The sequence below is a fragment of the Balaenoptera musculus genome, chromosome 9 (genome assembly GCF_009873245.2).
Source record: "Balaenoptera musculus isolate JJ_BM4_2016_0621 chromosome 9, mBalMus1.pri.v3, whole genome shotgun sequence".
Taxonomy (NCBI): Eukaryota; Metazoa; Chordata; class Mammalia; order Artiodactyla; family Balaenopteridae; genus Balaenoptera; species Balaenoptera musculus.
Window position 1 is genome coordinate 44,579,574 of NC_045793.1, and position 554,873 is coordinate 45,134,446.

The following is a 554,873-nucleotide window of genomic DNA, read 5'->3' on the forward strand; positions in this document are numbered from 1 at the left end:
ATATTATAGAACTAAACTTCACTAAATGGCAAGTGAATGGAGTCTGGGCTTAATTAGTATTCTGTCCTAAGTTAGAAGACAAAGTTTCTAGATTTTTTGTTTACATGAAAGGATTTGGTACCAACTGTTCCCCATATTCAGATGATCTTAATGTTCTTGGGATGTCAGGCACGAAGAAATGAGAATTTACAGGTGATGCCATGAACTTTTCTCTCTGGAACTGGTACCAGATGGAACAAGTACTGATTACTATGGCCAGTTAAACAGAATTTAAGTTAATAGCACTTTAAACCTCTTCACTCTAACTAATCGGATGATCCTGGAGCCAATGAAGGGGATGTGGCCTTCTTAAATTTGATAGCAAATTGGGGATGTAATATTTATGTGGCTTGCAGTCAACTCTGAATATGGCTAAAATCTCACTAGCTGTTCTGCTGAGGAATAGATTCCAGGAATTTCGCTACCGGCCACTGCTCCTCCTCACCCAGTGTCATGAGAGGAAGGCGCAGAGCAAAAGGCTGTAGCACTAGACGAGCATGTTCTGTGGTGCCCGGTACTGGAAGTGTAAGTGTGGTGGAGATAAAACACAGTTTGAAACATACGAAATCTGATGTTCTGAATATCAGACATCTAAAAGTGTAAGGGAAAGATTCCAGTTTCACAGACACCAAGTCAAAGTGGAAGTTCTTGCCTTTCAGGAATATTTGATACTTCAAAGTACACAATTACAAACCTATCATATACAATAACATTCTTTGTCATATAACTCCTATATAAAATCAAAAAACTTATTCTGCTATCAACAAGAAAATCATAACAAAAACACTTTAAAGTCATACCAAGATTAGTTCATTAAGACGAGATGATAAATTTCAAATAGAGGTAATTATATAGGCTCTTGGAGTGCTTAATAATCTATCTAATGAAGAAGAGTGAATCATATGAAGACATTAGAAAGATATTTAAATATCTTCCTGCTTTCACATAAAATACTGATGGTGATGAAGATAACTTCAATGAGGACATTGATGACAAACTGGCTAATGACAGTTGTCAGTTCCATGGCTATTTAAAATTTATCACTGGACTTCCCTGGTGGCACAGTGGTTAAGAATCTGCCTGCCAAAGCAGGGGACACGGGTTCGATCCCTGGTCGGGGAAAATCCCACATGCACAGAGCAACTAAGCCCATGCGCTATAACTACTGAGTCTGCGTGCTGCAACTACTGAAGCCCCCGCGCCTAGAGCCTGTGCTCCGCAACAAGAGAAGCCATCGCAATGAGAAGCCCGCGCACCACAATGAAGAGTAGCCCCCTCTCGCCACAACTAGAGAAAGCCCATGCGCAGCAACGAAGACCCAATGCAGCCAAAAATAAATAAATTAATTAATTAATTTTAAAAAAATTGCTGTCTCTGAAACCACTAAAAAAAAAGTTAAAAAAAATGATAAAATTTATCACTGAACAATAAAATTTGAAATGCTCTGAAATCTTATACTGCAGATATGAAAGAAGGTTGATAAAGTTTCCCTAAATATGATAACAATCCTAAAAACTAACACATTACTAATAATAAGTTGTAAAGCAGAAAGAAACCCTTGCAAACTATTAGTAACTTTTTAAAAATATTTGCTCAATAATGCCAGAGGAAAATTGAATTATCTTTCAATTCATGCTACAGAAAATGAAATTATAAAATTGTTGTTAATGGAAGAGGTGAATAAAGAATGTCAAAAATATGCAGAAGTATTAAAAAAGCACTATCTAGCAGTCAGTAGTATAAATATGTTATTTTTATGGATTTTGTGACATTTGTGGCAATTACTGACTTTTTACAAACATGTAATATGTTGCTATTCTTTCTTGACTCTAACTAAATATACACTTTTATACCTAATGTTGTACTAAAATTTTTATTCTTTTTCTTTAAAAGTGCTCCAAAATTTATAAGCTTCAAACACTCACAAAACCTGAACCCTGTGTTCAAATTAATGTCACCTAAGCACTCATAGAAAAAAATGTCCTGAGCTATTAAATTTTTCAGAATCATACCTCTCTTTAAAGCCAACTTTAAGTAAACACAGTTGGAGAGTCATATCAGCCTCTTCTTAGCACAATCTGCAAAAATAAATTTGGAAAGTAAGATCACAGCCAGTATTCTAAATCATTGATTGCTCCATTTATCTATGGCTTGTTGACTGCTTTTAGGTTAGTTGATTTATTGATACAACAAATATTTACTAAACAGTAGAAAGAATCTAAGAACTGCTGTGTCCAAGGAATGTGCACATCTATTCTAGCAGGAAAGGAAAATCCAACTTGTGAAATACAGTAAGTGAGAGAGGTCGTTAGAGGGGCATGGAGTTCACAACGTTCTCGTGAGGGAAATGTGACTGCCAGCAATGGCGGTTAGGAAAGTCTTGAGAGGTGCCAATATTGATTTATTCACCTCCCCCCAGCCCCATTACAGAAGTGATTTAAGGGGCTTACAAGGTCCTGTCAATACAACAAAAGAGAATACATTTAAAAGTGGAGTGAAATAAAAAGACAGAAAAGGAGGAGAATATAATAAGGAGCCAGCAAATGGGACTAAAAGCTGTGATGCACAATGCTCTGCCCACTTGCCCCTAGAGGGCCTCAAATGTGGCTCTTGGCATCCAGATGAGGAGATAATTTATTCAGACCAAGCCCTGAAGGAAGGGTTGGGATCTAGGTTGAATATAATTAAAATGAAATGATGGCGAGCCTGAGAATTAGTGGTTTTGCAACTTTTTTTCCACATCAGCCTGAACAGAGACCCTCTCTCCAGCCCAGAGATTAGGCACTGGGGGACGTGATCACTCTAACAGCCATCTTACTCTAATTAGGCTTTGGCAATATTGCTGTACTGTAAGTTATACCTTTTGAAGTCCAAATCAACAAAACTCTTAACACATGCGATGTCCACATAGCTTCCATAATTTACCTACAAAAATAGAAAAATAACACCAGCTAATTCAATGCTTCATACACAGAAAGACTATAGAAAAGGCAGCATCTGTTATAATCTAAACAGCCTTGTGTTGCTCTTTCAGAATCCTCTTAATATTATTTTCATATTTAATTGACACATTTGCTTTTTTGCATCAGATGACGTTAAGGACATGAAGAGAAACTGTAATTTTCAATACAATTCTATGTTCATATTACTGCTATAAATTATAATAATCATGCTATTTTGATGAAAATACATTACACTCTGGACTTTTCTGAACTACTAGAGCTCATTGTCCAAGCAGATTATTCTCTAAAACTCACGCTGTTAATATAGAAAATGCTAATCAGCAAGAGTACATTTCTAATTATTATTTATATCACTAAAACTGATACATTCTAAGATGGGATCTGTTCTCTTATTACAAGAGCAATAAATATTTATTAAAAAAACACTGAAAATATAGATAGCGAGAAGAAGAAAATAAAAGATCCTAATATGCAACCAAGGCTGAAAACCACCAGCTTGAGTCTCTCTCCCATCAACCCTCCCCTCACAGGCTCCCTGACTATTGTGGACACACCTTTAATATCTGAACAGAAGGCCATGGACGACATTGTTGGCACACAAAGAGGACATTGCTGCTGTGGCAGGTGACCACTGACAATCCTGTGCTTATACAATGCTTTTTAGGGGGTTAAACACTCCTCACATATATTTTGTTTTGATTCTTTCGCTCGTCTTTACCTGCATTTTTATGTGACAGGGAATTGTGTACATTGTGACACAGACTACCAACTAGTCAGAGACAGATATTTTAAGAAAACACAGAGGTCTCTTGGTTTAGCAACTTTTAGGCCAGAGAATATTTTTTCTAATTAATGGAATTTTAGAAAAGCCATTCATAACACAATCTGATGTTCCTCAACTTGAGGGAACCCTTGCACTCCAGATGTACCTGACCTGTGGAAATACCAAGCCAGTCCCTTGAGAGGCTGGGGTACCAAACAGCTTAGAGAACTGGGGGATTGAGGTACAGAACTTTATCACTGACTCATCTCTCTTACGTCTGTACACATAGATATAAATGGGCCCCACGTGCCCAACCTGAGCCCAACCTGTGTTCACATGGGATGGGGACACATCTGGCCACGTCTGGAGGGCATGGTGTGGGCAAGGCTATTTACAAGAGTGCTAAGGAAACTTTCGGAATGCCAATCATCCTAAAGGAGAGCCCATGATGGAGGAGGGGCAAGGATCAGAAGGGAGTGGTATTTTGAAAGCTGTGGAGTGTCTATCACTTGGGTCATTCTCCACAGGCGGAAGGAAGAAACTGGGTAAAACCTAGGAGACATTTCGTGTAAAGCTCTTTGAGATATGAAAGCAGAAGAGAACATAGCTCTGTGGCTCACAGAACCCAGTGCACCAGAGTAGAGGATATGATTGAAGCTGCCATAGCACAGAACACAACAGCCTGAGCACGACCGCAGACTGGCACAGAGAAGAAACAGGAAAGGACATTAGACAGACCACCCAGGTTGGACACCAAAAGCAGAAACTACAAAGAAAGGGGTTAATAGATTTGGCTACTTAAAATGTAGAAATTTTCTATTAAAAAAAAAAAACACACTCAGAAACAAAATTAAAAGACAAGTGAAAAATTGAGAACAATGTTTATATCATACTCAGTCAACCAAAGATTAAAATCATTTCCACATAAAAGGCTATTATAAATTAATAAGGAGATAATTATCACCACCACCAAAAAAAAGGAAAAGAAGAGTAGGAACAGGGAATTCACCAAAGGAGAAATACAAATGGCAAAAAAAAGTAAATTTTTTAAATGTGCAAACACCCTAGAAATCAAAGAAATGTAGCTATCTTGGACTATAAGCCCTCGGTTTTAAAATGTACATCTTACCAATAATCGATACATTTGGGTGTGTATTTGGGCTTTTGGAATCAGCTTGGATTAAAATCCCAGTTCTGCTACATATTAACTGTGGGATACTGGCAAATTATTTAGACTCTGTAAATCTCAGTACTCTCATTTGTAAAACAGAGATAACAACATTCTCTACATCACAGTAATGTCATGAAGAGTGAACGAAATCATGCATACAAAGTACCAGCACATAGTAAGAATTTAATAAATGTTTGCTATTTTATTAGTACTTATCCTGATATATTGGGTAATAATGAAACCATTGGGCTAATCAGAAACCTGGATCATCTTCCTTCTTCCAGATTTGTGAGTTACACCAAGATTATGTACACACACACACATACACACACACGCACAAAAGACATAATGGACAATCGTTATTAAAGACTGAAATATTGGTCTCAAAATAATAGGAATAGTTAAGAATTATTTGGGTCTTGATTTTTAAACAGCCACTCTAAAAGATAACATAATTCTTGGCTCCATTATTTTTCTGCTAGTAGAAACACTTTAAACAGTTTTTGTGTTTTTAAATCATGAGGCTAAAATCAGGAGTAGAAGATATGTACAACTTAAATTCAGGAAATTCTTTAACAAAAGGTACATTTATGTCATTAATCAAATCATTTTTATCATTTTAGAACTTATATTTTAAATTTGATAATGTTTAAAAGGTTAATTAAGGATGGACCTAGAGAATATAATGCTTAGTGAAATAAGTCAGACAGAGAAAGACAAATACTATATGACATCACTTATATATGGAATCTAAAAAATAATACCGATGAATCTATATATAAAACATAAACAGACTCACAGACATAGAAAACAAACTTACGGTTACCAAACGGGAGGGGGTAACAAACTAGGAATATGGGATTAACATATACAAACTACTATACATAAAATAGATATGCAACAAGGATTTACTGTATAGCACAGGGAATTATACTCAATATTTTGTCATAACCTATAATGGAATTAATTTGCAAAAAAAACCCCCAAATCACTATGCTGTACACCTGAAACTAACAAAGTATTGTAAATTAAGTATATTTCAATTTTAAAAAGTTTAATTAGTAACTTCTTTCCTTTTGGCAGCTAGTAAAATACAAATAGTAATAAATTGGAAACATTTTAAAATATTTATATGTATGATGTATGCATATAGAGTTCTGTATTCAAATGATCCAAATAAAAAAATAAAGTTATTTGGTCAAGTAATTTTGCTAATAGGCTTAAGATACTGATAATGATTTCTAGGAAAACTTCTTGCAAATATACTTCTTAACATTAAAAACTCTCAGTATAAGATGTAATTGTAGCAGCAAAAGTCACCTTAAACTCCCAAATCAGAGATAGGAAGCCTTTTGAGTTTACATTGGTAAACACTCCCTCATGGAATAGAGAAATAGTGGAGGCCATTAAAAAAAAGGAAACAATGGAGGAGAGATTTGAAAGAGATAGAAATCACTGTACTCATGCACATTTAAAGTAACCTTTACAAATCAAATGATATGCTTCAGTTTTATATCACAGGAAATAAAGGGAGAGAATCAAAAAGTGAAGGGAAAGAACTGGGGGGAATAGAGGAAGGGAAAGACTGATCAAGGCTGATGAACATAGAAACAAGAGAGAAAAAGAAATTGAGTTAAAGAAAGGCAGACAGGACACGACAAACAGGACATGACTCAAAAAAAAAAAAGAGAAAGAAAGGAGAACAGAGATGAGCACATGGACACATGCACTCCATGGAAAAAATATCCATGGGAACCAAATACCAAAAAAAAAAGAAAAAAAGACACAACCCAGAAACACTCTTTAAAGAAGGAATATACTTCTCTTCTAACCTTTCTTCAATGAAGCTGTTAAAGATGATCAGAAGTGTTGTGGTTTTGCATCTTTAGGCATACACAGAGCCAAGACATCTTTTACTGGTCCCCACAGGCTGGGTAACATTAACCTAATGGTTGATTCTGGCCCAAAGGCTAGAAGTTGTCCACTCCCATACTTGACAATGAAAACTACTTAATCTTCTGCTGCGTCTCCTAAAAAAGAATGCTATAAATAATAAATAATACATCCTCTGCAATTTTTTTGACATTTCACTTATAGAAAAACCGCGAGCCACTTTCTCCTTTGTACTGACTGAGGCATTCCAAAACTGGCATAGACATATTTTATTTAAATAAATCAGTCTTTCAACTGTAATTTTAACTCAAAATTGGCAAAATCTCCTTTATTTCTTGCATATGAAAACCTTACCTTTTAATTATAATAAAGCGTGAATCCTTCTATAACCTGGATTTTTAAAAGGTATCTCCCATTGGGGTAATGAAAGAGGATGTTAATGTACTAGCTTCCTTGAAAATATTTTAACATTTTCATACAATACTAGAAAACTCACCTTTTCCCACTTTTAGCCTAATAGTAGTTTCTTGTATTTATAAAATAACCACATTCAAGTCTTACAGTGGAGAAGCAACATTTTTAGTTCCGTTCAATTTCTTCACTTTAAATAAATAAAGAAATCAACTATATAACCCTCTGATTATAAATCAAATCCAAGATATTGTTTGACAATGAGATGCTTTTATTAAACTTGATACATTTAATATATAAGAATTCTGTGAAAAAATTGGGGTATCAAGTAGGATCTGGGTCTTTGCATTACAAAGTCTGCCCCCAAAAGATGTCATCTCACTATATCCTGTGGCTGAAAGCATACAGATGACCAAAAAGCAGCAACATCCTTTCCTGGTAAGACAAGTTCAACTGACTTGCCCATAGCATTACAAGTCCTCCTAGAAAAATTAAAAGTCCCCATCCCCATCTCTACCTATTGTTATCTCCTGGCAGGTGAGCTGTATGAAGCACCTTCATCTGTGCTTGGCATGAGGTCCACACATGATCAGCCTTGGGAAGGCCATCTTCCCCTCAACCAGACAACTCTACTTCAACTATTCTGAAACTCCTTGGAGGGGTGAAACTTCTGGAAAAATGAAAGAGAGCAAGAGAGAGAAAAGGTCTGAATATTGAAAGGAATACACAAATGATCAAATTCAGCTGCACCAATGCCAAGGGGAAGGATGGGTAAGTTAGAAAACAAGCAATTTTGCAAAATGCTTTCTGGTATGACAAAACCTGACCAGTGTCTCACTGTTCCTGACATACCATTTGTGAAGTCCCCCCATTCTCTTACCAGGCATGGGCGACTCCACGATGAGGTGTTTGTGGTTGGTAAACAGGTCAGTGGAGTCTTGTTCTACTGATCTTTCCTCTAGGTCTGATTCAGGGATCGTAGCACAGCCACCTAGTTGAAAAATACAAACAATATTTTAAGCAATGTGTAGAAAAATCTACCTCTCCATACGGCAACCTCAGCTTAAGAACGTACCAGTCATGAAGATAATAAATAAAGAGACAACAATCTTCAGGAGTAGACCAAAAAAGAATAATCTTAAATGTTTCTCTTTTGGTGAAAATGCCGGGAATGAGTCATTGCCGTTAAAGACATACCGATGAGCACTTAGCAACAGCAGCAATGGTGTTGTCTTCAAATTTAACCCTTTTAAAGTCAGAAAGCACAAAATCTATAGCATATGTGATATCCATACTATAATGGTACCTCAGCAGAAATTCCCTTTAATACCAGAGCATCAGAAACTATAAAAGGAACAAAGCACATCGACTGTGAGGGAAAGAAAACTTCCCTGAACAAAGAGGAAGGCCACTGGTGTTCTGAGTTGGTGACTATGGTGGTATTTCTCAGGAATTTGATTCTATTCCTGAATCCCAACACCTTACAGCACAGACACAAACACTTCATAATTCACAGCAAAGCCATGAATGCATTGTGGAAGCTTTCAATTCCAAGTCAATTCCAAGGCGACTTGAGGATAAGCTGGGACCACTGCACTTTTAAAATATTAGGTATAAGTCATTTGATTTTATCCACCAAAATATTGTATGGAGAACTCATGCTGAGAATTTCCTGACTACATCTGCAACTTGATTTGACTAATTTGACTAATTTTCTGGAAATGTACTAACATGCTGTATACTGTACCCATTTTTTCCCAAAGCCATTCTTCTTGTAAATGAAGTGTGATTTTTCCTTTTCTGAGGCTTCTCATACACTGAGTCCAAAGCCTCCATATTCAAGTTTGGCTTTATGTGTGAGGGGATTTATAAAGAGAGGGTATCAGCAGCACTGATGTGTAAACCACGTCATTCAAATGAGAGTGAAGTCAAGATCCCAGGTCTGAAGGAAAGTATACCTTACCATCCATCCCTCTGTATCAGCTCTGAAAAAGAAATCGGTGTTGAGGGAAACTTGAGAGACAAGGATTTCCACACTCATAAAATAAGAATTAGAGGTAGCCTCAGAGGTTCCCCAAACAGGAAATGTTAGAATTATCCACCAATGCAATGGATCTTGCCTGGCTTTATCTTAAAATAGCTAGGGCCCCCATCCAGAAGGAGAACCAGGCTTATTTTTAATCTCTTTCCAAAGACTGTAGATCATGGTAACAATAACTATCATTATTACATACCTTCTCAATGCTGAAAACTCTGCCCATATCATCTCATTTAGTTCCTACAAACCACACCCTGAAATAGATGTTATTATTCTGCTTTTACAGATAGGAAGACTGAGGTTTCAGGAGATCAGTACATCATTTCCTGGAAATGTTCTAACATGCTGTACACTGTACTTTTTTTCCCAAAGCCATTCTTCTTGTTAATTCTTTGCCAAGGTCACACAGCTCCTAAGGAGTAAGACAGAGCTCACACCCAAGCGTGACAACTCCCAAAATCTGTGTTATCTAACCATTTACTATATGGCTCCCAGTTGCAGCATCAACCAAAGAGATACCTGGCTGCAGGTCTTGGGTGTCAGCAGGTTTTATCTCACCTGATGATCTACCAGGTGTGGTTGCGAGGAGCACTGCTTAGAGTATTGTGAGGCCAGAGACAGGCTCAGAGATGCCAGGACTTTGGAGAAGCCCAAGAAACAGCACCCTTCTTCTCCTCCTGGACTCTCACCCAACTGAGAAAAAAGGAATAGAGTATGCAGAGGTGAGGAAGGGGTACCTCTGTAAGATTAATAACAGGGAAGAACAGAAAGAAGGGAGTGCTCCCGGCAAAACAGAACCCTGATCCCAAGAAAAAAGGCCGAAGAATGGCTTTCTAGACTCATAAATCAGATTAAGTCATTTCTCCATCCCCAAGGCAGAGGGAGGGAGGAAGCAGGATGAGGGCAGGAATGTTGTACTGATGCAGCTACCTTTGCACACAAGGAAACTTCAAGACTGGGGAAGAAGTGTCTCCAGCCAACAGATGGGAGAGAGTGCAGTGATCGGACAGCAGTGCTGCCATGCGTGGAGAGAGGCAGGTCTCCTCTGATTAATCAGTGTCTACCATTTATTCCAGCTGGCTCAATAGTGAGGCAAGTGAGAAGGATGAAGACTTCAAAAGCACTAGTTCTTCAATCAGGTGGGCACAAAAAGGAAAAGTCACTTGCTGTAGACTATCTTGTAGACTATACATTACATAAATTACAATGTATGTAATTTCCTCTCTTGTCCTTGGCACAAAAGTTTTGCCTTGTCCAAAGTACAGAGATGACGAATTTCTCAAATCCCACTGCAGGGCTGACCAGTCACTTGCCTAGGAATGCTACCCTCTTTTCTTTGGATACCTCCATGCGGCCAGACTGACCAACCATGTGCCCAGAAGTTCTGCCACTTTAAGCTTGGAAGGAACAATAGGATGTGAGATCTGGCATCCTAACCAATGGGAAATGGGGGAAGGGAAGGAGCCTTGCAGAAAATTCCCCTCCTGCCTCTCTCCCTGGATCGACTCTGAATTATTATTTCTTTTTGGTCAACCTCCAGAAAAGTGCTGTGTGCTGAGTAGATGCACCTGCTGGGACTCTTCCTGGCTCTTTGAGAGAAGTGGTCACCAGCGAAGGATGCATCACTTTGTATTACTTCACGTATTTCCTTGACTTGCTTCCCTTTTTCCTCATCCTCCCTTCCTTGAGTTGGCCAAATAAACTGCCACTTTAATTCCTGCCTCAGGCTCTGTTTTCTTGCAAAAATCATTGACATGGGAAGTAGTACTAAAAAGCAGGCCTTCAAGATGGAATTTTGAGGTTAGATCGCCCACCTATCTGTAAGAAATAGGGGTTCCATGGCTGCGTGTAAACAGACTGGGAATAACTTCTGTTATGCAATTACTTAAGCTTTCACCCATGGTTAACTGGGATGATGTGCATGTAGAGGTCAAGCCCAGGAGATCAAGTAGCTGTGGCATGGCAACATTTATAATTATAAGGATTCCAGAGTAGGGTGGCTGCTTCTGATAACTAGATACCTTGCAAAAAGAAAACGGCAAGTTCAGTGCAGCTAGCAGGCAACAGAAGGCAAATGCGATCTCAGGCCCCACCCACACCTACTGAATAAGAAGGGCAAATGGGCATATCTGATGAGATTTTTGCTAGGAAAAAAATATTTGTTAAAAATTTCAAAGTAAAAACAAACAAACAAGCAAAAATTTCAGAGTAAACAGTAAAAGGAGAGAAATAAAATATAAAATTTCCAAACTAACAGAGACCTTCTGAAGCCCATTGTAGCAATGCTTCTCAAAAGGACCAGCCTTAAAATTTCCAATCTATCTAAACCAATACTTTTGTCACATATAATAAAAATGAATAAAAGGAATTACTAGAAAAATAAAATGAACAATATACAGGCCCTTATCTTTTAGATTCAATCATTGTAAAAAGTACACTGTCAATTGCTACAAGTTTCTGAACACTTATTCTCAGTTTCAAGTAACAGACAGTTTGCAGACAGATGCTAGTCTTCTATTCACACTTTGAACAGCACTGATTTCAAGATATGGTCTACATTAATTAATATGATACATGGAATTATAGTTAAAAATAATAATTGAGCCAACTCCTAATTATCAGAAGTTCAAATAGCCAGTAAACTCATTCTGGCAACAGCAGGGGCTTCTCACAACTTATGTACCTCCCTTCTACTCCAATATCTGTCTGGCAGCTCCCTCCTTGCATAATGTCCAGAACAGCCCCCCTCTCCCCACCAATATGGGATGTCCAGGCACTCCTTTGTCCACTGCTGGTACAATTATGGAGATCCACTTCTATCCCTGTGCTCTCGTGTAAAAAGAAGTTTCATTAAGGAACCTGGGATCCCGAGTCAGAACTCTGGGGGCATTTTCATAAGGAACAATGTTATAAGTGGTGGCTTCATTTTAGAGTCCTATTACAATTAAATGCTTAAAACGCTTTTCTGGAGTAATCTGGAACCCTAACCCCTGCAGGTGAAATTTGAAAACATGAAGCATGTATCACAAATTGCAAACAGTATCTATAGCACTTGGAACAAGACAGTTTCTAAATTGGAGATTACACCCGTGATGTTTAAGAGGATGTTTCTGAGACATTTCACTATGCTCCCTCTTCCTCTGAATTGTTACCAATCAAATTATGTGCATGACCATTTGTGTTAACTAAACTTGGCTGTAAAAATTTGTTTCTTTGCAAATTAGTAGCACATTAATATATATAGCAATCCTCCAATATATAAAATACATAAACAATGACAAGTATAGCACAGGGAACTATATTCAATATCTTGTAATAACCTATAATGGAAAAGAATCTGAAAAAGAATAGATATATATATGTATATGTATAACTGAATCATTTTGCTATACATCTGAAACACTGTAAATCCACTATACTTAAATTTAAACATTTTTAAAGAAAATTTTTCTGGCTACAATCCTCATGTAGCCAGAAAATTATTTAAGTAGAAAATCTTACCAAAAATTCTGAACAATAGGAGATTACCCTATATTTATAAAGATAATTCAACTCTAGGGTTTTGTTTTGTTTTGTTTTATGGATTACAAGCTATCCTTAAACCTGTTTCTGCATTCAAAAGCAAATTATAAAATTGTTGAAACTTCCTCCTCACCAGGTGGAACATATTTTATCAACAAGGGAATTACACTAAGGAAATTCTACCCACTGTCAGAAAAACAAACAAACAAACAAACAAAAACAACAATAAAAAAGAGCTCAGGGACTTCCCTGGTGGTCCAGTGGTAGAGAATCTGCCCTCCAATGCAGGGGATGCGGGTTCGATCCCTGGTCAGGGAACTAAGATCCCACATGCCGCGGGGCAACTAAGCCTGCAGCCATAACTACTGAGCTCTCGAGCCTCAACTAGAGAGCCTGCATGCTGGAAACTACACAGCCCACGCGCCCTGGAGCCTACACACCATAACTAGAGAAGAGAAATCCCGCACTCCACAACTAGAGAGAAGCCCGCACGCCACAATGAAGAGCCCGCGCTCCGCAACGAAAGATCCTGCCTGCCACAACTAAGACCCAACGCAGCCAAAAATAAATAACTAAATAATAAATAAGTCTTAAAAAAAAAAAAAAAACAGAGCTCAGCTCCTCTCTGTAGGTTGCTATAGCATGAACTATAAAAGTTATAGAGTTGAAAGGTCAAGATAGGAGGCCAAGCAGAAACAAATGTAACTGTCTAGAATACTAGAGATCAAAATCAGAATGCAGGGTAAGCACTGGTATTCTGGAAAACATGTAACCAGCTGGCTTTCAAGGAAAAAAGGTAAAGCCCTAATCTGTAGTGTTTGCCCATTTCTTTGGTATAAATACTCCTACCATGGCCAGTTTCAAGCAACCAACGTGACATCACCAAACGTGGAGCTTGGCAGAGATGTGTAAGAGGACACCATGAGATAGCACTTTCACCATTCAGATTCCGTAGACATAAATAATCTCAAGAGCATAGAGAATAGTAAAGTGTAGTAATCAAATAACTAGTGAAGAGTTTTGAGGTGTATTATCTTTGTTCTTAATACAATTTATTTGGTTATAAGTTTACATAATTTAATTTTTAATAATGGCTGAATTTGTTAACTGGCTCACAGAATTCCTAAAAATTCAATGATTGGTCCTCACCAGCCAGTGTGAGCCAGCTCTAGCACTGAATGCGGGCTTATTTGTAGGGAATTTAACAAAGCCTCGATTCAAACCACAACTCAGCATTTATGAGCCAAGTGACCTTCCTGAGCAAATTATTTCACTTTAATGAGCCTCAGTTTCCTTATCTATAAACAGAGACTATGGCAGCCCTACTTCATAAGGAAGAAATTGATGAGCATGTATAAGTGCTTGGCACATTGAAAAACACATTAAGTTCTGACTATTTACTCTCATGTCAAAGTTAGGAACACTAAAAGAAGAGTAGAGTGAATAGGCCAAGACGGAAGTCCCTAAAGTTGGGAGTCTGAAGGGGTAGGATTCACACAGCTGATACACCCATGGGGCCAAAAGACACAGCTCTGCAGCAAAAAAAAGAAAGTGTTCAGACACCTTAAACATGTGGCCACCTCTGAAGCTGACTACTCTATTTACTCACGCTACTTGATCTGCTGAGCTCTATTTGATAGATACTTGATTCTAACCCAGATGAATTCTGGTGGCCTAGCTTACCTGCCTCACCATCTGCCTTGTAACTCAAGTAGCCTAAACCGGGGGTTGGCCAGATAGTACATATTTTTTAAGCTCTGTGGGCCATCTGGTCTCTGATGCAACTGCTCAGTTTTGCCATTGTAGTGCAAAAGCAGCCAAGGACAAAATGTAAACATGAATGAGCATTAGTTGTGTTCCAATAAAACTTTATTTACTTAAACAGTCAGATCTGGCCCATTGGCTGTAGTTTGCCAACGCCTGGCCTAATACAAGGCTCACAGAAAGCTGCTCTTCAACTGCATCCTAATTCTAAAGGTTCCTAGAGGCATTTAACACTGCCAGATCATCTCATAGTATTACTATAATAATAGCAATAAGGAAGAGGAAGAGGAGGAGGAGTAATAGTAGCAGTTATTTAAAAGAATATTATTTGCCCTACTGCTACAAATGCTCTTTTTGTTTGGGCAGTGATAAGCTTTTTAAAAAAAAAAAATAGACTAATTTTTAGAACATTTTTAGATGTACAGAAAAATTTAGTAAATGGTACAGAGAATTCCCATATATTCTCCACACAGTTTCTCCTACTGTTAACATATTGCATTAGCATGGTACATTTTATCAATGAACAAATATTGATACATTATTAGTAGCTAAAATCTATAGCCTATTCAGATTTCCTTAGTTTTTACCTAACATCCTTTTCTGTCTCGGGATCCCATCTAGAATACCCCATGACATTAGTTGCTGCATCTCCTTTGGCTCTTCTTGGTGGTGACAGTTTCTCAGACCTTCCTTACTTTTGATGGCCTTGAAGTTTTGAGGAGTATTGGTCAAGCATATTGCAGAATGCCCTTCTACTGGAACTTGTTTAATATTTTTCTCATGACTAGATTGGGGAAAAATTTTAAAGACAGTTTCTTTTCATAAATTCTTAGAGTTTCCCATATTTTAGGATTGTCTCCAGTTGTTCTTCTTTTCCTCTATCAAAAGTGAAAGCCAGGTGGGCAGTGAATGGGGAGGCCACTGAAGGCAAAGGAGGCCAACAGCAAGGCTGGACTTAGACTGTGAAGTCCTCAGGAGTGGGTCAGTCTGGGTCTAGCTGCTGGACGCAGGCAGGTTATCAGTTGCCCCAACTGTAAAGAGAGGGTCTTAATGAGGCCTACTGTGAGGATTATGTGAGACCGTGTACACTGAACACAGTGCTCAGCACAAAGTACATTTTACCGTCTCTGTTTTCTACAAATTTTCTTGGCATAGATACACTTTCCACACCGTATCTGTGGAATCAAAGAACTTTAGCTGTTAGTGCAACCACCTTCATTTAGGAGACATCAGAACAGAGGCTCAGAGAGGGTAGCGGATGCCCCTCATATCCTAAAGCCGATTCCTGGTTCTCCTGCTTCCTAAACCATTGGAGCTTTCTCAAGAATACCTTTTTTCCCGTCAAGATCTCAGTGGATTTGCTTGTGAGTTGGCTGTCCTAACCAGTACTTCCTTTCAGTGATACAGAAAACCCAGAAGGTTGGCAAGCTGTTCTTCGGGTATATTTTAGGACTTGGCGGATTTATATTCTTGCAACAGAGACCTTTGCAATCAACTGAGTGTATGGGTGCAAATGTTCCATTCCTTCAGGGAGGAAAAGTTTTTTTTCTTCTTTTTTCTTCATATATTTAAAAGCAATCAAACAAGGAGACACTTTGAGAATCACAAATGACCACAGACCATGCTCTGACTTGCCAGCCAAAGAATCTTCTGTTCACATGCTTGAATTGCCACTAAGAATTTAAAACAGCAGAAACCTCAAAAATATACACCAGTGACATTTTTCTTTTAATCAAGATTTACTTGATGGATAAAGTGTTTTTGAGGTTAACATTCAGATTTCATTTCAAAGGTTTATAATTCACGTGAAGTGTGGCGAATGGGTGCTTTGAAAAGAATATTTCACTATCTTAAATATGAAAAGCTTCCCTAAGATACTATGAGTAGTTAAAAAATTCTCCGAAAATATATTCATTTGGAATAGTTTTACTCTTTATCCTTTCTCAGTCTCCCTCTCCCTCTCCCTCTCTCTGTAAATGTGCACATACAACCACACATAGGCATTAAAGATACGTATAAGAGTTTTCCTGATAATTCTCCTCTACTCTGTTCATTCTTCTATTTTCTTAAAATATATTTTTTTAGCCCAAGGAGAATGTAAGCTATAGAAAGCCAAGAATCCTACTGTATGTTTGTGTAGCAATTTTAACCAAGTATTTACAAATCTTTTGACAAAATGGAAGAATGGAAGGAAGAGGGGTGGGTAAAAGAGAGAAGGAGATAGAGGATGAAAAGGAAAAGTGGGGAGGGGAGGATGAATTATCAACATATTCCATTTTTCTGTGTACACTTCTACAGACGATATTTGGGGTGACTTACTGAAGGTATAGATGATAAAATATTAAAGAATAAAAAATACAATAGCAGTTAGAAAAATTTAATGCAGAGTAGGAGGTATAGCTAGGAAAAATTGTGTCAGATAAAGACTTACGCAAGGGCTGCCATGGAGAGAAACAGCAAAAGGCTTGGAGGAAAAGTGGGGCTGCACTTCCCCTCTTAATTCTCCACTGACTTCTCTCTTCCACACTGGACTTCAAAGGGCCCAGTCCATCTTGTACTTGGACTTAACATTTCCTTAAGAGCACACCATAATTGGTAAAGCTATGCTTGTTGGAAATTTTTTGACTAATGATGTGTGTGTGTGTGTATGTGTGTGTGTGTGTGTGTGTGTGCATGACTCTGTTCTGTGCTTACAGGCCATTTTAGAAAGCCAAGACTTCTGTGAAATTGGGTTTACCAAGGTGCTTACTAAGCAGATGCTCCAGAAAACTACACATATAGGAGATTGTTAAAAATACAACAGTCAGACCTTGTCAAAGCACATCTTGGAAATAAAGCCCTCAAGAATGTAATGTATCACTGAATGAGTTCTTATCACAGTGTGGCAAATCAGGTTGATATCATATGGTGCCACTGCTTCTCTGAAGGAGGAACTGGAGAGCATATGTCAATATCTTTCTCATCTCCCCTTCCATTCTGCCTTTTACTTTGTTGTAATGTAGAGGCATCTCACACTTAACCTGGTACAGTTTTACAGTTTCAAACTCAGGAAAACAGAAGAAAACAATGCCTTTCTATATAGTCTTAGGTTTCCAGTTCCAACATATGATATTTGTTTTTCTATGTTTCTTTTAAATCCACTTGATAACTTTTCTTTCTCCCTATATTTGCAGATGACATGCTGACTGCTAGACAGTAGCTCATCTACTAGCAACAGAGATAATAATGGTTAACCACTGAGAGGCAGGTGAAGTTCACTGTAATGTGTGTCCAACATGATGCCTGTGGAATGTTTGGGATTTCATTTCCACTGCCTAATAATAAACTTTGATCCCCCCACATCCGGTAAGAACTTAAAATGTGTTCAGGACTATGCACGTATACCTATGTTTGAAAATATTTCCATTTCACACCTCACAGCAGAGACCAAGTTTGTGAATAAAAGGAAGTCTAATATATTTTAAGAGGTCTAGCATGTGTCTCAACAAGTTTTAAAAATCCCATAAAGACTGAATACTAAGTCCCTTGGGGTATAAGGGCTCCAGTCAGAGAATCTGGATTTAAGAGGGTAGGGTCCTCCTGGCATTAAGATGTTTCCACAACTTGAATAATGATAGGTGTCCAAGTATTCTTTTAGCTGGACCACCACTTAGAATTTAGGTCCACTTAGTACAAAGGATTAAGAAATACAGGAACATAGCCATTTTCATCCATTGATAATTATGTAAAGAGAATATACCAAGCAGAAAAAAGTCTTATTTACAAAAAAGCAAGCACAGTCCATAAATCCTAAAGATTGGAACAGATCCAGGTTAAGAAGTTCACCAGATGTCAGTCTGTAAACAGGGCTTCATAAAGTGAATTCCCCAATTAATTGTTGGTAAGAGTGATCTCTGTACTATGTTAGTGCATTATGATCCCCTACCATATGTAGGTGAATTGTCTGGTCCTATAGGTCATTAGTCAGTTATGATACAACAGAACTCAGGGGAAAGAAGTGGGGTAAGCACAATTTTTTTCTGATACAGAGAGAAGATCCCATAAAATTACTGCTCAGGAACTCGGAGCTTTCTTCACTGAAGGACATGAGAACTCTCCCATTTATTTGCATTACATCTGTTTTTCTAACACATTTAGTTCTTAACCTGGAGTACTTGGAAAGACACACACCAGTAAAAACATAAACATGGAAGTTAAAAAAAAATAAAACTACTCACTATTTTGTTAAAGTCTCCAATCGCAATGTTTTCCCACATGTTAACAAGGCCATTAAATCCTCCAAACAGGAATACAAAAGTATTACCCAGCCATTGTGAGAAGGTGAGGAAGAAGAGAAAGTTAATACTTGCTTTTCCTTGCCAGCTGATCAATGTCTAGAGCACTCTCCAAGGAAATGCAAGATCTATTGTCTTTCAACTAGATCTTTTCTATACTGATAAGTATAGCACCTTCTTGTTCAAAAAGAAGATGATTGTGGTATTTAATTTCCATTTTGTTTCTAAATCCTAAGGCAACCCAAGGTACAACTGGAAAGACACATGATTTTAAGACATTTCCATTTCAAATGGTTTCCTAAGTCCCTCTTCAGAGACCAACTCTCTCTCAAAAGTATACATGCACAAATAAAACATTATAGCTACAGTTGAGGAGGAAAGGAAGCCAATAGTTCTGTAATTATAATTACTAAAAAAGTGAAAGAGTAAGAGCATAACTCTACTTTGCCTGGACACCACATAATAAGAGATCCAGTGTTCTTCACAGCTTCCCTCTTGCATCAAGTGGTTATTAATTCCTCAGTGATCCTGGCAACATTTCTTCAACTTGAGTTTCTTTCCACAACCCAATTAAAAGCCATCATCTTGACCAAATTGTGTTGTTTTTAATAATGACAGAGTTTAGGTGGTGATTTTGAAACTGAGAGTTCTGCTGGGCCACTTCAGTTATAAACAGGTTGAGGGAAAAGAGTGAAGAACACAACATCTCTGGAGAGCACCTGTTTCACCATATTCGTTCACAAATGAGGAAACTGAACAAGCACTCAGGACTCGTTCCTAAACAACTCTGTTATCTAATGATATATTTCTACAATAGTCCATTAAACAATGTCATATTTTGCAGAAAAGGGAAATGTACACAAGATGATAACCAGCCCATGGATAGTGGAAAGGGACATCCAAAATGGGACATGGCAAGTATCATTATGTCTGGAGCAAAGTCACATAAGTCTGGGCCTTAGTTTCCTTTTTTCTAAATTCAGAAAATATAGCATTTACTTTATGAGAGGCGAAGATTAAATTGGTCAGTGCTTGTAATACAGTTATCACAGAGCCTGGCACAGAGTACGCCCCCAATAAATGTTGGGCTATTATTTTCAGTACTAACCTCCAACATACATTAGTCATTACGTTACAGCCAATTACACATGAAACTACAAGCCATGAGCACGGCATGAATTTATATTTGATGCTGTAAAGAATGCTCAGGTAAACCCAGAAGATGGGGTAGGCAGACCAGTGGTGGAATGTTTCTAGCTGGACCCAGTGGTCAAAGCCAAAATTGTCAACCAGGCATTAAAATAATTCACTTGAAAAACAGTGCACACATTCTTTATAGGATGAAATCACTGATAATCTACTATCCTAGATAACCACTATTCTGAGATCAAAACAGGAATTTTAAAAGGGCTCCAATGATGATGATGATGATGATCAGGGGTGCATAATCACATTCATTATTTTCTATTTACCAGCAGTGCCATTACTACTGAGAAACACAAACCCACAAGATAATATGACATAAATGGATGAAACATTAAGATAAAAGGGTAAAACAGTGGTAGCTTTGCTTTCTCATGGGAAATTGAAATGGCCAGCAGATGAACCTTAAAAGAGGAAGTCTGCTGACCTAGTGTTACTAAACATAGGAGGCAGCCAAGGAGCGGAGGAATAAAGCAATGTATTTAAATGTATGCCTTGAAGGAAGCAAACACCAATTATTTTTATATGATTTTAATTCTCCTAGTGAATATTTTATGGGTGCTGGCAAGTCCTTCTGGAAAAGGAAGGGATTATTAATGAAGGATTCAGTGGCAATTGCCTCCCAGTGCTCTAAGAACTAACACTTAACAAAAGGTCATTTAGTTCATACTTCATCTCTAAAGCTACAGAAATTTTAAGAATCCTTAAAAAAACAGTATAGTGTTATATTCACATATACAGTCCTTTTTATTTTAATTTCCAGATTGTTCTATAGCCTGCATGATAAACAAATAAGCTTCCCACAGGAAAATAAACAGATAGAGGAAAATAGTTAATTTTTTTTCTTTTTCATGCAAAGAGTGGATGCTTAATATATACTTGTTGATTTGGAAAGGAATTCATGAAATTTGAGGAAATACATAGGAAATACAGTCTTTAAAAAAGTTATCTTTGAAGAATGCTCTACCACATCATTCCAATATTACGTGCTGGTGACAGTCCACTAATGTACAGGCCAGTAAATCTGGGGAAATGCCCCATCAGCTCCTGTATTCTATCTTGTTTCTCAAAAAACTCAGCCCATCAACTCTAGAAAATTCTCATATTATGTAAAATGAAATCTCTCTAGCTAACATCTTGCTCTTAAAATTCTCCAGGTGCTTCAAGAGCATGGACTCTGGAGCTAGACTGTCAGAATTTTAATCCCAGCCCCACCATTACTTTTTTTCTTTTAACTGGTAACTTGATCTTTCTCTGCCTCAGTTTCCTTATTTGTAAAATGCAGATGATAACTGTACCTAGCTCATAGGATAATTGTAAAGATTAAATGAGTTAATTTATATGAAGCACTTCAAATAATGCCTGGTTCATAGCAAGTGATACATTAAGTGTTATAATAATAAGTATTACTATTATTCTCGTCATCTTTGCCTTATGTTGCCAAAATTCCCACACCTAAGCCTGAGGTTCTCATGTAAGCTGAAGGAAAGGAGGGTGGTGAATTTTCAGAAGGCAGAGAGCAGCAGCTACAGCTGCCTGACCTCCAGGAAATACGAACTGTCGTGTTAGCTAGTCAAGGAAAACCTTAACTGGTTGTCTGGCCTAGCAAAAAAATAAAAAAAACAGTAGCCAGTAGGAAATAACAGCTTGATAAAGAAAGAACAAGGACTGGGGTCTAGATAAATAATAAAGGGCAACAATAAACATCAAATCAGGAATAATTTACTGTCTCTTGACCCCCACTTTTCCTGCATCTTCTTCCATTTCTTTACTCCTCTTGGCAGCAAAACTTCTCCAAAGAACTGTCTGTATTTGCTATTTTTAATTCTCTTCCTTTCTCTTGTACATCCATTCCAGTCTAGACCTGGCCTCTACTACTCCACAAACAGTTGCTTTATTCAAGATCACTAGTGACCTCCACGTTGCTAAATCTATAGTTTTCAGCCCTCAACTTACTTGACCCATTAGCATTTGACACAGCTGATCGTTCCACCACCTTTTAAAACTCTTTCTTCACCTGACTTCCAGGATGCCACATTCTACTGATTTTCCTCTTACCTCACTGTATGCTCCTTCTCAGCATCCTTTGCTGGTTCCCCCTCTTCTCCCAAACTCCTAAAATTCTGACTCTCCCAGCACTTGGTCTTTGATTCTCATCTCTTTTCTAAAATCACTCCCTTGGTGGCCTTATCCAGTCTCATGGCTTTAAATAACACTTTCGTGCTGACAACTCCTAATTTTATAACTCCAGCCCAGATTTCTCTCCTGAACTTCAGACTTGTATATCCAACTACTTAGTCAATATCTCTACTTGGACATCTTATAGCATCTCAAACTCAACATATCCCAAACTGTACTCCTGATCTTCCCCACAAACCTGTTCCATCCCACAGCCTTTCTCATCTCAACTTCATCCTTCCTGTGGTTCAAGCCAAAACTCTTGAGGTTGTTCTGGATTCTCTTCTTCCTTTCACACAACATGGCCACTCTGTTAGGAATTCTGTTGTCTTTACATTTAAAATGTATCCAGAATCAGATCACTTCTCACCACCTTCAGCACTACTACCACTTTGGTGCAATCCACCATCATCTCTTACCTGAACTATTGCTAAATTACTTACCTGAGTAACCTTCAAACTGACTGCCCACCTCTACCTTTGACCACCCACCCCCCATAGTCTATGCACAATACAGCAGGCAGGGATCCTTTTAAAATGTAAGATTATATTCCTTTCTTCAAAATGGTCCTCCCCACTTCACCCAGAAAAAAGCAAAAGTCAGCCAAAAGGCTGTACATGATCTCACCCCTCTGACCTCATCTCCTACCACTTACTACTGGCCTCACTACTGGCCTCCTTGATGTCCTTGGAACATGCCAGGCTCATTCTCCTTACCTGGGACACATCTCTCTGATCTCTGCATGGATAAATCCCTCACTTCTTTAAGTCTTTGTTCAAAAGTTGCCTTCTCAACAAAGCCTACCGTCAACCCAATTTAAAATTACAATCTTGTAACTGCCTCTTTTCTGACATTTCTTTTTCCATAGTACTTATCACCTTTTAACACTAACACTTGTTATTTTCTAACATACTATGTAGTTTACTTCTTTATCATGCTATTTTTTATCGTCTCCCCCGCTAGAATGAGAGTTCCAAAATTTCGGGGATCTTTGTCTATTTTGTTTGTTGCTGTATCCCAAGCCCTGGAATAGTTCCTGGCACACAGTAGGCACACAATAATTACTGGTTGCCTTGAGTGAATGAATTTAGGCTAAGGGATTAGGAAGAAGAAATGGAAACCAAAATTCATTCTATTTTTTACATAATATTATCTACGTTTTCCACTGGGAGGTTGGAAAATAATTACAGCAGAATGTAGTATAGTACCTCTTATTCCCATGGCCCAGCACACGTGGTTGCTCTGTGGATCAAAAAAGCTTCTCAAAAAGTTCTTTGTGTTAATTAATACACATCTTTAAGAAATGAATCTTCCTGGATGATAACACATGGAGAATCTGTGAGACTGAGTAGGTACGACAACAAAATGTTCAGCCCAGAAAAGAAATAAGATCCCAGTAGTAATTTCTGTGGGAGCTAAAGTTAAAAAGAAGTAACAGAACACTTGTAATTCTATTTCTTGATAACAGTCATTTGTGGATGAAGGAACTGCAAAGGAAGGTACAAAGACATCTGTCTGCTTGGGAAATTTCTCAAAACAAATGAAAAAGGATCTATCTTATTTCCACTGGGGCATCAAGTTATGGTCTGGAACAGTTTATTATTCCCAGGCTACTTCAAATCTAAACGTGTTTTTAAAAGCAAGCCCAATGAAAGATTAGATAAACAACTGGACAATGTTTTTTACACTCTGGTAACATAAACATTTCAAATTCCTCCCTAACTCTTGACTAGCATAAATCTCTAATTCCAGAGAAGGTAAAATATCCTCAAAGTTTAAACATTACTTTGAATTATTCACATTTACCTCCATTTCCATCTTATACTTTCTTGGCAATAAAAAGCCAGGTTTCGTCCAAACTATGGTAGGATGACTCTCTTCCAATTGTAAAACAACTTGGACTAACCCCAGCTCTGCTTTCTTTGAAGATAGAATAAGCAGCCCCTCCCAACAGTTTCTTTTCTCTTCTTTCTTACCTCCTATACATCCTGTACTGCCCTTTTTCAAACCAAACCTTTAAAAAACACAGAGGGAAAATGTGAAGCTGTCTGCCTATAACTGAGCTATGAAAACAATTTTTAAATGGTGTCAAACACAAAAGAGATAGGTTGAAAGAGTCAGTAAGGCAAGAAAACATCAGGGTGAGGAGAGCTCTCTCTGGCTGAGAAAGGGAGACATAGAGTAAGACCTATCTAAGAGAAGAAGCTCTGTGGAAATGCCGCAGGGGATAAAAGGAAGGGAGGGAGAGAATGGAGGAAAACAAAGGTGTGAAAATGCAGAGGGAATGAGGATAACCAGCCCACAGTACAACCCACATGTCAGAAGACTTAGGAATAAAAGGGGGTGGCTAGGAGAGAAAAGAAAATACTAGGCTGATAGAGCTGTTCTGTTTGCATCATGTTCCACAGTCTGTGAAACCTTCTCACTTGACCTTGGTCCTCACGACAACTTTGAGTGGAGAGTAGGTAAAAATCTGCACGCCCAGACTCCAGGAAAACCGCCCACTCAGCTCCTGGGCAAGTCACTTAATAATTCTGAATCTCTATTTCCTCATTTGCAAAGTGGGAATAATATCTTCCTAACAAATGATTATGAGGAGTAAATGAGATATTACATAAAGCATCAAAGTCCTGCTCGATAATTGGTAGCACATTGTGATAGAGAGCAAGACAGAAGGCAGAAATTGAGGGAGCTCCTAAGAAGGTACAGACAGAAATGTGCAGTACAAACAATGCAGACAACTGAAGATCCAGACTTCGGGTTCTGAGGGGTGAAAACTAGATGCAATTTTTGTATAAGAATATGGAAAGGAGGACCATGCCGCATGAAGGGACAGGATTAGGGGCTTATTTATGATAGTTGAATAATTACATTAGTACCATTTTTAATTACTTTTTATGTGCTAGTCATAGTGCTCCTTACTTTATATGTTTGCTCATTTTACAGCTGCCTAAAATGGTAGTTACTAGTGTCTCATTTCACAGGTGATGAACTAGACTCTAAAAAGTTTAAGTGACTTGCTCAAAGTCATGCGCATAGTGAATGAGAGAATCTTTTATGTGCTGACTCCAAAATCCAGTCTTAAACCATTCCAGAATCTTGTTTCTCCCTGATAGAAAGAAAAGGCACACAGCAATGGGATTGTGAATTACTGTTTAAAGAATAAGAGTTTTAGATTGGCAAAAACGGGATCATGGTGTGTACCTCATACCCTCGACATCTGATCCCTCCCAATCTCATGCTCAAAAGAAAAGTGAAAGGATTTGGAAAAGTGACTGAGGTTTCATCTCAGCAAAAAAGAAATCAGCATAGAAGTAACTAAAAGAGCCACCAGTAAAGACAGATACTTAGACGTCTAAAAAGATCCTTAGACTATTTAAAAAGAATTCAGAATTGATGATGCATCTATAGAATATAATTACAAAGGAGAGGAAGTGGCTCAGTAGAGTAGATAGGACTTACAACTAGAAAGAAGTGAAATAGTAAAGTGGAAGATAATGCCTTTTCAACAACACCGAGGAAAAGACAAAGCAGTCTTCTAAAAGTTGGGATATTAAAATGAGTTCATAGAGGAAATTTTTTAACTACAACAAAAGTAAAGAAAATGATTAAAAGAATGATCATAGGGAAAGAAATTAAGTCTTTCTCAGGATGCTGCACAGTGGTAGAACATTTGACATTAACACGAAGATCTGTTTTCCAAAGTTAGCAGAACTGTGCTCAAAAACTTCACAAAGTCCTGAGTGCAAACTCACGCAGAAGAAAACCTCAAGGGCAATCTCATGCACTATATATATGCAAAAATTCAAATTAAGACATTAGCAAATCAGTATGATATATTTAAAAAGCAACAATAAAGAAAAATATATTCCAGGAATGCAAAAGGATTCAATTAATGTTAATTCTTCAAAACGTTATATCAAAAAGAAATCTCAACAGAGGGTAATAATATTCATCACGCACTTCTGATTTAAAAAAAAAATCACCTAGTGAACTAGGAATAACTATCTGAAATTAATAGGCAACATTATGAATAAAGCAGATAAAAACATTCACGTTAGTCACGGTAAAGATGAGGATCCTGGCCACTTATCACTACTATTATTTAACATTATTCTAGAAATTCAAGGCAATATAATAAGATAAGAAAACAGGAAGAAATGTATATGTTAGAAAAATGATTAAATGATTACATTTCCAGATAATATGACTGTACACTTAAAAAATTTCTAAGAATATGAAAGAAAACTATATTTGAATAGGTTGAAGATTTGATCATGTCCCTCTGCATTAACAGCATTTAGTTAGAAAATATAATGGAGGAATTCTTATACTCAAAAGGATACTAACTAAATTTTTTAAAAAAACAGTAAAGATAAAATAACTAGGGAAAAAAAATGCCAAAGCTTATAGGTATAGAACTAAATATTTATAGACAACCATAAAAGATTTGAACAGATGGACAAAAATATAGCAAGATTCAGCATAAAAATGGTGTCAACTGTCTACAAATTGACTTTGAATCTTAATGCAATTTCACTCTAAATCTCAAAGGAGTGTTTTAACTTGAAAATATGATGCTAAAGTGCATAACAAAGAATAAATGGTTGAGAAGAACCAGGAAATAATAAATAATGAATTGAGGAATTTGTTCCACCAATTTTAAAGGCTATTATACAGTAATGATAATTACAACAGCATTACTATCAATGTCAGAATAGATGGAGAGGAAAATGGAATAGCACAGAAATACCAGGGATAGTCCCACGTATATAAAAATATTTAGTATATTTTACAAGTGTATTTCAGATTAGTGGGAAATGATGTATTATCCAATAAAATATGCTGGAATATGCGGTAAAAATTTTTTAAAAACCTCAAGTTAGATAGGTTTTTAAAAGTCCAATAAATTTCAGATGACTAAAAGAGCTCAATGTAAAATGCAAGAAGAAAAAAGTAAGAAAAAACATATTTGGAATCAATACAGAAAAAAATAAATAGATTTGACTACCTAAAGGAAGTCATGTTAAAAAAATACAAACAAACAAATTACCTTAAGCAAAATTCAAAACAACCAAAACCCCAGAAAAAAATATTTATAACATATATTAAAGAAAAGGAGTTAATTTCCTTTAGATACAAAGTGCTCTTCAAATCAATAATAAAAGGTGATATTTTGATTTACAGAAACATGGGAAAGCATGAAGAATAATTCACAGAAGGAAAAATATAAAAGACTAATAAACAATAGGAATAGTGCACATTATCACAAAATTACGACAATAGAAAATCAAACGGCTAAAAATATTTTTTAAATACAATCTTAATAAAACCACAGATGCACAATTAAAATTCCAGTTTCCACTTCTGATATCAACAAAGATGAAAAAGAATGATAATCATTGATGTCAAGGAGGTAGCAAAAAGTCACAGATGAACTTTTAAATCAAGAAGCACTTACTTGGGAGCAAGCTGGAAGCAGAAGCAGGTTTTTCAACTCTAGGTCCTTACTCTAAGGCAATAATCAAAGATGCATATAATATCCTCATGCAGATGTATAACACAGAAGTATTTATAATAATTTAAAAATAAAACTGTCTAAATGTCCAACAATCAGGGTTACAGCATCTGTATACTCCTGTTACATATCTCTCACTCTAGAGATCTTGCAGGTAGTTTCCTGAACAAGCTCTGGTTTTCCACACTCATTTACTCTTATTTAAATTATGTCCTCTGCCAGGAATGTCCTCCCCTAATTTCCTTTAAATTCATGTTCCTCATGAATCAGTTTAAAAAATAATAATGACAGCTATGGTAATAATTATAGCAATAGTAATAGTGACAACAATGGCTAACATTTATCAAGTGCTTTTAAGAGGCAATTGCTATTCTAAGTGAGTTACATATGATAACATTTAATCCTGGTAACAACCCAACAAGGTAATGCTTTTATTATTTCGACTTCACAGAGGAGAAAATTGAGGCATACAGGGGTTAAATCATTTACCCAAGGTCGCACATCTAGTTAGTGCTAGGCATCCAACCAAAAGTGTGCCTCTAAGTCTATGTTAGCATTTGGCCTCTCCAGGCCACCTCTTCTGTAAAATTTCCCTCTGCCCCAATCCCAGAGTCAGGCCCTAGCTCTCAACCCCACTACATGTCCCCTATATATTCTCTAGAGAGCACTTCCCACATGGTTTGACATCTTTATTAGTGCATCTCATGCACCAGACTCAGGATTTTATCTTACTCTGGTTTGTGTCTCCCACGATTAAGCACAATTACTAGAACAACGATTACTTTCTGTACATGTTTACCCAATAAATAAATAAATACAAAATACATGCATAAAAAAGTAGAAAAACTGAATATCAAGGATCAAAGGAGGGGCTTCCCTGGTGACGCAGTGGTTAAGAATCTGCCTGCCAATGCAGGGGACACCAATTTAACCCCTGGTCCAGGAAGATCCCGCATGCCACGGAGCAACTAAGCCAGTGCGCCACAACTACTGAGCCTGAGCTCTAGAGCCCATGAGCCACAACTACTGAGCCCACATGCCACAACTACTGAAGCCTGTGCACCTAGAGCCCGTGCTCTGCAGCAAGAGAAGCCACCACCACAAAGAGAAGCCCGCGCACCACAATGAAGACTAGCCCTCGCTCACCGCAACTAGAGAAAGCCCGCGCAGCAATGAAGACCCAACGCAGCCAAAAATAAATAAATAAATAGATTAATTAATTTTAAAAAAAGGGATCAAAGGAAAGAAATCTATATAGAGAGGGAATCAAGGACCAAGGATAGATGAATAGAGATTACCTATCTATCTATCTATCTAGATTACCTATCTATCCATCTATCTATCAAATGTGTGCTGATGCCATACTATCAACCAAATGACTAAACCAAAAACAAAAAGAGGGAGAGAGGGAGGAGGAAAAGAAGTTAACACAGAGCATTTTACTACTTGTCGGACACTGTGCTAAATGCTTTTGTGTAATATATGTCACTTGAATAGCCAAAAAGGATATTTCCTTACTGGAGAGTCTGAACAAATAATCACAATGTTCCACAAAGGCTGGGAGAAAAACTGTCCAGAGAGTAACAAAAAAAGAGAGAAATATGAAAAGGAAAAATAAGAGTACATTAACCTAGTAAGAAATTGACAGTGAATATTTCTGGAAATTGTGTGTGTGTGTGCGTGTGTTTAAATTCATGTGGGCAAAAAACAACTGAAACAGTATATGCTATGTATATTATGGCTTTTATTTTCTAAAAACCCTATAAGGATAAAATGGGATCATATAAATGATTTTGGAAAGGTTAGAATATCACTTAAACATTAGTGACTGTCATCATTCTGGAGCCAGTACAGGCTTTTGCCCCCAAACTCCAAGATAAACCCTCCTGGCAGGTGATACTTCTCAGAACTTTCATGAAAACAAAACCAGTCATTTATCGGCTGGGCTCTGTTTGTTACTACTGAGGGCTGTTCAGGTAAGTAGATCTAGCAAAAGTCTCTGAGTAAGTTACAACAATTGGTTCTTTATTTGATGTCTATTTGTCAGGGAAAGATACAGCTAGATGGGCCGTAAAACAAACCTCTGTTTTTACAGGAACAAGGCAAGGTTGAGGTAAAGTGGCATTTTATGCACAAGAAAATGGGCTTAATGTGTCCTGGCCATAATGTTTATAAAAATAAATTAAAAACTCAAGACATACAGTGAACTTCCATTTTGCCAATGAGAAGAACTTACTATCATTTAATTCTACCAGCAAAACTACTTTTTTTTTTAAACTAATATGCTTTACAGTCTTTCCCCCAAATATGAGTACAAAAGATCTTGGCCCAAAATGGTCATTTTAGAATTAAAGAAATGATCCTTCTTATAGACACAACTTTCAATAAATGGTAGATAAACATTTTCTCTGAAGGCCATGGTCAATGACTAGTTTTAGGTATAAAACCACTTGGTATGGCTACTCGTCAATACTAAAAAAACAAAAAACAAAAAAACAAACAAACAAAATTTTTACTTTTCCCAAAGGTTCTATCCTGAATGATACGGGTTACAATGCAGAGGGAGTGAAACCTCTAACCCTCCAAGTTACTGAATCATGGGTCTCAGTGATATTCATGGAAACCCTCAGCCTATAAAGCTGAAAATGTCCAAAATTATCTTAGCATCCTGGTTGAATTCATCTCCCTATATGTTTGAATTGGAATGATTTCTGTTGTACCTCTTTCAGCTATTTCTAGAAGAGACAAATGAATAACCCCCATCTGCCAGTCTGATGTAAAAACTTTCCCTTAAATGAAATTATCCTTTAACAACTTCCCAGGACACTCTCTGTTTCAGTCTCTTGTGACATTCTTCTGTGTTTTCTCTGGTCTCTTATCAGCAGCATATGGGTATCTATCACTTAAAAAAGAAAAACAAAGTTTCATCTGGGAACATAATGAATAGCAATCATTTTGGATACAAAAAAGCAGTTGTACTTTTTGATTACTGTACAACTGCAGTTCCACCTACTTCCATGAACTTAACTTCAAAAGTGCCTACAATTATATTATGTGGGTGCTAAACACACAAGTTTAAAAATTGTCAATTTCTCAATTAATGTATGATATCACTTATATGTGGAATCTAAAAAATACAACAAACTAGTGAATATAACAAAAAGAAGCAGACTCACAGATATAGAGAACAAACTAGTGGTTACCAGTGGGGAGAGGGAAGGGGGAGGGGCCATATAGGGGTCAGGGATTAAGAGGTACAAACCATTATGTATAAAATAAACTACAAGGATATATTGTACAACACAGGGAATATAGCCAATATTTTATAATAACTATAAATGGAGTATAACCCTTAAAAATTGTGAATCACTATATTGTACACCTGTTAAGTTATATAATATTGTACATCAACTATACTTCAATTTAAAAAATTGTCAGTTTTGGGCAATGCCACATGATTAGCTTTCTGTTCTCAAGTGATCATCCAGTAGACCTGTCATCAACCGACCACATTACCTGGATGAACGGAGCTCCATAAAGAAAACCATCTAGCGTGCTGATAAGAGCTCAGTGCTGCAGCTGGACTCATGGGGCTTCAGTTCCAGCTCCACAGTTGTATGATCTTAGTCAAGAAATCTAATCAATGGAAGCCTCTGTTTAGTAATCTAAAAAGTGGGGGAATAACAGTATCTACCTTGGAATTTTTGAAAAGATTAAATGAGACAATCTCCATAAAAATATGTCATGCATACAAATATGGCCAATAAATGTTAGCAACTCTTATTTTTATCATAAATAAATTAGTTACAAACAGATGATAATTAAATAAAAACTTTTTACTTAATTGCTGCATTTTTGGTGTCCCAATTTTGAGTACTGACACACAAAAGAATGTTCTTTATTAAGAATACACCAGCTATGAAACAAACACTACAGACTAACTTTTTTGGTTGTTGTTCTGTCCCAAATGAATGAAATTCATCCAGTTGAACATAAACTGCTTAGTTGTCACATTTTAAACAAACATTTGCCTTAGACTTAGAATGAAGAGGTTGAGGGAATTGGGTAATTCTCTATCTGTCTTGAAGAGCTTGGCTGACATTTTATTATATATTTTTTAACCACCATCAAGGGTACTGGGCAGCTCACTAACACTCTGTTGAAAAGGATTCTGAAGTCTGGTTGTTATCCAGGTCATCTCATAATTTAACTTCTCTTCACCCAATCATTAAAATGTCAGGTAATATCCCAGCCACTGTTGAAACTCTTTTATGTTTGAGGCTCGAACTGATGGAAAACAAATCTTAATGCCTCAGGACAGGCTGGGTCCAAACCTTCCAAAGAGTGTAATAAATATATTCAAACTCTTAAGAATTTAGAAAATAAATTTCTCTTGCATGACACAAATAAATAAGACCAATTTGAGATGGTGAATAGCTTGGTGACTTGGCCACGTTAGGAATAAGACAAACATACTGCCCTGTTCCATCTCAGAGAGAACAGCGTCTTTGTCCTGGCTCCTTTTCAGCTCATAATGAAGTGTTTCAGAGGACGAAGTAGTTAGTCTTTGGAGGCCCCTGAAGGACAGGATAAGTTCCAAGCCAAATACCGAAAAGGATGGTGCCCCCCAAATTTCCCATTTTTATTAGAGATTTCAAGTAGGAATACCCAACAATAAGATTTTTCAAGCTGTTAGAACTTAGGGCCAAAGAGCGAGCTTGAGCCTTCTGAACATGGAGAAATAGCACGTCAGACCAGTGGGAAAGCAGAGTCTGCAAGACGAGACAGTCTAAAGCTGGGCTGAATTCTCCCCTTTGAACACTGAGGATTTTCATGTTCTGGTACTTTTAATGCATACTTCCTTCAGGCTTTACTCCAGTGCTTCATACTAGATCTTGCTTTTTCTTTGCTGAGTATATTCTGAAGCCAGATGGAAGACTACACCATTTCCCTTTGTCCCAGATGTAGGAAATATGAAAGCTTATACACTGATATGGAATAGATTTTAACAGCTCATGAATCTCAGAACATGGCTGTGATGAGTCCTTCCTAAAAGGCAATGCAACATAAAACAGAAATTCCTACCCGAAACCCGTATAACATTTTGTTGCAGGCTGTAGCACAAGAGATTGTGCAAGGTAAGTAGTAACACACTCTACTTCCTATGTGATTTCTGGTTTGTCTTCTATTACTTGCCAAAACTAGGCTACAATTCTTTAGCAGAGTTCTCCACAAAAAAAGAGAAACATGCAGAGAAGTGCAAAAATGGTTTTAAAGGGCCAGCACAAGCAGATGAGTGACTACCTGTGAAAGAAAGAAGCAATCCCTGACACTGCCTTGCTTCACACCAGGCCATAGCTAAACAATTATTGTTACTGTTGGGATCTGGAAGACAACTTGTTTGAGAGCCTTCTGAAATTTATTTGATGTATCTATCCAACTTTAGGTTTTTAAAAAAATTTTACCCCAAATTCCAGCACAACTTTCCATGAATTTTAAATACACTTGTAAAAATATCCTAAATATTTGTATATAAATGGGACTATCCCTAGTATTTCTGTGTTATTCTAGTGGCGGGGCATGGTAGGGGAGAACAGGCATCAGAGCCAGGAGGCCAGCTTACTCATCTCCTACCAGCTCTGCCCCACCACTGGCTCTGCAACCTCAGGAAAATTGCTTGAAACCTCTAAGCCTTAGTTTTCTCTATATAGTGGTGGTAATAGCTTCCCTTCTTATTTCAGGGTTGATGTGAAAATGAAACATCATAACTTATGTGAAAACACCATAATAATACAAAATTATTACAAATAATGACAATTAAAACATGATAGGGGAAAGATATGCCAGAATCAAGCTTTTACCCTTCTTAGAAAGGGGACATTTCTCTAAGGCTTTCAACCTACTGAGGAACTGTTTCATGCAAGGTGATGGAATCCAGGCATGATTCCTTCCTTCTAAAAAGTCAAAAGGAAGACTGAGCCAACAGAGAGCATGTAGCATCAATTCTTCTCTGTCCTCCTCTACTTGGGAGAGGTTGGAATATCTATTTTTTTAATCATTTCATTTTTTTAAAAAGACAAATATTTACCAGCCTAAAGTCCTGGAGTTCAGAGTGGTTAATCATCCTATCGCCAGCCCTGTTCAAGACAGATAAGGTTACATAAAAGGAGAAGCCAGATAAGCACCTCACTTTTGAATAGAGATCGTTTCTTTTTAATTAAGAGTAAGAAGCTAACCCAAGCTGTAACTTCAAGAAATGGGGTTTAAAGCCTGCACATTTTAAATCTGAAAATAACAATCAGTTAACTACCATAAGAAAAGAAAAAAAAAAAAGGCTTAAAAATGCCCTTTCAATTTTTCTTTTTAAATAGTCTTTCCACCTCCTCCAAAATATAACCTCTTCTAAAACTATATATTCTCTGTGATTCCCAGTACGGTAGATATGCTTATTTTTCCTATATCAGAAATTACTAGGATTACCTGTGTGATCCCAGAGGATCCCTGGCTCTGTCACCAAAGATGGCAGGAAAAGAATAACAGATATCAGGCAAACATCTTCCTGCCTGTGCTGCCAGGATCTTATCATACAATTAGTAGACTGGACTTCTGAACAAGTATGTGACCTTGAATGAGTTCTTTCAGTTCTCTGGTTCTTGTTTTCTTCTCTGAAATTGTGCCTAACTCATTGGGTGGTTAAAAGAATAAAGGCTTTAATATATGTAACGTGCTTAGAAAAGCGTCTGGCACATAGTAAGCACTACATAGGTATGTGTTGCATACCATTGACACAGGTTTGGTAAGAAGGGGAAAGGTTGCAGCAAAAACTAACTTAAAGATTAGATTCAAACTAAGCTCTTTAGCTTCTTCTTATAATTATTATTTGAGTTTTAAAATAATGAAACTATGTAACTGTAGAAGAAAATATAAAATATAATAACTTCCTCTATAACCCGGGATTGGAGGAAATTTTCCCAATTATGACTCAAATTCCAAAAGGAATATGCCAAAAAATAAGAAAAATTAAATGATCATTTCAAAGATACATAAGATACATTTAATATTAAACATCTATTCATGATTTAAAAAAGAAAACTTTTAGCAAACTAGAAATAGAAGGAACTTTCCTTAATCTGATAGGAAGAATATTTTATGCTTTCCAGTTGCCCTTCCATTTTCCTCTTTCTTTTTCTCTTCTCTCTTTTTAGGCTATTTGTCTCTTTCTCTTTCTGCTTTTTTCCCTATTCTTTTAGTGGTTTTCCTAAAAATTATAAAATACAAACCTAACTTGTAAAAGTCAAAAGTTAATCAGTATTCCAATAGCTTTACCCTAAGTGTATTTGTTTCTTTTTCAGTACAGATCCTAGATCATGTTTATAGCTCTTATTTACAAAATATTTTACTTTTAATAATTTTAGACTTACAAAAAACTTGAAAAATAGTATGAGTTCCCATATACCCTTTACCTATATAACATCTTACAGAACCAGGGTACAATTATCAAAACCAGGAAATTAACATTGGTATAATAATACTAGCTAGTTAACCTACAGACTTTATTCAAATTTCACCAGTTTTTCCGCTAGCACCCCGTTTCTTTTCCAAGATCCAATCTGGAATTCCAGATTGTATTTAGTTGTTAAATCTCCTTAGTCTCCTCTAATCTATAAGAGTTCCTCAGTATTTCATGACCTTGATGCTTTTGAGACAAACTGATGAGTTATCTTCCGAAAAGGTTTTCAGTTTGGGTTTGTCTGATGCTTTCTCATGATTATATAGAGGATGTGTGTTTTTGTCAAGAATACCAGAGAAGAGGTAGCTTCATCCACCAGAGGGCAGAAAGCAGAAGCAAGAAGAACTACAATCCTGCAGCCTGTGGAACGAAAACCACAATCACAGAAAGATAGACAAAATGAAAAGGCAGAGGACTATGTTCCAGATGAAGGTACAAGATAAAACCCCAGAAAAACAACTAAATGAAGTGGAGATAGGCAACCTTCCAGAAAAAGAATTCAGAATAATGATAGTAAAGATGATCCAGGACCCTGGAAAAAGAATGGGGGCAAAGATCAAGAAGATGCAAGAAATGTTTAACAAAGGCCTAGAACAATTAAAGAACAAACAAACAGAGATGAACAATACAGTAAGTGAAATGAAAAATACACTAGAAGGAATCAATAGCAGAATAACTGAGGCAGAAGAAAGAATAAGTGACCTGGAAGACACAATGGTGGAAATCACTGCCGTGGAACAGAATAAAGAAAAAAGAATGAAAAGAAATGAAGACAGCCTAAGACACCTCTGGGACAACATTAAACACACCAACATTTGCATTATAGGGGTCCCAGAAGGAGAAGAGAGAAAGGACCCAAGAAAATATTTGAAGATATTATAGTTGAAAATTTCCCCTGACATGGGAAAAGAAATAGCCAGTCAAGTCCAGGAAGCACAGAGAGTCCCAGGCAGAATAAACCCAAGGAGAAACATGCTGAGACACAGAGCAATCAAACTGACAAAAATTAAAGACAAAGAAAAATTATTAAAAGCAACAAGGGAAAAATGACAAATAACATACAAGGGAACTCCCATAAGGTTAACAGCTGATTTCTCAGCAGAAACTCTGCAAGTCAGAAGGGAGTGGCATGATATATGTAAAGTGATGAAAGGGAAGAACCTACAACCAAGAGTACTCTACCCAGCAAGGATCTCATTCAGATTCGATGGAGAAATCAAAAGCTTTACAGACAAGCAAAAGTTAAGAGAATTCAGCACCACCAAACCAGCTCTACAACAAATGCTAAAGGAATTTCTCTAAGTGGGAAACACAAGAGAAGAAAAGCACCTACAAAAACAAACCCAAAACAATTAAGAAAATGGTAATAGGAACATACATATTGATATTTACCTTAAGTGTGAATGTATTAAATACTACAACCAAAAGACACAGACTGTATCAATGGACACAGAAACAAGATCCGTATATATGCTGCCTACAAGAGACCCAATTCAGACCTAGGGACACATACAGACTGAAAGTGAGGGGATGGAAAAAGATATTCCATGCAAATGGAATCAAAAGAAAGCTGGATTGGCAATACTCATATCAGATAAAATAGACTTTAAAATAAAGAATGTCACAAGAGACAAGGAAGGACACTACATAATGATCAAGGGATCAATCCAAGAAGAAGATATAACAATTATAAATATATATGCACCCAACATAGAAGCACCTCAATACATAAGGCAAATGCTAACAGCTATAAAAGAGAAAATCGACAGTAACACAATGAAAGTGGGGGACTTTAATGCCTCACTTACACAAAACGACAGATCATCCAGACAGAAAATTAATAAGGAAACACAAGCTTTAAATGACACAATAGACCAGATAGATTTAATTGATATTTATAGGACACTCCATCCGAAAACAGCAGATTACACTTCATTCCCAAGTGCTCATGGAATATTCTCCAGGATAGATCACACTTTGGGCCACAAATCAAGCCTCGGTAAATTTAAGAAAATTGAAATCGTATCAGCCATCTTTCCCAACCACAACATTACGAAATTAGAAATAAGTTACAGGAAAAAGAAATGTTAAAAACACAAACAAATGGAGGCTGAACAATACGTTACTAAATAACCAAGAGATCACTGAAGAAATCAAACAGGAAATCAAAAAGTATCTAGAGACAAATGACAATGAAAACATGATGATCCAAAACCTATGGGATGCAGCAAAAGCAGTTCTAAGAGGGACGTTTACAGCAGTAAAATCCTACCTCAAGAAACAAGAACTATCTCAAATAAACAACCTAACCTTACAGCTAAAGGAACTAGAGAAAGAAGAACAAACAAAACCCAAATTTAGTAGAAGGAAAGAAATCATAAATATCAGAGCAGAAATAAATGAAATAGAAACAAAGAAAACAATAGCAAAGATCAATAAAACTAAAAGCCGGTTCTTTGAGAAGATAAACAAAATTGATAAACCATTAGCCAGACTCATCAAGAAAAAGAGGGAGAGGACTCAAATCAATAAAATTAGAAATGAAAAAGGAGTAGTTACAATGGATACCGCAGAAATACAAAGCATCGTCAGAGACTACTACAAGCAACTGTATGCCAATAAAATGGACAACCTGGAAGAAATGGACAAATTCTTGGAAAGGTCTAACCTTCCAAGGCTGAACCAGGAAGAAATAGAAAATATGAACAGACCAATCACAAGTAATGACATTGAAATTGTGATGAAAAAATCTTCCAACAAACAAAAGTCCAGGACCAGATGGCTTCACAGGTGAATTCTATCAAATATTTAGAGAAGAGCTAACACCCGTCCTTCTCAAACTCTTGCAAAGGAAGGAACACTCCCAAACTCATTCTACGAGGCCACCATCACCCTGATACCAAAACCAGACAAAGATACTACAGAAAAAGAAAATTACAGACCGATATCACTGATGAATATAGATGTAAAAATCCTCAACAAAATACTAGCAAACAGAATCCAACAACACATTAAAAGGATCATAAACCATGATCAAATAGGATTTATCTCAGGGATGCAAGGATTCTTCAATATATGCAAATCAATCAATGTGATACACCATATTAACAAATTGAAGAATAAAAACCATATGATCATCTCAGTAGATGCAGAAAAAGCTTTTGACAAATTTCAACACCAATTTATGATAAAAACTCTCCAGAAAGTGTGCACAGAGGGAAACTACCTCAACATAATACAGGCCATATATGACAAACACACAGCAAATATCTTTCTAAATGGTGAAAAACTGAAAGCATTTCCTCTAAGATCAGGAAGAAGACAAGGATATCCACTCTTGCCACTATTATTCAGCGTAGTTTTAGAAGTCCTAGCCACAGCAATCACAGAAGAAAAAGAAATAAAAGGAATACGAATTGGAAAAGAAGTAAATCTGTCACTGTTTGCACATGACATGATACTATATATAGAAAATCCTAAAGATGCCACCAGAAAAAAATATAGAGAGACTGCCATCAGTATCTCTATTACTAGAGATAATCAATGAATTTGGAAAAGTTGCAGGATACAAAATTAATGCACAGAAATCTCCTGTATTCCTATACACTAACAACGGAAGATCAGAAAGAGAAATTAAGGCAACAATCCCATTCACCATTGCAACAAAAAGAATAAAATACCTAGGAATAAACCTACCTGAGGAAGTAAAAAACCTGTACTCAGAAAACTATAAGACACTGATGAAAGAAATCAAAGATGACACAAACAGATGGAGAGATATACCCTGTTCTTGGAAGAATCAATATTGTGAAAATGACTATACTACCCAAAGCAATCTACACATTCAATGCAATCCCTATCAAATTACCAATGGCATTTTTTACAGAACAAGAACAAAAAATCTTAAAATATTTATGGAGACACAAAAGACCCCAAATAGCCAAAGCAATCTTGAGAAAAAAAGACACGGAGCTGGAGGAATCATACCCCCTGACTTCAGACTATACTACAAAACTATAGTAATCAAGACAGTAGGGTACTGGCACAAAAACAGAAATATATATCAATGGAATAGGATAGAAAGCACAGAGATAAACCCACACACCTATGGTCAACTAATCTGTGACAAAGGAGGCAAGGATATACAATGAAAAAAAGACAGTCTCTTCAATAAGTGGTGCTGGGAAAACTGGACAGCTACATGTAAAAGACTGAAATGAGAACATTCCCTAACACCATACACAAAAATAAACTCAAAATGGATTAAAGATCTAAATGTAAGACAGGACACTATAAAACTCTTAGAGGGAAACACAGGAAGAACACTCTTTGACATAAATCACAGCAAGATATTTCTTGACCCACCTCCTAGAGAAATGGAAATAAAAACAAAAATAAACAAATGGAACCTAATGAAACTTAAAGCTTTTGCACAGCAAAGGAAACTGTAAACAAGACGAAAAGACAACCCTCAGAATGGGAGAAAATATTTGCAAACAAATCAACGGACAAAGGATTAACCTCCAAAATATATAAACAGCTCATGCAGCTCCATATTAAAAAAACAAACAACCCAATGAAAAAATGGGCAGAAGACCTAAATAGACACTTCTCCAAAGAATTCATATAGATGGCCAAGAGGCACATGTAAAGCTGTTCAACATCACTAATTATTAGAGAAATGCAAATCAAAACTACAATGTGGTATCACCTCACACTGGTTAGAATGGGCATCATCAGAGAATCTACAAACAATAAATGCTGGAGAGGGTGTGGAGAAAAGGGAAACCTTTTGCACTGTTGGTGGGAATGTAAACTGATACAGCACTATGGAGAACAGTATGGAGGTTCCTTAAAAAACTAAAAATAGAATTACCTAATGACCCAGCAATCCCACTACTGGGCATATACCCAGAGAAAACCATAATTCAAAAAGACACATGCACCCCAATGTTCATTGCAGCACTATTTACAATAGCCAGGTCATGGAAGCAACCTAAATGCCCATCGACAGATGAATGGATAAAGAAGATGTGGCACACATATACAATGGACTATTACTCAGCCACAGAAAGGAACAAAATTGGGTCATTTGTAGAGACATGGATGGACCTAGAGACTGTCATACAGAGTGAAGCAAGTCAAAAAGAGAAAAACAAATATCGTATACTAATGCATATATGTGGAATCTAGAAAAATGGTACAGATGAATCAGTTTGCAAGGCAGAAATAGAGACATAGATATAGAGAACAAACATATGGACACCAAGAGGAGAAAGTGGCGGAGGGATGAATTGGGAGATCGGGATTTACGTATATACACTAAATGTATAAAACAGATAACTAATAAGAACCTGCTGTATAGCACAGGGGACTCCACTTTGTTGTACAGTAGAAAATAACACAACATTGTAAAACAACTGTATCTCCCCCCCAAAAAAAATACCAGAGAAGTGATACTTGTGCGCTTCTCAGTGCCTCATACTGGGCATACATGACGTTGATAGATCTTACTCCAAGTGGTATTAACTGTGATCATTTGGTTAAGGTGGTATCTACCAGCTTTCCCTGCCGTAAAGTGATACTTTCCCCTTTCGAGTTAATAAATACACTGCGGGGGATACTTGGAGACTATGCAAATATCCTATTTCTCCTCAAACTTTCTCCCATTGATGTTAGCAACCACTGGTGGATCTCACCTGAAATAATTATTATTGTGGTGTCTGTCTAATGGTGATTTTGTACTTCCCTCACTCCTTCTACATTTATTAAATGGAATTATACTATAAGGAAGATCTGTCCCTCCTCCTCCATTTATTTATTCAATTATTTATTTATGTCAATATGAGTCCATGGACATTTATTTTATTCAGTGGGTTATAATCCAACACTATCATTATTTATTTTGTTGCTCAGAATTGTTCCAGCTTTGGCTGTTGGGAGCTCCTTGAGGCTGGCTTCTCTGTCTTTTGAACATGTTTTCAGGCTTACTGTCATAATAAGATGCTCCAGGCTCATCGTGTGTTTTCTTGCCTCTGGTCTGGAATCAACTACTTTCCCAAGGAGCATTGGTTCCTTTTTTGGTTGTTATTCAAGTTTTAAAATTTCTAATTCTTTTTTCTTCTAGATGAAAAGGCTATTGCTGTTTATTTTTAAGGTAAAGATCCCTTGCATTTGGATGTCCTTTGAATCTTGAGAAATGCTTTTCCACACACAGTACAATATTTATGATAGAGAAAGTAAGAAAAGCAGAATATACCACTACTTTTAAAAATAAGCATGCATTACCCATATAATTAGCCTTGTTCCTTTTATTAAAGATGGTAACCAAAACTTGGGCACTAGGAATGCTTACTCCTGTCAGTATGTCATTGCTTCTAGGCCTTCTCAGCAAACAGAGCAAGGGAATATTATGCATACTCACCACATGCACACACACACACACACACACACCTATTTTACTTTTGTATCCATGTTTCTGTGTGTGTGTGTGTGTGTGTGTGTATATAATATATATATATATATATATATATATATATATATATATATATATATATAAACAGATATATAGTAAAAAACCATGAGTTCATACTACTACCTATGCTTTCAGTCCGATACTACAGGGTTCCCCCTTCCATAATTCTAACCTCTTTGTTTAACATAAAGCAGTTTCAAAACTGACAACCCACACCTGTACAAGAAACACTAACTTGATTACCGTATTTTCCCTTAGCTTCACAATATCCAGTCAAAATACTGTTTTCCAGAATTACCCAGGTTAGTGTTTCTCTTTCCCACTCTCTTCACTGTGGATATGTTATTAATTCACAATAAAGTTAGACTCACCTGTTATATTTTGTATTATATTTTGGATTCCCCCACATCCTGGTTTTATTTACCTATTTATTTTTGGAGAGGGAGTATGCAAAAGACTACTGTGGTTCCAGGAGTCAAGGTTATATTCAAAGGAGTTCTTGGAAAAGAATTGTTCCCTCCTCATCTCTGCTATCATGTTCCCAGGTCCCCACTTCTTTCCACCCCTCTCCCATTTACTCCCTATAGGTAACCAATCTCTTTAGTTCTTGGTTTATCCTTCCTGTACTTGTTTTGCACGAATAAGCAGACACATGTATATTATCTTATATACCTTCCTTCTTACCTTAAGGGACGATTACTGTAATACTATTCTGTATTTCACCTTTTTAATTAACCATATACACTGTTCAAAATGTTTTGAAGTTAAGTTCTCATATAAAATTAGAAGAGAGATTCTGAAACTGAGGGAATATGTGACACATGATGACATTGGCAAAACCACCATGGAAACAGTAAGGAAAAGTCACAATAATTCATTTACACACTCAATTCAAGAAATACTTTTCAAGCATACACTATATTCCAGGAACCAGAAGTTTCAACATCTTTAACCATAAGGAATTTACAGCCTGGAGGGGAAAGTTGAGAGTAAAAAGACAATTCTAATACATTGGGGTAAGTGCTATGATAGGGGTACTTTATAGGGGTATATAGGAGAAACACAAAACCTTGATTTGGTGAATGGGAGGAAGGAAGTGGAGATGTCAGAGCTTCTGGAGGAGATACCATGCAAGCCGAAATGTGAAGGTCAATTAGGAATTGGCTGGGCAAAAGTAGTAAGGTAGGAAGAGGCAGGGACTGCAAAGACAAGGCCTTGTCCAAATGTTTAAAGAGAAAATCCAGTTTGTTCATGTCATGGAGTGGGAGAAAAGACTAGAAAAAAAGGCAATGATGAGATTATGAGGTGATGAAGGGCCTCTTACCATGGTGAGGAATTTGGATTTAATCCTAGAAACAGTGGGAGCCACAGAGGTTAAGATTTAAGTCAAGGGGGTTCTTTATACATGGTGTGAAATGCAGAAAATGTATTGAAGAAGAAAGAGTAGCGGAAAAGAGAACAGGCTGCTGCAACAAAACAAATGTAGCTATAGTGGTGGCCTGGAGTAAGCTGGTGGCAGTGGAAGTAGAAATGGTTTGAGTGAGATTTTATGCATTAAACGGATTCTAGCTTGGGCAGCTAAATGGCAGTATTAATCCTGAGATACGAAAATACAAAGAGAAGTAGGCTTGGGGTGGAGCAGGATGTAGAAGACGATGACTTTAGTTTCTGAAAATGTTGAGCTTAAGGTGCATATGCCACCCTTAAGTGAAGAAGGCCAATAAGTGGTTGGATGTATGAATCTAGAGCTTGGGAGAATGTGGTGAGGATACAAATCTGGAAGTCATCAGAGTATGGAAAGTAATGACAGAAATTAAAGTCAACCAGTAAGTGAGAAGAGAGCCAAGCACAGAACCTGAAGGATATCAACTTTTTAGGTTAAGCAGAGGAAGAGGGACCCACAAAGAAGGCTGAGAAGGAGCAGCCAATGAGATGAGACAACCAGCAAAGAGTAGTATCATGGAACTTGGGGGAAAGAATTACTTCAAGGAGGAAGGAACAGCCAGCAGCACCAGATGCTGCTCAAGGTTGAGGAAGATAACAAGGGAGATGATTTCAGAAAAGTCTGACTTTGAAAGAAGGAGAAGGAAATGGCAACAGCTATTGAGAGTCCTGGGATCCAGGGAAATGTTCGTAATATTAAATGTATGTACTTACAACAGAAAAAAGGGAGAGACTCAGCTGAGTTTGAATGCTGCTGGGACAAGGAATGAATTAATATAGTTTCAGGTCAAATAAAGAGCACTGTATCATCAGATGGAAAGAAAAAGAATAAAGATGAGGTCTTAGGTAGGCTCATCCTAAGTGCTTAATAGAGAACCAACTGGATCTGATTAGGGATCCCTTTAGTAACATGCATCTAATTAAATCTACATCAGGCTTCCATTCTGAAGGGGAACAGAACCTGAGTACCATTCCTGTCTCCTTTTCCTTTTATAGCCCTCACTATCCCAGTGAACCACCACCTGGAAGGAACTTACAACCTGGGGAAATTAAGCTCCTCATATGGTTATTTTTCTTATGTTCTTAAATTGTAGCTGTTTATACTCTTAACATAAAGGATCTAATACTTGTTCTTGTAATTTTCTTTGGAAAAATGTCTCTAATTTGTCAAATGTACATTCTTCTTCAATGAAATTTTAAGCCAATTTAGAATCTTTCATTTGAAAGTTTTGTCTTTATATTAATAACATATGTATTTTATAACTTTTGGCAAAAAATATACTGTATACATACAGTAATGACTCACTAATTCACCTTGTTTAAAAAAGGACTGCTTTCTGATAATAACCAGAGCTATCAAAATAGCAAGCAAGTGTTTAAATGTGAAAGACACTAATTCTTTTCTCTCTACCTTCCAAATCATAGATATTATTTCGAAACAAACAAAACAACAGAGCACCTCCTCTCTAATTTTTAGGTGAGGGGGTCCTTATTAGAAATATTTGGCTCTCTTTATTAAATGGGAACTTTAAGGCGGATGTTGCTCTCAGAATTTACTCTCTTCCAGGAAATAACTTACAATCAGAATATATATATATATATATACCTGTGTAAATTATAGATATATAATACATATATAGAGACATACACATACATATATATTGCAATATAAGATCTCTCAAAATTAGCAAAAGTGCAGACATCTTTTTCAAGATACATTACTGACATTACTGCTTTTCTGTAGCATTTCTTCATCACTAATCTAACATTATGCCAACACCTTAACGATAATGAGAACTAATCTTTCTCATCAGAATGTATCAATGTTGTGTATATATACATGAATGGGTGAAGCATAAAGTGGAGTCTGTGACCCATAGGCAGAAATCAACAGAATCTATGTCTAAAGGAAACAAACCTAAATAGACATTTGGAGATAAAACTGGTCCAGATGTTATCTGCAGACCACACTCCCTGTACTTTTTTCCAATAATAAATAAATGATCCAAATAAGATCCTGGGACACAGTCCCTTCCACTTCCCACCTTGTGCCTGTATAAACAAATGCTTTGTAACTGCTGTCTAAGAAGTGTTCTGATTTATTTATAGCTATATTTTAGAGTTATACTTACAACAGATGCTTCATCTGAGGAGCTGATAGCCTTAATGCTTTGTATTGATCTGGGCTCTGCTTTTGACCCTACTTGGATGCTGGTTGCTACGCCAGTCTCCAAGTCAGCCCTGAGGATGGGCTGCTAAAACTTCAGGAATGACATGCATGTCTTTCTCCTTCACTGGCAAGAGAATACTCACAATATGGCACCTCTGGACTAAATATAGAATTTAAAACAGTCTCTGCTATCTTCATGTATCATGAAAAAAACCAAAAAAAACAGGGGATCAAGAGAAAGAACAGAAGAAAGTAAACTGTTGCATAGCATCATTTTGTTGACTGTGATGGACTTAGTAAGGAGGAAGTCATTAAGTGGTACTGATGCATCTTCTGACAGCTCACCAAGGTCTTAGTTGGTAAATAGGTACTAGCTTATTTCTCTTTAAGTCATATTTTCCTGAAACTCTACTAGGCAACTTATGTGACAAGACCAGGCTTCCTCTTACCAAGTAGGCAAACACAGTGGGTCAGAAATGACTCAAAGTTAGAGACCCTAGAAAGTAGGGCAAGTGGCAAAAACAGAGGTAGTTCTATATGGAACTATCTCAAATACTGTAGGAAGGGCAGAGGGCAAGAGGATTTACTGAGTATCTACTATGAGCCAGATACTAGGTTAAGGTACTTTATGTATGTTATCTTTTTGATATTTCAATATCTTTGCAAATTAGGCATTATAGTCATCATTTTAGAAATGACACTGGAGTAAATGATATAAAATTACTAGTTAGAATCTGGATTGAAGCAGGTCCTCCCCATACTAACCTTTAAGCTATTTTCACTTCCCCATGTAGCCTCACCCATCACAAGATGCAAATATTTCCTTCTGATGTTATATCTACACTGCAGGTCTGCAGCCAGACATTCCTAAGTGTTAGTTCCAAAAAATCAATACAAATCATTCTTTACCTCAAAAAGAGAGATTATCTACCAGCAGTGAGTTCAGTTTTTGGAGAAACAGGCTGGATCTGCTTTCAATCTCAAATGCCTGGTAAGGCAACACAGAAATATTTGTGAGATTGTTATTCTCATCATAGTACGAACACACACTACATTTTCACCTCTTTTCCAGAAGAAATTGATCAGGACTTTAAAGTAACAGCCAAGAATTTCTTTATGTACTCTTCCATGGCAGTTTTTCGCACATCTGACGCAAAAAGGAATAAATCATTTTCCATCATAATAATAATAAAAGAAAAAATCATCATGAGTTGAGCATTTCCCACGCGCCAATCCTGCGCTGTCTTCCATGCATTATTGCCATCGGTCCTCGCAATGCTACCATTGTATCAGTTAAGGAGACAGAGGCTCAGAAGGGTTAAGTTACTTGCTCAAAATCACATGGCAAGTTCAGTGGTAGATTAGAATACAAATCCATGTCGGCCTGCCTCTATCTATCATGCTCCAAAAACACATCACCTCCAACAAATTATATGTTGCTTGCCTTATATTAAAATGCCTTCCAGTATTAAAATGTAAGAGGTATTATAGATGAGAGTTACAAATATGATGACACAGGGGCATAGGGTAAATAGTGTAAGAATAGAACCATAGCAGGTAAGTTACATTATAGTAATGTTACCAAAATGCAAATAAAAGAAATCTCTCTCTCTCTCTCTCTCTCTCTCTGTCTCACTCCCTCCTTCTCTCCCCCGTCCCCTTCCCCTCCTCATTTGCCAGTAAAACAGAGAGGAGACAACTTAAAAGAACACAATCTTTATCTTTAAAGTAAAACGCAGTAATATAATGAAATATATTTTTAAATTAATGAATTCCAGGCAAGATTTTTTTAATCTTTCAAAGCTGAAATGAATAAAGCATAAGTTCCAGTCAGTATTTGGTCTTATTGGCAACAACATACTGAGATCTGAAGTTTTAGGCTAGCTTCTTTCTCAGACACTCCAAACATGTAACAAGGCCCACCATAAACAATGTTCAAAGAAGTCCTTACTTCACATCTCATGACTCTACTTTAGCACCAAATGCAGATTGGCACAGATATTATATTGCACTCCTACTCAAGACATACCTTCCCTTCACCATCATTTACAGTATGCACTGCAGCTAAACTGACCCATACGTGCAACTCAATAGGCACAGAGGATTGAGTTATTCACATGAGAATCAATTTTACACTAAACTAAAATTAAAAGTTTCTTTTAAAGAGCTGGATAAGAGGCCAAAAGTACACACCATTTCTTTGAAGCATAAGCACCACACTGTCTCCTTTCTAAGACAGAGAGTTGTTGTAAAACAGGCTGTAAAAATGTTATCAAAATTCAATTTTCTAATCAATGTCTTGATTTCAAATCAGAATAATGTCAGAACTGGCTCAAATAGAATGATTTTTTTCCACGTAGACTTCACTTCCTGTGTTTGTGGGGACTGTAAATTCTTTTAAAAGCAGTCTCTTAGGATAATAGTCATAGGATGACAATGAATTAAAAGGAAACAACTATTACTAATCCCAACAATAAATCCATTTTTAGATTTCAGGTTCCAGTGGTCTTTACCTTGGCTTAAAATTGAAGTAAAATGTATAGATGCCTTAAAACCTGGGAGCTTAAATCTAGGTATCTATATATATATCCTTGCAAATTATTTTATCATAGATCTGAACTTGCCATTTTGACACTATAGATGACACAGCACATCTGGAGTACTGTTTTGACAGTATTTCTGATTTACACATCTAAGACCCATTGCAACTGTCTAGGCCTTACCAATGTAAATCAAAAAATACACTCCATAATAATCATCACACTTTTACTCATGCTCTCCATTGCATCAACAATATGGCATCAAAATGGGCATATTTTTGGTTGTGTAAAAAATATTAAGAATATCTCCTGAGCTTCCCTGGTGGCGCAGTGGTTGAGAATCTGCCTGCCAGTGCCGGGGACACGGGTTCGAGCCCTGGTCTGGGAGGATCCCACATGCCGCGGAGCAACTGGGCCTGTGAGCCACAATTGCTGAGCCTGCGCGTCTGGAGCCTGTGCTCCGCAACAAGAGAGGCCGCGATAGTGAGAAGCCCGCGCACCGCGATGAAGAGTGGCCCCCACTCACCGCAACTGGAGAAAGCCCTCACACAGAAACGAAGGCCCAACACAGCCAAAAATAAAAATAATAAATAAATAATAAACTAAAAAATTTTTAAAAAAATTATCACCAAAACTAGAACTGCATCTAATTTAAAAAAAAAAAAAAAAAAGAATATCTCCTTTCTCATTTCTATGGCTCCTATCACTAAGTTTCCAAGACATAAGGCTTTTTAAGTTTTTGTAGGTGAGATGTTTCAAGTTTAGTTTAGGATTCAAGACTGTGCCTTATAATAGGGCACACACTTGATTTAGTGGAAGCCAATTAATTTAATTTGAGGGGAAGATGGCATTCCATCCTGTCTGCAGACAGAAACTTTGGTCAAATGGTACCTTTTCAGAGAAGCAAGAGAAAGGAATATTTCATTTCCTTTTGAGTATTTGTAGTTAATTTTAAGTAGTCCTAAGTAACAAACAGACATGCACATTTAAAAAGAAATCTCACCTTAAGGAATCCTCCAAAAGTGATTACTAATAATGTTTGAAATCCTCTATTGAATACTACAGAGACTTAATATTCAGTCCACCAGCCATGCACACCAATTTATTCCTTTGATTTTCAAGGGTAAATTTAAGGGCCAATTAGATATTCATTGAAATGCCCTGTATGGCACTGCTACATAGAAGACAGAGTATCATTAATATAATCTTCAATTAATACAAGAAAACATAATACTGTTTATATGTCTACTTTGAATTTGAAGTTACTTTGAAGTTACAGTAATTTCAGTGACATCTCTATTTACAGTCAAGGATTATTCCTGAAGGCTCAGACTATGTAGAATTGTTAAGCGGTCAAATTAATAACACCCATCTTTCTACAAAGCATAGGCAGTTGCTGTTCATATGTCTATGAGGAGTCACTGAATTAATAGTACAGCCATCAACAGAAACTCTTATCATATTTATATTATAAACTTGAGTCACTGTTCTTATTCTAGAATTTTATACTTTTTTTTTTTTTTTTACTAAGAGATCTTACCATGATATTTTTCGGTTAGAGGATCACAAATTAAAGCATTTTTTCCTGCTTCACTTGACCACATCTGTGTTTTCTTCCTGCTCTGCTTCCTCTTCTCTCGTCTTGCTGTTTAATTTAACTTCATCCTCATTCACACCTATCATTATCTCCTTTCTAATTTTTAGGGAGAAGTTCCTATTTTTAGGAGGAAGATACAACTGTATTTTTATGTTCCAGCTAATCTTCCTTTTCATATTATTCCCAAGTTGTTATCTCAGATTCCCAAAAAGATCAGTGTTCCATGAGCTGGAAATTTGTAGCTTCTGCCAATGCTAATGCCTACTTAGCCATTTCCTCTTCCCTCTATCCCCTGAGCTATTCTGGCAGAGCAGCAAGTAGACCTGGGACCCAGAAACACTGTAGTTGTGACCACATGAAATGTATTCATGAAGAGGGAAGAAATAAGACAAGAAAAACATTTCACCCCTAGGTATGGAAATCAGGGAGGGAGGGTACTGGACAATGGTAGCAGATCTCTTGAAGAGATGAAGAATTTCATAACTGTAAAGCACTTTACAATGGTGTCCATTGATTCTTTTTCAATGTGTTAAGTGGCTTACTAAGGTTATACAGATTGGTAGACTGAAAAAATAAGCTGTAGGATTAAAATGACAGAACTGAAATGTATGGTGCCTGATACTTGGTGCAATAAGAACAACAAAACTTTTAAAAGGAAGAGTCTCCAAGAAAGGCAAAAGGAGAAAAAGGGCAAAACTCAGTCCATTTAGCACTAGAAAGAGCTGCCTGGAGGAAGTCAGACATCTTCAATTACAAATAGGGGTGGGTGGGTACTTGTGAGTTATTTTTTTATTTCCACTGAAGCCAGGACAAAAGGAAATGAGTTTAAATTGCAACAGGAGGGGTTAAGGTTAGACATTAAGGGAAAAAAACCTTCCTGATGAGAAGACTGGTGAGATAATGGATTACATAATTGAGAGGGCTGTGGAAGCCTATCCCTGGAGATACTTAAGAATAAACATCCAAAAGAAAAAAGAAAAAGAAAAAGAATAAAGATCTATCTTTCTGGGGTAGTTTTAGATACACAATAGCCTGGAGTATTAGAATGGAGACTTTTAGATGTATCTTCCAGCCCTAAAATACTATTGCTTTATTTAATGAGACAGACTGTTCAGTGGTACATGCACTGAAACTACAATGAAGAGGGGAGGGGAAGCACGCAACAGCACTCTTATTTTGACTTTGCTTGAATAAAAGCAATTCTCGGAGCACCTGAATCAAAGCCTATACCCAGGTGTGGCTAATCTCATAATAGTTAATGAATGAGTCTCATGAGGATTTCCAGAGTTACAGCAAGTTTGGACCATGCTCCTTCATTAAGTAATGGGATTGTAAAAATGTCTTCATTTAGAAAGGAAAGCAGTCAAATTGTAATGTGATGAGGAGACTGAAGTAAGTCTGGTTATCTTGTTACTACCAAGAATAATCCAGTATGATACCTAGCCCAGTTTGCAGAAAAGCCAGTTGTTCTACAGCATTTCAAGGCCAAGAAAGAGATATACTCCATACAGCAATTCATCCAGCACCAAGAGTATACCACATGCAAATTCTGTGCTAACAGCTAGGGGTACCAAGGGCAGGAAACACATCCTTTATCCTCAAGGAGCCCACAGCAGGGTTGGGTTAGGGGATACCGATCTCTATAATACAATGCAATCCCATATAGGGTGCAATGGGCAAATGGGGGTAGAGCCATGACTCAGGGAGAGAAGGATATTAGGAGTAGGGGGAGAGGAAGGAATGGTCTCAGACAATATCTGAGTTGCAAAAGATCACATGAGTCAGTCAGCTGGAATAGGCAAAATGGGAATCCGAGGAAGAGAAGCTGTATGCCTGGGGACAATGGAGACCTGAAGAGAAGGAAAAACGCTTCCTTCCGGGAGCTTGTGGGTAGGTCAGAATGGCAGCTGCATAAGTGGCAAGTATGAGTGAAGGGGCTGGAGACACAGAGGCCAGATCATTATGGGACTCATGAGTCATGGCAGATAACTGGGAGTTTATTGTGAAGGTAATCGGGACTTCAACTCTGAAGGGACATCATCAGATCATATGTGTCTACGTGGGTTGCATAAGACATGTAAATTCAGCTAGCAGCGTATTGGGCTGAAATTCCTCAGTACCTGGATAGTGGATAGTGGTTGGGTCAGGTGAGCATTCAATTACCAGACTGGTAAGTCTTCCATGCCCAAGCCACAATATTATTTTTTATTGGGTTAAGCTGCTATCTAAAGCATCAGTCAGGCAAGCCTGCTGGCTCATCCTGCCTCTATGCCCGATAGCTAGATGATGAAGTCATGATACTGTGGGCAATTCTTGGCATTTATTTCTTAAAGAAAAACACACACACACACATGGTTGGCTAACTCCATTCTTAAAGAGCAGCATATATCACTTGTACCCTCCTGACACCAAGAATTAAAAAAAGAAAATGTCAACAGTTACAGAGTTCTACTTTATCATCATCAAATATCCTGTGGTTTTAAAGCAATTATTATTGTGCTTTACCCATCAGCTATGCAATGTTTATTCCTGGTCTCCTATGGACACAAAAATGTTTAGGAAATCAACTACGAAGATAAGTGTGGCCATTGGGGACAATTCTCTTGCTGACGATCATTTTCACCAAAAGCAGGGAGCAGTGTTATGAATCATCTGTGACCACTTATGCTCAAGCTGAATACATTAAAATTTAATGGTTTCAACACAAGAAGCCAGTCGTAAGTCTGCACATCAAGGCACTAATGTGTTGGGCCTAACTGTACTTAGATGAAGTAAGTCAGGAATGCATGGCAGCCAACTATATTTTGCTGTAAAATGAAAATTATGAATCTCTAATCACAAGCGAGGATTCTTTTTTTACAATTCATTATTCATGATTTAATTCACTTTAAATTATTCATTTTCTCAAATGTTATTGCTACAGCCTTTTAAACTTTTCTACTCCTCCACTTTCAAGTGATAAGTGCCTGACAACTGAGTGGTCTCAGGCCTTTGAATATAATAAAGTACTTTTTCAACATGCTGCTGGGTTCTGCTCAAAACCATTCCAGATTATGAATGCACGTTGGCTAGTCAAGGTTAGGATTGCCACCTTTCATTTGGTCTAAGAGAAAACAGGTTCATAAAAATGTCCTATTTCAAGGATTGTCATTTCTAATAAAACCTAAACTTTGAAACAAGGCCTCCTCTAAGATCTGGACCCTACCCACTTTACCAATCCCATCTCCTGTCATTCTCCCCAGTCACCTTGGCCTTCTTTCCTACTTGCTTTGAATCCTTCGCATTTCCTATTCTCTCTCTCTGGGATGTCTACCGCTTCCCCTACTCTCAGTCCCTACCCCACCAACGGCATCTTCATACAGATGGCTCCTTCCCATATTCCCAGTCTCACTGCAGATGACCCTTCTTCAGGAAGGCTTCCTCAATACCTCCTCCTCCCTCTGCTGGTTACTCTTTACCACACTACCCTGCTTATTGCCTTCATATTATTTATTACAGTTTATAATTATCTTTTTTTGTTTGTGTATTGCCTTCCTTCCCCACTGGCATGGATGTTTTATTAGGGCAGAGCATTCATCTATTTTGTTCACCGCTATACACCTAGACTCTAGTAATGGTAATAGGCACATAATGAGTACTCAATAAAGATTTATAAAATAAATGAATTTTTAATTCCAAGAGATAATGATTAAAGTATATTTTAACCTGAAATCACCTCTTCAATTAAAGAAGTACAATTTATCCCCAATTCTCCTCACATCTTTCTATGAACAGACTTTATGGGCCATCAAAGTGCTCTGCCCAAGCAATCAGCAGAGTCACAAGCCATAACCTAGAACTTGGGACTGTTGTTCATAGAGGGTTGTATCACAGGCTCACAGAGAGAGGGATACTGAGATCCTAACAGTTAGAGGTAGAGAAAAAGCAACTGAGCTTCAGAGACATTGAGTGAAAAACCATCTGCCTGTCTTTCAGCATACTGCACTCCATGGAGGATCCCCACCACCCTAGCCAACAGGAGGATCTTTGGAAAGAAGAGAGCCCGGAAGCAGCCTGGAGCACTATCAACTTGGACCAACTCCTTAGAAATGCCACAAATCTGTGGGTAGCTTGGTTTCAGACTGAATCCTCCTCTTGGATAAAGAAAGAAGACAGACACACTTTGCCCAGGATCACCCCTCATCAGCTGTCATGGTCCACCATCACTGCCTTCCTGGTTAGAGTCTCCTCTGAAAAAAATCATTAACCAGACCATTTTGTGTAAAGGACTTATGCTAAATGCAAAAGGAAAGGAACTAAAGAGGTCAAGTTAACAAACAGTAAGTCTGTGAGTTACTGCAATATATTTTCACAATAAAAATCAAAGTCTGACTGGTACCTTTGAGCATTTTATGCTTTCTCAAATTAAGTGATGTTTCTGGCTAGCACACAATGTGTAACTACAATAAGGAAACCTTAGATTCAGATACTAAACATGAATTCACGCTGATGGCCTTTTAAGTAATTCAAAAAGCTATTCAAATGGAAACTGAGTGTATAATTTCTAGACATTCTTGGCAAAGGCAAATGAAAAAAGGTAAAAGATCTTCAGATAAGCGGTCCAATTAAGCACCTTGGGATTATTGAGAGATGATTTTACAAGTATTCAAGACAGGATTATTATGGTATTTTTTTTTTAGTAATAGTAAGTTTTTTCATGACACGTCTTTGAAATATTATTATTGGCATTTGTAGGAGACCTGAAGCCAGGAAGAAGAAAGGTAACTTGTCTTGTTAGAAAATCCATGCCTGAAATGATAAAGGCTCGGAAAAGGGGGATTAAGTAAATATTTGCTAAATAGCTGATGAGCCAGATAAAGACTAGAGAAATATAAAAGATTAAGTTTCAACTCCCAGTTCCACACACAACCCTTTAGATTCGGCTGGTTTTCTTTCAGATAGTCTTGTACTTCTCATTACTTATTAAAACAAGATTTCTGAATGCCAACTGAAGTCATTCAAATTGCCCTTTTGTACCTTAGGTGGCTAACGGAGCAATATAATTTACAGAGGATACATTATGTAAGACCTTACAATGGTTCTGTGATGTTCTCAGATGCCCACCAAGGACTCCAGCAAATTGACACCTCTAATGTCATTTTCCTGGCATCCTGAGACGTGTTTAATGCCAGGTCTTCAAATGTGAATAGCTCATATGTCATCTCACTATGCCACCTGGCCCCAGACCAGCACACCTTTAAAATAGATTTATTTAGGCTATAAACTTACAGGACAGTACCTCTGTCTTCAAATATATTACATTTAAAGAGCTGGGAAAATAAAACCCCAACTTTCCAATGCTGAAGTCTCTGAGGCCAATTTGAAGTAGGAAGGGGTTATCAAATTCTATAACAGACACAAATTTAGATGATGTTTGGTAATGTATTAAAGAAATAACTCACAAAAAGCAAAATATAAGACTGGCAAAACTCAAGGGTTCACCATCCTTGTCTTTTACTTGAAGTTCAGTTAATACTACTCAACACAGTAAGTAGTAGGGGTTTCACATCTTTAATTTGAAAGTAGTTCCAGATAGGGAACAAATTCCACTAGAATGTCAGAGTATATAATTCACTTTATGTCAATAAACTCATTCATTCCTGTTGCCCTGGAAGACATTTGTTATCTAATGAATCTTTGTAGATTATTAATTAACCCATAAGAAATTAGCCTTATTTTAAGAAAATCCCATAGTAACATTGGGGATTCAAATACGTACTACTACATAACATCATACTTTGCCAAGTGTTGTCAACTGTATAAACAAAAATAGTAATCATGTACTCTCTGCCCACATGGAGTTTGTGTTCTAAATTAGAATGATATACAGCATATTAGAGAACCAGACAGTGTAATAAGAAGTGCCAGTGGGAAGTATTGACAGTAAGTACTGGGCTGAAGCATATGAAATTGCTAACATTATTTAATCTATAGGAGTTAGAATAATTAGCAAAGGATAGAATATTCAGGGAAGGCTTCCTGCAGGAAAAGCAGACATGAGATAAGCACTCAAATTAATTTGGATATAATTGAACTCATGACCTGTCTCCTTCAACCTTCGTTGTCTTCCAAAGATACCTTCTTGATGAATGGAGCACCAGCCAACTAGAACAAGCAATCCAGGAGCCCTCCCCAATACTTCTCTTTTCCACTCAACCCTTATCTCCAATCAATTAATAAAGTCTGCTGATTTTCTCTCCTGCAAAAGTTCTCATACCTATCTGCTCCTCTTGATTTCCACTACTACTTCCCAAGTCTGAGCCTCTATCATCTTTTGCCTCATAGTATGTACCTCATTTTGTAACTGGATATCTGTATGATTATTTCATTAATTGACAAAATAGACTCCGTAATGGTAGAGACCATGTCTGTTTTGTTCACCATCAATTTTCCACTGCCTGCAACAGTACCCGGAACATAAAGAAGGAATAAGTAAAGAAACTGGCCTAACTGGAGCTAAGGGTTCAGGATAAAGAGGAGTGAAAGAAGTGACGATTAAGCCAGATTATGAAGGGCCTGAACCTAATCAAGAAACTTGGTACTGTTCTATTAGGAATGGGGTTGATACTGTGTACTTCTGAAGAAATAACAAGATGGGGACAAAGTACTGATTTGTTTGATACAATGCTTAAACTCTCTATTTCTATAAACTGAAAAAAAAATAAAATTTATTTCCATTAATGATAAGGAATAAATATACAAAAGAAGAAATGTTACAAAATATATTAGAACCTTAGGTAAAAGTCTGTCAGCTCCCACCTCTGCCCTCATCTTGCTCCATCTCAGCAGCATGTGACAATGCTGACCTTGGAAATTCTCCCCTCTCTTGGCTTCCATGTGGCTCCTTTCTCACAGTTTTCGTCTTACTCATTCCTTGGCTACTTCTCCTCAATTTCCGATGTTGGTTCTTGCCCTTCCTGACCTCGAGATGCTGGAAGGCCTCAAGATTTAGACGAGGCCTCCCTTCTGTTTTCTCTCTCCATACAAGTGAGCCCATCCAGCTTCAAATACCATACAGAGGCTGCCGCCTCCCGACAGTCTCTCTGCTGCCCCGGCTTCTCTCCTGAGATCCAGACCACTCAACATTTACGACTGGGTGCCCACTAGGCCTCACAGGGGGAAAAGGCCCAAAACTGAGTCTTTTATTCTGTCCTCCCCATCATCCACATTCACACACACACACTGGTCTTCCCCCACATTCCCCATTTCACCAACAGCATTACTGTCTACCTTGTTACTAAATCCAACATTCCAGGAGTCATCTCTGCTTCCTCCCTCATCTCACCCCTTACATGCAATCCATCACCACGTTCTACATATCCTAGCCTCTAAAATATGCCATTGCCACAACTCCAGTCATCGTCATCTCTTGCCTACACTTCTACAATAGTCTCTCTAGTTCTCCCCCTGCTTCCATTCCAGCTGTTTTCCAAATCATTCCAGACACAGTAGCCATAGTAATTCTTAAAAACATAGATCTGATCATATAATTTCCCTGCTTAAAACCATTTGATGGCTTCCCACTACTCATAGGATAACATCTAAATTCCTTACCATAAATGTAAGGAATACTCCATGATGTGGCTCTCCCTGCCACACTTCCTCATTAAGATCAAGCCATCAAGTATCTTTTGAATACACTAAGCCCTTTCTCATCTCCAGCCCTTTAAATTCTCTTTTCTCCAGCTTTATTAAGGTATAATTAAATAAAGTTGTAAGAGATTTAAACTGTACATGTGATGATTTGATATATAATATGTTGTGAAATGATTCCCCTCAATGAGTTAATCAACACATTCATCAGTTCACATAATTTACCTATGTGTGTTGTGTGTGTGTGTGTGTGTGTGTGTGTGTGTGAACATTTAAGTTCTACTCCCTTAGCAAATCCAGGCCTTTGAATCCTATTTGTTCAGCCTGGAATGCCGCTCCCCTAGTTCTTTCACATCACGGAAGCCTTCCCCAATCACCCTGTCTAAAGAAGCCCCCACTGGCAACTCTCAACTTCTTATCTGTTTCACCGCACATAATACAACCTGCAACTCTTCTGTTTATTATCTGGCTCCTCCACCAGAATGTAAGCTCTCATGAGGGTGGAAATGGTGTCTCTCTTCTTAATCAGTATATTCCAATGCCCAGTACAGTGCCTGGAACATGATGGTATTTTTTTTTAAATTTTTGTTAAATGAACAAAAAATAGTCCTATTTCATGAAGAAAACTCCTTTCCCCCTTTCAAAAATTTTACATGTGCAAATTATACTTCTAATATTGTTCCCTATACCAAAGATGAATTGTTTACAGATACTGCTATTAGCTTCATCCCACATTTATATTTAAGAGACCACAATATAATTGGTATAATTTATAAGTCTGGAGGAGAAGAAAAAGAAGATAGTCAATGTAACGTAACAGAGGAAAACTGAGCAAAGTTTAGAAATGAGAAAGCAACACCAGAAAATAAAAGGCAGATGGTTCAAGTGAGATGAATATGGGGCTACAAGGTCCCTGAGGAAACAAGAATACAGGAGAGGAGGCAATTCATCCATTAACTGTCTTTGGGATACTCATTACATGGCAGGCGCTGAGCTGAGCAGTATACGGTAGTGAATAACACAGACATTGTTTCTCTCCTCATGAAACTTATAGTATAGTGGGGAAAATATTAAATAAACCCATAATGAACATATAATTTTGAACTATGCTTTATGCTCTAAAGAAACAGTCCAAGAGGCCATGTGTGAGAATAACAAGGGTCATAGAAAAACTCTTACAGGAAAGTGACCTGTAAGTTGAGACCTGAGGATGGATATAAATTAGCTGGTGAGCATGAGTATCTGTGGTGGGTGAAAATTTGGGGGTAAATAGAGGACAGTATTCAAGACAAAGGGACCAGCATATGCAAAGACCTGAGGCAAGGAAAAGTTTGATCAGTGGAACTGAAAGGAGACTTGTGGGCCTAAAGCAGAGAGGGCAAGAGGAATTGTGGGGGAATTGCTGGTAGAGGACTGGATGGAGAGAGAGAAAGGAAGCAGAGTCCTGTAGGCCAAAGTAAGAAGTCTGAGTTTAATCCTAAAATCAAGTGTGTCTTCTTCTGAGAAAGAACAGAAAGACAAACAATGAATAAAATTACAAAAGAAATTCTGAAGTAAACTGATGGGAAGCAGAGTTTGCTTTGACAGTCTTGATCTTCATGGTATAGCAGGAGGATGTCTTCTGCTCAGTTTGGAGAAGAGGTGGGATCTTGAGTAAAATGACAAGGATTAACTTCTGTTGAAAATAAGGCGGGAAATCAATCAAAAACAAGTAAATAGCATTCTAATTAGCAGGGGAGGGTCCAGGTGAAGTTACACAGCATGAAAGAAGATAGAAGCAGTTGGGTCAGTTTTATGATTAATATTAGCAACTACTTCCAGTCCCAGAGCAGATCCAAGGAAAGCCAAAGATTTACTCAGGCTGGAAACTGATAAGGAAACTAGGTTAGAAATCCACGGGGTTCCACAAGGCAGAGCAAAAAGGGAGTGGAGGAGCAGATGGAGGTGGAGTGGGTGTGTTGGAAGGCAGGGGTACAGAGGAATAGAGAACTGAGTGATGTGAAATCAGAAAAGGGAGGAGATAATGTTCAGGTAAATGGTTCAATTCAAATCAGTCTCACAAGGATGTGCTGAGCACCTTCTGTGTAGATTCTAGAGTTTGGAAATGAATGACAGTCTCTGCCCTCAGAGATGTCATCTTCTAGAAAGCTGATGTCAACAGAGAGTAGACAATAATGACTGATGATATAACACAAAAATAAGAATAAACTCAAAGATATGATGAAAATAATATGAAAATTGTTTTTATGGTACAAGGTGTTTTAATGATCACTACAGATATTTTATCAAATTTATTAGGAAAATTTCTCAAGAATTACTTTGATCTAAAAAAGAATATATATATATATACACATATATATATATATATATATATATATATATATATATAAAACTGAATCACCGTGCTGTACACCTGAAACTAACACAACATTGTAAATCAACCATATTTCAAAAAAATTTTATTTTATAAAGAATTACTTTGGCTTCTTTTTCTGGAAATTGAAACACATTCTTTCATCAGAAAACTCTGAAAATTATAGTGCCCGAATAATAGTAATAGTAATAAACTAAATTATATAACTAAACACAGAATTATTTTAACTAGTCACACAAAGAATCTGTCTCAAATAATAAAATATACCATCCTTCCATTTCACTAAATGAAGGAAAAGAGAAAGAAGCTTTAGTCATAAGAAAGACACGGGCACAAATGGTTTATAACTGGCACTCTTTCCCCTTACTCTGACTTATTTTGCTGCTTGGCATTTTCATTGTCTAAAATTTGGTTTTCTGTATATTGACTGCCCGATGCCAGAATGTTAGCTCCATGAGGGCAGGAATTGTTTGTCTGGTTTATCACTGTGCCTCTAGTACCTAGAACAGTGCCTGAAACATAGTAAGTAAGAACTCAACAACAATTTCACTTTGGGGTCTCAATCTTGGCTTGTTATATGATGTGTTTTTTAATGGAAATGATGGATGAAGTACATAATTTATAAATTTATAAAGTGTATAAATTATCAGTGATTTTCCATGAGTTAACATGTTAAGTTTTAAAAATTATAGCACTCATGTTTTATCTAATTTTGAAAGGAGAGATTATTTTTTTAATCTCTTAAAAAAATAAAAACAGGGCTTCCCTGGTGGAGCAGTAGTTAAGAATCCGCCTGCCAGTGCAGGCGACATGGGTTCAAGCCCTGGTCTGGGAAGATCCCACATGCTGCAGAGCAACTAAGCCCGTGCACCACAACTACTGAGCCTGCGCTCTAGAGCCCACAAGCTACAACCATTGAGCCTGCGAGCCACAACTACTGAGCCCACGTGCCACAACTACTGGAGCCCGCACGCCTAGAGCCCATGCTCTGCAACAAGAGAAGCCACCTCAGTGAGAAGCCAACATACCGCAACAAAGAGTAGCCCCCACTCACCGCAACTAGAGAAAGCCCGGACACAGCAGCGAAGACCCAACGCAGCCAAAAATAAATAAATAAAATAATTACTTAATTTATAAAAATAATAATAATAATAAATAAATAAATAATAAAAACAGATAACAACATCAGGTAACTTATCTGCATAAGTATACTGACTAAATGTCCCAGTGACAAAGTGTGCTGCATCGAACTTTATTTTTTCATTGAAACTCACCAGACTTCACACCAGGACCCTTGGTATCTGCCATGGCACTGGCTTATAACTAGAATACTAGTAAGTTGGAGCCCTGCACCCCTTGCCACACTACTCACTAGTACAATGTATTTGCTTCTCGTTTTATGGTTACAGTCACTTCCAAGTCTACTTTTTACCAAAAAAAGTAAAAGCCAAAAATATCTTAAAACAACCAATATGCAAATACCTGTACCAAATAAAAATCATCCTATTGGTATTAGCATAAATCACAGCTCCTGAAGCTAGAGAGTGACATCACTTTATTTTTCAGTAACATTTTCCATATGGCATGGAGTATGACTCAGAAAGTAGACGTGAAAGAAATTACAAAACTTCTAACTAACCAAAATGTTTATTTTTAAATAAAAAATTAAACATTTTAAAAACAAAAAGCTACATTTTAAAAAACATACAGAGTTGAGACATATCGTACAGAGGAATACAACTAAAGGTGCTTTACTTTTCAGAATCAGATTATATGCTCCGAGAACCACCAGCTATAATAGTTTTTCATTTTAATTTTAAATTGTATAAGAAATAACCACATTACACATAAATCAGAAGGGGCTAATTATTCCAACAATTTATTTGAATAAATACAATAAAAAAAATTTATTTTAAGTTTAGTAGGAAAAGTTTTTTTTAAAGGCCGGCAGCTTAGACCAGACTTCATTCAGCAGTTCAAACTGCAAGAACATCACCTTTCCCTGTGGGGGTCTGTGCGGTGTCAGAAGCAGAATGCCATTCTGAGCTTAGGCCAGGTATTTTGACCAAAACTAAAAATGACTAAGCCACAGGAGGAGGCCAGATCGCTGGGTCTGCCCCATCTATCTGTGGATTTTCTCATTATGCATATATTTTAAGTGAAAATAAAGTGATATAAAATAAGTTTTAATGACTGTCTCACATAAGTAACTGGTTGGTGAGTTGCTTTTAAGCACTTGAAATACTTTATCCAGGCACCCTAAAATCTAAAGGAAAATGAAAATAAATACAACTTTAATAATATTCCTGAACTTACACTGAAAGCAGAGAATTTATTGTTGAAGATCAAATTCCTCAGAGAGGCAGCAGGTATTGGGAGTAAAAGTTGAAGGGAAGAAAAAAGGATGTGTATTTACTACAACTTTGAGGTGAACCAGTAAAACCTTACTGTTGAAGGCAAACCCACTGAGATAGCAGAAGTTCGGGCAGGGGTAGAAGTCGAGGGGAAGAAAACTAGAAAAAAATTTTACAAATTGAATTTGTAGAAATCCCTTCAAACCAACAGTGGCTGGAATAAATACAAATTTTTTCATCCTCCCATTTGAAGATAAAACAGTCCCAAATGTCAATCGAATATGTGAGAAAAGTTATTTTTGATATCATACAAAGCCTCAGAGATAAATATCTTCCTCATGGATGCTCCAGTGTTACAAAGATACTCTTTCTTTTGGCCAATCTATGTAACTTTTAAGGATATTGAAAATTACACAGAGTTAGGTTTTCTATTATAATATTTCATATGAGAATAGTCCAAAGAAAAGACAGCTCACATTTACAGCTGGATGACGGTAAAAATGTACATTTTATATATTTGTTCATACGACGCGACTAAAGAAACAGAAATAGTGATGCACTTTAAAAGTTATTTAATTCATCCCCCCTACTTTCAGGCAGGGTTTTCCCCAAAGTATCTTTAGACTGTTGACTATCTGTATTAGTTTAAACATCTGTAGAGAAGGAAATTCCTCATCAAACTCCCCTGGTATTCTATTCCTGTATTAACAGCCCTACTTCCAAGAAACTGGGCTTTGGTCATCACATTCTAATTAGTTACCAGCCAGCTTGTCTATCAACAAGTATTTGCTAAGTACACACAGGGAGAATGTTATTCTATTAGGTCTTTGATGATAGGCCTTCCCAGATAGTTACTCCTAATTGCTTCTCCTCTCAAATACAACCATAATCCTGGATTCAAATGCTCTTCCACTAACCTTTATTCATCCCAGTATGGACTCCCTATTACAATGGATAATTACGAGCATCCTATTAAAAACTGAATGCTTTCTTTACTTATAACAATATAGTTTGATTTTCAAAACAATTTTGAAACAGTGTGTTATTTCAAAACAAGGTGGTGCTATCTCAATATTTCAAGTGAGGAAACTATGGCTCCCGAAGAATAAGTAGCTGCACAATTGCTAAATGGTTGAGCTTGTCCTTCCCACAGCAGCTACTGCAAATCAACCTTAATTTACCACCTCACCATTCACCCCTTCTTGCTCACAGATTATTATAAAACTTTATTTCTCCAAAGCTCATGTGGCTGGACTTCATTAAACTTTCTTTTCTTTAAATCTCCCTACACTTCCAATTTATACCTGGGTTCTCATTTTTTTCTCTTCTCAAATACTAACTCTTTTCAGTTTACCTGTATTCTAGACTATTCCTCTGCCTCCTCAAACCTTCCCATTTAACATGAATGTTGGATTTTAGCACTCTCATCTTGCCACCACCCCCTGACCTTCAAACATCTCGAAATATCTTTTCTAAAGAGAAGAAAAAGAAAAGAAATAAAAATCTTGATCATAGCCTACTTACTTCTTTTTCTATCTGCCTTCCTAAACTGTTCCATCCAGTTACAGAAGGATCTTTCCTTGACCTTCTTCTGTCCTTTATAGTACTGACACAACCTCTTCTGGGAATTCCTTGAAATTCACTTCCTCCCTGTAGAATCCACCTCTTGTCTGGCTCTGCAGATAAGTCCCAAATCCAGTGTTCCCCAGCTTCTGCCTTCACTACCAGAGGGTTCATCCAATTGCAAAGTTGCAATGATGACCTCTAAGCTGAGGATACTAAAATCTACTTTCAAGCTTTAATCTTTCCCTTCAACTCAAATCCCTCAGATCCAGCTATTGACATATTTCTTTTCTTGGATGCATCTTAATCATCTCAAGCTCACTGTATTTGAAATGAAGCACATTATTCATAACAAAATTACAAACTTAATCATTTCCATCAATGGCAACTAAAAAACTTGATGAACTATCTATAGTCTTCCCTATTCTTCATACTTCTCTCTATCCTGCATACCACCATCAGATTAGTATTTCTAAAACACTGGGAATTATTTTTGTTTTGTTTTGTTTTTTAAACCATTTTTTAAATTGAACAAAACACTGTTTTTTCATAAATCACTTATAGCTTAAGAATCTATAATAGCTTCCATCACCATTTGCATCATGCTCAATCTCTTTTATCCAGCTTTTCAAGTTCCTATATCAAAAGATGCTTACTGATCTACCAAACTGGATTTCTAATCTGAAACTTAACCAGTTTACTTACAGACCCATACCTCCTTGCTTAGATCACCAACTCTATCTATAATATCTGCCACTATCCTTTCTAAAAGTCTAAAATTCACACTTACTTCAAGACTTAGCCTCTTTCGAAACAGCTCCACTGATTCATTCTATAATATAAGGTAAACCAAGGTCAGTTTCCTATTTTTGATACTATACTACAGTCTATGAAATATCACCATTATGGAAAGCTGGATGAAGGGTACATGGTATTCTATGTAGTATTTTTGCATCTTCCTGTGAGTCTGTAATTATTTCAAAATAAGAAGTTTAAAAAATATATGATGGGCATCAACTATATATATACCAGGCATAAGTAGGATGCTGTGTTCACAAAAAAGAATACAATATATCAATATATTGAGTCTTTCATGCACTCACTTTCTATTTGGAGGTATTATGGACTGACTTATGTCCTCCCCAAAATTCACAGGTTGAAGCCCTAACCCCCAATATGACTGTATTTGGAGATAGGGCTTTTAAAGAGGTAATTAAGGTTAAATGAGGTCATGAGGGTGAGGCCCCAACCCAAAAGTACTAGTATCCTTATAAGAGGAGGAAGACATACCAGGAGTGTGCATGCACAGAGAAAAAGGCCATGTGAGGACACAGAGGGAAGGTGGCCATCTGCAAGCCAAGGAGAAAAACCTCAGGAGAAACCAAACCTATGAGCACCTTGATTTTGGACTTCCAGCCTCCAAAACTGTGAGAAAATAAATTTCTGTTGTTTAGGCCACCCAGCCTGTGGTATTTTGTTATTAGTTTGCCCTAGCAAACTAATACAGTGGTAAGGGATGAAGTAAAAATATTAAACAATGGTACCCTACAATAAGTACTGTAAGAGCCATATGACTAGAGACCAGGGAAGCACAGAGAGGAACTAGTAGTGCCAGGAAGGCCAACGAATGCTTTGTGGAATATCATTTCTTCTGGGTCTTCAGAAATTAGTGGTAATTTTACCACCAGCTAAAGACTGACTCTCTAAGTCAAAGAAACTATTTAAAAGTATAGAAGCTTACAAAGCATTGTGTATATGGAAAATACTGAGAAATTCAGTATTAGTAAAGGATTTTAAGGAAGAAAGTACAGAATATAAGGGTAGAAGGATAATGTGGGTCTATTTAGTAAGGAGCATTGTATTTCAGGCTTAGAACTTTTGATTTAATGTGGTAGGTAACACCTGTTGAATATTTTCAAGCAGAGAAGTAACATACCCAGATCCCTATTTTTCCAAAGAAACTCATATTCATGGAAAAGTATAAATTCATTATGGATGTATACAGATTTAGCTACAAGAAAGGAAAATCCATACCATTAGCCATCACTATGCACTTCCCCATGCCCACCTCACCCCCAGGCCTAGGCAACCACTAATATACTTTCTATCTCTATGAATTTGCCTATTCTGAACATTTTATATGAATGGAATCATATAATATATGGTCTTTTGGACTGGCTTCTTTTACTCGGCATAATGTTTTCAAGGTTCATCCATGTTGTAGTTCTTTTTATTGCTAAAGAATATTCTACTGTATGGATATACTATATTTATTTATCCATTCATCATTTGAGGAATATTTGGATTGTTTCCACTTTTTGATTATAATGTTGATATGAACATTCATAAGTTGTTTGTTTTTGATGGTAGTACTAAAAATAAAAGAGGATTTTTAATACAAGAAGACTACTGGTAGGTCATTTTAGTAGTCTGAATAGGAGATAAGAGCATTAGTAATGTAATGGCAATGTGGAGAGTGAAAAGAGATATATTTGGGAGGTGCTACCATCAGGTTTTGGTGACTGAACATGGAGAGGAAAGGAAACAGACTCAAGATTGTTTCTGAGGACACTGGCCTGGGCGTTGGGTAATATCATCGACTGAGATCAGGCGCACCGTAGGAGATGAGTTTCACTCAGGCATGTAGAATTGGAGAGGACTGTGGGGTACTGATGGAGACATGTGAAACCTGGAAGACGCCAGACAGAAAGGTACAAATTTAGAAGCACGTGGAATTCAGGCAGTAGTTGGATCAGATTGTCCAGGAGACCATAAAGATGGAACACCAATAGTCAAGAGACAAAAAGGAACAAGAAGGCACAAAGCAGACTGGAAAAGACAAGCCTGAGGGGGCCAGGAACAGTTTCCAACAGTAAAAGAGAAGCCAAGGAATGAAAACGTTCTAAGAAGGAAATGGTCTCACTGAAAAAGGCTGCAGAGCAGTCAAGGGGGTTGTAGGCAAAGTGCTCACCCAATTTAGCAATTATGAAGCCACTTGGGAAAAGGTTAAAAAAGTGCTCAGAGATCAATAACTTGCATGATTTGGCCTACTTTCGGAGAGGAGAGGCAGAGGTAGGAAGGAGGCAGAATCCATAAACTAGCTGCACAAAGTCCTGCAAAGTACCTGGGTTTGCTTATCAGAACTGAAATACAGACAAGCCCCATAAACACAGGTCATTGCCCGTGAATAACATAAAAGTCATTAATTTCCTGATTTATGAAACCAATCCTTGTTTTTTCCTTACCACCATTTCTGATACAACTATAGTCATTTTATTGTTGGCATTTTCTATCACAGTCTCTTTTTACAAAAGTTATATACGTTATTTGTAGGAAAATGTACACATTATATGGAAGGGAAATAGCAGGAGGACACTCAGACACCACCTATAACTGTGGCACCTAGGATAATTATCATTAACACACACCTCGGTTTATATGCTTCTGGACCAGATTGTGAGACTGAAGCTCTGTCTTTTGCTTTCTGCCTTTGCTGACTTACTTAGAAAGACCTATCCTGCACCTCCATACCTATGTATCTACCTCTATTTCATTCTGTGTTTTTGTGTTTCCTTTTTTTTTTTACATTTATATCTCTTATCCATCTGAAATGTATCGTGGCACACAGAATGGGTTAGGGAATCTAACTATTTTTTCTCCAAATAGTTGGCCTGTTCCCAGCAACATTTTTCAATTAATTCACCTTGTCCTCTCTCCATTGCTTTGAAATGCCACATTAGCACATGAGATCAGAATTCAGGCTAGCACCTTCTAAATTCTTACATACATAATTTGGGGGAGGGGGGGATTCTCCTACTTATAGATGTTCTAATTATCCCAATTGTACTCATAAAAAAGCAAAAGCATAATACAAAGATATTCACTCAAAAACTAATTGGCCACTTATAAACTTAGTCTCTACTCCAGTATCTTTCCACATTTAACACTAGAGGAATCCCCATCTGCTATCAACTTTTTGTATTGGTTCATCTCTCACCAACTGTTGGAAACTGTTGCAAATACAGCATAAATGGGTTGCAGAGGGAAATTACAAATCTTGCAAATGATGCAAGATGCAATGCAGTTAAAGTGTTATTAGAGAACTGCTTGTATCACATGCAAGGACAGTACCCGGAGAAAATCTGGCAACTGAGGACAGGAATAAAGACGCAGATGTACAGAATGGACTTGAGGACACAGGGAGGGGGAAGGGTAAGCTGGGACGAAGTAAGAGAGTGGCATGGACATATATACACTACCAAATATAAAATAGATAGCTAGTGGGAAGCAGCCACATAGCACAGGGAGATCATCTCCGTGCTTTGTGACCACCTAGAGAGGTGGGATAGGGAGGTTGGGAGGGAGACACAAGAGGGAGGAGATATGAGGATATATGTATATATAGCTGATTCACTTTGTTATACAGCAGAAACTAACACACCATTGTAGAGCAATTATACTCCAAAAAAGATTGTTTAAAAAAAAAAAAAAAAAAAAGAAAATCTGGCAATTGTCCAGTAACAACAAAGAGAAGAAAATTGGCTAGAATGATGACATGATAGATGTTTCTGAAGAAAATGGTTTGCATATCAAAGAAAGACCCCTAGGAAAATGGATAATGCCTTGGAATATTTTTTCCTAAAAATTACCTTCTTTGTGAAGGTGCTAGTTAGGCCAAATTTGAGTGTCCATCATCATACCAGAAACAAAGCAAAAACAAAAACCTCACGCAATTCCTTCATTGCTGTATCTAAGAATTGGCACAAAATTGCAGGCATAACATAAATTTTGGCAAATATATGATAAACTTACTGTTAATTTTAATTTTACTCTTTTTCAAACAAATCTTTTGCTTTCCTAATGAAAACAATGAAATGTTGGTTCCAGTTTCAGGTGGTCTTTTTCTGATACCAATTAGTCTCGAACCTTCCATACTTTAATCAATCTAGCAATCTAAGGTAAACCTCAGCCTCAAGCACCTGCAGGGATGCAGCAAGTAACAAACAGGTATGATTAAACCAGCTAGGCAACTAAAGGCATTCACATTCAGATTTTTTTTTAAACACTACCCTGGTGGCCCTCTGTAACTCTTGTTCTAAGGGTAGAATACATACCACTGAGATTAGAAAAAAGACATTTAATGAAAATGCAATATTCCCCAGCTGAAAGATGTGAATACAGAGGTACAGATAAGAAAAATACAAGTTTGATGGTTCTGTAATAAAAAGAATACCCAATAAAGATTAGGCTAAATCCTGATAGAGAAACTGAAGGTTGATAAAGGCAAGCAGGAGAAATGTGAGGCAAAGAAGTCCATAAGGTAATTCCCAGTGGGAAATATTTTCAAATTCTGGACACCAGGGAGGATGTTGTCATGATGGCCTTTACTGGAGCAAAGAAAGGGCACATCCAAGGTGCTGGGTTCATAAAATCATGAGGCTAGAGAAGACAAAGTTTTTTATTCTGAGATTCATCTGCAATTTAATAGGGAACATGGTAAAATTACACACACCCCTGCCTTTTAATATCAACCACTAAGTCACTTCATCTTCCTAGGGCCTTCGTTACCTCAGCTATTAAGAGAGGGAAGTAAACCAGATGATTTCTGAGTTCCTGCCCAGCTATTAAAAAAAGATCATGTCTGTGAAAAATGCTTGTATGCTTATGTGTTCAGTAATCTACTCCTTTCTAATATGCCACTTTACCTTCACATATTCTGAAACAACTACTATAGCTAAACATCATAAATTTCACAACTACTGGTTTGAAGCAGAAATAATCTCTGTAATAATGGTACCATGTCACCTATTGAGATAATAAAAATTAAGCACAAAGCAAATACAGGGTAAATCCTTATTATATTCCTCATAGCAAAGAAAAGAGACTGTGTGAAATTTCTGCCCTTTTCCTCCCAAAATCCTAGGCCAATTTAAGTGAAAACAAGGCCAGATCAAGAATAGCTCACACAGGAGGAGGTTCTGGCTAGAAATATATTTGTACCGTGTGGTCTGTGTGGTCTAGAGGGAAGCACAGTGGGCTACAAGATTTGGATTCTAGACCTAACCCTTCCAGTAACCATGTAACTCTGGGAAAGATATTTAGCTTTCCTTAACTCCATTTCTATTTGTAAAACAGCAATAATTCTACATGTTTCTTCTACCTCAAAAACGTGTTAAGAACGGAAATGAGTATGTGGAAAATCTGAGCTCTATGGAGGAAAGGTATTATAGGCAATAATGGAGCATGGTAATGACGAAGAGCACTGAGTTAACAAATTTTAAGAACTCGCTATCATGATTGGATATGGCGGGGGGAGGGACAGTCACTCAACTAAAGTCAAAAAGTGGGTCATCATTAAGTAAAAGCAATCAATTATGACCGCAACAAATACGCACAGCCTCAATCTCTCCAACGGGATGAACTCGGCTAGACTAGCGTGACAGGCACACACCTGGCTTCCAGATTCCTGGTTTGTGAACAAACACATTTTCCACCTTCCTTCATTTCTCCCTCCCTTCCTTCTCTTCCTCCTTTCCTCTGCCTCTTCCTTCCAAACATTCAGAAATTTTACATCAAGGGTTTCTAAGGACACAGCCCTGAGGTTGCTTCCAAATCTAGTTATTTAAACAAATGTCTAAAGTTCTATAATCAATAAGTGTGACTAAAGAAGCATCGTTTCTCTCCAGGTGTCCAGGTGTTTGCTCACAGCAATGCCACCGGACTCCTAGTGGCTCTTCCCAAAGAGGCTCCAACAAGGATGTGGGGAAGAGAAGGCAGGGCTACCGAGGCCTGCACTGACAAACACACCAGCCAATCAGGGGGTCAGTCCATCTCTTTTTAAACTTTCCCTTTTATGTATTTGGCCTTCTCCCTCAAGCCTCCTTTGTTTCTCCAATTGGCAAGAAAGGAGGGAGAGCCATATACTGATTGCTGATTATAGTGAACATTTTTCATTTACTATCTCATTAAGCCTACATATTTATTTCTTAGGAAAATCATCCTAACAGTGGACAGAGATGGATGAATTGAGGCCCAAGGACCAGTTAGGAGGACGTTAACAAGGGCAAGATGAAGAAGACCTAAATTAAGACAAACTATTAGAACTGTTTCTATGTAGGAAGGCAATTCTATTCTGAGATGCCATATTAGAAATATTATTTTGGAATGAAAGTTAGGTTCTGCCTGTGTATGATTAAGGCAAAAAATCTTCAAACCATAGAATACAGAATCCCATGGTCCCAAGCCGGCCATTCTCTCCACCCCAAATTTATAAGGTGAATTATGCATACATCTGTACAATGGTAATAATTATAGTTTGAATTTTTTGAGTGTATCTCTGTTCCAAGAATTGTGCTAGGTGCTTTACAAACATATAATGCCCTGGCAACAAGGAAGGCATTATTATGCCCACTTTGAAAGGAGGAACTAGACTCTGGAAAGTTAACAAACATATCCAGGTCATATGAGCAGTAACATCAGCATGGGGGGGGGCGGGCGGTAAGTGTACGAAACGCATGTAAGGAGGAAGATGAAAAACTCCACACCACTTCCCATACTATGGTCCTTGCTTTAGGAGGAAATAGATGCTACCGCTGCTGCATTTAATAAATTCATTTACTTATGCTCCTTGCTGCTGCCATAAAGAGAGACACTAAGTAGAGCTAAGCGGGACTTGGGAGCTGCGGCCTCTAAAGGACCGAATGCAGCGCTATTGACGGCTCAGCCCCTCTGACTGCGGGAAGGGCTGACTTGGATGCCCATGGTCATCACTGACTGCCCAGGTCTGGGCAACCTGGATCTCTCTCCCCCTGGCACATAGAGGGCTCAGCCCTGAAGCCTGCTCATGTCTCCTGATCTCCAGTCTTTTTCTTTGTCTCTTCCCCCGTATTCTGGTGACCACAACCAGGAAAACAGCAGAAGGGATGGGACTCATCTGGACTATATTAGCTGCTTGTATTATGCTATTTACATTTATGAAATACGGTATCGTGAGATCACATTTAGTAAAATTTTCCTTAAAAATAGTTTTATTCTCTAATCCACTTTTTATTGGTTAGAAGCAAAACAAAATGGATCATATATTTAAAAGCAGAGGGAAGAAAAAAGACATACCATTCTAGAAATGTCTAGCAAGCAAATACCCCAAGAATATTTATCCAAGTGGTTACCCTGGGATATCTGAGGGGAAACGTGAAAGCAATTTTCTTGGCTATCATCACTTTAATATGAAATGTAAACCCCAAGTACAACCACAGGCACATTCCTTTAATTTGGCCAAAGTACAGTTGTGTTTTGGGAGCATGAATGGAGCTCTTACCTGGCATGACCATGGTCTGCGGAGCCGCTGCGTCAGTACTTAGGCAGAGACGTCCACCTTTGGCTAATCGATCGCACAGCAAGGTGATATGTTTCTTCAATCGGCTTGTGTCTTTGGGTATGCTCAACTGGCTGCTGAGGTTCAAAGCCTGCTCCTTGGAACTCTTCGATAGGCAGGTCTTCAAAAGGTGGGAAATAGCAGCATCCACCGTTTCTTCCCAGCCCTGGATGCAAAAGCCAGTTTGGAATTATGCATAGATTGACAAATGAGCAAGTAAGCACTTACTGTTAATCAAGTTATAAGATTATGAGTGTCTTTATGTCCCAGTGTTGGGGACTTGTTAAGAGCTTGGTGTCTGGAATATTCCAGACCAGTCTGGTTTTAAATTCTAGCTCTGTCAGTTATTTGACTTTGAGCACATTACTTAATTCCTCTTAGCCTCATCCTCACCTACAAATGAGGATACTAATAATATGTATCTCCAAGGGTGGGGGTGATTAAATGAGATGGTTATATGAGAAGCTTTATAGGCCCTGTGCCAGGCATGATAATCATCATCATCTCAGGTGTACGCACGTTTGATGATCCAGAGAGTGAAGCCCTAGGATTATAGTTCATTCTGCTGCTGAAGGAGAACCAGCCAGGACAGGACAAGGGGAGACTGGGGGAAACCGGAATGGAGAGAAAACCCTGATGTCTCTCCCAGCTATTGGTCCCACAGCCTTGGGTTTGCAGGCCAAAACCAGAGGAGCTTTGTCAAGAGGGATTTTGGGAGATACAAGCCTATCCAGTCCCACTCCCGTGCCCAGGTGACAAAAAAGTGACACGAAGTGAGGAAGTGAGCCGTTTACCCCCATTTGCTGGGAACAGTGTGGCTGGGCTGCAGTGAAGACCATGAGGAGTGCAGTGCCACCTTGGCACCCTGCAAGCTGTAATTCTAGGGATATCTATGGCGGGCAGGGACTGCGGTGTCATCACAGAGGATTGGCATGAGGAAGTACCACCCTCAGGTGGGTTCAGATAACAACAGAATGAGAAGCGGGAGGGGTCAGCTTATGCTCTCCCATCGGACATCCGCAGGGGGCCCCAGAGATAACTGGATATGATTTTCGGGGGGTCTGGAGGTCTTAAGCAGCAAAATAGAGAAGTGTGAATGAAATCTGGGTATTATTGCCAATGTGATTGCATTTGTACCCAGACGCTGGTGAGACCTAGAACACCACAGGCTTGACAATCAAGTGAAATTATAAAGGATGATACTGAATGACTATCCTCATAGAATACTGCAGAATAGACCAAGCCCCTCACATAAGGGGTGAGAAACCTGAGACTCAGAGAGGAGTCCCTGGGTGACTTCACTGTTGGTACCACTCTATCCTCAACCTTATCAGTTGAGCCACCTTTCATGTATGCAAATCGGATTACATTATTCCTAAACTTCAACTCCTAAAGCCAAATGCTCAGTTTAGCATATAAAGCACTTTCTGCTCCAGCTCCTGCTCCATTTTATTCTCTCCCTGTCCATCTGCACCCCCACTCTCACCCTGGCCTCTACACATGCTCGGCCCTCCTGCTGCAATGCCCTATCTCTACTTGTTACCTGGCCAACTACTACTTACGACTCAGCTCAGGCACTGCCATCCAAGCATCGCATTCGTGGGCCCTCTCCGGGACTCTGAGCCCTCACACACCCACATCCATCACTGTACTCCTCACCCTGTGCAGTGGCCACTGTCTGCATGCCTGGTTTCTCCAGTGCCTGGAGGTCTCCGCACCCCTAGCACTGTGCTTCGTCAAGAAATGTGTTTGCTGGACAGAGAGATGGTGAACTAGGACCTTAGCATTGGGATGACTTTGGAGATCTTTAGTCCAGTCTCATGGGACGTTCCCTGGAATACAGTAGCAACCATCTGCCTAGGTATGGTTGTCCCCAAGATCCAAAATTACTACTTTTGGGGGCAGTTCACTCCTTTCAGGGACATATGTAACCAGCAGAAAGCTATTCCTAAACTGAGCAAAAATCTGCCCCGTTGGCCCTTATTCTATCCTCCAGCGCCATGGAGAATAAATCTAACCTCTCTTCTACATGACAGCCCTTTATATCTGTGAAGACAGCAATTCTGTACCCTCTCCTCCAGAATAAACATCCTCAGTTCCTCCAGCTCTTCCTTATATAAACATGGTTTCAAGTTTTCTCTCCATCCTGACCACTTGTCTTTGAATGAGCTCCAATTTTAAACACTTAAACATTTATACAGCTAACTAGAGAACCCCAAACTGACCCCAAGACACCAGGCTGGGGATGGGAGTGCAGGGTGGAAAGAGCCGCCACCCATTTACTGGGAGTTCTCACTGCCAGCCTGGCCTCTGGTTGCCTCTGCTCTCTTGGCAGCTGCACCACACTCCTGATTCACAACGAGCAAACAGATGATTAAGCCTCAGGCCTTTTCCACACTCACCACACATCTTCCTTGTAGGCTTAAGCAGCTGGTTCTTTAGAGCAAAGTGCAGACTCTGTATATATCCACTAGAGAACTTCCCGCTGATTGCCAACATCAGGATTTTTTACTCTATTGACCCATTATAGATGGCAAATTAGGAAACAAATTAATTATTTTTAAATGAGATGTCAAAGGCTATAAAAACAGCTTCCTATCCCAAACCACTAAAGAATAATAAACTGCTGGTTACTACAAAGACATCTCTATACAAATATCAAAATGTAAACTAGACAAATATTTAAAATTGAATTGTATTTCAATAATAATGGGAAGAGGTAAATTAAGACAAAATAGTAACCCAAATGTCATTGGAGAGGACATATTTTCAAGTTGTTTTTGAAGGCACTGATGATGACCTCTGGAGTATAAGAAGGAAAAATCCTTTGTATATAATTTGGCATTTGTGTGTTCTGTGGTCATTTCAGCATTAAAACAGTTCCTACTATTTTATAGACTATTCATCTAAGCAAACTACTGTTTTCATAAGTAGGTTACAGTAACATATTAGATAATTTAAGTAGATATGGCATTTGGTTAATATAGAGGTACTACAGAATTTCCTTTTCTACTGCCAACTTGCAGATCAAGTCAAAAACCATGTCATGTTTAGGTATTTGGCATGGATATTTCTTTAATATAATGAGGCATGATGCCAATACTTCAAAAATATTGTTACTGAAATACAGGGTTATTATCTGGAGGGCCTGAATTGCTACATAAACTCAAATATGATAATAAAAAGGAATGTTTATGAGACAAAAGAAGAGCCTTAAAAATGCAATGTGATAATCCACTGATCAACCATGTAGCATACTTACCTGATAAAATGTGAAACAAAACTATGTGGAAATCTAGAATCTCAAGTATGAGAAGTACATTAAAGATAAGCTACTTTAACCACCTTTTTGGTGTTTGAATCCATTACCTTTATTTACAGCCCTTAAATTGATAAGTCCAATATTCAGTTTTAATGTCTAAACACACACACACACACACACACACACACCACATGCACATACCTGACCTTTATCCTTTAAAGTTGAACACCAATTGTACTAATAATTGAACATCAGTTGATGTTTATCATTTGAACATCAATTACCTCTCCTAATTGCAAGAGTGAAAGAAAATCTTAATTTTGGTAAAATGGTGCTACAAAACATCTGGAAGGGAAGAAACTACTAAGCAAGTGCTCTTTGGTGATAGTTGAAATGACTTTAGTTCTCAAATCCATAGCCTAACTCTTAAAGTCCCAGTTAACCCATGTATGGCTTTTAGAAAACAACAGTAGGTGTGAAGTTACAGCTATAAATGTGTGACTAAATCCATAAATAAATTTAAATGTACATGTTACTCTGTTTTATCTTCTTCCTGGCCCTTGTCAGTACTAGAAATTAATTTATTTACTGGGCTTTTTTGTGCTTACTATATCTAGTCTAGTATTGACGATTGGGGTTTTGCTTTGTTCCCAAGGTCTAGGCTCTACCCCATGTGGTAACTTAACTTTTGTCTTAGTCCTTCTACCTGACCCCTACGTTGGGAGCCTGCTTAAAGGGTCACTCCTTAAAGGACTGGGCTGCCTTGCTCCCGTCAAATCCCTTCCAAGAAACTAGACCTAAGGCTGTAGCCCTGCTGCCTGACTTCAGTGCCAAGCTGCCTGCTGTGTGCGTTCCCCAATATGGCTTTTCATGTTTCACCTGCCTGTGTGGAGGCTCCTATATGCCATGCTGGTCCCAGATGCCTCTCTGTACCAGTGTGATGCCCCATTTCTAGGAGGAAGCTTTTCAAATTCAAGGCCTCAGCCTCTGCTAGCCTGTTCCTCCTCCTGCCTGAAGTCAACCGAGCTGTGCTTTTTGCTATCCAGAGACCACACAGCCATGGCTGAGTTTCTGACTTCCCTGCTCTACATACCCTGCTAGTCTCCACTGGTCATTGTGCCCAAAAACCAGTATAAGCAAGTGGCTTTTCAGAAACGGTAAGACGCAGAAAGTTTGACTAAGTTTGTCAAGTTAATTTCCTAGGGTATCAATCAAAGTAACCAAAGAAAAAAATAAACTAAAAGAGTATTCTCATGCCACCTGCAAATTAAAACAGCCGAGTTGAAGATAACTGCCCCAAGGCTTCTGGATTTTGACTTAACCTCATTCACCTCAACAGCCTCTTTCCTGTATGACCTTAGATAAATCACTTAATCACTAATCAGGGTATATCTAAGGTCTCCATAAAACAGGAATAACACTATTTGCCAAGCCAATTTTACATGAATGGTAAGGCACTCAAATCTTAAGCAGAAGATACTATGGCATAAGCATGTATATTCAATCCTACTTTTTTTTAAATCAGAAAATACAAATACACAATTGGAATCCAATGTGAAGAGTAATATCTTTAAACTCTTATTCAAACAAATTATAAACTTCTGGGCCTTCCCTGGTGGCACAGTGGTTGAGAATCTGCCTGCCAATGCAGGGGACACAGGTTCGAGTCCTGGTCTGGGAAGATCCCACATGCCACGGAGCAACTAGGCCCGTGAGCCACAACTACTGAGCCTGCGTGTCTTGAGCCTGTGCTCCGCAACAAGAGAGGTCGCGATAGTGAGAGGCCCGCGCACCGCGATGAGGAGTGGCCCCCGCTCGCCGCAACTAGAGAAAGCCCTCGCACAGAAACGAAGATCCAACACAGCCAGAAATAATTAAATAAATAATAAAATAAATTTATAAAAAAATTATAAACTTCTGCAAACTTATGTTTATAACAGAAACACTACCACATCCGCAACTATAGTAGTATAGGGGAAAACCACACAATGCCATGGTAGGATTTGTTACCAAATGTACACACAGTTAACTCTAAGGGAGAGAGGAAAGGTTAAAAAAAAAAAAAAAAGAAATCTGTGTAAAGGAACAAATGGAGATTGTGTACCCACATCCCAGGTTTCAGTTGAGGAGAGAAGACTCTCAGAAATGGCCCGTCTTACATTATACATTTGAAGGTAAAATGACCTTTACATCGTATTCATTTATTTGAAAAAAAAGTTGTATTAAAGAGAAATAAATTTCCTCTTGAATAGATGTAAAGGATTCACAATTAAAAGTCTTTGGTATTTATGACTGATCTTATGATTACTACTACTTTGTATTGTATCATATTATAATTAGCCAAGATAAGGAAAAATAATCAAATGAAGGGTCACTGTAAACCTAGGTACAAATAAAACTTATTTCTTTAGTTGTAAATTATATATTTTGGAAGATATAAGAATTTTTCCAGATTTATCTAGGTTCAGATTATTTCTAAAGACTAGATTTTATTCAGTGAATCTTCCTTCATGCAAAGGAGGGCTTGAAATGTTGAGCTATTTACCTTTGAAGAGTAAAACAACTCTTTGAACCTGAAACAAAATAAAATAAAATTTAAAAATGAAACCAAGCTATATGGCCTACATGGCATCTTAATGAGTTTAAAATTATGTTCAGTGGTTTTTATAAAATAAAACATTGAAAAAAATCAGCTTAAACTTTTTCAACCCATCACTAATAAAATGAAGCACTCCCCAATATCATCATCTTTTAATCTTAAACTGAAGTGATTTATTGGACTTCAGTATTGTCATGATTCAAAAGCTGTAAAAATCTCATTCAGATTTTAACCAAAAGTAGAACAGGGTGCCAGCCTTATCAACACAGCATTGTGAAAAACAAAGCACATTGCTTCCTATTGGATGAAAATCTAAAACCTTTTTGAGAAACAGAAGCTAAGCAATCTTCATGGAGTTTAGCAGCAGTACAAGCAGAAAACATAAGGTTGCTTCCAATCAACCTACTCTGATACTTTTTTTAAGTTATGTTTTGCTAAGAAATTTGCATTTGACCTGTACTCCCATTCTGACCCCAAAGATTTAGACAGAGGAAGGAACACAAGTAGATTACCTGAATTATCATGAAACCTGATCCTGGATAGCCGTATTCAATTTTAAAACAAAACAAAACATTAATGATGTCCCACCTAGCCAATCAGTTTTTAAAAAATAAATTTATTTATTTTTGGCTGCATTGGGTCTTCGTTGCTGTGAGCGGGCTTTCTCTAGTTGCGGCAAGCGGGGGCTACTCTTCATTGCAGTGCACGGGCTTCTATTGAGGTGGCTTCTCTTTGTTGCAGAGAGCATGGGCTCTAGGCACACGGGCTTCAGTAGTTGTGGCTCGTGGGCTCTAGAGTGCAGGCTCAGTAGTTGTGGCACACGGGCTTATTGCTCCATGGCATGTGGGATCTTCCCGGATCAGGGCTCAAACGTGTGTCCCCTGTACTGGCAGGCGGATTCTTAACCACTGCGCCACAAGGGAAGTCCCTAGCCAACCATTTTGACTAAGCATTAAAGTCTGCTTCAGGCAAAAGCTTCCAGTCACATGCACTATTCAGAAACAACTTACAAAAGTATTAAGACTGGAAAATAAAATTGATAATGAATATTCCAAGGGAAACCTGCTTCTGGTGATGGTAGATTAGATCATTTGGACCAATTATCTCACTGAGAATAACTAGAAAAAACATATACAAAAATCACTTCTTTGAAGTTATAGAAAAGCTAACAAGATAGTAGTTACCAGGTCAAGATCCAGGGGACAAGGGAAGCCCAGGAAAGCGAGTCCTGAATTTGTGGCTGCTTTTTCCCCTGAGGTCATTAGTTACCTGGCCTAACATGCAGCTTTGGTCCTTCACTTATTCACCATCTCAGGCTATGACTTATGCTTGCTTATGTATTTCCATGTAAGAGGCAGCATGGGTCATGAGAAGGGCACTGGGTTAGAAGTCGGAAGACCTAGGCTAAAATGTGGCACCTTTCCTTATAAGCTGTATGTCTCTGGGAAAATTATTTTAGGTCTCTGGGTCTCAGTTTCCTCATCAGTTAAAAATCAGAAAAATAATTTCCTTTGCCAGGTGCTTTTAGATTTAATGAGACATATTTAGCAATTGTAGTTACTTAATTCCATGCTATTATTCTTACTTCTGGGAGTTGTCTCTAAAAGTTGATCTTTTGGGGGCTGGTTCTTGTGAATAATAATGACACTAGAAATAACAACAAGAGCAAAAACTATTTAGGACCTCTTATGTACTAGAAAGTATGCTAAGAAATTTACAAATATTATTTGTAAATAATTATCTTGTTAAATTGGTATTGTAACTTCCAACTAAGGTGCTAGATGCAAAGTATTTTACCACAAATGACACAATTATTAAAAGTAAGAGCTGTAATGGGATTCAGGACTGTATGGCTCTAAATTCCATGCTCTTGGTCACTAAACTACAGACCACTTTTTTCCCATTTCATCATGTGTGCCTTTCAATCTATTTTCATCAGATCACCTTAGGCAGAAAATATCATATGAGGTCTTCCCCCAGAAAATTTATGGTCACAATTAACATATTCATGGAATCAAAATTCAAATCAGCTTCTTCATCCAAGTGAATAATCTGTATACAATTAAATAAGATTTTACTGCATAATCAAAAAGCACTATGATTTGTGCCAGTTTGGATGGGTCAAAGCTTTTAGGACCTGCATAGACTACTGTAACTAACATCTAGGAATGGCCTTGGGACACCACATCCCCTGAAAACATAACAATGGTCAGACTTGACTCTGATGAGTCTGAGTTACGTGCTCATTTCAAGGACTCATTACTGAGAATACTTGGAGAGCCCATTCTTATTATGGAATCAAAAGATTCATGGGGTCACAGACTCCCCAAATACCCATATATCTGACAGAGTCTGGGGAAAATCTTACTGAAGCTAGGACAAGAGAAGAGCCATGTAAATAAACTGAAGGCATCAACTCCTCCCTAACAACGCTGTGTTCTTAAAAATCTCAAAGAATAGGAAATAACCAAATTCAAGAAAAAATGTCCCAATACACATGAAACCACTGATTTAAGTGTAAAGCACTTTTCTTTAGGATCCCTTTCTTTCTGTGTCTCTCTCTTCCTTTTAATTAGTTTGTATTTTTTAGGACCACCCAGAAGCTTCACTATTTTAAGATTCGCCTACCTACTTCTTTCTTGGTCAAAGCCACCGGTGGATCTGAAACAGCTATAGGAAGGTCCAAATACTAGATTTCTATTTCTATCTTCCTTCAAATAGAATTCAAGTCCGAAGAAAAAAATACAGAAAATGGGATCTGAAGTGACTGACTGTACACCATTCAATGTTCATGTCATTTTTCACAGCAATCAAGCTAAGATAACAGCAACACAGCAGCACAAATCTCAAAGTTAAATAGTAATTGTCTACATAATGAGGTACCTTCCCGTCAACTTTGTGAAAAAATCAATTATATAGTTTGAGTTCTTTTTAGTGTTATGTGAAGCAAACAAGTAGATTAAATTTGTTAGCATTTTCTAATATAGAATCCAGCACGGGTACACATAATACACAATATAAATTATACTTATCCTTGTTAAAGTAGTCATATTGGAGAAGAATAAAACTTCCGTATGATCACCTTGTCAAAAGTTCCCCCATTGAGTCAGGTTTCTCATTTTTGTGAAGCTCCTTAGCTTGGGTTCAAATCTCGCCTCTGCTATGTTCTAGCTATATGACCTTGGGCATATTTCCTCATTTGTAAATTGGAAGTAATAGTTGTGAAGCAAGGATGTGGATGCAAGTAGTTTATCTGACAGCTGATCCAAGAGGTGCTGGTGGGAAGTGAGTAAGTGAGAGGGGGAAGGGGGAGAAGACAATAAACTGCTGGGCTGTGAGCAGTTACCGCTGTAGGTAACTGGTGCAATCCTGCTGGACTACTCTGGGAGGTGGTGTGTAATGTACCTTGGACTTTGCCAACTGGAGGGATGAGGGAGCTGGGGTATTAATGTACCAACCCCTGTCAGTCATTGATCAAACCTGTGGCTGCACAGCCTCTGCCAAACAGGGAGAATCCCCAGGCAGCAAAACGGCAGGTGTCCAGCATGTAGAAGCTTTCAGGAATGGCAGGAGGTGGAGAGACATGGGTGAAGCACAAACAGCATCCAGCACAGAGTGAGGATTAAATGGGGTAATGTATGCAGAGTCCTTGGCCAATGCGTAGTACTTAATAACGCTCAATAAGTTAGTTTTCTTACATTTCTTTGAATTGGGGGAGGCAGGCCTATATCTTCTGTGTGTGTATGAATGTGTATGTGTGTGTGTGTATTTAATTTCTCTCCTTATTTCTCTACAAAACAGGGATGTCTTCTAATTAGTGAAGTTTATTGGATGTGGTTCTGAGATTGCTAAAAATTATATAGAGATGCTTATGACTTTGAATTTACAGCCAATGGGTTAGAAAATAACTAACCACTGCAACTGATCACTGACATTAAACCACAGAAATTAGATTTCATAGGAAACTGGCAAGTTTCACCACTTTAAATGCAGAAAGTGAAGCATATTCCTGCTCACAATATCAGTGATTTCATCCGCATCGTCTCATTCACTGTGGTGGGAGAGAAGACCTGTGTTCCTGCAGTCTTCATAAATGACATATCAGTGAAATCAAAGCTTAGATTTCATAATCATGTTATGCAATCTGCCAAATTAGGAGTGATAGCAACCTTCATTACTTCTCACAGTTTATTTGCAGCTTTCTCTTCAAAATGCAACAACTGGTAAGATCTTTCCTACTTATATGAAATCTGCTTCTGGTTCAGGATGCCTGCTCCAAGATGGAACACCAAGGCATTGCCCTTTCCTATAACTTCCTGTCCCCGATTCAAACCACTCACAAATTTCCTGTTAATAAAAAATGACTGTAATTAAAATCTTTTACTCTGTGCCTACAATTATGTTCCATCAATTCCAGAGCAATTTTTTCACATTTTAACATCTCTGAAATAGATTGTGTCAATTTCGGCGGCGTCTGACAACCACTGGCTTCCAGACACCAGTCACGCTATTGCTGTCAGTGCCTGTGTATGCGCAGTCTTTGTCTTAGCTGTTCATATTTTGTCACTTCAACTGATGGATGTGCAATGGCCATACTTTCCTGTCAAACTGATTATCATTTAAAATATCAAAATTATACTATGATTCATCATTGAACAAAAAAGTTGTGTGCACGGAAAGGCATGGGAATAGAACAGTTGGAAGTATAAATTTGAAATTAGTGAAGCAAATATTCATGACAGAAGAATGACAGCAATTCCATATGTTCTTGCAAAGCAAAAGCGAAGTGCCTTCCAGGATGTAAAATAAGAAGATACAGATAGGAGAAATGTATTATGTTTTGTTACTGAGATACATGCGCACAGATTACTATCCTCTGTCAAACAATACAACTGAAGTAAGAGAAATTGCCAAGTCTCTGGGATAGATGTGGTTTGATTAATTAATGTATCACACAGGACTATTGTTAAAGCAGTAAACATCAATTTGCCTAAAATCTCTTGCTAACTATGGATAGAAGCTTCTTGCACCAATATATGATTCAACTGAAGGAAAAAAATGAAGCTTTGAGCTCAGTCAAAATGGAAAATTTTTAGAATGGATATTAGGGACTCAGAAAAAAGTCATGAAGGCAACAGTGGCACACTCTTAAGGTTGTGTCAAAATGCTCTTCATGGCACACAGGACAATGCTGTGTGTAAAAACACGGATAGGGATCACCTGTAGTTGAAAGGTGACTTAAGAGAATCAAACTTTGAATGTGAAGAAGTTTCAGGAATACCTTAACCAATTTATGCTGCTTTCCTCTTACTGAGGCTCAAGAGTAAGATGTGATAAAATGTATGTCTAAATAAGTCTAAAATCTCTTTCAATAATTATCTAAAATTTTAAGTGATAAAGAACACTATGTCATAGTTTAATTGGCAGTGTTTGTTTTTTTTTTCTAAGCGGTCCATAAAATAATGCTGTCACTTACAATGGATGGCATTCCATTATTGAAATAGTAGTAACAAGAGCTAGTAATTCTTGGAGACTGTATATGCCCAGCACCACGTTTAGCACTTTATGTACATTTCCTCAATTAGTCCTCCTATGACCCTTAAGAGGTTTATAAAAGGTGTCCTTAACATCTGCACATCTTTGACAAGTAGTTTCCAAATGAGTTCACACGAGTAATATTGTTTTAAAATAAGGTTTAGCACTTCTGTGGTAGTATTAATAATAGCAGTAGTAGTAGTAGTAGTAGTAGTAGTAGTAGTAGTAGTAGTAGTGGTGGTGGTGGTGGTGGTGGTGGTAGTGGTAGTGGTAGTGGTAGTAGTGGTATTCTGGTCTTCCAGTTGACATAGATAACTAAACATCAAAACCCTGAATCTAAAAATGATGGTGAAGACACCCAAAGGAGGCTCAGTATATGGTCTAGTTCACTGAGACCAAACGAGCAATGTAACTTTCTTACTTTGTGTAGGAAATAGAATTTGGATAAGTATTATTGAAGAAGAAAAACCTTATTTTATACATATTTTTATTCAATATTTATTGTGTTTCAGTAAATCATGAATAGTAGACCATAGCCAAACCTAAGGAAAGCCAGATTACGTGGTTAAAAAAAAAAAAAAAAAAATACATAGTAGAGGAAAGGATATATCTGAAATGTAAAGAGAAATTCCATGTGTACAGCTCCTCAGATCCTGACATGGCCTTTCTCCCGACCTAACTGTGTGAAGGGCAGTGAGTTTCTGGCTCTGAGCACCTCTGAACTGGCAGATTCCTCACTCGGCACGAACTGTGTTTTCCAACAAACTCTGGGCATGTCTTCATGAGAAAGGCATTGGGGAGCCAAGTTCACTCACTTTCTTTATGTCATGTTCTTCCTCTGTACCATTTATTTACTGGTTCAGTAGGAATATAAAGCAAAGGTAAGGTAAAATCAAAGCTGGATGGCCACTCTCAACTTTCTTCGAAGCAGAACCAGTCCTTGGGGTCTGGTCTCGTTCACCAATGTACAGATAAGGAAACCAATGCTTAAAGAGTTCTGTAATTTGCCTAAGGATGCCCAGCTAGTTAAGTATTTGCTCTAAAAGGGATGTGAACCCCGGTCTGACATAATATTCTATTCAACTGATATACCACCATTTGTATTTTCCAACTATTAGCATTTAGGTTGCTTGTGGTATTTCATAATTATAAATATAAACATTATGGTACCAAATGGATTTTAGTTTACTACTTTCAGTGCATTAACTTAGATTACTGGTGCCCAAGTGTTGGATTAGTTTTATGACCCACATTTTCCTAGAGGACTCTCTGGAAAGACTATATCAGAAATAGCTGGGTGTGTCTATTTCACTACATGTCTGTTAGTAGTATTTATTACCAAATTTGACTAAATCAATAAAGGTGAAGTGTACCTAATAGCTGTTTACACTTGCATATATTCATCACTGGTAAGACTGAAAATTTTTATGTTAACTGATTTGAATTACAGGATATGTGAATGAATATATGTATAAATATTTATGTGTGATGGTCTGGCTATCAGTTTACCTATATCTTTTACCATCTGTACAGGAAAGATCAAGTTTTCTCTTATAGAATGCCCCCAAAATTTGAGGTTGCTTGCCAAAAAAAAAAGGAGTAATTCAAAATGGAAATAGATTGCTTCCTTTTTTAAAAATGACTTTTAAAAAGCTACACAGTTGTTGGAGGACAATCTGTAATTGTGTGAAACATTATGAAAGTAAATGGGGTATCAAGCAATCCACAGATCTTATATCCGACTATATGCTTAATTTAAGCTTTAATTCTGTGGGGATATGAAAGAATCTGTCCTTAAATTAGAATACAAGACAAGCACATAGACAATTTTAGAGTATAAAATGAGAGCTAAATTATGTCATACCCCCAAGTGAAATTCACAAGAGAATGAAAGCCAGAATAAATAGGAAGGAAATGAAAATTGATCTGCCTCTTAAAGAGGGTAGATAGAAGGGTAAAGAGAGGACACTATTTTAGGTGAGGGAAAAAAGCTCTATTAGCCCTGCTTGATGGAAAGAAGTTGCATATCCATGGAAAGTCAGCTTTCCCAGAACAAAGTGGGGAAGCTGGGAAGTCGCAGAAAAGGAGTTTCAGAAAGAAGATATAGTGGAGCCAAGTGACTGAAAGTCCTGAATGCCTGGCACTGGAATCCAAACTCGACCAGGGGCAAAGAGAGCCATGGAAAGTATGTAAGCAGATGTGTGACAGGAGAGCAGTGGGCTGAGTCTTGCAGAGATGTGCAGGGCAAAACGTGGGTAGAAAGGCTACTTCAAATGCCACCACAGAAAGCCAGGTAGAATAACAAGGACGCAAGCCAAGGGGGGTTCCCAGAAACATTTCCAAATGAACAACCACCAGCTAGGGTGACTGACTAAACCTGGAGGTGCAGCTCTGCATGTGGTTACAGCGAAGAGGGAGCACCGGTTTTAGAGGAAAGAGTCACCAATTTCCAGGTGTACATTTGTAAAAGAATGCAACGTCCCAGAAATGGCAAAATCATCTCTTTGTAATTAGTAGACTCAAATTAGGCACAGTAAAGGTATTTTAAGGAAACTGAACTAAGTAAATACACTTCCAGCCAGGAATCAAATTGGTAAGCATTATAAGGATGGCGATGATCATTATTTTCCTCACTGTGGTAGCGTGATTTTTACTTATTTTACTTATTTATAATTAAATCACACCTTATTTCACAAAGGATCTCACATACAGTGAGAGTGGAGCTTCAAATAATCAATTCTTTGTTCATTTACTTAGTCTCTTTATTCTTAAATGCATGAATAATACTAAATGCGTCCGTTAAAGCGCTGTTTCATATTTGATATACATAAGGAAAGATTAAAAAATTACACGTCACCACCTGTAAATGTATTCTACTTGGCTCCTATTCTGATGTATTTCAACTATTTCAATTTTTAAAACTGCAAGCAGGTCATCAGAAAAGCTCTGAGATACATTATATTCAACTCTAGTCAAGTATTACATTACATAACACCAGTTGCACCTAACTAGCAACAACACAGAGTATGTGGTCATTATGAACATAAAACTAATTCTTTCATGTTTATCTTGCTGGCTAAGATCATGGGAATTACCAAAATATTTACTTTCTGCACTATGTTCCCATAGACAGTTATAATTGCGATGATACTTTAGCAGTCATAAAGGCAGGCTTGATACTGACACCAGACTTCCTCCTTTTGTTTGCCTTTTAAGAAAAGGTCATTAATAATAGTAATGATTAGCCATCTCAGTCATCACTCAATCCAGACAGGCAGCACAATGGCCCTTGCATCAAATCTGACCTGTGACGTAGAAGTCTTTAAGCCTTGTAAGTGAGTCTTGATAAGTCCCTCCACACAATAGGATTTCCTATTATAAACATCTGTTTTCTCACATGAACCATGTTGAAAATGTTAAAAATAAGTTTCTCTTTCCATATCAGTTTGTAAAAGGAATAATCAATCAAAAAGTAAGGCTGAAGGTCCAAATCTCCTTCCCCCACTGATGTAAATTTCCATCTTAACTTTCCCAGGGGATTTTAAAGTTCAGTACTAGGGAAGGTAACTATTAAACCCCTAAAGGACACAATAAAGCTTTTCTTTTTTCAAATAGCAGATAACAGCTACTAAAGATATTCAATGCACTTGAAAGAAAAGAAAAAGGCAAGATGCTATGCAACGTGCCAATATTCCTTCCAACTCTAGGATTGTATGTAATCAGGTCCCCAAACCAGTGCATTGTTGCTCTTTTCTTTAGAGATTCCTCTGGAATCAGGTGGAACACATGAACATTTAGAGCAGAAGAAGTTTGAGACAGCCATTTGGAAATACCAGCACTGCTTCTCCTTATTTTCCTGCCATCTGCGGGACTTCATCGTACAGAATCTTAGTCATCTAAGCTGTTTACTAGGAAAATAAGAAGCAGATCTGTATAGAGATTAGGAAGGGCAAAAAGGATTCATCCACGTACCAACTCCAAGGGACAGTAACTACCTAGAGTGCTGTATTCAAAAGGATTCTGAGGCCATGGTGTCAGCTCAACAGGAAAGAGTCTATGATGATTATAACGTCTACCAAGGCCATATGAAGGGGGAGTAGCAGCCCCTGTGCCAGATTCTTGCCTCTCCTTTATGCAGATGCACACATCTCCCTAGAGAAGTTTCTTGTTCCTGGGAGAATATATGGTTATTGTGAAAATGACCAGGCTGATCCCAGAACACCAGAAATAAGGGCTGCTAATGCAAACACCATGGCATCATTTAATGTCAGTATCCTACCCTGCTTTCACTAATTTGTTAAAATGTGCTTAAGTTATTAACTCAACTGAAAAAACCCTTTCTCTCTTAATGACTGATAGTGTTATGCAACAGAAACTTCTGCAATGATGGAATATTCTGTATCTATACTGTCCAATGTGGTAGCCACTCACCACATGCGGCTATTGAGCAGTTGAAATACAGCTAGTGTGGCTGAGAAACTGAAATTTTAATTTTATCTCATTTTAATTTACTTAAATATCAATTTAAATAGCTACATGTGACAAGTGGCTACCATATTAGATAGCCAATATGTTTACAACTGAATATGACTAGAATATGTTTGCTTGTAATGTTGAAGTAAATCCCCAAAGGATGGGTACCAAGTCTATTCGGTTTATTGAGGTATGCTAAGTGCCTAGAACACTGCCTGAAACATAGCAGGTGCTCAATAAATATTCATTGAATGAAAAAATGGATAATAAATGAACTGGATAAAAGATTTTTCCTCTTAGGCCAATCCCGAGGTATGTGTAGTTTTGCAGCTTTTGGCTTCTATACAGCATAATGAGGGGGAGATGTGTGTAATATCACAATTAAATACTCTCTCAGGCTCAAACCAGTAACACATTGACCTAAGTAGACTTACTTAGGTAAGTCTAAGGAGACTGTATTTTCCATAGAGCTTCAAGTGGATAGAGGGTCAGCAGAGGCGTATTTAAATTCTGCACTGAGGATCCAAATACTCTGAAATATCCTCAGAAAAGTAAGAAAATTCATTTTAGAGTTTCCCTAACAGGTACTTTGATAGAACATTATTTTAGGTAAAACTTCTCCAGCATCACAGGAAGACAATAGGGATAATACTATATTATCAAATCCACCGATAGAACTATGTTTATGACCTCTTTTTGGAGACGCCAAATAAAACATTTAACGTTTTTCTTAAAGTGATAGGGAGTATCCCTACAAAAACACATTTGGTATATATAACTTTCAGCAACTTAAAAAATCACATATAATAGTCAGCAACACCAGCATTTATTTGCCTTCCAAAAGTACTGAGAAGTGGCAAAAATGGAAAAGTGTTACTAAAGAGACAGATCTAAGAAAACACTGATGAATTCTGTTCCAAATGGGACGGTATTTTTTTTAATACTGATAATATAGTGTGAAGAACACTACCTTTCATTAGCAATAATGAATTCTAAACATTTTTGCTTTGTGAAACCGAGGCTATTAAGAAGAAAATATTCCAGAGTTGACTATGGTATTTAGCCTGTCTTGTGACACATGCCATCTAAATAACAATACAACAAACCATTATGCAGTGCTGTTTGAACCGTAAATAAAACATCTTCTGAGCACTTTCTCTTACCTCTCAATACTGTGGGGACATCTGACCTTGAACTGAGAGTCTCTTCTGAAAATGTTGCCCACATGTCTAAAGTTCTCCCTCTCACAATGTATTCTGCCATCCACCCTCAACCAAACCGTCTAAATTACATTCAAATTTTTGTGGTATCATAATAACTTCAATATGGGATATATTTCAACATTCTGGTCAGAGACTCCTTTCTTCCCCACCTCACCCTCCTTCCAAGTTATTTCAGGTTTGCATATTTCATTTTCACATCTCAGCGGGATACCCATCACATAACATTTATTTGTGAGGTCTAAAGGCATAATGTGGAGGATTGTGAACCAGCATGTCAAAACCACATACTGCATGAGTACGTCTTAAAGAATGAAAAAGGATTCCTTTTTTTCTCAAGATATATAAGCTGTCTCAATAGTATAAGTCCAAAGTGAATACCACAACCTAATTAAAGATGAAGAGTATAACAAGCAGTATTAAAATGTCTTTTTTGATTCATTCTTCTCCAAGTTATGTTTTTATCAAATGTCCTGTCTCATTAATGACTTCGATAGACATAACAAGTATACACACCTTCTAATCTCACCAAATTCAGAAGAGAGTTGAAGTAATTTTTTCTTACATGATTTGGGAGGTATGACAGTAGAGAATACAGAGGCAGGGTAGAAAGGAGCTCTGAGAAGATGCTAAGTCCATTCACCTGCCTACAGGGATGAGCATACTTACACACTCCTGGCGAATGAAGCTGTTTTTAAAGATCTCTGGAGTCAGAAATACCACAGTCTCTCTTGGGACTCAATTCCTACATTTGAGAATGTTTATTTCTAGGAAATTCTTCCTTTGGGTCTAAGCATGCTTCAGGGCCAGCTTCAGAAGCATGCAAGCTGTGTAATTGCACAGGGCCCTGTGCTCAGTTTAGTGCTTTGTTGTCATCATCTTGAAATTCTTAATAATTTAATCTTTGAATTTGTGTTTTGTAAGTGAAGTCTGATAAGACAATGAAGCACGTGTGAGAGGGGAAAATATGTGCAATATGCATGCCTCCTCTCTCCTTTCCCCCCATTCACATACAGCCCCATAGCTCAGAATTCCCGTGGCCCCAGGATGAGTGGGAGTTCACAGAGACTCAGAGTAAGCAGGAGGAAGGCCTATCCTGTCTAGACTGATTAAGCAACGGAACTGACAGCCCTGAGAGGCTTTTCGTTTGAACCAGAACTTGTTTTGAATTAAGAAAGAAGGCAATAGATTCAAAGAAACAGGAATGACTAAGGAAACCCACTACACTCCTGTTACTTCCCTGTATTAACCAACCACTTACACTGAAAATGATAACATAGAAAGAAAGGGCAATAGAGTGACACAGAGCTCCTTTCCCTTCAGTCCTTCCTTACTCAGCAGGAAGCTGAAGGTAGAGAGTGTTGGTAGATGTGCACTGGTTAAGAAGTGAAATAAAGACAGTTAAGTTTTGTGCAGCAATTCTGCAGTTCCATGAGAACAAGATGCATATGAGCTACAAAATACAAGTTGCATATATTGTATATATTGTATAATTGTGGCAATTCTTTAAATTTTTCTTTATTTAGAACTACATAAATAAATAGCAAACAAAAATACCACGATGAGAGAGAGACTACAGAAACTAAAAAGCTATGTGTTTAGTACCTGTTTTAACAGCACTTCAGCATTTTTTCCTACTTTTTTGAACAAGGGATCTGCATTTTCATTTTGCACTCAACCTCGTAAATTATACAGCTGGCCCTGCCCTGCTTCCTCATGCTCCAGACTCGATCCACTGCATCTGTTCTGCCAAGTCACCTCTTGTTAGCTTCCACCCTTATCTCCATTCATTCACCCCAACAAATATCAACTGCGCTATGGTCAGTCATTGTGCCAGGCACTGAGAATATAAAAATGAGTAAGATATAATTCCTGCCCTCAAGTGTAGTTGAGGAGACAAATCACCATGAAAAGGTAGTAATATCTACCTTGCATGGCTTTAGTGAGGACTATAAATAATACACATAAAGTAGACAAACCACTACTAATGATGATTAGCACTCTATCCAATTATCTCATTTAATTCTTATTACAATTTAGTGGACAGCTAACGTAATTGTTTCCATTTTAGAGCTACAGAAGCAGAGATTTAGATCAGCTAAGGAACTTGACCAGAAGGACTTTGCTGGAACCAGCACCTCAAGCCACCCAAGTCTTTTTGACTACTAAATCTGAGTTCATAGTGATAGTGATAGTTAATATTCTTATTAATAAAATCTTATACAGATGGCCAAGAAGCACATGAAAAGCTGCTCAACATCACTAATTATTAGAGAAATGCAAACCAAAACTACAGTGAGGTATCACCTCACACCAGTTAGAATGGGCATCATAAGAAAATCTACAAACAACAAATGCTGGAGAGGGTGTGGAGAAAAGGGAACCCTCTTGCACTGTTGGTGGGAATGTAAACTGATACAGTCACCATGGAGAACAGTATGGAGGTTCTTTAAAAAACTAAAAATAGAATTACCATATGATCCAGCAATCCCACTACTGGGCATATACCCAGAGAAAACCATAATTCAAAAAGACACATGCACCCCAATGTTCATTGCAGCACTATTTACTATAGCCAGGTCATGGAAGCAACCTAAGTGTCCATCGACAGACGAATGGATAAAGAAGATGTGGTACATATATACAATGGAATATTACTCAGCCATAAAAAGGAACGAAATTGGGTCATTTGTAGAGACCTGGATGGATCTAGAGACTGTGATACAGAGTGAAGTAAGTCAGAAAGAGAAAAACAAATATTGTATATTAATGCATATATGTGGAACCTAGAAAAATGGTACAGATGAACCGGTTTGCAGGGCAGAAATTGAGACACAGATGTAGAGAACAAACGTATGGACACCAAGGGGGGAAAGTGGTGGGGGGTGAAGGTGGTGGTGTGATGAATTGGGAGATTGGGATTGACATGTATACACTGATGTGTATAAAACTGATGACTAATAAGAACCTGCTGTATAAAAAAATAAATAAAATAAAATTCAAAAAAAATATATATATAATCTTGACCATTCTATTCTTTATTTTCTATTATTACAGTGTACATTTCTAGCTTCTCAAAGGTCGATTTTAGCTGTAATTTTATCAATCTAAAAATAATGTATACTCTAAAATTTTTCTGATTTATTTTTACAGTTTTGTTAAGGATATAAAATATAGCTTGATTTTTTTTTTTATTCTGACAACCCTTTGACCCAACTGTAGAAAATTAGATTCAACTGACAAAGCTTGTGATTTTCAAAATCATGTTCATGACTTTGTTGCTAAAATACCATATACAGGTTAAAAACATGTCTTTGGAAGCAGACAGACTTTGGTCCAAATTCTGGCTCTACCACCCACTAATTTCAGAAAGGTACTTAACTCTCAAAGCCTAAATTTTCCCATATGTAAAATAGGGATGAAAACAATACCTTAACTATATTATAGGTCCTTGTTTAAGATTAAATGAGATAATCCTTGTGAAACACTTCAAAGAAAACATGGTACCTAGTTAACACCCCAAAATTTTAGTTTTAGTACTATTATCTTTAGTACCATGTTTTCACATCTGTGTTTAAAAATGGATCTGAAATGACTTTTTTGTTGAAACAGTTTCCTCCAATACAAAAATATAAGTTCAAGCATCTCTGATTTCAAAGAAGTATATTATTTCTTTGTAAATAAAAGCATGCATTAACGGCACCTGGTAGTCACATACCTCAATGATTCAAAGCATCTAAGATGTTTATTTATATCGTCCTTCACCAAAAACTCCAAATGCATACCCCCATTTTTTCCCTTTTTGTTCTAAACTGCCTATTCAAAGGATCAAGAGTAAAAGAGTTTATAAACTACATATAAAGAATTACATAAATGTAACAAAATATCCCTGTCATTCAGCAAGGCTACCTCAGTTCTCTCTAACCCTTGAAGTGACACTTAAATTTAAGAATGTTGAGCAAATTAAAATGGCTGAACTGTTTTCTCTCGTGGAAAAGGAAAGGATTAGATAATCTGAAGGTTTACTGCCATCACCCTGGCGGTCAAATGACTGTTTCCCTGGCTTCTAAGTGATTGAAGAGTATATAAAAAATAGACTGGATACCACATAAAAATGGACTATATACCTATTTTTTTAAATAGCTGTAGAAAAAAAAAAAAGGCCTTTACTTGACATTTTTATTATGGTTTGAAGAAAAGGAAAACAGGATTTGGGTAAAAAAACAAAACAAAACCAAGCTTTCATTTGATACCTTAGAAAACATGATAGCCATGTGATATCTTCCTAAAACCACAACCTTTTTCAATAACGGTGGCTGTTACCACTGCAGGCTTGTGGGTCCTTACCAGTTCTTGAGTGTCCTGCTGCAGTGGCAGAAATGCTGCTTCCAGGATAGCAATCTGGTCGGCGCTAAGCTTCTGCCACAGCCCGATCAGCAGAATCACCAAATGGGTGGCACTTTTCAGCCTGGTGAATGACTGGAACAGATTGTCTTGGTTTTCCTCTACTGCATCTGCTAGAGCGATTACCTGCAGAAATTACAAACTTCAGTTAGGGATAATTTCACAATTCTTGAGCCCTCAACAAATTACATTTGGCACACTCTTGTTTTTCTTTAAAACAACTTCATGAACTTTGTCTTCCACAAACACAAGCTATGTTGAGTAATAAAAGAGTTATCATTCATCTGTTCGCTTCCTTCTTTAAAAAAAAAATACCCAAAGTAATTCCAAATCCATATGGCCAAGAGATGAAAATATCCACGAAATCAGCTTAATGGGGACATTGTTCAGTGTCTGCTTCACCATCGATTCACCTTCTACAATATATGATAATATAAGTAACCTCTAATACAGTTATTACGGTCATCATTACCAGTCACAGAGATTGATCAATTTAAAATATTCTTGATCAATTTAAAAAATTCTTATCAAAGTAACTGCATTTACCTTGGAATTTCAAATAACTTCATAATACCCTTTTCAGAAAATAACTGTCTTCCTCTGACTATTACTTTTTACGTGGTATTGGAATATCCAATATTTCTTTACTATATTTAAAAGGTAGATAATGTTCAAACATTTGACTAATCAAGCAATGTCATTTTTAAAATTATTTATTTATTTATTTATGGCTGTGTTGGGTCTTCATTTCTGTGCGAGGGCTTTCTCTAGTTGTGGCAAGCGGGGGCCACTCTTCATCGCGGTGCGCAGGCCTCTCACTATCGCGGCCTCTCTTGTGTGGAGCACAGGCTCCAGACGCGCAGGCTCAGTAGTTGTGGCTCACGGGCCTAGTTGCTCCGCGGCATGTGGGATCTTCCCAGACCAGGGCACGAACCCGTGTCCCCTGCATTGGCAGGCAGATTCTCAACCACTGCGCCACCAGGGAAGCCCAAGCAATGTCATTTTTAACACAAATGTCAGGCACCAGCCCACAGGGACCTGAAAGAAAAAAATGTTCAGGGTGTGTTAGCTTTACAATGCCTAATCTACTTAGGATAAAACTGGCAGGAGTGAGTAGAATTGGCTTTTTTTTTTTTTTTTTTTTTTTCCATCCTCTTGAATAATCCTGTGGAAAAAAGAACTAAAGTAACAATTGGATAGAACATTGAAGACAGCCCATTGGTGTTCTACTTTATTTTAATGTCTTGGTGAACTTTGTGCTCCTTAAAAGTAATGAACTGATTGGCCCAGAGGCTCAAGGCACCTGACAGCCCCCAGAACTGGAATAGCGAAAGCCGGGGCAATGTAAGCTCCTTTCTACAAGTCCCCACCAGCTTGAGGGCCTAGAGCTCAGGTGAGTTTCAGAAGCCTAGTGCAGATGATCCATTTGGTGATATTTCACGGCTTACTGACACTGGCCCAAAGGGCCTATTAAAAAATCATCAGTCAAACAAGTATAGTCTGCAGCTGTGTGGTCTCCCAAATTCCATGTAGGAGAAGGGCTGTAAGGGGACAGTCCTCAGAGTATCTGGGAGACACTGGAAAAGAGATGTAGGTTAGAGAAAGACAAAGCACCTGAAGGCCCTTGCCTGACAATGCCTAGCAAACCAGGATTCCTTGCCACTTGCAGGAGTTATGAAAGGCAATTACAATTCACATTCAGCTCTAGAGGGAGCCCTGGGCGTTGGGACCAAGGTAAGCGTTAACAATAAAGCACACTGCTTACTGAGTGCCTACTACTGTGTTACTTTTCATTTGCATTCAAGGGTACATGATACCCTGTAGCCCATGAGGATCTTATAATTTGTTGGACAGGAAACATACATACACAACCAATTAGTGGAAAGAAGCATTACTGTAATAACGTCCTTATTGTGCAGCACAGAAAGTAAGTGTGAAAGAAGCTAGCTAAGGGGCAGATTACTATGGGCCAGCGTTAATATCCCTGGGGCCTCTTTTACTCAAATGAGGCTTGGAACTCATCCCTTCCCCATTACTTCAAGAAGTCCCCTCGAAGAGATGGAGAAGTCACTTTCCTTAAACCAAAACACCTGGAATCATCTGCTTCCCCAACCCTCACCATGATTACAACTGACTCCTGTTAAAAATCTAAGTTTAATTTCATTTTCTTCCTGTGAATGTTATCAATTAAGCCTCACTGTGGGGGCCATCACATTATGACACAGATGCTTATTGTCAGTAAGTCCAAATCATACAAAGACCAAGGTGATAAACACCTCCTGAATGCCAGAGATGTGCAAGAATTTGCAGGAAGCACTACAGGGAATTCAATGGCAACAGAGATAACCTCCACCTTCAAAGAGTTTATAACGGAGAAAGGAAAATAGGTCAAGGAGGCAAACACTGACAATATAGGGAAGACCCTATAGACTACTAAGGAGGAGAATACCACTAACATTATGATCATTATGTTAATAATAATAATCCCTACAATTAATTGAGCATGAACTGTATGCCAAGCAATCTGCTCTGTGCCATACAGGTATCAGTGCGTTCAATCCTCACGCCTCCACTGAGACTTAGTTGGCAAGATCTCTGTTTTATAGATGAGGTCTCTGAGGCTCAGCAGATGTAAGGAATGTGCCCAGTACTGTACATAGGGTGTGCCAACTGTGTCTGTGCTTAGAAGTGCTCCATGCTTGGTTTAAGGCCCTGTTGTGTCTGTCTTGAAAGTCTTCATAACTTTATTTTTGAATTTGTGCTTTGTAAGTGAAGTCTATAGGATAATGGACCATGCACATGATCAGAGGAGATATGCTTATTAACTCAGAGAGTTAAATGCTCTTACATTTGCATTTAAAACTGGCATTGCACAATATAAAGATTAATCATAGAATTCATGCTAACAATTTAAAATTTTAATTTTTCCTTACTTGAAATAACATTAAATAGGAAATAAAAGCACCACCAGAAGCTGTGAAAGAGAGACCACTGAAGAAAGGAAAGAACTTTATATTTTAGTAGCTGTTTCAATAGCACTTTCTTCTACCTTTTAACAAGGGCCCTGCATTTTCATTTTGCACTGGGAACTGCAAATTAAGTAGCCAGTTTGACCATCACCTAGTAATGAGAAACCAGGATTCGACTTGGAGTCTATCACTCTGAAGTCTGCATGAGACCTGAAGCACCTTATAGGTTCGGAGAAGGGCCTAACTACTAGTGAGTGTGGAGGGCCTTGGGAAGGAAAAGGTGGAAGAAGCAGCAGTGGCCACTGGACCAGGCTCAGCCAGCTCCTACCAGCTCAGGAGAAAGGACTGATTATTCAGTTTTCAGGAATTTTCTGAGCCAGTTGTTAAACATGGCCATTGCTAAAAATTAAATTATGTAAACTTAAAAATAAGTTACATGAAAACAAAAGTAATAAATACTCAAAACATATTACTTCCTAATTATTTTACTGTTATCTAGGCCCTTGAGGTTATTTATGCCTGTTGCATCTGTATGTTGGCAACACTCTGCAATGGTGAGCTACTGCCCATTTCTTCCCAACTCCACATTCAGTGACCTCATGCTAGAAGCTTGAAATCAGCCATGGTGGAGGTATTTACAACATGCAAATCAACAAATGTTATAAAGTTAGGCTTCCCACCCACCCTGCTCCTCCCAAATAGCCAGTTGGTAAATATTTACCAGCATGCCACTGAGAAGAGGTACCTGAAATTTGTCCTCAAGAACAGATATTGGGTAAGGGGGCTTTAAAAGTGAAGGACACAACCTGAGCAAGTGCATTAAAGCGCAAATGTAGAGGCTGCTTGTTCAGGAAGGAGCAAATATTCCAGTTTGGGAAGAGCATTTGATGAGACAAAAAAGGTCACCTGGGCAACCGTTGTAGAGGAACCAAAATGTCAAGGTGAAGAGTGTGCAGGTACTGGAGAGCCACAGAGTATTCTGAGTATGGGCGTTATCTGATGGAGGCTGTGCTCTAAGTAGCCATCGGATCACAGCAAACATTTAGAGCATTTGCTGGGACTTAAGTGAGGCTTTTATGCACGTTCCTCACTATCAAGGGAAAATTCTTACTAAGTGTAACAGCATGTCAGTTCGTGGACCCACCCAACTTGCTAAACACAGCTGTGGTGGAAGAATGACTTCTCAGGGAGACAGCAGCCCAAGCCACAGGATCTTTCCTGAGCAAGACCCAAAATACATCAATCCTGGAGAAGCATCGTTTCTCTAAGTTTCAGTCTCGCTGGATATATTTCTGTGCCATTGTGGAAAGAGTCTGCTATCCCCAAATGGTCACAGAAATTGGAAAGAAATGGGATAAACAATTCCTTATGTAAATTACCCCCAAGGAAAATCTTCCTGACCTACTGGCCAGCATGAAATACTAAACAGATCTCCATGTTCTCAATTTAGTTTTACACGTAATAGCCAAGTTTACTTTGTTCTCCACAAGAGCCAAATGAATTTAGCAGAATTAACATAGTAAAAAGGGATGGAAAAACTAGACCCATCAAGATTTAGATCTGTCTGACCAGGGCCTAGAGGATCTCACAGCTCACCTGGAACTGAGAAATGAGGCCAACCAGCTGCTAGGGCTTACATTTGAGGGACAATGATTTTTCAGTGCTCATCACTGGCTGTACAAGATGTGTGTTCCCTGGTGTTCAACAGAACTACAGAAAGGGAGAGGTTTAGGAAAAAATAAATGCTAACGATTTCAAGCACAATGTGTTGATGGCCTTTGTTTTGCTTTTTCAAATTGAAGGATTCCAAATAAAATGGAGACCCCAAAGGACATCTCTATCCAACTGCCATATCAATTGATGCCAAAGTAATGAGGCAGAGGCCCAGGGAGCTGCTTGCAGGAAAACGCTCAACTCATAAAGTGAGTGTGAAATTAATCCCAAATACTTCCAGCTGCCAAGATAGGCTCTAAAATTGGTTACAGAAAAGCAGCAACAGCAAAGTAGACATGAATCATACTATGTGAACACAGACATGTCCAATTTCTTCACCTAAACTTACCATCGAATCTGGCTCCCAATCTCATGTATGGCATACAGAACCCCACTACATTGCTGTTTAGCTGTCATTTACTGAGCCCTGACTGTGGGCCAGGCACTGGGCTAGTGCTGTTATACTCAGGTTATCACTTGGTCCTCATGATACCCTCTGAGATGAAAATCGTTGATCACCTTGGCTCCCACTTCCAGATGAGGAAACAGAAGCTTAGAGCTCTGATGAGCTTAATGCTCAAATGATGAGCACACTGCCTGTGGTAATGAACTAGGGCAGGGAAGGACCGGGATTTTAATCCTGTCTTCTGATTCCCCATTGGGTGCCCTTTTTTCTCACTGATACACAAACGTATACAGTTGGCTCCATAAAGTAATCCAGTGGATTTTTATCTTGATAATCAAACAAAAACACTGAGGAAAAACACTACTAATATATTGTAGCAATAACAGGTATATGTGCTTTAGTTAAGTTTTCCCATTGTTGGGGCTTTTAACATAGGTTGAAATTTCCAGGTTGGTTTCTGCCCAAAGTTACAGTATAAAGGAAATTAGTTCATAATTTGTAAAGGATGGGAAGTTAACATAGTAAGTTTTTTTCTCTTAACAAAGGGAATTTAATTATGTTCTATATAACTCAAAATTATGAAGACTAGAAAACAGCTATTTCCTAGGCCTGCTCCTTTAGTGAAGCTACTTTTTTAAAAGGAATGATTGATTTATTTTCTATAAATCATAGAGTACAATGTTTTCCGTGGTCTGAGCAAGTTGATGGTATATAACAATAATTGTTAACATTGTCTTAGGGCTTTCTAGGAGCCAGGCACTGTGCTAACGTCCTTACAGGGATTCTCTCATTTCACTCTCAAAACAATTCTATGAGGTAGATAACTAGTACTGCCTCCATTTAAAAAATAAGGAAACAGAATTACAGAAAGGGTCAAGCAGTTAGTAAGTTACAGAGCCAGAATTCACACCCAAGCAATCTGACCCAAGAAACATCACCAAGCAACATTGCCTGCATTAATTTTCTGCCTGCACATCAGTTTCATCATAGGCAATATGTGGAACAAATTCTATCAAAAGTTTCCCAATGGGAGGTTTCAGCTTTGCTGATGTTCCAATACCCCATATGAATTAAGATAGGTTTATTTTAACAAAAGGTCAGCATGGATGAACGAGTTAGGAAAATGGAGTTCCTATGATACAGATGAGTTTATATATCCCCCAGGACAGAATGTAATAGGCTGTGCTGGAACAGGCAATGGCCTGGGAGCCAAGAAGACAGAGATTCTAGTCCTGGCTTCCCTACTAAACAACTTTAGGTCAGAGTTCAGTGTACTTCCCTTTTCAGGGCTCTAGTTTCATCACCTTTAAAATGTAGGGGTGGGAAATATGATCTCTAACAACCATCATAGCTGTGTCAGATGCAAAAACTTTTAAATTACTTTTGTATGATTTATTTTGAACTATCCATGCTCCTTCCCCATCTATCCATCCATTTCTTCCCCTCTATTTGTACACATACTGAGTTTCTCATTTAATGTTTGTTGATTTGCAGCTTTTATCTATATAATACCGGTAAGAATGTTTTTCTTTGACTAATTCATAGGATTATGAGAATTAAATTAGAGAAGTAAAAAGATGAACAATACCAAGTGTTGGCAAGGATGTGGAGAAATGGGAACACTCATACCTTGCTAGTGGAAATATGGTATGGTCACTCTGGAAAACAATCTGGCAGTTCCTCAAAAAGTTAAACATTGAGTTAACATATGACCCAGAAATTCCACTTCTAGGTTTATGCCCGAGAGAAATGAAAATATATATCCACTAAAAAACTTGTTCAAAAATGTTTACGGAAGCATTATTTATAATAGCCCGAAAGTAGAAACAACTCAAATGTTCATCAACTGATGAATGGATAAATTAAATGTGGCATATCCGTATAATGGAATATTCTTCAGCCATAAAAGAAATGGAGTACTTACACATGCTACTACATGGATAAACCTTAAAAATATTATGCTAAGTTAAAGAAGCTGGTCACAAAAAGTCTTTTTTGTGACTGTCTTGTATTATTCATGCTGTATTATTCCATTTATATGAAATGTCCAGAATGGGCAAATCTATAAACATAGTAAGCATGTGGTGATTACTTAGGGCTGGGGTGGGTGGTAGACAGGAGGAAATGGAAAGCGACTGCTAATGGGTGTGGAGTTTCTTTTAGGGAGGATGAAAATGTTCTAAATAGATTGTGGTGATGGTTGCATAACCCTGTGAATATGCTAAAAATCATTAAGTTGTCCACTTTAAACGGGTAAATTGTATGTATGTAAATTATATCTCAATAAAGCTGTTAAAAATAATAATAGAAGTTAAAAGTACTATGAAAGCATAATTCATAAAAGGCAGATAAATTAACACAAATAAAGGCACTTTTATTTAAGAAACAATTTTGATATATTAATGGCTATATCAAATTGCAACTGGGGCTTAATGACATTCTAGATGATGGAATGATCATGTGACTTTGAAGTCTATTAGATCTAAATCTGAATGCTGGTAATGCTTGCTTACTAGCTGTACAACCTCTGGCTAGTTACTTTACCTCTCTCAGACTCAGTTTTCTCACCTGTAAAACAACACTCCTGGTTACTGTTTCTTAATATTTCCTATAGTTGAAGGCTTATTTCAGTTTAGTAACACCTGGTAAATTCTACTTTTTCTGTTAGACTAACAATGACATTGAAAAAGGAAGACGTTTCTCCTGGTACTTGAGGCACACTACCAACTACTGCCCCCTAAGGCGATGCAGGAGAGCTGATAACTCTGCAGTGCTCCCTGGCCCTCTCTGTGTGGTCACTCATTGGGACAGTGCTCATTCTGTAGCCAAGTTTAATCCAGTTTCAAAGTAAAATGTCATGAGACCCTGTTTCAATATATTACTACAGGCTATGTAAGTTACATGTATTGGATTCCCTTTTCGACTTCGTTAGCAATTCTATTAAAACACACACGCACAGACACACAACTTTGCCTGCTATGACTTGTGCTCTAGAAATCCTCTGAGGCTTGTTAATCAGGGAGCTAGACATTGTTTGATTTTCCTTTGTACCTTAGTGAAAATGCTAGAAAATTTGGTGATGTGAATAAAATGTTTATGAAGTTACACCCAACATGCCCTCAATTTTCCAGTACTCAGTACACAGTGGGTGTCCCATAGTGCTGGTTGAACTGATGAACCTCAAAGTCAGTCTGCCCAAAAATCCAGCACAACTAGGAGCCATACTAAACTACTTCTTAAATCCTGGACACAATCAGATACTGTCAGGCTCCCAATTTGAATGGAACTCAAGGGATGTCACATGGAAACAACTGACCTACCTCAATATATCTGTCATGTACTTTAAAAAAAATACCTCCAATTCACCTTTAGCCACAGCTGTCTAACGCCAAGCTACAGACAGCTCTAATGACTGCTGAAATTAATTTATTCTTCACATGGCTGCCCTTTGGTTAGAAAGACACTTTAAATCTGGGGGAGACTTGGAAGCAGGCAAGAAATAGGACATGCTTCCTACTCAACCATGTTATTTGTCATGGCATTTGCTGCGGACTCCAACATGGCAAAGGCCTTGCAATGAGGAAGAAGAAAAAGTTTACCAGGTCTAAACTTTTACTTTGGCTGAAAAGATCCAATTTGTATCCAAAAGAATTATTCTTTTACCAAAAAACAGTGAAATAAGGTTCAAAATGAAAAGAGAAAGGGCACAGAGATGATTTAAATGCCAGATGAGCATATAAGAAGTGTTTCATTATCTATGTGCTGAACCTTTAGCTAGATAAAAGAGAACTTTGGGTTTTTACTTCAGAGGCATAGCAAGAATCTAATTCTTAGGTACTTTGCTACTATGTTATTTTGTATAAATAGGATAGGGGACTGGATTACATTCTATTGTACCTCACATGAAGTAAAAAACCTAAGATATCCCTATAACATGCATTTAGCTGAAACTTCTAAACCAAACCCAGGATTAGCATACATTTTTAACCATGCTCAACCTTGGGGTAGCTATTAAAACAACAGAGAAAGTGTACCCATTCAGTAAAAAACTTCAGTTGCACAAGTTATTTATCTTCATAAAAAGAGACCTGCTAATTGCCTAAATCACCTGATGCTTTGCAACAGCAAGATATGATCTTTGTGACTCTTTGAAGCCCTGATGGTTTTTCTGGTCTAGGATTATAATTTTCCTTGACACCAATCTACACTTGCCAAACGCCTTGAGAATTCATATAAAACTGGTTTTAGAAAAACAAATTACTCCTGAGAAATTTCTTTATACTATATACTGTAGAACCCTCTTTTTTTTCTTTTTTAATGTTCTGCCCAGAAGAATATAAAAGGTAGGCAGTGCTGGAATATAGACTTTGGCTGGGACTTTTAAAATATATACCATTGATACATAAAAATGTTAAATGAAAAAGACAATAAATCATTTATAAGTGACACAGAGACAAATTTTGCTATTTCTGCAAAGTTTATTCACCAAATAGACATGTAACTTAACCAGCTGAAGGGAAACTAACTCCAGTGCTTGGCTAATATAGTGCCAAAAATACAACTGGTCTCAAATCTGATTACTGTTCTTACCACTGCCCCCCAACACCAGGTGACCAAATTTTCACCACTTTCCATAAAATTATCTACTTATAGCCAAGTGAAACTCCGATTTGAAAAAAAAATAATTAATGGACTCAAGTTGTAAACAGAAGAATGAATGCTCTCCGGACCACCGTTGCTCATTGAACAGATCGCTGTTAAAGCTGGAACCTATGGCTGGCAATGTCAAAGCTCATTTTACAAACCCTGGAGAATGCCACAGTTATCACTGTCCAAAAACAACCACCACGAGGTCTGACCTGAATAGCTTCTAAGTTTAGAATGTTTCAGGCCACATTCTTACATGTAGCCACCCACACAGCCTTGAGTGCCATCTCCAATGAGGGGAAATGATGAATAGATGGGCAGTTGGCAGGTGTCCTAAGACCATGCCTTAGCAAATGCTAAGACACATTATTAAGTGTGATCAATTAAGGCACGCTGATGATCCACTCGAAGGCAAAAAGAGAGATTGGAGACCCCAACGGTGCCAGCGATGCTACTGATCATTTCCTTGGTTCCAGAATTTGAGAGGTGAGCGTGACATGTTCACAGAAAAGTGAAACTGTTGAGTTTTTCCTTTATATGAATCTTCTTTTTAAACATCTGCTTTTTCAAAGAGTCTGTTTCTCTTGAACACCTGTGAATTTTAATCATTTTTGCTTTTTTTAGATAAAATACATAGTTATACCACTACTATCTGGTAGTACTTTGGCAAGACATGTAGAGGACTATATGGCTCAGACAACATGGAAATAATACAAAAGGCAATAAATGGAGCTTCCTGGTTTCATGTGAAGTGAAACTAAGATAAACTATGGGCATCTCTACAATCATAGGCTGTAGGGACATTACAATTGCAAGTGGCTTTGTTGAAGACATGTTGTGCCAGATTTCTACAGTTCTGTAAACTCCTCCAGGTCAGAGACTATTTTATTGTTTGCTGTACCCTTCCCATAGTCTCTGGCTCACAGCATGTTTGCTGTACTGAAGTAAATTAAAAAGCCTAATAACTCAGTAGCAGAGTGTCCATTAAGATGCCAATTTACAGGAGCACTACTTGGGCAATGGAAGTCCATCCCTACATTCCAGGTGAACAAGACCAGAACCTACCATTTTTTAAAAGTTTTTATAGGCTATGTTACTTATTGGGTCTACCATAGATAGTAAATAACTAGGGTCTAAATTCATGCCTTCCACAGGTAGTATTACAATGAATTACTAAATTCATTCAAGTCTTTGCTGCTAAGTTTATGTGGTGAGTGTTATAAAGTCTGTAATTTAACTTTAAAATACATCATCATAGACAAGGTCATATGATGAAAGCATGTGAATCAGCTTAAGCTACACTCTAGAGCAGAGCTTCTCAGCCTCCTCATTAATGACATTTGGGGCCAGATGATTCTTTGATATGGGGAGCTGTCCCGGGCACTGCTGCAAGTTTAGCGGCATCCCTGGACTCTACACACTAGAGGGTGTCAATAGCACCCTCCCCCTAGTTGTAACAACCAAAAATGTCTCCAGACATTGCCAAATGTCTCCTTGGGGGCAAAATCATAGTAGTTGAGAATTGCTGCTCTAGAGTCTGCATTTGTGCTCAAAACAGCCATTCCAATCAGAAGCAAAGCTCACAAGCCAGAGGGGTCTACCACAAACACTTAAGCTATTGGTGTCTCTAGTAACACTGGAGACTTTCTAATTACCATAAATGAACGTCAGAAATGAGTTCTGATTGGTGCAGAGGTTTGATAATTAGCATTATGGGTGCTAGAAATAGATTCATTGACAAAATTAATGGTATTTAAGATAAGTAAATAAGCTGAATATTTTTACACTCATACTCTTCTTTGCTTGAACAGAATATAAGAATCCAGGAAGACCCTGAAGGGATATGGTCCAAGTCTTGAGCCTAAGTGATCCTTTGTCTTGTCTTTGGAGCAGAAAATTTCTAGCTATCTGATGCTCAGTATGAGGATAAATGGATCTTGCTTTGGATTACTGTCCTATCTGCCTCAAGTGAACCTTTCCAGGAAGGTGATGTTCTAGTATCTGAAAGACATAGAGATGAGCCTTCCCCAAGCCTAGAGTATGAATGGTTCCATGCTTATGTGTTTATTTAATAAATGTCTTCATATGTGGCAAAATTTTACGTGAGACTTACTTTCACTATAACGAGGAAGAAAGGTTGTGGGGAAATAGCTCATTCTTATTCATCTCAAGTATTTTGATGGCTATCATTACTTACTGAAAAGAATTTAAGAGTTATGCATGACCAAATTGGCAAAGGTAATGCGCAATGTCAAGTCTGTGCTAAGTGATGAGGATATATGTGACTTAACAGCTGCCTGCAAAGAACAGTTTAGCAATAAAAACAAATATATTAATAAAAACAACAGCTGCTGCTTACTGTGTGTTCACTATGTGCCAGGCACAATCCTGAGAACTCCATGTATATTACTCCTAAACCTTTCAACAACCCCTCTGGGTAATTATTATCTTTGACTGATGAAGGAAACACGGTTCAGAGAAGTTAAACAACTTGTTCAAAATCACACAGCAGTTTCTATATTCAAACCAGGACTAAAACCTCCAAAGCCCAACTGTTTCCCAGCATACCACACTGTGCCCATAGACACACACACACACACACACACACACACACACACACACACACACACACACACACACCCCTATGCTATGTAAGTGGTATACAAATGATTATTGGGTTAATATGAGAAAAATCTATAAACAACCCCTCCCCACCAAGGAGGGTGACTTTCTGGGGATGAAGGGCCCACAGATTCCTTTGCCCTTCTTTTAAACAAATCCACATTTGAACGTTTGAATGACTTTGGCTCAGAAAAGCATTCATGAGTCCTGAACATCACTCCTTACTGTATTGCATCTACATCTCTGTTTCCTGCCTGGCCCTGTAGTCATATGAGTTTGTAATCCCTGCAATAATCACAAACTTTTCAAACATAACACAACTACAACAGGTATGACAAAGTAGAAATCAGCTGCACCACAAATGAATAAACCTGAATCTGGGCTCTTGTCCTGTCCCACCCCTCACTGTGGTTTGACCCTAAGAGAGGCCCGTAATCTCTTTAAGCTTCAGTTTTCTCCTCTGTGAAAGAGAGGCATTTGCTGTAAAGATCGAATGAGATACAACATAAATGTGTTTGTCACGACACCTAGCACACAGTAAGTACTCAATAGAGCTTAGAAGTATTAATATTATTATTATTCGTTGTTCCCTGGCTAAACATCTGATCAACATATTTTTTATTAAAACAAAACAAAAAAAGGTCCCTCTAAGTCCAACATATTTTTTCTTCCTTCTAAGTAGCTGAAATAGACTATACATGGAAGACAGTATCTGATGAGACAGGTATGGGTTACAAGCTAGTTTTAAAAATAACTCACTTTCTAGTTTACTTAGCTAAACCAAACAGGTGTCAGAGGTTAAATCAGAATCCTCCAATAGAGTCCATTTACCAGAAATCTGAATCCATTTTCAGAGAATAAGAGAAAAAGATTATCATCACACCAGTAACTGATTCACACAGACACTTTTTGTTTAAATTCTTGGAATTAATATCCAAAAATGTGATAACAAGCTGAATTTGGGTAAAATAACAGATATCACACCAAATCATCCAGAGAAGAAACTTTTAATCTGGGGATAGAATGCCATCTTGGCACTTTCGGGGCATGCATGAGTGATGGGAAAGATTACAGTTTGGCTTGGGAACCCTCAGGAAATAGTTCTTTGTTTCAGTTCTCTAGTGTTTTATCCTGCAGCCATCATTTTAAGTCTCCTAAGAACACCTTAGAAAAGTAGAGTTTAGTAATCTTTAAAACTATATGATTTGATGATTAAAAAACAGTTTTACGAAAGATTATACACATTACTGGGGAACTGCTCACCACAAAACTTCCAGGATGTCAGAAATCCATTCTGGCAGGAATCTGAGAATGAGAGGCTGACCAGTCACATCTTAGTTTACTGATATGTAGGATAGTTAGATTGTTTCTCTTGTTTTATAACAACTTTTGCTTGAACAGAGATAGGAGCAATAGAAAGGTTTTGGTTTTTAATACTACTTTGACAAGGTATTAAATATCCAAGTTTTCCTTCCACTTACTGAAGAAAAACTCAGCGGCAACTTTAGCAACAAAGAGTTAGAATCAGATTCATTTTTAAAAAGAGGGGGGTGGGTTAGGACCAAATCTCTAGACCAGTCTTCTACTAGTTGACTCTTCTCCCAATCAAATTTAATTTCTTTCAAGAAGAGAAATCTTTTGGGTTTTTTAAAAATATTTATTTATTTATTTGGCTGCACTGGGTCTTTAGTTGCAGCACATGGGATCTTTGTTGCAGATCTTTTTTTTTTTTTTTTTTAGTTGTGGCATGTGGGATCTTTGGTTGTGGCATGTGGGATGCAGGATCTAGTTTCCTGACTAGGGATCAAACCTGGGCCCCCTGAATTGGGAGCACAGGGTCTTAACCGCTGGACCACCAGGGAAGTCCCAAGAACAGAAATCTTAACTAGGAATATCCACAAGGTTTTCTGTAATGTTCTAGACCAAAGGTTTTTCAATAGTTTGTCACTATGGGAATTTCAATTGGTTATTTTGATTTAAAGAAGTCTATCCTGAGTGTTATAAGGTATCTCAGATATGCTAACCACTCACATATATTATCAATTAGTAGTGATGTTCTGCTAAAAACCAAGCAAACTCCATTCCCTAATATGAAACTACTTATCTAGAGGTCTGATAAATTCCTTTCCTCTGACGAGAAATAAACTCTAATATTAATGAGACCAAGAGGAGAAGAATTTAGCAATAACAGAATCAAAATTGGAGGGCTACATCATAAGACACTTACTATATCACCCAACAGTGATTTGTTTACGTCTCCATTCCCTAGATATGTTCTTCAAGACCAAGGACTACATCCTTATTTAAAGCTCATGACACTGTAAATATTCAACACATTCATGTGAATTCAACTGAATTGAATTTGAAAAGACTTTCAAAATCATCTAGTTTAAGCCCCTTATTTTTTATATATATAAAAAATGCTAAAGCCCAGAGAGGTTCAGTGACTTGCCTAAAATCACATAGAAGGTTAGTACTAGAACCAGGGCACATTCACATCCTGCCTTAAGGATTTTAGTTACACTGTCTCATTAACTATTCACAACAAGCTTTCAAATCAAGTGGAGTAAGCACCTATATCCTCATTTTATTAGGAAAAACTGCAAAATGCCAAGGTCACATGGCAGGTTTAAAAGTGTATTAAACTCAGAACTCCATGCCTTAGCTTTTACTCTTAAGCCACAGAGGATTTAAAACATGCCACTCTTTACCTACAAGGAACAAGCTAGGAAGGGGAAGTGAAATTAGTCCAAGTGCTCAAGAAAATGGGATGGCACAAAAGGGGGAAACATAGATGTTGCATAAAAAGAAATTGATATAAGGGGCACAGGTGCAGTTGGCTGGAGGAAGGAGGAAATCTTGAAGCTGGTCTCTCCATAAAACAGGATCATAGTCTGGCTTTGTTTTGACTTTCTATTTTCCCAGAAATTTAGTAATTTTCTTCACTGTCACAGTTTTATAATTTTTATAGCTGATCTCATGTACAGTTTACAGTCTATCACATCTCTGACATTGATGATTATTTTCCCTGTGATCACTAGGCTGTGATATTGGGACATTAAGTTGAGATGTTTTCTTTATAGGAGAACCTGAGCCTCTACCTTAACCCTTTCTCAGGCTGGGCATAAGGTGTTTCCTAACAGTTGAGAACAACACAATTCATAAAGGGCAGAGACCAAGACATATAACCTGGCCATTCTGGCCAGAGTTACTGGGATGAAGGAGATCAAAATGTGGGCGCGTGGAATAAAAGAGGAAAAGAAATAGCCCAGACCACTTCTTCCAGAAGCAAAAACCTGTCTCAAGATTGCTTGATGTGACAGAAAGAACACAGGCCTTCGACTTAACAGTCTGGGTCCCAGTTTTGCTGTTTAGCTCAGGCAAGTCATTCTATTTTTCTCGACGATTCTCATTTTCCTAATGTAAAAAGTAGCAAAGTAATACTAACTTGCCTCACAGAGTTATTATAAGGGCCAATTAAAACAATGTATGTAATAGCTTTTAGTAAACTGTGAGATACAATATAAATGTTAGCTGTCACTACACTAGAAGAATAAGGAACTTAACAGCTCCAAATATTCTTAATTAATATTCTCCAAACTGAGGTCTATATTCAACTAATTTACAAGAAAAGAATATAAAATCAGTATCTGGAAATATATAGCATCTATAAATAATATCTGGAAATAATAGCATCTGGAACAGATTACTGTTTAAGAAATGGGGATACCAATGAATTACAATGAATCTTTGGCATCTGTCCTTAAACAAAGAATACTATTTAAGAGTAAAGATTTGCCAGATTATACAGGAGTAGAGGGGACATTCAATAGCCACAGGTGAGGATCAAAGGATTTTCAATATCAAAAAATTTTATAGAAAGATCTTTTGCTTTCTGTAACACTGGCATTGAATTTCAATATCTAAAATAAAATATAGTCATTGGCTTGGGACATTCACATGATGAAGACATCAGGTAAGAAACAACCCAACAAATCACAAACTCAATCTGTACTCAATAAAACACATTACTAGCTAAGACAATGAATCATGTCTTCTTGGTTGGTGAGTTAGGCAAGGATCCCTGAACATGTAAAAATATGAAATCACACAATATTGGAGGAGTTTATTCACTTTAAAGAAATGATTCTTAACAGAATCCCTTTTATGTTCAGCAACTCTCTAAGTACACTAAAAATAGAATTTGATTTAAACAAATTTCATTTCTTTACAGGTTTTTCTCAGGAGCACACTGTCATGCAGCTGAATAGGAGATTCTCTGACCGTGGCTCCCTCACTCCAGCACTTCCTTTCCCAGGGGCTCTCTCTGGGGCTGCCCCAGCACATACATCCATGAGGAGACCATTTACAGCCCACCTGAATATTATGAATTTGAGGTGCTGTGACAGTACCTTTATTCCAAGGTTGCTCCTGATTTTAAGCTAAAAAATGATTTAGCCTAGATGATTTAGACTGAGAAAAAAAGAAACTCTGCCCCAGACTCAACTTTGGCAGAGAGTCTTGAACAGCAAGGTTAAATTATGTCCCTGAATTTTGGAGAAGACAGAGACTACTTTGGTTGTTCCCCCACCATACCCCCCCCCCGAAAGAGCATAAAAAAGATTAATTTCTAAAGTTAGGAAATCAGGCTTCAACCCACCATTGTGAGGTCATAAGAATTACACCCAACTATTCATGAATCATCAGGCACTGGATTCAATCAGTGAATGAATTCATCTTTTTTCCAGTGGCTATCTCCACTGCAGCAAAGAACTGGCAAAAATGAACAATTTGGGTAAAGTGAATCAATGGCCTTCTTAAGGTTCACACCTAATCAACTGTTTAATTTTGGATTTGAATGTATTCAACTAATTTGACCATATCTTCCCACTCATGTCAAGGTTGTTATTCTCTATATCACACCATGTCCACCTTATAAAGACTGAGGAGAAAAACTCCTCTTAGACCTTCGTATTAGGAAAGTAAATCTGCTATTGAAAAACCAAACAATAACAAAAATAAACAAGCAGTCAAAAAACTAAAACAAGGAAAAAGTGTTCTCTGTTTGTTTTAAACATTAAGAATCTTTTAAGTGGTTGTGATCTCAACTTTGTATTGTTTAGAGATAAGTCAAATCTGTGGTCCATGTCTAGCAATGAAGGAATATTTTTTATACATTTCCATGCAGATTGTTTGAGACTTGTTGAGAAATCTACCTTGATTTAACGTACTTTTCTCTAGATTTTCCTGGGTACTACTGGGCTGACTCTACTAATTAACAACATCTTCTTGCTGAATTTAATTTAAGTGGCTTATACCAGGCTGAGCACAATAAAAATAGTCTCAATAGCTCAATTAACATTAGCAAATATTTAACTCTCAGCCCAATAAGTCTCATTTCAGAATTTTTTCTCTATATCACCTTAATATTAAGGCCAGTAATGTTGATCATTTACTATGTGCCTGACACTTTGCCTCAAAAAGAAGGTTCTTGTCTTTAAGTTTAAAGGCGATACTCAGTAAAAGTTTAAGTTGAGATCAAATTAGCATCTATTAAACCAAAGGAAATATCACAGGGTACTGAATTCAGTGGTAAACTTCAAAGTGTTTCCTAGGAATGATCTTGATGAGCTTAATAAATGAAGCCTGGAGTTCTTAGTAAAGACTCACTGAAGGTTGGAGAACCTAAATTAGTTCTGTCAAAGAAGACTGGAGGTAAGGTAAATATGCCAGTGAAGGCACAGAGGTGACTCTGTTTTCATAGGCCAATGACACCATGTTTTCGTACACTAATGAAGACAGCCATGGGAAAAAAGCAAAAGTTATAAGATAGAAAGTCCTGGAAAATTCAATTATAGAAGGATATAATGAATCAAATCAAATATTTGAGCTTGGTGACTCCAAAGGCCAAGTGCCGAGTTTTTCCATCTTGGGCCAGGTCAATACAGAGTGTAACTACTTCTCTTCATAGAATGTAAGGATTTTCTGCTCAAGGCCAAGGACCAAATTATTTTAAGACAGGCTATCAAACATTTCAGTCTATGTTTAAGCTATTTCACAGAAGAAAATAAAGGTGTTTATTCTTCATTTAGAATTCATGACTTATTCAAGCTATGAGATTAAAATGTAAAACTGCCCCTTCCCTTGATTTCAATCCAGAATCTGGCTTACTAATCCACCCTTAAATAGGGATAAATAACATACTTTTATCCAAAGGAAATGAATAAATCTCATTTCCATTCCAGAACAGCCCAGACACAAAAATGGTAAAGTGTGTATGGCCCAAACAAGAGGGTCTTAACCTTTGAAAGCCACTGAAGCACTAATGCTTTAAATCCCAACATTTCTGTCAAAGTCTATAGAACCTGGAAAGATACAGGTTTAATACCATGTAATTTCAACTGAACTGGAAATAATGTGGTTTCCAACATAGTTTCAGGAGACAAATTTAAGGCTGACTAACTCTTAAATTGAAAGAAACATTTTCTAAAATTAGTAATTAGAGGAGGGAAAAGACCAGTATAATTAGAAGCTCTAAAACTTACTACTAAACATAATATTATTTCCAGGATATCGCTTTTGTCTCAATTATACAATTGTATTTTCTATTTTGAGCCATTCTTCATGGCATCTCATCTATGTTATTGGTTAAACTTTAAAAATAGGCCACCATGGCTTTTGAAAACAAAGCCCTTTTTTATCAGGATTAAAAAAGAAGAAAGAGTTACAACCAAAGGAGGGCCAATCACAATGGGATACAGGAGCATCAGTGATAGACTTTTTCTCCCATCCAAGGCAACACAGTAGGCCACCAACAGGAAGAACCTCCCGTTGCCATTCAGTAAGCACTGGAACATAACTGGAAGTTTCTCCATTTCCCTAATTCTTAATTCCTCAGTCTCTAAAATGAGGATAAATCATATCTGTCCATTCTATTCAAGAAAATATGAGAATTGAGAAGACATTTGTTTTTTCAAGAATGCTGAATTCTGTGGTAGAAAAATCACAATTTACTACCAGCCTCTGCTTACTCCAGTCTTTTCTTTACCTGATCTAGTTCACTACTAGCTACTACTCCAGCTGCTGCTTCATGTATTTACATAATCGTTCAAGATATTAACATTAATAAGCCAATTTTCCAATGAAAAGTGTCCCAACCTACAGGGTGCACATCCTTCCCAATTTTGGTATTAACCATGCCAACTGGCTCAAAACCTCAACATCATATTTAACTCACAATTCCTCCTTGATCCGCTTTATTAAGTAAGACCCCCCAAGTCCTTTCAATTCTGCCTTCAAAACATCTCCCCATATTTATTTCCTCCTCCCCACCCCAACCATCATTATCCTCCTCAAATCACCTCTAAGTTACTGAAAGAGACTTCAGCTAAATTGGAAAAGCAGGAAAAAGTTCACTCAGATTACACTACCTACAGAGAGCCATTATTAATATTTTGGGAAACATCTTTTCAGACAATTCTTTCTAAGACTAGCTACACATATATAGATATATACACAAGTTCACATGAATGGGATCATATTTTAGATGTTTGCTTAATTAAATCAACATTATACAATAAATATCATACTATATAATTTAATTCTAAAATATCATTTTCTGTATTTGTATTTCCTAACTGATCTGTTCGTATCCTCATTTTATAAAGAAAGAAATACATGTTGAAGTTGGAGATCTTGCCCATGCTATGGAGTAATTTAATAACAATATTTAGTCTTCCCAATCTTGCCAGTTACTTGTTACTCTTGTTACTCTCCTATATCAGCCTCTTCATCACAAGTAATTTGGTCCAGTCATCATCTCCCAGACTCCTCAAGGATTTCCATGACCATACATTAACTTCTACCCTTCTGTCTGACTCTAAGTCCTTCTTATGTCCTCTCAAATGTGTGCCCTTCCCTCAAAATTAAACGCAAGTATCACCTTCATTTATACATTCATTCAACATATATTTACTATGCGTCTACTATGCCCCAGTGCTAAAGATACAGAGGTGAACAATGAACCCATCAGCCCTGCCCCTAAGCAATCTACCCACTAATGGCCAAGAAAGACAACTAACAAATTGATAACACAAAATGTGATAAACATTAGGTCAAGGTACATGACAGAGAACTTTGCGGCACCCATCATAAAAATCTCCTCTGAGAAGCTTTGACAAGACGTCCTAGCCCATAATGTCTCCTCCCAGATCAGAATTCCTCTGCCACTTATTTATTACCCATGCTATTCATTTTGAAACTTAGTCTATGCTCTCTTATACTGTAATTTACCTTTGGGGGTACAAAGGTCTTTCTCCATTTAAACAGTCAATTCCTTACAACTAAAGAACTTGCTTTATCCTTCTTTTGTGTTCCTAGAAATTAGTACAGAGCCCTGTACAAAATTAGTAAGTAATAGTGTATTGTTATTGCTGCTGCTAATGCTGCGAGATAAGAATTTGGCTGTGACTAGTAATTGCATGCTCCTAATAAGAATTTAGAAGAATTTTTTTAATTTACATCTATTCCTCTTATTTCTAAGTTGTTTCTAGAGTTCAGAGTTTAGGTAACTCTCTACTGAGACTTTCCTCTCTGAGCATTACCACAGGAAAACAATGCTGTGACTCCTCCTGAGCTGAGCCATGTAGGGCTAAAAGTCAACAAGCTTGGCACCCAATGGTCTGAAATCCTTCAAAAAAGACACAACTGCTTGCTACATTGTATAGCCATACCCTGAACCCAGCCTGATTGCTTTGCTTGATAACATTGATTTCAGGAATGTCAGTTATTAGTAAATGGACAGTAAAGTAATATTATCACTCAAGAATAAATTATGTTTGGGGAAACAAGAACACCATATTTAAATAGGTCCAAAAACCACTAATATCAACTTTGCTTCTCTTGCCTATTTGGAAGAACAATCTACTTTCACTGTTTTACAGACTTGTTAAGATTGTCTAAATGAAGGTTTACAAACAGTTATAAAAGCAAAGTATGTGGCTCTAATGAATCATGTTCTGATTTATGTAGAATGAAAAGAAAAGTAAAACAAACAACAAACCTGGAATCATCTCTCAAATTAAAAAAAATTACAAATAAATTGCTAACAAATCTTCCTGATTGTTTTGACTAAAATCAAAGCTTCCCATAAGAACACCTTTTATTCTGAGGCAAAATTACATTTAATGTACTTTTTTGTGTTTCCCTTGATAAACATTTGAAATTCTTACTCTTTTTCAGTTAAATACGTAGTTCTAACTCTATTGCACCTTGCATCAGTTTTTATATTCTATATAATAGAATTCTATAGATATTCTATAAGAAGTGTAAGAATTACCATGACTGTGCCAATCCCACAATCAGAAAACTACAGTGGCTCCCAGCTGCTTCCCAAATGAATAACAAAATTATAAAGACTGACATTTTCCTAAAAATCCTAACTTTTCATTTGGACTAGAGGTTTGTAACTTGGGCCCAAGAATGGGTTTCAGGGGTCGGTAAATATCCTGAAATTGTAAGTAACATTTTAGATGTTTTTATGTATTTTTCTGGAGGAAAGAGCCCAAAGCTTTCAGAGTCCCATTGGAGTCTCTGACCTCAAAAAAGGTTCACAGGTATCGTAATTTTAATATTCTACTTTCATCACCTCCATCATATTTAATGGCCCACATCCATTATTATTTCACAGATCTGGAATTTCTAGCAGAGTCAAGTAAACCTACCTGCTGCTTGAAGCAAGGGACATATGATTTCCTTCACTTAAAATGCACTCACACTCACAAAGCTCTCTTTGAGATTCTCTCTTCTACCACTCCCCTACCAGGTCTCCCCGACCCAATTCACCCTGATGTATCAGTGTTACCAATCTTCAACTGTTGACAGGTGGCACAGCTAACTAACTAGTTAAGGACAACTAGCCAGTCTGCTTGAACTAATGTGGGCAAATGTGTTCACAGGGATTTTTCTATGCCACATTCCCTGGGTAAACATGTTATAAGGACTTTCCATACAAGTGTTGAAATAAAACAAATAACTTTAGTGATAAAAACTGTAAGCATCTGAAGCTGGAATAATAGGATATTTTAAGGCAAGTTGAGTCTTACATCACACTTTATGTCACATCACATCAGCGTGCAGCTCCAGCTCTTATGGGATGATCTTTACTTACAAAATGAATCCCAATAATAATTTCTTTAAATTTACACAATAGCAATTAATGTTAAAATTCATAAATAATATGTGCAATCTTGAAGAAAAGAAGGAAGTGATGCTTTTCTCTCTTTGTTATCACTTCAGTTTTACTTTGGGGTAAGATACTTGACAAATCTAACAAGCAACCCAACTACTTTTAGGAACTTAGCAGAAAATAAGAGACAAATAAAACAAATTTTCACATCTCACACCAAATGTTTCCAACTTCTTGGATCTCTTATGAGAAATTTAGGGCTAATGAGTAAATGAATAGTAGTGCAATCCATAGAAAAGTCAAACCATTGAGTTAGAAGAACTTTCTTTTTAAATGAGCATTTTAATAATTAACAAGTCATGATTAATATTTCCTGGCTTTTTTTTCACATCGCTCAGAAGACTTCTCTCTTCTTCCAGAAAACAAACAAATAAAAACAAAACACAACACATTCTGTAAGTTTCAATTGATATTCTTTCTATTCCTGACCTATTAGCTCTTGTGTTTGCACAACTTGTAGAGACCACACAAACTTTAATGAATTAGCTAAGGCTCTTCTAGAAGCCCACTGCTTACATTCAATGATTAAAATGCCCATGGTCAATAATATATCTATGGTGAACAACCTAATGTATACTTGCTTATTCACAGAGCTTTAGGACATTGTGTGAATAACAGAACTGCCATGGGTCAATTAAACCAATGTAATCAGGAGAATCTTATCTTACTCTTCTTAAAATTGAAGTCCTGACATTCACAAAAGCTTTTTTTAAGTAATAATCTCTATTATGAGATATTAAGGTGTGGGTATGTATATTAATTTATACATGCTTTAAAGCAGTCAGACTTACAGTAAGCAAATTAGGAGGAAAAAGGAGGTATTTCAGGGAGCATACTTTCGAATGCACTTTTCTCTCTGATACACACTTTCATCCTTATTCCATGTAGAAACTTATTTTTAGGGCCTAAAATTTTTCTCCATAGGGACAGGCTGACTCAATCAGTTATGGCTCGGGTAAGTTAACAATAGTGATGATGACGGCTCATATTTATTGGGTGCTTATTATATGCCAAGCACTTCTCAAAGTGTTTTTGGTGTATTACTCAATCCTCCCAACAATCTCTTTGAGACCTAATATGTACCATTATTATCACCAATTCATGGTCAAGAAAACTGAGGTAGTGAGAAGTTAGATCATTTGCTTAAAGCCACAATGCTAGGAAGGGGTATGGCCCACTTGAACCTGGGCAGTTCAACTTTAGAACTAGTGTTCTTTGTCTCTAGGCTATAAAGGGTCCCCATTATAGTGAACTTGTTAACTTCCTTTTTCTGTTTTTATAAGAATCTGAAACTAACAGCTATCAAGGTTACACATTAGCATATGGGTTATTATTGACAGTTCTAATAGATATTTTATTTGTACAAAATCTCATGCAGAGATTTAAATTTTTTAGGTCTGTATGACAAGACAGTTGTGGTTGGGCTTTGCATCAGTATGAGTTTAATCGAGAAAACAGAAACCACTTCCAGTATTTACAGTTCAAGGATTTTGATATAGGGTTTAATAGGTATGGAGGAGCTAGAAGCCAGGCAGGGGTTGGGTGGTGAGGTAACCTGGAGATTAGCAGCAGTAGTAAGCTACTACCATCTACCTCACAGGCTGGAAGGATAATGAAAAGGAACAGAGATATCAGAGACCAGGGATCCAGGATCACCAATGTCAGGTTTGTTCAGAGAGAGCTGGAGCCCTTGAGGAAATGCAGCCACTAATGAGATGCTGCTCAAAGCAAATAAGGAAGGAAACATTGACATCAAAATTCATGCTGCCTTCAGGTCTCCTACCAGTACCTCCCAGCTTACATGGATCCTGAGAGATGTGGCCCACAACCCTCTATGACACAGACCTGAACTGGAAAAGGGTGAGGAATGGCTCAGTAACCACACAGGTTTCCACCATGCTTTATTACCTACATAAATAGTCAAAGTTCTAGCCCAAATACTATCCAAGAATAAATACTTCCTAAGCAAAAGTCCCATAAATTTACCAAAAACAGGTGTTTCACATTTTAACTATAAAAAATAGAAAGTAGGGCTTCCCTGGTGGCACAGTGGTTGAGAATCTGCCTGCCAGTGCAGGGGACACGGGTTCGAGCCCTGGTCTGGGAAGATCCCACATGCCGCAGAGCAACTGGGCCCGTGAGTCACAACTACTGAGCCTGCGCGTCTGGAGCCTGTTCTCCGCAGCAAGAGAGGCCGCGATAGTGAGAGGCCCATGCACCGCGATGAAGAGTGGCCCCCGCTTGCCACAACTAGAGAAAGCCCTCTCACAGAAACGAAGACCCAACACAACCATAAATAAATAATAAAAATAGCTTTACCTTTAAAAAAAAAAAAAAGTCTGTTAATGATCTTTTGAAAAAGTCAACAAAATTTTATAAATATGACATTAACTCTTTTACAGACTTTGCATGAAAAAAATCCTATAAGAACAAAATATAGGGCTTCCCTGGTGGCGCAGTGGTTGAGAGTCTGCCTGCTAATGCAGGGGACATGGGTTCGAGCCCTGGTCTGGGAAGATCCCACATGCCGCGGAGCAACTGGGCCCGTGGGCCACAACTACTGAGCCTGCACGTCTGGAGCCTGTGCTCCGCAACAAGAGAGGCCGCGATAGTGAGAGGCCCGTGCACCGCGATGAAGAGTGGCCCCCGCTTGCCGCAACTAGAGAAAGCCCTAGCACAGAAATGAAGACCCAACATAGCAATCAATCAATCAATAAAATAAATAAATCTTTAAAAAAAAAAAAAAAGAACAAAATATAGATGTCACCTTTAACTAAGGCTTTACTTAACAGAATGTTTTACATATTATTTGTCCACCCCTCTGTATTTATTGTCAAACTCTCTGTAAAATTCCTTCAATTTTGCAGTCAATATTATGCTCAAGAAAAATCTTAGAAAATGGGTATTCTTGTTCCATTTTCTGGACTGTTTTGGTCAGTGAGGTCTTTTTTCTCAGGAGCTCTGATGTGATCAGCAGTAGACACTGTTGGTTGCCTATCCAACAGAATCATTCCTCTCCCTTTTTTCCTCGCAGAATAGTGACACTGCTCCCCAAAATGCTACAAGGAAAGATGAACCTATTCCCAGATCCAGGGGGTAGATCTGAATAGTGTAAGTCTAACGGGGAGGGAGAAGCAGAGATTCTGTCCCCTAGGGAACATTTGGCAATGTTTCAAGCACTTCTGGTCATTGTACTAAAGGAGGAGCAAAGAGGCTACTGGCATCTAGTGAATAGAGGCCAGAGATGCTGCTAAACATCCTACAATGTACAGGACAGTTCCCACACACATGACAAAGAAGTATCTAGAAACCCTGGTCTATTATTGAACCAGCATCAACTCGATCTTGAACACAGTATCAACTGGGAACTTGTTAGAAATGCAAATTCTCTGACTCTAACCCAAATCTGCTAAATCAGAAATTCTGAGTGTGGGACCTTATATTTTAACAAGCTCCCAGTTGATTCTGATACATGCTAATGTTTTGGAGTCACCGGTCTAAGGCTCCAGGAGCTGTCCATCTATGGTCCATAGGCCTGCCACCTATTTCTGTAAATTAAGTTTTATTGAAACTCACCCACACCCATTTATTTACTTTTTGTCTATTATTGTTACAATAGCAGAGTAGAATAGTTATGACAGAGACCAGATGAGCGGCAAAGCCCTTTACAAAAAAGTTTGCCAACCCCTGAAAGCCAGTCATGGTAATTTTATTGTTCTTGCCAGTTATTGGTTTAGGAATGGACTGCTCGGGAAGGCATAAGATCATTAGGATGGGAGAAGAATATTGCTAGACATAACGGTGGATCATTAGGGAAAACATTCTTTATTTCTAAGGAGGAGACAGAAAAGGATGTCCTCTTTTTTCCTCTGGATATTATATTGTCTGGATGTGATAGCTAGAACTACAGTAGCAACCTTGCAACCAAGGCTAGGGAAAGAATAATACTCCAAAGATAGGGGAAGTAAGAGAGGGAAAACAACCTGATTTCTGTATGTTAAAATTTTTTTCCACAGTGAGGATGTATTACATGAGTAATAAGAAAAAAATTAAAATTGAGAGGCAAGAAGACTTGATAAGAAGCGAAAAAAAAAGGCTGAACCCAAATAACCACAGGAGTTTTTAATTACCTTAAGTCTATATTTTAGTGTACGTATGTTTGGGTCCCTAATGCATATAAATTCTAAAGTAGAACAATTCTGGTTTGAAGCAAATTAAACTTCCCCCAACAACGACAGTGAAGAGTAACTATTTCCTTTTTCCATCGCAACTGGAGCAATTTAAACCAGCAGAGGCCACGTTTGCAGAGATATAATCAAAGGCTTACCACAGGCAGCACACGGCACCAGCTCCTGCTGCTTGCAATCTTTTCTCCAAAAATCAGCAGCAACTAAAGAGACCACAACTTGGATTTTAATCAGTTCGAATTTGTGATGCACCAAACCCAAACGGATATTTAAAACCTTCAAAGTGTAAGGAACCTCATTTTCCACAGTATGTATTGTAGCCCAGCACATATTTACATAATATATAATGCACCTGGCATTGTGTTAGGTTCTAGAGACACAAAAGCAAATAAGACATGATCCCCTGCCTTCGAGGAGCTTTCCATCTGGTGGGGAAAATGATAAATATACATAGAGAATTATAAGACAAGGAATCACAGAACAGGAGTTTACAGTGTCATGGAAACACATAGGAGGAGCAGATACTCTAGTCAGAATCAAAGTCATGAGTGAGAAAACATTATGGAAAGTGCAATTTACCACACAAACACAAAAATTTTAGAAGCTGCTATTTGGAAAACTATTATTTTTAAATGTTGCATACAGAAGACTGGGAAGCTTGTATCATAAATTAATTTGAATGTAGTTACTTAAAACACATTAGCGTGTAGGCAGTATTTTTTTATTTCAAAGCACTGTTCTTCCTAAAAGGTCACTATACTTGGTGATTTGTCTTCATTAATTCCTCAATATAAACCTGGTAGGGGAAGACATCCTCTTTCAAGACTGACAAGATGGTCTCGATTTCATGAAGGAGAAAGTCTTCCCAAGTACAAAAAAGGGTCCATCCCAGAGCTGGAGCTCAGCAGGACCATCCAGGTCCACACGGCCAAACTAGAGCCTGGGGTTAGATAGAGTCCAAAACCCTGTGGAACCGGGAATTAGATCAATACCCAATCAAGTCACCATGAAGAAGAGGTCTGGAATGAATCATTTCATTACAAGTTGGCCCAAGTGGAAAGGCAATTTGTTATGTGGTTATGATCACTGACGCTGTTGACAATGTTTATCATGTGGTGAGTTCCACAAAAAATAAAGTTTATACATTCACCAGAAGAGAAAAACAAGGGTGATTAAAAGGATGGAGCTAATGCTACTGTATGTTAGGACGCAAAGAGCCACAGGATAAAAAGAGGCCATTTGGCCCAAATAGCTCACACAACTAACTATGCCCTTAACTTCAACTATAAACTCTGATGGTCAGTGTATCCTGCAATTATCTCTTTGCTAAAGAACTTCTGAAGCAGCTAACTAATGCCACACCTGCTAGGGATAGTCTGTTCATAAGTACTAGCCAGCCCGCATGTTGTTTAACATCATGCCCTCATCTTATTAGATCTGAGAGGTCACCTAGCTTCAAGCTTACTTATTACATTTGGCCCACTTGCTAGAATTAGATCCAGAATCTTCTCTGAGAGATATTTTCTCAAGTATTACATAAGAAATCAGTGCTACATTTTTCCTGGAAAATGATCCTCTTTATGAATTTTGCTTTGCTATTATCCACTCTAAATATCAAAAAATAAATAAAATCCTCCATGATCGAGGTCTAGGCCTTCATCCAAGATTCTCATCTACTCCTCATCTATTTCTTTTCTTTCAAAATTTAATAAACTCACCTGAACATCTTCACAGTGCTTGAGATATGCCTATTGCCTCTGAAGGAATAAAAATACCATTTCTCTGCACAAGTCATTACTTATCATTGAGCAATCACTCCTACACCCTCTTGCTTACTTCACTAATTCTCAGTCGGTACCTACAGAAAGATGAGATGAATAAATGTCTCTCTGGAAGTTACTCTGTGAGCCAAAAGGCATTAGAGAGAAAATGGGTTTTTGTCCTAAGAAATGACGAGGAGAACATCTCTGGGAGTAGATGATTTTAGGCACTTGTGGTCAGAGGCAATTCAGTCAGACGGAAGTCCTCAACCTGAGCCACCATTACCAGCCTGCTCTACCAGCTGTGCAGAACCCTGGGTTCCCAGAAAACCAACTTTGCTGACCTAGTAGCAGCTCCTGGTTTTGAAAATTCCACTTTAACTGGAAATTTTCTAAAACAGTTCTGTAATTCTGGTTTGCTGACAACCAACATTTGCAAATTTGGCAAGAAATCCCTCTCGCCCCAGCTGCCTCTGATTTCCTGTCCCTGGGCACAGCCTCCAGCTTGGCTGTTGGGCTCTACGTGGCTAGCACTGCCATGGCCTCTGGCAATGAGGTGTAGTAGAAAGCACAGTGGATGGAAGGTAAGGAGACCTGGGACCAGTCCTGATTCTGTTACTAATGAGAATGCCCTTAAATTTCCTGGACATTGATTTCTGCACCCCTAAGCTCCCTTCCAGCTCCAGTCAGACAGTTATTCCACAGCAGTTAATAGGCACCTATTATGGGCTAGATGTGTAACAAGGGGTATAAGTCACAACCCCCACCCTCCAGGAGTTCACAGTGGAACAATTCTTTAATTCTATACACAGCCAACTTGTCATCTTTTATGCTAAAAAAGAAATACTGCTGATAAATCCAAAATCAATTCCAACATCTCACTTTAGCCAACTCTTTTAAACTTTCTTCTCCATCAACTTCTGTACAAGCAAATAGGTGATGATTTTAGAATAAATGAAAGATCATCACTTCATCGTTCTTCCTTTGTCCCACTAGGATTGTCCACTTAAAAGTCAAGTGAAAGAATGAAACAGGAGAAACAAGAAGCTTGGATAAGTCAGCAATTAGATAATAAGCCACTGCAACAACAAAAAGTCACCTGAATTGATGCTAAAGAAAAACATACTTCTTTACTGATATCAGCTAAAAATCTCACATTATTCCACATGTGAAGATGTCAAATTGAAAACTGGTTAATAAATAATGCTCAGGATGACAACCTATACCAGTATGTGGCATGATGACATTATAGAATCTTCTAAGACTCATCACCATCTATTTCTCAGCTGATTCCTATTTGTCCCCTCTTTTGAAAAGTGTACTCAAAATTCAACATCTCCTGACCCCAGGGTATCCTCCCCCTTCAATTTCATTCTGTATGTCCATTTAGCTGCTCAGATCTTCAGAGCAACAGAGTTGGTCCAAGGATTTTCTTGCATCCTTCATATGTTGCTTGTTGGAACAGCCTTCCACAACTGTTAATCTGAACGTGATTTCTCTTCTACAATAGAATTTTTAATTCTTCAGCGGTAGTATCTTATCATAGCTCAGGGTGAGTAGGCACTCACTGCTATTTTCTGCCTCCCTTGGCTTTCCATCTTCCAAGGCCTGTTATGCTGAGATAGAAGTCCAGTACCACTCTGAAAAGAGGGAATTCATCACCGAGCTTTGGCATCATACATCTCCATAGAGGGAAAAAGCTTGCTATTTCCATGGAAAACTAGAAATGATCTACAGGAGAATAATAAATAAATTAATAACAAAGGGGAAGAAATGGAATTTACATTAGGAGGTCAGGGAGAGAGCCTGAATATCACTAGAAAAGGAATATTTTTTTAGAAGGTTTGGCCATTATAAAAAACCTAGGTTCTAATTTTCTACTATAGAAATAATTAGTTGTTTGACCTGTAGCAAATCATTTATCTGAGAAAAAGTATGCTGGTATTCACTGTTTACAGACATTTAGGAAGCTAATACTAAAATAAATGTGAAATTCTGGGGGGAAAATCATGTAATTCTATACTGTTATGAAAAAGCAAAGTAACACCACAGTTTGGTTTAGCAAAATAAGCATTTCTTGAGGGCGCCATGGCCCCTGGCATTGTGCTAGGTAGGCCCTCAGTTCCAAGGATGAATAAGATGTAGCCTCTGAACCTCAAGGAGCATACGTTCTTTTTTCTTTTTCTTTTTTTTTTTTTTTTGGCTGCGTTGGGTCTTCGTTGCTGCGCACGGGCTTTTCTCTAGTTGTGGTGAGCGGCGGCTACCCTTCCTTGCGGTGTGCAGGCTTCTCATTGCGGTGGCTTCCCTTGTTGCGAAGCACAGGCTCTAGGCGCGCAGGCTCAGTAGTTGTGGCTCGAGGGCTCTAGAACGCAGGCTCAGTAGTTGTGGCTCACGGGCTTAGTTGCTCCACAGCATGTGGGATCTTCCCGGACCAGGAATCAAACCCGTGTTCCCTGCATTGGCAGGCAGATTCTTAACCACTGTGCCACCAGGGAAGCCCCAAGGAGCTTACATTCTAATTCCAAGCTCACAAAGGCTCTCTCAGAACTAATCCAATCTAACACATGGACATCTGCTAGTTATAGTAATTAAAACAAAGGTTCCTTAAATGTGCTCACAAGTATATACTCTTGAGAAAAAGAAGATATTATTGTAAGAAAATCAAGACAACATAGCCAGCTGGTTTGTTCAAGGGCACACAATGAGGAAAAATGGAAGCAAAGTCAAACCTTAAGGCACTTTGAGTTACAAACCAGGGTTACGTGCTTTCTGGGACCACTGAGGTCTAAGCAGCTTTTCTTTTCTTTATTCTTTTTTAACAGCTGGGAAAGTTGTGGGGTAAGGTGCTTGGTCCAAAGAAGTTATTCTTTTGGCTTTGCTTAGTTTTGCAAAAATAAAAAGGGTTTCAAATAGACTTCACATTTTTCGTAGTTCATTTAACCCTCCAGATATTTTCCCATTTTGTCAACTGTTTCATTTTGCATCTTAGCTGAGAAAACATCTTCCCCCTCTTAGTAATTTCTCTATTATTCCCCATCTAATTTAGTAATGATATTCCTCCTGTCTGTAAAGAGATAGGAGCTTTGTGATATGTGATACACTACATATCAAAGTTATTTAGCCAAATAAAATTGATGTTGATTGGAAAGCAGGCTTTAAAATATAGTCCAAGATCTTGTTATACAAAAATGTGCAGGGATGTCTGCACACACTGACTCCACTGACCACTCCACAGGTCTGTACCAAATGGAATGCAACATAAGATAGACTGCCCTTGTCTGAGATTCTGTAAACTGTAACTCATATTGTTTTTCTTCTGTAGCTAAGAGGAGAAACGTGTACTAAGATAGTTTTGAAAAGAATGCATTCACCAGTCCCTCTATTTTGACTCAGATTCCACCAATTAATCACTAGAAGGGGTGTTGACCAATCTGACACTACTTACCAATGCACAGTTAATCTACTCCTCTGTGATAAGTGGTTATTAGTACAACCTCCAAAAGAGTGGTTTCTAAATTTAGATCAGAAATGAAGAATTTATCACTGTTTGATGGGGTCTGCCTTCATAGTGAAATGAATCTATTAGAACAGTTTTCAAAAAGTACTGAAAGATATCTGGGCTTGAAACAACTTGAGTCAACTCACTATGTCTGCACTGCCCCCGTTAATGCTAAGAGTCTTTTTTTTTCTTTCCTGCAACACCTAGCTATTTTATCCACTCCCTGACCGCCCTCTTTTCAACTTCCTCTTCCCACTATTTTCTATAACATCAGAGTGAAAAAACACATGCATCTTCCTGTAGCTACATTTTTCCCTAAAAATGAATAATCACTTGAACACTTAGATCTCAGACTATTATGTCTTAAGGTTTGATCAATTATCAGCAAAGTAATGGACGAAATCTTTTTCAAGGTGACCATGTATTCTTCAGCCAGGGATTTGGACAACTCAGTGAGGTAATTACATATTTAGATTTCAGCCTCAGGACTGGTTTGCTTCCTCCCTCCCATTAACAGAAGCTGTCATATTTTCTCTTTTCAACCACTGTTTCACCTAGGTACACTGACTACTCAGAATCTATTAGAGTTTCTGCACATTAAAAGATCCACATCATTTATTATCTTTCAGCACAAGAAATATCTATTTATTCATTGCTGATTCTGGTTTTTCAATGTAATTTCTATCACCTAAGGATGATACAATGTTATGTGCAATGTGTTTTCTGTTGTTTGTTTGTATGTATGCAAAAGAACCCCCAAAATCGAAGTCCAGCTTAATATCTTGAACAGATTAAATTCATTCTGTTGACTGAACTACCTTTCATTGCTAAAATAATGGAGAATAGAGCAGATTTCCTGGCAGCTGGGCCTAAATTTAGGATCTACAGGAGATGAATAGATTTGGGAAGAGGATAGCTTTGGGGATTAAACATGGTGAGTCTAGTCTAGGACAGAATTTTCAATGTGATCCAAAAATTTAAAGAGTCATAATAGTGGTTCAGGATGGGAGAAAGAGCTGTAGTATCATAAAGTCCACAGCTATTGTTCTGTGTCAATAGAAGTCAGATATCTCAAAATGGCTAAAGGTTATATTAAATTCCTACAGACTTAACACTGGTATAATTTGATGCAACTTAGATGGCAAAAGGCTGCTAATGGATTCTGTTACCCATGTGGCCTGTAATAAGTTCAAAGAAACCAGTAAAATGTCTTCAGCCAGTATAATAAATGATCAATATTTTAGCAAAAATGAAGACAGACAAGAGTCATGATTAAAAGTGAAAGAAACAAAAAAGGAGAGAAGATAAATTCTGAGTGAAGAATTTGGCTTCTAAACCACTACTCCAGCAAGATCCTTTCATTTATGTAGGAAAATTCCATTATAAACTCTAAGACAGAAGATTAACACATTATATCAAGAGTACTAATAGTTATAAGACAATTACAAAAGTGGGGTTGGGCTAGGGGTTTGTTCCACAGCACAACTGGATCAGTGATAAAGAAGGACATTTGAAAAAGAAAGGGTCACACAAAGGGGCCAAAATGCAAAAAATATACAGATGAATGGGTAGACTTACTCGTGTAAACTAGGAATAGGAAAACAAGAATGAATTAAAGTTAATGATCTTGTCCAGCCCCAAAGAAGATACAAGGGAAATTTAACACAGAATCTGGGCTCTCTAATGATTTTTAAATAGAGCTGGAAGGTGATAAAAACACAGAAGACGGTATATCATTCTGGATCTAGTAAACAAACTGGAATGTAAGGCAGTGTTTTGCTGTTCAAGTCACTAAGCCAGCAGACAACCTAGAGATATGCATAGAATGCTCCCTGGAAAACCATCTTGTCAGAATCAAGCCCCTCCCATCCCTCCACCCCCATCTCTAAGGATGCATGTAGCAAATGTCTTTAGGCCATCTTCAATCACAGCTTCCACCTCTACTAAAAAGGTAACCATATTCTCTTAATTGAATAGTTGTTATTCATTAGTTTCATAATGAGGAGTTCAGTTGTCATAATAAGGGAGAGAGAGTAAGGGGCTGGGTGGAGGTGTCCTGATATCTGGGAAGCTGTACCAGAGGAGCTCAGCTGATACCCTCCACCCCAAGCTTTCCACACTAAAGCAGAGAATCTGATAGGCCCATGTCCAAGACATATCCCCTGGGCCAAGTTTGTGCCCACTGGGCTTGGATGCCTGCTTGTATGTCTTTTCCGACTTATATTTGATCAACACGTGACATTGTCCCATTTCTTCCTGGTTATAAAATTACTCTTTCTCTTCTTTAACTGCTATTTATCCTTCTTTTTTAGTCTTTTTTTTTTTTTTAATTTTTAAGGATGTCAAATGTGATGTCATGATTCTTATTCTTCTACCTAGTAATCAATTAGTGTCTTTCATGACAATGATTATTCCTAATAAAACAATCTTTCTTGATTTATTTTTGTAGTTCATCAAATATAGTAAGAAATGAAATTGTTATTCTCATTGCTAGAAGGGGTATTTAGTGAAAGCATTATTTTCACTGCTAGAAAGGGTATTCTTTAAAGTTACTACTCCAGTTAACAGTAAGCAACAAAGCAGGGAAAAGTAATAATAACAATATTGATAGCAGCTAACGTTTATTGAGCATTTAGTATGTACCATGTACTAAATGTGAGTTTCTTTTTTTTAAAGGAAGGACTTTTAAAATATATATATATATTTATTTATTTGACTGCATCAGGTCTTAGTCGCAGCATGCAGGACCTTCGTTGTGGTGCGCGGGCCTCTCTACAGTTGTAGTGTGCGGGCTCTAGAGCACACAGGCTTAGTTGCCCCACAGCATGTGGGATCTTAGTTCCCCGACCAGGGATGGAACCTGCGTCCCCTGCATTGGAAGGCGGATTCTTAACCACTGGACCACCAGGGAAGTCCCGAGGTGAGGTTCTTATTACCCCATTTTACATATGAGGAAACTGAGATACAGCAGTAACGAGCTCAGGAATACAAAGCTAATGAGGGCCAGAATTCAAATCCAGATAGGTCCCAGAAAGAGATTTATAATTCAAAACGTCATTTTGGATGGAGTAAGAGTATCCTGAAATTAACTAATGTTTATAGAGTGTTCATTTTATCTTTTCAAAATGAGACAGCCAAAAAAGGAATTATCCTTCACTTTGTTAACGGAAGTACTTTTAAGACAATAGCATTCATGTTTCCCCCTGCTGGCCTTCCTCTGCAAGTGCACTGTTCACATGTTCAGGGTCTATTCCACCTCACCCACACCCCACCGTGAGAACTGCACTGGGAATGGTTTTCATAAGGATCATAAAATGAATATGCTTCATGGAAGCATTAATGGTAAAAAGTTGAAGAAACCAGAACCATTCATACTTTTTTTTTTTTAATGTATGAATACAGAGTTAGCCTTTCTGGTACCAAAAGTATTACCTCTGAAGCAAAATTACAGGCAATAACCACAGATCTCCATCTCTACATGGAGCTGCCACCAAGTAACGAAGAAACAAAAGCTCTGGCTTTTATGGAAGAACTGGCTTTTGCCAGCTCTAAAAGAACAACATAATTAAAAATTATAAAGTCTGACCAACTGACACATACCATCCGTCTCAGTGACAGCTGGGATTGGCAGAGATAAGTGATAGTCAGAATAAGTTTCTAAGCCTCAGGTTCCTCACCTGTAAAACACGTTCATAACAGCTATGTAATGGGCTCATTAAGAGAATTAAATAAAATTAAACAAGAACTGGTGAATATGCTTTATAATATTAAATATTATCAAATATATAATATAAAAACTGAGAATGAAAACACTAGCACTCCACATTCATGATCTATCAGAACAATCTGAAAGATATTAATATACCTCCTGTATTCCAATGTGGAAAAAAATTATCAAACAGATGTTATTATATTTTCAATCAGATCGTCTAAATGGAGACCTTTAAAAAGTTCTGGGGAAAAAATGAAGTTCAAGAAAAATATTCCTCACTCCCCCCACAAAAACTCTACAGAATTATAAAGAAATTTTTTCGTTTTATATCTATTGCATTTTATTATTCCCATTCTATCTACTATGAAAGAAACATATTCCTATTTTACAGAAGAGGAAACTGAGTCAGGGAGTAAGTGGAAAAGCAGGAAATAATTCTCAATCTTCCAATCTACACCTCTTATCTTTTTACATAATCCCAGGCTGTCTAAAGAATAGTCCCCTCATTGTCATGGGTTCATTTTTGTTTTATCTTGACCTAGTTTTTCTGATAATGATGTCTGTGTCTAGGTAAACAAAGCTAAAGTCATGTTTTCAATTATTTTAGGTTTATACGCAATTCTATTAGCCAAAGCAGATAGCCACATTTATAGACTGAGTCCCATGAGACATTATACAAATTTGGATATATTATACATGGAATATAATTTTAATTTAACAAAACAACAAGAATTGTCATTTAAAAACATGAAACATATTTAAACATCACCACATCTAAAAATACTTGAGAATATTATGCCATAAGATTTGTCAACTTATTGAACAACAAACAATTTAAAAGTTTTCAGATACCCATATAAAATATAAATGTCAACTCTGGGTTTATAGGGAGATGAAATTTTTAATTTTAAGTTTAATCTCTACAAAAGTGAATCGAGCACCTTTATATTTGTATAATATTTGATGGGTCTCATTCTATATAAATTAGGCTCTTCTGCTTTGGCTAACAGAATAGCTTAAAAGCCTAAAATACTTGAAAACCATTATTTTAACTTTGTTTATATCTGGCTGTAATAGCCCCATTTTACTAGCTGAAGCTTGTTCCAGTGTAGAGGAATTTGATTAACTTTACTTCAAATAAAAATAAAAGATTAAGAGCAATGGTAAGAGCACATCACAGCTCCCAGAAATACTATGTAAACTCACAGTCTAGAGTCTCAGAATTTTTAGAACTGGAAGGGATCATTATAACAAGGAAAACTTTGGAACCCATTTCACCCACTGCTCCAAACAACACTATTTTTTTCTCTCACAAGGTCCCTAACTGAAACTGGATCTACAGAGGAAGATAGAGGCAGCTCCATGTCAGAAAGTTAATCTAAAAACTCCCTTTGCTATTTCACTTCTGAATATACAATGCCAGCACAATTGGTTGAAAAGGGAAAATCTAAGCCTTTGCACATCTGTGTTTTGGTCTATATGACTCCAAGCAACCAGTTTGGTTTGGTTTTGTTGATTAATTGATTGACTGTTCAGCTGAACAACATAGCCTCTGGCCAGCGACAACTAAACACAAAGGAAGCCTGGGCACACTACTCCCTTTAAGAAATATTGGCAAATCCAGACAAACTACAAATCCATTATTCCTTATGCAGACCCTCAAGCTCCCCAGGCCTGGGGATGGCCCAGGCCTCCTATTTTGCACATCACACATAAGCATACCCCCTTCTATCTCCCATTTTCTCCTGGCTTGCCCTTACATTTCTAAATCCCAAGAAGGTTTAAATGCAAAATGACTTTGTAGTTGATCTACTCACTCAGACTTTCTTTAAATGTTTCCTAATTAAAAAAACATTTTTTAGAAAGTGGACAGAGCATGGGCTTCGTGGGTGTTTGTTGAATCAAATCCACAGAGCAATTCCACTGTGCAAGAAGAGCTGCCATTCCAGACATGTCCTTTCACTTTTCCTGGGTAACTTCATTCTGACTTGTTCCAGGTAATATCTTCATTTGTGTGGAATAGGTTTTAAAGAACTCACTTGGAATCCTTAAATGTTTTTCCATAGGTATGTGCCTAAGCACAGATTTTTTCTAAAGTTTAGTTAAAGACAAAAGAACTCACCATCACTTTTCTGTCACTGCCAGAAATAATGTGAACAGTACTTTAAGCTTTCATAGTTTCAAATTGAACTACTCCAATTTTCCAAGTCAATATACGGTAATAATTTGTACTGTCAGCCCACAGTGTTTTCAGATAAGTGTAGCCATCCATAGGAGATATTTTTGTTACCTAATAATTGTGGCAACTTGGAGTTGAATTTACTATGTGCCATCTTCCAGTGCCCTGAGGGAAACTACATATATTACTTCATTTCCTACAATGACATTCTATTTCTTGTCAAAAAATTTTACATATTTCCTTAATTAAGGAAATGATTGCAAGAAAATATTTGACTGACTTCAAATGTAAATGCAAAACACATCTGGGATATAAAAGCCAGTTATGGATATAAATTTGGAATATTTTATTTATTTAATAGAATAAAAGTATTTCTCAATAAGAGAAGCAAACAACTAAAACCAAGTATTAATCCCAATAAAATGTTCTTGTGTAATCAAACTAGTTAACATTTTAAATTTAGATTGACTTCTATTACTTAACAATTAACCTAGTGTATGTATCTCAAGGAAAAACTACATATCTTCATGTTTGAATATCATAAAAATACCAGAGAAATAAAATTAAAATGACCTTTGATATAGGAAGAATTAGCTTCAGAAAACTGCCGTTCATCACCATGTAGAAAATATTTATGTTATACATTAGAGTTGGTGTGCTCATTCATTCAATAAATATTTATTATGTGGAAGAGACAGTGTTGGGTGCTGGCAGTATTCCCATGAACCAGACAGACGTGCTTCCTGCATTCATGGAGTCTCCTGTCTGGAGAATTTACCATCAATTCAGTTCAGCAAGTATTTATCAAGCATCTGTAATAAACCAGTACTGTTCTGACTCATTTAAGGGTATGAGAGAGCTAACATAGGATCCCTGGCTCCCTTTCTGTGTCTTCAGAAATAAAAAGCTCATATAAATGAAGTGCTTAGAAAACAATATAAACTATTAGTTGCCAGTAATAAAGACCATGGAATGTACACACTATTTCTGAATCCACTTGGTAAAAAACATACACTGTATGAAGCTACAAGAGTCCAAAGCAAAATAATATCTTTTTAGGCAAATCTTTAAAATTCTAGCCAATATGGCAAAGAAGAAAAAATTAGCATTCTATTTCATGGATACATCTTAAAATGCAGATCTCTTTTTATTCTATTCAAAGTAAACAAAATATTTATTGTCTCCTTAAATATATAAAAGGTCATTGAACACCCAGTATAATTCTTGTTTGTTTTTGTTTTGCTTTTTATCAAGTCACATGGAAAGCAGATTCTGTGTTTGGACATTTAAATTGGCTTACCCTAAGCTCAGGGGAGAGCTAGCTAATTGTCTTAGAGCAGAAGACTAGAAATTAAAAGCCTTGAATCTTTTTCTGAGAGTCTTACAAACTCTCCTGAGAGGAACATGGGAATTATCCAAAGATTTTTTTTAAGTAGCTTTGGAAAAAGCAGTGGATATGTTAATTTACTTTTTAATAACAAAATCAAAGCACTGAAGAGAGTATACTTCCAAATAGAGTATTTTGATTTAGATAACAGACATAAAGAATATTTTTAAAAATCATTCCACTACTGTGGAAAACAGTCTGATGGTTCCTCAAAAGTTAAACACAGAATTACTATATGATCCCATAATCCCACTCCTAGATATATGCCCCAAAGAACTGAAAACAGGTACTGAAACAAGTACATATACATACATGTTCACAGCAGCACTCTTCAGAATAGCCAAAAGGTTAAAAACAACCCGTGTCCATTAACAAATGAATGGATAAACAAATTGATACACCCACACAATGGAATATTACTCATAAAAAGGAACAAAGTACTAATACATGCTACAATGTGAATGAACCTCCAAAATATTATGCTAAGTGAAAGAAGCCAGACACAAAATGTCACATATTGTATGATCACATTTATATGAGATATCCAGAATAGATAAATCCACAGAGACTGAACTCAGATTAGCGGTTACCAGGAGCTAGGGGGAAGGTAAAATGAAAGAAATGCCTTAATGGGTAAGGGGTTTTACTTTGGAGTGATAGAAATTTGGGGGCATTAGATAGCAATGATAGTTAAACAACATTCTGAATGTACTAAATCCCAATGAATTGTTCACTTTAAAATGGTTAATTTTATATTGTGTGAATTTCATCTCAAATCATTCTTTAACAATGCTATATCACCAAAATTTCTGATAACACTGAGGACAATATTGTTTGGAAAAATACAGATATTGACAACTCTAAGTTTAAAAGTGATCCCAAACAGACCCTGAATGTGAAAAAGTTTTAAAAATATCTTAAACAATTTATTTTGTTTACATTTTTCTTTATATGTACACTGAAGTGTGAAAAAAATCATTGCATTGTTTTGTTTTACTTGTATGTGGAATGTTTTAAAAGTCAGTGATGACACTTAAAGAGAAAACCCTGACAAGTTATGTAGATCAATCATGCGTATAGAAGACAGTTTTTTAAAATAAGCAAAGCAGTTAAAGGTAAAGCCAGGAAATTTTGGAAATCATCTTAGGAGAATTTAAACCTTAAATTTCCACAGAGATATGAACACTGACTAACGAAAGACTAAAGACTATCAAATAAATTTAACTTAATCATAACAGAACTCTTATAGCAAGGTTCACCATTATGCAGATTCTTACACACTTCAGAACAAATTATCCGTATGTAGACAGGGCAGGACTAAGCACCTTCCAACCTCCTATTTCATAGGAGGCTATGAAATAAAACTATATGTGGTAAGTGTTCAATAACAAAAGTTGACTTAAAGCAACAGATGCCATCATTATGTTATAAAAGAAGAAATATACTTTATAAATCACATTATTAGAGCTTTTATTTTTTATAAAACTGTCATTTCAAATTTCAGTATTACCTGGGTAATTTGAATGTTCTACATAAGCTCAAACAGTGGAAAAAAAAATTTTTAAGAAAAGTATTTTTAAAGTACACTCATGCATATGGTAAAGAACAAGGTTTAAAAAATGAATGAATGAACCAATGAATAAACCAAGTTTAGATTATGGAGTTTAAAACCCCGCTGCCAACGAGCACACTCAGCACCCAGGCTGTGGTTTCTAATACTACTACTGTCCAATAAAAGAACACGGCCTCCTTGGAGAAACAACTGATTCTAGGGCTAGGGTAGGAAATACACAAGATGAGCCTGGAACATCTTCCAGTGTCGGGAAGTAAGGCAGTGCTGAAAACAAAAACAAAAACAGCTCAATGCCTTTATTATCTGGACCGGGATATTTTGAATATTTGCTTGCACAAACTGGCTATGAATTTGCAGAGACAGGCCAGTTCTTTCAAAAGCCCTTTAATTTCTTCATCTAGAGCAGAGTTTCTCATTGTCAGCACTATTGACATCTTGGGCCCGTGCTTCTCTGGGGGACTGCCCTGCACACTGAAGGAAGTTTAGCAGCATCCCTGGCCTCTACTCACTAGATGACAATAGCATTATCCCCTCCTCCCCAACTGTGACAATCAAAAATGTGCCACCAGTCAGAATGGTCATCATCAAAAAATCTACAAAGAATAAATCTGGAGAGGGTGTGGAGAAAAGAGACCCCTCTTGCACTGTTGGTGGGAATGTAAATTGATACAGCCACTATGGAGAACAGTATGGAGGTTCCTTAAAAAACTAAAAATAGAACTACCATACAACACAGCAATCCCACTACTGGGCATATACCCTGAGAAAACCATAATTCAAAAAGAGTCATGTACCAAAATGTTCATTGCAGCTCTATTTACAATAGCTAGGGCATGGAAGCAACCTAAGTGTCCATCAACAGATGAATGGATAAAGAAGATGTGGCACATATATACAATGGACTATTACTCAGCCACAAAAAGAAACGAAATTGAGTTATTTGTAGTGAGGTGGATGGACCTAGAGTCTGTCATACAGAGTGAAGTAAGTCAGAAAGAGTAAAACACATACTGTATGCTAACACATATATATAGAATCTGAAAAAAAAAAATGGTTCTGAAGAACCTAGGGGCAGGACAGGAATAAAGACACAGACCTACTAGAGAATGGACTTGAGGACACGGGGAGGAGGAAGGGTAAGCTGGGACAAAGTGAGAGAGTGCCTTGGACATATATACACTACCAAACGTAAAATAGATAGCTAGTGGGAAGCAGCCACATAGCACAGGGAGATCAGCTCGGTGGTTTGTGACCACCTAGAGGGGTGGGATAAGGAGGGTGGGAGGGAGACGCAAGAGGGAAGAGATATGGGGATATATGTATATGTATAGCTGATTCACTCTGTTATACAGCAGAGACTAACACACCATTGTAAAGCAATTATATTCCAATATAGATGTTAAAAAAAAAAATGTGCCAAATGTCTTGGGGTGGGAAGGGAGCAAAATCTCCTCCCCACATTGAGAACCATGCTCTAGAGAAACTTTCAAAATGATGAACTAAATAAAACTTGATAGTTAAACACACTGATCAAATAATGCTGTGAAATTCTGGCTGGTGTGAAGAGCCAATATAGCAACAAGAAGAGGGATCTTGGGGGAAAGGAGTTTGTTTTTTCTTCTTTAACATTTCTCCTCTTCTTTCCCCCTCAGCAGTCAGCAGCAAGGCCTTTTTAATGACTATTTTAGTGCTATACTCCTGATCCCCTAACTTCATTCCCACTGCTGCTAAAAAGCTTCATGGCAGAAAAGAGAAAAGCCCTAGTGCTTGACACACTTCACGAAAGCTGTCTTTCAAAGACACTGGGTTGAAGAGCAATTTAATTAAGAACAGGGACAACAGCCTTTCGGTTAAACTCAGAAACACCAAATAAGGAGGGTGTTACAGTTAGTGGAATCCCATCTCTTCCGCTGCTAGCGAAAGCTCACTGAACTCAGAGCACTAAAATTGCCATAACATATTCAGGGTGTGAAATTGAGAAATGTTCAACTATTCCAGTGAATCACTCTTCCATAACATTTGCAAAGAAGTGCAAGTATACTCCCCTTGGGCAAACACCTGTTTATGAACAAGAACATGTCATTAACAGAGACCAGTTTCTTTTACACCCTGTGCCAAATTCAGTGTAACTCATTTGGCTTCTGTCAGAATTGGATTTTTAATCCTGTATTCTAGACAATTAGCTACAAGCCTTAGCTTCTTGTTACTTATTCTAGCCTAAAAGAAGGATTTTTCACAAAGAGAAATGGGTGCAGAATAGTTAATATGAACATTTTCTCCAAAATGATAAGCTAATTCCACAAATTCTTAAACTGGACTTGAACCTTAAGGGCAAATCTAATTATATATCGACGTTAGGTGCTCTCAAGGAAGAAACTTATGAATCAAATGAATAAACAGGTACACTGGCATAATGTTCTGAGAGCTATCTTTTCAAAATGTAAAAGAAGTTTCTTTCATTTCTTCTCTCATTCAGAAAATCAACTTTACAGATGTGTTCCATTTACCCATTCCTCAGCTGAGTTCTAAATTCCTTCTTAGATAAAGAGTGACATAAACAGAATAGCCAAAACCAGACATTTTCTATAACAAGTACGATCCAAAAAAAAAGAAAAAAAGCACAGATTCATCCAGGCCAGACAACTGTCCCTTTTACAGAGTGCACCTGAAAGCCTGTTTAAATTGTCTTGTGCTGAACTCGAGGGAGAACTAGCTAATTGTCTTACAGCAAAAGACTAGAAATTAAAAGCTTTGAATCTTCTGATTCTGCCGCTTGCTGTGTTATTTTGACAAGTTACTTAACCTCTCTGGACTTTTATTGATCTATAAATGGCAACTATTTGGCAAATGATAGGGTAATTTATGGAAGGGACACTTTAAGAGCATTGGCTAAAAGTTGTCAAATCAAACTTAAATTGTATTTTTAAACCCTAAATCGAGATACTGGGGTCTTTAAATAACACTCTTTTCAGACACAATTTCACTCGAGTTTTTCCATAGATAAATCTTTTACATTTCCAGACAAATTAATCTTGAGTTCAAAATTATCAGCTCGCTAAGAAGAATGCAAAAGATTTTCCTAAGATACATGTTTTCTGTGTATTCTGTGAAACATTTTAATTACAAAAATTACATCTTATTCTATCAACAAATAAGTTTCAGAAGGCATCTGATCTTGCAACTTCCTTGGTGGCACAGTGGTTAAGAATCCACCTGCCAATGCAGGGGACACAGGTTCGAGCCCTGGTCCGGGAAGATCCCACAAGCCACGGAGCAACTAAGCCCATGTGCCACAACAACTGAGTCTGTGCTCTAGAGCCCAAGAGCCACAACTACTGAGCCCACGTGCCACAGCTACTGAAGCCCACGTGCCTAGAGCCCGTGCTCCGCAACAAGAGAAGCCACCACAATGAGAAGCCCACGCACCGCCACGAAGATTAAACCGTGCTCGCCGCAACTAGAGAAAGCGCGTGCCCAGCAATGAAGCAAAAATAAATAATAAGTTAAAAAAAAAAAAAAAGAAGCATCTGATCTCATAATGTATGGAAATGAGTATCATGACATCTCTCATTGATTAACTATAGTGGACAGGTTTATTAAAACAATAACATTAGCCAAGATTCATGAATCCTTATTCTTTGGTCCAGAGAAAGTCTTAAAATGTTATCCTCAGGGCAAGCCAAAGAAAGGCCCTGAAATCTGCCCTACCGCATTTCTCAAAGTGTATCAGTAATAAGAGACTAGTTTTGTGGAGGTAAAAACTCCTCTGAGCAAGCATAGGCTAATTTATTTCATTCTTGACCTTCCTCTTGTACCTTAGGAAAATATGTGGCCTCTTGCCAATAACTCTCAGAATTACAAAGCTAACTGCTTCTGTGACTCATTAATCAGTGTGTTCCATGGATGTTCCAGAAAGATGACCCTCTGTGTAAACAATGTCTGAGGAGGCCCACAGAAGCCAGAGAAGAGGGCAAAAGGATAAATCCTAATCTATCTCCCAAAAGACTAGTTTTAAAATAGTTCTGGAGTGCACCTATGCCTCCCTCTTAGGGGCTACATACACACATTCTCCACCACGCACCATGGAGACCAAGTCTCGGCCCTACTTATGAGTCACCCTACTAATTAACAATGTGACTTGTTTGTTCTACAAACATATTTTATTAAGAAAAACCATCTCATAATCAAAATCAGTTCTAAAGATAATTGGTATTCCTTCTATTTATGGCCTATTTGTTCTATTTAAAAACTTGAACTTTTTGAATGATGTTACATCTTGCCACTTCTTTAAAGCTCCAACTGACACTGCAGGAAATGCAGGGACATTATTTAGTGGGAACCGACATTCACGGCTTTGTTCTTTATGATAGCAATCCTAAACTTTCCATTTTATCTGGAAGAGGCATTTATTTACCCAAACCTAAGATACAGAAAACAACTTGTTCAGGGGGAGAGAAAAAACACAAGGGAAATCCTGGTTCTCACTTGAGCTTTGCTTTTTTAACTCTAAAAAAACAGTCATAAAACCCACCTAGAACAAAGTAAAAGAGTCTTCCAATTACAACTTAAAAATGACTCTTCATATTAGACTAATATAAATTGGTACAGCACATGTTTAAGAAGAAAGATTCTGAAGTGAAGACACCATCTTATTTCGTTATCTATCTTTTCTTTCATTCAAAATTACAGCAATACAGCTATCACTGTGAAAATGATGTTTTCTTAATTAAATGCATATTTTTCCTTTAACATGGAATTAATTCCAGTACCTACATTCAAATTCAAAGTCTGTGAGAAAATTGAAGTTACCTAATAGTTTAAAGGATTTAACTTAGAACTTAAATTTTTTAAAATACCACCCCTAAATCAGTTCCAAGATACTTAGTCGCCTTCTCTCTGTGTACTATAACTAAAATATTTGTTATTTCTATGATTAAACAAAAATTGTTTACCAAAGAACACTAACATTACATAAACACATCTTGGATTAATGGTGTGTATGTGTGTGTGTGTGTGTTTGATCCCATTCTTCTGCTTTGATGGTGAATTATTCCCCAGCACAATAATTTCATTATCTCCACATATTCCAAATATTTCTGAAATTGCTTATTAAATATATAAAAGGCAGATATATTGACTTAATAGTACTAATTAAACAAATGATTTCTTTTTTAATATTGTAACAAAATATGTTGAGCCAAATATGCAACTGCTTATCACTAACAGCTCTGTTAAAACGGAATAAAAGGTTTTTCTTACAATCCCCTGTGATTCTCATCTTGGTTAGCTGGAGTCCCATTCAGATACTGCCTTTCTTGAAAAAGTCCACATCCCGGTTACCATACCACACGGGGATGTTTTTTCACCATTGACAGTTTTCTACAGTCTCAAATGCCATGGGAACCTGTTAATTATCATTATGGGGATAATTCTGCTTTAATAAAGTCAAGGAAAAACAAGAGTAACTTTGTCACACTGCCTTGAGTAGAGGTGGGACATGAAGGCAACACTTTTAAGTACAATAAAAGAACAGGGCTAATTTGTCAAAACTTTCTTTCTGGTTTAATACACTGAATTTCTTTGAAGTCTGAACAAATTATCTGGTCAGCAGTAGATTTCACCTGGAAAATTTTACCTGAAAAATTATAGAGGGCAGTAGTGGCCTAGAACCTCTACCTTATTTCATCAGAAACGCAGAGGTTACGAGGAGCTTCAAGATGGCGGAAGAGTAACTTACGGAGATCACCTTCCTCCCCACAAACACATCAGAAATACCTCTACACATGGAACTGCTCCTATAGAACACCCACTGAACGCTGGCGGAAGACCTCAGACTTCCCAAAAGTCAAGAAACTCCCCACGTACCTGGGTAGGGCAAAAGAAAAAAGAAAAAACAGAGACAAAGAATAGGGACGGGACCTGCACCAGTGGGAGGGAGCTGTGAAGGAGGAAGGGTTTCCACACACTAGGAAGCCCCTTCGCAGGTGGAGAATGCGGGGGGCAGAGGGGGGGAGCTTCGGAGCCACGGAGGAGAGCGCAGCCACAGGGGTGTGGAGGGCAAAGCGGAGAGATTCCCGCACAGAGGCTCGGTGCCGAGCAGCACTCACCAGTCCGAGACGCTTGTCTGCTCACCGGCTGGGGCGGGCGGGGCCTGGGAGCTGAGGCTCCGGCTTCGGAGGTCGGATCCCAGGGAGACGACTGGGGTTGGCGGCATGAACGTAGCCTGAAGGGGTTAGTGCATCACAGCTAGCCGGGAGGGAGTCCGGGAAAAAGTCTGGAGCTGCCAAAGAGGCAAGAGACTTTATCTTGCCTCTTTGTTTCCTGGTGCGCGAGGAAAGGGGATTAAGAGCGCCGCTTAAAGGAGCTCCAGAGACGGGCGCGAGCCGCAGCTATCAGCACGGACCCCAGAGACGGGCAGGAGACGCTAAGGCTGCTGCTGCCGCCACCAAGAAGCCTGTGTGCGAGCACAGGTCACTCTCCACACCGCCCCTCCCGGGAGCGTGTGCAGCCCGCCACTGCCAGGGTCCCATGATCCAGGCACAACTTCCCCGGGAGAACGCATGGCGCGCCTCAGGCTGGTGCAACGTCACGCCGGCCTCTGCCGCGCAGGCTCGCCCCGCCTCCTCTGTACCCCTCCCTCCCCCGGCGTGAGTGAGCCAGAGCCCCCGAGCCCCTGAAGCAGCTGCTCCTTTAACCCCGTTCTGTCTGAGCGAAGAACAGACGCCCTCAGGCGACCTACATGCAGAGGCGGGTCCAAATCCAAAGCTGAACCCCGGAAGCTGTGCGAACGAAGAAGAGAAAGGGAACTTTCTCCCAGCAGCCTCAGGAGCAGCGGATTAAATCTCCACAATCAACTTGATGTACCCTGCATCTGTGGAATACCTGAATAGACAACGGGATCATCCCAAATTGAGGAGGTGGACTTTGGGAGCAATGATATAAATATTTTTTCCCCTTTTTCTCTTTTTGTGAGTGTGTATGTGTATGCTTCTGTGTGTGATTGTGTCTTTATAGCTTTGCTTTTACCATTTGTCCTAGGGTTCTGTCTGTTTTCTTTTTTTTAATTACTTAAAAGAATTTTTTTCTTAATAATTATTTTTTATTTTAATAACTTTATTTTATTTTACTTTATTTTATTTTATCTTCTTTCTTTCTTTCTTTTCTCCCTTTTATTCTGAGCTGTGTGGAGGACAGGCTCTTGGTGCTCCAGCCAGGCATCAGCGCTGTGCCACTGAGGTGGGAGAGCCAAGTTGAGGACACTGGCCCACAAGAGACCTCCCAGCTCCACGTAATATCAAATGGTGAAAATCTCCCAGATAGCTCCATCTCAATGCCAAGACCCAGCTCCACTCAACGACCAGCAAGCTACAGTGCTGGACACCCTATGCAAAACAACTACCAAGACAGGAACACAACCCCATCCATGAGCACAGAGGCTGCCTAAAATCATAATAAGGCCACAGACACCCAAAAAAACACCACCAGACGTGGACCTGCCCACCAGAAAGACAAGATCCAGCCTCATCCACAAAAACACAGGCACTAGTCCCCTCCACCAGGAAGCTTACACAACCCACTGAACCAAACTTAGTCACTGGGGACAGACAACAAAAACAATGGGAACTACGAACCTGCAGCCTGCGAAAGGAGACCCCAAACACAGTAAGTTAAGCAAAATGAGAAGACAGAGAAACACACAGCAGATGAAGGAGCAAGGCAAAAACCCACCAGACCTAACAAATGAAGAGGAAATAGGCAGTCTACCTGAAGAAGAATTCAGAATAATGATAGTAAAGATGATCCAAAATCTTGGAAACAGAATAGAGAAAATACAAGAAACGTTTAACAAGGACCTAGAAGAACTAAAGAGCAAACGGAGATGAACAACACAATAAATGAAATTAAAAATTCTCTAGAAGGGATCAATAGCAGAATAACTGAGGCAGAAGAACGGATAAGTGACCTGGAAGATAAAATAGTGGAAATAACTACTGCAGAGGAGAATAAAGAAAAAAGAATGAAAAGAATTGAAGACAGTCCCAGAGACCTCTGGGACAACATTAAATGCACCAACATTCAAATTATAGGGGTCCCAGAAGAAGAAGAGAAAAAAAAAGGGACTGAGAAAATATTTGAAGAGATTATAGTTGAAAACTTCCCTAATATGGGAAAGGAATAGTTAATCAAGTCCAGGAAGCACAGAGAGTCCCATACAGAATAAATCCAAGGAGAAACACACCAAGACACATATTAATCAAACTATCAAAAATTAAATACAAAGAACAAATATTAAAAGCAGCAAGGGAAAAACAACAAGTAACACATAAGGGAATCCCCATAAGGTTAACAGCTGATCTTTCAGCAGAAACTCTGCAACCCAGAAGGGAGTGGCAGGACATATTTAAAGTCATGGAAGGGAAAAACCTACAACCAAGATTACTCTACCCAGCAAGGATCTCATTCAGATTTGACAGAGAAATTTATAGCTCTAGAGACAAGCAAAAGCTAAGAGAATTCAGCACCACCAAACCAGCTTTACAACAAATGCTAAAGGAACTTCTCTAGGCAGGAAACACAAGAGAAGGAAAAGACCTACAATAATAAACCCAAAACAATTAAGAAAATGGTGATAGGAACATACAAATCGATAATTACCTTAAATGTAAATGGATTAAATGCTCCAACCAAAAGACACAGACTGGCTGAATGGATACAAAAACAAGACCTGTATATATGCTGTCTACAAGAGACCAACTTCAGACCTAGGGACACATACAGACTGAAAGTGAGGGGATGGAAAAAGATATTCCATGCAAATGGAAATCAAAAGAAAGCTGGAGTAGCAATTCTCATATCAGACAAAATAGACTTTAAAGCAAAGACTATTACAAGAGACAAAGAAGGACACTACATAATGATCAAGGGATCAATCCAAGAAGAAGATATAACAATTGTAAATATTTATGCACCCAACATAGGAGCACCTCAATACATAAGGCAAATACTAAAAGCCATAAAAGGGGAAATCGACAGCAACACAATCATAGTAGGGGACTTTAACACCCCACTTTCACCAATGGACAGACCATCCAAAATGAAAATAAATAAGGAAACACGAGCTTTAAATGATACATTAAACAAGATGGACTTAATTGATATTTATAGGACATTCCATCCAAAAACAACAGAATACACATTCTTCTCAAGTGCTCATGGAACATTCTCCACGATAGATCATATCTTGGGTCACAAATCAAGCCTTGGTAAATTTAAGAAAACTGAAATCATATCAAGTATCTTTTCCGACCACAAAGCTATGAGACTAGATATCAATTACAGGAAAAAATCTGTAAGAAATACAAACACATGGAGGCTAAACAACACACTACTTAATACCCAAGAGATCACTGAAGAAATCAAACAAGAAATCAAAAAATACCTAGAAACAAATGACAATGTAAACACAACAACCCAAAACCTATGGGATGCAGCAAAAGGAGTTCTAAGAAGGAAGTTTATAGCAATACAATCCTACCTTAAGAAACAAGAAATCTCTCAAATAAACAACCTAACCTTACACCTAAAGCAATTAGATAAAGAAGAAGAAAAAAACCCCAAGTTAGCAGAAGGAAAGAAATCATAAAGTTCAGATCATAAATAAATGAAAAAAAAATGAAGAAATGGATAGCAAAAATAAATAAAACTAAAAGCTGGTTTGTTGAGAAGATAAACAAAATTGATAAACCATTAGCCAGACTTATCAAGAAAAAAAGGGAGAAGACTCAAATCAATAGAATTAGAAATGAAAAAGGAGAAGTAACAACTGACACTGCAGAAATATAAAGGATCATGAGAGAATACTACAAGCAACTATATGCCAATAAAATGGACAACCTGGAAGAAATGGACAGATTCTTAGAAATGCACAACCTCCCGAGACGGAACCAGGAAGAAATAGAAAACATGAACAGACCAATCACAAGCACTGAAATTGAAACTGTGATTAAAAATCTTCCAACAAACAAAAGCCCAGGACCACATGGCTTCACAGGCGAATTCTATCAAACATTTAGAGAAGAGCTAACCCCTATCCTCCTCAAACTCTTCCAAAATACAGCAGAGGGAGGAACACTCCCAAACTCATTCTACAAGGCCACCATCACCCTGATACCAAAACCAGACAAAGATGTCACAAAGAAAGAAAACTACAGGCCAATATCACTGATGAACATAGATGCAAAAATCCTCAACAAAATACTAGCAAACAGAATCCAACAGCACATTAAAAGGATCATACACTATGATCAAGTGGGGTTTATCCCAGGAGTGCAAGGATTCTTCAATATATGTAAATCAATGTGATACACCATATTAAGAAATTGAAGGAGAAAAACCATATGATCATCTCAATAGATGCAGAGAAAGCTTTCGAAAGAATTCAACACCTATTTATGATAAAATCCCTCCAGAAAGTAGGCATAGAGGGAACTTTCCTCAACATAATAAAGGCCATAGATGACAAACCCACAGCCAACATCATCCTCAATGGTGAAAAACTGAAACCATTTCCAGTAAGATCAGGAACAAGACAAGGTTGCCCACTCTCACCACTATTATTCAACATAGTTTTGGAATTTTTAGCCACAGCAATCAGAGAAGAAAAAGAAATAAAAGGAATCCAAATTGGAAAAGAAGTAAAGCTGTCACTGTTTGCAGATGACATGATACTATACATAGAGAATCCTAAAGATGCTACCAGAAAACTAGTAGAGCTAATCAATGAATTTGGTAAAGTAGCAGGATACAAAATTAATGCACAGAAATCTCTTGCATTCCTATACACTAATGATGAAAAATCTGAAAGTGAAATTAAGAAAACACTCCCATTTACCATTGAAACAAAAAGAATAAAATATCTAGGAATAAACCTACCTAAGGAGACAAAATACCTATATGCAGAAAATTATAAGACACTGATGAAAGAAACTAAAGATGATACAAATAGATGGAGAGATATAACATGTTGTTGGATTGGAAGAATCAACATTGTGAAAATGACTCTAGTACCCAAAGCAATCTACAGATTCAATGCAATCCCTATCAAACTACCACTGGCATTTTTCACAGAACTAGAACAAAAAATTTCACAATTTGTATGGAAACACAAGAGACCCCGAATAGCAAAAGCAATCTTGAGAAAGAATAACGGAGCTGGAGGAATCAGGCTCCCTGACTTCAGACTATACTACAAAGGTACAGTAATCAAGACAGTATGGTACTGGCACAAAAACAGAAATATAGATCAATGGAACAGGATAGAAAGCCCAGAGATAAGCCCACGCACATATGGTCACCTTATCTTTGATAAAGGAGGCAAGAATATACAGTGGAGAAAAGACAGCCTCTTCAATAAGTGGTGCTGGGAAAACTGGACAGCTACAAGTAAAAGAATGAAATTAGAACACTCCCTAACACCATACACAAAAGTAAGCTCAAAATGGATTAAAAATCTAAATGTAAGGCCAGACACCATCAAACTCTTAGAGGGAAACATAGGCAGAACACTCTATGACATAAATCACAGCAAGATCCTTTTTGACCCACGTCCTGGGTGGGTCAAATGGAAATAAAATGGAAATGGAAATAAAAACAAAAATAAACAAATGGGACCTAATGAGACTTAAAAGCTTTTGCACAGCAAAGGAAACCTTAACAAGACAAAAAGACAACACTCAAATGGGAGAAAATATTTGCAAATGAAGCAACTGACAACAGATTAATCTCCAAAACATACAAGCAACTCATGCAGCTCAATATCAAAAAACAAACAACCCAATCCAAAAATGGGCAGAAGACCTAAATAGACATTTCTCCAAAGAAGATATACAGATTGCCAACAAACACATGAAAGAATGCTCAACATCAGTAATCATTAGAGAAATGCAAATCAAAACTACACACCGGTCAGAATGGCCATCATCAAAAAATCTACAAACAATAAATGCTGGAGAGGGTGTGGAGAAAAGGGAACCCTCTTGCACTGTTGGTGGGAATGTAAATTGATACAGCCACTCTGGAGAACAGTATGGAGGTTCCTTAAAAAACTAAAAATTGAACTACCATATGACCCAGCAATCCCACTACTGGACATATACCCTGAGAATACCATAATTCAACAAGAGTCATGTACCAAAATGTTCATTGCAGCTCTATTTACAATAGCCAGGACATGGAAGCAACCTAAGTGTCCATGAACAGATGAATGGATAAAGAAGATGTGGCACATATATACAATGGAATATTACTCAGCCATAAAAAGGAATGAAACTGAGTTATTTGTAGTGAGGTGGATGGACCTAGAGACTGTCATACAGAGTGCAGGAGGGTACTTCCCTGGCGGTCCAGTGGTTAAGACTTCGCCTTCCTAGGGGCAAGACGGGAATAAAGATGCAGACCTACTAGACAATGGACTTGAGGATATGGGGAGTGGGAAGGGTAAGCTGGGACAAAGTGAGAGAGTGGCATGGACATATATACACTACCAAACGTAAAACAGATAGCTAGTGGGAAGCAGCCGCAAAGCACAGGGAGATCAGCTCGGTGCTTTGTGACCACCTAGAGGGGTGGGATAGGGAGGGTGGGAGGGATGGCGATGCACGAGGGAAGAGATATGGGGACATATGTATCTGTATAACTGATTCACTTTGTTATAAAGCAGAAACTGACACACCAATGTAAAGCAATTATACTCTAATAAAGATGTTTAAAAATAAAATAAATAAATAAAAAAAAAAGAAACGCAGAGGTTTCCTGAGAGTCGAGGCTATGCTGCTGTGTATTTTATGTTCCCTCCCATTATATCCATCAACAGCGCCAAAGGCACCACCAACTATATTTTAAAGAGAAAGTGATGTTTGAAGAGGTGAAGCAACTTACTTGTCCAAGGTCTTCCCATTAGTGAGAATCAGAGCCAGGAAACACTTGTGTACTGGGATACTTAATGACACTAAATGGACCTGGCATTTGGTGAGTATTTGGCATACCTCATCTCACTTAACCTTCACAACTCGATTAACTGGATATTACATGCATTGTCCCACTTTACAAAAGAAAACTGAGTCTCAGGGGAATTGTTACTTGCCTGTGGTGTCATAGCTCATCAGAGTTGCCCTTATACCAGGAAGGTGAGCCTTTACCCTGGGTACTGGGCTTTGAAAGGCCAGAGTGGGGCCCTCCTTTCTATACTTCTCTCCAAGGATACAATAGGGTATAAGGCCAAGGGTATGTATCAACCAAGAGTCACATGTTTGTTTTTTCTTTAATAAATTTGTTTATTTATTTTCATTTTTGTCTGTGTTGGGTCTTTGTTGCTGCACACAGGCTTTCTCTAGTTGCAGCAAGCGGAGGCTACTCTTCGTTGCGGTGTGCAGGCTTCTCACTGTGGTGGCTTCTCTTGCTGTGGAGCACAGGCTCTAGGCACACTGGCTTCAGTAGTTGTGGCATGCGGGCTCAGTAGTTGTGGCTCACGGGCTCCAGAGTGCAGGCTCAGTCGTTGTGGTGTACGGGCTTAGTTGCTCCGTGCCGTGTGGGATCTTCTCGGACCAGGGCTCAAACCCGTGTCTCCTGCATCGGCAGGCAGATTCTTAACCACTGCGCCACCAGGGAAGCCCTCTAGACATGTTTTGATTAGTTCAGAATTCCCTGCCCAAACTGCCCCAAGCTCACCTCCAGGGCCTCTTTCCCAAATCCTTCCCAGGGTTGACTGTATAGCAGATATCACATGGCCACACGCCTAGGCCCAAGGTAGACAAGGGGTGGCCTTCTGAGTGTGAAAGACACAGCCTGGACTATGGGCTGGCATGTCAACACTTTACAGTGTAGGATAAGAGGCAGGGAGGCTACGGACACAGACAGCAGACCTAGGTTCTACTCACCTTGTGTAACCATGTTCTAGGGCAGAACTCTGAAATATCCAGGAATTCAAATTCAAACATGACTTTCCAGGTCACTATAAAGGTAAATTTGTCAGGGTAGGAGAAATTGGCTTGATTTATAACTTTTTTAAATGTTTTGACATACGGTATGTGAGCCATCATTTGTATTCTTCCCTCAGGGCCCACAAATGTTAGGCAGGGGCCTGCAGCTAGTAAATGATGGAGCTGAAACTTGGGAACAAGTCCTGTTTGACTCTAGAAAGAATACTGTGTTATCCTCAACACCTATCCACCCACAGCGTAGCAGCCCTTGTGATTTAGGTGGTTTGACTCCAGCTCTAGAGGTAAATCATGATTTGTCTAAACCAATCATGATAATCCCATTCCTCTTGGCAATGACTGATTCAGGCACCTGGACTAAGCTACTCAATATTTAACATTCCTCCAGAATCACAGATTGCTTCCAAAATGATTAGATGACCCAATATAGACCAGAGAGACAGAAGGAAAAGTCTGCTGGATGCTTCGTAAGTCTCCAGATGTCCCGTGTCCAGCACTACTGTGGACATCTCACCATTACCAGCCTGAGGATGAAACCAAAACACAGAGGAACGCAAAACCAAGTGCGTCACAAGAAAACAGAATGGAAGCCACTGGATAGACAACCCTGAATCCTCTGGACTTTCAGTTATATGGACCCACACGTTGCCTTATTGGTTAAGCCAGTCTGAGTTGGGTTTCAATTACAGCCAAAAGCATCCCTTAACTGGTAGATCTCAAAGCTCATGCTCTTGACCACTCTACAATACTAATTCCCAGGCAGAGCAAGGAGGAAGGGCTCAGGGGCAACCCTTACCCTCAGTGAAGAGCCAAAAGGCTCCTAAGTCCTGCTTAAATCCAGAGTAACATGTATTTAGATCTAGGCTGGCACTGTCAGCCCAGCAAGGGTCACTTAGCCCCTTCTTCCCTTTAGCTCAGCTGCTTTTGTGAGTGGAGTCAGAGGATGTAAATCCTCTGGAACATTACATCATCTGAAAAGCATGTCTTGCTAATGGCACTGCCATTCTTACTCCAGAACTACCGAGATCTAGCCTGCTTTCCAGCACTTTAAATGTTCATATGGAACATCAGGGATTTTTATATAGGCTGAGGGTCTGCAGAGCCATCAGTAAAAAAGGCACTATTTTGATGAAAAACCTTTCTAAATTGTGCTCCAACCCCACTGCCTTCTTAAATGGAGTGCATTTCACATAATTTAATCTTTTCCTGATGACTCAAAGAAGTCCCTATTATGAATATCAACTGCTGTATTCAGCTGTACATTTATTCAGCTGGAAGAAATTATGGAGAGGTGGAAAGCTCTTTTGATCCTATACTACATGAGTATAACTATTGAACAATTGTTGCTCTTATATCTAATTTTATAGTGTCTGTCCTCTTTCTTCCAATCACACAATCAGTTGTTACTTCCCACTGTTGCTAGAGTGTCTTCCTACAATGACTCTCTTACCTTCATAACTTATTACATTTACTCTACTGTCTTTTTGAAATACATGAAACATTAAAAATGTATTGTTTTAAATAATATTTAATAATAAATATCGTTTACTGAGCACTTAGTGTGTTCCATGAATCATATTCAGAGTTTTGTGTCCATTATCTCATTTAACACACAAACAATCTTATAAGGAAAATACTACCCCCACTAGAGAAATGAGAACACTGAGGCACCAGTGAGCTGGGTAAATTTTCCGAGGTTAGACATTGATTCAAATACAGGTTAGTCTGACTATAGAGTCACTGCTCTATAGTGACTGCTCTATACCCTGACCCTTTGCTGCCTTCATAACAGCAAATGAGAGACTATATACCAGAGCCCTTAAAGTGGAAAACTGCCATGACAAAGGGAAGGCACTCAGACTACATCTCAATCTGAAAAACCAACCCCAGTCTAAGAGAATGTGTGTCAGACACCAGAAAAGCTAGGAAACAAGAGAGAGAGGCCTGAGCTGGGGAAATATCCAAAGGTCTGAGCAGAGCTGAAATCAGGACATTTGGGGGCCAAAGAAACAGTCTGGCACTGGCACACACACCGATCAGAGCAAGTCCTTGTTTTCCCGCATGGTGAGCAATGTTGCAGCTATCACGTCTAACAGAGGCAGAAATCTGGCAGCCAGGAATCGGTGTGATGGAACATCAAAGAAGGCATGAGGCCTTCCACTTCCATCTCACTAGCCAGACCTGTGGAACATGTCCACTCTGAGCTGAAAGAGAGACTAGAAAATGGAGGGGCTTTTAACTAGGTACCAATAAAACTTTGCCCACCCACTCCTTTCCCCAACCCCCAAATAAAATTGGAGTTCTACTAGTAATAAAAGGGGTGCTAGGGCTTCCCCGGTGGCGCAGTGGTTGAGAATCTGCCTGCCAATGCAAGGGACACGGGTTCGAGCCCTGGTCTGGGAAGATCCCACATGCCACGGAGCAACTAGGCCTGTGTGCCACAACTACTGAGCCTGCGCGTCTGGAGCTTGTGCTCCGCAACAAGAGAGGCCGCGACAGTGAGAGGCCCACGCACCGCGATGAAGAGTGGCCCCCACTCGCCGCAACTAGAGAAAGCCCTCGCACAGAAATGAAGACCCAACACAGCCAAAAATAAATAAATAAATTAACTAATTAAAAAAAAAAGAAGTAGCTTCATCTATCATTTATAAAAAAAAAAAAAAGGGGGTGCTAGACACCATGTAGGCAACCTGAGGTCCCTGAACAACATATACCCACCTTTCTTTCTTCATTAAAATCAACTATGATTCTCTAATTTTTTTTGAAACTTCCAAAAATAACGTATCTATTGTATCTAGGGCAAAAGCGATCCAAAGTCAGCATTAGTTTAAAACTCACAGAAATTCTCTAATAGACACATGACCCACAGTGGCCATATCAGACTGGCTGCTAATCATTCAGCTGACATCAAAAAAATATTTAACAGATCAACGGTACATTTATGTAAAACAACACTAAATATATCTAGTGGCAAGTTAAGGAAAACATTATAGGAAAGCCTTTTGGTGAGCAATTAGATGACTAGCCTTCTAACAAGCACCCAAATCAGATCTAAATTTTCTAGATGCAAATTTTAGAAAATGTCAGGACAATACTCAAAGTCAACTCAAGCCATGACTACTGAAAATGTATTTTATTTGTTATTATTATTTACTTCATTAAGTACTGAAAATGCTAATTGTAATGAGGTTTCTCCTCTGAAATACCAGGTCTGACTGGACTATCTTCCTCTGAAGTCTGTTCCTTCATGAAGGCCCACCATGACTGCTTCCCTGCAGCTTCAGTAATTAATTGTGGATCTCAGGCCTCTCATCGTAATATCAGTCTGTGGTCATCTGGCCTAGTAGTGAAGGGAGAAAACTGCCAAATAGGAATAAAGTGAAATATTCTGGTTTGTCTCTTGCACATCTTTAGCAATCTTTGTTTTTCTTTTCCTTCCTCCATGATAATGTGTAAGAAACACAATCCTAAAGATACTTGCATGGTTTGGGGATGGATGCTCCTAAGGTTTGATCCTGGCTTTTGATAATATGACATGCTTCTTTGCTTATCTTATAAATTCATTGGATTCTTTACTGCCCATGTTTGGATTTTTTTTTCCCCCTAAACTAGTAAGCAGTCTTCCCTTGAGAGCAGGGATTGCCACCTTTGGCCTAATATAGGATGAAATGAGTCCCACAGTCAACTCAGACTAAATCTGTTCTCCACATGTTCGGGCCTTGTCTGGATGCCAGCTGGAAGACCTCTGCTGTGCTCAACACCAGATCCTATCTGGGGATTGGTGTGCTTCACACCAAGGGAATGGAAAGGCAAGCAATCCAAGTCTTCTCTCTAGTATTGCTCACCACTCACCTCAATAGCATGAGAGGAAGTGGCTGATCCTGGAAAATGTGGTATCATCTTTTTGATGGGATAGGAGAAATACAAGGCAATGAAGAAGGCAGGAATTAAGCCACCTTCTCAGTTAATCATTTTCTGCCTTTTCTTGGCCAACCCCACATTTCCACCTCCAATAAAGCTTAAATGAAGACCTTAATATTCCTTTAGATAGGCTGTTTATCAAATATGATTGTGCTACTGAGTGGGTACTCGATACTTGACATTTGCCCAGTTTTAGATTTGATATAATGATAGTTATGACACCTAACGTTGTAAGGGAATTTTGAGCTCTTTCAAGAAAATAGCTTTAACACTTAATTTCATTATTAATTATTAATACTAGTTAATTAAATATTAATACTTAAATATTAACATAATATTTAATATCCAGATATTAACCAACTGGCAACACTGTGGACTCAGAATTGTACCCTAATAGCAGACATAGGAAGACAGGAACTTATGGCTCATGTGAATTATTCTCTTGCTCACAAGGACTGCATTTTTAGGGCTTCCTTTATTCCCTTATAAAGCATTGTGACTTTGTCTCTATCATAAAGTGATTTGTTGTTGTTGTTGTCGCTGCTGTTTTCATCTCAAGCAACTATATCCTAGGAGACCCACTCCCACATCGAATAAATTTAAATTTGAGGTGGTAAGTCTTAATGTATTATTTGAAAGAATAATGATACAATTCTACATTATCTGCTTAAAAAAATATATTAATACCATTTAGAGAGGTTAAAATAGTTTCACAAAGAGAGGAACAATTTGATAAACAGAGAACCTTCCAATTATATGACAACAACTCAAACTTTTTATGCCTCAGCTTCTCAACCTGGTCACAGAGGTCTTATAACAAAATTTAACTATACATCAACATGTAAGCAGTTTACTAAGTAAATACTTACCATGGTATACAAGCATTTCTGACATAAATACAATATTTGTGTTTCTACAAAACATCACATTCTGAAAAACTGCCTAATGAAAATAACAAGGCTATGGCAGGCAGTGGGTGGTAGGGGGTGGAGGATTATGGGCAGACCTCTCGAAAAGTATACAGTTCTGTAATCAGAGTACTAACTAAAATAATAATAGTGTTAATAGTAATATCATCACAGTTCAATATTTACTAGCCTTTGGATCCAGCAATTGATCAGTCAGTGCTTTACAGCCTTAAAACCCAGACTCATGCTTCCTCCTACAAAATATAGGTCCTTATATGGATTCATTTCCAATAGAGATCAGATTCACCAAAATTCAAAATCTGACCTAGTGGATCTGCCCTAGCATATAGCCTTGCTCCTCTTCTCCTCTTCCCTCCTTCCACTCACTTCCCCCCAACACACACACACACAATTTATTTAAACACAGGGAAAGATGCAGTCTACACTCTCAGCTTCCCCACATAACTAAAAACTGTGGAAAATGCAGCAGTTCTTAAATCAACTAAACCAGCCACTATTTGCCCTAAAGCAAGAGTCTTCTGCAAGATTTTCAACTTGTATCTTAAGGTCTTCATGTACTGAAAAGGCTTTGTCTTTAGTTGTGAGAGATTTTAAAGTATGTTGTAGGAGAATAGACTACACTGGGCATCTACTCTCTACCATTTACAGACTCTAAAGCATAGACTAGAATTCTTTTAATAAAAAGGCAGTTAGCTTGACCTCCCATCATGCGATGTTCTGGGCTCTTACTTAAGATCACTAAGCCTCAACCCTGGCATAAATCCAAGCCAGCACTCATTTAATACACGTGTTCTTGGAGCCAAGACATCTGTGTGTTATAATGACATGCAAGTTATGAAGGAGTGTTTATATCTTACTTTAGTATAATGCGAACATTCAGCTGTTGCAAATCAGCTTTCTATAATGAGTAGTCCTTACTTAAAGGATTTATTATATTTCCTATTAAAGTCCTTAGCAGTGTACAACAAATTTATAAGACCTGATTAAGCTGTTTATTACTACAACTCCAGAAGTGCTATGAAGATAAGATAGCAGCTAAACATGTTGAAAAATAGGAGAAACTTTTTAAAATCTTCATAATATAAAATAACTATCATATTAGACCACTTTCAAATAACTTACTTCATTTTTATCCCCTTGAATAATAGAGTCATTGTTCTCTAAAACTGACAATGAAAAAAGAAAAACCGTTTGGGTAGAATAGAATGATCCTCCTGCTATTAGAAGCTATCAAGATGTAGACTGGTTTGGATTTGGGCAGGCACCACCCTAAGCCCCCATCCAAAGGCAGCAACAGTGGTAGCCATGTCTATTCAGTGGTCCTAGTGAAATACAGATGTGCAGGGTCATATCCTGACCCAATGCATTGCACCATGATATCACCCTTCAAAAGGACAAACTGAAATCCTGGCCAGGGTTGCCTTAGGGGGAAAGAAGAGGAGAGGAATTATCTTCAAACCTGAGGAGGCAATGGGAAAGGTCATTTCAGAGGTCAGAGGACCAACTCAAACAGCTCAATTCAAACACCTTCTCTAATTTTTTAACTACTTCTGCTTTTGGTGAGCATGGTTTGAACCCTTTGTTTTGGTAACTCATAAACCTCTGCTGATGACTTCTTTTCTCAGGCATTCACTTTGTTGCCCTAAACTAGTCTCAAGTAAAACCCCTTTTAAAAAGTTATAATCCATGTTCATAAAGAAGAGGTCTGGTGTCATACGTACCCCATTTTGGCTTGATCAATAGATCAATGCTTGCTAACAGGACTGTAAGAAAATGCCTCCAATGTGGACTCCTTAAAGGTCAAAATGGAGAGTCAACAAGTTATTTTCAATATTTTTTTAAATGATGAAACGTGCGTGTTTATGTATAATATGGTTTCCAAAGTGGAGTAAAATATTAAGTCTCTTTGTAGCGATACAAATTATTTCACACTGGTCAAAAAACTTTTATATGTCATTCTATGTGGTATTCGTAAAAATGACTTAATATCCTTGGGAGACAAACAATATTTAAGGCATGGAGTCCAAAGGTAAGGATAATATATGGGTTCCCAGAATGGAAGTGAGGGGCCTGGAAGACAGGATATCTGGATTTAAGAGAAATCAGTGACAAAACTACTCTTCTACTAGCCAAAACTCAAATTATGCAAGGATGAAATTTTCCATTTTTCTTTTTATGAACCAGCAGATATAATGACAAGCAACTCTCATTTCCCACCTCCACCTTTTTATCAAACCAAAATCAAGTAATTCTGGTGAACAGTTACAGACTGAAAGGTTTGGTTATTAAAGCATTTGGCTCAAGACAAAGTCCAGTTTTACCAAAATCATGCTCCAATTCATAAACACTTGATAATACTGCCAGTTCTTCCATGGAGTGGTCATAATTTTCCACAGAAATGAGTATATGATCTACCCATTTACGCATATACAAGGTGTGACAATATAATAAGGAGACCAATTCCATTAGCCAGTCATGAAAACCAATTCCATTAACTTTTCATACATGACATATAAGATGCCAAAAACACTTTATATTTATTTCCAACAGACTTCCTTAGTTTTCAAATCTATTTCTTAGGAAAGTTTTTTTATTTCTGCCTATATTTACATAGTGTAAAAATTGGACAAGGACCAATCCAGGTGCAAGTAGCTTATAACTCTAACCAGACCTAGGTTAACTATAGAAATCTGATAAACATCAAGCTAACCAGACAAATATAAGTGATCATGTCATCTTTAATGCATACCTTCTTTGAGGGACAATAATTCTCAAATTTGGTGTATATACATTGGAGCTTCCCATCATTGCTGTTGATTTGTGAGGTGCTAATCACCCTTTCCTTCCCACCCAAGAGAAAGTAATAATTTTTCAGTAAAAATGGACTCACTTCCCTTTTAATCAATTGTAATACTTTAGCTTGTGATTTTAAAAAAACTTTCTAAAATTATTAACTTTCACCCCTTCTAATTCCACCACAAATAATATTATTAATTTGGTAAAATGTTTCCAAAGTACTTCAAACACATGCCACTGATACTTTCTTGAAAATGCATTTCAGTTTTTAAAAGTTCATACTTGTATTCTACATATAGCTTACACGCCACAAACCACATTGCTCTTTTTCTATGTTTTATATTACAGCCTGAATTATGCAAACTGTTGTTATCTTAATCTCTTTCCTGTTCTTTGACGAACTTAATACAATAATTAGTATCAAGGGCTTTTAGACCAAGAGTTCATGGATTCAACTGTCAAACTGACTGAATGTGAAATTTTCTTAGAAGTATATGCCAGGGATGATTGAAAACATTCCTATAATTGACGGGCAATTTTTATGCATTGAGTTGAGATAACCATTAAAGGAATGCCTTTAACACATCTTAAACTTTCTGAGCTCTGCAAAAGATGAGTCGAAGTCCTCATAATGGATTCTTAGGAAACAAAACAAATCAAAAAGGTAATGAAATAAAACAAAAGTCATCAAAGCGCACGTTAGTTCCAATTAAAAGGGATCATAACCATGTGAACACTAACTTCCTGGTATAATAGAGATCTTAGATATATAAATGCAAAAAAAAGTGGGTGTTCAAGCTTCAGTCTTTACTAACAAGAATACTCAAGATGTCAAAAAGAACATACTAAAGAAATATATATATTTTATGCAGTAATAATCCAAAATATCATTAAATGACTAATTATTAAGTTTCCACAAGCTGTTACTGGGGTTCTCATTTTATGAATAGACACATTAAAGCATTGTTACTCCATCATAAATTCTTTGAAAAAATCAATCTGCTATCCTGCCTCAGTTTGTACCCTGCTCCCTCTGAACCCTTGTGCATATGAGTTTCCAGGATTTGAAAGGTCTTTCCCTTCTTTTTGGCAATCTACAGCTCATCCTTTCCTCAAAACCAAGCTCAAGAACCCACCAAATAGGGGGCATTCCTGGATTAACTCCACTCCAAATACTTTGATGATTTTTTCACTTTGTTTTCCATTAAAATTAGATGTTTTACCTATACTATGATAATCTATATCCATTTGATTATTTCTTTCATACGTAGTAATTTTTCCATTTAAATATTTTTTCTGCTTTTATTATTTTGTTGAAGCATAATTACATGCAAAAATATACAAATTTTAAGTGTTGAGTTCAATAAGTTTTGACAAATGTATATACCTGTATAACCAATACCTTACTCAAGATACGGAAATACGCAAGAGGGAAGAGATAGGGGGATATATTTATATGTATAGCTGATTCACTTTGTTACAAAGCAGAAACTAACACACCATTGTAAAGCAATTATACTCCAATAAAGATGTAAAAAAAAAAAAAAGATATGGAAATAGAACTAGAAAGTTGCCTCATTCCCTTTTCCAGTTAATTCCTTTCCCTCCATGAAAGCAACCATTCTTCTGATTTCTGTTCCTGTAGATCATGTCCATTTATTGAATTATAAGTTATGTCACTGTCATATGGGTATATACCATTCCATAGTTCCTTTGATGCTGCTAATATATTTTTATTGTTCAAATTTCATTTATGTCTCTGGCTCCCAAATTTTTATCCTTTAGAGTCAAGTCTGTTTATTGATCTCCTGGTCTAACACGTTGCCTATTTGAACAAAAGAGGTACTAACACAAAAGGTCACACTTCTTGCTTAGGTAGCACAGGTAGCCTGGTCTTTGAGAACACTACTGAACTATTTTAAACTACATAAAAATTAAGCCTTAAAACCTTAACCCTTATATTTCCATGGCAACTAACATACATTGTCTCAGTCAATCTTCAACAGCCTTTCAAAATAGGCAGGGGTCAGTGGTATTCTCAATTTATAGATAAGGAGGAGAATAAAATAGTACATGACTTGCTCAAAATCACCCTACAAATTATCTGGTGTCACCAGCATTAGAAATTTTTCTTTCATTCCACTAACTCAGGCTGCATATATATTGATACAAAGAAAGGGCTAACTTATGTTCAAAATTCAATTACCTTGTTTATTCTCTGAAAATTCATATGTTGCTCACTTTTTCCAATCTCCAGCATAGTACTGAGTACTATTAAAGCCCAAAGATATTGCTGTATCCAAAGTCATCTTCCTTCTTTCTCACGTACGTAGACAAAAAAACACTAGACCGCCAGATTTGGATGGTTTTACTTTATTGTACTTCTCTTTGACATATCTTGGGTTCACATGAGCTTGGCCTACCTTATCTAAATGTGCACTGATGGATCCTGGAATTTTTCCATATTCAAGAATTTCCAATGACTCTTTAACATCAATTAACATAATATTTTGTAATTCAGTAGGCTTTTAGGTTCTTGATAAATACTTCCTTGGGAAGGAAATGCTGAAATTCTGGCAGTTTCTCTTTATTGATATCAAATTCTTGACCATGGCATCCAAAGACTGGAGGACAGGCCCCCAAAACTAAGAACTGTGGCCCACAACCCTGCATGCACCACGTAGTAGCATCCCCACTAGTACCATCCTATATTTAGTGACTTTTATGTGTTAAAAGGGATGCCCCCAGCTGCAATTCATCTATGGATAAATAATCTACCCTTTCTTTATGAAACAAAGGCCACCAAAAATAGGGATGAAAGTCTATGTTGAGCTATGAGCACACTGACATCATGTATTGACAAAGCCAAAAAAGGTCAAGAGAATGTTAAGCATCATTAAGAAGAATACTGATGACACTAATATCTTATATTTGTAAGGTACTACATAATTTGCAATGCACTTTAAAACATACCACAAAACTATATGAGATAAGTTTTATTATTTCTATCCTTCGATGGATGAAACTGTGGCTTAGAGATACTAAGAGCCTTTTCCAAAATTACATAGCTAGAAAACTGCCATTCCTAAATTCCAAACCTTTTTACATTATACTACCAGAAAACATTTTCTGATTGCATATCAAATTTCCCCTGGTATACCACGTACTGTTCTAGACAAACACCTCATGCAAAACCTAACTGCTAAGGTTGACCTTACTTGCTTTGCCCACCTCGCAGCCAGTTCCTTGTGCCCTACTCTAGGTATCAGAAAAGACTAGAGGGGAAGGTGCTCCCTTAAGAATCAATAAGAAAGAGGAAAAGTGGGTGTGGGTACAGCCTTACAAAGACAGAAATGTTTCAGTCTGGAATAATGAAGGCTGGGAAGGAAAATTAGAAATCTATGAAATCATGGATGGCACAGGAAAGATAATAGTATTTTTTCCCCAAAATAATACTGTAAAGGGCATTCTTTAAAACTCAGATAAGTTTATTTGATATAAGCAAAACATAGTAAGAGCTCACACAGGCAGTCACTCAAAAATCAAAACACTCCACTCCAGGGCATTCCAAGAGAAAGTTCTTGTAAGAAATGAATGTATTAAAAAAGAATGAAACAAAAACATGTATGGCAGAGCCATATGAGTGGTAGTAAGAAAAGGTGAAACTGATCTTTCCAGCTGGCCCAGGGAAGACAACTAGGGCCATGCCTAGCATGCCCCTCAAACCTGAGCTGGCCTCAGGCTTTAGAACTGGATGAGCCATAAAGCTTGCTCAACAATGTAGGCATTCTGACTGTTTGTAAATCAGCTTGAAGCTTGAAAGTTCTGTATTCATTATCAGTAGCCTATCTACCAAAGTACCAGTAGAGTGCTCCAAACCCTATAAGTACCTACCAAAGGTTATGAACTAAGGTCAAAAGGGTCTTCTTCCGGAGCTCTAGACATCATAACTCAATGAGTTGAATGTCCCAACTAAAGTAGAGAATAGCAGTGTATGAGAAAATTTACCAGCTTTGGGAAGTGAATATCCTGTATAAGATCTGATTCCTGGCTCATTTTCTAGGCTCATCTATATTAACCTTCCTGATTTCTCATCCCATCCACACCCCTGTCTTGGAACTGCAGAAATAACAAACTGCATATAGGTCCCTGAATACGAAATGCTATTTCAGAACCCCATGCCTTTCCACATACTATACCACTTTTCCAAAACCAGCTTAAAGGGCACCTATTCCAAACAGCCCTCCCTGACCTTCCCTCAGAAAATTAATTCTCCACTGTGCTCTTTCTTCCTTTCCTTTTAGTATGAAATAGCTAAAACATACAAGGTGGTATAGGAAATAATATAACAAATACGCAGCATTTAAAGTCTTACATGATCCCCCCAAAATAAATAAATAAATAAACAAACAAATGTCTTACATGATCCCATATTTGCCATAGATTTTAAGAAATTAAACATTTAGATACAGCCAAAGCCCCTCTGGGCCTTGCTCCCATCATATTACCCTCTCTTCCCCTGGAGGTAACCAGTATCCTGAATACAGTGTTTGCATATTTTACTATGTATGTATACCTAAACAATACATTCTGCATGTTGTTTAACTTTGACATCACACCATAGGTGGTTATTGTTTCTCAACATTGTATTTTTTAGATTGTTTTAAATGTTGACAGATGTAGCCCTGGTTAATTCATTTTAAGTGCTCTCCAAATATTGTACCAATTTGTACTCCTACTAGTAGCATATGGTAGGTTCTCATGGTTCCATGTACTTGCCAATACTTTATCCTAACAGACATTTTAATATTTTTTTCAGTTTGATATGTGTGAAATGGAATTTCACTGTGGTTTTAGTTTACATTCCTTTGATTATTACCAAGGCTAAGCATTTTTAATATGTTTTTTGGCTATTTACATTTCTTCTTTGAGAATTTCCTTCACATACCCAATTTTCTTCACATTGCCCATTTTTCCACTGGGTTTGTTTTTCTTATTTATATGTAGTCCTTTACATACTCCTTTGTTGGTAGAATGAACTAAAAACATTTTGTCTTAATTTCGTTTATAGTTTCTTTTTTTGTACAAAAGTTCTATATTTTAACGTAGTCAAACTTATCAATCTCTTCTTTTAAGGACTGTGCTTTTTGTAGCTTCTTTAGGAAATTCTTCCCTACCCTGACGTTATAAAAATATGCTTTTGTATTCTCGTAAAAGCCATACCTTTCACATTTAGGTATTTAATTCACTTAGAATTTATTTTTGTTTTTGGTGTGAGGTGAGGATCCAACTGTATTTTTTATACAGTAAGTCCCCTACATACGAACCTTCAAGCTGCAAACTTTCAAAGATGCGAACATGTTCACTCTATGCCAGCCCCTGTATGCCAGCTGTTGTTCGGTACTACTATACTTTTCAAGGTACTGTAAGATTAAAAATGTGTTCTTTGCTTTTTGTTTGTTTTTTATGTATTATTTGTGTGAAAAGTATTATAAATCTATTACAGTATAGTACTATATAGCTGACTGTGTTAGTTGGGTACCTAGGCTAACTTTGTTGGACTTATGAACAAATTGGACTTACAAACATGCTCTCGGAATGGAACTCATTCATATGTAGGGGACTTACTGTATATAGATAGCCAATCAGTTTAGTTCTATGGTATTTTAAAAAAGCAAAACAACACAAAACTTTTATTGTGGCCCTATCACAAGGTATTTCAAAGTACTTTTTGTTTTGTTTTGTTTTGTTTTGCCAGTGGATTAGAATTGCTAAAGAAGAGAGCCTGTGTCTTTTTCATTTCTGTATTTTAGAACCTAACACCATGCCTAGCAAAAATACTGAATATATTATTTGTTAAAGCACAAAAGCTGTTCCCAAAGATACACTGAAAACACATGAACACCATTATCTAAGAAGCTCTTACTTCTTGTGCATAGTAATCCTCAATATAAATCAGTGTTTCTAGCTAAACAATTAATGTAAAATTCAAAAGGATTTTCCCAAAGAAATTGGAAGTAAGTCTTATGGATATCACTCTGACTTTTCTCTGAAATTCAGAAATTAAAACTATAGTTTAACAAACATTCATGTATATCCACTAAAAATTCCCTGGAGTTAACCTGATATAGTACTAGGCTTTGTTCGATGAATACTCTCAAACCACTGTTTGGAAGAGGAGTGGTATGGGAGCTGAGAGGTCAGCGGCGTGGCCTTTCACAACAGGGCGAGCCTTGCTCTGACATTAAAGAGGGTAATTCCAAGGCAAGTTTCAATTTATCCTAACTCAATTTACAACAGAGATGACGTTGAATTGGGGGGTTTCTAATTATCCTTCTAGAAGGATTAAATGTTTGAGATGGGCCTGAAGATTGCGATAAACAGAGATGGATTCTAGAAGGCTGGTCCAACTGACACTTAAAAGCTGAAGGCTGTTTCTTTATTTAATTCCTGATACTTTGCTGTTGTTGTTGCTTACAAATACAGTATGTTTTCACTTACATGTGGAATCTAAAAAACAAAACAAATGAACAAATGTAGCAAAACAGAAACAGATTCACAGACACAGAGAACAAAGTGGTGGCTGCCAGAAGTAAGGGGCATAAGAGAAGGGGCAAAATGGGTGAAGGGGAATTACCAGTCTTAAGTTAAATAAGTCACAGGGCTATATACAGCACAGGGAACATAATCAATAGCTTTATAATAACTTTGTATGATGTGTAATCTATAAAAATATGGAATCATTATGTTATATACCTGAAACTAATATAATATTATGTCAATTATACTTCCATTTTTAAAATAACAGTTAAAATAAATAATTCCTGGTACTTTGAATCATCTATTAAAATTTCCTCACTCTTGTACAAATGTAACCACCAAAATTCATGTTAAATAAATCATGTCACAGTTCCAAGTCAAGTTACACAAAAATGACCTTGGACTGCTAATGCTTTATAACTTGAGTGTTTTATATAATGTTTCATGGTTAAGTCATTTCAAGATCATTTGGAAAAAATTTATCTGGAGCTTATTTACAATGGGGACAATTACTAACACTTGGGGATATCACTGAAGAAGACAGGCCCCCTCCCCTCAAACGCTCACAACGTTTTTAAAACAGATGTGTTATCAAGTGATTGCAATGCAATGTCATAAATGCTACAGTCAAGGTGGATCAATGGCAAATGGGAGTCAACAGTGGACTGGAGTGTTAAATAATATCAGGAGATCTAATGCCTTTGGTTTGGACTTAAAAAACCAAATATTTTTTAAAAACCAAATATTTTTATTCATTATTTCCAGTATGAGAGTGTGAGATTATAAATTACGTGATTACAAGTGTCAATTATACAACACTTAAGAAAATAACTTTCTGAGTAATGATCATCTGAAGTTAGATGTTAGATGATTCAAAGTGGTACACTGACCAAAGGAATATTACAACAATCAGTAATGATAACAAAGAAAAAAATTTAACTAATGGGCATCTTTCTTCAAGTACACTATAACATACTTATTCCATGCATGCAAAAATATGATCTAAGTTCACATCCAGTGATAGCAGTGGTCATATATTTTTGTTACAGGGTTCCCACATCTCCAAGATTCAGGAAAGAGTTAAGCAGCAGAAAGGTAGTAGGTGATGGCAAACCAACAATTCTTGCTCAAATCAAGCAGTCCCAAATTGTAGTGGCTCTAGCCTCAGTGTAGCAATCTGCTTGGAAGTTAGGGGGCTGACTGGTCTTGAAGCTGAATTTGCATGGCACTTTCCATTAAAAAAACCTGCAAGTATGTTATCTCTCCATATCAAAGAATTGGGGAAGGCTACACTGAAGGTCATGGGGGGACTAAAGCCACCTGCCCAAGTGAACACGTTGTGCCACCTCTGGCCCCAAAAAATGCCCTGATAACTCAGCACAGAACGCTTGCTTCAATGTGATGAGTGGCCAAATCATACTGACAATTCTGAGCACTTAAGTTTCTACATATCAGAAACACAAGGGACCAAACACTCAGTGTCACAAGAGAACACACTAAATCCTCTTGGAACCAATTTAATGATTTTCATGGAAAATATGTCTCCATAGTGAACATCTACTGCTATTTAGTGAATAACATATTCATAATTATGATTCCTGCAAATTGGGCAAATTAGTACCAAGAGAGTTGCAAATACAGAATGTTGCCAACCCACACACTAAGTTAGGCATTTAATTCAGTATCTATTGATGCATCTGTATTGTAGAGAAAGGAAAAAAAGATTTTTGATGGTATTACTTTTCTGAGTGCTGCAGGCTGCGAGCTTAATGGTTTGGCGCCTTTCAACACAGTTCTTGGTCTAGCCCTAACCTTCCACATATTTTACATATAAGGACTAGAAAGGGACAAACTTTTATTAAGGATCTCCTACAAATGGGGCATTTCACTCATTATTCCCTTAAATATTTGAGGCAATGTCATCCCTCATTAACAGAGGAGAAAACTGGGGCTTAGAAAGTATCTAGAACTTGAAAAGCATCATATAGCTAGTAAACGTTACAGATAAAATATTTGAATGACTCCAAGTATCTTGATAATTCCAGTGTTTCCTTCCCTTCACCATCAATAAGATGGTGATCTTATTGCAGGACCCAAAGAGAGATATTCAAGTAGAAAGAGCAGTAAAATGCACTATTTATATTATACCAAAAATGCAGTATTTATATTATGCCCATGTTTTAGGGTTACTTTTTAATCAAAACAGTGTTCCCACCAGCTTGGACAGAGGAATAGAAATCATTATTCATTTTACATAGTCTTTACAGAGGATGTGAGATTTCCTAATATTCTTTAAAATGTCTTGTGATAGAAGGCTAAAATTAGTAACACAGACACAACACTCTAATTAAAATATTTCCTTTGAACTTAGTGTTTTCTGTGTATTTTATAAGGTCAAAGCCACTTATTATTTTAAACTCATAAAAAATTATGTCATGACCATCACTGTACATTCTAGATTCCCATTACTTAAGATTCAATAAGTTAATGAGCAGATATATTATATCAAATGTAACCTGTTTTGATAAAGTACCTAGACTTTCTACTAATTTAGACATATTTATAATTAAAAAACTAGGTCACTAAATGGTTCTAGGAACTAGGTAAAATCACAGGTAAAACACAATAAAAGCTCAGTTATTATTCATGAAGCAGTAGATAGTAGCTCTCACTTTTCCACAGCAGACAGTAGAACTGTTGTTATCTCTCTGAATGCTCAGACCCATGCCATATTTCTGTTCATACATTTAGCTACAGAATCGAACAATTTAAGTCATCAAAAATTACATGCTAAGGAAAGATGGTCCATCAAGACATCAGGCAGCTTTTAGCATTAGGAAGCTATCCAAGGAGTTGCCTTAGTTATTTTAGCAATCTAATAATGTCCTAATGTATCTACTAAAGTGAATATATTACTAAAAAGACAGAGATATATAACATTACACCAAAAATGACTATAACAACATAAGTTAAAACCAGATGATTACATTTTTTGACCAGAAGATAATGGTTCAGTGTTTGGGGAAAGTTGTTTGGCAATATGTATCAAGAGCTTTTTAAATGTTTATATTCTTTGGCCCAATAATTTCACTTCTAGAAATCTATTCGAAGGAAATAATCAGAGATATGACCAAAGATTTATGAACAAGGATGTGCATTACTACTGATAGAAATAAAACTATGGAAAAATATAAATGCTTGAAAATTAATAATGTTTGAAAATGATACAACAATATGAACCATTACAAATACATCAAAAATCAAGTTTTCCAGAATGTTTATTACATATAATAGTAAAGGAAAAAATCAGTATTCAAAACTGTATATATAACATGAACTTAACTTTTATTTGTGGTTTTTTTGTTTTGTTTTGGTTTGGTTTGGGTGTTTTTGGCCACACGTTGCGGCATGCGGGATCTTAGTTTCCCGACCAGGGATAGAACCTGTGCCCCTTGCAATGGAAGCATGGAGTCTTAACCACTGGACAACCAGGGAAGTCCAACATGAACTTAACTTAAAAAAAAAAAAGAGAGAGAGTAGAAGGCACAGTATTGGATCAAGACGTGAATAGGGTGATGAAATTATGGATGACTTTATTTTCCTCCTTAATATGTTTCCAAATTTTCCACATTTGGTACAATGATTACTTGTAAACTAAAAAATTATTTAAGAGGGCACATTTACATCAGCCTCATCTTAGCTTCTTATATCATTTCAATTAGAACCAACAAAATAAAACGGTCTACTATACAAAAGGAGTCTCTTCTATGAATGTGAAACAAATGCAAAATGGAACAAGCTGATCCAAAGAGCTCTTGACGTAATTGTATCTCTTTAGACTGAATACTAATGCTGATAGCACTAATGGAATGAAACCAGAATGGCATGAATAATACATTACTTGCACCAATCAATGCTACAATGCTACAAGATGATGGAAAATAAATACTCAGAGTAAAAACAGAGGAAGAAATTTCAAATGCAAGTACAGTATAGCAATCCATCCAATATCTCTGTTGGATCAGGTTATGGGAGAATTGATGCAACTCTGCCGAAGGAATGCAAAATCGATTAACAACTGTTGCTATCTCACTGCCAAATTGTGCTGTACCAATGATGTATCAGAGGAAAGACATTACACAGATGACTGTCACTGAATGTAAATTATTGATTAATATACAATGTGTTTTCACGTAACTATCAGTACTCATCAATAAAAGACTTGTCTTAATGCTAGGAAATGCAAAATTTTAATTGCTTATCTCTGTAATTAGTATAAAACTATATGCTATGTATTAAAACAAAGAACAGAAATAAAACAGATACAAAAGAGTTAATTGTAGCACACATTATCCATATTCCTAAGTCAAGGGTCTTCTAGCCTGTAGCACTGGAGGAAATGATTCACAGCTTTCAGTCTCCTTGGTAAAGTGGCTAGGTGATTAATGAAACATGCCTCAAGGAATACATAAGCCCTCTCTTTTTCACATGTATGTCAGTTCCTTTTCAACTGAGGGTCTGAATTATAGAATGGATCAGTGCCTTAAGAGAGAGTGAAGGATAGAGGATCCTAGCAGGTAAATGGCTCCTCAACTCTAAAATCCTACAGGGGAAACTCATAGAGCATAATATTCCACATGTGATACAAATGGGGGGAAATCGCTTGGAAAAAAGGAAAAGCATGTTTATCATAAAAATTTGTTTAGACATTAATAATAACTCTCCTATATACCTAATTTTTAAAAATTACATAGTTTTTACTTCAAGTCATCCTCTATTTCGAAAAATAAAATATACAAATTTGATTTTCCGAGAGCATTTTTCTGTTAAAACAAGAAAGAAAAGAAGCAAAGCTACCTTAGTTTAATACTTTAGCATAATGGCCAAAAAGAACACCTTGAATCTGATGATATCAGCTAGTTTTTCATGGAACCCTCTAGGTTTATCATGAAAGAAACATAACATTTATAAAATCACATCATAATGGAATTATACTGCAAAATAAAGATTTTTGAGAATAATTTAAGAAAAAATTCCTGGCACAAGTGTTGGACAAACTGGAATGAGTTTCTTGGGAATATTATAAAATATTTTTTCTTTGGTTATTTTTACAAGAACAAATGTAATATAAGGGGCTTTCTGGTTGACATGGTAGCTAGCACACAGTACTTGATTTGCTCTTTTCTCCTATTTCAACATTAATCCTCTTGAAATCAAACAAAAAAAGGCTCAGTTACAAAGCGTTGCAAAGTAAAAATATTTGTCAACTATCCACCAGCATCAGGAGTAACTTCTACTAACCATGTGACTCTGGCTCTGAACAGGAAAGTCAGGTTAAGCAGAGAGAGTTGGACCTTCAAAAAATATTTCCACCAAAATCCAGATCTATCCCTTGCCTGTGTAGGTTTACCTATGCAAAATTCTAAAGACCACATGGTCTGATCAGCTTATAAAACAACTAAATATTAGGAAAACTGTATGTTTTTAAATCTTGCTATTTGGGAAGTAAAATCACTCTCCTAAAAAGCTACTGGACAACTACTGTGTCAAAGGGAAATAAAAATTTAAATTATAGAGTATTTGTAAAAATATAAAAATAATAATGGTAAGCACCCATTGGTCAACAATCTACCATCCAGGTACTATATGCTATGAACTCTACAGACAAAATTTAATTACTTATTTTAGTAAATCTGAAAGCTAAGTATTAACAGTCCCATTTCATAGTAGCATAAAGTGAGACTCAAGATTATGAAATAAGTGACAAGATCCTAATAAAGGTCCAGCTGCCTCCTAAGCCTATGGTATTTTCACCAAGCCATACTGCATCATCACTACACTTAAATGTGTATGTTGGCAAAGCTGTACTCAAAGACAAATTCATAGCCTTACATGCTTTCAGTGTTCTAAAAGAATTAAAATAAATGTTGCAAGCATTCAAGTAAGAAGTTTGAAAAAGGAACAAAGCAAACCACAGTAGGCAGGAAAAGGGGGATTAAGAGATTCAAACATAATGAATTAGAGTAAGTTTGATAAATAAATAATAGAGACAGTTCTGGTTGAATTTTTTTAAATCCCAAGGCAAAACTACTCAAAACAGTGGGGAAGTGACGGCAACACAAAATTAAGAAAGAAAAGGAGATATAATAACAAATAAGAGTAGAAATACACACATACCAATGGATTCCAAAATGTGCTTCTAAAGGTCTATAGAAAGTTAATAGATGCTCCACAAAAAAAAAAAAAAAAAAAGACATTTGTTGTCTAAATGTGGGAAATGCTAGGCTAAAGAAAGTGAACAAGTTATTTGTTCACACGCATTTCTCTTAGTCTAACATGCTAAAGTGTATGGTTAATCACCAAAAGATACATTATTTGATAGTGGGATCATTTCACAGAATATACTCTTTCAAAAATACTTCAGTATAAAAAAAAATGCACAAAATGTATATACAAAGCTAGCCTAACCCTGACATCAAAAAAATCTAACAAGTAGTGCCATAGAGAAAAATCAATTGAAACCCACTGTAATATCCTGTAGAGGCTAATTAAACAACTATGTATAAGCCACAACAAGAAAACTACCATAGTTATTATAGATCTGTATATTAAATACTATTCTCTCTTTAACTCCCACTGAAAATGATGTCAAGGAAAGCAAAGTTTAAGTATTTTATCCTTTGTCAGTTGACATTGGGAGGACAAGATAGAGTTGCAATTTTCCATCCTCAGCTACATTTCATTTAGATTAGGAACGTGGACCCTATAAAGCCAAGTCAATCATTTTCCTCAGTTTGAGGGAGTGGAGAAAGAGAGAGGAAAGTAATTCTCTCCTGTTTTGTTTTAAAAATGTCATAAATATTCACTCTACTTTGGGCCGTACTAAATTCTGGTACCCATAAAACTCTGAGGTGTGAGAAAAGGATGTGCAGTAATCCATTTTATTTATACTGGAACTGTCAGTAAGGGTGGATCCACCTTCGCAATAAAACACTTTTAAAAGAATACTAAAATACTTAAAACTATTTGAATTCAACATATTGACTCAATGGGAGATAATACCCTAGAACCACAACTGTCAAAAATCAGTACTGCAAATATGCTCAGTCTATCCTAGAACTTACTTGTTTTATTTGCACATCATTGAGTGACCACACACCTGCTTTTCCATGACAGTCTGGGCTTATTCCTTTTGTCCTGGTGCAATTATTAATATTGCTCCTCTTTCCTCTCCAAAACATCTAGTTTGGATTTTAACTACATAGTCACCTTAAGCTCAAGCCACATAGTACTGTTATGTTCATAAAACCTTAAATCAAGGCTTGAGGGGATGACCTGATATTGAAGTCATAGATGCATACCTGCATTCAGATCATAGCTTTGCTAATTACATGACCTGGGATCACTTCCTCTCTGGTCCTTTGTTTCCTTATGCATAAAATAGGATAATAATAGTAACTATTTCAGGGTCATTATGAGAATGAGATAAGAAAATATCATATACTATATACTATTATGTAGTATCATATACTATTAGCATAGTAGCTGGTGTAGGAAATGTTCTATAAATGCTAGCTATGACTATTACAACCACCACCTCAGAGCCCCAAGTTGCTTCTTGAATATAATAATACCAAAATCCTGAGTAGCATGGAAGATTACACTTAAAAACCCATGTAATGTGCCTAGCAGAGTGCCAGGTATACAATACATGGTCAATAAATGTTTATTTCTTTCATTTTCCTAAATCTAAAAGAGCTGCATTACTAATGATCCACCACCACTTTATGTTTCATTATATAAATAGAAATTCTACACCTGGAAAAATAAAGCATAAAAAAGAACAGTAGCAAAATATAACTGAAGTCTAGAAAATACAGCCTAAAAGGAAAGCAATAGGAACTGAGATTAATTGTCTCAGAGGAGCAAAATTGCAAGGAGATTCAATATTCCAGAATGTTTGGAAGGTTCTTGCATCTTGGCGACATACATTGTTGAATCTTTCCTTTTTTTTTTTCCTTTCCATTCTTCATAGCTTTTCCCCCAGCTACTCCACCCTATCTCACCCTAGTTTACGCAGCCAGAATTAGACTCATTTACCTCCAAGGACATATTTCAGCATTTCCTAACTGTCAAGAATTGTGTAGGGTCTAAGATTTCACCCTACTTGCAAGTTAACAAGTTAATCTGTCATAGTTTCATGGATGCTTGCAGAAGATTCAAAAGACAAAAAATTTTATTACTTATAGCAACCGTAATACCCAGAATTCAGTGAATTCTCTAGTGGCACAGTGGTTAAGAATCTGCCTGCAGGGGACACGGGTTCGAGTCCTGGCCCAGGAAGATCCCACATGCAGCGGAGCAACTAAGCCCGTGCGCCACAACTACTGAGTCTGCACTCTAGAGCCTGTGAGCCACAACTACTGAGCCCACGTGCCACAACTACTGCACCTAGAGCTCGTGTTCCGCAGCAAGAGAAGCCACGACAATGAGAACCCCGTGCGCCACAACAAAGAGTAGCCCCTGCTCGCTGCAACTAGAGAAAGCCCACGCGCAGCCAAAAAAAAAAAATACTCAGAATTCAGTATTTGTGCCAGTTTCATGAGCCCAAATTCCCACAAGTGATATAAAAAGAACCAAGGTGACATCTACACAGGCAGTGGGTTGGGTTACAGAAGAAGAATCCAGAGCTTAGGGAACCCAAATATTTTATAATGGTAAGTATGCCTGGAAGGAGTGACTATCTTTATTATACTAGACAAGAAACAACCTATGCTTCACTCTGGAGGGAGATGTTATCTCTATCATCCAAGGCTATTCCCTGTAAAAATAGTCTTAAAGAGATAGTTCAGAGCAAAGGCAGCCAGTGCCTTAGCTCGCAAGATGTGCAGAAACACGATACACCATACAGGACTGTCTCCCGACACCAGCCACGTACTCATGGGATATATACTCCCTTCTCCCACACACAGTGTTCTGTGCTTACATAAATTAGGGAAATATTAAACATAGTTTTTTTAAGTTTCTTTAGAGCAAAACTTCTCAGAGCCTTTAATAACCCAACGTGGCTTATTGAACCCCTAATAGGAGGATATAGAAAGCAGTGTTTTAAAACCCATTTTTCACAAAACACTTATTAATATCTCCTGAAGGAATATTCCTTGGAGCACAGTTTGGGAAATCTGGGGAGAGTTTATACCATGTGCCCAATATCATCATTCTCTCTTACACAAGTTTAGCTAATATTTTCCCTTTTATTTCCTAAAATTCCAAATCCACAGGGAAGTGTTTACATAAAGAAATGCCTTTTAAAAGAATTAAATTATTGGAAGCAAAAAAATTCAGAGTACTTCTGTGCAAAAGAACCCTTAAAAATAATTGAGATAATGTAGGTAAAGTACTTAACACTAGCTGGCACACAGTAAGTGCTCAAAAAATAGCAGCTATTATAAGTATTAGTCATTTTTATCATGGTGCATTTACAGAACCCTCTTTGTTATAACACACTGAATTCCTATTATAAATAAGCTGGTGTAGCTGTAGTAACATCGGGTCATGACTAGTGATTTTTCCCTTCTAATTCTACTACCGAACATTTTCCTACATGCAATGTTTCCATTCTCCTCATGCCAATGTTTTACTCCACAGACTGGACCTTATAAACCTCTAGGTTTATTTTAGTCTAAATTTGATAAATGTTACCCAAAACCAGGCTTCCTTTTTGTTTTCTTTTAAGGTAAGAAAATAGATCCTCGTTTGTTTAGAAGAACTAATTCAAAGTTTCTGTGTTTGTGCTTTCTTCAGTTTTTTCTCTCTTAACAGGGTTGCCACCGAAAGGTCAAGCAGGATCTTATGAGCAAGTGGCAAAAGACACTGGTTTAGTTTATGAAGCTCAGCACCAAAATAAAATACCGCGAGGTCTGCTTGGTTTTTTAAATCACAGGCAATGCCAAAGTTAGCTTGAGTAGGTCCCGAAAGATGTTTCTTAATTCCCTGCTACTTCTAGTTCCTCTCATAACAGTACTTTTTTTTTTCCTGAGCCTTTTGAGGAGGGGAGACCTGACATCCATTTCTCCAAGACATGTATCACCTGACCAAACTGCCTCTCAAAAGTGTGCCTGTGTGAATTAACATCATGCTTTGAATTAATTAACGATAAACCACTAGATAAAGTGAGGTCTAGGAAGAATGACTTAACAGCTGGATCTATAACCAGTCTCTAAGTTTAGACAGGGGGTAGGAAAAGCAGAAGAACTTCTCCAATTATTCCAAAATAGTGGATAACAAAATGACATGGAAATCAAAATAATCCAGGGCTCTTCTGTGTGTTTACAGTATGTTAGAATGTCCTTACATAAGTGCTCTCCCTCCTCATTGCTCAAGTTCTTGTCTGTAAACTAGACATAGTTTTCATAGTTTAGAGGAGAGATTAATGAACACATAATATATTAATTTTATACCAAATAAATGTGTACCAAATAAATCATAAACAATTTTAAAATTTTTTACCATAACATGATGGTGACTATCCACTTGTACATCTGTTACTCTCAGAGTGATCAAATCTCCAAGTCAAGTCATAAAAAGGAACTCCAATTACTCTGGCATTAATGATCTTTCTTGAAAAGCTGCTAAGCAGGAAAGTACACTTCCATTTCCAAAATTCAAAAAACAAATGTTATACTTAGATAACCATAAGTGTAAAGAAGAAACCCCCAAACAAGAAATTTCATTAAAATATAGTCTACACACTAAATTTTTTTACAAAATTGTATTAAAACCTCTGCTTAAAACCTTATTACATGTACTATTTGTAGATATTTTTAAATACCTGTTTCCAATAATTCAAACTTTTTAAAAAGTTAGTTCTGAAGAATTCTCTTACTAGTGTAGTGCTCACAAGTTACAAGAGAGAAAGTTGCCAGGCATTTTCCTGGACTTTGCATCAGAATCACCAGGAAAACTTTTTAAAAATCCCTTCTTCCTTGAAATTCAGTGAATCTACGGTGGGGAATCTGTATTTTTAAATGCTCCCCTTTAGATTCAACCTAAGGCAAATTTTAGAACTACTAAAGGATAGAGGTTGTACATTTCAAGCAGCATCTGGCTGGCAGCAGAAAACTGTGCTTTGGAAAAGGGGTGGTTCTCTCTTTTATAAGAATAGAGAGAGCAGTCTTCTCTCTGTTCTTTTGAAATGATAAGCCAAGAAGTTTTCTTCTGCTCCTCCATAAATCACCTTGCTATAACCACTTGTTCTTCAAGCACAGAATCAAAAAGATAGAATTTTAAAATAAAAATAATACATATACATGGTGTATGTGTGTATTTCTCTAGCTACAAGGTGATGAGAAAAACATCAGGAAAGTCAAGTCAGAGAAAGATGGTGCAGTCGGAGGCTGAAGCAGAAAATGCCACTCAGAAGCTAAGAAGTCAAAGAATGCATTAATTCTGTTTTGTAAATTTTACTTAACTTTTTTAAAATTTTATTTGCTTTAGTTCAAAAAGGAATAAAAGCAGTCCTTTTAACTTTCCCACCAGAGAAAATACTTTATTGTTCAGACATGCAATAGTTTTAACCAAGCTGTGGCTGCCCCCTGGTGGCTGCTTACCTCCATCACAAGATTTTTTAGGTAGCTTATGTCTTTTTTTTTTTTTTAATTTTTATTGGAGTATAGTTGATTTACAATGTTGTGTTACTTTCGGGTGTACAGCAAAGTGAATCTGTTATACACATACATATATCCACTCTTTTTTAGATTCTTTTCCCATAGAGGCCATTACAGAGTATTGGGTAGAGCTCCCTGTGCTATACAGTAGGTCCTTATTAGTTATCTATTTTATATACAGTAGTATGTACATGTCAATACCAATCTACCAATTTATCCCTCCCCTTCCCTTACTCCCTGGTAACCATAAGTTTGTTTTCTACATCTGTAACTCTAGTTCTGTTTTGTAGATAAGTTCATTTGTATCCTTTTTTTAGATTCCACATATAAACGATATTATATGATATTTGTCTTTCTCTCTCTGAATTACTTCACTCAGTATGAGAATCTCTAGGTCCATCCATGTTGCTGCAAATGGCATTATTTCATTCTTTTTATGGCTAAGTAATATTCCATTGAGTATATATGTACCACATCTTCTTTATCCATTCCTCTGTTGATGGACATTTAGGTTGTTTCCATGTCCTGGCTATTGTAAATAGTGCTGCAATGAACATTGGGTTCCATGTATCTTTTCGAATTACGGTTTTCTCCAGATATATGCCCAGGAGTGGGATTGCTGGATCATATAGTAGCTCTATTTTTAGTTTTTTAAGGACCCTCCATACTGTTCTCCATAGTGGCTTTACATTTATGGAGGCTTAACGTCTTCAAAGACAACTTCAAGTTTCATCATTAAAGTAAGGACAGAAACTAAAGTTGGTTTTTAAATGTCCTGATATGCTCATTCTTGTAAAGTGAATATCTCCAGCCCTTAAATTTATTTCCTGAGGCATCTACAATTTTTGAAGTTTACCGACTTTGAACTCTGGTGCTAAAACAATGCAAGATATTTTTATGTTTTTTTTTGTTTGTTTTCTATGATTGTATATTCTTTACATACCGTAAAAAAGACTCCCTTAATCTTAACTCCTGCTAACTACCAGAGGCAGGGTGTGCCCACGCATGGGCCCTGACTCTGCATGCCTCCTCCACTGTGTCCCTGCAGGCCCAGGGCTGCTCCTGCCCGCAGTAGCAGAGGCAGGTGTTCTCTGCTACGGAATCTGGTCCACACCTGTGCTTTTGCAGCCAGTCTTATCCCACAGCCAGGCCTGCTAAGTCCTCAGCCTCTCAGCAAGTTGCTTCCATAATCTCTCTAACCTGGCTATAGTTTCCTACATAGCTGATCTCCTTGCTTCTGAATCAACAAGTGTCCAGATCCCAGGCACTCACCATGACCACTGCCCCAGCCTGTTGGGGAAGTGGCACTCATTTCTGATGGGAGGGTCCTTGACTTGGGTCACTTCAAGTTCTTCCCCAGTGAGGATTCCTTCAGGAATATTCATATGCCAGACATAATTCAAATGGATGTGCTCATATGCCAACTAAATAGTATTTATTAATTACATTTTTTTAAAACTTGATAGCTCTTGCTCTTTGTGGAAAGCCAAGTATAATCTTTTATGCTTCTTTTTTTAATTATCATATTGTGAACATAATTGTGAACACAATTATCATATTGAGAATATAATAACATATTATTATTGTTGTTAAGTAGGACAATCAAAATTAATAGAATTTTGGCAGACAGAAAGCAAGAAAAGTAGGCATCTATTTTCCTACTTAACCAACACTTTAAAAATTACCAAATTTGAGGTATTATCACTATGTAATCACATTCTTGTAAAAAATACCACTCTGTCTAAAAATGGGATAGAAGTTAGAAAGAGAAGTTTCTTAAAGTAAATTACCAACAGAAAGAAAAATCGGCTAGTCTGCAATAGTAAATATTTATTCCTTGTGGTACACATCAAATATACAGTGGTCTGCATCAGAATAATATTTATTCACAAAGTGAAATGAATTACTTACATGTTGCTGTGAAGCAGTATGCCACATTTTTTCAAAAGGCAGAAACATACCATACAAATGTTATTGAAACTAGCTGCGAGAGTTAACTATTTTTTAAAAGGTCTAGTAGCTAAACTACATATATTATTAACATGGAACATATTAATGATTTATTTTTACATGGAAAAAAGAACTTTCCAAACAGTATGTACCTCATGACCCCATTTTAAAATATTTCTATTTTTTATTTATGTTTATACACAATACAACAAATTCACAAACCTGGAAAGAAATATACTTAATTTAAAATATGATTTCTTTCTGGGCAGTGGGATTAGGGTAATTTTTATTTTTATTTTCTTCTCTTTACTTATCTATATTTTCTGACAAAGAATTCTGTTACGTAGTACTTGTGGCTTTTTAAAAAGTTATATTTAAAAGACAAGGAAGTAAAAATAGACCACACTAACTTTTAAGTGTTATCCTGGGCTACAACCACTTCCCTTCCTCAAAAAAGATCAGCATTGCTGAGTAGTTAGAGAAAACTTGACTTGTTTGAGTCCTGCTCATAAGGATGGGGGACAGGAACACTGTTTCAGGATCTCTATTGTTTGTTTTCATCATTTTTTGAATCTGAAATTCCTCTATGTCTCCACATTCCAGACTGACTAAAGAAAGACAAGAGTATATTTTGCAATAATTGGCTTTTGCTGCACTCTGCTGGAACATTCTCTGATGTTCTGCACAAAACGATCAGTAAAGAATGCTTCCGTCTTTGCTATATCTGGTTAAAATGTTCTCATGGAGGTTTACTCATTTTTATGGATAAATGAGCATATTCTTTAATCTAATAAAAGGGATATGGTTTATAAACATACACACCAAGGATCACCATGCTCACATATTAATCAATGACTCTACATGCAATAGTTAATTATGGTATGTTAGAGGTAATATTTTTAAATGTTTATTTTGTACCCCCCTCAGAGACAGATCTTTTCTCATCTCTTTTAAACAAATTCAAAGATCTATCTTTAATCTTGTAAATTCCCTGGATGTACCTAACTGGACTCACGTTTTGTAGAATCATTTGTTACATTAAAAAAAAAAAAACAAAAACAAAAAACCAAACCTCCTGCCAGGGCTTCCCTGGTGGCACAGTGGTTGAGAATCTGCCTGCCAATGCAGGGGACACGGGTTCGAGCCCTCGTCTGGGAAGATCCCACATGCCGTGGAGCAACTAAGCCCGTGAGCCACAACTACTGAGCCTGCGCGTCTGGAGCCTGTGCTCCGCAACAAGAGAGGCCACGATAGTGAGAGGCCCGCGCACCACGATGAAGAGTGGCCCCCGCTCGCCGCAACTAGAGAAAGCCCTCGCGCAGAAACGAAGACCCAACACAGCCAAAAATAAATAAATAAACAAATAAATAAATAAATTTATTTTAAAAAAAACAAAAACCTCCTACCAAATTAAGCAGTTTTGCAGTTTGTTGGGAAATAGTCAAATGACTTACACCTGCTTTGTCTAACTACCAAATCCCTGAGTCTTTACTCTTCTACCCCTTCCTCCAAAACACACCTGCAGTCAACATTCAGCATGAAGCTCTTTCGGTGAAAAGTAAATTAATTTGTGTTGGCCCAAGACTCCACAAAACAGTGTCTAGAGAGGCCTCGGTAACACAGATGCGATGGAAAAGAACTGTGGCCGGCTTGTTTCAACAGTCTTCCAAGGGCAGGGAGGAAAAACTTTCACCTTAGCCCTATCTGGAGAGTTGCAAACACAGATGTTGGCAAGAATCCCAGCATACATAAAATATTCTCAATTTTTACTAATACCTGCTAAAATTATGTTTTGGCCTCTTTGCCTGGAAAGAAAAGTCTGGAATGACCCCATCTTTTGACTTCATAATCTGTATAAATCTCCTGAAGAGGGTTCACAGGGAAAGTTTCTGTGAAACATTTCTTTTGCAAAAAAAAAAAAAAAGAAAAAGGCGGCGGCCTCCACAATGTCATCTCCCTCTCTGTGGACTCCTCAGCTGCACTATCAAATTTAGAGTGGGGAAATTCAGGAGTCCATAGGCCACAGAACAAAGGTGTGGAATGGCCTCAGCATGGATTCCCTGCTCTAACCTTCCAACACTATCGTCAAAAGCCGAGTGTATACTATATACTACTGCCCCCACATGTCTGGTGCTGGACCAGCAGCAAACTCGGACCTCAAGGCCAAAATAGCCAGGGTCTCAATCTGCATAAATGACCTGCTGTCAAACAATTGTGTATTGTACAGAAAACACCACCAGCCTGGCAAAGGAAAAGGAGCCCATGCTGACTAAGCACTTAGAAGAGCCAGGCCCTGAACCAGCCCTTCGAATCCATTACCTCCTGAAATTCACTCAATGCCCTTGAAATGGAATATTATCCCCATTTTATAGAAGAGGAAACTGAGGCTCAGAGAGCTTCAACAATCCGCCCATGGTCACATAGGTGGTTAACCATGAAGTCAGGGTTGAAACCCAGATCTGTCTCTGACCCCAAAATCTATGCCAAGCCCACCAAACTGCCCAGAGACCCCAGTTCCTTTCCCATCTCAACTATTTATATTAGCTGGAGGACTTTGGACAAGTCATTGAATCTTTGGGGCTTCTTTTTATTCTTTTGTGACATGAGGTGACTGAACCTAATTTCTAAGACTCTATTACACTCCAAAAATCCATATTCTCCAGACTTGCTCATATCTTTCTTTGCTACTCCCACCACCGCCACCACCACCTTTTTTTTCTTTTTTTCTTATTTTTTTTTTTTTTGATTTGACATAAGGATGTAAATTCTCTAGGCTAAAAAAATCCAAATCTAAGGGCTTCATATGTCAGACACTCTCTACTACTGAGTAGAGTTTGCAATTGTCAGTAATGTTCTCTCTGAACCTGGTCGTGTTTAATGGTGTATACTGGTTATCAAATAAAAGTAAAGCAAATAAAGCACCAAGAACTATTAAAATATGGTCTCAGGAAATTTCAATCCCTAAAATTATTTTTTATTTATTCACTACAAGATTGAAAAAAAATTATCTAACATATTTGAATCAAATAACAAAAAGTTTATTTTTGCCACACCACCATTAGGATCTGGTTTCACTTGTTTTTCTACTGTATCATAACCTCTAAGCATATTTATATAAGGTGACAATGAATTAAAGTGGAAAATTATTACATTTAAAAAGCAAATGTTTTAATATTTTAAATGGAAATAAGCTCCCCATTTCCATCAATTGTTTAATCAAGTGTTTGGCCTTAACCAAAGCATGGTTATTTCAAAAAGAAAGCAAGCAATGCTTTTTAAAGTCTATTTTCCTCAATAAAAAGTACATGTTATGTCCTTATTGATGTGCAATTTTAATTAAAACTCCAAGTCCACATTTTGCTTTTTAAATGATAGATATTTTCATTAACTAACAAATAGCTAACCCATTGCCACAATCCTCCTGAAATAATGTGTGTGATGAAGAATAATTAAGGTAGCAGGGGCGAAAGGTTACTTAAGACTTTACCATGGTGTGAGCTTAAATTATAGGTTTTAAACGAGATGTAAGGACAAGTGCACCTGAAAAAAAAGTGCAATTTTAATGGAATGCAGAACAAATTAACTTTTTAACATTTAATAATACCCAATTGCACAATGGGATTTTGCTCAGTGCTACAGGGAGCAGAAAATAAAAGTAACACTGCAAGGTATGCTTATTAACTACTTTAAGCTAAAGGCATTATTGGCCTACTAAATGCTGTGGTAAACGGACACATTGTGACATGAAAGACTCTGGAGACTGCCATCTGATTGGCACGTTTTATTTGTAGTTTCTTTTTAAAAGTGGGAGAAAGATCAAAACCCTTTAAGGAGTTTTGTTAGCAAGTTCTCAGGATTTCTTATCCACACTTCCCTAGGCTGGGAAATGCTCCTTTGCAGGGTTACCTTCTCTCCGATTAAGTCAGCCAGAAAGGTGGCTACAAGATGCTTTAAACTCAGCTCTCTCCACAGGGCCAGAGCCACCACAGCATTCCGGTCCTGGACCTACAGGGAGCCTGCGGTTCAACCTGCGCCTCTTGCTTATAAAGCAATAACCACAGGGCATGAGGCCAGCTTTTGTTTTCATCCAATTAATTGAGCAAAAATGGTTTACACTGTGAAAAGACCCCATGACCTAGCTCCAGAGCTTGAGAAAAGAGAACTGGAACACACACCCAAGCTTAAGAATTACATTGCAAGAAATCACCGTGCCACACTTGGCCACACACTCTGTCTCCCAAGGGAGAGGGTCAGTGGCATGGTCAATACTTATTCCTCATCATCAGGGGTGAAAACATATCCATCATCCTTCTGCTGATCACATTTGTAATCAGAAACCTGCTTAAGCATCCAGTACCAGGTACCATGTAACTCTCAAGAAGACCAAGGGCTAATCATTAATTTCCTCCAAAGACGTCAGGGGTTGTATTCATTCATTCACTCTATAAACTCTGAGGCACCCATCATATGCCAGGCAATGTGCTTGATAGAGTGAACAAGACAGATGTGGTCCCTGTCCCCACGGACCTGGAACCTAGTAGCCGCACACACTGCGACAGCTAGTCTCAGTCAATCAGGCTTCACCTTTGGTAAAGAGGAAAGGGCCCAAACTCAAAAAGTGGACAAAGCAGCTCAGTAGAAACACTTTTTCCATCTCTCCTCATTATATGCTCTCTTTTTTGTGCTTAAATCCTTTGGCGACGTTCCTAAAGAATCTGGCTGAATGAAAGATTGGCCATTAGAAAGAGAAAATAGTACTGAGACTTCTATTTCTAAAGGCTGATGGTCAAAACTTACTCCCATTAGCCAGAAAATCTCCTTCATATATTCAGGCATATATTAAAACATTCTTAATTCCATGTCCTTAACAAACTCTGCTAAATGGTTATGGAAACCTTTGCCTTAGAGCCCAAATAAAACCTCAGAATCCTTCTCAACTCAGTATTTTAGGCAGCTACCACCAACTGTTCAGAATTGGCATAGGAGATGAAACTCATTTGCTAGTGCAGTCTTAGATTGCAATAAAAAAAAAAATTTCAACACCCAACAGAAAGTTGGACTAGATGACTAAGTCAGTTGCAATGCCATGAATCTAAGAATATGAAATTCCAAAATTGGGACGTATCCAACTTAAATTAACTACAACATTCCAAAAATGTGTTTATTAGTAGGGTATTTAAACCCATAGAAGGAATTTCCCCAGTGAGACAATACTATAAATTGTGTTTATTTCACAAACCAGTCCTCAAAAGACCCTTTTAGACCATTATGTGACAAAATGGAACTGAACCAGTATACATTTGAAATTAAAGAGTAGTAGAAAATAACAGACTTATGGGGGGTTAGTATACTATTCTCAATAAAAGTTTAAAACAGCTTTGTGGACTAGACCCAAGATCTAACAACTACCAAAACTGCTAAAATGTGGTGTCTGTTGCAGCTGTGGGAGTGCATATCTCATCTCCCTGACTATACTGGAAACAATTCGAGGAGAGCAACCATTTCTGACATATTTTGTGTCCCTCCCCAGCTCCTCTGCCAGTGTGCCTAATAAATATTAAGCAAGTGTAGATAAATGACAGATTTTCTTAGGAGGAAACCTAAAAGCAGCAGGGAAGCAAATGCCCCTACTCTTTTCTATTCACATAAAAGGAAAAAGGGACAATGGGGCTTCAGTGTGTTTTTTTTGTTTTGGGGGGGGGGGTTCGCTCACTAAAAGGAGATAATTGGCCACCTCCTCTACCGCCTCTGAGTGACTTGGAATGGCCATTTACACCTGTCAGATGCTTATAAGCTATGGGTTTGGAATAACACGGAAAACCCCACCAGACTGTAAACTTCATAATGGGAGGAACCATGACTATCTTGTGAACTATTGAGGTCTTGATGACTAGCTCGGTGACTTGGCACATAGCAGGCACTCAAATGACATCTGTTGAATAAATGAATGACTATCATGTCCAGGCAATATATTTTAACAGGCCCCCTGGGCTCTGTACTAATCAGTATAGTGTTTTGAACCCTAAAGTATACATAATTTCTCAGTCTACCATTCATTTTTCTAATTTTTACAAATGTAGGTAAAAAAACAATTTCCCTTTCCTTTTAAGTTTATAATATGAAAAAAAAAAAGGCAGCACAAACTTGATGATAAATGGTAACTGACCCTCTGTCTCAGTGTCAGCAGACAATACCACTGATGAGGATTACCAAGCATGAAGAGGACAGCCAGATAGACACCACAGGCAAATGTAAGCCCAGTGTGGCTAGGACTTATGATTTTTCAAGAGAAACCAAAAGTCAATTTTTTAAATGTAAAGTTTTCTGGCTTTTAATTTTGGCAATTAATAAATGTTTCAATAAAAACACTGTGTGAGCCCATTCTAATGTCTGATCAAGAAAATGAGGATGATTTATTCCTATGCTGTTCCTTCCAAAAGGCAAAAGAGACAGGAAAGTGGGAGAGAGCACTTTGCTTCCTTGGGAGTATTCAAACAAAGCTACAAAGGCTATAAATCAGGGATACAACAAGCAGGAGGCTAAACAGGCAGCCTTGAAGGCCCCTTCTAACTTGGAAAAACTTGAATAACTAGGGCAAAGTTTTCAAGCTTTTCGAAGATTGAAATCCTAAGTGAAGCCCAATACCTAAAAAAAAAAATAAAACTGAGGTACTCCAGAATGAAGGCTGACCTCTCACCCTTTATCTTAACTGCCCAATAGGCTCCACTGAGATCTTAGGGTCTCACTGAAACCATTTTGGAAAACAAGTGACTATGGTGATAGGCTTCTTGGGGTAAGAGGAGGGGAGACAAAGTCCAAGGCTAAATCTGAGAAAGGGATAGACTTAGAGTCACATACTGAAGTAAAAATATGTTTTGTAAAATGTTCCATTAAAAAGTGCTGTGGGTAAGAGCCAAAAGCAGAAGGAAACCTAGTAGTAATACAAACTGAGAACCATAGTAATTCCCATATTCCTTGAGTTCAGAAAGCATGTGTAAAAGAAGACACCACTATGGAGCCCAGAGACAAACTAGATAAAACCACTTAGAAACAGAATTGGATGGGAGTTCAATTAATCTTTACTTTAATCTCCACATCCAACAATTAGACATGAAAGAAGAACACTCATCCCAAATGTAGACAGAGATTAGGACCAAGACCTCATAACACTACAGACTCAAACTAAAATTAAAAGACACCATTTTCATCTATAAAACTGGCAAAGATTTTTTTGGGTTTTTTTTTCATGATAATTCTCAATGATGACAGAGATGCCGAGAAGTGGATTTTCTCATGTGCTGCTGGAGGGAGAGTAAACTGATACAGCATTTCTGAAGGAAAACATGTATTAGAAGCCTTTACAAATATACATGGACCTTAGTCCAGCAATTCCACAAGTAGAAATTTATCCTGAGGAAATGGCCATGAATATACCAAGTTTTACCCCCAAAGATGTTTACTGCAGCATTATTTATAGAAACAAAGTCATCAAGGCAAACAAATTATCCAACACTAGAAAACTGGTTAAATTTTGACATAGCCACACTATGTAGCATTAAAAAAGATGTTATAATAATATTTATAATGACATTAAAAATAATCCTGAGATGAAACTGAGGGAAAAAATAGGACTACAAACATATCTTTTATATAATAACCCCAATTTTTAAAATAATGCACACATGTATACACACAGAGAAAGAAAAAGAAGAATACTCACAGGGAATTATGGGTGTTTTTCATTTTCATTTTTGTGTTTTGCGTTTGTTTGAATTTTACAAATTTTCTACCATGATAGTATTTAATGTAATTCTTAAAAATTTTGTAAGTACATAAACCGAAAGTATTTCTGATTGTCTTGAAAAAGAATTTTGTAAAAATTTTCTTTGTGGGTATAATTTAAACTCATTTCACTATATAATCCACTCAGAAGTCAATCACTGCTTACCACCCTTTTGGGTCATTTCCCCCTTTTTCTCCTGTGTATTTGTAGGCCTGAAGCAGTCAGAGAAATTGTTACTAATTGATCTAAATCCCCATATAAAACAAGACTGCAGAGGTACTCCAGTGCTGCCTCCTTCTCAGTCCACTCTGGGAAGCTGGGTTTTTGTTTGGCTTGGTTTTTAAATTCACCATTAGCAAGGGGTCAATAGCCAGCCCCTATCTTTAGCTATTCATGCTAGTATTCCATGTTTGTTTCCATATACAACTCTTTGCTTTCTCCAGCTGGGCTGGGTGGTGTTCTAAGATAGGACCACGTAGACACATCCTTTTGGCAATTCCCTGTAAGGCAGTCTGCAAACAGTGATGCCGATGCACAGTGAAGACACTGTCAGGGAATAATTAAAGAATCACCCTTGCACTTTCTCTGCTTCTGGTGGCACTATCAACTCATAAAATTAGCAATAATCTGGTCATTTAGATTAAAGCCTTAAAAAGTTCCTATTCTTTGACCTGGTAATTACTATTGGGGAAGTCTATCTTAAGAAAAGAAACTTTTATATAGAAAAAAATGATGTTCAGTACAAAAAATTAAACTCAACCTAAGTCTTAATAGGGAATGGTTAAGTAAATCATCACTCATGGTTCCAATAGAGTCTCCACCTTGACAAAGCTGAAAGTTATAATGGCTGAGAGTAGAAACGAGCCTATAAGTTTTCTCAGGCACCAAGAGTTGTAGGAACACCTGGTTTTTCACACACTTACTATTGAAACATATTTTATCTGGACCAGTACTTGATGGGAGGCTAGAGGAACTATCATTTAACTTATCACCTAGTGTTGACTGTAAGGATTTCAGAAAAACTAATTCATAACAAAAAATGAACTGACTCCTTTTCTAGGTCCCAGGTATCCAATTATTACTTAACATTCCCCATTAAATGATATCAAAATTGCAGTCACCAGCTTTGAAATTTTTATGGAAAATTTTTTTTATTTTAAGAATAAAAGCCAAACTCAAGGAGAGTGCTATCAAACGAGAAACCAAAATTTGGAAAGATGAAGTACCTCATCTTAACCTATGATACAGGCTCATGAAAAATATGTTTAAAAAAGAACTGTAAACCTAACTGGGATGTAAAAAATAATTTACCTCAAATAATATACAGCATAAACCTTTCAAACACTTTCAACTTAACACCAGAAAGATGATGGAGCATGTTCTTGTTTCAAGATGATAATTGCTTTTTAAGCACAAAGGGATCATAAAAATTCCACAGTGACAAAACAGAGTCCTGAAACAATCAGTGGTTAAAACACAATCACAGGGCTCTTTGGTGGGGCTAATGGTGGACTCTGGGAGGGCTCACGCCAAGGAGTCCTTCCCAGAACTTCTGCTGCCAGTGTACTTGTCCCTGTGGTGAGCCACAGCCACCCTTTACCACTGCAGGAGACCCTCCAACACTAGCAGTCTTTCTTTCTCTTTGTGGTGGCCTCCAACCCCAGAACTGTACTGCAGAGCTTGCCACTGTGGGTGCATGATGCTGAAACCGATGATGCTCTAAACTATGTTTTGGGGGATGCATACCAGACGTAATGGAGTACATCAAGAAAGAACGTGGGTGTTGGTGCCAGCTTCCTCAGTAAAGAGATGGAGGAAAAGAAAGCTTCTTAGAGGAAGCAGAAGAAAATCTTGCAGCATTGTAAGGGACAAAGTAGTCATAATTTGCTGAAGAGAAACAAGGAGGGCATTCTAAGAAGAAGATCCAAAGGGCCCAGCATTTTAATCAGATATTGACACAAATTTTTTTAAAGAAGAAAAGCAACACCACTTCCATAGTTGGTATTCCGTTGTTTGCCGTGTGGCTGACAAGGTCTTAGTGCTCTGGTCGGGTGTCAGGCCTGAGCCTCTGAGGCGGAGAGCCCAGTTCAGAACACTGGGACACCAGAGGCCTCCCGACTACACGTAATATCAAATGGCGAAAGCTCTCCCAGAGATCTCCACCTCAACGCTAAGACCCAGCTCCACTCAACACCCAGCAACCTACAGTGATGGACACCCTGTGCCAAACAACTAGCAAGAAAGGAACACAACCCCACCCATTAGCAGATAGGCTGCCTAAAATCATAATAATGTCACAGACACCCCAAAACACACCACCAGACGCAGTACTGACCACCAGAAAGACAAGATCCAGCCTCATCCACGAGAACACAGGCACCAGTCCCCTCCACCAGGAAGCCTACACAACACACTGAACCAACCATACACACTGGGGGCAGACACCAAAAACAACGGGAACTACAAATCTGCAGCCTGCAAAAAGGAGACCCCAAACACAGTAAGTTAAGCAAAATGAGAAGATAGAGAAATACACAGCAGATGAAGAAGCAAGGTAAAAACCCACCAGACCAAACAAATGAAGAGGAAATAGGCAGTCTACCTGAAAAAGAATTCAGAGTAATGACAGTAAAGATGATCCAAAATCCTGGAAATACAATGGAGAAAATACAAGAAACGTTTAATAAGGACCTAGAAGAACTAAAGAGCAAACAAACAAGGATGAACAACACAATAAATGAAATTAAAAATTCTCTAGAACGAATCAGTAGCACAATAACTGAGGCAGAAGAACAGATAAGTGACCTGGAAGATAAAATAGTGGAAATAACTACCACACAGCAGAGTAAAGAAAGGAGAATGAAAAGAATTAAGGACAGTCTTAGAGATTTCTGGGACAACATTAAATGCACCAACATTTGAACTATAGGGGTCCCAGAAGAAGAAGAGAAAAAGCAAGTGACTGGGAAAATATTTGAAAAGATTATAGTTGAAAACTTCCCTAATATGGGAAAGGAAATAGTCAAGTCCAGGAAGCACAGAGAGTCCTACACAGGATAAACACAAGTAGAAACACGCCAAGACACATATTAATCAAACTATAAAAAATTAAATACAAAGAAAAAAATTTAAAAGTAGCAAGGGAAAAGCAACAAATAACATATAAGGGAATCCCCATAAGGGTAACAGCTGATATTTCAGCAGAAACTCTGCAAGCCAGAACGGAGTGACAGGACATATTTAAAGTGATGAAAGGGAAAAACCTACAACCAAGATTACTATACCCAGCAAAGATCTCATTCAGATTCAGATTAAAACCTTTACAGACAAGCAAAAGCTACGAAATTCAGCACCACCAAACCAGCTTTACAACAAATGCTAAAGGAACTTCTCTAGGCAGGAAACACAAGAGAAGGAAAAGACCTACAATAACAAACCCAAAATAATTAAGAAAATGGTAATAGGAACATACATATCGATAATTACCTTAAATGTAAATGGATTAAATGCTCCAACCAAAAGATATAGACTGGCTGAATGGATACAAAGCAAGACCCATATGCATGCTGTCTAAAAGAGACCCACTTCAGACTTAGGGACACATACAGACTGAAAGTGAGGGGATGGAAAAAGATATTCCATGCAGATGGAAATCAAAAGAAAGCTGGAGTAGCAATTCTCGTATCAGACAAAATAGACTTTAAAACAAAGACTATTACAAGAGAAAAAGAAGGACACAACATAATGATCAAGGGATCAATCCAAGAAGAAGATATAACAATTGTAAATATTTATGCACCCAACATAGGAGCACCTCAATACATAAGGCAAATACTAACAGCCATAAAAGGGGAAACCGACAGTAACACAATCATAGTAGGGGATTTAAAACCCCACTTTCACCAATGGACAGATCATCCAAAATGAAAATAAATAAGGAAACACAAGCTTTAAATGATACATTAAACGTGATGGACTTAATTGATATTTATAGGACATTCCATCCAAAAACAACAGAAAACACTTTCTTCTCAAGTGCTCATGGAACATTCTCCAGAATAGATCATATCTTGGGTCACAAATCAAGCCTTGGTAAATTTAAGAAAATTGAAATCATATCAAGTATCTTTTCTGACCACAACGCTATGAGACTAGATATCAATTACAGGAAAAAATCTGTAAAAAATAGAAACACATGAAGGCTAAACAATACACTACTTAATAACCAAGAGATCACTGAAGAAATCAAAGAGGAAATCAGAAAATAGCTAGAAACAAATGACAATGAAAACACGACGACCCAAAACCTATGGGATGCAGCAAAAGCAGTTCTAAGAGGGAAGTTTATAGCAATACAATCCTAAATTAAGAAACAAGAAACATCTCAAATAAACAACCTAACCTTATACCTAAAGCAATTATAGAAAGAAGAACAAAAAAAACCCAAAGTTAGCAGAAAGATAGAAATCATAAAGATCAGATCAGATCAGAAATAAATGAAATGAAGGAAACGATAGCGAAGATCAATAAAACTAAAAGTTGGTTCTTTGAGAAGATAAACAAAATTGATAAACCATTAACCAGAGTCATCAAGGAAAAAAGGGAGAAGACTCATATCAACAGAATTAGAAATGAAAAAGGAAAAGTAACAACTGACACTGCAGAAATACAAAGGAGCATGAAAGATTACTAAAAGCAACTATATGCCAATAAAATGGACAACCTGGAAGAAATGGACAAATTCTTAGAAAAGCACAACCTTCCAACACTGAACCAGGAAGAAATAGAAAATATAAACAGACCAATCACAAGCACTGATATTGAGACTGTGATTAAAAATCTTCCAACAAACAAAAGCCCAGGACCAGATGGCTTCACAGGCGAATTCTATCAAATATTTGGAGAAGAGCTAACACCTCTCCTTCTCAAACTCTTTCAAAATATAGCAGAGGGAGGAACACTCCCAAACTCATTCTACAAGGCCACCACCATCCTGATACCAAACCCAGACAAAGATGTCACAAAGAAAGAAAACTACAGGCCAATATCACTGATGAACATAGATGCAAAAATCCTCAAAAAAAATACTAGCAAACCGAATCCAACAGCAAAGTAAAAGCATAATATACCATGATCAAGTGGAGTTTATCCCAGAATGCAAGAATTCTTCAATATATGCAAATCAATCAATGTGATAAACCATATTAAGAAATTGAAGGAGAAAAACCATATGATCATCTCAATAGATGCAGAAAAACCTTTCAACAAAATTCAACACCCATTTATGATAAAAAACCTTCCAGAAAGTAGGCAGAGAGGGAACTTACCTCAACATAATAAAGGCCATACATGACAAACCCACAGCCAACATCGTTCTCAATGATGAAAAACTGAAACCATTTCCTCTAAGATCAGGAACAAGACAAGTTTGTCCACTCTCACCACTATTATTCAACATAGTTTTGGAAGTTTTAGCCACAGCAATCAGAGAAGAAAAAGAAATAAAAGGAATCCAAATTGCAAAAGAAGAAGTAAAGCTGTCACTGTTTGCAGATGACATGACACTATACATAGAGAATCCTAAAGATGCCACCAGAAAACTACTAGAGCTGATCAGTGAATCTGGTAAAGTAGCAGGATACAAAATTAATGCACAGAAATCTCTTCCATTCCTATATACTAATGATGAAAAATCTGAAAGAGAAATTAAGGACACACTCCCATTTGCCATTGCAAGAAAAAGAATAAAATACCTAGGAATAAACCTACCTAAGGAGACAAAAGACCTCTATTCAGAAAACTATTAGACACTGATGAAAGAAATTAAAGATGATACAAACAGATGGAGAGATATACCATGTTCTTGGATTGGAAGAATCAACATTGTGAAAATGACTCGACTACCCAAAGCAATCTACAGACTCAGTGCAATCCCTATCAAACTACCACTGGCATTTTTCACAGAACTAGAACAAAAAATTTCACAATTTGTATGGAAACACAAAAGACTCCAAATAGCCAAAGCAATCTTGAGAAAGAAAAACAGAGCTGGAGGAATCAGACTCCCTGACTTCAGACTATACTACAAAGGTACAGTAATCAAGACAGTATGGTACTGGCACAAAAACAGAAATATAGATCAATGGAAAAGGATAGAAATCCCAGAGAAAAACCCATGCTATGGTCACCTTATTTTTGACAGTGGAGGCAAGAGTACACAATGGAGTAAAGACAGCCTCCTCAATAAACGGTGCTGAGAAAACTGGACAGCTACATGTAAAGGAATGAAATTAGAACACTCCCTAACACCATACACAAAAATAAACTCAAAATGGATTAAAGACCTAAATGGAAGGCCAGACACTATCAAACTCTTAGAGGAAAACATAGGAAGAACACTCTATGCCATAAATCACAGCAAAATCCATTTTGACTCACCTCCTAGAGACATGGAAGTAAAAACAAAAATAAACAAATGGGACTTAATGAAACTTAAAAGCTTTTGCTCAGCAAAGGAAACCATAAACAAGACGAAAAGAGAATCCTCAGAATGGGAGAAAATATTTGCAAATGAAGCAACTGACAAAGGATTAAACTCCAAAATTTACAAGCAACTCATGCAGCTCAATATCAAAAACACAAAGAACCCAATCCAAAAATGGGTAGAAGACCTAAATAGACATTTCTCCAAAGAAGATATACAGATTGCCAACAAACACATTAAAGGATGCTCAACATCACTAATCATTAGAGAAATGAAAATCAGAACTACAATGAGGTATGACCTCACACCAGTCAGAATGGCCATCATCAAAAAATCTACAAACAATAATCTGAACCCTCTTGCACTGTTAGTGGGAATGTAAATTGATACAGCCACTATGGAGAACAGTATGGAGGGTCCTTAAAAAACTAAAAATAGAACTACCATACCACCCAGCAATCCCAGTACTAGGCATATACCCTGAGAAAACCATAATTCAAAAAGTCATGTACCACAGTGTTCATTGCAGCTCTATTTACAATAGCCAGGACATGGAAGCAACCTAAGTGTCCATCGACAAATGAATGGATAAAGAAGATGTGGCACATATATACAATGGAATATTACTCAGCCATAAAAAGAAACAAAATTGAGTTATTTGTAGTGACGTGGATGGACCTAGAGTCTGTCATACAGAGTGAAGTCAGAAAGAGAAAAACAAATACTGTATGCTAACACATATATATGGACTCTAAAAAAAAAAGAAAAACTTCGTTCTGAAGAACCTTAGGGCAGGACAGGAATAAAGACGCAGACTTAGAGAATGGACTTGAGGACACAGGGAGGGGGAAGGGTAAGCTGGGACGAAGTGAGAGAGTGGCATGGGCATATATAGACTACCAAATGTAAAATAGATAGCTAGTGGGAAGCAGCCGCATAGCACAGGGAGATCAGCTCGGTGCTTTGTGACCACCTAGAGGGGTGGGATAGGGAGGGTGGGAGGGAGATGCAAGAGGGAGGAGATATGGGGGTATATGTATATGTATAGCTGCTTCACTTTGTTTTAAAGCAGAAACTAACACTCCATTGTAAAGCAATTATACTCCAATAAAGATGTTAAAAAATAAAAAAAATTTAAAAATTAAAAAACAACACAATCATAGCAAAGGAGGATTAATAGCATTGCCCATAGTATCAGCAATGGCTGTTCAACTCCAGGAGTGGGAACAATAAATGTAGATCTAAAATATACAAGTTATAAAGTACATATCTCATTATCTAAATAATATCCTGGTCCCAGAAAAATTATTGGCAGAGACAGAAGGCATGCCTTCAGAAGCTCCCTAAAGAAAGGCCAACTGCCCTGGGGGCAGGACCATCAAGTTCAACAAATATTGAGCACCTACTATGTGCCATACTAGGCTCTGTGTTAGGCAATGGGGCACAGTAGTGAACAATGTTAGGTCTGGCTATTAATTCTTCCCTGAAGACAAACTAAAAATAGACTGAAAATCTACTTCAGCTGAAATGTACAGTATTCTTCTGCTGGAAGGAAAATTACCTGGAAGCCCGGCTATAAATTTATTCTAACAAGATGGTTCATAGAACAAAAAATACATTAGAATAATGTATTGTTGAGCTGTATAGCTATTAATCACTGTTAATATCAATTAAGATAATTTTCATCATTTTCATAATATATTTTAATTAAAAAATTATGTGTAATACATCTGCTAATATTTCACTTAAGAGGCACCATTTTATCTTTTCAAATATTAAAGTGATTGTGTTCAGTGGCAAAAGACTAGATGAAGAGGTAATGTTAGTCTATCTTTATAATTATCATCAGTATAAGTAAGTCATGCTCCTCATGGTTATATGATTATAAACCATATCATAAACACCTTTATACCTCTCTTCCAATCACAAAGAAACCTATACATAGTAGTTGCTCAATAGATATTTGATAGAGAAATCCCTTAAACTGAATCTCTTAATCCCTGAATTTTAATGATCAAATAGGGTATTCTTTCTAAGAAGTTTTTAAACAACTTACAAATACTTTGACACATCATAGAAACATCTGTATACTGAAAATGCTTTTGAGAACCAAGAATCACCACAAAATACATTTCCTAGGCTGAATCTGAAGGAGTTAAATTAAGCACACATAAAAGTTTATATGAAAAGGAATAAGAAATACACCATTTTTGTGTTATTTCTTGAAATCTGAGCAAAATCTAAGCTTAAATTTAAATGTATAGGAAAGAAGAATAAATTGGTTTATTTCAAGAGGATAGTTTCACTAAGTTTTAAAACTAGTTTCCACAGAAACTACGATTTCATCTGTCATTAGTGAACGTAACAATAAGGTTTGTGGACAAGCAACAGTGTTGAAACCTTGTCAAAAAATATTTTAAATATTAAAAAACTATGTCAACCCTCTTCTGTTCATGACTAAACTTGATACAATCAAGAAAAATTAGTTTCGGATGTGGGATACTTCAGGGATTTGAAGTAGTTTGCTAAATAGGAAGCTAAATCCAATTACTTTTCTGAAGATTTGGCATCTTCAACTGAAAACCAATATTCCAATTAACATTAGACAAATATCCAAGCTTATCCACATGTTCCAGGCATCCTTTCTGGCTAACAAGTAGGCTGCATTTCTGTATTTAATTATTCCCTTATGTATACATAGGGCCTACATTATACTAGAGGTAATATAAGGCAGTTTTTTTTTTTTTTAAAAAGGAAAACTTTAAATTCTTCTGTGGTCTGCTTGTACATGTGCACAATCTAAATTTAACTTCTTATATAATTTTATCCTCTTTCCTAAGTTAAAAACATGCCAACACAAGTCTTTTTTAAAATATGTGATGTTTCAAACTACCTAAATGGTACTAACGTCAAAGGCAATCTCTAAATCATTTCACTCTACCCAGAAGTTACAAACAAACAAACAAACAAAAAATAGCTTCATCAGCAAATACTGCCTTTACCTTGCCTGAAGTTTAAAAGCAATTCAGATATTCTGAGCCAGATTATTTATCTACATGGATCCCTTAACTTCAAGGGAAACTTTCTAAGCAAGAGTGGCTTCAAGAAGAAAAGATTCAATTCATTTTAAATCGGTAGAAGCTCTTCACAAGTGGAAGAAGAAATCCCCAAGGGTGGTAAAATTGGTTAGCACAGCATAAATACCAGTGGCTCTACGTTGTTATAACTTATTTCATCTTGTGTCAACTAAATAAATGTCAAATTTTATATTAACGCTATGTTATTTAACACAGCATATTTTTTTTCTGGCTAGGACTTTTAGAGCAACTGATATGTATTTATTCAGAAACATCAAAGAATATCATTATGTAAATAGTGGCGTATCACACGGTGTCTAACTTTAGAAATTGCTTTCAGTTTATTTTCTAAGGGTGAAAACCTTTGTAACAAACTAAAAGAATGTATGCATGCATATAGAAGTGTGGGAAGGTGTGTACATTCAGTAAAATATCAGCTATCTAGATGTCAATTTTCCAGTAATGTCATCCACCCAAAGCAATAATAAGAATTATGAGGGGGTGGAGAGAGTAAGGGGAGAACACACCTGAACTCCTAAAATGGATTCCTAAATAAAGCCCATGCCCTAAAACAAATTCACATAAAGCACTAACAAGAACTTTAGGCCCCTGCTTAGCACTCACTAGCCTTAATTATGTATCAAACAAACAGACTTGGTAACCTGTTTGCTAAACTTCTAGAACTAGTAAATTAGGAGTCAACAGGGCAATTACAAATCAGAAAAAGAAAGAAACAGAAAATGGTACCCCAAAATCCAACAGAAAGCAAGAAGTCAAATTATATATTTTTTAAAAGTAGACAAAAGAATTTTAAATAGCATTTTTGTCTAGACTATTCACTGGAGAAACAAACAATACTTAATAGGCCTTAAATGTTGGAGGAACACCAGGCTCAGTCCTCAGACCTGTTTTCTGCTCTATCTTCAGTGCTTCTCAAACAATAAACCGGCGGTGTGTGCAATCAGTTAAATAGGTCATGAACATGTTTTTGTGTGTCTAATGGGATGGGATATTCCAGTTGAAAAATATATTCATTGAATATGGAAACAGGTAGAGATTACCTCTGTTTAACTTTTATCACTCCTCTCCTCACAGTTCTAACATAGAGTTTTATACATAAGCAAACATCAGAATGTCCCATAAGGGAATATAGAAATTACATAGAAATCATATAGGCAGTGAGAGTATGTCTAGAGAGAAGAGCAGCAGATCAGGTGGAACATCAACATTTAAAGGTAAGAGAAGGAAGAGTAGCCCATAAGGAGAGCAAAGAAGAAAAGGTCATAAGAATGGCTATACAATTAAAGCAGCCAGGAAAGATTTCAAAAAAACAGGAGTACACAACAGAGTTAAACATGTAAGAAAGACCATGTAATATTATAACCAATAAGTATTTAATGGATTTGACAATCAGAAAGTCAGGGGTAACAGTGGCAGGGGCATAAATGACATTAAAAGTGGATGAATAATTAAAGAAGACACAAATAATTGGAAAGGCATCCCATGTTCATGGATTGGAAGACTTAATATTGTTGTAAAACGTCATACTACCTAAAGCAATCTACAGGTTCAATTCATTCCTATCATAAACACTGGTCTTGGCAACGGTTTCCTGGATATGACACTAATAGCATAGGTAGAGATAGCAAGGTAATGAAGCAAAAATAAAGTCAGACTATATCAAGTTAATAACGCTTCTGCATAGCAAAAGAAATAATCAACAGGTGAAAAGGCAACCTATGGAATGGGAGAAAATATTTGCAAACCATATATTACTAATAAGGGCTAATACACAAATATATAAGAAACTCCTACAATTTGATAATAAACACCATTATCAAAGAAGAAAAAGAAAATAACTGTTGGCAAGGATGTGGAGAAATTGGAACCACTGTACACTGTCGGTAGGAATGTAAAATGGTACAGCCACTATGGAAAACAGTGTGGAGGTTCCTCAAAAAATTAAAAATAGAACTACCACATGATCCAGCAGTCCTACTTCCAAATATTTACCCAAAAGAATTGAAAACAGTAACTTGAAGATATATCTGCACTCTCATGATCACTGCAGTACTATTTACAGTAGCCAAGATACAGAAACAATCTAAATGGATAAAGAAAACATGCCATATATATATATATATATATATACACACACACACACACATATATACATGCCATAAACACACACACACACACACACACACACACACACACACACAATGTAATATTATTCAGCCATAAAAACGGCTTCCATCTGCCATTTGTGACAAGATGGGAACTTTGAGGACTTAACACTAAGTGATTATGCCAATCACAGAAGAACAACTACTGCATGATTCCACTTAAATGAGATATCTAAAGTAATCAAACTCCTCGAAAGTCAAATGGTGATTGCCAAGGGTTACGGGGATTAGGTGATGAGGAGTTGCTGTATATTTGGTATACAGTTTCAGTCACGCAAAATGTAAAAGTTCTAGAGATCCACTGTATAACAATGTACATGCAGTTAACAAAACTATACTGTATACTTAAAATTTTGTTAGTAGAATAGAGTTCATATTATGTGGTTTTTTTCAACACAATAAAAAAAAGTGGATGGATACATGAAATGGGAGGTGACAGAGTAGAGAAAATAAAAGTAGAAAGTTCTTATGAGGGAAGTGTGTGAAAGGAGAAAAGAAAGGATGGCTTACATCTAGGAGAGAAATACCAACAAAAGCTGCAGGAGGCAGGTCTATGTTGGAATAAACTTCAGTATGTTTATAAGCTGTAGGGAAAAAATAGAGAGAGGGAGAGATCAAAAATATAAGACCCAGAATAAATGACTGTAAGTTTGTATTCCAGAAGCTAGTGGAAGGTCAAAAGGATCAAGTGGAGAAAAGGAAGGAACCTCATCCTTTGAGATAGGAAGGAAGACAGAAAAATAGATGTAGATAAGTTTCTCGAGCCTTGGTGAGACAATGAGAGAGACCTACCTGATGGTCTCAATCTTCCTGGCAAAATAGGCTTTAAGGTTGTCTCCTAAGAGTGAGAGGGAGAGGGTGAGTATTGGGCTTGAGGAGATTGCTGACTAAGAGAAATGGGAGAGGTGACTGACCAAGGTGAAGGTAGGATTTTAGGCAAATGAGCTTTGAGGCATGAATTTCAAGTGGCAGCAGGAACAGAGACAGTGTTCTGATACTGGTTTCCCAAAGGAAAGGAAAGACTATAACGAGGGACTCATGGGCATAGGGAATAAATCACTTGAGATGATCATACTGGAATCTATGCCGTAAAGAGAGCAAGGAACATGAAAACAGTTTGAAGAATAATCCTCACAAAGTGAGAGAGGAAGCATTGTGGCTGTAGCTAATGCAGACTGAAACCGAGCCCACTTAGCCTATCTGCCTTTATTACTAACTAAAGAAGCCTCTCTTCTTTAACATACACCTTCCTCCACAAGTCTATTTGGCAAACAGTCACGCAGTACTCCTCCCAGTATGTCATTGTTTTGTGCACTGATAGGTAAGTAAAGAAACTGTCCCAGTTATCCAAGAGCTTACAGATCACCAGGAGAAAAGAGGCAAATACTCAAGTAACTATAATATCAGGTAGAAAAATATAAATAAATGTCACAACAGAGATTTAATCATAGTGCTCCTGAGGTTTAAAGGAAGGAGAGATCACCGATAACTGGAAGTGGCAGGATGAAATAAGGAAAGGCTTCAAAAAAGAAGATGGACTTCGTAGAAAGCTTCAAAAAAAGATAATGGGGAAAAAAAGGTAAGGTTCAGGTACTGAGAACAGCATAAGCACAGGCATAATGGAAGAAATGTATAGGGTAAGTCTGATCAAAAGAGAATAGTCTAATAAGCAAATGAAAGATGCCCAACATAATAGTCATTAGGAAGAATGCAAATTAAAATCATAATGAGATACCACTGGAATGCTTATAGATAAATTTAAAAAAAGAATAACAAGTGTTGGTGACCATGTGGAGAAACTGGGAACCTTCATACATTGCTGGCGGAATATAAAATGATACAACACAACCCTGAGGAAAACAGTTGTGAATTTCATAGAAAGTTAAACATAAATTTACCATATGACCCTGCAATTCCACTCCTAATAATCCACCAAGAGAACACTAGTAGCAGATAGTGAAGTAGCAGAATGGTGAACAGAGTTTGCTCTAATTTTAGTATTTTCTTCTTAGTTGTCATTTTAAAATAATTTCTCTTTTTCATCTTTTTTTCTTTAGAAACAGCAATATTTTTATGTTTTAGCACATTACATCCTCACTGCACCCTATGAACTAGCAGGTAGGAAAACTGAGGGACAGAAATAATAAGTAATTTGCTCATGGACACATAGTAAACTGCAAAGTTAAGAAACGAGCCCAGGTAATCAGACTCCAAAGCTCTTCCTGTTAAACACTGCAGGGTACACTCTGAGCCTTTCTCAGCCTCAATTTTCTCATGTATAAAATACGGCCTATAATTCTTATCTCTCATAGTGGTTGCAACAATTAAATAAGATGTGGAGCTTGGGTGGGGGAGATGCTGGTGCTGTCTTTATCTGTTTCTGTATTGTTTGATTTGTTATAATGAGCATGAATTATTCATGTATTTTTTAATCAAGAAAAAAAATGTTAAGGCCTATAAGAGTGTCTGGCACAGAAGGGTACCCGATAAAGTCATTATTATGCCTGAGAGCAAAAAAATTAATTAATTAAAATAATAACAATCTACCAAGAGAAAACAAAACGTGTTCATATAAAGACATATACATGAATGTTCACAGTAGCATTATTCATTTATTGGTCAAACTGAAAACAATCCAAATGTCTATGAACTGATAAAAAACAAAATGTGGTATATCCATACAATGGAATACTATTCAGCAATAAAAAGGAGCAAGCTCCTGGCACATACTATAATAAGGATGAAACTCAAAAGCATAATGTTAGGTTAAAAAAAAAAAGATCCAAAAGACTACTTACTGTGTGACTCTATTTATATGAAATATCCAGAAAAGGTCAACTTAAAGAGACAGATAGTAGATCAGCAGTTTCTTGGTGTTAAGGCTGGAAAAAGGGCACAAGGGAGCTTTTGGGGATAGTGGTAATGTTCTAAAATTGGGTTGTGGTGATGGCTGCACAACTCTATAAATTTACTAAAAATCATTAAATGGTACATTTACAACAGGTGAATTTTACAGTATGCAAATTATACATCAATAGAGTTTTTGTTTAAGAGGATAGGCTAGCTTGATTGGTATGTAGGTTTTGCAGAAGTAGGAGTTTAGAAGGAGTTGGGTTCCACTCTTCAGAGACCTTTGAATGTCAGAGTAAGAAGTCTCAACTTAATTGGATAGACAGCAGGGATGCCCTAAAGGTCTTGGAATGAGATAGGACAAAAACAGACAAAGAAAAACTACAGATAATTACATTCAGATTAATCTTGTCTAATGTGTCAGACAAGTAATTGACATATAAGACTACAAGGACCAGGAACTTGTGGTTTCCTTGAGTGTCCTCAAGTCCATGGCCTCAACTTAGCAAGAGCCAATCCTCTTACACATCTTTACCTTGAATCACAAAGGTGGGATAAAAGATGGAATGTGACAGCCCTGTGAAAATCTATCACTTCCATGGAAAGAACATCTCCAAGAATATGGCCTCTGAGCCCATCTTTCTAACTGGGGAACCAACTGAATAAGAATATTAACTGCTGGCCAGAAGTCAGTCTTAGAATGGGGTAGAGGGAGGCAGAGAATCAATATTTGGGTGGGAAAGGTGGCTGGATTTCCCTGAAATCTAATATCCTGCTATAAGAGATTTGGAAATCATATAAAAGGAAACTTAAAAACAACAATATAGGGTGATCCATCAGGTAAAACAGTGAAGATAAATGCATGCTGATTTTACTGTACAACATTTTATTAATGATTCCCAGGTAGAGTGATAATAAATTTAAATCCATTTAAAGTCCAATGTTCAAAGTTCATTTCTTTTAATTAGATGAAACTGATTTTACTATTACTACCTTGTTCCTAGACATACAGGTAGGTCTCACAAAAATATCTTTTTAAAAACATACCACCTCAATTTATCCTTGGTTACATTTCATACTTTCAGAGCACTATTAGCCCTCTACTTATTAATATACAGAGAAACACATATCAGACTGATATAATTATTCAGCTATTCATAGATACTCTTATAAAGACCATACATCTTTTTCTTTTGCTAAGAAAGATCATAAAATAATCTCTCCAGGAAAATGTATTTGTTTTCCTTTATTTAAAGAGAACGAGAAAGGCAGGGAAGGGAAGGAAGGTGGAGAGGAGGGTTGTGAAGATTGTGATCATCACAATTGTTGATTCACAATTCAAACCATTCAGAACTCCATTTACAGAAAACTAATACAAAAGGAATAATTGTGCTAGATGGGATTAAACAGGAAGATAGATAACATAAATGAAAGAAAACCTCATACAATTACAGATAATTGGAGGCCACTTATATATTTTTCTCTCATCACTGACACAGAAAGATTTTCATTTCCTTATAATGGACCCATTAATTGTTTTATTGAAATATTAGAAACATCTTGCTTCTGAGTGTATGTCAAAGGACTAATTTTTTTTTAAAGATCAAACAATAAATAGAATGAAATTTTAGCACAAGTGAGTACCCCTGATTACTTTGGGCTTAGAATGCTTTATACCAGACAAATACCACATTTCTGCATCTGCTAAGTTTGCCAAAATGAAACCTTAATACTGAATTTACAATCTAGGGAGACATTCAAACTAACACTAGCAAGCAGAAAACTCCAATACTGATTGAACAACATGAAGACAAAGAAGTATGCATTCAGTTTATAAAAAACACATATGCCCCAGGGAAGTAAAGCATACCAGACGGACATTAGAAGTAGAATGTTTTTTATACACACTAATAGGTCTGTTCTCCCCTTGATTTATGTACAATCCCCATTAATATCAATTAGCATTACATACATAAATCCAGGGAATAAATTGTAGCTCCAATTTATAATAATACTTTGCACTTATATATTTTGTTTGAAAACTAATTCAGTCTCACAAAGCCCTGTACCTTAGATCACTAGCATTAGCGTCCACCAGACAATGACTGGCCCACAACCACATTCCAGTCTAGGGGCTGGCGCTAGATGACCCAAAGGCCCCATTTGTTTCTGAAATCCTATACTAATGGAAACTTAAGATTCTAAATCACTTGCCCTAACCATTATACAACACAATAATATTTATTGAGAATTTTACTAGAAGATAAGCCCCATGCTGGATGCTGTGCAAAAAGGTCCTAAGATGTCCAAAGATGAAAGTTAAGAAGCCAAGGCTTAGAGCGTTTAAGTGACACATCCAAAGCCAAAGAGCCAGAGAGAGCTGGAACTGGGACCCAAATCTGTTGCCACAAAATTTGATGTTTTTTTTTTTTTTAAACAATACCTGAAGGCATGGCTTATGTAAGCAAAGGTTCCTAGTAGTCCCATAACAATCTAAGCGATTCCCACTGCCTGCTATTCACATGGAGTAAGTGAAAATCAATGGTCAGTGATAGTCTTATCATGAACAAGAATTTAAAGGGACTAAGGGAAAGAAAAAAATCAAAAGAGACATTATAAGAAATAATATAAAATTATGAGTTGACAATTATCTGTAGCCAGAACTGTATGTTCACTAAGGTACCCACTAGCCACATGTGGCTATTCAGCACTTGATATGTGCTGCAAGTCTCAAATAAACCATGTCTTAAAGACTTACTGTGGAAAAAATATTAAATATCTCATTAATAATATTTATTTGATTACATGTCAAAATGATAATATTTTAGATATATAGGGTTAAATAAAACACATTATCAAAATTAAGTTCACTTGTTTCATTTTACTTTTTAACATAGTTGCTAGAAAATTACAAATTACATGTATGGCTTATATTTGTGTCTTGAGGTATGTTTCTGTTGAGCTATATTTCTATATAGCCACACACTTACATTGAATACGTCAGTGATGTACTTAAAACAAACACACTTTGGAGATTACATTCCAGATTGCACTCTGACCTGGATGAAGAAAAATTGACATCATTTTGAAAGAGCTTTGTATGCTTCTCCAGTTTGGCTGAGGAACTGGCGAGTTTAGGGTCAGATAGAGCAAGACAACATCCATCCTATTCATATCTTCATTCAAGCATACCATCCAGTTATCTAATTGCTCTCTTTTGAGTGAATAGGAATAAACTATCTCATATATGCAATGATTACCTAAAGTTCTAAACATTACGAGACTAGAGAAATAAGTTTACAAGGTATATACAGGTGAGAGAAAATACTTCTCTCAGAAAACCAAAGACGGGAGACCTTCAAGATGCCGGAAGAGTAAGACGTGGAGATTACCTTCCTCCCCACAAATACATCAGAAATACATCTACATGTGGAACAACTCCTACAGAAAAACCTACTGAACGCTGGCAGAAGACCTCAGACCTCCCAAAAGGCAAGAAACTCCCCCACGTACCTGGGTAGGGCAAAAGAAAAAAAGAAAAAACAGAGACAAAAGAATAGGAACGGGATCTGCACCAGTGGGAGGGAGCTGTGAAGAAGGAGAGTTTCCACACACTAGGAAGCCCCCACACTGGCAGAGACCGGGGGTGGTGGGGGGGGGGCGGGAAGCTTCGGAGCCACAGAGGAGAGCGCAGCAACAGGGGTGCAGAGGGCAAAGTAGAGAGATTCCCGCACAGAGGAGCGGTGCCAACCAGCACTCACCAGCCTGAGAGGCTTGTCTGCTCGCCCGCCGGGACGGGTGGGGGCTGGGAGCTGAGGCTCAGGCTCTGGTCGGATCCCAGGGAGAGGACTGGGGTTGGCGGCGTGAACACAGCCTGAAGGGGGCTAGTGCGCCACAGCTGGCCAGGAGGGAGTCCGGGAAAAAGTCTGGACCTGCCTAAGAGGCAAGAGACCACTGTTTCAGGGTGTGCGAGGAGAGGGGATTCAGAGCACTGCCTAAACGAGCTCCAGAGACGGGCACGAGCCGCGGCTTTCAGCGCGGACCCCAGAGACGGGCATGAGACGCTAAGGCTGCTGCTGCCGCCACCAAGAAGCCTGTGTGCAAGCACAGGTCACTGTCCACACCTCCCCTCCTGGGAGCCTGTGCAGCCCGCCACTGCCGGGCTCCCGTGATCCGGGGACAACTTCCCTGAGAGAACACACGGTGCACCTCAGGCTGTTGCAAAGACATGCTGGCTTCTGCCGCTGCAGGCTCGCCCCACATTCCGTACCCCTCCCTCACCCCCCGCCCCCCACCTGAGTGAGCCAGAGCCCCATAATCAGCTGCTCCTTTAACCCCGTCCTGTCCCGGCGGGAACAAACGCCCTCAGGTAACCTAAATGCAGAGGCAGGGCCAAATCCAAAGTTGAACCCCAGGAGCAGTGCGAACAAAGAAGACACAGGGAAATCTCTCCCAGCAGCCTCAGGAGCAGCGGATTAAATCTCCACAGTCAACTAGATGTACCCTGCATCTGTGGAATACATGAATAGACAATGGATCATCCCAAAATAGAGGCAGTGGACTTTGGGAGCAACGATATATATTTTTTTTCCTTTTTCTCTTTTTGTCAGTATGGATGTGTATGCTTCTGTGTGTGATTTTGTCTGTATATCTTTGCTTTTACCCTTTGTCCTAGGGTTCTGTCTCTTTTTCTTCTGTTCTTTTTTTTTTTACTATAGTTTTTAGCACTTGTTATTATTGGTGGATTTGTTTTTTGATTTGGTTGCTCTCTTCTTTTTTTTTTTCTTTTTATTACTTTTTAATTTTTATATTTTTAATAATTATTTTTTATTTTATATTTCAATAACTTTTTTATTTTATTTTATTTCTTCGTTTCTTTTTTTCTCCCTTTCCTTCTGAGCCGTGTAGATGACAGGGTCTTCATGCTCTGGCCAGTGTCAGGCCTGTGCCTCTGCAGTGGGAGAGCCGAGTTCAGGACATTGGTCGACCAGAAAGCTCTGGCTCCATGGAATATCAAACGGCAAAAGCTCTCCCAGAGATCTCCATCTCAACGCTAAGACTCGGCTCCACTCAACAACCAGCAAGCTACAGTGCTGGACACCCTATGCCAAACAACTAGCAAGACAGGAACACAACCCCACCCATTAGAAGTGAGCTGCCTAAAATCATAAGAAGGTCCCAGACACCCCAAAACACACCACCGGACGTGGACCCGCCCAACAGAAAGACAAGATCCACCTTCATTCACCAGAACACAGGCACTAGTCCCATCCACCAGGAAGCCTACAAAACCCACTGAACCAACCTTACCACTGAGGGCAGGCACCAAAAATAACAGGAACTACGAACGTGCAGCCTGTGAAAAGGAGACCCCAAACACAGTAAGTTAAGCAAAATGAGAAGACAGAGAAACATACAACAGATGAAGGAGCAAGGTAAAAGCCTACCAGACCAAACAAATGAAGAGGAAATAGGCAGTCTACCTGAAAAAGAATTCAGAGTGATGATAGTAAAGATGATCCAAAATCTTGGAAAGAGAATGGAGAAAATACAAGAAACATTTAACAAGGACCTAGAAGAACTAAAGAGCAAACAAACAAAGATGAACAACACAATAGATGAAATTTAAAATTCTCTAGAAGGAATCAATAGAATAACTGAGGCAGAAGAACGGATAAGTGACCTGGAAGATAAAATAGTGGAAATAACTACCGCAGAGGAGAATGAAAAGAATTGAGGACAGTCTTAGAGACCTCTGGGACAACATGAAATGCACCAACATTCGAATTATAGGGGTCCCAGAAGAAGAAGAGAAAAAGAAAGGGACTGAGAAAACATTTGAAGAGATCATCGTTGAAAACTTCCCTACTATGGGAAAGGAGATAGTTAATCAATTCCAGGAAGTTCAGAGTCCCATACAGAATAAATCCAAGGAGGAACACACAAAGACATATATTAATCAAAGTATCAAAAACTGAATACAAAGAAAAAATATTAAAAGCAGCAAGGGAAAAGCAACAAATAACATACAAGGGAATCCCCATAAGGTTAACAGCTGATCTTTCAGCATAAACTCTGCAAGCCAGAAGGGAGTGGCAGGACATATTTAAAGTGATGAAACAGAAAAACCTACAACCAAGATTACTCTACCCAGCAAGGATCTCATTCAGATTCAACGGAGAAATTAAAACCTTAACAGACAAGCAAAAGCTAAGAGAATTCAGCACCGCCAAACCAGCTTTACAACAAATGCTAAAGGAACTTCTCTAGGCAGGAAACACAAGAGAAGGAAAAGACCTACAATAAGAAACCCAAAACAATTAAGAAAATGGTAATAGGAACATACATATCGATAATTACCTTAAATGTAAATGGATTAAATGCTCCAACCAAAAGACATAGACTGGCTGAATGGATACAAAAACAAGACCTGTATATACGCTGTCTACAAGAGACCCACTTCAGACCTAGGCCTACATACAGACTCAAAGTGAGGGGATGTAAAAAGATATCCATGCAAATGGAAATCAAAAGAAAGCTGGAGTAGCAATTCTCATATCAGATAAAAGAGACTTTAAAATAAAGACTTTTATAAGAGACAAAGAAGGACATTACCTAATGATCAAGGGATCAATCCAAGAAGAAGATATAACAATTGTAAATATTTATGCACCCAACATAGGAGCACCTCAATACATAAGGCAAATACTAACAGCCATAAAAGGGGAAATCAACAGTAACACAATCATAGTAGGGGACTTTAACACCCCACTTTCACCAATGGACAGATCATGCAAAATGAAAATAAATAAGGAAACACAACCTTTAAATGATACATTAAACAAAATGGACTTAATTGATATTTAAAGGACATTCCATCCCAAAACAACAGAATACACTTTCTTCTCAAGTGCTCATGGAACATTCTCCAGGATAGATCATATCTTGGGTCACAAATCAAGCCTTGGTAAATTTACGAAAGTTGAAATCATATCAAGTATCTTTTCCGACCACAACGCTATGAGACTAGATATCAATTACAGGGAAAAAAATGTAAAGAATATAAACACATGGAGGCTAAACAATACACTACTTAATAACCAAGATATCACTGAAGAAATCAAAGAGGAAATCAGAAAATATCTAGAAACAAATGACAATGAAAACACGATGACCCAAAACCTATGGAATGCAGCAAAAGCAGTTCTAAGAGGGAAGTTTATAGCAATACAATCCTACCTCAAGAAACAAGAAACATCTCAAATAAACAACCTTAACCTTACATCTGAAGCAATTAGAGAAAAAAAAACAAAAAGAAACCCCAAAGTTAGCAGAAGGAAAGAAATCATAAAGATCAGATCAGAAATAAATGAAAAAGAAATGAAGGAAACAATAGCAAACATCAATAAAACTAAAAGCTAGTTCTTTGAGAAGATAAACAAAATTGATAAACCATTAACCAGACTCATCAAGAAAAAAAGGAGGAAGACTCATCAAGAGAATTAGAAATGAAAAAGGAGAAGTAAAAACTGACAGCGTAGAAATACAAAGGATCATGAGAGATTACTACAAGCAACTCTATGCCAATAAAATGGACAACCTGGAAGAAATGGACAGATTCTTAGAAATGCACAACCTCCTGAGACGGAACCAGGAAGAAATAGAAAACATGAACAGACCAATCACAAGCACTGAAATTGAAACTGTGATTAAAAATCTTCCAACAAACAAAAGCCCAGGACCAGATGCCTTCACAGACAAATTCTATCAAACATTTGGAGAAGAGCTAACACCTCTATCTTTCTCAAACTCTTCCAAAATATAGCAGAGGGAGGAACACTCCCAAACTCATTCTACCAGGCCACCGTCATCCTGATACCAAAACTAGACAAAGATGTCCCAAAGAAAGAAAACTACACGCCAATATCACTGATGAACATAGATGCAAAAATCCTCAACAAAATACTAACAAACAGAATCCAACAGCACATTAAAAGGATCATACACCATGATCAACTGGGGTTTATCCCAGGAATGCAAGGATTCTTCAATATACACAAATCAATCAATGTGATACACCATATTAAGAAACTGAAGAGAAAAACCATATGATTATCTCAATAGATGCAGAAAAACCTTTCAACAAAATTCAACACCCATTTATGACAAAAACCCTCCAGAAAGTAGGCAAAGAGAGAACTTATCTCAACATAATAAAGGCCATATATGACAAACCCACAGCCAACATCGTTCTCAATGGTGAAAAACTGAAAGCAATACCACTAAAATCAGGAACAAGACAAGGTTGCCCACTCTCACCACTATTATTCTACATAGTTTTGGAAGTTTTAGCCACAGCAATCAGAGAAGAAAAAGAAATAAAAGGAATCCAAATCAGAAAAGAAGAAGTAAAGCTGTCACTGTTTGCAGATGACATGATACTATACATAGAGAATCCTAAAGATGCTACCAGAAAACTACTAGAGCTAATCAATGAATTTGGTAAAGAATCAGGATACAAAATTAATGCACAGAAGTGTCTTGCATTCCTATACACTAATGATGAAAAATCTGAAAGAGAAATTAAGGAAACACTCCTGTTTACCATTGCAACAAAAAAGAATAAAATACCTAGGGATAAACCTACCTAAGGAGACAAAAGTCCTGTGTGCAGAAAACTATAAGACACTGATGAATGAAATGAAAGATGACACAACAGATGGAGAGATATACCATGTTCTTGGATTAGAAGAATCAACACCGTGAAAATGACTATACTACCCAAACAATCTACAGATTCAATGCAATCCCTATCAAACTACCAATGGCATTTTTCACAGAACTAGAACAAAAACTTTCACAATTTGTATGGAAACACAAAAGACCCCGAATAACCAAAGCAATCTTGAGAAAGAAAAACGGAGCTGGAGGAATCAGACTCCTGGACTTCAGACTATACTACAAAGGTAAGGTTATCAAGACAGTATGGTACTGGCATAAAAACAGAAATATAGATCAATGGAACAGGATAGAAAGCCCAGAGATAAACCCATGCACATATGGTCACCTTATTTTTGATAAAGGAGGCAAGAATCTACAATGGAGAAAAGACAGCCTGTTCAGTAAGTGGTGCTGGGAAAACTGGACAGCTACATGTAAAAGAATGAAGTTGGAACACTCCCTAACACCATACACAAAAAGAAACTCAAAATGGAGTAAAGACCTAAATGTAAGTCCGGACACTATCAAACTCTTAGAGGAAAACATAGGCAGAACACTCTATGACATAAATCACAGCAAGATCCTTTTTGATCCACCTCCTAGAGACATGGAAATAAAAACAAAAATAAACAAAGGGGACCTAATGAAACTTAAAAGCTTTTGCACAGCAAAGGAAACCATAAACAAGACTAAAAGACAACCCTCAGGATGGGAGAAAATATTTGCAAATGAAGCAACTGACAAAGGATTAATCTCCAAAATATACAAGCAACTCATGCAGCTCAATCAAAAACACAAACAACCCAATCCAAAAATGGGTAGAAGACCGAAATAGACATTTCTCCAAAGAAGATATACAGATTGCCAACAAACCCATGAAAGAATGCTCAACATCACTAATCATTAGAGAAATGAAAATCAAAACTACAAGGAGGCATCACCTCACACCGGTCAGAGTGGCCATCATCAAAACATCTACAAACAGTAAATGCTGGAGAGGGTGTGGAGAAAAGGGAACCCTCTTGCACTGTTGGTGGGAATGTGAATTGATACAGCCACTATGGAGAACAGTATGGAGGTTCCTTTAAAAACTAAAAATAGAACTACCATACGACCCAGCAATCCCACTACTGGGCATATACCATGAGAAAACCATAATTCAAAAAGAGTCACGTACCATAATGTTCATTGCAGCTCTATTTACAATAGCCAGGACATGGAAGCAACCTAAGTGTCCATCGACAGATGAATGGATAAAGAAGATGTGGCACATATATACAATGGAATATTACTCAGCCATAAAAAGAAACGAAATTGAGTTATTTGTAGTGAGGTGGATGGACCTAGAGTCTGTCATACAGAGTGAAGTAAGTCAGAAAGAGAAAAACAAATACAGTATGCTAACACATATATATGGAATCTAAGGGAAAAAAAAAAGGCCATGAAGAACCTAGTGGCAAGACAGGAATAAAGACACAGACCTACTAGAGAATGGACTTGAGGATATGGGGAGGGGGAGGGGTGAGATGTGACAGGGTGAGAGAGTGTCATGGACATATATACACTACCAAATGTAAAATAGATAGCTAGTGGGAAACAGCCGCATAGCACAGGGAGATCAGCTCTGTGCTCTGTGACCACCTAGAGGGGTGGGATAGGGAGGGTGGGAGGGAGGGAGGTGCAAGAGGGAGGAAATATGGGGATATATGTATATGTATAGCTGATTCACTTTGTTATAAAGCAGAAACTAACACGCCACTGTAAAGCAATTATACTCCAATAAAGATGTTAAAAAAAAAAGTGAATAGGACTGTTAAAAAAAAAAGTTATGTTTAGTCTACACAGAAAAAAAAAAAAAAAAAAATAGAAAACCAATGATGACAAGGAGTTCCTGACCACATCCCAGTTTTCAAAAAGTTATTCTTTTTAACTGTGGTAAAACAGAACATAAAATTTACCACCTTAGGTATTTTTAAGTGTACAGTTCAGTAGTGTTAAGTACATTCACATATTGTGAAAAAAAATTTCACACTTATAAAATTATGATCATAACAATTTTTTTAATTATTTAAGAATTTAAAGTCATCTAAAACAAATGTATGTCATTTTTAATTTTTTGTATTCCTTCCAAATCTTTGCACACTTATCTATTATAGATACATCTATTGGAGACTTACTATATAGTAATCTGCTCTTTCCAATTATTTAAAATGTTTTAGGGGCTTCCCTGGTGGCGCAGTGTTTAGGAGTCTGCCTGCCAATGCAGGGGACATGGGTTCGAGCCCTGGTGCAGGAGGATCCCACATGCCACGGAGCAGCTAAGCCCCTGTGCCACAGCTGCTGAGCCTGTGCTCTAGATCCTGCACACTGCAACCAAGAGTGGCCCCTGCTCGCCGCAACTAGAGAAAGCCCGTGTGCATCAGCAAGGACCCAATGCAGCCAAAAATAAACAAATTAAATAAATTAATTAAAAAATAATAGTAAAAAATAAAATAAAATAAAATGTTTTATATTATTCCAGTTTTTAAAATAATAAGAAATGGTATATCAAATGATGGTACTATAATAAATCTAATCATTTTCCAACTATAGAAAGCTGATTTATAATTTCTTGCAAAGGTGATTAATACTGTAAATGAACAACTTGATGAATGTATTTTTTTTCCTTTGTGAACTATTTTCTTAGATAAACATCCAAGAATAGAATTATAGGGTGAAAACATGCAAACTCCATTTTTTTACTGCCATCCCATCCTTTTATTTTTTTAACTTAAACTCTCACATTCATCCCCAAACATATGGTTACATTTTTCTGTGCTCCCTTTATCATCTGTTTATTCCATCTCCTTGGGAAAAGAAAGAACTTTTTCTTAGCTCTTAAGTGGTTATAAGGAAGACAAATGCAGCAACATCATCAAATCCCTGATACTTCCTTCTCAGTCTCAGCATATTGTTTTTTACTTGCCAATGCAAAGAGGAAAGTAGGCCTCTGAATGGTTTCATCACATATTCCTTTGTGTTATCAGCCAAAATCATGCTCATTTAAAAAGTCACAGACCAAAAAGCTCTTAGATTTTTGCGTGACTTAAAATGATTTTTATATATCAATAACACACAAATAAACAGAGTAGAAGGAAGTTTTAAGTACAGAAAAAGTAACAAATAGCAAACTCCAAACCACAGGATCTCTGTTTAAAATTATGCCTAATACAGCCTCTGTTTTGCAGAAGAGAAAAACCAGCCAAGTGCCTTTCTAAAACATTAATGGCTATCAGTCATTACATCACACATATGTCATCTGACACAATTAAACTTTTAGATTAGTAAACACTTTTCCCCTGTTACAACAGAGGGTTAGTGTTCAAGCAGAGAAAAAAAAAAATCTTAGTACACATAAAAGCATCAAAACACAGCCAAACCATAGGGTAAGTCTAAATTTCCCCTATTTCAATTCAACCAACCAGTCCTGCTTTGACAAACAAATACACGTGAAAATTTTATAACATCAAAGAGAACTTATTTTCCAAAGCTTTTCTGCCAAATGCAATAAGCACTAGCATTTGATGGCAAAGAAACTGAACTTCAGTATCAGTTAAATTAACAAACTCACCTCTTCCTCTGATACCCAAGTTTCAGATGTAATACACATTTGGGGAACTCTCCAGAAGATTTTGTTACCTTCTGATAGGTGTATATACAATGAATATTGGATGATCATGAATATATACATATATACATCATAAATATGTACAAATATTTTGCACAAATCTGTTTTTTCTTCAACCTGACTGTAGTTTTGCTAAAGAAAACCTATGATGTCTATTTCCCACCTGGAAATAATTGAAGTAAAAATGCCACATGACATACTAAAACATGGACTTTGGAATAGATGGCTTAATAACTGTGTAACACTGAGCAGGTTGTTTAACCCTGCTGTAAGTCTCAAGTTCTTCATCCATAAAATGGACACAAGAATGCCACCCACAAGATGGCTGTATAAAATGATAAATAAATGAAATGTATCTCAGACTCAACAGATGCTCAATAAACATGAATTTCCCTTCTCTTCCCATACTTTTTTTCTTAGGTCCTCCAAAAATATATTCAGTTGGTTGACAAAGCAGGATTCCAATTATCCAAATGAGGAAATTTAGGTTTCTAACTGCTGAAAAAAAGAAATTCTTGACACGGTTACTTTCTTTCAACATTATGCCTCTAGAGCTAGAAGTAAAGGTGAAAGTTCTTTCAAAAAGTAAGAGTTTTTTTCCAAAATTCTAGAATAAATTATAGAAATTGTGGTGAGCAACTGGAAAATCCTCATTCACTGGAAACCAGATCCTTCCCACATAAGAATCACGAGATGCTTTTCCCAGAGTGACAGTCCTAGTCCTCTCTTCTTGTCTCAGCTGTAGGATGACCTCAGTAAAGGGTGCTTGGTAGATGCCCCCAGTGAAGTGTGATGTGATGGTTAGTAGATACTATACAGGAAAGGCATGGTACTAAAAGTATAATGTGGTGCTGTGGTTTTGGGGTTCCTGTCCAATCAAAGATAAGGATATAAGAAATAACCTGCAGTTAAAAACAGGAGAAAAGTGGTTGGCTGAACCCTTTGTGCACCAAAACTCATAACTATTCATGGTGCATCTTGAAGCCAGTGACCCACAGAATGGAAATCTAAACAAAGGCTGCCACCCACAACATGCCTAGAGACAGCTAATTGCAGGATGATATTCTTAAATGAGATAACCCTTGTCACTTCATTGTCAGTTAACCAAGATGCCTTTCCCAGAAAGAAGCCTTTGAGCTGTTCAGAGGAGTTCATTGATGCCCACCGCATCCCTTTCTGTTCATCTTTGGGGAAACGTACAGGTGGTTTTGGGGTAGTGGTAATAAAACCAGTATGTCTTTGAATTCTACTCTGTATTTGAGCTCCCAATTGTCTTGTTCTACTCATTAAAAATTAGTTAGTATCCCAACAGGGCAAGAACCACCTACATTATTTGAGGGGCCCACGGCAAAATGAAAATATGGGGCCTCTTGTTCAAAAAGTATTAAGAATTTCACGACGGCTACCACAGAGCATTCAACCAAACACAGGGCTCTGTGACTGCATAGATCACACACCCATAACGCCCACCCTGGACAGGACTATGGTGGGGACCTACAAGGAGACTAGATAACAGATTCCATCCCCGAAACACCTGACCATAACTAAGCACATAGGCAAGTATTCAGGCAGTTTCACTAGCCTGAAAACAGCACAGATGCTCTGTTTGCTTTAAATAACTCTTGACAAATCTAATTATAAGAGAAATTATCTTTCAAATCCATAGATTATAACTGATTATGAATTAATAAAATTTTAATAACAACAAAAATTTAGGTTTCAAAGTTAAAAGTATAGAAAACCTAAGTTCAAGGATTAGGAAAGGTTGAAAAAAATTATCTTTCAAAACATTTTGCTCATTTAGTATATGCTCATTTAGAATTAGGGTAAATTGTAAAAATGCCCACAGTTCTCGACTCCTTAAATAAAGAAGCAGAGTCTATTTCCCCAACCCTTTGATCTGGGTTGCTCAAAACCAATGGGGAATGAGAGACATGGCACAGGCAGAGCCTTGAAGAATACTTGTGCACCGGGACCTGTAGCCACCATGTAAACAAGCCCAGGCCAGCCTGCCACACAGGAGAGACATGTGGTACAATCACCCCATCTAATTGTGAGCCAAATGCCAATATGTAAGTAAGCACATCCTAGGCCATCCAGTCCCCAGCTGAGCAACCAGCTAACCAGAGACACATGAGTGAATTCAAACAAGAATAGTCAACCATGGCCCAGGTCAACAGAACAGCCCAGCTGATTCAGAGACTCATGAACAATAATGAACTGTTGTTTTAAACCACTAAGGTTTAGGGTAGTTTGCTATACAGTAAAATTGTTAAATGATACAAGTAGTATTTCAGCTCAGCAAGAGAAAAATGGATTATGCAGTAAGCAGGGGCTGAGACAACTAGCTCACCATTTTTGGCGAGGAGATGAGATTCTCACTAAATTGCAGAATACATTCCAGATGGATTAAAAAAAAGTATATATAAAGAATGATAGCATAAAAATGTTAAAATAAATTATAGATCGATAATACTCTTGGCATGGGAAGACTTTCCTAGACAGAGAAACCTAAAGGAAAAAGATGAATAGACTTTATTATGTAAATACTTTATAAATTTTACTTGTCTAAAAAACATCATAAATAAAAATAAAAGGCAAATGACAAATTGGTAAAACTTCTTTTACATATGAAGAGAGATTGCATTCCTTACATACACAAAGTATTTTTTATGCATGACAAAAGTATGCTAAAAGATTGCCACTCTTAATATACACAAAATAAGAAAAAGCTGAACTACCTGATATATTATTGAACAAAAGGTTCTATATATGTAAATCACAAAAGAAGAAATATAAATGGCCAATTAACATTTTTTAAATGTTCAACCTCACTGGTAAGCAAAGAAAGAAAGATTGAAATAACAGTCAAATTATTTTTTCAGTTAAGAATTGTAAAGATCAAAACAATAATACCTACAAAATAGACATTTTTATATACTGCTGGAGTAACTATAATTTAGTACATTTTTGCTAAGCAATATGTATGTGTACGTGTGTGTGTGTGTGTGTGTGTGTGTGTGTGTGTGTGAGTGAGAAATATTTTTTGATTGAGCAATTTTCCTTCTAAGAATACATCCAGATGAAACAATCAGGGATTTTGGGAAGATGGTCACTTGACCTTACGATCCTGATGCGCCTTTCCTTTTGGTATCCTCTCTGGAACCAAACACCCAAGGCAGTTACCCTAGGGGAGTTTGGGGGTGCCCCTGAGGATACATGATCTTCATGATTCTTAGCTGAGATCTAGATTTGTGATGCCAACAGATAGCGAAGTTTCAGAAAGATGATGTATTATAACCTCTTTTTTCTGACCAATGAATAGCACCATTTTTGAGATGGCATAACTTATTAGTCAAATAAAGATGAAAAACTATCCTCAGAATTGTAGTTAACATTTGTTGAGAGATTATTGTGTTCCAAGCACTATTCTAAGCAATTTATGTCTTTACACATTTCAGTTCTCACAACAACCCAATGAAGGAGGCACCATTCTACAGATGGGAAAACCGAGGTTTAGGAGGGTTTTGGCTTTCTTTTTGTTTAAGTAATTTGCCCAAGGTCACAGAGCCAGGGCTGGAATACAAGTAAGCTGTCTCTGGACACAGAGTTCTTGATCATTATACTAGGATAAGTCAGATACTCCACTTCAAACCCTAGAACATTTATTAGCATGCATTTAAAGGAAACAATGTTGGATGTCTTACCGCAACCTTAGAAGCAGTGGCTTTCTCTAACAGGCTCTTGCTGGACCAGATTCAAAGGCACCTACATCCCAAGTCATTCAAAGATTGGAAACCCACTTCACTGGCCTCACCATGTAAACTAGTGGTACCCAGAGTTTCTGCTAAACACCAAGGGCACAGAAGCCATTCTGTCCTCCCACCCTGACCTTACCTACTCCTGTACCTGGTAAATTGACTTTTTGGTTCCTAAATAACAATAGCTATCATTACTGAGTGCAGAGCTAGTAAGCCAAACTTTGACCTCAGAACCTATGAACGTACCATCACTAACTCTATTACACGAGTAAATATACCATACCAACTATTTCACATTACAGCCAACTCAGCAATGCTTAATCGTTCGTATATGAAGGGACTTGGGCTTCACTTTCAGTTTGTCCTAAGGACTTTATTGGAATTCATAGCAGTTCCTGGACATGTAGCACCCATAAGACCCCCAAACTTCCTCAGTTCTACATTTCTACATCCTATCCTCACTGTTCAGAGGATACATTTTATGAAAGAAATTTTGTTTCCAAGAGAAAGAACCCAACAATTATGTAAATGGAAAATGAAGACAATCAAACTTTTCATGCTTCTGGACAGGTATTAATACTGAAAGATCTCAAATAATTCTCATTACACTTAGAATATGATGAAATTTAACCTCTGTATCTGCATTGAGATATTTCAACAGATGATTATTTCATATTTAACTTTGGCACATACATACTCACAAAAAAAGAATAGAAAAGATTTCTTTAGTCAAGAATTTTCAGCGATAAAACCTTCCTAGCTATGACAGTTTACCTGAGTCCTCCAACAATATTCTTTAGGAAGTGAGAAGAGTTTCATTTTTTTAGTGGCTTTTGAGGATTTTAGAATAAATCATCCTAATGATTCATGAGCCTGAACTGAAGGAATTCTCTGCTGCTCTGTTCTTTGTAGGATTGCCCTTATCCAAGACATCCAGTTTCAAGAAATTATCTTAGTGGCAAGAAAGCATTCATTCCTAGAACAAATGTTTTTAAGCACCTATAACATGACAAGAAATGTATTGTGCTGAGAATATAGTAGTGAATAAGACAAAAGAAAAATAAGGTCCCTGCCTTCAGAGACTTTACACACTAGTTTTAGGAGGATACTGACTTCTGCTTCTATTTTCACATAAACCAATTATCACCACTTCATTAAATGATGACAATATAGCATCTTCCAGATGCCTGGTGATAGATGGACAGGAAGTAAATTTATCAATGCACAGCTCAGAATGCTTATCCAACTAAAACTAAAGTGGCACTAAGATCCACAGAAAAGAGAAAATTAAAAGCCCCTTGCACATGAGAAAACAAGGACTCCACACAGGTAGTAGAACTAATTTTAAACTGACACATTAGGAAAACACTTTACAAATCTAGTGACACTCATGCAATGGTGTTATGCCATGGAGAGTAAGAGCAGGCTCTAGCACAAATCATTATTTCATGATTGGCTAATCTGCCAAGTAAATCATCCAAGTAATCTGCCCCCTAGCCAGGCAAAGTATAAAGATAAGTTTACACTAAACCAAAGGTATGTGATAGTGAGGTATGTCATACACCTGTCTAGTCACAATAGAATTGTCTAAAAGGGATTTTTCTCAGTGTTAGACTCAGCATTAAAAATATTTTTATGATTTATCTTTCAATAAACTGTGCTTTTCCATATTACAGAATGTCTATATTACAGAATACTATGCAGCCATTACAAATAGAGAAGTAGATCTACAGTGTGAAAAGAGCTCCAGTACATACTGTTGGAAGAAAAACAAAAAAGAGAGGCAGACTAATACATATAGTATGATACTATATATGAATTTTTTAGCCTCACAAAACAACACTTTGTTTTTGAATGCAAAGAGGTCTAGAAAGACACAAAAACATACAAAGTGATTATATTTCTGAGAAGATGATAAAGAACTAAGTTCGAGAATTTAGCATTTTGTATAATCTTAATATATATAATAAAACTGAGTAATAAATTGCATTAAAACTAACTCAAATTTCTTATAGTATTCATACGTTTCTTTCAAAAGTTTGTTCATTCTCTTTTTTGATCTAAAAAGAATGGAGACTTAACACATAGATTCAAGCAAAACTCTATGGTTTTGATCATCTTGTCCATATTAAAAATCATGGAAAAACCCAACCTGGAGTTAAGCAGAAAAAAATAAACCCCAGAACTGAGAATGCATAAAAGACAAAGAAAGTCTTGCTATATAGAAAATATGGAAAGCATTAAATCAAGCATCCTCAACAAACCCCTTTAAAGACCCCTCTGCCATTGCGTCCACAAAAAGATACAGCACCATTAAAGATAAGATTCAGCATTTCTTCAGCCCCAGGTGCAGGTGTGGCAGGAAATCTAAGAATGAGATAGGTCATCAAAGAGATATGAAGAAGAAGGAGGAGGAAAAAAAGAAAGAAAATGAAAAACAAACCAAAACAAAAAGTGTACCGAAGAGAGAAAAAAGAAGTCTGGAACAGAAAGAGCGTTAGTGCCTACTAACCTAAGAGTCACATAATTGCTCCAGCACAAAAGAAATTGGCAGTCTATATTTGTAGAACAATTTACCAAGCATTTCTACATCCATTATGGAATAGAATCTTTGTAACAACACAGTGAGTAGTTATTCCATTTTATAGAAAGAAACTGAAGTTCTGGGAAGGTAAAGGAATTGCCAAAAGCTGCATAGCTAATAAGTGACAGAACTGGGGTCTTTGGACTTCAAGCCCAGTGTTCTTTCCAATACCCTACTATTGCTACAGACTGTCCCTCGAATTGCTACTAATTTTCAAATAACCATGAAAATTTCAAGAAGCAAATGTATTATCAACACATTTATTGATGTTTACATGGTAAGCTATTTTTCTTTCCTCTAGAAAAGCCAACTATAAAAAAAATACCTGATTCGTTCTTTCAAAAACAACAGAATGTGGTAGAGAGCAGTGGACGGGAGGGGAGTTCTGTTAATAAAAGGCAACATGAGGGAGTCTTGTGTGATGGAGCTGCTTGGTGTCTTGAATGTGGTGGTGGATACACAGACCTGCATGTGTGATAGAACTATATAGAACTTAATACACCCACAAATGAGTATAAGTAAAATTGTGGAAATCTGAATAAAATCTATAGATTTTATCAATGTCAATACCCTGGTTGTGATATTATACTATAGTTTTACAAAATGCTACTGCTGGAAGAAAAGTGGGTAAAGGATACATGAGATTTAGCTGTATTTTTGGTATAACTGCATGGGAATACACAACTATCTCAACAAAAAAATTCAATCAAAAAATCAACAGAATATTCATATCACCAACACTGATTTTGAAACAGATCAGTGATATTGTATAGAAATATGAGAAGACATAATGCAGTTATTCAAAGCTGACTTCCTTATAGTGGAACTGGCAGAGGCCTTACCCATGAAATTTGAATTTTAAAAATTATTATTTCAAGCCTGAGATGATAATTTTGAATGGTTTTTGAAGACATAATACCTTAAGAGTGAGACTCAGATCACCCTAGTCATGCAAATGATAAACCACTGGTAGAAGGACGAATCAGGAAGAGGAAGAAAATAGTCTTTTTGATTTAGAACAAAGGGCTATTTAAGAATTCCATCTCATGACCAACAGGCACATGAAAAGATGCTCAACGTCGCTAATTATTAGAGAAATGCAAATCAAAACTACAATGAGGCACCACCTCACAACGGTCAGAATGGCCATCATTAAAAAGTCTACATATAACAGATGCTGGAGAGGGTATGGAGAAAAGGGAACCCTCCTACACCATTGGTAGGAATGTAATTTGGTGTGGCCACTATGGAAAGCAGTACGGAGGTTCCTTAAAAACTAAAAATAGAGTTGCCATATGATCCAGCAAGCCCACTCCTAGGCATATATCCAGACAAAACTATAATTCAAAAAGATACATGCACCCCTACTATTCATAGCACTATTCACAATAGCCAAGACATGGAAACAACCTAAATGTCCAATGACAGATAAATAGATAAAGAAGATATGGTACATATATACAATGGAATACTACTCAGCTATTAAAAAGAATGAAATAATGTCATTACAGCAACATGGATGGACCTAGAGATTATCGTACTAAGTGAAGTAAGTCAGAAAGAGAAAGACAAATACCATATGATATCACTTATATGTGGAATATAAAATATGACATAAACGAACTTACCTATGAAAGAGACTCACAGACGTAGAGAACAGACTTGTGGTTGCCAAAGGGGTGGTGCAGGATGGATTGGGAGTTTGGCATTAGCAGATGCAAACTATTATATACAGAATGGATGAACAACAAGGTCCTACTCTATAGCACAGGGAACTATATTCAATATCTTGTGATAAACCATAACGGAAAAGAATATGAAAAAGAATGTATATATGTATAACTGAATCACTTTGCTGTACAGCAGAAATTTACACAACATTGTAAATCAACTACACTTCAATAAAATAAATTTTAAAAAAAGAATTCCATCTCAAAACATCAACTGACATAAAACTAGAAGTGTAATCCAATTGCTCTGTAAGACAATTTGAGAATTATGATGATAATTATGGGATGTACCAAGAATTGTCCAATAATAACACTAATCATAATAGCTACTATTTATCAAGCATATCCTATGTGCCTGGCATTAAGCTGGCTGCTTCACACAAATGATGGAAAATCCTCACAACAACCCTGGGAAGTAAAATATGGATGGATCTAATCTAATTTACTCAAGGTCACATAATTAGAAAGTGAGAGCTTGACTTTAAATTCTGACTCTAAAGCTTGTGTGCTATTTGCTGCTCCATAATACATAGGAAAGAAATACCTTATCTCGATAGTCTGGTGCATGACTCTAGGGTGAGGGAAAAAAATTATATCCAGTAGTATAAAACTATCACTGTTATTATACTAACCTGCTTGTAAGTTCCATCTAGCAAGGTGTCCAGGTGTTGGAGAGGAGCAGGTGTTTTATCTTTGAACCTTGTTAACAGCCGGCGTTGAATGGCCCGAAATTGTACAGCTCTTTCAGATAAGAGTTCTTCTAATTTTTCACCATTTATCCGCAACTACAATGAAGAATTTCTTTAATTCAGGTTAAATGTGCACAACAAAACGTGTCTAAAGTAAGGATACTGGCAATGCCAATAAAAGTTTGAAAAGAGTAAAGAAGAAATTTAAGTGTGTTACAGAGTTAAGAGAATTAAAAGTGTGATATTTGATACATGAATACATAGATGATACAGTGAAATAGGTCAAATGGAAATTTAGTAAAAATGGCCCAGTTGTCATTGGGGTAAAGATAGATCATTCAGTAAATGTTTGTGATAACTCATTAAATACATAAGGGAAAAAAGGAATAAGGATTTTTCCCCCAGTCTTTACAGCAAAATCAATTGCAGAGGAATCAAAAGTTTAAACACAACAAAGCATTAGAAAATTATATTTTTTAAAATAATCTTAGCATGAGACAGATCTTTGTAAGTCAAAAGTCAAAAGTCACACATACGCAAACACACACACACCCCTGATAAATTACTAACTAAAAAAAATTTTTTTAATTCTACGTGGTTAAGAAAAAAAGTAGAGAAAAACATTATAAGTAAAGTGATAAGACAAACAGCAAACTGCAAAAAATAATAGCAATAACCACAGAGACAAAAAACCATGCCTATAATATCTAGAAAGCATCTACAAATTGATGTAAAAGGACCACAACCCAAACAAATGAGTAAGAAAAAGAGCAACAATCCAATAGAAAAGTGGGCAAAATTCACAGAAAAGTTAATACAAATAGCTCTCAAACATACAGCATTTGACCTGGCAATCCCACTTCCAGGAATTTATCCTAGGGGTGAGCTTGCAAAAAGTAATGTACACACAAGGATATTCATTATAGGATTTTTTCTGTTGCTATTATAGTAAGATAATGTTAATAATCAAAATACTCATCAATAGAGGAACAGGTTGAATAAATAAAGAGGACTTTGCAGGACCACCAGGTACTGATAAGCAATGCTAGCCAAAGATGCATTGAATGAAACAAAGCAAAAAAGAAATACAGAATATCATTCACGTTATTTTTTTTAATCTATATAGTAACATAGTTGTGACTGCATAGAATAGTTCTAGAAAGGTAACAAGAAACTGTACACCAAAAATTGCCTCCAAAGAGGAGATTGAATAGTGGGAGGATGAGAATCAGAAATGACTCTTTTCAGTATAACTCTTCTCATAACTTTTGAATTTAATATTATTAAAATAAAGAAAGGTAGTCAAAGTCATAGGGAACAACTCCATGAAGCCAGATCATGTGAACTGCTAATTCAACTTAACAGTCATAACTAGTTCTGAAGTAAATACCATATTCAAAATGTTCAGAAATCAAACATATTATAGTTTACATTTCTGACATCAAACCAAATTTCCTTACCTTTTCAGTGCATGTATGGAGAACAGACACATGATTGGAAAAAAAACTTGGAATTCTATTAACTTCTTTTAACCCCAGTTTCAGAAGCATTAAGTAGCTAACTAAATCAAAGAATATTCTCTTGAAGGAAAAAAAAAACCTTTCATTACCAAAAGTTAAGTGATATAACAACTAAATTTTTAAAAAAGAATGTTAGAGTTATCAATAATTCACCCTTTTAATTGTATGATTTCCTGCTATAATATTTTATTTCCTCAATTCATGAAACAAAAAAATTTTTAAATATTCTCAAAACTGAGACATCAGCCAGGTTATCATTCCTTTGAACGTGTAACAAAACAGCAGTGATTGAAATGTTTTCACGTCAGAATTTCAACATTTAACAAATATTTATTGATCTTAGTGCCACGCAGTGTTCTAGACTCTAGGAATTACAACAATGAATAAAACAGACAAAAATTCCTGTTTTCATGGAGCTTACACTAAGGGACACTTAGATTCCAAAAGCCACCTTGATTCAAAGTTTAAAGTCATATTAAAAAAAAAAAAGTGGAGCGGGGCCAGAGAGCAAAGGAAGTATAAGCATGCCCTTTCTAACTGTGTAACAAAAGTGCCTATAGTTCACCACATTCCCTAAGTCTCTCCCCAGAAAGGAAATGTCCCTGAGGTAGAAGCTCCAGGGATTTACTAGCCAGCAAATAAGGGGGGGAGGAGGGAGGCGGACTGTATGTCAAACATAGTCAATTAGAATCTAATATTTTCGATTTTAAATATTACAAATAGGTAATTAGTATAGTCTTTCTGTGGACTGTCTTCCATAAGTCACTGGACCCCAGTTTTGCACAGTGAAGCAGAAATTTCTTAAGATATATTCTAGAGAATTATAAAGGTTCTCAATACTTAGCGTACCTAAACATATTTCCCAAACTATTGATTTTGGTGCCACAGTTTGATCAAAGTATACTGTCCTATACAATATTATCAGCTTAGATGAGGGAAGACCCAAATAAATTCAATTTATTTGATAATGACGTGTTATCTGCAATTGGATGGTATGCACTGAAATTTTCCCTTTATGTTCACACTGTATTCAAAGAAGTCTTTATTTGTAGGTTAAAGTCAATGCTCTTAGAATGTTCAAGGGACTGAACATTAAGTAGAATGTTCATGTGAATGACAATTTACATGACGTATTCTCTCTCTCACTCTCTCCCTCTCTCTCTCTCTCTCTCATCCTCTCTCTCACTAACACACACACACACACGCGCATGCACACACACACATGCACCATAGTTTACAAATTGAAATGCAAAAACCTATTGATTCCTTAAAAAGTAGCCACTCTAGGGAACCAATGTTTCCTTAAATAAAGTGCAAACTTGTTTTGAAATTCCTCTTTGTAATTCCCTACAGGGTCTACTTATAGGCAAATAAGAAGAGCCTGGTGAATTTTTTTTTAACACATGGGACTTAAAACAATGACTTTCATTGTCCAATTTTTTTCACAAAACATGACTCCTGACTATTTCCATTTGGAAATATCAAATCAATCTTCAAAGGATGAAGATTTGACACCCTCAAGATACTCAAGAGAATCTAACACAGGCTCTGAAGGTACTTCCAAAGAAGAAATGCAAACATATCCAGGCAACAAAGTCACTGTCAGATCTCATTAATTTAGACATTTAATCATTCAGCATTTACTAAGCACCCATTGTGCCAGATACTGGAGAATATTTTATGTGATTAACCCTCATTCAGATGCAGAAGTTCTGGTGTGCTTGTTAAAAATGAAAAGGAAAAATCACTTTACTTTATCATCACACCTCATTTATGGCCTGCTAGAATTAGTTAGCCAAATGGCTGCCAATAAGCTCAAATAGTTTTAACACTGGGTTATTGGGGTCAAAGGTTAAATCCTCATGTGGGAGAATTAAACCAGCTCTGTTCTGAGGCCAGACCACAGCTCCAGGCGGTCACTCTGTAAAAGTCTGCAATTGATCACAAACTGGGCAAGAGGGCAGGAACAGATTCACAACCCCACCATCCACATAAGAATAACAACTTGACATACACTGCCTAATAGCATGTATACTAGAATCCTTACCTCTATAGCATCTTTCTTTCATATATTGAAAAATTACAGATGATACGGGTTATGATCATACACACCTCAAAATGATGATCGATCAACTCAAAATATTCTTGAAGGGGCATAGATCCAGAAAAAGAACATGCGAAATCTTTGATTCCCTGTTTCTCAAAATATTCCTGAAGGCGGATAATAAGCTCATTTGTTATGAGCCAAAGATCCTCAAATTGTTCACTCTGGATGCGATATCGTTCTAAAGAGAAAAAATAATTAAGGAAAAGGCTTATTAACACATAATTAGTAGCTGAAACTACATGAATTATCACTAACTCTGACATGAATACCAAAAGGACAAGGATTTCTTTTTTGGAATATAGATATAATTTCTACTGGCTTAATAAAAATAATTCTGCCTTATCGTGATTTTCTGCATCAACAACTTAACATTTTCAAAGCTCATTCCAAAGGTATGTGGTCACAGCAGCAAGCTGCACAGTCCTTTTAACTATGTATCTTATAATAGGTTTCAGTATGGTAAAAACACAAAATTTGGATCCTTCTAAAAAGAGCTTTACTCAAAAGGTAAAAAACAAACAAACATAACAAAAAAAAAGGTAAGAAAACAGCCACTGCAAAAGTACAACCTGGTATCATTAGTTTGTTTCAAAAAATTGATGTGAAATAAAATTTATTCTATAGAAAGCCCACATCCTGGACACAGTAGCCAGCTTAAATCCCTGTAATCGTAATCAAAGTTTTCTATTTTTCTAATAGTTCTTTCATTTGAAGAGAGATTTTGCAATAAGACCCTTCCCCAATTATAAATCTTGGTTCCCTCCATTCCCTGACACATCAGCTCCAAGGCAGCCAAAGTCTTGTCTATCTCCTACCCTGATGATGATGACAATGATGATGACAGCAGTGACAGTAACCACATCTATGGTGAGAGCACCAGCTATGCATCAAGCACTATTAACTACAACAACCCATTTTTTATAAGAAGGAAAACCAGGCACAGAGAATTTCAGAGACTTGCCAAAGGTCACAAAGCAATTTAAATGTCAGACCTATAATTCATGATATATATCCTTCTTCCCCAATTGTCTAAGCTCTACCTATTCTTCAGGATCTGGCTTCAGTCTCACCTACCCCAAGAAACCTTTATTTCTCTACCATCTGTAGAAGCCTTATATGTGCCAATCACTATCTAAAGCACTTCACATTCACTCTCTTGTTTAAACCTCAACAGCCCAATAGGCTACTGGCTATATAACAATAGCCCCATTTTACAGAAGAATAAATCTAGTGACAGGAGAGTTTAAATAATCTGCAAGGTCATCTAGCCAGTTAGTAACAGAGCAGGGATTGGAACTTTAGCAATTAATCCAAAGATTATCTATCAATTTTAAGCACCTCATAACATTGCATTTCTCTGAATTTATATAGAGAATTCTACAGTTTACTATGCACTTAATACATACAACCATGTACCCTTATTTAACTTTCCAGATGATTATATTCAGTCTCTGCAAAGAGACTGTACACTTTTTGAGATCAAAGTTACCTATTTTATTTAGTTCACCATTTATTGAACAACTATTATGTGCAATTTCATAAAGAAAGAAATGTTGGGGGTACAAAAATTAACTTAGTCTTTTTGCTTAAGGAGCTTAAGGTAATACGATACGTGCATGTGAAATATTTATTTATATTCCCCATGGTACGTTGACAAATTCTATAAATATATTACCTCTTTAAATTGGTTTTTAACTTCAATTTGTCATCCTCAGCCAGAATTCAAGAATATATCTGCTCTCATTCCCCTAGTCATACTCTTTTCACTTCTATAAGGAATAAAATACACTGAGTATGCCTGCCATGGTGCATTGCAAACACCCTGGTATTCTCTGCTGTCATATCATTCCCCTTGGAGCTTCCCCACTCTTCCCCTCACTCCAGTCTTTTTGTTTTTTTTTTTTAACATCTTTATTGGAGTATAATTGCTTTACAAAGGTGTGTTAGTTTCTGCTTTATAACAAAGTGAATCAGCTATACATATACATAAATTCCCATATCTCCTCCCTCTTCTGTCTCCCTCCCACCCTCCATATCCCACCCGTCTAGGTGGTCACAAAGCACCGAGCTGATCTCCCTGTGCTATGCTGCTGCCTCCCGCTAGCTATCTATTTTACATTTGGCAGTACATATAAGTCCATGGCACTCTCTCACTTCGTCCCAGCTTGCCCTTCCCCCTCCCTGTGTCCTCAAGTCCATTCTCTACGTCTGCGTCTTTATTCCTGTCCTGTGCCTAGGTTCTTCAGAACCTTTTTTTTTTTTTTTTTTTTTACAATCCATATATATGTGTTAGCATACAGTATTTGTTTTTCTCTTTCTGACTTACTTCACTCTGTATGACAGACTCTAGGTCCATCCACCTCACCACAAATAACTCAATTTCGTTTCTTTTTATGGCTGAGTAATATTCCATTGTGTATATGTGCCACCTCTTCTAAGTGTCAATGGACACTTAGGTTGCTTCCATGTCCCGGCTATTGTAAATAGAGCTGAAATGAACATTGTGGTACATGACTCTTTTTGAATTATGGTTTTCTCAGGGTATATGCCTAGTAGTGGGATTGCTGGGTTGTATGGTAATTCTATTTTTAATTTTTTAAGGAACCTCCATACTGTTCTCCATAGTGGCTGTATCAATTTACATTCCCACCAATAGTGCAGGAGGGCTCCCTTTTCTCCACACCCTCTCCAGCATTTATTGTTTCTAGATTTTTTGATGATGGCCATTCTGACCGGTGTGAGGTGATACCTCATTGTAGTTTTGATTTTCATTTCTCTAATGATTACTGATGTCTAGCATCCTTTCATGTGTTTGTTGGCAATCTGTATATCTTCTTTGGAGAAATGTCTATTTAGGTCTTCTGCCCATATTTGGATTGGGTTGTTTGCTTTATCGATATTGAGCTGCTTGTAAATTTTGGAGATTAATCCTTTGTCAATTGCTTCATTTGCAAATATTTTCTCCCATCCTGAGGGTTGTCTTTTAGTCTTATTTATGGTTTCCTTTGCTGTGCAAAAGCTTTTAAGTTTCATTAGGTCCCATTTGTTTACTTTTGTTTTTATTTCCATGTCTCTAGGAGATGGGTCAAAAAGGATCTTGCTGTGATTTATGTCATAGAGTGTTCTGCCTATGATTTCTTCTAAGAGTTTTATAGTGTCTGGCCTTACATTTAGGTCTTTACTCCATTTTGAGTTTCTTTTTGTGTATGGTGTTAGGGATTGTTCCAACTTCATTCTTTTACATGTAGTTGTCCAGTTTTCCCAGCACCACTTATTGAAGAGGCTGTCTTTTCTCCATTGTATATTCTTGCCTCCTTTATCAAAAATAAGGTGACCATATGTGTGTGGGTTGATCTTTGGGCTTTCTATCCTGTTCCATTGATCTATATTTCTGTTTTTATGCCAGTACCATATTGTCTTGATTACCGTAGCTTGGTGTATAGTCTGAAGTCAGGGAGCCTGATTCCTCCAGCTCCGTTTTTCTTTCTTAAGATTGCTTTGGCTATTCGGGGTCTTTTGTGTTTCTATACAAATTGTGAAAGTTTTTGTTCTAGTTCTGTGAAAAATGCCATTGGTAGTTCGATAGGGATTGCACTGAATCTGTAAATTGCTTTTGGTAGTAGAGTCATTTTCACAGTGTTGATTCTTCTAATCCAAGAACATGGTATATCTCTCCATCTGTTTGTATCATCTTTAATTTCATTCATCAATGTCTTATACTTTTCTGCATACAGGACTTCTGTCTCCTTAGGTAGGTTTATTCCTAGGTATTTTATTCTTTTTCTTGCAATGGTAAATAGGAGTGTTTCCTTAATTTCTCTTTCAGATTTTTCATCATTAGTGTATAGAAATGCAAGAGATTTCTGTGCATTAATTTTGTATCCTGCTACCTTACCAAATTCGTTGATTAGCTCTAGTAGCTTTCTGGTAGCATCCTTAGGATTCTGTATGTATGGTATCATATCATCTGCAAACAGTGACAGCTTTACTTCTTCTTTTCCGATTTGGATTCCTTTTATTTCTTTTTCTTCTCAGATTGCTGTGGCTAAAACTTTCAAAACTATGTCGAATAACAGTGGTGAGAATAGGCAACCTTGTCTTGCTCCAGACCTTAGACGAAATGGTTTCAGTTTTTCACCACTGAGAATGATGTTGGCTGTGGGTTTGTCATATATGGCCTTTATTATATTGAGGTAAGTTCCCTCTATGCCTACTTTCTGGAGGGTTTTTATCATAAATGGGTGTTGAATTTTGTTGAAAGCTTTTTCTGCATCTATTGAGATGATCATATGGCTTTCCTCGTTCAATTTGTTAATATCATGTATCACATTGATTGATTTGCGTATACTGAAGAATCCTTGCATCCCTGGGATAAACCCCACTTCATCATGGTGTATGATCCTTTTAATGTGCTGTTGGATTCTGTTTGCTAGTATTTTGTTGAGGATTTTTGCATCTATGTTCATCAGTGATACTGGCCTGTAGTTTTCTTTCTTTGTGACATCTTTGTCTGGTTTTGGTATCAGGGTGATGGTGGTGGCCTTGTAGAATGAGTTTGGGAGTGTTGCTCCCTCTGCTATATTTTGGAAGAGTTTGAGAAGGATATAGGTGTCAGCTCTTCTCCAAATGTTTGATAGAATTTGCCTGTGAAGGCATCTGGTCCTGGGCTTTTGTTTGTTGGAAGATTTTTAATCACAGTTTCAATTTCAGTGCTTGTGATTGGTCTGTTTATATTTTCTATTTCTTCCTGGTTCAGTCTCGGAAGGTTGTGCTTTTCTAAGAATTTGGCCATTTCTTCCAGGTTGTCCATTTTATTGGCATAGAGTTGCTTGTAGTAATCTCTCATGATCCTTTGTATTTCTGCAGTGTCAGTTGTTACTTCTCCTTTTTCATTTCTAATTTTATTGATTTGAGTCTTCTCCCTTATTTTCTTGATGAGTCTGGCTAATGGCTTATCATTTTGTTTATCTTCTCAAAGAAACAGCTTTTAGTTTTATTGATCTTTGCTATTGTTTCCTTCATTTCTCTTTCATTTAATTCTGATCTGATCTTTATGATTTCTTTCCTTCTGCTAACTTTAGGGTTTTTTTGTTCTTCCTTCTCTAATTGCTTTAGGTGTAAGGTTAGGTTGTTTATTTGAGATGTTTCTTGTTTCTTGAGGTAGGATTGTTTTGCTATAAACTTCCCTCTTAGAACTGCTGTTTCTGCAACCCATAGGTTTTGGGTTGTCGTGTTTTCATTGTCATTTCTTTCTAAGTATTTTCTGATTTCTTCTTTGATTTCTTCAGTGATCTCTTGGTTATTAAGTAGCGTATTGTTTAGCCTCCATGTGTTTGCATTTTTTACAGACTTTTTCCTGTAATTGATATCTAGTCTCATAGTGTTGTGGTCAGAAAAGATACTTGATACGATTTCAATTTTCTTGAATTTACCAAGGCTTGATTTGTGACCCAAGATATGATCTATCCTGTAGAATGTTCCATGAGCACTTGAGAAGAAAGTGTATTCTGTTGTTTTGGGATGGAATGTCCTTTAAATATCAATTAAGTCCATCTTGTTTAATGTATCATTTAAAGCTTGTGTTTCCTTATTTATTTTCATTTTGGATGATCTGTTCATTGGTGAAAGTGGGGTGTTAAAGTCCCCTACTATGATTGTGTTACTGTCGATTTCCCCTTCTATGGCTGTTAGCATTTGCCTTATGTATTGAGGTGCTCCTATGTTGGGTGCATAAATATTTACAATTGTTATATCTTCTTCTTGGATTGATCCCTTGATCATAAGGTATTGTCCTTCTTTGTCTCTTGTAATAGTCTTTATTTTAAAGTCTATTTTGTCTGATATGAGAACTGCTACTCCAGCTTTCTTTTGATTTCCATTTGTATGGAATATCTTTTTCCATCCCCTCACTTTTAGTCTGTATGTGTCCCTAGATCTGAAGTGGGTCTCTTGTAGACAGCATATATATGGGTCTTGCTTTTGTATCCATTCAGCCAGTCTATGTCTTTTGGTTGGAGCATCTAATCCATTTACATTTAAGGTAATTATCGATATGTATGTTCCTATTCCCATTTTCTTAATTATTTTGGGTTTGTTATTGTAGGTGTTTTCCTTCTCTTGTGTTTCCTGCCTAGAGAAGTTCCTTTAGCATTTGTTGTAAAGCTGGTTTGGTGGTGCTGAATTCTCTTAGCTTTTGCTTGTCTGTTAAGGTTTTAATTTCTACATCGAATCTGAATGAGATCCTTGCTAGGTAGAGTAATCTTGGTTGTAGGTTTTTCCCTTCCATGACTTTAAATATGTCCTGCCACTCCCTTCTGGGTTTCAGAGTTTCTGCTGAAAGATCAGCTGTTAACCTTATGGGGATTCCCTTATATGTTATTTGTTGTTTTTCCCTTGCTGCTTTTAATATTTGTTCTTTGTATTTAATTTTTTATAGTTTGATTAGTATGTGTCTTGGCGTGTTTCTCCTTGGATTTATCCTGTATGGGACTCTCTGTGCTTCCTGGACTTGATTGACTAATTCCTTTCCCATATTAGGGAAGTTTTCAACTATAATCTCTTCAAATATTTTCTCAGTCCCTTTCTTTTTCTCTTCTTCTTCTGGGAGCTCTATAAATCGAATCTTGGTGTGTTTCATGTTGTCTCATTGGTCTCTAAGACTGTGCTCAATTCTTTTCATTCTTTTTTCTTTATTCTGCTCTGCAGTAGTTACTTCCATTATTTTATCTTCCAGGTCACTTACCTGTTCTTCTGCTTCAGTTATTCTGCTATTGATTCCTTCTAGAGAATTTTTAATTTCATTTATTGTGTTGTTCAGCATTGTTTGCTGTTTAGTTTTTCTAGGTCCTTGTTAAATGTTTCTTGTATTTTCTCCATTCTATTTCCAAGATTTTGGATCATCTTTACTATCATTACTCTGAATTCTTTTTCAGGTAGACTGCCTATTTCCTCTTCATTTGTTTGGTCTGGTGGGTTTTTACCTTGCTCCTTCATCTGCTGTGTGTTTCTCTGTCTTCTCATTTTGCTTAACTTACTGTGTTTGGGGTCTCCTTTTCACAGGCTGCAGGTTCGTAATTCCCATTGTTTTTGGTGTCTGCTCCCAGTGTCTAAGGTTGAATCAGTGGGTATGTAGGCTTCCTGGTGGAGGGGACTAGTGCCTGTGCTCTGGTGGATGAGGATGGATCTTGTCTTTCTGGTGGGCAGGACCACGTTGGGTGGTGTGTTTTGTGGTGTCTGTGACCTTATTATGATTTTAAGCAGCCTCTCTGTTAATGGATGGGGTTGTGTTCCTGTCTTGCTAGTTGTTTGGCATAGGATGTCCAGCACTGTAGCTTGCTGGTTGTTGCGTGGAGCTGGGTCTTAGTATTGAGATGGAGATCTCTGGGAGAGCTTTTGCCGTTTGATGTTACTTGGAGCCGGGGGGTCTCTGGTGGACCAATGTCCTGAGCTTGGCTTTCCCACCTCAGAGCCACCGGCCTGACACCCAGTCAGAACACCAAGATCCTGTCAGCCACAGGGCTTCAGTGTCTTTTTCATCCCCCCTCCTTTCAGCTTCCTTCTCTGCCCTCCCTCACTCCAGTCTTATTCTGAATGTTGGTTTCTGCCCATGGTGCTGATCAGATGTTTTCCTCATTTCTCCTCATCAAAGATAGTAGGACCAAGGTCAGATATAACAATTTTACCTTTCTTTGTAAATGTCACTGAAGGTTTAATCCTTTAGAAGAAGGATAAAGAGAGCACAATTATGGAGGGGTGTGAGTAGAGAGGTAGAAGGGAGAATGCTGATGACAAAGTATGCTAGTATTAGGATCCTCTAAATCTGGAGTCTTACCAAAGGTAAGCTTGGGGTCCAACACAGTAAACCCAGACTGGTATTTATTCACTCTTTCATTCATTTATATAAGTCAGTGCAAGATGCTGGGGATAAAATCAGCAAGAATGGGAATAAAGCAAGAGCCTCTGCTCTCACGGAGCTCACCTTCGACCTGGGAAGATGTAGTGATGGGGGAAGAACAAACATGGCTTCCGCCATCACTGAGTCAGGGATACCCCATTAAGGTTGACTTTGCCACAAAAGTTCCAGGGCTTTCCCCCAGTGATATATAACTATTTTCAAGTATGTGACGGTCTATCACACAGCAGAAGGATTAGACAATAGCAAGGGAGCTGCAAAGGGCAGAAGGCACGATAGAATTATATAATAATTATAGATATTCACAGAGTCAGTTGCCTCAGGAAGTGTTTAAGGCTCTGAGCTCCTTGGTGTTAGGTGCTTTCTTTAAAATCTCCTTGGGAGATATAGAACTCAATGGGGAAGAAAGACAGGCCATCTCTGGAGGTACAGACCTGTCTGTCCCTCCATCCATCCTGGGACAGATATTTGGCAGCTCAGTGCTGCCTCCGGGTCCCAGCCATTTGTCCCTACTCCTAGGTAGATGGGTGGCTTCTGGCTCAGGGTTGGCTCCAGGACCTTGTCTTTCTCTGTGTCTGCCCATCTTGGGGCAGGTGTTTGCTCCAACCGAGAGCACCCATCCAGGCCCAGGCAGTGCCCTTGGCCTTCTAGAGGATGAAGCTGAGCTGATCCAGCTACATCTCCTTTTGTAGTTTTGTGAGCTCCTGAAACACTGGCTTCACATTCTGCCACACAGTCCTCACTGGATGTAGCAGATGTAGGTGATGAAGTTGCATGCTGCAGTGATGCAGGCCCAAGAGGATGGTGAGATGCAGTCCTGACTATTGGAGTGACAGAGCCAAATGTGATAGTAGCAGGTGTGGGCACATATGTTGGCACTTGCACACTTGACTGTGGCTGCCTGCAAAGCCACAGGCTGGGTGGTGAGCGTGTTGTCCTCCAGAGTGGCCTGCACCAGCACCAGGAGATCCCACTTTGTGAAATCCAGGCAGGGGCCCACATCCTTATGGTACACCCTTCCCAGGAAGGAACAGGGCTTGTCCAGGGTGGGAAAGAACTCATGTCCACCTCCTTGTCATCCTAGTCCAGGGTGAGAGCATGTCCCACAGTGGGACACACAGCTGGGCAGATGGAGCTGCCAGTGCTCTGGGCCCTTGTGGGGTCCAGGCTTAGTGGGGCCAGGTAGAGCTCATGGTTGGGAGAGGCTGGTGTGGATATGATGACCGATGTCTTCAAGGCTGTCACTTCCACCTACGGCATGTCAGCCCATGCCTCCTTCAGCTGCTTTTCTGATCCCACCTACTTCATGTGGGCTTCTTACACCATCTTGTGGGCTTCCTCAGACAGGCTGGCCATCAGTAACTCCTCCAGCTCCTGTTCCAGGTGTTCCCACACCTCAAACAGCTGTTCATGGCCCTCATCTTTCAGCCTCAGCTCCTTCTGGGCAGTGTGAGCTCCTTCTTCAGGGCTCAAAGCCCCGCCCTTCTTGCAAATCTCCATGGAGATCCTGCAGGAATGCCTGTCAAGATCATTAGAGAAGAGCTACCTCCAGGGTTCATCATACTGAACAAGATCCTTTACTACTCCCAGATTCTGAGATCCTGAAAGTGAGACAACACACTGCCTCATTGCAGTCATTTCCTCTCATGTATACGTACCTTTTAATAAAATACTCAAAACGGTGCCTAAAATATATTAGGTGCTCAATAAATGCTATCCATTGTCATCGTTCTCACCATTATTTCCTCAGGGCTATTATAAACTAAAGAGCAGGGATTCCATAATAAACTTCATTAGACCCACATAGAACCTAACCCAGTAACTTTCAAATAGCAGATATGAAAAAAAAAGCGGCCTTAATAAAATGTGTTTTCCTTAGGATAGAATTTATTGTCATTTTAGATGGAGCTGTAAATTTTTACATAAATATTACAGCGCTGATATTTCAAAGGAAATTTAATTCATTTAGGTCCTAGAAGGATTTTGAATAGGCTTCCACATACAAGTAGAAAAACCTGGGGTATAGCCTAAATATACATAAAGAATAAAATTTCTTATATATAAAGTGAAATAGGACTTCCCTAGTAGTGCAGTGGTTAAGAATCCGCCTGCCAGTGCAGGGGACACAGGTTTGATCCCTGGTCTGGGAAGATCCCACATGCTGCAGAGCAACTAAGCCCATGAGCCACAACTACTGAGCCTGCGTTCTAGAGCCCGTGAGCCACAACTACTGAGCCCGTGTGCCACAACTACTGAGCCCGTGAGCCACAACTACTGAGCCCGTGTGCCACAACTACTGAGCCCGTGTGCCACAACTACTGAAGCCTGCACGCCTAGAGTCCATGTTCCGCAACAAGAGAAGCCACTGCCATGAGAAGCCCATGAACCGCAGTGAAGAGTAGCCCCCTCTTGCTGCAACTAGAGAAAGCCTGTGTGCAGCAACGAAGACCCAATGCAGCCAAAAATTAAAAAATAAAATTTAAAAAAAAATGAAATAAAACTACAGAGGAAGTTATCCATTCAGCTACAATTTTTCAATACAAATGTGTCACAATTTACAAATCTTAAAAGAGATGCACATAAACAACTGGGATTATTATGACACATTTTTTAAAAGAACTATGTCATCTGGCCCAAGATGCGAAAAATATACATCTCAAGATACCTGAATGAAATGATGGAGCAAGCCATGGGGATATCTGTGGAAACAGCATTCCCAGCCAAGTGAACTGTAAGTGCAAAGGCCCTGAGGCAGAAATGTGCTTTTAGGAACACTGAGGAAGCTAGCATGGCTGAAGCTGAGTGAGCAGTTTTTATGCTGCACTATAACGAGATAATACACCGGTTTCTGTTAAATCACCTACGTAGGTACTGCAAGAAAATCTCATAATAAGGCATATTCTGGTATGTCCTGGCAAGTTTGTCCACCAAAAGTTAGTTTTATTAGTTAACTTTTATTTAAAAGTTAAACATTTTATTAGAATTTATGACTGGGGGAAATATGGAGAGGATTCTCAGCCAAATACCAACCAGTACCCCAAGCTCAGCTGTCCACTGGCTGAGCTAATGCTGGGGAAAGACAAATCCAATTAACACCTATTCTAATGCCTCCGAGGAAGTGCTGGGTTTAGTCCCCATTCACAGCTTACACTGGGCATGGGTGTTTCATTAAGGAGAGCAGGGGATGTTGTGGGATAGCCAAGAAAGGCAGTGGTGCCCAAAGCTCTTCCCCAGAGAGGGGAAGTGTTTATCTCTGCTACCTACAGCTGGAGCTCCTTCCTCACTCCTGGCAGACAACAAAATCCCTAATCCGACAAAATGAAATGTGGGCAAGTCTAAACATTTCCCTTTATCTTTTATCAAGATTTGAATTATCTGAACAGAGGCCTGTGAACTCTCTGAGAAACCCATCTCAATCCCCTGTACTGGGCAATGACTTCCACTTTCTAAAGATAAAGTAACAGAGAAAAGTCGTGTACAATAGGTTCAAAGGAAAGAGACAAATGAGAGAAATGAAATGCAATTCCCTTTACAAAATAGCCATAATTCAAGACTATCTTTATTTGATAGTCTCAAAAAGATTCAAAGTTACTCTGCACCTACTCATTCAATTCAAAAGATATTAAATGCTAAGTGCTGGGGAAACAATGGGGAACAACACATACTGGTCCTGGTCCTCATCCTAGTGAGAAGGGCAGAAAATAAATAAGTAAATAACAAATAAATAGTTAAAAGTTATGAAAGGACTATGATGCCGATAAAAAGGGTGCTGTGATAAAGACTAATGGGTAAAATAGTTTTTATATTATTTCATATAATACAGCAGCTAAATAATACTAGCAGCTAAAATTTCACGAGCACTTACAATGTACCAGGAAATTGCTACATGCTTTTTAGGAATTATCCCATTTGATTCTCACACATTATAATTGTACTATTTTATCTCTGTTTTGTAGATGGAAAAAACAGGCACAGTAATTTTTTCAAAGTCATTCAAACGAACTCTAAGCCAGAGCCTGGAGCCCACACTCCTAACCATTTTGTGCATAAAGCTTGGAGCTTAAGGATGGGCAGAATAGCCCAGGTAGAGGGAATGGCAAGTTAAAAACTTCATGGTAGAAAAAGTCAGACATGTACCAGGAACTGACAGAAGGCCAGAGTGAGGAAGAGAGTGCCCGTAGATGAAGCTGGATGTTAGGCTAGGCCAGAACATACAGGGAGACCTATAAGGGTTGGTAAAAGTTTGGATATTATTATAAACACAAAAGATTTTAAGCTGGAGAGTGGCATGATATAATTTGTAATTGTTTGTTTCCTCATTTTTATTACAAGAACTGCCGAGTAGAAAACGAATTGGAAAGGGACAAGAATAGACTTAGAGTTAGGACATTATAACCATGACCAAGGTAACAGATGGTGGTAGCATATATAAGCAATTAAGGGTATCACATTAGGAAGGAAATCTCCAGTTTCTCCGGTCTTATCCCTGAGCAAAACTTAAAATGTAGTAAATTATTAAATCTATGACTTCAGTACAAATAAATCATCCAATCTTCAATTTCTTCATCCACACAAAGGGGAAAATAAAACGTACCTCACAAGGTTGGTATGGAGATCAACTATAGTGTTATATGGAAAAGACCTACACAAGCACAATTTATCTTTGTATTATAAAATTTAGATCAAGCAAAATTAGATGTTCAAAATACATTGGCTGAAAAAATTAAAACTTTGATACAAAAAGTGTGGAATGAAGTGAGTAAAAAATCTAAAGCTCAATGAAAAATTTAAATATAAATAAAATTCTATATATCCAGCAAGTATTTGCTATAGCCTGAATGTTTGTGTCACCCAAAATTCATATGTTAAGTCCTGATACCCAATGTGATAATACCTGGATATGGGGACTTGGGGAGGCGATTATGTCATGAGGATGGAGCCCTCATGAATGAGATTAGCACCCTTATAAAAGAGACCCCAGAAATCTTTGTTGACCCTTCTGCCATGTGAGGACACACTGAAAAGTCAGACATCTATGAACAGGAAGCAGGCCCTTACCAGAAACCAAATCTACTGGTGCCTTGATCTTGGACTTCCCAGGCTCCAGAACTATTGGAAATAAATTTCTGTTGGGTAAAAGCCACCCCAGTCTATGGTATATTTTAATAACAGCCCAAATGGATTAAGATAGTACTCCACTGTGATAAACTATAATACATGAATGTCACCAAACAACAAAAAAGTAAAAATCATAATAATAAACATTTAAATAGTGTGATATTTTCTGTAACTTTAACATTTGGGCCTCAATTATTTTCTTATTCATCAACACATGCGGGGGTGGGGGGCAGGAACAAATGTTTTAAAATAAAAAAACACCATCAGACTTGGGATTTAAAAATATAAACACAAGGGACTTCCCTGGTGGCACAGTGGTTAAGAACCTGCCTGCCAATGCAGGGGACACGGGTTCGAGCCCTGGTCTGGGAAGATCGCACATGCCGCGGAGCAACTAAGTCCGTGCGCCACAACTACTGAGCCTGTGCTCTATAGCCCGTGTGCCACAACTACTGAGCCCACGTGTCACAACTACTGAAGCCCGCACGCCTAGAGCCCGTGCTCCGCCACAAAAGAAGCCACCACAGTGAGACGCCCGCGCACCACAATGAAGAGTAGCCCCCACTCGCTGCAACTAGAGAAAGCCCGCACACAGCAACGAAAACCCAACACAGCCATAAATAAATAAATAAATAAATTTATCTTTAAAAATAATAAATAAAAATATAAACACGATATCTGCAAGTTGATTTTTTTTCAGATTACCAAAAATCAACAAGAATCAATGAGTTGAAGATTTATAAGGCATTATTTTGATTATTAAGCATATTCTCAGTACTAGTACTGCCAGGTAGTTAACATTGCCCTGGAGACTTTCCAGAGTACGCATTTCATGGAAAGGAGAAATGAAAATTTCTGTTTGCAATATAACATGAAAGAAGAAAGTTGTATTATAAAATATATCTTTACAATATGGTAATTAAAATAGCTGCCAAAATGAACATTCAATTTATTGTTTTATCTCTTTTCCTTTGCATCTTGTAATAGCAGCTCAGTGGAAATAACCATTTCAGCCTCCAAATGAAATAAATTTGGATGATTAGAACCCAGTCAATTGTCATTGCACCCTACTACAAATGGAGAAAATAATACATTTAACTAAGCAGGGCACAAAAGTGCATAATGTCAGTCTCTATTCATGTCAGAACATCTGAAGTTCATCAATATAAATAATGTTTGTATCCATATCATAAACAAAGCATCAATATAATTTATGATCTTTGGAAATTTTAAAATGTGAGATGGAAAAGCAGATGAATGCTTTTTAAACCAAAAGTTGGAAGAAATAATAGAAACAATTTCAGTAGATACTAGTATAATATTCTACATATACAACCTCTTCAATATTAGTAGAAACTGGGGATGGTTTCTGTAAACTTACTTTGCAAAAGGCTTTTTCCAAGCAGATTTATATAATATTCCCATTGTCCCTTGATAATACTGCTAAGGTGTTCTAAGATAAATATTAATAGTAATATTATATTGATGAATCACTGTACACATTAAAGCACTCACAGTGGCATGAGGTGGGTGTCAGGTGAGTTTAGATTTGATCATGACACTTGTCCCTAAATTTTTTGGCTTTATTAAAGGACTATCACAGAGACCCTACTCTATGAACTTCCAGGCACAGAAGAAAATTTACTGATCTCTAAAAACCCCACACTTTATCAAGCATCTGAAGATAACTTTTTCTCTTTATGGAATGCCCTCCACCTAATAATCTCCTATTCATTCCTCAAGATCCTTCACAAATAAAATCTCTTATGGAATCTCATTCCTTTGGACTCCAACAGCAGCTAAAGTGTGCTTCTGTAAGCACATCAAGCATTCTGGTATCAGTTCGCTACCTGTTTGTCTCTCCCGTTAGCACAGAAGCTCCACAACAGCCACGACAGTCTCTATATCTAATACGTCTGCTGAATGAAAAATGAACAAAAGCACGTGGTCTACCCAGATGGAATGGAGCAAGACTCTCACTTTCCTTGTTCTGAAGATATTTTGTTTAACACAGTTCAGGATCACATATGCTTTCTTTTGACAGATGCAAAACAAAAGGCTTTTTCAAGGCCCAACCCTTATTCACGTACATGACTACAATTCTTTCATTATACCTGAAAACAAAATAGTCAAAATGGATAAGCAAAGGACTTTTAAACTTGACCTTGTTCAATTCAATCACTCTTTCTAGCATGTTAAAATCTTTCAGGATATTGAAATGTTTAGTATATTAGTTATCCTTTCCATATCCCAAAGGCCTACCTGAGGCAAAATAAATTTGCTATTTGCAATTGCTTAGCCCTACTTGTGACACTGAGAAGATGTATTTACTCAGCACTCATTGCTAATTACCAATTTAGCAGGGTACAGAAGTCTAAATTGAAAATCATTTCCCTCAGATATTAGCGAAAATTTTTCTATTGTCTTCTAGCATCTAATAATTTTGATGTTAAATGCCTTCTTGATTCATGTTCCTTGAGTAGATTGTTTTTTCCTTTATAATCTTTGAAGATATGCTCCTGATTCTTAGTGCTCTAAAATTTCACAATAATATATCTGTATGTATTTCTTTTTCTCTTTCATTGTGCTAACATCAAATAGGCTCTTCCAATATCCACAACTGAGACATTTCATTTCCTAGAAATCCTTGTTTCCATTGGTTTTCTCTCCATCTTCACAACCCACTGCCCCAGTGTCACACCTTGCCTGATGAGCCTCTCATCAGAATCTGCAGTCTCTCTGAACGCTTTACATCAGCACTTCATTCATTCTCTGACCACCACCTTTTGTTCTTCTGGTTCACTTGCTCTATAACTCCTACTACTTCACTTCTTCAACCTTATCAAGGCTTGTGATCCATTGAACCCATTAAATTCTCACCATGTATCAGTTTTCTCTACTTTATTTCTCTTAGATTTAGTAGTCCATTATTACAGTGATTCTCATAAAAATATTTTATCTGAAATTCTCTGTTTCAAAATCCCAGCCCTGACTTTAGTTGCTTGGATACTGATAAACAAATCACTGCCAGGCAAAATCGTCTAAGGATGACTGGCTTCACTTCAAAATTCAGGATCTCAGACTTCAACATTGCCTTATATTTCATGAGTTTGCTTTCTTATTCTTCAAGACATCAGTGTCATGCCTTTTCTTTTTCAAATTTAGACATCATCAAAGCTCCCCTATCTTTCCGTCAACAAATCTACAGAATCTCCCTGGACCTACATCTTGTCACAGTAAAGTTACAAAAGGCCTGTCCTTCAATTCTCCTCACCCTCCAGGCTCTGCATCCCACCCCTTCTCTCCTTCTAAAGGACTTCATTGCTTTGTGATCCCCTTCTTCCTGACCATCAGCCTCTCCCATTAATTCAATCATTTCAATTGCTATTCAAACATGTTCTAATACTGCTCATTTAAAAACAAAACCCACAACTCCTTCCAGCTACATTTTACTTCTGAATTACTGAGTTTGGTTGTCCAATTCTTACTGAAAATGCTAGATACTAAATTAGAGTGTGTAATACTAGACACTCTAAATTTATCCTTGGATTAAGCTGCAGCTTAGACTGTACTGCTTTGGGCTCATACAGAATTATACCTAGTAATTGCATTTTGTCATTATTTTTAAAGCTTTATGAAATTTGTTACTCATAAAGTATAATTATATAAGTATAACAATTATAACTATAAGAATAAGCTATGGAGACATTATTGAAGAAGCTATCTTTATGATATTCAGAAGAGAAACTTCATCCTGGACTCAGCATCAGTAAAGGCTGTGCATCTCCTGAACAACTGATTTGATTTGATCTTATGAACATTCTGAAAATTGGAACTAAAATGCTTTCTTGTTATTTTTAGACTGCTAGCATCTGATTGATTCTGCAGTGTAATCTTTTTCTTATCTTTATTAATTTCCTGCTCTTATTTTCTCTCTCTGTTCCTTCAACTGTTTACTTTCTCCTTTCATATTTTGGAAATTTTTATAATTTATATATATACTTTAAATCCATTAAAAAAAAGTGGAACAAGGCAAAGTACAAATAGATATAGTAGAGAAAAAGACAAAAATAGATATATAAGAAAGATCAAGAAAAGTATGGAGACAAAAGGGGCAGGAAGGAAGAGGGAGAGAGAGGAGGTAGTGTCTGTTGTGTGAGGTAATAAATCACAAAGTGGATCTGGATCTTAAGAGAGTGCCATGGCAGGAATATATAAGTATTTAGTCAATAGCATATTTCTTCTGAAATTTCATTGTACTGAATCAGTAAAAATAATTGACTTCCATGTAGAAATATTCTATAATTCTGATTATAAAAATATTTGATTTCACAAAATGTGACCTACTGGTTATTTTTAACAAGTTTATAGAGGTAGCACTGATATACAAAGAATGTATATATTTAATACACACAATTTGATGAATTTGGACATATGTATATACCTGTAAAACTATCACTACAATCAATAATATACATAATTAGTAATGTAATATACACACATATATACATATATTAGTATATATTACATACATATATTAGTAATACACATACATTAAAAAGTAATATACATATCCATCACCTGTCTTATTATTTTCAATTTAGGTCTGTGGAAATCATTTTCAGAAATTTCGCTAGTGTAGAGTATTTTTCCTACATATTTTTATGTTCAATGCATTGGGATTTTTCAGAATTCACATAATAAACTCTAATTACATTGAATCATTACTTTCTGAAATTAAAAACTTATTCAGCTCCCCAGAGAAGGTGACTGGATACCTGAGCCAAAGAGCTGCATTCACTTTTCTCTTGTCTGCTCTGACTGATCTACACCAAATTGAACTAAAATTACCGCATAGTACACTTCAAGACTGGTTGATTATCAAGCAGGTTTTAAAACCCACATAAAACACTATCCAGGATCAAGGACAACTATATATGACATATGTAGCATTTGACTGTTTGCTAGGGAAAAAATAGTGGGTTCTTTCCATATGTAGGGTTTTTCTGTCCATGCAGATTTCAAGACAAAAGATTGTGTGACTTTCATAAAAAAGAAAAATGCCAAACAAATTGGATACAAATTACTTCATTCCTTTCTTGGGTATGAATGCACTGATAGAGCAGTAGGGAGCACCAATATCTGCCTAGACTCTGGAAAATTGTACTTCCTTATTTTATTTTTTTATTGGAGTATAATTGCTTTACAATGTTGTGTTAGTTTCTGCTGTACAATAAAGTGAATCAGCTATATGTATACATATATCCCCTCCCTTATGGACTTCCCTCGCCCGCTGCATCCCACCCGGCTAGGTCATCACAGAGCACCGAGCTGAGCTCCCTGTGCTATACAACAGGTTCCCACTAGCTATCTATTTTACACATGGTAGTGTATTGATGTCAAACCTAATCTCTCAGTTCATCCCACCCTCCCCTCCCCCACCATGTCCACACATCCGTTTTCTACATCTGCGTCTCTAACTCCTGCCCTGCAACTAGGTTCATCAGTACCATTTTTCTAGATTCCATATACATGCGTTAATATACGGTATTTGTTTTTCTCTTTCTGACTTACTTCACTCTGTATGACAGTCTCTAGGTCCATCTACATCTCTACAAATGACCCAATTTCATTCCTTTTATGGCTGAGTAATATTTCATTATATATATGTACCACATCATCTTTATCCATTCATCTGTCAATGGACATTTAGGTTGTTTCCATGTCCTGGCCATTGTAAGTAGTGCTGCAATGAACATTGGGGTACATGTGACTTTTTGAATTATGGTTTTCTTAGGGTATATGACCAGTAGTAGGATTGCTGGGTCATATCGTAGTTCTATTTTTAGTTTTTTAAGAAACCTCCATACTGTTCTTCTCCACAGTGGCTGTATCAATTTACATTCCCACCAACAGTGCAAGAGGGTTCCATTTTCTCCACACCCTCCCCAGCATTTATTGTTTGTAGATTTTTTGATGAATACCATTCTGACCGGTGTGAGGTGATACCTCATTGTAGTTTTGATTTGCATTTCTCTAATACTTAGTGATGTTGAACATCTTTTCACGTGCCTCTTGGCCATCTGTATGTCTCCTTTGGACAAATGACTATATAGGTCTTCCACCCATTTTTTGATTGTGTTGTTCGTTTTTTTTTTTTTTAATTAATTTATTTTTGGCTGCATTGGGTCTGGTCTTCGTTGCTACGAGGGGGCTTTCTCTAGTTGCAGCGAGCGGCGGCTACTCTTCCTTGTGGTGCACGGGCTTCTCATAGCAGTGGCTTCTCTTATTGTGGAGCACGGGCTCTAGGCACGTGGGCTTCAGTAGTTGTGGCACGCAGGCTCAGTAGTTCTGGCTCTCGGGCTCTAGAGTGCAGGTTCAGTAGTTGTGGCACACAGGTTTAGTTGTTCCGTGGCATGTGGGATCCTCCGGACTAGGGCTGGAACCAGTGTCCCCTGCATTGGCAGGCGGATTATTAACCACTGTGCCACGAGGGAAGCCCTGTTTGTTTTTTTGATATTGAGCTGCATGAGCTGCTTGTAAATTTTGGAGATTAATCCTTTGTACGTTGCTTCATTTGCAAATATTTATTACCATTCTGAGGGTTGTGTTTTCATCTTGTTTATGGTTTCCTCTGCTGTGCAAAAGCTTTTAACTTAATGAGGTCCCATTTGCTTATTTTTGGTTTTATTTTCATTACTCTAGGAGGTGGGTCAAAAAAGGTCTTGCCGTGATTTAAGTCAAAGTGTGTTTTTCCGATGTTTTCCTCTAAGAGTTTTAGAGTGTCCGGTCTTACATTTAGGTCTTTAATCTATTTTGAGTTTATTTTTGTGTATGGTGTTAGGGAGTGTTCTAATTTCATTCTTTTATATGTAGCCATCCAGTTTTCCCAGCACCGCTTATTGAAGAGGATGTCTTTTCTCCATTGTATATTCTTGCCTCCTTTGTCATAGATTAGGTGACCATATGTGCATGGGTTTATCTCTGGATTTTCTATCCTGTACCATTGATCTATATTTCTGTTTTTGTGCCAGTACCATACTGTCTTGATTACCGTAGCTTTGTAGTATAGTCTGAAGTCAGGGAGTGTGACTCCTCCAGCTCCATTTTTCTTTCTCAGGATTACTTTGGCTATTCAGGGTCTTTTGTGTTTCCATACAAATTGTAAAATTTTTTGTTCTAATTCTGTGAAAAATGTCATTGGTAATTTGATAGGGATTGCACTGAATCTGTAGATTGCTTTGGGTAGTAGAGTCATTTTCACAATATTGATTCTTCCAATCCAAGAACGTGGTATATCTCTCCATCTGTTTGTGTCATCTTTGATTTCTTTCATCAGTGTTTTCTAGTTTTTTGAGTACGGGTCTTTTCCCTCCTTAGGTAGATTTATTCCTAGGTATTTTATTCTATTTGTTGTAATGGTAAGTGGGATTGTTTCCTAAATTTCTCTTTCTGATCTTTTGTTGTTAGTGTATAGGATTGCAAGAGATTTCTGTGCATTACTTTTGTATCCTGCAACTCTACCAAATTCATTGATTAGTTCTAGTAGTTTTCTGGTGACATCCTTAGGATTTTCCATGCATAGTATCATGTCATCTGTAAACAGTGACAGTTTTACTTCTTCTTTTCCAATTTGTATTCCTTTTATTTCCTTTTCTTCTCTGATTGCTGTGGCTAGGACTTCCAAAACTATGTTGAATAATAGTGGTGAGAGTGGACATCCTTGTCTTCTTCCTGATCTTAGAGGAAATGTTTTCAGTTTTTCACCATTGAGAATGATGTTTGCTGTGGGTTTGTCGTATATGGCCTTTCTTATGTTGAGACAGGTTCCCTCTATGCCCACTTTCAGGAGATTTTTTATCATAAATGGTGTTGAATTTTGTCAAAAGATTTTTCTGCATTTATTGAGATGGTCATATGGTTTTTAGTTTTTAATTTATTAATATGGTGTATCACGTTGATTGATTCGCATATATTGAAAAATCCCTGCATACCTGGGATAAATCCCACTTGATCATGGTGTATGATCTTTTTAATGTGTTGTTGGATTCTGTTAGCTAGTATTTTGTTGAGGATTTTTCGTCTATGTTCATCAGTGATTATTGGTCTGTAATTTTCTTTTTTGTGATATCTTTGTCTGGTTTTGGTATCAGCATGAAGGTGGCCTTGTAGAATGAATTTGGGGTGGTCCTCTGCAATTTTCTGGAAGAGTTTGAGAAGGATAGATGTTAGCTCTTCTCTAAATGTTTGATAGAATTCACCTGTGAAGCTGTCTGGTCCTGGACTTTTGTTGGTTGGAAGATTTTAATTACAGTTTCAATCTCATTACTTGTGATTGGTCTGTTCATATTTTCTGATTCTTCTTGGTTCAGTCTTGGAAAGTTGTACCTTTTCAAGAATTTGTCCAGTTCTTCCCAGTTGTCCATTTTACTGGCATATAGTTGCTTGTAGTAGTCTCTTATGATGCTTTGTATTTCTGTGGTGTCAGTTGTAATTTCGCCTTTTTTCATTTCTAATTTTATTGATTTGAGTCCTCTCCCTTTTATTCTTGATGAGTCTCACTAAAGGTTTACCAAGTTTATCTTCTCAAAGAACCAACTTTTAGTTTTATTGACCTTTGTTATTGTTTTCTTTGTTTCCCTTTCATTTATTTCTGATCTGATCTTTATGATTTCTTTCCTTCTGCTAACTTTGCGTTATCTTTGTTCTTCTTTCTCTAGTTGCTTTAGGTGTAAGGTTAGATTGTTTATTTGAGATTTTTCTTGTTTCTTGAGGTGAGATTGAACTGCTATAAATTTCCCTCTTAGAACTGCTTTTGCTGCGTCCCAAATGTTTTGGGTCATCATGTTTTCATTGTCATTTGTTTCTAGATATTTTTTTATTTCGCCTTTAATTTCTTCAGTGATCTCTTGGTTATTTGGCAGTGCACTGTTTATCCTTCATGTGTTTGTGTTTTTTACAGTTTTTTTTCCTGTAATTGATTTCTAATCTCATAGCATTGTGGTCGGAAAAGATGCCTGATACGGTTTCAACTTTCTTAAATTTTCCGAGGCTTAATTTTGACCCAAGATGTGATCTATCCTGGAGAATGTTCCGTGTGCACTTGAGAAGAAAGTGTATTCTGTCACTTTTGGGTGGAATGTCCTATAAATATCAATTAAATCTATCTGGTCTATTGTGTCATTTAAAGCTTCTGTTTCCTTATTTATTTTCTGTCCCGATGATCTGTCTTTTGGTGTAAGTGGGGTGTTAAAGGCCCCCACTATTATTGTGTTACTGTCGATTTTCCCTTTTAAGGTTATTAGCATTTGCCTTTTGTATTGAGGTGCTCCTATGTTGGGTGCATAAATATAATTGTTATGTTTTCTCCTTGGATTGATCCCTTGATCATTATATAGTGTCCTTCCTTATCTCTTATAATAGTCTTTATTTTAAAGTCTATTTTATCTGATATGAGTATTGCTACTCCAGCTTTCTTGTGTTTCCCATTTGCATAAAATATCTTTTTCCATCCCCTCACTTTCAGTCTGTATGTGTCCCTAGGTCTGAAGTGGGTCTCTTGTAGACAGCATATATACGGGTCTTGTTTTTGTATCCATTCCGCCAGTCTGTGTCTTGGTTGGAGCATTTAATCCATTTACATTCAAGGTAATTTTTGATATGTCTGTTCCTATTACCATTTTCTTAATCGTTTTGGGTTTGTTTTTGTGGGTCTTTTTCTTCTCTGTATTTCCCACCTAGAGAAGTTCCTTTAGCATTTGTTGTAAAGCTGGTTTGGTGGTGCTGAATTCTCTTAGCTTTTGCTTGTCTATAAAGCTTTTGATTTCTCCATCGAATCTGAGTGAGATCTTTGCTGGGTAGAGTAATCTTGGTTGTAGGTTTTTCCCTTTCATCACTTTAAATACATCCTGCCACTCCCTTCTGGGCTGCAGAGTTTCTACTGAAAAATCAGCTGATAACCTTATGGGGATTCCCTTGTTTGTTAGTTGTTGCTTTTCCCTTGCTGCTTTTAATATTTTTTCTTTGAATTTAATTTTTGTTAGTTTGAATAATACGTGTCTTGGTGTGTTTCTCCTAGGGTTTATCCTGTATGGGACTCTCTGCACTTCCTGGACTTGGGTGGCTATTTCCTTTCCCATGTTAGGAAAGTTTTCGATTATAACCTCTTCAAATATTTTCTCAGACACTTTCTCTTTCTCTTCTTCTTCTGCAACCCCTATAATTTGAATGTTGGTGTGTTTAACGTTGTCCCAGAGGTCTCTGAGACTGTCCTCAATTCTTTTCATTCTTTTTTCTTTATTCTGCTCCTCAGCAGTTATTTCCACCATCCTATCTTCCAGCTCACTTATTTGTTCCTCTGCCTCAGTAATTCTGCTATTGATTCCTTCTAGTGTATTTTTCATTTCAGATATTGTGTTGTTCATCACTGTTTGTTTGTTCTTTAGTTCTTCTAGGTCTTTGTTAAACATTTCTGGTATTTTCTCAATCTGTGCCTCCATCCTATTTCCTAGATTTTGGATCATCTTTACTATCATTACTCTGAATTCTTTTTCAGGTAGTTTGCCTATTTCCTCTTCATTTATTTGGTCTTGTAGGCTTTTGCCTTGTTCCTTTGTCTGTAACATATTTGTTTGTCATCTCATTTTTTTTGATGGGTGGGGCTGTGTTCATGTCTTACTGGTCGTTTGGCCTGAGGCATCCAGCACTGGAGTTTTCAGGCAGTTGGGTAGAGCCGGGTCTTGGTGCCGAGATGAGGACTTCTGGGAGACCTCACTCTGATTAATATTCCCTGGTGCCTGAGGTTCTCTGTTAGTCCAGCAGTTTGGACACAGCTCTCTCACCACAGGAGCTCAGGCCTGCCCCCCCAGCCTGGGAATCAAGATCCTGCAAGCCACGTGGTGCAGCAAAAAAAAAAAAAAGGAGCAGTACAGTAACAAAGAATAAAAAATAAAGTAAAATTAGAAAAATAAAAAATTTTTAGAAAAAATAAAGATATAAATGCAACAACAACAAGGTAAAACAGAACCATAGGGACTTTGCTGGTGGCCCAGTGGTTAAGACTCCATGCTCCCAATGCAGGGGGCCGGGGTTCGATCCCTGGTCGGAGAACTAGATCCCACATGCATGCCACAACTTAACATGCTGCAACAAAGATCCAGTGTGCCACAACTAAGACCCAGTCCAGCCAAAATAAATAAAAAAAAAAAAAAAAAAAAAACAGAACCACACCTTAAAAAAAAAAAAAAAAAGGCTGGAAAAGGTCTTGGGGGTGGGGGTGGGGCTTAGGTGGGGGCGGGGCCTAGGCTTAGGACCTGCAGGGCCGGAAAATGCAGCAGGGCCGGAGGGGGCCTCAGAGTGAGGAGTTCGGAGGTTAGGCCCTGGGTGGGGGTGTGGGGGCGGGGCTTAGGCTCCGAGCAGCACAGGGTGCCTCGGAGTGCAGAGGATCAGGCCCCGGACCTCAGCAGGCTCCCCGCTGATCCCCTCACTGTAGTGGGCCCTTCCCGAGCGTGGGAACCCCTCCCCTCCCCCAGCCGCCCCCCCAGGGCCACCAATCCCGTCTGGCCTCCACTTTTCCTCTCCCCTCTCCCTCTCCCGCCCTCCCATGCCCTCAGGACCCACACGGCTGGAGGGGCCTCAGAGGGCAGAGGACCAGGCCTGGGACCTCAGCAGACTCCCCGGAGCCCAAGTGGGCAGGGGAAATGCTGGCTGTGTTCCCTCCGATCCCCCAAGGGTCTCTCCCCCATCCCCGATGCTCCCCTCACCATGCGTGGGCCACTCCAGGCATGGGAACACCTCCCCTCCTTCAGCCACCCCTCAGGGGCACTGGTCCCAACCTGCCTCCTCTACCTCTCCCTACGCTCCCTCCGCACCCCCACATCCTACCCAGTTGCTCAGGGGTTCCTCCCATCTCCTTAGGTGTCCGTGGTCCCCCACCAGTGCCTGGTAGGTGCCCTAGTTGTGAGGAGACACAAACTCCGCTTCCTCCTACTCCACCATCTTGACTCCATCCCATTGTGTTTTCTTCATATCTATCTCCCTTCATCTCCAAGGACATTCCCTAGGTAGAATTCTGGGCATCACTGAGGCCAAAATAACCATCAGGGAATTGTAATGGCTACACTTCATGTTTCAGTTTACACAGTTCATTTGATTCTTTATTTAGTAGTTCCTGTCCAATTCCATTATTTAGTCTGTCTGCCCACACTGTAGCTGTGTCAAGGCATTCATTACCATATATTAAGATGAATGTGAATAAATCAGTTATATACATGGATATTTGGTAAAATTTAGAGAATGATAAAGTAACTATGGGCAACAGCAATGTTCTAAGAGTTACTTTATATAAAAAAGAATAAATATAATGCATTAGGACATAAATACCCTCATTTGCACAAAGAATAAATTTTGCCTTTTTTAAATGGTCTCAATTGCAGATTCATTATACAGCATAATCAACTGAAATCAAACAGATGTGTATAATTTCCCAAAGAAATGTTGGCAACAATTTTTTAGTATAACTAAAGAGAACACTTTAACAAAGAGAAATGTACAAAAATGATTCCATCATCCAACTGAAGATTAAAATTAATCAAAACAAAATGGTGCCAATGTAAAGAAGACTACAATCATGATCAATCACAAAGACCACGAAAAGTACAGAATTCTCTCATTCTTCTCAGAAATGTCTTTAATTTGTGTATCTTATTCTTTAATTTTTAGTTGTTTCCAAATCTATTTCACTAGCCACCAACCTACACATTCCAGAAGCTGTTATGATCTTAACCACAGAAACTTCATTAGTTTCTAAAATAAGGATGTATATATGTTCCCCCTGTTAACATCTTCATTTTTCAAAAAGAACATATCCTTATTTTACTATCTTTTCTAATTATAAAAGAAATAACCAACTAAAACTGCAAATCCATAAAGTATTGATAGAAAATGAAACCCACTGTACAAATGGCAGAGATTTTAAGAATTGGAGTGTACTCAGACTTATATATATATATATATATACACACACACACACATTCATTTCCCCTAATACCCTTAGTGTACCTAAAATTTGTTAAACACTTCCTTTCTTAATACTTTAATTTATTTCCAAAAAGGTATATAAAACTCAGTGAGTTTAGTAGCTTCATTGTCTACATACATCAGAAGTCAGTTTTACATTGAGTAGTTTCAACCATTATTCTCATATGAAGCAAACAAATCAATAAAGCATATTTAAATCTGAAATTCAAACTTGACTATACAATTACTACTTTTCTTTCTACTGAGATTAATCTCAGCAAAAGTTATTCACTTTCACTTTCATCTTTGCAAGTGTCCAAAAGGAGGATGTAAGAATATACACATAACCCAAAAAAATTAACTCCAGTTTCTAGTAACTCCTAAAACCTACTTCACTATATACCTATCTCAAAAACATTTTTCAGTTCTTTAAATTCCTCTATCAAACTCTCCTCATCCCCAAAACCAAAGTTAAGTATCACTAATAAAACAGGATTCTATCTTCATAACTAATATAATGGCTCTTAGTTTTCAATATCTAACATCACCCTTGCAGAAATCTTTGATGTGGCAATGATCTGTGATGCACTGTTCTTAATAGAAGTTTTCAAAAGCAATAATACCATGGCTTTACTTACGAGAGGTTTTGGAAGCAAGAAGAGTAACTCGGGAACCTCCTAAGAAGCGAAAACCCATTACATTCACCTGATCATCTTCTGACTGATTGGCAAAGCCTGCAAAGAAAAGAAAAAATCACCTTACATAATCACAAGGCAAAACACTTAATGTTTAAAATAGGAAGCTTAGTTGACAATGAGTATTTTTTATGTCACTAGTCATGTTTAAGGTCCATGTGTGGACTATAATATATTAACTGATCTCCACAGTTGCTTCCAATTGCTAAAATTACTGCCTCAGAAGAACATGCTGAAATCACTTAATTTTCTTCTACTAGTTCATTCTAGGTCTGAGGCAGGAAATGTACAAGATGAACTTAGAATGCCTGTCACACCAGAAAGCAAGGAAACTATCAGTGACCAGCAGATTTGTATGAAAAGGACGTAAGAGCCAACTTAAAGAGACTACCACTGGCCAGAGATGAAAATACTTGAGTATCAAAATAATAATAATAATAACTGCAATGAAGTAAAATATATCAAATATATTGAAAGGCATGTGTTCATATTGACACTAAAAATAAAACAAAAAACCCAAATGCTCACTATTGAAGGATCCTAGAGAATCAACTCATTATTTTAAGAATCAATAATAAAGACAAAGAACCAAGCATTTATCCTGATGATCCTACCAAATTGTACCACATAAACAGTGGTAAATAAGGGAAACATTCTCTGTGTGGAAATATTCCAGCTAAAAATTGTAGAAAGCTTGAAAGAATAGAATACCACCATTTTTCAACTTCCAATGAATTAATGGATCTTAGCATTGACTATCAATAGCTGTTACAATCACAAAAAAGGAGACAAACAGATATAATGTACCCACTGCTGAAAGTATATATCACCATTCTTGCAGTAGTATGGCCAAAATAATCAATCCTAACTCTATTAGCACTAGATGCAACTATCAATTTACAGGGAACAAGACAGAGAAAATATTAAACAAAATCACAGGGATGTAATCAGCAAAATTCAGAGACTGGGAAACTCACAGGAAAAATAATTTGTATTCTTTAACAAATAAACTGCAAATTAAAAAGAGACATGAAGGAGAAAGCCTACAGAAGAGGAGATATCAAAAAATTCATATCAAAAAATTACAAGTGAAACATATTTGATTCCTGACTCAAAAAAAAAAAACAAATAAAAATTATAACACTGGAGACTTTCACTCTGTGCCCAGATGGAAAAACTGGGGCCAAATTTACCCTCCCATCTCAAAAAACTAAAAAATGGAATAAAATACATGAACCATTTTTAAGACACTGAAAATTAGCAAATGAACAACAGGGATCTCTGACAAACAAGAAACAAAGTGAGCCCTATGTTTGCACCAGCTTACCACCTAGAGAAATTTCCAAGCCACAACACAGGGGAGGGGAGCCCAGGAGCAACCCAGCATTCTCCCCGAGTTGAGGAGATAGATTTGTTAATCTGGGAAGGCCAAAGTGGCAAACGTTCTCAAGGCAGAGAGCAGACAGAGCTACAGAGAAAGAACTCCAGAGATTTGCAGAGTCCCATTTGAGTACTCAGTAGAATACTAATGGATGCATGCCTATGAGGAAACTACCTGAGGTTGGGGAGAAAAAAAAAAAAAAAAAACAGTCAAAAAGATTACAGGAAATAATCCACAAGCCCAGACAGGGCCAGAGATAATCCTTGTTTTCGCACTGGCCATAATATAGACCATCAAAATTCACTAGGTATCAGGTAGATCACATAGAAGAGTTTGGTTTCAGTAGCAGGTAAATTTCACACTAGAATAAATGTTGCTCCCGTCCCACCTAACAAAGCTTCAAAACAACACTAAAAATGATCAAACATTTTCAAGTAACTTAAATGTGTCCCAGAAAAAAAAAACCTCAAGAATATTTATAGGAAAGCTAAAATACTCAACACACAATTAGATAAAATTCAGGAATTCTGTCCTTCAGTCAAAGATTACAGGACACAGAAAGAGAAAAGAAATTACAACCCATTAACAAGGGGAAAAATCAATCAAAACTAACTCAGAAATGACACAGACAATAGAATTAGTAGACAAAGGCATTAAAATAATTATTATATTATTATAAATATTCAAAGGAGCTATATTAAATAGAGACGTGGAAAAATTTTTTTAAAAAGAGAGAGACCCAAATCAAACCTTGAGAGATGACAACTACAATGTCTGAGATTAAAAAAATACACTGAGTGGGATTATGAACACATTACACACTGAAAAAAGAAATAACTTGAATGCATAGCAGTAGAAACTACCCAAAAAAAAGCACAAAGAGAAAAAAGATTGAAAAAACAAAAACAGCATCATTGAGCTCTGGGACAACCTCAAGTGAGAAATATACATATAATTGGAGTCCTTAAAATAAAGATGAAAAAAGGAGTGGAGACAGAAAAAAATATTTGAAAAAATAATAGCCAAAATATTTCCAAATTGGATAAAAATTATAACCCATAGATCAAAATATCTTAACAGAGGGAGACCTTCAAGATGGTAGAGGAGTAAGACATGGAGATCACCTTCCTCCCCACAAATACATCAGAAATACACCTACATGTCGAACAACTCCTACAGAACACCTACTGAATGCTGGCAGAAGACCTCAGACTTCCCAAAAGGCAAGAAACTCCCCACATACCTGGGTAGGGAAAAAGAAAAAAGAAAAAACAGAGACAAAAGAATAGGGATGGGACCTGCACCTCTGGGAGGGAGCTGTGAAGGAGGAAAAGTTTCCACACACTAGGTAGCCCCTTCACTGGTGGAGACGGGGGGTGGTGGGGGTAAGCTTCGGAGCCAGGGAGGAGAGTGCAGCAACCGGAGTGCAGAGGGCAAAGCAGAGAGATTCCCAACAGAGGATCAGTGGCCACCAGCACTCACCAGCCCGAGAGGCTTGTCTGCTCACCTGTCGGCCGGGACGGCTCGGGGCTGGGAGCTGAGGCTCCGGCTTCTTCGGAGGTCAGATCCCAGGGAGAGGACTGGGGTTGGCTGTGTGAACACAGCCTGAAGGGGGCTAGTGCGCCACAGCTAGCCAGGAGGGAGTCTAGGAAAAAGTATGGACCTGCCTAAGACGCAAGAGACCATTGTTTCAGGGTGCGCCAAGAGAGGGGATTCAGAGCACCACCTAAACGAGCTCCAGTGATGGGGCGGAAGCTGTGGCTATCAGTGTGGACCCCAGGGACGGGCATGAAACACTAAGACTGCTACTGCAGCCACCAAGAAGCCTGTGTACAAGCACATGTCACTATCCACACCTCCCCTCCTGGGAGCCTGTGCAGCCCGCCACTGCCAGGCTCCCATGATCCATGGACAACTTCCCCAGGAGAACACATGGTGCACCTCAGGATGGTGCAATGTCATGCCAGCCTCTGCCACCACAGGCTCACCGAGCATTCTGTATCCTTCCCTACCCCCAGCCTGAGTGAGCCAGAGCCCCCTAATCAGCTGCTACTTTAACCCCGTCCTGTCTGAGGGAAGAATAGACCCCCTCAGGCGACCAACACACAGAGGCAGGGCCAAATCCAAAGCAGAACCCCAGGAGCTGTATGAACAAAGAAGAGAAAGGGAAATCTCTCCTAGCAGCCTCAGAAGCAAAAGCTAAGAGAATTCAGCACCACCAAACCAGCTTTACAACAAATGCTAAAGGAACTTCTCTAGGCAGAAAACACAAGAGAAGGAAAAGACCTACAATAAAAAACCCAAAACAATCAAGAAAACGGTAATAGGAATATACATATTGATAATTACCTTAAGTGTAAATGGATTAAATGCTCCAAGCAAAAGACATAGACTGGCTGAATGGATACAAAAACAAGACCCATATATATACTGTCTACAAGAGACCCACTTCAGATCTAGGGACACATACAGACTGAAAGTGAGGGGATGGAAAAAGATATTCCATACAAATGGAAATCAAAAGAAAGCTGGAGTAGCAGTTCTCATATCAGACAAAATAGACTTTAAAATAAAGACTATTACAAGAGACAAAGAAGGACACTACCTAATGATCAAGGGATCAATACAAGAAGAAGATATAACAATTGTAAATATTTATGCACCCAACATAGGAGCACCTCAATACATAAGGCAAAAGCTAACAGCCATAAAAGGGGAAATCGACAGTAACGCAATCACTGTAGGGGACTTTAACACCCCACTTCCACAAATGGACAGATCATCCAAAATGAAAATAAATAAGGAAACACAACCTTTAAATGATACATTACACATTATGGGCTTCATTGATATTTACACGACATTCTATCCAAAAACAACAGAATACACTTTCTTCTCAAGTGCGCATGGAACATTCTTCAGATAGATCATATCTTGGGTCACAAATCAAGCCTTGGTAAATTCAAGAAAATTGAAATCATATCCAGTATCTTTTCTGACCACAATGCTATGAGACTAGATATCAATTATAGGAAAAAATCTGTAAAAAATAGAAACACATGGTGGCTAAACAATACACTACTTAATAACCAAGAGATCACTGAAGAAATCAAAGAGGAAATAAAAAAATACCTAGAAACAAATGACAATGAAAACACGACGACCCAAAACCTATGGGATGCAGCAAAAGCAGTTCTAAGAGGGAAGTTTATAGCAATACAACCCTACCCCAAGAAACAAGAAACATCTCAAATCAACAACCTAACCTTACACCTAAAGCAGTTAGAGAAACAACAAAAAACCCCAAAGTTAGCAGAAGGAAAGAAATCATAAAGATCAGATCAGAAATAAATGAAAAAGAAATGAAGGAAACGATAGCAAAGGTTAATAAAACTAAAAGCTGGTTCTTTGAGAAGATAAACAAAATTGATAAGCCATTAGCCAGACTCATCAAGAAAATAAGGGAGAAGACTCAAATCAATAGAATTAGAACTGAAAAAGGAGAAGTAACAGCTGACACTGCAGAAATACAAAGGATCATGAGAGATTACTACAAGCAACTATATGCCAATAAAATGGACAACCTGGAAGAAATGGACAAATTCTTAGAAAAGCACAACCTCCCAAGACTGAACCAGGAAGAAATAGAAAAGATAAACAGACCAATCACAAGCACTGAAATTGAAACTGTGATTAAAAATCTTCCGACAAACAAAAGCCCAGGACCAGATGGCCTCACAGGCGAATTCTACCAAACACTTAGAGAAAAGCTAACACCTATCATCTCAAACTCTTCCAAAACATAGCAGAGGGAGAATAACTCCCAAACTCATTCTACGAAACCACCATCACCCTGATACCAAAACCAGACAAAGATGTCACAAAGAAAGAAAATTACAGGCCAATACACTGATGAACATAGATGCAAAAATTCTCAAAAAAATACTAGCAAACAGAATCCAACAGCACATTAAAAGCATCATACACCACGATGAAGTGGGGTTTATCCCAGGAATGCAAGGATTCTTCAATATACGGAAATCAATTAATGTGATAACCCATACTAAAAAACTGAAGGATAAAAACTGTATGATCATCTCAATAGATGCAGAAAAAGCTTTCAACAAAATTCAACACCCATTTATGATAAAAACCCTCCAGAAAGTAGGCAGAGAGGGAACTTACCTCAACATAATAAAGGCCATATATGACAAACCCACAGCCAGCATCGTTCTCAATGGTGAAAAACTGTAACCATTTCCACTAAGATCAGGAACAAGACAAGGTTGCCCACTCTCACCACTATTATTCAACACACTTTTGGAAGTTTTAGCCCAGCAATCAGAGAGGAAAAAGGAATCCAAATCGGAAAAGAAGAAGTAAAACTGTCACTGTTTGCAGATGACATGATACTATACATAGAGAATCCTAAAGACTCTACAAGAAAACTACTAGAGCTAATCAATGAATTTGGTAAAGTAGCAGGATACAAAATTAATGCTCAGAAGTCTTTTGCATTCCTATATGTTAATGATGAAAAATCTGAAAGAGAAATTAAGGAAACACTTCCATTTACCATTGCAACAAAAAGAATAAAATACCTAGGAATAAACCTACCTAAGGAGACAAAAGACCTGTATGCAGAAAACTATATAAGACACTGATGAAAGAAATTAAAGATGATACAAACAGATGGCGAGACATACCATGTTCTTGGATTGGAAGAATCAACATTGTGAAAATGACTACACTACCCAAAGGAATCTACAGATTCAATGCAATCCCTATCAAACTACCAATGCCATTATTCACAGAACTAGAACAAAAACTTTCACAATTTGTATGGAAACACAGAAGACCCCAAATAACCAGAGCAATCTTAAGAAAGAAAAACGGAGCTGGAGGAATCAGGCTCCCTGACTTCAGACTATACTACAAAGCTACAGTAATCAAGACAGTATGGTACTGGCACAAAAACAGAAATATAGATCAATGGACAGAATAGAAAGCCCAGAGATAAACCCAGGCACATATAGTCACCTTATCTTTGATAAAGGAGGCAAGAATATACAATGGAGAAAAGACAGCCTGTTCAGTAAGTGGTGCTGGGAAAACTGGACAGCTACATGTAAAAGAATGAAGTTGGAACACTCCCTAACACCATACACAAAAAGAAACTCAAAATGGAGTAAAGACCTAAATGTAACGCCAGACACTATAAAACTATTAGAGGAAAACATAGGCAGAACACTCTATGACATAAATCACAGCAAGATCCTTTTTGACCCACCTCCTAGAGAAATGGAAATAAAAACAAAAACATACAAATGGGACCTAATGAAAGTTAAAAGCTTTCCCACAGCAAAGGAAACCATAAACAGGATGAAAAGACAACCCTCAGAACGGGAGAAAATATTTGCAAATGAAGCAACTGACAAAGGATTAATCTCCAAAATTTACAAGCAGCTCATGTAGCTCAATATCAAAAAAATAAACAACCCAATCCAAAAATGGGCAGAAGATCTAAATAGACATTTCTCCATGGAAGATATACAGATTGCCAACAAACACATGAAAGATTGCTCAACATCACTAATCATTAGAGAAATGCAAATCAAAACTACAATGAGATATCACCTCACACCGGTCAGAATGGCCATCACCAAAAAGTCTACAAACATTAAATGCTGGAGAGGGTGTAGAGAAAAGGGAACCACCTTGCACTGTTGGTGGGAATGTAAATTGATACAGCCACTATGGAGAACAATATGGAGGTTCCTTAAAAAACTAAAAATAGAACTACCACACCACCCAGCAATCCCACTCCTGGGCATATACCCTGAGAAAACCATAATTCAAAAAGAGTCATGTACCACAATGTTCCCTGCAGCTCTATTTACAATAGCTAGGACATGGAAGCAACCTAAGTGTCCATCAACAGATGAATGGATAAAGAAGATGTGGCACATATATACAATGGAATATTACTCAGCCATAAAAAGAAACGAAATTGAGTTATTTGTAGTGAGGTGGATGGACGTAGAGTCTGTCATACAGAATTAAGTAAGTCAGAAAGAGAAAAACTAATACCATATGCTAACACACATATATGGAATCTAAAAAAAAAATGGTTCTGAAGAACCTAGGGGCAGGACAGGAATAAAGATGCAGATTTAGAGAATGGACTTCAGGACACAGGGAGGAGGAAGGGTAAGCTGGGACAAGTGAGAGAGTGGGATGGACTTATATAGACTACCAAATGTGAAATAGATAGCTAGTGGGAAGCAGTTGCATAGCACAGACAGATAAGCTCGGTGCTTTGTGACCACCTACCGGAGTGGGATAGGGAGGGTGGGAGGGAGACACAAGAGCAGGAGATATGGGGATATATGTATATGTATAGCTGATTCACTTCGTTATAAAGCAGAAGCTAGCACACCATTGTAAAGCAATTATACTCCAATAAAGATGTTAAAATATATATATATCTTAACAAACACCGAGCACAAGCAAAATAAAAATACAACAAAACCAAAAAAACTAAACCAAGGTACACCAAAAATGAATTTCTTAAAGAAAAAAATCTTAAAAGCAGCCAGAGAGAAAAGACATATTACATATAGAGGTACAGCTTATGTCTTAATGCAATGCCAGAAATGGAGCAATATCTTTACAATATTGAAAGAAAAACATTGTCAACCTACAATCTCTACCTAGTGAAAATAACTTTCAAAAAAATGGTGAAAAAATACATTTTCAGACCTACAAAAGCTGAAAAAATTCATCACCAGTATTTCTACACTAAAAGAAATGTTAACAAAGTACTTCAAGAAAAAGGAAAATGATACCAGATGGAACCTGGTTCTACACAAAGGAATGAAGAGCAATGGAAAAGGTAACTCCATGAGTAAATATATAAGATCATTGTCTTAATTACTAATATCTCTTAAAAAGAGAATCACTGTACATGTATAACTGAATTACTCTGCTGTACACCTGAAACTAACAGAACATTGTTAATCAACTATACTCCAATATAAAAAATTTTTTTAAAAAGATAATCACTGTTTAAAGCAAAATTCATAACAATGTATTGCAAGCTTTATAATATATGTAGATATAAAATATAAAACAACAATAGCAAAAAGGCTGGGAGGGGAGAAATGGAAGTATACTATTGTACGAGTCTTATAGTATGTTTGAGGCATTATACTATCACCTAAAGATAGACTGTGATAAGTTAAAGATGTACACAGTATTATGCATCTGTGCATTTTTGACAGGGAAATATTGCTTCCAAAGGGGCAAAAATCAATTTATAGGGTTCATCTATTCTAAAGCAATTACACTCCAATAACGATGTTAAAAAAAAATTTATAGAGTTCAGAAAAATCTTACTCATTTTATCTATAAAAACATATTCATATAGAATGTGAACAGATATACAGGATTATCTGTGGTACTAAAACTGTGTGGAGGGGCTGATTAAGAAAAAGATTCTAAAAAGTCTTGTGGAGAAAATCATAAAAGAAAGGTTGAGAAACACTGCCATAAGCTTCAAAGAAGCATCTAAATTAACACTAGGTGGTATAGTGAATAAGACAACAAAGGAGATAAAATGGAATCATAAAACATACTCAATTCAAAAGAATGCAGGAGGGGACTTCCCTGGAGGTCCAGTGGTTAAGACTTCACCTTCCTAGGGGCAAGACGGGAATAAAGATGCAGACCTACTAGAGAATGGACTTGAGGATATGGGGAGGGGGAAGGGTACACAGGGATAAAGTGAGAGAGTGGCATGGACATATGTACGCTACCAAACGTAAAATAGATAGCTAGTGGGAAGCAGCCGCAAAGCACAGGGAGATCAGCTCGGTGCTTTGTGACCACCTAGAGGGGTGGGATAGGGAGGGTAGGAGGGAGGGAGATGCAAGAGGGAAGAAATATGGGGACATATGTATATGTATAACTGATTCACTTTGTTATAAAGCAGAAACTAACACACCATTGTAAAGCAATTATACTCCAATAAAGATGTTAAAAAAAAAAAAAAAAAAAAAAAGACTTCACCTTCCAATGAAGGGGGTGCGGGTTTGATCCCTGGTCGGGGAGCTAAGATCCCACATGCCTCGTGACCAAAAAACCAAAACGTAAAAAAAAAAAAAACAGAAGAAATATTGTAACAAATTCAATAAAGACTTTTAAAATGGTCCACATCAAAAAAAATCTTTAAAAAAAAGAGAATGCAGAAAAAAAAAACAGATGAGGCAAATAGAAAACAAAGAGCATGATGGTAGATTTAAAACCAACCGTATCAATAATCACATTAAAAATAAATGGTCAGGGCTTCCCTGGTGGTGCAGTGGTTGAGAATCTGCCTGCTAATGCAGGGGACACGGGTTCGAGCCCTGGTCTGGGAAGATCCCACATGCCTCAGAGCAACTGGGCCCGTGAGCCACAACTACTGAGCCTGCGCATCTGGAGCCTGTGCTCTGCAACAAGAGAGGCCGCGATAGTGAGAGGCCCGTGCACCGCGATGAAGAGTGGCCCCCACTTGCTGCAACTAGAGAAAGCCCTCGCACAGAAACGAAGACCCAATGCAGCCAAAAATTAATTAATTAATTAATTAATTTTACAAAAATTTTTAAATAAATAAATGGTCTAGGGACTTCCCTGGTGGCGCAGTGCTTAAGAGTCCGCCTGCCAATGCAGGGGACACGGGTTTGAGCCCTGGTCCGGGAAGATCGCACATGCCGCAGAGCAACTAAGCCCATACGCCACAACTACTGAGCCTGTGCTCTAGAGCCCGAGAGCCACAACTACTGAGCCCACGTGCCACAGCTACTGAAGCCCGTGTGCCTAGAGCCCATGCTCCACAACAAGAGACGCCACCGCAATGAGAAGCCCGCACACTGCAACGAAGAGTAGTCCCCGCTCGCCGCAACTAGAGAAAGCCTGCGCGCAGCAATGAAGACCCAACGCAGCCAAAAATAAGTAAATAAATTTATTTTTTTAAAAAATGGTCTAAACACCCCAATTAAAAGATAGATAATATTGTATTGCATTAAAAAAGCCAAGACTCAACTGTATGCTACCTATAAGAAACCTACTTTAAATATAAAGATGTAAACATCTTAAAAGGAAATATACATATATATCACTGTAACACTATGGAAAAGAAAGTTGGAATAGCTATATAAATATCATAAAAGTGGATTTTAGAGCAAAGAATATTAACAAAGACAGAAGCTATTTCATAATAATCAAGAAAACATTATACACCTAAACTTTCATGTGCCTAAAACAGAGCTTTAAAATGTATGAAGCAAAAACTTCAGATCTGCAAAAAAAAAAAAAAAAAAAGAAATAGACAAATTATAGTTGAAGACTTCAACAAACTACTCTCAATAATTGACACATGTAGGGCTTCCCTGGTGGCGCAGTGGTTGAGAGTCCACCTGCCAATGCAGGGGACACGGGTTCGATCCCTGGTCCGGGAGGATCCCACATGCCACGGAGCAGCTAGGCCTGTGCGCCACAACTGCTGAGCCTGCGCTCTGGAGCCCACAAGCTACAGCTGCTGAGCCTGTGTGCTGCAGCTGCTGAGGCCTGAGCGCCTAGAGCCCGTGCTCTGCAGAGAGAAGCCACCACAATTAGAAGCCGGTGCACTGCAATGGAGAGAAGCCCACGCACAGCAACGAAGACCCAACACAGCCAAAAATAAATAAATAAATTTATATATATAAAAAAAGAGGTGGTTACTCTTATAAAAAAAAATAAAATAAAATAATTGACACATGTAGACAGAAAATCAGTAAGGATATAGAAGATTAAAAACATTATCAGAAAACTTGCCTTAACTGACATTTACATAAGATCCCACCCTACAACAGCAGAAAATCCATTATTTTCAAATGCACGTGGAACATTTATAAAAACAGTCCTATCTTGGGGCCATTAAATAAATTTCAATAAATTTAAAAGGATTCCAGGCATACAAAGTATGTTTTCCTACCACAGTGAAACTGAATTCCAAATCAATAACAAAAGTTGTATGGAAAATCCCCAAGAGTTTGGAAGCTACATACCATACTTCTAAATAACACTAGGGTCAAAAAAGAAATCAAAAGGGGAATTTAAAACTGTTTTATACTGAATGAAAATTAAAATTACAACATTTCATCATTTGTAGGATGCAGCTAAAGCAATAGAGGAAATTTTATAGCATTAACCAACTAACCAAGAAAAGAAAATTAAACCCAAAGTAAGCACAAGAAAGGAATATGAGAGAAATTAAAAGGAATAGAAAACAAAAAATAAAAAGAGGAAATGAATGAAACCAAAAGCTGGTTTTTCAAAGCGAGATAAAATGGATAAACCTCTAGTCAACAGATCAGGAACAAAAAAGAGAGAAAACACAAATTAGCGGTATCAGTAATGAGTGAGTTGTCATCACTACAGATTCTACAGATATTAAAAGGATCAGAAAATATTATGAACAACCTTATGCCAATAAATTCAACAATTCAGATGAAATGTACATATTCCCTGAAAGACAGAAACTAACAAAGTTCACTCGATAAGAAATAGATAACCTCAAGAGGCCTATATCTTTTGAAGAAATTGAATTTGTAGTTTAAAAGCTATCCCATACAGAAAACTCTATGTCTGGAAAACTTCTCTAGTGAATTCTTCCAACTATTTAAGCAAAAAATAATACCAATTCTGCACACTGTTCAAAAAAATTGAAGGGAGGTAAATATTTCCCAATTCATTCCATGAACTCCACATTAATGACACATAATTATAAAGAAGCAAAATTACAGATCAATATCCCTTATAAACACAGATGTAAAAATTATAAAGTTTAACAAATTAAATCCAACAGTCTATTGAAAGGAAAATACATCATGATAAAGTATGATTTATCTCAAGAATGCACAGTAGGGCTAACATTAAAAAATTAATCAATGTAATCCACCTATTAACAGACTAAAGAAGAAAATGATATAAAATATCTCAATTGATGTAGAAAAAGCATTGAAAAAATTAAATATCTATTCCTAATAAAACTCATAGCAAACTTGGTATAAAAGGAAACTTCCCCAAGCGTGTAAAGGACACCTACAAAATACTTACATCTAAAACATATTTAATGCTGAAAGACTGAATGTCTGCTCTCACCATTACTATTCAACATCGTCCAGAGGTTCTAGCCAAGGTTAAAAAGCAAGCAAAAAATAAACAAACTGAATCTCCAGATTGGCAAGGAAGAGGTAAAACTGTTTTCACTTACAGATGACATGATCATCTATGTAGAAAATCTGATTAAATCTACAAAAAAAAAAAGCTAGTAGAAACAATGCTGTGTGATACAAGATCAATATACAAAAACCAATTGTATTTCTATGTACTAGGAAAGAACAATTTGAAATTGAAATAAAACACTACAATTTGCAATCACATCAAAATATATTTTAGGGATAAATCTGACAGAGATTTGTAAGACCTGTACATTGAAAACTATAAACTCTTAGTGAGAAAAATAAAATATGTCCTAAATAAAGGAAGGTCTCTACTTTCATCTTAAGAAACTAGGATAAGTGGAGCAATTTTTACCATGTTCAATATTGTTAAGATGTTGTTTCTCTCCAAATTGATCTATAGAATTAGATCAGTTGCAATCCTAATTACAATCAAAATCTCAGGCATTTTTTAAATTGATAAGCTGATTCTAAGATTCATGTGAAAATGCAGATGATCTAGAACATCCAAGACAACTTTGAAAATAAAAGAATAAAGTTGGAGAAATTACGCTACCTGACTTCTAGACTTATATATAGTAATTAAGACACTATGCTATTGGTATAAAGCAATATTGATGGGCAAAGACAAATAGATCAATGGAACAAACTGAGCAGAAATATATATATACATTCTGATGATTTATATAGTCCTATGATATACATTCAGATGATTTTCAACAACTTTGCAAAGGTGACTCAGTGGAAAAAAATCGTCTTTTCAAAAGTAGTTTGGGGGAATTCCCTGGCAGTCCAGTGGTTAGGACTCCACACTTCCACTGCAGGGGGCACGGGTTCAATCCCTGGTTGGGGAACTAAGATCCCTCAAGCCGCGTGGTGAAGCCAAAAAAAAAAAAAAAGTAGTGCTGGAACATTAGATACTCATATGCAAAAATATGAATTTTATCCATATCTCACACCATACATAAATATCAATTCAAAATGGATAAGAGCCCTAAATATAAAACATAAAACTAGAAAACTTCTAGAAAAACAAGTACGAGCAAAACTTTGTAACCTTGAGTTAGGCAAAAACTTCTTAAATATAACATTAAAATCATGATCCATAAAAGAAAAGACCAGATAAATTGGGCTTTATCAAAATTAAGAACTTCTGCTCTTCCAAAGACACTGTTAAAAGAATGAAAAGACATGCCATAGACTGGGAGAAAATATGTGCAAGTCATATAATCTGATAAGGGAATGAAAGAAGGCAGACAAAAAAGAGCACATACTGAGTAATTCCATTTTATAAAACTTTAGAAAGTGCAAACTAATCTATAGTGACAGAAAGGAAACCAGTGGTTGCCTGGGGATGGGGGAAAAACAGATCACAAAGGGGCACAAGGAAGCTCTTTGGGGTGATGGATATTTTCAGCATCATGATTGCAGGGATGGTTTCAAAGGTATATACAAACACCAAAACTTACCAAATTGTATACTTTATACATGTGTACATAAGTTATACTTCAATAAAGTTGTTTTTTATAAAAACAAAAAATATATACTGAAGCTGTGTTTCAGAATTAAAGAATGTATTAAAATGTACCAGAAGAAAATGTAATTAATATTTTATAATCTTAAAATAGAGATCATTCTAAGAACAACATGAAAACTTGAAACTAAATAAAGCAGTTATAAAATTAAATTTTAAAATAAATTTTACTGCCTAAAAATATAAACCATATATGTTAAAAGAATACAAGTAGTTAATAACAATTACAAAATTTCTATGCTAACAAATAATTTAGAAACGCAAATTTTAAAAAGAGATGTCATATTTCACCTAACCATGTCAAAAATTTTAAAAGCTTTAAATCCAGCTGCTATCCTGGGTACAAACCCTGATGTTGGGCTTGTAACCTGATACAATTATTCTGGAAGTAACTTTGGCATTTGAATAAAGTTTTCAAATGTGCATATCCTTTAACTCAGTCATTTATCTTCAAGGAATTTCTCCAAAGAGAAACAGAGAAGTACAAAAAAGCTATGTACATGGCACCCCTAAACAATAGAATATTATGTAAACATTAAAATACAAATTCATTGACAAGGAAAGATAGCCATATATCTGAGTACCATAAAAGGCTGCTACAATAGCACGCTATTTATTATTACATTTATGTAAAATTTTTGTGTAAAATTACTGGTATCATGGCATACAGTGAATGTCAGCTAATTTAACATCTATTCCCAGCCTCCTTTTCCCCAGCCCATCTACAGTAGTTCTCAGCCCCCTTTACTGCTAGAAGAGGCCATGTGACAGTATTTTGGCTATTGAGGCCTAAGTAGAAATCTCCTAAGAAGTTTATGGAAACATGCCTTTCTGATAAAAGTTACAGTCATTGCTATAGCTATCTCTTTCCCCTACCTCCTGCCCTGTAGTCAGTTATGATGACTTAAGCCAAAGCAGCTATCCTATTGCCATGGAACAAGCCAACACACTAGAGAATGCACATTGCAAAGAAAGAAAAAAGCTGGGTCTTTGATAACATTCACAAACCACTATACCAGCTTCCATTGCCCACTTGTGGACCTCTCTTTATTTGAGATAAAAAATACATATTATCTTGCTTAAGTCACATTTAGCCAAAATCACTCCAGATAATTATTTATATATATATATATATATATATATATATATATGTAAATAAATATTTTCTATATAGCCATTAAGCATATTAAAGCTTTTTATAATTATAATATTCTCTACTGGCCAGTATTTGGGGCACTAGACACCTCCATTCAAACACTGTTGATAGAGTTAACTAGTGGCCCTTCAGGAAGTCAATTTTACATTATATTTCAAAAGCTTTAAAAATATTATTATCCTTTGCTTGACTCAGTAATTCCACTTTTACATATTCATCAAAGAAGTAATAATAAATTTAGAGAAATATTGCTATAATATATTTACAATATTAATAAACTGAAAACAACATAAATACAGAAAAATATAATGCTGGCTAAATGATTTATGATAGAATAGTATGTAATCATTAAAATCATAAAATAAAAAATCTAATTATATAGAAAGGTGTCTCCCAACAATATGCAAAGTAATATTCTTTGGGGAGATGAAATGCTTAGAAAAAATATTTTTTAAAAGAGTAGGAAAATGTAATGAAATATAAGTAGATATTGCTGGGTGTAAGAATTACCAGTAACTTTCATTTTCTTCTTTTTGGTTATCCATTCCTAAATTTCACATTTCTTTTGTAATAAGAAAAATTAATTTTAAATATACAAGAAAAAAAGAACTGAAATAAACAAATAGGAAGAGATGTAGATTAAAAGTAGTTTTATTTCTACTCTATGAAGATCATTAATTTTATTTCCGTTAAAAAATAACTTGTAATAGCAACTTTAACATCAACATATAAAAGTTATATATAGCAAGAGTGAAACGTATCATGAAAAGTGAAAAAGTAGCAAGAGTACTTCTTTTAAACAATTACAGGATTCCAGCATGTTTAATATGAACACAAATCTGGAAACTCAAAAAGAGAACACACTATATTACATAAATTGACTCTTAGGGGAAATTTTTTAAATTTGTCATTGAGTCCCATTTCTAAAGTGAACAAGAAGCAAATATATGCTGAAGAGCCTAAGATACCTGTGACATCAAAACAACTGAGTCCAAAATCAGGACACATGAGTTATCTAAGCTTTCCTTAGTACTTCTTACCCAATTCATAGCTTACAGAGATACCCTCTCTGGTCAAAAGCATACATTCTTATTCAATCTCCATCGGTTTCAGTCATCTGCAGTAAAGATTGACCACTCAGAAGCCAGAGTCTTAAACATTTTTCAAAGGCATCAATAAATTTGGTGCGCAACATACAATTTCCAACTATGTTGTCAGGATAGAATAGGAGACCAAGGAACTAGTATGTTTGCATAAGATGTTATAAAGGTAGTGACTCTCTGCCTTTTTTATAATCCAAATTTTTTATAAGAAAATTGACAAAGAAGAAAGGGAACGAAAGGGAATAAGAAACCAAAAGGTACAAAACTATTTGCTAACTACACACACACACACACACACACACTCATTCACTCGAACTCATTCAAACTAAAGAATAGATTAATTGTAATAAAGAGCATCTTGGAGATTTTTCATAGAGTTATACATAAATAAAGCTTTTAAAAACACTTCAGGGGCTTCCCTGGTGGCGCAGTGGTTGAGAATCTGCCTGCCAATGCAGGGGACACGGGTTCGAGCCCTGGTCTGGGAAGATCCCACATGCCGTGGAGCAACTGGGCCCGTGAGCCACAATTACTGAGCCTGCGCGTCTGGAGCCTGTTCTCCGCAACAAGAGAGGCCGCGATAGTGAGAGGCCCGCGCACCGCGATGAAGAGTGGCCCCCGCTCGCCGCAACTAGAGAAAGCCCTCGCACAGAAACGAAGGCCCAACACAGCCATAAATAAATAAATAAATAAAAGTTAGCTTAAAAAAAAAAAAAAGTTAGCTTAAACTTAAAAAAAAAAAACTTCAAATTAATGAAAAATAAATTTTAGTCACTTTAAGTAGGTTATAACACAAAAGTTGACTTACCATAAATTTCTAAACCTTGTGGGAAATACTTGTATTCTAAATCCTATCCACTAATGCAAGGGTGAAGATGCATCTTACAGTCAACAGTGCTGATTTTTAATGATGGATTTAAAAGGGTCGATTTAATTCCCAGATTATTTTTTTTAATTCCACCTCATCACCAAGAAAGTTAATAGATGCGACACATTAGAAACCCTGGCAACTAAAGATGTTTTATCCAATCAATGCCTCTCTCTTTTCTAAGCTACTCAAAAAGAAAAACCAACACCTGGAGAAAGTCACACCTTCACAAATTACCAATAATGTTCGCTGTGATATTCTAGCTTTATACATGTAGCCCCTTCTAAAGCACTGGAGGCAAAGAATGGACATTGCACCCTCCAGCTGCTGAAGACAGCAGAACCACATAGAGCACCTACTTATGAGGTTACTTTTCAGGGGCATAAGAATATGCTTTTAAAAGGGACATTTCCAAAAACCTACAATGAAGATGAATAATAAATATTTACATGCTTAGAAAAGGGATATATTTGAAAACCTACAAGAAAGATGAATAATAAATATTTACATTCCAAGCCAAATAATTCCACAGCCTAAAAAGAAACATTTGATGTTTTCACTTCTGAATACTGAATCAAAATAATGATTATAATAATTTTAATCAAACTTAAAAGGTACGCTTTATTACCTTGTTGATATAAGCTATTTGCCTTTGAACCCGCAAACAAGATGAAAAAATCCTTGAGGTACTTTTATATTCTGACTTAACAATTATCTGATAATTACCCCATCATTACCTGCTGATGAAGGATTCCATTCTAAATTCTTAACATTTCTGATGTTACAGGCATGTTACTTCAAGAGTCCTACCTGGAAAGAGACTGAGAAGACTGACTGGAGATTTGTTGGTATCAATAGTTAGTTTGTGGCTTGCAGTTTTTGAAGGCTGGCCTGGCAAGCAGATTAATTTCAGGGGAAGTCTAAACTTACATTGGCTAACTCGAGGAATGCCTGAAATAAAGAGAAATATATATTCATAAATTTGACAAATAAGAAAAATATTGTACTACTAACAGTAGTACATAGTAGCAACATATCTTAGTTTAAATGTTTGTTACCTGCCCATTTCATTTAGCATAACTGAAATAACTGGAAAGCATTATCATAATTTATATTTTTACTTTATTGTCAAAAAGTGCAAGGCAAAAATAAAATCTTAAAAACGAGCATAGGATAAGCTCTGCCTTTAATAGTAATATCATATTTTAAAAGTCATCACAGTTGAACGCTATATAAAACATTATATGTAGTTATATTCAATTACTGAACTGTCTTTAAGACCTTCAAAGCTCTAGCCCTAATCCAAGACTATCCGCTAAAATGAGCAAAGAATATGAAATTTATATCAGGAAGACTCTATATGACCATATCTAATCATTTCTCTACCCCCTGAATTTTTTAATTTTAGTTTTTTTACTTATTGAAGATTCGAAGTACAATTAACAATTTGCAATAAATTATGAGTATGAAAGCAGAATTTGCCCTACTGAAGTTCTAATGAAGTTCATTCTAATGATGTCATTTTACACATCAATATGAAGAATATTACTTTCATACAAATTGAATTTTCCTCAATCCATTTAACTTTACATATCACTGTTAAGCAACATTTTGAAAGGCTTAACATAGTCATTCAATTCTCAAATTTTTTTCAGAAAGTATACAGGTATATTGAAATAAGTAACTGCATAAATAAATAACAATGAAGAGTTTTATATCAGAATTTAAAGTTTTTAAAAATCATTCCTTTTAATATTTTTACAAAGAATGAAACTGAAACCAAAGCAAATTAGGCTCTCTACTTATAAATCAAGTAAAGCAATTCTACAACTTTAGTTCTCTCTCCTTTTATACTAGGATTCTATTTTTGACTGGATAAGACAAAAGATAATATACAGAAACCTATATCTTAGTAAACTACTGTAGAAAAAAGGAAAACTTAAAATGTTCTACTCTACTGGATAGATCCACACATTAATTCCTTTATTTCTTTACAGTGGAGTCAGAGAGCAGCTTAAAAATAACAAAAGCGGAAGCAGTAAAGTTTGTAGACATGATCCCAAATGGGATTCCTAGAATTAGCAATATATTTTGTTAATGCCAATTGGAGTTGTGTGGTTTACTCTATAACCAAGCTGGGAGTAAGTACACTTTTCAGAACTACTTATTCACTAGGATAGCAAGAGATCATCAACAATGGCAAGCATATTGATATATGAGGCCAATTAAATACTTTTTCAGAGCATGTGGAGCATATTTGTCATTCTCTTCAACATAATCTATTATCCATCAAATTTTACATAGCTCATTTTTTGCTCATAACCAACAGATGTTAAATTCACTTCTCCTGGAATCCTAGATGCAAATTATAACTGGTGTCTCTTCAGAGAAGTCCCAGGGTATTATTTCCTGACATTTTGTGAGGTTTTAGAGGCATGTGTATTTGTACTTTAAAATGATGAAATGTTTTGACTCAAAATATTATGGTAACATGATCTAAGCTACTGCTCAGACCACAACTATCAATATCACCACAAAAAACATTACAAAGCATTATTTTTTCCAACTTCATATATTCCATATATCCCCAAATTATGGAAATATACCTACTAATGTTTTTCCTCTACAATATATAAATTACAGCCTCAATTAATAGATGCAGTCTGGAAAGAACAAGGAAACTGAAACCTAGTTCCATTTCCTTCATTTTCAATGAATAGAATAACGGGGAAAAAATGCTTCATCTTCTGACAACTCTGTACATGCACAAAGAGAAGCTATCTTCTATGTACTTTCAACCAAAGTCTGAGCTAATTGTTCAAATAAAATTTGGCTGTAAATGCTCTTCTAAAACTACACTGCTGAAACTGTGGCTCTACTTCACTTGCACCAGGTACTGACTGAATTTGTGGTAAAACAAAATTAATCATGATCAACAACACTAGCCTTATGTTACTTAGATTATTACCCTAAAACTCTGAGAACCCAGAGCTAAAGAAACTGGTGGTATATAAATGTTTCAGAAATTGAAACAAATGGATTGCAAGCACTAATAAACCCAAGAAGGGAAATACATTGTAACTCAATTCACAGCTCAGTTAAGTCAGTTAATGACAATATCACACACTAGGGCAATGGTCTGCAGTTGCTAAGATTTGAAGAACCCCTCCAGAATTTCTTTTCTCTCCAGGAATTGTAAACCTGTTTCACAGGACATTTGGAAAACATTACTTTGAAAAATGATGACACTCATACTTAATAAAATGATTATGGCTATTTTTTAAATGATGGCAGCTTGAAAAGTTTTACCATTGGGGGGGAAAAAAGCATGAAATCCTTTAGAAACCAGTTTAAGGAAACCATACCTTTAAAAAGAAAAATTATACTGCCAATATTTTATATTACTTCCCATCAAATTAAAACCCAAACGTTTCAAAATATAACGTCTAGTGTTTAGACATGGAGTTCATCAGAGGCACATTTCTATTGAGATTTACATTTTCTTAAGAAACCTGAAATGCAGATTTGGCTACCAGTTACTCTTCAGGCTATAACTGTAGCTAAGAACCTGAAGCCAGAGACACGTAGAGGTATGTGTGAGTGTATGCATACGTGTATCTGTAATGAGGAAGGAAAGGATTATATGCATTTAAAGACTTTCCAAAGTTGCTAGTAGGATAGCTTGCAACTCAGTTGAAAGAGCCTAACTGATCCTAACTGCCTACCATCAGCGATATTTAGTTGGCAAAACAGTCTCTATTTGGCTCATTCAACTCTCTGAATATAATGCTGAGAGAAAAGAAGAAATTGGTCATTTGTAATACTCAAATATTGGCCTACTCACTCATCAGACTGACTTTTTTCTACAGTTTTTTAACAAATATAATCACCTCTCCTTCAAACACTTCCCCTTCTAGCCTACTAGAGGAAATGGATAGTCGCAACCACCATGGTGCAATTAATCACAAAATTATGTAACACTTAGAGAGAAAATTCAGATCAAAATCACTCCTGACAGAACAATTTTTCCAGGAAGAGAATTCTAATTACCCCTGGCACACCCAAGAGACCAGTATCACTGTCAAGAGGGATGCCAAAATGTGCTTTAAAAAAAAGAAAAAAGAACTTATATACCAGAGTTGAATAACTGTATCTATATATTACACATCTACATAATGCCTTTAGAACTCTTTCCAGGGGCCTGCTAGAGTCATTTCTTATTGAAAACAAGGAACCCCAAAGCAGTAGCAATGTCTGGTAGCCAGAACTTCCTTGATCCCTTCCTGTTATGTCTGGCTACGTACTGTGCTCCATCTGCAGTCATGTTTTACGCTGCCCGTGTCATGTAACTTTAATGCAGAAATAATGGAGACAAACTCTTATGGGACAACATAAAACCTCGTTTGCTTCTCTTTTTCCATATGTAAAAGCAGGACTGCTTATCTGCAATACAGCCTGAACAGATCAGGCCAATAAAATGGAAAAGTCTTTGAAATTTGAAGCCTTAGGTAAGTAAGATCTAAGTGGCCACATATTAATTTCTTGCCTACTAGGTAAAGCTGAATATTTCAACTCTACTCCCTGAAGCTTAATTATAATTTTAAAATATATCATAAGAGATTATTAAAACCAGCTTTAGGTTTGCATTGAAATACTAAGATTTCCATATATTGTGATTTTTTTTCTCATGGTTTGATCTGAATTTTTATTAAGAGGAAATAAATTCCTTTCAATAATAACCTTTACTGATTTTTTTAAAACTCAAAACAAATAATTTAAATAATAATATTGTATTTTATAAAAGTTATTGTGAAATCTTATCAGTTACATTGAAATCTTGCAAAGTAAATATTCATTATTAAAATTATTTTTAATAACCCAAATTCTAATTTGACAAGTATACTTTATGTTATTAAGCTAAAAGCTTACTTCTATTAAAATATTTCTCATATAAATATATATTCACCTCCCAGACACTATGCAACTCAGGTTGTTGGAACCACCAAAACTATATGAGTAAATAATGCCATTATTTTTAAGTATTTTATTTATCTAATTATTACTAATTAATATTATCTAATACTAATCTTAAAATGGCTAATAAACTAAGACAAACCATCACATTAAGTCTACGTCTAGGAGGAAAAATAATCAAAGTAGAAGATCCTTATAGAGTACCTGTCATGTAACCAGATACTGCACAATCCTAAGATAAGTACTTGAACCCTACTCTTAAAGAGCTCAAAAATCTACTAGGAGAACCTAAGGAACAAACTTAATGAAACTCATATTATGATAAGTATTATAGCAGAGTAGTAAACAAAGGATTTGGGGAAAGCAAAATGGTGACAACACTGACCCAGGCAAGTGCAAGGGGTCAGTCCCTTGAAGATATTCCCCCACAAATTCTAAACAAGACAAGGAATAGGCCCATAGAATGAGTACACATGGCATTCTGATCAAAGTGGTGAATATTTTGGGGTATACAGAATCACACAATTTAGAATTCAGAATTTTTTTCCTTACTCTTTTTAAGTACACTAAGATAACTGAGCATACAGGTAAATCACCAATGACTTACAAAAATAAGTTGTCAGTGGCGCCTTTGGTTTTGTTCAAAAAAGTCATGGAGCTTCATTGTTTCTCATGACTCTGAAACAACTAATAATGAATAACAAGTATCTATAAGTGGAAACATCTACTAGCTTCTCCATAGCCAGATCAAGGCACTGAATCACCCTAAAGAGGTTGCTATAGTTAAAACAGCAGTCCATAAAAAGAATTCATTCATGGTATAATACCAATTCAATTAACTGACCAAATTTCAGTTCTGAAATTCATTTTGTTCTAAATTATCTTTTCACTTACCCTCAGGATTTCGATCTATCCATCAGAGGCAATGCAAAAAGGGATAGGGGAGAAAATGTAACAAATTGTCTGTTATAAAATTACAACACAAACTTAACACATATCTGCTTAAAATATAATTTAAAATTTTCAAGATTCTTACAGATGATTTAAATGGCCCTCCAATAAAGATAAGCCAATTCACAATTGAAGAATATAACATGAATAAATGAAATCTAACAATATATTTCATTCATTCTCAGAAATCCATGAGAGGGTGTTATTCCAGTATAAATGTGGCAAAAAGAGGTAAAGATATATGATCTAGCCAAAAGCAAACCAGACTCAATATGTAAATGACATCAAGAGCATTAAATGAATTTTTTGGAAAAAATTTGAGTGAAAGACAAATATATAATATTAATATTTCCAGTTAGTCTTGCTTATATTATAACTTTAGTTAATAGATACTACTATGGAACAATGTCTATTTTTTTTTCAGCTTGTCTTGGTATTCTTTTACTTTTATAGACTTGTTTTTACTTTAACTTCTAATTAACTTTCAACCAATTAATGCCTATGCTCTTTGGTTTAGTAATAATTTATAGTCTTTCAAATTCTGTCTTTAGAAAAGCATAATAGCTAAAAATGGTATGTGCAACCATAAGCTCACTGAATGATTTTATAACTTCATAATGCATTTTTAAGCCTTTTGTCCACTTGCTAGGTAATCCATTTCTTTATTTTAAATTTATTTTCAACCAGTATCACTACTTTTCCTTGAAAGCAAATGAAATAATTAGTTGAATTAAGGCATCAACAATCTCTATAACTACATACACAAGGTGTAACAAAGATAAAAAGTATAATCATGCCTATGATTATTGAGATGTTCAATTAATGATAAATGATCTAGAGATTTTAGCCAACATTTCCTGTTTTTTATTTCACAACTCAAAATTAAAATAACACTGAACATTTCAATGTTCTTTTCAGAAACATCCAACTAAAAAGTCCATCATTCTTTGATCCCTTACAGAAGATTCGTATTTCTCTCCAAAGCCAGGTTTCGCAAAGCCTTTTAACCATAAAATATTTATGTTACCCCAAATTTTGAAAATATAGGCAAATGGTTAAAGTGGTCACTTCTGGCCAGAAATGATTTTTTTATAATTTAAAGCAAAATAACTTACAAAGAAGGAGAAACAGATTTTGAAAACATGTACTAAAGTTATAAAATCACCTCCAAGCATAGAGTTGTCAATTCATAAACCAGAAAATTCACTTAGACAAAATAAGAACTACTATTATTAAAAACATTGCCAAGGTGCCTTGTTAGCACAGTAGGTAGTTGCATCAGTCTCATAAAAACATTGCTAAGTAAGCAAAGTAGGTATCAACAGAGAGAAAAAAATATGAATAAGGCATCTCTAAGCTTTTTAAATTAAGAAAACTGTACAGAAATGCTTATAAAACACAAATGCAACATTGTTGAAATACCCTATCAGTTACACCACATTTAAACGGTTTTTAAAAACAGCAATAACTATTCTTATTCTATCAATCAACTAATTGTCAAACTGTTACTATGAAAAATTCACTATACACACACACACACACACACACACACAAAACTATAAAATTGAACCCAAGTTGAAATTTACAATAATTAGATCTCAACTGGACTAAAGATAACTTTTTTGATCTATTAAGAGTTTCTTGAAATAATACAGATCCTGTTCTTAAATATTTTAACATGTAAGATAATAAAGAGTTTTATTTAATCACTAAAGCAGTGTCTGAAACTCTGAAGACTGACTTAATATTACAGCAACCCATAATAGTCCTTTTTACTAATTCAGACTAGGCTTTTCTCTTTAGTTCAAATACATGAAGTCTGGCTAGATAACATTCTTCTAGTGGGAATAAAAATACATCATATTTGCTATTAATTGAAAAGATAGAATCAAACATTACATATGGAGATCAGCTAAATAGACTATCACTAATTATTCCTAACACATCAAAGTAATTTGAACATACATTTTTATTTAACACTAGAAAAGAATATTTTTTCATTTAATAATATTTTACAATGTGTTTTCCCATTTTAAACACTTAAACATTTAACTCATAACTCCAATAACTTAAAAGAAGTGATTAGGCTTGTAAATTCATGAACAACTGTATGCTTACCTGTAGGTCTGGAATAAGAAACAACAGTATTTCCTTCCAATTCAGGTGGTAAACAACTTCCTTTCAGATAAACGGAAAAGCCCACTGTTCTAGTCATCTCCGGTGCTATAAGCAATGTAAAAATAATATGTTACATAATTTTGGACAATTATTATTAACAAACAGTTAAAATTAGACATATACTGCATGCCAGCTACTGTCTTAAGCACTTTACATAACATAGATTAACTCATTTAATCCTCACAACAACCCTACATGGTGGGTATTATTATTATCCCCATTTTTTGGTGCATGAGGAAAATGGCTACAAAGAGATTAAAAAGCTTGCCCAAGGTCATATAGCTAATACAGAGCTGGGAATTGACTCCAGAACTCCAGAACAAGGGTACCTAACATTCTACACCACTGCTTCTCTTTACTCAGATGAACAGGCAGCATGAACAAAGCAAAAGGTACGCAAAGGGCAAGAGAAGTTGGGAGTGGGAAATAGTACCTTATCATGGCTAGAACACAGACTGCAGGAGAAAATGGAAGGGGGAATTGGATATGGATGTAACTAAAACTGTAGCAACTTGGCAGATTGTGCATAGCCTTCCATATTCATGTATTTGACCTCCAACCTGCATTAGAGAAGTTTTTAACTTAAAACATTAATTTGTCCAGAATGTTTTTTAGAAAGACAAATTGGAAGTATTGTGAAAAATTAAAAAATAAAGTGAGATATCAACTACAAGTTTACCTCAACCATTCAATCACTCATTCACTGATTCAATGAATACTTATTGAGTTTCTACTATCTGTCGGGCACCTAAGGTAGAGGTTGGTTATAAAAAGGAAAAAAGAGAGATATGTTCTTGCTTTTTGTGAATAAGACATAGGGTTCCCAGCTGAACAGTAGCAGTGAAGAAAGACAGAAAAAGACTTGAAAGATAATTCAGAAATCATTTTAACAGGACTAATGACAACTGGATGTAAGTGGTAAGAGAGACCCTATGCAAAGAAATCTTAGGCATTATTACAGTTATCTTACATAGATTCATTTTCTAATTAAGTCTAATTAATTTTCTGATTAAATTCTAATTAAAACAGTTCTGTAACACAGATATCATTATCCCCTTTCTGCAGATTAAAACAAAACAAAACTGAGGCTCCAAGTAATTACTAAAGTAGCTTGCCCATGGTTACACATTGAGTGTCAGAGCCAGGATTCAAATTCAGGCCAGACTCCAAAGCCAATATTCTTTCTTCAAACATTACAGATTCAATAAATAGCTCACTAGAGAAACACCAATAAAAAAGCCTTCCAAAATATAGTATTTAAGTACAATTACACGTCCATCTAGTTAAGAAAAGCGTTTGAAAATCTGTAATTACTTCAACTCAACAGCCATTCGCTGAATGTCCATGCTTGATGTTTGGAGGGAAAATATAAGCAAAACAACACAATCACTGATTTCAGGAAGATACCAGTCTCACTATTCAGACAAGAAATATAGCCATGAAATAAACCCACTGATAAAAAAAATTTTTAATTAAAAAAAACCTCACACCATGATAGACTTTAAGCCAAAACAAAACACTTACCCATAAATTCAAAGGTGAACTGATCACAAGTCAATACTAAAGGTGGTTGTACATAGACCGATAATCTGATCTTTTGCAATGTCACTCGATTCTGCAGTGTGACCTGAGAAAATAGAAATTGTTATTAATAAAAAAATTACATTTTTTCCAAATTGATAGAATATCACAACTACTTAAAAAATCATTTGCAAATAATTAGGAAATACCATCTGAGAAAAAAAAATGAGCTGTCACAAAACATAACCTGTAACATAGGTAGTAGATTAAAAAGTTCTACCCAGTTAGAAACTGGGCAAGGGAGTTGAACAGACTTTTCTCTAAGAAGATGTACAAATAGCCAATAAGCACGTGAAAAAATGCTCAAAATCTTTGTATGAAATACAAAGTAAAACCACAATGAGATACTACTACACATCTACTTAAATGCTATAATCAAAAGGACAGACAAAAACAGGTGTTAGCAAGAATGTAGAGAAACTAGAACCTGCATAAATTGCTGATGGAAATGTAAAATGGTATAGCCATTCAAGAAAAAAGTTTGACAGTTTCTTTAAAAATTAAACATAAAATTACCATCTGACCTCACAATTCCATGCCAAGAGAAATGAAACATATGTCCACCCAAAAACTTGTACACATGTTCATAGCAGTACTATTCATAATAGCTAAAACTAGAAACAACCCAAGTGTCCATCAACTGATGAATGGACAAACAAAATATGGTATATCTCTACAATGAAATATTATTCAGAATAATATTTAATAATATTAATAATAATAAAAAGAAATGAAGTACTGACACATGCTACAACATGGGTACATTATACTATGCTAAGCGAAAGAAGCCAGTCACAAAAGACTACATATTATATGATTCAATTTATATGAGATATCTAGAGTGGGCAAATCTATAAATCTACAGAGACAGAAAATAGATTAGTAGTTGCTTTGGGATGGTAGTGGGATTGGGGGTGGGGGAATGGAGAGAACAGCAAGTGACAGCTAATGAATATGGGGTTTCCCTTGGAGGGACAAAAATGTTCAAAAATTAAATTGTGGTCATCATTCTACAACTCTGCAAATATACTAAAAATCATTGAATTGTACACTTTAAAAGAGTAAATTGTATGGTATGTGAATTATATCTCAATAAAGCTATTAAAATATGTTCTATCAAAAGCAGACCAAAAAAATCTGCCCTCATGTCTGGTGAATAATTACATCATGAAATATTATATGTGTTCATTCTTCTTTACATGTATAGATGTGGCATCATGAATTATTTATTTTATCTAGTATCAGTATATTACCTTTTACACAAGTTACTCTCTAAAGATTTCCTTTCTAGGTAGGTATTTACCATCAGTAGTTTAAATACATATCAAAGCACTACAGTTTCTTCCACGGCTTAATACAAAAATACCTGACATAACTAATTCTAGAAAATATCAAAGAATGGCAATAATGACTGCTGCATTTCTAAGCTGGCTGTATTTCCAAACTGCTGCTCTTGGTTGATGATGCTTGGAATGATAATTCCCATTCTAGTCAGAGTTAATAGCTATGAATTCTGGGGTAATAGTTTGACTGCGAAATAGGGTGGGTAGGGGTAGAGAAGGCCAGGACTTCTCTCAGTCCTCCTGAGGAGGAACGTCAATAGAATCCATCAGGCCCAAGGATCTTTACTGGGCCACAGTGCTAGGGGCATCAAAGAAAAAGCTTAAAGATCTGGCTTCCACTGGGAACATTCTCTCTTTGGATTTTGTCTCCTAAAAGTCCCAGCCTCTTTGAACAGTCTCTTTGGATGAGTTTATCCAGATGGTAAGCCAGATTTATCACAGTCACTGGCCAGGTAGAGTTGCTAGACCAACTAAATCACAATCTCTGGGAGTAGACCTGGGTATTGGTATTTCTTTAATAGTTCCCCAGGTGATAGCTATTTACAACCAGCGTTGAGAAGCACTCTTCTATTATACAGGGCACCTTTGCTATGGAGCAATTTAGTCTAGTTACTAGACTCTAGTATATGAGACAGATACATTTCATTATTAATTGACAAAATGCAAGGGCATACTTAATTTTTAGGAAAAGTCATTTTGAATTTTCTCTTAGGTAAAAGGCATGTATCAACTATTCATTAATTATATATATACATACATACTATAGATAAACAATATACAAGAATATACATCTGGCCCACAAACATTATACACATATAATTAGATTCAGTAAATGTCTTGTATTAATTTAAATGATGTGGATATTCTGCACAACTTAAAAATAAGCATAACATTTTTGACTTGCAAAGTAAAAATTTTAAAGGACAACTACTGATGCAAATAAATACAATAAACACAGCAAATGAACAATGAACCCTCAATTTTTACTTTATAAGCCCTGGGAATACATGGGGGGAAATCTGCATACCACAAAGAAAGATTCCGTAATGATATCTGACCATTATAAAAATCATAATACCTTTTTAATAAAACACTGATGGTAATTATGGGAAGAAGAAAGTACACATGTGCTGTAGACAACATTCCTTCTGATAGCTATTCCACTAAATAAACAGAACACAATTTCAATATTTTACTGTTAACAATAATATGCTGGTCTGCACATCTATTTTTAAATAAAATTAATGATAACCATTAGCAGCTTTCTATATTCATGGAACCACGCTAATAAATTATTTATGTGTATTATCGCATTTAATCATTACAACATTGTGAAACAGGTACTATCACAATATACCATTTTACATAAGAGAAAAATGTGGCTCAGAGAAGCTAGATAATTTGACTAAGGCTACTCTGATTATAAGTGGAAGAAGCACAATTTAACTTCTGTCTGTCAGAATCCAGAGCCCACACTCTTAATCAATTGTGGTTAAGTCCCAAAATAACTCTGCAAATGAAGAAGTACCCTCATTTTACAGTTTAAAAATAGAGGTCCAGAGAAGCTCAATAACACGTCTAAGACCATCCAGCCAATATGTGCAAGAGAGCTGAAAACTATGACCAGGAACATCTCGTGAGAGGTTACTTTTAAAAATGAAAATGAAAAATCCTTAAGGTAGTAATAAGCCATTTTTAAGACAGCAGACATTCTGACTCTGCCTGGCATAACAACATGTACTTAGACAACAATCGTACAATTTTACATTGTTACAAGTGCTTGCATTTAGTTTAGATGCAAGATTAATGGTGATAACTCTCATACACAGATCTATCGAATCCCAGCAATGGACTAGGCACTTTCAAAAGTGAATCAAGAGGGCTTCCCTGGTGGCGCAGTGGTTGAGAATCTGCCTGCCTGTGCAGGGGACACGGGTTCGAGCCCTGGTCTGGGAAGATCCCACATGCCACGGAGCAACTGGGCCCGTGAGCCACAATTACTGAGCCTGCGGGTCTGGAGCCTGTGCTCCGCAACAAGAGAGGCCGCGATAGTGAGAGGCTCGCGCACCGCGATGAAGAGTGGCCCCGCTTGCCGCAGCTAGAGAAAGCCCTCGCACAGAAATAAAGACCCAACACAGCCATAAATAAATAAATAAAAATAAAATGACTAATACTCTAAAAAAAAAAAAAAGTGAATCAAGAAGATGTGTGACAAAAATAACTACAGTAACAAAGAAGAGTTGTGTTTGAGCCAAAAAAAAGAGTTAAAGACTTGGCTAGACCATGAACCTCACATTTTAAGAGAAAAATAATTATAGATTAAGGGGAAAATACAAAAATTAATATCAGAATTTTCCATGCTATTTTCCATTTCTAACAAAATAAAATATGATCCTCAGGAAACATAATACTAAATTTTTATCCTAGATATATAAACATGACTCCAAAGGCCAGGTATTAACAACCACTCTGCCTTAGTTGCCTGCAATAGATGGTCACGCATCACACACACACACTCAAGCTAGCCACATCTTCATTCACTTGGAACGGATGGAAAAATTTTCTCAATTAACAGGATTTATTATGATGGAAACTTCCATGGTTATATACCTTGGCTGCTGTTGTTATAAAAGGCTATAAGGAGAGATTTATAACAGAAATTTGTATAGGAACTGTCAGGCAGAATCAGGAAGTCATGGTGTCTGCTGCTTAAGTCCAGCTGATTTTGTGCAACTCGTGTGTCGCATTCTTTCCCATTCTTTTATAATGGCAATAAGGAAGAGAGCTGTGACTTAGCCATTCTCAAACATAGTTAAATGTTATTCTCCTAATGAAGGAGAATTTTCCAATAGTGTCATGCCACCATTTTAAGGTGGCTATTACACATGAAAGCCTAAGAATGGCACGGGAGGGAAATGTGTATTTATTTATAGCAATAACTAGTAGTGAGGGAAAAAAATAGCATGAGCAAAGTTATCTGGTTTAGGTACAAGATTTCTTTTTGCAATTTGCAGTGTGCTCCTGAATTATTATGTTATGTGTCAGAACAATATCAGTAGATAGATATAAAAGAGATTTCCCTACACAAAAGTCTATAGATCATTCCTGGAACGCTACAAGGTTGTTGGGTTTTTTTTCTTTAATGTTTGATTTCTTGCCACTAATGCTTTTCCAGACTCAGAAGTATTAATGGGATAGAGCCTTTGACTGGACAGGGGGAAAGGAGACTGGGAAAAGACCACCCTTGTTACCAGTGGCAAGAATCCAAAAAAATTAGCTTAGGAAACTGTTATAAGGTTGGGCTCCCTTCAACTTCTACCAAAGATCCCCACACTTGGGCCACCCGCTGGGTCCAGTATAAGCGAACACAATTGGTAAAGCCTGGTGCCCTGTCAAGCTCCTCCAAGGACAGCAACCCATAATCTAAGAAAATATAAAGCCCTGTCCAAGTTTTGACTTAGCAAATCGCCAAGATCCACAACTTTCCCTGGCTCCAAAGTCTGGGCAGTGATAAATATTTTCAGCTTAATAATGTGCTGACTTATTACCACACTTTAATCTAAATGCCTTAAGAGGGTTCTACATTTGAGTCCTAGTTCTAAAATTCTACAATGGCAGGACTAAAAATCTTAACCAAAACCACATCCTTCATACTCTATTTTTTGGGGACTATCAATTTGTCACTACTCTATTTTGTGGTTTCTTCATTTAATATTTTCTTGCTATAAATACATCCATTTAAAGCTAATACTATGGCAGATAGATGGCTGGAAATTCTTTTCAAACACACACATAATCATACATAGAAGAAAGATGTTATTAACATTCATATGATTCCCCAATATATGTATGATACTGCAATCAACTGCTTGGTCTACTATGAATGTGATGACACAATTCCTTTAGTATACTTAAATACTAATTTTGTTTCTAGAAAAAAGACCCTTAATCACACTACACATTTAATTAATGGTAGGAATAAGTCCTAACAATTATTATATACATATTGCTATAAATGCAATTACTAGTTTTAAATTTGTAGTAAACAATACAGGCTATCTATTTACTACTCAAGGCTGAGGAAAACTTACAAATGTCAAGTGTTTGAGTTTTTCTATTTCTTAACTTTTTAACCAAGAAATCTTTTGTTTAATTGAACAAATTTAATGTGTAACATTGTGTACATTTAACATGTACAGCATGTTACTTTGATACATTTATATATTGCAATATGATTGCCAAGGCAGTGATATTTATCACATTACATAATTATAGTACAATATTATTATCTATATTCATTATACTGTGCATTAGATCTCTATGGCTTATTTACTACTCATTACAAGTTTGTGCCCTTAAACATCATCACTCTTAACCGCCCCCAATCCCCTGGTAAGCACCATTTTACCCTCTGTTTTTTACAGGCTTAACTTTTTTAGATTCCCACATATAAGTGATATCATACAGGACTTGTCTTTCTCTGTCTGACTTATCTTACTTAGCATAATGTGCTCAAGAGCCATCCATGTTGTTGCAAATGGAAGGATATCCTCCCTTCTCATAGTTGAATAATATTCCATTGTGTATATGTACCATATCTTTTTTTATCCATTCATCCATCGATAGGCATTTGGGTTATTTCCATATCTTGGCTATTTTGTGAATAATACTGTGATAAACATGAGAGCGTATATCTCTCGTGGGAAATACTATTTTCATTTCCTTTGGTTTATAGCCAGAAGTGGAGTTGCTGGGTCATACAGTAGATTTTTTTTAATTTTTTGAGGAACCTCCAATTGATCTCCAAAGTGGTTGGATCAACTTACATTCCCACCAACAATATTTAAGGGCTCCCTTTTCACCACATCCTCACCAGCACCTGTTGTCTCTTGTCTTCTTGATGACAGCCATTCTAAGGTGTGAGGTGATATCTCATGTGGTTTTGATGCGCATGTCCCTGACGATCAGTGATGTTGAGCATCTTTTCATGTGTCTGTTGGCCATTTTGATGTTCTCTCTGGTAAATGTCTATTAGTTCTTCTGCCCACCAAGTGTTTTTACATTTCCATAAGCTACTTATAGGCTGACAAGTGACAGATGTGATGAAATGTGTGATATTGTTTGCACATTACAGTCTAGAACTATGTACAATACCTTCACTGTGACTGAAGGGACAAGGTCAGCTCCCACTTCAACATCAGTAGATTGCTGTAAACACAGAATTGAGAAGAGAAGGAAAGAAAGAATAGTTTCAATACTGCACATCAATGAGTAAACACAGTAGGTGTGATACATACTTCTCACCACCAAAAAAAACTATAACGGATTTATCACTCTGATGGCAGACTAAAAGAGTCAGTGTGACTTTTTGGATGGCTTCATTGGGAAAGTCACAAGCTAATATTAAAAAACCCACGACTCCAAAAGGGGAAGAAAAGTTCACATATTTTACTATCAAACTACTCTATTGCCAAATTTCCTTAAAAACTGAAACTAATTCTATTAACTCATTCTTTATATTATATAAAAGAAGACTTCTGTATATTTTCTATATAAACAGTATGCCATTCTTTTAGGTCCTTGTATTTTTAGCTTGCCAAAGGTATGTTTTATTCTGATTAATAATATGTATTGATATCTAAGACATGTAACTAATGATATAAAGATTGAGTGGCCTTACACCTAGAAAATAAAACAAAAGTAGGAGTGTATTTTTTTTACTAGCGCATATCATAAACTCTTTTACTCTTTGAGCATCAGCCTTGGTTACCTGGTCCTATCTCTTAAAGAATTCAGAATATAATATAATAGAGCAAACATTTCCTTAGAATTTATAACTTATTTTTTAGAGTGGTAGGTTGAGAGGAAAATATGGTCACTCTACAATAGAATAAGATCAAAGCATAACATATTTTCTAATAATACCCACATGAATTCCTGAGGGAACAATTAAGATCACGAAGTCTCTGTCCAACAATGAATAAATCCATTGTACTTTGTTAACCTATTTGGAATTATTTTACTAAGAAAAATTAAATCACTTCTAATCAGCGGGGATCACTATGATGTAATGGTCATCAGCATAATTAAGAGTTGGGAGATTCATATTCTATTTATGATTCCATAGGAAACTATATGTGAACTTTGATCCAACTTCTCAATCAAGAAGAGAGGATAGCGATGTTTATCTCTTCTGTAAAAGCCCCCATTCTAACACTAATTATATTATTTTTTGGATGTGTGCTTTCATAACAATGATTGAAAATAAAATATTAAGCCAGGCTTTTTGCTCTAGTATTACCTAAAATCCAGGAAATGTTTTACATTTAGCTGTCGGCAGTTCTGGAAGAGAAACCAACATCTCCTGTTTCCTGCTCTTTTCAATCCATATCTAAACACCTAGATATTTCAGGGACAAAAGTCCTTTGGAAACATGAAATTACAGCCAGAGAGAAGTAGCTCTACGAAGACAGTATAGCATCACAGCCACCTAAGTCGTTGGACTGATGTTTTCCAATGGGATGAATATGATACTCTCAAGAATCTCTTAAGAAGAAAAAAAATAGTAAGAAGGGGAAATGAAACTGAAAAGAGACATCTAGTTAAGAGGAAAAAGCACTCCAGGTTACTGATAGGGAAATATATATTACAATACAGTGCTATTACATAAGGCCTTTTCTCACAAAGATCAAAAGTTGCTAAAGAACAGAAAGGGAATTTCAATCCAAATAGCCTATGTTTAAGAGAACCTAGAAAAAATTATATAAGTTGCCCAAAGGAAAAAAAGAATCATTTCCAAGGCAAGAAAATGTGTGTACATTTGTCAGCTAACTAAGCAAAAATGTTCCACTCAGACTACACCCTTCAGGTAGAGTGAGAAATGGTGTGTGCTGAATATCCAATGTTTAAACAGTACCTCTACTATGTGACTCAGCTGGGTGAATGTTTCTTTCATATATAGCCCTACTTTTTTTAAGTATACCCAACTTACTATACTATGGCAATGTTAATGTGATTTTTATCACAACTTGGGTTGGCTGTTTATACTAAGATTAATCTTTGAAAAGCTTATGGAACTACTTACTATATTACGCTGTGATACCTAAATATCAAAGTCATTTCCTAAGCAAAATTATATGACATAAATTCCATACAGAGTAAAAAACAGTGAATTCAATCACTTTCCTAAACTGATAAACTTTGGTACAGATATAGATAAACTTAATATATTTTGCCCAAACTGCAGGCAGTGAGAGAAACCCAACCATAATCTAACAAGTGCTTACAGAAGACTAAACAAAGAGATGGGGTAATGTAACCAAGGACAGTCTCTCTTTCTTGTTTCTCAGCTTTATTAATTCATTTATAGAGTGAATATATACTGAACACCCATTATGTGACTGGCACTAAGGATATGGCACTGAAGAAGACGAGTAGAATGCAGGTGGTGGTGGTGGTGGTGATGATCGTGATGATCGTTTTAAAAGAATTAAAATGTAATTTTATTATTATAATGATTTGTTAGTTAATTATCGTAATTCAACAAAGTGGATTCTATTACTGTTCCCATTTTACAGATAAATACATTGAGACTAAGAAAATTGAATACCTTGCCCTGGGTCACACAGATAGAAATGAGAGGAAAAATAATTCCTGGCCCAACTCTATCCTTAAACTACTTCCCCACCACAACCACCGTAATGTATTAAAGACTATAAATTACCAAACCCTGACCTATGCCTTTCATAAACATTATCTCATTGAACCTTCAACAAATATCTGGTGGGGTCAGTATTATTCATCTGGATTAGGATTATCTCAATACTCAGCACTGAAAAAGTTTTTTTTAAAAAAGTAGGTAGATTCAGAGTAATGGTGAGAACCTCTTTGACCATTTCCCTTCCCTCCCTTTTTTAAGACAGAAATCCTGCCTAAGGAACTTCTTATTACACAAAGAGCTTAGAAATGTTTTTTTCTAGAAGTAACAAAGCCTAAAACTTATCTTCCCTAAAGTTTCTATTTAGAGGCCCAGAATTTAAACCAATACATTTTGATCCCAATTTATCAGAGTCCGCCACTATCACAAACCCTTTGAAAGTCTGCAAATACACCTACAGATACTGAATCAAAGTTAGGAGAAACCATGGCAGAGACTTTCAGGTCATCTTCTCTCTCGGTCATAGGCCAAACACCTGTAATTTTAAGAGAAAAAAAAGTATTTACTCATAAAGTAAAACTTGCTGTATATAGTTGTTTTAAGGTTTATCTATACCATATATCAAAAATATACTCACGAGTTGAAAAAAAAAACTGAGGCATTACAGAATGAGAAGCTTTATGCTAATTCTTTCCCCTCTACATTACTAGAAAGAAAAACTGTCTCTTTTTCCAAAGATATTAGCTAAGATGTGACCCATTGACTGACCAGTGTCAGGAATTTCAATTCCCTATCCTTAGCTACTGGTAGAAGCCCAGAAGAGTACAACCCTTTTGAAGGTAAACTGGCTATAATTATCAAAATGTAAAATTCACCAAAAAAATGTAAAATTCACATACCCTGTGACTTAACAATTCTACTCCCAAACATTTACCCAATATTCATAGACATGCCCAAGGAGTTTCTCTGTTGCTAGTAATTATTAAAAACAAAAACAGCCTAAATCTAAATTATATTTCTATTAATAAATAGTTAACTAAATTATGGTATAGCAACACTGTGCAATGGTCCAAAACCCAAAACTCTAAATAAGAGTGCTGTCCATCGTTATATACTGACATGAAAAGAACTCCAAGATATGCTATTGATTAAAAAAAAGCAAGATGTAGTACAATGTCTCTAATACACACATATTTGTGTAAAAACAATTATATAAACAGGAAAATTTTCTCAAAGAATACACAAAAACTCTTAATAAAGGTTACCTTTAAATAATCTAGTGGAACTAAGACCTGGGGTTTATGCTTTCAGTACTGTTTGAATTATTTTGACCATATTCATTTTCTCTTTACAACTTAAAATTTCACAATTTAGAAAATGTTTATAGTGCATAATGAGATATTATGAACAAGTTATAGAGATCCTAAATAAACAAGAAACATAAATAATACATATGCACATACATATGTGTATATATATACATATATATATGACAGATTATTGGCTGTCCCCCTAACATCCATTCTTCCCTCCTCCTTCTTTGTGGCAGAACACTAATTCTGTTGAAGCATTCACCTCATCTCAAAGTTATTGAATTGGTCAAATCCCATCATGATGATTTCATTCCCCTGACCTTTTGTTGTTTTAGTCGTGAGCACGGAGCCTAATCCTGGCAGATGTGAGGTGAGGAAAGGTGGGAGTCGGCATGCTGGTACATGCTTCTGGGAAAGCTAGTCCTCCCTAATAAATGGGGAGACTTGGGAGAAATATCTCTCTTCTTCCCTGTGAATCATACTTGCACATAATGCCTGGAACTGCTAAAATCACCCTGTGACCCTGAGAGGAAACATCCTCCCACACTGAGGATGGCTGACTGAAAATATAGAAAGCACCTGGATGATGTCACATGAATCAGCTGTCTCACAAAGAGAAAAGAACCGCCTACAATTGCCACCAGGCATTCCCACCAATATTACACTGTTTGGAATAAGAATTTCCAAAACTTAGTGAGAGTACAAAAGGCTGCTTGTTGCCCACCCAGTAAAGATTCTTCAGTTCTTCTTCACTAAAAAAGAGTCCAATTTTATCCTAAGTAACAAAGTGCTCAATCAAAATGCTACATTTCCCAGGCTCTTTTGCAGCTTGGAGTGGCCAGTGAGAAGTAAATGGAAGCTGTTCAGGGTGTGGCTTCCAGGAAAGATCGTTAAGTGGGCTGACTCAGCTGCAGATGTGAGGGCAGGAGTTCCAGAAGCCATCCTAGACCAACAGAAGACCCTGGGTGAGAAGGAATCAGAGTCCCTGATGACTTTGGAACTGCCAAATCAACCCTGGACTGTCCATTACTGGACTTCTTTTCCATGAGAAAGAAATAAACCTGTGCCTTATTTAAGCACCCCATTTAGGCATTCTGTTATATGCAGCCAGACATAATCCTGAATAGCACATCTTCCAACAAGGTTACCAAGTACAAATGTTTCTACTACGCAATGGTAGAAGCAACTTAGTTATCCTAGACATATTTCAAATGGATGAAGACTTTCATTTATACGCCCATGTCTTACTGCTCTCTTTCCCTTCCTGAAGACACAACTATGCTGTGTGGGAGTCTATCTCAGTATTGCACCCTTTCCTTCATATCCCTCCCAAGTAAAGAACATATCAACTGTCTAAATAAATCATAAGGAAACTCTGTTTTTGAAAGTGCCTACTGATAGATGTTGTTGACTACTAGTAACAGAAATGCAAGGCAGGATTCTCACTAATGAGTTGAGTATGAAAAGCTTCAAAATCCATAAGCCATACAGAAATTATTACTATAATTTCATGCTTACAACATACATCCCTCATATAACTTACACACATAAAATCAGCTTCAAAAATACTTTTATTACAGTAGATAATATATACCATGTGTACAACAAAATATACTCTTTAAATTGGCTTTACATTTTGCTGCAATTCTTGCTTTGAAGAAATAAAAAAAGCTTTTAAGTGCTGAACATAACCCACAAGACTGTGAACTTCCTTTTTGCAAGTTAAAGTCACTGTACTAAAATAGGTGGCATTTAAATGAATAATGAGGTCATCAAAAAGTTCAGAGTTTTAACTTCTCATAGTCTTCTGTAATGAAATGATTTGGTGCTTTTATATAATTACAGGTATTTTAATGAACAAATATACCACAATTTTATAAGTGTAGAGAATACTAAATTTTTTCCATATCTAGAAATAAAATATGTTAAAAGTCTCTCTTTTTTAAAAGAGTCTCGGTTTCTTTTTTAGGAATAATACCAAATGATGGTGGCAAAGAAGGGGCAGAGAACTTCAAATATTAACTTTGAGGTTATATAAATAATAAACTTTGCACTCAAGTCTGTAGGTACATCCCTAGCTTAATTAGCACTTATTTCAAGATACACAGAAGAATCAGGGTAATGACAAGTAAAACAGCCTAACCCTTCTCACCCAGGGGAATCACTATGGCCACCAAAAAATAACTTTTAGCTGTAAGGGATTTACCTGAGAAATGTTTTACATAATCAAGTGTTCATCAAAATATCGTTAGCACATTGTTTATGGAAAGGCCAAAATCTCAAGACACAAAATTTGGAGTGAAAAGCCACATTAAATTTATTTAACCAACTCTGGAAATTTCATGTTTCATATGTATGCCACTCTTCTCCAATTACATTTTTAAATGACAAAATGAGACATAGTCCATTAATCCCAAAACACTAGTATCAAAAATGGAAAAAAATGTGCAATATGACACATCCAGTTTTAACTATTTTCTATTTGACATGAGGGTCCTGACAACAAATGGGTTTTTAAATAATTGGAGGTACTTAAAAGACCTAAGTTTCACTTGCTTACTTTCAAAACTTTCTAAGAGAATGTATAAAACCAAAGCATAATAATTTTATTTTAATATTAATATTTTTAAAATATATTATCTAAATTCCTCTGAATGTCTCTTGGTAATATGGACTCAAAAATACATAAATCTAGGAAAGTGATTGGACCAGGATTAAGACTGGCTCTGTTGTTTTGGTTGGCTTTTGATGCTCTGCTTCTTTTATTATTCCTGCTTGTTTTAACATTTCTTTTATGTGAAAATAGTCCATATTTTTTCTCATTAAAAAAATACTTTTACCTGACCCTGAGAAGCGAACTTAAAGTAATGCTTTTCACATGTCCAACTCAAACTGCAGGATTGCTGTTTTGTTTCTCCTTTTAATTTACAGTAAAATTATACCCTTGTGAATCCCAAAGTAAGATAATATTGAGTTATACAAAACTCAAGAATTGAAAATATCATCAGCCTCTGAGTCATTAGAAATCAGCATACCACAGGCTACACTCCATTTGGATGGCTAATTAACTACAAACATAAATTATATCACTAGGCTGCAAATGACTACATTTTTAGTAACAAAGTAGTAATTCACGTACTGCTTTGATTTCTTTTAAAAGAAGCAACTAAAATTTTTTCAGGGATATTAGAAGTTAATAAATGATCACTCTAAACCTTAATGTAATTCTAAAGGTCTAAAACCACTATCCAAAGAAATACATGTTCCTTTCTTAGAGTTTAAAGAAAAAAACTCAGCACTGTCCCTGAAACACACTAACAAAAGTATTACCTTAAATAGGACATATTTTTCAGAAGCTATAAAATACAAATTAAGCACAAAGACTAGTATGTTAAAGAGCAATGCTGTTTTTACAAAAATGACTTTAAATAAGCCTGGGGGGAGAAAATCAACTAATATGTACAAAACATTATCCATATACAAAATAATATAAATTTTATAATGAATACTAAAATCAAATAATAAAAAGCTGCAAATGAAATACCTTGTGATTTGTTAACATCTTTGATGATTTTCTGAAGTTCTTTCAATTCTATATCAAGTTCATCATAGTTTAGCTCTCTAGATTCAACTTTTGGAGCTTGGAACAAAGAAGGGTCTGTCCCCAGGTATGAACACTGCAAGTGACCATCATCACTCAGAGTGACTATCACTCCCTTTAAATCACTACAAATAGGAAGAGAAAATGAGACATAATTAAAATTTTTGGTGGATTTAGACTTAATCTAGACCAACTAGATTTTCATTCAATTCAGCTTCAACATACCATTAAGAAAATGACTATATAATGTATCTATTTCTAAAGTTTTACATCAAGGACTCAATTTAAATGTTTCAAACATGATTTACATTTACAGAAATATAACAATTATTATTAAAGCTTCCACTTTTGGGGACATAACTATGTGGCAACTTCTGCTCTAAGAGCTTTTCAAGGTCTTACTTGTATCATTCAATCCTCACTGCACCTCCCACTTGGCAGATTCATAATAAGCAGTGAACAACACGTAGGAGCTACAATGGATCAAGAGCTAGGCTACTGGCTGGCTGAAGACTAGGGCTGAGGCACAGGAGGGAAGATGGGACAATCCAGGGGAATGGGAAGGTTAGTGGAGGAAGCCCTACGAGGCCTTGAAGAGAAATGTGCCCCCTGCTCTTTTCCTTTTCCTTCTCTCTACCCTTGGGACATGCTTCCCCTCCCTCCCCAGGTCCACTCACCATGGCTTCCTTCACACACACTCCTATTCAAGTAGCTCTCTGGTCTGTTCTCTCTTTCCCTTCACTCTTAGACAGAAGTATCCCATTTTCTCATTTAGTAGCTCTTTCTCCATCACTCTTCTCATCCTGATTATCTCTTTTCCTCCCCAACCTTTCACTCTTCCTTCTCTCTTAGGCTCCCTCATCTCTGTTATTCTCTAGAAACAGCCATAATATATAAATTATAGATAACTTTAGCATAAATGCTTAAAAATAAAAGTTGTACGTTTTCCTGAACTTGCTATAAAAAGTAGTTGAGATGAACACTATTGGCTTCCTCCCTACCTTACCCAGAGGGGAAAAAATTCAATATTGCCATAAGTCATTTTGAACTGATATAAAATGAATTTGTTTTAGATTTGTTTGTTGTGTTTTCTATTGGTCTGTGATTTAAAAAAAACAAAAAACAAGTTTTCCAACACTTTTCTAAAGGTTAAATATTAGTCAAAAACAACAGAAAACTTGAGAGAGAAAAGAACTTGAAAAGAAGTGTTGCTATTTATCTGAAGAAAAGGAGTTAAGGTATATAAGGGTCTAGGACTCATTCAGAACAAATAGGAATTTTTAAAACTCCCCAACTTCGGGTCACAGCAAGTGGTCAGCTCATTAATCTAAAAGCTGAACTTGATTGACAGTAAATACTACCATTGCTCAATCCCTCCCATAAGGTGGCCACCAGCAACCACTTCACCACCTGCCTTCAATACAATATTCCTGTACATACTTTCTCCAGGATATATACATAATTCTGTAATGTGACTTCAGAAAAATAAAAAATAGATTGGTATCACTGATTTGATAGCTAAAAAACTGCTAAAAACTAAAAAGGGGACTTGGGTTCTAGCTCTGACTCTGCTCTATGTAGCTGAGTCAACTTGGAGAAGTCTTCCTAAATGCTTTATGTCTAAAATGAGAGGGTGAAACGAGATGATCCTCAAAGGTCTTTAAGTTTAATAAACTGGTTCCGTCAAAATAGCTCAGAAAATAAATACTCCCAAATAAAATTATTTTCCTAAAATAAAATGTTTTCACCCCTGTAGTATCTCTGGGCCTGACCCTTTCCTTGCAGGCAACTGAAGCCACTTAGTGGCCATGGAAATCCCAACTTCCAGCTCTGACAAGCCCATTTCAAGAGGGCAAACCTCTGTCCCTATTGAGTTAGTTGTGACTGTACTCTGTTCCCCATTCCACCCAGACCTACTGAAGTCTGAGAATACAGTATGTCCTAAGGAAATGCTAGGAAACTAAAAGGCAGAGCTTCTCAGACAATGTGGGGATCACCTGTTCTTTGAATCCAAGAGGGTATTTCCATTTTATCTTCCCCCTTTGAGTGATCCATTATAAAGGAAACCTAGCATGAGGCATTACAAATATACCTCACTATCCAAATTTATTTGGTCTTTGAATTGGATAGCTTATTACGGAATCAGTTTCATCCCACTGTTTTAGATGGCAAATAGCAACAATTTAGATACAGGGATTTATCTAAAAATTTATCTGAACCTATTAAGTTGTTGAGTTCAGATAGAGAGAGTTTGAATAGTAGTGTATACACATATTTCTTCAGCATCTCAAAAAGAAAAAATTCTTTACTGGTGTTTTGAGGTGTCCAAACAGAAAAGGGAGGAGCCAGGGTCTTTACCCACTTAAAGAGCCTAACAAGCGTCACCAAAATGTCTTAACACTAAATTACAAAACTTAAGCAATTTACTTTTTTCTTATCAGCGGTATCAGAGCCATTACATACAGTTTAGATCAAATAACAGAAATTTAGAATAGCTGAATTCATTTAACATTGCATGTTTTATTCCACAGGAACACTAACACAAGCTCTAAAAATTTTAGAATAAATCAGTGAAATTTCTGTCTAAAACATCTATGATGGAAAAAGTACTTCGACACAGGCCTATACCACTAGTTAATACATAAGTAATGTCATCACTTGGTATCTTAAATGCAAAGGAAAATTTTAAATTATATGTATATAAATATATATATATATCATTCCTAAAGTTAAGCCCAACCTAAGTATAAAGTCCAATTTAAGTATAAAAGAGAATACAATCAAGATTTTTTTAATCTTCCTACTTAAAGAACATTTTTAAAACAATATTGTCCATGTGAGTTAATGAGTAAAATTTTCTGAGTGATAGAATTTTATGTTAGAAGAAGCCATCAAGTAAATCAAGTATCGTGTACCTTATTACTTACATCCTTAGGGTTGACACTTTCAAAATGAAGGTCTCTAGATTACTCTGGTCCTTGAATACATCAGCTAAACCAAGGAACCAGAATGATGTATTTTATGAGGACTCAAGGTCAAAGATGATATATTGCTAGGACACACAATAATTTTGTGATTTTAGCAATGGGGCATGAAATTAAACAATAGAGTTAGCTCAGGAAACTGAGGGTAATTGTTTCTTCACTCAGTAAACAGATCCTGGCCTTAACAACACATTCAAACAAAATTCCAGATGGATTTTAAAAGTTAAATTAAAAATTATGAAACTACAAAAATATTTATCTGCCCTTGGGATGGAAAGAACTTTTGCTGCAAGAAAGCAATAGAGGACAAAGCAAAGGATCTCTAAATTAAACCACAAAAAAATTTTAAACTCGTTCTATGCTTTAAAAATACATCACAGTAAAAAGAACAAAAGACAAACAAACTGGGAAGACCTTGGCAACCAACATAAATATATGATTTAACTTGAATCATATGAAGTTGTGGATATTCAACTGTTTTTGACCTATAAAAATAATTTTGTATGTTTCATCTACTATGTAAAGAACTCTTACTAGTCAATGAAAATGAGTATATCTCAAAAGAAAAAGGTCAAAGAAAATGTACAATTCACTTGAATCAGCAACTTAAAGGTTAAATAATCTATGGAATTAAAACCTTTATCTAGTTCTCTTTTTCTGACAAGGCCAATCTATAAAGTGAGCAACTTGAAAGTATTTGAAATACAGCTCAAAAGATAAAAAATGAACAGTTTCTTTTGCTAATACAATAAAACAAATGAATAATAGCTTTAAAAACAAATGAAAAGAACATGCACTGAATCTAACGGTTCTTGTCCAGCTGCACTTTATGCAAAACAGAAATATTTTAAATTATCAAATCATCAAAGTCTGGTTTTTATTATGATATACAGATATCAAAGAAATCTTAAAAACTTAAATTTTGGATTCTTTCCTGCCTTTACCAAAATAATACTGAAACAGAAAACAAAAAGTAGGAAGGTGCACGATTTTCATCTAGTCTCTTTTTTATTTACTATCTGCCTCTCATTTCTCTACTATATTTCATTTGCTTATCATTCACTCACTCATTCATTCATTCATCAAATATTTTCAAACACCTGTTATATGCAGGATGCCATTTGAAGTGCTATAGAGCATACACAGATAAAATCAGAAATTAGCTGAAAAAGATTGCAACCCTGTAAAAGAATAAGACATGCATCTCAATAAGTATGCATGGGGTGGAAAACATAAGAACTATAAGACAAGTATAAAGTACTTTAGTGTTCAGAAGTAGGAATGTCATTTCTAGCCAACGGGATCAGGGAAATTTTGATGGAGGAAATAAAAGCTTAAGCTGGACAATGAAATTCAGTCTATTCTTCAGATTATTTCTGAAATCTGAATTAACTCACATGTGATTTGTAAGCAAGGAAATGATGTCAATAGAACTTTGAAGTTGGTTCATACTCTTTTACCCATCGCCTGAATGTTTTGAACCTCCAAGTAGTAGCAGGAAAATATAGTACATGACTATATACAAAGCACCATTATTCCACTGTTCTTTTTGGCTCAGTTTGCAAATATGTCCTGGATTGAAAGTGCTTCTTACATGGTTCTCATGTTCAGTTTGTCTTTTGCTCTTTTTTCCTCAACGCTTCCTTCACGCTACCATCATCTTTCTATTTAAAAGTAAAGTCCTATTTTAATATGACTGTTATTTGGGTTTGGTTTGTTTGTTTGGTTGATTGGTTGATTGGTTTCTTGGTTGGTTGGTTTGCTTTGCTTTGCTTTTTTGGTGCTCCAATCACAGTTGTATAAATTTTAAGTGATCTGCCCCATGACAATTTATTTTGTTTGTTCGTTTGTTTTTACTTGACATATAGTTGATTTACAATGTTGTGCCAATCTCTGCTGTACAGCAAAGTGACTCAGTTTTACACGTATAGACATTCTTTTTTTTAATATTCTTTTCCATATGGTTTATCCCAGAAGATTGGATCTAGTTCCCTGTGCTATACCATAGGACCTTGTTGTTTATACATTCTAAATGTGGCAATTTATTTTTAAAGGCTTCTTACTGTTAACTTGTAATTTATTACATTATAACATAAATATCTGTAGTATTTGAGCCTTTGGGATTTGGAGAACAGGTGTGAAGAACATTCAGCACGGAGAACATGAGAGAAGAAGAGGGAGAAAAGTTTAGACTATGTATGAGAAAGAACAAGCAACCTGGATACAACATTCATTGAATAAAAAAAAAAAAAAAAAAAGAGGAAAGAGACTCTGGGGAATAAGGCCATCTAAAGATCTTAAGCTTTAATCTATGTAATTGTGGAACCAGTAAAGGCTTTTGAGCTAGTGAGTGACATAAGCAAAATATGCTTTAAAAAGATGTACCCTAAAAGACTCAATATAGTTTAAAATGTTGATTCTCACCAAAATGATCCATAATGTAACACAATCCAAATGAAAATCCCAGAAAGCTTTTTTTTGTAGAAACTAACAAGCTGATTTCCACATGTCTATGTAAGTGCCAAAAAAACCACCTAGAATGGCAAAACAATCTTGAAAAAAAGAATAGAGATGGAGGGCTCTCATAAACTGACTTCAAGACACACTGTAAATCTACAGTAATTGAGGAAAAGGACTTGTGTCCTCTGCATATAAAGAACTACTGTAACAAATGACCAAGACACACACACACACACACACACGCATACAAAATTCAACTGGGCAAGACTTGCATAGATATTTCACAGAGTAAAGTATAAAAACTGTCAACAAGTTAAGAAAAAATGCTCAATATTATTAGCCATTAGGGAAATGCAAATTAAAATCACAATTCGCTACCACCACACATACATCAGAATGTCTAAATTTAAAAGATTGACTGCATTAAATGCTGGAGAGGATGTGGAGCAACCAAAACTCTTATATATCACTGGTGGGAGTGTAAAATGGTTTAACTAATGTGCACAAAAGTTTGGCAGTTTCTCATTAGACTAAACATATACCAACCCTCTAACTCAGCAATTTTACTCCTAGTTATTTATCTAAAATAAATGAAAACATATGTCCACAAAAAGGCTCATACATAAAATGAGATAAACAAGTTATGATACATTCATTGAATGTAACATTACTCAGCAGCAAAAAATAAACCAACATTGGTACATGCAACAACAAAAATGAATGTTGAAAAATATTATGCTGAAAAAAATGACAGACATAAAAAGTACATACTGTGTGATACCATTTATATGAAGTTCTAGAACAGGCAACACAAATCTATTATGAAAAAAATATGAACAGTTGTTACCTGGAAGCAGGGAAGAAGGGGATTATTAACTGGAAAGGGACACAGGGAAAATTTCTGTGACGGAAATGTTCTATAACTTGAGAGAACTACGGGTTACACAGGTGTATATCCATTTGTCAAAACTGTACAGTTAAGGTTTGTGATTCCCAATGTATATAAATTTTACCTTTGAAAAAGGAATTAAAAAATAGGGTAGGCAGAGGTGTAGAAAAAGCCAGCATGCCAGAACACTGATAAGTGCTGAAGCTGAGCACTGGCTACAAGGGAGTTCATGATGCCATCCACTTACTTTGTATGTATTTAAACTTTTCCATAAAACAAAAATTGGGGGGTTTAAAAAGAAGCAAATAAAGTGTATACATACTACACAAATACATATAAAGTGATACCACCAACACAAAATACTTTTAGTGATAACGTATGAAATCTACCTTGACATGAGCTGGGACCTGCCTCACATTTTAGCACCCATTCCCACCGTTATTCACACATGCATAAACAGACACACAGAACTTTTAAGTGTGTGTGTGTGTGTGTGTGTGTGTGTGTGTGTGTGTGAAACAGAGAGAGAGAGATGATTTATGTGAATACTTGGTATTTTTAAGTACCTTGTTGGCATATAGCTACTTAAATGAAGCAACAATTCCACGGCAACTGATTCACTGGTAAAAAAAAAACTAACAAGCCAATGTGTGGGCCCATCAATGTGACCCTTTCCCCCCAAAATAATTAAAGGCATCATTATTTTTTGGTGCTAACACTGACTCCTCTTTTAAAAAGTATCTCTTCCACAGCCAATCTTACTACCTTCAAATAAAATAGACCACTTTACTATACCCACTAAATAATACTTATATAGTAGCATCTACAAAATGTTATAGCATTTCTTTAAATTTTTGCATGTTTGTCACCTTTAACCAGGCTGTTAATTCCCTCAGGGCAGGAATTATGTGACACTGAATTTGTGTCCCTCAGTGCCAGACACAATGACTTCATCTATATGAAATTTTCCAAAAGAATTCAAAATTCACCTCTAATACTAAGTCATAAGCAAATACAAAAATACCACAACACTCCATATACCAATCAATAATTATAGACTAACAAATAAATCTAGAAGACCTCTGTAATTGTCCATAATACTTCAAATGGAACCCTTTAGATCAATATAAGATAAACCCAACTTTATTTACAGTTATCTAATGTCCCTTCCTTATTCCTTCTAATCATCAAATAATAAGACAATGCCAAAAGGAGTGGGAAGATAAGACTATGCAGGTGGTAGCTCTAACCTGGCACTGAGCCTTGAACGTATGAATGCCAAGAAAGCTAGTATGCAAATATAGTCTCTCCCAAGGAAAATAAGAACATTTTCTAAAGTAAAAGTTCAAAGCAATGAATCTTTCCATAAATAAAACTAGATGTTGGAGTCCTTCCCTGATGCATGAAAGAAGACATGATTTGATGCCATAATTTTCTAACGTATTAAGCCCTTACCAGAATTAAGTCAGGCATTAAGGAAACAACCTGTGTATTTTTAGCTCTTATGTGTTGAGGAGTTACTTTTGCAATTTTTAAAAATAATTAGGCCTTGTTTGTTCTTCTCTGTATGACCATATCCCAGGCAAAGCTTCATATCAATACCTTTTGACATACATAGTTCGTACCGAATACAAAATCTGGGAGCCAGGAAGAATCAAGCGTAGAATCTAAGTTTCCTGATTCACAGTGAGGTATATTTTTGCCCACCATTCCATGTTGACTTCCCAAGAATGGAAAATTTAAAACAATTTTTAAGGTGTAATTTGAGGTTTGTGTAAATGGTTTTTAGTTATTATTGCTATCCACAATTAGCCTCGATAATCAAGAGCTGGATTATTTAATATGAGAGACATGGTAATTAGAATGCCCAAGAAAAGGACAAGTAAAATGGGGGAGCCAAGGCCAGAGTCCAAACATATCATAGTAAAAATAGCTCTGCCAAAAGAAGTTGTCACAGCAAATTGCAGAAATTACAGAGGTTGTAGTTGGGTAGACTGAACAAAATACCATTTGTAGTAAAGAAATTTCTAAGCATCAAAAACTCAGACGTGAGCTTGCTCTTTCAAACCTATCTCTTATTAGACTTATTAGAAAGTCACACAAGACTGCTAAATCTGGCTAATTATGTTCACAAGACTGAACAGGTAAATTGCTAAACAGAAAAAAAAAGAAAAGATATAACTTCTAGAAGTGCCTATTTTGCACTGGGGAAGCAAAATACATTTATAAGGACTTAACTCTAACCCTCTTTCATTATTGAAAATTGTGTTTATTTAGAACTTACTGTATCCAGGCATCATTCTAGATGTTATAGATAGATAGGCAGGTTACACTGGTCATTTTCCTCAAAGAACTTAAAGTACAGTGGCCATTACAGATATGTAAATCAAACAAAAATGTATGAGATGTATGAAGCATGCTCTGATGAATGATGGATGTAAGCAAGGGAACCAATAAAAACAAAGTGAAAGAATATCAAAATCAGACAGTGGGGCTTCCCTGGTGGCGCAGTGGTTGAGAATCTGCCTGCCAATGCAGGGGACACGGGTTCGAGCCCTGGTCTGGGAAGATCCCACATGCCGCAGAGCAACTGGGCCCGTGAGCCACAACTACTGAGCCTGCGCGTCTGGAGCCCGTGCTCCGCAACAAGAGAGGCCGCGATAGTGAGAGGCCCGCGCACCGCAATGAAGAGTGGCCCCCGCTTGCCACAACTAGAGAAAGCCCTCGCACAGAAACGAAGACCCAACACAGCCAAAAATAAATTAATTAATTAATTTAAAAAAAAAAAAAAAAAATCAGACAGTGAGCAGACAGAATGCTTTCTAGAGGAGATAACACAAGCAGGAATTGGATAAGAGAAGGAGCAGGGTATTCCAGCAAAGCATTTTCCTTAAAGGGGACACACACACACACACACACACACACACACACACACACACACACACACACCCTGCATAGAGTACAGGGCATTCAGAAGGTGTTTTACCAAAGCCAGAACCAAATAGATATTCAACAAATATCTATGTGAGTATCAAAGATGTGTCAGAGATAGTTCTCAAAGTGAGTACCAGTGAAGAAACGACACAAAAATCTCTGTCCTCCAGGAGCTCACATTCTGGTAAGGAGAGGAAAAACAATGAACAAAAGAAATAAATATATAGTAAGTTCAAAGGTGACAGGCGCTATGAAGAAAAAGTAAGCAGGTAAAGTAAGACTCAAATTGGACCTAAAAGGAAAGACATGAGTTGCATAGGCTGGGGAGGGCATTCCAGAACAGTGGAACAGCATTAAGTATTAAGATACACCTGTTTCCATCAACCAGAAAGTCTATTTCTCCCCAAGGGGATTCATATGGAAAAGTGAGGGTGATAAAAATTAAAGATGATAAAAATACAAAGGCTTTGAATGCCCTGCAAAGAATTGTAGACCTTACGCCACAAGCAATAGGAAACCACTGAAAGATCCCAATGGAGGAGAAACAATAAATTTTCTCAGTACTCCTCAATTTCATGCAGTATTTGACAGAACTGATCATGTCCCTCCCATTCACTCATTCCATAGGCACTCACTGTGCAGCTACATGATACTGTGTTAAAAATAATATTTTTAAGGGCTTCCCTGGTGGCGCAGTGGTTGAGAATCTACCTGCTAATGCAGGGGACGCGGGTTCGAGCCCTGGTCTGGGAAGATCCCACATGCCGCGGAGCAGCTAGGCCCGTGAGCCACAACTACTGAGCCTGCGCGTCTGGAGCCTGTGCCCCGCAACAAGAGAGGCCACGATAGTGAGGGGCTCGCGCATCGCGATGAAGAGTGGCCCCCGCTTGCCGCAACTAGAGAAAGCCCTAGCACAGAAACGAAGACCCAACAGAGCAATCAATCAATTAATCAATCAATCAATAAATAAATCTTTAAAAATAATAATAATAATAATATTTTTAAATTAATACTATATTATATGTCATAAAAGGTTACAGAGGTGTGGTTCATCTCTGGTCACTAAGGAAGATAGGTGCTTGTATTCCATTCTAGATAACACAAGATCCTATGTGCTAAGTAATATAATGAATGAACAAAGTTCAATAGTAACATAGAAAAGGACACTATAAAATGTTAATATTATGAAACCAAGGAAGCCTTCATGGAGGATTTGAAAAACAAATAGGATGTAAACAAAAAGAGATGGACAGAAAAAGGGTATTTCAGGTGGAGAATTTTAGAGGGACACAATCATATGTCATCTCAAGTGCAGTATGGCAAAAATCATAAGAGCTTTTCTGCATCAGAGTTAATTCACAAAAAATGCAAATCTTTCTGGGCCACATTACTTTTCTTCCAAAATTAAAATAGCTTTTATTATAATATACCCTGTGGGGAAAAGTGTATTTCTTACTATTTAGACTAACATTCTTTTTTACGTTGTTTTGTTTTTTGGGGTTTTTTTGTTTTTTTTTTTTAGATTAACATTCTATTGAAGAATGTCAGTGGGAAAAAATAATGACCACTATTTTAAGCAATTAAAATGTTAACATCAATATACAGATATTTTTAGGAGAAAAATCAAGGCGGCTTTCGAACACATCATGCAGTAAACAAGGCAGGTAAGTGAAGAGTCTCTGTAAATGCAAATGGGCCAGACTATGACAGATCTTGAAGGCTGTGAGCACTCTCTTTTAAGTAAGGCAATAACAGAATTAGACAACATTTTAGAAAGGGGATCTTTTTTTAAATGCAAGTCTAATCACACCATTCCCTGGATCAGAAACCTCCAGTGATTTCCCATTTAAAAATCAAAATCCTGGGACTTCCCTGGTGGTCCAGCAGTTAAGACTCTATGCTCCCAATGCAGGGGGCCTGGGTTTGTTCTCTGGTCAGGGAACTGGATCCCACATGCTGCAACGAAGATCTCGCACGTGGCAACGAAGATCCGCGTGCCACAACTAAGATCGGGCGCAGCCAAATAAATAAATAAACATTAAAAGTAAAATAAAATAAAAATAAAAAATCCTTTAAATTAAGCTATGACCCCTGCTTATTTGACCTGTAGTCACTTCCCTCCCCAGCCCTCCATTCCCTATCCTTCTACTGACTTCCCTCTTCCACTTCGTTGGAATTGTCATTCTCCATTCCCCTTTAGTACCTGGTATGCTCTTCCTCCCCTCCCTTTAAAAAGGATCTTTGTCTAGCTCAAGTCTACTCATCCTTCAGATTTCAACTCAGAAAATTTTCCTAGGACCTCACATTCTAGGTGAGGTCCCTTGTTTACATGCTCCCAAAGAACAAGGTACTACTATCCCTTCAGGATTTTTCACTATTGAAATAATATCTTTATCTGTGTAATCATGTATTTAATATCAGTCTTCCTCAATACAAGTTCCATAAATTCAGTGACTATGATTGCTTTGCTCAAAAACGTATCTCCAGAACCTAGCAGAGTACCTGGCACAGAGAGGGAGGCTAAATAGACATTCACTGAATTAATTAAATGAAGAAAGCGAAATAATTCTTTGTTGTGGGGGAATATCCCATGCATTCTAGGATGTTTACCACCATCCCTGCCCTGAACCCACTAAATACCAATAAAAACTCTCCCTCCTCCTTGTGTTATGACAACCAAAAATGTCTCCAGGCATTGCCAAATGTCCCCTGGGTAGCAAAATCTCTCCCAGATGAGAACCACTGAGCTAGGAGATAATACATCCTGGTTTGCAAAGATCAGTCCCAGTTTACGCCTGTTGTCCTGGTACAGTTATTAACACCACCCCCTTTCACTCTCAGAAGTATCCAAGTTAATAAATTATATTGTCATCCTACCTGGATGTATCTATATGGGTTCTCTTGCCCAGACCAAGTGAACTATTATGTACATAATGACCATGGTATTTCTTCTAACCTAGCAGAAATTATAGCATTATTTCCAAGAACTATGGTTTAAAACAAAACAAAACAAAAAACTACCTTTGTATTAGGCTTTGGAATTAATGAAAATAGTACAATGACAGTGGACAGAAGAAACACGGCAGAGATACAAAGAATAATAAATAGTACATGATGATCAATTAAATGTGGGAAAAAGAAGTCAAAGAAAATCCCTAAGGTTTAGCCTGAGAGAGCTGGATATAAAGACATCTATCAAGATTAGATATACAATAGAAGATGGGTTGTATTTTGTGGAGTGAATGGGGAGATGATGAAGATAGTAAGCTTGAATTTTGAAGCACCCTCTCAATACTCAGGTGATACCCACCAGACATGCGGAAGCACAGAACTTGCAGGGACACAGATCTTTGTGGTGATGTGCTCCGCTCCTTTGGCTCCAGTGCCATTGGACTTCTCCCACTTGTCTACTCCTAGTTTTCTTCAAGGGCTCTTCTTCCTGCTTCCTAATTTTGAGAATCCCTAAACACTACTCAAACTTCTCTGCTTCCCACTCTCTGTTAACTCTGAGAATTCATTCTATTAGCTATTACCTCTGTGATAACATTGCCAGTCTCACTCACAGCCTGTAATCTCAAATATCATGTGACCAGATCACCTCTGAGTACTTCCACTTGAATTATATTAACTTTCATGTGTATGAGTCTTTTCAGTTTAAAAACAACTTTCACAGGGGCGGACCTTCAAGATGGTGGAGGAGTAAGACGTGGAGATCATCTTCCTCCACACAAATACATCAAAAATACATCTACATGTGGAGCAGCTCCTACAGAACACCTACTGAACGCTGGCAGAAGACCTCAGACTTCCCAAAAGGCAAGAACTCCTCACACATACCTGGGTAGGTCAAAAGAAAAAAGGAAAAACAGAGACAAAAGAATAGGGACCGGACCTGCACCTCTGGGAGGGAGCTGTGAAGGAGGAAAACTTTCCACACACTAGGAAGCCCCTTCACTGAAGGAGATGGGGGGTGGGCGGGTGGAAGCTTTGGAGCCAGGGAGGAGACCACAGCAACAGGGGTGCAGAGGGTAAAGCGGAGAGATTCCGCACAGAGGATCGGTGCCAACCAGCACTCACCAGCCTGAGAGGATTGTCTGCTTACCAACCGGGGCGGGCAGAGGCTGGGAGCTGAGGCTCAGGCTTCAGAGGTCAGATCCCAGGGAAAGGACTGGGGTTGGATGCTTGAACACAGCCTGAAGGGGGCTAGTGCACCACAGCTAGCTGGGAGGGAGTCCAGGAAAAAGTCTAGAACTGCCTAAGAGGCAAGAGACCATTGTTTTGCGGTGCGCGAGGAGAGGGGATTCAGAGGACAGCCTAAACAAGCTCCAGAGACGGGCGCAGGCTGTGGCTACCGGGGTGGACAGCAGAGATGGGCATGAGATGTGAAGACCGCTGCTGCAGCCACCAAGAATCCTGTGTGCAAGCACAGGTCACTATCCACACCTCCCCTCGTGGGAGCCTGTGCAGCCCGCCACTGCCAGGGTCCTGTGATCCAGGGACAACTTCCCTGGGAGAACACAAGGAGCGCCTCAGGCTGTTGAAGTGTCACGCCAGCCTCTGCCACCACAGGCTTGCCCCATATTCCAAATATGACTACCGTACCCCTCTCTGACCCAGGCCTGAGTGAGCCAGAGCCCCCTAATCAGCCGCACCTTTAACCCCATCCTGTCTGAGCAGGGAACAGATGCCCTCAGGCGACCTAAATGCAGAGGCGGGGCCAAATCCAAAGCTGAGCCCCAGGAGCTGTGTGAACAAAGAAGAGAAAGGGAAATCTCTCCCAGCAGCCTCAGGAGCAGCGGATTAAATCTCCACAATCAACTTGATGTACGCTGCATCTGTGGAATACCAGGATAGACAACGAATCATCCCAAAATTGAGGCAGTGGACTTTGGGAGCAACTGTAGACTTGGGGTTTGCTTTCTGCATGTAATTTGTTTCTAGTTTTATGTTTATTTTAGTTTAGTATGTAGAGCTTAATCACTGGTAGATTTCTTTATTGATTTGGTTCCTATCTTCCTTTTTTTTATATATTTTTTTTCCTTTTTCTCTTTTTGTGAGTGTGTATGTGTATGCTTCTTTGTGTGATTTTGTCTGTATAGCTTTGCTTTTACCATTTGTCCTACAGTTCTCTCTGTCCAGTTTTTTGGGGGGTTTTTTTGTATAGTTATTAGTGCTTGCTGTCATTGGTGGATTTCTTTTTTGGTTTGGTTGCTCTCTTTTTTTTTTTTTTTTATTACTTTTATTATTTTTTATTTTTAATAATTTTTTTTTATTTTAATAACTTTTTTGTTTCTTTCTTTCTTTTCTCCCTTTTCATCTGAGCCGAGTGGCTCACAAGGTCTTAGTGCTCCGGCCGGGGGTCAGGCCTGAGTCTCTGAGGTGGGAAAGCCGAGTTCAGGACATTGGGCCAACAAAGACCTCCCGGCCCCACATGATATCAAATGGTGAAAAGTCTACCAGAGATCTCCATCTCAACGCTAAGACCCAGCTCCACACAACAACCAGTAAGCTCCAGTGCAGGACACCCTATGCCAAACAACTAGCAAGACAGGAACACAACCTCACCCATTAGCAGAGAGGCTGCTTAAAATCATAACAAGTTCACAGACAGCCCAAAACACAACCGGACGCGGTCCTGCTCACCAGAAAGACAAGATCCAGCTTCATCCCCTAGAACACAGGCACTGGTCCCCTCCACCAGGAAGCATACACAACCCACTGAACCAACCTTACGCAATGGAGGCAGACACCAAAAACAATGGGAACTACAAACCTGCAGCCTGCGAAAAGGAGACCCCAAACACAGTAAGTTAAGCAAAATGACAAGACAGAGAAATACACAGCAGATGAAGGAGCAAGGTAAATACCCACCAAACCAAACAAATGAAGAGGAAGTAGGCAGTCTACCTGAAAAAGAATTCAGAGTAATGATAGTAAAGATGATCCAAAGTCTTGGAAATAGAATGAAGAATATAAAAAAACGTTTAACAAGGACCTAGAAGAACTAAAGAGCAAACAAACAATGATGAATAACACAAGAAATGAAATTAAACATTCTCTAGAAGGAATCAATTGCAGAATAACTGACGCAGAAGAATGGATAAGTGACCTGGAAGATTAAATAGTGGAAATAACTACCACAGACAGAATAAAGAAAAAAGAATGAAAAGAATTGAGGACAGGCTCAGAGACGTCTGGGACAACACTAAATGCACCAACATTAGAATTATAGGGGTCCCAGAAGAAGAAGAGAAAAAGATAAGAGACTGAGAAAACATTTGAAGAGATTATAGTTGAAAACTTCCCTAATATGGGAAAGAAAATAGTCAATCAAGTCCAGGAAGCACACAGAGTCCCATACAAGATAAATCCAAGGAGAAACGCCAAGACACATATTAATCAAACTATAAAAAATTAAATACAAAGAAAAAATATTAAAAGCAGCAAGGGAAAAGCAACAAATAACATACAAGGGAATCCCCATAAGGTTAACAGCTGATCTTTCAGCAGAAACTCTGCAACCCAGAAGGCAGTGGCAGGGCATAATTAAAGTGATGAAAGGGAAAAACCTGAAACCAAGATTACTCCACCCAGCAAGGATCTCATTTAGATTCGATGGAGAAATTAAAACCTTTACAGACAAGCAAAAGCTAAGAAAATTCAGCACCACCAAACCAGCTTTACAACAAATGCTAAAGGAACTTCTCTAAGCAGGAAACACAAGAGAAGGGAAAGACCTACAATAACAAACCCAAAACAATTAAGAAAAAGGTAATATGAACATACATATCAATAACTACCTTAAATGTAAATGGATTAAATGTTCCAACCAAAAGACATAGACTGGCTGAATGGATACAAAAACAAAACCCATATATATGCTGTCTACAAGAGACCCACTTCAGACCCAGGGACTCATACAGACTGAAAGTGAGGGGATTGAAAAAGATATTCCATGCAAATGGAAATCAAAAGAAAGCTGGAGGAGCAATTCTCATATCAGACAAAATAGACTTTAAAATAAAGACTATTACAAGAGACAAAGAAGGACAATACATAATGATCAAGTGATCAATCCAAGATGAAGATATAATGGTTCTAAATATTTATGCACCCAACATAGGACCACCTCAATACATAATGCAAATGCTAACAGCTATTAAACGGGAAGTCGACAGTAACAGAATAATAGTAGGCGACTTTAACACCCCACTTTCAACAATAGACAGATCATCCAAAATGAAAATAAATAAGGAAACACAAGCTTTAAATGACACATTAAACAAGATGAACTTAACTGATATTTATAGGACATTCCATTCAAAAACAACAGAATACACTTTCTTCTCACAGCTCATGGAACATTCTCCAGGATAGATTATATCCTGGGTCACAAATCAAGCCTTGGTAAATTTAAGAAAATTGAAATTGTATCGAGTATCTTTTCCGACCACAACACTATAAGACTAGGTATCGGTTACAGGAAAAAAACTGAAAAAAATACAAACACATGGAGGCTAAACAATACGCTACTAAACAACCAAGAGATCACTGAAGAAATCAAACAGGAAATCAAAAAATACCTAGAAACAAATGACAATGAAAACACGACGACCCAAAACCTACGGGATGCAGCAAAAGCAGTTCTAAGAGGGAAGTGTATAGCAACAATCTTACCTCAAGAAACAAGAAACATCTAAAATAAACAACCTAACCTTACACCTAAAGCAATTAGCAAAAGAAGAACAAAAAAAACCCAAAGTTAGCAGAAGGAAAGAAATAATAAAGATCAGATCAGAAATAAATGAAAAAGAAATGAAGGAAACGAGAGCAAAGATCAATAAAACTAACAGCTGGTTCTTTAAGAAGATAAACAAAATTGATAAACCATTAGCCAGACTCATCAAGAAAATAAGGGAGAAGACTCAAATCAATATAATTAGAAATGCAAAAGGAGAAGTAACAACTGACACTGCCAGAAATACAAAGGATCATGAGAGATTACTACAAGCAACTCTATGCCAATAAAATGGACAACCTGGAAGAAATGGAATTTCTTCTTTTCTAAGAATTCTTAGAAAAGCATAACCTTCCGAGACTGAACCAGGAAGAAATAGAAAATATAAACAGACCAATCACAAGCACTGAAATTGAGACTGTGATTAAAAATCTTCCAACAAACAAAAGTCCAGGACCAGATGGCTTTACAGGCGAATTCTATCAAACATTAAAGAAGAGCTAACACCTATCCTTCTCAAACTCTTCCAAGATCTAGCAGAGGGAGGAACACTCCCAAACTCATTCTATGAGGTCACTATCACCCTGATACCAAAACCAGACAAAGATACTACAAAAAAAGAAAACTACAGACCAATATCACTGATGACTAACAAACAGAATCCCACAGCACATTAAAGGGATCATACACCATGATCAAGTGGCGTTTATCCCAGGACTGCAAGGATTCTTCAATATAAGAAAATCAATCAATGTGATACACCATGTTAACAAATTGAAGGATAAAAACCATATGGTCATCTCAATAGATGCAGAAAAAGCTTTCAACAAAATTCAACACTCATTTTTCATAAAAACCCTCCAGAAAGTAGGCAGAGAGGGAACTTACCTCAACATAATAAAGGCCATATATGACAAACCCACAGCCAGCATCATTCTCAATGATGAAAAACTGAAACCATTTCCACTAAGATCAGGAACAAGACAAGGTTGTCCACTCTCACCACTATTATTCAACACAGTTGTGGAAGTTTTAGCCACAGCAATCAAAGAAGAAAAAGAAATAAAAGGAATCCAAATTGCAAAAGAAGAAGTAAAGCTGTCACTGTTTGCAGATGACATGATACTATACATAGAGAATCCTAAAGATGCTACCAGAAAACTACTAGAGCTGATCAGTGAATCTGGTAAAGTAGGAGGATAAAAAATTAATGCACAGAAACCTCTTGCCTTCCTATACACTAACGATGAAAAATCTGAAAGCAAAATGAAGGAAACACTCCCATTTCCACTGCAACAAAAAGAATAAAATACCTAGGAATAAACCCACCTAGGGAGACAAAAGATCTGTATGCAGAAAGCTGTAAGACACTGATGAAAGAAATTAAAGATGATACCAACAGATGGAGAGATATACCATGTTCTTGGATTGGAAGAATAAATATTGTGAAAATGACTATAGTAACCAAAGCAATCTACAGATTCAATGCAATCCCTAGCAAATTACCAATGGCATTTTTTACGGAACTAGAACAAAAATTCTTAAAATTTGTATGGAGACACAAAAGACCCCGAATAGCCAAAGCAGACTTGAGGGAAAATAATGGAGCTGGAGGAATCAGACTCCCTGACTTCAGACTATAATACAAAGCTACAGTAATCAAGACAATATGGTACTGACACAAAAACAGAAACGTAGATCAATGGAACAAGATAGAAAGCCCAGAAATAAACCCACACACCTATGGTCCACTAATCTATGACAAAGGAGGCAAGGATATACAATGGAGAAAAGACAGTCTCTTCAATAAGTGGTGCTGGGAAAACTGGACAGCTACATGTAAAACAATGAAATTAGAACGCCCCCTAACACCATACACAAAAATAAACTCAAAATGAATTAGAGACCTAAATGTAAGACCAGACACTATAAAACTCTTAGAGGAAAACATAGGAAAAACACTCTATGACATAAATCACAGCAAGATCTTTTTTGATCCACCTCCTAGAGTAATGGAAATAAAAACAAAAATAAACAAATGGGACCTAATGAAGCTTCAAAGCTTTTGCACAGCAAAGGAAACCATAAACAAGACGAAAAGACAGCCCTCAGAATGGGAGAAAATATTTGCAAATGAAGGAACTGTCAAAGGATTAGTCTCCAAAACATACAAGCAGCTCATGCAGCTGAATATCAAAAAAACAAACAACCCAATCCAAAAATGGGTAGAAGACCTAAATAGACATTTCTCCAAAGAAGATATACAGATTGCCAACAAACACATGAAAGGATGCTCAACATCACTAATCATTAGAGAAATGAAAATCAAAACTACAATGAGGTATGACTTCACACCAGTCAGAATGGCCATCATCAAAAAATCTACAAACAATAATCTGAACCCTCTTGCCCTGTTAGTGGGAATGTAAATTGATACAGCCACTATGGAGAACAGTATGGAGGGTCCTTAAAAAACTAAAAATAGAAGTACCATACCACCCAGCAATCCCAGTACTGGGCATATACCCTGAGAAAACCATAATTCAAAAAGAGTCATGCACCACAGTGTTCATTGCAGCTCTATTTACGATAGCCAGGACATGGAAGCAACCTAAGTGTCCATTGACAAATGAACGGATAAAGAAGATGTGGCACATATATACAATGGAATATTACTCAGCGACAAAAAGAAACAAAATTGAGTTATTTGTAGTGACGTGGATGGACCTAGAGTCTGTCATACAGAGTGAAGTCAGAAAGAGAAAAACAAATACTGTATGCTAACACATATATATGGCCTCTAAAAAAAAAAGAAAAAAATTGGTTCTGAAGAACCTTAGGGCAGGACAGGAATAAAGACGCAGACATAGAGAATGGACTTGAGGACACAGGGAGGGGGAAGGGTAAGCTGGGACGAAGTGAGAGAGTGGCATGGACATATATACACTACCAAATGTAAAATAGATAGCTAGTGGGAAGCAGCCACATAGCACAGGGAGATCAGCTCGGTGCTTTGTGTCCACCTACAGGGGTGGGATAGAGAGGGTGGGAGGGAGGGAGATGCAAGAGGGAGGAGAAATGGGAATATATGTATAGCTGATTTACTTTGTTGTACAGCAGAAACTAACACACCATTGTGGAGCAATTATACTCCAATAAAGATGTTAAAAAAAAAACAACTTTCACACACATTTATTTCCATCTATGTACATCAGTTGCCTTAAATTCAATATAGTGAAAACTAAACTTTTCTTTCTCATAAACCTGGTCCCTTTTCCAACCTTTCCATCTCTTTCAATATCAGTACAATTAACCTCAACACCATGTTACAGAAATGACCATAATTCTTTCTCTACTTCACGCCTCTGCATAAAAAGTCACCGAATCAGATGACTTATTTGCTTCTTAGTGTCCTCATTTGCAAAATGAAGTAGTTAAACTAGTTGATCTAATGCCCCTTCTAGCTCAACTCTGTTACGATTTTAAGTCCTCCAAATTCTTGAATTCATTCGTCACTACCTTACTCTAGGCCAATGATTCTCAATCCTAGCAGTACATTAGAATCACCTGGGGGAATCTTCTAAAAAATCACCTATACCTAGTCCTTCTGGGGTCCAAAACTGAGTGTTATTTAAAGACCCCATGCTCCAGTGATTCTAAAGCCACCAAAACTAAAAGCCACAAGTCTAAGCCCTCAATATTGTCACTTCCATTTTGCAGGTAAGGAAATTCAGTCTCAGAGAAGTGACAAGATTAGCTCAAGGTTTCTTAACTAGTAAATGGACCAAGCTCTCTCTGATTCCAAAACTCACATTCTTTTCATTGTGCCAAAGAACAACTACTACTTATATACAATCTACACCAACTAATATAATGCTTGCTTCTATGTTGCTTTAAAAATGCTTTCTTTTTTCCCCCATATGTGTATGGTTGGTGTCTCTTAAAAGGTCACAGGTCAGAGATGTAGTCTTCTGATTTCCCCTATAGAAACTATGTCAGGATTGAGGACGTAATAAGTATTAAGTCTATTTTTTAAAAATCCCTCATAAAGTAGTGATTGGGGCTTGCATTTTCCAAATACCAAGAAGAGATCTATTTATCTCTTGAAAACTGCTACCATAATTTAGAAATACTGTCAACTGATTGAGATGGAGAATCAGTGTGGCACAAAGTTCAGGAGATAAGGACAATTCCTAACTTCAGAATTGTGGTGAATGGTGTTTTCCTATAGCTCTATAAACTCAAGGTACCAAACATCAGACCTTTAGCGAACAACCAAATCTTATGATTAGACACCTTAGCAATGATAATTCTGTAGAACAATCCAGTTAAAACAAAGAATTTCAGAAACTCACTGATGTCTATTTTCTGACCTACTTTACTCCTACCTGAAAGTTTAGGCTAATCTTGACAAATCAACCTCTAAATTTCCTTTCACCATTTCCTTTCAGTCTCTTTAGGCAGCTTAACCTTATTTCTGGCTTTAACTTTCTTCTCTAGGGAGAACAGAGGGTTCTGTGATGAGCTGCATCCTCCAACTCCAGTCCTTCTTAACTTGATTCCATGTTTCCCCACAGATGCTGCATGTGGTCCTTGTGGTCTTTGTGGTCAATGTGGTCTTTGTAAAGCATACAGTCAGCTAGCTGCCTGAATTGCTGAGAGCACCCAAACAACAATATCCTGCCAACTTACCTTTTACCACTCAGAAGATGACATTTATTCACTTGTACATCTTCAATTCGCACCCCTCTACACACATCATTTACTCCAATGAACACATGTACTTCATGACCACCTAGCTTTTGTCTTTTTTTTCCTTCAATGATTGAGGCCATTTTGCAGACCTGCTAAATATCTAGCAATTGGTTTGTTTTACAACTTCATTTTGGTAGAGTATAAAGTGACGCTATTGCAACAAAATACAGCATAATTTGAGTAGTATCAAACGGTTTCATTACAGCACAAATCTGTCTCCTTTTTGTAGGCCTACAGAACTTACTTATTTGCAATGATACTTAATGATAAACAAATAATCTAAATCTATTAGAACTTAGTCCAAGTTAGTAACACCTTTAACTTATAAAAGCAAAATACTCCTCAGTGTCTATCAGCCCCTACAACCGAGTAATCACTAGTAACAAATATACCAAAAATGCAGTATGTAAGGCAAAGATTGTACTCATAAACTGACAGCCAACTTTTAAACACATTTCAGTACTAATAAGGAATTTTTTTAATTTACTGATTTTATTTTATTTATTTTTGGCTGCGTTGGGTCTTCATTGCTGCGTGCGGGATTTCTCTAGTTGCGGTGAGTAGGGGTTACTCTTCGTTGCAATGTGTGGGCTTCTCATTGCGGTGGCTTTTCTTGTTGCGAAGCACAGGCTCTAGGCGCGCAGGCTTCAGTAGTTGTGGCACGCAGTCTCAGTAGTTGTGGCTCACGGGCTCTAGAGCACAGGCTCAGTAGCTGTAGCACACGGGCTTAGTTGATCTGCGGCATGTAGGATTTTCCCGGACCAGGGATCGAACCCATGTCCAGGAGGATTCTTAACCACTGTGCTACCAGGGAAGTCCCAAGCAATTTTTTGAAAATTCTAGATGGCCTATGATAAGCCATCAATTGTAATAGATCACACAAGGCATATGACCTCTAAGTGGGAAATGAGAATGGCCTTCTTTATGGTTACTAATACTTCTGCTTCTACTATGATTGCAGACTGTAAATTCCCTTAGGGTTCAAATGACTTCAGAATTTTGCCATAACTTTAAAATTCAGTAAATACAGACCACAAGGAGAAAAAAATCCTAATTTTGTGGCTGCATGTGCACAGCTAAGTGATACTTTAAAAGCAAATATAGGTTGCAAGTTAAAAGTTGAAAATTATACTATATTGCAGTCACCAATGAATTGCTGGTCATTCTTTGCTTTGTCAATTGCCTTATATTCTTCTTCTTTTTAATTATATGGTTTAAGGACATAAGTCTTGAATTTAGTAGCTTTGGGAGAAGACTTCTCACAGATACTGCACTCATACAATGCCCCTGCAAATATCATTATTTCATTCAATAGACTACCCACAGAATTTGCTATTTCAATTACTTGCCAAAATATTTTATTCTGTGCTATTTCTATTATATATCATGGTGGAGTCACAGGAATACAGAACTTAAAGGGGCATTTCAATGCTTAAAATGTAAAACAAATTATTCTGCTATCTAAAATAACCTAACTGGACTTCCCTGGTGGTGCAGTGGTTAAGAATCTGCCTGCCAATGCAGGGGACACGGATTCGAGCCCTGGTTTGGGAAGATCCCACATGCTGTGGAGCAACTAAGCCCGTGTGCCACAACTATTGAGCCTGCACTCTAGAGCCCGTGAGCCACAACTACTGAGCCCACGTGCCACAACTACTGAAGCCCGCGTGCCTAGAGCCCATGCTCCACAACACAAGAAGCCACCGCAATGAGAAGTGTAGCCCTTCCTTCCGTGCACTGCAAGGAAACGTAGCCCCCGCTCACCGCAACTAGAGAAAGCCCACACGCAGCAACGAAGACCCAATGCAGCCAAAAAATAAAATTAATTAATTAATTAATTATTTTTTAAAAACTTAACTGTGAAAGCAACTCCTACACACATGTGGTAATAATTTGCAAAAGCTATCTTTTATTGGATTCTAGGTAATAACAACGACATATGCTTTTTGTACATCTACTCTTACAAAACAAATTTTTAACAACATAACCTTTCAAGAAATCAGAATGCTTCAAATATTTTCCATTGTACAATATCAATCCAATAACTCAAATATCTGGTTTACAGGACTTAGTATACAAACTTTTTGAGATTACTATCAAAAGAAAAGCATTTCATCATTTTTACTCCAATACAATTTAATGATTGTAAAAAGACTCTTAAATTTTATATCATAAAATTTCTTGTTTTCCTTTTCCTACATTTTCTTGTCCTGAGTAACAGAATTGACTATGGGAGATTTTGTTGATGCTAATATGATATGAATTTGGTGTATGTAAGGAAAAATGTTTCAGTAGCATGACAGCCTTCACTATAGACTGACAATTCATTGGGCAAAATAATTTGTTTTTTGCAATAAACAATCTTCTACTATTTTCAAGATCCTTCACTTTGTATAATACTTCTGAATTGACATAAGTCTATCCTTTCCTTCTCTTCTTCTACATTCCTGGCATTAGATAAGGGAAAGAGGGAACCTTGTCAGATTCTCTTTGACCTTACCTGACTTCCTGCACTACCATCATTCTTCTGTTAAGAAGCAACGTTGGGCTTCCCTGGTAGCACAGTGGTTAAGAATCCACCTGCCAGTGCAGGGGACACAGGTTTGAGCCCTGGTCCGGGAAGATCCCACATGCCGCGGAGCAACTAAGCCCATGCACCACAACTACTGAGCCTGTGCTCTAGAGCCTGCGTGCCACAACTACTGAAGCCCGTGTGCCTAGAGCCCATGCTCCGCAACAAGAGAAGCCACTGCAATGAGAAGCCCGCGCACTGCAACGAAGAGTAGCCTCCACTCACCGCAACTAAAGAAAGCCCGCGCACAGCAGCGAGGACCCAATGCAGCCAAAAATTAATTAATTTTTTTTTTTTTAAAAAAAGGAAGCAATGTTAACACACACACACTCACAAATGGTACCTATGTGAGATAATGAATGTGTTAATTAGCTTATGGTAATCATTTCTAAATGTAAACATATATCAAACCATCACATGGTACACCTTAAATATATACAGTTTTATTTGTCAATTATACCTCAATAAAGCTGGAAAAAAGAAGCAATGTTAAGAAGAAATATGTAAAAGTACTTAAAAGAGGAACCTGTTAACTTATCTACATCAGCCCTCATTAGCTATCAGTTTTTTTATTAATTTTATTTTTTAAAAATAACAATTACTTAACACGCCAACCTTTTGGGTCCTCTTGAAATAAGTGTTTTGGAAAGAAGCAAGTTGTGAATATATTAATAATGTTAAGCCTATTATAGTAAAATTTCTGAAAATCAAAGTGAGAAAAATCTTAAAAGCAACTAGAAAAGGACAGACTACCTTCAAAGAAGTAATAGTTAGAACAACACAGCTAGCTTCTCAATAGTAACTACAGAAACCAGATGACTAAAGGACTGATATTTTCAAAGTGTTGAAAGAAAATAACTGCTAATCTAGAATTCTATGCCCAGCAAAAATACCCTTCAAAAATGAACATAGATAAAGAAATCAGTTCATTTCAGACAAAAAAAAATCAAAAAACTTACCAGCAGACTCATACTCAAAGAAACAGTAAAGGGTGTTTTTTAGGGAGAAGAAAAATGATCTCAGATAAACACTTAAGGATTTAGAAAGGAAGAAGACTAGTAAAAAAGGTAAAAATGTAGACATATGTATATGTTATTAAATGTCCAAATTTTATAACTATTTCATGAACGTTTATTGTATCTACCTAGAACAGTACTGATATTGTTATTCATATTTTAAAGAAGAAGAAAACAGTTGAGACATATCCAAAGTTAATTTGTTCAAAATCCTAAACGTTCCAACAAACAAAAGCCCAGGTCCAGATGGCTTCACAGGTGAATTCTATCAAACATTTAGAGAAGAGCTAACACCTATCCTTCTCAAACTCTTCCAAAATATTGCAGAGGGAGGAACACTCCCAAACTCATTCTATGAGGCCACCATCACCCTGATACCAAAACCAGACAAAGATGTCACAAAGAAAGAAAACTACAGGCCAATATCACTGATGAACATAGATGCAAAAATCCTCAACAAAATACTAGCAAACAGAATCCAACAGCACATTAAAAGGATCATACACCATGATCAAGTGGGGTTTATCCCAGGAATGCAAGGATTCTTCAATATACGCAAATCAATCAATGTGATACACCATATTAACAAATTGAAGGAGAAAAACCATATGATCATCTCAATAGATGCAGAGAAAGCTTTCGACAAAATTCAACACCCATTTATGATAAAAGCCCTGCAGAAAGTAGGCACAGAGGGAACTTTCCTCAACATAATAAAGGCCATATATGACAAACCCACAGCCAACATTGTCCTCAATGGTGAAAAACTGGAACCATTCCCACTAAGATCAGGAACAAGACAAGGTTGCCCACTCTCACCACTATTATTCAACATAGTTTTGGAAGTGTTAGCCACAGCAATCAGAGAAGACAAAGAAATAAAAGGAATCCAAATCGGAAAAGAAGAAGTAAAGCTGTCACTATTTGCAGATGACATGATACTATACATAGAGAATCCTAAAGATGCTACCAGAAAACTCCTAGAGCTAATCAATGAATTTGGTAAAGTAGCAGGATACAAAATTAATGCACAGAAATCTCTTGCATTTCTATACACTAATGACGAAAAATCTGAAAGTGAAATTAAGAAAACACTCCCGTTTACCATTGCAACAAAAAGAATAAAATATCTAGGAATAAACCTACCTAAGGAGACAAAAGACCTGTATGCAGAAAATTATAAGACACTGATGAAAGAAATTAAAGATGATACAAATAGATGGAGAGATATACCATGTTCCTGGATTGGAAGATTCAACATTGTGAAAATGACTCTACTACCCAAAGCAATCTACAGATTCAATGCAATCCCTATCAAACTACCAATGGCATTTTTCACAGAACTAGAACAAAAAATTTCACAATTTGTATGGAAACACAAAAGACCCCGAATAGCCAAAGCAATCTTGAGAACGAAAAATGGAGCTGGGGGAATCAGGCTCCCTGACTTCAGACTATATTACAAAGCTTCAGTAATCAAGACAGTTTGGTACTGGCACAAAAACAGAAATATAGATCAATGGAACAGGATAGAAAGCCCAGAGATAAACCCACACACATATGGTCACCTTATCTTTGATAAAGGAGGCAAGCATATACAGTGGAGAAAAGACAGCCTCTTCAATAAGTGGTGCTGGGAAAATTGGACAGGTACATGTAAAAGTATGAAATTAGAACACTCCCTGACACCATGCACAAAAATAAACTCAAAATGGATTAAAGACCTAAGTGTAAGGGCAGACACTATCAAACTCTTAGAGGAAAACATAGGCAGAACACTCTATGACATACATCACAGCAAGATTCTTTTTGACCCAGCTCCCAGAGAAATGGAAATAAGAACACAAATAAACAAATGGGACCTAATGAAACTTAAAAGCTTTTGCACAGCAAAGGAAACCATAAACAAGACCAAAAGACAACCATCAGAATGGGAGAAAATATTTGCAAATGAAGCAATTGACAAAGGATTAATCTCCAAGATTTACAAGCAGCTCATGCAGCTCAATAACAAAAAAACGAACAACCCAATCCAAAAATGGGCAGAAGACCTAAATAGACATTTCTGCAAAGAAGATATACAGATGGCCTACAGACACATGAAAGAATGCTCAACATCATTAATCAGTAGAGAAATGCAAATCAAAACTACAATGAGATATCATCTCACACCAGTCAGAATGGCCATCATCAAAAAATCTAGAAACAATAAATGCTGGAGAGGGTGTGGAGGAAAGGGAACACTCTTGCACTGTTGGTGGGAATGTAAATTGATACAGCCACTATGGAGAACAATATGGAGGTTCCTTAAAAAACTACAAATAGAACTACCATACGACCCAGCAATCCCACTACTGGGCATATACCCTGAGAAAACCATAGGTCAAAAAGTGTCATGTACCACAATGTTCATTGCAGCTCTATTTACAATAGCCAGGACATGGAAGCAACCTAAATGTCCATCGACAGATGAATGGATAAAGAAGATGTGGCACATATATACAATGGAATATTACTCAGCCATAAAAAGAAATGAAATGGAGGTATTTGTAATGAGGTGGATGGAGTTAGAGTCTGTCATACAGAGTGAAGTAACTCAGAAAGAGAAAAACAAATACAGTATGCTAACACATATATACGGAATCTAAGGAAAAAAAAAAAAAGGCCATGAAGAACCTAGTGGCAAGACGGGAATAAAGACACAGACCTACTAGAGAATGGACTTGAGGATATGGGGAGGGGGTGGGGTGAGAAGTGACAGGGTAAGAGAGTGTCATGGACATATATACACTACCAAATGTAAAATAGATAGCTAGTGGGAAGCAGCCGCATAGCACAGGAAGATCAGCTCCGTGCTTTGTGACCACCTAGAGGGGTGGGATGGGGAGGGTGGGAGGGAGGGAGATGCAAGAGGGAAGAGAAATGGGAACATATTGTATATGTGTAACTGATTCACTTTGTTATAAAGCAGAAGCTAACACACCATTGTAAGGCAATTATACTTCAATAAAGATGTTTAAAAAAAAAAAAAAAAATCCTAAACGTAACCTTGGCAATTTCAAGGAAAGAATCTTGGTCTACATTCTCCCTACCAATGCATGCTGTTTCTGAAATCTATAATTAAGAAGTCAAAATAAAAAATTAAAATTAAGAATAAGCAGGTCAAATGATTAGAGACCTAAGTAGAAAATCCTGGCCTCACTAATGCTTTGACATTGAGAAACTATTTTCTTGGTAGTGCATCTGTGAACTGGATATTTTCTGTTTGCCCTGCAAACTTTTTATCTGTTTCCAACCTGCTGTGTGCCAGAAGAAGCTCATCACTGCATCAAAGGATCTCTTTTCCTCTGGCTTCCAGTTGAGTTCAGCCAATGAGGATCACTGGCAAGAGACTGGAGAGAGGCAGGAAAATGCGGTCAGGGTATTTATTTCCTCGGCTCCTTCCCTGCTAGGTCACCAAGCTTGGTTATGTCCCTCAACCTAAGACAACAGGGGCTGTCAGATGGCCCTCTCTTCAAGATCCAGTAACCAATCCCTTCTTTTGTCCCTTCATATATAGGGATGATAATATTTCCCACTGTTGCTAGCCTCACCATCTCTTCATCATCCCTTGTTATTATCTCTTACTCTTGTTCATAACTCCTATATCAATTACCCCATTTGAGTGTGCAATCTATTTGCCGCCAAGACCCTGATCTATATAACTGCATGCCAATATATAACATGGAAGGTAGTAAAAATAGAACAGACACTAAGAGCTCAGGCTCTAAAGTCAGAAACAATTGGAAGTGGATCCCTGCTTCAAAACTGTGTGGCTAATTACTGAGCCTGCACGTCTGGAGCCTGTGCTCCACAACAAGAGAGGCCGCGATAATGAGAGGCCCGCGCACCGCGATGAAGAGTGGCCCCCACTTGCCACAACTAGAGAAAGCCCTCGCACAGAAACGAAGACCCAACACAGCCATAAATTAATTAATTAATTAATTAATTAAAAAAAAAAAAACTGTGTGGCTTTGGAGAGTATGCTAACACCTCTAAGCCTCTGTTATCTCATCTGTAAAATTAAAAAGTAATACTAGCACTTGCTTCAAAAATTGTTGTTTGGTGTGAATTATTTAATGTAAAGAGCTTAACCCAAGTGCCTGGTACAAAGTAAAGGCTTAATAAATATTAAATAATTATTATTTTTATCATTATTATTATTGATTACCACTATCTGCTTCACAGGTATGGTATAAAATTGACCACATGACTATAATTCTGGAATAAATATATCCATCTCGTGTCTTATTTTGATTAATATTTAATACATCAAGTTTCATACCAGAAAACCATGTCAAAGAGGCAAACTATACCTTTTACAATATGCTACTTTGCCTACCACAAGATTAAAATGCAACTAGTATGGATACTTTTTTCAGGCTATGTAAATAAGCCTGTACATTTTAGAAGTGAGCATTAGCACAATAAGTGGTTCTGCTCCAGTCAACATTACTGGAAAAAAAATAGTGGCATAAATCAGCTGAATCTTATTTCAGCTGGCTCAAGACTTAAAGTAAACTTTAATTGGGTCAAGTCAAAGCAAATCATTTCAGTACATCATATACTTACATAACTGCCCTGAACCAAAAAAAAAGGATATATTAGATAGAAATTGAATGTATGCTTGTGATCAGAAATGCCCAAGAATAATAGCAGTAATAAAGAACTACAACCAAGAACAGATGAAAGAGAAGATAAGGACCATCAAAATATGGCACCCATCCTTCAATTTTAACACTGTGACTAAAAGTGTTAGTTAGTATGCATGCATCTGTGAATAAAAAGAACAAATACAGCCAGCAATACTAAAGCTGGGTGCACGATAGCTAGATTGGTTGCACGTCCTTTGGAAAACAACTGCAGCTGCTGCCTGCAGGGTCTGCATAATAACAATATATTTGGCAGCACTATACAGATAACCATCTTCCAAATTTTCTCTAGGTATCAACAACAATAAAAGACTGCTGACTGTTATTTAAACCACGAAGCAAAGTATTTTTTTCCAGGCTGATTATGGTACTGGTTCAATAGGTAGAAAAAGAAAAGTACGACTTGTTCCTTTGTACTGCGTCAAGGTACCAGTTCAACATGGATTCCATGTGGACTCCAGTTCAAGTCCTTGATCTTAGAAACCATAACGAGCTGCCTTCCTGAATCAAATTCCTCTAAGAAACACAATTTCCAAATCCCTGTGATTTGAACTGTTTGAACTTGATGCAATCCAGCAAACAGAAGAGGCTAAAACAAAACTCTGAACACATGTGGGCACTAAATGATGTTGCTGACTCAGTGACCCATTACATAATATTTACCAGGAAATATCTGTTTTGCCTAGCTTTCCTATCTTGGGCCCAATCTTCTAAGAGAGATATAATTCAGAGACAACTGTATTCCTGCAAAGAATTTAATTCAATAACTAGAGAGTTATAGGCTCTCTAAGGAAAACAATCGTCAAAGTAAGCAAATTGGCAAATGCACCAAATCTAATAATAGTGTTGGCTAAAACATATATAGTAGTGCTATTAGTACTTGTATTAACTTATTCAATCCTCATAACAACCCCACGTGGTAGGTATTTAAATTCTCTGCGCCCCATTTTACAGAAAGAGGGTCTGAGGCACAGAGAATTTAAATACCTTGCCCAAGGTCTCATAGTTAGTAAGCTAGTGAGCATGTGGTCCAGGGTCCTCTGCTTTAACCATCATAATATCTTAACAGTAAAAATATGGCTTTTAAAAATATTCCTGAACCTGACATTACTCAACTGATTAAGGTTCTTCTAAAGCTCTAGTCTCTCCTATATCTTCTATTTATTTTCATATTAACAATTCAAAGCCTAGATTTTCAAACAAATAAGAGAACTGAGCATATCTCTCCTAAAAAAAAGAAGGCTATCTTAAGATTTCTAAATAATGAAATTTCAGAAGGTTCTCTATGGTAAAAATGTAGAGGATTGAAAAACTGACTTTGATAACTATTTATAAGGTACCCAATTATGCAATAAGTTTTCAATAACATGAAGGTGTTTGGATATAACAAAATTGATTCTGCCCTATGCTTGATGTTTAAAGAGAAGCATCCTAGATGTAGAGAACAGACATCTGGTATATGGATACCAAGGAGGGAAGGGAGGGTGGGATGAACTGGAAGATTGGAATTGACATATATACACTACTGTGTATAAAATAGATAACTAAGAAGAACCTACTGTATAGCACAGGGAACTCTATTCAATGCTCTGTGGTGACCTAAATGGGAAGGAAATCCAAAAAAAGAGGGGATATATGTATACATATAGCTGATTCACTTTGTTGTACAGCAGAAATTAACACAACATTGTAAAGCAACCATACTCCAATAAAAATTAATTTTAAAAATATTTTTTAAAAAATAAATAAAAAATAAAGAGAAGCATCCTTTCATGATTTTGAATGTACTATTTTGCCGACCCAACTAGAACTTACCAAATATATTATCAAATGCCTGTTTTTAACTGCTTCTGTTCCTAAATAGAACATAATCAACTGAATTCCAGGAGTCAGCTGCATCGGTAGTATTGTGAAACATATATTTTGTTGCACACTTTATTTTACGAAAAGGTAGAAAGCATATGCCTAAGAAAGGATCTATTCCTTCTTGCTTCTCTGCTTCTTAATTCCTCTGTCACTTCCAGATTACTATCTCTGTTGCCAGAATCACCTAAGTGTAATTGGCAAAATGCATCTACTAGTTTTAGATTCTGAAATCTGTAAGCCAAGTCACCTATGACAAAAGACAAATCAATAGCTACAATTTCTTAGAGAAATACTTCTTTACATTCTTTAGTCATATAGACACATTTTGCCCTTTACAAGTACATACTTTACAGTATGTTCTAGAACAACCGGTTTACGTATTCCAAACAGTGATATTCGTTGCAGTGACTGTTTCACTCTAAAACAGAGCTGATGCCTACTCAGTACGTTCATAGGAGCAAGGATTCATAGGAGAAAAATCAACCAACTGAGATATCCACTGAATTCTGAAATAATTCACAACAGGTCATCTCCTGGAGTCATAAGTTTTTCATTTCTACATGTTCTTTTACTCTGGCTTGTTTTCTAAGGCTTACATCCCAGAAAATCAGAATGTTTTCCCTTTCATGTCAACAATGACTCTTTTTAAAGGTCTCTTCTATATCAGAGGCTGAAGTATACTTCCACTGAAAGTTTCTTTTTTATTCTGCAACTCTTGAAGATAACCAGGCACAGAAAGACAAAAACTTTCCTTTGAAGAGTAAACGTTACTGGCACTTGGTCTTTTTCTTTTTTTTTTCCCTGTTGTTTGTAACAAAAGTACTAAGTTCTAAGATTCAAGATACACTGTTGAATTCTATCTAGTTTCCTATCCTAAAAAAACCACAATTGGAGGTACCAAATTAATTCTGAACAAATTTGCTTCAGGGTACCTGCAGGGTCCATGGACCTTTAATCTTCACATACCAAGAGTGCTTATTCACCCCTGTTGGAAAGAAATGCAGGTTTGGGAAGACAAAGGTTAGTCAATGGAGGAGGAAAATGGGGTACAATCTCTCAAGATGAGGGAAGAAAGTAGTGAAACCATCAAGTGTTTTCCCTGGCAAGCTGAGAAAACTGCTAAGTTTGGGTCAGATGTCTAATTTAAGTAGGAGTCCCATCTTGCTCTTTTTAGATTACCATAATCTCAACAAAGCAAGTGATCATTCCAACTTAAAGATTTACCAAATTACAAACCCAAAATGAAAGCATGCCAAATAATGCAATTTCTGAATAATAATTGCTTTAAATTAATTGGGTGTCATGTTTGTTTATAATATCAATAAAATTTTATCAAATGTCATCTAGTCACAAATTAAATTCTGATGATATAGTATTTTTTATATATGGTATATAATATTTTCCACAGTTCTATAACTTGTAAGTACCAATCAATTCCAAGGTACATTCAGAAAGCTACTATCAAGAGTCACTAATTATAATATTTTCTGGGCTATTTTGTCAACAGTATGGTTTAAACATTTATTGGTGTGGTGATTAAATCACATTGCAATGTATTTCCAGAAATTTTTTTCTTGATTTTTCTGCCTACTACATGTTTTAAATACTCACATATTTTCTTCAAAGTCAGTGTTTTCTGAAATACAAAGTCTAGACTTTCTTTTTTAACTTGGAAGTGGCTGGAGGAAAATGTAGACATTCAAAAAGACAAGGAAAAATTAGAAATGTAATTAAGAAGTAAAAGCAGAAAACTTGCTCAAGCCTCTTAGATAGCCTCACCCACCAGAGGGCACACAGCAGAAGCAAGAAGAACTACAATCCTGGAGCCTGTGGAACAAAAACCACATTCACAGAAAGACAGATAAGATGAAAAGGCAGAGGGCTATGTACCAGATGAAGGAACAAGATAAAATCCCAGGAAAACAACTAAATGAAGTGGAGATAGGCAACCTTCCAGAAAAAAAATTCAGAATAATGATAGTGAAGGTGATCCAGGACCTCAGAAAAAGAATGGAGGCAAAGATCGAGAAGATGCAAGAAATGTTCAACAAAGACCTAGAAGAATTAAAGAAGAAACAAACAGAGATGAACAATACAATAACTGAAATGAAAACTACACTAGAAGGAATCAATAGCAGAATAACTGAGGCAGAAGACGGATAAGTGACCTGGAAGACAGAATGGTAGAATTCACTGCTGCGGAACAGAATAAAGAAAAAAGAATGAAAAGAAATGAAGACAGCCTAAGAGACATCTAGGACAACATTAAACACAACAACATTCGCGTTATAGGGGTCCCAGAAAGAGAAGAGAGAGAGAAAGGACCCAAGAAAATATTTGAAGAGATTACAGTCAAAAACTTCCCTAACATGGGAAAAGAAATAGCCACCCAGTCCAGGAAGTGCAGAGAGTTCCAGGCAGGATAAACCCAAGGAGAAGCATGCCAAGACACACAGTAATCAAATTGACAAAAACTAAAGACAAGGAAAAATTATTGAAAGCAGCAGGGGAAAAATGACAAATAACATACAAGGGAACTCCCATAAGGTTAACAGCTGATTTCTCAGCAGAAACTCTACAAGACAGAAAGGAGTGGCATGATATATTTAAAGAGATGAAAGGGAAAAACCTACAACCAAGATTACTCTACCAGGCAAGGATCTCATTCAGATTCAATGGAGAAATCAAAAGCTTTACAGACAAGCAAAAGCTAAGAGAATTCAGCACCACCAAACCAGCTCTACAACAAATGCTAAAGGAACTTCTCTAAGTGGGAAACACAAGAGAAGAAAAGGACCTACAAAAACAAACCCCAAAAAATTAAGAAAATGGTCATAGGAACATACATATCGGTAATTACCTTAAACGTGAATGGATTAAACACTCCAACCAAATGACACAGACTCACCGAATGGAAACAAAAACAAGACCCGTATATATACTATCTACAAGAAACCCACTTCAGACCTAGGGACACATACAGACTGAAAGTGAGGGGATGGAAAAAGATATTCCATGCAAATGGAAATCAAAACAAAGCTGGAGTAGCGATATTCATATCAGATAAAATAGACTTTAAAATAAAGAATGTTACAAGAGACAAGGGAGGACACTACATAATGATCAAGGGATCAATCCAAGAAGAAGATATAACAATTATAAATACATATGCACCCAACATAGGAGCACCTCAATACATAAGGCAACTGCTAACAGCTATAAAAGAGGAAATCGACAGTAACAAAATAATAATGGGGGACTTTAACACCTCACTTACACCAATGGACAGATCATCCAAAATGAAAATAAATAAGGAAACAGAAGCTTTAAATGACACAATAGACCAGATAGATTTAATTGATATTTATAGGACATTCCATCCAAAAACAGCAGATTACACTTTCTTCTCAAGTGCGCATGGAACATTCTCCAGGATAGATCACATCTGGGGCCACAAATCAAGCCTCAGTAAATTTAAGAAAACTGAAATCATATCAAGCATCTTTTCTGACCACAACGCTATGAGATTAGAAATGAATTACAGGGAAAAAAACGTACAAAACACAAACATATGGAGGCTAAACAACACATTACTAAATCACCAAGAGATCACTTAAGAAATCAAAGAGGAAATCAAAAAATACCTAGAGACAAATGACAATGAAAACACGACGATCCAAAACCTATGGGATGCAGCAAAAGCAGTTATAAAAGGGAAGTTTATAGCTATACAAGCCTACCTCAAGAAACAAGAAAACTCTCAAATAAACAATCTAAACTTACACTTAAAGGAACTAGAGAAAGAAGAACAAACAAAACCCAAAGTTAGCAGATGGAAAGAAATCATAAAGATCAGAGCAGAAATAAATGAAATAGAAACAAAGAAAACAATGGCAAAGATCAATAAAACTAAAAGCTGGTTCTTTGAGAAGATAAACAAAATTGATAAACCATTAGCCAGACCCATCAAGAAAAAGAGGGAGAGGACTCAAATCAATAAAATTAGAAATGAAAAAGGAGAAGTTACAACAGACACTGCAGAAATACAAAGCATCCTAAGAGACTACTACAAGCAACTCTATGCCGATAAAATGGACAACCTGGAAGAAATGGACAAATTCTTAGAAAGGTATAACCTTCCAAGACTGAACCAGGAGGAAGTAGAAAATATGAACAGACCAATCACAAGTAATGAAATTGAAACTGTGATTAAAAATTTTCCAACAAACAAAAGTCCAGGACCAGATGGCTTCACAGGTGAATTCTATCAAACATTTAGAGAAGAGCTAACACACATCCTTCTCAAACTCTTCCAAAAAACTGCAGAGGAAGGAACACTCCCAAACTCATTCTATGAGGCTACCATCACCCTGATACCAACACCAGACAAAGATACTACAAAAAAGAAAATTACAGACCAATATCACTGATGAATATAGATGCAAAAATCCTCAACAAAATACTAGCAAACAGAATCCAACAACACATTAAAAGGATCATACACCATGATCAAGTGGGATTTATCCCAGGCATGCAAGGATTCTTCAATATATGCAAATCAATCACTGTGATACACCATATTAAGAAATTGAAGAATTAAAACCATATGATCAACTCGATAGATGCAGAAAAAGCTTTCGACAAAATTCAACACCCATTTATGATAAAAACTCTCCAGAAAGTGGGCATAGAGGGAACCTGTCTCAACATAATAAAGGCCATATCTGACAAACCCATAGCAAACATCATTCTCAATGGTGAAAAACTGAAAGCATTTCCTCTAAGATCAGGAAGAAGACAAGGATGTCCACTCTCAGTACTATTATTCAACATAGTTTTGGAAGTCGTAGCCATGGCAATCAGAGAAGAAAAAGAAATAAAAGGAATACAAATTGGAAAAGAAGAAGTAAAACTGTCAGTGTTTGCAGATGACATACTATACATAGAGAATCCTAAAGATGCCACCAGAAAACTACTAGAGCTAATCAATGAATTTGGTAAAGTTGCAGGATACAAAATTAATGCACAGACATCTCTTGCATTCCTATACACTAACGATGAAAAATCTGAAAGAGAAATGAAGGAAACACTCCCATTTACCATTGCAACAAAAAGAATAAAATATCTAGGAATAAACCTACCTAGGGAGACAAAAGACCTGTATGCAGAAAACTATAAGACACTGATGAAAGAAATTAAAGATGATACCAACAGATGGAGAGATACACCATGTTCTTGGATTGGAAGAATCAACATTGTGAAAATGACTATACTACCCAAAGCAATCTACAGATTCAGTGCAATTCCTAGCAAATTACCAATGGCATTTTTTATGGAACTAGAACAAAAAATCTTAAAATTTGTATGGAGACACAAAAGACCCCGAATAGCCAAAGCAGTCTTGAGGGAAAAAAACGGAGCTGGAGGAATCAGACTCCTTGACTTCAGACTATAATACAAAGCTACAGTAATCAAGACAATATGGTACTGGCACAAAAACAGAAACATAGATCAATGGAACAAGATAGAAAGCCCAGAGATAAACCCATGCACCCATGGTCCACTAATCTATGACAAAGGAGGCAGGGATATACAATGGAGAAAAGACAGTCTCTTCAATAAGTGGTGCTGGGAAAACTGGACAGCTACATGTAAAAGAATGAAATTAGAATACTCCCTAACACCATACACAAAAATAAACTCAAAATGGATTCAAGACCTAAATGTAAGACTGGACACTATCAAACTCTTAGAGGAAAACATAGGAAGAACATTCTTTGACATAAATCACAGCAAGATCTTTTTTGATCCACCTCCTCGAGTAATGGAAATAAAAACAAAAGTAAACAAATGGGACCTAATGAAACTTCAAACCTTTTGCACAGCAAAGGAAACCATAAACAAGACGAAAAGACAACCCTCAGAATGGGAGAAAATATTTGCAAACGAATCAACAAAGGGTTAATCTCCAAAATATATAAACAGCTCATGCAGCTCAATATTAAAAAAATAAACAACCCAATCCAAAAATGGGCCGAAGACCTAAATAGACATTTCTCCAAAGAAGACATACAAATGGCTGAGAAGCACATGAAAAGCTGCTCAACATCACTAATTATTAGAGAAATGCAAATCAAAACTACAATGAGGTATCACCTCACAGCAGTTAGAATGGGCATCATCAGAAAATCTACAAACAACAAATGCTGGAGAGGGTGTGGAGAAAAGGGAACCCTCTTGCACTGTTGGTGGGAGTGTAAATAGGTACAGCCACTATGGAGAACAATATGGAGGTTCCTTAAAAAACTAAAAATAGAATTACCATATGATCCAGCAATCCCACTACTGGGCATATACCCAGAGAAAACCATAATTCAAAAAGACACATGCACCCCAATGTTCATTGCAGCACTATTTACAATAGGCAGGTCATGGAAGCAACGTAAATGCCCATTGACAGACGAGTGGCTAAAGAAGATGTGGTACATATATACAATGGAATATTACTCAACCATAAAAAGGAACGAAACTGGGTCATTTGTTGAGACGTGGATGGATCTAGAGACTGTCATACAGAGTGAAGTAAGTCAGAAAGAGAATAACAAATATCGTATATTAACACATATATGTGGAACCTAGGAAAATGGTACAGATGAACCAGTTTGCAGGGCAGAAATTGAGACACAGATGTAGAGAACAAACGTATGGACACCAAGGGGGGAAAGCGGCGGTGGGGTGGGGGTGGTGTTGTGATGAATTGGGAGACTGGGATTGACATGTATACACCGATGTGTATAAAACTGATAACTAATAAGAACCTGCTGTATAAAAAATAAAATAAAATAAAATTCAAAAATTCAAAAAATAAAAGACAAATAGCGTATGTTACCACTTATGTGGAATCTAAAAAATAAAACAAATGAATGAATATAACAAAACAGAAACAAACTCACAGATACAGAGAACAAATTAGTGGTTACCAGTGGGGAGAAGAATGGGGGAGGGGCAAGATGGGGTAGGTGATTAAGAGGAGCAAACTACTACGTATAAAATAAGTAAGCTACACGGATATAATGGGACTTCCCTGGCAGTCCAGTGGTTAAGACTCCTCACTCTCAATGCACGGGGCACGGGTTTGATCCCTGGTCGGGGAACTAAGAGTCCACATGCTGCACAGTGTGGCCAAAAAAGAAAAGAAGTAAAAGCAGAACTAAGGTTTAAAATTTAGGTATCACATAAAATTTTGGTCCTTTTAAAATATATATTTCTTAATTTTGCCCACTTTATTGCATTTTTATACAATTAAAAATTTAACTATATAGTTTGTAATCTTTAAGCTTCCATTATAAAAATGCTTTTTGATCATTTCCCATTTCAAACCTAAAATTAAATAACAAAAGCTGTGTATGAATAACATTAAGAGAATGATATGAGGAGAAAAATATGGGGAAATCCTCCATCATGGTTAAGAATTTTACTCTTAAAAATCAATGGCAATTCATCTCTCTCTCTTATTAATTAGGGAGAAACAAACCTCTCTGAATTTCTGCCTCTTTGATTCGATTTTAGATCCAACATCACTTAAGTACAAATCCCAACACTACTTGCTTTAAAGGTAGATTACATAACATCTCTGTATATCCTTTAATCTACAACCATATTTCAAATATTCAATATGCCCACTCAGGTTGTACCTAAATAAAAGACTAAGTAAAAGATTATACTGGTCTCATTCTAACAATAGACATATTAAGTTATTTCCATCTACAGCAAACTTACTTAGGAAAGAAGAGACTATTTGAAAAAGCCTTAGACAAAATAAATGTATCATCAAGAAAATCATTTGAAATAAAGCACAGAGTATCACAGAATAGCTTTCTTTTTTTATTGTGTCATTTACATAGATGAACACTAAAAGCAACCGTTTGAGTTTCTAGATGAATTGGTAATTACCTAGAAAATCAAATTTTGCTTCATGAATATAAATTCATTTTTAATGTTCATCATGTTTAGGCTTTTTAAAAACAAGCATGACTATGATAACATAAAAGCTTCTAAATATGATTTACTTAGTAAGGACATAACTCTAAGGTATCACATTAAAGTTGCCACTTACAGCTCGGGTATCCAACAGCTAAAAGGGTCAGCTGCATTACTAAAAGTGAGAGGGCAGATGCTGCCTATTAATGCCCACTGCCTTAAATCAATAGCAGCCTCCAGCCAAGGCCTCCTTCTCCCTCCGCTCTCCAGAAAGCCACGCACATCCCACCAAATGTGAAGGGGAGGAAAGATAAAAATGTAAATACGTACATACATATATACATACATACATAAATGAAAGTGTTTTGTGTGTGGGAGGGGAGGAGATTGCTGTTGATGACAATAGTAAACATCTCCAAATGGAAAGATATTTAGCAGTAGTCTTATTGCTACTAGCTGGCCAGATCAAAGTTAAACAGCATCGTATAATACAGAATAAATAATTCACCTGTAGTGGCTTCTAAGAAAATACATATTAAACTAAGATTCACAGTCTGATGCTTCTGTGCTTTTAGTTCATAGGTTTCAGGCCACTCAGAAAGAAAGGGAGAAAATGTCTTTAATACCTGCCCCCAACATTAGGGCAATGTAACTCATGCTCCACTGAGAAATGAAGTAGCATAAAAATATTTCTAGCAGTTACATTGAAGCCACACATAAAATTTTGTTAAATCTCTTCATATAGGAAAAAACTTAAGTCTCCCAGAAACAGAAGGTGATGTATTTAACAGAGAATAAAAGAAGCTATTGGGGGAGATTAAGTATATTACTCATTAATAATTACAGAAATTAAAAGTATATGAATCACAATGGCCCAGTGGTCTACAGACATAGGTTTTTATCTATTGGTTAAACAAGACACAATATTATTTAAACACACAGAAAAGAGAAAATGGAAAAAAACATAGATAATACACTGCACTCAGTCTCTGCTATTCTACAAGACAGTTAATTTTATTATAAATTTTCTTTACTTAACACTGTTTTCTAGATGATATTATGTGACCTCAAGAAACAATATTTCAGGGGCTTCCCTGGCAGTCCAGTGGTTAACACTCCGCACTTCCACTGCAGGGGGCGAGGGTTCAATCCCTGGTTGGGGAACTAAGATCCCACATGCCACGCAGCATGGCCAAAAAAATAAAAAATAAAAATATAAACAATATTTCAATAGAAACAATAGAAGTTTGCATTATAAGGTATGAAGTTGTTCAGTGCCTAGGTAGAAATATACTCTGACCTACGTTGACTCATCTCCTCTCTTGTGACAAATTACAGATCCCCTTTTTCTTTTGCCCATGAGTCCTTTGCTTGCCTATTTCATCATTGGATGAAAAAAGTCAAAAGGTACAAACTTCCAGTTATAAGATAAATAAGTACTGCAGATGTAATGTACAACAAGACAAATATAATGAACACTGCTCTATGTTTTATATGAAAGTTGTTAAGAGAGTAAATCCTAAGAATTGTCATCACAAGAAAAAAATTTTCTATTTCTTTAATTTTGTATGCATATAAGATGATGGATGTTCACTACACTGATTGTGATAATCATTTCATGATAGATGTGAGCCAAATCATTATGCTATACACCTTAAACTTACACAATGCTCTATGTCAATTATATCTCAAGAAAACTGGAAGAAAAAATTAAAAATTAAAAAACTCAATGAACACTTACAGTGGGTGAATTTAACTATATGTAAATTATACCTCAATAAAGTTGAATTTTTTTAAAGAAAAAAGCCCTGAGGTTTCTCCCAAAGAGCATCAGAGTGTTGTGTAATTTCTGATTATCAAAAAATTTTTGTTGGTATAACCCGTTCTATTTTCACTCTCTTATAATTATATATTTCAAGTGGCCAGTCCTGATACATATGTATATGAGTTTGATAAGAATAAAAAATATTTCCATGTAAAATATGTAAGAGAAAGAAATTTTGACATAATCCATTAGAAGATAATTAAATATGCTTTCTTAACCATATGTGTGTTGTTAGGCCGGAAGGCCTCTTCCATCCTTGTCAAGGGGAGTGCTAACCTTCTCTCCTTTCATACAACACTAAATACGCTTTCTATGAAGTGGTATGAGACACTTTGTACATAAAAATACATGAACTCATGACTGCTGACATAAAATAAAGTCAATGCCAATAAAAACATAATTCTTTTAAAATTTCTTTTCTACAACCTAAAGTTAACAGTACAAGCATACTCATTAGCATAATAAATAATTATGCATATAAGGAATCAATTGCGATTGCGATTCAAATCGCAATTATGCCCTTCATGAAATATGGATCTAAGACTCTTCATGAGTTATTCATCTATGTCTGACAGAATACAAAAGGTTAATAAAATGTTTGACCTCAACAAACAAATAAATGTTCCATAAACAAATTCCCATCATCCACAGAAGAGAAGACAGGATTACTGAGACTAAATTAAATTCCCACAAAATTGAAAACACTTTTTTCAGGCCATAGTTTTAATCCACTCCTATAACAAATGCATTATGGTCAAAAAAAAATTCTTAAGCAGCCAAACTAAATACTTTTTTAATTTCCCATAGGCAAAGTGTTCAGGCTGTGAAGCAGTATGCCTTTGACCCTTCTAACTGAGTCACTTGTTTTCAATTGCTTCATTAATCCCTTCAGTCAGTCAGTCATTCAACCAACATTCATTGAATACCAACTCACTGCCACGTTTGAAGAAATTGAACAGGGTGGTCCCTATGTGAAAAAAAGAAATGCCCATTCTTTTTTTTTTCAGTTTTATTGACGTATAATTGACAAATAAAACTGTATATATTTAAAGTATACAATGGGATGATTTGACATACATACACTTCATGAAATGATTATCACAACCAGATGTAACACATACATCACCTTACATGGTTGCCATTGTGTGTGTGTGTGTGTGTGTGTGTGTGTGTGATAAGACTGCTTAAGGTCTATTCTCTTAGCAAATTTCAAGTATACAACACAGTATTATTAACTATAGTCACCATGCTGTACATTAGATCCCCAGAGCTGATTAATCTTATAACTGAAGCCTTGTGCCATTTGACCAGAATCTCTCCATCTCCCTCACCCCTAATAACCACTATTCTAGTCTCTGAGATGCCCATTCTGTAAGCCAACTCCCCAGAGAAAAATCTCAGCTGGAGAAGGTATTCTCCCCAGACTTGAAACTAAAGTGTCCCTAAAGACTACACATCATAGGACCCCAGTCCTGGCCACAGAAAGAGCCTAGATTGGGGAACTAAGACCTATTAGAATTCACACTGGAAGACAAATGACTTGTTTCCGTGCTACATGGCATTCTGAATGAAACTCACCTAATACTGCTATTCAGTTTAGCTTGTTTTTAAGAAACCAAACATTGTAGACTCACTGGGCTTCTAGGAGCTAGTGAATTTCACTACATATTTGAGTATCACTTGGGAGGTTCAAATGGCTTAAAGATGAGTTTGCCAAAACTCAAGGTATTGTATTAATTCATTTTCATATTGCTAAAGGTAAAGCAATACTTCTAGTCAAAATTGGATTTCCTGAACTCAAATGTGGCATAATCTTGAAAGATTTTTTCAAAATAAATATGAATTCTCATGAAATATATACAAGCTGGAAGAAAGATATGTATTGGGGGGGAATAACACAAGAAAGGTGACAAGAATCTCCTTAAAAGCAACACATAACTATTGCTTGATTTTTCTAAAGTATTTTTAAATTATAGCACTTAAAAATGGGCAAAAGTAACCTAGACAAGAATTATTCTAATTTTAACAAAACTTCATTTAACTTTTCATAAAGACTAGTTTTTAGACATAAGTAATTAAGGAGTAAAAAAGGAAAGAATTAAGATGAATAATCAATCCAAAGTTACTCTAAGGATATGAATTTGTTGATTAAGAGTAAAGAATTCACTATCTAAATTCTATTCTAGCAAACACAAATTCTGTTTGATAAAAGTGGCAAAAAAACAACAAATAAAATTTATGAGATCTGCCTTTAGGCAGACACCAATAAATAAAAATTATTTTATAATATTTTATGTTATTTAAATAGAAATTTATTTTGCTTAACTTTTTTAAACTACAAAAATTATATATTTGCTGGACTGAAACTGGCACAAATAATTATTATTATAACTATTTTCTTTAAAGTAATCTTTGTGTAGAAAACAGTAACACACATATCCATTTCTGGAAAGACTAATAGTCTGGGGAAAAAAGAAATAAAACAAATGCATAGGTTTAGTGGATCACATACACTATATCCTTTACTTAAAAAGTAATTCATTTCAATGATACATAAAGAAATCCCTATGTTTAATTCTAAATCATGAAAATTTTTCTACACCACCTCAAATAAGGGAAATTTGTTCTAATCTTAGAGTACATCATTCCTGGGCATTACTTCTATCATACCACTACGCCACACACACACCAAAAAATAAAAAATAAAATAGAAAATCTTTCAACAAACTATAACTTTGATTCTTGTAATCTTCTTTCCATAAAACTATGCAATACGTTCTAAATTTTGCCATTTTTATATGGTGATGCTTTAATGGTTGCAGTAGTTGTGGTGATGTCAGTTACACTAAAGAACAACAGATGGGCTGGAGAGAAGAACAAAGCATTTCGTACCATCTGGAAGCCTGCAGAAATTTAAAAAAGCAGCAAGATAACTTTTTTATCTCCATCCGCCCATTACTCCCAATGTGATTGTGTTTTAATTTTTCATATTTTTCTGCTAAACTTTAAGTACTCTGAATATTGTTTCCATAGAAACTGTTCCTGCAGCTTGATCACTCACACACTAGCTCCATGCTGCATTCACACAGTATGGGCATAGCTGAGGCTTTGCAAAGTAGAGAATGTTTTTTTCCAACTACAGATCTTGAAAGATGTCATATATGTTTTCTCCATCGTTAACAAAGTTTTTTTAAAAGAAGGGAAATGTAGTATTTGTATACTCCTAAATGTTCAGAGTTATTGCAAAATTCATTGCTAAAGGTAAATTGTTATATGGTCCAAATCAGAATAATTTTCCTTCCAAGAAAAATTTTTAAATGTTCAATTAATATTAACTGTTTCTACTCATTTGAAATATGAAGGTAACAAGATGGGATAAGAAGAGGAGAGAAATTTGCTGTTGGAAATAAGTATAAGTGAGAGATAAAAGGTATTATTTTTTTCATTGTATTTTGATAACTGAATACTAGTAATTTCTAATTCACAAACCATAACTTTTCTTTCAAATAAAAAGAAAAAAGGAATAATTTTCTATAACACTGTTCTTCTTAATTAAAATACTTAATAATTTATCTTTCACTTTTTATTCATTCTAAAATATTTATATCTATATTAATACATCTAAACTATTTTAGATTTAAATGAAAGAGCCTTAGCAGCATCATTGTTTTTCCAAAGACTGAAGGTGATTTTTAGAATACCTTAGGCTTTCTAAACGTTATTTAAAGAACATATCCATGTGTAGCTGATTCACTTTGTTATAAAGCAGAAACTAACACACCATTGTGAAGCAATTATACTTCAATAAAGATGTTTAAAAATAAATAAATAAATAAAATAAAGAACATATCCAGATTCTTCCACCCCTCAGTCCCACACTCCAAAAGTAATCACTTTTGTTTTAGGCTTCTACCTTCTGGTTTTTCAAATGTTTATCATTTTAATTTCAAACAATAAACTGTCATTAGATTGATATTGGATAGCACTAATATGAAAGGTAAGCAATTGTTCTGGAGAAAAGAAAGGTATGAGAGTTTTTTAGTAGAAACAAAAAGAGTTGGGACTTCGACTTCTAGTAGCACGGTAGACTAAATACTCTGAAGGGCCCTGTCACTTTCTGCTTTTCTATGTTGGGACATTAACCCATTTATGCTATAATTAGTTGTTTACATGTTTGATTATGAGCTCCGGCTTATTATTGATTTTTCTATGCCTCAGTTTTATCACCTATAAAATGGGAATGGTAATAATATTAATAATAGTAGCAATTCTTAGAAGAATTAAATAAATTACTATGTATAAAGCACTTAGAATACTGCCTGGTGCATAGTAAGTGTAATAAATATTAGTTATTATTATCATGTGGACTCTTGGAACAGTGTTATGGTAAAAGAACACATTACTAATTAGACAATCAATGTATGCTCTAAAACATCCTCATAATATGTAATACATGCTATCTACAAATATTAAAATACTCTCACTCTAAAAACATTGGAAAATTAAAGATGACTTTTTGATGAACTACAAGGGGAAAAAAGTATAATAAATCTTTCTTTCTGAACTAAGCAAAGATTTCACATAGCCAAGGCTTATAAAGATTTGAACATAAGTTCTAATTAGAACATATGTTCTACATTAATGAATTAACGTTCAATAATGGCATTCTGTCACCTACTTAATTAAAACAAAAACACTTTAACTTTGAATTAGTACAGTTTTCTCTATGGTTTTAAATATTACACACTCAAAACAAATTATATGGGCATCTGAATCTTTCTTTTTTTAGCATATCAATAAAGCAGGTAGTAAGTCTGTTTCTATTTTACACTTATTTTAAATAGTAAACTGCATTTCAGTGGACAAAAGTTAGTAGACTTTCTCTATCTACAGGAAGGAAAACCATTGAATACAGATCCCCATTTTAGAATATGTGGGAACCCTCCTATCTATTCAGTGACAGATTCCGTGTGTCACAGAGGTCAGATAATTGAGAGATAAAGCCCTATTTTAGCAGGCAAAATTTCATTTACTTACCAGTTTCAAGTTAAAGTTATAAAGAGGACTTAAATGATAACATGATTGCTTGACTATATTATATTTTTCAACCCCTTTTTTTGGTAATTTTATTTAGTATTCCAGTCTCTTGAAATGAAGTAATGCACCATCACCCTCCCCAATCTGTTTTTTAAAGATGTAGGGAGTTAGTGAAGATTTCTAAACTATTAAACACTTCAGAAGTTTTGAATGAGTTACTAATGTAGTTCTTTTTAGAATTTAAAAGCCTAATGATACAACGATGCCAGTACACACCAGGCAATAACTATGTACTGTTGTATTCTTGCATTTCCTTTCAGATAACAGTTGATTCTAATTTTAAGGCATCCAACTTTAGCTTATAGAGTAAGATTTATATACTTACATACACCCTTTTTTATCTTGGCAATATCCCAGATATGCACTCCAATGCTAGTTCAAAAGTATAGACCATATACTGGTTAACAAGTTAAAAGAACTAAGTTCATTAAAAGTTCCAAAGTTATTAGTAGCATAATATAACCTAATACTACCCCAAAAAATAACTTTGTTTCTCTTTTATACTCTCCAGTAAGCAACTTAGAAAATGTAACTCTTTTTATCTTGGAAAGTAAATATTTTTTAATAATTTAGAAATAAATTTAAAGCACATTCTATCTTTGAAACCAGAGTATTTTAAGTGAGGAGGGAAAATGTAAAATTATATATTTCCAAGAAAGATGCATGTATTTCCAAGAAAGATGAAAGCAAAGTCACCAACCTGATACAAATAATCTCCAAGACCAAAAGGCCAAGGAGCTATGCATTTATTAAAAGACAAAAGTCACCCTAACTAGTGAAAAGCAAAACACTTTTCTGCTGCTACCACTCTATTGAACAACTGACTCCTCTGCCAGCCCCTTCATCCACTATGAAATTAACTCTCATATCAGTATGGGACAGAGAATCGGAAACCAAAACACAAGGCTTTTCCATATAGATTATTTTCTTTGAGACTGAGCACTTCCTTTTAAGAGAAGTTCACAGTCTCAATGACAGTATGTCTAAAGAAATTTTGCAGTGGAAATACATGGTAATAATATGAATTCTACCATTAAAACATTTAATTTATAAAACACAAAAGAATAAACCCAACTAGCATTCTAAGTGCAACTCCTTATCTTTGGCTGTAGATTGTTTCTAAAACCTCTGGCAGACAAATTAAACAGATTTGCTATGGAATGTACCAAAGTCAAACAATCTGCAACTGTAATTACTATCAAACTTTTCATGAGAATGGAGGATGCTGTGTTTTACATTACTACATAAAAAATAAAATGATAATGAAAACATGAGACCACAGCAAAAGATTTCTAACTTTCATAAGTTTTCTAAGGATTATAACCTCAACTGATAAATAACAATAAAGACATGGCTTTTTAATTTATTTATAAGATTACTGCAAGTCTTTTCCATGTGAATAAAATACTTATGGAAGGAGCAATACTACAGTTCATAAAGCAGCATATTGATAGGCCATAGGTCAACCATGGTTTAGCTACATGGTTATAAGGACTTTACAAGCACAATTCTTGTTCAAATGATATAAAATCCAATCAACATAAAATCTAGAAATCACCTCATTAAAGACCTTGACCATACACAATAGAAATACTGTATATGCATACAAGTAATGATGACCATCAAAAGTACAGCAATTCATTTTACTCCCAAAATGCTTCAATAGAATTGACATAAACAATTTGTCTAAATCATGGTTACTGAGGTATCAACAATAAGAGAAAGAAAAAAAATACCAAATATGATAAATTCTGTTCTTCCTTCTCTTCCTTCCCCCATATCTCCTTACATTAAGTTGTAATCTATTGTGTTACACTAGCAGGCCCACCATGTCCCAAACTGGAATTCCCCTTTTCTGATAGGGGTTCTCTCGCCCTATTTATATTTATATTTATTTATCACATAATATATTATATAATATTAATATTTCTGGTTAACAACCCAATTATCATCTTATGCCACTTAAGTCTCAATGGGTTTCTTTAAAACTGATTTATCACTATTAATACAGAAAAGATATTTTTTACTTCCCAAATAAAAGGAAAAAGCAAAACAAAACAAAAACTAAACAAGCAAATAAAAAATAGGGGAAGGAATTAGACTTCTCAGGAAAAAATAATAGTGAAAACACTGAAAATCAGTAAGCTTCATCACAGTAAAATGAGCTAAATTAAGCTTAATTTAATTACAATGCCAAAAGCACCAGTTACAATCAACTAGAAAATTTCTAAAAATCACCAAAAGAATACAAATGCTACATTATGGTGAGGAAAATGGAAGGTTAGGAAAACAATCAAATTAATGTCAAAACCCACTATGTTAAATTTTATGAGGGTATGCAAATTCTTTCAATTGATCTAGAATTCATCTATAATGAACACTGCATGAAACAAGACCAAATATGAACCAGTCAGAAAGTACAGTGGGATACCCAGTTACTAAAGACAGTGATATATTCTGTGTAAAATTAAGAGCTCAGCCACCTTTCAAGGACCATATCTTCTAAAAAGGTTGCCATTTTATTTTTTAATTTTTTTTCCCAAAAAACTCACTATTCTGCTCAATCTCTAGCCTGAACCAAAATTATTTTTGGAAATTAAATGGTGGTCAGGACCGGAAAAAAGCCAATTTCTCCAAAAGGATCCCTAAATTCAGTACTATTCAAATCTAATTGCCCACTAGATTTTTCTCTGCAATTTAATGATATGATCCTAAGGCTCTTCTGAAATGTTCAATTCAATATGGCAACAGTCCTCATGCAGTCTCTCCAATAGCTAACTAAAATGGCCATGCAGGAGCTGAAAGAGACAAAGACACAGACATGAAATCATTGGAAAAAGGAAGAAAAGGGGAGGAAAGTGTAGAAAACAATCCCATAAACTGTAAATTCAGAACCTAAAAGAAATTTAGACTAATTATCAGGTAGATAAAGCCAAAAACACAGCTTTAGCTTATGCCACACCCCAGCTTCACTTCATAGAGACCAACTGAACAAAGGTAGGAAGATGTTTTATTCTTCTTCCCTAATCTCAACACCTACCCTAATCTGGTTCAGCGACCCAGGTTCCATAGGAACCATAAAATTATGCTGACATCTTTTACTACTCAAACCTGACCTATTATGGAAGCAAGGTGTTTTATCCCTACCCATCAGAACCTTTCCCACTTCTGCCACTGCCCTTGGCCTCTCTACACTATCTATATCCATACAGAGGTAACAAATTCTATAAAACAACTGGCTAAGTAAAGGACAGAAATTAATAGTAGCATATTATATGCTCAGAGATAGAATCCCAAAATAAACACTAAAAACAGGTTTCAAAGTAAGACATACCTGGCACAAGTACATCATGGGAATTATAGCCTGCCATGTACTACACTGGTTAATAATACCAAAGATGCAGGAGGAGGGAGGCATGCAGAAGGGAGAAAGATATCACTTCAGTAGGCTAAAAAAATCTCCAATGGTAGACATAGAAAATGCTATGGAAGCACTGATACAGAACACAAAATTCAGACACTCTCCCAGAAAACAGGAAGAAAAATGACAAAGAAATAAAAATTATGAGGAAGAACATAGTGGACATGGGGAACAGAAAATAAATAGCCAACCAAACAATATTCATTTCCCTGAAGGATGGACTATATCAAACAGAACTGAAAGAATAATCAAACATACAATATAAGGAAGATTTCTTCAGCAGCCAAACAAATAGTCTAAACAGATTAAATCCACCACATTCCCAACTAAATCAAGGAAAACAATATCACACAAATATATAGTGACAAATGTGGCATTTACAGAAAAAAAAAATGAAAAACATTCTTCAAGCAACCACACACAAAGAACTAGTTACTTACAACACAACAAAAATCAAGTTTTCCATAATTCTCTCCCCAGCAACAATAAACATCAACTGATAAAAAAAAATAATGACTTTCAGCCAAAGATGGCACAGCAAAATTCCTCAAAACTCACAAAAAACAGCAGAAAGTATGACAATAACAACCAGTGCCCCCATCAAAAAAAAGGGAAATTGAACAAGGACATCACTACAGTCACAATCAGCAAATTTTGAGGCTGAACATCTTATTTACTTTTTTTATTGAAGTATAGTTGATTTACAATGTTCTAGGTATACAGCAAAGTGATTCAGTTATACACATATATATATTTATGTCTATTCTTTTTCAGATTCTTTTCCATTATAGATTATTACAAGCTATTAAATAGAGTTCCCTGTGCTATACAGTAGGTCCTGGTTGTTTATCTATTTTATTGAGGCTGAACATTTTAAATTCTGTACCGTAATAAGACAGGATGCCAAGAGCTGACACATGCTTCTCAGACCTCAAGCATAGAGGTATACAGAGTCAGGCCCTAGACTAACATAATGAAATCTAAGGGTACAGGTGGGATGCAGGAAATGGAAAATAGAAAACCACGGTATGATAACCAACAAGGACCTACTGGATAGCATAAGGAATTTTACTCAATATCTTGTAATGGGCGGGGGTGGTGGTGGTGGGATGAATTGGGAGATTGGGATTGACATATATACACTAATATGTATAAAATAGATAACTAATAAGAACCTGCTGTACAAAAAAATAAATAAAATAAAATTCAAAAAAATCTTTTAATAACCTATAATGGAAACAAATCTTAAAATATATACATAAAATATATATAAAATACATATATATATAACTGAATCACTTTTCCTTACACCTGAAACTAAGACAACATTGTAAATCAACTCTATTTCAATAAAAATTTAAAAAAAGAATAGAAAGATACAGTAGAAGTATAAGATGCATTTATCAATCAGCTAGCTTCCTAACCAATGAAGATAAGAGGACAAGCAGCAGCCACTGATTTTTAACACCAACAGCCTGTGACTGGAGACACAGGGGGATTTCTGTTAGACTCATCCACCACTTAAACCCTGAAAACTGAGGGAGATGGACCACCAGGGCAAAGGAGAAATTAAACACAATGAGAAGGTAAAAGACTCAGGTGGTCCGAGTTCATTACTCTCTCCCATCACTTCCCACATGATTCTTAATAAATTGCTGCCATCATTTTTAAAATGAGCAATAATTGCAAAGTAATGAACAGAGGACCTTTGTGTAGAAATTGCAAATAAAGTAAAAGAGATAGAGATGAGGGAGATTAGAACATAAGCAAAAAGCAGCAAATATCCATAGCAAGAACTTCCTAGGGAAATAAATGAAGAAATCAGACAAACAGCTACTATTGTATCGATGAAACGAAAGAAACATAATTTTTTCTTTGTTAGAAAAGCACAAACACAAACTGGAGGATGAAAGCCACATTAGGAGCAATAACAAGAAAAAATAAAATAAAATAAAAACAAACATAAGAGCATGGTAGAGAGTCATGGATAAATCAAAATAGACAAATAGACAAATCAAAATAGAAAAAAATTGACAATTAATGAGGTGATGCTAGATTTGGAAGACAATGTAAGCTTAATATATTTATAATAATGATATTGATTAAGAAAACTGAACTGGTAGACCAGAACCAATATTCAAAGGTATTATGGAAGAAAATTTTTCTGATATGAACAAAAACTTGAATCTATCAAATCTCGCCTTGTTCTAGAACAAACTGATACATACAAAATTAATCAATTGATGATAATGCTAGTGAATTTACAGTCTTTTAAGGATTTAAAAAATAAGTCAGATATGAGCATCCAGGAAGAAAAAGCAATTCATTCAATAAGAAGTTTTAAGAAAAGTTCAGCCAGCCTCAGACTTTACCACAGTCACTATCAACACCAAATGGAGGTTCCAAAATTCTGGGGGAAGCTAAGATAACCTTCATGTATAAAAGCAATAAACAATTCTCAAGATTGCAAGAAGACTTATAAGGCTTTCCTCAAATCTACTGGATGATTGAATTCAACTAACCAAGAAGTAAATCAAGATAATTCAGGAACGGTAAAAGAATTGGCGGTGAGCTTTGAGAGGATAGAATAAAGGACTAAAAATAGTGATTACTAAAATGTATGTAAATGTTTTAAACTTTGACAAAATAAATAATAGTAAGATACCAACAATGTCAGAACTTGGTAAGAAGAGAGGAAGAAGAAAGCATAAGTTGCTGTTTTCCTTATCTTTTATAACAGGAGTCAACAGACACTGCCAAAAGTTGAAATACCACTTTAAAAAATTGAAAATATCAACCTTTTACTTTTTTTCTATACTTAGAGGGGTCTTTTAGAAACTGAAATACATTGTTGTGAATTAATATCTATGTAAAATTCATTTATTCCTTCCATTTTATCTATTTCTTTTTTCTCTTAGAACATAAAATAAACTTATATATAAAAAACATGATTCTGCTTTGTAAATTTTATCCTATGCCTAATTGGCATATCTGTAGACAAAAATATCAGGCTTGATGTTTAACAGGTGCTAACAAATGTCAATTCTGGATGGTAAGATTGAGGTAACTTTAAATAATGCTTGAGTTTTATCTTCTTTTTTTTCCAGCCATGCCATGTGGCTTAGAGGATCTTAGTTCCCCCACCAGGGATCAAACCCAGGCCCACAGCAGTATGATAAAAATTTATCATTGTACAATATTTTTCTGTCATGTATTTTTATCAGCTATAAATTATTATTGTAAACTAATGCTCTTTTCAAGAATGTTTTTAAAATTTGCATTCACTTTTTATCTAGGCAATACGATCATACAGTGATTTTAATGTATTTTTCTATATCTGTTAAAGATTGTGAATCTTTTTATATCATGAATTATAATTTTTTAACTTATTAATTGTGCTTCTTCCCTCAGTAGGCTGATTTAATGTTCCCCAGAATGGTATAGGGTGTTATATTTTATGGTAAAATAAAGAAAAGAGATATGTATGTGTATGTAACATCTAATACATGAAAGAATTCCAAGTGCAATGAAACCACAACTCACATACAAGAAATGGAAACCAAAGAAAATAGTATAAAAAGTAGAGAATATCATAGAAGCTGAAAATTGACAAAATACATCGAATGTAACAATTTTAAATGGGTCTCCAAAATGGGTTGAAAAATCCAATCAAATTCTTTTTATAAGAAATACACCCAAAATAAAGTTACAGGTTAAAAAAGCATAGACAATAGCATACCAATAATTAATAACAAAGTGAACTCAAAGCAAACAAAACAAAACAAAGAAGCAAGAAAACATTAAATGAAAGCACAAAAAAAGGTCACTTTATACTGGCAAAATTTTTTAAACTAACCAAAAAAATAAAATAAAATAACTATCATAAACATAAGTTGAATACATAGAACTAGAATATATAAATCAAAAATACTTAGATTTCAACAAAAAATTGACAGAAAAATATAGTAATGAAAGACAAGCATTCCACTGCTGATTAATAGATTAACAGAGGAAAATATCAGTAAGAATGCACAAGCTCTGAAAATCATAATTTATGCTCTACCCTACTTCCAAGAATATTTACAAATATTATGTGGAATATTAAGCCACAAAGGAAATCCTTAAAAATATAACATAGCAGAAAGTGTATATATAGGCCAACATTCTCTTTCTACAAAGCACAAAGGAAAAAAAAGACAAATTAACAGCAAACGTTAAACTAAAACGAAAGAAAAAGTCACTTTGAAATTTAAAAACTCTCCTAATAAATATCAAAGAAACAATATCCTTCCATCTATGAGTCTCAATTTTTTCATATTTAAAAAAAACTTTAAAAGCTCTTATGAGGTCTTTCTAGCCACCCCTCACCCTGACACACACAAACCACAATGATTTTCATGTATCTACCAAGCATATACCATATGTTCAGCTTTCTGACTGATTATTCAATGTGATATGCAAAAGTAGAACAGGTCCTTACATTAAAACAGTGTATGATCAAATTGGGGAGTTAGAAAAAGCAAAGAACAGTCACCAACATACTATAAATATTATAGAAATTCAAAGAAGGAGATCAGGGTAGGAGGGAAGGCTTATTTATGTGACTTGTTAGGACTCGAAGATAGAAGAAATCTGAAAATCCAGAGAAGAAACGGGGAAAACATTCTGGTCAAGAATACTATATCAACGAAGACTAAAGAATAAAATGTTAAATACTGACAGTTATAAAAAGTTACTATAGTGAATATAGCCTAGGAAGAAAAACACCGTAGTCCTAGACCAAATTGTTTATACTAAAAAATGAGCTGTAACAAGATTTTAAAGCACAATGGCTGTGGCTGCCAGCTAAAGTTTGGAAAGGCTCCCATCACTTTGAATGTCCATTCAAATAGACTTCTACTTTTAGGTATATTTCATATCTCTAGAGAGAATAACGTTACCGATAAACAATGATCTTTATTTGCCGTTTGGGAAACTGACTATAGCAGAGGTAAGATACTCCGCCAGGCTTCCATAGCTACTTTGTGCAATGAGAGGAAAACAGTAATAGCTAAGAATTTAAAGAACATTATCACATTCGGGCTCTTCTGATTCTGTAAACTGCATATTTATTTCACATTCCTATAGTCTAACACACAAAAATTAAAATAATTAGACTAAAAAAATTCTAATCAAGAATGTCATTTACTCTGAAAAGAAAGAAGGAAACCCAGACAGATTTAAAACTGGTTTATAATAAACAAGGTAGAGAGGACTAGGACTGCCAACTAGGAGGGAGTGGGAGGAAATAAAGCATCGTAGTTTCTGAAGAAAATGCTGCTATTAAGTATAATTGCACCAACTTGATCCAAATCCAATATTTCTTATTCATTGAAAAGAAACATATTAAAATAGCAGCAATTTCCTTTACAAATAAACACATGCAGCCAAGGAAGCTTCTACCAAAAAAGTTTAACCCTAAAGGTAATAAAAAGCAGAAGTGACATTATTTCAGTGCTCTAACTTCAAATAATAACTTCTCAATACAAATATGTTATAGTTAAGTCAGTAATAAATTTTTTTGATTCTACTAAAAGTTACAGTGAAATTCTTTCAAACACTCTAATCCTATATTTTTATGTTAAAGTGCATAAAAATAAGAAAAATCTTCCAATGAATAATTAGAAATTATTGCTATATATTAACCGTGGAAATCATTAATGGTAATATTTGCACTTATTTATAATTATGATCTTTATGAGAAATAGGAAGTTTCATTTACAAGTACCTAAATTTAGGTGTGTCAGGCTAATTTTGAATATAAGCATCTTGCTGCACACTATATAGAAATTTGACTTTTTATTCAAGGTACTTTCAGTTACTATTTGTCCCTTGACTTGTAAGTTGCATCTGGACCAGAAACTATAAATTAACCATAAATATCTGCTGGCAACCCATATCTCTGAGCTTCTCAATGAGTATGGTGACTCTTAAAATAGACATATCCCTTGTAAATAATATACCTGTAATATAAGTATTTCAACTAAATGATCTCAGTAAGTTCTTTCTATCACTCTCCCATGCCCCACATACATACAAAAACCACAATGACTTTTTAGTATTTAAAGATACTGGCTCCTGAGGGGCATGGAGACTCTAAGCCAAGATGGGCTGCATACCCACCAGTGTGAATCTGTCTTCTTGCACCTAAGCTGTCACTTGGGGGGCCAAAGAGAACAGCTCTTGGATGGATATATGGACCGCTGCAAGAATTACGCTCCCAAAAGAGAATTACTTGATGTTGTCCTGCTGGCAAGATATTTTTCCTGTTCTAAATCCTTATAAGTAAATCTGATATAAAATGTCTGGTGAGTCTGAGTGTTTGGTTGAACTTAAAAGACCATCTGGTGGACTTTGCAAAAGCTAACTCAAAATTTTAAATTTTTCTTCAGATACAAAATAACTGTAATTTGTGTTAAGTGCACAGAAACTATAATTATAGTATTATAATTATAGTATTTTCTCATAAATATGAAAAGCAGTTTCTTTTTAAAATATTCAATGTTTTCAAAACATTGTTTTCATTTTTCCAACATCTAAGCTTCAGATTAACCATTAATGCAAATATGAATGCCTTTCATTGAGCCTCAACAATAATATTCCACATTCAACCTCTTAAATTGCGGGGATTAGCCACATTGATCAGATACTATAGGCATCACTGAAAAATTCTACATACGGTTTTTAAATGTTCAATAAAATGATCTAAATAAGCAGAATTGAATAGATCTGGGAATACATGAAGCTTTATAGAAAGTTGTGTTTCTATACATTTATTGAGATTTTCAATTCCTAAACATAATTTGAGATGCTAAAGAGTTTGTCAAGATCTTGCCTCATATACTGACAAACTAGAAAAATTACACAGTTAGATATCTATTTCTCTCGTTTTTGATAAATTTTGTAAAGTTAATGTTAACACACGAATTTTATCTTTCATTTAAATGCAAAAAGGCTCTATTTAAAATCTAAACTGTCCTGAACACATAATCATTAGCAATTCTGCACCGTTTGACATAATAAGTTCTGAAACAAATTTTGAAGTGTAACATTCTCACAGTCAACAATAAGTGATCTCTAAATGGGATCCATTAAGTGCTTGAAGAAATTCTTTTCTATTTTAAAGAAAATAATCTATCAGGTAAACTATTTTCTTGAAATCTTGAATTTATAAAGAATATCTTGTTAGAGATACTAGATAAAAACGATTAACGGTGCTAATTAAGGGTTTTTAATATCCTTCTTTACCAATAAAATTTATATTTTAAATTATCTCCATTGCAGACATTCAATGTCACTTGTCATTTTTTAGTAAAATCATTTGCCATACAACTTCTAGTGAATTCCTTAAGATACTCCTTTTAAAAAACTGTTCAATTAAACCACTTACTGTAAACAGCCCACTCTTACTGCTACAGGAATGTGGGGAAGTTGAGTGGCCCACTTCAATGTCACATCCTGATAAACATGCAACATGTTACTATGGTTTCCAATCAATGTATTTATTGTTCCTTCAGAAACTATGGGTTGAAGATAGAAAAAGAGGATAATAAGAAAACAATCATTTCCAACAGTATATTATATCCCTTTTAGAGGATTTATGATACAAATTAATTCTAATGTCTTGACAATGCATAAAGATTTTAAGTAATAAAACATTATTTTTCAACTACAAGCTACCAATATCAAAAAGAAAAAAAATCATTTTATAAGTATATAAAAACTACATATATAACTATAAAAACTGTAACTAGATAGTGGCCAACATTTTTGCATTTTATCTAGAAAGCATGAATTTGATTAATATTTAACATGTTTAAGCTAATATTTACTAGACATTCACTACAGACAAATAATCCTATTAGGCATTACTATGCTCCATTCTGCCTGTAAAAGAGTCTGATGTTCTCTTAGAAGCATCTGGAACAGCCACATCTTGGAAAGCATTAATGCATACCTGAGTCCAATTCTACAAGTCATTTTGTATGAAGTAAAATAACTGACAAAACCAAATGTGTGCTTTATATCACACTTCTATTCAAATTTTAAAAGTTAAAATTTCCATTACATGTTCCATATAAAACTATTTTCCTAAATGTTTAAAATATATGTGAGTGATTTGGGCTTTTTTTGGTGTATAAAATATAGTCATGACATATGGAAGAGATAAAAGAAAATCTTTCTACTCACCTGAGCAATATGGGAGAAAACAACTTGGGCTACAATCAAGTTTCTTCATAAATCGAATTTGTCCATTATCCTTAAGGCAAAAAAAGTTTCTCTCACCAAGAACAAAAACAGAAGATGCTGACTGATTGAAAGAGACAATACATATATCAAGGGCTTGCTCTCCAATATTTAGAGTCCAATCCACCTGCAAAGGAAAACTTATGATCAATTTAGTTGCTAAAAACAGAACATTTTAGTCACTGTCATATCAATACAATTAAGAAATGCTTTACAACAACGCAGGCATAAAGATTGGCTAACCTTGGGCTTCCTTGATGGCGCAGTGGTTAAGAATCCGCCTACCAATGCAGAGGGCACGGGTTCAAGTCCTGGTCCAGGAAGATACCACACGCCATGGAGCAACTAAGCCCGTGCACCACAACTACTGAGCCTACGCTCTAGAGCCCATGAGCCACAACTACTGAACCCGTGTACCACAAATACTGAAGCCCGTGTGCCTAGAGCCTGTGCTCCGCAACAAAAGAAGCCACCACAATGAGAAGCCTGCGCACTTCAACGAAGAGTAGCCCCCGCTCACCGCAACTACAAAAAGCCCGCATGCAGCAACGAAGACACAACAGAGCCAAAAATAAATAAACAAAATAAATAAATTTTTTTAAAAATTAAAAAAAAAAGGATTGGCTAATCTTCATTCACTTTTTTTTTCCTATGACCATATTTCTGATATTTTGTAGACTCTAATAGTTTTTGCCCCATCTTTTACCAAATGATATTAGCTATTCAGCAGTTCAAAAACACTCATATAAGTTTAATCAAGGAGGTGAAGATCTGTGCATCAAAAACTATAAAACATTGATGAAAGAAATTGAAGAGCACAAATAAATAGAAAGATATTCCACGTTCATGGATTAGAAGAATTAATATTATTAAAATGTCCCTACTACCCAAGGTGATCTACAGATTCAAATCTCTATCAAAATTCCAATGACATTTTTCACAGAAATAGAAAAAAAAATGTGTAAATTCATATGAACCCACAAGACTCCAAATAGCCGAACCAATGTTGAGCAAAAAGAACAAAGCTGGAAGCATCATACTACCTGATTTCAAAATATACTACAAAACTATACTAATCAAAACAGCATGGAACTGGCATAAAAAAACAAACATCTAGACCAATGGAACAGAATAGGGAGCCAAGAAATAAAACTCTGCAGTTATAGTCAACTCATCTTTGACAAAGGTACCAAGAACACACAATGCAAGATGGTACAGTCTCTTCAAAAAATGGTGTTGGGAAAACTTGGTATCCACATGCAGAGAAATGAAAATGAACCCCTATCTCATACCATATGCAAAAATCAATTCAAAATGGACTAAAGACTTAAACATAAGAACTGAAACTGCAAAATTATTGGAAGAAAACATAGGGAAAAGCTCAATGATTTTTTTTGGATATGACCTCAAAAGCACAGGCAACAATATTAAAATAGACAAAAGGGATTTCATCAAACTAAAAAGCTTCTGCAGGGAAAAAAAAAAAAGGTTAGTATGGGATTATATGAAATCATGTGTGTGAAACTTTTGAAAATTGTAAAGCATTATAGAATTTAAAGTCTTTTATTCAATAAAAAAAATATTTTTTAAAGCTCTGCACAGCAAAGGAAACAATCAATTGTGTGAAGAGACAATCTATGAAAGGAAAAAAATATATCCATATAGCCAATAAGGAGTTAATATACAAAAATATATAAGAAACTCAGACAGCTCAATAGCAAGAAAACAAATATCTGATTTTAAAATGGGCAAAAGACCTAAATAGACATTTCTCAAAATAAGACATACAAACGGCCAACAGGTATATTAAAAAATGCTCACCACCACTAATCATCAGGGAAACGCAATGTGAGATGGAATGCACAAAAGTACGTGGATAAAGAGGAAGTAAGATTGCCCTCAAAGTTAGGCTTTGAGGCAAGAATCAGCAAATAAAAGTTCAAAGAAGAGATATGAAAAGTCACATTAAAGATAGGTAGATATATATATATAGATAGATAGATAGATAGATATGGACTTCCCTGGTGGCGCAGTGGTTAAGAATCCGCCTGCCAATGCAGGGGACACAGTTTTGATCCATGGTCCGGGAAGATCCCACATGTTGCAGAGCAACTAAGCCCACGCACCACAACTACTGAGCCTGTGTGCTGCAACTACTGAAGCCCACGCGCTCTAGGGCCCATGTGCCGCAACTATTGAGCCCGCATGCTGCAACTACTGAAGCCTGCGCACCTAGAGCCCATGCTGCACAACAAGAGAAGCCACTGCAATGAGAAGCCCATGCACCGCAACGAAGAGTAGCCCCCACTTGCCACAACTAGAGAAAGCCCACGCGCAGCAACGAAGACCCAAAGCAGCCAAAAAATAAAATTTTTTAAAATATATATATATATAACTTTCATGCCATCCAGAAATGATTTAGGTATTAATCTGTCTACTTTAGGATTAAAATACCGAAGAAGGTATGAAATCCAAATGGGGCTAGCCAGAGAGGCAAATATAATCAGTGTGTATATAAGAACAATGTGGAATAGGGAGATAGCATAGTAAATATAGGTAGATGCATCAGATTATCTTCATCTAAATTCAGATTCAACACCAAGAAATCATTCAATTACCACTTAGTTCAAGTGTAGTTTACCTATATGAAAAGATTCTACTGGACACAAGACATGAACATGAGTCCTAAGACAGTTAACATTTCTCATTACAATATAATAGGTTAGCATTCTAGCATTACTTTTCAGTGCTTGTAACTCAGGCTGATGTGTCCCTGACTCTGAGAGATGACGATTCATTCAGAGTGGATAGGCAAAGTTTCTGAGGCCACAGGCCAAGATCCTGCCACTAAATACTTTCAGTTCACTAGGTACTGAGTGCCACTCTTTGTAACCTCCCCTTAGGGAAATATACCACATTCTAAATTAATGAGTCTCAAAATGCACAGAAGTTTACTAAGAACAATCATTTAAAAATTCTTCCATTTCCAGCCATGATAGAGTAATAGGAAAAAAATCTTCCATCCATCTGAAACAACCACAACACGGGCAAAATGTATGAAACAACCATTTGCAAGGCACTGGATATCAGAAAACAAAGGACAGCAATCCCCTTAAAAACATAAAATAAATGAGGTGAGTAGTAAAATTGCTCCAGCCATGAGAGAGTTTTCAGGCCATGGCACAGGGAGAAACAACCCAGGCAAAGCCCAACAGACCCCGAGTTGAGGAGATGGATGCTAAGAGTTCAGAGAAACCAAGGCAGCTAGAGTTCATAAGACAGCATGACAAAGAAAGAGAGCAGCAAAGGGACAGAACTCTGAGATCTGTAAAGAATCCTCTCAAGTATTCAGCTGAGTACTTATCAGCACATTCATGTAGAAAACTACTCAAAGCCAGGGAAAGAACCACCCAAAAGGATTAGCGGTAACAGTGCCCAGCATTCACAAAGGGCCTGGAATACTGCCAGTGCCCGCCAGCCAGACTGGAACACCTCATAATTCAAAGGGAGCTGGACAGAGCACTCAAAGGGTATTACCTCAGGAGTAGGGAATAAGTAGCCCCAGAATGAGCACTTCTCTGGTCCCACCTAACAAGACTTAAAAGCAAGACCCAAAAAGATCAAACTGTTTCCAACTAACTTAACTGTCTCCCAGGCCTAAGCTCAAGAAGATTTATAGAAACACAAAAATATCTAGCACCCAACAAAGTAAAATTGACTATATCCGGGCATCTAATAAAAAATTACCAAGCATGTAAAGAAACAGGAAAGTGTGATCCATGATGTGGAGATAAATAAATAAACTGAAATTCACTCAAAATTGATACAGACTCTTTTTGCGGCGCCTCAGAGGCGGTTGGCCACTTCAGAATGAAGCTGAACATCTCTTTCCCGGCCACTGGCTGCCAGAAACTCATTGAAGTGGACGATGAACGAAAATTTCATACCTTTTATGAGAAGCGTATGGCCATGAAAGTTGCTGCTGACGCTCTGGGTGAAGAATGGAAGGGTTATGTGGTCCGAATCAGTGGTGGAAATGACAAACAGGGTTTCCCCATGAAACAGGGTGTCTTGACCCATGGCCAAGTCCGCCTGCTACTGAGTAAGGGGCATTCTTGTTACAGACCAAGGAGGACTGGAGAAAGAAAGGGCAAATCTGTATGGCGTTGCATTGTAGATGCCAATCTGAGCGTTCTCAATTTGGTCATCGAAAAAAAGGGGAGAAGGATATTCCTGGACTCACTATACTAGTGTGCCTTGTTGCCTGGGGCCCCAAAGAGCTAGCAGAATCCACAAACTTTTCAATCTCTCTAAAGAAGATGATGTCCACCAGTATGTTGTGAGAAAGCCCCTAAACAAAGAAGGTAAGAAACCTAGGACCAAAGCACCCAAGATTCAGCATCTTGTTACTCCACATGTTCTGCAAGACAAACGTCGGTGTATTGCTCTGAAGAAACAGCGTACTACGAAAAATAAGGAAGAGGCTGCAGAATATGCTAAACTTTTGGCCAGGAGAATGAAGGAGGCCAAAGAAAAATGCCAGGAACAGATTGCCAAGAGCTGGAGGCTGTCCTCTCTGAGAGCTTCTACTTCTAAGTCTGAGTCCAGTCAAAAATGAGATGTTCTAAGAGTAACAAATAAATAAGATCAGACATCAAAAAAAAATTGATACAGATGTTAGAATTAGAAAACAAGGACATTAAAACAATTATTATAACTATATTCTTTAAAAAGTTAAGTAGATACATGGAAGATATTTTTTAAATCACCTGAATTGAACTTGTAGAGATAGAAGCTATACCAGATGGGAACTAATACCAGATTAGACACTGTAGAAAGAATATTAGTGACCTTGAAAACATAGCAGTAGAAATTATCCAAAATGAAATAGAAAAAAGAATTTTTGAAAAGAAAAAGAAAATCTGTGACCTGTAGGGTAACTTCAAGTAGCCTAAATGTATGTGTAATTGAGAGGAGAGGAGAAAAGATGGAGAACAGAAAAATATATATGAAGAATTAATAGCTAAAAATTTTCTAAATTTCATGAAAACTATAAATTCACTATACACGAAGTTCAACAAATCTTAAGCATCAAAAAAGGAATGAAAGAAAGGAAAACTACACAAAACACATCATAATCTAATTGCTCAAAACAGGTGATAAGAGAAAATCTGAAAAACATCCAGAGAAAAAAGACATTATGTACAAAGGAACAAAGATAAGATGAAAGATTTCTCATGGGAACAATGCAAGCAAGAAGACAGAGGAGACCTCTGCTCTTGGAGGAAGAAATCAAGATGGCAGAGTCAGAGGATGTAGAACTCACCTCCTGCATCAAACACATCAAAAATACATCCATATGTGGAACAATTCTCACCAAAAATTAACTGGAAACTGGCAGAAAGACTCCTGTACAACCAAGGCTGGAAGAGAGATCCACACATAATCAGGTAGAAAGGGAAGAGAAGCGATCAGGTCAGGACCTGTGTGAGGGACGGGACTCAGAGGAAAAGGGAGATTTCACAGGCAGAGATCCTCCCTGGGGAGTTAGCAATTTGAACTACATGTTGGGCACCCTAGCTCTGGGGTCCTGCACAGAGAAGACAAACCCCCTTGGCTGGTTGGAGGGCAGGTGGGACTAATAGGAAGGTTGGGGGAACCCCAGATCCAACTCAGAAGGAGTGCACACATGCTTGTTCACTCCCAAAACAGGGTGGAAAGTGCAGATCAGAACTGCATGGGTGGCTGACTGGTTTCCTGCAACCGCCTCGTGAGTGCCCCAGCCTGAGCAGACTGAATGCTCCAGCCCTGCTTACTTCACATTGCAGCTCCACACTGGAGTGAGGGCTGCCATGACTGAGGAAAGAACTCAGCAGTGAGACACAGAGGCAGCTAAGACCAAAAGCATTGTCTAACCAGGGAGGGGGCAGCACAGGCAGCACATCAGAAGAAGCCTAACCTCTGTCTATGGCTGGACCACCACAGCCTATACCCATTCAAACACCAAGAGTCTGCACAGGCCCTCCTACTCCAGCACTGCTCCCCTCTGGGACAAGGGTGCCAGTGCTGGAAATGGGGAGGGCTCACACTTAAAGGGAACAGAGCCAGAAAGACTCTACCCTCAGGGCTTCTGCTCCAGCAACTTGGAACCTGACCCCACCTTTGATAGGGTAGTGATGGCCACTGAAGAGAGGGGAATCCTTGGCTCACACCTGGCTCTATCCCTAGCCCTCCTTCTCCAGCCCACTTCCTACCAAGGTATAGCTGCCAGCACACCCTGTGGAAAGATGTGACTTATGTTCACATCAAATCCAGCTCTCCCATCAAAACCACTGGGCACATACAAACTATACAAGGATGCTCCCACATAAGGACACTGAATTAGATAACTGTTTCACCTAATTTCATAGAAAGAAAGAAAGTTAAGCAAAATGAGAAGACAGAGGAATTGGTCTCAATAGAAAGAGCAAGAGAAAACACCTAAAAAAACCAAAAAATGAAACAAAAATAAACAATTCACCAGATAAAGAATTCAAAGCATTAGTAATAAGACTACTAATTGAATTAGGGAAAAGAATAGATGAACAAAGTGAGAATTTTAACAAGAAACTGGAAAATATTTTTTAAAAACCAGCCAGACTGAAGAATACAATAGCTTAAATGAAAAACACACTAGAAGGAATAAATAGCAGACTAGGTGGTATAGAAGAACACATAAGTGATCTGGAAGATAGAATAATGGAAGTCACCAAATCAGAACAGCAAAAATAAAAACAAATTTTAAAAATGAGAACAGTTTAAGAGATAACATCAAATGTACCAACATTCGCAGGGGTCCCAGAAGGAGAAGAGAGAGAAAGGGGTTAAAAATGTATTGGATGAAATTATGGCTGAAAATTTCCCAAACCTAAAGAAGGAAATGGATATACAGATACAGGAAACACAAAGGGTCCCAAAGAAGATGAATTCAAACAGATCCACATCAAGACATATCATAATTAAACTGGCAAAAATTAAAGATAAAGACAGAGTTCTAGGGGCAGCAAGAGAAAAACAAAGAGTTATACACAAGGGAACCCCCATAAGACTACTAGCTGATTTTTCTGCAGAAACTTTGCAGGCCAGAAGGAAGTGGCATGATATACTCAAAGTCCTGAAAGGGGGAAAACCTGCAACCTAGGATACTCCACCAAGCAAGATTATCAGTTATAATTGAAAGGGAGATAAAGAACTTCTCAGACAAGCAAAAATTAAAAATATTCATCAATCAATACTAAATCTACCCTAAAAGAAAGGCTAAAACATCTTCTCTAAGTGGGAAAGAAGTAAAAATCTATAGGAAAGGGAAAATCCCACTAGGAAAGACAAATATATAGTAAGGGCTGAGGATCAACCACTTAAATAAGCTACTATGAAGATTAAAAGGCAAAAAAATTATAAAAGCAACTATAACTATAATAAACAGTTAAGGGATAAACATGAGGACATAAAATATAACATCAAAAACACAAACTATGGGGGGAGGGGAGTAAAAAATGTAGATCTTTAGAATGTGTTTGAACTTAAATGACCACCAGTTTAAAACAAGTAGATACAGTTGTAGGTCAACATATATGAAACCCATGGTAACCACAAATCAAAAACCTACAACAGATAACACAAAAATTAGAGAAAGGAACACAAGCATACCACTAAAGAAAATCATCAAACCACAGAGAAGAAACAACAAGAAGAAGAAATGAACAGAGAAGAACTACAAAAACAACTGGAAAACAAGTAATAAAATGGCAATAAGTACATACCTATCAATATTTTTTAAAATATCAGTAGACTAAATGCTCCAATCAAAAGACATAAGGTGTAAATCAACTATACCTCAATAAAAAAAAATTTTTTAAGACATAGGGTGTCTGATTGGATTAAAAAAACAAGACCCATCTATATGCTGCTTGCAAGAGACTCACTTCAGAGCCAAAGACACACACAGACTAAAAGTGAGGAGATGGAGAAAGATATTTCATTCATGCAAACAGAAACAACAAGACAGCAAGGATAGCAACACTCATATCAGACAAAATGGACTTTAAAACAAAGTCTATAACAAAAGACAAAGAAGTGCATTATATCATTATAATATCATAATAATATAATACATGATATCATATAATAATATCACTGTATCCTTATAAAAGGATCAATACAAGAAGCGGATATTACAATCATTAACATATATGCACCCAGTACAGGAGCACCTAAATATATAAAGCAAATAGTAACAGACATAAAGGGGAAAATTGACAAGAATACAATAATAGTAGAAGACTTTAACACCCCACTTACATCAATGGACAGATCATCAAGACAGAAAATCAGTAACACAACAGTGGTCTTAAATGACACAATAAACCAATTGGACTTAATAAATATCTACAGGGCATTCCATCCAAAACCAGCAAAATACACATTCTTTTCAAGTGTACATGGAACAGTCTCCAGAACAGATCACATGCTGGGCCACAAAACAAGTATCAGCAAATTTAAGAGGATAGGAATTATACCAAGCATTTTTTCCAAACACGATAGTATGAAACTAGAAATCAATTACCGAAAGAAAAATGGGAAAAGCACAAACATGTGGAAGTTAAACAACATGCTACTAAAAAACCAATTGGTCAATGAGGAAATCAAAAAGGAAATCAGAAAATACCTCAAAACAAATGAAAATGGAAACACAACTTTACAAAATCTATGCAATGCAGCAAAAGCCATTCTGAGAGGGAAGTTTATAGACACAGGCCCACCTCAAGAAACAAGAAAAATCTCAAATAAACAACCTAACCTACCATCTAAAGCAATTAGAAAAAGAAGAACAAACAAAGCCCAGAGTCAGCATAAGGAAGGAAACAATAAAGATCAGAGAGGAAATAAATAAAATAGAGACAAAAAATATAAGAGATAAGATCAATGAAAGCAAGAGCTAGTTTTTTGAAAAGATAAGCAAAATTGATAAACCTTTAGCCAGGCTCACCAAGAAGAAAAGAGGACCCAAATAAACAAAATAAGAAATGAAAGAGGAGAAATAACAACCAATACCACAAGATACAAAAAATCATAAGAGAATACTACAGCTACATGCCAACAAATTGGACAACCTAGAAGAAATGGACAGATTTCTAGAAACATACAACCTGACAAGATTGAATCAGGAAGAAATAGACAATCTGCATAAATGGATCGCTAGTAGTGAAATTGAATTTGTTATTTTAAAAAAATTTCCAGCAAACAAAAGTCCAGGACCAGACAGGTTCACAGGGGAATTCTACCAAAAATATAAAGAAGAACTTCTACCTATCTTTCTCAAACTTTTCCAAGAAATTAAAGAGGACGGTAAACTCCCAAATTCATACTATGAGGCCACCTTTACCTTGATACCAAAACCAGACTAAAACACTACACAAAAGGAAAATTACAGGTTAATACCTTTGATGAATATAGATGCAAAAACCCTCAATGAAATATTAGCAAACTGAATCCTACAACATATAAATAGAATCATACACCATGATCAAGTTAGATTTATTCCAGGGATGCAAGGATGGTTCAATATTTGCAAATCAATCAATGTGATACACCACATTAACAAAAGGAAAGATAAAAATCACATGATCCTCTCAATAGACACAGAAAAGGCATTTGGCAAAATTCCACATCTACTCATGATAAAAACTCTCATCAGAGATAGTATAGAGAGAGCATATCTCAACATAATAAAGGCCATTTATGGGGCTTCCCTGGTGGCGCAGTGGTTGAGAATCCGCCTGCCAGTGCAGGGGACACGGGTTCGAGCCCTGGTCCGGGAAGAGCCCACATGCTGCGGAGCGGCTAGGCCCGTGAGGCACAATTACTGAGCCTGCGCGTTTGGAGCCTGTGCTCTGCAACAAGAGAGGCCGCGATAGTGAGAGGCCTGCGCACCACGATGAGGAGCGGCCCCCGCTTGCCGCAACTAGAGAAAGCCCTCACACAGAAACGAAGACCCAACACAGCCATAAATAAATAAATAAATAAATAAATAAACAAACAAACACACACAAAAAATAAATAAATAAATAAAGGCCATTTATGACAAACCCACAGCTAACATCATACTCAATGATGAAAAACCAAAAGCATTTCTGCTAAAATCAGGAACAAGATAAGGATGCCCACTCTCACACTTGTTTAACATAGTATTGGAAGCCCTAGCCACAGCAATCCAACAAGAAAAAGAGATAAAACGTATCCAAATTGAAAGGGAAGAAGTAAAACTATCACTCTTTGCAGATGACATGGTATTTTATATATAGAAAACCCTAAAGTCTCCACCAAAAAACTATTGGAACTAATAAATGAATTCAGAAAGTTGCAGGATACAAGATCAATATAGACAATCTGTTGTTTTCCTATAAACTAATAATGAACTATCAGAAAGAGAAAGCAAGAAAACAATCTTGTTTAAAATCGTATCAAGAAGAATAAAATACCTAGGAATAAACTTAACCAAGGAGGTTAAAGACCTATGCTCTAAAAACTATAAAACACCGATGAAGGAATTTGAAAATGATACAAAGAAATGGAAAGATATCCTATGTTTTTGGATTAGAAGAATTAATATTGTTAAAATGTCCATACTACCCAAAGCAATCTACAGATTTAATGCAATCCCTATTAAAATGCCCACGATATATTTCACAGAACTAGAATAAATAATCCTAAAATTTATATGGAACTACAAAAGACTCTGAATTGCCAAAGAAATCCTGAGAAAAAGAACAAAGCTGGAAGTAAGTCCCTGAGTTCAGACTACACTACAAAGCTGTTGTAATTAAAACAGCATGGTACTGGCACAAAAATAGACACATAGTTCAATGGAACAGAATAGAGAGCCCAGATATAAACCCACACACCTATGGTCAATTAATCTATGACAAAAGAGGCAAGAATATACCATGGAGAAAAGACAGTCTCTTCAATAAGTGGTGCTGGGAAAACTGAGCAGCTACATGTGAAAGAATGAGATTAGAACATTTTGCCACACCTTATAGAAAAATATACTCAGAGTGGATTAAAGACCTAAATGTAAGACCAGAAACCATAAAATTCAAACAATTTTTCTTCAAACTACTTTTTCAAGTTATCAAACGTCCACGTTTGTCTTTGAGTTAACTTTATCTTTGTAGGCTGTGAAAATTTTTTCATCTTTTACTTATGTATTTCATCACATGCCTACTAGTAGCAACTTTTTTGCCTATTAAAGGAATTTTTAATTTTTCTATTTTTATTTTGTTAGTTTATAATCACTTCAGTTAAAAGTGACTGCATCTGGATATCTATCATTCTAGTGGTACAACTCTATAATCTGCTATATTATGACCATGACTAGGCATGTATCTCCATTGCTCAATAATAGCCAACTAAATTCTTTGATCATTGACATAACTTTAACACAGAAAAGAGAAATGGCTAAAATATATGCTTTTTAAATTTTTATTCCCAGGAATTCTTATTCTAAACGAACATCTTTAATTAGATATAACATTACTAAAATTTTCATATATTTTTAAAAGGCCTTACAACTAGTCTTTTTCCAGAACCAAGTTTTTGCTGTTCAGTCTCTTGTCTTTTATCTGCATCCGTTGCAAAAGCAAGTACTTGGTATCTGTTTAAAAGATATGGAATAATTGTAAGTGACTTTATAGTTAAAAAGTGTAATTTATTTTAAACTTTAAAAACACATAATCTCAGTATAGCTATAATTTTTAAATGCACATTATCTACAAACCTTATGAATAACTTTTTCCTTGATTTTAAAAATTGTAAAATTTAGTAATGAATTCATACTGAATGATACTGTGGCTTAAGACTATGTAAAACTGCAATAGTAAAGAAATTATAACCATATGTCCCAAAATTCAATGTTGGAAAAATAGCTCTGCCAAATATCAAAGCATCTCCATTAGAATTTTATGTGACAAATAACAATACTCAAGAAAGATCCAGCACCAAAACACACAATAGAAAAAAATGCAAATAATGCAAAGCAACCAGACGACTTGTTGCAACCCCCCCAAAAAAGTAGTAGTAGAAATAGTAGAAATGATTAATAGATTATCTATGGACCCCAGAACACCTGAGTTTAATTCCCAGCTAAACCATTAACAAGTTGAGAAAAATTTTTTAAATTAATCACTCTGTCTTATCTATAAAATGGGAATAATAATCTCGAACTTAAGCATTGTTAAAAGAATTAAAAAATAATTTAGTGCCTAGTACAGTATCTGGTATATACTAGGTGCCCAATTATTGATTGACAGATTGACAAACACATAGACAGATACAGATTTATATATACATAGAGATAAATCACCTAGTAATTTATCTAGTATGTAATAAGTTCTCAATAATGGACATTATAACTTTCTATAAGTATTTTAAAGCTTTTATTTCAATAGTAACATTTAACACAACATTGTAAATCAATTATATTTCAATAAAATAAATTTTTTAAAAGTTAAAAATTAAAAAATAGTAACATTTAGCTCAAATCATTCTTAAAAACAATTTATAAATATCATTCAATTTAGAAATTATTAATTTAGACAATAAAGTTTAAATTCCCTTACTCGCACTAATTTATGGTATATTGTTAGAGTAATAATCCTACTCAAAATGAAGAAATTTTAGGCTCATAGATTCCTTTCCCTCTTTTTTTTTTTTTTTTTTTTGAAGTTTCTTACTTTTATTGTTGGTGCATATCTAGTTACATAGGGGAGATAGGGAAGGCTCTCCAAAAGGTAACACTTGGCAGAGAAAAGGTATTAGAAGGTTAACAAAAACATCTCAACAAATAATTAAGCCTTTCCCTCTTATTGAATCAAAACTTCTTACATTGCTCTTTGATAGCTAAGAGGAAAATTAGTAGATAGATATATTCAGACATTTCATATTGTCTAAGAGAAAGATGTCTGATAGTGTAAACATCAGGGACCTGAATGAATAAAGGCAATGCAGAATATCTAAACAAGCACTGAAATTTACACTGGTATTCAAATGTCATATACCAACTCTTAAAGCCTTCTATCTCAATCAGCAATACTTAATTTGTAAAAAGCCTCCAATTTTCAGTGAATGTAGAATGACTATGAATTAAGATAGATTTTGCAATGCATTCATGAAAATTACAGTTAATAAGAAAGCTTAATGTATATAAAGTTCATTCATTCAATAAACATATAGTAGGGATCTCATATAAGCAATAACAAGGGGAAAAACTACTACATGACCTATATCCACCAGGACCTTCCAAAGTAGTTGTGACGATTCATATACAAACAAGTGTAACTCAGAGTGCCCTGTGCTAATAGAAGGTATGCATATAAGTACCAAGGGAATATGATCGCAGGAACAGGTAACTGGGGTGGAGGAAATATATATGTTCTTGGTATCAGTTCAGGAGGAGAAAGCTAGGTTTTGAAGAATGAGTGAAAACTCATCATGCTGTTAAAGAAGTAAAAGGCATTATGGCAAAGCAAACAGCACATGCAAAGGCATGCAGCAGTAAAAGAGACATGAAAGGCCATGGCAGGAGTTTAGGAGAGATGCATGGTGGAGAGGAATGAGTCATGGGAAATGAGACAAAAAATGGTAGGAGGCTGAAGATCTCGGCCTTGTAAAATCATGCTAAAAAATCCTGTAGGCAGCTGCAGCAAATATCTCCATACCATCTGAGACTGACCTTCAAAATCCCTAACTCTCCAAAAGCACCAAATAATTAGACCTCATAGTCCAACCTCCAAATAAGATTGCTTTACTCTTTCTGGTTCATGGTAACAGAAATTAGTATGCACTAGTGACTAGAACATCAGTCCAGAGCTGGTCCTGCAAATGGATCTAACCTCGGGCAATTAATTACATAGGCCATTCATTTCATGCAGACACCAACTTACCAGAGGATGATACGGATATTCATGAGATTGTTGCAAATATCCAAAGATTTTGAGCTGTTTGAAGCTTCTTATATAACTAAAAAGAGTTATTATTTCATGTGAGCCATAAGTGAACCCCTAAAGTGGCCTCATTAACATCAAAACAGCAGGCACAGACACAGCCAAAACTGACTCCTGATTTCTAAACCCAGACCAATTCTCTTCCCAGAAGACAACTCAGAAGAGTATTTTATTACTAAACGTAACTGACAGTAAATTTAGATGATGACAAACTTACAATAGCATTTATTTTATGATTCTTCCTTAAATTCTCTTAACTGTGACCAATAATGTACATGGAAATCTGTTTCCAAAACCAAACAATTCCAAGCAGACTTGGAATTTCTGAAATAAAGAAAACACTTGGATTTTTTTTTTTCTTATCGCTCAGGTGTTACGTGATATAAGTAAGCTAAAGAATAAAATTCCCTTGTTGAAACTGCTGAAAGAATAATCAGGTCCAATGTAAAAAGATTTAATGAAAGAGTGTCATATGTGTTTTTCAGAACAGAAAGGGCACTAATCACAAATACAGCAAGTCCAGGTGAACAGTGGTACTTTTTGAACCAATAGCCACAAATGCTTAACAGGTCCTGTGGAGCACCAATGACAAACTCAACCATATAATTTAGTGCTCCTCTGTATCACATCATAAAAACAGCAGCAAGTAACTAAAATATGGATTGAGGTGTCACAGAACACAAAAGTAAACCCTCCAAAATCATTTATTTTCAAATGAAAAATAGTTGTCACCTCAAAGTGTACCAGGAGATTTGGGAACTTTGATATTTAACCTGCAGAACTCTACTAGAATTGGAAGCTCTGGATACAGAGCATTACTACATTCATTCCAACTATAGCTAAAGCATTCTTGATTATGCCTGGGAGAATCATTTTCATTGAAAGATGCCAGTAACAAAATAGAAGGTTTACTCAAACTTTTCATTCCTTCATTAAGATCTTGTTAAACATCTACTTTCAACAAGGTACAATGCTAGGCACTTCAGGGGATATAAAATCCCTGCCATCAAGGAACATTTAGCCTAGTCAAGGAGAAAAACAAGTAAATATGTCATATCAGTGAAAGCATGAATAGTGCTTATGGAACGCAGTGAAAAATTACTCTGTGAATTGAGAAGAAGGAGTTGTTACTGACAGCTATGTCAGGCAAGATCTGAATGGGGAGCAGGGAGGCTTCCAGACCTAATTTTCATTCACAGAAAAGGAAGGAAGAGCATTTCAGACAGAGTACATCATGAGCAAAAGAGGAGAGAGAAAGAGAGAAGCTCGGAATATATATGAATAACACCAAATATTTCAGTTTGGCAAGAGCCTAAGGCTAGTGAAGAACACAATCCTCTTTTTCAAATACTATCCATTAAATTCAACAAACAGATTTTAAAATACTGATTTAAAGACTATTGTCTACTTAGCAATGTATTAATATTAGGAGCCACTGTAGGGGTACTGGGGAAAGTGTATAGCAAACAGGGGAGAAAGATAAAACTCCTGGCAAGTATACTTCTTCAGGGAGCCTCCTTACATTCAACTCTTATTTAAAGGTATCACCTCTAGGCTCCTCAGTTTCCTGTGCACAGTGCTGCCATAGCCAGTATCACAATGAACTGAAGTAGCTGATTGACTTGCTACCTCCCCACTTGCTGGCATACTGCTGGAGGACAAGAGACAGGTCTTATCTGGCTTTGCATCTCCAGTGCTTTGCACAGTGTGTGGCACAGAGAAGCCTCTTGAAAAATGTTTGCTGAATGAATGACTGAACCAATGAACTGAATTATTCCTTTAGTGAACAGGTATTTAAAACAGATTCTGCTCTCAGGAACCTGATAATGCAAGACACTCTGGAACATTTTAGCACAACACAAAAAGCAAATATGATATTGGGCAACAATCAGTGTGTTGGGCAATAATATATCTAGGAGGCTAAAAAAAAGGAGGATATTTAAACCAGTTAATTTTAAAAGTCCCTTCCAAATCTGAAAGTCCACTTAACAGAGGTAAAATGGGACTGGAGCATAAAGAGCACTGAATGTCGTATGAGAAGATTTAGATTTTTTAATGGACAACAAAAATTATTCTGGCTTAAAGAGGTGTTTTAAAAGAATAGCTATGAGAAAGGCCCTTCAAAGTTTAGATTAGAGGTTAAAAAAAAAAACAGAAATCCAAGTGAAAAGATAAAGGTCTGAATGCCAATGCGAATGGGAAGCAACGGCTGAATAAGAGAAAAAAAAAAAAAAGGTAGAAAGGTCACGATTTACTGACTAAATAATTCTGACAAGCAAAGGAAAGAAAAAGAGAATAAAAGATGATCCAAAGTTTGTACAAACGTGGCCAAGGGAATGGCCCTAAGCCCCTCCTCTACCAAAAAAAAAAAAAAAAAATTCTCTCACTTCAAAAGAAAAACAACACTCAAAGTATGTCCTGAATTAGAATCACCTGGAGTATGCATTTGTGATGATTTCTGGGTCTTTTCCCCAAACCTACTAAATCAAAATCTAAGGGGTTGGGGATTAAGAATCTGCAAATGTGCATTTCATAAAAGGATGCTCAGATGATTCTTATGCACACTAAAGTTTGAGACTCATAGACTTCTCTAGTTCCTACTTGAACATAATTGATCTGTTTTTAAAGTAATTAAACATCAATATCAAAAATGAAAATGAATTATGTCTTAAAATCCTTTTCTATTAACTGATTATATTTTTAACTGATTATAAATAGATTTAATGAAGCCTCCGAACACCAAACCTACAGTTTTCATGCTTTCTCCCATCCTAAATTACACCTGTGATTACCATTTAATCTATTAAAATTGAAAGTATATATAAATACAACATACTACTCAATGTTATAAACCCTCTTGATTGTCATCATTTCACAATAATCACATATCCCATGCATTTTTACCATTTTAAAAGATCCACATAATAAATAAAGTGTGCATTTTTTTAGTCTTAGATGGAGATGAATTTAATAGATCAGTATGTTGGAGAATTACCACAGTTAAAACAGTATGAGTTTCTGTGAGATTAAACCTTCATGTTAAGGAAACCTACACATTGTTTTCTCATCCAATCACTCCTGGAATTATTACCAAATTAATTCCTATTCCCATATTTCAAAGAGTAAGTCATGGAACATTCACATCTTTGTATCATGACCCCAGTGTAACACTGCTAGTATCACTCTACTTGGCAAGAACTGGGTGGAAAGCTGCAAAGCAGATCTTCTCAATATTGCTTAAGTTTTGGCAGGACTGAATGAATTATACAGATATTTTTCTCAGCATCTCATAATAATTATGATATTTTATTTATTATCAGTAGCAATGCCACAACTCATTCATCTCCTTTGGACAAGCACCATAGGAGTTGTAGGAGGAATATGACATAATGATACACTACCTCCATCAGTTAACTTCTGCTTAGTCACAAACATTTGCTTATTTTCAGAGTTTTAAATCCTAGATGCCTGAACAATAATTCTCAGAATGTAGATTGCCACTTATTAAGAGAAAACTACATTAACTTGCAATATACACAATAATAAAACTTGAAGGCAAAAATTTACATCTGTTGCCTGATGAATTTATATTTTCTTCCTGCCTTGGGAAAAATCAGGTGGCCAAAAATAATACTGAAAGGCTATAATGAAGTGCTGCTTAGATGTTTAAAGTTCTAAATGCTGCCATCAGTAAGATAACAACAATAAAGTTACTGAAAATATTATAATTCTCCAAGTCTATTTCTTTTCCCAGAATGGATTTCTACTTTTTTTCCCACTCTCCCTTCCAATAAAAAACACAGCCTCCAAAAACTCAAAACCATAATCTTTATTGAAATTTAGCTGGTAGAGGAGAAAACGGTCTCTCTGAAACACAATTCACCAAAATCAATATGAATTTCTAGCAAAAAGTATAAGCTGTTTTCATAGGGTCATTTTCATACTTCACTTCTGTAAACCGTTCTTTTAAAAACATTCATAAAAACACTTGTATTTCTTGCCAGTATTCTTCCTATATCATATACATTCTTTTTTTGTTATAAAATCATTCTATATATGTATTTGTACCTGGCTTTTTTTCACTCAGACTGTGTTTTATTATTTATAATTCAAGGAACAATCGCAATAATTATTGAGCATTTTCTATGGGGTGGTAACTTGACATACACTTAATTCTTTTAACAAATTTGTCGAAATAGATGTTATTACCTCCTTTACATTCAGGATAAGGAGACTGACCATCAAACAGCTGTGAGTAGCAAAATCAGGACTCCAACCCAGGTGTGCCTCTCTCCAAATCCTTCCTCTCAATCTCTGCACTATACTGCCTTTCAAATGTTTTATGATATGTAAATGATATCCTCTAAGTCACCACAATTACATTTTATCAGAGAAACCACTCTCTTTTTCATTTGCAATATTCAAGCTCTTTGTGGATAAGAAATTATCAGCAGCATACACTTAAAAAACCATGATTCCAAAGATTCAAGATCCAAACTTACTTGTAACTTTCCACTTGTCGGCAGGATGAAACAGTAATGAAGGAATCTGTACGGGAACTGTAAGCAAGAGGGCCAGGTAAAAGAGAACCAGGGAGAAATCTCCCAAAAGCATAGCTTTCCTGCTCAAACACCATCAGCATTCCATCCATAGACTGGATACAAATTAAATCGCGACCTAAAGAAGAATTAGAGGAAATTAGGTAACTTATTCTTTTTATGAATGTAATGATTTTATCCCTATTCACCACAAATACGTCAGTTAATTTTTTCCCCAAGGGACAAACTGGGCAGTTTAAATTTTAAATCGCAAACTGATGAAGCTATCAGATTATTGTATATCACTATCTACACATTTCCCAGTTTTTTCATTATTCATGTCTATAGTTTTAAATACATTTATTTTCATTTATTTGAGCTAAAATCTGTAGCTCAAGAGAATACCTGAGAACAATCATGACTCTTTGCAAGATATCATTTTTTCCAAAATCAGAAATACAAACTGTTCTGCACGACGCCTTCTCTTCTTCATAGTATGTCAGCCCCATACTTTCAAATGACTTAGACATCAGTCAAACACAGCAGACCAAATCCATAGACATGTATTAAGCACCAGTTTTATACAAATCACAGTGTTGAGCACTGTTGGGAGAGAAAAATGACTAATACCGAAAAATACTAGTCACTGATTGCCCTAAACTATCGATTGATTTTGAAGTGTCTTCTACTATTAGTCTGTAAACATTAACTACAAAATTCACAGTTCTTAAAACATACTGAGATGATGATAATGATGATGATTTCTATGGTACAGTATAGTATCCCTAATCTGAGAAAGATCTAGTGGCTATAACTTTTCACGTTCTGCTAGTGCGATTAGTGTATCTTATAATCTATTATATAGGGAAGAACTATGTCAAAGAAAAATTAAGCTACTCATTAAGACAATAAACAAAAGGTCAATCTTCTAATTAATTTGTCATCTCTAACCCATACTTACCACATACAGTAAGTCCTGTAGTAACTACTCCATTTTACCTTGGATATCAGTGCCAATACAGTTATCCCTAAATTTTGAAATTTAAAGAATACTTTGCTCAAAAAGAAATTAAATTGCATAGAAATGGATGGTAGTCTTATTATTGTATCTGAGTATGGATATAAGGGCAATTTTTAAAAATCAAAATATGTTGCCAAAGGAGTTTTTTTAAAAAGAAAACAAACTGAGATCTTTGGGGTGCTTATTACTGCAACATACTCTACCCCATCTTAATTGATTCAATAAATTTAACAACTTTAAATAGTCTGAGAGATGTTTCAGGTTGAATATTGTCTTAGCATATATTCACAAAATACACATCTGAACCACTCTGGGATTGCTAGAGAGAAAGGGATTGTTCATGTTAATGCTGTTTTGAAGAGTATTCCCTCAAAGCTCAAATTCTTTTATAAGGCATAGTAGGTTTTTCAGTCATTGTTTTAAGATTTTTTAATCTATTCTTTATCTACTATGCTTATTAAAGTTTTCATAAAACAAGATATGAGTTTGTATGGATGCTGTATGTATATGCATGTTGTACAAGTGTATTCACAGAGATATATTTAGACAAAGAGTACCTCATCTATCCAGAATTTAACTATATAGCAATCCTCCTGTCTGTACCAAGCAAAAATGAAAAAGTATAAATATTCCTCTAAATAGTCAAAATAGATGCTGCAAAGTCTTTGTAATGAAAATTATGCAAACTTTTTACAGGTAGGATTCCCAGGTCTCACTCAGGGCATCGATTCTTATTCTAATTATGGTTCGAACAGTTGCAGTTCTCATAAACTAGTTACTGATATTCTAGGAGCTTCAGCCTCCTCATTTATAAAATGAGTATATTTGCCTAAGAGCTCCAAAGTTACAGATAAGATTTAATAGTCTCTAACACTGTGTAGCACACATAAAACACAATAAATCATAGCATCATTATGACGGTTATCATTACCTGCTTCCCCAGCCCAGAGAAAAGAAAATAGCAAATTAGAAAAGGTATGAAAACACTGATAGCTGTGAGCAGTGACAGCTATGCCCCAACAAAAAAGAAGGCAACAGGACATCTATAAAATATATATCAAATAATTCAAAAAAGAATAACAGTCGGGGCTCAGCTTAGAAGCAATTACTAGCCCTATATATCTCAAAAAGAGAAATGGCATATTACAATGTACTAGTAGCTATTAAATGGATTTAATACAGTTTAGTATAGTTTAGTCATTTGCAAAAACAAACTTGTGGCCGAGATGCTAACTGCTCCCCCTAAGAGCCATTCTTTCTTTTGGTACTTGAATTATCACTAGACTCATGGCCATCCAGTTAGAATAAAGCCTGTATCTCCAGGCCTCTGTGACAGATACATCATATGAGTACTTTCTCGCCAATGAGATGGGAGCAGGGTGATATGTGCAACACCCAGACTTACCCTTAAAAGGACTGAGTATGCACTCCCTTCCCCTCTTCCCAGCATGATGGTAGGGCTGGAACAGCTATCTTGGCCTCAAAGATAGAAGCCACATATTGAGAACAACAAAGCTGCCTACCAGTCCTGGACCACTTTATCTCCAGGTGGTTAAATCTGACAGAAATAAACATCTTCCTTAATTAAGTTTGGTCTTTATTAAAGCAATGAAACATATCTTAAATAACACAGAACTTATCTGAGCATAAAGATCCATCCAGCTTCACTGACTCTTAAAATTTAATTTCACTTGATTGGATCCTGATACCAAAAAACAACCAGATATAGAAGACATTGGGACAACTGGGGAAACTGGAATGTGACTGCATGTTAGACAACATTAGGAATTATTGTTAATTTTCTTAAGTGTGATTATGGTATTGTGATTACATATGAGAATGTTCTTATCAGGAAATGTGTTCTGCAATAGTTATGAGTGAAGTGGCATAAGATCTGTAACTTACTTTCAAATGGTTCATCAAAAAAAAAAAAAAGTGTGTGTATACATGTGTATACATTTACAACTGTTGACTCTAAATGGTGGAAAAATGGACATTCATGTTACTTGTTCTGATATTTAAATTTTTTCACAATCAAAATGTAAACAAATAACATAAAGTGTTCAAATATATTCCTTTAGTATACAAATGCACTTTATTAACCATCAAGGAGGGAACTGAGCATTAGCACATTGAGCAGGACTTAGGAGGAGAGCAATAAATCTAATCTTAATAAGTTAAGAATCAGAGACAGAAGAAATCCAATCAATGAAACACATGCAATGACCTTGACCTATGGGGGAGGATATTACTGTAACCAAAATATACTCTTTGTATTATTAAAGAATGTGAGGTCAAGGCATGTATACTTCCAAGCAGAAGTACAATAAACTTTGAGTTCATTTCAATATGTTGAATGTCTCTGAACCACAAATCTTCCAGTCTCCCAAAGACCTTAAAGAAGTCGTCCTCAAAGTGTGGCTCCCAGACCACCAGCATCAGCATTGTCTAGGAAATTCTTAGAAATGCAAATCCTAGGGTCCCACTCTATACCTATGGAATCAGAAACTATGATGATAGGGCCCAAGTCTAGGTTTTAACAAGCCCTAGAGGCTACTTGATGCATGCTAAAGTTTGAGAACTACTGCTTTCGCATGGTATGACAAAGAGCTAGAGCTTGAAGAAAACTTGAGCCCCAGAGAACACTTGGCTCCTTAGCATGATATATGAAGTCTTATTTCCTGAAACTCTAGCAATATAGAGGAGATACTTAATATACTGTAATGTCCACATGGGCTGCCTCTAGAGCCAGATAATCTGAGTTTGAGTCCAGTTCAACCAATTATTAGCTGTGAATTTGGGCTCAAGTTTCCTTATCTGCAAGATGGTGTACCTAACTTAGTTAGCTGTTGTGAGAATTCAATTAAGTAATGTACAGAAACTAGATCCAGCAGGTGTTAAATACTGCATCACGTTATTATTTTATAATTATTTTCTAAGTCTCATACTGAATGTTGTATTAATATTTAACTACTTGCTGTTTCCCACACACATCGTAATGGTGCATACTTCCTTGCTTTTGCTTATATTATTTCCTTTCCAAAAAAATTCTTACACTTTTCTTCCCCTGGGATAGTGAACATTTGCTGGATGCCTCCTGGTCATCCATTGCCCTCTCCTCCCATCTTTAGCCATGAGGCTTGAATGAGACTGACTTCATTCTAAGCTTGAGAGTAGGTAGGCCCTGACTTATATAAACTAATTAGTATCCCACTAGTCACAGTGATTAGTTAAGGGATGGTTATAATTTACAGCCAATGAAAGAAACTAAATCCCTAAACTGAGCTGAAACTAAAGAAAAACTTACTCTTCCCCCTGGGGAGTAATATGTGAGAAGGATAAGGTCTGGAATCAGAGAAGCCATTAGGCTTTTACAAGGGTGCAGTTAAGAGAGGGCCATGGAAGACACTGTTTAAGCCAGTGCATCAAGCCTCACTTGGAGCCAAACTTATCCATGAACTTTATAGGCAATAAATTCTCATAAATATTGAAGCTGAGTTGGCTCTCTGTCCCTGAATCAAGTGGATCAACCCATTTGTCCTCTGAGAGACATCACAGACTGAAGCTCATGTCTTCCCAGAAATCTTCTCTTTCCCTTCAATTACCCTCCATCTGTGATCCCACAGAGCCCCATCCTTACCTTCATCTTACAACTAATCACTGATTGAAATTATCTATTTTTGTGCCTCTCATTAACCTTAGCTTAAACTCAATGGCAAGAAGGTATATCTTACTCATCTTTGTAAATCCAACAATTAGAAAATGCCTGGCACATAGGAGATACATTAATAAATGTCTGTTGAGCTGAAGTAAGCTAGGCAAAATACTTTATTCATCTGCAGCTCAGATTGGCTGAGACTTTATTCTATGCATTTCACATACTGCATTTTAAGTACATGAAAAATGCTTTATTTATTACAATCCCAGCCACTGACGATTAGAAAAATGTAGGGATCAATCCAAAACATTACTCAAAAATAAATAAATAAATTCTTCAAATCACTGTATTGGAAGCCACTTCAGAATACATACCAAAGGCTCCCCTTACTGATAATGAGAACAGAAAGAACAGTCCAGAGAAGCCATGAAAGTTTTGTAGTTCTAATAGGACAGAGCCAACAGGAAGCCTTCATAAAAGCGATGGGATTTCAGGAGCTATTTAAATGACCTAGCCATGAACCATACTTAAAGAGTCTTTACCACATGCTCAGTATTATATTAGGAGCTGTAAGAAATATAGAACAACAGCAAATAACTACTACTGCCACTTACTGAGCACCTGTTATATTCCCGCCTTTGTGCTAAACATTTATCCAGCATATAGCTATAATCTTTAATAACAATAGTCCCATTTTACACATGAGAAGACTGAAACCCACAGAGCTTAAATAATTTGTCTAATGTCAAAGAATTAAAAAATGACAGCTAGTACTCAAGTCAGAATCTGACTCCATTTTACCACACTGGATCCATTTTTTTAAAATAACATAAGTTAACATATAAAATCTAAATGATGTGAAACTGACTAAGCACTATAGAAAATCAAAGAGCCTCATTACAGTGAACTTCCTAGGAAAAGTTTCATGATAGAGGTAGGATGTACCCTACCTCTCAGTTGAGAAGGATACCTAGACTGAGAAGGATAAGTAGAATGAAAAGAGATCAAAGGTAAAAGCAGAGGAAATTTCTGCAAGAGAAAAAGAACATATTAGAAAAAGATACAGAGACAATTAGACTTGATCCAATGCAATGGATCAAGTTTTACCACCAGGGCATGAAATGTAAAAGCAACAGATTGAAAAGATGACAATAGCTAAGTGATGTTTCCTCAAAAATTATGCCTAAATAATACAGGGGAAAAATTATCTTTTAAAGTTGAAATAACTAGGAAGGGTGGAGATTTCATCAGAATTTAAAATCTGGATGTTTATCTCATTAATCATAACCATGATGACAGAAAAAATAAGCATTGTGATTTGAAACACTATTTGCAAGATCTAGGAACAAACTGACAAAGGACCTACCAAAATCATTTTGAAAGAACTTTGGAAATCAGTATTTTTCATTTTCAAAGGCAATGAAAAAATTTTGTGCCTGTGGGGATGGGTGGGTGGAGGCAGGAAAGTTCCATTATGGCAGCCTCATGAAATGAATATTTATTAAAAAGTGTGTCTCATTTCCTGGTGTTAAAATATCATATAGACAAAGCTTTAACATTATGCATAAATTGGTAATCAATTACATGTTGAACTGACTGCTAGATTAACACTTTTCTTTACTAAATTACAGTCTGTTCACTAAAATGGTCTGTAGCAGTGTGTGTGTGTGTGTGTGTGTGTGTGTGTGTCCCTGTGCTCAGTTCTTTCCACCATGCCTGACGCAGAGCATTTTCCATCATTCATTATTATAGCAACAAGGGCCCCATGGAGGGTAGTTCTGAATACCATTTCCTCCATTTCTCTGCTGTCTTTTTCTTTCTGTGGAATCTATGTAGCAGAGTAAGTGGAGAAGAAGACTACCATTACTCAGCATGCTACATGTTTTCTGAATCTCTCTGTGCTCGTATTTCTTTTACACATCGAGTAAAAATACAAGTGAAGAAATGCAAACGTGACCTGTGGCCAAGCATACATTGCAGTTCAGCATACAGCTGTCAAAAATACTTGGTCTTTCTCCAAGTCTGAAAAACACATGAAAAACAGCTGTACAGGTAGTCAAAAAGGCAGACAGGAAACATCAAGAGACTTACACGTAAGAACAGAAGAGTCCAAAAGTCTGTGGAACTTCCGCTCGTTTTATGCATGCACTTCATGCACAGGAAAAGGTTTTGTTGTTGTTGTTACAGAAAAACTGAAACACTAACTTATTAATCTTTATTGCAAACTTAACTCAAAAATGATACAACATGTTTGCTATGAGCACAGACACAAAAATGTTCAGAGTAGAATTTCAACAGATATTGACTTAAAAACAATGGTAGATGGATTTCTAGAGCTTGCAGGATAGTAAATTTGCCATTAAATATCATTTTTGTGCCTTTTCACTCATATCATTATAGAAATAAAACTATCACCATTTTTTGAGATACATGCTACTATTTGGCTATGCTTAAAAATTAATAATTGGTAATTAATTGAATAAAAGAATAGCTAACTTCTTTCTTATTACTCTCTCCCTCATATTCTTTTTTATTTGAGCATTTGAAAAGTAATTAGTGTCTAATAATAATGCAATATTCAAGTAGATTCGAAGTTTAAAACCTTAGTTATAAATAAATAAATAAAATGTATTTAAAGCCCTAAGAAAACAGAGGAAATCAACAAATAGGATACATGTGTTGAGCTAAATGGCTAATATTTTTAAATATGTAACACAGAAAAATTACACAAATTCTCAACTATTATTCAAGTGTTATACCAATAAATAATTCAGGAGACTAATTAAGACTGAGGAAAATAAAAATTGGGTCTACATACTAACTCTTCCTATGAACTTGACTTTTGACATTTTAATGTTCTCATTTTAATAGGAATTTTAATAGCCTCACAAAGACCACTAAGGTGTGTTCCACTAAGCTATTTATCACTATTTTCCCCCCTAAACTGTGAACAAGGTTAATAACATATTATAAAGAAATTACAACCATTCATTAAATTAGCATTACATGTGATAGATTCAATATGAATGCAATGTTAGAGTTTAAAAGAAGGCCCTAAACATTATATTATCACTTGCATCCATCCACAAAATATTGGGTGAATTACTTTGTCAGACGTAATGATCATGAAAGGTTTGATAACATTCTCCAGAATTCACATTCATTCAACAAATTCCACAAACATTTGCTGTACCTAGTATATGCTAGGAGAGACGGTCGCTACCCTCAGAAAGTTCAGTGAATACGGGAGTTATAACAATGTAAGAACAGAGGCATACAAAGGCTATGGAAGCATGATTAATAGTATCTGGAAGAATCAAGAAAAGCTTCAGAACAGAAATAACACTTGGGTTTTGCAGGCTGAGAAAGAGTTTGCCAAACGTTCAGAGAAGCAAAAGCAGAAAGCATGCCATTCAGAGACTTAGATTATAGGATTATAAGAAAGCTCTGTTTGAAGAGGAACAAGATCAGTAAACTCTGAGGGAGGGCGTTGAGTGGAGGGAGATACTGCTGATGAAGATGGCAGGCATGCTCATCAGAACTGATGGCAAAGCCACAACTTAAGTCCACATTTGCTGCAACCTTACTTTAGCCCTGAAAGCTCTATCAAATATCCTCATCTGTACAGCAGTCGTATGAGGAGAAGATTGTAATGATGCTACTGTAAGGATAAAATACAATAAAAATGCATACTGGCTGGTACCTAATAAGCATTCAATAAATGGTAAGTGTTTGATATTACTGGATTACCAGTTTCCTTACAGACCAAATTATGTGAAAAACTTAAAATTGAGAGGAAAAAAATCCTTCAGACCAAAAAGGATAAAATTTAATGTGGGAAGAAGCACACACCAAATCAGAAATTCACCCTTTTTGCCAAAGCAAAGGATTTTTAAGACTTCAAGAACTATGGAAAATCTCTCAAAACCTAGGTCTGTGTGAACTGCTGTCTATTCAAGATGATTTTCTGTCTATTTTAAGTATACTTTCCTCAAAACAGCAATTCCTCTAACATGATAACTATTGAAGAAATCTCTAAAGAAGTACATTATGAGTGTGTCAGAAAGCTCTATTTGGGAATGAGCTGTCCCTGCCTCTGTACCCTCCCCCAACACACACATACCCATTTTCTTCCCCTACCCCCAACCCTGCCTCTCTTTTATTGACGTTTTTTGCAGGATGACCCTGAGTGACATACGAAAGACAAGATAGATGATATCATACAGCAGAGCCCATTATTTATTAGCATTCCTTTCTTCTCTCTCAACCAAAAGGAAAATTCTTAAAGGGTGAGTATAATGTTGGAGATATATTTTTTTTAATAACTGGTTTCAAAGTGAGGTAAACTTCTCAAGGTAATAACCAGCCATGATAAGAAATCCAGAAAACTCTCCACAAAAAACAATTTAAAAAAGAAAAAAAATTTAAATACCTCTTCATTTTGTACAAACATTCTTCATTTGCAATATTATCAGTCCAATAAAGCAATAACACCAAAAGCTAAATATTTGCTTTTTATATATTGTTAACTCTCAATCCTAAAATCATCATTGTATCAAAAGAAGGAATAAGAAAAAACTATAGTCTACACTGAATTCACTATAACCAATTAAATTAGGTTGTGAAAAAAATAACTAAAGCCAGGAAATTCTCAGCTGAGGTTCAACTTCATCTAAACTCATACAATTTTAAAAGGCAAATCAAAATGAATTTGGGATAATGACAACAATGACTTTAAGTTTCCTGAACTGTCAATTCTTATCACAAAGTTTGATGTGCCGCTTAACCATTGTTTGGTCTGTTAAATGTCCTTGGATTCTTCTAAAAGAAGCAGTTAAAATACCATATCTTGAATAAAAGTCATGAAAACAAATATACCAAAGTTATCATCTTAATATACAGATGGAATCACATTGTCAACCCACTCAAAAACTTCAAAGGTACACCAGTGTCTCCAGAAATAAGTAGAAATTAATAAGCAGGATATCCAAAGAACTCTTCAGTGTATCTGCTAAATGAACTTTGACTACTCCTTCTCATCCAGTCCCAACCACCAAATACTTCAGGTAACATAAGCTTGCCTTAAATGCCCTTATGCATTTGTTACTCTAGTTCAATTCGCCTCAGATATCATTCCCCCATCTTAACCTCATAAAATCCTTCTACATATCCTCCATCCCCAGCACCCAACCATTTTGAAGCTTTCTCCAATCCCCTTTAGGCATAAATAAAGCACTCTTCCTCTCTTCTTTCTTAGTACATTCTGCATCACTGCCTATTAGTACTGACAATATTTTTCCTGGTGATACAGCTAAATTTGGCATATTTCTCTCCCCTCCTCAACTCCCATAAATGAAGCATAAAATCCTTGAAGGTAAGTCGATTTTGTTTTCACGGTCTGGCTCACGGCATTCAGTATAGTCCCTTATATGTCAGTGCTCCAAAAATATCTGTTCAAGTCAACTGAACTCACATGGAAGTAGAAAACCATGTCAAACTGTAATACTAGGTATCAGGATGCCAATGATCATCAAGTGGGTCAAGATATTTGATAATATTACCATAGTCACATGAAAACTCCTTGAGATTTGGCATTATGCTTTATTTACCACACCTTCCCACCCCAAATAGTCCCTAGTATATAGTAGAGATCAATAAATAATCATTCAATGAATGAATGAATAGCAGCAAAGTAAAAGTGGTATGGAAAAGGCCCTAAAACAATTAGTTTTAACATGTGACACTTAAGAAGCTGAAATTCTAAATTATTTCAAGGCTTAATACTATGTCAAAAGACAAAGTATTCATTGCATGTGCAACATTAGATACACTAGGAAATACTCTGCTCTTAAGAAAGATAAAGCCTGATAGAAAGACACAAGAAATAAAGGTGGGGTGGGAAAGGATGGCAAAAGGAAAATATATAAATGAGAAGGGAAATCACTTAACCATAAAGAATAAATTGTGGCAGCCCAAAGAGGATACCAAAGAAACAGAACGATCTTTAAATCCATCAGTATTTCATAAAACTCTAACTGCAAAAACATACACAGATTAAGCCTTAAAACTTTAGTAATTATTAGAGCCCTGGGTACAAAGTCTTTCTCTGGGTAACAGGAAACAAGGGATTATTACCAGCAGGAAAAGCACCCCCCCAAAAGGGTACTGAATAGGATACTCTCTGGCTATTCCTTGTTCTTAGAGCAGGATGGTATATTATAAAAGAATAAATTGAGCGAAGATGGGAAAAGTATCAAATGTAGCATAAAGTATTAATATGTAGTGGAAAGAGCAATGATTTTGAATCAAAAAGGCAACCTGGTAATGTTTTAATCCTGCTCTGACACATTCTAGATACGTGACTTTGGCTATTTTGTTTAATTTCGTTCACTCTGTTTCTTCACATGCAAAATAAACCCTATCACAATCTCTATACCCCACTGGGTTGCTGTAAAGATACGGAACATATGCAAACTATCCAGTTCAGGACCTGGAACATGGTAGGAATGCATGCCGATCTTAATTCCAAATACAGCACACTTAAAAAAATAATCAAACCAACTTTCCCTAGTACCTACACTTATATCTTGAATATCAGATACAGTAGTTTAGTCATTAAGTCTCACTCCTTAGGTGTAAAAGGGAAGTAAACATCTCAGGGAAAAGTTAGGAAAAAAGGTGACCAGGAAGTTGGAAATGGTTCAGTTCTGAAGTTCCAATCTTTATTTGCTAAAGTAGTTGGCTCTTGAATTTCACTGATCTATAAAATTTCAGAAACTACTGGGGAACATCATAGGTTGTCAACCTTGTAAACTGCCCAATAAGGATATTTAAAAAAAAAAAAAAAAAAAGTAAAGACTATCATCATCAACATTTTCTACAAAGACAATGTAAAACGAATAAGTAGGAAGTAGAAAATGTTAGTCTTCAATATAGTCCATTAACTGAACAAATTTTAGCTTTATGAAAAATTTACTTCATTAGCTAATTTTTTTTCATTACCTTAAGACCATTTAAAACTTTAATGGGGCATAGCATTTGCAAACCACTAGTTTATCCTAGCATGAACCACTTTTAAAGAACCCCCATACCAGCACTTAAATACCACTAGTATAAAAAAAACTCAGAAAACAAGCACAAAAAGTTTTCCCATTAGAAGAAGAAAGGAAAAACTGGTTCCAAAACGTATTCAGGCCTAGGTTAGGTGAGGAAACAAGCATTTTCCATAATATGCTGGCTCTTTACAAGAGCCACCACTGTCAGACTTCTGGAATCAAAAAGTGAGGCAAAGGCTCCCCCTGCTGACAAGTAGACAAAGAATCTAACCCTATCAAAAGGCAACTAACTGACTTTTCAAAAATCTTTCCAATACTGACTGGATATCGCATGGGCTTTTACTATTCTCTATCAAAGACTAGTTTTACTTTATATCCTAAAACACTGGAATATAGCTCCATCTGATAAAAATGTGAAAGACATTTATAACTAGGTAATACTCCGTGTACATTTCACTAAATCTTTCTAAACCAGCTTTCAAATTTCTTGGTGTCTGCTCTATGCTCTAAAGCTTAACTGAGCTAGAATGTCATGCAGAGAGGAAATTTTAAAAGTCTAAAGAAATGAGGTGGGTTTCAAGAGGTTATGCAGAACAAAGGTAGCAATCTATGAATGCATTAACGGCCTTCTCTCACAGAAATCTCATGAGATTAAAAGAAGCAAATTAAAGACTTCAAAATTAACAATAATAGCAGGTTACAAGCACCGGCCCACATATTATTAACACATCCAACTCTAGCAACTATTCTATAACTTGGGAAGATCAAGAACTATTGTTCTCATTTGGCTATAGAGAGACCTAAGGCTCAGGAAAGTTCGATGTTTGTTAAGGACACACAGCTGGTGAGTAGCAGAGGCAGAATTCAACCCTATACATCTTCTAATCTTCATTCTGCTTCTCCAACTGAAAACTATGCATAAAGTAGATACTCTAATGACATAATCTCTAAATTCCTTTCTGATTTCAAATTTAACATGGCCTAACATCACAAATGCACTTGGTATGCTTATAAATAACATCAGATTTAAGTAGAAAATGTTAAATATTTCACTTTGGCAGACAAAACTTGATATAGCTGCTTGGTAAATTCTTTGCTATAATGTATTTATTCTTGTCTTATTTCTAAAAGGATTGCTTGCAAAGGTAAATAAAACTAAACAAATTCTAAACTAAGTAGATGAGGAGAACAGCAGATAAAACCCTGATTCTCCCACTAAAATTACTGAATAAAATGTTTGTTAAAAGCAGCATTTTTGAGTACATCAATATGCTCCCCCCCCCCCTTAAAAAAAGGTAAATAAAGTTCAGAAGCCAAACACTAAGTGAACGTGAGAACCCACAAAGGTAAACAGAACCCCTGGGGCAATCTCTTAAATCATATACCCACAGCATCAGTTTTCATAGTCTCAAAATAACATGTGGTAAAGGAGAAAAACCTTGGAGCCCACTCTAGGTGGGAAATCCAATTGGTCCTGTACATTATCTTTCTCCCCCCTGGTATAAAGCTAAGACCACAAAGGGCTCTACCCTTAGTGTAAGGAGAACTTAGAACTAGCATTCCCCCCACCCCCACCCAAGCCCAAGAGAAAGCAAAATAAAATGCATATCTCAAAACTTGGAACGAGATAAAGGAAAAAAATCTCTCCTAAGAATTCACAAACCCCAAGCTGATCTTAATGTGGGTTTTCAGACCAAATTCACTCTATTGACTTGCCCAAGAAGCCTCAATCTGTGAAGTTAGTAAAAGTGATCCTGGGTTAGAAGTACCACCAAATCCCTGGCAAAAGACAACTCAAATATTTGAAGGGACACACCAATCATTCCCATGGATAAAGTTCCAAGAATATGACCTCACAGGCAAAAATCACAATATACAAGGAATTGGAGGCAATATAAGCAAGAGACAGCAAAAATAATAGCACAATCGGAAATGCAAAGACTTCATTTACTGAAATAATCAACAGAATAAAAGTACTACATTTTATGTTTAAGGAAATAAAAACAGGTATTAAAAATATGAATAAAAGATTTTATCAATCACCAAGCAGATTTTTAAAAGGACCAAATAAACTTTGAGAAATAATAAATATAATAACTAGACTTAACAAAGTTAATAAAACTCCAAGAGTAGTTTCAAAAGAAATTACTCTCCGAATAGCAGTGATTTAGGAAACAGGAAAATACATCTAAGAAATAATCTAGAATGCATTAGTAAGAAAAATAGAGACAGAAAATACAAGTGCAGTTAAGAGACTTGAACAATAGCATAAGATGGTCTAACATGTATCTAATTGGATTTTCATTAAGAGATAATGGAGAGAATATGAAAGAGGCAATATTCAAAGAAATAATAGCTGAAGATTTTCCAGAATTGTTGAAAGGCACTAATCCTAAGACCAGGTTTAAGCCAAATAAATTCCAAATAGGATAAGTAAAAATAAATCCTCCCTTAGATACCCGACAGAGAAACTGCAGAACACCAAAGCCAAAGAGAATTTCTTAAAAGCAATAGAGAAAAGACAGATTAACTAGCAAAAGAATAACAGCTAGACTAAAAGTTGACCTCTTAACACCAGTGAAAGCCAGAATAGAGCAGAATATTATCTTTTGTGTAGCAAGAAAAATAACTATCAACATAACATTATATTCCCAGACTTCCTCCCATTCCCTCCAAAAAAAAAAATTTAATGTTATTACAAAGATTCCATTCACAATAGCAACCAAAGCAATTAAGTTCCTAACACACTGACTCTAACTCAACTTTCAGATCTTAACTTCCTTAGGAAGGCCAAATTAGGCAATATACACCTAAAATATACCCTCGTTATCATGGCATCTTTTCCTTCATAGCACTTGTGATTTTATATCTATTTCTATGATTATCTACTGACTGTGTATTTCCCTCTCCAAACTTAATGAGGCCATAGACCTCTATACTTATCACCATATTGTTTACCACCGTGCTTGGCACATAAGTGAAAGGAAAGAAGGAAGGAAAGAGGCAAGGAAGATATAACCAACAAATAAACAACTAATATAGATAAAAAGTAAAATTTTTACTAAAAGACATAAAAGAACAGCTAAATAAATAGTAAGACATATTATATTCCTGGATGGGAAGAATTAATATATAAACATTAATATATAAACATGTCAGTTATGCACTAAAATAATCTGCATTGCATTTGATGCAATGCCAGACAAAATTCCAGCATGATTTTTTCATGGAACTCAATAAACTATTTTTCAAACCTGAAAGGAAAGTGAAAAAAAAAAGCAAGAATAACCTATAAATATTTAAAAACAAGACCAATAAAGAATGATTACTCCTCCCACATATCAAAACATACTATACATTAAATTTTTTAAATACAGTATTGGCATTCTTTATAGATACACTACTTATGGACAAATAAATCAAGGGAAAGGAATAGAGTCTAAGAGCAAATTACAGATTATACGGGAATTTAGCATATAAGAAAATTAGCATTTCAAATTATAAAAAGAATATTCATAAATGGTTCTTGGACAACAGGGTATACACTTGGGAAAAAAATTAAATTAGAGCCCTACTATATACGATACCTAAAAATAAATTCCAGAAAAGTTAAGAAAACATATGAAAATATTTTAGAATCGTAGTATAGGAAAGGTCTTCATTAGAATGATACAAAGATCAGAAGCCACAACAAAAAAGATCAAAACGTTTAACATCATAAAAAATTAAAGTATTTGTCCCATTAAGTAAATGAACAAGGTTAAAATAATCATTCACAGGACACAACCTGGGGCAAATTACTTAATCTTGCCAAGCCTAAATCTTCTTGTGTCTGAAATGAAAATAATGACCTGATTTTCAGGGTTGCTTTGAGAATTAAATGAGAAAGTTAAGGTTAAATCCTTAGCACAGTCTTAGGTGGTAGCACCTGGCAAGTGTCCAATAAATATTTTTTTGCTACTATTTTAAATTATGAAAATTTAACATATCACTTTTGCCCATTAAGTGGAGATTTTGAACTTTTTAAAAAATGATAATACATGATGTTGGCACAGATATTACACATAGCTGAGAAAAGGGTATATTTGGCCCATCTCCCTGACATAAAACAATTTATAATGTGTATCAAAAGCTTTTTGTCTCAGTACCTAGTCTTAGGATTTTTTTTCTGAAAATGTTTTTATTTTTATTGGACTATAGGGGATGGATTGAGAAATATCTCTGCAAGCTATGCCCCACTAGGGAAATGTCCATTCTAATTCTCCTGGGACAGCTTTCGGAGCTTTTTCTTTTTCTTGGACCTGCTGCTCTTGCTGGCAGCGGCCTCTTCAGGTCCACTGATGAGTGGCTCCTCCTTGGAAGAGAATTTCCTCTTTTTCGTGGGGACACTCTTTGTTTCCTGACTCTTCAGGGTCACTAACTGGTTCCTCTTCGGGCAAAGATTTCTTCCTGTTGTGAAGACTTCCACTGCCAGCTGTCTCTTCAAGATCACTACTAACCAGCTCCTCCTTGGAAAAAGATTTCTTTTTCTTGGGTTTGGAGAAGGAGACGGATGGGTCTTCTATTCCATCCTCCTGAGGAGCCTCCTAGGGCTTTTGCTTTTGCTTCTTTTTGGGTCTTTCACTTATCTCCTCAACACCCCTCTGGAGTACTACTGCTGTTTTCTGAAGATGCCAGGGAAATTGCAGCCAGCCATTTCTTTTCCTTCTTCAAGCGTTACTTCTCCTGTTTCTCCAGCTTCCTAGTAATCTCAGCAGCCGCTTCCTCTGAACCATTACCTCCTTCATGACATCCAGATTCTTTTGTGGAATCTCTCCAGTCTCACAGAAGGACAGCTGCTCCACAACTTGTTCTATTTGCCAGGTATCAGGAGATGCAGCCTTTGTTCTTAGCAGCTGCTCAACTAATGAAGGTAGAGTGGAAAATAAGGCCATATTTTGGGATGTTAGCACTTGTCTTCAGGGCTCGGGAAATGTGGTCCTTTTGCTGGGCCCAGGGAATCACTCAGACACCAGGACTGGCCATCACCCCCATAGCAGAGGCCTGCATAGGTCAGGGAGCCCTGGTAAACCATCACCATGATCCCCACAGTTTAGAATTTTAGAAGAAAAAAAAAAGTCCTAGGATTCTAGTAGAAAAGTAACTGCTAGGGGCTGGGGATAGAGGAAATAGGGAGAGGTTGGTAAATGGGTACAAATTTTCAACTATGAAATGAATAAGGCCTGAGAATCTAAGGTAAAACATGTAGTTGATAGCACTGTATTGTAAAATTAAAAGTTGTTAAGAGAGTAGAACTTAGATGTCCTCACCAAAAAAAAAGAGATAAATATGTGAGTTGATGGATGTGTTTGAAATGGGGGGGAATGCTTATTTTTCTGAATTTTTGAATTTTATTTTATTTTTTTATACAGTAGGTTCTTATTAGTTATCCATTTTATACATATTAGTGTATATATGTCAATCCCAAACTCCCAATTCATCACACCACCACCACCCCCCTGCCACTTTCCCCCCTTGGTGTCCATACGTTTGTTCTCTACATCTGTGTCTCTACTTCTGCCCTGCAAACCGGTTCATCTGTACCATTTTTCTAGGTTCCACATATATGCGTTAATGTACGATATTTGTCTTTCTCTTTCAGACTTACTTCACTCTGTATGACAGTCTCTAGATCCATCCATGTCTCTACAAATGACCCAATTTCGTTCCTTTTTATGGCTAAGCAATATTCCATTGTGTACATGTGCCACATCTTCTTTATCCATTCGTCTGTCAATGGGCATTTAGGTTCCTTCCATGACCTGGTTATTGTAATTAGTGCTGCAATGAATATTGGGGTGCACGTGTCTTTTTGAATTATGGTTTTCTCTGGGTATATGCCCAGTAGTGGGATTGCTGGGTCATATGGTAAATCTATTTTTAGTTTTTTAAGGAACCTCCATACTGTTCTCCATAGTGGCTGTATCAATTTACATTCCCACCAACAGTACAAGAGGGTTCCCTTTCCTCCACTCCCTCTCCAGCATTTGTTGTTTGTAGATTTTCTGATGATGCCCATTCTAACTGGTGTGAGCTGATACCTCATTGTAGTTTTGATTTGCAGTTCTCTAATAATTAGTGATGTTGAGCAGCTTTTCATGTGCTTCTTGACCATCTGTATGTCTTCTTTGGTGAAATGTCTATTTAGGTCTTCTGCCCATTTTTGGATTGGGTTGTTTGTTTTTTTAATATTGAGCTGCATGAGCTGTTTATATATTTTGGAGATTAATCCTCTGTCTGTTGATTCGTTTGCAAATATTTTCTCCCATTCTGAGGGTTGTCTTTTCGTCTTGTTTGTAGTTTCCTTTGCTGTGCAAAAGCTTTTAAGTTTCATTAGGTCCCATTTGTTTATTTTTGTTTTTATTTCCATTACTCGAGGAGGTGGATCAAAAAAGATCTTGCTGTGATTTATGTCAAAGAGTGTTCTTCCTATGTTTTCCTCTAAGAGTTTGATAGTGTCCAGTCTTATATTTAGGTCTTGAATACATTTTGAGTTTATTTTCATGTATGGTGTTAGGGAGTGTTCTGATTTCATTCTTATACATGTAACTGTCCAGTGTTCCCAGCACCACTTATTGAAGAGACTGTCTTTTCTCCATTGTATATCCTTGCCTCCTTTGTCATAGATTAGTGGACCATAGGTGAGTGGGTTTATCTCTGGGCTTTCTATCCTGTTCCATTGATCTATATTTCTGTTTTTGTGCCAGTACCATATTGTCTTGAGTACTGTAGCTTTGTAGTATAGTCTGAAGTCAGGGAGTCTGATTCCTCCAGTTCTGTTTTTATCCCTCAAGACTGCTTTGGCTATTTGGGGTCTTTTGTGTCTCCATACAAATTTTAAGATTTTTTGTTCTAGTTCCGTAAAAAATACCATTGATAATTTGATACGGATTGCATTGAATCTGTAGATTGCTTTGGGTAGTATAGTCATTTTCACAATATTCATTCTTCCAATCCAAGAACATGGTATATCTCTCCATCTGTTGGTATCATCTTTAATTTCTTTCATCAGTGTCTTATAGATTTCTGCATACAGGTCTTTTGTCTCCCTAGGTATTTTATTCTTTTTGTTGCAATGGTAAATGGGAGTGTTTCCTTCATTTCTCTTTCAGATTTTTCATCATTAGTGTATAGGAATGCAAGAGATTTCTGTGCATTAATTTTGTATCCTGCTACTTTACCAAATTCATTGATTAGCTCTAGTTTTCTGGTGGCATCTTTAGGATTCTCTATGTATAGTATCATGTCATCTGCAAACAGTGACAGTTTTACCTCTTCTTTTCCAATTTGGATTCCTTTTATTTCTTTTTCTTCTCTGATTGCCGTGGCTAGGACTTCCAAAACTATGTTGAATAATAGTGGCAAGAGTGGACATCCTTGTCTTGTTCCTGATCTTAGAGGAAATGCTTTCAGTTTCTCACCATTGAGAATGATGTTTGCTGTGGGTTTGTCAGATATGGCCTTTATTACGTTGAGGTAGGTTCCCTCTATGCCCACTTTCTGGAGAGTTTTTATCATAAATGGGTGTTGAATTTTATCAAAAGCTTTTTCTGCATCTATGAAGATGATCATACGGTTTTTATTCTTCAGTTTGTTAATATGGTGTACCACATTGATTGATTTGCATATATTGAAGAATCCTTGCATCCCTGGGATAAATCCCACTTGATCATGGTGTATGATCCTTTTAATGTGTTGTTAGATTCTGTTTGCTAGTATTTTGTTGAGGATTTTTGCATCTATATTCATCAGTGATATTGGTCTGTAATTTTCTTTTTTGTAGTATCTTTGTCTGGTGTTGGTATCAGAGTGATGGTAGCCTCATAGAATGAGTTTGGGAGTGTTCCTTCCTCTGCAGTTTTTTGGAAGAGTTTGAGAAGGATGTGTGTTAGCTCTTCTCTAAATGTTTGATAGAATTCACCTGCGAAGCCATCTGGTCCTGGACTTTTGTTTGTTGGAAGATTTTTAATCACAGTTTCAATTTCATTACTTGTGATTGGTCTGTTCATATTTTCTGTCTCTTCCTGGTTCAGTCTTGGAAGGTTATACCTTTCTAAGAATTTGTCCATTTCTTCCAGGTTGTCCATTTTATTGGCATAAAGTTGCTTGTAGTAGCCTCTTAGGATGCTTTGTATTTCTGCAGTGTCTGTTGTAACTTCTCCTTTTTCATTTCTGATTTTATTGATTTGAGTCCTCTCCCTCTTTTTCTTGATGAGTCTGGCTAATGGCTTATCAATTTTGTTCATCTTCTCAAAGAACCAGCTTTTAGTTTTATTGATCTTTGCTATTGTTTTCTTTGTTTCTATTTCATTTATTTCTGCTCTGATCTTTATGATTTCTTTCCTTCTGCTAACTTTGGGTTTTGTTTGTTCTTCTTTCTCTAGTTCCTTTAAGTGTAAGGTTAGATTGTTTATTTGAGATTTTTCTTGTTTCTTGAGGTAGGCTTGTAAGCTATAAACTTCCCTTTTATAACTGCTTTTGGTGCATCCCATAGGTTTTGGATCATCGTGTTTTCATTGTCATTTGTCTCTAGGTATTTTTTGATTTTCTCTTTGATTTCTTAAGTGATCTCTTGGTTATTTAGTAACGTATTGTTCAGCCTCCATATGTTTGTGTTTGGTATGTTTTTTTCCCTGTAATTCATTTCTAATCTCATAGCGTTGTGGTCAGAAAAGATGCTTGATATGATTTCAATTTTCTTAAATTTACTGAGGCTTGATTTGTGACCCAAGATGTGATCTATCCTGGAGAATGTTCTGTGTGCACTTGAGAAGAAAGTGTAATCTGCTGTTTTTGGATGGAATGTCCTATAAATATCAATTAAGTCTATCTGGTCTATTGTGTCATTTAAAGCTTCTGTTTCCTTATTTATTTTCATTTTGGGTGATCTGTCCATTGGTGTAAGTGAGGTGTTAAAATCCGCCATTATTATTGTGTTACTGTCAATTTCCTCTTTTATAGCTGTTAGCAGTTGCCTTATGTATTGAGATGCTCCTATGTTGGGTGCATATATATTTATAATTGTTATATCTTCTTCTTGGATTGATCCCTTGATCATTATGTGGTGTCCTTCCTTGCCTCTTGTAACATTCTTTATTTTAAAGTCTATTTTATCTGATATGAATATTGCTACTCCAGCTTTCTTTTGATTTCCATTTGCATGGAATATCTTTTTCCATCCCCTCACTTTCAGTCTGTATGTGTCCCTAGGTCTGAAGTGGGTCTCTTGTAGACAGCATATATATGGGTCTTGTTTTTGTATCCATTCAGCGAGCCTGTGTCTTTTGGTTGGAGCATTTAATCCATTCACGTTTAAGGTAATTATCGATATGTATGTTCCTATGACCATTTTCTTAATTTTTATGGGTTTGTTTTTGTAGGTCCTTTTCTTCTCTTGTGTTTGCCACTTAGAGAAGTTCCTTTAGCATTTGTTATAGAGCTGGTTTGGTAGTGCTGAATTCTCTTAGCTTTTGTTTGTCTGTAAAGCTTTTGATTTCTCTGTCGAATCTGAATGAGATCCTTGCAAGGTAGAGTAATCTTGGTTGTAGGTTCTTCCCTTTCATCACTTTAAATATATCATGCCACTCGAAATGGGGAGAATCCTTAAACCATGTGTACCTATATCAAATCACCACGATGTACTTTAAATATCTTACAATTTTATATGTCAATTATACCTCAACAAAGCTAAATTAAAATAAGAAAAATTTAAAAATACAGTGGTCATAATTACCAGTATTTGAACCTCTGCATGTCTGTTAGAATTTCTACTGTCTGTTTCTATGAGTTTAACTTTTTTTTTAGATTCCCCATAAGTGAATGCAGCATTTTGTCTTTCTCTGTCTAGCTTATTTCACTTAGCATAATGCCCTCAACATCCATCCATGATGTCACAAATAGCAGGATTTCCTTCCTTCTCATAGCTGAATAATATTCCATTATATGTATCTACCACTTCTTCTTTATCCATTCATCTATTGATGGATGCTTAGGTTGTTCCATATCTTGGCTATTGTGAATAATGCTGCAGTGAACATGGGAGTATAGATATCTCTTCAAACTCCTGTTTTCATTTCCTTTGGATATATAACCACAAGTGGAATTGCTGGATCATATGGTAGTTCTATTTTTAATTTTTTGAGGAACCTCCATACTGTTTTCCATAGTAGCTGCACCAATTTACATTCCTATCAACAATGAATAAGGGTTCTCCTTTCTCCACATCCTCACTAACACTTGTTATCTCTTGTCTTTTTTCATGATAGCCATTCTAACAGGTGTTAGACAGTATCTCATTGTGGTTTGGATTTGCATTTTCCTGATAATTAGTATTATTGAGCACATTTTCATGTACCTGTTGGCCATCTGGATATCTTCTTCGAGAAAATGTCTATTCAGTTCCTCTGCCCATTTTTAAATTGGATTGTTTGGGGGTTTTTCTATTGAGTTGTATGAGTCCTTTATATATTTTGGATATTAATTCTTTATCAGATATATGATTTGCAAATATTTTCTCCCATTCCACGGGTCACCTTTTCATTATGTTGATGGTTTCCCTTGCTGTACAGAAGCTTTTTAGTTTGATGTAATCCCACCTGGTTTTTGGGGGGTTTGGGGGGTTTTTCAGGCAGTGATTATTTATTTTAAAATTTGCAACTAATCTCATGGATACATTTTTGTTATAATAATTACAATGATACAGGCAAATGAAAGGTCCCCCTTTGGCCCCACCCACTTTTCTTTCCAAAGAATTTATCCAAAAATGTGATAGAAATAACAAATCTGAATGGTCATCATTTTCTCAGTAATAAAAATGTATGCTAGCTACTCCTTGCTACTCAATTTTGATCATCAGGCAACTTTTCTATGGGTATAAAATTTCTAGCACTTCTATTTCTCTTTTGATTTTTTGTGGTGCTAAAAAATGTTCTCCTTTTTATTCTTTCCAGTTTTATTGATATAATACTTGAAAATTGTTAGGAGAGTAGATCCTAAGAGTTCTCATCACAAGGAAAAATATTTTTTTTTCTTTTTTCTTTTTTTTGTATCATATGACGGATGTTAACTAAACTTACTGTGGTAATCATTTTACAGTATATGTAAGTCAGATCATTTATGCTGTATACCTTAAACTCATACAGTGTTATATGGCACTTGTTTATTTTTTCTTTGTTGCCTTTGCTTTTGGTGCCAAATCCAAAACATCATTGCCATGATCAATGTCAAGAAGATTACCCTCCATGTTTTCTTCTAGGGGTTTTATGGTTTCAGGTCTTACATTTAAGTCTTTCATCCATTTGGAGTTGATTTTTGTGTATGGTATAAGATAGGGGTCCAGTTTCATTCTTTTGTATGTGGCAATCCAGTTTTTCCAGCACCATTATTGAAGAGACTATCCTTTCCTCATTCTGTATTCTTGGTTCCTTTGTCATAAATTAATTTCTGAGCTCTCTATTCTGTTCCATTGATTTATATACCTATTTTTATGTCAATACCATATTGTTTCGATTACTATACGTTTCTAATACAGTTTGAATTCAGGAAGTATGATTTCTCCAGCTTTGATCTTTTTTTCTCAAGATTGCTTTGACTACTTGGGGTCTTCTCTGGTTCCATACAAGGTTTAGGATGACCATAGTATTTTTTAAAGCAAAATATTTTAAAAGCAAAATTTAACAGTGGTAAATCATAGAATTCTCTATAATCATTTAGAATTACATTGCAGTAGAATATTTGTTGATTTGGTAAATATTTGTGATATTGTTAAGTGAGAAATAGACCTTAAAAGAGTAAATACAGGGACTTCACTGCTGGCACAGTGGTTAAGAATCCTCCTGCCAACACAGGGGACACGGGTTCAATCCCTGGTCCAGGAAGATCCCACATGTTGTGGAGCAACTAAGCCCATGTGCCACAACTACTGAGCCTGAGCTCTAGAGCCTGCGAGCCACAACTACTGAGCCCACGTGCCACAACTACTGAAGCCCACGTGCCTAGAGCTCTTGCTCCACAACGAGAAGCCACCGCAATGAGAAGCCCGCACACCACAACGAAGAGTAGGCCCCGCTCACCGCAACTAGAGCAAGCCCACATGCAGCAACGGAGACCCAACGCAGCCAAAAAAAAATGAATAAGTAAATAAATAAATAAATGTTCCTTAAAAAAGAAAGAGTAAATACAATATGAATCTGGGCTTCCCTGGTGGCGCAGTGGTTAAGAATCCCCCTGCCAATGCAGGGGACACGGGTTCGAGCCCTGGTCCGGGAAGATCCCACATGCCGCAGAGCAACGAAGCCCGTGCACCACAACTACTGAGCCTGTGTTCTAGAGCCTGTGAGCCACAACTACCGAGCCCAAGTGCCACAACTACTGAAGCCCATGTGCCTAGAGCCCGAGCTCCGCAACAAGAGAAGCCACCACAATGAGAAGCCTGTGCACCACAACGAAGAGTAGCCCCCGCTTGCCACAACTAGAGAAAGACCGTGTGCAGCAACGAAAACCCAACACAGCCAAAAATAAATAAAATAAATTAATTTAAAAAAAAAAAAATACAATATGAATCTGGTTTTATGGCATAAAAACTCAAAATAAAAAGTCGAAATAAATATACTAGAATAGTCATAATGATTAGTTAGTTCTTAGTGTTGAGTAGAGAGTATTTTATTTCCCTTCTCATATAAACCTCATCCAAAGTTTCCAAAATTAACATGTTACTTAAAAAAAATTTTTTTAATGGAGGAGGCAGGTATCAATCAAACTTCCCACCATTCCTGAAGCTCAGGCCCCACCAATGATTGGCTCTTCCACAGGTATAAAGATCAAAGTTCAAGCAAACATTTTTAAAAATCCATTACCAAACATATAAATTGAACCTTGGCAAGAAGGCAAATACGTTAAAACGCTTTTGGAAAAATGATGACCTAAATTTTAAAATTGCTGATTTATAGTCTTCCTTCCATCCAGAAGTAGACAAAAAGCATCTATCCTTAAGCAGGCTATTCTTATTTCATGAAATAAAACAATGCCCTCTGTACATGAAATATCTCTTTATTCTTAAGGATGAGGGAGAAGGGAAGAAAAGCGAGGAGAAAACAGAGAGAATATGCATTCACCTCATCATATACTAACTGATGCAACTTCTAGAGAAGCCCTGTTTCTACTGACTATAAAATATCATATGAGCCATGAAAATGCCAGACTCCTACTGATCTTGATCTTCGCCAGGATAAGAGTTTGAAAAAACACTAATTGCTGAGTAGCCTACCTAGAAAGCCCTGATACATTTGGAATCTTTATCAATTTATTTTCACATGGTAAAAAGCCAACAAAAGTCAGAAACAAGTGATAACAACATTATTTCTCTAGAAGATGATAAAGACCTTAAAGGCCATCAAGAGTAGAATACCTGTGGTTCAAGTCCACCAGCTCCCAGACTGGGTTCAAAATTAATCAGAAGAAAATATTACACGATGACTTCTGTTGTTCAGTATCATTGTCAGATTGATGTATGTTACTCTCATCTCTCCAGCCATGTGGAAAGATCCTTATGGAAGGAATAATAAGCATTCAAAAAATATTTGTCTGACTGAATCTTGGTTTTTCATTCCTGCTAATAGCTATGGTTTTTCTTCAGTAGCTTTCTGGAACTCTTCCATTACTCAAATGGGCTTTCAGTGAGAAGGTTAATTAAAATGACTGTTAAAGAATGTACTAGATAACTGTAGTACCAGAAGTGAGGAAACTCCTGTGCTCAACTTATTTGATCAAACTCTGCAAATTTTCTAGAATGTTTAGCCAACTGCCTCTATTCTCCATCATAAGATCAACAAATACAACTATACTCCTGAGTGTAATAAAATGTAAATAATAAAGTACATGTCACAGTCAGTCCAATGGACTAGTCACCTGTGAGCTTTACTCTGAGCCTATATATCAAAGCAGAGTGAGCCAATGCAAAAAGAGGTTGTCCACAATAGTAAATTTTGGAAGCAATCTCCATGGTTAAATAAATTATGAAATACCCATATATAGAATTCTATGGGGACTTCCCTGGTGGCACAGTGGTTAAGAATCCGCCTCCCAATACAGGGGACATGGGTTTGAGCCCTGGTCAGGGAAGATCCCACATGCCACAGAGCAACTAAGCCTGTACACCACAACTACTGAGCCTGTGCTCTAGAGCCCGCGAGCCACAACTATTGAGCCCACGTGCCACAACTACTGAAGCCCACACGCCTAGAGCCCGTGCTCCACAACAATTGAAGCCACCTCAATGAGAAGCCCATGCACCGCAACAAAGAATAGTCCCCGCTCGCCACAACCAGAGAAAGCCCGTGAGCAGCAACAAAGACCCAATGCAGCCAAAAATAAATAAATAAATAAATAAGTTTAAAACGAAAAAGAATTCTATGAGGCCCATACAAGAACGAGGTAAGCCTATACATTTGGACATGGAAAGATATCCATGTAAATGAAATGAGCAAGTTATAGATGAACATATAGAGAGTGATCCCATTGACATAAAACAAAATAAAACAAAACCAAATATGTTTATAAATGCATTGAATAATGTATGCAAGTGCAATGTTGTTCACCAAACTGTTTACCTTGAGAGAGGAGTAAAATTTCATAGGCAGCAAGGAAATAAAAAAGGGGCTTTCAGTTTTTATTCTTTTTTTAAAGTATAAGGATATATTTGTTTTTAATAAATATATAAAGAATTACAAATACATTCAATGATTTATAAAAAGAAAAATATTAAAAGCATTAGATAGTGTATATACCAACAGAAATTAATTATGATGTACAGTTGACCTTTGGACACAACAGGGGTTGGGGTACCGACCCACCACACAGTCTAAACTCTGAGCATAACTTTACAATCAATCCTCCATATCCATGGTTCCACATGAGTAGATTCAACCAGCCAAGAATCGTGTAGTACTATAGTATGTATTCACTGAAAAAAATCCAAGTATAAGTGGACCCCTGTAGTTCAAACCCATGTTGTTCAACAGTCAACTTATATGTATGCATAAAACACAAATTCTATGCCATTAAAAATGTAGATTTATATTCATTGACATGGAAAGACAGTCACCATTTATAAGGCAAAATGGCCAGGAATGAACAGTATTACCCATTTTGTTGAAAGCAGCAGTCCCCAACCTTTCTGGCACCAGGGGCCAGTTTCGTGGAAGACAATTTTTCCACGGCCAGGGGTGGGAAGGGGGGGTGGAATCATTCAGGTTGGTAATGCAAGCGATGCAGGGGATGGTTCAGGCAGTAATGAGAGTGATGGGGAGCGATGGGGAGCAGCAGATGAAGCTTTGCTCGCTAGCCCACTGCTCACCTCCTGCTGTGCGGCCCGGTTCCTAACAGGTTCCGAACAGGGGTTGGGGACCCCTGGTTTAAAGAATATGTGTGTATATAGGAACTTCCCTAGTGGTCCAGTGGCTAAGGCTTCGTGCTCCCAGTGCAGGGGGGGCCTGGGTTCCATCCCTAGTTGGGGAACTAGATCACGCATGTTGCAACAAAGAGTTCCCGCATGCCGCAACTAAAAAGATCCCGTGTGCCACAACTAAGACCCGGTGCAGCCAAATAAATAAGTAAATATTTAAAATAAATAAATAAAACATATATGTGTATATAAATGAATATATAAAAGTCAATAATCACAATTAGTCATAAAATTTAACAGTAACCCACTGTATAATTTTTTTTATTCATTTAACTATATTCTCTAATCTGTAAACAATTAACATAGTAGTAGAGTAATAAGGAAAAATATTCCTTAAAACAGTTTCATTACGCACACAAAAAAAGCTATATATCTAAAGTTCGTGAATAAATAATTGTTAATACCGTTTCTAGTCACACAAAGTAAAGTGAAAAATAAAAGAAACTGTTTGTATAATAAGAGAAAATAGCCAAGTATTTCAGGTAAATTTGGTAAAGAATCTGAATTGCCCGGGTAAGCACCTCCACTTTTCTACTTCACTTCCTGTATATGTACACACCTCAGTTACTTTATATAATATATGCCAGTGCACAAACATTTCCATCTTCAGTCATGTGTGTAGCTTTAAAAGTCTAATCAATTTTATAAAGGACAAAAAAGTTGCCAGTGAAGCCAAGACCTTAATTTAACATCATTCCAACAGAAGTTGCTGCATTTTAATGCACCTTTATAAAACCCATAAAACAAGCATTATAATGAAAGAGAAACTAACTATTAAAATGATGACTTTTAACCTTTTTAATGCACAATGGGCAGTCAACAGTTTTTTAAATCCTGAGGCTCAAATGAATTTTAAGGTTTATAAGAGAAAACTCCACTCCCAAGTTCAAAATACTCATTGCTTAAAAGTAATAATAAATTCCCTAGTGAAACACTGGGCTCTGGTTTTAATTAGAAGTAAATGTGCTAAGATTGCCACCTCCTGCTGAAGAAAAAGTCAAGTCCTTCATGACCTACCTCAAGTGGATTTTCAAAATACCTCAGATCTGAATCCTGTCTTAAAGGAAGAAAGAGGAAAGAATAGAAAAATATATTCTCATGCAGAAAAATAAGTGATGCCACTTAAACTATCCAATGCTGTCAAATGCAAAATTCTCATTTCCCAAAAAAGTAAAACATACTCTTCTTTGGATCCATGATCTGAGATAACAGATAAAATCCCTTACTTGATAGCATTACTCTAACAAAATATTAAAATATACTTGTCACATGTCAAATTCAAAACCAAAATATATCAGCAATGACGAAGTCAAGGAGGAGAAAAATGAGATTGCATAATAAAACCATGACTTCTATTATTGTCCATTCAAAAAAATTCATCCGATGATACAATGAATGTTGAAAAACATCAGTATTTCCCGAAAACTTAATTTTTCTCTCTTCCCCTGAGATTGCCATTATGATATTTAAACCTTGAAATTTTCAAATCTTTTAATATATATGTGTGTATGTATGTATATATAAGTATATGTACATACACACACATAATATACCTATAAATATGTACAAATATATATAACTGTACAGAATTCTGACTCTTGTCAATTTCCTCATCTGTAGAATGGGAATAATATCTACTTTGCAGCTTGTTTCAAGAACTAAATGGAAACGTGTGAAGGAACCTGGCACAGTACCAGACACATAACCAAATCTTGCAATCAAAAAAATGTTTTTCTTAGCCTTTGGAAAGACAATAGAGATTTCAAAGTTAGTAGCCTTTATTAGGAGATCTCTTTAACACAAGAAAAAGAAACAACATCTGCAGTTGTCTTGTTTTTTCCCTCTTAAATCAAACACACTCTCCATCTAAGATATTTTCATAGTTTTTTACTGACTTCATATTTTGGGATGTCAGTTATACAATACCAGTAGCTTTCATTTTAAAAAAAAGGGTTGGTCTAACAAAAACATAAATTAATGTATGAAACACAATGCTGTTCCTCCTTATAGAAAGTTCATATGCTTTAATATCAAAATAAGCCGTTAGTCAATAAATCTCTAATGACTCCAAAATGAGAAAGCAAAAAGTTAAGAATGAAAACTCCTCCTCTCCTAGATAAAGTAAATAACATTCTGAACAGATTATTTGTAATTTATAAAAATATATTTGCAACTTGGTAACATTTTACTAACTACTTGAAACCAGTCAAAATTGCTATGGTACATTCTAAAGGAAAATAATACAAACAAAAAATTAACATTTCAGCATCATCAATAGCCACCTAAACTATCAATGCCATAATATGATTCATATTATAATCTGATAATAAAAGAAGATTATTTCAGCTTTCCAGACAATGTCTCATTTCTCAATCTCCTCTATTTCTCCAATATACACAGCATGCATCATTCTGGAAAATTTCTAATTGTTAAACTCTGTTAAAAGTTTAAGTCAATGAACAAATGTTTCTCGTTACAAAATTCAATAACTGTAATAGAATTATGGATTTAACATGTAACGTCCTGAAAGCATTTTCTAAACAGATGAATTGTTTGAGAGTTACTACTTTCCTTAGGTTTGCCTACATGGAAACACATGTTTTTTCAATTATATAGCAAAGACTATGGCTTCTGTTCAAACCTAGATTTTATTGTTTATAAAATTAGAAACAGATACAAATATATAAAGATATATACACACACATTTATAAACATATACACCCAGGCTATATATTATATATGAACAGTTGAAAGGTTTAGAGTGTTATATAAGTAGGTACTTTACACACGTATGAGGAAATTAATATTAATCTCTCAAATGGATAATTCATTCATAAACAAAACTTTTGTAATCTCAAAGATATCCTCATAAATGCTACCACAATTATTTATACAATTCAGTCAAAATTAAGCTAAGTGAAAATACTGGTGAGCTCTAGCACCTTTATTTCTTAAAAAAATCAAGAATTGTTTACAGTCATTGTTTGCCATTTTTACCCCAAAAAGGGAGGATTCTATTTTAATCTAGTGTCTCTAAATGTTCACCAAAATCACACTGCATTTTCATCAATACTTGATTTACAAGTTCATGTATTTCTGTTTATATTTAAATTTTAAGATTAAAGGTAATTTAAATTTTCTTCTTAATAATGTTCTGTATTTTTCCAAATTTTGTGCAAATTATATGTGGCCTTCATAATTTAAAACAGAAGTAATTCTAAAGCAATAATTAAAACATTTGAGTATGAATTATAAATCAGAAAGCTTGGTATTGGTAACTCCCTCCAAAGAAAAATGTATAGTACCAAAGGGCTAATCTATGAATTTATGACTTTTCATGGTTCGTTCAAAAGGGACATACATATATTAAATTCTGATTCAGATCTAACTGTTGTAATAAGAGAAGAAAAGAGATGTGTAAGTTATACCTAAAATATAGTCCTTAATTTTTGTTAATATTAATCCTATAATGAGAGCAGTGGGGGTGATTCTGTCCCCCGAGTGGTTGTCACACGGGTTGGTGGAGGGTGCTACTGGTATCTAATGGGTAGAGTGCAGGATTGCTGCTAAACATCCTACAATAGCACAGGGCAGCCTCCACAACAAAGGATTATCCAGACCAAACTCAGCAGTGCCAAGGGTAAGAAACTCTGATGTACAAAATATAAATCTTTTATGTTTAAGTTACAAGTCAAAATCCTAAAGACAAATAATTTTAATTCAAAAAGTTATTCCTGTTTCTTTTGAAGGACACACTAATTCCAACTTTCCAAGCATCTAAACTACTTACTTCTTTAAAGCAGTTTAAAAAATAAAGCCTAACTTTTCTTTCATTCTCAATTTTAATTCTCTGTCCTCACCGCCCTCAGCATACCCCTGACCCAAAATCAAGTATAACCTTGAAATAAGAGACTTAAAGATACACAAAAGTTCTTCCTCTTTGCTTTGTGAGTGTATCTTCTAGAATAAAGGAAATGAAAAGTTTCTGAATTTGGATAAAGATAATCAAATCCAGCTAATAAGATTTTTATTTCAAATTAATATTTGTTTTATTTTTAATTGTCTCAACTAAATAAAGATTGAAGGCTTTAAGGACTCGAAACAAACTACATACTGTACTAACACTCTTATCACAGCTTTTTGATATTTATTTCATCCTGCTTTTTTTTTTTTTTTGATGCTGTATGTGTTTTTTTTAATTGCGGTAAAATATATATAATGCAAAATTTACCATTTTAACTATTTTTAAATGTACAGTTCTGGGACATTAAATACATCCACATTGTTACACAGTCATCACCACCATCCATCTGTAGAACTTTTTCACCTTTCCCAACTGAAACTTTGTATCCATTAAACACTAACTCCCCACCCCCTCCTCTCCCAGCTCCTGGCAATCACCATTCTGTTTTCTGTTCCTAAGAATCTCACTACTCTAGGAACCTCATATAAGAGGAATCACAGAGTATTTGTCTTTTTGTGATTACCTTATTTCACTCAGCATAATGCCTCTCAAATTCATCCATGTTGTAGCATATATCAGTACCTCATTCTTTTCTATGACTGAATAATACTCTATTATGTGTATATAACACATTTTGTTTATCCATTCAAGTGTCATTGGACACTTGGATTGCTTCCACCTTCTGGAGGCTATTGTAAATAATGCTACTATGAACGTGGGTATACAAATATTTGCTTGAGTCCTTGCTTTCACTTCTTTTGGGTGTACACCCAGCAGTGGAATTGCTGGATCATACAGTAAGTCTATGTTTAATTGTTTTAACTTTTTGAGTATTCATTCACTCTTGATAATATAAAGACATATTTTGTATGGCTCTTACACCCTCTTCTTTGTTCTGCATAATATTAGAAGTGAGAAGAGATTTCTCTAATCTTGCAGTACTTATCAATAAAAGACCTACAAGGGGTCTTCCCTGGCGGTCCAGTGGTTAAGACTTCACCTTCCAATCCGGGGTGCAGGTTCGATCCCTGGTTGGGAAGCTAAGATCCCACATACCTCGCAGCCAAAAAACCAAAACATAAAACAGAAGCAATATCGTAACAAACTCAATAAAGACTTTTAAAAAAATGAAAATAATTTTAAAAAAATCAAAGACCTACAAGATATACCTATAACGCACAAGAATGTCTAACAAAGCAGATCTGTGTATTTGTTTAAACCCTAAAGCTGACACCATCTAACAGTTAAAAATTCATTAAAAATGATCTCCCATGGATTGACATATACACACTACTATATAAGATAGATAACTAATAAGGACCTACTGTATAGCACAGGAAACTTTACTCAATACTCTATAATGACCTATATGGGAAAAGAATCTAAAAAAGAGTGGGTATATGTATATGTATAACTGACTCACTTGCTGTACACCTGAAACTAACACAACATTGTAAATAAACTATACTCCAATAAAAATTTTTAAAAAACAAAGAAAAAAAATGATCTCCCAGGCTAATATCCAAAATTCTCCTGAAAAAAATCTCTTTCTTCTTGTTTTGTAAGATTATTAATTATTGGTTAAATTTCTTTTTTTAACTTTTATTTTATATTGGAGTATAGCTGATGAACAAAGTTGTATTAGTTTCAGGTGTACAGCAAAGTGATTCAGTTATACATATACATGTATCTGTTCTTTTTCAAGTTCTTTTTCCATTTAGTTATTACAGAATATTGAGGAGAATTCCCAGGACAAATTTTCCTCTTCTGGGGTATGAATTCTCAAAGGAATGAGTGTAAAGATAGTTTTTCAAACTGCACTGACACTCACCAATGAGAACCTATAGGTTCTCCATCTCTTTTTTCCCTTGAGAATGAAAATCATTGCCACAAAGCCAAAAGAAAGTGTGTTGCAGCTTTGGTTATCCTGGGAAAGAAAAAACGTCTGAGAACCAGTGACTATGGCAGTGTTCCCAAAATTGTTCCAGAACACATGCACGTGTATGTATATAAGATGAATGAGGATAAGTAAATCCTGTAATTCTGAATATGAACTGGAAGTACCAACATGAACCTATAATATATTTTATCTTTAAAAATTATTTTTATATATTTCCTAGCTCTATCCACCAAAACAAACCAGAAGCAATAACTAACCAGGAGCAATCAGCACCATTAGCACCCAGATTGTGATCTTCAAATGTCATTTCCCACCAAGAAAAAGAAATATGCTCCTTTAAAAAAAATGACTTATTCCAGTTCTGGAAGGGGAAATATACAAGATGTGGCTGGAATATCTCATAACAGAAAGCAAGAATGCTGACAGGGACTACTGGAGCTCTGTCAAAAGGGCTCGGAAGCACCAACTTGTAAAGGTTCCCTTGGCCAAAAATGGTATGGTATTATTTTTAGTATTAATAAAAATAACAACTTCAGTAAATTAAAATGCACCAAATATGTAAATCCATGAGTTCATAATAATACGCAAATAACAAAAATAACAACTAATTTGTCATCTTTGGAGGGTTCTACGGAACCAACTCTGTATTTAGAAAAACAAAAGAGAACCAAGCATTCATCCTGCCTTTCCTATATGAAATGTATCCCTGGGTAACCAAATAGTTTATAATTTATTAAAAATCTATTCTTTTAGATGTATTTACATAATAAAGAAATGACAAAATCAGAATATAACAATTTTGAATCTCTAATAAAATAATGATCTAAGCAATGATCATCAATGGCTATTGACAACACAAAGACAGACAACCTGGCATCATGTACCTACTTATAGAAGAAGTACACAACACCAGCTGTGAAGCTGTCTTGCCAAAAAATCAAACCTGAATCTGATAAAGCTTCTAGATCTAACTACAAATTTACAAATTTGAAGGACAGAGGAACACATCTATAAGACACCATGGGGGGCTTCCCGGGTGGTGCAGTGGTTAAGAATCTGCCTGCCAATGCAGGAGACACAGGCTCTATCCCTGGCCCAGAAAGATCCCACGTGACACGAAGCAACTAAGCCCGTGTGCCACAACTACTGAGCCTGCGCTCTAGAGCTCATGTGCCACAACTACTGAAGCCCGCGCGCCTAGAGCCCGTGCTCCGCAACAAGAGAAACCACAGCAATGAGAAGCCCTCACACCACAACGAAGAGTAGCCCCAGCTCACCTCAACTAGAGAATGAGAAGGCCGGCGCACAGCAACGAAGACCCAATACAGCCAAAAAAAATAAAAACAAATAAATTTATTAAAAAAAAAAAAAAAAAGACACCATGGGCATGCAACAAGCAAAAACTAGACTATGGGAATTAATAGGACAAACAATTCAATCTATTCAACAAATAAGTTACAGAGGAGAGAGAGAAAGAGGGAGAGAGTAGGGAGGGAGGGAGGAAGGAGAGAAGAGGGAGGGGAGAGGAGAGAGAAGAGAAGGAGAATCTAATTTTAACCTATTAATATATTTTAATGGAATAAAAAGCCAGTAAAACTTGGCATTTTAACACATTATTTTGCCACTGTACTCTCAAGTTAATCCTAACTGAAAATGTGCACTGTAAGAAGGTTTTTAAAAACTTGAAATGAACTTATGGCTTTCAAATTATTATTTTCAATCACAGTCATAAATGCAACAGGGAGACAAAATAGTTAAGAACTCAGTCTACAGGTCAGATCCACCCAGGTCCAAACCTCAGCTCTTAATAGCTTATCACTTAATAGCTGTGTAAACTGAGGCAGGAAATTTTATTTTATAAGCATTAGTTTCCTCATCTGTATGATGAAGTTTAATCACACTGACTTGACAAGATTGTTTCGACAATTAAATAAGATACTGTATACAAAGAATTTAGCAGAATCACTCATAAAACATGCCCACTAAATGTAGTTTTTATCATAAATAATAAACGTCTCACATTAGAATTTTTAAAATATAAATGTGAAGAATCACAAAACTCCTGTTCAAAAGTAAATACCACACTCACCACATTTACATACATGAAGACCCATTTAAGGAAACATCAAGAAAGGAGGAAAAATTAATTTTAAATATGCCTCAGTCAACCTTAAACCTATGTTAACAGATAAGAGCAATTATTTACCAAATATAAAGAGGTTAGAAAATCAAATTGACAATTGGTACTACTTGTTTTACTACAAAGTGGCACTAGCCTTTGGACCAGTAGCTATTTGCAAAATAGACTCAAATATAATAAATACTAAACATTCCTTTGAGTTTTTAGGACTCTAAATGAATAGAAGTTCTGTCAGGCATCACAGATGAAAAGATAAAAGAAGTTCTTGATCTCAAGAAACTCATAGTCTAGTGAAAGAAACAGACAAATAAAAAATTATAAGACATCGTGGTGTCATGATAGAAGCACACAAAGGGTCTTATAGTTTCACATAAAAGGCATACCTAGGACTGGGGGATGAGACAAGAGGTAGGTGTAATTGGTTTCAAAGTCCTCCCACCAAAAAAGTGAGCCTGAATTGAATTTTGAAAGAGTAGGAGTTGGCTAAATGAAAAACTGAGGGAAAGTAAATTTTACTGTACAGGCAGAAGCATGAGAAAGTATTGTTTCAAGCTGGGGTCTGAAGTAAGATCAGATGATAGAGTTAAGCAGGCCAGAGACTTATATAAGCCTTGTTATTCTCACAGGTGATGGGAACCATGAGGAATTTTAAGCAGGTCAAAGACATGATAAGATTTGTGCTTTGAGAGATTACTCTAAAGCAGCAGAATGAAGAATGGAAGGAAGAAAGAAACAGGCAGCCTAGGGAGCAAGATAAGAGGCATACAGAGCAGCAGGGAGGCTCTTCCAGCAATGTAGATGAGAAACAGAGAAAGCCCAAATTAAGGCAATGATGGTAGAGATGATGATGAAGCATCTTATTCCTCCATTTTCAATGTCATTAGAACTCCTTGTTAGCAGGACCTACAGAACAGCATAGAAATCAAGGCCAATGATCCTGATCCTCCAGTTCATGTGATAATAAAGATGTCACCCAATTCCACCATTATGGTAGCCTAGACTTTTTCAAAACTCAACCACAAACCAATTTGATGCCTTGGTTATAAAAGAGAGAAAAAAAAATTTAAGGAGCAGAACTCCATATAATCTCTATTATTCCTGTAAACAAATAGACATGTGCATAAGTCTTTGACTCCTTAGACAGAAACGCGTGCACACAGACACACACACACACACAATAAGAAATAAGAAAAAGTTTCAATTTTCAATAGAGTTCATGCTACACAGACTAAGAGGCTAAAATTATATTCAAATTCATATAGTGTCTGCTATCACTAATTACACACTGGCTTCCTTTCATTTACAAAGACTGCCCAATTTCATTCTATATATATTGCAATATTTTCCTCTTAAGGTTAAAATTCCTATAGTGTATTTAATCTTTAACCAAGAATACTTCTTTTAAATATATATATATATGAATACATAGATAATAGATATATAGTTGTTTTTATTTTCATCACCTCCAAGTTCCTCAAATGCAAACATGATTCCCTTTTCAAAATAATTTCCTTATTTAAAATTCAAACACAAATTCATTTCCAAATTCAAACTTGCCACATACCTCTATGAAGAACAGCAACTCTGGCAAGGTTTGTAAGGTTGTTTAAAAAATGTTAAGAGGGGGGCTTCCCTGGTGGCACAGTGGTTGAGAATCTGCCTGCCAATGCAGGGGACACGGGTTCAAGCCCCGGTCTGGGAAGATCCCACATGCTGCGGAGCAACTAGACCTGTGAGCCACAACTACTGAGCCTGCGCGTCTGGAGCCTGTGCTCCGCAACAAGAGAGGCCGCGACAGTGAGAGGCCCGCACACCGCGATGAAGAGTGGCCCCCACTTGCCACAACTAGAGAAAGCCCTCGCACAGAAACGAAGACCAAACACAGCCAAAAATAATAAATAAATAAATAAAAATTAAAAAAAAAAAGTTAAGAGGTTATAAGCAATTAAAAATTACTCTAGTATCTGAACAGTACAAAACCTTTATCTTCAGCTACATGAATTGCCTGAAGCACTCTAGATTTATTCCAAAATTCCAGTGCTCTACAATTTTTCTGTAACAACAAAGTGGGTAATTTAAAAGCAAGGGAATTATTTAATCAAGTACATAACATCCACAGTAGAAAGCAGCTTCCCCTAATTTTTTTTTTTCTTCTTGTTAAAATGAAATAACCAAAGAACACATTTTAATTTCAAACTGAAATGTTTTAAAATAAATACTTTTTGCATGGAGTTCACTGTACTTGGTGATTTCAATCTTATACATATTTTTTTAATCAAAATATAATTATCATATTCATTCAATCCAGATGTTAATTACTTGCTGTATGTCTGAGACTGGGCTACGTACTAGAGATTAAAAATATGAATAAAATATAGTCCTAATCTCAAGAAACAAACACTGGGGTCAAGAAATACTAAAACAAATCATTATACCACAACTTAGTACCTGCAATAATTAAAGGTAAGGTATAAACAAATTCTGTAGAAATAGAAATGGAGAAATAACCAAACCAGCAGGCCAGACAAGAAAGGCTTAACAGAGAAAGTGACACCAGCAGGGGTGGGGCTCCAAGTAGGCTCTGATGCTGAAAAGCCATCATTTGGTAACTGCCACCAGGACAGGAGAAATTGCATGTGCAAAAAGCACTGCTAAACTTATAAAAGAGGCTTTAGATTTTTCTTACACTTTAGAAAAGGTACATGACTTTAATTTTGTAGTTGTAAAACAAATTTCTTAGTCTAAATCAAAACCATAAAACATGATTTCTCTCCCTTAGCCTTAGAAAAGTGAAATTTTATAACTTGCATTTCAAAGGTGATCTTAGAGTATTTCATTTTATTGTTGTTACTCCATGCTAATTTCAGAATTAAGAAGGGCATTGGCATTTGTTTAGTACGAGTTGCTGTAAGATTAAACGTAAACTGGTAAACAGATGATTTGGATAACTTACAATATTGCAAGTAATATATGTATAAAAGAAGGTATCACATAGAACTCATTTCTTTACTATTAAATCACAGTGTGCCTGCCTGAGAACCAATTATCTTCACATTTCATAAACATGATGGTGCTCAAAACTCCTTAAATCTAGTCTTTATGTTTATGGACACAATTGTGTAAAAAGTAGTTTTATATTTAATAGGAATCACTGTGATAGTGAAGACTCAGTCTAACAACAGGACCCAGGCGAACATCAAAGCAAATTCCAAGTGTAGGTCAATCAGGAATATCCCGAACATCCCAACACCAGAGAACTTCTCCCATTTGGCAAAAGAGGGGTGGGTAAGTCAAAAAGTATCAGTGGCATCCACTCTGATCATCCCTCAACATGGAAATATGCCCTTTTTTTACCTATGTCATGATACCTAACTCTCAAACTCTTTTCATTTGAAAATATGTTGCCCCCAACTGTGAAGCAAAGCACGCATGAAATGTGCACCCTGCGACTTAGCACTATATGCTCTTAAGGAAATTCTTTAAAGCTTAGTTTCCTCATCTGTAAAATAAACTACAGTTATGCAACTCCAGCAAAATGCCTGGCACATAGTAAGCACTGAATAAAAGCTGTTGTGAAGTCTTCAACTGATATAGGTTATTACATGAGGTCTGTCAATAACCAGCAAAGTACCCGGCACAATTCAGCATGTAACTCATGTTGGTTTCTTACATTGGTTTCCTTTATTTCTTAGGGCTAAGACACTAGCATTTATTTATCTTATAACTCTAACAGTATCTAGCAAAGAGCTTCACAAAAGAAGCCTATGGTAAAACCCAGCTAACTAAAATGGCTTGGGTAACTACTTCTGAATACTCAACAATCTCTCAATGCCACATGTGGTTCATAAGCTCTGGCTGTACCAGTTCAGTTAGTGCACACTGTAAAAACAATACCCTGAATTTACAAAAATGGCTTTCTTACCAGGAGCTTAAGCCACTTCTAAGTAACAGTTCATTACTGACAATGACAGGATGAGGTAAACACATAACCATATTTTGAGGGAAACCCAAGGCTAAAAGAGTATGTTTTATATGGACAGTGAATCAATGGCAAAACAAGGACTCGAACTCAGAAATTTTTGCTTCAAGTTTAGAGTTTTTTCCATCCCAGACTGCATTTCCTCAAAGGACAAAAGTACATTGATTCACATCGATTTTCCAAGTCTTCACTCAAAAAGTATGAAATCTATATACAGTTGCAAATAAACATTTATAAAAGGAACAATGCCAAAATCTTTTCTTTATTAAGCTATTCAATGTATCCTTCTCTGTAATATAAGGTTGATTGTAAATCATTTTGCTTTTTTAGGGACGTTGGCTTATTATATTAAGGATAATTATTTTTAAACCTACTACAAATAGAATAAATTAAAATTGTACACAAAGTTTAATGTTTTTATCCTATGAGCTTTTTATAGTTCATCTTGTTTCCTCTGGCCATTTGCTTTTAATGTGCAACCAGTGAATAGTGCGTTTTTTATGTTTCACATTTAAAAATGCAGTCTTCCAAGCTCAGCCAGAAATGTCCATTTCAAAAATCTTACTCCAGCCAGTTGGCTTTGTCAGTGACATATGTGCAAAGTGAAAATGTAACCCACAGTGGTTTTCTGCAGGTCAGATGGAATCACTTAGCATACTCAACAAGGTTTCCAGTTCGTGCCTCAAGAGGAACTTCCTTCAGCTAGCAAGTGTTTCTTTTAAACGTCAGACCAGCTACTGTTGTTTGAACACAAGTGTTATCTTGGCATGGCTGGAATATATGTGCATTCTGAGAATTATAAATGTTATTCTTATCAAAATATGAAAATTTTGAATGTATTTGCATTATAAACATTGTATGGATTCAATATAAAATTTAAGTAACCAGTGGGTGGTGTTTGGGGAGCTAAAATTTTTGAATTTTAGTCAATGCCTCTGTTTTCAAAGTTTCTTTAAGTCCAAAACACTTCACAGATATAGTGGCTCATGTAAGCAGAAATGCTAAATGTCAAAAAAAGCACCTTTAGTGTTAAAAAAATTAGGAACTGCAAGTAATATTAAGTATGCTCTTTTCTGTCATATAACAAATGACTATTAACATAGAGCCTTTTTAGCAAAACATACCATAAATACATCAATGTATGAGAAATTTTCAGTTATTAAAAATGAAGGGTCAGCACCTAGAGGGGTGGGATAGAATGGGTGGGAGGCAGACGCAAGAGGGAGAGGATATGGGGATATATGTATACATATAGCTGATTCACTTTGTTATACAGCAGAAACTAACACAACATTGTAAAGCAATTATACTCCAATAAAGATGTTAAAAAAAAAAAAGAAAAAATGAAGGGTCGGGACTTCCCAGGTGGTCCAGAGGTTAAGACTTCTCGCCTTCCAATGCAGGGGGGTGCAGGTTCGATCCCTGGTTGGGGAGCTAAGATCCCACATGCCTCGCAGCCGAAAAACCAAAACATAAACCAGAAGCAATATTGTAACAAATTCAATAAAGACTTTAAAAATGGTCCACATCAAAAAAATCTTTAAAAAAAAAAATGAAGGGTCAAATTTCACCAAACATAATTCTTGTTTTTCCAAGAGTTGCAATTTTAAGTTGGTTAACTATTTAAAAAAGAAAGGCAATCCCAATTTCATAAAATAATCAATAAAACAAAAAGCAATTTGGCCCATCCAAGAGACCCTTTCCTTCATACTATATCAATAAGCTAGACAAACACATGCATCTACTGCATCAAATAAGGTTAAAGTTCTCGCACAAACTATGACCATGTGAAGAAGCCAAGCATAGCAAACCTCTTGATGATCCTAAAACTGATTTTCAATAGGTTTATTATCTGATTGCTTTTATACTCTCCATAGATATCTTTTCTGTGAAAGATCAGGGATTGTTTTCATTATTAAAAGGCAATTCTTTTTCACTCCAGTGGCTTATCAACCTTGAATGGAATATAGTACCTACACTTTTCTTGTATGGCTAATAATTACTTTTCTTTGTATAGAGAGACACTAATCTCTTTCTCTGGTAAACAGAAGACATAAAGTTCAACTTGGTTTTTTGCAAGGATAGGACTGAGACCTAGGTTTGGAAACCAAAAAATTATGTCAACCATGAGTAAAGAGCATCTGCTACTAGTGGAAGAACTATTCTATGTTTAATGGCAGTATTTATAAAGGGGTCTTATTCTTATTAAAAGCAGAAGTGTAGATGTCATTACACTAGTCAAAAGAACAGCATGTACATTATGACATTATATATTTAACAAGAACACAGAAGGCCTGGTGGCCTAGTGTCAGAAGTGTGTGCTGCCTTGTAAGGGGTCAGAGTTCAATGACTTAAACGAAGCCTTTGATCCTCAAATGGGTAAGAATGAGGAAACTAATAACAATGAATTACCCATGGTAGTAACAACCCTTTCCCTGTCTAATGCAGAATCAGCATTCAGAGCTTCCCTTTAATGTTAGTTTCCTAAAACATGAACTTTTCCTAAGAAGAAAATTCAAGAAAAAAGGGACAGGATGTAAATCAAAAAGAATATATATATATCCTAATGATAAAATGATTCTAGAGCTTCTCTTCTCATCCAGCTTCTATTGGTGCTATTGGTTCATCATGTTGGTTCCAACAAATGTAAAAAAACATGCAAAGTTAATTCCTCTTACCAAATAGAGGAGTGGGAGGGTGAAGCAAATTGGTGCACTTTATATTCATATACGAATATAAGATTATGGATTCAGTCAGTAACAAATGCATTCTGAGCTGTTTCTTAGTCATGAGAACAAGTTTCTAGGGAACTAACCATAGCCTTTTACTTAATCCCCAAAAGGCTAATGGATGCAGAAGTTAACCAGGTGCAGTCAATTAGCCAGCGATGGGATCAAACCTACAGGTGTAGCTTTGTTACTACTACCTGAACTGGGTACAGCAAACTCTTAAAGTAATTTTATTCCCCCACTACGAGCATCCCTACCATTCTGTCATCCCTTAGAATTTGCACACATACAAGTAGATGAAATGTTAGAGGAAGACAATACATCAGAGAGAAAAGAAAAGGCTAGGGGAAGCCAAGGAACAGGAAAATAAGGGGGAAAACTGAATTAGCTAATACATAATTTTAAGATCTCAGTGTTAAATTGTCTACCATTAATACAACTTCCAAAATAAACTGTATTTCTAAATGCATACAGAATTACTTGGAGAGGAACGTGATTTATTAAACTGATGAAAGAACAGAAATTTTATTTTGTAATTCTGAGTTTTCTCATACGAAAAATTGGGGTAAAGTATAACCCATTTCTTATAGGTACTTATTTCTTAAGGGAATTCCCTTGGCGGTCCAGTGGTTAGGACTCCATGCTTCCACTGCAGGGGGCCCAGGTTCTATCCCTGGTCACGGAACTAAGATCTCGCAAGCCCCACAGCGCGGCCAAAAAAAAAAAAAGATATACAATATAAGCAGTATTGCAAAGCACCTAGCACAGTAACTGAAACAGTATTCAATAAATGATAGCTATTTTTAATCATATTAAAGTAAAAATTGAATGATGAAAGATGTTTATGAAGCCCATGATGTCTAACATTCTTATTGTATATTCTTGATATCAGTATATCATATATTTCCATTTTAATTAAACAAGTACGTTACTTCTTAGAAGGAAATTATCTGAAAAAGATAATCCAGTACTCAGAATAACAAAAGATTTCAAATTATTTTCTTTCGTCATTGCCAAAGCTATGTAAAACTTATAAACATGATATTTGTGCTTATCAAAGGACTGGCTGAAAACCACCTCTGAAGTCGTAGACACTTGTCATATGACATTTGAAGATATAGGGAGCTATACTTAACGCACTTACTCTTCTTAAACTTGATCTATTTTTTTTTAACATCTTTATTGGAGTATAATTGCTTTACAATGGTGTGTTAGTTTCTGCTGTATAACAAAGTGAATCAGCTATACGTATACATAAATCCCCACATCCACTCCCTCTTGCGTCTCCCTCACACCCTCCCTATCCCACCACTCTAGGTGGTCACAAAGCACCGAGCTGATCTCCCTGAGCTATGCGGCCGCTTCTCACTAGCTATCTATTTTACATTTGGTAGTGTACATATGTCCATGCCACTCTCTCACTTTGTCCCAGCTTACCCTTCCCACTCCGTGTATGCTCAAGTCCATTCTCTACATCTGCCTCTTTATTCCTGTCCTGCCCCTAGGTCCTTCAGAACCTTTTTTTTTTTTCTAGATTCCATATATATGTGTTAGCATACGGTATTTGTTTTTCGCTTTCTGACTTACTTCACTCTGTATGACAGACTCTAGGTCCATCCACCTCACAACAAATAACTCAATTTTGTTTCTTTTATGGCTGAGTAATATTCCATTGTATATATGTGCCACATCTTCTTTATCCATTCATCTGTCGGTGGACACTTAGGTTGCTTCCATGTCCTGGATATTGTAAATAGTGCTGCAATGAACATTGTGATACATGACTTTTTTGAATTATGGTTTTCTCTGGGTATATGCCCAGTAGCGGGATTGCTGGGTCATCTGGTAATTCTATTTTTAGTTTTTTAAGGAACCTCCATACTGTTCTCCATAGTGGCTGTATCAATTTACATTCCCACCAACAGTACAAGAGGGTTCCCTTTCCGCCACTCCCTCTCCAGCATTTGTTGTTTGTAGATTTTCTGATGATGCCCATTCTAACTGGTGTGAGGTGATACCTCATTGTAGTTCTGATTTGCATTTCTCTAATAATTAGTGATGTTGAGTAGCTTTTCATATACTTCTTGGCCATCTGTATGTCTTCTTTGGAGAAATGTCTATTTAGGTCTTCTGCCCATTTTTGGATTGGGTTGTTTGTTTTTTTAATATTGAGCTGCATGAGCTGTTTATATATTTTGGAGATTAATCCTTTGTCCATTGATTCATTTGCAAATATTTTCTCCCATTCTGATGGTTGTCTTTTCGTCTTGTTTATGGTTTCCTTTGCTGTGCAAAAGCTTTTAAGTTTCATTAGGTCCGATTTGTTTACTTTTGTTTTTATTTCCATTACTCGAGGAGGTGGATCAAAAAAGATCTTGTTGTGATTTATCTCAAAGAGGGTTCTTCCTATGTTTTCATCAAGAGTTTTATAGTGTCCGGTCTTATATTTAGGTCTCGAATCCATTTTGAGTTTATTTTTGTGTATGGTGTTAGGGGGTGTTCTAATTTCATTCTTTTACATGTAGCTGTCCAGTTTTCCCAGCACCACTTATTGAAGAGACTGTCTTTTCTCCATTGTATATCCTTGCCTCCGTTGTCATAGATTAGTTGACCATAGGTGCGTGGATTTATCTCTGGGCTTTCTGTCTTGTTTCACTGATCTATGTTTCTGTTTTTGTGCCAGTACCATATTGTCTTGATTACTGTAGCTTTGTAGTATAGTCTGAAGTCAGGGAGCCTGATTCCTCCAGCTCCATTTTTCTTTCTCAAGATTGCTTTGGCTATTCAGGGTCTTTGTGTTGCCATACAAATGGTGAAATTTTTTGTTCTACTTCTGTGAAAAAATGCCATTGGTAGTTTGATAGGGATTGCACTCTGTAGATTGCTTTGGGTAGTAGAGTCATTTTCACAATGTTGATTCTTCCAATCCAAGAACATGGTATAATCTCTCCATCTGTTTGTATCATCTTTAATTTCTTTCATCAGTGTCTTATAGTTTCCTGCATACAGGTCTTTTGTCTCCCTAGATAGGTTTATTCCTAGGTATTTTATTTTTTTTCTTGCAATGGTAAATGGGAGTGTTTCCTTCATTTCGCTTTCAGATTTTTCATCATTAGTGTATAGGAATGCAAGAGATTTCTGAGCATTAATTTTGTATCCTGCTACTTTACCAAATTCACTGATTAGCTCTAGTAGTTTTCTGGTAGCACCTTTAGGATTCTCTAAGTATAGTATCATGTCATCTGCAAACAGTGACAGTTTTACTTCTTCTTTTCCGATTTGGATTCCTTTTATTTCTTTTTCTTCTCTGATTGCTGGGCTAAAACTTCCAAAACTATGTTGAATAATAGTGGTGAGAGTGGGCACCCTTGTCTTGTTCCTGATCTTAGTGGAAATGGTTTCAGTTTTTCACCACTGAGAAGGATGTTGGCTGTGGGTTTGTCATATATGGCCTTTATTATGTTGAGGTAAGTTCCCTCTATGCCTACTTTCTGGAGGGTTTTTATCATAAATGGGTGCTGAATTTTGTTGAAAGCTTTTTCTGCATCTATTGAGATTATCATATGGTTTTTATCCTTCAATTTGTTAATATGGTGTATCACATTGATTTGCAGATATTGAAGAATCCTTGCATTCCTGGGATAAACCCCACTTAATCATTGTATATGATCCTTTTAATGTGCTGCTGGATTCTGTTTGCTAGTTTTTTTGTTTTTTTTTTAAACTTTTTGGGTTTTATTTATTTATTTATTTATTTATGGCTGTGTTGGGTCTTCGTTTCTGTGCGAGGGCTTTCTCTAGTTGCAGCAAGTGGGGGCCGCTCTTCATCGCGGTGCGCAGGCCTCTCATTATCGTGGCCTCTCTTGTTGCAGAGCACCGGCTCCAGACGCGCAGGCTCAGTAATTGTGGCTCACGGGCCTAGTTGCTCCGCGGCATGTGGGATCTTCCCAGACCAGGGCTCAAACCCGTGTCCCCTGCATTGGCAGGCAGATTCTCAACCACTGCGCCACCAGGGAAGCCCTGTTTGCTAGTATTTTGTTGAGGATTTTTGCATCTTTGTTCATCAGTGATATTGGCCTGTAGTTTTCTTTTTTTGTGACATCTTTGTCTGGTTTTGGTATCAGGGTGATGGTGGCCTCATAGAATGAGTTTGGGAGTGTTCCTCCCTCTGCTACATCTCGGAAGAGTTTGAGAAGGTCAGGTGTTAGCTCTTCTCTAAATGTTTGATAAAATTCTCCTGTGAAGCCATCTGGTCCTGGGCTTTTGCTTGTTGGAAGATTTTTAATTACAGTTTCAATTTCAGTGCTTGTGATTGGTCTGTTTATATTTTCTATTTCTTCCTGGTTCAGTCTTGGAAGGCTGTGCTTTTCTAAGAATTGGTGCATTTCTTCCAGGTTGTCCATTTTATTGGCATAGAGTTGCTTGTAGTAATCTCTCATGATTCTTTGTATTTCTGCAGTGTCAGTTGTTACTTCTCCTTTTTCATTTCTAATCCTGTTGATTTGAGTCTTCTCCCTTTTTTTCTTGATGAGTCTGGCCAATGGTTTATCAATTTTGTTTATCTTCTCAAAGAACCAGCTTTTAGTTTTATTGACCTTTGCTATTGTTTCCTTCATTTCTTTTTCATTTATTTCTGATCTGACCTTTATAATTTTTTTCCTTCTGCTAACTTTGGGTGTTTTTTGTTCTTCTTTCTCTAATTGCTTTAGGTGTAAGGTTAGGTTGTTTATTTGAGATGTTTCTTGTTTCTTGAGGTAGGATTGTTTTGCTGTAAACTTCCCTCTTAGAACTGCTTTTGCTGCATCCCATAGGTTTTGGGTCATCGTGTTTTCATTGTCATTTGTTTCTAGGTATTTTTTGATTTCCTCTTTGATTTCTTCATTGATCTTCTGGTTATTTAGTAGTGAAGCACATTGATCAGTAGACCAGAATAGAGAACATAGAAATATATCCACACGAGTATGGCCAACAGATTTTTGACAAAGGTGCAAACCAATGTAATGAAGGAAGGATAGCATTTTTAACACATTGTGCTGGAACAGTTGAACCCTCTTAGAAAGAAAAATGAACTTTGAAGCAAACCTGACAACTAATGCAAAACTTAACTCAAAATGGAACACAAGTCTACGTAAAAAGTAAAACTATAATATTTTTAGAGGGAAACTTTCAGAAAAAAATCTTTGTGACCTAAGGCAAGCAAAGAATTCTTAGATATAACATCAAAAGTACAATCCATAAAAGAAAAATTGATAAAGTGGACTTCACCAAAATTAAAAACTTTTGCTCTGTGAAAAACCCTGTTAAGAGGTTAGAAAGATAAGCCACAGATTGGGAAAGCATATTTGCAAATCACATATCTGACAAAGGCCTTGTATCCAAAAGATATAAAGAACACTCTGAGTTTACCAGTAAAAACACAAACAACGCAGTTAGAAAAACAAAACAAAAAACACCAAATCCAGTTTGAAACAGACACTTAACCAAATAGGGAATATGGGTGCACATAAGCATATGAAGAGATGTTCAATATCATTAACCATGCTGAGTGAAGAAAAGCCAATATCTAAGGGTTACATACCATACGATTCCATTTATACAAGTTTGAAATGACAAAATTAGAGCAATGGAGAACAGGTCAGTGACTGTCAGAGGTTAGGGAGGGGTATGATTATAAAAGTGTAGCACAATGGAGGGCCTTTGTGTGATGGAAGAGTTCCATATCTTGATTGGGATGGCAACTACATGTGTCCATACAAGTGATAAAATTTCATAGAACTATACCCACACAGAAAAAAATCAGTTCAGGTAAAGAGTGATGCAACCCAAGTAAGGTCTGTATCTAGTCAGTAGCATTGTGCCAATATCAGTTTCCTAGTTTTCACATTGTACAATGTTACTATTGGGGGAAGTTGGGTGATGGGTATACAGGACCTTTTTGTACTATTTTTGCAACTTCTTGTGAGTTTATAATTTTTTCAAAAAGTTATCAAAAAGGAACCACTGAGGGACTTCCCTGGTGGTCCTGTGGTTAAGGCTTCGCCTTGCAATGCAGGGGGTGCGGGTTCGATCCCTGGTCAGGGAGCTAGGATCCCACATGCCTTGGGGCCAAAAAACCAAAACAGAAAAAAACAGAAGCAATATTGTAACAAATTCAATAAAGACTTTAAAAATGATCCACATCAAAAAAAAAAAGAATCTTAAAAAAAAAGGAACCACTGAGATGCCATGACTACTGCCACCTCAACAATAATTTTATGCCAATGAATTTGAAACCTCAATGAAATGGGCAAATTTCTAGAAAAATTTCCCACAATAAAAGCACTGAATAAATTCTACAAAACTTACAAGAATAAACTTTATTCAAGGGAATAAAAGTGTGACATTTCGCAACTCAATGTGAGTAATGTCACTGGAGCCAATTTTGCCTCTCCAATAGAACTATATATACTGCGAAATTGATTTTGTTTTCTCCAATATCTTGTAATTTCTTAATTATGTCTGCTTCAATGACTCATTCAGAGTTTGGTATTAAGGGATACTTCATAAATTCCAGTAAGGCAACTAGCTGGTGTTAGATCTCATTTTACCAAAACTCCTATTGATGTGGTTCTTCCAAACATTTTAAATCTTATCTTTCTTTTTCCTTTATGTATACTTGGCCATTTTTCCTGAAACTATTGATACCTGTGATCATGTATCTAGTAATCTTAACATTTTTAGTTCAATTACATTTTAATAGATTAAATAGAAAAAAATTTTCTAATCTGGGAAGATAAAACAATGCCAAGTCTCTAGTTTAGAGCTCTAGGTTTGCTCTTTATCCTTGTTCTAAGCTTTTCCCTGGTCTCTTTGATTGTGATAGTTCATTCCTTCTCTCTCATTGTTGGAATGGTAGAAACTCTTTGGTTTGGGGCTGCATGACAGCCATTTGTCTTTATGTGGTCTATTATTCTGTCTCAGGGGTTGCCTGTCCATAAGATTAAACTTGATCTATTTTTAACCATTTTAAATTATAAAACTAATAGAATTGAACAGTCAGAAGAGTAGCAAATGGAAAGGTGAAGTCTCCTTCCTTCCTGAACTCAGCAGAGTACAACCAGGAAACAATTTTTTCCCCATCATTGTTCCTGTAAAGCTGTTCTGTGGACTCATTCTTCACTGCTCCTGAATGAAGTTTAAGGCAAATCTTACAGCTTTCCTATTCTCTCTTAGGAAATCATTAATAATCTCGTTTTCCAAGTATTAACACATCTAGACTCTCTTGGAGGATTTCAACTTCCAGCTAAAACAAAATAACTAGCCCTCCTACTGTAAACTACTATAAACTGGACAAAACATATCACGCTACTGTCAGCAGGCATTTAACACAAGAGGCAGCACAGCCTATGACACCAAGAGAAGGGAAACTCATGAGGTGAGCCCCTGCATCTGCCCAAGCTCTGTCAGGAGATAATTTCCAACTGCAGCACAGCAAGCTGGAGTTCAAGCAGAGCACAGTAGCCCCACTAAGCTAAGAAGGCAGCTATCAGACTTGGGGGCAGCTGCAGAACCTGAAATCTGGGGCAAGGCACCAGAGAGAAGGGAGTCTTTCAGTGGGAGAAACAGAAGGCTGTGAGACGTTCCCTGATTGTCTCTAATTGAGCGCTGAGCTGAGCATGCACATGGAGAGACTGTGCAGGATTTATCACAGATGACTGCTACAGGGGTGAGAATGGAACAGATACCAGAGGTCAAGCAGTGCTGGGGGATGTTAAAGGCCTGACCCAGCTGATATGAAAAGACCTCATTAATACCTTGTAAATACCCTGAGAAAGGCTGCTCTGTTAAGAGTAAGGGCCAGGCCCCAGAGTAAGGCCTGCTCTACACCCACCTAACACAGTCTAAAACCAAGCCCTTACAAGCGCCACAGGGAAGAGAGAGTTTGGGAGTTGAGACATCCCAAGTCAAAGGAGTTTAGGAAATACCTTGGACTTTCCGCAAATCTGCCCTACAAGAACATAAAATCAAGTTGTCACAACATCAAGGTGATCAGCCAGTAATTTTATTGTAGTTTTTCTGCTGGATATGTAGAGGTATCTCACTGTGGTTTTAATTTGAATCTCCCTGAGGCCTAATGATGCTGAGCAACTTTTCACACACTTATTGGGCCATTTGCATATCTTCTTTTGTGCTATGTCTCTTCAAATATTTGTCCATTTTTAAAAATTGGGTTGGTGCTTCCCTGGTGGCATAGTGGTTAAGAATCCACCTGCCAATTCAGGGGACACACGTTCAAGCCCTGGTCCAGGAAGATCCCACATGCTGCAGAGCAACTAAGCCCATGTGCCACAACTACTGAGCCCACGCACCACAGCTACTGAAGCCTGCACGCCTAGAGCCTGTGCTCCACAACAAGAGAAGCCACAGCAATGAGAAGCCCTCACACCGCAACGAAGAGTAGCCCCCACTTGCCGCAACTAGAGAAAGCCTGCACGCAGCAACAGAGACCCAATGCAGCAAAAAATAAATATTAATAAAATAAATAAATTTATTTTTTTTTAATTGAGTTGTTTATCTTCTTACTGAGTTATAAGATTTCATTATATATTCTGAATACAACTAATTTGATCTTCTTACTGAATTATAAGATTTCATTATATATTCTGAATACAACTAATTTGTCAGCAACATACATTGTGAATATTTTCTCTCAGCCCAAGGATTGTCTTTTTATTTTCTTGACAGTTCTCTTTTTAAGTTGTCTTTTGACTTTTAATTTGAGTGCAGTGTAATTTATTATTTTCTTTCTTTTATAATTAGTGCTTTAAATGCCCTAAGAAATCTTTGCCTACTCCAAGGTCATAAAGATTTTCTCTTAATTTTTTCTTCTACAAGTTTTACAGTTTTAGCTTTTACATTTCAGTCTATGACCTTTCACCTGTGAAACTATACACATTAGAAGTTTTCTTTGTGAAAAGGTTTTTATTATGAATTCAAAAAATGTAGTAGATATAGGGCTATTTATGAATTCAAAAAATGTAGTAGATATAGGGCTATCCAGACTTTCTATTTCTTCTTGTGTCAATTTGTGGTAAGTTGTGGTCTTCAAGTCATTTGTGTATTTCATCTAAGTTATTAAATTATTGGTGTAAAGTTGTTCATAATATTCCTTTATATTCCTTTTAATATCTCTGGGACCTGAAAGTGTCTTTTAAAAAACAGAGTTTCTGGGGCTTCCCTGGTGGCGCAGTGGTTGAGAATCTGCCTGCCAATGCAGGGGACACGGGTTCGAGCCCTGATCTGGGAAGATCCCACGTGCCGCGGAGCAGCTGGGCCCGTGAGCCACAATTACTGAGCCTGCGCGTCTGAAGCCTGTGCTCCACAACAAGAGAGGCCGCGATAGTGAGAGGCCCACGCACTGCGATGAAGAGTGGCCCCCGCTTGCCACAGAGAAAGCCCTCGCACAGAAACGAAGACCCAACACAGCCATAAATAAATAAATAAATAAATAAATAAATAAATAAATAAATAAAAACAGAGTTTCTGGATTTAGGGAATAATGATGGTCACCTAATTCCAAAACCCTCCCTCCTTTACTGTCCTGGAAAAAACCATAAAACAACACCGCACCCATACCTTCTGCATTACTATTAGATGGAGAATACTGTAACCTCCACCATACATAAGGGGGGTGGGGGAGAAAATTCCAACAGTGCTTCCACCATCAGCCCACTGCTACTACTAAAAACCTGAGGGTATGGGGAATGGAGAAGGGAAGACTTTCATAAGATTCTATGAAAAGGAATAGAGGGAAGCAGAGATTTTAGAGAAAGCACAGACAAAATCAGAAGAATATGTGAAACAATAAATGTAAATACTTGGGCTTCCCTGGTGGCGCAGTGGTTGAGAATCTGCCTGCCAATGCAGGGGACACGGGTTCGAGCCCTGCTCTGGGAAGATCCCACATGCCACGGAGCGACTAAGCCCGTGAGCCACAATTGCTGAGCCTGCGCGTCTGGAGCCTGTGCTCCGCAACGGGAGAGGCCACGATAGTGAGAGGCCCGCGCACCGCGATGAAGAGTGGTCCCCACTTGCCGCAACTAGAGAAAGCCCTCACACAGAAACGAAGACCCAACACAGCCATAAATAAATAAATAAATAAATAAATAATTTTTTTAAAAAAATTTTAAAAAAAAATAAATAAATGTAAATACTTAACATGGGGTGGGACCTAGGAATTCATGGCTCTGGCTACAGGAAAGGAGCTTGAAAGTGTGCAGGACTGGAAGTGGCAGCCTTAGAGAAGCACTTGATTTGGGGAGTGAGTTAGCTAGAAAGAGAAGATAGAAAAAGAGGTTTGTTTACATGATAAGTGATATGGTCAGAAGCAATTATGAAACTACTTTAGATGTATTATAGGAATGAGCAAGTAAATACATGTGTTGATGTTGTTGGGAGTCAGGGATCCACTTTGGAAGACAGGACATATAAATATGGAATGGGGAAGGCAATAAAGAATCAGGTAAGGATGGACTGAAATTGGAGATACTGGTGTGAACTTGCGGTATCTAAATAATGTTAATGTATGAGTTTATGCGTACTTATGTGCATATATTCATGGTTATGTGCATGTTTATATGTATGCATGTATGTGTTTATGTATATCTGTATATATGTATGTGTATTTGCACATGTACATATCTCCTAGCTTTGCCCTCTGAAAGGGCCTAAAAGCAAAGACACTATGTAACCTGAGCACACCTAGCACTTAGATCTTGGTCTCTAATACCATTTCCCACTGAAAAGAACAAGGGTTCTTCAGAGAAAAAGCTTATTCCATGGCTGGAGCAGGATAGGTATAAGATTATCCTGGAACATCTTGCTATGCTAGAAAGTAAAAAAAACAAAAAATGCTAGGGACAACTTAAGCACCAAAATTATTAAGTTCAGTATTGAATTATAGATATTCATGAGTGCACACTAATAATAAATAGACAAATATATGAATGATGGAGAAGGAATATCTACTGCGTATAGTAGAATACTAAGGGCCAACTGGCAAATGTGAAGAAAATGCTGAGTTAGAAAAATCATTTTGCAACCATCACAGTAAAGGTTTTATCAGGCAAGAATCATCAATGAATGATAAATTTACAGGGAAATTTTGACAAAAAGCAGGATATTTGTACTGTTTACTAGTAGCAAGAGGGGAAAACAGTAATTATGCAGTGGAAAAATCAAGCAAAACCTTGACCAGCAGATCAAAATTAATTATCAATAAAGATGACTCTAATGTGATACTGTGAAACAAATACTATATTACCTACTCTTGGCAGTATTCTGACCAAGAATGCATATTCTCAACGTAATCACAAGGAAACAGGTGACAAACAAAATGAGGAAATGAGCAATATTTTCTTTTTTTAAATGGTGGGGAGACTACATTCTTCAAAAATGTCAATGTCATAAAAGACAAAGAAAGGGGGTGAAAATTTTCCAGATTAAAAGAGGCTAAAAATGGCACTACCCTGGCAGTCCAGTGGTTAAGACTCTGCGCTTCCACTGCAGGAAGCGCGGGTTTGATCCCTGGTCTGGGAACTAAGATCCCACATGCCTCGCATGGCACAGCAAAATAATTAATTAATTAATTAATTAAATTTAATTTTTAAAAAAGAGTCTAAAAATACATTCAACTGAATGCACTGCCTGGCTCTAGACTAGATCCTATAACAGTGGGATGAGGGTGGCGGGGGGTGGGGGCGGAATCCTATAAAGCACTTTTATTATTAGATCAACTCAAAAAATTAGAATTTGGATATTAGAATAGATGAAAGTATTATATCAAAGTAATTTTATGAAATTAGCAACTGTACTGTGGTTATGTAATAATATTCCTATTCTTAGGAAATACACACTAAAATGCTAAGGAATAAAGGGCCACGAGGCATATAATGTACTCTCAAATGGTTCAGAAAAAATAATTGTGCGCACATGAGAGAGAAAGAGAGAGTGAGTGCAAAAGAGAGAAAGAAATGATAAAGCAAATAAGATAAAAGTATTAAGAATAGGAAAACATGGGTAAAGGGTATAAAGGCTATTTCTTATATTATTTTTAACTTCAGAGAAAACAAAGAAAGGAAAGGTAATCAAATCTCAGTTGTCAGTAGTGTCTACACATAGCCGTAATAATGTAAATTCTTGTACTAGTTAGGGAAAAGGCCAAGCTACAATAACAAAGATACACCAAAATACAATGACTTAAATTAGATAGCTTACATTTATTTTTGCTAACTATAGAGACAATGTCTTCTCCAAACCCTTTCCACATCTCTATCTGTAATCCCACTTCTTCATTCCACTTCATTTGAACATCTGCCATGAATTCTGTTTCCTGCTGGGATCTTAACTGATACAGTACTTAAGAGATTTGGGGACTAGTTTGCTCACATATCTGATGAACGCACAGATGACTTCCCTTTGAGGAAAAAAACAACAGAAATACATGGCATGCAATGGAATCACAATTATTCAAATTAACATTGGTGCAGTGTGCGACAGAGTACCAGTGGAAGACTTTGAGAGATAAATGGCTATTGCACTTGATTGTTTGATGAGAGTGGTAATTACAAAGATTGCTGAATGGGCTACCTGCTTGGCTTAAGCACTTACAAAATATAAAAGCTTGGGATCTTAAACTCCCAAATCAAGGTACAATTGGAAAACTCAAAAGCTTCTATGCAGACCATTTAACAGGATGACACTGCACAAAGAAAAAGGAAATATACAGACCTTCCAGGGTTCATTAATCCATGAGAATGCCAAATACCACAGTATCCACTAGTCAAAATGGGGCTTATAGAATTCCAGTTATAAATGGAGTCTTGAAATAGGAAATTGGACCCTGGGATTGTTAGCCTCTCTAACAAACACTGGGTTAAAATGTTCTTATAGTAGATTGTGGATTAACACAATGTTCATTCCTCTCCCCTCCAGAAACTATATTAGAAAAATGGTAATCCCAAACATCTACCAAAATTAAAAACACCCTTAATCTCTGAGCAAAACCAATCCTATTAGTAGCCATGAAAATGAAATTGTAGGAAACTAAGAGACAGTCTTGTCAAACGTTTATACTCCCTCTATATTCCCCATTCATTATTATGCCAAGTACTCAGATATTACTTGCCCTGCTGCCAACCATGTACGTGAAGGTAGGATTACTCAACCGTCTGAACATTCACTGGGTCCCAGAGGTGAAATAACTCACTCAACCACGGGGGCAGACAATAAAGCTTTTTGCCCATGACTTACAGCCAAGCTTCTGTAATCATGACCTGGCAACCATTCTCACCCCCTTTATTATTATTTTACTCAGGGTAGAATTAAAAGCCTGTGGAGACAGGCACTCAGATTTTCTTTTAACTGACTAGTGACTCTGAGGACAAGTTTCTCCTCAATATTTTATAGAAGCATTATAACAAAAGAGCAGGTATGACTTCCCATTTCAAGATAATCAGCTAAAGACCCTTATGTCTCCTCTAAAAAAAACAACAACAGCAACAAACCACACCAAACAACAAGGAGTAAAATAAACAGACATCAACTCCTTCAAAGAAATCAGAACTATGGTAAGCTTAACCACAATCTATGAAGATAGAAAGTGAACAAAGAAAAGGTAAACAATAGAGAAGAGAAGAGAAGAGAAAGGTCAAATCTAAATGCCTAGAAAGGAATACATTTATCCACCCCCCAAAATTCTGCAAAGCACCAGGCACCACAGAAAGTGGGGTGAGGTGGGATCTGAAGATAAGGGTAATATTTTAATGTCTGTGTAATTAACATTTAGGTACCCAGACCTCCACAGGATACAGAAAGTGTAATCTCTGGAGCAGTTGAACTAAGCAAGTGATTCCAGATTAGAGGGACACCAAGTGTGAAATAGCATGGGAACAGGGCAAACAACTGAAAATACAAGGATAAAAAACCTGTCTACATCTTGGATAGTCAATCCTCTAACTCCCTTCCCCACCAAGCTCCAGAAAACATGGGACTAGCTCTTCTCCCGAGACAGGACTTAAAGAAACCTCTAAAGAAAGAAAACCACCTCAGGAGAAAAGACACACAGCTACTGATAACCAAGTCCCCAGTGAAACAGTGAGGTAGTCCCTAACTGCCCTAAGATGAAGCCCACCAGTTGATAAGCCCTGGCCCCTGGCCCCAAGGACACATGGTTTGCAGTTAGCCTTTATTGCTTGACTGTTAAATATAAATGAGTAGCCAATAATCACATCAAAAGGTGTTCAAAATCACTAGCAATCAGAGAAACACAAATCAAAACCAAAATGAGATACCACCATATATCCACTAGAGTTGCTATAATCAAAAAGATAAATAATAACGTGTTGGCAAGGATATGGAGAACCTCATCTCATTATTTAGAGATAAGGAGTTAGCCATCAGAAAAAATAAAGGTAGAAATGAATCTTATTGGAGAGTAGGGGGAAGTCGGGGGCTGACGCCTTCATAAGTTTGTCAGTACTATTTGACATTTTATTTTTATCAAATAAATTGCACATGGTTAAAAGTTATTTTGAATGTTTCTGTCATCTTGCAAGGTTTAAAGTAAATGGTCTACAAGGAGGTGAAAGACTTATATGCTGAGAACTATAAAACACTGATAAAGGAAATTGAAGACGATTCAAGGAAATGGAAAGATATCCCATAGTCTTGGATTGGAAGAATTAATACTGTTAAAATGGCCATACTACCCAAAGCAATCTACAGATTTAATGTGATCCCTATCAAATTACCCATGTCATTTTTCACAGAACTAGAACAAATAATCCTAAAATTTATATGGAACCATAAAAGACCTAGAATTGCCAAAGCAAAGCCAGAAGCATAACCCTCCCAGACTTCAGACAATACTACAAAGTGTGGTATTGGCACAAAAACAGATATATGGATCAATGGAACAGAACAGACCGCCCAGAAATAAACCCACACATCTACAGTCATTAATATTCGACAAAGAAAGCAAGAACATACGATGGAGAAAAGACAGTCTATTCAGTAAGTGGTGTGGGGAAAGCTGAACAGCCACATGGAAATCGATGAAGTTAGAACACACCCTCACACCATGCACAAAAATAAACTCAAAATGGCTTAAAGAGTTAAATACAAGACACAACACCATAAAACTCCTAGAAGAGAACATAGGCAAAACATTCTCTGACATAAATCGCATCAAGGTTTTCTTAGGTCGGTGTCCCAAGGCAATAGAAATAAAGCAAAAATAAACAAATGGGACCTAATCAAACTTAAAAGCTTTTGCACAGCAAAGGAAACCATAAACAAAACGAAAAGACAGCCTATGGAATGGGAGAAAATATTTGCAAACGATGCAACCAACAAGGACAAAATATACAAACAACTCATACTACTCAATAACAAAAACAACAACAAAAAATCCAATCAAAAAATGGGCAGAAGACCTAAATAGACTTTTCTCCAAAGAAGATACACAGATGGACAATAGGTACATGAAAACATGTTCAACATCACTAATTATTAGAGAAATGCAAATCAAAACTACAATGAGGTACCACCTCATATGGGTCAGAATGGCCATCATTAAAAAGTCTACAAATAACAGATGCTGGAGAGGGTGTGGAGAAAAGGGAATCCTCCTACACAATCCTCCTGTTGGTGGGAATGTAAATTGGTGCAACCACTATGGAAAACAGTATGGAGGTTCCTTAAAAAACTAAAAATAGGGTTGCCATATGATCCAGCAATCCCACTCCTGGCCACATATCTGGAGAAAACTCTAATTCAGAAAGATGCATCCACCCCAACACTCAGAGCAGCATTATTTACAATAGCCAAGACATGGGACCAACCTAAATGTCCGTCGACAGATAAATGGATAAAGAAGATGTAGTATATATACACAGTGGAACACTACTCAGCCAGAAAAAAGAATGAAATAATGCCATTTGCAGCAACACGGATGGACCTAGAGATTATCATATTAAGTGAAGTAAGCCCAACAGAGAAAGACAAATATCATATGATATTGCTTACATGTGCAATCTAAAAAAAAAATAATAATAATACAAATGAACTTGTATACAAAACAGAAATAGACCCACAGACATAGAAAATAAACTTATGGTTACCAAAGGGGAAGGTAGGGAGAGATAAATTAAGAGTTTGGGATTAACACATATACACTACTGTATATAAAATAGATAACCAACAAGGACCTACTGTATAGCACAGAGAACTATACTCAATCTTTTGTAATAACCTGTAAGGGAAAAGAATCTGAGAAAGAATATATAGATATAGGTATAGATATAGATGTATAACTAAACCACTTTGCTGTACACCTGAAAATAAGACATTGTAAATCAACTATATTTCAATTAAAAAATAAAATTTAAAAAAATTATTTTTGGTTGAAAACTAAAAAAAGAAAAGAAAAGAAAATATGACACAAATGAACTTATTCACGAAACAGAAACAGGCTCACAGACATGGAAAACAAACTTATGGTTACCAAAGGGGAAAGGGAGTGGGGGAGGGATAAAGTAGGAGTTTGGGATTAGCAGATACACACTATATACAAAATAGATAAATAACAAGGTCCAACTGTATAGCACAGGAAACTATATTCCATATCCTATAATAACTCATAATGGAAAAGAATATGAAAAAGAATATGTATATATACGTATAATTGAATTTCTCTGCTGATTTACAAAGGCAAAAGTTAATCACTCTGCTGATTGAAAATAACACAACACTATAAATCAACTATACTTCGATTTTAAAAATTGTAAAAAAAATAAAATAAAAAAATTGTTAAAGTAAGTGGTCTATTTTTAAAGATGTAATAACATATTTTGCTAATACACTTCTAACATCTCTCTCCTAAGCCTAGGAGCTTCACCTCTGATTTTCCAACAGCCCTGCAGTGGATTGTACCATATTAAAAGGTATCATTAAATTCCCCCACCTTGATTTAAGACAGTACATAAATGTACATAGTGTGTAATTTTTAAGTGGGAGAGGGAGGAGAATAAGTAGGTATAATATTTTTTTAAAAATAGATTATTGAAAAGCCAAAAAAGTAGAAGACTGACTTCTACACTTCTAGCTCACTTCAGTAACTGTGTGATAAATACAAACAGCTCAACTATTCTATAATAACCACTATATAAATCCTAAAATTCTACCATAATATATTAGCCTTTAAAAGCCTGAAAAACATAGCTATTGCCAGTTAATCTCAAAACTGAGGAAAATTTACAAGAAATATGGTTCAGGCATATTAGAGGTCCCTAATTTTAATGTCCTCATTAACTGAATAACCTATTAGGCCCGATGCCTACTAATCTATATCATTTGCCACGCTTACATTTATTCCAATATAATTAATACACACTGATTCCCCAACAGATAATCTATTCTACATACTGACATCAAAACAATATGGTTTTCAGGAAGTTGGGCAAGAGAAGCAAAGAAAGAGTAAGGGGTGAATGATGGAGCCAATTTCCCAAGTTTCAGTAGAATTTGTCACCATCTTTCAAAAAGAAAAGAACTATTGATTGTGTTCCCAAATTATGTGTTGATCAATTCAAGAACAGCCTAATACTGCTGAGAAAACCACAGAATAACAGGATTTGGAATAATCTTTCATTGAAAGGCAAAAGTTAAACATCATATTCCTTAAGAGAACTATCAACAGTAGACATATTAATAGTGCTAGGCACTGTTCCTAATATATCAGGACCTACATTAAAACCCCTGCTATGTCTAGAATGGTCATAACAAATCTTTCACAGCCTTACAACATAAAAGTCAGTTGATATTTCTTTGTCTAACGCCTAATAAAACTTATTCTTCCAAAATTGTGGAAAAGCTAAGCACAGTCCTCCTATATTATAAAGTTTCCTGTTAAGAAGTTGCATGGTTTACACATATGTTATACTTTATTACTGAAAAAAAGAGTCCTCCTTATAACACCCTCTTTGTTGTAATACTCAACATTCTTTGCCTCCAGGCTAGATATATAATGAAAGCAAAATGAATTCAGACAGATTGTTGAGGAAAAAAGCTAGTTTCTTTTTAGTAGCCTTTCTAAAGTCTTTTTTCTTTCCTTGTAGCTTTTCATCATCTCAACGTTTTGTTCCTGCTGAACATTTTCCTTTTCTTTTTACGTATTTCCTTTGGTAAATGAAAGATGATAGACTGTTAAAAACCAGTTTGTACTACCTTGGAAGCAAGCACTTTTAATATACAACTCCTACCTTCCAAAACCTTGTACGAATTTCATGTTTAGGGCAATGAACTGCATAGGACTTAATCAACCAGCTGCAAAAAGCTATATGAAATCTTAATTTTCCACTCACACATTTTTATGTTCACAGTCCCCTAAAATCATGAATATAACTTTCCAAATTAGATTTAGGAATACTTTTTGGTTATTGTTTCCATATTAAATAGTATTGTCCTATTTTAGCAAAGATCTGCAAATGCTGCTTTAAAAGGTTCTTATTCACAAATTTCAATGTAAGGAAATTTGTTTTAAAAACACTGTTTAGGGGCTTCCCTGGTGGCGCAGTGGTTGAGAATCTGCCTGCCAATGGAGGGGACACGGTTTCGAGCCCTGGTCTGGGAAGATCCCACATGCCGCGGAGCAACTGGGCCCGTGAGCCACAACTACTGAGCCTGCGCATCTGGAGCCTGTGCTCCGCAACAAGAGGCCGCAATAGTGAGGCCCGCGCACCGCGATGAAGAGTGGCCCCCGCTCACCGCAACTAGAGAAAGCCCTCGCACAGAAACGAAGACCCAACACAGCCAAAAATAAATAAATAAATAAATAAATTTATTTTAAAAAAAAACAAAACACTGTTTATTTTTAACTTAGGCAGAATTACAGTTCAAATATTAATAAGATGGGGCGGGGCTTATTCTGATATGCCAAGCTTAATAATTTCTGATATTCTAAATTAGCCAGAAGTGACTTAAATTATGTACTATATATATGAAATACTGAGGGTACACATTTTATATCTTTAACGTCTAAGAAGTAAACACACACAATACTACTCTTGCACATAAAGCAAGAGTAGTACTTTATTTCTACTAATAGAACTCTACTCTCGATAATCTTGAATATCTTTAAAAATTTTAATAGTAAAAAGATTGGGAAAAAATTGTATAGCAGTATAATTTTTAAAAAATCATCTACATTTGTTTAACACTTTTATTTTGTACTGGTCCACATAAAGAATTATATAAGGATGTTTATAGCCTTTATTCATTTAGTCAAAAACTGGAAACCACCCAAATATCCATCAAAAGATAATCTACTTAAAATTCTTTATAATGTAAAACCTCTACACAGAGGACTACTAATGCACTTTGAAAATACCTTTAACATGGTAGTAGTCAACACAACATTTGTTTTTCATATTAAGCATTAACATGTATCTCTACCTTGTGCTTTAGAATTTAAATCTGCAAGCAAGAGTTTCCATGTAGAATGGAAAAGGGTTAATGAATCAACTTAATTCAAGAGAGACTGGGGGTGGGGGGAGGGAGATTGTTCATTTCCCATGACAATGTGTTTTGTAGATGAATTTTTTTAAATGTTGGAACCCTTTATATCACAGTGTCATCTGAATAAAGTAGTTTTATGGTAATCATTTCCTTCTCAGTTGAGTAAAATATTTAATAGCTTAGTTATTCCACTCTTAAGAAGGGGACCATGATTAAACATATATAGAGATCAAAAATGGCTGTCAAATCCTATCAAGACTACCATATTTAACCATCTTCTTGTCAAAGGCAGTTCTGACCACAGACATTCCCATAACACTTTTCCAGCCTTGGCATTTGGCCACCATGAAAGAAAGTATTTTTTTCAAACAACACCAAGAAACTTCAAATATTCTTTTTAACCTTTCCCCCCCTCTTAGCCAGAGTAGGCAAGGAGGCATTTAACCACTAAATTTCTACAGCATATGTATAGAGGGAATCAGAATTCACCTTTCAGGAAAAGTAACAACTTTAAATGATCGTGTGAAAAATGAATTTGCAGAACACAGGGAACTCTCTTTATAACATTCCCACAGGAACAAAAGGTTTTATAAAACATAATATACAGGAAGATGCATTTGAAAGTAACATTGTTTTATGGGTCTTGGACCAGAGATTTTATAAATGAATACCATATATATGAGAAAAACCAGCACAGGATGAAAATCAATACTATCATCCTCCTGATCTTCTGACTTTTCACGGTGGATCCATAAAGGATCTTAAAAACAAATGAGGGAAGTTCTCCAATATTATAAAACCTCTATACTTTAATGCTTAAGCAAGGAATGGGAGCAAGCACAGCATAGGGATTCTTCCATAACATATTTTCCAACATTTCAACCATATCTATTGGAAAATAGAGGCCGTATGGTTCACTAGTGAGACAAGGGTTATCCAAACATTATTTTTTGATTCCCTATAAGGAAAATAGCATTAATCTTTTATTAGCGCTAACATCCCTACACAGAAAAGCAAGGCTGTGTTCTGGCTGTTCATTCACCCCACTTGAGCATATCAGCTCACTCTCTGGATGGCAATCAAAGAATCCAGACGGCTTTGAGAAGTATAGCCTCTCAGCAACCACATGTGGCCACTAATACATTTCCTTGGCAGACAAGAAAAAGGCTCCAGTTTAGACAATTAGAAGTTATTTGAAGGCTGAGGATCTGATTATCTAGGGTTGCCTCAAGATGAGGCAAAGGTGACTTACTTATTCTTCGATTCACTATTTTCTTTGGCGGGCTTTTTATTCCAAAGAATTCATGAATTTTTATTTATGTGACAATATAATCCCATACAAGCTTATAGAAGTCATTTTATGATTTAAAAAATATTCCACCATGCTCATATATATTATTGGTAAAATCTGTTCGCCTCCTTTACTGACAATTATATTCCCAAACATACTGAACCTTTTATATATAGTATTTTCTTTCCACCTCAGTCACAAACGTGGGACTACTGTGCTGTCAGACCTTTATAATCTATACCATGCCCATATTATGTCTACACTCTAACATTAACCTTTCCTTGATAAAAATTCTATTTTTTTGAAGTTCCATTTGACTGAAAAAATCAAAGTAAAATAAAAGAACTGAAAGAATTAAAGGAAAATGAGCTTTCACAAGGCACAAAAACAAGAGAGATAAAAGGGTTAAAGAGAAGAAATGTCTTTTATACTAAATATTAAAGAATTTAAATAATTTTTGAAAAATAAAAACTTTTTGATTTGTGAACATTATCACAAACACTCAAATAATTTTGAATATCATTTTATGCTGAAAAACATATTAATAACAAAAGAATCAATAATGTATAGAAACACAACCCCAAGTAGATGAAAAAACTGATTATTTCTATTGGTAAGTTTGTCTTGTATAAGTGCTGCCTCACTGGCATATTGAGAAATAATTTGAGCAAAGGTGAATCCAGGAAGCCCAAGTAATCACTTCCACTTTTACCACTATGGTGGTTAACAGTAATTACCATGACCCATGCACTGTAGTAGATGTTCAACACGTGCCTGTTAAAGAAGAAAACAAAACTCAGAAGTCGGCTAGAATGAGGGCACCGGGCTAACGTTTTTTTCTGAAAAATAACCTTGAAAGCCTGATGTGTATGACGTCGGCCCTGCTCAGTTACATGGGTATTTTGGTTCATTCACTCAACAAATACTTATTTAGCCCACTAAGTGCCAAGGACTGTGCAAGACATTAGACACACGATGGTGAACAAAAAATATGGTGTCTGCCCTCATTAAGCTTACAGAAAAGGCTCCTTCTCCTTCCTCTCTCACGGTTCACATAAATCCTCTAACTAGAAAGGCAATTAAATAAGAGGTGATGTATTAGAAATAACATAGGCTTTAGAATCTGAGAAACGGAATAGTTCCTGCCATATCAATAAACAAAGGATGTCACAGTCATCAGCAATTGCAGCCCTCCAACGTGAGCCAGTGAGCCCTGAGGAAACTCAGAAAGGAAAGAATACCTGCCATCTAGCAGCCATCAGACTGCAGCCACTCCCCACAGTGAGCCCTGAGGAAACTCAGGATGTAAAAATACAGGATACTGGCCCCAGATAGCTGAGGTGCATATCAAAGGAATGATTTCAGTGAGTCCAGACTCTTGCATCTTCCCAGACACAGAAAAGCGTTAAATTCCTTAACTTGGGATATCTGGTTTTCTTTAATTAACAATGATCTTTTGATGTTCCCAATTACTCGCCCTTTGTTTCAGAATGTCCGTATAACCTGGCTCCCCCACTTGCCTCCTCAGAGCAGTTTTCTCAGGGTTGCTTGAGATGTTGTCTGCCGGGCTTGAAGTCCTTAAAACTCCCACCAAATAAAACATAACTCTCAACTTTTAGGTTGTGAATAATTTTTTAAGTCTACAAATCAGATAGCTCTGGATTCAAGGCCTCCCTCTGTCCAGGTATGATTTGCAGCAAAACACTTATGGTCTGTGAGCTTCTGTTTCCCAATCTGGGAAATGGTAATTAAGTCACCTATCTTACAGGGTTAAATGCAATAGCACAACATAGAGAAGATAATAAACATTAGCTCTCTCCATATAGTCTTCTCTATAAATAAATATAAAAATGCCTGTTGGAAAATCAAACTACAGAAGACAGAAACATCAAAACTCTGCAAGGGAGAGATCTTTCTAAACTTAGAACAAATAGAATAAATTGAACAGGAAAGGAACGATTTGACCACATTAAAACACACACACACACACATAATTTAAAAGCCAAGAACCCACAGTTTAAAAGCCAAGAACAATCTGGCAAAAAGACGTTCGCACCAAGTACAAAGAAATTAATCTGTACTAAATAAATAGCTCAAATAATAGAAATAAAATAAAAGATCATCTATCCAGGAGTCTACCAGAATCATCCAAACAACTGAACTGTTGAATCCAGAAGAATTTTTACAATAAACATCCATTCATCAAATCTGGCAGTCCACAAACTACTTTCAAAAAACCCTTTCAAAAATGTAACATTGTGGACTAAACAAACAAATAAATAATTAAATGATAAAAAGAATAGTAAACATACACCAGCAACAGTGGAACAAAAGAAAGAACACAACTTCATGCCATAAGCTTTGAAAAATGGTGACCATCATGAAACGTAGATGTTTCCAAGAATCTTCAGGGCTAGACTTAGTGCATTTTTTGAAGGTGCTAAATCCAAACTCCACATAAGGAGGAGGGGTGGTGAGGTAGTGAATAAACAAAATTCTGAAACCTTACTAAAACTCCCAAATTTAGGGAAAGACAGACCCAGAAGGGATATAGACAGCCTGGAGAAATGGAAATGCCCAGAATAACAAAACTTCTACCTTTACCACATTCCCTTTCTATCAGATAAGTAAAACAAATTTTACCACGTTGGTGTTTTTCTGCCAAAAGAAAAACAACAGTAAAGGCCATAGACCGTAAGAATAGCAGCCACACTAAATATCTCCAACAATGATGATGAGGATGGGGAGGGGAAGATGGGCTAGAGAAGCCTCACACATACCCACAAGGGGCCAGAAGGAAAGGGCGGGGTGGGAGGAAGAGGGGGAGTGGGGAGGAAGTCAGCACAGAGAAAATCCAAAGCCCAAGAATACCCTCCCACCTTCCAAAATAACAAGTTAAAGACCATCCAGGTGGAGTAAACAGTGATCCAAGACGATGAACAAAACCACAAAAGACAGGGCTGAGGCCGGATGGTCCAGTACGGCTGCCACAGCCACAAATACTCCCTGAGCAACATCTAGCCCTCAAAACAGTGTGTCAGAAAAGAAAACAAACTCATCTCTGGTTGGGTAGGAGTAAAGGCAAGGAAAATTCACCAGCACCATAAAAAAGCAAACTGACCCAGACAGAGTTGCCCTGTCTTGAGCAAGATAAAGAGAGATTGCCCTGGCAATTCCACAAACGCACTACAAAAAAAGGCAGGGAGGGCTTCCCTGGTGGCGCAGTGGTTGAGAATCTGCCTGCCAGTGCAGGAGACGCGGGTTCGAGCCCTGGTCTGGGAAGATCCCACATGCCGCGGAGCAACTAGGCCCGTGAGCCACCATTACTGAGCCTGCGCGTCTGGAGCCTGTGCTCCGCAACAAGAGAGGCCGCGATAGTGAGAGGCCCGCGCACCGCGATGAAGAGTGGCCCCCGCTTGCCACAACTAGAGAAAGCCCTCGCACAGAAACGAAGACCCAACACAGCCAAAAATAAATAAATAAATAAATAAATAAAAAATTTAAAAAAAAAAAAAAAAAAAAAAAAAAAAGGAGAGAGAAAAAGGGGAAGATAACAAATGAAAGACAGATGAAGAAAAAACAGAACTGAGAATCAGCAGAGGGCATCGATGACTGTCAGAAGTGCTGTCACACATGCTCCCCATCAGTCCCAGAGTACTGATACAGGGTACTGCCCATCAGTCCCAGAGTACTGATACAGGATACTCCCCATCCACCAGCAGACAATGTTACCAAAGATCCTGAGGTGTGACTGGACACACCCTATGTGCACCTCAAGATGGCTTTCCCAGAATATAAAATGTGCATAGGTTTAAAATCAATGTGTGAAACTTTTTGCCATTTTAAAGGAAAGGCACGTTACCCTACATTGTTTACTTCCTCACAGCAGGCTGACAGTGAACTCAAAACCCGCAGATAGATACCAAACTCAAATGTTCACACCTCCAACTGCTTTAAATATAGCCCAAATTAGCATATCTTTACCCATTTAGAGTGTACGTTCTTTGCATACCCTGCGAAACTGCAACTAACATCTGCTAGCCACATATAAGACAAATCCTGGGGCTATAAAAGGTTCCAAGTCATGGTTGCCCTTCACAGCTCCCTGACAGAGACTCAATATCCTGCATCTGAGCAACTTCACCTAGACACATAAGCCCCACTCGAACTTCCGCCTCCCCTGGGAGTTTCCTTGCCCTCTTCCCCTTCTGGGTGGTGGTCCTGTGTCACTGTCTCTGGAAGATCTCCTGCTGCAAGGGACTTCCCCTCATAAGAAATCCTGTCAAAGCACCACCCAAAAAAAGCTCATTGTGTGCTACTGCCATCTCACAGTCTTTTTCCTTGAACAGCTCTGAAATCCTCAAACTCACCACAGTTAATTATTCACTGATATTCCCCCGAAGATCCACCCCTCCCCACTCTCAATCTTATTTGTAAAAGGAGAATTCACTATACCTTCAGCAAAAGTAACTCTAGCCCAAGTGTAATCACATTTCTTTGGTGAGAGTAACAGTTCAGAGATGCCCAACCAGAGCCACTGAATTGGAAAGAGAGCTTTGCTGAGCCTTCTGGGAGGAAAGCAGGCACTTTTTCACATGGACTAGAATCTGAGAAGTAAAATTTAGAGCTGCTATAGCCATCTTGTAACCAGGGGGAAATAGCCTGTCCAAGGAAACGGAAGCAAGAGATGAAAAGAGAGAAAACAGATCTGATCACGTTGAAGGCCCAGATGATGAGAGCCAGTAAATTTCTTACTCTTGCTTAAGCCAACTGTCAACTGCAATCAAAAGAATTCTCAGTTGTACCAAAGGCAAGATTCGAAAGAGAAAAGAAGCACATCCAGTGGAAAAGCAGAATTGTGGCCTATACAGAAATTGGGAAGTTTTGGGTTTTGATGGCAACATTTTTTTAAGTCTTGAGTTGTTTATTACCAGGTAAGGTCAAAATATAAATACTCTCATGAAAAACAAAAATTTATGATCAAGAAAATTAATTTTAAAAATTAGAGTAGACTATAGATAACAATACTGTGTTATATCATTTTAAATCTGTTAAGAGATACAAATATCAGATCACTCTATTGTACACATGAAGCTAATATAATGTTGTATGTCAATTAATACCTCAATTTTTAAAAATCTATTTAAAAAGTAGATTTCATGTTAATTTTTCTTACCACAGTAAAATTATAGATAGATAGAATGAATGAATAAATAAATGGAAGATAAATATAAAAAATAAGAGCAAAGAAGCAAAATGTTGGAGAAGGTTAAAAATTGAATAAAGAACCAGATGGTGGTGATAATCACTATTGAAGTATTATAGAGCCTATTTTTAATAAACCACAATTCATTATGAAGAGATGGCAATAATTCAACATGACTAAAAAGCACAAATTATGTAATGGGAAAAAATTTTAAGGAACAAAACTGGCCCATCATAATCCAGTGTAATTTTTCAAATAAAAATGTATTCAAGTTAAATTTTTCAACAAAATATCATGGAAGGCATTTTGTTCATCAGATCAAGATTTCATCTTATGTCCTCGAAGACTCCTCAAAGACTTTATAATCTTTCTACTCTAAGAAACTAGTACAGTGCCTGGGCATTCAGAAGACTCTCAGTAAATGGGCATTGGATGGATGGATGGATGGAGGGATGGATGGATGGACAAACAGACACACAGAGAGAGATGATGCAATTACCACACTTGCTCTAGTCCCTGAAAGTTCCCATACATCTCCAACAAATCAACTATTTCTTCCCACTGTCCTTGTCACACATTTGAAAGATTCCTATACATTATAAGGTTCATCAACCTGTCTCAGCCCTACAGGATAAATTTTGGGTAATTGAGGATGCAACTAACTATAGGGTCTATAAGTCACATTATGAGTAAAGGAAATTCTAGCTCAAATTTATCTTGATAGTAGCAAGATACATTACATAGACTACATAAAGTATCATATTTTACCAAACTAGATATACACAGTTGTTGACCTTAAAACAATAATGTTCCTTCTTCATTCCACCACTGGGTTTTTGTCAGTAAACATTAATGATGTCCTTTTCCAAATACTATTCTGAAATGGCAAGCTTATCTTAATTAGGTAAAGTATCATGTCAAAAACCATTGGAAGTTGTAGTGACACAATGAAACAAAAGCAGAGGAAAATCTGGCAGGTATATCACTTGTTCCTTTTTTCAAAAACAAGTAGAATTCAAATTACCAAACAAAATAAATAACACCAATTTTAGTTACATATTTTTAAATCAATTCAAATCCACCTTTTCAAAATTGATTTAGTATATTTCCAAACTATAATTTGATTGTCCATACTTATGTCACTCACTAAATTTTGCAAGCATTAGTCAATAGTATAAAAAGCATAGATAAACTACCATATTTACAAAAACCCAGAGTCACATGTTCCTTCAAAAAAGCGGCTTAGACGCGGAGCAACTAGGCCCATGAGCCACAACTACTGAGCCTGAGCGTCTGGAGCCTGTGCTCCGCAACAAGAAAGGCCGCGATAGTGAGAGGCCCGCGCACCGCGATGAAGAGTGGCCCCTGCTTGCCGCAACTAGAGAAAGCCCTTCCACAGAAGCGAAGACCCAACACAGCCAAAAATAAATAAATAAATAAATATTTTTTTTTTTTTAAAAGCGGCTTAGATTAAAATCAAAGAAACTATAAACATTTTAAACTTCAAACACATCTTCCACACCCCTCTGTAAAAAAAAAGCCCAGGGCTTCCCTGGTGGCACAGTGGTTGAGAGTCTGCCTGCCAATGCAGGGGACACGGGTTCGGGCCCTGGTCTGGGAAGATCCCACATGCCCGGAGCAACTGGGCCCGTGAGCCACAACTACTGAGCCTGCGCATCTGGAGCCTGTGCTCCACAACGAGAGAGGCCGCAACAGTGAGAGGCCCGCGACCGCGATGAAGACTGGCCCCCGCTCGCCGCAACCAGGGAAAGCCCTCACACAGAAACGAAGACCCAACACAGCCAAAAATAAATAAATAAATAAATAAATAAATTTAAGAACAGTTTTAAAAAAAAAAAAAAGCCCAATATAGCCACTAATATCACACATTTCAATCATTTCCCTCTAAAAAGTATAATATGGAAAGAATTTTTATTTAAATTCTGGAATGGCAGGTAGTAGTTTGAATAATGGAAGCTACTAGGCAAATATTCTTCAAGTAGTTCATAAAACTAGATTTCCTATTTCTTTAGCACTTCTTTCTCATTAATAGACATTGCAACATAGCTTGAGGTAAAACCAAAACTTATGACATCAAATGAACGTACCTTTGAGTTTTTGCAAATGTATAAAGGGTATTTTTGAAAGGTTTTCTTAACAAGCAAGCAAACAAAAAAAAGGTTAGAAAAAAACAGTAATTACTCTTTTGCTGATTTCAAATAATATATTACCTCCACACACATATAAACTCTCTGATTATTTTAGGGAGTACTTTTCTTATAAACCAAAGTACCAACCAAAGAAATGAAATTGAGAAAGCAAATATCTGACCTAGAAATTACCCAACATGTTTTCCATAATCTATGCAGAACCGAAGTTATGCACCATCTTTAGCCAAACCAAGTACACATCTTTCTGATTGGAAAGTTTTTTTCCTGAATCAGGGAGAAAGCAAATTTACTCATAGCCTAGATAGCCCAGTTTAGTATGGTTAACGCCATAAGATTCTAGAAGCAGAGAGCCTGGGTTGGAATCCCTCCTCTACCATGTACTAAGTATATCTTAAGTTACTCAACCTATAAAGCCCTTAGGACAGTGCCTGGTACAGAATAAGCACTCAGTAGATGCAGGGTGGCAGCAAACCTCTAGATCTCTGCAACTTGGCATCGGTTGGGAGACTGTCAGAAATTCAAACTCTCAGGTCCAATTCCAGACTTACAGAGCCAGAACCTACAATTTTATCATGATCCCTTTATGATTTGGATGCAAATTAAAATTTGAAAAGAACATCTAGAAAGCATTTTTACATTATATTCTGAGGTATTACCTATAATAATTAATTTTTTAAAGAACCACTCCATTGCTCTTCTGAAGTTACATTTATTTTTAGCAAAAGGCAAAGTATTATTTGGGATAAAAATTCCTCCGTTAGTGATTTTTTACCATACCTCTGTATTCAAAGAGAGACCCAACTAAAGCCCAAGGTTATAGAGGACTGCCATCTAGTGGTAGTTCATTCTGATGCACATACCAAATAAACTCCCTCTGCCTATCAGTACTCTAAACACATTTGTTTAAAATGCTGCTAGGTTTTCTTTTTGCTTAATTCCTTTCTTGAAGACTACTGACACGATTACCCAACTTAATAATTCCACAAGAAGACATCTTAAATACAGAGGAAGGTAGAAGACAAAAATTTTTCAATTTCCTTTTTTAAACTCAGATAAAAAATTTAAAAAAAAAACCTCAGATCAAGTGATCAAGCCTAGGGAAGTTTTCAGATTAAAAGACTGACCCGCTCTCTCCTGTAAAGGTGCACATCAGACACACACTAGCAGCATCAGGCTTAGAAAATAGGCTTTCTTTTGAAATGTGCATTTCTTGGGGTGACTTCTACTTTCTTCTTCCTAAGTTCTGTACTTTTTACAGTATATTTATATAGTTTGCAGGGGTGCTTTTTTGAGAAAAAAAGTATTTTGTAACCTTCTGACTCAATAACTCCACTTCTATATTCTATCCTAGGAAAATAATAAGAAACATGGGCAAAGATTTATATTCAAAGACGTTCATTTCAGCAAACCAAACTTAATCTCAACAGCTTCATAATAACCCACTGAATCTATGCATCAAAACTTACTTAATCATTCTCCTCTGTTACTCATTTAGATCACTTCTAATTTTTCTATATTACAAATAAATATATGTATATACAAAAGGAAGGAAGGGAGGACAAAGACGAAGGAAATAAATATATGTCAATTTGATATGACTTTTTCACATTTTGGATCACTTCCAATATACATTCCCGTAAACCACATATCAGCATTCAAGAACATTTTCACAGTTCTTAACAGCCAACCTGCTTTGTAATAGTACTGTAAAATTTTACATGGCCACAAGCCATGTAGGATGTACAGACTGTACTATCACCACTCTAGCAGCAAGTTTTATCCCATGGATAATTTTTTAACAGTTTTACAATTAAGATATAATTTACTTACCACCCCTTAAAAGTATACAACTCAGTAGTTTTCAGTGTATTTATAGAGCTGTGCAACCATCACCATAATCTAATTTGAGTTCATTTTCATCATCCCAAAAAGAACCCTTGTAACCACTAGCAGTAACTCCCCATTCCCCATGCCAATCCCCCAAAAAGGCTAATTTTTACTACCTTACCACCCCACTACTTTTTCATGTTTTCTTTTAGATACCTCAATGATATTATGCAAGTGTTTCAAACCCATGAAACGAATAATTGCTTCTGCTACTCGGATATCTCTCTGTTTCAAATTGGGAAATATCCTGCTTAACCATAGGAAAGTAAGATACCTTATAATCACCTCTTGTTTTTTCAGAAGGTACTTTTTAAATGTAAGGCATAATTTAAGAACTAAGAGAAGATATATAAGTACAAAGTTACCTATTCTTTCCAAAACTAGTAGCAACTCTAATTACTTTGAAAGTCCATTACTGAATATAGCAAAAATGTCACACAAAAGCAAGGAATTTCTTTTTTATTTAATTTATTTAAAACTTTATTTTAATTGGGTTAACTTGATCTGGTAATAAAACTAAAAGTACAGTGCAATCAATGTAAGATAACATTTGACATGTGATCTAAAGAATTGTCTTGTTAAAAATAGGGCTTCCCTGGTGGCACAGTGGCTGGGAATCTGCCTGCTAATGCAGGGGACAGAGGTTCGAGCCCTGGTCCAGGAAGATCCCACATGCCTCGGAGCAACTAAGCCCGTGCGCCACAGCTACTGAGCCTGCGCTCTAGAGCCCGTGAGCCACAACTACTGAGCCCACGAGCCACAACTGCTGAAGCCCGCACGCCTAGAGCCCGTGCTCCACAGCAGGAGAGGCCACTGCAATGAAAAGCCTGCGTACCGCGGCAAAGAGTGGCCCCTGCTCGCCGCAACAAGAGAAAGCCTGTGCACAGCAACAAAGACCCAACACAGCCAAAAATAAATAAAATAAAAAATAAATAAATTTTAAAATAAGTAAATGTCTTGATACTACCAAAAAATAAAAACTTACTTTCATTTAGCCAAAGCACTTTTTCCTCATATAATAATTTTTTTTACTCCAGATGTATGGAATTTAGCCATTTTTCTTTTGGGGATTTAGTAGGGGAAAGAACATGGAAAATAGTTAATTAAACAGGGGAGACCTAGGTCCCCCGATCATATCAGACATTTTTTTAAAGAACAGTGGAAATCAGTTCTAACAGCTGAAGTTGGGAGGGGACACCTCACAGAAGTTAGCCTCTCATCAAATTTTAGCTTTTTCTTTCCTCTCTTCATTTCACTCTAGACATCTCCCATATTCTTCAAATAATCCAAACATTCCTGTTACTCAAGGTAAGCAATACTGCAATCCAGCCAAGTGTTTTGTCTCATATCACTTTAATTACACAAAATGTTTATTTTTACATTACCACCCAAAATATTCTTGCCTTTACCTCTATATATGAAAAAAGTGAGTTCACATGAATGAAGGATGCTTCCAAAATAAAGACACTTTTTGTGTCACTAAAGCAAAATCTAACACAGGTAGCCTACTTTTTATTAACACAACAGTTAAACAATAAACTCATAAAAACTTGAGCCCAAAGAGAGCTATATTATAAAATCCCTAGTTACATGTTCATCAGGTGCCCCCCCACACACACACACACACAATCACACAGGTGTCGACACCTGGCTTCCTATCCTCATTTCAGCACTAGCAGCTCCTCTATCGTCCTGTCACAGTGAAGTGAGAGGAGTTGGATTGTAAATTATTCTCCCACACCAACAGCAACAGTATACACAAGCAAGCACCAAGCCCTGGTAACTCAGAAGCTCTGGAACTACGGTGGCAGCCCTTGCGCTAATTAGAAAGAGATACCACCAGGGTGGGAGGAACCCAGCCTCACTGAGCCAGTACTTCGCAAAGGTAATGCCTTTGTGAAATTTAGGAAAGGCACCCTTCCTCTGGGGATGTTTATTCCAGGCCAGAGCACATGGCTTGATGAGCAGGATCAGGTCTGCATTTCAGTCTCCACGTGCCCCTGGTCCAGGTGCCCTGGTTTAGAAACAATCTGCACAACCCTGTACAGTGGCCCTGGAGGTGGATTGGGTGGAGACAGGGGTCTACAGCTTCACCCTGCCTATACCCTGCCTAAGTAGAGCAGGGACCCCCATCAACGAAAAGATCAACCCCTTCTTCCACTGAGAGAGGCAGGGACACAGTTCCACCACAGAAAAGCTCAATTTCAGTCAGCTCATTTATAAAAGACAAAATGTAAAGAAAAGACAGTTTTAGAAATGTCTGTGTAGACCACATAAAAGTGCTGGTTATATGAAAATCAAACACATTCAATGTTTAAAGTTTTCTTTTTTTATTACTTTGCCCAAGTATTTGAATATAAAGGTTTCAATAAAATATGTTTAACTCTCTCTAAGATTCATACCACATAATTCTCCATTTTTATACGGCCAAATATTCTGGCCCTTACAATAGCACACTCATGATTAAATGCAAATTACCTTTTACACCACCAAATGATCCATAAGTCATATTGCAGGCTGTTCTCTGAAGATTATGTTCATACATCAATTTGATCTGATATTGGGTCCCATGTTCCACATTACCCAAGCTTCCTAAAAAGAAAAAAATAAAAAGACTGCTTTGTATTTGTTTACATTAAAATATATTAATATCTTCTCATCCTCTTACCAATTCCAAGTAATTCAATTTCAGTGAAATTTAAAATGGCAAAGCACTAAAGCATATGTATTATGAACAATTAGCATACTGATGACACAGAATGCCAGCACAGTTAAAACAATTTAAGTCTCGGCTAGATTATACCAATAGATGAAATACTACCCTGGGTGACATTTTGTTATCTATGTCCTTTATGTCTGAGTAAAGTGTAATTATTTAAGTAACAACAAAATCCTCCAATTTCAGTTCTGAAATAAATGAGGTTAAGTTCCCTGCATTTATAACAATGATAGACCAAAGACATGAATCAAAGTGTCTAAGAAAAAAATTCCCCACACTTTCAAGCAATTCAATTTTCTGTCCCAACTCTCAAAATATTCAAGCCCCTAATATATTATGTTCTAATTTAATAGAGAGATCTAAAGCTTCTCTCAGCAAGTAAATAGCAATATGTTTTCTTTGAAGTCTGCCAAGAAGAATCTCCTTCAAAACAAAGAAAAATACTTTCCCTGCATTTAATAGATCATATGTGCTACAATCACTTTGTAGTTCATTCCAAATGAGAAAAGATTCTTTATCCGCATTTTACTCTCTAGTTGTTAGGCTTTCTAGAGTATATACAGTTAGAGCTATATCCTAGTGATCAGGCAAGAACATTATGATTAAAAGAGGTGTTAGAAAGAAAAATGATTCCAAATGTAACATTTTCCATTAAGAAGCATCTTTGTCATTCGTTCAAAAATGCAAAAGTTAAAAGAAAAACTTAAAATATCACAAAGCAAATGAAATAGTCCCAAACTGGATAATATTAGATGATTAAAACAATCTAAATATAGGGGCTTCCCTGGTGGCACAGTGGTTAAGAATCTGCCTGCCAATGCAAGGGACACAGGTTCGAGCCCTGGCCTGTGAAGATCCCACATGCCGCGGAGCAACGAACCCGTGTGCCACAACTACTGAGCCTGTGCTCTAGAGCCCACAAGCCACAACTACTGAGCCCATGTGCCACAACTACTGAAGAAAGCCTGCGTGCAGTAACAAAGACCCAACACAGCCAAAAATAAAAAAGTAATAATAATAAATAAGTAAATTTATTTTTAAAAAATCTAAATATATGTTTGTGTGTATGTATGTATATACATATTTATACATGTGCATTTACTTGTTTGTTTTTTGTCCAGAAGGATTCACCAGTGTACACTGAGGTTGTAAGAACAGAAGTATTTCTACTTCCACTTTACAACTGAGGCACCTTAAGTTTAAAAAAGAATTCAATAAATTTCCCCCAAAATCACATAGCTGATAAGGGACACAGTACTCAAACTAGGTCTTCAGAGCCAGCACTATATATCCTGGTACCTGGTTGTCCATCATTTAACAACTTTCAGGGAACCTGGTAAGCCAATGACAATTTCCAAAATTGAAAAAAAAAAGCAGCATCAAAAATATGTTATTTCCTGGGGAGGGATGAATTGGGAGTTTGGGGTTAGCAGATGCAAACTATTATATATAGAATGGATAAACAACAAGGTCCTACTGTATAGCACAGGGAACTATACTCAATATCCTGTGATAAACCATAATGGAAAAGAATATAAAAAAGAATGTGTGTGTGTGTATATATATATCTATATATAGATATATATAGATATATAGATAACTGAATCACTTTGCTGTACAGCAGAAATTAACACAACATTGTAAATCAACTATACTTCAATATAATATATATATGTTATTTTCACCTCCACCTTTCTCTCCCTGGCTTTCTCTTCCTCATTTGGAAGGTGGAGGGTTGAAAGAGAAAAACTAACAGGCAAGGATTTCTTGGAGGAGAACCACTTCTACTCAGATCTATGCCCCTGAAAATGCTAACAACTCACATACCAATAGAGTAAAAAAACAAAGAGAAAGACTCAAATTTGCCAGCTAACCCTGACAGGAGATTGAAAGTTTTCTGGAACCTAAATGGTAGTAAAATCTGTAAGGTCCAGAGAAACTGGTGGTAATCACAACCATACCAGCCACACGGGCAAAAACAAAAAACAAAAACTCTAAAAACATAACTCACAGCATTGACCTAAGGACAGTTCTAGCCTCTAAGAAACCAGGAAAAAAAAAGATCCAAGAAACTTTTGGTTTGTCCCTACAGAAATTCCAAATTTCATTCTGCACCTAAAACCAGATGGACCCCTCCGAGTAAGGAATGCACTTACGCATGCCTGCTAGCCAAAAGGCCAGTGAACACAAGGGTCAGCAGTCAATATTTAAACAAACTTGCATGAAATGACATTAGGATTTATGTCTTGAAAAAGCTGCAAATGCATTGGTAAGTTTTTAAATTTCAGGTGACAGCACTTTAAAATGTATTAGTGCACCTATGGAGAACAAAAGACAATTTATCTTCCTTCAATACTAACTTGGAATAAAGGTAGTACCTGAAAATCTAAAAATTCTGATCACTTGTTTTCTAGAGAAGCATTGATGACATAAGATTAAAATTACTTACATAGGTTTTGTCCTTGAATATACAGACTGAATACAGTAAATGTATATCTATAATAATAGTCTATATATAGCTAAAGTTAATGTAAAGTTTCATCAATTAGATAGTAAATGGATATCAGAACATTTATGCTGATGGTCTTATTTAAACAAGACCTAATTTAAACAAAATAATTCTCTGGACAATCAAAGGTCACCTTGAAAACAGGTTTTGGTGTAATTTTACATAACTGCTGAGAAATCTAATGATGTTAAATGAAATAAAAGCCATTACAGAGTAAGCTAAAAGGTTCATTGTATTAAATAATCAAATTAGGTTATATAACCCTGTCAAAAGTAAAGAGACATCCTTTTGCCCTCTCACGGCAAATATTAAAATTCTATAAATATGTCAAATGCTTAGTAAGTACAAAATTTTTGGAAAAGAATATTTAAAAGAACATAATCAGTATGGCTTAAGCTCACACATCTGTAACCATTTACTCAGAAACTGCAGCCCATCAGGAAGGAATCTGAGATGCCATGTGATGCTTTTCCTTTACCAGAGTATAAGATGGGCAAAGTTCAGGTCAGCAAGACCCTGCTGTTTTTCTGTATTAAGCCTGCATTTAATGACATATCACCCCCCCCAAAAAAAAGTCAGCACACTAGCCTCTGATTATTAAGAGTTGTTTGCTATATCCAGGAGGTCTCCTCTAATTTGCCTCAAATATTTTTTAGGAGCACATTAGCGCATAAAAGAAAACAAAAAACATTTGGGGAGGGGGCCGTCAGGGTTAAGGATGTCAAGTTCAGCTAACACTTTTCATCTGCTGACACCAGTGGTTTCACTTAAACTAGAAAGTGTTTATGCTTCCCCTGTTACAGTAAAAGCTAGGTAAAAGTTCAGTCTGGTACCTCAAGAAACATATTCAAGAGAACAAAAACATTAACTTCTCTGCTTCTCAATTTAAGCCAAGCCAGGAAAAATATACAAATTGTCAGGCTATGAATATCATAGGAAGCTGAAGAAATGAGAGACAGAGAAGGAAAATGAGGTGGAGTGTAAGGGAATGTAGTTTGGACAACTCCTCATCCCCAGAGAATACAAAGCTTGTAAATGAATAGAAAGAATAAAAGAGCAATAAAATCGCCATTCCCGTGACAAATAACTTTCATTATCAACACTAATTTGAAGGAGGATACCAATGTCCCATAAACAAGTTGTGACCAAACATGACAGTTTCTTTCACTAGCCTTTTTTGATAAACACACATTTCATCCCTAGTCTATGCCCTACACCCCAGTGAAACTCTAGAGACTTCTGGCTTTCTGAGCCATCATTCAAACGGGACCAGGGAAGGCCAAGAGTCTAACCTAATTTCTAGATTTTAGGATGTGTCCCTCTCCTGCCCTCTGAGAGCTCCCAGAGCCTCTAGAAGGGACCAGTACCCCAAAAGCAGTATTCAAGAGTTACTGTGGGCAAGTTCTCCTCCTCCATACCTGTTAATAAAATATCACTTGAAGTTAACAGGCTTATGATGGAAAACAGAGGAACAACTACATTCCTGCAATAAAGTAGCCTATATCATACCTTCTCCATTTACTCTGGAACACTAAATATCTGCCCTACCACTAGGAGGAGCAACATCTTTTACCATGAAACCAATAAGAGTATTTAGCAATGACAGTAAGAGGTAGTTTACCAGGCCTCTGATATAAATAGAATGGAAATGGAAAAGAAAATGATAGTGGTAACAGAGAAGGAAAAGAAGAAAGAAAATAACATACAGAGAGTAATAAATAGCCACTACCAATTGCCTCAGCATTACCTAGAAATAAGTTCATTCATTCATTCAACAAGTATGCCTACCACACACCGTATATCAAGGCTGCCTTCAAAATCTAATAGATCTTTGCCCCAAAAAGAGATGGCCTAAGAATATCCAGCTCTGGAACTTCCCTGGTGGTGCACTGGTTGGGAATCCACCTGCCAATGCAGGGGACATGGGTTCGAGCCCTGGTTGGGGAGGATCTCACATGCTGCAGAGCAACTAAGCCCGTGTGCCACAACTACTGAGGCTGCGCTCTAGAGCCCGCGAGCCACAACTACTGAGCCCATGCACCACAACTACTGAAGCCCCTGCATAGAGCCTGTGCTCCGCAACAAGAGAAGCCACAATGGGAATCCACGCACCGCAACGAAGAGCAGCCCCTGCTCACCACAACTAGAGAAAGCCCGCGCACGGCAACGAAGACCCAAAGCAGCCAAAAATAAAATAAATAAATTTATTTTAAAAAAACAATCCAGCTCAGTGACAGTAAATATGAATCATGACTCAAATTGAAAGCAAAATACAAAGAAAGCCCAAATCAAGAAAATGAATGTGAGACATCCAAATCCTAGAAGCTAACATTTACAGCAAATTCCGAAAGAGAGTATCTTTTGTATAAGCAATAGGTCCACAGACACTCAGCTTTATTGTATCCGTTAAAAGATTCCCCCATATTGCACGTCATAAAAATAACTGTCAACTCGGACTAAAATTTATCTAATAACTGAAACAAAATTTGTAAGTTACCTTTTCATATTTAATAAGGGCCAAAATGCTGAAACCAAAACGCAGTTAACTTTCATACTTGTACCCACAGAACCATGTCAGAGAATGAAACCTAATTAAGTCTCAAATAAATGCCTTGAGGTCTGGTTGAGTGAAGACAACCAAAAGCCAAGAAATTGGAACTGTAAAGAGAAATACTCGAGGTTCACCAAAGAAAATGTACTTTAAACCACCATGACTCAGCATCTAATGAATTTTGCTGTTGCTGTTGAACATTTCTTAAGACTCAAGTGTCCTAAATACCCAGAATTGGCCTCTATTAGTCATAGGCAATCCTGCACACAATTCCTCAGAGGAAGGAGATTCCAAGGAACCCTCTACAGTGATAGAAATTTAAGTATGCATGGAAATAGCAGACCAAGAAAATGTAATAGCCTTTGTACCTGAAAGAATAAATGAACAATGGGAAAATGCTAAGCAAGATAAGAAAACCTTCAACTGAGTGAATATTAACTATTCTTACATAATATTAAGAAGTCCAGATTTTAGTACAAATTCTACATTAGAAAAAAATGTTTCTTACCTGAGACAGAGTAGACACACAGTTTTCTAGAATGCAACACAGCCAAATGAAGCATTTCAGTACCTCTGAAAAACAGGGAAAGTTTTAAAAGTTTAAATACTAGTTTCAGATGTAACCCAAAAAAATGACAAAATGATTTTAAAAAGAGATTTTAACCATAACCTATCATGAGTGAACTAAATAATTCACTAGATAACATTCAAAGCTGAAAAATAAATTGGACAACAAGCAACCAGTTTGGTAATACCAGAGGCCCAAGGACTCTGCCTCAAGGAGCTGCCTTCACATTGAAGCCAAGGGAGTCTCCCAGCAAAAGTCATATCAGAGGCGCCTTCATGAGTGCTCTCCCACAATAAGGAGATCCACATGGTACTTCCCTGGCAGTTCAGTGGTTAAGACTTCGCGTTTCCATTGCAGTGGGTGCGGGTACGATCCCTGGTTAGGGAACTAAGATCCCGCAAGCCGCAGGGTGTGTGTGGAGGGGGAGACCCACGTTCTGGTCCTGGCTTGAGCAAGTCACTTACACTCTCTAAGACTATTTCCCCTTTTGGAAAATAAGAGGTTTAAATTAAATGAAATAAAAATCATGTGAAAGCACCTTGTAAAATATAAAGCACTACAGAATGCTAATCATCATTGGCAAAAGGCATATATCACATGGAGGTCTGAAATTATACTAAAGGTATTGAAAATATTTCAGTTTGGTCTAAATCTCAAATAGAAATAAACGGCCATTGCCACCACTACACTTCCCAGCCCCTATCAAGTGGTTTCCAGAGACAAGGCACAATCTAGAAATCCCAACTTCAAAGTCTTCAAGGGTCAAGTCAGAAGGTGTAAGTGAATAAAGGGTGTAAATGGCTGTGATCAATTGGAGACTAGGGCCAGACTAAAGGAGGCAACGACTACTCAGCTCTGGGCTTGTGGCCAGATCTCCACATTTTTTTCAAGAAAAGCCAGAAAGCAGGGATTTTATGTGAAAATTTCTCATTCCTAAATGTTGGCAATTCTTTTAAATTTAAAACTAATCTGCAAGCAGGCCTCTGATGTTCGACCTCTGATGCAGACTCTGTTCTAAACTGAAAGGACTATAGTTGAAGTCTGAAGGCCTGGACTGGGGTCTTGACTCTGCACTTTGATATTTCTGTGATCATTTAATCTTTCAGAGTGTGAGTTTGTCATTTATCAAATAAGAATTATATTAGATAATACCTGCAAAACATTGTTACAGTGAATATATAAATACTCACCAACTCACTCTACTACCAGAAAATGAAAATATACACAACTATCACATAATCAAGACCGCCTTCAAAGATTTTTATATGTACCCTGTAACACTCAAAACAATCTTTCCATCATGCACAGGAAAAGAACATGATGTCATGGAAAGACAGTAAAGAATGGAGTCAGACAGACCTGGGCCTGAATGCTGGCTGTGTAACCTAAAGCTCTGAGCTCTAGCCGGTTTCCTTATCTCTAAACGCAGATCACATCTTACAGATAAGATTAATGAGATAGTACTAGTCAATTAATACTAGTACAGTATCATTAATGCTCACCTCCTCCCTTCCAACAAGTGATCACATAGGTGAAAACCACACTACTGTGTAGAATGATTGTGACAGCATTCCACTTTTTTAAAAAATGAAAAGGTAAAAATGCTTCTTAGAGGCAAGAATTCTTTTGTCTCCTTACTTTATAAATCCATCATATTTAATATGTGCTAGGTACACAATGGGCACCTAATCATCATCAGCTTTGAGATGGAGTAGATATTTACCAGCCATGTGAATCATAACATCCTGATCCAGCCTGTCACAGGGCATAAAAGTCCCATCTCATGTCCTGGCCTACAGCATCCACGAAGCAGCTTCCCAACAGAATGAATCGTGTTACCAGAAGAGGGTTAATGCTCGGGAGCAGTCTTTCAGGTTTTTCTAGTAGGAGTCAGGGCCCTGAACAAGTGGAACCTGGGGCCAATAAATCACGATGTGCAACTGGAGTGAGCCAAAATCCAGAGCTCAGGGCACTCCCAGACTTAAGACAGCAAAAGGGCGCTCAAAAAGAAAAGGTACGGGAAAACAAGGCCACCTCTGTCTACATAACACTTCACAATAGATACTTTTATAAATGATTAAGAAATACAGGCTTAATTTTAAGAAAATGCATGTATGAAAATAAGATAAAATCAGCAATATCATCAGTAAATAAAAAGCAGATATATTACACAAAATGCAAAATAATAAACGGTGTTCTAAAATAAATAAGGTTTAAAAATAAAGTACTTTGAACCAAAGACTTACTTTGTGGGGTGAGCTGGCTTCCTTTAAGAAACTAAGGACCTCTCTACCCCAAATAAGTAATTCGTTTCAAAGCTTCAAAGTTATGCACCAAATCACATAACTGCTATGATGTCTAATTTTTTTAAACAAACAATTAGTTTGTTTAAAACTGGACAATTAGTGCTTTAAGTGGTGAATACTTTCTATTTCTTTGTCTGGTTATTTTTCAAAAGCTTATCTCTTTTCCTTTAAGCTTCTGACACATCAGGCATCTTAGGTCTGTTACTATAAAAAAGTCCTAAATTATTCTATCTTAAATGTACAGGTTTCCAAATTTTAAAATGTTCAGTACATGAGGACCACCTAGGTGACAATATACAGGAAATATATTTAATTCATAGATAGTCTTTTTTTTTTTTTTTTTAAGCATCCACAAAAGTGACATGGTAAGGGATTGACATACTACAAGTATTAAGATAAAACACCAGAATTGGTGGGCTGTACTTACGAAACAAACTTTCCTACTTCCACTTGCAGTATTGGATCTCGTAGATGCACTTCTAGAAGCAAATCTTCAGCTTGCGCTCCATCTCCTGTTTTTACAGGATGAGGATTAAAGATCCTTAGGTATCCCATAAAGCTACCCACAATTACTTTATCTGTAAAGAGATTTTTTTAAAGATATAGAAAGAAACAAACATTAGCAACAAAAATTTTTTGGAAATAAAATTTCCAGTGTCTAAAAGAGAAATCTAAAAATTAAAAGAATCCAGTTTTGCTTCATATGCAAAAACCAATCTGCCAATAGAATATGTAATTAAAGTGAACTTATCTTAATAACACATAGCTTTTCAAAAATAGCTTTACATCACCAATATTCAAATGTACTAACATATTACATTTTTCTTAAAGCCTTGATTTGGGGTCGTAGCCATAATTAACACAGTCAAAGCAAGCCCTTTTAAGAAAGGACCAGTATCAGGTTGTAAGCTGATTTCGTTATAGAGTGTCAACTCTATACCTGGTTTTGGCTGTTGAAACACCGTATTAACTCAGTGTAAAAACACTGAGGCCTCATTAGACAGAGTGCTCTGATTTACAATTTCTAGTCTTGGTACAAAGGAGGAAATAGTAGGATAGGTATTATGGGTTGAATTGTGTCCCCCAAAAAGATATGTTGAAGTCCTAACCCCCGGTACCTGTGACTTTATTTGGAAATAGGGTCTTTGCAGATGTAATCAAGTTACGATGAGGTCACACTCAATTAGGTAAGTGATAGGACTCAATTAGTATCCTTATAAGAAGAGAAAACAGAGACAGGGGTGGGGAGAGGAGAATGCCACGTGAAGACATAGAGACAAGCAAGGAGAAGATGATCATGTGACAATGGAGGCAGAGATTGGAGTGATACATCTACAAGCCAAAGAATGCCTGGTACTATCAGAAACTGAAAGAGGCAAAGAAGGATCCTAGAGGCTTCAGAGGTAGCATAGTCCTGCCAACACCTTGATTTTGGACTTCTAGTCTCCAGAACTGTGACAGAATAAATTTGTTGTTTTATGCCAGCCAATTTGTGGTACTTTGTTATGGCAATCCTAGGAAACTAATACTTTGGGTTGTTTGAAATCCCTGGATTAGTAGAATACATTGACTTTTTTCTATCAGCTTAAAAGAAGGAGTTCTACACACTTATTTATTGAGAGTTTATTAGGTGCCAGGCAATGGTCTAAGTAGCTTATATATACTAACTGATTAAATCCTCATAATAACCCTATGAGAGAGGTACTATCCTAGGAATTTCAATCCTGAATAGAGACACACATGTCATTAACAATCTGGTGATACTATTCAAAATAGCCAAGACATGGAAACAACCTAAATGTTCATCAACAGATGAATGGATAAAGAAGATGTGGTACATATATACAATGGACTACTATTTAGCCATAAAAAAGAATGGATTAATGCCATCTGCAGCAACATGGATGGACCTAGAGATTATCATACTAAGTGAAGACAAATAACCATATGATATCACTGATATGTGGAATATAAAATAGGACACAAATTGTACTTATTTACAAAACAAACAGACTTATGGTTGCCAAGGGGGAGGAGGAATGGGGGAGGGTTGAATTGGGAGTTTAGGACTAGCAGATGCAAACTATTATATATAGAATGGATAAACAACAAGGTCCTGCTCTATAGTACAGGGAACAGTATTCAATACCCTGTGATAAACCATAATGGAAAAGAATATGAAAAAGAATGTATATATATATATATATATATACACACACACATACACACACATATATACATATATATATAGCTGAATCACTTTGCTGTACAGCAGAAATTAACACAACATTGTAAATCAACTATACTTCAATTAAAAAAAAAATGAATCTGGTGCTGGGTGATCTGATGGCAGCCTCAGAGGTCTACAAGGTCTCTGGAAACATACTGGTTCCTGTCTCTGACTAAGGCTTGGCCAAATGAACTCTTCCTGCATTCAGGAGAGCTATGTCACTCTCATTCCAATCTCTCTTTTATTTGCATTTATCATAATTGTTTCCTGTCACTTTGTGGCAAAAAAATAAAATAAGATGTTAATTGATATACAGATTAGCACCAGTGAATAAACTACAGACACCAATTCCTGCAGGGATATTTGGAAATTGGTTGTTGAGCTAAGTTGGGGCACAAAGCATTAAGACTCCTGTTCATATTCTAGGTGGGGTTAAATAGCATTGTACACAGTGACAGAACAGTTAATCAAGTTAACACCTCCAAGCATCTGGAACACTGTGCCCATTACAGGTGACACTCTAGTGAACTGAACAGCTGCTGCCAAATGAACAGGAAGGAGGAATGCCAAACCATACATAAGATAGCTTTTTCTAAGGGCACTGGATAATTTAAAGTAAGAGAATGATAGGTTTAAATCTCAAAATTCTCATCTCAAGGTAAAGAATAAAACTCAGGGTCTTTGGGAGTCTGCAGAATTTCTTACCTCTTTTAGCAGGGGGCTTAACCCCTAAGAATCTAGTTCAGGGATTAACTCTATAGGTTTTAAATTGCAGTAACAAATGAGTTCACAGTCTCTCCAGGTTTCTTGCATAAAAGTAAAGACATTGATCACAAAGAATGGGACTCAACTTCAACAAAGCCCTATCCTCAGGGGTAAGAGGAAACCAGGATGGCCAAGTCCAAGTGGTGACAATTTAACCCCTAGAATTAAAATGTGTATGTATGATTATTAAAATAGACAGCGCTACTATTATAGTAACCAGATCTCAGGTAACAGTCTAACTATCACAGATTACAAGCTATAATTAATTAATATGGGATCCCCAGGAACGGAACAAACAGGCAACTCATTAAGGCCCTTTTTCCCAGTGATTGATTTCTTTTTATTATTGAGTAGTATTTAATTGTAACAATGTACTATAGTGTGTTTATCAAATTAAGGCCTTTTCTGAAGTCTATAACCAAAAGTAGTCCAGGTCTATGGAAAAGAGGACTAACTCAAGCCGCCATATTAGACAGTCATGGCATAGCACTGATCCCCATACTTAAGTCAATTTATAGACTCAGAGTCACTTGAACAAAGACAAGGTTATGTATAGACTGCTGTAACACCACACATGCCTAATGTGAAGTTTCCTCAGATTCTTCCCTATTGGACCAGTAGTCATTTATCCAAGTGTACTGAGGAAAGGTATATACCCAACCTTTATGAGAACACTTGAATATTGGCTCTAAATTACTGCTAATTCTGGAAGCCCAGGAAGATACTGTTGTTGCCAATTATGGAGATCCCATGATAAATGAACTTCCTAATTTAGTTCACCCAGTGGGAAAGCAAAGCCAACCTATGATTTCTCACCCAGCATCTGAGAGCTTAAAGGAAATGTATTTCCGTAGAAAACGGTAGAGTATCCACTTGGTTCTCTAACATGCAGAGCGAGGGATATTATATCGAAAGGACTATATGGAAGCCAGTGGAACTCCATCTCTCCAACAGGGAGAAAATCAAAATCAATACCACTCCTAAGCCTGATTTGGGGTGGTTTCCAAAATTTAATTCCAAAACACTTAACTCTGTAATATGTGATAATTCCTATCAAAGCCCTGTTTAATAACCAGATTTGCTGATATCAAAGTCTAATTAATGGGTCTTATAGAGTTAGAGTTGATCAGTATAACTTAAATGGTAACTCTAAATTCTTCTGTTATTCCACAAATTATTTTTTCTTGGAGCCAACTAATACATCCCATCTGCTTGAGTACAGTTCTAAATCTTAGTAATGCATTTTCTCCTTTCCAATACACAGAGACCAACAGAAATGATTTGCTTTCACCTGACAGAAGCAGGAGTATATCTTTACATGTACGACCACAATCCAATCTGCAGGAACCAGGACTACCTCACCATCTCATAAAGGCTGAAAGGGGGTGAAAGAAATATGAGTGAAACCCAGGGATCCCCATGGGCCCTTCCTGTACTGTCTGTATCAGTAGTAAATGGAATTACTATAACCCTCTTTAGGCAAGCGTCAGTGTTCTAGATCCCCCAGGAATGAAGAGGCCTAGAACACAGCCGGGTGACCAGTTGCAAAACAAAAGGATGTAGCTCCCAACATGACTTCTTCAAGTTGCCATACAGTTTTTCCTGCTCCTTCATCTTAACTTTTAAGTTTTTCCTTCTCTTCTTCTTTTCCTCAACTATTATATATTAGGTTGTGAACACGGATTGTATGTACCAATTATTCTAGAGGAAGCAGCATATTGGAACATGATCATGACCAAATGACAAACGAAAGGTAATACACCCAGGGATCCTAGATTTGAAGAGCCAGAGCTCCCTGAAAGAGCCTCTGAAGCAGCAGGTGCACGCAGTTATCTCCCGTGGCGGATGGGTAAGAGTATGTGTATGTGCAGTTGTACAAGGGACAGTTGCCCCATGTAAGGTATAAATGCTGAGAAGCTAAAAGATAAATATAAGAACTATTTTTTAGTCTGCCTTATATAATGTGTTTTTAACTCTGATTCTTGTAATAAACACTCCCTCCAGGTTATATGTTAGCATGTAATCTAAGCTGAACCATTCAGATTCTCTCAAGATTAACGAGGAATCCTTCTTCTATGAATCAAGTCAGCTTCACCTAAAGCAATTTCAAGATGCCTAATACTATCCTTTCACTCTCTGATCACCTCAGAGAAAGTAGGGATCAACTGGCATTATTGTCTCAACTTCCCAAACTGACCTGCAAACTTCTCTTCATCTATGTCCATTCTTACCTTCTTGCCTTCTATCACAGTGAAAAAAATTCTCAGACCTGTTTAAAGTTAACCCTTCCATCTGCATACTTGATCCCACCTCCAACTGTCTTCTCTGGATCCCTGCTTTATCAATTATATCCTCTATGCTACACACTGAATTTTTCCCATTTCTCTTTATCCTACATTGTCCCCAGTCATCATTCTCCCTTCTTCCCTTCACAGCTGTTTCTTTAAAGGGCCATAAACACTCAGGTTTCCCCACTTCTAACTCTTTCACTCTCTGCAAATCTAGATTTTGTTACCATTATGCCCATTCATCCACCCTCACCAAGGATACTAACAAACCACTTGCCGCAAAACAATATGGAAATTTAAAAATCAGTCTTCACGTCACTAAATCTTGCCTCCCAGGTATCAGCCCAACTGGTTCTCCTGCCTCTCTGCCTGCCCTTCTCAGAATCTATTACTGACTACCTGTCCCAAAGCTTCTCCCTTAATGCTCATATTCTCCAGGTTATGGTCCTAAAGTTCCTTCCCTCTTGTTCCATCTTCTCTCTCGGTGCATTTGCACCCATTCCCAGGGCTTCAAATACAACCAGCGTACTGCTCACTCCCAAATCTCTACCTCGATTCTGCCTACCAGACACTTCTGTTTCAAACAGAGCATTTCCGAAACTGCTCTCACTAAACTTCCACTCCATAAGATCAACAGTAATAATTCTTAAACTTTAGTGTGCCACCATTCAACTTTGGAGCTTGTCAAAATGCAGATACCTAAGCCCCCATCCAATCCATCTACCCCCCAGAGAATATGATCTTAGAAGATCTTGTACATCTGGGATAGAAAATCTTCATATATAATAATTACCCCAGAATATTATGATGTAGGTGGTCCAGGCTTTGAGAAATAATGATCAGTGGTTTTTTTCTATGTGGAACACACATACACACAGAATGATTTTTGTATAGCATGTTTGGGAAAACAGAGGAAGCTGCTCACAGCTGGAAGTAAATAGGGGGGATGAAACATCTCAGCATATTGGTAACCCACTGGTGGCACCCCAGTGAGGAGCTCTAATAGAAATGATGAGTGAACACTATGTTATTCAGATAATCAGTAAGTATAGTTTCCAATCAAGTTAAGCTTTAAATAGTTTGGGCAGAGGTGGGTTTGAAACTGTTTCTCTCTGGCAGGTATTTTTGTGGTATGACTCCTCTATGCTACCAAATTATAGAGGAATCATAAATTTTAACAAACAGTTGGGCAGGAGGCAGGGTTGCTAATCTTTGAAGAACAGCTCAGGACACCTTATGAATAGAAGACCTTCGCCTCTCCTATCAGTAGGAGGGCAGGGCCCAGATTTTCCTTAGAAACAATTTAGTAGGTGCTCAGAACAGTTTAGTGCCTCCCACTCTTCTTTGCCAATATAATTTTCTCCTTTCACTTTATCCCCCAAATTCTACTGTTTTCATTATAGGCAAGAGAAATAGAATAAAGAAAAATGTAAGGGGACAATGTTTATATACAATGAACAAAAGAAAAATTATTATAATAAGTTTTCTTTTTAAGAGGCCAGTGACTATCTGAATTACAAAAAAAAAAAGCTCATGACTATAAATCACTCAAACCAAATATAAATTTCAAGTAGCAATAATATAGAACTAAAATGTTTTAAAGACCACTTATATGAAGATGCAAAGAGGAGCAAATAATATAAGAATAAAATAGAATATTGTTTCTAGTTTCAAAATATAAAAATGAAATCAATGATTTAACAATTGTTTTCTACAAACAAATAGAGCTAACATAATTTCTCCATTCTGGTAAATGGCTTTCAGATTCTATTTTAAAAGAATATAATTTTTCTTGCAGCTTCTACAAAAGAAAAATTTTCAAAATTCAAAATATTTTACCAGCTCTACCCTACGAAACCTGATTTTGCAACAAATAAAAACAAATTAAATGATGCTTTATAATATTTTTCTGAGTTCCAGTAAATAATATGACAGAATCAACACAAACCAAAAAAACACAAACAACAAAACATAAGTAATAACTACATTTATCAGCCTGCTACTTAAATATTACTTATAAGGAAAACTACCTTAAAAACTAGGGCATAGTCATGACAGTTCACCTAAGTTCTATAAAGTACACATTAAAAAAAAGAAGTCATTTTTATTCCATCCCTATAAAATGCTTTGCTCCAAGATGCTTGGTCATAAGTTGTTTACCTTGTCCATTTCCAGTATTGTCAACATCAGCCAAACACAAACAGCCTTGATCAAATTCTTCTTTTTCTCCCAGAACAGTAGACCACCAATCACGGGCTTTAAATAAAGACATTTTCGCTCACTCTAAAAAAGAAAGCATTTATTTATAATAAAAATCCACTTCACAAAAAAAGTCCACTTCACACCATGATTTATGAATTAATTAACTCTTTTTTGTTGTTGTTGTTCTGAATTAATTAACTCTTAAGGCATACATAGCAAACTAAAGTTAGACAACTTTGAGAAAAAACATTGTATTCAACTCTAATTTTTTGTATTTTGTGGACATACGTGAAACCACAAATCCAAGTGAGTGGAAACATTAATCAGATATTTTGCAATGCCATCGAAAAGTCAAGCTGAGAAATTATACATTTATGTTGGGTCAATTCTCTATTCTGGGACATTTAGTAGACAACTGTACAAAGTAACAAACATATTCTTCGGAGGATCAAGATTCAAATTCTACCAGAACTAGTTAGCACATAATTCCTAGGCATAACACCTAATTTCCCTTCAGTTTGGTCATTAAAAAGACTGCAGCATCTGCTTTCACAATGAGTTGCTGAGAAGAGCAAATGAGATCAAATGCATCAAATGACTAACACTGGAAGGGGTACATTACAGGTACTCAAAAAGCATTCACTCCATTTCCCCTTTCTAATTGTAGAAAGGAAGATGGAAGAGGGAAATTCACACCAAAAACAACCAGGAAAAGTGGGTTGTAAGTCTATTTATACCACTAATTACCTGTGTGTCCTCAGGCAACCCACACAACCTCTCTGTGCTTTGATTCCTCATCTAAAATGAGGATATACCAGCCACACCACTGAGTTACGAATGTGGCGGATGTGAAAGCCCACTGGACTTTTGAATTACAACACAAACATCACATACCCTGGGATTCTATGAAAATTCATTTATCTAACATAAATGAAGATTTCCTTCAAGCTACACTGATTTAAATGTTAGGATACGCAGTCAATGCTCTTTATTCAAAAAAACTCTGTTCTATAAGGTTGCAGCAAACATTGAATTAGCAAATACTGAACCATTGCTCCTAGAGGAAATACAGGGTTAGGGGTCGTGCAAGCCTCTATTTACAACATTTTCATCAACCAATCAATACATAACTTTGTTTTTTGTTTGCTTCTGTTTAAAGATACTTTATTTAATATATTGCTGGTTCATTAACATTGAACTCAGTGGCCAACACTATAACTCATATTTGAAGGAAGCTTATCTACTACATGTATTTTCTCCACAGGGTATGTCACAGCCTTCTTGCACTTAGGAACATTAGGCAGCACTTCAGCATGACTTTGGGGGACAATTTTAAACAGCAATATCACACACACACACACACACACACACACACACACACACACACACACACAAACCCAAACCACAGAGATGTCGAAAACATGGCACTAAATAGACTACGAAAAGGATCCTTGTTTATAGTATGAGAGCTGAAACAAGAAGGCAAGAAGGCAGAGAGTCGCTGTGTGTGACATCAGCTGGGAACACGCATATCAAGTGACTCAAATTGTTTGCAACTCTGCACACAACCACGAATGACCCCAAAAGCAAAGTGCTATTTATTTATTTATTTGTTTTTTACTTAAGCATAGTTGATGTACAATATTATATGCCACAGGTGTACAATATAGTGATTCACAATTTTAAAGGTTATACCCCATTTATAGTTATTATAAAATATTGCTATATTCCCTGTGCTGTAAATATATCCTTGTAGCTTATTTTATACATAATAGTTTGTGCTTTTGAATCCCCTACCCCTATATTGCCCCTCTGCCTTCTATATTGCCCCTCTGCCTTCTGGTATCCACCAGTTTGTTCTCTATATCTGTAAGTCTGCTTCATTTTTGTTGTATTCACTAGTTTGTTGTATTTTTCAGATTCCACATATAAGTGATATCATACAGTATTTGTCTTTCTCTGTCTAACTTATTTCATCTAGCATAATATCATCCAAGTCCATCCATGTTGCTGCAAATGGCAAAATTTCATTCTTTTTTATGGCTGAGTAGTATTCTACTGTATATATATACCGCATCTTCTTTATCTATTCATCTGTTGATGGATATTTAGGTGGCTTCCATATCTTGACAATTGTAAATAATGCTGCTATGAACTTTGGGGTGCATGTATTTTTTTGAATTAGCTACAACTCAGCAATTTTTTAAAATGAAGCAACAACAACTTGGGTGGATCACAAAGGCATTATGCTGAGTTAAAAAAACAGGTTACCAATCCCAAAAGGTTACATTTTTTTTCCTTACTTCATTATTTTTTATTGAAGTACAGTTGAGCTCCAATATATATGAGTTTCAGGTGTATTTTTTATTGAAGTACAGTTGAGCTCCAATATATATGAGTTTCAGGTGTATAGCATAGTGATTAAGTATTTTAACTCCATTATGTTAACTCCATTAAAAGTTATTACAAGATAATGACTATAATTCCCTGTGCTATATAACTTATCCCTGTTGCTTATCTAGGTTTTTTTTAAATTTTCATTGGAGTATAGTTGATTTACAAAAAGGCTGCATTTTAAATAATTCCATTTCTATAACATTTCCAAAATTACAAAATTAAACTGATGGAGAACAGATCAGTAGTTACCACGGTTAAGAGAGGCTGTGACTTTAAAGGAATTTCTTTGAGGTAATGAAAAAGTTCTGTAACCTGACTTTGGTGGTGGTTTCACGGGATAAATTTTATTTCTTAGAACTATATTTCTCCCCCCAAAATAGCGTATGTAATATAAAACCTGGGAGATCAAAATAAGATCTATAGTTTAGTTATAGTATTGTACTAATGTCAATTTAATGGTTTTGATAATTGTACTTTATCATTGGGAAACCACTACTTGTGCAACTTCTATGTGAACATAAATCATGTCAAAGTGACAAGTTTAAAGAAACAAACAACAGGGGGAAAAAAGAAAGAAAACTCCATCTAAGGCCCTCTCTTTACGCTAAAAAGGAAAGTAGTCAGGTAAAGGCAAGGTGTTGATGAAAGTGAAGGAAAAATACATAGCAGGTAAATAAACTTATCATGAGTTTTAACATGTGGGAGAGTTTCTGAAAAACATCTGCATCAGCTGTTATTAATAAGGGCACTATGTAACCATACAAATTGCCAGATGACTTCAAAACTTCAAATCTCACAGCAAGTATTCAAAAATGTAATAAACACTCCTATTATACTTTTACTGGATTTTTTTAATTTGAGAGGGAAGTAACAGTACTTAATAAATACCATATATTCTCATTATGTACTCGAGATACATTGGAAAATTATAATACGCCATACCCTTGGACTGCCGCAATGAAGACACGTCATTCTCTTGCAGCACAGGGCAGAATGCTACCCAAATTCAATACCATTCAATGATTCACTAGGAGGACTCACAGCACTACAGTCATCATATAGTCATCATCATGGCTATGATTACTCAAAAGGATAAAAAGCATAATCAGGAAAGGGAAAAAGTGCATGTATCTGTAGTTTGAATATAAACACACATGACTGCATCAGATGAAAATAGCTATTATGTGAAAATGGCCTTAAAAACCTTTGTTACTGAACAAATTTTTTCAGCTTGCTAGTATAATGGAGGGAAAAAAACTCCAATATGAAAAACTAACTCTCCAACATGGTGTGTAAATGGAACTGTTCTACATCAAGCACTAATTTCTCATGGACTTCTATCATAAAATTTAGTATCTATTCCTAGTAACAAAATACCTCTGGCAACATTTATTTCCTTCCTGTTTCTCCTGCTCTATCAATTTCTCCTTAGTCACCTACCACTTCATTAGCTTCTGAAAGCCCTCCTTTCCTAGATTGTTTAGCTCCTTGCTACCCAAAGTGTAGTCCCTGGACCAGCAGGTCAGCATCACCCAAGAGCTTGTGAGAAATGCAGAATCTCAACCCCACCCCAAACAAGATCCCCAAGTGATTCACACGCACCTTAAAATTTGAAAAGCACTAGTTGCACGGATACCTGATAGTCTAAGTGGATGTTTTCTTATAGCAATGCTCTACTTCTCTTCCTTTTTCCTGTGACCTCTGTCACCAGTTAGTTACCTTTCCAAAGTTTGAAAAAAAGACTCACTTTTAAAATCAAGAGCTTCAACAGCTAGAAGGTACCCATCAATCAGCTGGTCTTCTCATTCTGTAGATTATAATGACTCCCCTAAATCACACAGCTAATGGCAGAAACTTGCTTCTGCATACCCTGTCCCTACTCTAGACCCTTGTATTATTAGGCTGTCACTGCCTGCAATTTAATATCCAAAACACTGAAAAAGCATGGGTCAGTAGAGGGATTTTTTTTTGTTTCTCTTTGTTTTAATTTTTAAAAGGTTGGGGGAGAGGGTGCTAATTTCAAACCTAGGTCCAACAAATGGTTCTTCCTCACAAGACCACAGCTGCTTCATTTCAGATCAACTTACTTTCATACCAGGGCAAAACATAAGTTAATACATAGCAGAACTGCATAAATTCCATTATGCCAAAATTCTGCATACTGGTTCTCCCATGACCCAGGTGTTAACATTTACCATGGTGGACAATAAATTATTGAATAAGGTCTTACATCTTTGAAAAATTAGTGAACGATAGGAAAACCAACAATTTGGGCTGATGGTCAGTAGCATGTTTCCCAGTGCCTCTCTCTCCAATTTCAAAGGCAGAAGCAGAGGAAGGCGCACTGCCCACTCCCAAGAAATTAAGAAACCACAAACCCTCATTTGTGCAATTTGTACATCATTAATTTCCTTTTCTAAAAATTGGCGTATTTTTAAATGACAGCGTAGGCTGCAAGGCAAAAGGTTTCAAAGGGGAGTTCTTTTCCACTTTGGCTTCAAAGACGGATTTGATAGCAAGTCTGAACAACTTAAGGTTGCTGGATATCCCTGTTTATCCAAAAAAAAAAAAAAAGCTTAATCCTTTGGCTCAATCCTTTGGCTTGAACAAATAAAACACACCTACAAAAAATTTCTCTTTGCACACAGCAGTTGTGTTCCTAATAAGCTTATATATAATCACTTTTATACTTGCTCTTAAATATAAGTCTTACAGACACTGGAGCACCTTGATATCTAATGGAACTCTGACGAAATCTTTTGATAATATAGGTATTTCTCCCATAACCATATGCTAAGCAATTTAAGGTTTCAGAGAATTCCACTTTTCAGTGTGACATGTGAGAAGCTCCACTGGCCCACTTCCCAGTGAAACTGAAAATTATTTTTTAAAAATAATAATTTATTTTAAAAAAAAAAACCATTTCAAGTCTCTGGAAATTGTCCTAAGAGTATACAACAAATAAAGAAACATTAAAAATCTAAAATTCAGTAAGAACAGTAAGAGTCTGTAGTATTTAAACTAAGACTCACTCCTCTCCATACTCCTAGCTCAGCAAGATGGAAACTGCACTCCAGAGTGGTACATCCAAGAACCCTCTCCCCACAGCTCCCAATCAGAGAACTATTTTCCCAGGAAGGGCAGGACATCAGCATTATTTGTCCTGCTCCCAGCTATCTGTTGCTGACTACGGAAGAAACTGAAAATCTAAATAAACCTATAACAAGGAAAGAGATTGAATTAGTAATCAAAAAACTATCCACACACACAAAAAAAGACTAGGCTCAGAAAAAAAGAAAAAAAGAAAAGACTAGGCTCAGATGATAAATTCTACCAAATATTTTTTTTTTAATTAACATCAATTCTTCACTAACCTCTCCAAAAAATAAAAGAGGAGGGATCACTTCCCAACTCATTCTATGAAGCTAGTGTACATTGATACCAAAATTAGACAAATACAAGAAAAGAAAACTACAGACCAATATCTCTTACAAATATGTATGTAAAAATCCTCAACACAACACTAGCAAAGTGAATCAAGCAATATATTAAAGGAATTATACACCATGGCCAAGTGCAGTTTACCCAAGGAATACAATGTTAGTTTAACACCCAAAATTTATTAAGGAAATATACCAAAGCAATAAAATAAAAATCAAAAACCACCTAATCATGTCAACAGAGTCAGAAAAAGCATTTGACAAAATCCAAAACTCTTCCACTGTAAAAACACTTTATGGAAGAAATGTTCACATATTGAGGTATGGGGAAGTCATTCTGGCTTATATATGATTTAACGTAAACTTTATGCTAACTAGAACAGCTTGTCTCACGGCCTGTCAAACATGCATTGTACATCTGCTCAAACATGCATTGTACACCTGCTTTAACCATTAAAGAAAAGAGTGCATTTAAAAATCAAAATGTAGGGACTTCCCTGGTGGCGCAGTGGTTGAGAATCCACCTGCCAATGCACAGGACACGGGTTCGATCCCTGGGCCGGGAAGATCCCACATGCCGCGGAACAACTAAGCCTCTGCGCCACAACTACTGAGCCTGCGCTCTAGAGCCCACGTGCCACAACTGCTGAAGCCCGTGCGCCTAGAGCCTGTCCTCCACAACAAGAGAAGCCACCACAATGAGAAACCCGCGCACCGCAACAAACAGTAGCCCCCACTCACCACAACTACAGAAAGCCTGTGTGCACCAACGAAGACCCAACGCAGCCAAAAAATAAATAAATAATTTTTTTTTAAATGGCATGTTTAGTAAAAAAAGTGAGATGCTAAAAAAAACAACAAAAAACAAACAAACAGAAAAACTCCAGGAAACTGGAGTCGATTGCAGGAATTGATTGGGGAAGGAAGATGCTAATAATATCACCTCAGCTCATCGAAACTGCTGTGGTCTGCAAGGTAAAGGGAGGAGAAGCAATAATCCTATTGCAAGAAGGAATTAGGGGGTATTAGTACATGCATCCTACTTCAGTCATAGGATGGGAACTGCTTTGACCATTTGCTCACAAGACCTGTTGAAGTGTCACAGGAGGAAAATGCTTGTGCACCACGTGACATTCCTGAATAGAATCTCTAAAAATTCTTATCACCCTTTCTCAAAAATGTTCACAGGATCACACACACACATTGTTCTGGCAGTTTCGTTTTGTTTTGTTTTGAATGCAAGCATCCTTCATAAGAAACCTATCACCCTATATCCCCCAAACCATTATACGGCATCAGAGAATCAATCTGACTAAAAAATAAAACACAGAAAGGGCACTCATGCACCCGCTGTTTAATTCTAGACATAATTTCTTACCTGATGCCGAGTCAGGTGGGTCCTGCCCCACCTTTCTTCGAACTCTCCTTCCACCGATTTCTCTTTAAGAACGTCTGCCAGGATTCCAGGGCTGGAACGACGAGCAAGAACGGACGGTGCAGGAAAAAGCAACCCTTACTTCTCCCTCTCGTTCTCCTGATCCAACTTGTTTCACGTCCCAGGCAAAGACAGCGCCTCACCAGTTGGCACCACCAGCTCCACAGAGCTTGAGCGATCCCACCAAGTAGCTCTCCTGCATCCCCTCTCTGTCACGCTGAGACAAGCAGGAAAAACGGCATCAATCCCGTGGCAGATATCAGGCAGGAAAGAACAGCGGTAAGACCTGCTGCTCACAAAGAGGAGGAAATAATGAAGGAGGCAGTGAGTGGGATGTAGCATAAAAAGGACAGCAGCGGCGGAAGGGACACCTACTCAAGCCTAACTCCAAGCCATCTCCGCCCTGTTGTCATAGCACTTTACAACGAACGCTACTGCGCAAGTCAGATAGCTGAGCCCCGATGCCTTCTGGGGGTTGTAGTCCTGAGTGTCAGGAGAGAGGAAGGCGGAGGATTTTTTTCTGAGTGATGTTTGGAATCAGATTTCTACTGGGCGGAGCTAGAATGAACTACTGCCCGGTCCTCATTAGCAGAGAGAGAGAGAATTAATTCGACTCCCCTTTTCTGTCCTTGGACAGTTCCTTAGACGCGAGCTCTGAGGAAGACCCGCCTCCCGACCCCGGCGGGGACGCAAGCCACGCCCCTCCCACGCCTTTCTCCGTTCTCGCCGCTCGTGGGTGGGGCTTTCCTCGGAGGCGGGGCGCGGGCGGCGCGGGGCGGGGCGTCTGTGTTGGTCTCTGGGGCGGAGCATCCGAGGCCCGAGCCACCCAGCCACCTCTTCTCCTGACCGGGAGGCGCAGGAGGCCCCGTCCATGGACCAAGCGGCCATGGCGAGGGTGAGCGCGGTAGCAAGCGCTAGCGTGTGCGCCCTGGTGGCTGGGGTGCTGCTGGCCCAGTACATTGTTACCTTGAAGAGGAAGGAATATGTACTGTGCGTGGGACACCCGGAACGTGCTGTTCTATAACAACAGCGCTGGAAAAACACTACCTGATTGCTTTCCCTTGGTTTTCTTCTTGATTCTGTAGATCAACTTCTTTCTGCAACACAATTACATTGTTTGTAAATCACAGCTTCCAAAGACTATATCCTCCTTCTTAACTGGATTTGGATGTCTTATAAGATACCATACAGGTCATTTATTGGCCCAGGTAACTTCCATCGTTATCGAGCGCAAGTTTGTGTGCCCGACACACAGTGAGGCCAAACAAACCCAAATGTTGGAGCTTGGAGCAGAGAAAGGTTTATTGCAGGGCCGTGCCAGGAGAACTGGTTGCTCATGCTCAAAAAAAAGAAAAAAAAAAAACAACCCTGAACTCTCCGAAGGGTTTCACCAAAGCATTTTTAAAGGCAAGGTGAGGGAGGGGCTTCCCAGGGTATGTGATCAGCTACTGCACAACTCTCTGATTGGTTGATGTTGAGGTAACTGGGTGGTTAATTTAACATTATCAATCCTTAGGTGCCAGAAGGTCTGGGGGCTGGGGCTCATGATCATCAAGTAGTTAATTTCTTCCACTTGTGGTGGTTTTTACCAAATGAAAAACTCAGGAAATATGCATGAGATACTATTATCTGGGTACTTCAAACAGGAACTATAGCAGAGTATATGGGGGAGGGGTCTACCCGGAAGGCCCCCATAGGGTCCTGATCTGTTACACATGAATGGCTGAATCATACATTCATGCAACAATTTTAATTGGCTTCATTCTTAGAGGAAGAGGTCATTTCCAAGTTCCAGAACATGTATCAGCATAATTTCACATGTCTGTGCATAGCTTCTGTGTGTTTGTGTTTTCTTGAATAAATTTGAAAGAGCTCTTCACTTTGGGGTATTAACAACTGAATATTTTGGCAAGCATTTCCCTTATGCACTTATTTTTAATTCCTCTGCAGCTTCTTCCATTATTTCAAGGCTGAAAAAATTATATATCAGATACAGTTTCAAAGCACAACCTAGTTAAGCACCTTACACTTTTGCATCCTGGCTCCATGACCTACGAGTTCTGTTTCCTTGGGCATGTCAGTTAACTCTCTGGGCCTCCTTATCTGTAAAATAAGGATAATACACATGGGTATTACGTACAGCACTTATTACGATTTTAAAAATTAAATCAGGGCTTCCCTGGTGGTGCAGTGGTTGAGAATCTGCCTGCCAGTGCAGGGGACACGGGTTCGAGCCCTGGTCTAGGAAGATCCCACACGCCGCGGAGCAACTAGGCCCGTGAGCCACAACTACTGAGCCTGCGTGTCTGGAGCCTGTGCTCCGCAACAAGAGAGGCCGCGACAGTGAGAGGCCCGCGCACCGCGATGAAGAGTGGCCCCCGCTGGCCGCAACTAGAGAAAGCCTTCGCACGGAAACGAAGACCCAACACAGCCAAAAATTAAAATAAATTAATTAAAAAAAATTAAATCAACTCCTATTAAGGGCTTAGCTCAATGACCGCATAAAAAGTGCACAGTGTATATTAGCTTTTCGTTTCCATAAGCCAAACCTTATCTGAATACAGTATACTACACTGACTATACATCACATGGATCACATGTTCTGGAAAATTGGAGAATTTCTATGGAAGCCTTGCTTTCTTCCAAAACCGGATGAATCCTACTAACATGTAACGAGCAGCTCCTGTGTGCCTAGCCACTGCGGGAATACGAAAATGACTTGCACAGGTTTCCCGGCCTCCAGGGACGAAGATCTCGAGGGGAGGCGCCCGACCCGGAGAGGGGCCCAGCCACGCGCAGAACGGGCTCTGGGTCCCCACAGAGCGTCCTCAGCACCGAGACTCCTGGCCGCCGCCAGGGGGCACGCTCCGGCCTCCGGCACCAGCCGACCTGACTGCAGGACCCGGCGCTCCGATCAACAACTTGAGGCCGCGCTAGCCTTTGGGCGGCGCGGTGCAGGCGGCCGCGGAGGGGACACCCGGCTCGGCCCGGCGGGACGCGGAGCGGCAGCGGGAGGGGGCGCTGCGGGGCTAGGCGTTCACAGCGCAGAGGAAGTACCGTCTTCGCCGCGCCGGTCGCCTCAGCCGCGCCGTACGGGGCCGCCTCAGCCACGCCGCGCGGGGCCGCGATGTCGTCCCGACCCGGGCGCGACGACGCGGGGGCAGGGGGCGCGCGGCGGCCGCGAGAGCCTCTGGAGCAGGAGCTGCAGCGACGCCGGGAGCAGAGGCGGCGGCGGCACGACGCGCAGCAGCTGCAGCAGCTCAAGCACCTGGAGTCCTTGTGAGTCCGTCACGCCCGCCCCCAACTAATGCGAGGAATGGGGTCGGGGCCCGGGGTCGCGCGGCGGGGCCCGCCCGGGGTTGGAGACCTGCGAGTGGGCAGGTGGGCCCGTCGGACCCCAGCGAGCCAGGTGCGGGTTTTGATCCCGGGCTGCCGGACGCTGGACTCTCAGCCGCTGGAGGAAGAGCGGGGAGGCTCCCTCCACAGGCGCGTCCCGGCCGCGCGAGGCGGCGGCGGGCGGGCGCTTCCCTGCCGGAAACGACGGTTTTATTGCTCGTGCGGCGACGTCGGTGTCGGTCAGGATTTGAATACAGGAGAAGTGCGGCTGCGCCCTTGGGTCCTTTCCCGTTTCTCAGTTCAAGGGGCTCGCTCTGAACTGGGTAAATCCCCATTCTTTTCATCTAGTGCTGTTAACTAGGGAAGAAAAAGCCCAGTCCCGTAACATGAGTGCGCGGTGAGGAAGGGAAGAATAAGCGTGGCGTGAGGGCCTGGTCCCTGACTCTGCGGGAGGAGCTGTCAGGTAGAAGAGAGCGTGGACTTCTCTGTCGTCCCCAGGATTTTTTTTTTTTTAACCAGGGTTAAGGGTGGAAGCTACAGAGAGGCCAGTTCTAGCTCAACAAGAAGAATTAGGACCAGAGTCATAGATTCTTGCTGGTCAGCGTGGCCTGACCTAGGAGGCACTTTACTTCCCCAGCTACCCGGGGTTGGAGAGAGTCCAGATAACCCCTGAGAGAAGGGTTGGTTGTAAAGGAGACTTAAACATCAGGTGGAAGGTTGGATTAATGACCCTTGCGGTTCTTTTCTGTGTTTCTGTCGTTCAGTAATCAGCTTTAGAAGTCTGACTTTACTAAGTTTGGTGTTCACTGAGTTATCTGAATTATTTGTTTTAGGCACTTCCCATTACCTATCTTCTCATGATTGCTGAGACAGCATGAAAGTCCTTAAAGGGTTAATCCTTCATTATTAACCGCTGGGAGCTTTGGCACAAAATGCATGCTTCCTTGTAGCCTGGCCTGCTCTTTTCAGTGTGGCTCTTGAGCTGAATTTCACTTCAGTGGTCAGTGGTTGTGGACTGCTGGCATCCACGGTCCTGGCCCCTTCAGGGCACTCTGGGAGGCTCTTTGTTGCCCGTGCAAGGCCGATGTTGAACAATATTTCCCTAGGATAAGTTCAGGCAGGGCTCAGTCGCCCTACCCCACCCCCTAGCCCTCAGTATCCTAACTGTAGGATGCCACATAGTTGTTAATACTCTACATTTATTTTGTAGCTCAGAGCGCACTCACAGACATCCTTTTATAACCTCCTTTTGCATATGAGAAAATGCAGGTTCAGCAGTTAAGTAACCTGATCAAGCACACACGGAACTGTAAACTAACAAAACTAAAGAGAAACCCGGGTGTCTGATTCTCAGACCAGTGGGATTTTTCAGTTCAGAGATTTTAAAAGTTCTGGGCTGTTGACATATTTATAGTTTGGCTAGTTCAGAGGCTTCTTTCCTTTTAAATGAAAGTCTGTATTTCCAGAATAATACTTTAACGTAGTTTAAACATCAAATAGCATGAAAAGTCTAATTTCAAAAAACAGTGGTTTGTATCTCTACTCACACTCCCTGTACCTTTCCCTCCAACCAAGGCTTCAATGGGGAAACTTTTAATTTTTTTTCTGGAATTGAACTATTTCTGAATTATATGCTTATACTGCTTTTTTCGCTTGAATAGTAAATGTTACCTATTAAGCTCATGTAATAGTAGTTGAGGGTTTAGTTCTCTTTCCCTTCCCTTCTTGTCTCCAGCCTTGTATCTCCTCTCAGGATTTTTGTGTGGCTTCTAACCTTTCTTTATTTCTTTAATTGTCATTTTAAGAGAGTCTGGGGAAGGAAGACAGATAAGTAAGTTGGTCAGCCAGGCATGTTAAGTTCCATTGTGGTTTTTTACAAACGGAATTCAAATCCTTTTGCCACCTGGTATGCCCTCTTTAGTTACCCTCACACTCCTCTGGTCATTTTCTTACACCTGACCTTAATTTTTCTTACTCTTACCATACCTGCCAGGCCCCCAAAGTCATCTGAGTCTTCCACACATGCTCCTGCCCATTTTCCAGCTCTGTCACTCAGGTGCTCCTGGGCTACTGAGCATAACAGAATGGACATTTTGAGAATATGTGGACTTTCATCTCTGCCTTCCAGCCCCCATAGGGCCAGGCTGCAGGAACAACTGGGATGGAGTATGCTTACGTGAAGGACTCTTCCAAAAGAAATCCTACCCCAACACTCAAATACACGAAGAGTATTATTAAGTACTTGGCAAAATAAAGATTTTTTTGTCCCATGCCTATTTAGGAGATAATCTCTTATCGAAATTTATCTTAATTTAGTCTTTATACTGCCCAGGGCAACCTATCACAATCTGAATGATATAATGGCAAGGATTCACAGATGGCACAAAATAATGGGCCTCTACTAACTTTTTTTTTTTTTAATTCTGAGGATTAATTACAAAGATAATGCACACTTCTCAGCTGTCACAGCACAGAAGCCAGCTACTCAATAAACACACTCCGATTCTCATTTCCAAATGTTATTTTCAATAGTTAAATATTACCTTAATCTTTGAGAAATATCTTTTTAACATGCTACCTAAACTAATGAATTGTTTAGCCCTAGGAAAAAACATCAACCACATTCCTTTACACTTGTGGAAACAGTTCTAAAATGGACTTTTTTAGGGAAGTCCATTGCTAATAATAACAGATTTCAAAACGTGCAGTTCCAGGGGCTTCCCTGGTGGCGCAGTGGTTGAGAATCCGCCTGCCAATGCAGGGGACACGGGTTCGAGCCCTGGTCTGGGAAGATCCCACATGCTGCGGAGCAACTGGGCCCGTGAGCCACAACTACTGAGCCTGCGCGTCTGGAGCCTGTGCTCCGCAACAAGAGAGGCCGCGACAGTGAGAGGCCCGCGCACCGCAATGAAGAGTGGCCCCCGCTCGCCGCAACTAGAGAAAGCCCTTGCACAGAAACAAAGACCAAACACAGCCAAAAAATAAAAATAAATTTAAAAATTAAAAAGAAATGTGCAGTTCCATCACATTTTTTTTCTATCTAGGCAAAAACATTTACATATTTTTCAGGAATTCAGATAGTTTGACCATGTTATTTGTACAACTCCTATGGCAAAAAGAAATTACTGTCGGATTACTGGATATTTACATAGACTTTACCACCTCCCTTCCAAACTCCCTTAAGTCCCAACGCCTAAGACATAGCATTAATGTTTCTAATGAAGGGCTGCTGATGGACTGTGTCACCTGCCCAATTTATGCAAATTTCCATTATTCCTCCTAAAAGAGGCCTAGGCCTATGACATGTGACAGCTTTCGATTGGAAAATATTTTAAGAATTTGCTTTGGAAATACCATACCTAAAAAGCTTTGTACTGTATCTAAAAGGCTAATTCTACTTATACCCAGTTGTTTATTGTGTAATCTTCAGGGAGTAAATCTTCCTCTGTCCCTTTAGAAAGGCCCTGGATTAGTGACAGGATGAGGATGGAGACTAGACGCCTCCATCATAATCCTTATTTGGAAGGGTCCAGAGATGTTTGCAAGTCCAGGTTGGTACCTGCTATGAATTGGAGGTTTCCAAAACCCCCTCCTCTAGTTTGGTTAATTTGCTAGAGCAGCTCATAGAACTCAGGAAAATGTTTTACTAACTGGATTACTGGTTCATTATAAAAGGATATAAGTCAGGAACAGCCAGATGGAAGAGATACATAGGGTAAGGTATGTGAGAAGCTGTGTAGAGTTTCCATGCCCTCTCCAGGTATGCCGCGCCTTCATGTGTTCACCAACCCTGAAGCTGTCTTAACGCCATCCTTTTGGGTGTTTATAGAGGTTTCATTACATGGGCTTGATTGATTCATCATTGGCCATTAGTGATTAATTCAACCTTCCTGGAGGTGGGGCTGAAAGTTCCAGTCCTCTAATCACATGGTGATTTGCTGAGCCTCAGAGGCGGTAGGGATAGATTTGCTGAACCCTGATCTACCACCTCTGCACCTCTGATATACCTCGCTGCACCCTACAGGCCTGCAAGCCTTATAATTGCCCAGCCACAAGACCAAAGAAAGAGGCTGGAGATAGCAACAGAGACACTGAAGGTTTATTGGATAGGGGATCTTATAAGTCTGAAGCAAAGTCCTGGAGCAGCACCCCACTGTGTACAGCAGACAGCAGTCAGGACACAGACAGCAGTCTTTGCTTGGGGGGTGGGGAGGTTTACCAGTTATAGTGGGGATTGACATCAGGTTGGCTCATCAGTTACCAGGGAAACCAGCAGAGAGGCGTGTCCCTCACAGCCCCTCAGGTTATCAACCATCATAAGGCAGAGGTTTTCACTTTGATAAACTATCCTAGCAGAGCTGTTAGCTGGGGCGGGGCAGGCACAGAGGCAGTTATTGAATAAGTTCTGTGATTAAGAGGGAAGGTCAGTCATGCGGGAAGGTGTAGGTGAAGCGGGAAGGTGTAGGTGAAGCGCAGGGACTGATCAAATAGGGGATATAAAGAGAGCCAAAGAACAGCCAGCTTAGGTGGCATGATCCTATACCACCTCACCTGCATGGGGAAAAGGCAGTGATCCCTGGAGCCAGATGTTGAAGAGTCACATGGCCTAGAAAGGCAGTAAACCCGGCTGGGGATGATGTCTGTAGGAAGTCCACTGCCAGGTCTGTGCCCACCTCCTCTTAGGAGCAGCTGGTAAATCCCCGTAAAGCTGCAGATCTGTAAAAAGATGTGAGGGTTGGCGAGGCCTCTCTCTTGGGTCCAGATCTTGACCTTTATGATGCTAGTGCCTAATCTTGAGCTGCCTCATGAGGCTACTAAGAACACTAACTTTTCTTCAACAGAAGAGGCAGAAGCCAGCATTGTGGAGTGCCTTTCACATGTTTGCTGTGAACTATTTACCCATGAGGAAATTGAGGCTCTGGGGGTTTAAGTAACTTGCCCAAGGTACACAGCAGTGAGAGTGGATCACAATTCAAAGTAAAATATTTTTACCTGCAAAGCCCATTCACACTGATTTAGAACTGGAAAACGTTCTGGCTGGGATATGGGGTTCTCTACGCCAAAAAAACAAAACATCTCCTTTATCAAGACAGTTCTAGGGGCTTCCCTGGTGGCGCAGTGGTTGAGAATCTGCCTGCCAATGCAGGGGACCCGGGTTCGAGCCCTGGTCTGGGAAGATCCCACATGCCGCAGAGCAACTAGGCCCGTGAGCCACAGTTACTGACTCTGCGCGTCTGGAGTCTGTGCTCCGCAACAAGAGAGGCCGCGATAATGAGAGGCCCGCGCACCGCGATGAAGAGTGGCCCCCGCTGGCCGCAACTAGAGAAAGCCCTCGCACAGAAACGAGGAGCCAACACAGCCGTAAATAAAATAAATAAATAAATAAATAAAATTTTTTTTAAAAAAAAGACCGTTCTAAAGAATGTCAAAAGAGAAAAATGATACAATTTGTTAACGAGTTTGATGTCCTTAATTCAAGGGAAAACAATCCGCGGATTGAGAAGTACAGCACTTCACATGCAGTGGAACACTCTTCCCAGGGATTTTGGACAAGAGCGGGTTTTATAGGGCCTTAGGTGAGGCAACTTGGAAATAGGGCACGATTGGCTAGAGGGTCAGGGATTTCCTTATAAGACTAGTATGTCCTCTTACCTAGGGTCAGATAAGCTAAGTTAAGCTGAGTTGGAGGATCGTGATTGGGGTATTCCAGATTTCCTTGACAGTGAGGCATTTCCCGTTAGTGCAGGCTGACTTAGGTTTAGATTTGTGACATGAGCTGGGCCACTGGGGAGGCCGCCATTCTGGGGGTCCCAAGCTACGAAGTACCTTTGTCAAGAATTACATGGGTGTTTCTGAGAGGAGTTTCAGCTTTATGGCTTTTCTAGATTTCATTTAGGAGTACCCTTATCCCCTTAGTTCTCCCTTCTGGTACTTAGCACTAAGCCTGGCATGATTATTGTTGACTGGTTACTTCTGCAAGGAGTAAATTTTTACGTTGAACCTTCAATATCGCCTTAAAATTAAGTTTAGTTTCTCCTAATATACCTGTTCTTTTTTGGTAAGTGGAAATAGAAGGTTGGTTAGAGCAAGAGTGAGGATTTAATTACTGAAACAGAGAAATAACATTGAAATTTTAAAACAAAAATGCAGCCTATATAACTATAGCAGAAATGAGCTCCTATTAGCATATTTTTGGCCTTTTTTTTTTTTTTTTTTCCTCTGTCCCAAGTTACCTTTGGTTTCTCTCTCAGAACTTTATTAGCCTGAGCTTATACCAACATAGGTGTAAGGAAGATGACATTAATTTCATTTTTCTTTTGTAACTAAAAAACATTGAGGCAGTGTATTTGCATGTAAATAAATGTAAGTGAAAAATAAAGCTCCCTCCCTCAGGTATCCTATATATATAATCTCCCTTTTCCCGTACACACAAATAGAACCATACCAAACACACTGTCCTATACACTACTGCTTTCTTTCTTTTAACTTAAACAATTTTCGACTAGTTTTGGGATAATTAGTATCTATTTGACTATTAGATAAATGATTAACCATTTTAGAATTTATTATTTTCACTGTACAAAATTCAAAAAATTAATCATCTCTGAACTCACCTTCTGTGTGTAGCAACTTTGGGACTCCCCCATTTCCAAGTTGTTGGAGCCAAGGTACAGTTTTAAACCAGCCACAGCATCCTGATGCCCTCTCTCAGTAAAATTTCGTTATAGAGGCATTGAAAAGACCTCAGATGTTCAGTTGTTCTGCCTCTTTTTCCAACTACTTTTTTTTGGCTGCATCGTGTGACATGAGGGATCTTAGTTCCCCAACCAGGGATAGAACCCGTGCCCCCTGCATTGGGAGGACAGAGTCTTAATCACTGGACTGCCAGGGAAGTCCCTCCAACTACTTTTTTTTAAGAAGGCGGTTGTGTCAATTAGGCACTCATATTTAAAAGCCAGACGCCCATGCTATGTGCTGCATAGCCTGGAATGTGTCAGTACTTGAAACTGAACATAATTACACCTGAAAGTAATACAGTGTTATATGTCAATTATATATCAATTTTTTAATTTTAAAATTGATCTGTTTAAAATGAACCCTAGCATTGGATGCTGCTTTTCTAGATTTGGCATCCATCAGCCTTTTCCAGAAGTTCCAGCAGAGTGATGAGAAGTGGAAATGAGTTGGGAGCACAGGCATGATTTGTATCCTCAGGACCCTGGGGGTCTGAGAGCTCTCTTTGTTGGTGGAAGGGGAAGTACATTTGCACACAATCAGTCACCTGCTTCTCTAGCGGTAGTTCTTCATTGAGTGCCAGCCTGTTGTCCAGGCACCAAGCAGGAGTCCTGCATCCCTGAGTCCCAGGAGGTGAGTAGGGGCATAAAGGGCAGTCAGGGAGCTGAGCAGCAGACGGCAGCCCAGCAGCCCACTCTGCAAACAGGATAGGCCAGTGGGGAGGATCTTGAATCTGGAGCTTTTGGGGCGGGGGTTGGGGGGGAGCGGGCGAGGTGGGAGGGGGAGCCTCTGGGACAGATCACCCTCCCCTCCTTCCCCTACAACAGGCCCTTCCCTCTGGCTTTGCTCCCTCCCCTCTGCACAGCCCCATCCTTGTTAGAACAGATCAGTCACACACCCCCCACCCCCATGAGCCTCTCAGTGTTATGGAAGCTGGAAGTTATGGTAGGTAAATCAACCAACAACTGTAATGACAGGCTGGAACCATAATTCGTTCAAGGCTCTTGTCACCTCACATTTTCCCTGCAATCTCTTGCTTTCCCTTCTTCCAAAAATAAAATCATTGTCCTAAGACACCAAGTTAGTTATTATTTTGGTGAATTTAAGTGCTATATCCCAGCAGGATATGGTATAGCATCAGTTTATTTATATAAGATCTCTGACTGCTAGGCATATTTTATTAACTAAGTTATAATATGGTTTTAAGTTCTTACTAAAAATATCCTTTTCATTTTGGTCTGCAGTTGCCTTTTGCTGATTGAGATGTGTTACGTTCCTATGAACATGGTTGATGACCAGTGTTTTTTTCCTTTCTAGTTATGAAAAACCTCCTCCTGGACTTATCAAGGTCAGTGTGAAGTTTGTACTTTTGGTTTTTCCCTGAGACAGATTTGACTCAGTGCTCAGACTCAGTCACTTGTTATGAAAAACAGCTGCATAAGGTTTGAACCTCCTTTTGGATAGTTCTGTGTCTTCCCTGCAGATGGCAGTCGGTTCATGCACTTTGGGCTTTGTCACAGCCTGTGCCTTTGTAGAAATTTAATCAGCCTTGTGTCTGTCCCTTAAGAAACAACTGCAGGCCCCCCTCGAGTGTTCCCCAGCGCTCACTGCCATTCTTTCTGTCTCACTTGTGACTGTCTTCTCAAAGGTCTCCTGCCCCATGTTCCTTCTCTGACCCTCCCGGTGCTGATTTCTTGAATGTCATCAGCTCAGAGAACACTGAACTCTGAGGAGACGTAAAGCTCATCCAGTCCAGCCCTACCTGTTGCAGGAGTCCCTCCTCCAGCACCCTGGCCACAGTGTGTCTTTCTGCAGGAGTGAGACTTAGAGGACTTAAGGCCAAAGTAACCTTTTCTGTTTGGTAACTTTCAACTTAAAAAAAAGATTTTTAGAAAACATTCTTCCATTATAAATTTAATATTCATGGAAACTTGAAAAAATCATAAGGTAAAAAAACAGCACCTTAATTATATAGTGCAGTTATTTGGTAATGAAAATACATCTCACAAATACGGCATGTATGAGATTATGAAACATGACAGTGGCCTTCAAGGTCTAATAATCTATTTTACTCTAACACATTGTTCTTATTATTCCAGGAAACCTCACTTGTTTAACTCTATATTCTGCCTCATTCCACAAAGCTTTTAAGTTAGCAGAAAACCTTTTGTGATCTTAGAATCTAATTTTTGTGATCTAGAATCAGAATTTGGGGCTCACAGATCAATCCTATGTAAACACTAGTAACTTTCTCTAAGAACAGCTACTTTGTTTTTGTGGCATAGCTAGCTCTTCTAGTATAGTTACTTCCGTTTTTTTCTGTCAGTTATGATTTGTCTTTCTTTCTAGCTCTTCAGAGGGTAACTCATGATGACATTGGGATCTCCAGCCCATGAGAAAGCCAGGCAATGCTGTGTTCTCAAACAGGTGGGAGAGAGTTCCGGTGCTTTTTTGCCACATAGCTTACACACAGTTTCCTTTTTCAGGAAGATGAGACTAAGCCAGAAGACTGTATACCAGATGTCCCAGGCAATGAACATGCCAGGGAATTTCTGGCCCACGCACCAACCAAAGGACTTTGGATGCCACTGGGGAAAGAAGTCAAAGTCATGCAGTGTGAGTGTGGAAGGGTTTCAAGTAACACCCTCAATACATGCAAGTTATAGACCACTGTTTACAAACAAGTTCACTTCTTTTGATTCATTCTCACCACAGCCCTGCTAAAGTCAGGGCATGATCTCTGTGCTATAGATGAGGAAGCCGCCTTGCATATGTTATTAAGTGTTTTGGGGTAAGAGGCAGAGCAGTGCTTTGACTCCAGGGCTTCTGGCTGTAAGGGTAATGGTCTTCCACAGGGCCGTAGCTGCCTGCGGAGTATACGCTTCAGTAATATTCCTGTAACAGAAAGGATATTCCATGTAGAAATGCCATGGAGGACAAGGGATGCATTGGAGGGTGGTCCCTTGGGTCTTGCCTCAGTCAGTCATCCTCATCAGAGGTGTTGAGGTTTTATCCAGGTAACCTGAGAGGAGCTCTGGGCCACAGAGGGCGGGTCTGGAACAGGTAGAGCTCTGTGTGCACACCCTCCACCGCACCAGAGCAGCAGCACCTTCATCCAGCGTAAGACGGCGTTTGAAAAAGGGATACAGCTGTCTTTAAAGACATTTGTTTGTACGAAGATTCTTCATGCACATAATTAATATAGCAGTTCTCAGCCCCTTTCCTTCATTCCCCTTACCTAAAAGGCGACCACCTCAACCTCTTTTAGGAAGGTTATTTTGAAGTTTATCCCTATGTATCTATAAAGGTTTTTGGTTTTTTTTTAATTAATTAATTAATTTGGCTGCGTTGGGTCTTCGTTGCTGCGCACGGGCTTTCTCTAGTTGAGGCGAGCAAGGGCTACTCTTGATTGCAGTGCGCGGGCCTCTCACTGCAGTGGCCTCTCGTTGCAGAGCATGGGCTGTAGGCACGCGGGCGCAGTAGTTGTGGCTCACAGGCTCCAGAGCGCAGGCTCAGCAGTTGTGGCGCACGGGCTTAGTTGCTCCACGGCATGTGGGATCTTCCCAGACCAGGGCCCGAACCCATGTTCCCTGCATTGGCAGGCAGATTCTTAACCACTGCGCCACCAGGGAAGCCCCTATCCCTGTATATCTAGATAACAGGGTTATATTCCTGCCCCTTGATTTTTCAGGTTTCTTCATTATCTGTTGACTTCTTCCTGTAGAAGACAAGAATTCAGCTCTTTTTTTCTTCCTCCATCCCATCTCATACACATACCCTTCCTATATCTCATTTTCCCAGTAATAATTATATCATAAATTTAGTTAAGTAAACCCTTTGTGTTTATTATTTTCAGAGTTGAATCACGTATTAAACTGATTACATTTCTTTTTTCTTTTTTTTTCTTTTTTTAATTATGGTTAAAAACCACTCCTCTCTGTAATAGGGTAGTTAGTTGTGCTTCACTTACCATTTTATAGTTCTTTTCATTGACTTGCAAATTAAAAGTGTTTAGTCTGGACCAGAACCAGTTTTACATGAAGTTAATGAAGCTTAACCTTTAGGGCCCTTGTACCTTCCAAAGGTCTTTGGAGTCCCACCAATGCGGTCATATGGTTCTTTCTTTCTATAAAATTTGCCAAGGCAAGACTTTTTTCCCCCTAAAGAGCCCTTCCTCTACTTAATTTATGTAAGCTTCAGACTCCACAGAACTTGGATCCATCCCAGATGGAAAAACACATGCACACATAACCCTGTATTCATTGATTTCCATGATCCTAGTGTTATCTAGAGCAGAGCTTCTCAAACTTAGGGTGGGCCTGAGATTCCGTATTTCTGACAAGCTCCCAGGTGATGCTAATCTTGCTGGTCCGTACCGTTGACCACACTTTGAGTAACAAGGATCACCTTTCCTTTAACAAAGAGTTTTGATCACAGATGGTATGTATCCTTCTTGATACCCACACATCAATCCGTGGCATTTAAAATCCCCCCCTTTTTGTCATAAAGACAGACATGTTTGAAGCGGTCTGCATTTGCATTAAGAGTGCATTCCTTCTTCCCCACGTGGAAATAGTGGGGAGATAAGGACAGGGGCAGGTCAGAGAATCCCTAAACTTCATTTTTTCCCAATGGTTTCCTACTACCAACTCTCAAATAAAAATATAAAGGGGAAAACGTTATTTCCCTGTCACTACATATTTTCAGTAGCTACCAGCATGGAGCAAATTTGTCTGATCTTACCTATAATCCCTCTTCCTGCTTCCTGACCTCCTTGGTTGGAGTTGCTTAATGCCTGTATAGTTTACTAGGTCTGCTGTAACAAAGTACCACAAACTGTATGACTTAAACGAGAAATTTATTGTCTCACAGTTCCGGAGGCTAAAAGTCCAAAGTCAGGGTGTCCTCCTGAGTGCTGTGAGGGAAGGATGTATTCCAGGCCTCTCTAAAAACCCTGTCTCCCAGTAAGGTCACATTCTGAGGTACTAGGGGTTAGGACAATTCAATACAGTGGGGAAGCAGACGGGATGACACAATTCAACCTGTAAGACACTTAAAAAACAAAAAATCGCACTTTGCTTTTTGCATGGGATTGTTTAGTAAGTACTTGGTTCATTTCTAAACCTCTACGATTAAAGGATACTTGAGGAAGTAATTAGTTTCCCTCTCTTTTCTGGGATCTTACATGGTTCATCCATTAATTATATTTGCTTTTAAAATTGGAATCTAATGAAGAATATCTTTAATATGATCTACTGATACCTTTATCTTGACTGAGTAAAAATGCATTATCTTACAGAAATATATCCCTTTTTCTTTGTTTTAGGTTGGCGTTGTAAACGGTATGGTCACCGAACGGGCGACAAAGAATGCCCTTTCTTTATCAAAGGCAACCAAAAGTTAGAACAGTTCAGAGTAGTAAGTAAAACCCCAGAGTGTCAATTTACGTTTACTGGAGATGATGAATGTCGGTGAATCAGGCAGTCACCAGTGAACTGGAGGTTCACATAAAATACATTCCAAAAGCCTTTAGGCCAAAGTATCTGGTGTTAACTACATCTCTATTAAATCGAATTTGTGTGAAAGATTAGTTCATTAACAAAAAATGCGTATTAAAATGTTATTTGCTTTTGTCTTGGGAACAGTGCTTCTTTTTCTGAAGCAGGCATTTTTATCAATTCAGTTAGTCTTTTTTTTTTTTTTTTTTGGCATGCAGCTTGTGGGATCTTAGTTCCCTGACCAGGGATCAAACCTGGGCCCTCAGGAGTGAGAGCGCAGAGTCCTAACCACTGGACTGCCAGGGAATTCCCCAGTCAGTCTTTTTTTACTTATGTAAAAAAATCATATTTCATAAATAAAATCAGGGTTCTAGTTTCCCAGTCTTTGTCTAAAGTCTGTATATTTTTCTATCATAAACTGGAAGTGTGTGTATAAACGATGTACCTTCTTTAGATGACAGTAAAATCAATCTATCATTTCATCACTTTATTTTAACAAAGTCACCTCCCAGGGTTAATTCACCATTCAGTAACTGTTTTGGTCAACTTAACTATGCTATTACTGGATATATTGGGATTATCAGCATATCAAACAGGGGTATATAAACATTCTCCAAGGATTTTAAGATATTTAAAATACTGGGTTTTCATTTTACTAATTTACAGAAAATATTATGGATAAATCACTGCTACCTGGAATGTCAACTTTTACAGTGCCTATAATAGAAAATTTAATGATAAATCTCAAAAACTTAAACATACTCATATTTTTTAAATTTAGAAACCTAAATTCTAAGAATTGATCTAAGGATATAGCAGAACATCAGTATGCACAAATTATTATGAATGTATAAGGATAACTTTCAGAATTATTTATATGATTAGAAAATAGAAACTGAAGAAAAATAGGAAACAACTGCAGTGTCCAATATACAACATAAGTTACCACAATATATAAATCATATAGCTTTTAAGAATTATGTTTTAAAAGAATATGTAATGTCATAGGAAGATATTCATGAAAGCATAAGTGAAAAAGAGAATAGAGTTGTATATATAACATGATTATAATCTTCTGTAAATTATGAATAATGACTGGAAGAACCACACTAAAATATTAACAGTGGATATCCCGGCTGGTAAAATAATAGATATTTTTAACTTTATGTTTTCTTTGATATGTAAAAATTTTATAATAAACATACTTTTAAAGATAATTCACATGCCATAAAATTCATTCTATGTGTATTCATATTTTAAGTAATTTAAGTAGCTTTTAATTATACAAATATCATAAGAATAAATTTGCCTTATTTTAACAAAGTGGAAACATTACAGTAAGGTTTTTCACAATTGATTTTTCAAGTCCAATCTTGCCTCTCTCCCCAGAGGGAATTTGTAGTAAGTAGCTTGAGTATACTTCCAGACTTCTCTTTGGTCATATCCAGTATGTTTTTGTGTACCTATAAATGAATCATTCTTACGCATCATTTCCAACTCACTTGTTTTGCTTAATAATATCTCTTGATCTTCTTTCCACATAGAACAAATAGAATTACCTCAAGATTTTTAACCTTGAGTGGTATTTAATAATGATTTTGCCATGGTTTATTTCCTTATAAAGGCTATGTAAATTATACCCTGTATTTGTATAACTGGAAAATCTTTTTTATAGCCTCCAGGAGTTTGAAATGATGGCAACTCTTAGGAAGGATTAGAACGTATTAAATATAAAATTACACCACACAGGAGGGGAAAAAAACTGGTTTCAGTGGAAGAGGGATTTAATTTTAACTTAACAGTCTATGAAGCCTAACCTAACCATAACCTTCTCTAACCCTCAAGGCACATGAAGATCCCATGTACGACATCATTCGAGAGAATAAAAGACATGAAAAGGATGTAAGGTGAGATTGTCCGGATGATAACCATATCCTCTTAAAGTTTGAAATTATATAGTTAGAAACTTTATAAATTAAAATTTTTTTAATTCCAGTATTAGAGGAGTGGTTTTAGTAAATATGGTACTTTAATTGCGAAATATTTGGAAGACAGGAATAGTCCCTGAAAAAGCCAGTGTGTGGGGAATGAGCAGGCCAGCCTGTTCTACTTGGGTTAACTTAAAGCAATGGGCTTGGCCCAGCCCACTCATGTCACTGATAGTTGACGTTGGCAACTGTAATTTATCTTCTCTAGATCTTCTTTAAAGATCTGAGCTTTTGTTAAAAATTCCTAGACAGGGTTAAAGACAGGGTGAAAAAACAAGAAGACTTTTTTTGGGGTGTGGGGGGTATTTTTTCAAATTGGTGATACTGAACTATAATTATATATAATTATTATATATAATATATATACATAACATATATTCTTCTTCAGATTCTCTTCCCTTATAGGTTATTACAAAATATTGAGTATAGTTCCTTGTGCTGAATTATAATTGTTGAGGAGGTAGATTACTTAGTATGAACTTGAACAGTGGGGGAATGATTTAGGAAAGTATCCATCTGTTAGAAGTTATAATAGTAAGGACTATGGAAACATGCAGAAACATTTAGGACAGTGAAAAGAATACAAAATAGCTTGTACACTGGTTACAGTCATGTAAAATAGGCGGGGGTGTAGACAAGAATGGGGAAAACATGCAAAAATAAAAATAAGTACTGTCTTTAATGAGGTGATGATTTGTGACATTTTTCACCCTCACTACTGTTCTTATATTTTTATCTAAAAGAATTTTTTAAGTTACACTGAGTATGTTTCTTTGGTCAATCTTATGTGTTTAGGATACAACAGTTAAAACAGTTACTGGAGGATTCAACATCAGATGAAGATGGGAGCAGCTCCAGTTCCTCAGAATGTAAAGAGAAACACAAGAAAAAGAAGAAGAAAGAGAAGCATAAGAAAAAGAAGAAAGAAAAGAAAAAGAAGAAAAAACGAAAGCATAAGTCTTCCAAGTCAAATGAGAGTTCAGACTCAGAATGACAAGAGCTTGACTTGTTCAACATTCTCTTCTCAAAAATCAAACACTGTGGCCAAAGATCAGAGGAATGTGGAATCAGAGAGGAATAGGAGAGAGAGACACCAAGAGAGGAGGAGATTTGGTGTCACAGGTGTGAATTCTCACCTACCTTCCAGTAAAGATGTGACCCCCAGGAGAGTGAGTTGTATCTTGCCAGGTGCTAGCTCTGGACAGTGGCTGATTTCAGGCTGGAAAGCTTTTCTCATTGTTCTCCTCCCTGCTGATCACTGTGGGTCCTGATTCCTTAGAAATGCCTCTGGCAGGGTGGCCAGACTAAGGGAATCTCTGAGGAAGCTCCTCCAGGTGCTGCCGCAGCTTCCACCCTCCATGGTGGGGCTACTTAATGCCCTTAGATTTCAGGCTTGACTTTCCTCTGTTGTCGAGGATAATAAAATCTCGTTATTTATTTTTTAAATGTATTTATTTTTTATTTCTTAATGCATGCATGTATGTGCTCCAGATTTAAAAGGTACCTAAGGTTTACTTATGAAAACTCTTACTACTTCCTTTCTCCCCCAGCTTCCCAGTTCCTTCTCCCAATGGCTACCAATTTTACCAGTTTCTTGTGAAGTCTTCCAGGAATATTGTATACATCACAGACAAGCAGAGGGCCTTTTTTTTTTTTTAACACAAATGCTATACACATTCATCTGCACGTTATTTTTTTAACTTAACAGTATAAAACTTGTTTTTTTATTTATTTTATTTATTTATTTTTGGCTGCGTTGGGTTCGTTGTGGTGTGCAGGCTTCTCAGTGCGGTGGCTTTTCTTGTTGCGGAGCACGGGCTCTAGGCACGTGGGCCTCAGCAGTTGTGGCACGTGGGCTCAGTAGTTATGGCTTGCAGGCTCTAGAGTGCAGGCTCAGCAGTTGTGGCACACGGGCTTAGTTGCTCTGCGGCATGTGGGATCTCCCCAGACCAGGGCTCGAACACGTGTCCCCTGCATTGGCAGGCAGATTCTTAACCACTGTGCCACCAGGGAAACCCTAAAACTGACTTTAATATTAAGTACATCCTGTGCTGCTGCACCACAGGTACAGTGTGTTCATAATCACCTGAGATGATTTGTTGACTGTGGGGAGGGGTTCCTATAACAATAGTGAAAAATCTTGTGTGGCTACATTGTATTTAACTTGCTTGGATCTTACTGCGCGAGTCCTATGATTTTTCCAGAGTAATTGACTCAGAAAAATTTTTAAGACTATAGGGGAATTACTATTCAGGGTCAGCTACCCACATCCCAAAATATATCCCTCACTTCCTTCCTCTTCCTGTTGGTAAGCATGGCCCACCTGTGCTCTTCTAGCTTTGTGCCACAGCTGAAGCAGCTTACTCATCAGGGTGGTGCCTGCAGCTATGGGAGAGTAAGTAAGTCCTATGGTTTGCTGAAGCAAATGGAGCTAGATCTTGCTCACAGGTAAGTGTCCTTACCTGTCCAGCAGGTCTCTTGCTGTTTTCAGGGTCCCGGGAACTTTCTATTCCCATTTCCAACCTCTTACCCTGGGGGTTGGATTCCGCCTTCTTTAAAGAACAGCCAATCCAAGCCCAGAATGGACCCACCTCTTACTCTAATCAATAAATCCTCCTGGTCTTGCCCTTGGAATAGTACCTCAGTAACACAATTGTCCAGATTGGAATCACCAGGGCGTGTTATTTCTGAAAATCCTGAGGCCAGTTAAGTTAGGCATGCCCTAAACTTATCCTTGGCATCCTAGCTCAGCATGCACAACATGGGCCATTTGTCCTCTTCTATATGTCTCACAATGTTTGCTACCCAGTCCCAGCCTCTTCAGGGAATTTCTTACTGTCCCATTCAGGATGAAATGTTCTTTAAAAATAGGAAAGAATCTGCATCAATGATTCTCAAACCTTTGGGACGTCAAAATCAACTAGAGTGCTTGTTAAAACACAGATTCCTGTGCTCCCAGAATTCTCGAGTTTCTGACTCTGAGGTGGACCTGGGAATTTTCCTCTCTAACAAGTCCCCAAATGATGCTAAGGCTGTTGGTCTGGGGACCATACTTGGAGAACCACTGCTCTATATCTTTAACCTCTTACTGGAGCATTCCTTCCTGCTTTAACTGGAATCTGGCCATACGCTGCAGCTTTTGTAAATTAACTGTCCATACTCCCTCACTGTGGTTTTCTCTATCTATCTTCTCTTTCTGGCCTAGATTCTAAAGTCCATTACTTAAGCCTGTCATCTCCCTTGACCTGTGGTCCTTTTGGCCTTCTTTCTCAGAAGAACCTCGAGCCAGACTGCTAGAGAAAAATCACACAGCCATGTAGTTGGTACCCCCCTAAAGTCACCTCCAAACTCAACTTACACCATAAAGCTGACTAGTTGCACACTTTGGGTTGCTAGTCACCTGTTCAAATCTTCATCCCAAAACATCTCCCTTCAAGTTGAGCATTTTCAAGTCCTATCCAGGAAGGCATTACAAGCCCTCAGACCTTCCTGCACCAAGACGTCCCACCATCCATCATAGTTATGGTAAGCAGAATTCTAAAATGGCCCCAGGATTTTCCCCCTATTCTCCGGGAGTGTTAAGTATGATGAATTTTTCTCTGATGATTAGATTATTTTACAAGCACAAGGAAAGGGAAATTATGTGGGTGTTCCTAACCAAATCATAAGAGCCCTTTATAATTCCAGAGTTTTCTCTAACTGGTCACAGTATAGGGACTCAGATTTCAAGCCTGTTGAGAGATTCCACGTGCCACTGCTGACCTTACAGACAGATACAGATGAAGTCAGGATTACAAGGTGAGGAGTGCAGCAAACTAATTAGAGGCCCCTAATAGCCAGCAAGGAAATGGGGAACTCAGTCTCAGTGCCAAAAAAACTCAATATTGCCAACTTCAATGACCTTGGAGGCATAATCTTCACTAGAGCCTCAGGTGTGAGCCCAACCCTGCTGACATCTTGATTTTGGTCTTGTGAGATGCTAAGCTGAGAACCCAGTTAAGCCTGCCCACACTTATGACCTACAGAATGTGAGATACTAAATGGTTTTTTTAAGCCGTTATGTTTGTGGTAATTTGTTATGCAACAACAGAAAACTAATTAACAGTTCAGTCAGGTTTCTCTCTTCCTCCACCTGTGCTCTGGACCCCACCTGTCAGCCAGCAGTAGAGGTCAGTGATTAATAAAAGCACTGCCTCTGAATTCAGACAACCTGGTTTTGAATCCCAGCTGCACCATTCATGAGCTCTAAGATTGGGCAAGGTGTGTGACCTCTCTATGCCTTCATTTCCTTGACTGATAATATTTACCTCATAGAATCAAGTGACTTGGTATTGTAAAGCATTTAGGACACATTTTGGCACATTTCAGTTGCTAAATGAATACTAGCTACTCCTGCTACTACTTATGCTATCATCAACATCTCTTCCTGCTTTCTCGGGCATCTTCCTCCTTTCATTATCACATTTCCCGTCTTCAGACTCTTTTTGACTGCTATGTTGCCCCCAGCATTTAAAAATTATTTTAAAATTATAAAATTAATACATGCTCATAAAAAGTTCCCCATTCAGGGCCATTATAAAAAGTGAGAGTCTACTTATAATGGTTTGATATAGCCTTCCAGATCTTTTAAAAAATGCATTACCAAACACATAGGCACAGGGTTATTTTATTGTAAAAACTGAAGAACACTATGAATATTGTCCTATGACTTGGTTTCACTTACTATACCTTGGCAAACTGCTTACCACAAGCTTTATTTTTTTTTAATTTTTATTTTATATTGGAGTACAGTTGATTTACAATGTTATGTTAGTTTCAGGTGTACAGCAAAGTGATTCAATTATACATATACATATACCTATTCTTTTTCAGGTTCTTTCCCCATTTAGGTTATTACAGAATATTAAGTAGAGTCCCCCGTGCTATACAGTAGGTCCTTGTTGATTATCTATTTTATATGTAATAGTGTTAATATATGTTAATCCCAAACTCCTAATTTACCCCTCCCCCCCCCACCTTTCCCCTTTGGTAACCATAAGTTTGTTTTTTTAAGTCTGTTTCTGCTTTGTAAATAAGTTCATTTGTATCATTTTTTTTAGATTCCACATATAAGTGATATCATATGATATTTGTCTTTCTCTAACTTACTTAGTATGATAATCTCTAGGTTCTTCCATGTTACTACAAATGGCATTATTTCATTCTTTTTAATGGCTGAGTAATAGTCCATTGTATATATGTACCACATCTTCTTTATCCATCATCTGTGATGGATATTTAGGTTGCTTCCATGTCTTGGTTACTGTAAATAGTGCTGCAGTGAAACACTGGGGTGCATGTATCTTTTGTAATTACAGTTTACTCCAGATATATGCCCAGGAGTGGGATTGCTGGGTCGTATGGTAGTTCTATTTTTAGTTTTTTAGGGAACCTCCATACTGTTCTCCATAGTGGCTGTACCAATTTACATTCCCACCAACAGTGTAGGAGGGTTTCCTTTTCTCCACACCCCCTCCAGCATTTATTGTTTGTAGACTTTTTGATAATGGCCATTCTGACTGGTGTGAGGTGATACCTCATTGTAGTTTTGATTTTCATTTCTGCAATAATTAGTAACGTTGAGCATCTTTTCATGTGCTTTTTGGCTATCTGTGTGTCTTCTTTGGAGGAATGTCTATTTAGATCTTCAACCCAGTTTTTGATTCGGCTGGGTTTTTTTGTTTTGTTTTGTTTGTTTGTTCTAAATTTATTTATTTTCGGCTGTGTTGGGTCTTTGCTGCTGCACACGGGCCTTCTTTTTCCTAGTTGCGGCAAGCGGGGGCCACCCTTCCCTGCAGTGCACAGGCCTCTCATTGCGGTGGCCTCTCCCGTTGCGGAGCACGGGCTCTAGGCGCGTGGGCCTCACCAGCCGTGGCATGTGGGCTCAGTAGTTGTGGCTCACAGACTCTAGAGCGCAGGCTCAGTAGTTGTGACACACAGGCCCAGCCACTCCGCATCATGTGGGATCCCCCCGGACCAGGGCTCGAACCCGTGTCCCCTGCATTGGCAGGCGGATTCTTAACCACTGCGCCACCAGGGAAGCCCGGGCTGTTTTTTGATATTGAGCTGCATGAGCTGTCTGTATATACCATATATACCACAAGCTTTAAATGGCCACAGAATTCCTTGGTTTGAAGGTGTTATGACTCATTTGACCATTCCTCTATCGCAATTCAGTTGTTTCCTATTTCTCATTCTTCAATATTGTGATTTATAATATATATTTGATCACTCATATGACCAAAATATGTTTCTCAGATATACTTGGTCTTTGTCCACAGTTTCTGGCCCACAGCTCCCAAAACCCTTGGAATGTCATGCATGCCAAGAGCAATGGGAGCATCTTTTGTTATATTTGGTCTCTTGTCCTCAGTTCATGACAGAGCCTGAAAGGTGAAATGGGTGTCTTGTTATTCACAACTAGGTGTATGTTCATAAGGTGACTTCTGAAAAGTACCTAAAGATGGGGGGAGGTGCTGGTTGCCAGGAAAACCTAACTGAATAGAGTTGGAAATTTCAGTCCCACCCCCTGACTGGGGAAATAGGAGAGGGACTGGAGGTTGAAACAGTCACCAATGGCCGATGATTTAATCAATCATGCCCATGTGACGGAGCCTCCATAAAAACCCAAGGGGGGGGTTCAGAGAGCTTCTGGGTTGGTGAACACATGGAGGTTCTGGGAGAGTGCTCCGCAAGCAGAGGGTGTAGAAGCTCTGTGCCCCTTCCCACCTACTTTGCCCTATGCATCTCTTCCATCAGGCCGTTCCTGAGTTACAGCCTTTTATAATAAACCAGTAATATAGCAAATTAATCGAACCCAAACGGGGGGTTACGAGACCTTCGATCTATAGCCAGTGTGTCAAAAGCACAGGTGAAACCTGGCTTTTGAGTAGAATCTGAAGCTGGGGTGGGGGGGGGGGGGCGGTGGCACAGTCCTATACGACTGAGCCCTTACCACGTAGAATCTGATGCTATTTCCAGGCAGAGAGTGTCAGAACTGAGTTAAATCGTAAGACATACTGCTGGTGTCAGGATCTGCAAAGGAAGCTTACCGTACCCTTCCTACCCAATCCTTCGTTACCCCAACCACTGCATTCCTATCTCCAGGATTCCTATCTTGAACTACCTCTGTAGTTCAGTTGTCTTCTGATGGGCTTGGAATGCTAGTGGAGACAGGGACCACAGTGCAAAATGGGTTAATCTTAAGTTAAAACTAAGCTATCCATTAAATACTGTACACTAAATGGCAGTCTCTATACAACTACTTAATGAGGATATTATTGATTACACAGCAAATCAATATCAGCCAGAAATGTACAGTATAGTCAGGAGACTGACAGCTACTGCATTTCATTTGTCACGTTATGAAAGTGGTAACAGTGCACTGATGACACATGAGGGTCACCTTATCCAGCAATGGGTGGGGATACAGGCCAGAACCACTTTCCAGATGTTAATTAAAGCAGGTCTGAAGTAGGAGTTAGTTAGGCAGTCATAGACCTTCTAATAAGACCGGCTTTGCAAACACTATCTTTTGCTTGTCTCTGCTCATTTCTATCACTTTTTACATTCTTATTACACCAGCTAGAAGTACTGGTTTAGTATAGGGAGTTATAAACACATCAAGGATATGCTCATACAGCTTAACTCGGAACATTGGCCAGTCCCAACCATGTATCCCCATAATGACCAAAGACATTCCTGGTGGCACTCCCGTTGTCTCCCACACCTGGAAAACCATGAATTCTGCCATGCCACCTTCTTTCAAAAAACCTAGCTGTCTTCAACCACACAAACCTTTTGGGTACCTAGTCAGACCTAATCTGCACCATTTATTGGGAGATTGGTTCCACACATTGACCATCCAGGTCCTAGGGTCTGAGTATAAAGAAGTCTTACTTGCCTAAAGCTTCCTTTGTTTCTAGGAGTAGACACTAGATGCTAGTAAAGAACATGTGACAACCTACCCTTCCACATATCTATCAGGGACCGGCTATGTGCCTGGCCTGAGTTAATAAACAATGAGTCAGCATCCTCTCTATCCCCAGGATAGTTCCTCTTTATGGGGAATGCTTAAATCTTTTTATTCTGTCCTCAACTCCACCATCCTTTTCTCCTTATCCCAAAGTCCCTGGAGATGACAAGACAGAACTATTCATGAATGATCCAATTCTACTGGTGTTGTCGTGAGTGTTGTGGCCACTTTGAGAGGGGAAGAAAATGCTTCAGAATCACACACTTTTGCAATTCAACTTACTTGCTGTTTTACAACTTTTAATTCCAAAGGCTTTACAATGTCACATTTTCTTGTTTGTTGGTATAACTTTAGTAGTTCAAATCAAGAAAGAGATCACATTTTCTAATCCATCATGATGATGCAATATTTAGCTCTTCCTTGAAGCTGGAACTCAGCAATTTGTTTCCTATGAAATCACAATGGAATAATACAGTTGTGAAACAGATGTGATATAGAGAATCATTACCAATAACTTTAGTTTCCATTTTTAGGATAAAGCCAAAGGTCTTGACATTTCGCCTGAGCTTAGTTATCATTCTTCCCTTTATGACCACTGCAGGGCAGAAGTGACCTTTAAAAGGCCATTAGGGACTTCCCTGGTGGCGCAGTGGTTAAGAATCCACCTGCCAATGCAGGGGACACGGGTTCGAGCCCTGATCCGGGAAGATCCCACATGCCGCAGAGCAACTAAGCCTGTGCGCCACAACTACTGAGCCTGTGCTCTAGAGCCCACAAGCCACAACTACTGAGCCCGTGTGCCACAACTACTGAAGCCCGTGCACCTAGAGCCCGTGCTCCACAACAAGAGAAGCCACCGCAATGAGAAGCCCACACACCGTAACTAGAGAAAGCCCGCGCACGGCAACTAAGACCCAACGCAGCCAAAAATAAATAAATGTATTTAAAAAATAAAATAAAAAGGCCATCAATCCACTGCTCCAGGACTAGGGGTTGAGGTGAGGCAGGGTTACCCAATGCCAACACTCAGTGCGAAGGGAAGCCTGTCAAGCTACTGGCTCCTAAAGGGAGATGCTAAGCTTCCATTACCCAGCTCTAAACTAGTACACTAAGGGTGAAGCCACCAGGAAACTTACAAAATCCCATATAATCCACAATATACTACCATTAACAGCATCAGGAATTAAATGTGAAAACTAGGATAAAAATAACATTCCACAGGGCTCAAGGATGTATTGTACAACATGGGGAATATAGCCAATATTTTGTAATAACTGTAAATGGAAAGTAACCTTTAAAATTCTATAAAAATAAATTCTAAATTAAATAATAACAACTTCCACAGAATTGAAAAACTTTGGTTCCAGTCTTCTTGTAAGCTAGGGTCTTACAAGGTATGTCTGTTATCCAGTTAGAACACTGCCATTTGTCATCTACCATAAGCAGTGTTAGCTTTGGAGGGCAGAACAGGCACCAAGTAGGAAACCCCAAACAAAATCCAAAAAGCAAATCATAAGACAAACTGGACACAGGATAGATACCAACCTCTAGAGCTGCTGGTATTTCCTAAACTTTATAGCATCTGCCTCAAATCTCTGGTACTTTGTAAGGTACCTTGGTTTTAGCTCTCTCATAGTTACCTGAGGGAAGGGATTCATACATTAAACAATCCAAGTGGCTTCAAAACCAAAGGGAAAAAACAATTCAAAAACACATCGTTCAAGAAAATGACCTATTTTTCACGATACAACTCTATGCCATTCTATTGTTCCTGGCAGTAAGAAATACATTTGGCAAAAATAATAGACAATCTAGAGAAGAGAGCCTTCAGCATGAAAATTAAAATCTTGACTGTGTAACCTGGAGTAAACTGAAGTTCCCATTAACTTCTTCACAGGAAAACTCAGTGAGACGTTCCTTCAGACGTGGTCAAAGGAGAAAGTGCTGAAAACTACTAAGCTACAGTATTAAAAGGGGAGGGGTGGTGAGGGGAGTAAATTTATAACCAGTGTCATTTCCCAAGATAGAAAAAGATTCATACACGCTCTGATGGGCAATGACATGACACGGGAATACAGAGGCAAATAAGACTGAGAAGACCAACAGTATTATGGCTGGTGTTTTAATTTAACTATTGATTTTACAATGTTAGACATTAAAAACGAGGGCTCACATCTGGAATGCTCACATTCATTCTGAAGTTTACAAAATGCTGCCACCTCTTATGCATGAGGGGTCTCTAAGCACAGTGGCCCATATCATTTCTTGCCCTTTTGCAAGCAAGGACTAACTTATCAAAGCCAAAAAACCCTGCTTATATTGTAAAGGCAACGTGTGTTTTACAAAATCCCCTCCAAATCACTGAGCATGAATCAAAGTGACAATAGCCAAGAGTTTAAAATCTAACAATACCCTGACTGTTAAGTGGAAATGGTAGGCTTAAATATTTCTTCAGTCTAAAGGTTTTAGGACTAAGACTGGAACTTATTTAAACTTCCCTGGGGCCCTTATGCATCCCATTCTTCACTTACCTGCTTTGCTTCATACTTTGCACCCCAGAGGTAATCATCTCCCAAAGCTCTCCTTTGGGCCCTCCCTCCCTCCCCACTCCTGTCAGCTGTGCCCCCACCAGTCATAGGATGGTCCAAACTCAAGCTTCAACCAGGTGTGGGGAGGCTGCTAGTCTAGTCCCTCAATCTCACCATTTTATGCCCCTCCCACCATAACCCACACAGCAAAGCAAAACAACTTCTCTTCCCAAGTTAACTCTTTTCCATGGATGTTACCATTTTTTTCGATGTACTCAAGTTCAAATTCCAGTTTGTTTGTTTTTTAAGATTCAATTGTGCTAGCCCTCTTACATGTCTATTTACTCCCATGTGAGTTAGGATCCTCACCACTTGGTTTTGTTGAATTACAATACTTTTTATTGAGTAAAACTGACTTTATGGCTTTCATCCATATAGGCACTCTCCACTCTAATTCCTACTCTTAAATACTACCGGTGGAAGACAAAGCACATTTCTTTGTCTCATTTCTCTACTCAATCTGGATTAGCCCCTTATTGCCTACAGGATAAAAATCTACAAGTGAAGAGAAACACTACTACTTTACCCCATTCTCCTTGGCCTATTTCCCAATTCCTCACAAGTCTTCCCTCTGGCAGGATAGTCTCGAGAGAAATCCTGCCTGAGCTCACGCTACTGTCTCCATTCCCACTCCAAACTTGCTCCTCTTTATCTCCAAACCACAGAACTTAAAACTGTGTCGAAATTCTCTGCCTCCACATGGACTGCCCATTCTCAGCAATCCAGCTAGACTGATGTCCTCCTGACTATCTCAGCCCAACTCTCCTTACCGCTATCACCCAGCTTTCTATCATCTTCTACTAGAGGAACTTTGTTTCAAATTACACTGCAATTTCCTAGAATGCAGGAATTCTAACTTGGGATTCCCTTTGCAAATCCTATGAATGTGAGCAGTACAGTTTAAGTGACAACATACTTTCAAAATGAAGAAGTGCTATTGATTCACCTGGTAGGGAACCACAACAGACAAACAAATAGTATATGAACCCCCTAGTCACTTACATTCCAATGATTTGTGAGAGGCTCTCCTGGACTGCAGTCCCTCTTGCTTGGCCATGGTGTATTTGCTTTGGAGCCTGACACCAGTGCTTTCATAGCCATCCTGTTGTTTCAACTGGTAAACCACAGGGATGCGCTCATATTCACCACCAGCTTGTAATAACTTGTACTTATTTCTGGTGGGCCAGACCATAAGTTGGGGAGGGACAGAGCACTCAGGTGGCATCCTCATTATCCTTCCAGCCTTCTGATAAGACCTTCCTTTGGAAGATGTCAGAGGGCCCTGTGGACTCACTTCTTCAAGGAGGCATTCTACCTCATCCATTACACCTTCAACTTCCAACTCAGAGTCTTCTGAATCCTCAGGAAGCACAATGGTCAAGGCAGTGCTTTTCTTCAACAAATAGGCTGTCTTAACATTTGAGAAGCTGCTCAGGTCTTTCAGCTTCCTGCCTTTCACAGTCTTTTTAATCTCTGCACACCTTTTCCCTTTATGCACCTCCCCAATCTCATCATTCACCATCACTTCATCTTTGTCTGTACTTAATTTCCTATTTGTGACTGGCTTTTTCCATGACCCCTTGGTTTTGCAGTCTGGTGAGGTCCCTTCATCTCTGGAGGGCATTTGCTGGGGGGATTTCTCTACCTGTGCTTCATACCAACTCATGTTGCACTGTATACCCTCATCTACTTTGGTAAACTGGGCCAACCAGGTAGGGGAGGGAACGCACCCCTCGCAGCCATTGTTCTCTACCTCATCAACTTCATCCTGGTTCCTGCTCCCCATTGACATCTGCTCTGCTCCCTTTCTACCACTTCCTGGTGAAGACTCAGGGGAATTCTCAGACTGTACCTCATACCACCAACTCATATCGCATTGGGTAGCCTGACCTACTTTGTTGAACTGGGCCAACCAGGTAGGGGATGGAACACCCCCCTCAGGGTAGCTACTGCTCTCTACCTCTTCCTCTCCACCCACATTCTCAGGGGAGCCGTGGCTCCCACTACTGTTCTCTGGCATACTTTCCCCTACAGTAAGGAGTTTCTGAGATTCTGAATGTAGGCTCGGGTCTTTAACTGCTTCCATGCTGGCACAGAGTGGCCTTTCCTGATGAAGCTTGTTGATATCTCCAGTAGACTGGTACAATTTTGAGTTCAGGCTATTCTGGATCTCATCTCTGTCAGTTGGAGGTGGTGAGTTTTGGGAAACAGCTGCATATACCTTCTTTTCTTCACTCAAGTTCATGTGGTCTCTACCCTCACGAGGGTTACAGAGCACACCTCTACTTTCACAGGAACTTTGTGAAATCCCATTGTGCTGCACCTCGTTCCCTGGCATGGCTTTACCATAAGCCACATCATACAATGGCATAGTTTCTTTTGATGTAATTGTAGGGATACTGGTCACCCTTCCTACATCAGGGCTGTCGCCTTCTGAGCGCACATCTTGTTTTTCATTCAAGTTTTCAGCCTGTTGAGGTTCAGTTTCTGTTTGTGTGTCCTTTGTTTTCATTTTTTCCCAATAGCCACCATATTGTCGGAATTGTGCCGTGTTATAAAACACAGGGACTATGGGTCGTCGGTTAAGAGTAGTGGGCAACGGGGATTGAGGGACAAGGAAACCAGGATACTCATTGAGCACCACAGGATATGAAAAATACAGACTTCCATTTGTGAAACCTAGAAAGAGAAAGGGATAGCCATTTTGTCTCCTGCAGCTGGTCACAACATTCAGCCAGTACACACCACACCTGTACAGCCACAACTGTTCAAATCCACCACAGGACTACCACTTAGTCTTCTGTTACCAAAGCAAAGGTCTTAAAGTCCTCCCCAAGTTCTTACATGAATAACTACTAACAACTTTCTTAACCCATCTCCCACACATCTCACAGGTCTGTAATCCATTTTGCTTCCAGAACAATCTTTCTGAACAATCTGTGATCCTCACTTCAGTTACAGTATTTGAATGGCTTATCGTGGCCTGTCAGGATAATGAGGGACAATGACCTTAGGATGGCATAAAGCACCTCATTATCTAGTTTCCCACTGTATCATCTCATTACATCCATTAAAGTGTAGGTGGTCCACCAAGGCTCTAGCCATAGGCGCATTCCTCCACTAAGTCAACTTTGAAAACTTCTCTTTCGTTTTCTGGAACACCCTCCCTTTCCCTAATCTTTTTTTTTTTTTAATCTTTATTGGAGTATAATTGCTTTACAATGTTGTGTTAGTTTCTGCTGTATAACAAAGTGAATCAGCTATATGTATACATATATTCCCATATCCCCTCCCCCAAAACATTTTAAAAATGGAATCCTGCCATTTTCAACAACTGCTGGACCTTGCGGCATTTTGCCAAGAGAAATCAGTTGGACAGAGAAAGGCAGATGCTGTATGATTACTTTTATGTAAAATCTAGAAAAGATGGTATCACAGAAACAGTAGAATGGTGGTTGCCGGGGTGGTTGCTAGATGGTTGGGAAATGGGAAGATGTTGGCCAATGGCAAAAAGAAACCTCTAATTCTGCTTATCATACAAAAGACGAAATGGAGGCAAAGAAAAGGGAAACATTTACCCAAAAAAAGAACTAATTCAGCTATTTTAATTTTACAGCACAGTGTACTGCATGTCCAATTAATATTTAAAAGATGGTAGGCTTCATAATTCTGGATATTCTAGGAGCTTGGAAGTCACTCAGTCCTACCAAAGTAAAAAGCTGAACAAGAATCAAGAATTCTCAGATCATTCACAGCAATGTAGTTACAGGGAAAACTGCTACCACAACACAGAGAGACATGTGAATACATTCACAGCTTACAGGAGCACAAACTCAAAAAATCAAAACTCCATGAGAGGGACTTCCCTGGTGGAGCAGTAGTTAAGACTCCGCACTCCCAATGTAGGGGGGGCCCAGGTTCTGTCTCTGGTCACAGAACTAGATCCCACATGCATGCCACAACTGAGTGTTCGTACGCCACAACTAAGGAGCCCTCCTGCTGCAACTAAGACCCAGTGCAACCAAATAAATAAATATTAAAAAAAAAAAAAACTCCATGGGAACTCAGTGGGGTAGGGAAATCTGAACTGTTATTGACAGACTGCAAGATCAGGATGGATGCAGAAGTCTGAGTTCAAATCCTCAGAGGAACCCATTCATAAGGGGACCGCCCCACATACTTTTTTAAGTTCTACATGCAGTAGTTCAACCAGTTTCTCACAGTAAATCTAGGAGAAAAATCCCCTGTCCGTCCTGCAGGGAGAGAGGGAAAGGAATCACTGTAACATACACCAAAAGCACTGTTCTTAACAAGGTTCATCTTCAAAAGAAACTATTTAACCAGAGCCTGACTGATGCAGGGGAATGAAATACTTTTCTCCAGCCCACTCTAGCCACCCTTCCCAACCCAATGGGAGGGGGAAGGTGAAGCATGTGTATTTTGCTGTCCAAAGGCACAATCACACTAAAAGACTGAGACCTAATCATAGTCCTTTCACAAACAGGACTATGATCCCTTCCCCACCTCCACAAGGTAACACCACATTACTAAAGGCCTATTCAGATCAGTTCCTTTTATCCAGTACAAAATGGCTGACAATCAAAAAGACATTATAAGGCATCAGAAAAAGCAAACACTGTCTACCAAAAAAACTCACTTTAAATATAAAAACAGGGATTATATGGAAATGGAAGGAGAAAGGTGTACCACGCTAATAACACTAATCAAAAGAAAGTGAGAGAAGCTGTATTTATTTCGGACAGATTTCGGAGCAAGGAAAGTGACCAGGGGTATAAAGTGGGGCATTACAAGAAAAAGTCAGTTCTTCATTGAGACATAACAATCCCTAATGTGTATGTCCTTAACAGTGGGTGAAACTATGTGAAGTAAAAGTCACAGAACTGCAAGAAACATAGATGAATCCATTGTTGGAAACTTTAACACACCTATAGCAGACATGGATAGATGCAGCCAGGTAAAAGAATCAGTGAGGACCGCTGAGCTCCACAGCACCGCCAACCAACTGGACATAACTGCCCTCCACAGATCCCCTCATCCAACGGAATACTTTTCTCACACTCACATAGAACATTCACCAAGATAGACCACATTGTGGGCCACAAAAAAACACAAATTTAAAAGTATGCTAATCACAACATGTCTGCTTAGACCACAACTGAATGAATGTAGAAAACAAAAAACAGAAGACACAAATTCCTAATATCAGAAATGAAAGAGGCTCGGGCTTCCCTGGTGGTGCAGTGGTTGAGAATCTGCCTGCCAATGCAGGGGACACGGGTTCGAGCCCTGGTCTGGGAAGATCCCACATGCCGCGGAGCAACTAGGCCCGTGAGCCACAATTACTGAGCCTGCGCTCCGCAACAAGAGAGGCCGCGATAGTGAGAGGCCCGCGCACCGCAATGAAGAGTGGCCCCCACTTGCTGCAACTAGAGAAAGCCCTTGCACAGAAACGAAGACCCAACACAGCCATAAAAAAATAAAAAAATAAAAAAATAAAAAACTGACTCAGTAGAGTCTTAAAAAAAAAAGAAAGAAATGAAAGAGGGTCCATTACTACAGATCCCATGGACATTAAAAAGAAATGAATATTATGAACCATAGTCCCACAATACTTATTACATAGATAAAAAGGACCAATTCCTTAAGAGACAATTTGCCAAAACTCACACAATTAGAAATTGACAATGTGAACGGACTTCTATCCATTAGGTCCAAGATGTCTACCTTCCAGATATTTTTAAGACTTGCTTGTCATCTTCCTCCAACATACTTTTCTGACATCACCATAATAGCTTTTAGAATCTTTTAGGGCATGTCGAAAAATTACAGGGACTAGGAGCACTAAGGTACCTCTGGTCTCACAACATGAGGAGACTTTGGTTGGATTACTCTGTGACCCTGGGCCAGTCACCGACTGGGAGCCTCAGTTCCCTCATTTGGGGAGCAAGGAGAGCAACAATACCCAGCTCATGGGCTGCTGAGGTCATATGAGACAACCTATTTCTAGCATTTAGCAGAGTAACTGGCATATAGCTAGAATTCGAATGTTTCCTATTAACCTGAACAACAAACACTGCCCCATGCGCTGCTGCAGTCTCTTTGGTGTGAGCACAGGGTGAGGAAAGGGAGGTAATGGACACAGGTGTTAGAAACCTTCAGGCTTTGGCTTACAGGGAGGGTCCCTAATCCCATTAAACCTCTTTGGGGATTCAGATTCCTTACCTGCCCCAGGAATGGAGAATGGATTATACACAGGATTCTGGTACCAGGGACCCAGGTGAAGCTGCTGGGCCACGGGGTGCACATAAAAGAAAGGTCTGGAGTTACTGCCCTCAAAAGTTTCGTTGTTTCCTGAAGAGTTCATTGCCCAGGCTGAAAAGCAGGTGTTTGTAGGTAGGAAAGCACAGCCGCACTCTGCCCTGTAAAGTGCTGCGAAGGAAGAAAGTCGTCCTTGTCCCCCATCAGAACTGGGAGCCTGGGTGGAGGTCCCTTACCTTCTCTTCCCGCTCGCCTGCGATGGGGACACGCGGGGGCTGCCCTGCGTGCGTTTCGACCAGGGCAGCAGCGCCCAGAGGCCCGGGCCCGCGTCGTGCTCAGCAAGTCTGGCTCCCCCGGCAGGAGCACCGTGGGGAGATGAGGCTTTGGAGGCGCGGGGTACCTAGTGCCGGGCGCCAAACGCCAGGGGCCGCGCCCCGCGGCTGCACTGGGAGACGCGGCCTAGGCCTCAGCTGCACCGCCTTTGTCCGCAGCCTCTCCAGCCTGCCCCCCAGCCTCCACCCGGGCCGAACCCCTCCTCAGTCCGGGAGTCCAGGCCTCCGGCTCCGTGTCTCCTAACACCCCCCTCCCGGCAGGCCAGTCTGTTCCCGCGACCTCCACACCCTGCACCCCCGCGCCCTGCAGGACCCGCGCTCGCATTCGGGACACCAACCTGCTCGATGTCTGCGACTGGGAGTCTCTGTGGTGGCGCACACGACCCGCGCTGGCCTGACCTCAGCAGCAGGTGAGCCTACAGTGCTGTAGCACTGGCTCCCGCCTTTTTATGCGGGGCGGCACGTAACGCCTCTTCCGCAGGCACCGCCCCTGACGCATTTCCTCCCGCGCATGCGCCCTGTGAGAGCTCCCAGGCCAGGCTTCTCCGACCGAAGGCGCTGGAAGAAACCGGTGCTGAGACTTGGTGGAGGGGAGCGGTCCTGTGCACCCTGTTTCCGGGTGAACCCCAGTCCTCCCTTCTGCACACCCCTGTGTGTGTGGGCGCCCTGGCCTTGACTCTTCTAGAGGACAGAGCCCTTCCCGTTCCCTTCGTTCTCCACGACTGTCCCCTCCTCTGAGTGTGTTGAGTTAGGTCGGGTCAGGCCGCTCCTCTGAGCTCCTGGTCTCCTTCCTTGGGTCTAAAGCTGCTGACACTTAAGGAAGAGGAGCCTACCGAGGAGAAGCAGAGAGGAAGGAGGCCAACGTGGACGGAGGACAGACCTGAGAGGAGGAAGATTCACACAGGAGAGGTGAACAAGCGTGCTTAATGCTGCTGAGAGCAACATCTCCGGGGGAAGGGGCTTCGGCAATTTGGACGCTAGTGATCAGGGGAAGTGGTGGGACAGGAAGGCGCTGGAAGTCTGTGGGGTGATGGATGGGCAGTTAGAAGGGGGAAGCTGGCAAGTACAGAGTACTCTTTGTACATGAGAGAAAGGAAAGACATAGGACAGTAGTAAAGCGGGCAGGAATAGTACTTCTAAGGAGCATTAAAAGTTTGGAATGACTGTGTTACCACGTCGCAATCGTGTTTGGCCAGAAATTGCAGTTGGTGAGACAGAGTAAAAGTTTTCTTTGTCATAAAAAAACTCTGGAGGTGGACTGCCTGAGGGCTGGCCTGGTGGCTTCTTGGTCTCACAAAGGACTCCATCTAGTTCACTCTTTACCCAACATCCTTAGAACTGGCTTCTTCCTTCAACTTGCCTCTTTATCCAAATGCTTGTTCCAAGCAGAAAGCAGGAGGAAAACGAGGGAAATTGGAGGGGGGAGGGGGGCACAAAGGACACACAGCAGCTGCTCGTCAGTCATCTGTCGTGTTCTTAAAGAGTTATAATAGAAAACACATGCAGCTTCAGGTTATATCTCTTTGGTTACCCCCAGTTGAAAGGATGTGTGGGAGCTCTTGTCTTTGAGCTGGGCATATTGCCACTTGGAAGAAACTGGGGTGCCGTGACTAAGAAAGAGTGGAGAATAGATATTAATTGGGCAGGTAACAGTGTCTGTTATATGGATTCAGGTAATGAAAGAAACATTCTTCTTCCACTTCCCTTTACTCTTATCGTCCCCAATCATCATCCTACCTTCTTCCCTTCACAGCTAAATTTCTCTATAAAGGACCATAAACACTCAGCCTTCTCCACCTCCTGTTCCTTTACTCACTGCAAATCCAGATTTTGTTACCATTATGCCCACTCATTCACCCTCACCAAGGACACTAATAAACCACTTGCTGCTAAATGGCATGGAAATTTTTCAGTTCATATCACTAAACCTCACCTCCCAGGTACCAGCCTAATTGACTGCCTCTCTACTGACCCTTCTTAAAGGCTTTTACTGGCTCTCTTCCCAAATTTCTCTCTTTAATGTTCATATTCTCCAGGTTATGGTCTTAAGTTTTTCTCCATCTTATTCCACTGTCTCTGCATTTTCATCCATTCTCGGGGCTTACAATACAACCAGCATACTGCTCACACCCAAATCTCTATCTCCAGTCTCTCGACTAGACATGTATATCTCAACAGAAGACTTGTGCTGTTGTTAGGACATGTGCAAATGATGTCTTTTGTTATTCATAATAAGCCCCTTTCCACCACTGCAGAATTTATGCTAATAAGGTGAGTAGGGTGGGGCCCCTAGATAACTCGAGGAAGGAGGCTGGTCACCAGAAAGACCAAACTTGTGATTAAAGAGTGGGAACTTTCAGTCCCACCCCTCAACCTCTGGGGGGTGGGGGGGCGGCAGGGAGCTGGAGATTGAGTTCAATAAAAGTCTTGAAATTGACACTATTTATTAAGTACCTAAGAAATGTTAGTCATTGATGCTGTTTCCTTTTCATGGTTTTCAAAAAGCAACATTCAAGGAAAAACACAAATATTCTTCAATGTGTAATGTGTAAAATGGTTAAACAAACTGTTATATCCATATCATGGAAAACAATTCAGCAATAGAAAAAAATGAAGTACTGATGCACAAAACAACTTAGATGAATCTCAAGGATATTATGCATAGATCAGTGGTTTCCAGTGGTTAAGTTTGGGGTGAGACTGTGACTATAAAGTGGTCATACAAGGGAATTCCCTGGCAGTCCAGTGGTTAGGACTCGACCTTTTCACTGCCAGGCGGGGTTTGATCCCTGGTTGGGGAACTAAGATCCCACAAGTCACAGCTGCTTGGCCGAAAAAAAAAAAGGTCATAACATGGGAACTCCTTTGGGGTAAAGGATCCTATTCTGTATCCTTAAACTGATTTCACCTGACAAAATTTCTTAGAACTATATACCTACCACAAAAATAGTTCTTGTGAAAACTGATGAAATTCAAGAAAGATGTATAATGGACTTTCTATATTGTACCAATGTCAATTTCTTTGTTTTCTAATTGTGCTATGGTTATAAAATAGAGTTGTAAGATGGTACCTTTGGGGGCTGTGTGAAAGGTACATGGGAATTCTGTGTACTATTTTTGCAACTTCTATGGGAATCTAAGATTATTTCAAAATGAAAATTAAAAAAAGAAAAAAACACTGGAAAGAAAAGAATACAGGAAGGAGAGAGGGAGGGAAGGAAGGAAGGAAAAAGAAAGATGCCTCCAACCAAGGTATCTTGCTAAGAAGAAAGAAACTAGTCAGATTAAAAACAAAAATTACTGCTGGAACTGAAGAAAAAAATACATAGCAGATAAATAAATTTATAATGAATTTAATATATGTGGAAGAGCTTATAGAAAATTTGCATCACTCATTATTGCTAATTGCATTATATAACCTTACAAATCAGCCTATGATTACACTTCAAATCTGGCAGCCAGACTTAAATGCAATAAACCCTTTTATTGTACTTTTATTGCTTTTGTTTAATTTGAGAGGGAAGTTACAGTATTTAATAAATGACATATATTCTCATTTGTGTACTCCAGAAGCATAGGAATACTATAATATGCCATACTATTGGACAACCAAAGATACATCATTCTCTTGCAGCCCAGATCAGAATGTTCCACAGCTTCCCAGCCTGAAATACCACCTAGTCACTCTGAATGCTCTGAAGACCCAGAATCAATGTAGATATTCTCATATTTTTCCTGGACCTGCTTCAAATCACCTAGGCTTTTTTAGTGTAGCTTCAAAGTGGAACAAGGTTCCAAACAAGGTTTCAGAATCTTGTGGCAACCAAGCTGCCAGTTCAAATTATTCCATGACAGTAGCAAGGGTAGATACAAAAATAATAATAAATTGAGAGCCATTAGAAAAAGTAAATAAGGCAAGGCAGAAATGAACTGAAGTTTAAAAAAAAAAAGTAAATGAGATGAAAATTTAAGCCCACATGCCTTTTGATCCTACTTAAATCTGCATCCATATTCCATCAGGTTATTTTTTAGTGTACTGTTGAGTTACTGTTAGTTTCTTTCAGATACAAGAAACTAATTCTCTAACCCATAAAGGACTACAATGGTAATTTGTATTCAAAAGAAAGATGAAGGGGAATATCCCTACCTTTCATCCATCCATCCAGACCCAATTCCTGGCATATGCTAAAATGTACCAATATGCTTTCTTCATTCAGTCAACAAATATTTATTGAACACCTGCTATGTGCCAGGTACAATTCTTTGTGTATGTACGTGTAGAAACTTTTAAAATTCAGGATCTTGGTCGTGAGGGCTTAAAATACAAAGCAATCGACACATACACATTTGGAAATTTATTAACTGCTGTAGCTACACACACTCTACCACCTTCTGTTGTTGTTGTTTTTGTTATAGTTGCTAACTTTTTTTATTTTTTAGATTCCACATATAAGTGATATCATACAGTATTTGTCTTTCTGTGTCTGACTTATTTCACTAAGCATTAGTACCCTCCAAATCCACACATGTTGTTGCAAATGTCAATGTTGATGGACACCTGGATTTCTTCCATATCTTGGCTATTGTAAATAATGCTGCTATGAATGTTGGGGTGCCTGTATCTTTTTGAATTAGTGTTTTTGTTTTCTTCAGATATATACCCAGTAGTGGAACTGCTGGATCATATGGTAGTTCTAGTTTTATTTTCTTAAGGAACCTCCATACTGTTTTCCACAGTGGCTACATCTATTTACATTTCCACCAACAGTGTACAGAGGTACCCTTTTCTCCACATCCTTGCCTACACCTAAAGGAACTAGAAAAAGAACAAACAAAACCCAAAGTTAGTAGAAGGAAAGAAATCATAAAGATCAAAGCAGAAATAAACAAAATAGAGACAAAAAAAAAGTAGAAAAGATCAATGAAACTAAGAGCTGGTTCTTTGAAAAGATAAATGAAATTGATAAATCTTTAGCCAGACTCATCACGAAGAAAAGAGAGAGGGCCCAAATCAATAAAATCAGAAATGAAAAAGGAGAAGTTACAACCAAACCACAGAAATACAAAGGATCATAAGAGATTAGTACAAACAACTCTATGCCAATAAAATGGACAACCTGGAAGAAATGGACAAAGTCCTAGAAATGTACAATCCCCCAAGACTGAACCAGGAAGAAATAGAAAATATGAACAGATTAATTACCAGTAATGAAATAGAATCAGTAATTTAAAGAAAAAAAAAAAAAAAACTCCCCAAAAAAACAAACGTCCAGGACTAGGTGGCTTCATAGGTGAACTCTACCAAATATTTAGAGAAGATTTAATGCCTGTCATTCTCAAACTATTCCAAAAAAATTGCAGAGAAAGGAATGCTTCCAAACTCATTATGCGAGGCCAGCATCACTCTGATAACAAAACTAGACAAAGATGTCATACAAGAAAGAAAATTACAGACCAATATCATAATGAACATAGACGAAACATTGTTGAAATCCTCAACAAAATATTAGCAAACCAAATCCAACAGTTTATTAAAAGGATCATATATCTTTTAATGAATCTAAAAGGATCAAGTGGGATTTACACAGGGATGCAAGGATTTTTTCAATATCCGCAAATCAATCAATGTGATACACCACATTAACAAATGAAGAATAAAAAAACACATGATCATCTCAAAAGCTTTTGACAAAATTCAACATCCATTTATGATTAAAAAAAAAGTCTCCAGAAATTGTGTATAGAAGGAACATACTGCAACATAATAAAGGCCATATATTATAAGCCCACAGATAACATCATACTAAATGGTGAAAAGCTAAAAGTATTTCCTCTAAGATCAGGAACAAGACAAAGATGCCTACTCTCACCACTTTTATTCAACATAGTATTGGAATTCCTAGCCACAGCAGTCAGACAAGAAAAAAAAAGGAAAGAAAAGGAATCCAAATTGTAAAGGAAGAAGTAAAACTTCATTGTTTGCAGATGACATGATACTACACATAGAAAATCCTAAAGCTGCCACCAAAAATCATCAATGAATTCAGTAAAGTTGCAGGATGCAAAAATACAGAAATCTGTTGCTTCTCTATACACTAACAAGGAACTATCTGAAAGAGAAATTAAGGAAACAATCCCATTTACAATTGCATCAAAAACAATAAAATACCTAGGAATAAACCTACCTAAGGAGGTAAAAGACCTGTACTTGGAAAAGTAGAAGACACTGATGAAAGAAATTGAAGACAACACAAACAGATAGAAATACATACCGTGTTCATGGACTGGAAGAATTAATATTGTTAAAATGGCCATACTACCCAAGGCAATCTACAGATTCAATGCAATCCCTATCAAAATACCAATGGAACTTTATACAGAAATATAACAAATAATTTAAAAATTTGTATGGAAATGCAAAAGACCCCACATAGCCAAAACAGTCTTGAGAAAGAAGAAGAGAGCTAGAGGTATCATGCTCCCTGACTTCAAACTGTACTACAGAGCTACAGTAATCAAAACAGTATGGTACTGACACAAAAACAGATACATAAATCAATGGAACAGAATAGAGAGCCCAGAAGTAAACCCACGCATCTATGGTCAATCTATGACAAAGGAGGCAAGAATATACAATGGAGAAAAGACAGTCTCTTCAATAAGTGATGCTGGGAAAACTGGGCAGCTACATGTAAAAAAAAATGAAATTAGAACATTTTCTACCACCATATACAAAAATAAGCTCACAATGCAGTAAAGACCTAAATGTAAGACTGGAAACCATAAAACTCCTAGAAGAAAACGTAAGTGGAACACTTTTGACATAAATCATAGCAATGCTTTTTTGGATCTGTCTCCTAAAGCAAAAGAAACAAAATCCAAAATAAACAAATGGGACCTAATTAAACTTAAAAGCATTTGCACAGCAAAGGAAACCATTGACAAAATGAAAAGACAACCTACTGAATGGGAGAAAATATTTGCAAGTGCCATGACCAATAAGGGGTTAATATCCAAAATATATAAACAGCTCATACAACTCAACAACAATAAAACAAACAACCCAGGACTTCCCTGGTGGCACTGTGGTTAAGAATCTGTCTGCCAGTGCAGGGGACGTGGGTTCAATCCCTGGTCTGGGAAGATCCCACACGCCGCAGAGCAACTAAGCCTGCGCGCCACAACTACGGAGCCTGTGCTCTAGAGCCCGTGAGCCACAACTACTGAGCCCGTGTGCTGCAACTACTGAAGCCCGCGCTCCTAGAGCCTGGGCTCCACAACAAGAGAAGCCACCACAATGAGAAGCCCGCGCACAGCAACGAAGACCCAATGCAGCCAAAAATAAATAAATAAATTTATAAAGAAAAACAACCCAATTAAAAAATTGGCAGAAGACCTGAATAGACATTTTTCCAAAGAAGGCATACAGATGGCCAACAGGCACATGAAAAGATGCTCAAATCATTAATCATCGGAGAAATGCAATCAAAAACACAATGAGATATCACCTCACAACTGTCAGAATGGCTACCTTCAAAAAGACCACAAATAAGAAATGTTGAGGATGTGGAGATAAGGGAGCCCTTGTACACTGTTAATGGGAATGTAATTTGGTACAGCCACTTTTTTTTTTAATGTGTGTGTAATAAGGACACTTAACATGAGATCTATCCTCTTAAATTTTTTAAAATATACAATACAGTATCATTAATTATAGACACATGTGGTACAGCAAATCTGTAGAACTTATTCATCCTGCGTAACTAAAATTTTATAGCCGTTGCACAGCAACTCCCCATGTCTCTGTCCCCTGGACCCTAGTAACCACATTCTATTCTCTGTTTCTTTCTATGAGTTTGTCCGTTTTTGACACCTCATTTAAGTGAAATCATGCAGTATTTGTTCTTCTTTGAAGCTGGCATATTTCACTTAGCATACTGTCTTCCAGATTTATCCTTATTTTTACATATGATGTAATTTCTTTCTTGTTTCTAGGTACAGTTCTAAAGCCAAAAATACATCAGAAAACAAAAATCTCTGCCGTTAAGAAGGTTATTGTATCAGGAAGAGAGACACAACAAACATAATGAATAAATTCTATACTAGTCTGTCAGTCTGTTAGAGACAGTAAGTGCTATGGCAAGAGTGATGAGGATCAGAATTGCCCGAGCTGGAAGGACTGAAATTACATATAGGGTGGCCAGGGTAATGATCACTGAGAAAGTAACTTTTGAGTAAATATTAAAGGAAGATAAAGGAGAGTATAGGAATACATATACTTACAGCCCATTGTGAGGACTTCAGCTTTTACTATGAGTGGACTGGGGAACCATTGGAGGGTTTTGAGCAAAGGGGTGATATGATTTGATGTACTGTACAAAGGATCACTATGGATACCATGTATGGAACAGACTGTGAAGGAGCATGGATAGATTTTGGAGGGAAAATTTTTTAGAAGGCTACTGCAGTAATCCAGTCGAGAGATGATGGTAGAATAGACCAAAATGGTCAAAGTGGAGGTGAGAAGTTGTCTGATTCTGGATGTATTTTGGATCCAGATGGTGTGTTTGAGAGAGAGGTCAAGGATGACTCCAAAGTTTTGACTCGAGTAACTGTACAGATGAAATTCCATTATTGAGATGGAGAATACAGTGAGTAGCAGAAGTTAGGAAGGAAGGTATAATGAGTTCAGCTTTGTACACATTAAGTGTGGATGTCAATTAGACATCTCAGTGGAGGTTCCAAATAAAAAGTTGGATATACTGTGCAGGATGCAGCTCTGGGAAAGAGAGTAATCAGAATATACATGATACTTAAAGTCATAAAAACAGAAGGAGATCTCTTAGTGACTGAGGTATAGAGAAATGAAGAGGCAAAAGGACTGGGCTCTAGGGTGCTGTAGAGGTCAGGGAGAAGAGGAGTCACCAGAAAACTGAACAGGGGCATCTAAGGAGATCAAAGGAAAACCAGGAATGTTATCTGGAAGGAAGTGGGTGAAAAAAATGTATCTAGGGAATTCCCTAGCAGTCCAGTGGTTAGGACTTTGCACTTTCACTGCCGAGGGCACAGGTTCAATCCCTGGTCAGGGAACTAAGATCCCGCAAGTGGTGCGGCCAAAAAATAATAATAATAATACAAAATAAAAATAATACCATTGTGATCTGTTTTTTTTTAAAGTGTATCTAGAAAGAGGGAGTAACCAGCTATATCAAATGCTGCTGATCCACCATAAAGAATGAAGACTTGGGGGCACAAGCTCCACTTGGAGTCACAGCCAAGGACAGAAACCAATAGGCTAACCCACAAGTAAGTGATCCTTTGCACACAGTCTGCAGGAGCCAGTTCAAAAAGAGTCTCAAGGAGATAAAATAGGAAGGGAAGATCTGCCCAACATCTGAAGAGGTCTTACTGTCCGCTCATGCAGACAGAAGAGAGAACCTCATGCGCCCTGCCTAGAGAACATACGAAACACCCAAGCAATGGTGCAAGAGAATTTTTCTTCTTCAATCAAGGCTATTGAATGATATATACAAAATCAAAACGCTTAGATAAGAGACATGGCTTCTGTTTGAATTTAAATAACTTCAAACAAGAAGTAATTGTAGGGCTTCCCTGGTGGCGCAGTGGTTGAGAATCTGCCTGCCAATGCAGGGGACACAGGTTCGAGCCCTGGTCTGGGAAGATCCCACATGCCGCGGAGCAACTAAGCCCGTGAGCCACAACTACTGAGCCTGCGCATCTGTAGCCTGTGCTCCGCAAGAAGAGAGGCTGCGATGGCGAAAGGCCCATGCACCGCGATGAAGAGTGGCCCCTGCTTGCCACAACTAGAGAAAGCCCTTCCACAGAAACGAAGACCCAACACAGCCAAGAATAAATAAATAAATAAAATTTTTTTTAAAAAAGTAATTCTATCAGGTAAAAGTAGCTGTAATGTGACAAAGGCCTTGAACACCTTCGTTAGTGAAAAAATTGTCAAGTTGCTAGAATGAAGAGAAAAATGTCTCCATTAAGCAAAACTAACTTTCCAACATTGTCTATATCAAACTGTAATTTCCCATGGACTTCAAACATAAAACTGAAGATCTATTTCTGTTGACAAAATAACATTGGCAAACTTTAATTCCTTCTTGTTTCTCCTGTTCTATCAATTCTCTTTAGCCACCCCTCCCTCCATTTGTTAACTCCTTAAAGTCTCTTAAAGCCCCCCAATCACAATTTAGTTCCTTGCTACTGAAAGTGTGGTGCCCAGACGAGGAGCATCAGCAACACCCAAGAGCTTGTTAGAAATGTGGAATCTTGGCCTCACCCCAAACAACATCCCCAACATTCACCCCAACATTTGAGAAGCACTTGTTGAACTGACACTTGATTGCCTTAGGTGGATGTTTCTTTTTTTTTTTTTTTAATATTTAAGGTTTTTTTAATTTGTTTTTTAAAGTAGAGGGAAGGATTTTTTTTTAAATTTATTTATTTTTGGCTGTGTTGTGTCTTCGTTTCATGCGAGGGCTTTCTCTAGTTGCGGCAAGCGGGGGCCACTCTTCATCGCGGTGCGCGGGCCTTTCGCCGTCGCGGCCTCTTGTTGCGGAGCACAGGCTCCAGACGCGCAGGCTCAGTAGTTGTGGCTCACGGGCCTATTTGCTCCGCGGCATGTGGGATCTTCCCTGACCAGGGCTCGAACCTGTGTCCCCTGCATTGGCAGGCAGATTCTCAACCACTGCGCCACTAGGGAAGCCCTGGATGTTTCTTTATAGCAGGACTTCCCTCTTCTTTTTCCTAGGACCTCTGCCAAGTTCCAGGGCGTGAAAAAGACCATTACTTTCTAATCAAAGAGCTTTAATAGCTAAAAGGTGTCCAAAATCATTTGGTTTTTCTCCTTTTGCAGAATAAGAAAGCAAAGCCTAGAGATTTGACATTACTCCTCTAAGCACAGCTAATGGCAGAAGCTAGCTTCTGCCTGCTTTCTTCCTGCTCTTTAGTTTCTTGTATGCTGTCACCATCCCACAACTTAATATCCAAAGAAATGAGAGAGCAGGTGTCAGTGGTGTGTTTTTAGTTTTGCTTTCCATTGTTTTAATTTTTAACAGGAGTGTTAGTGTGAGGAGATCTTAAACCTACATCCAACAAATGGCTCTTCCTCACAAGAACACTACTTAACTACTTCAAACCAAGGCCAAGCCAATTATCCTATCAGAGCAAAGTGTAAGGTTGTGCATAGCAAAATTCATAAATTTACATCAAATTCCTGCATATTTTTCCCATGGTTCCTGCTGTCCCAAGTGGCATCATGTATCATTGTAGACAATAATTTACTGAAAAACAAAGATTTACATACTTAAAAAGTTAAAAACAACAACAGAGAAACCAAACATATGGGCTGATAGTAGCCACCATGTGTTTCCCAGTTCTGCAAAAGGCATTCATGCACCCAGTGGTTAATTCCAGACTTGTTTTCTTACCAGCTGCCTGCTCAGGTGAGCTCTATCCCACCTTTCTAAGAACTCTCCACAAATTTCCCTTTAAGCAGAACACCTGCCAGGGTCCCAGGGCTGGAATGACTAGAGCAAGAGCAGAGGATGCAGAGAAAATAACCCTTACTGCTCCCTCTTGTTCTCCTGCTCCAACTTCTTCCATGTCCTGGGCAAAGAACGCACCTCACCAAGTAGCATCACAGAGTTGGCGTGATTCCCCCCCACAGGTAGTTCCACTGCATCCCCTTCCTGTCATCCCCAGAGAAAAGCAGAGGAAACTGCATCCATCCCTTGAAAGAGACCAGGAAGGTGAGAACATGTCCTGCTACTCACAAAGAGAAAATGATGGAAGAGGTGATGACTGACCGAGATGTAGCAGAAAAAGGACGAACACCTACTTGTTCCAGCCTAACTTCAAGCCACCTTTGCTCTGTTGTCATAGCAAGTTTTTATGTGTGGCATAAAACGCATAACATAAAATTTACCAACATAATTTTTAGAGGTACAATACAGTAGTATATAGGCACATAGTTTTGCAGCAGATTTCTAGAAGTTTTTCATCTTGCAAAACTGGAACTCAATACTCAGTTGAACGACCCCCCCATTTCCTCTTCCCCAGACCCCATGACCACCATTCTACTTTCTAAGAGTGACTAATCACGTAAGCAGACTAATGCAGCACTTTTGTGTGTGTGTGTGTGTGTGTGTGTGACTGGCTTATTTAACTTACCTTAGCATGATGTCTTCAGGATTCATCCATGTTGTCAAATACTGCAGAATTCCCCCCTTTTTAAAGGCTGAATAGTACTCCATTTGATGTACATACCACATTTTCTTTATCCATTCATCTTTTGATGGACATTTAGGTTGTTTCCACATCTTGGCTATTATACATAGTGTTGCAATGAACATAGGAGGGCTGAAATTTCTTTGAGTACCTACTTTCAGTTCTTTTGGATATATACCCTGACATGGGATTGCTGGATCATATGGTAATTCTATTTTTAATTTTTTGAGGAACCTCCACACTTTTTCCACAGTGGCAGCAGCAATTTACATTTCCACCAACAGTGCACAAGGGTTCCAGTTCTCCACATCCTCACCAACACTTTTAATTTTGTTTTTTTGACAATGGTTGTCCTAACTTGTGTGAGGTGATATGTCACTGTGGGTTTGATTCGCATTTTCCTGGTGATTAGTGATATCGAGTATCTTTTCGTAAGCTTCTTGGCCAATTGTCTATTTGAGTCTTTTGCCTATTTTTTAATAGGGTTGTTTTTGTTATTGACATAATTTTTTAACATAATCTGGATACTAACCCCTTATCAGATAAACGGTTTGCAAATATTTTCTCACATTCTGTAGATCGCCTTTTTACTCCCTTGTTTTCTTTGCTGCACCCTTTAGTCTGTTACAGCACTTTACAGCCAAGCTACTGCGCAAGTCAGATAGCTGAGCCCGGATGCCTTCTGGGGGTTGTAGTCCTGAGCGTCAGAGGCGGGTGGAAGGCGGAGGATATTTTCTGAGTGATGGTTAGAATCAGATTTCTGCTGGGCGGGGCTGGAATGAACCACTGCCTGGTCCTCATTAGCAGAGAGAGAGAGAATTAACTCCAAGTCCCCTTTTCTGTCCTCAGTCTCTCGGACCCAGGTTCTGAGAAGATCCGCTTCCCCACCTTGGCCGTCCACGCAGGCTAGTCCCTCCTCCTCCCTCCGGCTTCCCGCCACTGGGCGCTCGTGGGTGGGGCTTTCCTGGGGGCGGGGCTCATGTAGGCGGGGCGGGGCGTGGGGGCTTCTTCCCTGGCTGGCGCTTCCGAGGCCCGCGGCCATCTAGCGACCTCTTTTCTTGGAACGCGAGGCGCAGGAGGTCCCGTCCATGGACCGATCCGCGGTGGCGAGGGTGGGCGCGGTAGCGAGCGCCAGCGTGTGCGCCGTCGTGGCGGGGGCGGTGCTGGCCCAGTACATTTTCACCTTGAAGAGAAAGACGGGCCGGAAGACCAAGATCATCGAGATGGTGAGTATGGGGGCTCGTCGCTACGGAGCGCTTAGGGGGCCGCGGGTGGTCCGTCCGGCCTCGCCTTCCCGTACCGACCGCTGCTGGAATGAGAGGGGCCCACAGGGGAGCCGTTCGCCCGGCGTGCGGCCACACCGCGGCCAGGTGACCTGGTCTGGACCCTCGACGGCGGCACTCGGCTTCCCATGGGCTTTGTTATGTCTCCATTTGAAACAAAAAGGCAGCAAAATAGGTGATTCGGAAACAAGCTGCCTCCCGCCGCAAAACCTGTTTTTTCGAGAAATAAACGGACGTTTCTGGGCAGATTTCTCCTTCCCTCATCCCGCGTCAAACCGTTGCAACAATCCCATTCTGATGAGGGTTTTTTTTTTTTTTGCACTGTGGCTAGGATGAGTTCGATTATGACAAGGTGTAACTTATCAGTGGTTAATTAAAGGAATGCCAGTTAACCCAGCTGGAGTTCAAAATAGTTTATTTTGTATTTGAATGTTATTCCTTCTTGTCTCAAACTGCCGGGATGTGCCTTCGTGTTCATTTTTTCCCCGCAAACGTCTTACATAACGTTTTAGAAATTTATTTCCAATTTTATTGTAAGACAGTGTTTGAAGAATTCTACTTGAGGTACATTATAAGCAATATTTTCTCCAAAGTTGGGGATGTTTTTAGGTTTTTGTTTTTTAATTAGAGCCCACTCGTCAAGACAGTTTTCTCAGTGAGTTGCATTCTAATATACTTCCTGGAGTGAAGAATCCCGTGTATACTCCCGATGAGATACTACACGCGTGAACTTCTGGGGTCAAGTATTTTTGACAAGTCAGTTGACAGTTTACCGCTGTACTAAATAATATCATTTTAGGCTCATGTTAGAATACTTAGCCCAATCATATGTTCTAATTGATCAAAGAAACTTTTTGTCCCGTTGTTTGCTATTGGCCCTAGGTCGAATACAGAAATATTTTTCCATAAATAAAAGTAAAAAAAAAAAAAAATGTTAATTCCCACATATCTCATATGCCAATAACTTTGTTTATTGGTAGGGTTAAATTAGTCTTAGATTATTATTACATAGTCTTTCTCCATCTCTGTACTCATAGCAGCAAATGTTTTTATCTCAAAAATTTCATTTTGTTTATGTTGCTGTCCTGCATAGAAAACTTTGGTGGCTTCCTTTTGTTCCAAACCAAAAATGTATAATACAAATGTGGGGAAGAAACCCACATTGCCATACCTTCCTGTATGTACTTAGACTGTGGATTAGTCTATCACTTCTCCTCTAAACCAGGTAGAGGTAAAAATCAATGCTTTCACAAAATCCACAATGAAGCCATTATAAGAACAGTTTGCCATCTTTGTGAAAATAATTAAGGCCCATTGTTTGTAGTATAGAAATCAGTCAATCTTTATATATACATAATATGTTATATTAATTCAGGCATAGGGACAAGTAGTCTTGTGGCTACAGCATAATATACAGATGTGTATTTGTTTTTGTTTTTTAATTTATTTATTAATTTATTTTTGGCTGCGTTGGGTCTTCATTGCTGCGCGCGGGCTTTCTCTAGTTGCAGCTAGCAGGGGCTACTCTTGGTTGTGGTGCGCGGGCTTCTCATTGTGGTGGCTTCTCTTGTTGCGGAGCACGGGCTCTAGGCACGCGGGCTTCAGTAGTTGTGGCACGTGGGCTCAGTAGTTGTGGCTCGCAAGCTCTAGAGCGCAGGCTCAGTAGTTGTGGCGCATGGGCTTAGTTGCTCTGCAGCATGTGGGATCTTCCTGGACCAGGGATCGAACCCCTGTCCCCTGCATTGGTAGGCGGATTCTTAACTATTGCAACACCAGGAAGCCACAGATGTGTATTTGGAAGGAAGAGATGGGGAATGTGGGCAAAGAGGCCAAATTGTAAAGGAGTTTTGTAAAGCCGTTCTAAAGGCTTTGCCCTTTATCTTGTAGGCAATAGGGGGCCATGAAAGGTTTTTAAACAGGATAGTTGCATGTTCAAAACTATATTTTATGCAGATCACTTAGACAAGATAGGGTGAAAGGGGAGAGCCTGGAAAGAAGGAGATAATTTAGGAGGTTGTTGGCAGTATTCATTGTGAAAGATGATTAGGGTCTAGACTAGGAAACGAGCGATCAGAGGATAAACATTTCAGAGGTAAAATCAACAGGACTTAGTGGCACTACAAACTCTGGACTCATACAAACCTGGCTTTGAATCTAGGCTTTCTCATTTATCAAGCTATGTGATCTTTGGCAAGTTATTTAACTCCTCTGAGTCTGTTTCTTCATCTATTAATTGGAAGATAATAATACTACCTACTTCATGGGGTAGTTGTGAAGATTACATGAAATAACACAGTGGACATAATTGCTATCATTTGTGAGCTTATCATTATTTATGATCATTAAATAAAGAGATTAATCACAAGGGTGGGGGGGATTACAAGCTAAATGGTGATACTGGCTACATTATTAGCCAAGATAGAAAGGGGGAAAGAAAGAGGAGGCAGGGACAATGTGGAACAATAAGTTCACTTTGTCCTGTTTAGCCAAGTAGAAATGTCCATAAATTAGTTAAAATAACTAAAGTGCTTAGAAAAGCATTTGTTGCCATATATTGGCCCATAGTAATATATAGTATATACATTACCTGTTATTATTAGCAACAGCAATGGAAAATGTAGTGCTGGAGTTGCGAAGATAAACTGGGACTAGAAGCTACTTTCTCAAGTGTCTAGCCTCTTGGCAAGAATAGTGGAAATGATTATAATTTCTCACCCATAACTTTGCAGCAAGATGAAAAAGAAAACTTGAGAATACTGACATATAGTGGGTGTTCAGTAAAGAAAACAGAGATCTCAGAGATGGGGTAACAGGACATGTTTCCAAAAGAAGGGGCAGAGGCAGAAGTGTCAGTCTGCACAGATCAAAAATTGACTGAAAGCCTTGTGGGTTGGACAGCCACTAGAGGAACAATGAAGTGAAGAAGACCAGAAAGTGATTGTTGAGTACAAAAATACTTGTGCCGTCAGTGTACGTTTGGTTTGGTTTTGGTTCTGAATGGTTGGCACGTGACCATGTTGGCAGGCAGAATGGCAGTGAAGAACGAGTGCTTAAAGAAGTGAGAGAGGGGGAAGGGAGTTCCCTGGTGGTCCAGTGGTTAGCACTCGGCGCTTTCACTGCCATGGTCTGGGTTCAGTCCCTGGTTGGGGAACTAAGATCTCCCAAGCCCCACAGCTTGGCCAAAAAAAAAAAATGAGAGAGGGGGAGAGGGAAAATCAAGCTGAGTTCCAGAGGAGATAGGAAGGTAGGGGATAGAGAACACAGGTGGACAGATGCCTTTTTAAAGGAATAAGGAACATCCCTCTCTCTAAGAGTGAATAGTAGCCCCTCGCTATCCATGGGGGATTGGTTCCAGGACCCCCTTGGATACCAAAGTCCAAGGATGCTCAAGGCCCTTTTATAAAATGGTGTAGTATTTACTTATAACCTATACACAACCTCCTATATACTTTAAATCATCTCTAGATTATCTCTAATACCTAATACAATGTAAATAGTATGTACATAGTTGTAAATACAATGTAAGTGCTATGTAAATTGTTGCCAGTTAGCAGCAAATTCAAGTTTTGCTTTTTGGAACTTTCTGGAATTTTTTCCCCCACATATTTTCAGTCCTTTGTTGGTTAAATCGCTGATGTGGAACTGACAGATACGGATGGCCGACTGTACTACTCACTGATTTATAGTATCCACTTATTTATGCATATTTTAATTTACATTATGTCTTATTTTCAGCCCTGCACTGTCTCTACTTACTTTGTTCTTTACTTCTGTCCAGTTGACTTAATTTCTCCTACTAAATGGCACCTCTTTCCAATTATTATATATCAATTGTTTTCTTTTTTGTTTTTTTTGTATTACCAGAATATATTCTGGTTTTACTTTTTACCAGCAGATTACTTATTTTTCTCCAATAGAAAACTAATTCCAAAAAAAGATAAGATGGTTTAATCTTATTCAGTTCTTCTCATATCCTTTATTAAAGGTACAAACTTAGTTATAAGATAAATAAGTACTAGGGTTATAATGTACAACATAATGACTATAGCTAACACTGCTGTAGGATATATAGGAAGGCTGCTAAGAGATTAAATACTAAAAGTTCTCATCACAAACACAGACTTTTTTTTTTTTGGCTTTCTTATTGTATCTATATGAGATGATGGATGCTAAGTAAACTTATTGCGGAAATCATTTCACAATATATGTATATCAAATCATTATGCTGTATACCTTAAACTTATACAGTGACATATGTCAGTTATATCTCTATAAATTTGGGGGTGGGGAATTCTCCCAAAGTAGAAGTATCTAACAAATGAAATAAAATGGAAGCACAAAACCAGAACAAATGTATAGTCTCAACACTATTCTGTAAAGAGCAACAGAGAGGGTGGAAATTATTTCGACAGCAGGAATAGGAGAGATGGAACTGTCACTGGAAGTTCCCCAACCAGTTAAAATTGTCATTTCTAATTTAAACACGTCTCAAGTATTTATGGCTTCCTTGTGAACATCAGCAGTTATTCCTTAAATAGCTGGTGCTGTTTTTGAAACTTCAGTGTGTTTCCTTCCTGGAGATAAACTTCTAACAAAAACTTCTTCCTTTCTTCTAAAGATAATATCAAATGTTTTCTGGGTACTATTCTAAGTGGAAAGCCCACTATTGAGTCTATATTTAGATATATTTAGAAAAGGGAGGGGGGAAAACCAAGATTCAAACAGCTGCTTTAGTGGATCAACACTATCACATAGGCTTTTAAAATATTTCTGTAACTCAACTTTCATCTAATTTATATCAGTACAGAAATTTATGACCTTTTAGCACCTGTTTTGAGTTCTTGATTTGTTCTGTGAAGCGTATTCCCTGAACTCCTGTGGCATTTCCTGATGATTTCTCATAATTTAGCAATTTATGTACTCTCTTATATTGTTTACTGTAATGTATATTCATTCATTCATTCATTCATTCATTTATTTATTGCTGTGTTGGGTCTTCGTTTCTGTGCGAGGGCTTTCTCCAGTTGTGGCAAGCGGGGACCACTCTTTATCGCGGCCTCTCTTGTTGCAGAGCGCAGGCTCCAGACGCGCAGGCTCAGTAATTGTGGCTCACGGGCCCAGTTGCTCTGCGGCATGTGGGATCTTCCCAGACCAGGGCTCGAACCCGTGTCCCCTGCATTGGCAGGCAGATTCTCAACCACTGCGCCACCAGGGAAGCCCCTGTAATGTATATTCTTGAAGAGTCTGGATTGGTGCATAGTTCTTTGTCATCCTTTTTTATTAATTGTACTTGACTAAGAGAAACAGAGACCCCAAATCAGTGGCTTTATTAAACAGTACAGATTTTATTTTTTTAGTGTAATGAGAAGTCCAAAAAATAGGTAGTTGCTGGTGTTAATTAGAGGGTACAAGGATATAAAGAGGTCTTTGAAATGTCCTTGGCTTTTCTCATGGTCACAAGATGGCTGTTGTAGTCCTGGCCAACATTTCCATCTTCCAGGCAGCAGAAAGGAGGAAGCAGGAAAGAGAATACTTATTTAATAAGCAAAACTTTCTTCTTGCATGTCATTGGAGGAAACAGTGTCATATGGTCATCCTAACTGTAAGTGAAGCTGAGGAATTTTTTTTTTTTTTTGAGTGAGCAACTTGCCACCCTCTGACAAAATTGAGATTCTATTAGTAAGAAGAAGAGGAGGGTGTGTATTAGGTAATTACCAGTCTACCGTGCCACACCACAGTGCCTGTTCTTTTTTCATATCATTGACTATTCAGTAAATATTCAATATTTAATCAAATGAAAACACCTGTATATAATATAATATTACCAGTGGTCAGTAGGCTGGTAGAAAAATGAGCATTCCAACTATTCCAAGTATTTGGTTATACAGCAGTAGAGAATACAAATTCTGAATAGCTTTGATCTTCTGTCCACCCCAAGAGTAAAGATTTATTCATTCACACCTGAAATATCTAGATCTTAAATAGCTCCTGCACATGGCCACTGCCTTCATACATGCTAATGAGATTTAGAAGCTAATCTCCCAAATGTGTCACAACTAGCTTAAAAGCTAAAGTCCTAACAGTACTTCTAGAATGAATGAATATAAATGTCTTGAGAGAGAGATCAACAGAAGGCTTTGTGGAGTTCAAAGGAACAGGAGATGACATTGGGTAATGTTTGATGGATGTGGTGATTTGAGGGGTAGCAATCATGATTAGTCCAATTTGAATAAAATATATTGTCAAATAAGGAAAATACATTAAAATCTTAACTTTGGCAAAGAAAATATCCAAGGTCATCTTGAATCTCCAAATTTGGAAGTAGGGAAATGTTTGTACCAGGCATATGACTTTATCTTTTCAAAGCACGTTTGTCATGTTTCCTGTGTGTTATCCTCATGCAGCAAGTTAACCACATTTTCAACTTCAGTGAAAAATGTGATCTCTTATCTAGTGAGCCATTTTTATATTAGCTAGAATAGTTCCTGAAAAAGTTTTAACTTTACAAATTTTTTTTTTTGCTTATTCCTTTTGTTGTGAATTCATTTACATGACAGATAGAGCCACCCTTAAACCAGATACTAATATTTTTAATTTATTCAAGAATTTTGTTTTCTGGCTAAAAGCTGTCATATCCTTAGATCCTTTTACTTTCTTCATTTAACAAGCTACCACCCCAACCCACCCCCCGGCCCCCCCCACCCCTGTGATTCTGAGGCTTGCAAAAGTTTGAGAACCATTGAAGTAAAAAATTCAAGTTCTTGCCTTCAGCAAAATTACAAATTTTACAAGTCACAAGACTTCCAAGTCTTGTGCTCACAAATAGTGAAAATTGGGGCTGCCAGAAATTACTGTGTGAAGAAGAGAAAGCAGAGTGATGAGGATGTAGAAAAATGGTCACTTTCATTTACTCTGGAGGTGGTATACATTGGTTAAATAAACAATAGTGCATGGTTAAATTATGGTGCATTTGTATAATAAAATATTGTGCAGCTTTGGAAACAAAAAAGTAAATCTGCATGAGTTAACATTTTAAAAAGCTCAAACGAGTTGGCCAAGAGGCACATGAAAAGCTGCTCAACATCACTAATTATTAGAGAAATGCAGATCAAAACTACAATGAGGTGTCACCTCGCACCAGTTAGAATGGGCATCATCAGAAAATCTACAAACAACAAATGCTGGAGAGGGTGTGGAGAAAAGGGAACCCTCTTGTGCTGTTGGTAGGAATGTAAATTGATACAGCCACTATGAAGAACAGTATGAATTCCTTAAAAAACTAAAAATAGAGTTACCATATGACCCAGCAATCCCACTACTGGGCATATACCCTGAGAAGACCATAATTCAAAAAGACACATGCACCCCAATGTTCATTGCAGCACTATTTACAATAGCCAGGTCACGGAAGCAACCTAAATGCCCATCAACAGACGAATGGATAAAGAAGATGTGGTACATATATACAGTGGAATATTACTCAGCCATAAAAAGGAACGAAATTGGGTCATTTGTAGAGACGTGGATGGACCTAGATACTGTCATACAGAGTGAAGGAAGTCAGAAAGCGAAAAACAAATATCGTATATTAATGCATATATGTGGAATCTAGAAAAATGGTACAGATGAACCAGTTTGCAGGGCAGAAATAGAGACACAGATGTAGAGAACAAACGTATGGACACGAAGGGGGAAAAGCGGCAGGGGTGGTGGTGGTGGTGTGATGAATTGGGCGATTGGGATTGACATGTATACACTGATGTGTATAAGATGGATGACTAATAACCTGCTGTATAAAAAATAAATAAAATTTTTAAAAAACAAAAGCTCAAACGAGGGGGAAAATAGCAAGTTGGAGGACAGTTTTGGTTCCAAAAGAGATACACATGTATATGCTTGTTATTGGAAATTCTTGAAAAACTATATTAGAAGCTGTTTATAGTTGTTGCTGGTGAGAGTCAAACTTGGGAGGATGAGACTGTGGAGGAAGCCTTCAGCTTTTTCATTCTTTAACGTTTCATACTGTTTGAAAGAACATGAGCATGTATTTTATATATTTTTAAAAACTGGTTAATTAAAAGCAATAACATTATAAAAAGTGTGTTGGGACCACATTGTAGAAGCATCTTTATTATCAGGTGTTTGTAATTAATTTGCTAAAGAGCCTTTGAGTTTGTTTTTCTAAAATAAATAAGATCTGGAATGTGTTTTAGTATGAATAACCTGGTATCTGAGGTACACTGAATTAGCATTACTAGGATCAGGAGGAGAGAAGTATAGGGGAGGAAAAAATAATTTTCCCTCCACCTTTCTAAATTCTCCACTGGGGACCCCATAACAAGACAAACTAACAAGAGAAAAACAAACAGAAGTTCATTAACATGTAGACATGGGCGATACCAGGGGAAAATGAGTAACTCCTGAATGGCTTAGAATTATACCATCTAAAGCTAAAGACAAAAGAACGGTGTGGGAGCCTGTTAAGAGTTGCAGCAGGAGAAGGGTATGGCAAGCCTGACCTAGGGTTGATACACAAATTTAAGTGCATTCTCCATTAATATGTTTCTTGTGCTTTACTCATCTTCTCTTCCTGGTACAAAGGGAGACACACAAATGGAGATGTCCTTCATAAATGTAAATTTCCATTACAAAAAGGTAATTTCTACTCTGTTTTCAGAGCTTCTCCTGTGTCTGCTGTTTCTTTGAAATAATCATCTAAAAATAATCTTTATGCCAAAGAGGTACACCTTGGGGTGGCAAACCTGCCACTCTGGACGAGCAGGAATTAAAATAAGCCTGGAGTAAAGAGAATGACTATGCTCTCTAGACTGCTGTTGGGAGCAGTTGAGAGAGGAGGACAGAAAGAGGATTGCAGAGGTGAAATCTACAGTATTTGAAAGGGAGCAGAATTTGTAACCCCAAAATATGCCTCTGTGGCATTAGGGATTATTTTAGGCTGATTATTTTTAAAAAAAAAAACAGCTGACACAAGAGAAACTCTGAAAAGCAAGCAGAAGTTACCCTTTGATAAGAACAATTTACACTTATAAGGGAAATCTCCATTTGTACGGGTGTCTACCTCTCTCTGTCAGAAAGAGGGCAACAACTGAACCTATAGAAGCTCTTAAAGGTCTTAACTCCGCATGACAACCATACCCTTATTTACTGAGCTTTGCCTGAAAACCTGGCTTTCCCCTGCCCAGCATCTTTTGTCTTTAGCTAGAGATGGTATTTAAGGCGATGGCTTGGGCCATTTTGAGAGTTAACTCAGTTTTCCTGGGTATCTCTCATGTATACAGGAAGTATACTGTATATGTTATTCAACTTGTTTTTCTCAATCTGTCTTTTATTACAGGGGAGTCTCAGCCAGGAACCTAGAAGGATAGAGGGAAAATTACTTTCCCTCCCCCACAGATTTTATAATTTTGCCAAGCGTTTTGGGTTATCCTTAATTTTTCACAGCAGTTTGAATGTTCCCTATAATTTATGTTAAATCATTTCCATATATTCCTCTTTTACTTGTTTTTAAAATAATTATTAAATTAATAATATTTAATGATATATTAATATTAATAATTATTATTAAATTAATAAGCATACAGAGGGACTTCCCTGGTGGTGCAGTGGTTAAGAATCCAACTGCCAATTCAGGGGACACGGGTTCGAGCCCTGGTCCGGGAAGATCCCACATGCCGTGGAGCAGCTAACCCCGTGTGCCACAACTACTGATCCTGTGCTCTAGAGCCCTCAAGCCACAACTCCTGAGCCCGCGTGCCACAACTACTGAAGCCCGTGTGTCTAGAGCCCGTGCTCCGCCACAAGGGAAGCCACTGCAAGGAGAAGCCCGCACACCGCAACAAAGAGTAGCCCCCGCTCGCCGCAACTAGAGAAAGCCCGCGTGCAGCAACGAAGACCCAACGCAGCCAAAAATAAATAAATAAATAAATTTATTTAAAAAAAAAAATACAGAGAATCTGAAATCCTATTTTAATCTTTATTCTTCTTTTAATTATAGGTTGTAATTTATATCGTCATGTAATAACTTATTTGAAATCTAATGTCATGAACCTTACCTGATAGGTTTTCCCCCTTTAAAAAAACAGCAATCAGGGAAATTATACAATCCTGTTTTTCTGTCAGCAGGTGGCAGACTTCTCCCTCTGCTATGGCACGGTGCTACATTTCTAAACTATTTACCTTCTTTATTAATGCACTTTTATGTTTACCATCTATTTCTTAAACCTGAAGGGGAGCAGAATATGCCACCCCAAAATGTGCCATCTTGGCATGTGGATTATTTGGCGCTGAAGGCAGTAAGACTCAGCAGACTCAGGAAAGGCTTTTTACCTCCTCCTTAACTGCCTAAAAATTTAGAAAGGGGTCCTGTACCAGGAAGAGAGCTATTACCAGAGATCACATTTTTCATCTGAGAGACTTATCTGCATAGCAGGACAAATGTTTGTTTACCAAACGTTTGCTCTTCCCCTCTTCCTGTGAATTGCCTTCCTCCCCTTTAAAGCCCCAGACTCCTACCTCTTTCTCCTTAGCTCAGTATGGTATATAAGCCTCACTCAATTGCCTGGCTGTCTTTTTTTTTAAAGGAACTCTATTTATTTATTTATTTATTTATTTTTGGCTGTGTTGGTTCTTCGTTTCTGTGCGAGGGCTTTCTCTAGTGCGGCAAGCGGGGGCCACTCTTCATCGCGGTGCGCAGGCCTCTCACTATCGCGGCCTCTCTTGTTGCGGAGCACAGGCTCCAGACGCGCAGGCTCAGTAATTGGGGCTCACGGGCCTAGTTGCTCCGCGGCATGTGGGATCTTCCCAGACCGGGGCTCGAACCTGTGTCCCCTGTATTGGCAGGCAGATTCTCAACCACTGCGCCACCAGGGAAGCCCCTACCTGGCTGTCTTTGGGTCTCATATCTTCGTGGGAGCTCTTGTAGGTACAAAAAATTTTTTTTCTGTTAATCTGTCTTTTTAGTACGGGGGATCTCAGGCAAGAATCTAGAAGGATAGAGAGAAAATTTTTTTCCTCTCCTAAAGACCATTAACCTATGAAATTTAAACCAAGTATGACAGTATTCTGCCATTATAGATGTAAATGCCATTTGTCTACTTTTTTCAACATATGTTCTTCATTTTCAAGGTGCTAATAGATTACAAAGTTGTTTAGCAGTTGATTGGAGGGTTGCTTAATTTGTTTGGCAAGTTCCTGCTTATAATTAGGTGGAAGTAGACGGTCAGAGGTTTAACATGATGTGGGTTCCTGCAACATCCTTCCTGCCTCTGTTGTATCTCCTCTGAAGCCTTGTCGTGGCACAGCCCTCTCATTTACCTTACCTCAAATGTCCCACTCAGAGTCTGGATTCCGAATACACCATCAAAAAAATCATCATGTTATTATACAGTCTTCCCCCATGAACAGTTTGTCAGTTTATCTTTGTCAGTCACACCATTAGCGTTCTAGCGTTGTCGCGTTCTCATTCTCTAAGGGAATGAAACACTCGATGGATTTTGGTAGAGGGAGATAGGAAAAGTTTGAGAACCTAACCTAGCTTTAAAGCATAGTGAAATGTTACAAAAAAGAAACCCACTGAAGTTACCTAAGATAACAGGGGGCTCTACACTGCATAGAACTAGAAAACAATTAGAAACCGATTTGCATTTGGGTTAATTTGGCACTGCCTTGTTATCTTGTAACCAGGGAAAAGGAACTAAAACTTTGAGTTATCTACTTATGTCCAAGTGTGCCCTGCATGTTTACCTGATTTAATCCTTAAAACACAGTACAGCTGGTAATTATTGTAATTTTCTATCAATTTGCTTAGGAACTTAGCTAATAAATAGCAGAGCCAGCATTCACTCGGATTATAGCTCTCTCTGAAGCTCTTGAGTAAAGCATGCTTCCAGTTGGGAATGAGAATTACTTCTTTAGTAAGGTGTTGTTGTGTTGCTGATCTTTAAAAATTTTGTCTTTCTAAGCTAATTAAATACTTTATTCTATTTTGTCTTTTGTACATAACTGTGTACCATGCATGATATTGTCACGTGTTCCTAGTTTTGGCAGGAGAAGGAACTCTATCTACTGATCCATAATTATTGTTCTGTTTTTCTCTGCATAATATAAATATTGTGGTTTATCTAGTAAAGATACACAGCATTTTCTTTCTTTAACAAGTTATGTTAATCTGTGATCTGACCGCTAGACAATCTTGTAAGGGAATGGGGTCATGTAATAGATGTTTGAGTTTAGTATTTGGTAAATCCTTGGTTCAGATCTCAGCACTGCCACATTCTAATGGTTTAGCCCTGGACAAATTTCACTTTTGTAAGCCTTAGTTTCCAGTTCTCTAGAGTGGAGAAGATTCACCTAAAAACTCTCCTGCCCCTTGTTTCCTTCAGGGTATTATATTAGAATATGTTCTGTTTTTGTGTTGTTATTTTTCATTTCATTTGTTTTAAATAATTACACTTTGGGAGAATTCCAACAGTATACTATTCTAGTATCCACCTGGGTTATTAAGATTAAAAAAGAAATTATATACATGCAGTGTATATAATAAACAAAGCTATTCTTTTCCCAACTTTATTTTAGACATGATGTTCTCATATAGTATATTATTCATATTAAGTAATGCATTTAAAAATGATCTCTAAACAGTATTCCATTTGAGCCCTCAGATTTGGAGATAAAAACTGAATGACTAGTTTTATCATATATCTTTCTTAAAGTTAAAAAGATTGGGAATGAGAAATGTCCAGCATTATGCCAAATTCTGAGCAACAGTTTTTAACCTGAGTACCTAGCACTCTAGAAAACAGTACCTAGCCCAATCCCTGCATGCCTGCTGTCACAATTGTAGATGGTTCAGCTGACCTGGGTAGCACACTTGGAGGCTTGGCATATATCATTTACAATTACTGAGATTTAACTTCACTACAATTGTATGAGAAACATGAGTTATCATAAAGGATAAAGCTGTATCTGTTTGACTCACTTTTGAGTCCCCTCTAGTATACTTACAACAAGCACAGATCATGTGATTCATTATATATTTCAAAATTAACTCATGGGGTCCACAGGTGTGGATTTCCAATCATTTGATTCAGCTTTAGGGGAGTTTTGATGATTAAGGACTCATGAGTACCTGAATTAAGATCCAGCTTTTTACAAGGAATTTCTCCATTTTAAATTATTTACCTATCTTAAACTTAATTTTCCCTTTGATTCTTTCTCTTTTTATTTCTGGTGTAGTATATGCTGATATAAAATTAGAAAATCTAGATAAGCAAAAAAAGTAATCTGCAATTTTCACCACCTAAAAAACCCCATATTTTAGTAAATGTACTCCTTTCTCCTCTGTACATATAACTATTAAGTATCATTTTTCCCAAAATAAGACCATACTGTAACATTGTTTTTAACTTGTTAAAACAATGTTTAACTTGTTAATTTATTTCTTAATGATAAACTTATACTTATTTTAATGACTATATTGTCTTTGGTATTATATCATATACGGATATCATTAATTATTTAGCAAGTTCTTCATTGGTGAACATTTAGATTGTTTCTCACTTTCAGTTATGATAAATAATGGATCAGTGAACATTCTTGTAGCATCTGTGCGTGTCCATGATTGTTTAAATGGAATTGCTTGATGAAAGCCTTTTGAATGTGCTGCCAGGGGTTACCCTCTGAAAAGGTTGTACCAATTTATATTTTCACCAACAGTATATTTAAGTACCTAGCTCCGTGTTTTCCTGGGAGTAGATATCTTTTTTTTTCCTGATCTTTGCCAAATGATAGCTTTTTTAAAAAGTATTAATATTTCTATTACTTTTGAAGTTGAACTTTTTAAAAAATTGGCCACTTATTTTCTTCTTTTCTGAACCATCTGAGTTCTTTTTCTTGATTTGCAAGGACTTTTATAAAATGACTTTCAGCCATGAGAGTATGTTAGAAATATATTTTTCCAAGTTTTTGTTTCACTTCCATTTTTGAGTAGTCTAAATTGACCTTCCTTTTCAAACCTTTAAATGGCTTCGTTAAGCCAATGTACTAATTCTTTAGAATGTTTTACTAACCTTGATTGCACATGACTCCTCATTTACACATTATGACTTCATTCGATAGCCAGAGTAGGAGGAGAATATAGCATTAAATAGTTTGTATAACTTACTCACTAGTTGACCCTCCCAGCCATAGAATGAGGAAGGCTAACTACAGAAAAAAATAGTAAGGCATTATGATTTGTCCCAATAGATAATTTTCATTTTACCTTCATAAATATTACTTAATATATGCCATGTCCATTTCTTCTAAAGATGTAGTAGCATTATACACACTTTCACTTTCTTTCATTTTGGGACATGTAACTTTTAAAAAATAATCTTTGTTTTCTTCTAGGTATAAGATATTATTCATTATAGAAAATCTGGAAAATACCAGAGAGTATGAAGAAGAAAATACAATCACCTGTGATCCTATCATTGCTGTTTGATAACTATTACTTGATCTTTGGAATATATTTGATTCAGTCATGTCAGATGATTATTATACTATTGAATTTAGTTTGTTACTGGGTTGTTGGTTTTTTTTTTTTTCTGCTTTATAACAAAGTGAATCAGCTATACATATACATATATCCCCATATCTCCTCCCTCTTGCATCTCCCTCCCACCCTCCCTATCCCACCCTGTCACTGGTTTATTATTTAAAACTTTTGTTATGTGTATTCATAAGTGAAATTAGGTATCTTTTCTCTTTTTGTCTCTTTTTGAGAGACATTTGTTTCAGGGTTTTATACTAGTTAGTTCATAAATGGAATTGGGTAGTTAACTTCTTTTTATGTGTTATAGTTTATCTAGCATGGGAGCTATCTGTTAAAGTTTGAAAGAGCTCACAAGTATAAAACCTGATCACAAAGCTTTTTGAAGGCCATTTTCTAATAAACTTATTTTTATAAGTTCTGTTCTAATGAGCACACATTCCATTGTTGGTTTTGGTTTGGTTTGGTTTGGTTTATTGAAGTATAGTTGATTTACAATGTTGTGTTAGTTTCTGGTGTACAGCAAAGTGATTCAGATATATTTATTTATGGATAAATAGATAGATAAAGATATTCTTTTTCAGATTCTTTTCTATTATAGTTTATTACAAGATATTGAATATAGTTCCCTGTGCTATACAGTAGGACCTTGTTTATTTTATATATAGTAATTTGTCTGCTGATCCCAAACTTCTAATTTATCCCTCCCCTCCCAGCCCTTTCCCCTTTGATAACCATAAATTTGGTTTCTGTGTCACACATTCCATTATTGAATGTACTATATGTTATCAAAACTTTTCTAAGATAAAATTAATTACTTTGGTTTACTATGTTGAGTTTATTAATCAGAGAGGTTTTGAAAGGGTTATATTTTGTGTTTTCTTCTACTTATATACTTTAAAAACTCAAGTTATCAACCGCTGATATCATCCATATAATTTCAAATAATTCTTTGCTACAAGTTATTAGTTTATGAACTTGAATCTCAGTAATTTTCTTCATTGTTTTCTTACCTTATTACTTTTTAAATGAGTTTATTTAGCATAGCAAGAAGAAGGGATAGTAAGTTGTCTTTGTACGCTCCTTTTAGATGTACTGGATATAATACATCAATAATAAAAGCCATTAATAACATAACTTTTTTACCATTTTTATTATAACCCATATCAAAATAGCAATCCTAAACAATACTGTTTCTTTTCAACATATAGAATTCCAACTTTGTGATGTGGAAGGAGTCCAAAATTAAAACAAAAATTTTTCTTCTTGTTGCATTTCAGGCACAGAAATCCAGATATAATAAAATAGGAACAATAATCTCAGTGCTAAGCATCTTGAAAGATTAGAACATAGTACATTTGAGAGTTAGGAAAGACTTCCTTCATTTATGGTACTGTCTTACATCGGATTTTCTTGAACTTGACCTACTTATTGCAACACAAGTGTCATTTCCTCTAAAGGAGTTTACAGAATTTATTACTTCTTAAATAAGAAAGTAAAAAGATATAGACTGTGTCCAAGAACTTCATTTGAGTTTCTGAAAATTAAGTCACTCAATCCTAGATTTTTGAGTAGTTTTTTTTTTAATGTGTACATATCAACAAAGATGTATTTTTTTTAATATATACATTTATTTATTTTATTTATTTATTTTTGGCTGCATTGGGTCTTCGGGCAAGCAGGGGCTACTCTTCGTTGCAGTGCCCACGGGCCTCCCACTGCTGTGGCCTCTCTCATTGCGGAGCTCCGGCTCTAGAGCACAGGCTCAGCAGTTGTGGCATGTGGGCTTAGTTGCTCCAAGGCATGTGGGATCCTCCCAGACCAGGGCTCGAACCTGTGTCCCCTGCATTGGCAGGCAGATTCCTAACCACTGCACCACCAGGGAAGCCCTGCATAGAGTTTTTAAGAAATGTATTGAGATTAGAACCATAGGTTTTCCTCAGTTTATATATATATGTGTGTAAATTCATAAATGCAGCAATCAACTTTGCTAACAGTCACCTAATAGGATAAGTCTTTGGAATTACTTTAAATGAGAGAAAAACTTATGAGAAAATCTTTACTTGCTGTTCATTTCCCCAACATATAATAATTCATTGTTTTCATCTCTGTTTTTGCTCCTTAAACATTTTAAACCATATTCATGTAAACATCTATATCACCTTATTTCAATTTTATTTTGAACAGTCACACTTTTAAAGTTAGTTGACTGTTGTCTTTTTCCGAGAAGTTTTGAGAGAAGTTCAAATGCCTGGACAGGTGTTTTGCATGTTTAAAAAAATGGTCTTTCTATTTACATCATGCAACAATTAGCAGGAACAAGTTTGGCAAGAGTCCTTATAGAGAGTATTACATCTCACCTCCTACTGAATTGTCTTCCTTATATGACTTTATTGTTTGGTTTGGAATAACTTCCTAGGGTGTCAAGCAAGTTCAGAATGAAGTTTAAAAATACATTCCACAGAGAAATGGTAATTGGATTATGGTAAATTAACTCTGAGTTAGTGGTTAAGTCATAGATTGGATTATTGAGAAATAACTACAATACCACAGGTTTTATGTGGGATTATGAAATGATTTTTTTCATATATAACTATTAATTAATATAATACCTTTATTCCCTTTACTCCCTGCCCAAAGATTAAAGGCAAAATCAATTAATAAGTTATTAAAATTTAACCTGATAGATTTTCTGTGTACTTTTTTGTTTTTTCATTATTTCAAAATTTTGAGAAACTTTTTTGATGGCAAAATATGAAGTGATCATTTTTAGCTTTTCAAGTTAATTGAAAATTGACGGTATCTAAAAGTTGTAACAAGTTACTCTGAAGTACAAATGAATATCCCTTTCTCTGTTGATAAAGACGGCCAGTTTCAGTGTTATAAGGGGAGAAAAATCTGCCAGATATTTGAGTCCTGTATGATTCTTTGCTCTTGGCGTATCAATTTCATGTTTAGAGTTTGCATCAGGAGTGATATGAGTAATTTTTGTTTCTATGACAGTGAATAAAGAAACTCCAAGGCAACAAGGCCCAGTCATTGTGTCCAGAGATGAAAGTCTACTGTGCTGCTAAAGAGACTGCCTTTATGACTTCTTTTATTCCTGGATCCTTTATGTCTCCTCTCAAAAAAAAAAAAGAGGATCCTAGAGCTATTTGAAACAAAATTCATTTTCTTTCATTCAGTACTTTGCTTGTGTCCTTGTTCCTTTTCTATGGCACAGTTTCAAAACATTACTCTTATCATACACATCTTTAGCCCTCTCATGTAAGTGTTATGTTTATAATATTGCCTAGAAACAGTGCTGATAAAGTAAGAAAAAAAGTCTTCCAGCTCATGTATGTAAGTAACAAGTGACTTCTCCCAGACATTAGATTCCTTACCTATAATGAAGGGGGAAGTATTATCTTTCTCTTAAGGTTTTACTGATTAAATTACACAGGCATACCTCGTTTTATTGCACTTTGCAGATATTGCATTTTTTTACAAATTGAAGGTTTGTGGCAAACATGCATCAAGCAAGTCTATTGGGACCATTTTTCCTACAGCATTTGCTCACTTCATGTCTCTGTGTCACATCTTGGTAATTCCCACAATATTTCAAACTTTTTCATTGCTATCATATTTGTTATGGTGGTCTGTAATCAGTGTTCTTTGATGTTACTATTGCCAAAAGATTTTGACTTGCTGGAGGCTCAGGTGATCATTAGCACTTTTTAGCAATACATTATTTTTAAATTAAGGTATGCATGTTTTTTTAGACATAGAGGGACACCCCACCAGACACACAATCCACCCCCACCACATATACCCACCTACTAGATGGAATTGAAAGGCCGAAGAAGTCCCCTATATGTGATCAGGAAACAATGCTCATATTTCCGCTCTTCTCCACTCTCCTTAGAGTAGCTGGACAGAACACTATCAAAGCCAAAGTCATCTATCCCTTAGAGACCAAAGCACCCCTCTTGATAAGAAACTAGCCATCTTGGTTTTCATGCTGTAAAGTATTTTGTTTTGTTTTAGAGTAAACTGGCTGAATTCCTTGCTTCTGTCTCTACTTTAGAAATATGGTTTAAAATAATCCATCCGTATGATGTTGACTGGTTCTGATTTTTTTTTTTTAACTTTCTTTTCCGATTATGGACATGATCGGTTCTACTACTATATCATTTTTAACAAGCCATTTTTTCCCTAAGGAACTCATTTATTTTATGAAGCTCAGAAAATAAAAATGGCCCCTTAATCCCATTACTGATACTGTCTTATGTATTCTACTTTAGACTTTCCTGTCCCAAAATTGGACTCTTGCTATAGATACTCTCATAACTCTTTTCATTCAATAGTAGATCATGTATGTCTCAGTATATATGTAAATATTGATCTCACAGAGCAGTACTGTATAGTGATTTACAGGCATGGATTCTGAAGTCAAGAGACCTGAATTTGAATCCATTTCTGCCATTTGCCAGCTACAAGCCTTAATTTATTCACCTTTAAAATGAGGATAATAATAGCACATACCTTCTAGGGTTATGAATATGAGATGAGATGAGAAGAGGTATGTCAAGTGCTTAAAAGTATCTGGCACACAGTAAACATACAATAAATTTTAGCTATTTATAATAATCATGTTTGAGAACTGTATAATTTTTTATGTGTTTACCCCAATTTATTCACCTCTCCAGTATTAATAAACATTTAGATACTGAGCATTTAGGCTGTTTACAGTTTCCCAGTATTATAAAGCAACCCTGCAATATACACCCTTGCAACTAAGTCTTTGTGTACTGTCTTATTTCCTTAGGACATAAAATTGGTGTGTCAAAGGGAATGTGTATTTCTAAAGCTTTTAATAGTATTTCTAAATACCCCTCCAGAAAGGTTATGGAACTCTAACTCCAGCATTCTTTGTTGTTTTTGTTGAAGATGATTTATCTGGAGTCATGTTTCAATGAGATATCTTTAAAATTCTTATCATTACTAACCATATTAATATATTAAAGGACAGTTAAGTCGTCACATTCATACCTAATACAGAGGTGTTTTCAAAATGGATCACCTGCTTGCCCTTGAGCCTCCATTACTAGAATATAAAAGATTTTCCTCTAAGAGAAATGTTATGTTGTCAATCTTCTCATCTTATTAAAATAAGATAGCAATGCCAAATTTTTAACATTTGGTAGGATACCAAGTTTGGATAATTTGTTAGTGGCCTTTTTTAAAAGCTATTTTAAAATTTTTTGTGTTGTTTGTAATAGAGAATGGCACTTCACAAAGTTTGATTACTGAAATGTTTTGTGGGTTTGATTTCTCTTGAGCGTAGAAGAGAGAAGGCTGATACAAAAATTTATTTACGCAAGTGTAGCATAGCCATGTTTCTAATGATAAAGCTTCCCAGAGCCCGTAGCATAACTTATGTATCAGGCCCTGACACATGGTATTAGCATATTTATTCCTACCACTCAGGTTGAAAACAAGACTGATTTTTCTTTAAAGGTTAAAAATATTTTTCTTCACAACAGTTTGCTTTCATTTCCAGCAGGAAGGGAACTTTTTTCAATTTTTTTAACCATAAAAATTAGTTTTCATTGTGTTCAGATTTTTTAGTAGATCTATGCATGGTCTTGTTGAAATTTACAGTGTAGGAAAATATGAAGAAAAACATAAAAGTCACTTTAAATCCCACTGCCCTGCAATAAAGACTGTTAACATCTTACTGACCACACTTTTATGCATCATGTTTTTTTCACGTCTTAAATGAACAAATCTTTTTAAAACTGTAAAACATACATAACAAAGTTTACCGCTTTAACTATTTTTGAGTGTACAGTTCGATGGCATTAAGTACATTGACATCGTTGTGAAACCACCACCACCATCCATCTCCAGAACTCTTTTTATCTTCCAGACTGAAACTCTGTACCCGTTGAGCAATAGCTCCCCTCTCTCCCCTCCTCCAGCCCCTGGCAACCACGACCTACTCTTTTTCACTTTGTATTGAAATATAATATTCATACAGAAAAGTACACATACTACAAGTACGCCGACAGCCAAAAAACACATGAGGAACAGAGTGTTTCTAAGTGTTACTGTTGAGGTTCCTTTTTTCTTTGCAGAGCAAGTTGGCAGTGCTCTAATAGTACAGATTTACCTTCTCTTAACTGCCACATTATTTTATTTGATCATGTTCTGTAGACTGACTGGTGACTAACTCAGAGCTAGCAAGCCTGTCACCCAGAGCATAATAAAGCACTGTGTAGTGATGCGTCACAAGACTGTTTTTGCATAGAGCTTATTAGCCAAGGCTTTTGGAACCGCCCTCAGCTGCACCTTGTGCTATATTAGTACTCCTCAGACAGGAAGAATTTTCTTTTGCTGCGGTAGCTTGTCCGGTTACCTTCAGGGTAAGTGTGTACAGTTCGTGTAAAAATGAGTTTCTCTTGTTTATCTGATTCTTTTTTGATTCTGTATCTTATTGAAATTTTAGGCATTTAAACATCCAAATTAAGGAAATAAAAACAGAATGATCCTGTATAATGTAAAACTTTTTTATAGTTTGCAAAGATATGAATATGTAAAACTTTGCAGTGTCTTGAATCTCAAATTATAATTTGTAGGATCTAATTTTAAGAGCTTATTGTTTAAAAAAAAAGAGCTTATTGTTTCACACATAGATGTTAAGGAAAAGCAAAGTACCCTCAGAAATCTCTTTTCAAGGGGAAAAAAGATCCAATTTTGTTGTTCATTAGTTGTTGTGTGATTCAGTTTTGCTGATAGCCACATGCTTTGTGTACCTAGGATTAGGAACTATTTATTATGGCTAGTAATGAAGATAATTAATTTTTATTTTGTGCCCATAAGCCTTATCCAGGATATCTTGGAATGGGTTTATACTGGTATGTTTTATAAATTAATAAAAGCTGGATTACTGTCTGTAAGGATTATAACACATTGTATATTGAAAATTAAGATTCAAACATATATATCACCATAATAGCCTAGAACATTTTAGTTAACTTAGATTTAAATACTTGAATTTACCTTATTTTTTACAGTTAGCTAATGCAGCAGACCATTTCTTAAAGTAGTTTACTTGGTTTTTATTGGCAGCCTATATCCAAGCCCTGCATCTCTGGATACTGCTTACTACCTATGCTGTTGTTCTAGGACATATTCAAGGACAGAGGAACTCAGAGTACTCTAAGGGTAATCAGTATATATTATCTACTTTCTATGTGCCTTGGTTTACTCATCTTGAAAAACGCTATTAGTTATTAGGTTAGTGGAGGTGGGGAGGATAGATGAATAAATTCTAAGCTTTGAAATTGTGTATTTTCATAAGTATCTACAAAATTCTGACTGAGAAGCCACATTTTACTATTTAAGAAAATTGGTATAAATTGCCAATTTTTAAATAACTGGCCTTTGAAATCTATTTTCTTTTCTTCTACCACCTTCTCTTACCCTCCCACCTTTTGCTATTCGGTTTCATTTTTGTTTTATGTCTGTATCAAGAGAAAGTTTCACTTTCCAGTTTGTGTATTTTTTTTCACTGCTGCCTTGAAAATCTAATTAGGGAGAATTCTTTAAATGCCCCCAAGAAACTGATTTTATAATGTTATACAAATAAGGAACTTACAGTTTGATTTTCCATGTGCTAATCACCCTAAAAAAGTGTCATTATTAAAAACCCAAGCTTAGGACAAGTAATATATGTTGCTGGAGATGTGCAGTAAGATATTTAGGACTGTTGCTGACACACTGTCCATACTGTAGTAATGCATACCTTTTCTTATGTAAGTAGTATACAGTTTACCATTCAAAATTTCATTAATTTATTGTGTAATTTAAATGTTTCTAAAAGTATCAAGCTTAAAGCGGAATCATAGCTTTTTAAGCTAAGAATATCAGTGAATTTAATCTTTTTTCACTTTCCCAGAAGACAGTCAAGTGGGCCTTTAAAAGTATTCAATTTGCATTCAAATAGATACTTTAAAACTTGTATAAAGGCAAGTAAATTTTTTTCAGGTAGATATAGAAATTTTCAGTCATTTTGATTTGTAAATAACTTCAAGGTGTAAAGAGAATCATATCAGAATGAAATACCACAATAGCTAAAACTTTCAGTTATCAAGTTTGTGCTGTGCAAGTGAAGTTCTTCTTACCTCTTGCTTCAGTCTTTAGCTTTGTCCTACATGTTCCTTGTAATGAACACTGTTACAGTAGAGACCTTAAACTCAAAGTGAAAGAACACAAAGTAATTATTTTCCAGTTTCCACATTTTCCAGTCCACATTTAAAGGTTCCAAATACTTAAGACTTCAGAACTTTCTTAGTAGAGAGTTCATAGTTCAAGGGTAATATTTTCTATTTTTGAACATGTCTTCTACACTTGATGTGTTTTTTTCAGCAACTCTTCTCTTGAAGCATCTGCAACAGATGACTGCTGGCAAAGTAAGCCAGAAGTTTATATACCAAGTATAGGTTTACAAGCCTATTGGTTTAAAAATATCCTGCCCTAATTTTCAATGTCTTCCTTAGAATAGCGCCAGAATGCTGACATTTATACCTTAGTCTTTACACTTCTATAATGATAGTGATTTTTCTATTAGGACTGCAGTATCACTTCATGTGAGATTATCTTTGAGTAAGGATAAATTCTGGTCAGATTGCCAGTGAGGATTAGGAAGAATGAAATATCGTCATTGAAATTTGCAGAGTATCTAGTAAACTATTAGGTTTACTTATTAAAAATAATGTCCTAAAGTTGGCCATTATCAAATTTCTGATCACTCTTTGTTTTCATTTGTATAAATAAAATAATGAAGAGACCATGAGAAAGATGATTAACTCCTTTACCTACTAACACTGGCTTTTTTTTTTTTTTCCTTCTTTCCTTTTCTACTTAATAACTGGCCTTTGAAATCTATCTTGTGATTTCTATTTTGTGATTTCTATTTTGAAATATATTTTGTGATTAGCACATGGAAAATCAAACTATAAGTTCCTTATTTGTATAACATTATAAAATCAGTTTCTTGGGGGCATTTAAAGAATTCTCCCTAATTAGATTTTCAGGGCAGCAGTGAAAAGAAAAATACACAAACTGGAAAATGGAACTTTCTCTTGATACAGACATAAAACAAAAATGAAACTGAATAGCAAAAGGTGGGAGGGTAAGAGAAGGTGGTAGAAGAAAAGAAAATAGATTTCAAAGGCCAGTTATTTAGTAGAAAAGGAATGAATGCTCCAAAAAGAGCCATACTTGGGGGCGGAGAGTAGAGAGGAATTGGGCTACTTGGCTATGTGTAACAAAAGACTTGAGATTCCCAGATATTAAAACGTATTCTTCACTGCTTGAATTGTTTTCCTTTGAGCTTTTCAAATGTTTCAGAGTATGTGATATTTTTGTAAACTCCATTGTACTTTTTCACATTCTCCTTCCTCATTTTCAAGCTAATAAAATGGTTTTATTTAAATAGTGCCTTCTGAGAAATCTAGAAATCCTTTTCAGATATTAAACATTGAAGAAAAGCCATAAGCATTTAATATTTTACGCTTTGGATTCTATAAATGAAGAAAGAGACTTGCCAGGCAGTTTTTTTTTTAATTAATTTATTTATTTATTTATTTTTAGCTGTGTTGGGTCTTCGTTTCTGTGTGAGGGCCTTCTCTAGTTGTGGGGAGCGGGGGCCCCTCTTCATTGCGGTGCGCGGGCCGCTCACTATCGCGGCCTCTCTTGTTGCGGAGCACAGGCTCCAGACGCGCAGGCTCAGTAGTTGTGGCTCACGGGCCCAGTTGCTCCACGGCATGTGGGATCTTCCCAGAGCAGGGCTCGAACCCGTGTCCCGTGCATTAGCAGGCAGATTCTCAACCACTGCGCCACCAGGGAAGCCCGCCAGGCAGTTTTGATGACAATATTTTTCAGATGTGAAAAAATGGAGGTATCTTACTGTTTGGAAATACTGTTTATTCAATTCTAAGATACCATCAGTTATAAGATCATCAACTTACTAACAGCCTTTCTGAGAGGGGTGGGAAATACTTTTTTAAGTAAGATATTTCCCAATTTTATATATGTACTTTAAGTGGAAGGGGGGATGGATTTTAGAATTTGAGAATTTTTTTATGTCTGCTACACACATTTTAATTATAAAGAACACAGATCTAATGTTCAACTTCTATTGCTAGAGTTTAAGAAAAAGTCAGTTTTTCCCTCTCAACTAACTTACCCTTTTTAAACAGTGCTTTTATTATAAAATTTTGCTTACCTAGAATAAAGTAAAAGTAAAGTCATTGAGGAACAAAAATAAATAATTTTCCCTAAAATTTATACTGCAAAAATGAAACTTAGTATAATGATAGGGTATTTTTAAAACTTCTTTTGGTTTAACAAATAGATGCATATAAATTTCACCCAAAACCCTTAAATGATCATTCAATTACATACTATTTTGTGCCAGACACTATGCTAGATTCAAACACAAGTCAGATCTTAGTCACATCATTTCACAAAATTAAAGATTTTAAAATGAGAAAATTGAAGAATAAATTTGACTTGTGTGGATTATGCTTCTCCTTACATTCTTATTCAGTAATAATAATGCATAATTTTCCCACAAACTTCACCCTTACATGTAGAGATGTTGATAAAGTGTTCTTTCAATAGAGCATTTTCTTGCAAATATATACTTCACTGTAATTCTATTCAAATCTTATTAACACCATATAAATTCTTATAGGAGAGCTGCAGCTTCTCCATACACAATTTTAACCCAAAACTTTGTGAGACAGAGTAAAATCTTTGCTGAGCTTCTTAGGAAAGAAAAAAAAATGCCTTCAGTAACTGGGTATTTCAATCAAACCAAAAGCACCTCCCGGGTATGTCATTAACATAAAGGAAGAGACTAAAATGTGTATGTATGTCACATGTACTTTTTTTCTCTCTCTTTCACTGTGACATCACCTGGGAAAATCCAGAAGATTGGATAACCAAGAAATGCCTAATCAAGATTCTGCTGTACATGTGAAAATGGTGGGTATTTGAATATTTCCAGTTCCATTTATTAATGGTGAATCTTCACCACTTTTACCTCTGTCTCTAACCAGATAATTAATTATGGGACTGTAAATGTATACAGATCTTTCTTCCCAATGTTAGACACACAGTAGAACTTCGAATGTTTGTTGAATTGAATTTCTTTGGAATTCTTTTTGCTTGAAATATAATGTGCATTAAAGTGTTTCTCGGCATATAAAATGATTACCCCGTTCCTTTTGTGCTAAATTTTCCTTGCTCAGCAACAGCACACTTAAATCATACAACATGAGATCTTTTATCTTAGGCCTCTGAATTAAAATGACCAGCATTTAAGAATTTTTAAAAACTTCATGAACAGCAGTAGCTTTCATTGCATTATAGAAATTAGGATGAAGTAGGGAAAATATAGGCTTTGGCATCAGAACTGGCTTCAGATCTTAACTCAGTCCTTGATAGCTGTGATACCCTTGAATGAAGGCAGCCATCTCACCTTTAAGGAATGGGTGTGAAAGCACCAACTTTGTGTTGTTTTCATTCATATCTTTTCCCAGATTTATTAAGATATAATTGACAAATAAAATTACAAGATATTTAAAGTGTACAGTGTGATGATTTGATATGCATATACATTGTGAAAGTTTACCCCATCTAGCTAACACATCCATGACCTCACAAATTTCCTTTTTTTTTTTTTTTTTTTGAGAACATTTGAGTTCTACTCTCTTAGTAAACTTCAATTTTGTGATAGTGTTAAACATTATGATCACCATGTTATACGTTATATCCTCAGACCTTATTCATCTTATAATTGAAATGTTCTTATATTTAATGAAAAAGTATATATAAAGTACCTCATAGCACATAGTAAGCACTCAGTGAATGTGAATCTCCTATATTATGTTAGTAAGTGTTTTAGCTCTGTATGTAGCATTTATTTGTATGTGTGGGGAAAATTATGTCCATCCTCCTTATTCATAAACATTTTTTAATGTTTATTCACAGTTTCTGTCCTTTAAAGAGGACAACTGCCCCATGATCTCTTTCGTATTTTCTCTTTCTGTCCTTTTTTTTGTTCTTCCTCTTCTCTATTTTTTCATCCTTTTTCTTTCTAGTTTTCTTTTTCTGGTTTGAGCCTATAAACCAGAACTTAGCATGCAAACAGCTTTGTGTCACAATTAGTAGATCTCTCGTTTAACTTTCCTCATCCAATATGTGATGGGAGGTTAAAGTTGACTCAAAGTGCTGATTAAGCTTGTCATCAGTATACTTAGAGCTGTTAGAATAAAGCATATGAAATTGCCAATATTTTCAATACATCAAATATAGTCCAATATTGGCAGTTTTGTATGGTTCAGCCTAATACTTGGACATGATCTTTGCATCCGTTGCATGATTGGCATTTGATTCATTGGTACTGAGCATGAACATTGCTAAATTAAATCATTCTAAACTCATTTTCTTGCTTGAGTTGATTTTTTTTCTTTTTTTTTTTTTTTAACCAAAATGAATACAAGAGACATAGGAAAGTCTTAGCATATAATTTGTTGTTACCTGGATCCTAGAACCTTCTAACATGTGTCTCCTTTAGAAGCAAGTAGCAATGTAGTTAACCCACAATAACACTATTGAAGGAAAACAAGCCAAAAGATGATATATACTTAAATACTTTTTACTATCATTGCATGAATTTACACAATTTTTACCTTGGGTTTGCTTTTCTAAAAACATTGATACATCTTTAAGTTGATATCTCCTTAGGATGTTATTCTTAACTTCTCATGATCTGAGTCCAAATCTCTCCTTCCAGACTTTACACACACTCACACTCTTCTCCATGTACACTTAAGTTCTAGAAAAACAGAGCTATTTATCCTTTTCCCACATTAGACCCTGTACTTTGACCCCTCCCCAGTCTCAGCATACCCACATCCTGCTTCACTCTGAAATCCTAGCTCCATTGGCCCTCCCTCCTTTGACCCCAGCAGAAGTAATCTCAATTTCTTCTGTTTCTCTAGTATTGTACTTGGACATCTTGGCAATGTATTAGTTATTTGGGTTCCTGTATTATAATCCATGTTAGAGAACATGCATTTGAGTATAAGATGTATATCTTACTAAAACTTCTGTATCTTTTACAGAGTTGCTTAACAGAATGCCTTACAGTTAAACTATATGGTAAATGAAGGAAAGAATTTGGCCTACACTCCCTTAATGTGGAGACAGGCCAGATATGTGGTAGGCAGGAGAGACGGCTATCAATAAAATTTAGCAGTGCATAATCTTCAAAGTAAATCATAGAATCATCCAGGTATGTGAGTGAGTAAATGTACCAGTCTGAATAGGTGGTTTTAAAAATCTATACTTTTTATGTCATCACATAAAAATTGTAGTGCCCACTCCTTTGTACCAGTAATGAAGACTTTTGCTTGTACCATATCTGAACATTGGAAAACAAAGAAAAAATATCTTCCCTGAGAGCTTCAGACAAAGATTCTTAAGTAATTCAAACTAATTTTGATGTGGCCGTGTTTAGAAAAATACAGGTAGACATCCTTAGGACAATTTTGTGACTACCATGCAGATATTCATTTATATCATCTCAGTGTATCCACAAGATAATATCAAATACTCTAATATTGCTATAGGGTTGTGAACAAAACTATATAACTTTGAAATCAGTTTCTTTAGAAATCATGCATTCTGAATATGTAAGTAGACTAATAATTAGGAATTCATTTCATCTGTACAAATACAGTATATTAAAGATCAGCCAGAATAAGTATATTTTAGGTTTTCCAAAGTTATCTTTAGCATTGCTTCAGATTGGGCTCCAGTCAACCAGAATACCCTGATTCTTGTCAGGAAAGCTTCGCTCCCTCCCTAACATTTTATATTATGGCCTTAGAAAATGAATTTGTTTTCTTTTGCTCACAAATGATGGAAATTTTTAGCCCCTTATTTTTCATAAAATTGTATTATCAAATTGGAAAGTTTTCAAAAAATTTAAAATAACTTGCCCTTCAAATTTCAAGTATCATTATTTTATGTACCACCAAAGAGGAAGGTGTATTTTGTCCAAGAGGAATATGAGGAAGGGATTTGAGGAGGTAACAAAAGTATGTGACATATGATGAAATGCATACTCCTGCAGTGTGCTTCATAATGTTCTGATATTCTGATATTCATTGACACATTTCATATATAAAATTGTATTTCTTAGGCTGTATTCTAAAATATTTGAGTAAAATGTCCAATATCTCAAGTTCCTGAGAAGTATTTATCATATACTTTAGTAATATTGTATGTGTATTGTGGAAAGGGGGGTGTGTGGTGTATTACCATATAGTCCAAGGCAAGTATAATTATAATTTTTTTATTTCTTACGCCGGTGTCCTCCATCCTGTCGTGTTCTCTGGAGAGAGTAGCTGCCCTTCCATCTGTTTTCACCACTGGTATTTCACCCTAGTACTGTTTGAGTATTCGCTACTCATTTATCTGAAAATGAATGGTTATATTTTGTGCAGAAGCAGGGATATGAATGCCTCTAGCCACTGGTTCTCTTTATTTTCACCGTCAAATAAACCAATCTAATAGTTGTTTAGCCTAGCAGAAACCAGCCTACTTTGAAGTCCTGTTTAAACATGGCTTTTTAAAATTAAATGTATTGTAATATGTGACTTGCTTGAGGCAGGACATGTTCCTCAGTATCGACACACTGAAACAAAATGTCTAATTTTCTTGGCGAAAATACAGTAGGTGACATATACCCTCTATTGCTTTCATCAACAGGTTAGTTATTGAATCAAGCATATGCTGGTTGTTATGCATCTGCCAGTTAAGGCAGAAGTAAGAGCAGAATTTAGTTAGGGGATCATTTACTAGCTAAGGTATTTGTAAGGGAGCAACAGAAGTGATATTCCAAAACAGCAATGATTCCTAAAACTCAACAAGAAAACAGTATAAGCATCATGTCATCATATCTCTAGCTTCTCGTGTCTGACACAAAGTAGACACATGATAAGTATTTATAAAACAAGTGAATGGATATTAATGAATGAAAAAAAGGAATGTAGGGACAAATGCCTATTGGTTTTTCTCATCGATTAAAAAATCACAATAAAATAGTGATTTATTTAGATGATTTAAATAACCTTCTTTATTCTTTTGAAACCCTTTAAAGTCCATTTAAATTAAAAAGATCACTGTATGAAGGTTAGTTGCATTGCAGGTTATCCTATCCTATTTAAATATGGCTTTTTAAAATTAAGTGTATTATAAGTCCAGGTCTTTCATTCATGGAGAAAAATTTAATGTTCCCACTTCTCTTTCCTGTACACTCTGTATTCATCCTCCAGTCTTAGGAAAACATTTTAGCTTTCTTCTGATTTTCTAATTTTGTCCATTGTGTAGCGACAACATGGGACCTAATAGACTTAACTGGTCAGACTCTCTTGTAGCAGAGATACAAGGTCTGGGGAATTTTTCATAACTGTGTCCATAACACACATGAAATATGTTAATATTGGTGATAACACACCCATAATAATAGGATATAAAGTAAATAAATATTACCTGATACAAACCACTATAGAATCTTGATTTGAGGTTCAGTTATTGTTATTTTCTTTTTATACTGTGAGCTGACTATTAACTGATTCATAGTTTCCTTCCCCCAGTCTGCTTGTACAGCTGTAAGAGCACTGTGCTGGTGCTGATTTTACTCTGATCCAACTCTGATCAATTTCATTATATCTGTGATATGGTAGAAAAGAGAAACAATATTTATATAACATTAAATTGTTGAGCGAAACTAAAGCCTGCATAAACCAGCCTAGTGGCAGCTTCTAAGCCCAGGTGGTCTAATACCTAGTAGGGTCTTAACTTGAAATAAATCCATTGTAAAATTTATGCCAAGAACAAAGAAGTTTTGGGGGATATAGTACAATAAAGAAGCAAAGATCTTGAAGCAACTTTTCAAATTAAATACATTAATATTAATTTCAAAAAGCCAGATGCAAGGACTTCCCTGGTGGCGCAGTTGTTAGGAATCCGCCTGCCAATGCAGGGGACACGAGTTCAAGCCCTGGTCCAGGGAGATTCCCACATGCTGCGGAGCAAACTAAGCCCGTGCGCCACAACTTCTGAGCCTGTGCTCTAGAGCCCACAAGCCACAACTACTGAGCCCACGTGCCACAACTACTGAAGCCTGCGTGCCTAGAGCCCGTGCCCCACAAAGAGAAGCCACCGCAGTGAGAAGACCGCGCACCGCATCGAAGAGTAGCCCCCGCTCACCTCAACTAGAGAAAGCCCGTGCACAGCAACGAAGACCCAACACAGCCAAAAATAAATAAATAAATAAAATAAATTTTTTTTAAAAAGAATGCATTTTTTTTTAAGTACTGTTAAAACTAAGGTATTTAATTTAAAAAAAAAAAAAAAGCCAGGTGCAAAAGTATGTAATGAGAATGAGATAAGTTATGTGCATATACATACATGATTGCAATCATAAAAATGAAAATAATGGAAAATTGATTAAAATGTTTACTTGTTTATCTTTGGGCAGTAGAATTCCAGGCAATTTTTATTTCTTTTTTATACTTCGGTTTTTTCTGTGGTAAACATGCATGACTTTTATAATTAGAAAAATTGCATTTTCTGATAATGTATTACCAATGTAGTTTTGCCTTAATCTCTAGATGGAAACTACTGATGTGCTTTAAAATTTTTTGTACAAATAAATGGCAACTTGATATGGTGGTTTGCTTTTTTAAAAATATACGCCCCAACATTTTACATCTTTAAATAATATAAGCTTTTATATTATTCTGCTTAGTATCAAAGGAACCTGGGGAAAAAGGAATTAAAAATAGTTAATTAATTTCTTTGATTTTAGATGCCAGAATTCCAGAAAAATTCAGTTCACATCAAGAACCCTACAAGAGTAGAAGAAATTATCTGTGGTCTTATCAAAGGAGGAGCTGCCAAACTTCAGGTGAATAATTATCAAGAAGCCTTTAGTATTAAACCTTTATTTTTAATGTTCAAGCAGACTCATTCATCCTATGTGTTGCTACAATCTAAGTAAAGAAAGTTTAGATAGCAAGCTTCGCCTATCCTTTTGGAATGTAAAATCTAAGAGATATATCTAGAATTGGTCTAAAATACGCAGAATGACCCACTGGAAACAAACAAAATTAGTAGCCTTGAGATAAATTTAGCTTTTCTTTAATATTAAGTGCTAAGCTAACTAGTGCTGTGCATAAGTATTAAACCATCTTAAGTAAAATATTAATGTTAATAATATAATATTCTTTAAAATGTGTACAGTTTCAAGTTGTTCTTTTAATTTAATTAATCATAGTAGTTCAGGACTTTCCTGGTGGCACAGTGGTTAAGAATCTGCCTGCCAATGCAGGGGACACGGGTTCGAGCCCTGGTCTGGGAAGATCCCACATGCTGCAGAGCAGCTAAGCCTGTGCGCCACAACTACTGAGCCCGCACACCGCAACTACTAAAGCCTGCACGCCCTAGAGCCCGTGCTACACAACAAGAGAAGTCACCGCAATGAGAAGGCCGCGCACCACAATGAAGAGTATTCCGCGTGCCACAACTAGAGAAAGCCTGCGTGCAGCAACAAAGACCCACCACAGCCAAAAAAAATTTTTTTAATAAAATAAATCTTAGTAGTTCAAAGTAAGATGTAACTTTATTAGGAGATAGATAACTTTTTTTTTAATTCTTTCCTTTTTTTTAAAGGAATGTTTTACATGTAAATTAAATCAACAGTCTGGATATTCAGTAAAAACTTATTCCTTTTTTTAAACATTTCTGAAAAAATATTTAGCCCAGTCTCCTAAGTTTCAAGAGTTGGTAAACTGCTGCTACGTATCATTCATTCATTGGTAGAGTTTACCTAAATAGACAAGTTAACTCAAGAATGTAACAGTTTCAATAACGTAAAGCTTCATGTAGTTTGCTTCCACTGCATTTTTGTACATTGACCAAGTAGGTTGAAATTGTGCAATGTTTTATTGCTGTCAGCAATAGTAACCATATTACCTGCAGTTGCAAATTCCTATACCGATTAGTCAGATTTTATTTGGCGACAGTGCTGGGGCACTTAAGGTTCACCTTATAGTTAAGGAAATTCTCAGGACTTGATATATGAACTGCATTAGAAATCTCAAGTGTAGACCGAATAACCTACGGTGGAGGGCAGGGACGGAACACAGTCTCATGCCTCTAGGAAATGTGCATTAAGTGTCTGGCCTTGGTGGCTGTAATTTCATAATGCCTTTTTCCCTTTTCTTACAGATAATAACAGACTTTGATATGACACTGAGTCGATTTTCCCACAGAGGGAAAAGATGCCCATCATGTCATAGTAAGTGTGGCATTCATAAACAAATTTATGAAAGTAATCATTATTTTAAGTTCCTTTTCTACCTGTATTATCTATGAGATTGCTTGGGGTTTTTTCTTCTTTTTGGACATTGAAAGTGAGGGAGCCTTATTATTTTATTATTATATTTTTAGGATTTGTTTTCCCCATGTTACATAAATGGCTATTTTCCTGTATGGTTTTGGTTGCAAGAGGAATGAAGACTTCTGAAATTTTTCTCTCCAAATGTGGTCTATTTATTATTCAGGAAATATTTAAATGAATTTAAACTTTGAATTAGCCTAAAGAAACAGATTTATCAAATGCTTTGTGTTTTCTAGGAATGTTACTAAATTTTTGTATCATTGATAAACTAAGTAAAAGAGTGAGTTACTAAATAAATATCCAGTTAAAGTCTGTTGCTAGGATAATATACCTTTTTTGTTTTCCAAACTTGGCAGTGAGTTTTTAAAATAATACTCTTCAACCTGATATAAGCCCTCTCACTAACTGTTGGAACATGTGTAATTTGAGAAATATTGATAATTTATTTTTAAAAACTACTAAAAATTGTACCCTTTGGCCCAGTAATTCCTCTCTGGAGAATTTCTAATCAAGTAATCCCAAATGTAGGAAAAAAGCTTTAGATCCAAGGTTTAGATTTTAAAACCATTAGATTCTCTAGGAATGCCATGTGAATTACAGCACTAACACCAAAAGTTGTAATGACCATGCTACTTGAGTTGGCATTTAAGTTAAAAGTAATAAGTTATTTATAGTACTAGTAGCATCAGAGTATTTCTTTTCTTTTTTTTAAATTTATTTTTTAATTGAAGTATAGTTGATTTACAGTGTTGAGTTAATTCTGTTGTACAGCAAAGTGACTCAGTTATACATATATATATACATTCTTTTTATATTATTTTCCATTATGGTTTATCCCAGGATATTGAATATAGTTCAGAGTATTTTTTTTAATGCCTAGTTTGCTTTCTTTCTTTAGATGTCATTGACAACTGTAAGCTAATTACAGATGAATGTCGAGAAAAGGTAAACACTAACTATAATCCAGAGTTACTCAAAGACTTCATTACCCTTTTTGCTGAGAGTTTTTTCAGGTTCATTCATACAAACAAGAATGGTTGCAAAGTGCTTATAGCCATATCTGGCGCATAGTAAACACTCAATAGATCTTACGTTTATTGTATGGACTATATGCTCCCAACTTATTTTAATGAAAAAATTAACAGTTACTTTTTAACAATAACAACAAAACTTACATGAGAAACTTTTAATAGATTACCAAAATATTCTGGTGTCCTTATATTAACTGGAGAATTAAAACAAAAATACTGTGACGGGAATTCCCTGGCCGTCCAGTGGTTGGGATTCCGAGCTTCCAATGCAGGGGGCACAGGTTTGATCTCTGGTCGGGGAACTAAGATCCCACAAGCCTTGCAGCCAAAAAAACGTGCTGTGGTTTTATGTATTTTATCCCCTTAAATTGATCAGGAAACTGGCTCAGTTCTCTACTTCCTTGAGTAAGTGTCTATCTGTGTCTATTTTAACAAATAAGACTCCAAATATGAATCAAATTGAATACTTTCATAGGAGAACAAGAGTTTTTTGGTAGTGATAATTTGATTACTGGTTTCACTGAATTACTGACCTGAAAGTACTTTAAAAAAGCAAGGTAACTTTTTTTTTTAGTTTATTTATTTTATTTATTTATTTTTGGCTATGTTGAGTCTTAGCTGCTGCACTTGGGCTTTCTCTAGTTGCGGGGGCTACTCTTTGTTGCGGTGCGCGGGCTTCTCATTGCAGTGGCTTCAGGCACACGGACTTCAGTAGCTGTGGCACGCAGGCTCAGTAGTTGTGGCGCACAGGCTCAGTAGTTGTGGCACACGGGCTTATTGCTCTGCGATATGTGGGATCTTCCCAGACCAGGGCTCGAACCTGTGTCCCCTGCATTGGCAGGCAGATTCTTAACCACTGCGCCACCAGGGAAGCCCCCGAAAAAGCAAGGTAACTTTTTGCAGGTGTATTTAGTTACATGTAAACTAAGCTCAACAAAGATGTCTTCAGTGGATCTATGCATTAGCTAGGCATGATCTAATCATTACCATATAAAGCAGTTTGTGGAAAACACTTGCTTACATTGTTTTGCTTTCTGTAAAACTAAGCAGCTTAATGACAACTCTGTAGTCTTAACGATTGTTATTCACTTATTTCTAGTTACTGCAACTAAAGGAAAAATATTATGCTATTGAAATTGATCCTGTTCTTACTGTAGAAGAGAAGTACCCTTATATAGTAGAGTGGTAAGTGTGTATTGGGTGATGGGAGGGTTAAAAATATAAAATAACATTATAGTTACAACTAATGGTTTTCCCCTGCACTGTATATAAATAGATTCATAGATTATCCAGTGAGTTAGAGCAGTGATTAAATATGACAAAATGAACTCTAATTCTCTAATCACTGCAACAGTCTAGAATTTGTTTTGTTAATATGAAGATCAGTGGGAATAAATTTAAATCCTGCACTCAAGCCTTAAATTAAAAAGAAGAAAAAAATTTTTTTAAGTATATGGACAGATGTGGCTGAATGTATAAAGAGAAAGAATTAGGATTTAAGTTGACTCTGAATTTAGTTGGAGCCAGCAGGTGACATAGTTACTGAGAAATGATCCTCTGATGTTGGTCACATTAATCAAAATGCAGCATTCCAAGCAGACCACAGTGAAAGCATTGTGTTGAGTCCTGGGAGAATGCTATTAAGAGAAATGTTGACAAACTTAGTCTGTGTCAAAGGAGTCCACTAAGATAACCACAGGAATTGGAGCCATCCCATTTGAGGAAGATTTCAAGGAATAGAGAGGATGCTTTGATTTGAGAAGCAACAACTTGTGGTTTTAGTCTCAGAAGACTAGGAATGATGTTACTGGTTTTCATTATCCCATTACCTAACCTGAATACGTTGCACACTTAATTAGTGTTTATGGTATGAAACACTGAAAAGAGGATTAGACTTACTCTACGTGCCTCTCGAAACAGAACTAGACTTGGAAGGCTTAAGCCAACTGATTTCAACATGATGAAAGAAAGGACTGTCCAGCAATTAGAATTTTCTAGCAATGGTATAAACTTCCCTGGGAGAATGAGCTCACTAACATGATGGGAGCTGACTCAGAGAGGAGGGCCACTTAGGAACATTATAGGTGGATTTTTAGATATCAGCTAGAGAGGTTCTAAAGGCCTATTATACTGAGATGCTATAATTATAGGTGGTTTTATGTAATTACAAAGCACCTATATATAAAAATTTCCATAGCAAGAATTTTCTCTGGCTCACTAGGCAACATCTTCAGTACTTCAGCTCTTCATGAAAATTCAGACCACAAACAGGTGGGGAAAAATGGCTTAGCTCTAATTCTCCCTGCAATCAGAGAAATGATTGTGCCTCCCTAGCTTCAATTCAGTGTTATCTGTAGACTGAGGAAAGAGTTACACCTTGTATCCTTTCATTATCTTATTAACACATTTAAATTAAACCAGACTTTGAGAACTGGGAAATACAGTAAGAACGTGCATATCACATTTTGAGACACATGGGGTATACATTCATTAGTGATGAATTTAAATCTCTAAAATTTAAATTCAAAATTATGATGAATGAAATACTCATTTTCTCATACTGAAGAATGCTTTTTAATAAAGATAATAGTCTTAATTTGCTTTAATTGATATTCTCTTTTTCTTTGGTAATTGATATTCTCTTTATACTTTCCAGGTATACTAAATCACATGGTTTGCTTGTTGAACAGGCTTTACCAAAAGCCAAACTTAAAGAAATTGTGGAAGAATCTGACATTATGCTCAAGTAAGTTTCTCGGGTGTTTTTTTGTTGTTGTTAATTGTCTACAGACTTGAACTGTTGTTATATATGTATTCAAGTGTGGTTTTTTATTAAAATAATCTATAAAATATCACATATAAAAACATATCCAAAATATGCCACCTATCATAAAACAGTGGTGAGATAACGAACGTAGAATGACATATCAGATAATTTCAAGACTAACTTAAAAATTTATGAAACCAAGACCATTTTGAAATATTTTAGCAAAATACTTTTGAAAGACATGAAATATGAAAGGAATGTTTATAAATCAACTTGAAAAGGATTTTAAGCTCATGAGTCTGTTTCTGTTACATGATCTGCCTTCTGAATTCTCAAACTCCCCTTGAAAACTACTATCTCTAGGAAAGGCGAATATGTTTTAGCAGATAATAAAAATATTTGTAATATACGAATTATAATATATAAACATTTTTAAGCTTATTTTCAGTACTGTTTACCACCTTTTAAATTTTTCAACTCATTAGGTGAATATGATGATGCTATTTCTTTTTTCTCTTTTTTTTTTTTTTTTTGATGATGCTACATTTTAAGGTGATCTGCTTCTAAGGAGCAAAGCATTAAATTGTCAGAAAGAGTGTGAGGACAGCTAGTAAGTATTTCATTCCTTTGTAGGCAGCTTACCCTATAGTCCATTAAGAGTAAAATGAGTTTTGATTTTAAGATCAAGACATTACCTACGGCTGCCAGATCTTAGGTAAGAGAGATGCCAGATGTAAAGAGAATACACCACTCTGCTTTTCTTACAATAAGGAGTAGATGAGCAAGATGACAAGCAGGAGGTCTTCCAGCTCACCTTTTGTGGGTTTTTCAAGGTGTGCTTCAATTATTTGCTGTAAAATGATATACATTCTGAATGGTAGGTTTATATCCAGATTCAGTGCAAGTCTAAAATCATCTAATTTGTACTGTTAGAATTTATTTGAAAGGGGATAAAAAGCTAACCAGTTTGAAAAACTTGCAGTAGTGTCATAGACAACAGTAACAGCCCTCTTGGGCAGTATTTTGAAATGAGAATATAAATGAGCCATAGAATCAAGTAGAAATATTTAGCTTTTATAACTTCTAGGTGAAAAGGAGATATACCTTGCTCTTTAACACTCACTTCTTACCTCCATCTTACAGGGACGGATATGAGAATTTCTTTGATAAGCTGCAACAATACAGTATTCCTGTGTTCATATTCTCAGCTGGTATCGGTGATATACTAGAGGAGGTTATCCGTCAAGCTGGTGTTTATTATCCAAATGTCAAAGTAGTGTCCAACTTCATGGATTTTGATGACAATGTAAGGATAGCAAATCATTCTTCATGATTAATTTTAGTATCAGAAAATATTTTAATCGTGTAAATGCATTTTAATTTATTATTTAATGTCTATTCATTAAATTAGGCCAAGTTGATAGGCCTGCTCTGGAAATCATCATCTCTCCCAGGGTTATGTCTATATCCATGTTTTAAAAATAATATACCAAAAAATAATAATATACCCTTCTTCTGTTTCTGAAGCTGCAGACTAATAATAAAATTAGTAAAACTTCTTTTAAAGTAATTTAATGCAGCAATTCTGAACACTTAATATCCATAGATAGGGAAAAAAAGTGAATTAGAACTGACGTTATTTGAATGAGTTCTAAGAAAGACAATATATTATGATATACATAAAATGAGACCTTTTGGTTGGGAAACAAATGAAAAGTAAAAATTGGGTTTTCAAAGCATTGTGCTTTCAGTGGTTTTCAGTGGTTTTTCAATGGTTTTCAATGCATTTAAAGTGGTCTGTAGGAAGTCATTAACTTCTCAGAGCCCTTCTTACCTATCATGAATGTAAAATACAAACAAGTCGAACTTGCAGAAACATATGTTTCAGAGGATTTAATATTTTTAACAGGGGCTGCTCAGAGGATTTAAAGGAGAACTAATTCATGTGTTTAACAAAGATGATGGATCCTTGAAGAATACGGAATATTTCAATCAACTAAAAAACAATAGCAACATAATTCTGCTGGGAGACTCCCAAGGGGACTTAAAAATGGCAGATGGAGTAGCCAATGTTGAACACATTCTGAAAATTGGATATCTAAATGATAGAGTAAGTATATAGATGTCATTTAATTTTCTTTAGAAAAAAAAAAATTAGGATGAAACTTTATAGACAATTGTTACCAAAGGTGCCTGAGAAAGTAGTTATTTTAGAGACTTTTTTTTTTAATTTATTTATTTAATTTATTTATTTTTGGCTGTGCTGGGCCCTCGTTGCTGCGCACGGGCCCTCTAGTTTGGCGAGCAGGAGCCACTCCCCATTGCAGTGCACGGGCCTCTCATTGCGGTGGCTTCTCTTGTTGTGGAGCACAGGCTCCAGGCGCGCGGACTTCAGCAGCCGTGGCACGTGGGCTCAGTAGTTGTGGCTTGCAGGCTCAGTAGTTATGGCGCACGGACCTAGTTGCTCCGCAGCATGTGGGATCCTCCCAGACCAGGGCCCAAAACCGTGTCCCCTGCGTTGGCAGGCAGATTCTTAACCACTGCATCACCAGGGAAGCCCCAGTTATTTTAGAGACATTTTGATTTCTCTTTATCCCTTTACTTTGGTGATGATTAAGGGAGTTGGTATGCACATATGCATGCTATAGGTATTGGCGGGGAGGGAGAGTGTACATTCTAAATGAGGCGCCTCTGGCCTCTCCCCACTAGAAGCCCGTATCATTCCCTAGTTGAGAATCAAAAATGTCTCTAGACATGGCCAAATGTTCCTTGGGCACTATCTCCCCAGTTGAGAACCACTGGGCTAGAGAGAAATCATTTCAGAAGAAAAGCCACCATATGGGAAACTTCCTATGTCAATGAGTTTTAAAATTTTGAAAGTATTTCTTCATTTCAAAGGTTTTATGAAAGCAAATTAATTTACAACATTTTACCCAAAAGATTTAACATAGCAGTGAGATTTATACTGAGATTATTTACTTCTCCCCCCTGCATATTAATTTAATTTTTGTGATTTTTTTGGTTGTTGATTAGGTGGATGAGCTTTTAGAAAAGTACATGGACTCTTATGATATTGTTCTAGTAAAAGATGAATCATTGGATGTAGCCAACTCTATCTTACAGAAGATTCTATAAACAAGCATTCTTCAAGAAGACCTCTCACCTGTGGGTGCAATTGATGCAAGAGCTGCTCATCTGTTCATCTTGTTAAAAGATTTTATTTATAATATATTCTTGATCTTGAAGTTTTTCCTCTATACTGCTGAAGTATTTTCAGATTTATTGAATCCATCAAGTGGAAGCTCCTTTTTCTCCATCTCTCTCAACACACTCCTCACTATATTTTTTAACAGATTAAAAAAAAACTTAGAGCAAAAATTTGAAGAATAACTCCCTACATTTCCATAGTGAATTTTGTAGCTTAATGTTATTATGACATTTTTGAGAAGTCTTTTTACATTGGGAAAGTTTGTAGACGTTTAAAAAGTTTTATGAAATGGTGAAATAATGTGCATGATTTTAAGTGTTGTCATTTTTATAATTTGGGTGAATTATGCTGATGGATTAACCATCTCCTAAAATTGTGTTATGTTTGGTTATTTTGTTTGGTGAAAATCGATATTTACCAAAAAACATTGGCACTTGATGTTTGAAAAAAAATCTATTGGTATCTACATGCCACTAATCATTACAGAATGTTCTATATTGAAGCACTGATGATAAAAATGAAATGAAAAGCCTTTTTAATTCTGTCAAGACTATTATTATTCATTCAACAGAACCTGCCATGTTTTTGTGTGTGATGTATGAATCCTAATGTCCTTGTCATAGTGGCTATTTAGATTATTTTCAGATTTACACACTATAAAAATAAAAAGATTTTTGCAGAGAAAATTTAATCTGTCCTTCAGAAAATACTGGGGCCTAGGAAAATTGTTTTCCCCCATTGAAAATATTAGTAAAAGAAGGTACTATATTGAAAGTCTAAGCGTTTCAGAAATAGCCATAGGCAGAAAACAAAATGTAGCTGGGTCTCATGATGACTAAAACAGAGTACTTCAGGGTTAGGAACTGCCATTCCTCTATGCAGTCTGACTTCCCATTCTGAGTTTTGGTTGCCCCATAATGGTTTACACAAGGCTTAGACTTGCCATTGTGATAAATTTTTTTTTTAATAAATTTATTTATTTAATTTATTTATTTTTGGCTGTGTTGGATCTTCGTTGCTGCGTGTGGGCTTTCTCTAGTTGCGATGAGCAGGGGCTACCCTTTGTTGCGGTGCGCGGGCTTCTCACTGCGGTGGCTTCTCTTGTTGTGGAGCACGGGCTCTAGGCGCACGGGCTTCAGTAGTTGTGGCTCACGGGCT

The 554,873-nt window shown here is 37.1% G+C and overlaps 3 protein-coding genes, 2 non-coding genes and 2 pseudogenes across 24 annotated transcripts; 3 read left to right on the plus strand and 4 right to left on the minus strand.

Annotated features, from left to right (window-relative positions):
• Positions 1-7,490: 7,490 nt before the first annotated feature.
• On the minus strand, positions 7,491-468,827 carry BBS9 (Bardet-Biedl syndrome 9). Of its 11 annotated transcripts, none has more exons than XM_036863487.1 (26): positions 468,689-468,827; positions 467,349-467,424; positions 466,369-466,418; positions 465,265-465,610; positions 458,008-458,130; positions 450,992-451,142; positions 448,199-448,263; positions 442,390-442,503; positions 367,822-367,996; positions 360,888-360,972; positions 349,221-349,404; positions 348,421-348,550; positions 290,707-290,888; positions 286,308-286,384; positions 283,347-283,400; positions 276,793-276,895; positions 275,209-275,313; positions 273,034-273,048; positions 267,976-268,116; positions 249,803-249,898; positions 223,123-223,295; positions 219,434-219,586; positions 93,206-93,388; positions 71,713-71,935; positions 8,121-8,231; positions 7,491-7,910 (listed from the first exon to the last, which is right to left on the minus strand). In XM_036863487.1, exons 5-26 carry the CDS (start codon positions 458,117-458,119, stop codon positions 7,879-7,881), a joined length of 2,664 nt encoding a protein of 887 aa, XP_036719382.1. In that variant the 5' UTR covers positions 458,120-458,130; positions 465,265-465,610; positions 466,369-466,418; positions 467,349-467,424; positions 468,689-468,827; the 3' UTR covers positions 7,491-7,878. The 11 variants fall into 11 exon arrangements, with proteins under 11 accessions (XP_036719382.1, XP_036719378.1, XP_036719372.1 ...); XM_036863483.1 differs by having other exon boundaries at positions 7,520-7,910; positions 286,281-286,384; positions 465,265-465,538; XM_036863477.1 differs by having other exon boundaries at positions 7,520-7,910; positions 286,281-286,384.
• On the minus strand, positions 231,677-232,529 carry LOC118901118 (annotated as a pseudogene).
• LOC118901377 lies at positions 332,641-332,771 on the minus strand. The gene has a single exon (XR_005021352.1). It is a non-coding gene; the product is annotated as a U6atac minor spliceosomal RNA (small nuclear RNA).
• Positions 353,134-353,942, plus strand: LOC118900764 (annotated as a pseudogene).
• On the minus strand, positions 384,590-384,675 carry LOC118901372. Its single transcript, XR_005021348.1, has one exon. It is a non-coding gene; the product is annotated as a small nucleolar RNA SNORD86 (small nucleolar RNA).
• Positions 468,031-484,324, plus strand: RP9 (RP9 pre-mRNA splicing factor). 3 transcript variants are annotated; one of them, XM_036863490.1, is made up of 6 exons: positions 468,304-468,600; positions 476,710-476,740; positions 477,879-478,008; positions 480,719-480,810; positions 482,736-482,797; positions 483,674-483,872. In XM_036863490.1, exons 1-6 carry the CDS (start codon positions 468,449-468,451, stop codon positions 483,870-483,872), a joined length of 666 nt encoding a protein of 221 aa, XP_036719385.1. In that variant the 5' UTR covers positions 468,304-468,448. The 3 variants fall into 3 exon arrangements, with proteins under 3 accessions (XP_036719384.1, XP_036719385.1, XP_036719386.1); XM_036863491.1 differs by having other exon boundaries at positions 468,463-468,600; positions 476,637-476,740; positions 483,674-484,324; XM_036863489.1 differs by lacking the exons at positions 476,710-476,740; positions 477,879-478,008; positions 480,719-480,810; positions 482,736-482,797; positions 483,674-483,872 and adding an exon at positions 470,651-471,426 and having other exon boundaries at positions 468,031-468,600.
• A 28,982-nt stretch (positions 484,325-513,306) lies between these two features.
• Positions 513,307-554,401, plus strand: NT5C3A (5'-nucleotidase, cytosolic IIIA). Of its 8 annotated transcripts, none has more exons than XM_036863975.1 (11): positions 513,461-513,572; positions 535,294-535,389; positions 539,163-539,217; positions 545,117-545,215; positions 546,538-546,607; positions 547,608-547,654; positions 548,840-548,925; positions 550,397-550,486; positions 551,651-551,813; positions 552,417-552,617; positions 553,541-554,254. In XM_036863975.1, the coding sequence occupies exons 3-11, from the start codon at positions 539,182-539,184 to the stop codon at positions 553,640-553,642; spliced, it is 894 nt and encodes a 297-aa protein (XP_036719870.1). In that variant the 5' UTR covers positions 513,461-513,572; positions 535,294-535,389; positions 539,163-539,181; the 3' UTR covers positions 553,643-554,254. The 8 variants fall into 8 exon arrangements, with proteins under 8 accessions (XP_036719867.1, XP_036719868.1, XP_036719874.1 ...); XM_036863978.1 differs by having other exon boundaries at positions 539,166-539,217; XM_036863974.1 differs by lacking the exon at positions 513,461-513,572 and adding an exon at positions 534,488-534,587.
• Positions 554,402-554,873: the final 472 nt, after the last annotated feature.

What these genes read in the sequence shown, in the direction of transcription:
- BBS9 (XM_036863483.1), bottom strand. Translation starts at nt 458,119, where the DNA reads ATGTCTTTATTTAAAGCCCGTGATTGGTGGTCTACTGTTCTGGGAGAA. An exon ending in GTTCTGGAAAAAGACTAGTT is followed by an intron (nt 349,405 to 360,887) that starts GTAAGGCCTTTT and finishes TTTCCTTTGCAG; the next exon opens with GTGGATTGGACTCTAAATAT. An exon ending in TCCCTTCAGTCACAGTGAAG is followed by an intron (nt 276,896 to 283,346) that starts GTATTGTACATA and finishes CTATTTTCTCAG; the next exon opens with GTCACACTGCAGAATCGAGT.
- RP9 (XM_036863489.1), top strand. Translation starts at nt 468,036, where the DNA reads ATGACTTGCACAGGTTTCCCGGCCTCCAGGGACGAAGATCTCGAGGGG. An exon ending in CTCAAGCACCTGGAGTCCTT is followed by an intron (nt 468,601 to 470,650) that starts GTGAGTCCGTCA and finishes CATACCTGCCAG; the next exon opens with GCCCCCAAAGTCATCTGAGT.
- NT5C3A (XM_036863972.1), top strand. Translation starts at nt 513,435, where the DNA reads ATGGACCGATCCGCGGTGGCGAGGGTGGGCGCGGTAGCGAGCGCCAGC. An exon ending in AAGATGCCCATCATGTCATA is followed by an intron (nt 546,608 to 547,607) that starts GTAAGTGTGGCA and finishes TTCTTTCTTTAG; the next exon opens with ATGTCATTGACAACTGTAAG. An exon ending in TTGGATATCTAAATGATAGA is followed by an intron (nt 552,618 to 553,540) that starts GTAAGTATATAG and finishes GTTGTTGATTAG; the next exon opens with GTGGATGAGCTTTTAGAAAA.